Source organism: Bos mutus, chromosome 20 (genome assembly GCF_027580195.1).
Source record: "Bos mutus isolate GX-2022 chromosome 20, NWIPB_WYAK_1.1, whole genome shotgun sequence".
NCBI classification, from domain to species: Eukaryota; Metazoa; Chordata; class Mammalia; order Artiodactyla; family Bovidae; genus Bos; species Bos mutus.
In genome coordinates this window covers 39635503-40212218 of record NC_091636.1, presented here as the reverse complement: position 1 = coordinate 40212218, position 576716 = coordinate 39635503, and the positions used below count along the sequence as shown (strand labels likewise).

The window sequence follows — 576716 nt, the reverse complement described above, 5'->3', positions numbered from 1 at the left end:
AAAAATCAGTTCTAAGGAGAAACCTTTGATATGTGGAAAGAATTAGCCACAATGGTATTTATTGCATTTTTAAAAATAACCGTAAAAACTTGGCAATAATGTCTATTAGGAATTTAATTAAATAAATCACGGTATATTTACCAGATGGATTGCTTTAAAGCTATTAAAAATGACGGTGTTATTGAATATTTAATAGCACAAAGATATATGGTTATTTTAGGGTAGATAACAAAGCAGTATACCCACAGTCCATTTTATTATCCCTTTATGTGATTGTTCCACGGGCATGTGAATATGTATGAGTCTATACATATATTTAGATCTTTCTATATTATAGGACTGGGAGCAAGAGGAGAAGGGGACGACAGAGGATGAGATGGCTGGATGGCATCACTGACTCGATGGACATGAGTCTCAGTGAACTCCAGGAGTTGGTGATGGACAGGGAGGCCTGGCGTGCCGCGATTCATGGGGTCGCAAAGAGTCGGATACGACTGAGCGACTGATCTGATCTGATATTATAGGATGTTTCCCTGGTGGCTCAAGGGTAAAGAATCCCTGGGTCAAGAAGATCCCCTGGAGAAGGAAATAGCAACCTGCTCCTGGATTCTTGCCTGGAGAATTCCATGGACAGAGGAGCTGGCAGGCTACAGTCCATGGGGTCGCAAAAGAGTCAGACATGACTTAGCAACTAAACAACAACAAAATATTAGTAGAAAGTTACTTGTTTTTTCGTTTTGTTTGTTTTTTAAGTATCTGATACTGAACATATATTTCCTTTGAGGAAAGAGAAAAAAAAAGGCATTTTTAAAAATACATACCTTGTCTTTAAAAGATTTATGGTCTAGATAGAGAAAAAGATATGTAAATAGCATAATACACGGTAGAATGAAATGAGCACCCACGTAAAGTGAGGGACAGCTGATTGGGTCAAGTATACTTTGTAACCAAAGCTGGAACCACTGTTTGCAGCCAACTTCCAGACCATGACCTTCTATCTGAACCACTGAGCCCACTTTCTTCACACATGACGATTTACTCTCAAGGAATCCACAACTTCTGACTGCCACCCTAGCCCAGTGCACCAGACAAGAGTGTGAGTATCTGAACTTCTGTTGCGGACCAAGTTCAAGTTCCCTTCCACAACAAGCCAAGGATATACTTGGATACTTGTTGCAGTGTCCTTGAACTGCAGGTCAAGGACAATTCCTAGAAGTCCTCTGGGAATTCCATGATAAAAGATGGCCTGCCCGGGGGAAAGAGCACTTCTAAAAGGCTCTGTATGCCCCAATGCCTGGCACACAGGTGCTTAGTAATACTTGTTAATTGTTTAGTGGCTATATTGAGAATAAAAGCATGGACTTAAGATTGTTTCAGCTGGTTTTTGCCCTGACTTAATCAAGGAGGACTTCCTGAAAGAGCTGGGATTCTTTGGTTTAAGGAATGTTTACACGCTGCCTCCACCCTGGTTGTACTCTTAGGTTTGGGATAATTTCAAGACAGAAATGTCTCCTGCTGGCCACTATGATGCTTTCCGTCTCACCAGTTAAGATATTTGTAGACTAAACCCATTTCCAGCGTTTTCTGCCAAACTTCCCTGTAGTGTTGAGCAGGGCTGAGCAAGTCAAGAAACAATGAGCAGTTTGGTCCAAATTCTTCAACTCTTTCTCAATATTCTGGATTCACTAAAACTCCAACTACCTGGCAGTTTTATCTTTCATTTTTCAACCTCAGTTGGTTTCCAACAAAACTGAATCCCTGTTGCTGATTGACTTATGTTCTAGTCCATCCAAACTCGACTTTGCCAGAAACATCCAGTGATTCTACCTGGAAACCTCCAAGGCCCTGTGCTGGAAGGGTAGCAGAATGTCCCAATTTACATTCAGACAAACTAAAAGTGAGAAAAGCAAGTGTTTATAGAGATTACATAGTATAATAAAATCCAGATCATGAATCTTAATTTATGGTGTAGGAAAATGAATGCTGTGTTAAGAGTCAGATACTAGGTCCAAAATCTGCTTTATGGCCTGGTTGATTAAGGCAGGTCACTTAAACTTTCCAGGCCTCAGTTTACCCCTTTCTTATCTAGGGGAGATGGTTTCTTTTATCTGGTTTTGTTTTTCTTTTATCTATCACTAAGTTGCCTTTAACTCTAGTATTCAGTGATTTTATAATGTTCCCTTACAGATGCTTGGGGGAGGCAGTCATTTGGCAAGACATTTTTGCATCCCTGCCTTGTCTCATTGCTTGTCAGAGTGTGCAACAACAATAAATAACCATCGGCTACAAGAAAACATGTGTTGGATCGAGCTGGTGTGTCAGTTCCCTGCCTTCTGGAGAGGAAAGAGGAGGCTTTGATGTCAGAATAGGTTCCACATTTTGACCTAGGGACCCCTCAGTTCCAAGTGGACCCCATTGCCAAATATTATTATACAACAATTATTTACAATGAAAGAAGCATTTCGTACCCCTTTAAAAACTGATAGAGTTATTTTATTTTAAAAAGAAAGAAAAGTATAATCCCAAAGATGAAATCCCTGATCTGCAAATGGAAAACAGAAGAACAAAAACAAGAGAGCCGGATACCTGGTCTTCATACACGGTTCCTGTTTAGCAGCAGCCAAGGAACAGGCTCGGTGATGCAGCCAGTCTGTCTGTTAATATAGATTATAATGGAGAAAACAGACATGAAACACTTGTGTAATCCTACATGGTACCCAAAGGACTGAGGCCTTTCTCTGCTCAACCCTGGTCTTCAGATCACGCTTCCCTCAGTCTTTGTGATGGCCTATGAGCTTGGTTACATACAAAGTGAAACAAAAGTGTTAGTCACTCAGTCGTGTCTCCTTGTGACCCCATGGACTGTAGCCCACCATGCTCCTCTGTCCATGGAATTCTCCAGGCAGGAATATTGGAGTTGATTGCCATTTCCTTCTCCAGGGGATCTTCCTGACCCAGGGATTGAACCCGGGTCTCCTGCATTGAAGGCAGACTCTTTACCAACTGAGCCACCAGGGAAGACACTTCCCTTCTCCTTCAGCAAATGTGCTATTAAAGGTACAAAGGCCTGCCTTGCTGCACGTTCACTCAGCTCCACTGAAACAGAGAGCATTTTCTGGAATGTGTCTTAAGGAACTGTAATCCTGACAAATGAAGTGATCCCTGTACTAATAAACCTGAGATGTGCAGAATACTCTCCTTATCTTGAGATTCACTCACAATATCAAAGGCTCTAAGAAGGTCCACACACAAGAAATGGTAGTTTTGTTACTGGCCAGGAAGAACAAGTACTATTGGGCCAAAGCAGCACTTCATTTCTCCATAAAGACTACCCATATTTCCTGATCCCAAACTTCCCCCCTAACTTATCTCCCCTAACCATTCCCGTCTGTTGGAAATAATGTCTCCTCCTTTGAAGTAGGGCTTCATTTGCACTTATCTCATAAACTTTAAAAAAAATTTTTTTTAAATTTATTATTCTTTTGGGCTGCGCTGGGTCTTCATTGGTGTACGTGGGCTTTCTCTGTTTGCAGAGAACAGGGGCTACTCTCTAGTTGGGATGCATAGGTTTCTCATTGCAGCGGCTTTTCTTGTTGCAGCACACAGGCTCTAGGGCACCCAGGCTTCAGAAGCTGTGACACAGAGGCTTAGTTGCCCATCTCATGTGGAATTCTCCCAGCCCAGAGATCAAATCTGGAGAAGGAAATGGCAACCCACTCCAGTGTTCTTGCCTGGAGAACCTCAGGGATGGTGGAGCCTGATGGGCTGCAGTCTATGGGGTCGCACAAAGTCGGACACAACTGAAGCGACTTAGCAGAGATCAAATCTGTATTCCCTGTATTGATTGGGAGGCAGATACTTAACACTGGACTACCAGGAAGTGAAAGTTGTTCAGCTGTGTCCAACTCTTTGTGACTCCATGGGATATATAGTTCATGGAATTCTCCAGACCAGAATACTGGTGTGGGATGCTGTTCCTTCTCCAGGGGATCATCCCAACCCAGGGATCAAACCCAGCTCTCCTACACTGCAGGTGTATTCTTTACCAGCTGAGCCACCAGGGAAGCCCAAGGATAATAGAGTGGGTAACCTATCCCTTTCCCAGCAGGTCTTCCCAATAGAGGAATCAAACCAGGGACTCTTGCATTGCTGGTAGAATCTTTGCCAGCTGAGCTACCAGGAAAATCCCCTCATAAACTTTTAAAATTACTTTTTATTTGGACTTCCCTCCCTAGTGAGCCGGTGGTTAAGAATCCACCTCCCAATGGAGGGGAGACAGGTTCGATCTCTGATCTGGGAAGATACCACATGTCATGGAGCAACTAAGCCCATGTGCCATGACTACTGAAGCCCAGGGGCCCTAGAACCTGTGCTCTGCAACAAGAGAAGCCACTGCAATGAGAAGCCCATGCATCGCAACCAGAGAGTGGACCCTGCTTTCTGCAAGTAGAGAAAGCCTGTGATCAGTTCAGTTCAGTCACTTCGTTGTGTCTGATTCATTGTAACCCCATGGATTGCAGCATGACAGGCTTCCCTGTCCATCACCAACTCCTGAAGCTTATTCACACTCCTGTCCATTGAGTTGGTGATGCCATCTAGCCATCTCATCCTCTGTCGACCCCTTCTCTTCCCACCTTCAATCTTTCCCAGCATCAGGGTCTTTTCAAATGAGTCAGCTCTTCATATCAGGTGGCCAAAGTATTGGAGTTTCAGCTTCAACATCAGTCCTTTTAATGAATATTCAGGACTGATTTTCTTTACTATTGACTGGTTGGATCTTCTTGCAGTCCAAAGGACTCTCAAGAGTCTTCTCCAACATCACAGTTCAAAAGCACCAATTCTTCAGCGCTCAGCTTTCTTTACAGTCCAACTCTCACATCCATACATGACTACTGGAAAAACCATAGTTTTGACTAGACAGACTTCTGTTGGCAAGTAATGTCTCTGTTAACATGCTGTCCGGGTTGCTCATAGCTTTTCTTTCAAGGAGCAAGCTTTTAATTTCATGGCTGCAGTCACCATCTGCAGTGATTTTGGAGCCCCCCAAAATAAAGTGTCTCACTGTTTCCACTGTTTCTCCATCTATTTGCCACGGGGTAATGGAACCAGATGCCTTGATCTTAGTTTTCTGCATGTTGAGTTTTAAGCCAACTTTTTCACTCTCCTCTTTCACTTTCATCAAGAGGTTCTTTTGTTCTTCTTCACTTTCTGCCATAATGGTTGTGTCATCTGCATATCTGAAGTTATTTATATTTCTCCTGGAAATCTTGATTCCAGCTTGTGCTTCATCCAGTCCATGATGTACTCTGCATATAAGTTAAATAACAGGGTGAAAATATATAGCCTTAATGTACTCCTTTCCTGATTTGGAACCAGTCTTTTGTTCCATGTCCAGTTCTCACTGTTGCTTCTTGACCTGCATACAGATTTCTCAGGAGGCAGGTCAGGTGTCTGGTATTCCCATTTTTCAAGAATTTTCCACAGTTTGTTGTGATCCACATAGTCAAAAGCTTTGGCATAGTCAATAAAGCAGAAATAGATGTTTTTTTCTGGAACTCTTGGATGTTGGCAATTTGATCTCTGGTTCTTCTGCCTTTTCTAAATCCAGCTTGAACATCTGGAAGTTCATGGTTCACATACTGTTGAAGCCTGGCTTGGAGAATCTTAAGCATTACTTTGCTAGCATGTGAGATGAATGCAATTATGTGGTAGTTTGAACATTATTTGGCATTGCCTTTCTTTGGGATTGGAATGAAAACCGACCTTTTCCAGTCCTGTGGCCACTGCTGAGTTTTCCAAATTTGCTGGCATATTGAGTGCAGCACTTTCACAGCATCATCTTTTAGGATTTGAAATAACTCAACTGGGATTCCATCAGCTCCACTAGCTTTGTTCATATTGATGCTTCCTAAGGCCCACTTGACTTCTCATTCCAGGAAGTCTGGCTCTAAGTGAGTGATCACTCCATTGTGGTTATCTGGGTTATGAAGATCTTTTTTGTATAATCCTTATATCTATTCTTGCCACCTCTTCTTAATATCTTTTGCTTCTGTTAGGTCCATACCATTTCTGTCCTTTATTGTGCCCAACTTTGTATGAAAAGTTCCCTGAGTATCTCTAATTTTCTTGAATAGATCTCTAGTCTTTCCCATTCTATTGTTTTCCTCTATTTCTTTGCATTGATCACTGAGGAAGGCTTCCTTATTTCTCCTTACTAGTCTTAAGACCTATTCTAATTGCCGATACATTGCAAAAGAGCAGATTCCTCATTCTTCAGTCTTTACCAGAGAAGAACTTGTGTGTGTTAGTTGCTCAGTCATGTCTGAGTCTTTGCCATCCCATGGACTGTAGTCTGCCACGTTCCTCTGTCCATGGGATTCTCCAGGCCAGAATACTGGTGTGGGTTGCCATCCCCTTCTCCAAGAAGACCTTGTATATGAGAGTAATCTATACATGTTTGATTAAATAGATCAAGCAGTCTAGTAACTAGCATCTTCTAAATATCCATACCATCACTGGCAAATAACAATGGAATGTCAGTAAATTCTGAAAATCACTAAAAAAAAAAAAAAAAAAAAAAGTACTATACTCAAATCTAAAGTTGGAGGGACTTCCCTGGCAGTCTAGTGGTTAAGATCCTTTGCTTCCACTGTAGAAGGCATGGGTTTGGTCCCTGGCTGGGGAACTAAGATTCCAATGATTGTGCCATGTGGCCAAAAGAAAACAAAAAAATGCAAGGAAAATTTCAGGAATTCCCTGGCAGGTCCAATGGTTAGGACTTGGCACTTTCACTCCTGGGACCCAGATTCAATCCTTGGTCAGGGAACTAAAATCCCATAAGCCAGGCAGCATGGCAAAAATAAAAATAAAAAAAGCAGAAGTCGGGAAAACAAAAATATTAACACTAAAGGCAGAACTGCCAAATGTCTCTCCTCTCTTCACTCACTAATTCAATTATGGAAAAGCTGGATATCATCACTCTTTCTTCTTTAGGTCTAGAAACACGCTTCATATTCATGCAATTTACTTACCATAATTAAACTCAATTTATGCAGGCTCAATATTCAGAGAACTACAGTATTAAAGTCTCTGTCGCTAAACTTTGTTAGAATGCTGTTTGTTTTAGTTAATTTTATAGTCTTGTTATTTAAAAAATGCTAATTAAAAGAACCACATAGATGATCAATTTGGAAACAATTTTAGTTTCATAAAATGTGCCTAATATTAAAACCAGATTGATAGAATTAGGTCAGTGTTTGGAGGATGGGAGAAATAAGTATTGATCGCTAGGGAACAAATATGAATAAGATAAAATCTCCATGGGCTTCTCTGGTGGCTCAGTGGTAACGAATCTGTCTACCAATGTAGGAGACATGAGTTCAATCCCTGGTTTGGAAAGATCCCACATGCGGCAGGACAGCTAAACTTGTGTGCCACACCTACCGAACCTGTGCTCTAGAGTCCAGGAACTGCAACTACTGAGCCCACGTGCCACAACACTGAAGCCCAAGTGCTCTAGAGTCTGTGCTCCGCAACAAGAGAAGCCACACAATGAGCCTGCCCACCGCAACTAGAGAAAGCCCAAGTGCAGCAGCAAAGAGCCAGCACAGCCAAAAATACACACAAAATAAATGAAATTACAAGATGACAAACAAACAAATAAAATCTCTGCCCTCCTGCGGCTCATTATATAGTTGTAGTTGTTTAGTCCCTAAGTTGTGTCCAACTCTTTTGCGATCCCATAGACTGTAGTCTTCCAGGCTCCTCTGTCCATGGGATTTCCCAGGCAAGAATACTAGAGTGGGTAGCCATTTTCTTCTCCAGAGGATCTTCCTGACCCACTGGACCCACCAGGGAATTCCTGAAATTTTTCTTGCATTTTTTTTTCCCTTTTGGCCATGTGGCACAGCAAGGATCTTAGTTCCTCAACCAGGGATCAAGCCCATGCCTTCCTGACTCCCATCTCCTGCATCAGCAGGCGGATTCTTTACCACTGAGACACCAGGCAAGCCCTACCATGTAATAGGGCTTCTCAACCTCAGAACTATTGATATTTTGGACCAAAAAATTATTTGTTGTCAGAAGCTGTCCTGCAGATTGTAAAATGTTTAATGGAATCCCTTGCCCACACCCACTAATGCCAGTAGCACTTCCTTAATTTTGAGAAGCAAAAATGTCTAGTCCTTGTTACATATATCTCCTAGGAAATAAAACTGCCCCAGTGTAGAATTATTGTCATGTAGGAAGACATGTGCATCCTTAAAACTGCAGAGATTTCAGCATCGTGTTTTGACCACCAGTTCACATTTAACAATACTATTGGATGTAAGAAATGTAGAAAACCTTGAGTTAATTGTAAACTGAGTCCCAAACACAACAAACAGTAAGTATTTGATATTAATTTCCCTATTCAAAGTTGAATAGGGAAAGATGAATAGAGATGAATAGATGATATAGATGAATAGATGATATAGATGAAAAGATGAATAGAACAAAAGGTAGAATATTTGTACTTTCTGGGGGCTTGAATCAGCCTCTAAGTATTCATTAATTGAGTTCTTTGCATAAAGCACTTAGCTAAGCATGAGGAAGATAGAAGATAGAAGTTCTATATACAATGAAAATCTCCTTGAGCAGCAGAAGTAATAGAATTAAATTAAAAGTCATCTTAGAAATTATCTTCCTAATCCTGTTTTTTTATATGAGAAAAATAAGACCCAGAAAAGTGAGAAAGGCATTATGATCTAAGGACATCTACCTAGTAAATAAACTTGGGCTAAAACATAAGTGTCTTGGCTACTACTCAGTAATGTGGGGCAATACCAATTATACAGTCCATGGAATACTCCAGGCCAGACTACTAGAGTGGACAGCCGTTCCCTTCTCCAGGGGATCTTCCCAACCCAGGGATAGAACCTAAGTCTCCCACATTACAGGCGGATTCTTTACCAGCTGAGCCACCAGGGAAGCCAAGGACACCTGCCTAGTAAATGAACTTGGGCTAAAACATAAGTGTCTTGACTCCCACTCAGAAATGTGGTGCAATATCAATTATTTTGCCTGAGTGCTCAGTTGTGTTCAATTCTATGCGGCCCTATGAACTGTAGCTGGCCAGGCTCCTCTGTCCATGGAATTCTCCCTGCAAGCATACTAAAATGGGTTGCCATTTCCCCCTTCATGGAATTTTTCTGACCCAAGGATCAAACCCACATCTCCTGCACTGGCAAGCAGGTTCTTCACCACTGTGCCACCTGGAAAGTCTGATTAGTTAACTGCTCAATAGAGAAAGATTCCAAGTGCTGGAGGCAATCCGAGTGAAAGAAAACTCAGTAATGGCTGAAATAGTTAGAGAAGGCAGCAAAGAAGAGGAGGGACTCAGGCCAGGCCTTGAAGATTACAGGTGGCTTCAGGGAAGGGCCCGTGATATTTTCCTCATAGCCTTGGTGCCAAGCTGGAAATGACATGAGAGGAGATGGAGAGGCAAGACAGCATCTGATATGAGCCAGGAACTGAGTTCATGCAAGGAAAACCAAAAATCAGATTTGGGACCATTTTCAAAATAATTCTGAGGAATCCCAGACTACCTTCCTTTCTGGGGCTGTCCCCACTTTTTGTTCTTCGATCTCCAACTGTGAACACCCTACTGGCCCATACAGGGCCCTTGGGACCAGCTTTACTAGAGGTAGAAGGCATCCCCAAGTTTTCAAGCACCCTTGAAACTACCCAGCACCCAAAGTTATCATCTTTATGATTCAAATTATGAACTCAAAAAAAAAAAAAATATACACCAAAGCACTAGGAACAGAAACAATCCTTGTGCTTCTAAAACTAAAACTTTCATCACCTCTTTCCCTTTAGTATTTGATCTTGAACATTGGAATGGACTTGATTCCTTTTGCCTTACGCAAGCTAAATTTCCCCTCTGAATCAAGGGATGAGTCTGGATTCAGTGAATGGATTATTTAAATCATAAGAAAAGTGAACCTGATTATATGGTTATATAAAGCTGAATTAATGCAATACCATAAACAAATAAACCTCAAGCATGAAAATTTCATCAAAACCTGAAAAAGATTCATGACAAGACATTTTCAGGAAAGAACAGAGTCAGCTCACTAATATTGTCGGCTTTTCAGGAGGATTACTGGCGGGAAAGAAAGAGAGAGAAGCCATATCTCACCCTTTAAATTCATTAAGCATGGAGATGATCGTTCTAATGTGTGTGTTCATGGGGGAAATGCACATTTCTCATGTGGAAAATGAGAGAAAGAGACATTCCAAGATAAAGGAGTAGCATTCATTTCAGAAGGGAAAATGAAGAAGGTAGCTGATGATGATGTTGTTCAGCTGCTCAGTTACATCCAACTCTTTGTGACCCCATGGACTGCAACACGCCAGGCTTCCTTGTCCTTCACCATCTCCTGGAGCTTGCTCAAACTCATGTCCATTAAGTTGGTGATGCCACCCAACCATTTCATCCTCTGTTGTCCCCTTTTCCTCTTGCCTTCAATCTTTCCCAGCTTCAGGGGCTTTTGCAAAGAGTTGGCTCTTCACATCAGGTGACCAAAGTACTGGAGCTTCAGCCTCAGCTTCAGTCCTTCCAGTGAATATTCAGGGTTTATATCCTTTAGGATTGACAGGTTTGATCTCCTTGCAATCCAAGGGACTCTCAAGAGTCTTCTCCAACATCACAGTTCAAAAGCATCGATTCTTCAGTGCTCAGCCTTCTTTGTGGTCCAGCTCTCACATCCATATATGATTACTGGAAAAACCATAGCTTTGACTAGATGGACCTTGGTCAACAAAGTAATGTCTCTGCTTTTTAACACACTGTCTAAGTTTGTCATAGTTTTTCTTCCAGGGAGCAAGAATCTTTTAATTTCATGGCTCCAGTCAGCATCTGCAGTGATTTTAGAGCCCAAGAAAATAAAGTCTCTCACTGTTTCCATTGTTTCCCCACTATTTGCCATGAAGTGATGGGACCAGATGCCATGATCTTCTTTTTTTTGAATGTTGAGTTTTAAGCCAGCTTTTTCACTCTCCTCTTTCACCTTCATCAAGAGGCTGTTTAGTTCCTCTTCACTTTCTGACATAAAGGTGGTGTCATCTGCATATCTGAGGTTACTGATATTTCTCCTGGCAATCTTGATTCCAGCTTGTGCTTCACTCAGCCCAGCATTTTACATGATGTGTTCTGCATATAAGTTAAATAAGCAGGGTGACAATATACAGCCTTCATGTACTCCCTTCCCAATTTTGGATCAATCCATTGTTCCATGTAGTTCTAACTGTTGCTTCTTGATCTCCATACAGGTTTCTCAGGAGGCAGGTAAGGCAGTCTGGTATTTCCATCTCTTTTAAGAATTTTCCACTGTTTGTTGTGATCTACACAAAGGCTTTAATGTAATCAATGCAGCAGAAATCTGATATAGGTCAGGTTTAAAAAAAAAAAAAAAAAACAATTGTTGAGAGGCAAGTACAGCTCCAATGCAGCTCTTAACTACTACTGTAGCGAAGTGATAACCAAGGTGAATAAGGTAGTATAGTCTTTCTCCCACTTTCTCAGGCATTTTTCAGGCAAAAGAGGCCACTAAGGCATTGAGGTGATTTTGCCTACTGTTCAAGCCTTCTAAACATATTGGCTGAGGGGAACCAACTATGTAATTACTTTTCTCTCTTAGAACCAAATTTCAGTTCTGTGGAAAAATTTTGGAGGTGAAGTCAGGACACAAATCCATAGAAGACATCACTATTTATTTCAGATATTATTCTCAACTTCTGTCTGAGTCCAGTGAAGGGAGAACTATAGGCAGAAGCTGTAGGAGGTGTTTGTAAAGGGGCTCCATGAGGTGTGGGGACCTACTCAGCAAGGCACTGATGTCCTGGATGATGCAGTGTGGCCCAGAGCTAGGACGCGGAGCCTCCTCTACACCTTTGCATGATGCATCCTTCCAATAACGTGGGGACTTTGGGAAGCATGGGGAGACTGCACCGCTAGTGGGTCAACAGCTTCCTCGGAAAGAGCTGCAGTAGGAGCAGCAGCTGGGACACTGCTGGGGCATGTCCCTCCAGGAGACCTTGTTCACACCTCAGTAAATACTTGTGAGCAGCTTCTGTGCCAGTCTTTCTTCTACATTTGGGGGGTACTGAAAAAAGCAAAGGCAGAAGAAAGCAATAAGAGAAATAGAACAGCCCATGAGAAATCATTGGCGCTTATCTGGAATATCTCACAGACTCCCAGAGATAACTAGGTGAAGCGGAGCTGGAGGGCTACAGCTGAAGGCTGGAACTCTGGAGATGTGGATACAATCTAGTTAAATTTTGGTTCATATTCTTACTGTGACCCCACTGGTATGTGCACACTGGTGGATATGCACTGTGGATCCATGCATGGATAAGGGCTGGAAGGACATACACCAAAATGGTAACAGCTGTTTTTTATGGGCAGTAGGATTATGAGTATTTTTATATGATTTCATATAATATTCTCTATTTTCCAAATATTCTGTGGTGATATATATTATTTTTATTATTATAAGCAGAAAAAAAATTTTGGTGAAAGAGTAGGTGGTACTACCCTGTCATTAATTTAATTTGCTTTGGATAGCATGAGTCTCTACGGGAAACTCTGACCATGCTGGTAATTTAGAAGTGTATTTCATGACAAACCTACAGAAACAACAGGTCAAACCGAATGTGTTTCTAAACAATATTATAGATAGAAAAATTGACAAATTTCTCTGCTACTGATTTGTAATTACATGTCTAATCTTATTGCATTTTTTATTCTTTCCAGCAAAGTAAATTTTACCAGAAATGAAAAACAAGAAGGTAATTACCTCTTTCTGGGAACAATCATAAAAATAAGCTCTGTAATTTCTCAGAAGGTCAAGTCTACATCAATAAGTAGATAATTAATTGAATTCTTCAGATAATTCAAGAATTTTAACATCACATCTTTGCCCTAGTGTCTCTATAAAAAGATGAAATGGTTTACATGGGTGTCTTGTTCTGTTTTCTGTTACCATAAATATGGCAGTTCTAGTTCATTTGTAAGGAATTCTCCTTGAAATATCTGGCCTTCAAAAGTTTAGTGTTATCTTCAAAGCAACCATGCACCTTCATGTTTTATGCTATTCAGTTGCCCAGTCGTGTCCAACTTTTTGTGACCCATGGACTGCAGTTCGAGGCCTCCCTGCCCATCACCATGTTTGCCCAAGTTCATGTTCATTGCATCAGTGATGCCATCTAGTGATCTCGTCCTCTGATGCCCTCTTCTCCTTCTGTCTTCGATCTTTCCCAGCATTAGGGACTTTTCCAATGAGTCGTCTGTTTGCATCAGATGACCAAAATACTGGAGCTTCAGCTTCAGCATCAGTCCTTCCAGTGAGTATTTAGGGTTGATCTCCCTTAAGATTGGCTTGCTTAATCTCCTTGCTGTCCAAGGGACTTTCAGGAATCTTCTCTAACACCATGGTTCGAAGGCATCAATTCTTTGGCATTCTGCCTTCTTTTCGGTCCAGCACTCACAAGCATATGTGACCAGTGGGAAGACCACAGTCTTGACTATATGGACCTTTGTCAGCAGAGTAATGTCTCTGCTTTTCAACACACTGTTTATGTTTGTCATCGCTTCCCTGCCAAGAAGTAATCACCTTCAGATTTCATGACAGCAGTCACCATCTGCAGTGATTTTGGAGCCCAAGAAGAGGAAATCTGTCACTACTTCCACCTTTCCCCCTTCTATTTGCCATGCAACAATGGGACTGGATGCCATGATCTTAGTTTTTTTAATATTTAGTTTTAAGCCAGCTCTTTCACTCTCCTCCTTCACCCTCATCAAGAGGCTCTTTAGTTCCTCTTCAGTTTCTGCCAGTAGAGTGGCATCATCTGCATATCTGGGGCTGTTGATGTCTCTCCCGTCTATCTTGATTCTGGCTTGTAATTCATCCAGCCCGGCATTTCTCATGATGTGCCCAGCATATAGGTTAAACAAACAGGGTGAAAACAAACAGCCCTGTTGTACTCCTTTCTTGATCTGGAACCAATCAGTTGTTCCACACGGGGTTCTAACTGTTGCTTCTTGATCCACAAACAGGTTTCTCAGGAGACAGGTGAGATGGTCTGGTATTCCCATCTCTCTAAGAGCTTTCCACAGTTTGTCATGAACTATAACAAAAATATAATGTTTTATATTTTATATAGAAATGTAATATTCTCCTGGAGAACTTTAATTCACCCTAGTATCTGATACAATTGGTATTCTTTATTAGTCAAAAAAAAAATGAGAAATTTTATCCAGTAATTTTTCCCTTTGGGCTTCCCTTGTAGCTCGGCTGGTAAAGAATCCGCCTGCAATGCAGGAGACCTGGTTTGATTCCAGGGTTGGAAGATCCCCTGGAGAAGGGAAAAGGCCACCCACTCCAGTATTCTGACCTGGAGAATTCCATGGCCTGTATAGTCCATGGGGTCGCAAAGAGTCAGATACGACTGAGCAACCTTCAGTCACTTCCCTTTCCCCCTTTAGACCTAATTGCAATTTTTTAAAAATGGAAATTAATTTTCCTAAAAGCAATGCAATCAGACTTTATGTCAACACAAGAAACATGTCTATGTCCGGCTTAGAGAAATGAATAAGAAATAGAGATATGTAGCAAGCTTGGAAAAGCCAGGGTTGGGTGGGGCATAGGAACAAGATTCCTAGAAGTGAAAGACTCTGAAAAGAGAGGTGACGGTGCTGACATACAGCATTGTCCCCAAACGGGTCACTAATCACTGCTTGATGATGATTTTCATGGCAGCTATGCACCTGAATCACTACTCCCAGAAAATAAATTATAAATGCTGTGTTGGTCAAATCAAGCCTTCAACAGAGTTCATCCAAGACCTTCAAAGAATTGCTAAGGAGGTTTATTTTGTCCACAAAACATTCATGACTCCAACACAAACACTAGAGCAAACTCACCAGGCTTCAGAAGCAAGAATGTCTCCATCATGAAGAAAGGGTGCTCCAGGTGTTTTAGCCATGGAAACATATATACATGGCTACCTATGTGTACTTTGTCCTGGAAGCCCAGATCTTGGGATTCATTGTGCCTTCCAGACCCAAATGGTTAAGAGTAAACTTTGAAGGGAGAAAGTTTAAAGGTTCATTGGGAATCTTTGATGCATTACAGACATTCCTGTAGCCCAAGTTTCCTTTCCTGCTAAGATCTGGGAAATCTAAAAGAAGAGTTGTGAAGGGCACCACAGATCACAGTCAATGTACAGAAAGTCTTGATGGTTGGTTCTTTCTACTACATTGAAAATGTGGGAACTCTCCAATCTGTTTTTTCAATCAGTCTCAGCCTGCCTGGGATGCCAGGCAGAGCCAGTGGGAAGACATGAGGTGCTGGGGAGTTCTCCCCTCCCTAATGCAGATAAACCAACTTGGATTCTCAATATACTTCTAAATCTTGCCAAATAAGCTGTTCTGCCTGAGTAACAATCCAACGACCTAACTGTAAAAGTGCATACACTTTTCCACATTGCAAACACCATGCAGCTAAAAACGCAAGCCCTTCAGTGATTGTCAAATCACATGAGAGGATGGGGATGGCATTCATGTTGAATTACAATTCATCATCTCTGTGGTACTTGCCAAGGCTTTCTCATTGTTTCCAATTCTTTTTTTTTTTTTTTCTCTTGGAGAGAGAGGGAACAGAAAAAATATACTTTGGCTTTTTCCCACTTAAAATGAGGAACCCATGTCTAAGTAAACAGTGTATCTTAACACTTCTCTTGCTTTCAAGAGAGGAAAACAAGTGGAAAATTATTAAATACATCTGGAAAGAAGAAGAATTCTTCCCTTGTAAGCTGAACTATGAGTGGAACAAGAATAGTCATATAACTGGAAAAATTATTTTGACCCTTATTATCAAGCTAAATTACCAGATCATCTAGAAAATATGTTCAGTGTCAAAATATGCAATGGCACTCACCAGTTGGAGTTATTAAGATTTGGGTCACGTTTCCTAGTCTAGAATGCTGGGAGTCAGCAATTCTCTTATGGGGGCTCTCTTAGGTATGCAAGTCAGTCTTGAGGCTGAGGCAGGTGAACTTGATGCCATTAACTAGCAATATGTGTTCTTGTGTGAGTGGATTAACCTCTCTGAGCTTTGGCTTCTTCACCCATAAGTTGATGATAATAATAGTATCTTCCTCATCAGTTGTACTAATGCGTGTAAAGTACTCAACACAGTTGTTGTTGTTTACTCAGTCATGTCCAACCGTTCGCAACCCCTGGACTGTGCCCTGCCAGTGCCTTTGTCAATGGAATTTTTCAGGCAAGAATACTGGGCTGGGTTGCCATTTCCTTCTTCAGGGGAGATTCCCCACCCAGGGATCGAACTTGCATCTCCTGCGTTGCAGGTGGATTCTTTAAGACTGAGCCACCTGGGAAGCCCCAGTCAACAGAGGGCACAGCACTTAGTAAGTACACAAGCACACGTTAAATCCAGAGTCAACAAATTAGTGCTTCACAGGGCACTAGTCTTTGTCAAGTTTTACTGGAACACATTCATATTCATCATTTACATGTTGTCTATGATTGCTCTCTATTTACAATAGCTTTGAGTAGTTGTAACAGAGACCATGTAGAATATAAGTGAAAATATTTGCTCCTTGGCTCTTTCCAGAGTTTCCCAATCCCAATTCCTGAATAAACAACAACAACAAAAAAAAACTATCAAGATGGCGATAGCTCAATTTTCTTTACTTTCTTCTTCTTTTTTTTTTTTTTGTATAGAGAGGAACTGATTTTCAAAGAAGTATAGCAACTTAGTGAAAATCACCCAGTGAGGTGGTGACAGGAATTCTCTTATCCCCATTCCCATCCCATATTCCTTCTTGCACTTAAACAACTTTGAAAGAGGTCATTTCCTTCAGGAAGCCTGTTTAGCTTGGGGTCCCATAACACAGTTGCTAGTTTTTTTCAACTGATTGGCTTTCAATTCAAATTGAACTTACTAAAATCAAACACTGGGACTTTCCTAGCAGTCCAGTGGATAGGACTCCATGCTTCACTGCAAGGGGGGCAAGTTTGATCCCTGGTCAGGGAAATAAGATCCCACATGCCTACAACATGGCCAAAAGAAATGAAAATTATAAAAATAAAATCAATAAAATCAAACATTATCATTTGGGACTTTGAAGATGATTAAAAGGTGTACACTGTTTAGTTCATCTCAACAGCCCTACCCTAAAATAATCTTGATAAAAATTTGACCCAGAGAGCCCCCACACTGTGCCTATCTCTCTCTGAGATCAGCTTGCTTTGAAGTCAACGGGCACAGAAAACATCCTCGGGGGAGTGTCCCTGGGCTGGAGCCTTGGCCCCTGAAAGTAAATTCAACAAAAGCCTCAGGGTCACTCACAAAGCTATTTTGTTACAAACGAGAAACTTTCACAAACAGAATTATTTTCTCACCCAGATGTTATGTTGGTTTATTTGCAGAGATACAATATCCTTTGTTGATCTAAAGATGAACTTCCAAACTATACTAAAAGTCATATAGTATGAAAGAACTTAATGAATTGAAAAATTATGCTTTAGGGTTTGGAGTTGACAAAAAATAGCAACTAAGTTTGAACCGTTAGAGATTTTTGCTGTTAATTATTTTGACTATTTAACATCTTATTCAATTTAAGCTAAATGTATTTCCTTCTTTCTTAAATGGCTCTGGGATTCAGAGCAAGTCTCAAACTTGAGGCAGAATTTTATGGCCAAGTTACAAAAGCCTGACAAAGTTTATAATGTGAATGCCAACGTCATGTTAACACAACAACATAACCATCATTAGTATGATGTAATCACACTATCTCTTATATGCGAAATAAATTTTTTCCACTAATATATATGAGTTTATGAAATTCCCACATTGAAATAAAGCACATTTGCTGGTTATTTACTGTGAATAACCAGTATTTCTATATCAAGGGGATAGAGGGAATATAGAAACTCAATCAGCACATGCCTGAGAGATGCAAACACAGGTGATGGCCAGCTTGTCTGGTTTCCTCATTGAAACCAACTGGAATCTTCCCACAACAAGCAACTTCCATTGTGTAAGTATTAATTCATCAAAGGGATTAAAAAAGAGGGAGAAAAAGGCTGAAGCCTGACCACATAAAATAGGAAAAATACCATAACACTCCAGTTGTCCCACACAGGGAAGATATAAAATAAAACTGAAAATAGCTTCAGGATCAGATACTATACAGATCCTGGTGTTCCTTCATGTTGGAATTGAGCAGGAAAAAAAAAAAATGGGGAGAATACAAGATCTGGTCCTTGGATTCACAGAGCCCCATCGCAGTCACCTTGGTATTGGTTCAGAGTTTTCCCATTTTCTTATCCTTGGCAGGACCTCTCTGACCATTTCTTATCTTCTGGAAAGTAGATCAGTCCCTTATTTACCACCACAGAGAAGTTAACCCACAGCCCACTCTCCTTTCTGTTCTGTCTTTTAAATTCTAAGCTTGTCCACTTTCTCAGTTCATCTCCCCACAAAGAGCTTTTCCTGGGAGAGTGTGTGCATTCACTTTTTCTTACTGTCATCATTTTAATAGTTCACAGTTATATAGCACTTTCCATTTTCCACACTCTTTCAAACATCCCATAGCACCCCTATGCTGTAGTATTATTATTCTCAATTTATTCAGGAAATTAAGCAAGTTTTAACAGACTCACCTTTTATATATATGATCCATTCCCAGCCCCATCCCAACAAAAGGATTTATTATAACTTCACATTTATAAGCATAACATAAACAACTTTCTCATATAAGCACAATTTATTCCTTTTGACAGCAAAGCTCCATTTACCCAGTTGGTAAGAAATCCCACTCAAAAAACTTACATGTCATACAGGATAGTCAATGCAAGTTACTTATGCTTGAAGGGCCAAATATAAATGTCAATATCTGTTATTTTATAATTATGTAATATAGTTTTCTCTCTTTGAGTCTAGCAATTTTCCTCCTTATTCCTTTCAAGTTATTTGCTGTCACTTCCTATTTTAATGGGCCTCCCTCTTACAGTTCCATCTGTCTCAAATACCCTGGAGTCATCAAACTAAGAATTAGACGACTATTTTTATTAAAAACTGCATGTTAGGACTTCTCTGGTGGGCCAGTGGTTGGAAAACTGCCTGCCAATGCAGGGGACATGGGTCCAATCCCTAACCTGGGAAGATTCCAGGTGCTACAGAGAGTCTGTGCACTGCAACTAAAGATTCCATGTGACACAAGACTCATGAACTGCAACTAAGACTCCAGGCAGCCAAATAAAAAAGTCTTTTTTATAAAAAACAAAAAACTGCATGTTAGGTAAGATTCAATGGATGGCATAGGAATTATTGTTAATAGGTTTGGTGCAGAGATCTCAATTATTTCACTTTTCAAGAAAACCCTTTTCAATTTTTCCATCCAGGACTATGTTAAAAAATGAAAACCTGAGGTTGCCCAAGTCTAAACTTCAGCTAATCCAGGTGTTTGTGAACTTTGATTCCCATTTTCCTTCACATCTACCCAGTTTCTTGTATCCTCCTAGGACTTACCTACAGATCTCAAAACAGAGTATGAATCTATGAATAATATTACTTTTTTGCCCAGTATTATTGCTATTACATTAAATCACAGCAATTTGAACAATATACTCCAGATACCCAAAATTACTTTGAGTAATAGTTCGGTGAGAAAATGGGGGAAAAATCAAAGTTGATAACTAATGCAAAAACAAAGCATTACTTACTTTAAGGAGAGGAAAGTTCACTGGAATGGAAGTCAAGAAATCTGATTTTAATGCTAACTAGCTATGTGATCTTAGCTAAATCACTTGATATATCTAGTTCAAATAGTCTATTTTTGCTTTTAGTTAACTGACATGATTGAACAATATGAATGTTAAGGTTCCATTCAGTTTCCCAAATACCCTGGCATCCAGAGTTTGACAAGCAAAATCTGTGATGTGTATGACATCTAGTGGCTTCTAAGTTTATGTACATCCTGACTACCTAACAATTTCAATGACATTACTGTGGATTACTACAATTTTACACACACACATATTCAGAATTTTAAAAGACAGAGCACTCTAAAGAATCATCTAGTTCAGCGTCCTCATTTTACACTCATGACAATGGAACCAAGAGTGATGGTATTCTTGCTTAATTAAGGACCCACAACTAGAGTTTACCCAAAGTCTGTAGATTCTAAATCCAGTGTGTTTGTCTTCTTTATTTTTATGTTCCCCACAAATGCCAAAGATGGCAAGAAATAATCCTACAAAAGATCAAGAAGGATTTTATTCCTTTATACAAGATTATGTCAATGAAAAATTCATCAGCTGATCTAAGAAAGAAATGGAAAATTTTATTCAAGCCAAATTGAGGATTATATCCTGGAACAGCCTTTCAGAAAGCTCTGGAAAGTATTTTGCATGTTAGAAGTCAAAGCACAGCTATATATGTTTTTGAGACAGCCTGTACCTTAAATGGGGCTTCCCAGGCGGCAGTAGTGGTAAAGAATCTCCCTGCCAATGCAGGAGACATAAGAGACATAGGTTCGATCCCTGGGTCAGGAAGACCCCCTGGAGAGGGGTATGGCAACCCACTCCAGTATTATTGCCTAGAGAATCCTAAGAGCAGAGAAGCCTAGCAGGCTACATTCCATGGGTTACAAAGAGTCAGACATGACTGAAGCAACAGCACACACACACATAACATTAAATGAGTTATGCATGCCTGGTGGCTCAGACTGTAAAGAATCGGGTGCAATGCAGGAGACCCAGGTTAGATCTCTGGGTTGAGAAGATTCCCTGAAGAAGGGAATGGCTACCCACTTCTTGCCTGGAGAATTCCATGGAGAGAAGGGCCTGATGGGCTACAGTCCATGGGATCGCAGAGTCGGACACAAATGAGCGATTAAGCACACACGCATGCACAGTAGATGACAGATATTTTGCACAGTCCAAATCTGTTAATAGAAAGTGGCAGATCACCGTGACCCTTTACAGGAGTGTAAGCAGGCAGGTGGCGGCAGGGCACCTCCCCTGAGGAAGGGACCAGAAACGGCTTTCTTGACAAAAGAGTATCCATCTTGGCCTAAGCCGTTTTTGTGATCTAAGCCTGAACACAATGCTTGCCCTTGAATAGGTCAAAGTAATAAATGATTTTAAGGGAGGGAATGCAGAAACTAGGGAAGAGCAGTCAAGAAACAATAGTGTGAGCTTGGGTCAGGGTCCTGGTTCCACAAGGGACATACATAACATATATTTAAGGTCTACAGGAGCTTAGGCCCCCACCCAGGCGGAGGATGGAATTATGACTTCATTCAACCTTTGTCCGAGTTCTATGCTGAATTCTCCTCTGCTCAAGCCTCTTCATGACTATGCATGTTATTGTTATTGTGTAGTTGCTAAATCCTGTACTACTCTTTACCACCCCTTGGACTATAACCCACCATGCTCCTCTGTCCATGGGATTTCTCAGACAAGAATACTGGAGTGGGTTGCCAATTCCTTCTCCAGGAGCCTTAGCTTAAAAAAAAAATCCCAAATTTGGGGATTTCCCTAGTAATTCAGTGGCTATGACTCCATGCTCTCAATGCAGGGGGCCAGGGTTCAATCCTTGGTCAGGGAACTAAATGCCACATGCTGCAACTAAGACCCAGCTCAGCCAAATAAATTTTAAAATGAGAAGGGAGTTTGGAAGAGAATGGAGACAGGTATGTGTATGGCTGAGTCCCTTAACAGTTCACCTGTTTGGGGAGACACTGCTTTGGTAGACATCCCCAGAGTTCAAACTCCTTACTTCCTTCAAGCAAATCCTTCCTTCTCTTGATCTTCAGCTTGATTGTGTCTACTGGCTTGATACCCACCGAGAATACAGTTAGGTAAAAGTTCAAAAAGATGCTCTTTTTGCATTAAGAAATTTGCTCTTTTTGGTTGAACCAGTATTTCTGCCAATAAGGAGGTTTCAGTTCAGTTCAGTGACTCAGTCGTGTCCAACTCTTTGCAACCCCGTGGACTGCAGCATGCCAGGCTTCCCTGTCCATCACCGACTCCCAGAGCTTGCTCAAACTCATGTCCATCGAGTCTGTGATGCCACAGGGAGGTTTGGTTGATGCATAATGCAACTGATGCACAGTAGAGAGGTAAGAAGAAGCCAAAGGACAGGGTAAAACATGTTATGTGTAAATGTTCCTTGCCTTAGAATGAGTTTTTATTTCACCAATCATTATGTGTCATAGTACCTATTAGTAATTATCACGTTATTTATAATGGTCATCTATTTGTTTAAATTTCTCCATCAGTCATGAGATTTATGAGATTAAGAACCCCAGGTCACACTCATTTTTGTGGCCCTAGTTTTTGTTGTTCAGTGGCTAAATCATGTCTAACTCTTTGCAACCCCATGGGCTGCAACATATCAGTCTCATCTGTCCTTCACTATCCCCCAGAGTTTGCTCAAATTCATGTCCACTGAGTCAGTGATGCTATCTAACTATCTCATTCTCTTCCACCCCCTTTTCCTTTTGCCTTCAATCTTTCCAAGCATTGAGGTCTTTTCCAGTTAGTTGGCTTTCTGCATTGGGTGGCCAAAGTATTGGAGCTTCAGCTTCAGCATCAGTCTGTCCAATGAATATTCAGAATTGATTTCCTTTAGGATTGACGGTTTGATGTTGCAGTCCAATGGACTCTCAAGAGCCTTCTCCAGCACCATGATTCAAAAGCATCTTCCGTGCTCAGCCTTCTTTATGGTCCAACTCTAATACACATACATGACAACTGGAAAAACCATAGCTTTAACTATATGGACCTTTGTCAGCAAAGTGATGCCTTTGCTTTTTAATATCCTCTCTAGTTTTATCATAGACAAATGAGTGAAATTGAATGGTAGTTTGGTGGTCCTAATATCTAGAGTTATATTGAGCCTATCACTGATGCTTAAATATATATATATATTTACTACCTACCATCTAACTACCTATCAACCAAGGATTAACATACTGTCAATGCATCCTTTTTAAAATATAATGGGGAGCAATTTTATAAAATAAAAATGTAATCGTGTACTATATGTGTAGCCAAAAGAAGACAACGTTATTGGATAGTTTTTCCCACTTTCTGTCGGAAAACCACTTATCTCCATTCTTCATTACACGGTGGGGGCAGGCAGCGGCAGTTTTCTTCAGCCCCAGCAGAGACTCAACACCAGAGATTCATGATCCAAGCTTGGTCAATCCATTTGTCTTCCCCATTTTTCTGGGTGTGCCTGTGAGTGTATTTCTGGATAAGAATAACATTTGAATGAGTAGACTAAAGCATATTGCTCCTCCCTAATGAAAGTGGGGGAGAAGGCAATGGCACCCCACTCCAGTACTCTTGCTTGGAAAATCCCATTGATGGAGGAGCCTGGTGGGCTGCAGTCCATGGGGTCGCTAGGAGTTGGACACGACTGAGCGACTTCACTTTCACTTTTCACTTCCATGCACTGGAGAAGGAAATGGCAACCCACTCCAGTGTTCTTGCCTGGAGAATCCCAGGGATGGGGGAGTCTGGTGGACTGCCGTCTATGAGGTCGCACAGAGTCGGACACGACTGAAGTGACTTAGCAGCAGCAATGAAAGTGGACCTCATCTAACCAACTGAAGATCTGGATAAAATAAAAAAGCCAAGTAAGAGGAAACTCCTTCTGTCTGATTGTTTGAGGGGGACATTGGTCTCTTCCTGCCTTCAAAGCTGAACTGAAAAACCAGCTCTTCTTGGATGTCACCTCTGCTGACTATCAGACTGGAACTTACACCGCTGACCTTTCTGGGTCTCCAGCATGCTGAGTGCAGATCTTGGGACTTCTCAGTCTCCATAAGTGCAAAAGCCAATTGGTAGCTCAATCATAAAGAATCCGTCTACAACACAGATGACCTGGGTTTGATCCCTAGGTCAGGAAGATCCCCTGGAGAAGGAAATGGCAACACACTCCAGTATTCTTGCCTGGGAAATCCCATGGACAGAGGAGCCTGGTGGGCTACAGTCCGTAGAGTCTAAAAAGAGTCAGACACGACTTAGTGACTAAACAACAGCAACAACAATTCCTTATAATAAATCCTTCTCATGCTCTCTCTATATATGTGTGTGTGTGTGTGTATCCTATTGTTTCTGATCTCTGGAGAACTGTAATACAGAGGATATGTATATGCATATATATGCATATATATATTCATATGTGAAAAAGGAACTGAAAAAATAGTTTTTTTCATAATCATGTCATCATAATTCTATCACTTGATAGGAAATCTTCAGTTTGGAAAAAAAATTATCTGACTATACAATTCAATTAGAAGGCCACGTAGTCCCTTAACAACAAACACTCAAGGTCCAAGGAGGACCTCCCGGTTGCTGCCCTGTTGGTTTGATGATGCCCGAAGGTTGCACAGGTGTAACTTCATCCTTTTGGACCCTTGTTCTCAACTGTGAGTGATACTGCCCCCACAGGACATTGGGGAAGTCTGGAGACATTTTTGGTTATCACAACTAGAAGCGTGCTACTGACATACAGTAGGTTGAGGCCAGGGATTCAGCTTAGCAATCCGCAATGCATAGAACAGCCCCCTACAACAAAGAGCTTTTGGCCCCAAATGTCAGTAGTGTCGAGGCTGAGAAAATCCTGCTTTAGACAGCTTTCACTATCTGAGTGAGGTAACAAATCAAAGTCAAGCAGTCATTCATTTAGTAAAAATAAATTCAAGCTTCTTCATAGGTGATCAGGATCCGGGCAGGAATAGCTGACAACCATAAACCTGGTAATTTGAAGAAACTTTACTAAAAGGACTATTTCCAAAGGCAAGGGCATAACGTAAGGAAATCACAGGAAACAATGCAAGATTTAAGACCAGCAATAATACCACTCTTACTCCTGAAGTGGGTATGGGAGGGAGCATTTCTCTAACCACTGAATTCAGAGAGTTGTTCAGGGGAAACATCCTGACCAGGGTATGACATTTGGTCAAGGGATATATCCTTTCCATGAAGACCCTATAAGGAAGAACCCGAGAGAATACATATTCTTTTCACTCTCCTCATCCCTTCTGATCTCCAGCTGGCACGTCTCATTGGCTGAATCCAAAGGGCATTGAGAAGGGAAGATCACTTGATGAAGGTCAGTGTCTTAGTCAATTTGGATTGCTATAACAGAATATCATAGGTTGGATGGCTTATAAGCAACAGAGGTTTTATTCATTTCTCACAGTTCTGGAAACCAGGAAGTATAAGATCAAGGCACCTGCAGATTCAGAGCTTCATGGATGGCTGTCTTCACTCTGCATCCTCACATGGCAGAAAGGGTGAGAGATCTCTCTGGGGTCTCCTTTATAGGGACAGTACTCCCATTCATGAGGCATCCACCCTGAAGACCTAATCACTTTCTGAAGGTCTCATCTCCTAATACCATCACATTAGGGGTAAGAATTTCAACATGCAAATTTTAAGGGGACACAAACATTCAGTCTCTAATAGTAAGCCTCCAAGTCAGATCCAGGGGAAGAGTAGGGAGTGTAATAAAAGTCAGAAACTCTACAACACAGTCCATCCATTCTGACCCTCAGTATACACTCTTGTCTTTAATTCAAATAAAAATTTTGTGTCTCCAGCATGTATCCATTGTTTCATTCTTATTGATATCATTCATTAATGTTCCCACATGAAAACTAAAAGTTAGCTGGCATCAGTATTCTTCATAAATGGAGAAAGGTGGAAAGGAGTGGGAAGAGAAACAGTTAAACTATATTTAGCATAACTGCTACAATTCCTACTTCAGTAGCTGTTTACTAGCCTGAAGTTGGTAATCATAGCTGTCTTCTTCCCTCACTCAAGTTCCCTTTACCTTCTGATCGTATCTCAGCTGGATTATTTATCTGGTAGGAAGATCCAAATATTTATTTCCATAGGAGATGAGCCTTTGCTGGTCTTATATTTATTGGATTGCTACAGTTTCACTCTGAACAGGACTATCTGTCATAAGAGTGTCATGAGGTACTCCAGTGACTCTCTAGGTTCTAAAGATAATATTCATTACATCCACTATAGGGTAGAAACTCAATTTCTCACTAACAACACGATGAGGCACCCTTTCTAGTACAGTAATGTGAAAAGTGGGGCTGGGGAAGTAAAACTAGATCCCATAAGGAGGACCAGATTTCTCTGCCTCCAGCTTCACACCACAATAACCCACTCTGTCAGGTACATTCCTAAAACAAATCTGATAGATCTAACCCTTCTGATGGCTCCTCATCGGTCCTGAAAAAAAGTCCAAACTCACTATACATAGGTCATCATCTCTAAATTCTGCCTCTCTGTCCAGGACCTTTTATTAAAACCACTACCCCATTTCTTTGTGGCCCCTTTTAGATACATAATTTTAAACATCCTTTGGTTTGGTTTTGTTGTTTGTCATGTGCTGAGATCACTCTTCACTTGCAAGATTGTCATTTCATGAAGAAAGACTAGAATTATGATCCCAGTTATATTGCACATAAAAAAAAGAAAACAGGTAAAAGAACCTATTCATTCTTGAAAACCTTTCTGGAACAATTAACCAATAAATATACAGTGGACATGAGTCTGAGAAAACTTTGGGAGATGGTGAAGGACAGGGAAGCCTGGTGTGCTGTAGCCCATGGGGTTGCAAAGAGTTGGAGACAACTTAGTGACTGAACAACAACAACAAAACACAAGCTATGCACTAAAGCCTTAGTAAAGGTGAACTTTCTTTGGGATTGGAATGAAAATTGACCTTTTCCAGTCCTGTGGCCACTGCTAAGTTTTCCAAATTTGCTGGCATATTGAGTGCAGCACTTTCACAGCATCATCTTTCAGGATTTGAAAGAGCTCAACTGGAATTCCATCACCTATCACTAGTCTTGTTCCATCGTCACTAGTTTGTTTGTAGTCATGCTTTCTAAGGCCCACTCGACTTCACATTCCAGGATGTCTGGCTCTAGGTGAGTGATCATACTGTCATGACTCATTGGAAAAGACTCTGATGCTGGGAGGGATTGGGGGCAGGAGGAAAAGGGGACGACAGAGGATGAGATGGCTGGATGGCATCACTGACCTGATGGACATGAGTCTGAGTGAACTCCGGGAGATGGTGATGGACAGGGAGGCCTGGCGTGCTGCAATTCATGGGGTTGCAAAGAGTCAGACACGACTGAGCGACTGAACTGAACTGAACTGAAAGGTGAACTGGCTAATACAGTGACATAGAAAACAATGTTTCTGATTTCAGTTAGCTTTATAAAGATATAACAACAGTTAAAAATGATAAAAGATACAAACACTAAGATCAGAACAGAAGTGCCTTCATATGCTTTCCTGTGAGAGTCTGTGACTGCCAGGAAATAACCTGTGTTACAGTAATGCAGTTTGGAACAGTGGAAAAAAGATAAATTTCAGAGACAAATGGACCTGTGGTCCACCCTTAGTCCTGCTTTTACTAACTCTGTAACAGTGACCAAACCACTCAACCTCCCTAAATCTGTTTCCTCAAGGATGAGGTACCATGCAGGATAATTATGGAGATTAAATAAATTGTAGTACCCTGTGTACGAAACAGCAAAAGAGACACTGATGTATAGAACAGTCTTATGGACTCTGTGGGAGAGGGAGAGGGTGGGAAGATTTGGGAGAATGGCATTGAAACATGTAAAATATCATGTAAGAAACAAGTTGCCAGTCCAGGTTCGATGCACGATACTGGATGCTTGGGGCTAGTGCACTGGGACGACCCAGAGGGATGGTATGGGGAGGGAGGAGGGTTCAGGATGGGGAACACATGTATACCTGTGGCGGATTCATTTTGATATTTGGCAAAACTAATACAATTATGTAAAGTTTAAAAATAAAATAAAATTAGAAAAAAGAAAAAAATAATAAATTGTAGTAGTTGTTATTAGGGTGAGATTTCCACTTGGAACACAGATGTTTAAACGCAAAGCACCTAGGCTGGAGCCCCCTGAGATGTCAATGGTCATCCTACAGCCAGGGGACCCCTGAAGGGTGAGGACCTGGGGAAGTGCTGCTCCTTGAGGGCCATGCTCAGATAAAAGAAGCAGATCACAGAGGATCCAGAGAAGGAAAGGATCCACACAGGCGAGGGAAGGAGAATATTAGAACACTGCCAAATCAATCAAGTGTTTCTATTCGCCATCTCTGTCATTCCCCCATCTACTTTCTACAAAGGCAACTGCAAATGCTTAAATTAAGGAACATTCTGGAATTCATCTCAGGAACATACTAGAAGATAGCAGCTGAGAAGAATCACACCACACACTCCATCTTAGAGGAAGAAAGTTCTCTGGGAAGCAAGTAGCTTCTGGCATCATAAGAGAACAGGGAACTAAGCTGAGTCCTGTGGGCCTGCACAGAAAAAGGGAGAGGCAAGAAACACTGAAAATATGACCCTTCATTGCCACGAAGCATACTAAGGTCCCCAATATTTGATTAACTTCCAAAAAATATACATACCCAACAAATGCTCTAGATACAAATATTAGTTGTGAATTTGCTAAGGCCTTATGCTGGGTATTGAGAAACGGCAAGATCTAGATGGATCTGAAGGAATAAGTTCATGACCAAGTGAGCAAGGCCAAGATACAGAAAAACACTCTGTCACCTCTCCTGGGGTTCATCCGTTTCACTAGAATTTATGAGGACAGAGAAGAAACAAACTGGAAAGTTACTAAGTGGTGAAAGTCCTTTAATGCTAGGATAAGGACAACCTTTGCTCTAGGCAATGAAAAGTTATTGTAAGGCTCTCAGCAAAGAAGAGAGATGACAAAACTGAAGATTAATTCGGGGGATTTTTTAGGATAGTCCCTAATGAATCTAGATGAAGCCTGAGACGGTAATTAGCCAGAACATTCATTTCCCAAACATGACTAACTTACAGCCCTTCAGAGTTTGCAAAGTGCATCTAGTTTCATACATCTAGTTTCATTGTATTCTCCCAACAAATTCCAGAATCATGTGTTATTCTTATCCTCATTTTACAGCCAAGGAACACAAAGACATCAGACAGGCTCTGGAAGGATCTTCCTGAGAAAGTTGCTGCTTCAGTTTTTCCATGCACTAAACATTAGGCTGGGGCATTCTGTCAAGTGTCGTCAAATGGAATAATATTTTCTCTCTACAGTCTTTTTCAGCCAGTGTTCCAGATAGCAGACAGACAGCAAGGATACACAGGGACTACAGAGCACTGCTGTACGGCAGGACTAGGACTGCTTAGTTTTAGAACTAGGTCTAGGTATCCAGAGCTTCATCAGTTGTCCCAAATTCCACTCCCCTCTGCAGAGTTTTGGAATTGTATTTAAAAGTGTGGAGGTGGTAACTTTTTTGACTTTCGTGGTTTATCCAGAGGTTTCACCAGCTATGTGATCTTAAGTGGAATTTTGACTGTTAAAAACATTTTAAAAAATTAGTACATGTTATTTACCAACAAGTCAAGGATATAGGTCTTTATTACAAAGAGACTATGTTCTTTCATAAAACTGCAGTAGAGAAACAATTCAATTAAATTATTGCAAACCCAAAGGTGAAGAAAGTAATTACATTTTTAAAACCCCTGTGTCTGAAGTCTCAGTCTCTGGGAAGCAGGTATTCTTAGGAGATCCAAGCAGAAGGAGAGGAGCTTGAAAAGTACACTTCAAGTCTTCGTGTTAGAAATCAGCAGTTGTTACACTGAAAATAAAACAAGAGACGACAAGCTGATGAAGCTGCATAAAATAAGAAGTTTTCTTAAGAAAAAATTATTAGAGTAGAGGCAAGAAAGCAAAAAGTATATCTTTAAGAAAAGGACAGATAGATAGTAAAGGGACTAAACTCAAAAGGTAGAAGAGAACTAAGGTGTTCTTCAAAAAAGCAGCAGAAAATGAGGAAGTGTATTAGATGTTGTCAAAATAATTAGATCCACAGAAATAAAACATAACAGGATGGGAAGCAAAGCGACTAAACAAACCGAAATAACTCATAAGAAACTAGGATTTAAACATCTCAGAGTGCCTTCTGCAAGGGGTAGACAGACTTTCTATTTTGGAGACACCCACTAAAGACTGACACTGTCAAATCAAAACACTCATAGAACATTTAGACAGTTTTGAAAAGTAAACTAGAAATACTGGTGTAAAATACTTAAAGAGTTAGTTTTGAGTGAGCTTCAAGTTGACAAAAGTATTGTACTTGTGCCTGAGGAAACACATGGTTACATATACATATATATATATATTCACACACATATGTACATGTATATTATATACATAAAATAAATCTGCATCAGCATTATCTTCTGCACTGTGGTCTCAGTTCAGTTCAGTCACTCAGTTGTGTCCAACTCTGCGATCTCATGGACTATAGCACGCCAAGCTTCCCTGTCCATCACCAACTCCCAGAGCTTACTCAAATTCATGTTCATTCAGTTGGTGATGCCATTCATCCATTTCACCCTCTGGCATCCCCTTCTCCTCCCACTTTCAATCTTTCCTAGCATCAGGGTCTTTTCAAATGAGTCAGTTCTTCACATCAGGTGGCCAAAGTATTGGAGTTTCAGCTTCATCATCAGTCCTTTCAATAAATATTCAGGATTGATTTCCTTTAGGATGTACTGGTTAGATCTCCTTGCAGTCCAAGGGACTCTCAAGAGTCTTCTCCAACACCACAGTTCAAAAGCATCAATTCTTTGGTACTCAGCTTCTTTATAGTCCAACTCTCACATCCATAAGTGACTACTGAAAAAACCATAGCTTTGACTAGATGGACTTTTGTTGACAAAGTAATGTCTCTGCTTCTTAATACACTGTTTAGGTTGGTCATAGCTTTTCTTCCAGGGAGCAAGCATCTTTTAATTTCATGGCTGCAGTCACCATCTACAGTGACTTTGGAGCCTCCTCCCAAAAAAACAAAGTCTTTCACTGTTTCCATTATTTCCCCATCTATTTGCCATGGAGTAATGGGACCAGATGCCATCTTTGTTTTCTGCATGTTGAGTTTTAAGCCAATTTTTTCACTATCTTTATTCATTTTCATCAAGAGGCTCTTTAGCTCTTCTTCACTTTCTGCCATCAGGGTGGTGTCATTTGCAGATCTGAGGTTATTGATATTTTTCCCAGCAATCTCGATTCCAGCTTGTGCTTCATCCAGCCCAACGTTTCTCATGATGTACTCTGTATATAAGTTAAATAAGCAGGGTGACAATATACAGCCTTGACATACTCCTTTTTGATTTGGAACCAGTCTGTTGTTCCACGTCCAGTGCTAACTGTTCCTTCTTGACCTGCATACAGATTTCTCAGGAGGCAGGTCAGGAAGTCTGGGATTACCATCTCTTTAAGAATTTTCCACAGTTTGTTGTGATCCACACAGTCAAAGGCTTTGGTATAGTCAATAAAGCAGAAACAGATGTTTTTCTGGAACTCTCTTGCTTTTTCCATGATCCAGTGGATGTTGGCAATCTGATCTCTGGTTCCTCTGCCTTTTCTAAAACCAGCTTGAACATCTGGAACTTCACTGTTCACGTATTGCTGAAGCCTGGCTTGGAGAATTTTGAGCACTACTTTGCTAGCATGTGAGATGAGTGCAATTGTGTGGTAATTTGAGCACTCTTTGGCATTGCCTTTCTTTGGGATTGGAATGAAAACTGACCTTTTCCAGTCCTGTGGCCACTGCTGAGTTTTCCAGATTTGCTGGCATATTGGGTGCAGCACTTTCACAGCATCATCTTTTAGGATCTGAAATAGCTCAACTGGAATTCCATCACCTTCAATAGCTTTGTTTGTAGTGATGCTTCCTAAGGCCCACTTTACTTCACATTCCAGGATGTCTGGCTCTAGGTGAGTGATCATTTCATCGTGGTTATCTGGGTCGTGAAGATCTTTTTTGTATAGTTAATCCTGTGTATTTTTGCCACCTCTTCTTAATATCTTCTGCTTCTGTTAAGTCCATACCATTTCTGTCCTTTATTGAGCCCATCTTTGCATGAAACGTTCCCTTGATATCTCTAATTTTCTTGAAGAGATCTCTAGTCTTTTCCATTCTATTGTTTTCCTCTATCTCTTTGCATTGATCACTGAGGAAGGCTTTCTTATCTCTCCTTGCTATTCTTTGGAACTCTGCGTTCAGATGGGCAGATCTTTCCTTTTCTCCTTTGCCTCCAGCTTTTCTTCTTTTCTCAGCTATTTGTAAGGCCTCCTCAGACGACTGTTTTGCCTTTTTGCATTTCTTTCTCTTGGGGATGGTCTTGATCACTACTTTCTATAGAATGTCACGAACCTCCGTCCATAGTTTTTCAGATACTCTGTCTATCAGATCTAATCCCTTGAATCTATTTGTCATTTCCACTGTATAATCGTAAGGGATTTGATTTAGGTCATACCTGAATGGTGTAGTGGTTTTCCCTACTTTCTTCCATTTCAGTCTGAATTTGGCAATAAGGAGTTCATGATCTACGCCACATTCAGCTCATTTTCGTATCCATGATTCTGCATGATGATTGGTATCATTTTCAACAATGTTCATAATTTTAACCATATTTTTCAAATAGAAAATGATCTCTAGGATGAACTGCAAAATCAGAATGAAAAAAATTCATATCAGTAGGGACCATTTATCTGATAGCTCTAAGGACTTCACACTAAAACATAAATCAAGATTTCTTTGAAAAGCATTATGTCACTCCAAATGTGATTGGTAAGTAATCTTTTCACAGTAACAAACGCCTTATAAATGGTGTCACATTTTCCAAAGTGCATTCCATGTAACGATTAGTTTTGTTAGATGTTGTTAGAAGTTAAGCATCCCTGCATCCCCTCCCTACCAAAAACCTCCACCAAAAAAAAAAAAAAAAAAAACCTTCACACACACACACACAAAAAACCCACACCAAACCCCCCCCCCAAAAAAACTCTCTTGGTCATTTTTAAGTGAAATAACACCCAAGTTTTTATACAGTAACTGAAAATACTGTCAAATGAATCACCAACAAGTTTTGCCTTAGAGATAACACTTGTTAGCACCTGTCACGCTCATCATCTCCTTCTCAAGATTCCCACAGTCTATGGGGAAAGCAGTTGATCCCTGCAGCAGGATGGCTGTACCACATGACAGCCCCTTAACTATTACGGATCAGACCAGGGGAGGCATCTGACCTGGTGCCAACCAAGGAACAATCAATCCATCCATAAGTTGGCCTGTGACTTACAATGATGTGCCCTGGTCATTAGACAACTACTTTGATACTCTCTTGTAATTTGAACCAAGACACATGGAATAAACTGGTCAGCTGGTACTGCCACTGCTGCTGCTGCTAAGTCGCTTCAGTCGTGTCCGACTCTGTGCGACCCCATAGACAGCAGCCCACCAGGCTCCCCCGTCCCTGGGATTCTCCAGGTAAGAACACTGGAGTGGGTTGCCATTTCCTAAAAGGAAGTCGCTCAGTCGTGTCTGACTCTTCGTGACCCCATGGACTGCAGCCTACCAGGCTCCTCCGTCCATGGGATTTTCTAGGCAAAAGTACTGGAGTGGGGTGCCATTGCCTTCAGCTGGTACTAGGAGGAGCAAAAGACAAGACTAACTGAATCTTGTTACTAGTTGAGTGCTCATTTCAAGTTCAGTTGCTCAGTCATGTCCAACTCCTTGAGACCTCGTGCCAGCCTCCTCTGTCCATGGGACTTCCTAGTAAGAATACTGGAGTGGGTAGCCATTTCCTCCTCCAGGGGATCTTCCCAACCCAGAGATTGAACCCACATCTCCTGCATTGCAGGCAGATTCTTTACCATCTGAGCTACCAGGGAAGCCTCCTACTAGAGTTCAAAGACACTGCTTTCTGTTACAACAGAGTACCTCAGATTCTGATTACTCATCAAGCTGCAGTCTTTGCAGCCTCCCATGAGGCCCAAGTGTCAATTTTCCTACAGTCCCTGTGGCCTGGCCTCACAGCTAAGATTCCCATTTCCCTTTCTACTTCATGTAGCTTAAGGATAAATTACCTATTAGTCAAAATCACCAAATGAGTATCTGCAAACAAAGACCACCCCTCCTCATTCCCATTGTAATCAGATTATTCTTACCTGGTTACGTTCCAGCTGAATGTTTTTTCTAAGATGTACCGACACCAAAGCAGAACTTTCTTCCATTGTTATACACCCTTTGTACTTCTTTTTTTTCCCCTCTAATGTTCTTACATGAGTGAATAAGAAATTATCATAGATCATCTTGAATATTCTCTAATTTATATTTCTAAAAAGTTAATTATGTGCAATCTTCCATTATTTGTAACATTTTTCTGTAGCGTAGCTCTTAAATAATTTTGTTCCACTTCTCAAAGTAGAGCTGCTGGGAATCACTTTCCTATAAAGTATGTAGGGTACTAAGCATAATATTGGTTGTTAGTCAACATTTTTGTGTGTATGGTAAATACAAAAAAGTTGCATAACAGCATGGATTGAGACCTGCTGGAAGCTCCCATCTTTGCTTAGTTCTCAATATGCATGTGATGAAAGTACCCCTTTCCTAACACCAGAGGGCACTGTGCCATCAGGATGCTGCCAGCAACTGATTTTTTTTTTTTTTTTTTTTTGCAGCTGCTTCTACCTTCCTGCACCACATTGAACCCTTCAGAAAAGACTTCTGCTTTTTCTTTTTACCATTCTTAGGCCAGGACTAGTTCTGAGATTAAATGAGAACAAGTTTCAGAGCAGTAAGAACACCCTGTAATTTTAAGCCAATCTTATCCTGCCTCTCGGAGAAGGCAATGGCACTCCACTCCAGTACTTTTGCCTAGAAAATCCCATGGATGGAGAAGCCTGGTAGGCTTCAGTCCATGGGGTCGCTAGAGTCGGACACTACTGAGCGACTTCACTTTCACTTTTCACTTTCATGCATTGGAGAAGGAAATGGCAACCCACTCCAGTGTTCTTGCCTGGAGAATCCCAGGGACGGGAAGCCTGGTGGGCTGCCGTTTGTGGGGTCGCACAGAGTCGGACACGACTGAAGTGACTCAGCAGCAGCAGCATTCTGCCTCTGGGACTTCCCTGGTAGCTCAGAGGGTAAAGAATCTGCCTACAATGCAGGAGACCCAGGTTTGATCCCTGGGTGGGGAAGATCCCCTGGAGAAGAAAATGGCAACCCACTCCACTATTTTTGCCTGGAAAATTCATTGGACAGAGGCGCCTGGTGGGCAACAGTCCCTGGGGCACAAAGGACACAACTGAGCGACTAACACTGATCTGCCTCTAGCAAAGTCAGTATCTCCATCTTCCTTGGTCTCATTATTCTCATTTAAAATTCAGGTATAATTCAGGAAAACACTGCTAATGAGCACATTTAAATGTTTTGCATTAGATGCAAAGACTAGATCCTGCTGATTCTTATTGTGATTTAAATATGGGAAGTCAGATTGATTTACTTAAGGCTATAAAATTGTGTCTAACTCCTGGAACTTCTTAAAGAGAACATCCATCAAGTACTACCAATAATCTACTCTAATTATAGACCCTCTTCTTAATTTCATTAGTATAGAGGTTTGGGCTTCTTTCTTTCACAATCCTGATTAACTAGTAACTTGTTTTTCAAGCAAGAATTGTCTCAACACTCATTAATTCCCTCAACATGTATTGAACATCAACTGTGTGCCAGGCTTTTATCTGCTAGATGTTGCCCAAAATACACAAGTTGTGCTTTTGTGAAGTTTTCAACTTGAGAAAATAATTTTTTAATTGTAAAACTGTAGTGGTTTTACAATTGCGCTATAAACAGCGCTACAGAAAGCTACCAGAATATGTAACAGGGAGACTTACTCCATCCCAGTAAGAGTGGTCAAGAAATTGTCCCCCAAAGAAAACAATTTCTGAGATCTAATACGTAGTTGCTAATTAGGCAAAAAGTATGTGGGGCAGGCAGAGATGAGAATAAGAATAGCCCCAATAGGCAGATCCCAGAAATAATAATGTCACTAAGGTTGCAGCTCCTTGGAAGGAAAGTTATGACAAAACTAGATAGCATATTAAAAGGCAGAGACATTACTTTGCCAACAAAGGTCCATCTAGTCAAGGCTATGGTTTTTCCTGTGGTCATGTATGGATGTGAGAGCTGGACTGTGAAGGAAGCTGAGCACCGAAGAATTGATGCTTTTGAATTGTGGTGTTGGAGAAGACTCTTGAGAGTCCCTTGGACTACAAGGAGATCCAACCAGTCCATTCTGGAGATCAGCCCTGGGTGTTCATTGGAAGGACTGATGCTAAAGCTAACTCCAGTGCTTTGGCCACCTCATGCGAAGAGTTGACTCATTGGAAAAGACTCTGATGCTGGGAGGGATTGCGGGCAGGAGAAGGGGACGACAGAGGATGAGATGCCTGGATGGCATCACTGACTCGATGGACGTGAGTCTGAGTGAACTCCGGGAGTTGGTGATGGACAGGGAGGCCTGGCGTTCTGCGATTCATGGGGTCACAAAGAGTCGGACACGACTGAGCGACTGAACTGAACTGAAGGTTGCAGCTCAGTGTACGGTGGGGAAGTGAAAAAGCTGGGCAGTCAGAGACCTTCAAAACCATGACTTTCTTTACACTGAAAACCACTTAAAGAAGAGTTTTAATCTAGAAGTTGCCACGATCATATTTGTATTTTTTAAAAAAGACTATTCTCCTTTGTGAAAGGATAATAAAAAGAAATTCACTGAGAAATAAACTGCTGTCATGCGAAAAAAATGAACCCAAGAAATCGGGTTAGGAGGCTATTGATTGAGCTTCGTGAAAGGATGACCCTGAAGGAGGCAAGTTGTCGAGGACTGATGTTTAGAAAGTACAATCCATGAAACTCGGTGGAGTACATAAACTGTAAACAAGCTCATTATGATTCTGATTTCAAAACAGCGACTGTTTTAAATCGACTGATAAAATAAACGGAAATAGAGCCATTCGATTCCAAACACTGAGACCTCTGTGTGGGAGAATCCGCGGAGTCGGCGTGGTTATTTCCTTAAGTAAAGTTTCCTTGCATTTTCATAGGCTCTGTGGAAATGCTCCCTGATGCAATATAGACTGGAGGTGGCGTGTAATAACAATGAATGTCCGAGGAAAGGCGCTCGTCCCCTGATCAACAAGGCTTAGGTCTTGGGAACTCCAGATTGCAAGAAGAAGGGCCTCGCTCGGTTCACCGCCATAGACTTGAGAGCCGGGAAAAGTCCGCAGAACTCAGCAGTCACGCCAGGTCAGGTAGCGCCAAAGCAGCAAAGAACTCTGGCCTCTACCCCAGTGTCTGACAGCAGGCCAGGAACAGATAACCCGAAATTTTCCGGAAGCTCAGACTTAGCGCGTCTTGCTCGCTACGGCGGCCGAAAGGGCCCTGGAGTAATAGGCGGAGTCAGCCCGGAAGAAGGCGCACGCGCATTGCGGACTTCTGGGCTCCGGAGATGACCCTATAACCCGCCAGGAGTGAGTGCAGGTTCTGTAGTTTCCTCCCCGCCCCGCCGCTTCCTGATTTCCGAGAAGGGCTATCGCCAAAGACGCTTTTCCATTGGTTTAGAGAAAGCAGGGCCCGCTATTCCGCGTTGTCGATTAGCTGCCTGCTCTCCCATCAGGTTAGGAGGCGGAGTTTGGGCGCTTTCAGATTGCATCAGCTGTGGACCACGTGGCGCAAGCGCAGTGCTCCCAGTCGCCACTGCCCACTTTTTGGCGACTGCTGTCCTTTCCTCCTGGCCATCGATCTGGACTTTAGTTTTCTCTTGGTGGTTTGCGGATGTCCGAGGAGCAGGCCAGTAGCCCTTCAGCGAAAATGGGAGACGAGGAGAAGCCGGTGAGTGGGCTGAGTGGAGCCCGGAGGCAACGCTGGCGCTCTTGTACCCGTGTTGCCCAACATGGGGAGAGGGAGGGGTGGAGGAACCCTGGGGCTGGGGGCGCGATGGAACTCCCGGACGAGTCAGGGTCCCCTTTGGAGAGGAATCGCAGATTCATAAAGCAGGTCGGGGCCTTGCAGACCATCTCTGAGTCCATCCTCTTTTTGTAGATGAGGACGCTGAGTGTCTTGCTCAGAGCCACACAACTAATTAGAAGCCGAGACAGAATTAGAATCTAGAGCTTTGGGCTTCTAGACTAGCATCTTTGGCTCACTGTAGTCGGGAAGAATGTTGCGGAGCCTCATTTAATTGTAAAATCACGTACGGGTAAAAGACCCAGTTTAAGAAAGGGAAAACCAAGTCACCGATATCTGCCCAAGTGTATAATAAACGGTGGAGACCACCCCATCTGACAAACTCTAGAGAAGTTACACAATCCCCTGCCCGATGCTAGAGGCTTGCCTTATCACATTGACAAACGTTCATCATTTTACGCCTGAACTTTTCGCTTTAGTGGCATACTATGCTTGGGAACATCTTCCCAATCCTGTTCTGTGGACCAACTTTTGGGTTGAAAGTTCAGATCGCTTTTACGTAAATATATAGTATATACACTTGCCCATCTTTGTTCTGTTTTTGTTGGAAATAAAGAACGGCTGCCCCGTCACGTTTCCAATTGTTACTGGAAAGGTGAAGTGGACCTCAGGGTTCCAGAGAGACCCATTTTAGTATCGCGGCTCTGCTGTTCACTGTGCTGTGCTTAGTCGCTCAGTCGTGTCCGACTCTTTGCGACCCTATGGACTGTAGCCCACCAGGCTCCTCTGTCCATGGATTTCTCCAGGCAAGAATACTGGAATGGGTTGCCTTGCCCTCCTCTAGGGGATCTTCCCCACCCAGAGATCGAACCCAAGGCTTCCACATTGCGGACGGTTTCTTTACCGTCTGGGCCACAAGGGAAACCCTGTTTACTACTGCTGCTGCTGCTGCTGCTGCTGCTAAGTCGCTTCAGTCGTGTCCGACTCTGTGCGACCCCATAGCCAGCAGCCTACCAGGCTCCCCCGTCCCTGGGATTCTCCAGGCAAGAACACTGGAGTGGGTTGCCATTTCCTTCTCCAATGCAGGAAAGTGAAAAGTGAAAGTGAAGTTGCTCAGTAGTGTCCGACTCTACCGACCCCATGGACTGCAGCCCACCAGGCTCCTCCACCCATGGGATTTTCCAGGCAAAAGTACTGGAGTGGGGTGCCATTGCCTTCTCCGACCCTGTTTACTAGCTGTATGCAAATGGAAAGTTACTTACTCTTTTTAGCCACTAGCCTCATTCGTCAAATGGAGAGGTGTTTTAGAACACAGAAAAAACCTTGATGTTAGTTCTCTCCTTTATCGTTACTGGTTTCATTTAGCAGAATCCATATGACCAAAAACATTTAATCCGAAAAACAGAATTGTTTCCTTCTCTTTCCATTTTCAATTTTCATAGATAGACCTGCAGTTAATTTTGTATCCATCTTTTTACCTGAATACTTGGCTAGTTATTAATAATATTGATGTTCACTGTTATATCCTATTATTATATATTGGGCTTCCCTGGTGGCTCAGAGGGTAAAGCATCTGCCTGCAATGCAGGAGACCCGGGTTCGATCCCTGGGTGGGGAAGATCGCCTGGAGAAGGAAATGGCAACCCACTCCAGTATTCTTGTTTGGAGAATCCCATGGACGGAGGAGCCTGGTGGGCTACAGTCCACGGGGTCACAAAGAGTCAGTATATTATATATTATATGTAGTATATATTATTATATATAATATATATTATGTAATATTCACTACCATGTTATAATTAATATAATATTAATTAATATAAGATTAATATAATATTAATCTTAGAATCCTGTCAGTACTTTACTTGACTAGAATGGACTTAAGGTGTATTCATTGGTCAGCTGTCGGCTGTAGATGAACCTTTAAAGTTCATTAAGTCCTGAATCCCAGAGTAGGGGAAGTGTTAGCTCAGAAGGAAATTGGGAGTAATATTTTTACAATTTGTTTTGTGTTTTAAGTGATGCAAGTCATAAGTTTTATGAAATTGAAAAGAACAATCAAAATGTCCACAAGTGATAAATGGGTAAATAATGAAATGTTATTTGACAGAAAAAGGAGTGCAGTACTGATACATGTAGTGTGGATGATCTTGAAATCGTATACTGGCTTAAAGAAGCCAGTCACAAATAACTTTATCGTATGATTCCATTTGTATGCAATGGCCAGAATAGGCACGGCTATAGAAACAGAAATATTAGTTGTTGCCAAGTGCTGGGGAGATGGGGGACGAGGGAATAACTGCTAATGTGTACAGGATTTTCTTTGGGGATAATGAAATTGATTGTGGTGATAGTTGGGCAACTGTAAATACACTGAAAAACCATTGAATTGTGCATTTTTTTTTGTGGGTGCATTTTATGGTGTAGGAATATATCTTGAACTGTTTTTAAAAAGTTCAAAGGTCAAAAACATTTACAAAACTAAAGTGTTGTGCCCCCCCACCCCACCCCCATCTCCAGTTCTGCTCTTTCACTGCTGAAGATCACTTCCTCCCTTAGAGTTGACCACTGTCAGCTTCTGGGTGGGTGTCTTTTCTTCCTACCACTTAAAGATTTTCTGAACATAGAAAAATTATCTAATTTTTTCTAATTTAATCATGTATAAAATGGAATAATGATAGCCATCTCACAGTGTTTCTGTGAGAATCCGAGTGATTGTGGAGGATCTCTGTAGATGGTAAAACTTTTATGCGGTGTTTGCTTTAAGATGTTTCTGTCTGAGCAGTGACAGGGAGGTAAGTCGTTTATTTCTGAGACGATACTCTTTGTAGTAGTGTAGTACTGTTAGTTGCTGCTGCTGCTGCTAAGTCGGTTCAGTTGTGTTCGATTCTGTGCGACCCCATAGCCAGCAGCCTACCAGGCTCCCCCGTCCCTGGGATTCTCCAGGCAAGAACACTGGAGTGGGTTGCCATTTCCTTCTCCAATGCATGAAAGTGAAGTCGCTCAGTCGTGTCCGACTGTTAGTCGCTAGTCGTGCCCAACTCTTTGCAATCACATGGACTGTATAGCCCACCAGGCTCCTCTGTTCATGGGACTCTTCAGGCAAGAACACTAGAGTGGGTAGCCGTTCCCTGTAGTATCCCTTAATGTGGTTTGGGATTTCTCAACCTCAATGCTCTTGACGCTACAAACTGGATAATTCTTTGTTGTGGGAAGCTGTCCTGTGCCTTGTTGGATGCTTAGCACTATCCCTGGCCTCTACCCAGTCTATGCCAATTGTACTCCCCAGTTGTGACAAGCTAAAAGGTTTCCAGACATCGCCAAATGTTCACTGAACGGGTCACTGCTTCTGGGTGAGAACCACTGGTTAAGACTAGTTCTTGCTGTTGGTGTCTTGCACAAGACTTACTGCTTTAAAACTTTCTGTGACTTCCTGGCATTGAACTGAATTCTAAGAAGTCCACAGATGACACCACCCTTATGGCAGAAAGGGTGAAGAGGAACTAAAAAGCCTCTTGATGAAAGTGAAAATGGAGAGTGGAAAAGTTGGCTTAAAGCTCAACATTCAGAAAACGAAGATCATGGCATCTGGTCCCATCACTTCATGGGAAATAGATGGGGAAAGAGTGGAAACAGTGTCAGACTTTATTTTTCTGGGCTCCAAAATCACTGCAGATGGTGACTGCAGCCATGAAATTAAAAGACGCTTACTCCTTGGAAGGAAAGTTATGACCAACCTAGATAGCATATTAAACAGCAAAGACATTGCTTTGCCAACAAAGGTCCGTCTAGTCAAGGCTATGGTTTTTCCAGTAGTCATGTATAGATGTGAGAGTTGGACTGTGAAGAAAGCTGAGTGCTGAAGAATTGATGCTTTTGAATTGTGGTGTTGGAGAAGACTCTTGAGAGTCCCTTGGACTGCAAGGAGGTCCAGCCAGTCCATTCTAAAGGAGATCAGTCCTGGGTGTTCTTTGAAAGGACTAATGCTAAAGCTGAAACTCCAGTACTTTGGCCACCTCATGCGAAGAGTTGACTTATTGGAAAAGACTCTGATGCTGGGAGGGATTGGGGGCAGGAGGAGAAGGGGACGACAGAGGATGAGATGGCTGGATGGTATCACCGTCTCGATGGACATGAGTTTGAGTGAACTCAGGGAGGTGGTGATAGATAGGGAGGCCTGGTGTGCTGCGATTCATGGGGTTGCAGAGTCGGACACGACTGAGCGACTGAACTGAACTGAACTGAACTTATCTTTGACAGTGGTGAAATTTCCTCTTTCAAAATCAGATTTCCACTTTTTTAAAAAACAGATGCTAAAATAACATCCTCAAAACTTTCCTAGGGGCAGCTTGGATCGGTGTCGAATTAGATGAAAATAAAGACCCTTCATATCTTTTTTGCTTCTTTAGGTAGGTGCTGGTGAAGAGAAACAAAAGGAAGGAAGCAAGAAGAAGAATAAAGAAGGATCGGGGGATGGAGGTCGAGCAGAGGTAAATGTTTTCAGGGCTGTCTCATCAGAGATTGACAGGGCAGGGAGCTGTCTTAGACTTGTCCTATGTGAGAGTCTTATGGTTTTCATGGAATTTTAAGATGGCACAAGATGAAAAAATCAGGGAGAAGAGCCAGGAAGGTCTTAAGAGGGAAAGAAAGACTGGCAGTTACTTGTTATTGAAAAAGAAAAATAGCTGAAGTATGATTGTAAGATAATCTGTGGGATTAGATATGAAAAACAGAGAACAAACGTTGCCAAAAAGAGGACTGTGATAATTACTCAGTTGCCAGATTGGGTGCTAGCCCTCTGACCATTTCATTCAATGAGACATTGAGAGACTTTGGTGTTTGAGCTTATACTGAGTACAAGGGAAACCAAAGAAAGCCCCATTCCTTCACCCCATTCACACTGTTTCCACCTGGACCTGCCACCAGGGACTGGTTTTAAGCAGGGCAAATCTCCTTGAGGCCTCACACGTGTAGCGAAAATGCTTTCAGTTCACCAGGCAGACGCTGGAAGGAACTGGCACCTCAGGAGTCATCCCAGAATCCACCTCGTTCCTGGGTGCCGTAGGAGGTGGTGAGACTCGTCTTCCTACTTTGTTTTTGAAGTTGAACTGCTGTGAACTAGGCTTCATTTTTTGCTTTTGCCATTACAACTGTTTTATTAGAGACTCTTTAGAAAACGACCAAAAGACAGAAGAACAAAGGAATAGACTCTTAAGAAGTATCCTATAGCACAGTAAAGTGATTTAAGAGCTCTTTTTTATAATTGATAAACTTAGAGCACTTCCACTTACTGAAAGGTAAGTTTGTAGGTGATCAAGCACCATTAAGTGTTGCTTAGAGCCCTGCATAACCATTTCTGTTATGTTTTGTCCATTGTATCCCACTGTAAGTGTGGGGGGAATTGTTGACTGAATTTCAGAATTTGTAAGAAAATGCATTATGTTCCCTAATTTCTTTTTTATACAGTCAATATGAGTAGTACATACTGTTCTGTTAAAGTTTGAGAATTAGCCTGGAAATAGGAAAGAAGGGATATAATTAGAGGACTTTTCTGAATCAAGAATTGTGTGTGTGATGTGATTGAATATGTATGTTAAGTGATCTGTCTGGAAAAAAAGTGTACAATGAGGTATCCAAGACCTTTCCTCCTCCTCCATACTCCCATCATTTATGTACTTGTCTGGTTTCCCTTCTAAGGGCAGCGGGTAGATCTTATTCTCCTCTGTAGGGCCAGGTACAGAGAGTATCTGCTCCATGAGTGGTGAATAAGTTAAGTTTAACACTAAGTGCTTCTGATCAGGAAGTGCCGAATGGATGTGGAGATAAACGGCAGTAAGATGGAGAGGGTTATGTGGGTGGGTAGGACCGTACTGATACTTCTGAGTAGGTGGGACCAGGTAATGTGAGCAGGATTGTATTAATAGAATGATGGGCTCTGAGTTTTCAGTTAATTTATTGGTGCTTTCCTATCAAGGATTATGGACCCCTGTGATGATTTAATGAAAAGCCCTCGAAGAGCACCTGAATGACTAAAGAAAGGGAAGGACTGTGGTAGGAGGGAGTTATAAAGAGATCAAGACTCTTCCATTAAAAAAAAAAAAAAAAATTAAAAGCCAAGAAAAAAATATGATTGAAATGAGAAGGAAATTTTGTAAGAGGGGAAAAATGAAGTACTACTTCACATAAGATAAATCTTTTTATTATTATTTCTTTTGCTTTTCTATATGAAAAGGACTGCGAGTATTTACTGACTATTTATTTGTTATCTTGCAGTTGAATCCTTGGCCCGAATATATTAACACCCGTCTTGAGATGTACAATAAGCTAAAAGCAGAACATGATTCCATTCTGGCAGAAAAGGCAGAAAAAGATAGTAAGCCCATTAAAGTCACCCTGCCTGATGGTAAACAGGTAGATGCAGAATCCTGGAAAACTACACCATATCAAATTGCTTGTGGAATTAGGTATGAGCTATATCTGTCTTGACCATTTGTTGTTTGTAACTAAACTTCTTTTTTTTTTTATCTTGCCAGGTTTTATCCTCATAACAGTTATGTTCCTGTTCAATGCTTTTATTGTTTAATTTACTTTATTCGGGTTTTTTAAAAAATAAAAACAGTTTAGAGCTTTGTGGTCAAAATTCAAAGTGAATATCTTGAAGACTTTGGTCTTATTTTCCAAAAGATTGTATATTTCTTCTTCATGCATGCATGCTAAGTCGCTTCAGTAGTGTCCGATTCTGTGCGACCCTATGGACTGTAGCCCACCAGGCTCCTCTGTCCATGGGATTCTCCAGGCAAGAATACTGGAGTGGATTGCATATCCTCATATATTTCTTCTACTTTGATCATAAAATGTCACATAAGCAAGTAGAGACTGCTTCATCTATTTTGACTAAAATTCTCAGTTTTAAAATTAAAATTGAAAGCAGCTCATCTCAAATGGGAAAGTTAAAAAACTAACATGACACAAGAAAAAGTGTATTATTTTTGTAAATCTAATGTTCAAACTTCTGTTGGGCTGGGTTAAAGTTATTTCAGGTAAGTGAGAATTATATGCATACTTTGTAATAAAGGAAATGCTTTCTTAATGTGATATGATAGGGATGAATAGCTGGTAAGTTTATCAAAAAACCATAAAGTTGGAAAGGCGTAAATCAATACATAGATTTTCTACCAGGTATTGGCAAACTACGGTCATAAAAAAATGACTAATACGACTATAAAGCCAAGGTTGGGGGTGGGTGGAGTGCTAATTAAACTTTTACATTATTTTAACACACTTGAGAAGCCATATGAGTGCAAAGTCCTTCCAGATTTGTGTGTAGTTGTTTCATCCACCCCTGACTTGACAATTTTTTTTAAGTGACTTGCCTGTATCAAGCCTTCTCAAACATTCAACTTGGTTTTCACAGAAACTGTAGTTCCCTTGTTGTATTATTTACCTGTTTCTGTTTACTTATAATGTTTACATATTGAGCTGAAACCACTGAAATCATCATATGAATTGTCAGAAATGATTATCATCACTATCATATTGTTGAACCTAAGAGATACAATAACAAGTGCACAAACAAATTTGGGAGCCGTCACACACAGCTGGTTCTTGGCAAGCCCACTATGCAGCTGGTGGGAGTAGGAGCAGGTAGGCCCATGAGCCATGTGTTCAGTATGCCCTGGCCTTCTTACAAAGGGAAGGCTATTAATTCGACAAATATTTCTACTTAAAGTACTTCTACTTTACTCCAAAGGTGGTAAGAATATTAAGCAAGTTTCCATGTGAGGTCATATATAACTGGATATATGGACAGACTTTTTTAAGTATCAGTTCAGTCTTTCATTTGAGAGAGAATTTTACATGTTGGTTGTTTAAGAGATTTCTCCATTCTTGTGCAATGAGATTGTAGCTGTGTCCGTGTTAAAATCCAGGCTCCTGTCAGTCCAGGAACTCGTTCTCTACATACTACAACATTCTTCAGATTATGTTGTACTTTATCAAGGGGCCAATTGGAAAATAATTTTCCGTTTTTTTTTTTTTTTGAATTAATGCTTCCATTGCGGCTAACTAGTTGGAAAATATTTTGGGAGAAACATCAAAATTTTAAGTTGAATCATGTAAGACACTTGTGAACTCTAGGCCTAGAATTAAGTTAGTGATATGAAAGTGAGAGTGTTTATGACATTTTTACAAAAGTCCAGAATAACCTCTTGTTCTGTGAAAATGTATAGCATGAATAACAGGCTATTTAAAGGTTCAGGTGATTTGTAGTAAATATATGAAAGGAAAAAAGGGAGGGGGGCTGCTCCGTTTGCTTCAGAATGTTTTTCTTTGAAGTTTTTTCCAAATCTTACTTTGTAGATTATTTTACCCCTTCTTTGAAAAATTGAAATGATCCAGTATTATTCATGTGTAATCTACATTTTCAAAATTGTTAGCATTTCAGAGTACCTTTTAGATCCTAAGATGAAACTTATTTTCTTCCCAAAGAATACAGAGAATATTAATCACCTTTCATCAGTACTTGAATCTTTTGACAACTGTTTTACACAAGTATGATAAAATATGCTTCCCTCTGACAATTCCATGTATCTTTTGTGAATGTACACATTTTTTTTTTTATTCGATCCTTTTGATCTCAGGAAGAAAGGAAACATTGGATACAATACATGGGAAATTCAGTGGGAACACTGAAGATGGGATAGGAATGTGTTTTCATTTGTTCTTCAGTTCTGATGCTTCAGCGGGGAAGGATATATAAACAGGCTGTAAACCCTCAAACAGAACAAGGAGTGAACCAGCTCCCACAGCAAGTTCAGCTAGCCCAAGCCTGCTGGTGGTAGACTTAAGACTCAGTGTGAGGGCTTCATGGTGTAGGGTGTTGCCTGCTTTTGTCAGGTTAGAGTATTATAGACTGTTGTTTCTCCAGCTGCACGTTTGCATCTGTAATCTGACTAACCATACTCAATCCTGCTTGAGCCACACAGCTTCCTGTACCTTTCCTAACATATCTCTGCTTGCATCCATGCCTGTTCTCACACTTGGAGTGCCAACTCCTCTCCTTTGCTTCTTGTCCAAATCTTCTGATCCTTCAGCCCCTGGGTACTTTATTTTTTTTTAATATTTGTTTGTTTTTGGCTGCATCGGGTCTTTGTTCTGGCATGATGGATCTTCGTTCCAGCATGTGGATCTTTCGGTATGGCGCGTGGGCTCTTCATTGCGATGTGTGGGCTTCTCTCTATTTGTGGTACCCCAGCTCTAGAGCATGCAGGCTCAGCAGTTGTGGTGTGAGGGCTTAGTTGCCCGGAACAGGTGGGACCTTCATTCCCTGACCAGGGATCAAATGCGGGTCCCTTGCTTTGGAAGGAAGGCGGATTCTTAACCACTGGACTGTCGGGTTACTTATGTTGAAAGCCTGTCCAGGCCCCTCTGATCTGTGCTGCTTTTACTTCCTCAGAACTCCTGTGACTTCTGTACCTGGTGTGGTCTGACACCTCATAACTTGTACTTCATACTGTGTATTTAGGTGACGTTTTTATCCGTATTATAAAATGTTTTATTAGATAGCATTTTATTTCACATGTATGTTGTAAATAATATCATCTTAGGCATTTGCAGAATTCTGAGATTAGTGTCGCCTCTCAAAGGAAAGATCTGTTACAGATTTCAAGCAGAAGAAAAGCAGAGAAGTTATTTAGAACCAGCCTATCTCCCCCCACCTTTTTTTTTTCCTTTGGAGTCTAAATAGCCTGGTTTTATGGAAAACTAATTTTGAAGAAATTAAAATGTAAACTACTGGAAGTTATTGTTTATTACAGTTGCCATGTTTGCTTAAACAAGAAGCATTAGATGTCAAATAATAGTGTTTGGAATTTTCAGAATCTTCTAGTTATATTCTTAGGGACTATCTTGAATTTTGTTGCTTTTTAATTTTATTTCACAAAGTTAAATGTACATCACCATAATAATACACAGTCAAATCTCAAAGACAATACAGGTTCAGTTCCAGACCATCACAGGAAAGCAAGTTACGTGAATTTTTTGGTTTCACAGTACATATACAGGTTGTTTGCATTATACTGTAATGTATTAAGTGTCCAATAGTTTGGTCTGAAAAAACAGTATATGCCCTAATTTAAAAATACTATATTACTAAAAAATGCCAACCATCATCTGAACCTGCAGCAAATCTTGATACTAACACCAAAGATCATAGATCACCATAGCAACAAGTATCATAATAATGAAAAAGTTTGAAATATTGTGAGAATTAAGAAAATGTGACACAGAGGCACAAAGTAAGCAAATGCTGTTCTGAAAATGGTGCCGACAGGCTTGATGCAGGGTTACCACACACACACACACACACAAATATATATATGTGTGTGTGTGTATATATATCTACAGGGTGTAATAAAAGACGAGATATGCCTGTATATAATGTTTTCTTATTTCAGTTCTCACATCAACTGTTGTGCTGCAGAAGATTCTTTTTTATAGAATCTTATGTTTTTATACATGTGTGTATATATTTTCAGTCAAGGCCTGGCCGACAACACTGTCATTGCTAAGGTGAATAAAGCCGTCTGGGACCTAGACCGTCCTCTGGAGGAAGATTGCACCTTGGAGCTGCTCAAGTTTGAGGATGAGGAAGCTCAAGCAGTAAGTTTTTATTCAGATTCACAGTCTTTTCCAGCTTATTATTTAAGCCAGCAAGTGGCTAAAGTTGGTTGATGTCTCATTGTCATATTTGAAGTCTTGATTTTGTCTTTCACGTAGGAAACAGAGTAAAAGTGCTTGTTTTATAAAATTAAGACATGCAGAAGTGCACTTAATACAAATTTATTCTTACTCAAGATACTTCACTGAGGGAAAAGTGCTCGGAATTTTATTAGAAATTGATTAAGCAAGTAAAAATTGTTAACTACACTATTTGTCAACACTTAATCAAGATGTATCTATTTATTAAATTTGAAATGATTCAAATTTCTGTTCCTTTTGGACAATTGATTTTCATATCTTTCTTACTTTAAAATGCTGAAAGCACTATAAAAATCAGTCTGCATTTGACAGCAGAGTTTCCCCCTTATTTCTCCAGGGTGGAATACCATATAAGAAAAAATAAAATATTTTGTTTTAGTGACGGTGATTTGCTTAGATGCATCGACGGTTTCCAAATGTACTCTGGAGTCCTTAAGTTTTTTATGATAATTTAAATTTACTTATTACTTTTTATTTTGATTTCAAGGTCCATATGTTTGTTCTTGGTTTTAAATTGTATTATAGGCTCTAGTTGTGTGTTGTTTGAGGCCAATAAGAAAAAGGGGCTTCCATGGTAGCTCAGATGGTAAAAAATCCACCTGGAGTGTGGGGGACCTGGGTTGGATCCCTGGGTCAGGAACATCTAGAGAGGAGGGCATGGCAACCCACTCTGGTATTCTTGCCTGGGTAATCCCCATGGACAGAGGAGCCTGGTGAGCTATAGTCCATGGGGTCACAAAGAGTTGGACACGACTGAGCAACTAAACACAATAAGAAAAAAAGTAGGTATAACTCGTAAATGATGTTCCATAGCCAAGTAAAAGCCAGAGCATAGCCCGTGGGGTTGACTCAAAAGACCCTGGGCCACTGCAGTTAATAAGACAGTCATGTGGTGGGTACCTGTTGTTTTCAGGGAACAAAATCCATCCCATTTAATTAATGATGCTAATTTATATTTTAATTAGTTTGAACAGATAATTTCTAAGATACAAATACAATTTAGTCATTAGAATCCTTTTAAATCCTTTTGGCTCTGAATAGAATCACATTGCAATCTGTAGATTTATAAATTTAGATCTTCTTGTCTTAAATTTACTCTATACTAAACTTTATGTATCTTTCAAAACAAGCAATTAATTTACAGCTTGTACTCCCAGACTCAGACCACCGTACTTTTCTTTGGATTTTCAGGTGTATTGGCACTCAAGTGCTCACATAATGGGTGAAGCCATGGAAAGAGTCTATGGTGGGTGTCTGTGTTATGGACCACCAATAGAAAACGGATTCTATTACGACATGTACCTCGAAGAAGGGTAAGTTGTGTAACTGGATAAAGAAAAAATCTGAATTACTCTGGGTTCATATTTTATTTTTAAAGATTTGTCAATAAAGGAGAAATGATATAAAGCTTATTGCTTCACAGTTACCCAGTATTCCTGCTGAGAAAACTTGAAGTGTTGTAGTAACTCATGAAGTAGTAAAGACTTTCTTGAGAGCTCTGTTCTAGATCAATGAAGGTGATTTAGATCATAGACCTAAACCATATGTCAGGAAATGAAATGAAGGTTGAACCTCTCCTTTCCTAGTGGAATGTGTGGGAATGGCCTTCATATGAAGAGCAAGCTCAAAGTCACTGAAAATATAGAAATAGTTTATAAAAAAAAATGTCTAGTTTAAAAATTCTTAATATATGATGCAAGGGTCTAAAATTCTTAATATATGATGTCGGGGTCTAATCTTCTATATTAAAACCTTTGAAGTATTCTGAAGACATGTTCCCCCAAGCTGTGGTGTGAGTAGAATGGGATAGAAAGAGATTAATTCTATTTTATTCTTCAGGGGTGTGTCCAGCAATGATTTCTCTTCATTGGAGACTTTATGTAAGAAAATCATTAAAGAAAAGCAAGCTTTCGAAAGATTAGAAGTTAAGAAGGAAACTTTACTGGAAATGTTTAAGGTAAACTGAACTGTAACATGGCCTCCACTTCTGTTTCACTCATTAACGTTACTTAAGGTACATTGGGCTTAGTGTACTAAGTCTATGACTATCCTGTTCTTTAGAAAAATTTAACAAATGTTTTTAAAACATGTATGACATTTATAGTCATAGAATGCTTAGACATACTTCAAATTGTATTTTAGCTACAGTATTTAAAAATAAAAATTAAAGAGTGGTTATTTTTTAAAATAATTTTTTCTATTTTCAGTACAACAAGTTCAAATGCAGGATTTTGAATGAAAAAGTGAATACTCCAACTACCACAGTCTATAGGTGAGAATATCAAGTGTCGTTAAATACTACTATTGTATATGTCATTGTAAGTCTTTGTTAAAATTCCTTTTTTTTTTAATCTTCAGATGTGGCCCCCTGATAGATCTCTGCCGGGGTCCTCATGTCAGACACACTGGCAAAATCAAGACTTTGAAAATACACAAAGTAAGCAGTATAACTTTGGGGGCTCTATATAGACATACTTGTCCACTAAAGATGTATGTTTATTTAAACTTGCATTCCCTTCTCTTTTCAGCCATGTTTCTCTTGCATATGTAAGGGTGGATTTTTTCCTTGGGCTGTCTGCTGACTGTGGGCACTGTATGTCACTAGCCTTTTTCTTTTCTTTTTTTAATTGAAATGCTCTCAAGCAGTGACTGAGAGACTCACCACCCATCACCAGAGCATATGGTGGTGGATTTTGGGTGGACTTACAAAATCACACAGTCAGGCTTTGAGACCGACTCACTGGAGGGTGCCTGCTTTTGCCTTCTGTTATGTCTAAGGTGGTAATTACCCAAGTTCTTTTTTAACCAAACTAATCATGCCAGTAAGATTTTTGTTGTTGTTGGTTGGTTGGTTGATTTTCCATTTTTGCCCAATCTTCTTGTGAAAGAAAGGTGCCTCTAAAGTCAGTTTTGTTTGTGGAGTTGTGATGTCAGTGGGTATTGAGAACGGGGCAATTTTGAGAGGATTAAGCAACTAGCTTCGTTCTGTGGAATGAGTACAACCACTCTAGACAGACCTCAGCAACTGGGAGATGCTCATATACTACATGTTGGCTTTTTGTGCCATTTTTCTTGAAATAAGGGCTAAATACGAATTTGACCCATAATGTAACTGTGAGAAATAACATGTAACTCTTAAATGAGATATTAAGAATTTGAACATTATCTCATGGTTATTCCCTTTTTTCAGAATTCCTCCACCTACTGGGAAGGCAAGTCAGATATGGAGACTCTACAGAGAATTTACGGCATTTCCTTTCCAGATCCTAAGATGTTGAAAGAATGGGAGAAGTTCCAAGAGGAGGCTAAAAACCGAGATCATAGGAAAATTGGAAGGGTATGTTTAAAAAGAACAATGTGTGTAGACCAGATTGTCATTTGAAATATAATTGTATCAGGTAATGGGAATTTAATTCTGAAGAGGTGCTGTAGCTTTCAAGGACTTACTGTACTGTCCTGGAAAAGCTGTAAATTACTTACTCATTGTCCACATTATCTTTCTAGAGTGTGTTCAGTACTGTGCAGAAATTGATTTTAACTACTCTTTTTATTGAGACCACATGTTAATGGCCTACATTTTTCTGTAAAAGAAGTATAACAGCATTTTGTAGAGCTGGGAGATGCTTTTGAAATACCCTGTTCTCGCTGACTTACTTGAAAGACATGGAAACTTAAGTCCCAGAAACATTTATCTGCTTGTTGCCCAAGATGACACAGAGCATCGCCAGTGGATTCTGTGGTGTCCTTTTCTTTATTCCTCTACCCCTGAATGTTTTCTAAACTGGAAGTTAAGTTTGGTAAAAAAAATATTCATTTCTACAAGTGTGTTCACTCTGTGCCGGGCATGATATATGTATAAACTTCCTTTTGCTTTTGTATACCCAGGACCAAGAACTCTACTTCTTCCATGAACTCAGCCCTGGGAGTTGCTTTTTCCTGCCCAAGGGAGCCTACATTTATAACACACTTATTGAATTCATCAGGGTAAGCTGTATTCATTCTTTTCTTCTATAGATTTAAGACATAAGTTGATTTTATTAGATAAGGTCTGCCAGAGGGAAAGATAACCTTGTGTTTGAGAAGAAACATTTTAAAGAATAAATGAAAATGTATGTATTAGGTCTCATAAAATGTATAAAAAATTCTTTCCTCCTAATATGTAATCTAGTCCATATAGTTGGGTATATATGCATGAGATAAGCTGGTGAGCTTGTAATGGGGCCCGTAACCCCTTATGTGGGAGATCTGTGGCTTTCTGACCGTTCATTTGTATTTTCTTTGAAAAACAAGTTAATCTTTACATTACTTTTTTCTTTGTAAACTGTGACAACCGTATATTTATAGAGAATAACACCACCAGTATCTCTGTACTCATCTCCTAATTAAAACATATCCAAATAGGGCTATATTTGCTTCAGGTTTTTTATTGAGGTAGAGTAATACATGGGCTTCCCTGGTGGCTCAGTGGTAAAGAATCCTCCTGCCAATGCAGAAGACATGGGTTTGATTCCTGGGTCAGGAAGATCCTCTGGAGAAGGAAAGGGCAACCTACTCCAGTATTCTGGCCTAGGAAATCCCATGGACAGAGCAGCCTGGCGGGCTATAGTCAGTGGGGTTAAAGAGTCACATACTACTTAGCAACTAAACAACAGAGTAATATATACATGGTAAGGGGGGAGGAACTGTCTTTTAAGAGTCCTTTCTGATCTACTTCCTTCCTTTCCTAGAAGAAACTATATATTATTTTAAAGTTAGCATGGATGGATCCTTTTTGTGCATGTTACTTTTACATCTGCCATATAAATACGTATCTAAATTATGTGTTTGTGTGCTTCAAAGTTACATGCATGAAGCCTTGATGTGTATTAGTCTGCCCTGTGATTTTCACTTCAGATAAGTACACATCCAGTTCATTTTCACCTGTTCAGTATTAATCCATCGTCTAACTTCCACAGTGTGCCCTGTGCTTACTGGGCACACTGACGTCATTTCCCTTTCTCCCGTGTGACCAATTGTGCTGGAGTACCCTCCTCTTGTACATGTCAGGGGCTTCCTCTTGGGTGAATCCCTCCCAGCAGAGCTTTGCGATTTTAAGATGTGCATCTGGAACTTTACTAGATGGTAGACAATGGCTCGTGAAATTGTTCCTTGCACCTGATGTGTAAGCATGTATTCCCTACATGCATTGTGTCTGTTTCCTAACAGAGTGAATACAGGAAACGAGGATTCCAGGAGGTGGTCACCCCGAACATCTATAATAGCCGGCTCTGGGTGACCTCGGGCCACTGGGAGCACTACAGCGAGAACATGTTCTCCTTTGAAGTGGAAAAGGAGCTGTTTGCTCTGAAACCCATGAACTGCCCGGGACACTGGTATTCAGCAGTTTTGAGTTTCTCTCATAGATTTTCAGCAATCAGTCCTAGATTGTTTTTCCTCCTTTGAAAGTATTTAAAAAGAAAACAATGATGTAATCAGAAGAGTATTTAAATGTATCGTAAGTGCAGTGGTGTAACATCTTCTGTGCCCAGCTAGATCCTCAGATCTGTAGACATTCAAGAGTGGCATTGGGGCAGCATCAGTGAACAGACAGGATACAGAACAGGGGAGACTTTTATTTATTTATTTTTTTAAGATACATGCATCAGAACCTCCTGCTGATGAATTGACATCCTTGGAAAATCCTCCTTGCCTTGAGGCAGTTCACTTTGTATCCTTGGAAGCTGGGTGAGGAGCAGCATAGGGCAGACCAGGGAGAGCTGTGGCTGGCTGCAGGTGGCCAAGTCATAGCTCCTGGCACCGGTCCCAGCAACCAGGCCTCGAGGGCAGAGGGCGTGAAACGGAGGAGTCTCCACGGGGGCCCTGGCTTGTAAGTCAGGGAGCCAAGTTCAAGTTTATTCTTAGTCTTCCCAGGTTCTTCAAAGTTTCTGAAGCACTTTCAGACTAACCGGGAACTAAAGCACTTTGGGGAGCAGTAAGAAAGTACAAGAGACGCTAGTGGAAAATCTCCCACCTGCCAATGCAGGTAGACCTAAGAGACACAGGTTCAATCCCCAGATTAGGAAGATCTCCTGGAGAAGAGAATGGCAACCCACTCCAGTATTCTTGCCTGTTCCACAAACAGAAGAGGCTGGTGGGCTACCGTCCATAGGGTAGCAAAGAGTTGGACATGATTGAAGTGACTTGCATAGCACAACAGCTTAAGTACAGACTTTCATTTCCACTGTTTCTATAGCTAAGATTTTCTTTACAATATGAGCCTTAAAGGCCATCCTCAAAGAGCACAAGGATAAGACTTCAGACTTAATGGAAATACATTTTTTATTCTAGCTTGGTCATGGATGGTTGTATTATAATTTATTTGCTGCTTTATTCATGCTAGTGCTTAGAAAAGCCCAGACTTTTGATGTGTGAACAGCTAGATCCAGTATTTGGCAGCCTTTCTTAGCAGTATCAGAGAAGCAGTTGTGTTCTTGTGAAATTAAATGTCAGTGGATTTTTCTTTGCCCTCTTCTTTAGCCTCATGTTTGATCATCGGCCAAGATCCTGGCGAGAGTTGCCTCTGCGAGTTGCTGATTTTGGGGTGCTTCATAGGAATGAGCTGTCAGGAGCACTCACAGGACTTACTCGGGTCCGAAGGTTCCAGCAAGATGATGCTCATATATTCTGTGCCATGGAGCAGGTATGAGATTCTGGGGTGAAACACTTTGAAAGACATGTCAAGAAGATTGAGGAAAATTAAATTACCACTGTTCCCCCCCTCTTTTTTTTAAAGATTGAGGATGAAATAAAAGGTTGTTTGGATTTTCTGCGTACAGTATATAGCATATTTGGATTTTCTTTTAAACTGAACCTGTCTACTCGCCCAGAAAAATTCCTTGGAGATATTGAAGTATGGAATCAAGCTGAGAAAGTAAGTGGTGGTTTTCAGTGTGCTTCAATATTACTTGAGTGAAATTGGCATGCGCCATAATGTGAGAAAGCCAAGCTTCTTTAAATGGATAAAAGAGAAAGAAAATTGGAAATGGTTTCTAGGCTTGTGTAAGCCAGTTTTTTCCTCTGTGATTTTGTATTTTAGACATGGTTGAGTGTGTTTTTTCAGTCATCAAGCTGTAATCTTTAAAGGGGTTTGTGTATGAGTATGTCTAGGCGGACAAAATTGTAAAGCAAAGAATAGTAACCCATAAAGTAGTTAGAATATTTTTAGTCTCAAATTAGGATGGAAGAAGTTGCATTTGAACAAAAATTTAAATCATTTTGTTTTATCCTTAGCAACTTGAAAACAGTCTGAATGACTTTGGTGAAAAGTGGGAATTAAATCCCGGAGATGGAGCTTTCTATGGCCCAAAGGTCAGTACCAAAGTCTAATTGAGAATAATATGTCTTTTCTGTTCCGATGAAGAAGAGATTACTTTAAGGTTTTTAAAAATTCACCCCTAATAGAACCCAATCTTTGCATCTTAGATTGACATCCAGATTAAAGACGCTATTGGGCGGTACCACCAGTGTGCAACAATACAGTTGGATTTTCAGTTGCCCATTAGATTTAATCTTACTTTTGTAAGGTGAGTTTCTAAGTGTCTGCTCTGAATATTCTTCCATAAGGACATAAAGGAACATATATACAAAATACAGGAAAACAATTTTTTTTCTTTCTAGCCATGATGGTGATGATAAGAAAAAGCCAGTCATTATCCATAGAGCCATCTTGGGGTCAGTGGAAAGAATGATTGCTATCCTCACTGAAAACTACGGGGGCAAATGGTAATGTGCATCATTATTTCCGTGTGTTTTTGTCCAGATGATGTAAATTAACTGTCAGAAATGTCTGCTGTCCAGTTTAGTTCTATGATGGAAAGGGAGAATGATTCTAGTTGGTGACTTCTAATTAATGACAAGTGTTTACTAAAAAGTAAGGAATCACAGTCTAAACCCAAGTTTTTTAACTAGAAGAATGTTTGCAATTATTTTTAGCAGTTGATTGGTTCGAATGTTATATAAATGCTTTCTAATGAGTTATTCATCAGTAAGAAGATTATTGTTTTGATTGCTTTCTAAGTAACTTTGGGAACTTATAAAACTTTGTTTTTTGTTTGAGTAAACAAAAGTAGGCTTTCAGCAGTACCTTGTTCAGTGTTGCTGATCATAATAAATAAGCATTTTGGACCCTTTAGAAGCCAAGTTTTTGGGTTTTTTTTTTTTTTTTTTTTTGGATTGAAAGTACAGAGTCCAAACCAATTAACATTTTTGTGTCTCATTTCTAGAAACGTTTGTTTCTGCTAGCAAGATAATAAGCACGTTACTTGCATTTTATTTTCTCAGCACCTTTGTCTGGGCCCCATTTTGGGAAGGCAGTTGAAAACAGGAAATGGTTATGAAACACCCATTTTGTACAGCCTGTGTCATTACATTGCAGTCACTTCAGTTTTCTTTGTAATTTGATTAGTTCAGACATTTTAAGTTAGGGATGTCATACGTATAAATGAAATAAGCTAATTTCTTTTCAGTTATATTTCACAAAATCAAAACCAACATGGGCAGTATTCTCTGCACAATCTCGAGAATAGGGAGGTCCTCAGCTGATGCTTTACCAAACCTGTAGTAGGTGGGGAACAGCCCACAATTGGGGTGGAATTTGGTACTCACCAAATTCAGCCTAATTTGGTGCTTGAAATGAAAGTCGCTCAGTTGTGTCTGACTCTTTGTGACCCCATGGACTATACAATCCATGGAATTCTCCAGGCCAGAATACTGGAGTGCTAGCCTTTCCCTTCTCCAGGATCTTCCCAACCCAGGGATCGAATCTTCCCGCATTACAGGTGGATTCTTTACCAGCTGAGCCAAGAGGGAAGCAATTTGGGGCTTACTCCAGCCTAACTGTAGCAATTACACCCTTAATTGTAGCAAAATAACTTGAAAATAGAGGTGGGACCAGGCGCAGCACTGGCTTGAGTCTGCAGCGGTGGGGATTGGGTGCCTGAAATCCCTGAAAGGAGAACTGCAGATGGGCTCACCTTTTTATAAGCAGGGAAAACACACTCACTTTTACCAAGTACCATCACCACTTACTAACTGTTTCTATTTGTTGAGTCCTGCAAAATGGATCTTGAATAAACTGAAGGCACAGTCTCTGTCCCTACATGAAGAATGAATAATACAGTAACACTTGAATAAAATAACCTTTGGGGTAAAATAACTTGAATCATTAAGTGCTCTTCTTTGTCGGTGTGTTAAGCCCTCTAGCCGTAGGTGCATGGTATTTTCTGTTAGCTGCTGTGTTGAATTATGGGGCGTGGTCCCAGCTCTCTAGTTGCTTTGCTCTCTCTGCTTAGCAAGACAAGTCTTAATTACAGATTTTCCCTTTTTTCTGCTCCTGAATCATCCTTCAGTCCTTATTGGACATTGAAAAAAAGCCAGGTTTTTGGAAGTGGTCCTTGCATGTTTCAGGAAAAGGTACTGAATAGTAGACTAAGAAGTGTGCTATCCTTGTTGAAGAAAGTTCCCAAATTCACATTACATATTTTTTTTTTCTTCTAAAGGCCCTTCTGGCTGTCCCCTCGTCAGGTAATGGTAGTTCCAGTGGGACCAACATGTGATGAATATGCCCAAAAGGTAATCCTTAAGTATGACTGTCTTTAAATTTAATAGCTGTTGTTCAGCTTTTCAGATCTCATAAATTATATCTATGCTTTGTAAGTCAAACTGCTGTGATATAGAGAAGTGTTTACATTTCAGTCCTTGGTAAGCCTAAGTAGATAATATTACCTCTTTAATGTTTTTTTATGTGGTTCTGTGGTGAGTAGACTTAATTTGGAAAGTTTTACATACACTTGATGTTTTAGTTTTTAATATTAGCAAGTAGTGTGACATATAAATTCAAATGCATAATGTAGTGTAAACTGTTCTTTGACTCAGAGTAATTTTGGTTTGTTTCTAAAGCACATTTCTTTAATTTGAAACTTTTTTTCAAATTGATGGTATGACAGCAATCTTTGCTCTCCTACCAAAAAGCCACCTTACTAACAGATGTATGAATATCCATTCATACCTCACACCTTAAAGAGTAGAACAGTCTATTCTGTTATACAGCAACAATTCCATGCTAAGGAATCTCAAATTATGAAAAGTTGAATTATTAATAAAAAGCATTGTTTCATAATTGCAAGCTGAAAGTAATAAATTGGCTAGACAAGAAATCTATATATGAATGAATAACATTGTAACATCAAAACCACCATGTTGGATTTCCCTGGCAGTCCAGTGGTTAAGCCTCCATGCTTCCACTGAAGGGAGCACGGGTTCAGTCCCTGGTTGGGGCGCTAGGATCACAGACCACAGTGTGCAGCCGAAAAAAAAACCCAGCCTGTGTTTGGATCAGAATAAATTGCACTCGAGTCTCAACTGCCTTTTAATAAAGGAACATTAAAAAAAACCAACTGATAGGCAGACTATTCAAGATATACTGTATTCCTATCACCTCACACAGTCGTTTTAATCAGTTATGCTTTCCATGGTTAATGGATTTTACTTTATTGTATATGCATGTATTTTCACAGTAGAAAAAAGGTCAGTTTTAGTTAACTCACTTTTCAACTATAACACTAACTTTCTCCATGTGGGGATGGAGTGGCATGTAAAATTATGTAGGGGGTGGATTTTTGATTATACTGAGTTGTGGGGGGAGGACACTGCTATTAATCCTTAATGACTAGAGACCAGAGATGTTAAATAGCCTGCAGTTACCAGGCTTCTTACCCAGTGGCAGAATAACTCAACTAACATGTGCACAGGGCTCGTGTTAAGAAAAAAAGCACTGGTGCTTTATACTTTAAAATAGGTTACAGTTGAGAGTGTAGTCTTATCCTGGCACTGTAATAAACTAACTAAGAACCTTTCTGAAATTTGTATACTTCAAAATCCCAGGAGGTTCATTGGTTAATGATCACTAAAGCATAACAACCTATTAGTGAGATAAAAATGGCCCATTCAGATCATTCTGTCTTATTGAATGGTAATTGGTTGTCAGATAGATGGAAAATTTAACGTGGTTTATTTAATTCATAGTTTATCTCTCAAACAATATATCGTTTTGTAGTTCCACATCACGATAATATATACTTCAGTATATTTATTAACATTCCTTTTTAATGTTTGTGTAATTGTTCAAATTGTTAAATAAAATTATTTAAGATCAAAATATAATTCTCCTTGAGATCTGAAGAATTCTCTATGTTTAAATAGGTACGGCAACAATTCCACAATGCTAAATTCATGGTGGACATTGATCTGGATCCAGGCTGTACATTAAACAAGAAGATCAGAAATGCACAGTTGGCACAATATAACTTCATCCTAGGTAAGAAAGGAGACTTACCAAAGACAGCCTGCCAAAACTTAGGAAAACTTTAAACCTGGAGATGTAGGCTTAAGGGAATTGTGATCGTCAGTAGTCTTTCCATTCCTGATCTCAAACTGTATGTTTGTTCTGTTGATGTAACAAAGGAACATTTGGGTTTGGAAACTTGAAAGATTCAAGTAATCTTGAAAGGTTTGTCTAAAAATCTTCTCCCCTTCACCTCCTGCTTTTCGTCTGGTGACTTTTTAATAAGTTGGCTGGATTAAGTGACTTGGTAATAAGCACAGCAGTTCTAGTCATTGCAGAATGGTGGGTTGGGTTTGGTTTTTTCATGAGTAGATTTGGTCACCTGTACATTTTAATGAATCAGAAGCTACAGGGTGGATTTCTGTTTGAATATGCAGTAGGAGTCTTTTCACCTAACAAAAGTTTTGTGGGTTTTGGTTTAGTTGTTGGTGAAAAAGAGAAAACCAGCGGCACCGTCAATATCCGTACCAGAGACAATAAGGTGCACGGAGAGCGCACCATCTCAGAAACCATCGAGCGGCTCCAGCAGCTCAAGCACTCCCGCAGCAAACAGGCAGAAGAAGAATTCTAAGGAAGAACTTTGCCCAGCTTGGCTCAGTAGAAAAGGGTGAACGTGTTTGCCTACCGTGAACTTTGTATGATGGAAAATATCAGCTTATACTAACCTTAGAATAATTTGGCAGAGCCTTTGGAGATTACTGCAGATCAATGTTTTTTAATTTAGACTTTAGACTATACGTATTTGAAGAAGGTAATTAAAAGTGACACATTAACATGATTTGACTCATTAAATTTCTGAACACTGGATAAAAGCATGAGGAATGTGCTAATGTAATGTGGAAGAATGTTTTTATAAATGTAATACAGCTAAAATGTTAAGTTTTTTCAGATTTGATCAATGGAAAAGATTAAAATTGGATTATGATTTAAAAATAAAAATTTCTGTTCACATTAAGTTTCAACCGCTCTGTCCTTCATGTCCATACACACCTACCCGGAACAAATCACATGATCCAATATTTATCTTTTATGTTTTGTAACACAGATGATGTAAGTTGGGTGGAGAGGTCAAGCCCATAGTATATTCTGTTCTCAAACTGCGGTGTGAACCAGGGGCCTGCTGCTCAGTCACCGGATGACATCTTGTAGGAATGTCACTTGTAGCTGTTTTGGGGACACAAACCTTTTAAAACCAACCATGAAGCTATTTTAGAGTAGATTTGCACAAATTTTTAAGAAGGGTGAGTCATGGATATAGATATCTATTTCAGTTTCAGTTCAGTCGCTCAGTAGTGAACGACTCTTTGTGACCCTGTGAACTGCAGCACGCTGGGCCTCTCTGTACATCACCAACTCCTGGAGTTTACCCAAACTCATGTCCATTGAGTCAGTGATGCCATCTCCAGCCATCCCATCCTCTTGTCATCCCCTTCTCCTTCTGCCCTCAATCTTTCCCAGAATGAGTCAGCTCTTCGCATCAGGTGGCCAAAGTATTGGAGTTTCAGCTTCAACATCAGTCCTTCCAATGAACACCCAGGACTGATCTCTTTTAGGATGGACTGGTTGGATCTCCTTGCAATCCAAGGGAATCGAGTCTTATCCAACACCACAGTTCAAAAGCATCAATTCTTCTGTGCTCAGCTTATAGTCCAACTCTTACATCCATACGTGACTACTGGAAAAACCATAGCCTTGACTAGATGGACCTTTGTTGTCAAAGTAATGTCTCTGCTTTTTAATATGCTGTCTAGTTTGGTCATAACTTTTCCTTCCAAGGAGTAAGCATCTTTTAATTTCATGGCTGCAGTCATAATCTGCAGTGTTTTGGAGCCCAAGAAATAAAGTCAGATTTTGTGGTATAAAAATCACAAAATTAGGTACAAAATTAAAGTAGATGCCAAAATGTGTAAAAAAAAAAAAAAACTCATATTACAAAGAATTATTTTAAATGGTTTTCGTAATGTAGTTCAAAGACTAGCTATGATTTATCTAGATTTTTTTCAGTTCCCTTTTTACACTTGAAGCAACAAATGGCTTTGCTTGCAATACTTGGAAATACTACAAAATGTAAGATATGAAAGTATAATAAAGACATAGGTAAGCAGGACTGGGAATCAAAAGATTACTCTTTGTAACTGACACCTTCTTAGTCCTCAGATTTCAGTGGAGGTATTAGGGGACCACTCTCTTATCTCAGGTGGCACTGGTAGTAAAGAACCTGCCAGCCAATGCAGGAGACATAAGAGACATGGGTCAGGACCTCCCCTGGAGGAGGCCATGGCAACCCACTCCACTATTCTTGCCTAGAGAATCCCATGGACAGAAGAGCCTGATGACAGTCCATAGGGTCACAAGGAGTCGGACACGACTGAAGCAACTTGGCATGCATCCCAGCAAAGCTCTTTTGCCTGTAGTTTATTTTCCTTCTCTTTCCCAGAGAGCAGACTTCTATTTATTGTACTCCTCTGATCTCTTCTGGCATATAATGAAGAATTGACAGAACCCAGTTTCTGGGATTTCCCTGGCAGTCCAATGGATAAAACCCCTTGTTTCCACTGCATGGGGCACAGGTTCGATCCCTGGTCAGGGAACTAAGATCCACATGCCACACAGCATGGCCTAAAAAGAAGTGATAGAATCTAATTGTTTAGACTGTATCAAGAGTTACATGATCTTGGTAATAAAATATACAGACAGGAAGGACGTAAGGACAATGACATCTGCAAAAACGGATTTTGTGGTATAAAAATCACAAAATTAGGTACAAAATTAAAGTAGATGCCAAAATGTGTAAAGTATGTACCAAAACCAAAATGAAGCCAAAATCTGTAGAGACAAAGTCTGTACTGTGCAGGTGGGTTAGGATGGTCTAGACAAGTGAAGGCTTGAAGGACCTGGAATGGTCGCCTGAGCCCCTGGTGACCTGTGCCCACTGCATCCACTTGCTTCACTGATCTTTACTACATCCCCACACATCTGCGCTGTGACTGCTAGACGGTGCTTCTTGAGTTGTACTGGGCACAGGAATCTCCAGGAGATGCCGTGAAAATGTGCAGTTACGCTGTGGGTCTGGGTCCTGGGACCCTGTGTCTAACAAGTTCCTAGTTGATGCTGAGAAGCACACCCTGAAAATCAAATTGTAGTAGAAGGCCTGAAAGGAAACCAGGCTCTCGTACTGTGGACCCTCAGCTGAGTCCCACTGTGCCAGGCAACCACGTAACCATGCTTGTGTAGGCTTCTGTTCCTGTGTCCAAATATGTTACTCTCTCTCACTTTAGAACCTTTTTTGACTTTTTCAGAAGATGTAGATTTTAATTCACACCCTTTCATTTCTTCCCTCCATCCTAATATATATCAACTTTTTGTTAAATCCACAGTAGGTGTAATTGGGCTTCTCAGGTGGCTCAGTGGTAAAGAATCCACCTGCCAGTACAGGAGATGCGGGTGCAAACCCTGGGTTGGGAAGATCTCCTGGAAAAGGGAATGGCAACCCACTCCAGTATTCTTGCCTGGAGAATCCCATGGACAGAGGAGCCTGTCGAGCTGTAGAGCATGGAGTCACAAAGAGTCAGGACACAACTTAGCAACTAAGCAACAGCAACAACAGGGTGTTATTGTTACTAGGTTCATAAATATGCTCTAATCACATTCTATGATTACATTTTCCTAGTACAGCTTTTCTTAATGGACTTGATAGTTTTCTCTTTCTTTTAAAATCTTTTCCTTGAGTATCTGACTTGAACAGTTCTTTTCTGTACCTTTCATTATACTTTTCCCAAAAGTCAATTTTCCTCCTAACTTTATTGAGGTATTATTGACATACATATATGTCAATAATGTGGTAAGTTAAGCACAATGTGATGATTTGGTACACATAAATACTGCAAAATGATATACTGCAGTAAGGTTAGTTTACATCTCCATACCCTCTACTACCATTTTTCAAGACAAGTTTCTTCTAGAAGCTTCCAGCATTCATCTGCAACGTGGGCTCACGGCAGCCCTCACCTGTATCGGCAGCTCCCATCTCCACTCCATATTTGATCTCTTCCCTGAATTCCATCTCTTCCTTTCACTTGGGTCACAGCTTCATGGTGAGCAGGATTTTCCAGCTGCTTTTCAAAGAAGGATGTGTGGAGTTAGGTATAGAATGTTGGTTGAAAATAAATTTTTTTTTTTCTAAGGCTTTGGAAGACATTGCTTTCATTTTCTTCTGCCTTCTAGTATTTCTCTGAAGAATCCATTCTTATTCTCTGTCCTTTGTGGGTTACCTGTCACTTTTTTTCTCTGAAAAGTTTAGATCTCTTTTTCTTTAGCCTTATTGTTCTGAAATTACATGATGACGGTGTGGGTCTTTTACCATCCAACCTGGTGAGCAGCCTTTTCATTCTGGAAATTGGTGCCCTGCAGTTCTGAGAAAGGCTTTTTGTGTTGTCTTTGATGACTTTCTTCCTTATCTTGGTCCTAATGAGCCTTCTATTATATAGGTGTTCTACTTTAGGGGAGATTTCCTTTTCTTTCTATAATTTCATGTGTGTGTGTGTGTGTGTGTACAGACTGGAGAACTTTACTGAATTACAATCTGATGGGCAGTTTATTTTTCCTTCTGTTCTTAGTGCCTAATTTCTATCATTTAGTTGTTTTACATTCGAGTTCTCCTTTATCTTCCCATTCATTCTATTGATTAAAAAAAGTTTCAACTGCCACTTTTTTAAGTTTTCAGGATTATTCTCTGTTCTGAGCCTATTCCTTTTATAATAACATTCTGTAGGGGTTGTTAAGTTTCTTTAGAGAAGTTTCTTCCAATCGCCCTGCAACTTAAGCCTGCTGGTGTTGCATGCAGGAAGGGGCTTGGCAGAGGAAGTCTTATTCAATATGCTGACTATAACTTACTCTCCCAATGTCCAAGCCCACTTCATCTTTGTCCTCCTCAGACCCTGGTGTCTCAGAAGGCTGCAGTCTCTCTGAGAGTAAACCAAACATTCTGGGAGGCGCAGCATGGAGCAACCACCTGACTGCACAAGGTAGGGTTGCAGACAGAGGTTTAACTCCTCTCTATGCAGACTTCAAATAAAGCCCTTATATTTAGTCTCCTTTCTTCCATTGTACCCAATGCCTCTAATTTCTGAAACTTCCTGGGTTCTTCAAGCAAATAATCTTGCTCTTTCTAGTCTGTACAAGCATTTTAATTTGACCTTCCTTTTCTCTGCTGCATCATAAGCCAATGCCCCATTTACCTTCTTTTAGTTGTATACAACTTAGTGACTAAACAACAACCACCACAAAACAGTTCACCTCTTGGTAGGTGCCAAGCCAATAGACACAACCAAGCCACCAATCAGGAGAAGGAAAGATTAATTACTTGCAGCAGGTAAGGAGAATCCCCGGGATCTCCTCCAAAGCAGTATCTCCCCAAAGAGCAAAACTGGGAATGTTTTAGGCTAAGGTCATATGCATATTCATGAAGGAGTTTGAGCAGAGGTGAATTCAGCATAGAAATGGGGCAAAGCTTGACAGATTCCAAGCTTTCCTTGAAGTCAAGAAGGTCGATAAAGTCAACATTAACATCCCTTAGGCTCCAGTTGATCTGGTGGTTGAGCGCTAAAGGTGGGGGGAGGGGTTTAAATTCTGCAAAACAGTTCAATAAAGTGCTTCAGGCTAATCTTTGCCACTGAAACAGAACTGGGATTTTTTACAACTGATTTATTCATCTTTAGATAGTTTCCTTAAGGGGTATCCCAGAGTGAAAAAGCTGGCTTAAAACTCAACAATCAAAAAAAGAAGATCATGGCATCCAGTCCCATCACTTCACGGCATGATGGGGAAACAACGGAAACAGTGACAGACTTTATTTTCTGGGCTCCAAAATCACTGCAGTGGTGACTGCAGCCACAAAATTAAAAGACGCTTCCTCCTTGGAAGAAAAGCTATGACAAATCTAGACAGCATATTAAAAAGCAGAGATATTATTTTGCCAACAAATGTCCATATAGTCAAAATCTATGGTTTTTCCAGTAGTCATGTGTGGATGTGAGAGTTGGACCATAAAGAAAGTTGAACACCGAAGAACTGATGCTTTAGAACTGTGGTGTTGGAAGACTCTTGAGAGTCCCTTGGACTGCAAGGAGGTCAAACCAGTCAATCCTAAAGGAAATCAATCCTGGATATTCATTAGAAGGACTGAAGCTGAAGCTCCAATACTTTGGCCACCTGATGCAAAGAGCTGATTTATTATAAATAACCCTGATGCTGGGAAAGACTGAAGGCAGGAGAATGGGACAACAGAGGACAAGATGGTTGGATGGCATCACCAACTCAGTGGGCATGAGTTTGAGCAAGCTGCAGTCCATGGGGTTGCAGAGTTGAACACAACTGAGCAACTGAACAACAGGTGGAGCTAGTGGTAAAGAATCTGCCTGCCAATGCAGGAGATGCAAGAGACGCAGGTTCGATCTCTGGCTTGGAAAGATCCCCTGGAGGGGAGTATGGCAACCCACTCCAGTATTCTGGCCTGGAGAATGCCATGGACAGAGGAACCTAGTGGGCTGTAGTCCATAGGGTTGCAAAGAGTTGGATATGACTGAAGCAACTTAGCACACGTGCAGCCTTCTACAACAAATCTTTTATTTTGGAATTTTGAAGTTTTGGGGGGCTTATATCTACCAATTAAAATAGGTACATTAGTTTAAAATGAAGGCTCTAAAATTTTAACAGTTCAGATGTTTCTCCAACTCAAAGGATCCATGGAGTTAGCTCTACAAATATTTTTCCCAGCTAATCTAAATTTAGAGAAGATGAAAACACCACTGTTGCTTCCAGTAGATCCTGCAGGCACATATCCAGAAGACTGATGGTTTTAACTGCCAGCTGAAAATTGTTCTGGAGTATCACAACCCCAGCGTGGCCATTTCAGGACCTGATCTTTATTTTCCAATTAAGTACTTGCAAGCATACTTAAACCCAGCTGATGCTCCCATAGGTGACTATTTGCAAGGGAGCTGTTCTTTGAGGCACAATTTCCCAGTATTACTTTCATAGCCTGACTTTCCTTGTAGCGCAGCTGGTAAAGAATCCCCCTGCAATGCAGGAGACCCAGGTTCTATTCCTGGGTTGGGAAGATCCGCTGAAGAAGGCATAGGCTACCCACTCCAGTATTTTTGGGCTTCCTTGGTGGTTCAGTTGGTAAAGAATCCACCTGCAATGCGGGAGACCTGGCTTCTATCTCTGGGTTGGGAAGATCTGGAGAAGGGAAAGGCTACCCACTCTGGTATTCTGTCCTGGAGAATTCCATGAACTGTATAGTCTATGGGATTGCAAAGAGTTGGAAACCACTGAGCAACTTTCATTTTCAGAGCCTAATTCAGATATGAGATATTATCTCAGCAACTTTCTGAGCCCAGTGTGGAGGATCACACATGTGCTATCTGTGAGTCTAGCTCCCCAAGGAGTTACCCTTGGGTCAGTTCAACTTCTTTTATGTGGCTTGGTTTCTCCCAATGACAGTCTAAAACTGTCACAGGTGCTCAGAGGCTACCACTAAGTGATCAGTCTCCATCATGCCCCTGGAGCAATATTCACTTAATGGTGGTGGTAGGGCTTTCCCTATGCGACCTCTGCATGTTACCAGAGCTGATCCTCAGACACTTTCGCAAGGTTCTCAGTTGCCTGAGGAAGGCTCATGGCCAAAAGGAGCAAAATGTCCCTTTATTCATCAGAGCTGAATAATTCAGCCTCATTTCACTAGCAAATGTTTTGTTCAGACTATATATCAACTCAGTTGTTTTTTTTTTTCCCAATTTAAGCCAAATCTAACAAAATCCAGCCATCTATAATTCCCTGGCTCTCTTGCCCAGACCCCCTAGGCCCTGCCTAGGAACAGCACCTGTGCACCTTAAGATTCCATGTCTTAAGTGAAAACCGGCTTCAATAAAAATTTTAGGACTATCATCCAAACAATAAGATCCGAGTATCAAGAGAGCTCACTACAACATCCAAGGAATACCAATAAGCCTGTGGGGCTCAATGGGCCCATGCTTGTACTAAGCACCAGTTCCAGGTAGAATCTAGGTGTCTGTCAAGTGTCTCTGATATCTTGCCTACTACATCAAGCATGTGTCAATGAAAAATTAATCAGTTGATCTAAGAAAGAAATGAACATTTTTTATTCAAGGCAAATGTGAGGATTGCAAGCCAGAAAGAGCATTTCAGAAAGCTCTAAGAATGCTTCCACCTGTTAGAAGTCAAGGCACAGTTTTACACCTTTTTTTGAGACAGAGGCTGTACTTAAATAATGTATTATTGACAGTTTACATAATCCGGATCTAAGCACCATGCGACCTCTATCAAGAAAGAATGTTATCTTTAAGGAATTTTCTCATTAATGTTGAAAGAATGTTGTTCTTTATGGGTGAGCAGGTGGAGGTTTGGTCAATGCATAATGCATATACACAGTGCACAGTGGTGGGGAGAGGAGATCAAAGCATGGAGAAATTTTTATAGCTAAATTTTTCTTGTCTCATCATAAAATAGTTTTATTTCATATTTGACTTGGAAGAGAGATGGGATGGGGGGAGTTTGGGGGAGTAAGAGGCAGGGTTACTGTGGAATTGAGGGTGGAATGATTGAGGGATGGTGCCATCCCACGGAGGTATAGATAATTGCATTTAATTCACAATGGTCTGTGGGAAGTGCCATTTATGGGTTGACTTTGAGAATATGAAGTCATGTGCTCTCTATAGGCTCTTGTTGTTGTTTAGTCGCTAAGTCTTGTCTGACTCTTTTCGATCTCCATGGACTGTAGCCAGTCAGGATCCACTGTCCTTGGGATTTCCCAGGCAAGTGTATTGGAGTGTGTTGCCATTTCCTTCTCCAGGGGATCTTCCCGACCCAGGGATTGAATTTGAGTCTCCTGCATTGCAGGAAGTTTCTTTACAACTGAACCACCTGGGAAGCCCTCTCAGTTCAGTTCAGTTCAGTCACTCAGTCATGTCTGACTCTTTGTGACCCCACGAATTGCAGCACGCCAGGTCTCCCTGTCTGTCCATCACCAACTCCCGGAGTTCACTCAAACTCACATCCATCGAGTTGGTGATGCCATCCAGCCATCTCATCCTCTGTCGTCCCCTTCTCCTCCTGCCCTCAATCCCTCCCAGCATCAGAGTCTTTTCCAATGAGTCAACTCTTCGAATGAGGTGGCCAAAGTACTGGAGTTTCAGCTTTAGCATCATTCCTTCCAAAGAACACCCAGGACTGATCTCCTTTAGAATGGACTGGTTGGATCTCCTTGCAGTCCAAGGGACTCTCAAGAGTCTTCTCCAACACCACAGTTCAAAAGCATCAATTCTTCAGCACTCAGCTTTCTTTGCAGTCCAACTCTCACATCCATACATGACTACTGGAAAAACCATAGCCTTGACTAGACGGACCTTTGTTGGTAAAGTAGTGTTTCTGCGGCTCTTAAAGACACTCAATTTGGAATAGACCTAGGTAAATGAGTTACTTCAAGATATGAGCTCTTGGAGTTTTCACTATCTCAGAGTTCATTATGCATTTCCAGTAAGGCCAGAACTTCTTTTATCAAAGGAGACTCTCCTCTGGCTACTAGTGTAAGGAATTTTCTACTGGGAAAGCCTGTCTATGAATATGTGCAGCTATTTTACCTTGAAGCAGCAGAGGGCAATCTTGCCCTTCTTATGCAGATTGACATTCATTTGATGAAGTTGAGTAAAATCAGCTAAAAAATGCAGACTGACATACATTTGACAAGGTTGAGATAAAATCAGCTAAAATAACCTTAGCTAGTTGCCCGTTTTCTACAAAGACAGAAGAAATTCTTTCATGCGGTCCAGTCAGGGCTTTGAAACCCTCTCCTGATAAACTGTGAGGCAGAGAATACCTGCTTCCTGGACTAGTTGATTCACAAGAGGAAAGGGGCAGGGCTCATGGGACACAACTCTTACTTTATCAGATAACTATGCTCTTAGCTGGGGAGTGGGGAGTGAAATGAGGTGAAAAGAGGGATAAGGAGACTGAGTCTAAACCGAAGTAGGGAATTAATGGGCTTCCCTGGTGGCTCAGATGGTAAAGAGTCCACCTATAATGCAGGAGACCCAGGTTCAATCCCTGGGTCAGGAAGATCCCCTGGAGAAGGGAATGGCAACCTACTCCAGGGATGGGAAAATCCCATGGACAGAGGAGCCTAGTGGGCTACAGTACATGGGGTTGCAAAGAGACATGATTTAGTGACTAAATCACCACCAGGGAATTAACATCACCTTCTAGCAATTGCTTAGATCCTTTTGTTGTTGTTTAGTTGGTGGTGTCTGACTCTGCAAGCCCATGGGCTGCAGCACACCAGGCTTCCCTGTCCTTCACTACCTCCTGGAGTTTCCTCAAACTCATGTCCATTGAGACGATGATGCCATCCAACCATCTCATCCTCTGTTACCTTCTTCGTCTCCTGCCCTCAATCTTTCCCAGCATTGGATCCTTCTTCCTATTCAAAGATACTTTGGCTGGTGAGAATGCCCATGTAGGTGAGTGGGAATGCTCTCATATATATTTTGGATGCAAAGGTCAAAGCTTTAGGTCAGGTCTTTTCTCTGAAATATAAGTGGGACTCTGAATTTTTTTCTGTAACCACTATTTTCAAAAAGCATCTACCATTTGGAACCTCAATTATCCACAATTGACTGCATAAACCAAGGCCAAGGTCTTGGTTTATTTGATCAAAAATGAATACATTCAATATATTCAATATACCGACAAGTCTCAGCACCTGCTCACCCACTAATAGAAGAAATAGCACTTGTTGATAAAATCCCTGCCTCCTTATCTCCAGTGAAAATCTTGCTCCTTGTGCTCTAGTTCCAAGGAAGGTTGGTGGAGGGTTTTGCCTCAGGGAGAAAACCTAATGCCTAATTGCCCAGAAGTAGGAACAGAACGGAGAAATATTGGGTTACCAAAGAGTATAGCAAATGTCTGTGCCCACTGTTATATCATCCTACAGGCAGAAATCTAGGGGACTGAGATTTAAGGCATCACTTAATGCATTTGATTTGCTTGTGATGTGACCATCCACTTTCACAGTCTATACTCACCACATCCCGGGCTGACAGAGTCAGAGGACTCACAGACTCCATAGCTCTCTAGATTTTTCTGATGCACATTAAGTTTGAGAAAGACTGGCTTCAAAAGCTTAGCTAGTGGGAAATTTGATGGACTGTTTTTCCTTGAAGGAGAATGACTTTACATTTCAAAAAATAAAAGCCAATTAGAGACTAAAAGCCCTGTTGGAGGGGAGACAAGCCCTATTACCAGTTCTGCTATCAAAGACAATGATTTAGAAGCTTAGCTAAGAAGCTGTGCAATGATTGTGACAATTAGTTTAGAAAAATGTGGACTAATGACTCCTAGAAAATGTTAGACATTTGAAATTCAAATGCATGGATAAAAGTGAAAGACGTTCACTTCAGAATTTATGGACTACAATATAAGTAACAGACATTACCCTAAATCAACAGACTAGAATGCATAATGCAACATAAATGGTACCCTGATATATTAATTATAAACTTTACAATTTAAACTTTATTTCTTCAAAGTATCTGTATTTCCCATATAAAGCAGCAGTTCTCAAGCTTTGATTATGGGAGAAATCACTTAAGAAGATTGTTAAACCATACAGGTCTTCCTTATGATGGGCTTCTCTCCCCATATACCCACTGAAAGTTGAAAATATCATAAAGTGGAAAATTCATTTCATACACCTAAACCTATAAAAATTATAACTGCGCCTAGGCTTATAATTTAAGCAACCTTAAAAGTATTTAGAACACTTACATTAGCCTACAGGTGGGCAAAACCATCTAACACGCAGCCTATTTTCTAAATACAGTGTTGAATATCTCATGTAACTTATTGAATACTGAAAGTGAAAAACAGAACGGTTGTAAGTGTATCCGCTGTTTGCCCTTGAGATCACATGGCTGACTGGGAGCTGTGGCTGCCACTCACAAGAGAGTGCTGTTGAATTCTGCTGGCCCAGGAAAAGATCAAAATTCAAAATCCAAAATACCGTTTCTACTGAATGTGTAATTATTTCATACCATTATAATCGTCATATATTCCAGGTGGTATTCTCCAGTTATATCAATCCGTTAAGTCAGGAATCAGTCTAAGATTTTCACAAGGACCCTAGATGATTTTGAAATGTGTTAGACGGGCTAGTTAACCCTTGTGAAACAAACACAAATTCACTGACCCCTCTGCCCAACTATTCTTCCTCCCCTCAAAAATCCTCTTTAAGATAGTTTATTCAACCAACCTTTCCATTTAACTGTACCAGGCTTCCCTGGTGGTTCAGTGGTAAAGAATCCACCTGCCAATGCAGGAGCCTTAGGAGACGAAGGTTCGATCCTTGGGTCAGGAAGATCCCTTGGAGGAAGAAATGGCAACCCACTCCAGTATTCTTGCCAGGATAATCCCATGGACAGAGGAGCCTAGCAGGTTACAGTCCGAGTCAGACACAACTGAAGTAACTGAGCACACATACATGACTCATTTAATATAGTCCTTTTCCAGAGCCATGAACACAGTAACTTCTTTCACTTTCCAGAATTGATTTTTTTTAAATAACTACTTATCATAAGAAAAAATTGTAATGGCATACTAACAAGAGGGTGGTTTGCTGGCAACAAAGTGCAGGTGAGAGCAATTGAGCTGCACAGAGCAAGCCAGAGGAGCCTCTCTTTACCTGGGATGGGGAGGCAGCCTTGAGTTGACAGCTGACCCCAACTAACCAGGCGTCTCAGGTGTGGGATCTTGGGAATAACCATCCTCTCCTCCTTTCCTCAAAGGCATGTCATAGGGCCTAAAATCCCTCCAAAAAGCATTTTTTCCCCTTTGGGTTTAAATAGATCCTTTCTGGCTTCTCATGTGATCTGCAAGGTATTCCATTTCAAGGCCTTGCAAGTACCACTTTCTCTGCAGAAATGGGGAGCCAGGATGGGACCCAGCCCGTAAGAGACAGGCACACACCAAGACTCCCCAGCCTTGAGCTCTTCTAGGGTGGGCTTAACAGTGTGTTGGTTGCAGGGGGTACCTATGACACAGAGCAGGATTGATGAGTAAGGATAAGGAAAGATGAAGTGAGGACCCTTCTAGAGACCAGGTTCAAGACAGGAGAGAACTCATTCTAGACATGCTCTGGGCTGAATTAGAAAGACCACAGAAACCCACACACCAACATTTGGGTAAAGCTTCTCTCCCTCCATCCCTTCCTTTCTTCCTTCTTTTCTGAATAATTTAGTCCAAATATCACTAGAACTGTGCAAAATAGGCATCTATTGTGGGAGGAGCGGCAGGAGCAGAGCATGGCATCAGAGCCTAAATGGGCAGAGGAGGCACCCGTGTGTTTGAGGGAATGACAGGGACAAAGGCCTTGCAATCCTGGCAGGCCAAGCAGGGTGAAGAGGGCACCCATGTAGGGGTGGTGGTGGTGGTGGCCCCGAACAGGAAGTTAAGAGCACAGGTTAGGTGAGGGAGGGGACAGTGGGAGGTAGGGGAGGTGGTAATGAGAGATGAGCCAACGAGTACATTTGTGAAGGATAGTGGGAGTCAAGGAGTTACAAATATGGAGGGAAAACTCAAATCAGTGATGCTAATTTGGAATTGAAGACATCATTGTGGACCCATAGAGATATGAACGTTTATGTTTATATACACCCACTCAGACACCACTTCAAACAAGTGATCAAAAAAAAAGTTTTTTGGGGAACTGCATATTTTATGGGATCTTAACCTGGATCTTTCCAACCCAGGGATCAAGCCCAAGTCTCCCATATTGGCAGGCAAATTCTTTGCCACTGAGTCAACAGGAAAGCCCGCTTAGCCCCTGACCAGGGTTCAAAGCCCCAGCAGCCTCAGCAGTGAAAGCTTGGCATCCTAACACTGAACCATCAGGGAATTCCCAAGTGTTCAAAATGAACATTAGTAAGGGCTTCCCTAGTGGCTCAGTGGTAAAGAATCCGCCTGCCAATGCAGGAGACATGGGTTTGATCCCTGGTCTGAGAAGACCCCACATGCCACGGAGCAACAAGCCTGCGTGCCACAACTATTGACCCTGTGTTTTAGAGCCTGTGTTCTGCAACAAGAGGAGGCACTGCATTGAGAAGCCCACTCACTGCAACGAGAGCAGCTCCTGTTCTGTGCATCTAGAGAAAAGCCCACACAGCACAGCCAATAAATAAATAAATAAAATTACTTTAAAAAAGTTTAACATTTCTAGCAATAGGGCAATTTAAAATCAAGTGTCCCCAATAGGTTTCAATAAGAAGACCATGTCACTTCTGTGATATTCCTGCCAAAAGTCATAACCTGAATCTAATTACGAAAAAAGTATCAGACAAATCCTGATTCAGAGACATTCTGCAAAACAACTGGCCTGTAACTGTCAAACGTGTCAAGGCCATAATCGTCAAAGAAAGACTGAGGAAGTATTCAAGACAGAAGGGGAATATGATGACCAGGTGCAGCGTGCGGTTCTAGATTTGATCCTTTCTCTATAAGGACGTTATTGGAACGGTTGGTGAAACCTGAATGGTGTCTGTGTGTTGGACACTGGATGGCTATCAGTCTTGAATTCCTGATTTTGAGGTTGTTTTGTGGTTATGTAGGAGGAGGTCCTTGTTTATGGGAAATATACTGAAATATTCAGGAGTGATGGGGTAGCTTTTGATGCTTTTGAACTGTAGTGTTGGAGAAGACTCTTGAGAGTCTCCTGGACTGCGAGGATATCAAACCAGTCAATCCTAAAGGAAATCAGTCCTGAATGTTCATTGGAAGGACTGGTGCTGAAGCTGAAGCTCCAATACTTTGGCCACCTGATGCGAAGAACTGACTCATTGGAAAAGACCCTGATGCTGGGAATGAAGGCAGGAGGAGAAGGGGATGACAGAGGATGAGATGGTTGGATGGCATCACCGACTCAATGGACTTGAATTTGACTAAGCTCTGGGAGTTGGTGATGGACAGGTAAACCTGGTGTGCTGCAGTCCATGGGGTCGCAAACTGTCGGACATGACTGAGCAACTGAACTGAACTGACCTGATGGGGTGGCAGGTCAGCCACCTGGGTGGCTCTCACATGGGTTCAGGAAGAAAAGCTCTTCGCATTATTATTGGAACTTGTCTGTAAGTTTGAAGCTATTTCCCCCAATAGACTATTAAAATATATATGTATTTCTTTAAAATTCCTTTTGGGATTTAAGAAGTTCCTCTTTTTTTCTCATTGAGGTACAATTTACATGCTGAAAATCCAGCCTTTGGGTTGTATAATTCAATGAGTTTTGACAAACATATACAGTCATGTAACCACTACAAACGTTCAGAAACCTTAGCCATGGATGCCTCACTTTTAAAACTGTTATGGAATGAGCTGGCCTTTTAGAAATGCTCTCATTTATGTTACAGGTATAAATATTAAACATTTTATTACACTTCCCTTTCAAATATTCAAGCACATAATTACATATAATACTAAAATATGTTTGACTTCTTTAAAAAAGGTTAAAAATCACATGCTAAAACAAGTGAAAGGTCCTGGCATGGGCTCTGCCCTTCACTGAAAAGAATGTTCGCCTTTCCCTATTAAGGCTGAATTAGTGCAGCGTGGGCGGAGGGCTGCTCCTGCACCAGGAAAAGCCTCATTAGCAGCAGGGAGAAGCCCCACCTGCCCCAGCATCTGCCCAGCTGTCACAGGCATCTTCTTGGAGATGACATGCTTCCCACAGCTAAAAAATAGACCGACATGCTCCTCTGTGGGCTGCAGGCACTTAACTTCCCTTGTCCTCCGGTCCGCTAATGGGCTGTGAAGTGCGGGCTGACACTTGCTCAGACACTGCAGAGACCAGCGCTGTGTGTGCTGGGGCCTCAGCTCTCAAGGTGGTTTGGAGGAAAGGAGTCAGAAGTGGATGATTGAGCACAAGCTTCATAGGTTCCTTCCTTAATTCATTCTCTGGCTTTCCCCTCCTCTTAGCAAGACCAAAAAATTCAACTCGTCACAACTCAGAGGTACATAGGAAGGGAGATTATTTTCTCTGTAATTGGAACTTTCTCCTGAGCCCTCTCCTATAGAACCTAGGCAAAAATTAATTACATCTCCAGGTCTGTCTAAAGTGTATTCCCTTTAAGTGGGGTTCAGTTTCTGTTAGTTAGAAATGCTCAGTTCCTCCTATAGCTTCTCTGTCTCTTTTAAAAATTAAGATTGTGTCTGACTTTGAAGAATATAGCTTACCTGACATTGTGGCTTTGCAAGGAAGTTGGGTGCCCAGGGAGCTCTAGAGACCTTGTGCTGCCCAATAAACCTCCTGGTTTCTAAATACTGTTTCTTTTCTGCCAGTAGCTAGGCACCTTGCTGACCCCAAATACCAGTCTGTGTTCCAAAGGCAGTGCATCCCGAGGTGCTGTATTGGGTAGTCCTATTTCATCTCAGCTCCTGCCGGCACCATGACCAACCCGAGGACTGGGTGAGATACTCATTTTCCTCCAGCTTCTTTTTATTCTGCAGGATTTTCTGCAAGACTCCCTTGTCCCTATTAAGACTACTGCTTCTGGCAATTTCCTCAAGGCATACAGGCAGTCATGTCCACATCCTGGGTAGCCTGCCTCTAGTGAACGGAACAGTGGATGTGGGGTGCTGGGAAAGTTGCTGAACCTCTTTCTCCCTAAGATTCTTCATCTATAAATTGAAAATAAAGGTAGCTAGCCTTAATTGAACACCTGCTATATTTAACACTTTCTTCTGTTCTTTGCAATATACCAAGTAGTTTCTAAGTCAGAACTTCTCAAATTCTCTGTGAAAAATGACTAATTTCTTCTTTAATTTCCAATTTGGCACAGAATAATGTTTTTACAAAATACAATACATGTGGATTAATAGAAAATTACATAGGAAAAAAACTGTAAAACTTGCACACGATGTCCACTGAAAGTTTGGTTAATACAATCACTATTCTACTAATACCTTGTTATTACACAATTGTTAACTTCACAAAAAGTTGTGGATAAAGTAGTGACTCCCCATATTAAGAGCCTTTATGCACACTTTGAATAAATGCTGTGTGTATCAATATTTAGAGTTTGTAATGTGTCAAGTGAGCTTTCTTTTTGCTTTATAAACTCATCAGTCTAAGTATCTCTATTTAAATATTCTTTCATATTGATCTAGTTGCAGACTGGGAGCAAGCAATTTGTGGATGGCGTTGTTGGGTTTTTTTAAATTATTATTTTTAAATTGAAGTACAATTGATTTACAATGTTAGTTTCAGGTGTACAGTACAGTGATTCAGATATATATATATATATGTTCATTTTCAGATTCTTTTCCCTTACGGGTTATTATTGAATATAGTTGAATATATTAAAATATTGAATATAGTTGAATATTGAATTTAGTTCCATGTGTTATACATTAGGTCCTTTTGGTTATCTATTTTGTATATGGTAGTGTGTATATGTTAATTCCAAACTTCTAATTTATCCCTTTTCCCTTTGGTAACCATAAGTGTGTTTTCTATTTCTGCGGGTGTATTTCTGTTTTGTAAATAAGTTCATTTATACATTCTTTTAGTTTCAGATCAGATCAGATCAGTCGCTCAGTCATGTCCGACTCTTTGCGACCCCATGAATCGCAGCACACCAGGCCTCCCTGTCCATCACCAACTCCCGGAGTTCACTCAGACTCACGTCCATCGAGTCAGTGATGCCATCCAGCCATCTCATCCTCCGTCGTCCCCTTCTTCTCCTGCCCCCAATCCCTCCCAGCATCAGAGTCTTCTCCAGTGAGTCAGCTCTTAGATTACACATATAAGCGATATATGCTATTTGTCTGGCTTACTTCAATTAGTATGATCTCTAGGTCCACCCATACTGCTGCAAATGGCATTATTTCATTTTTTACAGCTGAGTAATATTCCATTGTATATATTAATATACACCACACTTTCTTTGTCCAGTCACTTGTCGATGGATGTTTAGGTTGCTTCCATGTCTTGGCTATGGTAAATAGTGTTGCTGCGAGCACCAGGGTGCATGTATCTTTTCAGATTATAGTCTTGCCTGGGTAAATGCCCAGAACTGGGATTGCAGGATCATACAGTACTTCTGTTTTTAGTTGAGTAAAACTGTTAACTGTTCTCCATAGTGGCTGCACGGTTTAAATTCTCTTCTCCATAGTGGCTACACCAGTTTACCTTCCCACCAGCAGTGTAGGAGTGCATGCATGCTCAGTTGCATCTGACTCTCTGCGACCCCACGGACTGTAGCCCGCCAGGCTCCATTGTCTGTGGAATTCTCCAGGCAAGAATACTGGGGTGGGTTGCCATTGCCTACTGCAGGAGGTTGTCCCAACCCAAGGATGGAACCCGGGTCTCCTGAATCTCCTGCATTGGCAGGTGGATTCTTTACCACCGCACCACCCGGGAAGCCCGCAGTGTAGGCGGGTTCCCATAAAATGCATTCGAATAGCACTTTTTCACATAGTTTTACTTGGATTAGCTGATTTAACTCTCACAGTAAGTCTGTGAGGACAGTATTATTATTATACAGCTAGTGAAGGCACATAACAAGTGTCAGAGTTTGGGGACTCAGGTTTTGAGACACTAAGACCCTTGTTAATACCATGTTGTGAAGGGATGAAGGGCTGTGTCAGGTAGATTTTTCTTCCCTAGGTCATGGAGACCCCAGGTGGAGGGAACTAATGATGAGAAGGCTGTGGAAACTAGTACATGAGATGAGGTTGTTAAGGGCATGGAATGGAATTAGAGTGAGCTGGGGTGGTCTGTGCTCTCCAGGACTAATGAAAGGTATGAGCCAAATCAGAGAACCTGTGATGGGGTCCCAGACCCTGTCCCGTGGGTGTAGATTGGCCCAAGACTGGAGAGGCCCCTGTAGTTCAGTGTTCATATCCTTCAATGGGAAAATAAGGAGTAAAGCATACAGAGGATTGCTATTTATTCTGTAAACCAAACAGCTGGTATGGACAGTTGATCGTATCAATAGAAGGCAGAACAATCAGGCTAATTAACCAAATACGGTTGAAATAAATGCTTGACCCAGCTCCCCATCCTGCTGCATTTGTCATTTGTAGGGAGGCTTGGCTCCTAATAAGTCTTTATTTCTAGAAACTTCCCCCTTTCCAAGTAAAGTGTTTTAAGGGAAAGAGAATAAAATCTTTCAAATACTTTATATTCTTGCAATTTAGAAAAGATTTTAAAGGTTCGGGGAACATCTTCCCCATGATAAAGCAGACAAAGAGGTAGAGGGTATATTTCCTTAACTGTCTTATCCAAAGGAGTCTGGGTTAGAGACAGGTGATGTTATTCAAGCTGTTCTTGCTAAATGCAGGGAAGTATAATAAAGAGAAACCAAGAGAGGGTATGGTGTTTATGTGTGTTTCCCCACTCTGGGTGGCAACTCTCTGACTTCCTTACCAAAAACCTCTGATCCAGCCTGACTCCACAGAGGTAGAGATAACTGCAGTTCTGCAGGAAGTAAAGGGGCTCTCTCCTTACAGTAGACTCTCAACTTATTAGGTGTAGACTTGTGTTGGATGAGGTTTGGGAATTGGGGTACAGGTATCCATCTGGAGTACTGGATCTGAAGTACTACACCTACAATTTCTCCTGCTCTGTTCCCTAGACAGGCCTTTGTCTAAGACCTAGTATCAGGCTCAGGCCTGGAGTTCCATTTGACAGTGCCCCGTCCCCATGCCAAACTACGGAGAAAAAGACCACACCAGTTTAGCCTAGAATACCATATGATAACTTGCTTAAAACTCTTAAATGACCCTTGTGTGCTCAGTCGCTAAGTCCGACCCTTTGCAACCCCATGGACTGTAGCCCATCAGACTCCTCTGTCCATGGGATTTCCCAGGCAAGAATACTGGAGTGGGTTGTCACTTCCTTCTTCAGGAAAAAAAGTGAAAGTGAAAGTTGCTCAGTTGTGTCTAACTCTTTGCAACCCCATGGACTATACAGTCCATGGAATTCTCCAGGCCAAAATACTGGAATAGGTAGCCATGCCCTTCTCCAGGGGATTTTCCCAAAGCAGGGATAGAACCCAGGTGTCCAGCAATAAAGGCGGATTCTTTACCAGCTGAGCCACTAGGGAAGCCTTCTTCAGGGAATCTTCCCAACCCAAGGGTTAAACCTGGGCCTCCTGCATTGGCAAGCAGATTCTTAGGCCACCTTAGGCTAAAGTAAAAGGGTGACAAAGCCCATTTTATCTCATCCTTTATGGGATGAGATAGAATAATGGCCCCACACAGCTGTCCATGACCTATTCCCAGAGTGACCTGTGACTGTGTTAGGTTAGATGGCAAAGGGATATTAAGACTTCAGGGAAAATTAAGGTTGCTCATCAGCTGACCCAAAGCTAGGGAGAGCATGATTGGTTATCCAGGTGGGTGTAATATAATCACAGGGTCATTACAAGTTGAATAAGAAGGCAGAAGAGAGAGGGATGCAATGTGAGAAGAACTTAGCCACTTGGTGCTGCCTTTGGAGTTGGGAAAAGGAACCGTGAGCCCACGTGTGCTGGCAGCCTTTGGATGCCAGGAGAGACAAGGACATCAGTTCTCTGCTAGAGCTTCCAGGAAAAGAACAGCTTAGCCAACACCTTGGTTTTAGCCGAGTGAGACCTGAAGAACTGTAAGGTAATGTGTTTTTGTTGGCTTAAGCCACTGCATTTGTGGTAGTTTGTTAGAGGATTTAAGCTCAGCTTCCAAAGAGGAAAGCTAGCAGTAGCTTTCCTTCCTTTTCTTCCTCTTCTGTTGTTCTTCTACCATCAGTTTCACCTCTCTCAATGAATGGTTAAATGAGAGAAATATCCTGGAGGAGGTTGGCAGGTTCTTTCTAGTACCAGGTGGGAGATTTATTATTAAAATTATTATAAATGTGAAAGAATTCATTCCAGATTTCCTGTGAGACCCAGCATATCCTGTAGATCTGTGTATGCACGTATGTGTATGCGTGTGTGCTCAGTCGTGTCCGACTCTGCGACCCATGGACTGTAACCTCCCAGGCTCCTCTGTACATGGGCTTTCCCAGGTAAGAATACTGGAGTGGTGTCCATTTCCTCCTCCAGGGGATCTCTCTGACCCAGGGGTCCAACTTTCACCTCCTACATCTCCTGTATTGGCAGGGCAGATTCTTTACCACTAAAGAATCCCAGATAAAGGGTGTGTATGTATGTTATTCACTCAGTTATATCTGACTCTTTGCAAGCCCATGGACTATAGCCCACCAGCCTCCTCTCTCCATGGGGATTCTCCAGACAAGAATACTGGAGTGGGTTGCCATGCCCACCTCCAGGGGATTTTCCTGACTCAGGGATTGAACTTGGGTCTCCCACATTGCAGGCAGATTCTTTACTGTCTGAGCCACCAGGAGAACCCTAGGTAAAAGGTAGCTCTATCCCTTTAAATGTATCAACACTTGCTCTATTGCTCTCTGGCATTATAAATCCTGGATGTGGGTCCTGATTTGAAATGCCTCATATCGACAGACTATGGTGAGCACTGCTGTGGGGAGCAGCCCAGCTGAAAATGGTGAAACCAAAAGGAACAGGTTTGGGAAGAACCCTTTACTGGCAGAAAGGTTTTCAATATTGTGGCAGACTGGGAAGTATCAGTGGCAGATGCTTTCAATCACCTACTGATGCCCCGGCAGGGATTGCCTTTCCCAAGAGAATGGAGGTCAGCGTTCTACCATAAGCCTTCTTTCTTGCCCCGAGTTGGCCCCTTAGGGCCTTGTCTATTAAAGGGCTATGTGACCTCAACCTTTCTGTAGTGGAACTTCCTTTTTTTTCCCCAAAAGAAATCTAGAAACATATAAATCTCCCTCCCAGAGACCTGAGAGAACTGCTTGTAGTACCCAGGAAGCAAATGCTGAGGGCTGGATTGTCTGCAATTAAAGTGATGACAGTGATGGTTTTATGTAATTAACTGAGAGTCATGTTCTTAGTCACGGTTGTCATGTGCTTCTCTGCTCATATGAGATCTGTTTCAATAGCAATCTAGATGGAGTGATCAGTTGTTCATCTGCTCACTTACTCAACAAATATGAGCATCACTACATGCCTGGCAATGTTTTATGTGCGGGGGACATGGGAGAAAATGGACAAAGACTCTTGCACTTATAGCTTCTACATCCTAGTTGGGGGATGGATAATAAACAAAAATAGGACAAGTGCTGTGAGATAAATAAGGCAGAGAAGGGGTGGAGCACTCCTATAGGTAAGAATAGTGAGGGAGAATATAAGACTTGAACAAAGAGGACACATTCAGAGGACACAAGGGAGGAAATTATGCGGGGTGGGGGGAGCCCTCCAGGCAGGGAGGACAGCAAGTTCATCACCATCATTGATTATCAATCAGAATTATTAATATTCCTTCCTGTCCTGCTCTCTGTCTATCAGGGTCAACCACTGTCTGGTTAAACCTTTTGAGCTTGGGCCAGTCTCTGTTCCTTAGTTTCCAAAATTGTACATTCACCTGCTTCCCAATGTCTGAAATATTAGATTGAACCACGTGAAATACCAGTGAAATGCCATATGAAATGGTTACCAATGTGCAACCATTTTTGACCCACAGAAATGGAAGCTTCACATGGTTCCAACCTAATACATCTGACAAGGTCCCAGCCTGTAATGAAAAGTAAGCTTACAAAGCAAGCACCTTAGGAGAAGCTGGGAGGAGGCATTTGATGTATGTTAACTCTCTTCTCTTACCCTTTTCTCTCTGAGAGAAAGTCTGGTGACTTAACTTCTTCCACACAAATGTGTAGGGAGCTGAACCTTTTCTATAAGCTTGCATAAATGGTGGTCACCCTAACTTTTTCAAGTAGAGATTTTCCTCCAATCTCCCTAAAGTTTATGATGGAGGCCCACCTATTTCCTGGGTGGTTGGTCATAGGGAGCTCCTATTCATTCCTACCCAGGGGAACCATGGTCTTACACAGTAGGTCAACCATCATCTCAATACACCTGGCTATGAGAGTTGAACACAACCACAGACAGGCAGCCTTACCTGTAGTCACACAGCTGCTTTGTCTCATGTATCAATTTTTCTCACTGTGGCCCCAACCAGCTGGGGCTGCAGCAAAAAGACAGTGTACAGGAGCTGTTGGAGAGCTGCTAGTGGAGGCTGTACTTCCTCAAGGCTTTAGGTCTGTTCTGAGGGCCCTTCAGGACCCTTATATTAATAAATTCACAGTGTACAGAGGCTGACCTCTTCAGGGAGGGCTTCATGTTTAGACTTTTGTTGTTTACCTCACATGCTGCTGTGTGTGTGTGTATATGTTGCTATTCAGTCAGTCAGTCGTGTCCAACTCTTTGTGACCCCATGGACTGCAGAGTGCCATGCTTCCTTGTCCTTCACCATCTCCTGAAGCTTGCTTAAACTCATGTCCATTGAGTCAGTGATGCTGTTCAACAATCTTGTCCTCTGTCATCCCCTTGTCCTCCTATCTTCAATCTTTCCCAGAATCAGGGTCTTTTCTAATGAATTGTCTCTTTGCATTAGGTGTCCAAAGTGTTGGAGCTTCAGCATTAGTCCTTCTAATGAATATTCAGGATTTATTTCCTTTAGGATTGACTGGTGGGATCTCCTTGCAGTCCAAGGGACTCTCAAGAGTCGTCTCCAACACCACAGTCCAAAAGCATCAATTCTTTGGCATTCAGCCTTCTTTATGGTCCAATTGTCAAATCCATACATGACTACTGGAAAAACTATAGCTTTGACTATACAGACCTTTGTCAGGAAAGTAATGTCTCTGCTTTTTAATATGTTGTCAATGTTTGTCATAGCTTTTCTTCCAAGGAGTAAGCATCTTTTAATTTCATGGCTGCAGTCACCATCTTCAGTGTGTGTGTGTGTGTGTATATACACACACCTATTTATATAAACATTCAAAACTTAGTTTTTATAACTTTGCTTTTACATTCCTTCATTTTTTAAAAAATACATCAGAAACCTTAAAAATGGAAGTTGCTTAGCCTTTTTTTAAGACCTTTGTGAAACCCTAGGTCAATTTCACCAACAGGGTCAAAGAACTGAGAAAATAAAGGACTTCTCTGTGACCGTGGGGCCATGTAGATCAGCATTACCTACAAATTCTAGGGCCTTCTCCTTCCTGCCGAGTCAGAATCACTGGGACCTGGGCCAATGAGCCTGCATTTTGAAAAAGTTCCCCCATGTAACATATACAAACTCTAGTTTGAGAGCATAGGGTTGGAGGTGTTGAATGGGTCCTTAGACATTGGATTTCCCAAAGAAAGGAAGAGGGCTGAGGATAGAAAGAAGCCAAAGACGCTGATGAATCTTGGGGAGAAATGAGTGAAAAAGGGATGTTATGTGGATGGCATGACTCTCAAGGAGTTGGTCTCTCCTGTGTGTGGCTGAATAACAATGGATCTATCATGGGCCCACTAGCTTTTCCAGGCCGTTTCCCAGACATCATTATCTTACTGGGGCTCCACAGTTGCTCTGGGTGGGTCTAAGGTAGATCCAATGATATCAGGACCACCTTACCAAAGAGGAAAGGAATAATGAACGAGCTCTCTCCTGTCATCATCCTGAACTCCCTTCTTGGCATCGCATCTCTTATAACTTCCGGGTCAACAGAGCAGATAACAAACTTTTAAATGGTTCTGCTCTTATTTTCATCCCCTGACCTGTATACCCTGTGCTTGATGATGATGACTTGGTAAGGAGTTGCTGGTTGTTTAGTGCCGGAGACCAGCCCCGGCTGATCCAGGATATTCGAAGCGGGGACGGCGTCGGCGACCTATTTATTTAAATATTTTATCAAAGATATAAAGAGTAATAGGATGAGGATAGTTCAGTAGGAAAATTCAGTGGAGAAAAGAGGCTGAGTAGCTTGGTTTATGCGGGAGACCAATAAAACTTCAAGACAAGAAGTTTGCACCACTTACGTAGGCCGCAGGCGTCCTTCCGCTCTCCTGAAGGAGAGGAGACACTGAGGCCTCCCCGGTTGGATCTTAGAAGCCCAGGCATAATTAGTAAGCATGGTGGGTTCCATGCTCCAGATGGAGACTCAGCCAGAATTTGGGAGAGAGAGCGACATGGGGAGACCAAGTTTCGGTGAACAAGGCCCGCACTTTATTTTCCAAAGTAGTTTTTATACCTTAAGTTGTGCATGGAGGATAATGGGGGAAGGGGTGGAGTCATACAAAGACAGCAGTTCCTGGTCCTAATCGAAGCCAGGCTTTCAAACTTATCATACGCAAAAGTTCAGGTGAATTACATCATCTTCTGGCCAGGAGGCCTGTTAACATTTTAAGAAACTTATCTTTCTCTAAAGGTGATTATTCCAAAGTCAGGCACCAGCCTCCAAAAAAGCATTGGACAAAGCTGCATTCCTATAGGGCAAAGGTGAGGTGGGCTCAATCAAGAAAAGAATTAACTCAAGGGTCCAAGGTTACAAACATTGAGGCTACTACTTACATTTCTATACACCCATTGTATCAATCAATACACTGCCAAGGACACAGTAGGTAAGGAGTATGGAGACTTAGCAGCAAACATTGGCCCAATAAGTGAAAAACCCTTCACCAATACAATTTCTAATCAATCTCTTAACTACTCAAAGGAATCTGTGTTTAGACAGTTTAGAACATCTCCTGCCTCTCACAGTTGGGAGGCTCTGAACAATCACATGTGGCCGGAAAAACCTATTCAGGCAGGCTAGAGGATTTCCAAAGGAGTTTATAGGTTAAACACTGTCACACCCAGGAATTATTAACTGGAGCTGTAAGCTAACTCTTTTTCAGAGAGAGGTAGTGGGGGACAGCCCCCTGTAAAGTCAGAGGTGTAGGTGAAAGCACAAAGCAGAAAGTAGGCAGACTCTGGTTTTGGGGGTAGATGCTCGAGAATTTCCAGGGGGACTCCTGAGGCTCGATCCCACCTTTGTGTATGCTGAGTCTCCTTCTTCATGACCTCTGTCATGGGCGGAGTTCCTCACGCTGGCTCCGGGCAGTGATAGAATTCTAGTTGAGCTATTCCAGATCCTGAAAGATGATGCTGTGGAAAGTGCTGCACTCAATATGCAATATGCTGGCTCCCGGCAGTTTAGCTTCCTAGAGTGAAATGTGGGGGCTATTTGTGAAATCCCAAAAATTTATTAATAATTCAGGATGACTTCTAATCAGGATGAGAATTGGCTTCTTGGTCAAGTGCAGAGGGAAGATAATTGGTGTATTTGAAATCGATGTTGCCCACATAGCCCCTCTGCCCACTTCTCTTGCTTCTGGGCCTTCTGTGAGTCACATCCTTGACAGTGGGCAGAGCCAGTAAGCAGGACAGGAGGCCCTGAGATGGGAGGGGAGCACAGATAAAAGTCTAAACTCAAGATACCCTGGTTCTAGTCTGCTGATCCGAGTCTGGCCAGTCACAGCCACAACCCAGCCTGTCTTCCTGGGTGGCCTTCAGAAATCCAGGCTTCCAGGCTAGAGTAGCTGTTCTGGCTTAAAGGTAGATACCTCAAAGCAGGTAAGGAATATCTTGGGGCCCTGGGCAGACCAGGTTCCCCAGATCACTGTGTTTCCCCCCTTTGTCTCTGCCTCGATGATGTAACTTGCAAAGGTGTTTAGAATTGGCTGCTGACTATAAGTTGGAAAAGTGAGACTCAGGGGGATGGGAATCCATGTGTCCTGACCCTCTGGGGAGCTTGGCCAGGTTTGTTGCCATCATGAATTTTGGTTCAGTCTTAGGTCTGAAACACCAGGGTCTCATGAGCCAGTGCTGGCCCAGAGAAGGCTCATTTAGCCTTTCAGACAGCAGAGTGATCCAGGGGGTAGGGTGGGCTGGGTCCAGGACATAGCTCATTTGATAACTTTAAAACATTAAGACATTTGATATGTGGACCTTCCATTGTTTTTCTTTCTCTAGGCCCCACAAAAGCTAGGAGGGAGCCTAAAGCAAGCATCTCGCAGGGCCTAGAATGGGCAGGGAGGACACCAACCTCTTGTCTGATGGAATAACGTTAGGCAATTTTAGAGGAACCTGACATATGCCTCCGTCCACTGCCTGGGCTGCAGAAGATGGGGATCTGCACAGACAGGAGGAGGGTGCAGATTAATGCAAGGACCGGGAGGAAGTATCCATCCAGTTTGCTCTGAGAAGGCTCAGCCATGTCCTTGGTCTCCTCCCATGGTCAGTGGGTAGAACAGGACTGTCTGTATTTCAGTCACTTTGTCTTTCCACTCTCTCAACCCAACACACACAAACACATTATTCCCCATTCCAAATGGAATGCATTCAGGTTCCTAAGCATTATCTGAGCATTCTTAGCTCTTCCACCTCCTCTGTCAAATTTCAACTTCTTTACCACACATCTCTCCTAGGAATAATAAACAGAAAAAATGATCTCAACAGAAGTTATTAAGTTCTTACTATGTTCTGGGCTCTATGCTAGGCATTGAAAATCTCAGAACATATTGTCCCTGCTGATCACTTGCCAAGTGAGATCAAGAAGATCAGATGTTTTGATGCCGTAGTGGGTGGTCAGCTGGCTGCCCACACTGGGCCTCAAGAGGTGGCATTTTGGGGGGATGAATCAATAATAATCCAAGTTCTGACTTTCAGTGTAGAAACTTAATTCTGATTTAGAGGTATTGACTACACTAGCCTAACTCCAGGAAATTGATAATTTACTATATTTCCAGGAGTTCTTTATCAGATGATGGTGATACTTGTATAGAATGGTGAATGAATTTTTTTTTTGGAAAGTGATGGAAAACAGTATGTGCATTTTTATCTTTGCCTGCTTCCTTTAGGCACTAAGCAAAACAACCACTGCTTTCCCCATGTTTCTCCCTCAAGAGATGGATTTATCAATTTGGCCTCAGCTGGCTTTCACAGTTGGCATAGCAAGGCTGGATTTCCAACGCTTACTGTTTTGACTCAGAAAGTGGACACAGATTTCTGTCAGAGTTTCATGAACTCAAATCAAAAGTTAGATTCTAGTGAGCATTTTGCTAGTTAGAAGTGAATAAGCTAAAGTGGGGAAAATTTTTTTCTTTCAAAAGTTTTTTCCTTGAAATATTGGCAAATGATACTCTGGCTTTTACACCCTTGCAAGGAAAGGATAGCAGAAGTCAAAGCAAATGAACATGGAGCAAACATAAATTAACAGATGATCCTTCTGCTTCACTCAGACATGAGTGTGCATAATTTTTATAGCATGGGTTATAGAGTTTGCATTGAATTAACATTTCTAAGTCTGATAAATAAAAATAAGTAGGTTTTAGGATTGTTTGGCTAGACAAGAGTTTAGATGCTAGAATTAAATACGAATAGTAAGTGATATTCTTGTCAGAGACAGTGGCTGCCAGTGTCTTATCTCCCTGGCCACTTCTGTAAGTGCATAGCCTGAGGTGATTTCTATGGGTGGATGATCCCATCCACCTGGTGATCTTACTAGTGACGGGAAGAAAGTTTGTTGGGGCTGCTGTTTTCCCTTTTCCCTGTGTGTGTTAGTCACTCAGTCGTGTCTGACTCTTTGTGACCCCCAAGTACTGTAGCCCACCAGGCTCCTGTCTCCATGGGATTCTCCAGGCAAGAATACTGGAGTGGGTAGCCTTTCCCTTCTCCAGGGGATCCTCCTGACCCAGACATTAAACCCAGGTCTCCTGCATTGCAAGCAGATTCTTTACTGTCTGAGCAACCAGGGAAGCCCTCCTTTCCCTCTACTTCACCCCAAACAATAGCCTTCTGGAGAGCACTTGTGTTTTGTTCTTGTCTGCCTACCTTCCCTCCTATCCTTACCATTGAAGAAGAATCCTGTCATTGACAAGCTGTTTCCTGGGTGCTGTTATGCTTCCAAGTGAGGGGAGTGGTTAGAGAGACTCAGGCCTGGAAAAGTTGAATGAAAAGGGAAGGGTTGAGCCTTCCTGACTCTTCTTTTTTCTGTGGGAAGAATTTGTTTGAGAAAGTTAGTTTCTCTGTGTGACAACTAGAGAGGAGAAGAAAGAACTGTTTTAAACATAGTTGCAGCACCCCAAGACACATATTAATCAAATTACAAAGATCAAACACAAAGAACAAATATTAAAAGAAGCAAGAGAAAAACAACAAATAACACACAAGGGGATTCCCATAAGGATAACAGCTGATCTTTCAATAGAAACTCTACAGGCCAGAAGGGAATGGCAGGACATACTTAAAATTGATGAAAGAGAAAAACCCACAACACAGGTTACTGTACCCAGCAAGGATCTCATTCAAATATGAAGGAGAAATCAAAAGCTTTACAGACCAGCAAAAGCTGAGAGAATTCAGCACCACCAAACCAGCTCTTCAACAAATGCTAAAGGATCTTCTCTATTCAGGAAAGGTGTATCAACTCGTACCCAAAACAACAAAGTAAATGGCAATGGGATCATTGCCAATACTTATCAATAATTACCTTAAATGTAAATGGGTTATATGCCTCAACCAAAAAACAAAGACTGGATGAATGGATACAAAAACAAGACCCCTATATTTGCTGTCTACAAGAGACTCACCTCAAAACAAGGGACACATACAGAATGAAAGTGAAGGGCTGGAAAAAGAAAGATACTTCACACAAACGGAGACCAAAAGAAAGCAGGAGTAGCAATACTCATCAGATAAAATAGACTTTGAAATAAAGGCTGTGAAAAGAGACATAGAAGGACAGTATGTAATGATCAAAGGATCAATCCAAGAAGAAGATAAAATAATTATAAACATATATGCACCCAACATAGCACCACAATATCTAAGGCAAATGCTAACAAGTATGAAAGGGGAAATTAACAATAACACAATAATAGTGGGAGACTTTAATACCCCACTCACACCTATGGATAGATCAACCAAACAGAAAATTAACAAGGAAACACAAACTTTAAATGATACAATGGACCTAATTGTATCCTAATTGTTAGACCTAATTGATATCTATAGGACATTTCACCCCAAAACAATGAATTTCACCTTTTTCTCAAGTGCACCAAGAACCTTCTCCAGGATAGATCACATCCTGGGCCATAAATCTAGCCTTGATAAATTCAAAAAAATTGAAATCATTCCAAGCATCTTTTCTGATCACAATGCAGTAAGATTAAATGTCAGCTACAGGAAAAAAACTATTAAAAATCCCAACATATGGAAGCTAAACAACATGCTTCTGAATAACCAACAAATCACAGAATAAATCAAAAAATAAATCAAAATACACATAGAAACAAATGAAAATGAGAACACAACAACCCCAAACCTATGGGACTCAGTAAAAGCAGTGCAAAGGGGAAGGTTCATAGCAATACAAGCTTACCTCAAGAAACAAGAGTCAAATAAATAACCTAACTCTACACCTAAAGCAAGTAGAAAAGGAAGATACGAAGAACCCCAGGGTTAGTAGAAGGAAAAAAATCTTTAAAATTAGGGCAAAAATAAATGCAAAAGAAAAGAGACCATAGCAAAAATCAACAAAGCTAAAAGCTGGTTCTTTGAGAAGATAAATAAAACAGATAAACCATTCACCAGACTCATCAAGAAACAAATGGAGAAGAATCAAATCAACAAAATTAGAAATGAAAATGGAGAAATCACAACAGACAACACAGAAATACAAAGGATCATAAGAGACTACTATCAGCAACTATATGCCAATAAAATGGACAACTTGGAAGAAATGGAAAAATTCTTAGAAAAGTATAACTTTCCAAAACTGAACCAGGAAGAAATAGAAAATCTTAATAGACCCATCACAAGCACAGAAATCAAAACTGTAATCAGAAATCTTCCAGCAAACAAAAGCCCAGGACCAGACGGTTTCACAGCTGAATTCTACCAAAAATTTAGAGAAGAGCTAACACCTATCTTAATCAAACTCTTCCAGAAAACTGCAGAGGAAGGTAAACTTCCAAACTCATTCTATGAGGCCACCATCATCCTAATAACAAAACCAGACAAAGATGCCACAAAAAAAAACTACAGGCCAATATCACTGATGAACATAGATGCAAAAATTCTTAACAAAATCCTAGCAAACAGAACTCAACAACATATTCAAAAGATCATACATCATGACCAAGTGGGCTTTATCCCAGGGATGCAAGGATTGTTTAATATCCGTGAATCAATCAATATAGTACACCATATTAACAAACTGAAAGATAAAAGCCATATGATTATCTCAATAGATGCAGAGAAACCCTTTGACAAAATTCAACATCCATTTATGATAAAAACCCTCCAGAAAGCAGGAATAGAAGGAACATACCTCAACATAACAAAAGCTATATATGACAAACCCAAGCAAACTTTATCCTCAATGGTGAAAAATTGAAAGCATTTCCCCTAAAGTCGGGAACAAGACAAGGGTGCCCCCTTTCACCACTACTATTCAACATAGTTTTGGAAGTTTTGGCCACAGCAATCAGAGCAGAAAAAAAAAAAGGAATCCAAATTGGAAAAGAAGAAGTAAAACTCTCACTGTTTGCAGATGACATGAGATGACATGATCCTGTAAAAAGAAAACCCTGAAGACTCCACCAGAAAATTACTAGAGCTAATCAATGAATATAGTAAAGTTTCAGGATATAAAATTAACACACAGAAATCCCTTGCATGCCTATACACTAACCATGAGAAAACAGAAAGAGAAATTAAGGAAACAATTCCACTCACCATTGCAATGAAAAGAATAAAATACATACGAATAAATCTACCTAAAGAAACAAAAGACCTATATATAGGAAACTATAAAACACTGATGAAAGAAATCAAAGATGACACAAATAGATGGAGAAATATACCATGTTCATGGAAGAATCAATATAGTGAAAATGAGTATACTACCCAAAGCAATCTATAGATTCAATGCAATCCCTATCAAGCTAACAACTGTATTTTTCACAGAACTAGAACAAATAATTTAACAATTTGTATGGAAATACAAAAACCCTCAAATAGCCAAAGCAATCTTGAGAAAGAAGAATGGAACTGGAGGAATCAACCTGCCTGACTTCAGGCTATACTACAAAACTACAGTCATCAAGACAGTATGGTACTGGCACAAAGACAGAAATATAGATCAATGGAACAAAATAGAAAGCCCAGAGATAAACCCATGCACCTATGGACACCTTATCTTTGACAAAGGAGGCAAGAATATACAATGGAGAAAAGATAATCTCTTTAACAAGTGGTGCTGGGAAAACTGGTCAACCACTTGTAAAAGAGTGAAACTAGAACACTTTCTAACACCATACACAAAAATAAACTCAAAATGGATTAAAGATCTAAACGTAAGACCAGAAACTATAAAACTCCTAGAGGAAAACATAGGCAAAACACTCTCTGACATATATCACAGCAGGATCCTCTATGACCCACCTCCCAGAGTAATGGAAATAAAAGCAAAAATAAACAAATGGGACCTAATTAAACTTAAAAGCTTTTGCACAATGAAGGAAACTATAAGCAATGGGAAAAGACAGCCTTCAGACTGGGAGAAAATAATAGCAAATGAAGCAACTGACAAAAAATTAATCTCAGAAATATATAAGCAGCTCCTGCAGCTCAATTCCAGAAAAATAAATGACCCAATCAAAATGGCCTAAAGAACTAAACAGACATTTCTGCAAAGAAGACATACAGATGGTAACAAATACATGAAAAGATGCTCAACATCACTCATTATCAGAGAAATGCAAATCAAAACCACAATGAGGTACCATCTCATGCCAGTCAGAATAGCTGCTATCCAAAAGTCTACAAACAAGAAATGCTGGAGAGGGTGTGGGGAAAAGGGAACCATCTTACACTGTTTGTGGGAATGTAAATTAGTATAGCCACTATGGAGAACAGTGTGGAGATTCCTTAAAAAACTGGAAATAGAACTGCCTTATGACCCGGCAATCCCACTGTTGGGCATACACACTGAGGAAACCAGAATTGAGAGACACGTGTACCCCAATGTTCATTGCAGCACTGTTTACAATAGTCAGGACATGGAATCAACCTAGATGTCCATCGACAGACGAATGGATAAGAAAGCTGTGGTACATATACACAATGAAATATTACTCAGCCATTAAAAATAATATGTTTGAATCAGTTCTAATGAGGCGGATGAAACTGGAGCCTATTATACAGAGTGAAGTAAGTCAGAATGAAAAACACCAATACAGTATACTAACACATATATATGGAATTTAGAAAGATGGTAACAATGATGCTATATGCGAGACAGCAAAAGAGACACAGATGTCTAGAACAGTTTTTTGGATTCTGTGGGAGAAGAAAAGGGTGAGATGATTTGAGAGAATAGCATTGTATATTCTGTATATTATCATATGTGAATCAGATCGCCAGTCCAGGTTTGATGCATGAGACAGGGTGCTCAGGGCTGGTTCACTGGGATGACCCTGAGGGGTGGGATGGGAAGGGAGGTGGGAGGGGGGCTAGAGATGGAGAACACATGTACACCCATGGGTGGTTAATGTCAATGTATGGCAAAAACCACTACAATATTGTAAAGTAATTAGCCTCCAATTAAAATTAATTAATTAAAAAAATAAACATAGCTGCAGGTCTTAAGTTGTACTCCTTTATGTTCTCTGGGAGAGGCTAGCAGAGTTTGAAATCATTTTTCACTTGCTTTTGTTGGGGGAGGGGGGCTCTATTCCTTTGAATGAGACACTGAGCTGAGACCGGTTTTCTCAGATGATTTTTCTTCCTGTGGATGATCTTTCCAAGCTGTGATGGCTTATTATTCTGATTCCCTATGTACCAACTATTCTGCTTGATGGTCTCTTTGTAATTCTTCCCTTTTGCAGTATTTTGGTTTTGAATTTCTCTTCTTAGAAGTTTGGGTGAACTCTCTGCTGGATGGCAAACTCCTTGAATGTAGGGGTTTGCTTTAATGCTTCCTTAATTATACCAGAGCTTGAAGTATAATGCTGGTTGCATAGTGGGAAATCAGTCAAGTTTTTAGTGAACAAGCAGATGAATTCAGGAACCAGGGGGTAGTGCAAGGCTAGGTTTCCACTTTTTCACCTACAGTCTTACATGACTAAAGGATAACTCTCATTTACCAAAGACCCTGGACAGTTTCATACCAAACTAGACATGGCCCAGAGGATTGTCTAACATATAACCTGCTAAGAGCCCCAGAAGATCCTTCTTTGTTTACTTGGCCAGCCAGAGTGGAAATTTTTTCCTCCTACCTGGGAACCTCAGAGTTCATGAGCAATAACCCAGTAAACACATCTTGAGGGAAGTTGGCCTTTTGAACTGTTATAAAAATGTATAAAGATGAGCCTAGGGATACTGTGGTACAAATAAATAGTAAGATTTCAGTCTGGTGATTATCTTATTAAAATAAAATCCCAACAATGGACATAGCTGTATCACCTTCACTTCTGATATTCCTGCTCCAAATAAACTGACAATTGAAATTATTCCCAGCATTGCAGCTCTCTAAGTGAGAAGGAGGGAAGAAATTTTTGTCAGCTTGTATATTCCTTCCTCACCTTCTGAGGTTCAGATGCATTCAGATGCCCATGCCCCCAACCACCAGACAAGTGAAGATGAATTTTCTTAATGTTCTGCTCTTTAGTGAATCATAAAGACAACAAAGGGCAGTTGGCTCTCAGCAATACATAACTAATCCATTTCTCCATCCACAAGGGCCAAGTAGAGCTAATTTAATCTCAGCTTCATTAGTTTATCCCTTGTCTGAAATCAAAATCAAATGCAAGATAATCAGTTACCTATGATGGATTCATGTCAATGTATGGCAAAACCAGTACAATATTGTAAAGTAGATAGCCTCCAATGAAAATAAATAAATATAAAAAAATTAAAAAATGGTAATTATCTTAAAAATTTTTTTGCTATTTTGTGGGTTTAAGCTGGTCCCCAATGGCTCCACCATCATACTCCATCTGCAATTATTTCCAAGGAGTTTGAGAAAGATGCTCCTGCTTTTTCACTGATCGGCACCACCATCGTCTCCCATTCTTTTTTCTCAAAAGGGGCTTGCTCTCCTATTGAGACTCGGTGTTCCTTTTAAATGAATACCAGCTGTGTGAGTCATCTGGGGGAGTGCAGCTCTTTCTCTTTCTGAAGGCAAACCACCAGGAGCAACCACACACGAGTAGGTCTAAGTTATGATGACCAAGGTGATAAAGATGACCCAGGCCCTATGGAACTGAGTAGTTTGGCCATGGGTGTCTAAAGTAAGACAAAGCCAGGAAAGTTTGGAAAACAGAGGCAGTTCAGAGGCCAGGAGAATGGCATTTGTCCTGGAAGAGTCCCAGAATCAGTCTCCAGAGCTTCTTAGTGAAGAGGCTGGGAGGGGAATGGACGTGTGAGCTTGTGAGCACCTTCATTTTCATGTTCGTTCCTTTTGCTCTTCACTGAGGTTATCATCACTTTCACAGAAATTTTTGATTTTTTTTTCTTATTATGTGTACTGGCTTACTTAAGCGATTTACTTTCCAATTATGATTTTCTCTTTCCTATAGATTCTTACTGCTTTTCTATTTAGAGAAGACTTTTCAGTATTTCCTTTAGTGTTGCTGTATTCTTTTACTTTTTGCTCATCTGAAGAATTCTTTGTCTCCTTCTATTCTAAATGGTAGAATAGGTAGAATATCCTCAGTTGTAGATTTTTCCCTTTGAGGACTTTGAATATGTCTTGCCTGCAGCATTTCTGTAGAGACGTCAGCTGATAGACTTATGGGGGTTCCCTTGTAATTAACTCATCATTTTGCTGCCTTCAGAATCCTTTTTTATCTTTAACTTTCACCATTTTTATTATATTATGTCTTGAAGTAGATCTGTTTGGTTTATCTGGTGCTTCCCCTGTGCTTCCTGTGTCTGGGTATTTGTTTCCTTCTTTAGGTTTGGGGAGTTTTCAGCCATAATTTCTTTAAATACATTTTCAATCCCCCTTTCTCTTATCCTTCTGGGATTCATATTATGTGTAAATTGGCACACTTCATCTTTTACCACGGTTCTCTTATATTGCTTTCATTTTCTTTTTTTCATTTGGCTTTCTCTCTGCTGTTCTAATTGAGTGATTTCCATTATTCTATAGTCTAGATAACTTATTTATTCTTCTGCATTATTGGTTCTGGTATCCATGCCCTTTAGTTCAACTTTTATCCCTTCAAATGAATTCTCTAACCTTTCTTGGCTCCTCATTATAGTTTCTAATTGCTTTTTACAGCAATCTGCGTTTCTGTTGAACCTCTCTTAATTCCTCCAGTATTTGCATTATCTCCTTTTAGAACTCCTTTTAGTGTCTATTGGACTGAAGAGGTCTGTTTCATTGTTCTTTCAAGGGAATTGGCTTCACCTCTTAATTGAGTGTGATTCCTTGGCTTCTTCACTTACGTTTCTCTTGCTCTATGAGTTTAGGAGAAACAATGATCTACTTTGGTCTTGGTGATCTATTTTTATGTGAGAGCATCCCTCTGTAACCTGTGTGGGTTTAATATTTATATTTAATATAAATATTTTTTGGTAAGAGGGCTGTTTTTAGTATGGCTGCCTGCCACCTCTTCCTCAGTGTATGCTGACTGTTACTGCCTTGACAGGCAGTGTAACAGATGCTGTGGTGACCAGAGCCTGTGCTGGATGTTGAGCAGGGTCTCTTTTTTTGCTCGGTGGTTTTCACTGCCCTGTCAGGGGCAAGGTCTGCTCCCTGTTGTTGGAGCCGAAGTCTCCAGATGTGTCTGAGCTGCATTTCTGGTCTTTGCTGCAAGGTAGACAGGATTGGAAGGATTCCCAGGTGGTGCTAATGGTGAAGAACCTGCCTGCCAATGCAGAAGACAGATGCAGGTTTGATCCCTGGTTTGGGAAGATCCCTTGGAGAAGGGCATGACAACCCACTCCAGTTTTCTTGACTAGAGAATCCCATGGACGACGAGCCTGACGGGCCACAGTCCATAGGGTCGCCCAGAGTCGGACAGGACTGGTGACTTACAAATGCAGGCAGGTGGGATTAGAACACTCTTTCTGGGTGAGGAGCCCCTGAGTATTGTTTCCTGGAGCTGCTCACCTGTGAGTGTGCTCTGCTGTGTCACCTTTCACCCATTGTGTGGATTCACAAAGTACACTGTTGTTGTCGCTGCCCTCAGCCCTACCTCAGCCATGGGCATGTCAGCGATTGGCCCTGGTGCCTCTCAGGCTTTGTGTTCACAAGGCCAGCAGAACCTTTGAGCTCAAGTCACAGGGCTGCAGGGCCATATCCGGGACCCACTGAGGGAGTTGTGGAGAGAGCTCAGATGCTGGCCCGGCCCAGCCCCTGCATGCATGCATCCACAAAGCCCACGGCTGCCAAGGCCAGACCCCTCCCAGCTCGGGAGCACCTGCTGTCCCTTTGGATGTTCTGTATGTGTTGAATTCACAAAGCTGGTGGAGGAGGTGTAACTCAGTGTCTGTGCTGCCTTGGATTGAGATTTCATTTCTGTTTCCTAAGTCACATGCCCCTGGGACTCAGCTGTGATTTCAGCCCCACCTCTGTGCATGGGCAACCCACTGGTGTCTGGTCCCGGGCTGCCCAGGTGGTGGCGGTGGCTAGAACAGGCAAGCCTGCCTGGGCCAGTGTCTCTTCTGGAAGCTGCAGAGGCAGGGGCCAGAGGGTGGGGTGAGGGGCTGCCATGGTGGCACTTAACAGGGGAGCTTCTCTTCATGCCACTTAACAGGGGAGCTTCTCTTCCATGGTGGCCTGGGCTGCTTCTGAAAACACTCCTGGTTGCGGCATGCCACAACCCATCCCCTCCAGCCTGTCTCCGCACAGCCAACACCATGGACCAGTTCTCTTAATGTCTTTCCTGCCTCTCTGTCTTCCCATCCCAACCCAGCTGTCCGTGGGGATGTTTCCCAGTTGTTCTCCCAGCCAGAGAGGAAGCTGTGCAGTGATGGTGCCACAGGCTCCACTGTAGCTGGCATCTGAGCAGGACCCCAGCTGGTGGCTGGCTGCCTGACGTCAAGTTCCAGCTGGATTGTGCTCCCTGCCTTGGTAGTACCTTGGCCCCAGGAACTGTATCCCATCACTGCTGGATCCGCAGGGACCATCAGTGAGCACCCCTAGTCCTGGCCACATCCCATGAAACAAGTTGGGGTGAGTTGGGCAGTACCACTGAAATGAAGGAGCCTGGGGGCTGTCCAGAGGGGAGTGGGTGGGCAGTGCTTGGTGGGAGAGTGAGCACAGAGGTAGGGCCATTCTCTCCTTAACTTCTGTGTCTTGTTTTTACACTGCTTCTTCTGTCTTTTCATTATGATCTTGCAATCACTTCATCATTCAGATGGGAAAGGAACCATTAAAAAAAAATAATTTTGTTTGTTTATTTTTGGCTGTGCCAGGTCTTTGTGGCTGCACAGGCTTTCCCCTAGTTGTGATGAGATGGGGCTACTCTTCGTCACAGCGCTCGGGTTTCTCATTGCGGTGGCTTCTCTTGTTGCGGAGCACAGGGTCCAGGGTGCACGGGCTTCAGTAGTTGTGGCACGTGGGCTCAGTAGTTGCAGCTTGCAGGGCTCTAGAGCGTAGCCTCTACAGTTGTGGCACATGGGCTCAGCTGCTCAGAGTCATGTGGCACCTTCCCAGATCAGGGATTGAACCTGTGTCTCCTGTACTGGCAGGCAGGCAATACACCAGGGAAGCTCAGGAACTTTTTTTTTTTTTTTGATATGCTCCCCGCTGCCCCATTCATGCTAATCTTAACTTTCTCACATAGAAGCAGGGTTGTTCCATATCAAGGATGGATAGTGGTGGGCTATCTCTTTGGGATCTTTGATATCCCTGTCAGCCTTCTCTCAGTGCAAGAGGAAGGGCTACTATTAGTGAATATTTAATGGCCGTGGGTACTGCTGCTGCTGTCACTTCAGTCGTGTCCGACTCTGTGTGATCCCATAGACGGCAGCCCACCAGGCTCCCCTGTCCCTGGGATTCTCCAGGCAAGAATACTGGAGTAGGTTGCCATTTCCTTCTCCAATGCATGCAAGTGAAAAATGAAAGTGAAGTCGCTCAGTCGTGTCCGACCCTCAGCAACCCCATGGACTGCAGCCTTCCAGGCTCCTCCATCCATGGGATTTTCCAGGCAAGAGTACTAGAGTGGGGTGCCATTGCCTTCTCCAGGCCATGGGTACTAGTGAATATTTAATGGCCATGGGTACTTCTATATACTGAGTTTAATGGTGTGAGTAGTTCGTCTCTCCTCTTTCCCCCCACCCTTCCCCTACATCCCTCTTGAGCCTGAAACCTGGCACTGCAGAGAAGGGTAGGAAAGCCCTTTTCCATCTTCCTCCAAAATATACTCCGCAAGCCAGCTTCACCATCAGTAAAGCCGTTGTTATGATCTGGCTGGGTATGTCTGTGCTGTTTGGTTTGAAACCTGTTGGAGGAGGGTGATTATTCCAAACCCTCAATATGTCACTTTTCCATTTTACCCACTTCTGGTTTATTTCCTCTGACTCTAGGATTGAACACTTGAGCCCTCAACAGCTGATTCAAGACTCTTGTGGAGCCATGCTCCTTACCTTCTTTCTCCTCTGAAATTATTTTTATCAAGCTAATGACCTTTGAATCCTGATATGTATTTTTTCTTCTTTGAAAGTTTTCTGGCCCACCCCATCAGTTCTTAGTGAGGTCCAAGTGTTAGGGTGAGTTTGGTTTTACTCTAGAAACCCTGCTACTCACTCCAAGGTGATAGCTGTTCTCCTGCAGTTTTTCAGCTTCAGAACTACTGACATTTTGAGTCACCTAATTCTCTGTGGTGGGAGGGGCTGTCCTATAGAAAGTTTAGCAGCATCCTTCGCCTCTACTCACCAGATGCTAGTTGTAGCCTCCAGCAAATTTGTGAAAGCCAAACGGGTCTCAGACATTGTCAGATGTCTTCTGGGGACAAAACCATCTCTAATTAAGGACTGTTCTCTTAGGGGAAATGGATACAGTGAAGCAGCAGCAGCAGAGCAGCGCCTCCGTCTTGGTGGCAGAGTTAGCACTGGCCTCATGGGGAAAAGCATTTGAGCTGAGCCTTGTAGGATAAGGGTTACCTAGTGGTCATAGCAGAGTTTTCAAGGTACAGACAGGTAGGTGTTCATGGCCCTCTGATTTCTTGACCCAAACCAGCTTCCTATCACCCCTATGCATGCCCACAAACATTGTAGGGGTCACCTGTGGATGCCTCGCTCTTCCTGCCTCAATGATCTCACTCATTCATGTGAGTGGATTCCGTGTCCATATGTCCAGATTCTTTTGGGTTGGCCCAAAAGTTTGGGTTTTTCTGTCTTACAGGACAACCCAAATGAACTTTTGGGACAACTCGATACAATTTGCTGGTTATACTTACCATGCTGTGCACCACCTTTGAAAAAATATGTTGGATTTCTAAAGCAAATTCCTCTTCATCTTTATTATTACTTTCTCAAGCATTAAGAGAAAGCATGTGTACAATTCATTGTTGTTTTTTTCTAAATTTTATTTATTTTTTGCCTGTACTGGGTCTTCATTGCTATGTAGACTTTCTCTAGTTGTGGCAAGTGGGGGCTACTCTCTAGTTACAGTGCACAGGCTTCCCACTGTGGTGGGTTCTCTTGTTGCAGAGCATGCACTTTAGAGAGCTTGGGTTTCAGTGTACAATTGTGCACGTGGGCTCAGTAGTTGTGGTGCCCAAGCTTAGGTGCTCCAAGGCACGTGGGGTCTTTCAGAGATAGAACCTGTGTCCCCTGCATTGGCAGGCAGACTCTTAACCACTGGTCCACCAGGGAAGTCTCCATTATGTCTGAACTTTGGATAGATTGAGGGACTAGGTTATGCAGTGAGCTGCAATTCCCAATACGCTGGATCTGGGATTGTGGCAGATTTCAAGTATCACTTCAGATGGTCATATGGTGGGTTGTGTTGGTTACTGCACAATCATTTGTGAGAAGAGACCCAAGTTCTACTTCACCTGGGACATGAATCATCTCATGACATACGGATTTAGGGGTGGAGGAGGAGGGAGTCTGCAGGGAGCGAGGGAGGGAGGAATTGACAGATCCTCCTCCAGGTTGCTAAATTTCAGAGTTGTTCTGGTGGCTAGTGGGAGTCTCATAGCAGGGGTAAATGAATTACATGGAAACATCAGTGAGTCTGGCCATTTATTGATGCCACACAACGGCAGGCTATGGTTAACACTCTGATTTTACATACTGTGGTACCCACTGAGGTACCCCTTAAGGAGTCTGGGCCTGGGAAAGTAGTGCAGAGATGCAGAGAGGACAATGGATGAGGCCTCGGACCACATGTAACCACTTTGGAGGGCAGAAACAGGCAGAATTGTGCTTTCCCAACCATATTTTTTTATGACATAACTTAAAATAATACTAACAATATTTGAACAAGCAATACCAAAAAAAAAAAAAAAGCATCAAATATGTTGGTTAAGTTGTAGCACCAGACAGTTCATGTCATGAGGCCTCCCTCTCGAAAGTGAATCGCTGTGCACTCATTTCATTGTCCTAGGGCTTCATCCTAAAGTCAGAAGTGCTATGGCTTGTAATCTCTGGTGAAGTAATGTATAGCTTTCAGTGTTTTGGGGATTTTAACAAATTGATTGGGAAATTATGACCCGAAACAATATAAATCCTTCAAATCATGTTCCAGAAACATGATGAAGGTTATCAACAACACTCAATATCTGAAAGCTTCACATTGGGATGGCTCCATCACGTAGAGATGGATCAGGAGATTGGACAGAGATACACGCTTAAGAAGTCCCAATATTAAAATGAGTCACTCCTACAAAGGGGCAACTGCTTGTATCACAAATTGATTTCATTTTTACAAAGGTATTCACTCTTTCGTCTCTTGAAATGTTTCCTCTTGGTGGTTTGAATTATGTTTGGATGTTCAAGAACTAAATGAACCCATACCTTTTCAGAGAAGAGTTAACTCTACCACTGGGAGAGGTGACATAAACCAGATTGGGCTTGAGACCCTTTATGTATTGAAGTACCAGGCCCTGTGGTGGCCTCTCTGGTTCATGGTAGATGCGTATCCAGTGTCTCTTGCTACACTTCTCACTTGCTTGTTCAAGGTGGGAGGAAAGGAGGCCATGGAGGAAATAAAGCAACAGCTACTTCACGTCGGCCCCCGTGAGCACCAAAAGAATGGTGAGATGTCATCTAGGTTCTTGTCTTTCACATTTTCCTGTTAATCTGAGGTCCCTCTCTTATTGCTAACATGGGGACCATGCAAAACCCTGATGACCCAAAGTTGAGTGACTGTCAAGGCAACAACCAAGTCAGATGACCCCAGTAGCAAGTACTATCTTGCGACCCAGAATGACAGATGCTACACAACTGTCTTACCTCACAGCCTCAATACAGGAAGTGAATGTTCATGATGCAGGATTAGGGGCCAATATTCTGCCTTTGAGAAACTAGAGAAAGGCCTAGAATAGAGCACCTGGTCAGACCCTCTCTACATTCCTACCATCTTTTCCTCATGGGTCATAAATAACATTTCGCATATTGGGAAACCTGGCCTAGTTTAGTTTGCTGAGGTCACGGGAATATGGGTTTGTTCCTGAGTTTTGTAAAACTGGTCATATCCAGGGCTCTGATGATATGCATGATCCCGGGATAACAATTGTTGTTCAGTTGTTAAGTCTGTTCAACTCTTTGTGACCCCATGGACTGCAGCATGTCAGGCTTTCCTGTCCATCACCATCTCCCAGAGTTTGCTTAAACTCATGTCCATTGATTTGGTGATGCCATCCAACCATCTCATTCTCTGTCATCTGTCATTCAGTCTTGTCCAACTCTTGTCCGACTTCTTGCAACCCCAGCCAGGCTCTTCTGTCCATGGAATTCTCCAGGCAAGAATAATGGAGTGAGTTGCCATTCCCTTCTCCAGGGGATCTTCCCAACTCAGGGATCGAACCCATGTCTCCTGCATTGCAGATAACTCTTTACCATCTGAGCCACCAGAGAAGCCCTGGGATAGCAGAGTACCAGGTTAAGTTAAATCCATCCAACTTACTAAATTAATCCCCTTGAAAGCCTATACCACACTTCAAGGACAGTTTTTGCAAATTGCCTCATTAGAAAAAAAATCAGGTTCTCTTCTACTCCTGTCACTGATGATTTACGCGTCTTCTCTCTAAAACTGATTTCACCAGAGACTGTCATCAGCCAGCAATGTTTAGATTTAAAGACAGAATATAAGAACCTAATCATACAGAAATAAATTCCCTGGTTTTGGTAAACATTTTTACTTTTCTACTGTGTCTGGTCTTATCTCAAATTCCATCCCAACCCCAGTGTTTTATTTTCCACAGGCATTTATCAGAATAATACACAGTAATGGCTTTAAAAAAAGCACATAATATAAAAATTTTCAGCTTCTGGTATCCAAGCAATACAACTGGCGTTGGCCAGCAACACCATTACACATTTAACAGAGGATGCATATGGATTTGCCCACTTGTACATCTATCTACATGTTTATATTCGTTCTGCCACCATCTGCATGTTAGCACCATGTTTCAATAGCACCATTCTGCTGAACAGAGAGAGAACTCAAGGGAAAGATGGGACATTGTGTTCCATGGTGAATGTTAATGGTACTTGTGAGTCTGAAGACATGTGGCCCATGACATGAAGATGACTCTCCTGCCTTCCCCTCTGTCAAGAGCTGGTTCTGAAGGCTTCTTTCCCTGGGGGCTCCTCTCACCCTCCCCTGATTTTCCAGGTTCAGTTCGTATAAACACCTCCTCTTATATACCACAAAATTCATCTTCAACTTGAGACCATAACCTACTTTGACTCCTCCTGGGTGATGGGAACATCAAAGATTCAGCCTTCTTAATTTTTTTGGACTCCCTGACTCACCTGTTCCCTTCAAGGAAACAGATTCTCAAAAGTAACTACTGGGTGTGCTAGAGAGTAGGTCAGCTTTACCTCCTTTTTGAAAAGTTTTTTTCTTGAGACTATTAGTTTATACAAAGTTTGTCTATACTTGATGCAATTTACCTAGGTCTTAGCAATATTTTCATCTAGAGCTCCATTTCCCAACTTGAGGGTGGGTGGGCGGGTGGTAGACGCAGACCTGGCTGCAGCACTTGTGATGTATAAAGCCCCAGCAGTGGAAAGATGTTCACCCTGACTTGAAGACCCAGGCAGGGGATGTGCCAGGGAAGGGAAAGTCACACAGGAAGACTCACATGCTCTTCTGCAAAGGAATGGGTATGTGCCAGGGAAGTGGGAAGAATAGAAGCCCACATTCTCTTCCTTATACAAGAAACTGATTTCTGATCATTTGTTTTTTAACAGTTTTCATAGAAATTATCTAAAGTCAGAAATGTCTTCTATATAACCTAAATCCCTTAGGTTTACTAAAGCTACAGTTCCTGCCCATTTCCTCTTCTTCTAGTGTCCCTAGGAAGGCACGGGAGTCTAAACAGCTCAGATGTAGAGTCTACAGGGAATAGGGACAGACTGAGTCTGTAGCCAAGACTTTTTCTTCCTGCCTCAGTTAAATATTAGGTAAAGAAAGCGGTCCCCTGCCTGGATGAATTACAAGAATGTTCCCAAAAGCTCTCCCATGACATTTGAAACAGCAGCTGCCCCAAGTAGGGAGATTTAGGGAAAAAAAAAGAAAAAAGGGAGTGATTTCATCAAAGTAAATTAACAAGAATATTTGTTCCCTGGATAAGTGAGGCTCTATTTCCTGATACTCTCTTGAGGTAGTCTGGGAAAAATATGGTCTCTCTGTTTTTATCTTTAAGGGAGAAACAAAAGACATCATTTCATAGACTTGTCCAATTCGATACCTTTCCCAGGAGACGATCCCATGAGAAGCCTAGTTCTCCTGGACACCTCACCTGCCTATCAGGGAGCAGTGAGCACAACAGTGCCATGACTCCTGAGAGGGACATTGTGTGGCTAAAGGGACGCAGTGTGCTTTGTTTTGTTATGAGTCAAAGTTGAACCTGAAACATGCAGAATAACACGGCAAGAAAGTGGTCCCTGGGCCAGAACATGTCCTTGTCAGCAGGCTGCTGCAGTCTATGGTGGAGGGTGGCTTCCTCCTGTACTTAGGGTGCTTTGGGGTTCTTGAGTGGCTGTCGCTTTCTTGGCCTTTGGGTGTGGGCCACGTGTGTCTGGGAACACGAGAGGCAGCACTGAGCCCTCACGGTGGGCACAGAACATTTCTTCATGGTTTTAAGCGTCTGGCAGAAACTGGCTGATAAGTTGTCCTTGATGCAAAGGAGATCTGTGGGAGGAGACAAATGATGAGAAAAAAACAAAAGATGATCTTTTTGTTAAGTGAAAGAGCACAACTTCTATTAATGGAAGGTTTTATATGTCTACTGAGAAAGGCTCCATAGCGATTCATAATAGTTGACATCTACTGACGGTCACTCCTGTGCAGTAATGTGTTGATTTATAATGGTTCCTATTTTAACTAATAACAACATGTTTGAGCCTAGTTATAATAACTTAAAATTCACAGTCCAAAACCACAATTACATTTGTACCAGCCTAATATCTTGACCATCCTTTCCTCATACATGATTGGACTAGATTTCTCAGGGACCATCCTCGCATATTCTGTGGGTGGTAGATACTCAGACTGCAGTGGCCCTTGTCTGGAAGAAGTTCAATAAGGGCCCAATAACAGATTTATCTTTTATAAAATGAAATTGGTTTAAACTTTGCTTCAGTGCCTTTCAGAGCTCTGCCTGATTTTCTTTCTCCATTACACATTTGAATAGTCCTACAGTAAAGCTTTTTACCCCAAACAGGCTGCTGTTCTTTGTAAATAGAATTGTCAGTAAAAGCAGAAATTGAGGTAATATTCCTCTTTACCTAAATCTGTGACAGCATTTTGCCTCTCTCTGCATTTTTCACCTTCAGGTCACAAAGGCAAAAAATGCTTTTCACCTGCTCAGAACTCATCATTCCTTGACAGTGCCTTTTTTTTTCTTCTTCTTCTTCATGAAGAGATATCTTCTATTAACTGTCTAATTCCATTTGGTTTGCAAGTGTTAGCTGCGCTTGAGAGTAGGTAACAGAACCCATGACCTTTTCATTGCTGCTGCTTTTCTTCTTCAGGCCTCATCTTAAAACTATTATAAAAATCAGTATCCCCTAATCCCACAGGAAACTTCTGTATGTGATCTGATATTTCAGAAAGAGTACGTATTTCTGCCAAGTGTTCCTACTGTGGAATAGGAATCTGAGCTCTTCATCTCCCACGTTCCTGCAGGAGCAGCAGGTGTTCTCCATGGGGCCTATCAGAATGCAATGCACATCACAGGCAATCCACTAAAAAGACTGCAATGATGGAAAAAAAAAAAACAAACCTTACTCGCTTATACAGCTGAATGAATCAGTTCAGTTCAGTTGCTCAGTCGTGTCTGACTCTTTGTGACCCCATGAATCGCAGCACGCTAGGCCTCCCTGTCCATCACCAACTCCCGGAGTTTACTCAAACTCAAGTCCATCGAGTCAGTGATGCCATCCAGCCATCTCATCCTCTGTCGTCCCCTTCTCCTCCTGCCCCCAATCCCTCCATCAGAGTCTTTTCCAATGAGTCAACTCTAATACAACACATTAAATTCATGTTCTCAAGATGCATGCATGTGTGTGTGCTTGCTTCAGCCATGTCTGACTTTGTGACACTATGGACTGTAGCCCTCCAGGCTCTGCTTTCCATGGGATTCTCCAGGCAAGAATACTGGAGTGGGTTGCTCTTTAGAATGAGGCAGGACTTCCTTCCTAGGCTTTTGGCTTTGGAACAGGGCCCAGCATAGATGCCTAGGCATCATAGGGTTGCTCTGATTTCTAAGTCTCTCCTAAGGTCTAGTCAAGGCTATGGTTTTTCCAGCGGTCATGTATGGATGTGAGAGTTGGACCATAAAGAAAGCTGAGCACAGAAGAATTGATGCTTTTGAACTGTGGTGTTGGAGAAGACTCTTGAGAGTCCCTTGGACTGCAACGAGATCCAACCAGTCCATCCTAAAGGAGACCAGTCCTGGGTGTTCATTGGAAGGACTGATGCTGAGGCTGAAACTCCAATACTTTGGCCACCTCATGCGAAGAGTTGACTCATTGGAAAAGACCCTGATGCTGGGAGGGATTGGGGGCAGGAGGAGAAGGGGACGACAGAGGATGAGATGGCTGGATGGATCCAACTCAGTGGACATGAGTTTGGGTAAACTCCAGGAGTTAGTGATGGACAGGGAGGCCTGGCGTGCTGCGATTCATGGGGTCACAAAGAGTCAGACACGACTGAGTGACTGAACTGAACTGATGTCTATTTTTCTCCTTTTAAAACTGAGGTTCCAGAAAGGCTTACTAACTGGCCCAACATCACACAGCTGGAAAGTAGACAGTGATGCTGGAATCCGAATGTTGCCTTAGTGCCTCTAGAGCTTTGCCTCTAAGAGAATGGATCTTTTGTGCTGGTGATGGGGGAGGAGGGGCCCACATGGACAGGTTCTTCCCTGACCAGAACATCTTCATTTGTTTAACCCAGGGCTCCCACTTGTCAGGTCCACACCTCTAGGAATAAAAGGGACCCAACCAAGCCTGGTGTCCTTGCCTGATCTTGGGAACCATTGGATCACAAGCCCTCCTTTCAGTGGTTCTCAGAGCCCTGGGAACATGTAGGTCCTGAGTCTTCCTGTTTGAAACTGGAAAGAAGAGTGGAGGAGGGCAGTGACCTATATTGGGAGCCTGTGTTCCAGGCCTATGTTTAGCAGCTCATTTAGACAATGACTGTGAGCCCAACAACATGGCAGGGCTTAATTGCACCAGTTCTCCTTATTATTGTGAAACAATGAAGGCTGGCTGTGTTCATCAGCCAACTGGATCCCAGCCGAAGCACACACAATGCTTATAATTAGTGGCAACTTAGAGAGGACATCCCAGTTTGCCTATGTCTGCTCAATAGAAATCACACTTGGAACTTACAGGGATAGCTACAAGCTTGTTCCCTTGCTGTCAGCTATGTCTAAGTTGAAGGGATAACATTTTGCCCACAAAAGGTAAAAAATAATTTCCATGTTGTTGGCAAATACAGATTCTGTAAGACTTTGGGTTCCTTGAGGCCAGGGACTGTGGCATACTCATGTCTGTATCCTCACTTTTTACATTTTGCCTGAAACGTATCTTGTGATCAGCAATATTTGCTGAACAAATGAATGAATTGAAATTCTGTTAATCTGGAAGAATATCTTTCAGTAGGAAGTCTGCTGAGGAGTGGCCAAGAGGGAGCAGTAAGACCCTGAGCCCACCTCTTCCCACAGGCATACTAAAATTACAACTATGTACAGAGTAACTACTGATGAGAAAGACTAGCAGAAACGATCTTCTACAACTAAAGATATAAAGAAGAAACCGTAAGGAAACAGGCAGGCAGGATGGAGATGTAGTATAGTTAAGACCCATACCCACATCAGGCTTCCTAGACTAGTAGTCCTGCATGAATAATATGAGTTCCCAGAACATCTGCCATAAGGCTGATACCATTCAAATTTAGAAGAGCCAAAGGGCTGCTGGAAATAAAGACCCCATTCTTAAAGGGCTTCCTTGCTGGCTCAGATGGTAAAGTATTTGCTTGTGATGCAAAAGACCCAGGTTCAATCCCTGGGTCACGGAGATCCCCCAGAGAAGGGAATTGTTACTACTCCAGAATTCTTGCCTGGAGAATCCCATGGACAGAGGAGCCTGTGGGCTACAGGCAATGGGGTCACAAAGAGTCGGACATGACTGAGCAACTAACACTTTGATTTAAAGGGCACACACAAAATTTCACACTCTCCAGGACCCAAGGCAGAGGCAGTAATCTGAAGGCAGTCTGTCTATACCAGGATGCCCCAGGTCAGGCAACCACCAGGTGCAGACACAGCCCCAGTCATCAGCAGCCCTGCTGCTTTAAGACCCCCTGAGCTGCCTTGACTTGGCCCTGCCCACTGGAGGGCCTAGGGCCCAGCCCTTCACACCAGTGTGCTAGGACTAGCTCCAGGACCCCCAGGACCCAGTCCCCACCCACCAGCAGGTTGACACATGAACTCTAGGACCCAGAAGTCCCAGGACCAGGTTTCACCCTGAAGCTTGCCATGTCAGTAACCCCTGGCCTTTGTCCATTTGGCAGGCCAACATCTGCTCTGAGACACCTTGGACCCTTCATCCAGCAGCCCCAGGATATGGCCCTACCTACCAGTGGGTCAATACCAGCTCTAGGACCCCCGAACCTGGCTCTACCTATCTGTAGGCTGACATCAGCTCCAAGTCACCCTGGGTCACACATCAGCAGGCCAACAGCAGCTTTGGGACACCATGGACCTCATAGCCAGTCATGTCAAGAACCAGCTCTGCCTACAGGTAGGGTTGTAGTCAGCCATCTCATGTCCTGGCCCCACCAAGGCAGAGCCTGGCAGAAACCTACAGGAAGCCAGCCACACCTACCAGACCACCCACAGTGGTCAGCCCATCACAACAGAAGGACCCATGCAGCCCAGGTGGGGACACCTTTAGAGCATAAAGCTTTTGTGATGAGAACAGACTATGCTGCTGGAACACACAGGATTTCTCCTACAAAAGGCTGCTTCTCCAGGTCAGAAAACAAAACCTATCAAATACACAGAAATAAAAAGAGCAAATTAGGCAAAACGAGACAATAAAGGAATATATGCCAAATGAAGGAATAAGATAAAATCCCAGAACTAACTGCACTGAAGACAGGCAACCTATCCAAAAACGAGTTCAAGGTAATGATTATAAAGATGCTCAAAGAACTTGAGAGAAGAATCGGTGAATACAGTGAGAGGATTAACAAAGAAAGACTCAAATAGCTGAAGAATAGAATAGCTGAGATAAAAAATGTACTAAAAGGAATTAACAGTGGATGAGATGATAGGAACAGATCAGCGAGCTGGAAGACAGCAGTGGAAATACTGAAGTTGAACAGAAAAGCAAAAAAGAAAAAAAATGAGGACAGTTTAGAGACCTCTGTGATACAATATTAAGTGCACTAACATTCACACTATAGGGACCCCAGAAGGAAAATTAGGGAAATGGGCAGAGAACATATTTGATGATGTAATAACTAAAAACTGCCCTAACCTGGAAAAGGAAAGAGACATCTGGGTCCAGGAAGCACATAGTCCAAAACAGGATCAACTCAAAGATGATCACATTGAGACACAATGTAATTAAAATGGCAAAAATTAAAGGGAGAAAATTAAAACCAGCAAGGGAAAAGCAACAAGTACAAGAGCACTCCCATAAGGCTGTCAGCTGACTCTTCATCAGAAACTCTGCAGGCCAGAAGGGCATGATATATTTAAAGTGATGAAAGAGGAAATTCTTGGTTGTAACCAAGAATATTCTACCTGATGGAGAGATCGAAAGTTTTACAAAAGCTAAAAAAATTTAGCACCACTAAACTTATCTGGTGACTCAGAGAGTACAGAATCCACCTGCGATGCAGGAGACCTGGGTTCAATCCCTGGGTTGAGAAGATCCCCTAGAGAAGGGCATGGAAACCCACTCCAGTATTCTTGCCTGGAGAATCCCATAGACAGAGGAGCCTGATGGACTACAGTCCATGGGGTTACCCAGAGTAGGACACAACTGAGTGACTAAGCACACAAATTAGCTTTACAAGAAATGCTAAAGGGACTTCTACAAGTGAAAAATAAAATGCCATAATTAGAAACATGAAAATTACAAAAGGAAGAATTAAATGGTAAATACAAATATACAATAAAGTCAAATACACCAAAAAACCCATCGCGTAGAAAGATTAAAAGGCAAAAACCGCAAGTTCATCTATACCCACAGTAAGTAGTTAAGGAATACACAAAAACACATAAAATATGATGTCAAAAACAATAAACATGAGAGAGGAGTAAAAATGCAGGGTTGCTAACACATTATTGACCAGGGGATTTTAGTAGACACTAATGCCTATGGCCAGTGAATTGGTAGGTAAGTGAACACTGAAATGTCTCCAGTCAGTAACATTCAGGTAAAAAACAGATGTATTAATATGTCTCTGGTCAATAATGTGTTAAATGCATCCTATACATAGGAAATCCTAAAAAGATGCCAACAAAAACTACTAGAGCTCATCACTGAATTCAATAAAGTTGCAGGATACAAAGTTAATATACAGAAATCAGATGCATTTCTACACACTAACAATGAACTATCAGAAAGAGAAATAGAAGAAACAATTCTATTTACAATATCAAAAAGAATGAAATACCAAGGAATAAATTAAAGGAGTTAAAAACTACTTGGAAAACTATCAGACACTGATGAAAGAAATTGAAGATGACACAAACAACTGGAAAAATATCCTGTGCTGATGAATTGGAAGAATTAATTCTGTTAAAATGACTATACTACCCAAGGAAATCTACAGATTTAATACACTCCCTATCAAATTACCAAATGCATTTTTTACAGAACTAGAAGAGATTAGATAGAGTACCTGATGAACTATGGAATGAGGTTCGTGACATTTTACAGGAGACAGGGGTCAAGACCATCCCCATGGAAAAGAAATGCAAAAAAGCAAAACAGCTGTCTGGGGAGGGCTTACAAATAGCTGTGAAAAGAAGAGAAGCGAAAAGCAAAGGAAAAAAGGAAAGACAGAAGCATCTGAATGCAGAGTTCCAAAGAATAGCAAGAAGAGATAAGAAAGCCTTCTTCAGCAATCAATGCAAAGAAATAGAGGAAAACAACAGAATGGGAAAGACTAGAGATCTCTTCAAGAAAATTAGAGATACCAAGGGAACATTTCATGCAAAGATGGGCTCGATAAAGGACAGAAATGGTATGGACCTAACAGAAGCAGAAGATATTAAGAAGAGGTGGCAAGAATACACAGAAGAACTGTACAAAAAAGATCTTCATGACCCAGATAATCACGATGGTGTGATCACTGACCTAGAGCCAGACATCCTGGAATGTGAAGTCAAGTGGGCCTTAGAAAGCATCACTACGAACAAAGCTAGTGGAGGTGATGGAATTCCAGTGGAGCTATTTCAAATCCTGAAAGATGATGCTGTGAAAGTGCTACACTCAATATGCCAGCAAATTTGGAAAAGTCAGCAGTGGCCACAGGACTGGAAAAGGTCAGTTTTCATTCCAATCCCAAAGAAAGGCAATGCCAAAGAATGCTCAAACTACCGCACAATTGCACTCATCTCACACGGTAGTAAAGTAATGCTCAAAAGTCTCCAAACCAGGCTTCAGCAATATGTGAACCGTGAACTTCCTGATGTTCAAGCTGGTTTTAGAAAAGGCAGAGGAACCAGAGATCAAATTGCCAACATCTGCTGGATCATGGAAAAAGCAAGAGAGTTCCAGAAAAACATCTCTTTCTGCTTTATTGACTATGCCAAAGCCTTTGACTGTGTGGATCACAATAAACTGTGGAAAATTCTGAAAGAGATGGGAATACCAGACCACCTGATCTGCCTCTTGAGAAATTTGTATGCAGGTCAGGAAGCAACAGTTAGAACTGGACATGGAACAACAAACTGGTTCCAAATAGGAAAAGGAGTACATCAAGGCTGTAGATTGTCACCCTGTTTATTTAACTTATATGCAGAGTACATCATGAGAAACACTGGGCTGGATGAAACACAAGCTGGAATCAAGATTGCCGGGAGAAATATCAACAACCTCAGATATGCAGATGACACCACCCTTATGGCAGAAAGTGAAGAGGAACTCAAAAGCCTCTTGATGAAAGTGAAAGAGGAGAGTGAAAAAGTTGGCTTGAAGCTCAACATTCAGAAAACGAAGATCATGGCATCCGGTCCCACCACTTCATGGGAAATAGATGGGGAAACAGTGGAAACAGTGTCAGACTTTATTCTTCTGGGCTCCAAAATCACTGCAGACGGTGACTGCAGCCATGAAATTAAAAGATGCTTACTTCTTGGAAGGAAAGTTACGACCAACCTAGATAGCATATTCAAAAGCAGAGACATTACTTTGCCAACAAAGGTTCGTCTAGTCAAGGCTATGGTTTTTCCTGTGGTCACATATGGATGTGAGAGTTGGACTGTGAAGAAGGCTGAGCGCCGAAGAATGGATGCTTTTGAACTGTGGTGTTGGAGAAGACTCTTGAGAGTCCCTTGGACTGCAAGGAGATCCAACCAGTCCATTCTGAAGGAGATCAGCCCTGGGATTTCTCTGGAAGGAATGATGCTAAAGCTGAAACTCCAGTACTTTGGGCACCTCATGCGAAGAGTTGACTCATTGGAAAAGACTCTGATGCTGGTAGGGATTGGGGGTAGGAGGAGAAGAGGATGACAGAGGATGAGATGGCTGGATGGCATCACTGACTCGAAAGATATGAGTCTGAATGAACTCCGGGTGTTGGTGATGGACAGGGAGGCCTGGCGTGCTGCGAGTCATGGGGTTGCAAAGATTCGGACACGACTGAGTGACTGAACTGAACTGAACTGAGAAGAGATTAATTCTTATTTTATTTTATTTTTTAACTTTACAATATTGTATTGGTTTTGCCATATATCAATATGAATCTGCACATACACACTGAGGAAACCAGAATTGAAAGAGACACGTGTACCCCAATGTTCATCACAGCACTGTTTATAATAGCCAGGATGTGGAAGCAACCTAGATGTCCATCAGCAGATGAATGGATAAGAAAGCTGTGGTATGTATACACAATGGAGTATTACTCAGCCATTAAAAAGAATACATTTGAATCAGTTTTAATGAGATTAATTCTTAAATTTGTATGGAAACACAAAAGATTCCCCAATAGCCAAAACAATCTTCAGAAAGAAGAACAAAACTTGAGGTATTACATGTCTGATTTCCAACTATATGACAAAGCTATAGTAATCAAAACAGTATGGTACTGACACAAAAACAGACACTGCTCGATGGAACGGAATAGAGAGCCCAGAGATGGACCCACCGTCACATGGGCAAATAACCCATAACAAAACAGTGAAGACTATACAATGGGGGACTGACAGCCTCTTCAACAAATGGTGCTGGGAGAATGAACAGCTACATGCAAAAGAATCAAACTGGACTCTTCTCTCACACCATGCACAAAAATAAATTCAAAGTGTATTAAAGGCTTAAGTGTAAGAAAAAACCCACAAATTTTCTTGAAGAAAACAGCAGTACATGCTTTGATGTCAGTCTTAGTAATTTTTTTGGGGGGGATCTATTTAGGCAAGGGAAACAAAAGCAAAAAATAAATGGGGATATATCAAAATAAAAATATTTTGCATAGTGAAGGAAAATATCAACAAAACATAAAGGCTGCCTACTGAATATCCAAGATCCTGATGCTGGGAAAGACTAAAGGCAAGAGGAGAAGGGGATGACAGAGGATGAGATGGTTGAATGGCATCACCGACTCAATGAACATGAGTTTGAGCAAGCTATGGGAGTTGGTGATGGACAGGGAAGCTTGGTGTACTGAAGTCCATGGGATCGCAAAGAGTCAGACACGACTGAGCAACTGAACTGAACTGAATAGGAGAAGATATCTGCAAACAGTGTATTTGATAAGGGGTTACTATCCAAAATATACAAAGATCTCATACAGCAACATCAAAAAGCATACAACCTGATTAAAAAATGGGCAGAGGATCTGAACAGAAATTTTTCCAAAGACATACAGCTGGGCAACAGGCATGTGAAAGGATGCTCAGCATTACTAATCATCAAGGAAATGCAACTCAAAACCACAATGAGATATCACTTCACACCAGTCAGAATGTCTTGCATCAAGAAGATCACAAATGTTGGCCAGAATGTGGAGAAAAGGGAGCCCTTGTGCCCTGTTGGTGGGAATGCAAGTTGGTACAGCTACTATGGAAAACAATATGGAGATTCCTCAAAAAATTAAAAACAGAACTAACATAAAATCCAAACATTCCATTCCTATGTATTTACCCAAAGAAAACAAGAACACTAATTAGAAAACACATATGTACCCTTATGTTCATTGCAGCAACAATAGCCAACATATGGAAATGACATAAATGCCCATCAATAGAAAAATAGATAAGATGTATATATCATTCAGATATGTACAATGAAATAATACTCAACCACGAAAAAGAAATGAGATCCCGCCATTTGCCACAATATGGATGGACCTAGAGGGTATTAACACTAAATGAAATCAGACAGAGATCTTATATGTGGAATCTCCAAAAATAAAAAACAAAAACAGACTAATAGATACAGAGAACAAACAGGTGGTTGCCAGGAGAGTGTAGGGTAAGGGGAGGAAAGGAAATAGGTGGAGGAGATTAAGAGGTACAAACTTCCAGTTACAAAATTAATGAGTCATGGGTATGGAATGTACAGTGTGGGGAATACAGTCAATAACTCATATATTTGTATGGTTACATACCATAACTAGACTTATCATTATGATCAGTTTGAACTGTATAGAAATATCAAATCACTATGTTGTATACCAGGCACTAACGGTGTTGTTTGTTATGCTTCAAAAACGAACTCATAGAGAAATAGGCCAGATTTGTGGTTACTAGGGTTGGGGTCTTTTCACCAGATCTAAGACAGAGGATGAGATGGTTGGATAGTGTCACCATCTCAATACACATGAGTTTGAGCAAACTCTGAGAGATAGTGAAGGACAAGGAAGCCTGCAGTTCATGGGGTCACAAACAGACGGACACAACTTAGCAAGTGAACAACAACAACAGAGGTGGGTGGTGCGGGGGGGCGGGGATTGGATGAAGGCAATCAAAAGGTAGAAACTTCTGGTTATAAGTACTAAGGATGTAACATAGCATGACAAATATAGTTAGTGATGCTGTACATTATATATGAAAGTGGTTAAGAAGAATCCTAAGCATTCTCATAACAAAACAATTTCTTCTATTTAATTTTGTATCTATGAGATGATGTCCATTTGCAAACTTTTCATGATTATCACTCCCTGTTGTAATTAAATAATTATATGTAATTAAATAATTATGCTGTACACCTTAAACTTATATAGTGCTATATGTCAATTATATCTCAAATAAAACTGGGACAAAAAATTTTAGAAGGCTACTGACTCAAATGTTTATTTGTATCAACTTTAAGTACTGTCATTCCTTATTTCTTTCATTATTTGTATTTACTTCTGTACCCCTCATTCCCCAAATTAAAAAGCAACAACTCAAGAATGGTGTGCATAAAGGGTTAGCTTTTGATTTTTAATCATTATGAATGTAATGTCTAGCATATGGATGATACTCAGTAAATATTTCTGAAGAATTAAAAAATTTTTTTTCTAAACCCAGATACTTGGATTCTATAGTCTCCACTATGAAAGTGGTAATTCTAATTTAAATTTTAAGTCACTAGCAATTTAGACAGCACGTAAAGGAAGTAAAAGGCAAACCTTACATGAATTCATACCTGATTTTACAAGATGGGCGTGTGCTCAGTCGCTCAGTCATGTCTGACTCTTTGCAACCCCAGGCACTATAGCCCACCAGGTTCCTCTGTCCATGGGATTTCCCAGGCAAGAGTACCAGAGTGGGTTGCCATTTTTGTCTCCCAGGGAACTTCTCGACCCAGGGATTGAACCCGTGTTTCCTGTGTGTCCTGCATTGGCAGGTGGATTCTTTACTACTCACCACCTGGGAAGTCCAAGATGGGCTCGGGGGCACGTTTACTGTGGTGGCTGGCCAGCTGAGAAGAATCTGGGCATTGGATGACTCATTTCAAAGCATTTTAGAGGGCATGGGTGTCAGGGTAGCTTTTCTTAAATCCAAGAATCTCATGCAGCTGCTCTTTCCTGTTGTTTCTATATGAGTAAGCATGGTTCTGCCTTCAAGAGAAGCTTGTAATTACCTTTTGTGGTCCTGATAATTGTTGGTGAGTAGAATTCATTGTTATTTACATCCATTGCCAGCCAACTGGAGAAGGCAATGGCACCCCACTCCAGTACTCTTGCCTGGAAAATCCCATGGACAGAGGAGCCTGGTGGGCTGCAGTCCATGGGGTCGCTAAGAGTCGGACACAACTGAGCGACTTCACTTTCACTTTTCACTTGCATGCACTGGAGAAGGAAATGGCAACCCACTCCAGTGTTCTTGCCTGGAGAATCCCAGGGATGGGGGAGCCTGGTGGGCTGCTGTCTATGGGGTCGCACAGTCGGACATGACTGAAGCGACTTAGCAGCAGCAGCAGCAGCCAGCCAACTGTTAGTCATCATCTCTTCAGTGTGAGATTTCAATGTAAAATTTACCAGATACACATTTAACCCAATTTTGATTGTTGAAAATTGTCTTAAACTCTCGTGTTGCTGGGCAGTGCAATGTATGTATAATGTAAAATAACCAATAGGGACTTTCCTGGCTGTCCAGTGGTTAAGACTCCATGCTTCCACTGCAGGGAGCATGGGTTCAATCCCTGGTCAGATTCTGCACGCTGCATGGTGCAGCCACAAACAACAACAACAAACCCTAGGCATGGTCAACCAAGACTATGTTGCTGCCTCAATTATATAAAAACCAACATAACTTAGAAGAATTCTGTGCCCTCAGCGTTTTAAAAACGTGGTACCACAGAATGTGATGAGATGAAAGGAAAAGAGTTCCAAATTGACCCTTTGGTCTAGAACAGGATGCTTCTTATGAAAAGAGGCTCATCACTGCTAATTATTAGAGAAATGTGAAACAAAACTATGATGAGGTACCTATAGATTATCATACTAAGTGAAATCAGAACGAGAAAGACAAATAACACATGCTGTCACTTATACTGTATGTGGATTCTAAAATATGACCCTGATGAACCTGTCTATGAAACAGAAACAGACTCAAAGGCATAGAGAACAGGCTTGTGGTTACCAAGCACGGGGGTGGGAGAGGGATAGATTGGGCTCCTGGGATTAGCAGGTGCAAACTATTATATACATAGAATGGATAGACAACATGGTCCTACTGTATAGCTCAGGTAACTATATTCAATATCCTGTGATAAACCAGAATGGGAAAGAACATGAACAAGAATATATACAATGGAATCACTTCATTGTACAGTAGAAATTAACACAACTTTGTAAATCAACCATAGTTGAATAAAATTAAAAAATAGAACAGGGTGCTTCTCAAGCTTTAAGGCACATCCAAATCACCTGGGATTCTTGTTGAAATGCAGATTCTGATTCTGTAGGTCTGGGGTGAGGCCAGAGATCCCACATTTCTGACAAGCTCCCAGGTAATGCCAATGCAGCTAGTCCAGGGGCCACACTTTGAGTAGGTGAGAGTCTGGAAGGCTAAAACTTAATAAAACCTCTGAAAACAAGCCCTCAGTAGCTCTGTTTGGAGTTTTGAGTAAGGCCAATGACAGCCACTGTCAAATGCACGCTGGTCAGAGAGAAGCTGCATGTGGTCATTAGATCTGAAGCATTTTCTCAGTGCACTTTGTTCAGGATTTCCAACCCATACCTCTCTCTTGACTTCTGCACCTGTGTAGAAACCAATCACAGGCCACTCCTACCTAAGGATTCATAGACTGCTCTGAAAACATATCCCACACAGAACACAATACCTTTCCTGGTTCCCAAATCCACCCTGGGCCTCCTCTTTCAGGGAATGGTAGCCTCATCTACTCAGCTACCCAAGTCAGACATCTGGGCTTTGTTCTCCCTCCTCTTTTCCAGCACAAAGTCCTGTCAGGTCTCTCTTTTAAGCAGCCCTTGAATCCACTTCTGTCTGTCTGCGCTTCTGCTGCCTTAGTTCACGCCACACACATCTCCTGATTAAGGTACAGTTGCGTCCCTGACCTGGTCCCCTTCTCCACCTTCCACAGTGCAGCATGCATGACTCTCTTACCTTGACTCCCCTGTTTGGAATACTTCAAGGGCTCCCATCTGCCCTAGGCATAAATCAGCTCATCAGCATGCTTCACGAGGCTCTTTATCCTCTAGCTCCAGCTTACCTCGCTAGTCCTACTGCTTCCTAACTCCCCTTGAACTGTGTACTGTATTTAGACTTATATGCCATGATATCATCTTCTTCCTGCTTACTGCATACCCTGAAAGCTGCTCTTGGAAACTGCAGCCTGACCTTTCTACTCATCCTTCACTTCCCTCCACCTCCACCCCCAGTTTATGTTTGATGACCTTCCCAAGTACTCTCTTAACATCATAACCTCACTGGTTGGTGATCTTCCTCATTTGATATTATGTTTGGCACACAGCAAGTGTCCAACAAATATTTGTTAAATAAATACACGATCTGTAGATAAACAATCTTTAGGGAAACTCTTCCCATTATATTTACTCTGACCACAGTCTCTGCTGAATGCCAGCCCTCAGTGCTTGGAAGGAGGCAAGGAGCAGATCTATAAACCACAGGTTTCACTACTTCTCACGCTGAAAAATATTTGAAAAAAGGCTACTACCAGTAGAGAGCCTTAAATACCTTCAAGTCTACCTTTCCTGGGAGCTTTTGGTCAATGGTATGAGAGTGTGGGTGTGTGAACTCCCAGCCCATTGGCCTCGAGAGCAGACAGCTCTGAGACTTAACTTTCCCCTGGAGCGTGCCCGTGGGACCAGGTTGAAGTCAGGACTGTGTCTGAAATGGCAGGCTGGCTGTGCTTTCTCCCTTTTCTGTCTTATTTCCCTCTCCCTCAGCATCTTCCATGGGAGCACTTCCTTAATGAATCCCTGGCACACAAGTGTGCACCTTGGAGTCTGTTTCTGCAGAACCTAAGACAGCAGTGCTGGATAATAGAAAGGGCCATTTAGCACTTGACTGGGTTCCTGAGAAAGGCTAGATAGAACATTTCTCAGAAACCTTTGAAAAAACAGAAGCGATTCTCATTTGTGTGGGAAGTCAGTGTGAATGTGCTCTGAGATAGGAAAAAGGATGAGATAGTCCCTCAAGGAACTAGTGTCAAACTTCACCAAATCAGACAAATGGCTCCCAGAGGAGCTGGCTCAGTAACAGGGACTAAAATGGCCCACAGACCAAGTCATGCAGGAGTTTACTTCTGAAAAGCTCTACGAAAAGCTCTATGCCCCGCTGAGCAAAGCCGTTCACCTACCAGCATTCTTCCGGCAGGCCTGCGGGTTGCACTTCTGGAATTCTGGGGGTCTGGGTTCGTGATCACACAGGCATTGGTCCTGGCCTTCGGTTTTATTGTTCTCTGAGGCCACACAATGGACAGTCCTCTTCTGAAAGCCACCTCCACAGGACACAGTGCACTGGAAGAGAGGGGCACATGGAGAGAGTCAGAATTCTCCCCCAAGATCGCTGGGGAAACTCCAGCAGAGGTGCTCTAACCCCACAGTGGTCAAGTAGGTTGTGCTGCGAAGTCCCTTCAGTCACGTCCAACTCTTTGTGACCCCATGGACTGTAGCCCGCTAGGCTCCTCTGTCCATGGGATTCTCCAGGCAAGAATACTGGAGTGGGTTGCCATGCCCTCCTCCAGGGGAACCCAGGGATTGAACTCACATCTCTTAAGTTTCCTGCACCGGGAGGCGGATACTTTACCACTAGTGCCACCCGGAAGGACGGTCAAGTAGGGGAAGCCTCAATTATCACAGGTCTTTTTGAAGGAGTCATCGAATAAAAGCAGGAATAATTTGGAGATGTGAATTTCGGAAGAGTTTAGGTTATAGACTGGCAATTGAATTTGGCTTAATTTACTATTGGGTTCTCTGAAGAATGTGGACAGAGGGTGAACTGCAAGCAACATAGAAAAAATTTCTTATCTGGGCCCTCGTGCCTCAGCAAACCAGTTTCTCTAAACTGGTTTCGATCTGGGCCTGGGAATCAGGTGTAATGAGAAGGTACAGAGCTACAAGGAAGGCTGAGAGAGGATAAAAAGGGAACAGGGAGAAGAAAAGCAAGGTGGAGTGGAGGGAGGATTCAGAATGGGCTTAGATACATATGTGGCCTCAAGCCACCTAACAGACAAGATTCATGTAATGTCCTGATGTATATGGCTGCCTGGAAGCAGAAGGAGACTCTCTGGGCTGTGAAAACCATCGGGGGATGTAATAAAATGTGTCTGAATATATTATATATACATATATATAGATACTCTTTTTAAAAAATTATTTTTATTGTGGTAAAATATATACTAAAGAATTGATGGTTCAAATTACGATTCTACAGACAACTTTTGAGAGTCCCTTAGACTGCAAGGAGATCAAACCAGGCAATCCTAAAGGAAATCAATCCTGAGGGTTCATTGGAAGGACTAATGCTGAAGCTGAAGCTCTAACATTTTGGCCACCAGATGCAAAGAGCCAACTCACTGGAAAAGACCCTGATGCTGGGAAAGATTGAAGGCAGGAGGAGAAGGGGACAACAAAAGATGAGACAGTTGGATAGCATCACCAACTCAGTGAACATGAATTTGAGCAAACTCTGGGAGATAATGAAGGACAGGGAAGCCTGGCATGCTGCAGTCTATGGAGTCACAAAGAACTGGACATGAGTTAGTGACTGAACAATAACAACAAAAATACGTAAAACATAAAATTTATTTTAACCATTTTCCACTATACAATTTCACTTAAATACATTCACATTGTTCTATGATCGTTACCACCAAACATCTCTAGGACTTTTCCATTTTCCCAAATAGAAACTCTCTACCCCTCAACCCACCCCTGCCCCACCCCTGGCAACTATCATTCTAAATTTTTTCTCAATGAATTTGACTACTTGAGGTACCTCATATGAATGGAACCATACAGTGTTTGTCATTTTGTGACTTGCTTATTTCAATTAACATCTTCAAGTTTCCTCCATGTTATAGCAAGTGTCAAAATTTTCTAAGATGCAACAATATTCCACTGAATGTAGAGAACACATTTTCTTTATCCATTGATGGACACTTGGGTAGTTTCCACCTTTCAGCTATTGTAAACCACATATACTTTTATGATTCACATTCTATTTCATATTTTACTACTTTTAGCCTCATCTCTCTTACATAATTAAAATCTCCCTAAGGGAAGAAACCAGTTCTCCTTTCTTTATCCTGCATGGCAGGTAGGTAAGTGCTAAACATAGCCTGACCATTCAGTAAATACTCATTGATTGACTGACAGAAAAAGACTGCTGCATGCCAAATTCTGGAAAAATCTCCAGGCCCTAAATATTCCATCTGCCATTTGAATTACTGTTGGTCAACAAGACTGTAGTTGTTCAGTCACTAGGTCATGTCCGACTCTTTGTGACCCCATGGACTGCAGCACACCAGGCCTCCCTGTCCCTCACCATCTCCCGAAGTTTTCCCGTGTTTCATGTCCCAAGTTTCATGTCCATTGCATTGGTGATGCCATCCAGCCATCTCATCCTCTGATACCCTCTTCTCCTCTCCTCAATATTTCCTAGCAGCAGGGACTTTTGCAATGAGTCAACTGTTTGCATCTGGCTTAGACAGTCAATAAGATTACTAGATTTTAAAATACTATCCACACTGGGGCACCACTGAAACTCAGAATACTGCTACCAAACCCTGTTTCTCACAAAACTTCAAATGGGATAAGAGGAGAAACATCAAATTTTCTTAACACCCACAGCTTTATTTTAATCTGTTCTTCATAAAGCCTAGAGCAAGGTGATAAGCATGCAACTTCATGTTGTTTTATAAAGTCAGAGATTCCTCTGATTAAACCTAAAGGTAACTTTATTCAGTGAATAAAATAGATATGAATCAAATTCTCTGTGGGTAAAAAGGTAAGAAAATAACTATGTAAGTGATCCTGAGTAGACAAAGTATGCAACACAGGACATTGGGAAGAACAAGGGGAATTAATAAAGGATGTTGGATATCCTAGACCAGAATTCAGGAAACTTGGGTTTTCTCAGTCTTAAACATTGTCCTGGATCTCACTCAACCACTTTCTTTCTTCCACTGTAAAATAAGATTGTTAGATAAAGAACATATGACTTCTTTTCCTGCTTTCTACTTCTAAGGATCTGATGGAACTAGGCTGGGCTGGTGGTCCTGGGTGCTGAAGTCACACAGGCCCCCTGGGCAGGACAAATGTAGATCAATGGAATACAACAGAAAGCCCAGAAATAAACCCATGTACCCATGGTCAATTAATCTTCAACAAAGGAGGCAATAATACACAATGGAGAAAAGACAGTCTCACCAATAACTGGTGCTGGGAAAATTGGAAAATTTACCAGTTTTCCAATGTTAAAGAATGAAATTAGAATATTCTCTAAAACCATATATAAAAAATTAACTCAAAATAGATTAAAGACCTCAGTGTAAGACTGAATACTCTCAAAACAGAGCCATAACACTCTTTGACATAAATCACAGCAATATCTTTTTTGATCTACCTCCTAGACTAATGAAAATTAAAACAAAAATAAACAAATAGAACCTAAATAAATTTAAAAACTTTTGCAGAGCAAAGGAAACTGTAAACAAAATGAAAAGACAATCTACTGAATGGGAGAAAGTATCTGTAAATGAAAGGGCTGATGAGGGATTAATATTCAATAGACAAAAAGCTCAGGCAGCTCAATTAAAAAAAAAAAAAAAGCCCACAACACAATCAAAAAAATGGTCAGAATAGCTAAATAGACATTTCTCTAAAGAAGACATTCAGTTCAGTTCAGTTGCTCAGTCATGTCCAACTCTTTGCGACCCCATGACTCGCAGCACGCCAGGCCTCCTTGTCCATCACCAACTCCCGGAGTTCACTCAGACTCACGTCCATCAAGTCAGTCATGCCATCCAGCCATCTCATCCTCTGTCGTCCCCTTCTCCTCCTGCCCCCAATCCCTCCCAGCATCAGAGACTTTTCCAATGAGTCAACTCTTCACATGAGGAGGCCAAAGTACTGGAGTTTCAGCTTTAGCATCAGTCCTTCCAAAGAAATCCCAGAGCTGATCTCCTTCAGAATGGACTGGTTGGATCTCCTTGCAGTCCAAGGGACTCTCAACAGTCTTCTCCAACACCACAGTTCAAAAGCATCAATTCTTCGGCACTCAGCTTTCTTCACAGTCCAACTCTCACATTCATACATGACCACTGGAAAAACCATAGCCTTGACTAGACGGACCTTTGTTGGCAAAGTAATGTCTTTGCTGTTTAATATGCTATCTAGGTTGGTCATAACTTTTCTTCCAAGGAGTAAGCGTCTTTTAATTTCATGGCTGCACTTAACATCTGCAGTGATTTTGGAGCCCCAAAATATAAAGTCTGACACTGTTTCCACTCTTTCCCCGTCTATTTCCCATGAAGTGATAGGACCAGATGCCATGATCTTCATTTTCTGAATGTTGAGCTTTAAGCCAACTTTTCCACTCTCCACTTTCACTTTCATCAAGAGGCTCTTTAGTTCCTCTTCACTTTCTGCTATAAGGGTGGTGTCATCTGCATATCTGAGGTTATTGATATTTCTCCCAGCAATCTTGATTCCAGCTTGTGCTTCTTCCAGCCCAGCATTTCTCATGATGTACTCTGCATATAAGTTAAATAAGCAGGGTGACAATATACTGCCTTGACGTACTCCTTTTCCTATTTGGAACCAGTCTGTTGTTCCATGTCCAGTTCTAACTGTTGCTTCCTGACCTGCATATAAGTTTCTTAAGAGGCAGGTCAGATGGTCTGGTATTCCCATCTCTTTCAGAATTTTCCACAGTTTATTGTGATCCACACAGTCAAAGGCTTTGGTATAGTCAATAAAGGAGAAATAGATGTTTTTCTGGAACTCTCTTGCTTTTTCCATGATCCAGCGGATGTTGGCAATCTGATCTCTGGTTCCTCTGCCTTTTCTAAAACCAGCTTGAACATCTGGAAGTTCACAGTTCACATATTGCTGAAGCCTGGCTTGGAGAATTTTGAGCATTACTTTACTAGCGTGTGAGATGAGTGCAATTATGCAGTAATTTGAGCACTCTTTGGCATTGCCTTTCTTTGGGATTGGAATGAAAACTGACCTTTTCCAGTCCTGTGGCCACTGCTGACTTTTCCAAATTTGCTGGCATATTGAGTGCAGCACTTTCACAGCATCATCTTTCAGGATTTGAAATAGCTCCACTGGAATTCCATCACCTCCACTAGCTGTGTTCGTAGTGATGCTTTCTAAGGCCCACTTGACTTCACATTCCAGGATGTCTGGCTCTAGGTCAGTGATCACACCATCATGATTATCTGGGTCGTGAAGATCTTTTTTGTACAGTTCTTCTGTGTATTCTTGCCACCTCTTCTTAATATCTTCTGCTTCTGTTAGGTCCATACCATTTCTGTCTTTTATCGAGCCCATCTTTGCATGAAATGTTCCCTTGGTATCTCTAATTTTCCTGAGATCTCTAGTCTTTCGCATTCTGTTGTTTTCCTCTATTTCTTTGCATTGATCACTGAGGAAGGCTTTCTTATCTCTTCTTGCTATTCTTTGGAACTCTGCATTCAGATGCTTCTATCTTACCTTTTCTCCTTTGCTTTTCGCTTCTCTTCTTTTCACAGCTATTTGTAAGGCCTCCTCAGACAGCCATTTTGCTTTTTTGCGTTTCTTTTCCATGGGGATAGTTTTGATCCCTGTCTCCTGTACAATGTCACGAACCTCCATCCATAGTTCATTAGGCACTCTATCTATCAGATCTAGTCCTTTAAATCTATTTTTCACTTCTATTCAAAAAGCACATGAAAAGATAGTCAACACTGAGACTTCCTTGGTGGCCCAGTCCTTAAGACTCTGAGCTTTCAATGTAAGGGGACACATGTTCAACCCTTATTTGGGGAACTAAGACCTCACATGCCACACAGACAAAAAAAAAAGGTACTCAACATTGCTAATTATCATTGTTTTAATGGCTAAGTCATGTCCAACTCTTTTGCAACCCCATGGACTGTAGCCCACCAGGCTCCTCTGTCCGTGAGATTTCTCAGGTAAGAATACTGGAGTGGCTTGCCATTTCCTTCACCAGAGCATCTTCCTGGTCCAGGGATTGAACCTGCATCTCCTGTATTGGCAGACAGACTCTTTACCACTGAGCCACCAGGGAAGCCCTCACTAATTATTAGAGAAATGCAAATCCAAACCACAATAAGTTATCACTTCACATTGGTCAGAATGACCATAATAGAAAATTCTACAAACAGTAAATGCTGGAGAGGGTGTGGGTAAAAGGGAACCTTCCTATACCATTGGTGGGAATGCAAATTGCTACAACCACTATGGTGAACAATATAGAGGCTCCTTAAAAACTAAAGTTGCCATATGATCCAGCAATACCATTCCTGGGTATGTGTCTGGAGTAAAGAATAATTTAAAAAGACACATGCACCCCATTGTTCACTGCAGTAGTCGTTACAACAGCCAAGACATTGAAGCAACCTAAATGTCCATCAACAGATAAATGGATGAAGAAGGTGTGGTACATATTCAAGAACATTGCATGCATATTCAGTCACTCAGTTGTGTCTGACTCTTTGTGGCCCAATGGACTCTAGCCTGCCAGGCTCCTCTGTCCATGGGATTTCCCAGGCAAGAATACTGGAGTGGGTAGCCATTTCCTTCTCCAGGCAATCTTCCTGACCCAGGGATCAAACTTTGGTCTCCCTCATTGGCAAGTAGATTCTTTACCACTGGGCCATCTGGGAAGCCCCCAGTGGAATATCACTCAGCCATAAAAATGCTTATTGGTAATTTTTAATCTATGTGATTTTATGCCCTTGAATGGGCCCAAATTTATAGAATTTTTATGACAGTTCATATTATATCAAATTTTCTTTTCTGATGGTCACATTTGATTTGATTAGTGATGCTTATAATTGTTACACAGGACACCAGGATATTTATGAAGAGCTTAATTCTAAAACACATTTTTATTTGTTGAGTACAATATTTTCAGGTTGTGAAATCAAAGATGGATGAGGAAAAACTGGTTTTTAGAAATAAGAAGCACAAGTTGGAATCAAGATTGCTGGGAGAAATATCAATAACCTCAGATATGCAGATGACACCACCCTTCTGGCAGAAAGTGAAGAGGAACTAAAAAGCCTCTTGATGAAAGTGAAAGTGGAGAGTGAAAAGTTGGCTTAAAGCTCAACATTCAGAAAACGAAGATCTGAAGACAAAGATGGCATCCGGTCCCATCACTTCATGGGAAATAGATGGGGAAACAGTGGAAACAGTGTCAGACTCTATTTTTTTGAGCTCCAAAATCACTGCGGATGGTGACTGTAGCCATGAAATTAAAAGACGCTTACTTTTTTGCGTCTTTTATGTTATGACAAACCTAGATAGCATATTCAAAAGCAAAGACATTACTTTGCCAACAAAGGTTCGTCTTGTCAAGGCTATGGTTTTTCCTATGGTCATGTATGGATGTGAGAGTTGGACTGTGAAGATGGCTGAGCGCCGAAGAATTGATGCTTTTGAACTGTGGTGTTGGAGAAGAATCTTGAGAGTCCCTTGGACTGCAAGGAGATCCAACCAGTCCATTCTGAAGGAGATCAGCCCTGGGATTTTTTTTGGAAGGAATGATGCTAAAGCTGAAACTCCAGTACTTTGGCCACTTCATGCAAAGTGTTGACTCATTGGAAAAGACTCTGATGCTGGGAGGGATTGGGGGCAGGAAGAGAAGGGGACGACAGAGGATGAGATGGCTGGATGGCATCACTGACTCGATGGACGTGAGTCTGAGTGAACTCCGGGTGTTGGTGATGGACAGGGAGGCCTGGCGTGCTGCGATTCATGGGGTCGCAAAGAGTCGGACACGACTGAGCGACTGAACTGAACTGAACTGAACCTCTAATAAATAGGAAATAAATTTCCAAGGCAGATATTTTAAGATGCCTAAAAGTAAATTAAATTTTCTTATCATGAAAAATAATAGAAGTGTATGACATTGTTTTCGGATGTTCAAAAGACCCATGGGAGAGAGAAGAAGGTGGGTACTGCCCCTGGCAGAGAGCTTAGCAGCATGCACAACCAGAAGCTTGCCTGGACTCCAGAATCTCCTTTGGCAATTCATCACAACTCAACATTAGATGTCAACAAATATAGGGCATTTATAGAAATTAGTATGGGTCCTATCTGTCTAAGGGAATGGTTGATGTCACTCTTCATTGTCTACCGGGCATTTTTAAGGTATGAAGATAATAAAATATGTACTTTTAATTTGTTGTAGGCTAACTGATTAATGTACAATATTCCTTTGCCAGTAATGAGGCATCTTATTATTCCTGGATTGAGTGAGGTGGTATCCAGAGACTGATGCAACCTTAAGCTGGATGCACCAATAAGAGTTTTTTTTTTTTTTTTAAGAGTACATGCCAGCATTCAAATTGAGCATGGTTATGCAGGTATAACTAGACAAGTACAACAATGAAAATTACTAAGAACATATCAACCTAAGACTATCTGGGGACATGATATTTGGCAAAATATTGCATTAGCCTGTGTTATAATTATAACCATCAAAAGATACTCACATAAGAACAAGTTACTTTAAAAAATATTAATAGTTGAATGGTTAGTGTATCAGATCCTCTAGCTCTCCTTGTCTCCTGCTGTTGGCCTTTGATGGGCCCCAACTGATGAAGCAACCCACTTCATGGAAGCACAACCCTTGGGCTTGTTGTGTGCCTCTGACCCTGACTCTGAATTTTGTTATTGCCAGTGAGATGTGAGACTCAGTGGGACCTGCCCACACCTGAATGACCCAGGACAATGGGAGATGCTGTTCATCGAAGGGGAGACTTTTACACAATGCTGGGAGATAGGAGCCAGTAGATAATCTCTCTTCTTGTCTCTGGACAAACTAAGCGACAGCAGTTCAAACAGCTTTATAAAGACCTTCTTTGAAGAGCAAGCAATCAGTTGCTCTTAGACACCAAGCAGTCTAAGTTAGGAAAAAACAATCACCCTGGGAATGGACCACCTTGTACCTGATTCCCCTTCTTCCCTGCCTCCTTCCTCTTTTCTATCATTTCTGCTTCCCTCAGTTCAGTTCAGTTCAGTCGTTCAGTTGTGTCCAATTCTTTGCGACCCCATGAACCGCAGCATGTCAGGCCTCCCTGTCCATCACCAACTCCCGGAGTCCACCCAAGCCCACGTCCATCGAGTCGGTGATGCCATCCAACTATCTCATCCTCTGTCGTCCCCTTCTCCTCTTGCCCTCAATCTTTCCCAGCATCAGGGTCTTTTTACTTTTCAAGAATTGTAAAACTTTCCTCCATTTACAATTTAACGATTTTATTTGTCTATCCATCAAACATGCTGGCCTTTTGGCAAACTGATAATATGTGAGTTGACAAGTGACCAGAAATTCACTAAATCATGATAAGCCTAAAGCTTCAGGGCACATGCAACTCCTATATGCTCTAGAAAAAGTCAGAGGATCCAAGATGGTTAGGACCCCAAATCACTTTACCTTAGTCTCTGTTCCTCTGAGCTAGTTTTTAGTGTTTTATCTTTTCTCTTTTGAAAATATTTAATCTTCTTCTCTTCTGAACTCAAGATAGTTAACATTGAGCACCATGTCAGTCATAGGTCAACTTTCAGCATTGTTCTTGTTCTGTTGATCAGTAGTGTCTGACTCTTTGTGATACCATGGACCACAGCATTCCAGGCTTCCCTGTCCTTCACTATCTCTCAGAGTTTGCTCAAACTTATGTCCATTGAGTCAATGATGCCATCTAACCATCTCATCCTCTGTTGCCACCTTCTCCTCCTGCCCTTAATCTTTCCAAGCATCAGGGTCTTTTCCAGTGAGTCAGTCCTTTTAGCATACTTAGACATATTAGAAAGCAGAAGGGTAAAATATAGAACTAAAAGAAGTTTTGGTATATATACATAATGGAATATTACTCAGCCATGAAAAGGTAATGCATTTGAGTCAGTTCTCATGAGATGGATGAACCTAGAACCTATTATATAAAGTGAAATGAGTCAGAAAGAGAAAGATAAATACCACATGCTAACACGTATATATGGAATCTAGAAAAATGGTACTGAAGAATTTATTTACAGGGCAACAGTGGAAAAACAGACATAGAGAATAGACCTATGGGCATGAGGAGAGGGGAGGAGAGGGTGAAATGTATAGAAAGAGTAACATGGACACTTACATTACCATATGTAAAATAGATAGCCAACGGGAATTTGCTGTATGTCTCAGGAAACTCAAACAGGGGTTCTGTATCAACCTAGAGGGGTGGGATGGGGAGGGAGATGGGAGGGAGTTTCAAAAGGTAGGGGACATATGTATATGTGTGGCTGATTCATATTGAGGTTTGACAGCAAACAGCAAAATTCTGTAAAGCAATTATCCTTCGATAAAAAATGAATAAATACATAAAACACACTTTAAATCAATGGACACATTAGACATTTACAGGAATAATATATGACTTTAAACATCAAAAGAAAACAAATGCTATTTTTTAAAAAGACTAAAACAAATGAAAGAGATTATAACTGATTCTTACGGGTCCCAGTTTCCAGCGGCCCAGTGACAGCAAGGCTGCCCGCTGCAGGGTGTGGTGGAGGTGGGCCTTTCAGTCCAGTCACAGAGGCCTGGACAAGTCACTCCTCTCTTCTGAACTCCGCCCCCACAGGAGCTGGAACACTGGTCCACAAGAGGAACAAGGTCAGGTGAAAATCACAAGGCATCATTTTCAGAGATAAAGGGTAGGGTCGTGGCCCTTTCCACTGTGTCTGCAGTGCGTGACACTGCACTGGGAAGATATGAATACTCAGTGGAGGCTGAGTAAATGTTTATTTAAAAAAATACTTGACAGTTCATCGCTAGTTCCATTCTCTGTATTTCAACCCATTCATCCCCCCAATAATTTAGTAAGAGGGTTTTTATTTTCCTTTTCAGTTCAGAAATTAAAAAAAAAAAAAAGAATGTGTAAAATAAGTCTGCAACTTTTTTTTTACTATATTGTTAAGTTATAAAGATATATAAAGTTATAAAGATATAGATGTATATCATATAAAACATAAGTTCTCTCTAGAGCAGATATTCCCATGATTGCCAAATAAATTATTTCAAGAGGGGATAAAAAATCAGTTGGGTGAGCACTGGTTCAGTGTTAAATGAGATGAGGCCTAGCCTATCTCAGTACCTTACAAAGTTGATAACAACCAATAGGCCCAGCTGTGCTGTTGTGAGTCCCTCGGTCATGTCCGACTCTTTGTGACTCCATGGGCTGAGGCCCTCCAGGCTCCTTTGTCTATGCGGATTCTTCAGGCAAGAATACTGGAGTGGGTTGTCATGCCCTCCTTTAGAGGAACTTCCTGACCTTGGCCCAGCTGTATTTAGTCCAAATCTCAGTGGTTTTACCTGCTCACTGTAGCATGTTCCTAGTGTCTTCACAATCATGTGTATTTGGATGCTTTTCGCCAAAGTATGTAAAAATAAATTACAGACTGCCAAAAGAGCTATTATTCACTTTTAAATAAAGAACCCAAGACAGAAAAAGTCAATAGAATCATATTTTCTTTAAAATTTACTATTAATTTGTTATGCACACCGTTATTAAGAATATTAGTATCTCTATTGGGACCTGGAACGTCTGTGTCAAGTTCCTCACAATGGCCACTCAGTCAATTCAAAGACAGTGGTAAAACAAGCCCTAAGACCCAGCCCTCCCACCAGCAGGTGAGCACCAGTCCCCACCCTGCCAGGGTCCATAGCCAGCTGCACTGGAACCTGGCCTGACCCACCAGTGGGCCAACAACAGCTCCAAGATCCCCAGGCCATGCAACTAGCCACCATGGGAGGCACAGCCTAGGAATTAACCAGATCAGGAAGAGCCCCACCTACCAGAGCTCCCACAGTAGTCAGTTCCACCACAATAGAAGGGTCCATGCAGCCCACATGGGGGGTACCCTTAGAGCATACAGCTCAGGAGTGTGCCGCTGCCTCATTGGACATCTCCTACACAAGGCCACTTCTGCAAGACTGGGAAATGTGACCCACTTACCCAATAGGAATAAACAACACAGAGAATTAGGTGAAATTAGAAGCCAGAGGAATATGTTCCAAATGAAGGAACAAGACAAAAATCTGAGAAAAAGAACAGAACAAAGTGGAGGTAAACAATCTGCTTGATTAAGGAGTAGTAGTTGTGATAATATAGTAGTAGTAGTAGTGTTAGTCGCTTAGTTGTGTCCATCTCTTTGTGACCCCACAGACTATAGCCCACCAGGCTCCTCTGTTCATGGAGTTCTCCAGGCAAGAATACTGGAGTGGGTTGCCATTCCCTTCTCTAGAGGATCTTCCTGACCCAGGGATTGAACCCAGGTCTCATGCACTGCAGGCAGATTCTTTACATCTGAGCTACAGGGAAGGTAAAGATCATAAAAATGCTTAACATATTTAGGAGAAGAATAAATGAGTAAGGTGTGAATTTCAATAAAGAGTTAGAAAATATAAAGAAAGACCAGACAGAGGTGAAAAATACAATAACTGAAATAAAAAGTACATTAGAAAGAATCAGTAGTAGATTAGATATTACAGAAGAACATATCAGTGAGTTAGAAGAGTGGTGGAAATCACTCAAGCTGAATAGAAAAACAGAAAGAATTTTTTAGAGGCCTCAGAAGAAACCAATTCTGCCAACACCTTGATCTCAGACTTCCAGCTTCTATAACTCTGAGAAAAAATATTTTAGTTGTTTAGGCCAAAAAGCAATAACAGAAACAAAAACAGTGGTGAAGTAAGATTTAAAGAAATGAGACTGATACAGAAAATTCTGGGGATAAGGTGGGGGGGATTCAGAAGATGCTGAATAATTCAATATGTCAAATGGAAAGAATTCTGGTCGAGAAACCAAAATATAAAATCTAGGTGTTTTTATTCTGATTAGCGGTGACAGTCCTAATGGAGAGCACACTTCAGCAATAGAATTTTGTTCATCTCCTATTAAAATGGGACTCAGCCTTCTTTCCTCACTACATTAAGTTTTAGAATTAAATTTACCCATATTTGAAATGGTGATGTTGATAGGTTTTCTAAGGGTCTGGCGCATTGGCTGCAATGCTTACAAAATAAATTCAAGGTGACAAGTTTGATTCCTGGAAGAATATAATTCTAAAACATGTCAGGTTTTTGCTCACTAGAATAATTTTCTAAGCTATGTTGTTTCATTTTCCTGAGGTTTATAGAAGAAAATTAAGATAATTCACCAAAACTCTTTGAAAAATACTTTTGAGTACTTTGAAAAGCACATTGAAAAATCTTGGCGTTTTGAAAAATCTTTAATTATGGCATGGTAACAATAAGCTGGAATCAAGATTGCCGGGAGAAATATCAATAACCTCAGATATGCAGATGACACCACCCTTATGGCAGAAAGTGAAGAGGAACTAAAAAGCCTCTTGATGAAGGTGAAAGAGGAGAGTGAAAAAGTTGGCTTAAAACTTAACATTCAGAAAACGAAGATCATGGCATCTGGTCCTATCACTTCATGGGAAATAGATGGGGAAAGAGTGGAAACAGTGTCAGACTTTACTTTTTGGGGCTCCAAAATCACTGCAGATGGTGACTGCAGCCATGAAATTAAAAGACGCTTACTCCTTGGAAGGAAAGTTATGACCTAGATAGCATATTCAAAAGCAGAGACATTACTTTGCCAACAAAGGTCCATCTAGTCAAGGCTATGGTTTTTCCAGTAGTTATGTATGGATGTGAGAGTTGGACTGTGAAGAAAGCTGAGCACCGAAGAATTGATGCTTTTGAACTGTGGTGTTGGAGAAGACTCTTGAGAGTCCCTTGGACTGCAAGGAGATCCAACCAGTCCATTCTGAAGGAGATCAGCCCTGGGATTTCTTTGGAAGGACTGATGCTAAAGCTGAAACTCCAGTACTTTGGCCACCTCATGTGAAGAGTTGACTCATTGGAAAAGACTCTGATGCTGGGAGGGATTGGGGGCAGGAGGAGAAGGGGACAACAGAGGATGAGATGGCTGGATGGCATCACTGACTCGATGGACGTGAGTCTGAGTGAACTCCAGGAGTTGGTGATGGACAGGGAGGCCTGGCGTGCTGCGATTCATGGGGTCGCAAAGAGTCGGACACGACTGAGCAACTGAACTGAACTGAACTGAACAATAACAAAGCAGTCATGATTGCCAATATCATGCCTATCACATCAGGCACTGTGTGTGTGGTGGTAACCATAGAAAACAGGGAAATTATACACAATTAAACTTTCTATTCAATAAAAGAACTAATCTATTGCTTTCCCAGCATTCCAACTTTGAGAGTCAACATCGATCTTTTCCCACTTATTCACTGCTTTTAACCCTATATGAGGAGGGAAGGACAGGAACCCCACATTTGGGATCCTATTGTATACCTGTATGTGTGTGCATACAGACACAGGGCTACCTGGCCAAGTAATCTCCAGGAAGGGGCAAGTGGTCCTCAAAGTGTGGTCCCCAGAGCAACAACTTCAGTTTCATCCGGGTACTTGTTAGAAATGCAAAACTTCAGGCCCTACCCCAGACTTCTGAATTGGACACCATGGGGATGGGGTTCAGACATCTGTGTGCTGATGAACCCTCCAAGTGATCCTGAAGCATGCTAAAGTTTGAAAACTGGTGAGGGACATTCTCACGGTTGAAAAGTATTTTCCATGGCAAGCAGTTTAGGCTGGGTGACACTCGCCAGGGCCCCAGAATATTCCAATGAAGGCATCCATTAGATACTATGCATATACAGAGCAGCATCATGAGGGCTCAGGAAAAGCACCTAAAGGTGCTCAGTCCCTAAACAGTTCCCCGACATTTCTGGGGAAATGTCCAACCAACTTCAGTATTTTCTATCCTTACTGTTCCCTCTGAGGAAAGTCTTCCAACTGTGTGGTTTGCTCAGAACAGAGCAATTTATAAAGAAGGGCGTTGGGAGGTCTTCAGGAAACAGGCTCATGATTGATGCTCCTTGGAAGAGGAAGTATACAGAATACATCTTTTTCACAACCAGAGAGCAGATACAATTGGTCATCTTGGATAACTTGCAATTGCAATTTCTCTGACAAGGCTGTCTAAGCTCCTCTACAAATTCCAGGATCCTGGAAGCTGTCACCAGGAAAACCCAATGGACTGTAGGAATGTAGCCTGGTGGGCTACAGTCCAAAGGGTCACAAAGAGTTGGACACAACTGAGCGACTAAGCACATCACCAGGCTCAGCAAACATGGAAAGCTGAGAGACCTAAGTCCAGAGTCTAGGAGTGGCAGGCACTTTATGTCTCAAAGCGAGACAGGGAAGGAGGTGAAAGAGAAGGCGGTGGTGGTTGTTGCCCCCAGGAAACACCAGGAGCCTCAGGAACCAGCATGACCACTTGATCCAACGGGCAATAAGAAGCTAGAGGGGGTTCAGTCTTCCAGGGTTGGACACTAACTCTGTATCCCACACTGGTTTTCTGTCTTGCCTTTTCTAGCATGTAAAGTTATTGACTTACTCTCCTTAGTTCTCTCTTTGCTCCATGTCTATTCAGCTAAATTCTACAGTAACAAGAGTATAGGAATCAGAGTCAAACTGAAGCTTGAATTAATACTCCACCATGTATTTTCTAGTTGTGTAAGCTTCTTAATCTCTGAGTCTCAATTAAATTCTTTCTTTATCTATAAAATGGAATCAGTAAGGCCTACTACCATCCAGGTTGTTACAAGAATTAAAACAAGTACTGCAGGTAAAATGCCCAGTGCATGGCCACACTCAAAGCACTCTGGGTTCTTTCTTTCCCTCTTATTTCTACCATAGTATAGTTGGGAGTATTTTCTTTTTTACTGAAGCCAGTAGGGAAATGAAATCATTATATTTCACCAAAAAACAGTAACTTGGTTTCACATACTGAAGTAGGACAAAGATGAAGCAGAGTCCCACCCCTTGCAACACAGGATGGAGACACACACACACACCCACACACACACACACACACACCCCTCTTTTTATTTGTGTAAACAAGGATCTGGGCATTTGAGAGGTAGGACTCTGAAATCATACTGTGTGGAAAGGATCTGACCATTATTCCCAGCCTAAGAGGGACATGTGATGATCTGTCCCAAATGCTGCTCATCAAGGTGGTTCATGTACGACTCCCCAGAGGGACCCCAATTCCCGAGTATACCCACTGAGACTAGGTCATAATAAAACATTGAACAGTCACAGTTTAAACCACACAACACAGCCTTCAAATTGTTGGGCCTGTCCAGCCTCCCCACCTGTAACTGAGCAGGACCCTAAGGGGCCCTCCCAGCACAGCCTCTCCCACACCACATCCTTCACCCACCTCTTGTTTATAGAAAAACTTTAGCCTCCTTGGCCTCCCCCAATTTCCAAAGTGTAAATTTAATCATGATGTGAGGAAATGCAGAAAGGAAAACAAGAAAGACCAAAATAATAATAATAATAATAATATTGGGCTGGCCATTAAACAAAGTCAAAGACCTTTAGTTCCTTCTCAAGGGCTACAGATAATAATCTGAGCCATGTCCTTTGAGCTGTTTTATAGATATTGAAACCCCTATCAGGTGGAAGAAGTTAACTATATGCTACCCACAAGCATGTAGACCCAAGACAGGTTGGACCCAGAAGGCTGATGATGTTGACTCCTGATTATCTCACCATCAACCAATCCAAAGAATGCCACAAGCTGATGACATCCCCTACCAGCACCCCGCCCCCCCCCCAACCCCATTCTGATTTTAAAAACCTTATCCCGGAAGCCTTCGAGCAATTCAAGCCTTTTAAACACTAACTACCTGGACTCCTTGCTTGGAACGCTAGCTACAATAAATGCTACACTTTGCCTCACCACCACCTTGTGTCAATAGATTGGCTTTACTGTGTATGGGCAAGGGACCCACCTGTGGATCAGGAGCACACCCAGTGTAAGGTGTGAATGGAAGGAGGCCAGCCGCTGGCTTGATGAGGCCAGCCACTGGTCTGAGGCACGTGTGGTCTTCCCTGAACTCACCAGGTAACACAGAAATTCATGTTTTCCCAGTTGTGTAGATGGTGCACTAGGCACAGTACCTGGCTCCAGGGCTCCACCTGCCACTCCTCGCAGGGCTCCAGGTTACAGCTCGTGGTCAGTGGAGGAGGAAGTCCGGCCAGGAACCGGCAGTGAAATGGCCTCAGGCTCCGGTGATCCCGGCTGTCCACACACTGAATCTCCCGGATCTGGAAGCCCCCGCTGCAGTTTCTGGAGCACTGTATGGAGAGTGAGAGAAAAGGGGACACCTGAGTTCTTGGCATCAGGCTGTCCATGCCCAGATATCCAGGGGTTTCACAAAGGATCACAAAGTTCCCAGCTTCTAGTTCCCAGCTTCTAGAGAGGTTGGTGACCTGTCTTTCCTCGCACGCCGTGGAGAGAAGAGTCACTCTAGCAGCTCCCCAAGGTGGGGCTCCCTGTGTTAGAAAATGCAGATGTGGAAGTGTAAGAACCGGGTGACAAATCCAGTTCTGTCACAGACTCACTGTGAGCCCTTGGACGAGCTGCAGAAATGCTCTGAGCCTCAGCTGTCATGTCTGTAAACTGGGGCAACAACTGTTATACTGGGCTGTCCTGAAGATTATGCGAGGGTGGGCTTGGGTGACGCAGGCACAGCTGTTCCTTAGGATGTCTGTGTTCATTGGAGGTAAATGCAACCACCCATGAGGGGAGCTCTCTGCCAAGACACCCAATTACCTCTCAGAATCCTGCCGAAAACCTGCTTCCTCCCTGACTCTGGACACAGGATTGGTTACCCCTTTTTAAGGAAAACAAAGTGAATAACTGCTCAGTGGTTTCATCTAGGGAGTGGGCGAACCCTGTCCTTGGCCCCACTGCCAGGCTTCCCTGTACATCACCATCACCCACCATCTTTCCTCCTAAGGCCACCATCACATACCTCCATCACCAAGGATGTTCTCAACGCATGCCCAGTGCAAGCCCTTAAGAGGTCCTCCCCACTCCCCTGCCCATGCCCACACCTTGTGCAGCAGCCCCTGCCCTCTGATCCCAGTAAAGGACACTGTTCACCAGCAGGCTGCTGATTTCCTGAAGCTCACAAAAAACACGGCTGCCCCTGAGTCACCTACATTTTTGTGGCATATTCAGGATGACTTCTTTGGTTTACAAAGACCTCTTGGACTTTGGAAGCTCTGTCCATCCTTCATCTAGGTAGATTTTATTCAATCATAACTCGAGCTTCCAAGACTTGATCTTCAGTCTATACAGAATGCTTTCATTATCAGTTTCCCTTCAGCTCATCTTGAACGTGTACCTTAGTCTCTCAAGGCCAGTCCTGGCTTGTCTTGTCACTGCCCACTTCCAGGTGGGAACCCAAGGTAGGTGGCATGGAGGCTGAGCCCTGAGCTCCTCAGCCCCTCTCCCCTGGATTCTCTGTGGATTAATAATATGTCCTGTGGTCCTTATGTCCTGAATCTTCCTTCCTCCATCCTTTGCTTTACCCACTACTGCTCTTCCTTTAGACTTGGCTTAAATGTCACGTCCTCTGTGAAGTCATCCTTGAATACCTTCTCCAAAGGATATCTATTTCTTTTATTATTCATCTCAAATCCTTCTCTGTTTCCATTGCAAGAACTTGAAATGTGAAACAACTTCTATTTATTCTGTCCATCTTTTCTGTTAGACTGTTTCACTGCCCTGAAGCTGGAAACCCATCTGTCTTGGTCACCACTGTGTCTTGAGCATCCAGCATGGGGCCAGGCACGGCACAGATGCTCCTCACAGCCTGTGGAATGACTATATAAATTCTGAGAAAAGGGAAGTTGGGGATTTCCAGTGGGCCAAAGAGCTCTGTGGTTACCATGGGGATAAAGAACATCCTTCTGCACCCTCTCAATCCTTCCATCAGTGATCTCATTACATCTTGGCTGAGAAAATACACCGCCACCAAAGCCCACTGCTGTAAGGTATGCTTTCATCTGGCCCCTTCTCTACTCGGTAAAATACCATGTTCCCTTTTTGGCTACGGTGGAATAGTCATAATTGTAGTGTTGTGGATGGTAAAAGAAAACTTCTCAGAACCTTTCATTAGAGGTACCTCCCAAAATACTGATCCCCCTTTCTTTGCCATTTGGCAGATAGTGCAAGTCACCTGAATGCAAAACTTGTGTTGTAGCATGGCAGATGCGGGCCCATGTGACAAGGGGGCAGATGGACGCTCTAATGCCTCCGTAAATCAAGTGTATTTAGCTTCTCAGAAATAAGCAACACTTGCCAGACAGCCCCCCAAAAGCAAATTCAAAACTTCATTTGCCTGCCATGCTGTAAGTACAGAGAACAAAATAACTGCCAGTTTAAAATCAGCCACAGAACAAACACCAGAAAATTTTACACAAAGCAGCCCTTTGTGTGACAGATTTCCAGGAAATAACCCACGGTTAAGACAAGAGGGCTCTTTATTAGGGATAGGAATTTTACAAGACATAGTGTACAATGGGGGTTTATTTTCTTATTTTTCATTTGTTGCTACAACCTGTTATTCCTAGAGTTTTCACATTAGCATTACCCTTTTGTCAAAGAGTGCATTCATTCACATTCAGTGGGAAATGAAGTTGATTAATATGTTGAAGTAAATATTAAGGGAAGGCACTCACTAAATCTGTGACTTTTCTATTTCATTTTCAGAAGATCCTCTGATTTAGTTAGCAGGAGGGAAGTGGCAGGGCATTAAATCACTCTACTTTGAAAACTGCTCTGCCTTGGTGTGTCGAATGCCAATTACTATATTCATTTTCTTATTGCCCTAAAGGAGGGCTATTTATATTCCTGGTTTCCTAACCGGGAGCCTGTGGACCTGACTGAGGACAGGAGCCCGCCTAAGGAGAATAGAAGGACTGGTTAATGCCCACGTGAGACCGAACAGGTCTAACCATCTTCTGGTTCCCACGCCAGTCTGTTTAACTGATGTGATAGGCAAACCAGACTGAGTTAGAATGAAGACTCCTCTTAGCTTACAGGAGCCACTGGCAGAGAGAAAGATGACAGACTCACAACCATTCTTCCTTGTGTCGTTTCTGATTTATGGAGCCATCCTGATACACGTTCCATGTTGGACTCCTACCTAGTGTTCAAATGAGTATAGTGAAATTAACCAACCTGGAATTAGGAGTCAGTAGACTGCATTCAAGTATCACCCTGACACCAAGTGGCTTTGTGACTGTACCTCTATAAGCCTCTGTTTTCTCCATCAGCATTAAAAAGAAAATAAATTGGATGATTAAACTCTTCCATATTCTAGAGTGATATAAGTGTATGGGATCATTGGACTTGTATTATGCTTTGGTTTCAGAATACTTTCTTGCTTTCCAGAAGTACTAAGCAAGGACATGGAAATAATTCTTTTTTGCTCCTTTCCTAATACTAAACAGATTCATAAGACTCTTAAGATCATTCAGAAATAATTCATTCCAAAAATTCTATTTTGAACAGCACCAAAAGTCATTCATCTGTCTACTCCCCCACGCCATCCCCACTTCACTTCCTCTTTGCTATTAGGCACTTATCTATATGCCAGCTTCTGTATGCCAATCTAGCAGAAGGAAAAAGTCATGCAATGAATAAGTGAGAAAAGAACAGCAAGTATAACAGTCATAAATTATAACAGTCAATTATAACAGTCATAAAGATGATATGTCATAAGTTGTTCATGATCCAGTGAAGGAACAAAGGAGGAGGTGGTTGATTTTACTCGAAGAAGGAAAGGCTTGAAGGGAGAAGCCAAACCTTGAACTGTATCATGCAACATGGGTAAATGCTCACTCAGCTGGCAAACAGTGTGGGGGACATTCAAGGTGGAAAGAATGACATATGCAAGTGGAGTGAAGCAACAAGGCTTGTTTGGGAACATGTCCATCAGAATGTTAGAGTGGAGGGTACGGATGGAGAAAGAGAGATGGGAAGGGGCCATGATAAAGGATCTCATGGTTTGAACATCACTCCTCAGCTGAAGTGGTCTTGGGTTCATGCTTTCTGTGAGTCTAAAGGCTTTCTTTAATTGCTGTTCTTTTCTCACTTAGGGATTCCATTAATCTAAAGCACCTGGGGCTTCCAAGAGCAGGTAATAGGTTAGACATACAGTAAATAATACCAAAAGAAAATACATGCAGTGATTTTGAGTGTATTATTTTCCTTCTGGCTGGTCAATTTTTGCTTTCTGGGCACAGAAGCTCCCCTATAACATACAATTCTCTGTTATGAAATTTTACACTTTGGGCTTCAATATGTTTCTGGGAACATGTTATATATGAAAGTCTGTACTTAGGGGCTCTTTCCCTATATTATTCATTTGTAAAAGTTCAGATCCAAAAAAAAATGTAGCACTGAATATTATGAAACTCAAGGTCATAAGAAAAGGTTGCCACTTTTATTTTCCAAAAAATGTGACAGATAATAAAGTCAGCTACTGTTAAAATAAAATTGCAACACTGCCTAGGTGGGGAGACAGATCATTCCAAGAAAATGTAAAAATCTTTGATTCATTTCAGAAATAATCAAAATCTGTTAGACTGAACTATGAGATGTTATTATCATTCTGAGAGAGATAATAAAGAGGTTGTTAAATCACCAGTTTACAAAACTGCCGGAGGTACAGTCAAAATGTTCAGTCAGGAAGTGTGTGATGATGCATAACTTTGGTGTCAAACCCAACTGAAGGTTTTTTAAGCTCATCTTTGTCACTTATTGCATTTCTTTCAGCACAAGAATCAAAGAATCAGTTTTTTTTCCTTAGACAAATTTTAATGCTCTGAAATTGGCATGTGTCTTAAACTGACATGCATATTTATTATGCAGTGTTTCCTTCTTTCTGAAAAGCTGCCATTACATTGATGAGTGTTCCCCCAGTTGATGGTTTTTCAGAATTGAGAGTATCAGTACCAACTGATAATGTGCTAGTGATTTAAACCCTCTAAGCCTTCACTTCCTCAGTGGGAATTATAAAGAAGGTCCTTTATTGGATGAAAATAAAATTGTTCATCTAAAATTCTTGTGCAGTGTCAGGCATGAGTGCCAGGACACAAGGTCGGTCAAGTCTGCCAAAGTTCATGGAGGACCTGACTGCCTAGTACTGGGGAGCGGAGCCCTGAGGGATTGACAGGACTTACTCCACTGCCTCCTGTCCACAGTCCCCTGCCCCAAGTCCAGGAAGCCAGAAGTCAGTAAACACCTGAGAACTACTCCTAGCCTTTACCCAGAGCTCAAAGTTGGCCCAAGGCTTTATCTGAACAGTCTTTTACCATTTACAAAGTGGTTTCACGAACACTCTTTGACTTGTACAACTTTATGAAGTTGGTAGAGGCCACATGATGTAGTTCATTTCCCAGAGGTGAGAAAACTAAAGCTCCTAAGAGGCTGGAAGAAAGGATTAGCACCCTATGCTGGTGACAGAGTGTGTGTGCCAGTGTGCTAAGTCACTTCAGTCGTGTCTGACTCTTCGTGACCCTGTGGACTGTAGCCTGCTAGGCTCCTCCATCCACGGGATTCTCCAGGCAAGAATACTGGAGTGGGTTGCCGTGCCCTCCTCCAGGGGAATCTTTCCAACCAAGGGACTGAACCCGGGTCTCCTGCATTGCAGGCAGATTCTTTACCATCTGAGCTGCCAGGGAAGCTCTTGGTGACAGAGTGGGGCTGCCAACCCAGACATGTCTGATCCCAGGCCCGGGGCTGCTTCTAGGATTCAATTCTGTAGAACTCCGCTTTCTCCAGTGTGCCTCTGGGACAAACCTAAAGACCATTACCTTAACTTTGTTTCAGATAGATCAATGCATGAAGAAGAAGCAAGCCATTCCAAAAACAACTTCTGGACTTTGTAAAGGAAGAGATCTTAATACACAGGCTCACTGTACTGTCACAAATATGAGAAAATGTCCACAGCAGTTGTATCAGGACTTCATCAAGGAGATGAATGGTGCGGGAGACAGAAGGCTGTAAAACAGCTACAATTCAGACTGCACACACAGCAGTGGGGAGTTTCTGGTGAGTAATCTGGGGAATCTCAGGTGTGATCCCTGTGGCTTCAGGTGAGGCTGTGGCATACCCTTAGTCCTGTGAGATTAAAGTGTCTCTGGATCTGGGCTTGTGGTTGGTGGGATAATGCAGAAAGACTCAAGATCAAATTAGAATTCGTCCCTCTGAGAAAGTGTTTGTGAAAAGGAAAACCATCAAGTTGGCAGAATCTAAACCCTCTGGATGGGCCTCCCTGGTGGCTCAGATGGTAAAGAATCCACCTGCTAATGTGGGAGATACGTGTTCGAGCCCTGGGTCAGGAAGATCCGCTGGAGAAGGAAATGGCAACCCACTCCAGTGTTCTTGCCTGGGAAATCCCATGGACAGAGGAGCCTGGTGGGCTACAGTCCATGGGGTCACTAAGAGCCTGATAAGACTTAGCAACTAAAACGACAAAAACAACAAACTCTGGATATTTAAAGGTAAAAGCAGGGGTATGTTTTCCTACTCTAGGTTTGGAGGTCTGCCTCTGAGTAAGTTTAAGAGTCCCAGCAGAACAGTGAAACTAAGATGCCCTTCAGATCTTTCCCAGTACATGATTTAGACTTCAGACACCCAAACGGACTGGTTAATAATGTGGCAGTCAAAAAGCTGCCAAAATTTAGTGTCATTCAGTTACCAAAGTCTAAGATAAAATTTAAATCAACATCTCTAGGAAAAACGGAAGTCCCGCATTAAATATTCCTAATGGTAGAAAAAAACAGATGTCAGGGCAATTGACTTTCAGTAGTTAAATGGAGTCTTTGACATAAGGTTTGTCTATCATCCTGAGAGAGGAGATAGGATAGTATTGACAGGAATGGAGTAACTTTGAGGATTTGAGTTTAAATATGGTGGTCGCCACATTCCGGCAGAACTTGGTGATGTGTCCAAGATAGCTTGGAGTGGTACAGGGGTTAATAAGTATATCGGCAAGCCTCCTGGCCATGACAGAGAAGAGACCCAGAGGCTGACAGGGCAGGGATGAGCTGCCAGAGCAGGGCTTACTTTAGGGGGTCTGACACCACCAAGAGCTACTGGCTCTCCCATTCCGGTTTTATTTCAGCTAGAATTCCTGGAAGTTTACACTGGATTGACCTTTTTAAAAGTGTGAGCTATTTCACACATCTGTCCTTTTTATGAGCCATGTAATTTCCAAGGAAAGGATTAGTCCCAGTGATGGGAAAGTGGAACTTTAGGACTTGGTCAACATTTGGCAAGGTCAGGGACAGAAATGTTTCTTGAAATTTTTCTGGATAGGAAGAGAATTTGTAGCCAGGCATTTGGTCTGGTCCCTTTTGGAATTTGTTATGAGTTGGAAGAGAAAAAAAAATGCAGAACCAGCATTCATTCCTTAAAGAAAAACGGTATGAGAACAGAAGAAAGGCAGGTTGGCAGGAATCAAAGAAATGTGTGGTGATTTTCTCAGGGAGTAGCCATACTTTCTCTCTCTTGCCAAAGATCAGAGCCTTTCTTTGGGAAAGGGGACCTATTGCAGATTAATGACAGTGCCTGCTCCTGTCTGTCAGGTAAGTCTGCCAGGAGAACCAGAGACGGCCAGTGAGACACCTCATGGTCCTGCTTGTCTGGGGACCTGAGTTTTCCACGAGATGAGAGTGCTAACAGATGCCAGCCTCCCCAAACTTCTGGGCAGCTCTTTCTCCTTCTGTATTAAGGCCATCAAGGGAAACTGGCTCCTCAGAGAGAAGACAGGTGCCTACAAGGTGTCTTGGTGTGAGGGGGTATGGGGGGTGTGCATGGCAACGAGGATGTATGCACAGCTCACACCTCTGCACCCCTCCTGCCAAGTGGCTCTGAACTCCACCTCGACCAGTGACTCTATGATCTGGGTGCATCTGTATCCCCCAGGGGTTGGTTCAGCCCTATCATGGTGACAGGCAGTCTGGGCCTGATTGCTGCCCAGAAAAACCAAGGCCGACCAATCCTAAGACCTGACAAAGACTTTCACCAGGGACTATGCAGGCAGCACAGAGAAATAAGTAACCACTCTAGGTTAGCAAGGACAGGAACATCACACTTCAAAGAAATCAATATAGGAAAGATGCTTTTAAAGACCAAGCTTTGATGTTTCAGCTTTCTTTTCATTTTGAGTCTGGCAGATTCCATGCTTTGTGAGCAGCTGCTGAACCATGATTTAATTATACATGTGCTCATGTATCATTATTAATTATAACGTTAAGTTTAAGCAATTTAGAAATAGTGTCGCAGGCTGGACAAGCAAATTAAATTACACAAATTTAACTTCTTTCTTTCTCAGTTTATCCGGTAAGGGAGGACAGGTGGATAAAAACACGTGGGCTAATGAAAACTCCGTGCTTGCTCTAAGGCTATTGTGTAGCTGAAAGTAGGCTTATGACAATGCCTGTGGTTCACTCATCTGCCAGTTTGTCACAGAAAAGGGCAGAAGGGAGGCAGGAAGGGAAGCAGGAAAGCTGCTATAGCAAATGGCTCTGGTGTAAGTCCCTCTGCCCCCGCCCCCCGAAACACGGCTGAGCTGATCAATTACCTTGCTCCAGTTTCCCACTTTCCAGCCAGCGCAGGGACGGAGGTGGCACCTCTTGGCCGGGTCTGGCCTCTGCAGGGTGGCACAGTCGGAATCCACGTGGGTGCTGCACTGCACGCTCCGCCAGTAGGTCCCCAGCCCGCACGTGGTGGAGCACTGCCCGGGAGGAGGGAGAGATGACAGAGACTCAGGGCTGCTTCCTCACATACACCCCACCCCACCCCACCCTGGAGGCAGGGGTGCTCCATCTTGGCTACTCACTAAACCTGCCTGCAGAGCTTCAGAAACTTACCAGCACTGGGGCTCCAGCCACAAACAATCTGAATGGCTGAGGGTAGGGCTCAGGCAGGAGTAGTTAAAAAAACAGGTGATTCTAATAAGCAGCCAGGGTTGAGAATCCCTAATTTCTATGTGGGAGGAAAACCCAGTGCAAAAGGAAATTTGCTTCCCTTAAAGAATATCCTGGCTGGAAGGTCTATGGAATGACTACGAGCTACAGGCACACTGCTGCATTTCATCAATGCTGTTCATGGAAAGGGAAGAGTAGAAACTAGCCTAGGTCAACAGTTTTTTCAACTGGCTCATTTATGGAGGTAAATGGGCTTCCCTGGTGGCTCAGTGGTAAAGAATCAGCTGGGCAACACAGGAGAGCTGGCTTCGATCCCTGGGTCAAGAAGGTCCCCTGAAGAAAGAAATAGCAACCCACTGTAGTATTCCTACCTGGAAAATCCCACGGATGGAGGAGCCTGGTGGACTACAGTCCATAGGGTCACAAAGAGTCAGACACAACTGAGCAACTGAGCACTGTATTATGTGTGTATATATACTAGTGAGCCACCAGGGAAGTACATTTATCTCCATAAATGAGCCAGTTGAAAAAACTGTTGACCTAGGCTATTTTCTACTCTTCTCTTTCATGAACAGCATTGATGAAATGCAGCAGTGTGCCTGTAGCTCATAGTCATTCCACACACCTATGTGTGTGTGTGTGTGTGTACACACACATAATACATATATACACATAATACATATATCCACATATACATAATACATATAACACATAATACACATAATACATATATATATATATAAAATATGAAAGTGAAAGTCACTCAGTCATGTTTGACACTTTGTGACCCCATGGACTATACAGTCCATAGAATTCTCCAGGCCAGTCTTTCCCTTCTCCAGGGGATCCTCCCAACCCAGGGATTGAATCCAATTCTCCCACATGGCAGGCAGATTCTTTAAGAGCTGAGCCACCAGGGAAACCCAAGAATACTGGAATGGGTAGCCTATCCCTTCTCCAGGGTATCTTCCTGAGCCAGGAATGAAACCGGGGTCTCCTACATTGCAGGCAGATCCTTAACCAGCTGGGCTACCAGAAAGCCCAAATATATATTATATATTAGAGATAATAACAGCTGAAGTGCATATTCTCATTGCACTAGTGGCCCCACTGTTCACACCCATGCTATTTGCAATGGACTTCACAGCTCCTCTCATCAAATGATAGAATGCATTTCCCCAGCTGTTGAATCAGGACTGTTCTTGCACTTTTCTTTTTCCAGGAAATTGCAGTGGATGATGCTGTGTAAGTTCTTAAGAAATCTTGCTTGTTTCAGTTCTCTCTCTTAGACCCTTGTCTCTGCCATGAAAATAAAACTGGCTAACCTACTGGAGGATGAGAGATCATGTGAAATCAAGCTGGGTGACCCAGTACTCTTGCCTGGAAAATCCCATGGACGGAGGAGCCTGGTAGGCTGCAGTCCATGGGGTCGCGAAGAGTTGGACACGACTGAGCGACTTCACTTTCACTTTTCACTTTCATGCACTGGAGAAGGAAATGGCAACCCACTCCAGTGTTCTTGCCTGGAGAATCCCAGGGATGGCAGAGCATGGTGGGCTGCCGTCTATGGGGTCGCACAGAGTTGGACACAGCTGAAGCGACTTAGCAGCAGCAACAGCAAACCCAGCTGAGGCCATCCCAGACCAGCCAGCCTTCAGCCAACCCTTCACCAGATGCATGACAAGCCAAGCTGAGATCAGCTAAGCTCAGCCTAGGTCAGAAGACACTTCCAGCAACCCACTGACTCATGGACAAAAATGAATGTTTACTGAGGTTTTATGGTTGATTGTTATATAGCACTATTGTAATAGACAATGGATACAACTACATAACTGTCGGGGTCCAGCCCCGGCTGATCCAGGGTATTTGAAGCGGGGATGGCGTCAGCGAGGATCAGGATACAATAGCTTCAATTAGATATTAATTAGAGATGTAAAGAGTAATAGAATGAGGATAGCTCAGTAGGAAAATTCAGTGGAGAAAAGAGGCTGAGTAGCTTGGTTTATGTGGGAGACCAATAAGACTTCAAGACAAGAAGTTTGCACCACTTACGTAGGCCGCAGGCATCCTTCCGTTCTCCCGAAGGAGAGGAGACACTGCAGCCTCCCTGGTCAGATCTTAGAAGCCCAGGCATAATTAGTAAGCATGGTGGGTTCCGCGCTCCAGATGGAGACTCAGCCAAAGTGAGAGAGAGAGCGACATGGGGAGACCAGTATTTCGAGAAACTGATCCCAATTCTTTATTTTCCATGGTCTACTTTTATACACTGAGATGTTATGCAAAAGTCACGCGGGGTCAGCAGTCCTGACTTTTATCAAAGTCAGGTGCTTCATACAAATGTATACAGAGGTCTTAGGGGTGTTACATCATCTTCTGGCCAGGGGGCCTGCTGACAATTTATGACCCTCTCGTGACAGCGGTCAGTCAACCAGGACACTTATTTCTCCAGGGGTGATTATTCTTAAAACAGACGCCACCCAAATAAAGTTACATTCCTATAGGGTGAGGGTGTACTGGGTTTTAGTTAAGGAAAGAATTTACTTAGCCTAAGGTCTAACGTGATTAATATCAAAGGTTAATACTTATTTCTTCTGTATATTCATTAATGTGTGTAAGGGCAGGGGATATGGAGACTTAGCAACAAACATTGGCTCAACAAATGAAAAACCCTTCACCAATACAATTTCTAATCAGCCCATTATACTTATACTAATAGTTTTCTAACTTTTCTAAGGAACCTGTTTTTAGAAGGTTTAACGCATCTTGTGCCTCTCACGGTTGGGAGGCTGTGAGCAATCACATGTGGCTGGACAAGCCTGTCAGGCAGGCTAGAGAACCTTCAGAGGAGTTTGTAGGTTAAAACACTCCTATCAGGCCCAGGAATTATTATTAACTGGAGCTCTAAGTTAACTCCTTCTCTGAAAGAGGTGGTGGGGGACAGCCCCCTGTAAAGTCAGAGGTGTAGGTGAGAGCACAAAGTAGTAAAGTAGGCAGGCTCTGGTTATAGGGGTAGATGCTCGAGGATTTCCAGGGGGACTCCTGAGGCTCCATCTCGCCTTTGCGTATGTCAAGCCTCCTTCCTCATGACCTTTGCCACGGGTGGAGTGCCTCACGCCGGCCCCCAACACACAACAGGTACTTTTCCTATATTTTCTCTAACCTTGGAGACTCAGGATACAATTAGAATTCTGAAGTTGACCAATTGTGTGATCTTTGGTGGTTTCCTAACTTCTCTAGCAAGTAAAACTGGTGATAACACTAGGACCTCTTTTATTAAGTTGCTGTGAGAACAATAGAGTTAATCCATGCACAAAGGGAGTGCTCTACAAATGCTACCTATTAAGCATAGCACTGTAGCTGAAGCTCCAATACTTTGGTCACCTGATGCGAAGAGCTGACTCTTTAGAGAAGACCCTGATGCTAGGAAAGATTTAAGGCAGGAGAAGGGGACGATAGAGAATGAGATGGTTGGATGACATCACCAACTCAATGGACATGAGTTTGAGCAAGCTCCGGGAGATAGTGAGGGGCAGGGAACCCTGGCATGCTGCAGTCCATGGGGTGGCAAAGAGCTGGACATGGCTGAGTGACTGAATAACAGCAACAAACACAGCACACCTGCAAAGCCAGCATTATGAGTCCCACTTTCCAGATTTTTGGGGCCCAGAGAACTTAGCAGTCATGCTAGAGGTCACACAGACACTACAATGTTAATTTCACACCATGGCAAGGAGAAAAACAATGTTTGTTCCAAACCCAGGACAGGAGCTAGTGAGACCAAATTCCCAGGCTAGTGATGACCCTGGTACCTCTCAAGTGATGTCTATAGCTCTTTGTGCCATATTTGTGTGGTAAATAAACATGTGTCTCTGGGGCTCTGAGTCTAGTCCTGTAGGGTTCAGATGTGAGCAGACATTTGTTTAATTTCTATTTAGGCAGCAAACGAGTCCAAAGACAAAGATGACAGGAGGACATTCATAGAATGCAGTAAGCAAAAGGGGATTCCATTGATTGTCTCTTATGTCAGTTTAAAATTGGGAGTTGGGGGTGCAGAGAAGATCCTGAGGAGGCAGAGGAACAGCTTCTCTTTGTCCTGGGAACCTTCTCCCTCGTTACAGCCAGTGACCCTGTGATAACTGATTTACCAGGTCAAGGAGCAGGTATTGGGGTGTTCAGAACTGGAACTGCTGTGCAGGGCTATATCAGAATCATGTGAAAACTTCTGTGAAAGGCTGTGGAAAATTACACTGTCACTTCCATTTACACGACTGCACAGCATACATGTCACTGACTGGCCCAGGGGATCTGACTGAATGATGAGGCAATGAGATGAGAAGTGATCTTCTGTCACAACACGATCCACACCCATGCACACTGGGAAGCTCCTGAGTCTTCTGTCTTGTAATATATCTCAAAGCAAATACTTACTGAGCACTTCCTATATGCCTGACATATAGGAATTCCTATATTATTCCTCTTATTTCATAATAATCATATGAATCAGGCATTGTCATCCTCATTTTAAAAATGAGGAAATGAGTGTGGAGAGAACATGCAGAGTAAGTGATGGAGCTAATACTCAAACCCAGAATGTCTGCTTTCAAGTTTTATGTCTATTCACAATATGAACTTGGTTTTGGTGGCTTAGATGGTAAAGAATCTGCCTGCAATGCAGGACCCCTGGGTTTGATCCCTGGGTCAAGAAGATCCCCTAGAGAAGGGAATGGCTACCCACTCCAGTATTCTTGCCTGGAGAATCCCATGGACAGAAGAGCCTGGTGGGTTATAGTCCATGGGTTCACAAAGAGTCGGACATACACATTTAATATTTGAAATCACAAGTAGTTAGAGGAATATGCTGTGAACAGCCCTTCAGCACAGGACAGAAAGTGGGAGGAGAAGGTGAGAGAGATTTCTGATCAAATGCTAAGGAACTTTAGAACTTACTTCCAACATCAAAGAGCAAGAAAGCCTTTATGGAAGAAGCAGCTCAAAGCTTGATACTGAAGAACAGGTAGGATTTATGAATAAAAGAAGGAGAAGGAAATTTCAGGCAGAGAAAACCATGGAAACAAAGGCACTGAGCTGAGATGAGCAGACGGTTTAGTGGAAACAGAGCAGCTGAGATTTGCTGAAAGCAATGGCAACCCACTCCAGTACTCTTGCCTGGAAAACCCCATGGACGGAGGAGCCTGGTAGGCTGCAGTCCATGGGATTGCTAAGAATCAGGCATGACTGAGTGACTTCACTTTCACTTTTCTCTTTCATGCATTGGAGAAGGAAATGGCAACCCACTCCAGTATTCTTGCCTGGAGAATCCCAGGGACAGAGGAGCCTAGTGGGCTGCCGTCTATGGGGTCGCACAGAGTCGGACACGACTGAAGCGACTTAGCAGCAGCAGCAGCAGGTGGGTGAAGGCATAGGACATAGTATGTTGAAAGCTGAACTATTTAAGGATGTGAAGGCTCTTGGATATTAAGAGTGGACTTTATATGATCTGATATGCAATGAAGAGACATTAGCAATTTATTATTAGGTGTTTGGAATAATTAGAAAATTCCTTTCAGAAGAGTAATATGGCAATACATTGCTTGTGATGATCCGTGGAAAGCACTGGGGAGAGGAGAGATAGTAAGTACCCAGATCAGCAAGGGCAAGAGCAAGGGCGGGGTCCTAACAAGAGTAGCAACCGAGTGTCCACCATTCTTGACCATTGCGGTGCTACTGGCATTTTAGATTTCCCAAATTGTCACAGGACCCTCGTAATCTTTGGCTCCTAGACTCTGAATGCTGGCATCAGCCCCTCCGCCAGCACGGTAATAAACAAAGCATCCCTGCTTTTTTCTATGCGTCACCCAGCAGCAGACTGGAAACCACAGGGACTAAATGAGCAGGAAATAAAGAGGAGATGACAGACATGATGTTTTTACTTCCTGTTCATTGAGGCCTCCCCAGTGGCTCAGTGGTAAAGAAACTGCCTGCTGTGCAGGAGACATGGGCTCGATCCCTGGGTTGGGAAGATCCCCTGGAGAAGGAAATGGCAACCGACTCCAGTATTCTTTTTTTAATTAATTAATGTATTTATTTTAATTGGAGACTAATTACTTTACAATATTGTGGTGGTTTTCACCATACATCGACATGAATCAGCCACAGATGTACAGGTGTCCCCCCCATCCTGAACCCCCTCCCACCTCCCTCCCCACCCCTTCCCTCTGGGTTGTCCCAGAGCACCAGCTTTGAGCACCCTGCTTCATGCATCGAACTTGCACTGGTCATTTATTTAACATATGGTAATATACATGTTTCAGTGCTATTCTTTCATATCGTCCCACCCTCTCCTTCTTCCACAGAGTCCAAAAGTCTCTTCTTTACATTTGTGTCTCTTTTGCTGTCTTGCATATATGGTCATCATTACTATCTTTATAAATTCCATATATATGTGTTAATATATACTGTATTGGTGTTTCTCTTTTTGACTTACTTCACCCTGTATAATAAGATCCAGTTTTCATCCACCTTATTAGAACTGACTCAAACGCAGTCTTTTTTATAGCTGAGTAATATTCCATTGTGTATATGTACCACAACTTCCTTATCCATTCATCTGGTGATGGACATCTAGGTTGCTTCCATGTGCTAGCTACTATAAACAGTGCTGCAATGAACATTCCACTCCAGTATTCTTGCCTGGGGAATCCATGAACAGAGGAGCCTGGCAGACTACAGTCCATGGGGTTGCAAAAGAGCTGTACGTGACTGAGAAACTAAACAACAAGTAAACAGGAAATAAAGAGAAGATGACAGACATGATGAGAGGACAGACACAGACCCAAAAAACTGTTAGGGTTTTTCTAGTACGACAGGGAAGCCTGATATCAATGGTTATCCTGGGCTTCCTAAGGTGTCTGACTGAGTGGCCAATGAGACCATTCTCTAGGGAGGGATAGTCCTAAAGAAACAACTTCAGAGATGGGTAGAATAAAAAATCAGGGGACAGTGGGGAACTCACAACCCAAAGTTTTCATTCTGAATCCTGATCCTCTCAGACAATTCTGTGTATTAAACACTTTGTCTCAAAAGATGCTTAAAGGGAGCAGGCACCAAGCCCAGTCATGTAGGGGACTCCTGCCAAATGTCAACTTCTAGTTTCATAATACCCTGTAGCTTTAAAAACCTCTGCTGCTGCTGCTAAGTCACTTCAGTCGTGTCCGACTCTGTACGACCCCAAAGACGGCAGCCCACCAGGCTCCCCCATCCCTGGGATTCTCCAGACAAGAATACTGGAGTGGGTTGCCATTTCCTTCTTCAATGCATGAAAGTGAAAAGTGAAAGTGAAGTCAAAATGAAAGTGAAGTCAAAGTGAAAGTGAAGTCGCTCAGTTGTGTCCACTCCTAGCAACCCCATGGACTGTAGCCTACCAGGCTCCTCCATCCATGGGATTTTCCAGGCAAGAGTACTGGAGTGCGTTGCCAGTGCCTTCTCTGAAAAACACTCTGCAGTCTGGGCCAATTCCCTTTTTCCAGCCAAACTGCCTAGAATTAATAGTTCCCAACAGCTCCAATAGTTGCCAAATATTGGGTGAGTGAGGATGTACTCAATAAGACAGTTTATTTCTGTCAAAGTCAAAGGATGACAGGAGATAGAGTTAATTCTTTGTATCTTGATTGCCTATAATCAGAATGTTTCAATTAACCTCTGGGCTTAAACAGTCATTGGAGCTGATAGGTACTTCTATTAGGTTTACTTTGTTTGAATATAGTAACTTCTCACTAGATCAATTAACACTTGTCAATTAATTAACATATTAAATATCCTCAGGACAAAAGCATTAAAACACATTTACATAAGAGGATGGGAAAGGAAACTAATTTCTAGGTCATCCAAAGCTACTTTTTAATGAAACTTTTGTAATGCGTTATTCTGTGGACTGAGAAGAGCTGTCCATCTTTATTAACATTCCTAATGTGAGGACTGTTTCATCTGAAAGGGTCTCTCCTTCAGGCTGCACTTTAGTGTCTCCTTCCATTTCAATACTATAAACGTTGCCCCAAAAGTCACCAGTGACTTGCCCAATGTAAGATCCATTAGGTCCACTCTCAGTTCTCACATTGCTTGATGTCCATGGCACCACACCTCTTGATTTGAGTCTTAATTAGTAGACTGTTCCTTACTAGTCTTTCACATGGGATCTCTTTGTCAGCCAGCTTCTTAAAATGTTGTTTTTTTTTCCGAGTCCCATCCTGAGGCCACTTCTGTTTGCAGCCTACAGGTTGTACTCGGATGACCTCGCTCACTTCCAAGGTTTGAACTTCTCCCTATTGGTCATGGCTACCAAATGCCATCCCCAGTTTTCACCACTCTCAAGAACCTCAGATAAATATACACAAACATCTGCTGGTTATCCTTTGGATAGCCCAGAGGTCCTGCCAACTAAACTCAATCTATAACTGGACTCATCATCCTTTCTTTGTCTCTATTGAAACTGTTTCTGTACATTGTATGATACCTCAGTTTATGGGAGCACCACCCATTGGCTACCCAAGATTCCAATGGAATAGTCATGACAGACTCCTCTACACCTCTCTTCTCACATTCCACATCAAATTATTCACAAAGTCCTACTGATTTTAAGTTCCCCATGTCTCCTGAATTTATATTTCCCTCTTCATCCCAAGCATTCTTGTCATAGTTCTAATTCCTCATCTAGACTACTGCAGTATCCTCCCAACACATCATATCCCTTATCCTCACTGCTTCTGGAATGGGCTATACCTAAAACACAGTGGGCCACGTCATTCAGTGGCAGAACTGCTAGATCCTCACTACGATCCTTTTCGTCATCCTCCTGCGCACTCAACTAGATTATGTTTTCTATCCATCTTGCACTTTGCTTGGGTCAAATGACTGAGTTCTAGACAGTGGAACATGAGCAGAAGTGCTAAATGCCCCCTTCTACGTTTGGCCCATAAAACCTCTTGTGGGAGAGCCTCTGTGCTCTTTTCTTTCCTGGCTGTGATTAGGATGGTGACCCCAGGGCCAATTTGAAGATGGGAAGATGGTAGAGCCATTGTCAGACTGGAGTCTCAAAGAACTGCACACGGGTCAGAGCCTCTCTCTCTACTGCTACCACTGCAGACATGGAATTCCCATGTATTATTATGTGAGTGAGAAACCAACTTCTGTTTTGGTTACCTATAACTTGTTTGGCTCTATTTGTTAACAACAGCCTACCTCTCACGTGTGCATCTGTGTGTGACTTCTAAGTACATACACACATTGTACATATGCCATTATGGACAATATGTCACTCATACTTTATTCTGATATTGATACCATATACATGCCTTCCATCTAGTCTTTCACCCTCTGTTTGTCCTCCTTGTATTTTTCTCAAGGCCCACGGTGCCTTTAACAGAAGGTGCTTTCAGACTTCATCTCCACTGACTAATTAACAAAATCCTACAAATTAACAGGTAGCCTCGGTTTCCATAACTTGTTCTCTTGACTGTTTTGTTGGATAGAGGACAATGAGCCTATTTAAGTTCTTTAGGGGTGACCCATGTTTTTGAAAGGAAAAATACCTTTTGAGGGTACTATGTGGAATGATACCATTCATAAAACCTACACAGTACATTTTAATTTCAAATATCTAGGCTGGCTGAATCCACTTTAGTGACCATTTGCTCCTGCGAACTCAAAAATAAGCACATGCCCTCAATGTTATTTGAAAGCACCTTCTTATGAACCATGTGATTTTCTCATCTGTCTACCCAGGGTTATCATGTAACTGGCATTATTTTTATGGATCATATGATCAAGGAAGAAACAAATATAACAGAAGGCAGAGAGAGTGGTGATATTTCTGATGGTAAAGCAATGGACCATAGGCTATGAAGTCTGTCTGCTCAGGTTCAGATCTCTGCCGTGTGCATATGTGTGTGTGTGTGTGTGTGTGTGTGTGTGCACGCGCACTTGTGTCTGTGATTCTGGCTAGCGTTCACCTTTCAGCTCTTCCTCATCTCAGCAAATGGGGCCATATTACCAATCTCCTTGAGCTGTACTGAGAATTAGCATAAAGTCATTCTATAAAGCATGGCACACACTTCATACATATTCACTGTCAATGTCCTCCTCATCATTAAGAGCCCAATTAGACTTTGCTAACATTGGAAAAGACCCTGATGCTGGGAAGGATTGGGGGCAGGAGGAGAAGGGGACAACAGAGGAAGAGATGGCTGGATGGCATCACCAACTCGATGGACGTGGGTTCGAGTAGGCTCCAGGAGTTGATGATGGACAGGGAGGCCTGGCGTACTGTGATTCATGGGGTCACAAAGAGTCAGACACGACTGAGTGAACTGAACTGAACTGAACAGAAAGAAATCTGACCAAAATGTCAGGGATTATGAGACTCATTCCTCTCCTTTTCTAAACAAATGGGATTACTCTAAGCCTGGAAATCTTTTTTGTCCTCCTGAAACTGGAATTTTTACTTGCAAAAAGAGATAAGAAGATGATTCTCCATTGACAGAAAATGTAATGAACATGATTTCACTTTAGAAATCAAAATAGATCAACGTGAAAACATAGTTTGAATGCAAATAAAAAAATGTGAAAGGTTGCATTTACCTATTCTTTGACAGTATAGTCGATTTCAGGACCAATGATGCTGACTAATTCATACAACAGAATTTAAACAGTGAACTTGTCAGCTGCTGCTAAAATTCACTAGAGAGCCTGCGGATTAGAGTGGAAAGATTTCAAAGGCTCATCTTCCAACTGACATGTCTATAGACAAGTCACCTAACTGCTAAAAATCTTAGTTTCTGTAATTGTAAATTGGTATAAATGGAGAGTTTACCTGCTCCCCAGAACTATGAAAAGGAGAAAATAGGAGACTACATATGAAAGTGGTTTGGAAAATAACATGGTTTATAAATTAAATGTATGGTTATTTTTACATTAGCTGCTAATACTTCTTTTTTAGCTAGAGAGATGAGTCATGCATCATCATAAAAATTGCTGAATGATTTGAACATGTGATTATTTTGCCACAAAGTTCTCTTTTGAGTTGTCAATTTATTTTTAACAAGTTCAAATACTGTGCATTCAAAATGCAAATGGGTGAAAAACGATTGTGATGTTTAAAAGGATGTAATTAGTTCTAGAAATGGAGAAACAAATATCTAGCCAAATTCCTGAAGCCTGAAAACAGGAACCAATGTTTTGCCATCATGTTTATTTTCTTCTCACTCTATTTTCTTCTTACTCTATGAGTCAAAAAGAGTTTTTTTCAAAAGAATTTTTTTAATACAAGGAAGCACTGAGTCAAAAAAAAGTCGTTGATAAAGTAAGCATAGAATTCTTCTAAAGAACTTTGTTTTAGATTTCCATTCCAATTGTGCAACATTGGCTTTCTGAATGAAATGTGAACTCAGGTCCTCCCATAGGATTCTTTGAATCCTATGGATTCTTTGGTCCTTCATCATAGAATTCTTACAGTTTGCAGCTGGAAGGGACATTGGAGGAAAGAGGTGATTTGTACTAGCTTCACTGTTGTTCAAAAGCAGGTTCAGAGAGGCAGACTGAATTGTCTACTGTCACACACTGGCTGACTCAGGTCTCCTGATTTAGTTCTAGGTTCTCCTCACTCTATCTCACTACATTTGTTCTCTTTCCCTGGACTTTTTTTTTTTTTTTTTTTTGGAGTTAGGTGAAGAGGGAGGTGAGGGCATGGACCTGATTGCTTCATTTTTTCAAGTCCATTTGGAAATCTGCACAGAAATGCAACACCCCTAGCTAATTCCATATAGAATCAGGCCTGGGTAAGAAACAGAACTCTTACCTCACTCCAGTTTCCGACAATCCAGTAGGCAGGGCTGCGTCCCATCGAGAGATGCTTGTAATCCGAGGCATTCAGCAAAAATCCCTCAGCCATCAGACTTGTTGCATCTTCCTTGGTCAGGACTGGTCCAGAACTCTGTGTTAGATTCATGTTGCTTGGAAGTTCTGTTGGGTGAGGGTTTACTGGCTTTTTGGAGTATGCTGGCTGGTGGTCTTCTCCCAGAGGGAGTGGAGTATTAGCTGGCTTTTCAGTGACTGTCCCTTTAGCTCTGGATGTTCCATTTTTGAAAGTAATGGGCCTTTGGCTGGGTGCCAGTCCTTCTGATACTGTGCTAAAGGGTGGCCATAGAGATGCCCCCCCAAGATAAGGTGTTGGTGGAGGTCCAAGTGGTATTTCAGTACTTCTTTCCCCTGGAGCATCATTTCCAGGTACTCTGATCTTGGTCCATGTCACAGAGTTGTTCTCATTTTTTTTCTCAGATGGTTCACTGCCTTCCCCTGAGCCACTATGAATCTCCATTTCTGGCTCTTTGGTCAAGGGACTGTAAAACGAAGTCACCTGCCAAGTCATAGCATTGCTGGAAGTTGATGAGTCAGAACCACTCGTCGTCGTGATGACAAGGTCTCCCTCTGAGGTAGGACCAGTGTTGGGATTGGAAACATTCTCTTCACTTGGCTGGATGCTCAAAGACCAAGAAGTGAGGATGGGCTGGGAAGTACTTCCAGTGGAAATGACATTATGGGTGTCCAGTTCAGTTTGGATTGAACTATTCTGCCCCTGCTTCCCATCCAGGTCTCCTTCTTTGGAGGCTGTGGTAGGACCAGGGCTGTTCATTGTCGGAGTGCTTGTGCTCAGAGGCCCAGGCACTGTGGGTGAAGTCAGCACCCTGGGACTGGGTGTAGTCAGCGTCCTAGGACTGGGTGTAGTTGGAGGGACAGGCTTGAAGGGGTCAGGTGTTGGTAGCTTTTTCCCACTGAAAATCGTGCCTCTATTGGGCTTCAGAATTCTCCGGCTAGATGGGCACTGCTGGAGGCCACAGAGAGCTCTGCTGTTGGGTTTCCTTGTCACGTCGCAGGGCTCGTCGTGGTTCTTGGCACACGTGACACTGCGAATCCGCACTCCACCACCACAGGAAACAGAGCACTGGGAAAGAGAGATGGCTGTTAGTCCAGTGGGAAAGACATGTTGGTTCTCACGCTGATTTACAGCAAATCAGGACAGGCCCAGTAGAAACGAACTATGCGGCTGAGATCATTTCCTATCTTCGTATTTGGCTTCTGTGCAATTTTAGTTTCCCATAGAAATATGTATCTCGGGGAGACCAGCTGGGGCTCAGAACTAACAATCTACCCTTCACAAACTGAAAAGACAAACCATGACACGGGAAACTGAAGTCTCTCCGGGCCAGGACGATTGGATAGTGGATCCGCAAAGAGTGCAATGATTTAAACAATCACCTGATTTTCCCCAAGAGATAGGAATATTATCTTCCCTAAGGTTTCAGTGCTATTAAAGTGTTTATGTATTTTCTAGAATCTATTAATTTAATGATAATGAGCCTGTCCCTTTATATTCATATAAGTCACACAGCCTCACTCAGGTATCCCAAGCTCCATTTTCTTGCTTGTTGTCAGATGGGCTCAGATTAAAAGCTAGACAGTCAGTGTATGCATAACACGTATATAACGCCAGGACCTTTTATGAAATTTAAAGGTGGGAAGTTAATCAAAGGTGGGGAGATACCCTGTCCAAAGAGACAGGGGAGTCCTGGAGCATGGTGTTGATATATGGATGCTGTGGCAGGCGTCTCTCCCTAGTCATCCTTCCAGGGCATGCAAAGCACGGATGGCTAGACTGCCTTTGAAGGAATCCTAACAGGACAGTCACTTCTCAGGATTCATGGTAAAGATCTCTTTGCAACTCTATGGACCACAGGTCACCAGGTTCCTCTGTCCATGGGATTCTCCAGGCAAGAATCCTGGAGTGGGTTGCCATGCCCTCCTCCAGGGGATCTTCCCGACCCAGGGATAGAATGTGCATCTCTTACATCTCCTGCATTGGCAGGCGGGTTCTTTACCACTACCACCACCTGACGAAGCCCTAAGCATACATAGCACGTGTTTGTGATCAATACATAACACTAGATTTCTCGATATTTTTTTTAAATCACATTTTTACCCAACTGCTCCATTTTTAGCTTTCTTTTTCAATGATAGGTTAAAGTATCTACCAAATAGTTGGTTCTTGAACATGGACTATCCAGGAGTTTGTGTTGGCTGGTTCGCATTTGTCTGTCTTACCTCTCTGACCCTAACATGGGTTTCTTGAAGATGGGGACTACATAACGTGTCTTGGATTTCACAGAGCTTCACAGCCATTATTCTGTGTGATACCCTGTGAATATCAGCCTTGTGAGATCTATACAGCTGTGAGATTTGCAAGACTGTAATTATTACTCCATCTCTTACAAGAGAGGAAGCTGACACTCAGGAACCCACTTGAAAGGTTGGAAGTCAGTGGAAGAGTAAAAATTGGATTAATTCCATGCCTCTCCTGATCCACCAAAAAAAAAAAAAAAAAACCTAGCACAGCAAGGTGGACAAGCAATTTATCTACTGAATTCACTTATTGACTTGGTCAAGCTTTTGATTTTTGAAAAGTTACCCAAAGGCAGAATCTGTCTTTTATTCATAAGTGAACTCCAGGATACTTCTTAGGATACAATGATCACTTACTACATATTTATTAAGTGACTATTCTACCTGGAAAATAATCAGGAATGGGAATATTCTTCTCCCTGGGAGCTTATGCATTTTTAACTGAGTTTCTTGCCTTCTCAAATCCTACTTTCAAGTTCCTCTGTATTGGAAAACAAATTTCTCCTTAATTTTGTTCTAATCCAGCATCATCACTCACTGATATATTATAATTCTGTTGAAATCAGCATTTTTGAAAAGCAGGAGATGCATGTGAATACAGAAGACTGTGTTGCTCAGGGAATGTTTTAACTGCAGAGTTGGGTCAACCAATAAAGCTGTAGGGCTTCTCAGGTGGCGCTAGTGGTAAGGGACCCACCTGCCAATCCAGGAGACATAAGAGATGCGGTTCAACCCCTGGTTGGGAAGATCCCCTGGAGGAGGGCATGGCAACCCACTCCAGTATCCTTGCCTGGTAAATCCCATGGACAGAGAGCCTGGGGGGCTACAGTCCATGGGGTCGCACAGAATCAGACACAACTGAAGCTGTGAGATTAACATGTCAACAAACACTTAAACAACCAGCTCAAAGACTGAACTTCCAAGTTTGTTTTGATATAATAGTATTAATCTTTGGACTTCCCTGGTAGCTCAGATGGTAAAGAATCTGCCTACAATGCAGGAAACCTGGGTTTGATCCCCGAGTCAGGAAGATCCTCTGGAGAAAGGAATGGCAACCCACTCCAGTATTCTTGCCTGGGAAATTCCATGGACATTGGAGCCTGGTGGGCTACAGTTCATGGAGTGGCAAATAGTCGGACATGACTGAGCAACTAACACTTTTATGCTTGGGGGAACAGTGCTTCATAGACCAAGAAATGCACACTTATTTCCAACTAAATGGAGACCACCAATAAAGCTCTTAAAACCCTGCAGTGAGGAAATGGTCTCTTCTATGACTCACTTCATTTTAAAGCCTGGAAAGGGTAGGCTGTGGGTGTTTATTTTTCTGGCTTGCTATAATGTTTCTGCCTTTCTTGTGTATGAAGAGACTTTATGCTGCATTCATTTTAGTCATCCTGAGTCACTTCTCCACTTGCTACTTTCTGATCTGAACTCCCAGGGTTTTCAAATCTTCACTTTGTAAAACTGTATCAGTCTAAGTAAATAATCCTCTATGTATGCCTTAACATATTTCCAGGCTGGCTGCCTCAGACAGGCTCCAATTTGAGAACTGATTCATAAATTAGGACCCTCATAACCCTAATACCAAGCAGGTGTACCCTGCCTTGCGTTTTCTTTCCAAGAAATGTCAGAGTAGACATAGCTAAAAGCAGGAAACTCTGATTTTGTTTTCTTCTCTGTTTGTAACCTTTTTTGGTTTGTTTTGATTTGCAACATCTCTAATACTCACAGACTTTACAACTTTACAAGCATTTTTAAAAATTCAAAAGTATATGCGTGTGTGCCTGCCACCCCATGATGAACTATGAAATTAAAAAGTTATAAAACCTGTAAGAAATAGCACCTGATATGCCATTATAAACTCCAGGCATGATGTAGGGACTAAGCTCAGCTTCCTCATCTAGAAACTGAAAGTAATAATAACATTTCAAGACTGAGGATATATATATAAGACAACAATCTTAACAAAGTGCATAATATATAGGAGACAAGTGGGAATTGGAAGGTATTATTATCACTGTTATAATAATGATGCTGATAATAATAATAGTAATAACAACAAAGAGCATGGGGTCCCCAATTTCTACTATCCTTCTGAAGCACAGAGTGAGACACAGACCTATCTTGCAGGATGCTGTAAAGTGAGCAGCTGAATAAGTAACGTGGTTGCAGCCACAAGTCTAGAAGATACCATGGAGACACATATTCCCATTGGTTTATTGCTGGATTTTTTTTTTTTTTTTTTTGGGTTTCCTAGGGCTAATAGATATGTTTTTATTTCTAATTTTACAAATTATAAGTATTAAATAATCTTATTCACTATGAATTTGTTCAGCTTAAAAGAATAAAGCAGGAGTAAATAATTTCTATCTAGATGGTTGTTTAATTAAAACACATTAGATTTTGGTCTTTCAAAACAGAAGATCATTCTAGAACAGAAACACTAAAGTCGCAGCCCAGGAGGTAACTGTGGCCCACTGGCATGTATTCTTTGGTCTGCTCAACCTCAAAAGAAACAAGCAAATAACAAAATACAAATATCGAATTAGCAGGCAACATTTTAAAGTGAGAAGATTCCATATTAAAACTCCAGGGTTTTTAGCTTCTCTTGAAAAAGCAGATGATCTGTAACTATGGGCCCCATTCCCAACTGGCAACTCAAAAACTTCATAAACAGATACTGGGTCTGGGGGAGTTTACATGTTTCTTTACCTACCATTCAAACCCATCCACTCTCCTCACCCAGCAGACATGGCATCTTTCAAATAATCGATGCTCGCCATTGCTTCACACTGGGGCATATTACGTCCAGTGAGACAGTCAGTGTGAACTGTCTGCTGTTATACTGAGCCTAAAAACTCAGGTGCCTTTTCTCACAGTCGCAGCAGAACAAGTGGTACTGTTTTGCATTCAGCCCACACATTTCCCAGGACATCTTCCAACTGTACTTATCTCCTTAGGAGCTGTCAGGCCCTTCAGATGAGATAAATGCAGGACACAGCACCACACTTAGAACTCATCTCAATTGCTAGTTTCAGGATCCTCAAAACCAGTTTCTGTGATGATTACCTTACGCCCTTGCCTTATAATTTTGAACTCTGTACCAGGCAAACAGTTTGTCCATCTGTGAATGTCCTCCCTGGGAGGTATCTTGCCCTCACTTGCCATCTCTCTGAGATTAAGGCCTCTGGGCGGAGCCCACTGAGAAAGAAGTCCCTGCTAAATTAGTCAACTCTACCCACCCGAGGGGCACTGTGGGGGAGGGGCCTCGCAATTGGCTCAGAGCTGTCATGCTAAGAGTTTATTCAAAAACACAGCTGGGGTTTATCAGACAGCCTGGGTTAAAGGGATGAGTAGGGAAATAGCCAATACGTAGTCTCAGGAAGTGATAAATGAATGATTGGTTGTTGTTCAGTTGCTCAATCATGTCCAACTCTGTGACCCCATGCACTGCAGCATGCGAAGCTTCCCTGTCCACTATCTCCTGGAGTTTGTTCAAACTCATGTCCATTGAGTCAGTGATGCCATCCAACCATCTCGTCCTCTGTCATCTCCTTCTCCTCCTGCTCTCATTCTTTCCCAGCATCAGTCTTTCCAATGAGTCAGCTGTTCGTATCAGGTGGCCAAAGTATTGGAGCTTCAGCGTCACCATTAGTCCTTCCAATCTCATACTAAAATCATTTTAAAAGTAAGTGACCTATTACAGGCTGAACCGTGTCCCCCTCCAAAAAAGATACGAGTCTTAACTCCTAGTCCCCCGCTTCCCTTGTGCCTCAGAATGTGGTCTTATTTGGAGATGCTGTCTTTACAGAGGAAATCAAGGTAAAACGAGGTCACTAGGGTGGCCCTAATCCAGTATGACCATTGTCCTCGTGAAAAGGGTAAATCTGGATGCAGAGACACACATATAGAGACAGCACCACATGAAGATGAAAGCAGAGGTGATGGCGAGGCATCTATAAGCCAAGAGACACCAAAGATTGTGAGCAAAGCATCAGAGGTCAGGAGAGAAGTGTGGAAAATTTCTCTCTCACAGCCCTCATGTGTGCATGCATGCGAAGTTGCTTCAGTCACGTCTGACTCTGCGACCCCACGGACTGTAGCCCGCCAGGCTCTCCTGTCCATGGGATTTTCCAGGCAAGAACACTGGAGTGGGTTGCTGTGCCCTCCTCCAGTGGATCTTCCTGACCCAGGGATCAAACACACGTCTCTTATGTCTCCTGCATCGGCAGGCAGGTTCTTTACCACTAGCGCCACCTGGGAATCCTCAGGAGGAATCAACTCTGCAGACACCTTACTCTTAGACTTCCAGTTATTGTGAATGAAAAATGTTGCCTGTCCTGGCAGTAAACAAAGGATGCTGCAGTTGTCAAACCCAGCCAGCCCTGAGGGGACTCAAGAAGGGGACCCAGATAGCTAAGGTGTACATCAGAGGCATGATTTCAGAGAGCCCAGACTCCTGCATCTTCTCATACATAGAAAAGTGCTAAATTCATTAACTTGAGATATCTGGTTTTCTTTAATTAATGCTAATCTTTAGATATAAGGCCCTATAGCTCAGGGGTTAGAGCACTGGTCTTGTAAACCAGGGTCGTGAGTTCATATCTCGCTGGGCCCTGCTGAGTTCCAACTACCTGGTCTTTGTGGCAAAAACCTCAATGTCAATCCCAAGCTTCCAGTTTACCCCTCCCCTGCCTCTCCCCCTTAACGACCACAAGTTTGTTTTCTAAATCTGTGATTCTTTTCTGTTTTGTGCAACACTGTAAGTCAACTATGCATGCTAAGTCACTTCAGTCATGTCTAACTCTTTGCGACCCTATGGACAGTAGTTCACCATGAGATTCTCCAGGCAAGAATACGGGAGTGGGGTGCCATGCCCTCCTCCAGGGGATCTTCCCTACCCAGGGATTGAGTCCGCATCTCTTATGTCCCCTGTATTGGCAGGCTGGTTCTTTACCTAGTGCCACCTGAGAAACCTCTATACTCTGGCTCCTCCCTTACCTCTTTGGTACAGTCCCTCAGAGCTATCTGAGAGGTTGCATCTCAGGCTTAATGCCTCCTTTTGTCCACCAAATAAAACATAACTCTTGACTTTGAGGCTGTGCATTTTTGCAGTCAACATTACAAAATTAGTGAGACAGTACATTTCTATTGTTTAAGGTGCCCAGTTTGTGGTATTTTGTTAAGGCAGCCCGAGCAAGCAAATATGCAGCACTGTGGAGAATCAATATGACCCCCAACTGGTTTTCTTCAAGTAGCTGTTTCAGACAAGGTGCTTACATGTGTTCTCCAGGAAACCTGGCAAAGCATGGGCTGCTGACATCTGGGAAGAACTGAGATTCTGGCACTTGCAGAGGTGACATGTCAAAAGAGCAGGTGGTCAAGACTAAAGCATCAGGTGTCCAGTCTCACATGACTGTCCGGGACCTTGAATGAAACTGGGGAATACTGAGAGTAACTGACTCAGGCATGTCTTCTCACCTTCCGTGCCATCTCCCTGCAGTTTTCAGGAACTCCTGTGGCTCTTCACATGAGTTTTGCGTGCCTGTTTTCATTTAGCAACAGATAAGCCATGGGCATTTGCTGCAGTGCCTTCTGTTTGAAGAGCCAGGAGAGCTTGATCGTGAAACATTTAGTCTATCTGGTCACACGTGGAAGCCAAAACCCATGTGAACAGCTTTGCACGTAATAAATTCTCAGGAGCTGGCCTAATTAGTTGTTGTATTCATTTGTTTGTTTGTGTGCTTTGGTCATGCACAAAGAGAGTAGATTAAAGATCTCTGCAGACCCTGAGCATGTCTGCTTTTGAGGCTCTACCCTAAGGCCCATCCAATATATTAAAAACCATCTCTAGTCTCAAGTGACATATAATCTTCTGTAAAAACAATTTGAAAAGCTTTTTATTCTTTTGCTTTTGAAAACATTTGGTGAGGACCACTCATTTAATTTATGAGTGGCTCTGATTTCTCTGCAATCATTACACACAGTCTGGAATGCCAGCAAAGTGAGAAAAGCCAGTCTACAAATTGTTTCCTAAACAGAATATATTTTTTATGAACACTGAGAGCTGACATGTTGTTACATTTTGCAGATGTTTGAGACCTGTATGCCAGAGTTCAGAGTAAAATGTTGCCAGCAGTTAAATCCTGGCTCCATTGCTTAAAGGCTGTGTGACTTTGGACAAGTTTCTAAATATCTCTATGCCTCTCTTTCTTTTCCAGTGAAATGGGGCTAATGAGGCCATGGTGTGCTCAGTCGTGTTTGACTCTTTGCGACCATATGGGCTGTAGCTCACCAGGCTCCTCTGTCCCTGGGATTTTCCAGGCAAGAATACTGGAGTGGGTGGCCATTTCCTCCTCTAGGGGATCTTCCTGACCCAGGGATCAAACCCACGTCTCCTGGGTCTCCTGTATTGGTAGGTGGATTCTTTACCACTGAGCCACCTGGTAAGCCTGGTAATACCTACAAAGGTGTTTAATATACATACTAAATGCTTGATAATCATTTGTTTTTAATATGTGATTAAATATTGATTTCTGATTTTACAGTGTCCTTTGCTTTGTTGGAGCAACACAGTATTTTGTTTTTCAAACACTTTTGTGGGTCCATGAAAACCTTGCCGGCACTTAGCCATGTGCCCCTGCATAAAAGGGCTCTGAGCTCAGAGAGGGAGTTAGATGAAGATGCAGGGGCCAATACATGTTCCCCACTACATTGTAGAAGGATTCCCTTTTGTCCACACCCTCTCCAGCATTTATTATTTGTAGACCTTTGGTGTCTTTAGATGGTGGCTCTTCTGACCTGTGTGAGATGATATGTTATTGTAGTTTTGATTTGCATTTCTCTAATAATTAGTGATGTTGAGCATTTTTTCATATCTATATGTCTTCTTTGGAGAAATGTCTATTTAGATTTTCTGCCACTTTTAAAAACTGGATTGTTTGTTTTTTTGCTATAAGAACTACCATATGACCCAGCGACCCCATTCCTTGGCATATTCCCAGAGAAAGCCATAATTCAAAGAGATATATGCACCCCAGTGTTCACTGTAGCACTATTTACAGTAGCCAGGATTTGGAAGCCAGGGCATGCTCATTAACAGAGGAATGGGAAACGAAGTTAGGGTACATATATACAGTGGAATATCATAAAAAAGAATGAGGGAATGCCATTTGCAGCAACATGGACGGATGTAGAGCTTGTCATACTGAGTGAAGTAAGTCAGAGAAAGACAAATATTATATATTGCTTATATATGGCATCTTAAAAACTGGGTACAAATAAACTTACAAAACAGAAATAGAGTCACAGATGTAGAAGACAAACATGGTTGCCAGGGGCAAGGGTTGAGAGGGGTAAATTGGGAGACTGGGATTGATATATGAACACTGCTGTGTATGTGTGTGTGCTCAGTCGTGTCTGACTCTGTGCGACCTATGGATTGTAGCCCACCAAGCTCCTCTGTCCATGGGCTTTTCCAGGCAAGAATACTGGAGTGCATTGCTATAGCACTGAGAACTCTACTCAGGACTCTGTAATGACCTGTTTGAAAAATGAATCTTAAAAAGAGTTGTTATATGTATATGTACAACTGATTCCCTTTGCCATACAGTAGACACTAGCACAACACTTAAATCAACTATACTCCAATAATTTTTTTTTTTTTTTAAAAAATGCAAGGGCCACAGATCCATTCTGTCAGGGAACTTGGGTGTCACTGACCGGACAAGGCTTGCAAAGTAAGAGTAACATGGAAACAGACCCTTGTCTTCTTGCCTGATAATAAAGCTCCCATTTAGTGAATATTCCAGTATTCTTGGGCTTCCCTGGTGGCTCAGCTGATAAAGAATCCTCCTGCAATGTAGGAGACCTGGGTTCGATCCCTGGGTTGGGACAATCCCTTGGAGAAGGGAAAGGCTAACTAGTCCAATATTCTGGCCTGGAGAATTCCATAGACTGTATAGTCCACGGGGTGGCAAAGAGTCAGACATGCCTGAGTGACTTTCACTTTCACTTTACTATTTGCCAGGCATGAAGAAAGCTGAGCGCCGAAGAATCGATGCTTTTGAACTGTGGTGTTGGAGAAGACTCTTAAAAGTCCCTTGGACTGCAAGGAGATCCAACCAGTCCATTCTGAAGGAGATCAGCCCTGGGATTTCTTTGGAAGGAATGATGCTAAAGCTGAAACTCCAGTACTTTGGCCACCTCATGTGAAGAGTTGACTCATTGGAAAAGACTCTGATGCTGGGAGGGACTGGGGGCAGGAGGAGAAGGGGATGACAGAGGATGAGATGGCTGGATGGCATCACTGACTCGATGGACATGAGTCTGAGTGAACTCCAGGAATTGGTGATGGACAGGGAGGCCTGGCGTGCTGCGATTCATGGGGTCGCAAAGAGTCGGACACGACTGAGTGACTGAACTGAACTGAACTGACTGAGGCACTATGTGAAGGGCTCACATGGATTATCGTCAAACTTTATGATAATTCTGTCTTTCTAAATGAGCAAAGGTTGAGAGAGGCTTAACACTAGCTCAGTTAGAGCTTGCCAAGGCTGGAAAACCTAGGAAAATTACTATCCCAGGAAATCTATTAGTCTAACTGCTGGGAGAAATATGGGAATTAATGAAATAAAATCAAACTCATAGAGTTCAAGAATGAAATGAGATATTTAAACAGAGTGGAAAACAGCCAACAAAAGATGGATGATATTCTTACTATTTCCATCTATTTATTCACTTTACTAAAAAATGATTATAGATCATTTACTAAAAAATGATATAGAGCTTATTATGTGCCAGGTATTCTTCTTATGAGAATTTTAGGAATATTAGCTCATTTCATCCTCACAGCTTCCCTAGAGTCTAAGCACTGCTGTTATCCTCATTTTAGAGATAGAGGAAACAAGTCACAGGAAAATACAAGTAACCACAGAGGGATTAAATTCACACATCTGTTAAGTGGCAAAGCCAGGATTTGGACCTGGTAGAGGGAGGTGCAGGCTCTTCACCACTAGACTGGCCACCTCTCAAAAGGCATGTCACTAAAGTAGGGTATCTAGTGGGAGCCACAGAAACTTTGATACTTATCTTTGTTTACAATAGAGCCGCCCTTTTGGACCCTCCAAGCCCAGCAAGTAGGCTGGGCGAAACCAGAATAAGATTCTTGATTCCTGAGATTGGGGGTGGGAGTCTGGTGTCTAGAACATGAACTTAGAGGGGAAGGAGCTGGTCACAGGGAGTAGGAAAGCTGTCTTTGGGGGCAGCCACTGACTCTCCCTGGGAAGGGAGAGACCTCCTTCTTCTGACATCTCCTGGGTCAGGGAGGAGTGGTCCAGCCTGGCACAGATAAGCCCACCCTCCTCTCAGTGGTCTCTTCACAGGAAGGGCATCTCATGGATTTGCCTCTTCTCCTTACCTTGGTCATCCCAGGGAGGACCATTCTACAGGCTTATAAAAGCATCATAGTTGATCTCAGGACAAAATCCAGACCATAAATACTACGTGTAGCAGGAGTCACTATATCATCTTTTTTTCTTTTCCTATTTTGTGGCCCCTTATTTGAAAAGTAAGTACATATTTTTCTTAATCAGTTGGGTGCAATTGTAGGAAAAATTACTCCTTTCTTGATTTTATCACTTCTAAGTTTATTGGCTGACTTCTTTTTTAAGGACTTCCCTGGTGGCTCAGATGGTTAAATGTCTGCCTACAATGTGGGAGACCCAGGTTCAATCCCTGGGTTGGGAAGATCTCCTGGAGAAGGAAATGGCAACCCACTCCAGTATTCCTGCCTGGAGAATCCCATGGATGGAGGAGCCTGATAGGCTACAGTCCATGGGGTCACAAAGAGTCGGATACGACTGAGTGACTTCACTTTCACTTTCTTTTGTAAACACTGTATTGTCTCTTAAAACATTTCCCAGTACAGAATGTCAAAGACATTCATGCTTCAGCAAAGCTCATTAGAGGGCTAATGTGTACAGACATTAGCAAGACAGCAGAGGGGGAAAAAAGGAAGATTCCACTCAATGAATATTCTGATGCTGATTTAACTAAAAGCACCTCTCCTGTCAACACCTCTAAATGAAGGCAGCAGCTCAGCCCCTCAGTGCACCTGGACACTGCATTCCATGTCTGCCTCACTATACTATGCAGTGGCCTCTATTCAGGACAACAGACTCCAGCACTTGTCACTTGGTGCCAACATTTCAGTCCTTTGTTGTCCAGTGAGGCACATCGTTTTGCTCCCCAGAAACAGAAACACAATGAAAAGGACTCCTCAGCCAAATATGTAATTGTGGTCCCTTGAAAAGGCATGAAGATTCTGGCAATTAGTAAATTCTACATGACAAGAATTATTAACTGCTTTGGATGCAGCCAACACACTTTTGGTAAACAGTTTTAATGGACCAGTCACAGTACTCCATTCGGCCTTATTTTGACAACACTGCAATTTACAGCAATCGAGGTTGGCAGTGGACTAATAGGTCAGGCCAGCCACAGGCTGTGATTATAGATTCCCAGGAACAGCAGGGAAATACCCTGGCCTGTTATTGATGTGCTCACATGAATCAGTGCAATACCAGCAACAGGTCTGGATTAGGTTGTAGATGTTTTCTTTGCATATACACCTTTGTCTTTCTTTTTTGGGGGGTCCTTGCTCTCCCATTTGATTAGCAGTTATTACAATAAAGGAACTATATCTTTTTTTAATTTCCACCCAGCTGCTCCTGAGAGTACTATGTACAGAATTAGAAGCTAAATAAGGGCGGCAGGTTACAGTCCATAGTGTCTCAGAGTTGGACATGACTGAAGTGACTTTTTATGCACGCATGCAGAAGCGAAATAAACCTATTGTGACTTTGAGCTAATAGTTTTGGAAATACAGTTATCAAAATGGTTGTATTCAAATGAGAGTTTTCTGCTTTCCAATAGTTATCTTCAGAGATGGTACCTTTGCTTATACAAAATTTTGAATTTTTTTTTAATAATCATATATTGTCAAATGAACAGTTTTGATATCTGCAGCTGGTCAGGAAAATTCTGCATAGAAACTAAGTGTCACAGGATCATTCATTCTCAGTGGGGGCAATAAAGACTGGTTCTGGGGTGGAGTGAGTTAAAAAACCTCACCCTCTTTATGTATAAAGCACAGATATATACATAGTACATAAATAAATACATAGTATATCTGTCCTATGATTATGTATTATATAATTCTTTCATATGAAACATTCAGAAAGGCAGATCTCTGGAAATACAAAGTGGATTAATGATTGTCTAGGGCTGGGGAATGAAGGTAGGGACCTGGGATGATGATTAATGCATGCAGGGTTTATTTAGGAGTTGATGAAAACATTCTTAAATTACTGTGGTAGTGACTGTATTACTCTGCAAATATACTAAAGGTCATTTGTTTGTACACTTTCAATGGGTGAATTTTATGGTATGTGAATTATATCTCAACACACACACACACACACACAAACCACTTCCTCCTTGAAAATAAAGTCATGATGGAGGAAGACAATTGGGAAAGAGCCTCTAAAAAGGCACTTAAGGAGCCATTTCCTTCTCCAGGGGATCTTTCTGACCCAGGGATTGAACCCAGGTCTTCTGCATTGCAGGCAAGAATCTGCAGACAGATTCTTTACTGTCTGAGCCACCAGGGAAGTCCATTGGGGAAAAAAAAAAAAAGAGAAACACTGCTTTGGATCAAAAAAGTGAATTTCATCTTAAATCTTCGTATTCCCAGTTCAAACATCCATGAAGAGAATTCATTCTCAATTAGCCTGAACAGTTCCTGGGTTAATCCTACCCAAGTCAGGCAATATCCTCTGGGCCTCATCTCTACCAGTAGGTAGAGTCTGGAATTAGTTTTGCTGCCCAGAACCTGGTCTCTAAGAGCAGTGGGGCTGAGGAAAGATTTTAGAAGAGGCACATCTTATGGGAATCAGGAATCATGGCTGCCCTGCAGAAGTCATATTAGATACAGTCTCCTAAAAACTAAGTTGCTTGAGACTGCTAGAAGATCCTTGAGTCTAACTCAGTGTTGCAGGGTAAGTTTTCAAGGAGACAGACTCTGAGGTATTTAGCTAGCATGGCTTTTATTAGGAAGACTCTGGAAACCAACTCCTGTCAGAAAGAGGGGAAGGAAACAGGATACAGCCTAGGATAGATGGTGCCATGATGCAGGCCTGACAACAGGTTTAGCCAGTCTCAAGAGAAGCTCTGGTCCTGGGATAGCCCTTCAGAGTTGTCCCAACAGCTGAATATAAGCCCTTTACTTCTGAAAATGTGTATGGGTGGTACATCATAGCATTCTCCCAACTCAGGTCCATGACTTCAGACTATACTACAAAGCTACAGTCATCAAAACAGTATGGTACTGGCACAAAACCACAAATATAGATCAATGGAACCAAACAGAATGTCCAGAGATAAATCTATGCACCTGTGGTCACTTAATCTATGACAAAGGAGGCAAGAATATACGATGGAGAAAAGATAGTCTCTTCAATAAGTAGGGCTGGGAAAACTAGACAGCTACCTGTGAAATAATGAAATCAGAACACTTCCTAATACCATATACAAAAATAAACTCAAAATGGATTAAAGACACAAAAGTAAGGCCAGATACTATAAAACTCTCAGAGAAAAATATAGGCGGAATACTTTCTGACATAAATCACAGCAAGATATTTTTTGATCCACCTCCTAGAGTAATGAAAATAAAAATAAACAAATGGGATCTAATTAAACTTAAAAACTTTTGCATAGCAAAAGAAACCATAAACAAAATAAAAAGGCAATCTTCAGAATGGGAGAAAATATTTGCAAATGAAGCAACTGACAAGGGATTAATTTCCAAAATATACAAACAACTCATGCATCTCAATATAAAAAAAAAAAAAAAAAAAACCCAATCTAAAAACCTAAATAAATGTTTATCCAAAGAAGACATACAGATAGCCAAAAAAACACATGAAAAGATGTTCAACATCACTAATTATTAGAGAAATATGAATCAAAACCTCAATGAGGTATTACCTCACACAGGTTAGAATGGCCACCATCAAAAAACCTATAAAGAATAAATGCTGGAGAAGGTGTAGAGAAAAGGGAACCCTTTTTACAGTGTTAGTGGGAATGTAAATTGGTGGATAAACACCAGTTTTAAACAAATAATAAAAAATAACAAAATAAACAGCTACTATGGAGAACAGTATAGAACTTCCTTAAAAAACTAAAAATAGAACTACCATACAACCCAGCAATTCCATTCTTAGGCATATATCCAGAGAAAACCAGAATTCAAGAGGGTGCATGCGCCCCGACTTTCACTGCAGCGCTAGTTACACTAGCTGGGACATGGAAGCAACCTAGATGTCCATCAACAGAGGAATGGATAAAGAAGAGATGGCACATATATACAATGGAATATTACTCAGCCATAAAAAAGGAATGAAATAATGCCATCTGCAGAGCTGTGGATTGACCTGGAGACTGTCCTGCAGAGTGAAGTAAATCAGAAAGAGAGAAACAGATATCATGTGGTATCACTTGTATGTGGATCTACAAAAATGATACAGATGAATTTATTTGCAAAGCAGAAACAGAGTCACAGATGTAGAAAACAAACTTATGATTACCAAGGGGGAAGTGGGGTGGGATGAATTAGGAGACTGGGATTGACATGTACACTGCCATGCATAAAATAGATAACTAATGAAGACCTACTGTATAACACAGGGAACTCTACTCAGTATTCTGTGGGGACCTAAATGAGAAGGCAATCTAAAAAAGAGTGAATATATGTAGACATATACCTAATTCACTTTGCTGCACAGCTGAATTCTTCTTTAGATAGTACTTTATAAGCTATGAAAAGCAATAGCATTACTTATAATCAAGAATCACTTTAAACATAAAGGTCTTATCCAAATGGATCAGATTACCCCTTTATCCACCAGACTTAATTCTAATCCACTTCCTGTGGCTTTCTCCTGAATCAAATATTTTCCATTTCTCTGACAGTGAGTCTAAGATGAATTCTAAGATACTGTGGTCAATAGTAGCATTATCATGGCAACCATGTGGCTTTCCAAGGAAGCTCATAAGAAGTCAACAACCATCAATATATTCTGGCCTGTTGGTTTTACAAAGTCATTTATTTTCTAGTCATTCCTTAGGTCACTGACTGAAATACACACAGGGAAGCAGAGCAAAGCCCCTGGAGACGCCAGCACCCTTGGAGAAAGCAGAGGTCTACTTCTACTACAGACTCTGGTAGCAAAAGTCCTGACAGTTCCAGGTCCCCTGGTGACCCAAAGAAAATTAAAGCCTGGAAGTATTTCATGATCTCCTAGCCTATGGATTTCTAGTCATACTTTGCGAATCAGATCAGATTAATTGTGGGGAAATGCAACACTATTTGAATTTATGTGACTAATAGTACACATCCCAAACCTTCATCAGGTCTGAATAGATGGATGGTTTAAGAGGCTTCTCCAAGTAGCAAGCACATTGTCTATCATTCCAGTTAGAGTGACTCTCCTTTAGTTTTAGTCTGAAACATAAGTTTCGGTAAATGTTTGGCAAGCCAGCTTTTGGGGTAGGTGGGAGAGCCTTGATTTGTTCCCAATGGTTTAACAACGGACCAGCAAAAAATCCTGAAGATTTTTCAATTAGCTGTCGTGAGCCTGAGTATGTAAGATCCAGGTCATTCCAGGCAGGTAGGTATCTGACCAGATGAGAGGAAGATCTTGTAAGAATGGAAAACAAGCATGATAGGATACTGGGAGGTGGGAAATGCAGAAAACAGGCCACTGTGCACCTCATCCCCTGTCACTTTGGATTGGTTAATGAGGAGGATGGGTGAGAGGGCTGATGAAGCACGAATAACTCCGGTGTCCCTTTTAACCCCTGGGCTCACCTCACTCCAGTTGCCCACCGTCCAGTCTGATGGACATAGGATGTCTCTGTTGCAGGACACGAGGGTCTTGGGCTTCAGCAGATGCTGGCAGTCTTGAGCGGGGAGAGCCTGCTCATCCGAGCCCATGGTCTGGATGCACAGCACCGTTCGCTTCTTCTCTCCATGGGGCCCACATGTTGCAGAACATGCTTCCCACTCCCCTGCCCACCACCTGCAGACACACATGGACATGTGAGAAAAGATCAGCCCGAGTCGATACACATGCCCTTCAACCACTGGATAGAAATCCAGAGCAGAAACGCTGATTGCAGAGTTGGGAGGTCCCTGAAGATGTTTCAGCCCAGTAGAGGGCGCTCTGCAGACAGGGCCATGGCTAGCTTATTCAATCACAGCTATGGAACTCCGCAGAACACTTGACATAAGTAGATGATAAGTAAGCATGTCTTTAAACGAAAAAACGACCCTCCCACCAAATCCTCTCTCTTCTCAGACAAGAAAATTGAGGTCCTGTTTTCTATTGTGAAACCTCAAGCAAGTTTAAGCCTTACTCTCCACAACTGTTGAATGGATGTAAAATATTGACTTCAGATGAGTGTCATTCATGTACTGAAATACCAATTTATGTACAGTGCATAGTACAGAGCCTGACATAATACAAGTTCAATCATTTGTAATTGTAATTATTGTTTTAACTGCTGCTATTGACTAAAAGAACCCAATTAGTCTCCTGGCTCCTAACTGAATATTTTTATGTTTCAATATGATGCACTTAATTAATTTTCAATTATGTATAAGATGATCAGTCAGGGGCATTGTCATCACTCTCTCCCTCCTCCATCTCCTTCAGTCTACCTGTGAATATTCTCACTGGTCGCTTTAAAAGAAAGAAGTAGGAAAAGAAGAAATGTATTAAATAAGATAATCTCTTGTTTTTTTGTCAGCTGTTCTTGATAAGTTGAATAGTTGAAACTGTTTGCTAAATTAATATTCTGGATTCTCTAGGGAAAAAGGAAGATGTGTGATTTTCCTCTACATGCTATCATGGTTGATTGCCTCAAGGTTCTAGGATGCGGGGCCCTGTGGTTACACTAAAGTCACTTTTGAAAGTGCCAAGGAACCCTCTTCAGAGCCATCTCTTTTCCTCCTTCTTCATCATTGTCCAAATCTTCCTCAATATCAAATACAGAACAGGGGTCTTGACCCAGCGCACTTTGGGTCCACCATTGCTTAGATGTGTAGTATGCTTATTCATCCCTCCATGCAGGAATAAAATAGAATATTTGTTTTTCATGGGAAAACAGTACAACGTGTGAATTCCTTTATTCTTGACTTTAAGGAAATCTTCTGACCTTGAGATAGTATCAAATTTTGAAGTAGGTTAATGTACTACTACTTATGTCTACAAAATATTAGTTTATTTGAGTAGAACTTCTTTGATTCTCATACTTTTAATCTCTGGTTAAATATACTAGAAGAAAGCTTTTCCTCAATTCTATTACGTTCTTCAGTTAATAAGTAATTAAGATTACTTGGCAATGGCAACCCACTCCAGTCCTCTTGCCTGGAAAATCCCATGAACAGAAGAGCCTGGAAGGCTGCAGTCCATGACGTTGCTGAGGGTCAGACACAACTGAGTGACTTCACTTTCACTTTTCACTTTCATGCATTGGAGAAGGAAATGGCAACCCACTCCAGTGTTCTTGCCTGGAGAATCCCAGGGACAGGGGAGCCTGGTGGGCTGCCATCTATGGGGTCGCACAGAATCAGACATGACTGAAGTGACTTAGCAGCAGCAGCATTTAGTCCCTGGTATTTAACATCTGGCCATCTTGTTTAGATAAAGAGCTAATATTGGGACCATATGATATGACACCAAGTAAATGCCCTCTGTGTTAATCTAATTACTCTGTCCTATCTCTGACATTTCTATGGGAGGCCAGACACACTATCAAATAAATCAAATGCCATTCTGGAAGGGCCTTAATGTGAGCTGACTGAAAGTCCAATTTATCTAACTACTTACTACAAGGCTTTCAGCTACGTTACTAAAAGGTGATAATAGACTTTCTTGTTTCTCTTTCTGAAGCTGCCTTCACAGACTCCTGGGGACATCTTGCATATGTTTGCTCCTAGTTTAAGGTGAAATCCACCCTCTTTATTTCCCTGCAAAGGTCTTCCAGGCCCAGGACTCAGGAGCTATTGCCAAACTGTTCTCTGTTGTCCAGCTCATTCGTTTTGGTGTCTGCCATGATCCCACCTCTTTGAGGAGATTTATAAAAGAATCTTGTTTTATATTTATAGGAGATTTATAACAGAAGACTGTTTACATGCTCTGAGTGATAGCTGAGAAGCACAGTATAGCATTCCAAGAACTCAGTAGGACAAAAGGCCCAGACCACACATTTATTCACCACCTCCGCAAGGCAACCTTTCTCGTTTAATCAGCATAAAATCAACAACAATCTAATCCAACTTTTTCCATTTTTTCTATTAATTTTTTTCTTGCCAGAATGTCCATTATCTGTCACACCTAAAGTACAGGTGGATAACTGCTCATGCATTGTCTCATACTGTTGTTTTTTTTTTTTTTTTTAATTGTCTCTATAATTAGTCAATCTGAACATTCCAGGTACTAGGTAAAAGTCCTAAGGACCTGGCCTATATCAGTGATTCTCACTGTATCATCACTTGGGGATCTTTAAAAAAGTATCAGCTATCAGTTCAGGCCCCCTTGCTATATTGGATGGCCAGAATCTCTTGAGGTTAGGTCAAAGGCATCAGTGTTAAGAATTCTTTGATGACTTTCATATGGAGTCAGGATTAAAAACCACTGGTGTTATGATGGGCTTCCCAGGTGGCATTAGTGGTAAAGAACCTGCCTGCCAATGTGGGAGACATGGGTTTGATCCCTGGATTGGAAAGATCCTCTGGAAGAGGGCATGGCAGCCCACTCCAGTATTCTTGCCTGGAGAATCCCACAGACAGAGGAGTGTGGCAGGCTACAGTCCATAGGGTTGTACAGAGTTGGGCATGACTGAAGTGACTTAGCACACATGCATGGTGTTATGATATCAGATAAATGAATTTGATTGTTTATCTTGCAATTTTTTCTATAAAGAATGGACTCTGTAGATTTAGTATGCCATTAGGACAAAGATTAGTACAAAGACAGTAGTTATAAAAATTGATATTTTAAAGGAAATTTCTATTCTAAGCAAGAGTTTTAAAAAAATTCAGATTAAGACTTATAGTTTTCTGAGTAATGAAGATTAGAAAGAGTTTAATTTTGTATTTTACTGGCTTATTGGTAGTCAGAACTTCCTGAGCAAGCGCTGGTATGGGTGTAGGTGGAAGACACAGATTCTTCTGTTTGAAGGATGTCCAAAGTACAGTAAGCTTTTCCGAGGTAACTATAAGCTCTTTGAGGGTCTTGAAACACACACACACACATTTCTATATATTACATAATTCATACTAAAATTACAGTATGCTTCACTGATCTTTGTAACAGAGTAGCCACATTCTCACTGTATCCTATTCATCCCCTGATTTTCTCTGGTTTTCTTGTTATTCCCCACTCGCACCATGCTCATTTCTCTCCCCACTCTCATGGACTTTCCCAGTCTTAATGACCCCTTTCTTGTCATTTATGCCTTTGAACTGTGGTGCTGGAGAAGACTCTTGAGAGTCCCTTGGACAGCAAGGAGATCAAGCCAGTCAATCTTAAAGGAAATCAACCCTGAATATTCACTGGAAGGACTGATGCTGAAACTGAAGCTCCAAGACTTTGGCCCATCCGATGTGAAGAGCTGACTCATTGGAAAAGGCCATGAAGCTGGGAAAGATTGAAGGCAGGAGGAGAAGGGGACAACAGAGGATGAGATGGTTGGATGGCATCACTGACTCGATGGACATGAGTTTGAGCAAACTCTGGGAGTTGGTGATGGACAGGGAAGCCTGGCGTGCTGCAGTCCATGGGGGTCACTCAGAGTTGGACATGACTGAGTCACTGAACAATAACAGATTGGTGTTTCTCACCCAATGGAGATTCCCACAGCCACCTCCCCAGGGGACATTTGGGAATGTTTGAAGGCATTTTTGGTTGTCACAAATGAGAGGGGAGGTGTACTCTTGGCATCTAGTGGATAGCGAACAAGGGTGCTGAGAAATATTCTACAAGACACAGGACAGCCCCCACAGCAAAGAATCATCCAGCCCAAAAGGGCTCTAGTTCTCATGCTGAGAAACCTGGATTTAAATCATGAAGCATTCTTTTTGCACGAAAACCTACATACAGCTGCCAGGCTGGAAAGACCTGTTATAGGAGTTTATGGAGCATTTAAATATACAGAGCACCATCACAACTGGAGCCTGGCAAAAGTTTGCTTTCCTGTAAACCAAAGTTCAGAGAGAAGTCATAGAGAGAAGAGACTCAAATGACCTCTTTCTGGAGTCAGATACACTTTCAATTCCAAAGAATTTCTTTCTTGACAGGCTACTCCATCCTGGAGTGTGCCATGCAAACTTTCATTCTGGAAGCCATTGATGATATAACACAGATTTCTTACATTAAGATTAACAGAACCTTTTTATTAAATCTTTTAAAAAATCTATCTTAAGTATCTATTTGGGAAAGAACACAGAAGGTCCAAATTGGGTATAGAAACAAATTATTACTGAAGGACAATAATCCAGAAATAAAAAGATTAAATCTTGCATATGAAACCATTTTATGAGTGGAAATGACAGCCCTGAACAATGGTATGAAGTTTTCAGACAGCATGAAAATTAGGTGACAGGGGAAGATGTTACAACTTGAAATTCATATCTAAGGAAACAACTGGACTAGTCTTCCAAAGACAAATAATATTAAGATAGCCATCGACATTTATTAGTCTTTAAAAAAACAAGTTAACTTAATTTCCTTTCTTTAATCCCCTTGTGAGTTTGCAGGCATGATTCAGCTTTGAAGTTAGTTTCTGCTTGTTAATAACTTTTTCATTGTGTTTTAATGTGTGAGAAATATTTTAAACTTGGATTTCTGATTTCAGCACCAAAACGTGCTCATCCTGAGATCCTGGGCAGCAGCACAGTGTATTAGCACCAGCACAGAACACTCAGTAGCTTCATCCAGGTTCAAATCTAGACTCTACCACTTCAGCTAAGTGATTTGGGAAGAATCTGAGGACTTTAGTGTCCTCATCTGTGCAAAGGCATAAAAGTATCTACCAATCAGAGTTGCTAACATGAATAAATCACTTGGCAACGTGGAAAAGGCTTGAAGTAGAGTGGGTTCTCAATTCAGAAATCATACTCCTTGGTATTTATCTAAAGGATCTGAAAACTTTTTGTTCACACAAAACCCCACATAGGGATGTTTACAGTAGCTTTATTCATAATTCCCAAATTTGGATGCAGCCAAGATGTCCTTCAGAAGGTGAACTGATAAACTGTGGTCCATCCAGATAATGGAATAATATTCACACAGAAAAGAAATGAGCTATCAAGCCATGAAAAGACATGGAGAAACCTTAAATGTGTATTATTAAGTGAAAGAAGGCAATCTGAAAAGGTTATATACTGTATGATTCCCACTATCTGAAATTCTGGAAAAGACAAAACTATAAAGGTGGTAAAAAGGCCAGTGGTTGCCAAAGGAAAGGATTTTTAGATAGTGAAAATACTCTGCATGGTAACATAACAATGGATAATATCATTATATATTTGCCAAAACCCATGGAATGTATGTACATCACCAAGAGTGAGAACCCTATGCTAAACTACGGACTTTGGGAAATTATGATATGTCAGTGTAGGTTTATCAATAAATAAGTAAATAAAATATAAGAGAAAAGTAAAACAGTAGGTTCTGAAAATTGTTAGTAACCTCTACCTTATTACCATCTGGGAATAATATCTACCCTCTACCTCCTGACTTTATCATGAATCTTTTGGGAAGCTGAAACACAATAATAAATAAGAAGAACTTCTATAAATTATCCATTATGTTGGAATATTTCATGAAATTCTATTTAACTTATCATATGCTACTTTAGTGGAGTAGGAAACAGCAACCCATTCCAGTATTCCTTTTTTAAAAATTTTATTTACTAACTTAATTTATTTTAATTGGAGGATAATTACTTTACAATATTGTGATGGTTTTTACTTGCCTGGATAATTTCATGGACAGAGGAGCCTGGCAGGCTACAGTCCATGGCGTTGCAAAGAGCTGGACATGACTGAGCACACAACACATGCTACTTTAGAATGCATTTTCAGAAATTGTACCTGTTATGTGCTGTATCTACTTAACATCTTCAGGAGTCAAAATCTCTGACCTTAGAGAGTCTAACCTATTTCAACAAAATGAACTGCATAATAGAAGCACTACAGGTGAATTTGCTAGTTGTTACTTTTGAGAAAGACTTTAGTCCTGAGGCATTAAATAAACCAATACAGATACAGCAAAAGGAATATGAAAAATATATATATATATAATATGAAGACAAATAAAGGTTAAAAAAGAACTTTCAATAAAGTTAGCTGGTGTTAAGTCATTTCAGTCATGTCTGACTCTGTGCAACCCCACAGATGGCAGCCCATTGGGCTCCCCTGTCCCTGGGATTCTCCAGGCAAGAAAACTGGTGTGGGTTGCCATTTCCCTTCTCCAGTGCATGTATGCATGCTAAGTCGCTTCAGTCGTGTCCGACTCTGTGCGACCTTATGGACAGCAGCCGACCAGGCTCCTCTGTCTATGGGATTCTCTAGGCAAGAACACTGGAGTGGGTTGCCATTTCCTTCTCCTATAAAGTTAGCTATCTGAGGTCAAGAGATCAGTTATGAGTGTTCTTTGGAAGGAATGACGCTAAAGCTGAAACTCCAGTACTTTGGCCACCTCATACAAAGAGTTGACTCATTGGAAAAGACTCTGATGCTGGGAGGGATTGGGGGCAAGAGGAGAAGGGGACGACAGAGGATGAGATGGCTGGATGGCATCACTGACTCGATGGACCTGAGTTTGAGTGAACTCCAGGAGTTGGTGATGGACAGGGAGGCCTGGTGTGCTGCAATTCATGGGGTTGCAAAGAGTTGGACACAACTGAGCAACTGAACTGAACTGAACCCATCCCAGTACAGGTATCATAAATTTTAAACATAAATGTATGTATGCATCTAAGTATGTGTGTGTGACCTTGGGTATAAAAACAAAACCAAAAGCAGACATTCTACTTTCAAGTTAAAAAAATGCTACTGGGATCTTTAATATCCCTCTCCAAAGGCTGTGCTTTAGCTTGAGGTCTGAACTGGGTAAATTCAGGCTTGATCTGCTACTTTTAGGATCTTTAAGGACCACAAGCTGGAGCCCAGGCATTAATCATGTACAGAAATTCAAGAAACTCAGACCTTGGGAAATGCATATCAGAGGGAAATCAAAACAAAAAAAATGCTACTAAATGATAAAAATTTAAAAAGAGTTGTCAAATTGCATATGTTTTGTTCTTCTTTAAGTATGATCTTCAAATTGTTTGGAGGGAATTGGAGGAAATTATGTTTCCAACACAACAGCAGAAATTGGGCATAAGATGTATTGTTTTCCTCCCTTGAAGTGCAATGATGTACAGTGGCAGAAGCGGCAGCTACAAAAATTATCATCAGCTCCCCAAGAAAACCTGAGCACTGGATGTCACATTTGTACTGAGTGGGGCAGCACAGTGACTGCCCGGTAGCCTATTACCTATTTGTGGCCATCAACACTTCCATTCTAGATGGTGATACCAGAGGTTCATTACTGATTTTGTAACAGGAAGCTGTGGAATCAGTCCATGTAAAAATTTTGTGGAGCTTTCCAGGTGGCGCTAGTGGTAAAAAGAATCTGCCTGCCAGTGCAGGAGACTAGACGTAAGAGATTTGGGTTTGATTCCTGGGTCAGGAAGATCCCCTAGAGGAGGGCATGGCAACCCACTCCAGTATTTTTTGCCTGGAGAAGCCCATGGACAGAGGAGCCTGGTGGACTGCAGTCCACAGGGTTGCAAAAAGTCAGACATGACTGAAGCTACTTAGCATGCACATCATTTACCTTGTTCTAACAACGCTGCTCTTAGAAATGCAAGCTAAAGCGATGTCAGTTAACCACAGAGCTCCAAAGAGGACAGGGGCCGTGGACAGTGATCAGGTCCCTGGGTCCCAGCCCTGACAACAGCTCTGTCTTGCTGGTGTATGTGTCTCATATAGCTCTCCTGGCTGTAAGCTTCCTTAGGAAGTGACGTATTTGTGCTATTTGTGCTATTCCAAAACATCCTGAGAAAGCTCGAGTCACTTACTTTCCAAGCTTTGGTGCTTCTGTGACTTGGTGAAGAGATTGCCCCTCCTCTCCCTGCTTTTACGTTGTGTGTGCACGTGTGTGCTCAGTTGTGCCTCACTCTTTGTGACCCATAGACTGCAGCAGGCCAGGCTCCTCCAACCACGGAATTCTCCAGCCAGGAATACTGGGATGGACTGTCATGCCCTCCTCCAGGGGATCTTCCCGACTGGGGATCGAATCTGCATCTCCTGCATTGTCAGGCTGATTCTTTACCACTGAGCAACCTGGGAAGCTCCCGCTTTACATTATGCTGGCATTAATTAGTACACTGCTTGTGTTACTTTCCTAGGGCTGCTGTAAAACAAGTCATCACAAACTTGGTGGCAAAAACAAAAGAAATCTAGTTTCTTATATCTCTGGAGGCCAGATAGACAAGTCAGCATTACTGGGATGAAGTGAAGGTGTTGGGAGGGCTGCACTCTTTGGAGGCTCTAGGGAAGATCCATTCCTTCCATCTTCAAGTCTGTGGTGGCTGCCAGCACTCCCTGGCTTGTGGCCTGTCACTCCAGTGTCTTCAAATCTTTCTGTTCCACCTTCATATTGTTTCTCCTCTGTGTGTGTGTGTGTGTGTGTGTGTGTGTGTGTGTGTGTGTGTGTGAAGTTTCCCTCTGCTTCTATAAGGATACTATGATGGAATTTAGGGTCCAAATCAATAATTCAGCACAACTTGCCCATTTCAAGACCCTTCAACTTAATTACCTCTTTAAAGGCCCTTTCTCCAAATAAGGTAACACTTGCAGGTTCCAGGGACCAGGAAGTGGATATTGTGGAGGCTAGTTTATAGCTACTACATGACTCCCTTTAGGGCCAACTTCCAGTCCCCAGAGCTCAGCCTGTATCATTTGGAATTCCTCTGTCAAGGCTCCGCCTCTGTGTCTACCAGGCTCCAGCCTCAGCTCATGTCCCATCCATTAGCCTCTGGACTCTGGCCCCAGTATCCATCTCCTTCTAGCACTGGTGGTATCTTATAGGATGACTTTCAACTAGAAAGTTCTGGTAGTTAGAGTGCAGAGATAGATAAAGATAACCACCTTTATGGGAACTGAATTCTGAAAATAGTGAGGCCAAGACTTTAGCTACAGGTGAATATGAAAAATGTCAGATATGGACTGATAACTCTTCTCAAACAGAGAGTGGCTACCAAATCCACTGTCTTCTCTGACTATGCCACTTTTATGGACACAGCTAATATCCCCATCTCTCTCTTGGTCTCATCAGGTGAGCACCTGCATCAGCATCTTTTGATGCCCACCAACCTAGCACAGAGCTTGCTTTGCCTTAGACACAAATCAAGTGAGGGGAGAGGTGCATGCCTGTCTTTGAGGGGTCTGCTGTATGTCGACCCACTGCAGGCTTACAGCTAGTCAGCCTTGGAACCAGGTACCAGAGACATAGATTTTATTATATCACAAAATCACAGTGCTCAGTACATGTAACTGTAACATGGTTATCATTGCCATCGTACCTCTCGTGGGAAATAATGGATGTTTAACAAAGACTTGCTGGTAATATTAAGGAAGGCCCAAGTAGACCAAAATAATAAAAATGTCCCTGAACCCTAGGGCCAAAGTTAGATTCAGGAACTAAACAGCTGTGGTTTTAAGAAGGTAGCCACTCACCAGAAAGGGTGGCATTGAAAAGTGAGGCAAGCATCCCAGGGTGTGTGTGGTGGTTGGCAGCTGGTGAGGGCAAAAGGAAGTGCCTGGTGAGAGTCATTGACTTTGATGGAGATAAATACGATGGAAGCGCGTAAACTCCACAAAGGGACAGGCTATTGATGAGATAAGGCAAGCGATAAGAAAGATTCCTCTTTCCAGGCTCATTCTTCCCTGAGAAGGATCTATAGAAACTGCAATGATTACATACAAAACCTAGTGGGGCCTGATCCTCCCCTCAAGTCCCCAGTTCTTCCCAGTGAAAGAGTTATGGGAGGGACTTCCCTGGTGGTCCAGTGGTTAAGACTTCACCTTCCAGTGCAGAGGGTGTGGGTTCGAACCCTGCTTGCGGAACTAAGATCCCACAAGCCTTGTGGCCAAAACCCCAAAACCTAACAAGGCAACATTGTAACAAACTCAATAAAGACATCAGGGTAGAGCCACAGCGAGGGGAGGGGACAGTAGTACCTCTGTCCTCTCTCGATGGAGATGGGGTCCAGCTCTGAACCTCACAGCCCACCTTCCACCCAGAAAGAAACCCCAGAACTGGACAGAGAATCAACCTGATTCTGAGATGAGAACACCCTGGCCTCTGGGACCTCCCTGCCTGAGACCAGAAGAAACTGACACTGTCTGCCTTGGCTGAGCTGTCTAGATGCTTCTTTTTGACCTAGTTATTTGGCATTTATCCCATTCTTTCAGCTCTTCTTTAGAATTCTGCCTGTCACTTGCTAGATTTATTATGCCAACCAGTCCCCTCCTGTTAAACTAAACTCTTCTTAATGTGTCTTCTTGGGACTGGAATGAATGCCTGACGGGATCTGCAAATGAAATACATCTCTGTTTATGGACACGAGGGAATGAAAACACTCCCCACAACTAATTCTTTCTTTTCTTCCCTCCCTTCTTTTTTCTTTTTCTTCTTCTCCCTACCCCTCTTTCTCTCTCTAACAAACGCCCCTCATAATAACATCCAAGCTGCCTTCTAGAAACTTGAATCTATATGATTCGGAGCAGATGAATACCTCTATTAACAGCAGTTCTCAACCAAGGGTGATTTTGCCCCCATAAGACATTTGGCAAAGTTTGGAGACATTTATGGTTGTCACAACCTGGACGGGAAGATGAAATGCTACAAACTTCTAAATGGACACAAGGCCAGGGATGCTGCTAAACATGTGACAGCCCCCAACAACAAAGAATTATCCAGCCCCAAATGTCAACAGTGCTGAGGTTGAACAAGCCTGGTCTGTAAGTCCACTTTTCAAGGCAGTGCTCCAAAAGTGTAAGCGTGTTCTCTAAAGGCTACTATTGCACTGGTGGGTAAAATGCTCTTGGAAAAGCCTAACCAATTAGCTAAAGAATTTTGGGATGATCTACACATCATTCTGTTCAACAGTGCTTTGGGACTTAAGTCTTACCAAGTAATTAAACATAGATCATACGAGCTTTGTAAGAAATACTGTTCTCTGGGAGAAAAAACGTTTCCCACTCACACCTTGTCACAGGTTCTAACAGCATAGCCACAGAAACCTGTGACAGCTTGCCTGTATTTATTCTAATAATGAAGCCACCCAGCCCTCCCCCATCACTGAGCCCTTGATTACTATGAAATCAGACACCATGGTAGGCAGACACACGGAGCTCGAGCTGTTACCAACAGTTACCTGGGTGGACAATCCTGTTCATGACACTTCTTCTGTCTCCCATTGGGTTGTGTTTCTGGATCACAGAATGTAGCTTTCACTATCCCACGGCCCTTCTTCACGCAATGGGCAGTCTGGCGGCGGATACCTGGGGGTTTAACAGAAAGGTTCACACGTATTAAACCCGAGCCCACATTCTTAGTGTCAGATGAGGCCCCTGATCATGCCTATAACTGATGAGAAAGTTGTCCATAAAGTATTTGGTCTTTATTTTTATTTTCTTAAAGATTTTTTTTTTTTTTTGATGTGGACCATTTTTTTAAAGTCTTTATTGAATTTGTTACATTACTACTTCTGTTCTATGGTTTGGCCTTTTAGCCATGAAGCATGTGGAATCTTAGTTCTCCGACCAGGGATCAAATCCACATCTCCCGCACTGGAAGGTGAAGTCTCAACCAGTGGACTATCAGGGAAGTCCAGAGTATTTGGTTTTTAAAGTAGGAATGGAGACCTCTTTAAATCTGCTCATGCTGCTGAACGCAATGGGTGAAAAATATCTTCCTAAGTAAGGACCAAAGATAATATAGGCCAATTAATATGTAATCTAGTATACAGATTCCACTCTAGCTGTGGAGACAAGACTCCACATACATATGCCAGATAAAACACAAAGTGAGATTTAAATACTGAAAACAGATGCCACCACCAGGTGTTGCAACACAATCCGACTTATTTAGTTTAATAAAAGAGAGGAATGGGAGCTTTATATTAGTTGGGGCTTGTAAACTCTGAAAGACAGAAATAAAATTCAAAATAATGTTGTGAAGTTGAGAGGTTATGTTTTTTAAAGTAGAGGGTTCTGACAGCAGGGATCGAAAATACTGTTGCCTTTGACACCAGGTTGGTAAGTAAGAAAGAGAAGCACATAGAAACGGTCGGGTCTACAGGTGAACACAGCCCACGTGGGGGCTGGATTTGACTTTGGATATAGAATGATAGTTGGGTTCAATCCCTGGGTCAGGAAGATCCCCTGGAGAAGGGAATTGCTACCCACTGCAGTATTCTTCCCTGGAGAATTCCTTGGACAGAGGAGCCTGGCGAGTTACGGTCCCTGAGAGCACAAAGAGTTGCACGTGAATGAGTGACTCCTTTCCCAATTTGGAAGCAGTCTTGTTCCAAATATGGACTGGTTCCAAATTGGGAAAGGAGTATGTCAAGGCTGTATATTGTCACCTTGCTTATTTAATTTATATGCAGAGTACATCATACAAAATGCTGGGCCGGATGAAGCACAAGCTGGAATCAAGATTGCTGGGAGAAATATCAATAACCTCAGATATGCAGATGACACCACCCTTATGGCAGAAAGTGAAGAGCAACTGAATAGCCTCTTGAGGAAAGTGAAAGAAGAGAGTGAAAAAGCTGGCTTAAAACTCAACACTCAAAAAGCAAAAGATCATGGCATCTGGTTCTACCACTTCATGGTAAATAGATGAGGAAACAATGGAAACAGTGAAAGACTTTATATTTTGGGCTCCAAAAGTTCCGGGAGTTGGTGATGGACAGGGAAGCCTGGCCTGCTGCAGTTCATGGGGTCACAAAGAGTCAGACGTGACTAAGAGACTGAACTGAACTGAGCGACTAACACTAACTAACTGAGTAGTAATTAATCCAGGTAGTGCTTGCCTTGCCCAGGGCACTGTTCAGACTTGTATGAAGACGCTTACTCCTTGGAAGGAATGTTATGACCAACCTAGATAGCATATTCAAAAGCAGAGACATTACTTTGCCAACAAAGGTTCGTCTAGTCAAGGCTATGGTTTTTCCTGTGGTCATGTATGGATGTGAGAGTTGGACTGTGAAGAAGGCTGAGTGCCGAAGAATTGATGCTTTTGAACTGTGGTGTTGGAGAAGACTCTTGAGAGTCTCTTGGACTGCAAGGAGATCTAACCAGTCCATTCTGAAGGAGATCAGCCCTGGGATTTCTTTGGAAGGAATGATGCTAAAGCTGAAACTCCAGTACTTTGGCCACCTCATGCGAAGAGTTGACTCATTGGAAAAGACTCTGATGCTGGGAGGGATTGGGGGGCAAGAGGAGAAGGGGACGACAGAGGATGAGATGGCTGGATGGCATCACTGACTCGATGGACGTGAGTCTGAGTGAACTCCGGGAGTTGGTGATGGACAGGAAGGCCTGGTGTGCTGCGATTCATGGGGTCGCAAAGAGTCAGACACAACTGAGCGACTGATCTGATCTGATCTGATGTGTTTATGTGTGTGTGTGACTACCTATGTATGTCCCAGACAAATATATACACATGTATAAATGTGTGTGTATGTATAACATAGCACCTATTATCTACTATGATGTGTAATAAATAAAACCTCACAACCCAATGAGGTCAACACTATTACTATTGCTACCTAACATATGAGAAAACAGGGCACAGTGAAGTCATACAGGTTAAGAAGGGAAAAGAAAGGACCACTGGCTTTACTAGCTAGGACATCATTGGCAAGAGAATGTGGAGGAGTAGCCAGACATCACGGATTGAGAGGTGAAGGGCAGGTAGGAAGAGTGTCATCATCTGTTCTGAAAGAGCCAATGATTCCATGCAAAATAGGAAAGGCTGGGTGGGAAGACTGAAGATGGAGGCCCCAGACAAGAGAGCAATTGACCAGCACAGAGACGGGCACCCTGAGCTCTCAGGGCATCTGGGCCTTGAGTGGGCTCACTGGTGAAGCCCAGAATTTGAAGGGCCACATGTGCACCAATAAGCTAGTCACTTCCTTGCTTTAGTGCCAATTACATGAAGGGATTGCCCATATCCACAATGCTGGCAGGACCCAAAATGGGGAGCTCCCCTACCACACACTGCATCACATGCCCTTACATGGACTCATGCCAATATCTGGGGCTAGCTTGCATATTCAGATGCCAAAGATTGTATCTCAGATGAGACAGTTGGATGGCATCACTGACTCAGTGGACATGAGTTTGAGCAAACTTCAGGAGACAGTGAAGGGCAGGAAGCCTGGTGTGCTGCAATCCATGGGGTCACAAAGAGTCAGATATGATTGAGCAACTGAACAACAACAAATTCAAAAATGTCAGAGGGAAATGCAAAACAGTAAGTGAAGACTTTAAAATGAATCAACAGTATTTTATTGTTCACTCAGTTCAGTTCACTTGCTCAGTCATGTCCAACTCTTCGCAACACCATGGTCTGTAGCACGCCAGGCTTCCCTGTCCATCACCAACTCCTGGAACTTGCTCAAACTCATGTCTGTCAAGTCAGTGATGCCATCCAATCATCTCAACCTCTGCTGCTCCCTTCTCCTGCCTTCAATCTTTCCCAGCATCAGGGTCTTTTCCAATGAATTGGCTCTTTGCATCAGGTGGCCAAAAGGATTGGAGTTTCGGCTTCAGCATCAGTTCTTCCAATGAATATTCAGGACTGATTTCCTTTAGGATTGACTGGTTTAATCTCCTTGTAGTGCAAGCGACTCTTAAGAGTCTTCTCCAACACCACAGTTCAAAAAGCATCAATTTTTCAGCACTCAGCTTTTTTTATGGTTTAACTCTCACATCTATACATGACTACCAGAGAAACCACAGCTTTGACTAGATGGACCTTTGTTGGCAAAGTGTTGTCTCTGCTTTTTAATACACTGTCTAGGTTTGTCATCAGAGAAGGGGATGGCACCCCACTCCAGTATTCTTGCCTGGAAAATCCCATGGGCGGAGGGAGCCTGGTAGGCTGCAGTCCATGGGGTCGAGAAGAGTCAGACACGACTGAGCGACTTCACTTTCACTTTTCACTTTCATGCATTGGAGAAGGCAATGGCAACCCACTCCAGTGTTCTTGCCTGGAGAATCCCAGGGATGGGGGGCCTGGTGGGCTGCCATCTATGGGGTCGCACAGAGTCGGACACGACTGAAGCGACTTAGCAGCAGCAGCAGCAGCAGCAGGTGTGTCATAGCTTTCCTTCCAAGGAGCAAGCATCTTTCAACTTCATGGCTGCAGTCACCATCTGCAGTGATTTTGGAGCCCAAGAAATTAAAGTCTGTCACTGTTTCCATTGTTTCCCCATCTATTTGCCTTGAAGTGATGGGACTGGATCCTAGCTTTCTGAATGTTGAGTTTTAAGCCAGCTTTTTCATTCTCCTCTTTCACTTTTATCAAGAGGCTCTTTAGTTCCTCTTTTATTGTTTAGTTCCTAATTTTATTGTTAAATCAACACTGTTTAGTTCTATTTAAGGAGAAGGAAATGGCAACCTGCTCCAGTGTTCTTGCCTAGAGAATCCTGTGTACAGAGGAGCCTGGTGGGCTGCTGTCCATAGGGTTGCATAGAGTTGGACATGACTGAAGCGACTTAGCATGCAGGCATGCATTGGAGAAGGAAATGGCAACCCACTCCAGTATTCTTGCCTGGAGAAATCCCAGGGACAGAGGAACCTGGTGGGCTGCCATCTATGAGGTTGCACAGTCGGACACGACTGAAGTGACTTAGCACCAGCAGCAGCAGTTCTATTTAAAGAGACAGGTAACATTTCAGTCACTCAGGCTTTCTCAAATGATAGACTATGTGCTCTTTTTTTTTTTTTTTCATATAAACAAAGTACTACCAACAGCTTGAAGCAACACTATAAAAGAAACTTTCATGGCATAATGACTGAGTCATTGTCTGGAAAGACACACACACCTGTAGAGAAGTCTTATATAATACGAGTGGAGTGGAGATTGCAATGACTGAATCCAGAAAAACTGACATGGAATCTGCCATTATAGAAGAGAAAAAAAGGAAAACGCTTAGATCTTAGAAGTTTCAGTAAAACTTTGGATAGTTTGGCAAATTCTTGATGTCAAAACATAAAAGGCAACTGTCAGATGACTCTCATAGGTTGGAAATATCCCCCCACAGAAGGCTTGTTTCTGTGCATTAATAGCAAAGATAAGTCAGTGCTTCTTACTCCAGAAGTAGTAGGAGGGCAGAGACATTACCAACAGTCCCCGCCAGAAAGTTAATAACATTTCATGAGTCAGTCTGCTAGACCAGCAGCCAGATGAGTGGATGAATGGGCCAGGCAGATACTGCCGGGTGCATGGGGGAAAATAAACAATGTGTCAGAGTTTCTCTGTTGGAATTAATGGTCATTGTTGTTGCTGTTCAGTTGCTCAGTCTTGTCTGACTCTTTGTGACCCCATGGACTGCAGTATGCTGGGCTTCCCTGTCCATCACCATCTCCGGGAGCTTGCTCAAACTCATGTCTATTAAGTTGGTGATGCCATCCAACCATCTCATCCTCTGTAATCCCCTTATCCTCCTGCCTTCAATCTTTCCCAGCATCAGGTCTTTTCTAATAAGCCAGCTCTTTGCATCAGGTGGCCAAAGTATTGGAGCTTCAACTTCAGCATCAGTCCTTCCAAAGAATATTCAGGATTGATTTCCTTCAGGATTGATTGGTTTGATCTTGCAGTCCAAGGGGCTCTCAAGAGTCTTCTCCAACACCACAGACCACTAATCTTCTATTATTCTAGCTCTTGAGTTCTCACTTCATAGATACAAAGCTAAGCCCAAACCTTCCAATGAGGGACCCTGACTCAATAGACTGATTACTCCCAGGTTATAGGAACACAATACCTGGCCAGGTGCTTCTGACTCTACTCAGGTACTTCTCTGTTCATTTTGTAAAATGTAATCTATAATTCCATCCCTTATCAAATTCTAGTTAAATAAGTAAGACAAATAAAATCCAAGAGTCCTAGGTTCTAGTCTCTACTTTTCCTTCTACTCATCACTAGTTTAACAGCAAGAAATGAGAATAATGACATTCAGACTGTTTAAGAGTGTGATGCTGAGCTAGTTTATTTCTGGGAGTGTCTTCTACTTTTATAATCTATAATCCATGAAGAGATGATAAAGTTTAATCATGGAAAACTGGCTAATAAGTGAATTCTGGTTAATAAAATTTTACCATTAACTTGGAAAAGTTTGTTTCAACTGCCATCAGAATGCCTCCACATTGCTAGTTCTTGTTGCCTTGGTGACAAACTGTATTTTCCAAAGATGGCTACAATAATCTGTCTTTTGGTATGTTCTTCTCTAGTTACCCTGACTTTGGACTGAATGCAGAAATGAAGTTATGTGAGTTCAGAGGTGAGGTCATAAAAGACCATGTGGCTTCCCTCTAATTCTTTAGAATCTGTCACTCTCAAGACCCTCCACCTGCCATGGAGTAGGAAACCCCCACCCTTGGAGAGACCAGGTATAGCTACTCCAGTTGACAGTCCCCAATGAGTTATCCAGCCCAAGTGCCAATCATATGAGTTAAGAAGCCTCCAGATGACTCCAGCTCCTAGGCATCTGAATCATTCTTTGCCACCTGGGTCTTCCTAGCTGAGGTGTCAGACACTGTGGAGCTAAGGCATGCCATCCCCACTGTATCCTGTCTAAATTTCTGACCTACAGAGTCCTACCTACGGGCATGCATGTTAAGTCACTTCAATTGTGTCTGACTCTTTGTGACCACATGGACTGTAGTCCCCCAGGCTCCTCTGTCCATGGGATTCTCTAGGCAAGAATACTGGAGTGGGCTGCCATGCCCTTCTCCAAGGGGATCTTCCCAATCCAGGGACTGAACCTGAGTCTCTTAGATCTCCTGCATTGGTAGGTAGGTTCTTTACCAGTTCAATTTTATAGGTAAGAAGCCATAGTAAAATGGGCGTTTTAGTACACTAAATTTAGGTTGCTATGTTATACAGCAATAGTAACTGGAATAGTACTCAATAAATGCTAGCTTCCTTCTTTTCTTGAGTCAAGACCCAGAGCTACCAACAAGCTTGGCTTGCTAGGAAACTCACCACTACTGATTTTATTGACTTTTCATTTCATCCTCTCCTGTGTTTTCTGTTTTCATTCCTTTTATTTTTTTTTGTTTTCACTCCAGGTTCACTCTGCAGAAGCTGATGCTATGGATTTCTGTGGCTTCCAATTAAATTTGGGAAATGGAGACACTATTTCTTTGGATAACTGCTCCTCCTTTTACTTCTTTAGGCCTAGGATGGTAGCTTTGTTCCCTCCATCCTCTACTATTAATGGATGGACAGAGGTAATGAATCACTTTTCTTGGCTTCCCTAAGCCCTACGCACACCTTTGAAAGTGGTCAGGGTATTCTGTTTGGGTGTGCAGGGCACCCTGACTGATAACGTCTCCATTGTAATAAAAAACTCAAACCATTAATTATGAGTGGCATAGTCATTAATCAACTCTGTAAACCAACTGCTGAAACAACAGAATCTTTCTTGACATAGGATATTGTAATACCTCTTTGTGGAGGGGGTCAGAATCAGTCATTATTTTAAGAGTAGTGATCATGATGTAACACTGCAAATGCAGAAAGTGTAACAGATTAGGTTGAATCTATGTGACCCTGACCTTTTCCTGTAATTCAAAAAAGAAAAATGATGTTGGCTTTTAAATCTGGCTTGCCTTTTGACCCTTTAACTTACACACTGAACACAGCCCACAAAGAAATTCTAAGTAATTAAGGTGCCAATCAATATGTTGGCCCAGAACTAAGTTAACTGATTATCTATAAGTATTTACTTGAAAAGGGCAGTAAGTGGAAATCAATCACATTCTAAATAGATGAGAATCAAACCCAAAGTTTTATAGAGGAATCTGAGTCACTGTCTCCACATATAGCAATGAGAATGTCACTGTGAAGCTGTAAACACATAGGAAACTTTTTTAGACACTGGTAGTGAGCAGTTTGGAGAAAGCAATGGCACCCCACTCCAGTACTCTTGCCTGGAAAATCCCATGGACAGAGGAGCCTGGTAGGCTTCAGTCCATGGGGTCGAGAAAGAGTTGGACTTGACTTAGCGACTTCCCTTTCACTTTTCACTTTCATGCATTGGAGAAGGAAATGGCAACCCACTCCAGTGTTCTTGCCTGGAGAATCCCAGGGACGGGAGAGCCTGGTGGGCTGCCATCTATGGGGTCACACAGAGTCGGACACGACTGAAGTGACTTAGCAGCAGCAGCAGCAGTGAGCGGTTGGGGCTTTCTTGAGGCTCAGAAGGTAAACAATTGACCTGTGATGTAAGAAACCTGGTTTGACTCCTAGGTCAGGAAGATCTCCTGGAGAACGGCATGGCAACACACTCCCATTTTCTTGCTGGAGAGTTCTGTGGACAAAGGAGCCTGGTGCACTACAGTCCACGAGGTTGCAAAGAGTCAGACACGACTGAGTGACTAACACACAGTGAGAGATTAATTAAGAACTTTTACTTTAAAAAAAATGGAGAACAGTGTGGAGATTTCTTAAAAAACTGAAAATAGAACTGCCTTATGACCCAGCAATCCCACTGCTGGGCATACACACTGAGGAAACCAGAATTGAAAGAGACACGTGTACCCCAATGTTCATCGCAGCACTGTTTATAATAGCCAGGACATGGAAGCAACCTAGATGTCCATCAGCAGATGAATGGATAAGAAAGCTGTGGTACATATACACAATGGAGTATTACTCAGCCATTAAAAAGAATGCATTTGAATCAGTTCTAATGAGGTGGATGAAACTGGAGCCTATTATACAGAGTGAAGCAAGCCAGAAAGAAAAACACCAATACGGTATACTAACACATATATATGGAATTTAGAAAGATGGTAACAATAAACCCTGTATAAGGGACAGCAAAAGAGACACAGATGTATAGAACAGTCTTTTGGACTCTGTGGGAGAGGGAGAGGGTGGGATGATTTTGGAGAATGGCATTGAAATATGTATAATATTATATATGAAATGAGCCACCAGTCCAGGTTCGATGCACGATACTGGATGCTTGGGGCTGGTGCAATGGGACGACCCAGAGGGATGGTATGGGGAGGGGGGGAGGGAGAAGGGTTCAGGATGGGGAACGCATGTATGCCTGTGGCGGATTCATTTCGATATATGGCAAAACCAATACAATATTGTAAAGTTAAAAAATAAAATAAAATTAATTTAAAAAAATTATCTTCATATACACTTGAACCTGATCATCTTGAGTGAAATTATCCTTTGATATAAAGAACAAGTTTCTTATGTCCAAAACCAAAACATAATTAAACAGGACAATACAGTTCATCATATTCTCAATTCAATATTGAGACTGTAAAATAAAGGGAGACTGTTATATTGTTAATTTAGCTCATACAAGATTTTTCTGACTCAAAAATTTAATTTATGAGGGGATAAACTGAAGACTTAGCTTATTGTAATGATCTGTGGCAGAAAATGTAAGATTTCCTATTATTTTAACTTAAGATCAAAGATACTCAAGCCCTGAATATTTAATCACAGCATCTGAAAGAGATTCAAAGTACTGTATACCAAGTCTTCAAAATACTGACAAAGAACAAGATCTTTTTTAAAAAACCATCATTTGAGAGTAAGTTAAGCAGTACACGTTAAATTTTACACTAGCACACAAATTGATAATTCTCCTAAAACTGGACATAACCTTGAGTATAATAATATGAGATGAAAACAAACACTGCCACAATTCTCTTAAATAAACAGAAATAACATTTAACTTCATAGAAGATGGGAAGAATAGGAATTATATAACTATATGTCTTGTTGGCAAGTCCATCTAAATCTATCAACTTTCAATTTCAGTTCCCAGTAAACATACATTTTGTATTTTCTGGCTCCTTGACTCCCTTCATCTCTGATTTCCTTGATCAGTGAATTCAGATCTGTCCTTCGTAATGAAGGTTCAGTCAAGAAGAACTTGAATCCCATCACTGCAAGAGCTCAAACACATTGATGTGTGTGTGTGTGTCTTCAACAACTACAATGTCAACATTAACACCACCACCACTGGAATTAGAAATGGTTTTGAATCCTGCTTTTAACATGTATCAAATGATCCTGGGCAATCTTTCTAACCTCTTCTAACCTCATTGTCCTCATCCTCATGTTGATGAGAGTATTGTATAAGGTTTCTGTGAGGATATAAATGATGCATACACTCTGATATATACATGATGTATCTAAGATGATGTCCCCTAAGTCCTGGCACAGTGCTTAATGCATGTTAGGTCCCTGAGAAAAGATTTTAACCTGAACGTGAAGCTTCTTTGTAACCCACTCACTAATCATGGGACATTATTTGCCTGCACAGCTCTGTTTTCTGAATGTTGTGAGGTCAGGGTTGGCTTCACACTCTGATACCAAGGAATAGAGCAAATCTAACTCATCCTGTCCTCATACTCCAATAATGTAAGCTTCTTACTACAAACAGCGGGACCCTGATTTATACGATTGTTTCTCTAGCTCAAAAGGACATTGAAACTGACTTCAGTAAGTAAAAATATTAATTGGACATCAACTAATGAGGTTTGATTTTATTATTATCCATTGCTGAAACCCACACTTGTTACAACACTGGTTAAGACTTAAGGCCAATAGTTTCCTCCTCCCTGAAATCCCAATGAACTGATTACATATACTGACTGTCACCGTCAGAAAGAAATTTTTAAAGAAAAAATAAGTACATAAGATATACTCAAATAGGAGCATTGCTGGTGCTTGAAGAATGCGTAATGGAATGAGATGGGATCCATTTTCAAAACTTAGGATCAGGAAGTACTCTTTCCTGCTTATAATTCCTCTTCTACACCTGCTATGTGCACATCAGTCAAAGCACATGCTTAAAAAAGAGGCAGAGGCCAGAAACATCTCACAAAACTCACAGGTTAACAAGAAAGCAGTCAGCCAGCAATTTCAAGACACACTGAGCAAAGCCAGCCTTCAGAGAAACCAACTGAGAAACCCCCAGAAAGTACATTATTAGGGAACCAAATTAAGGTCCTGGAAACAGGGAAGGGACTAATCTCTGCTGGCCACATGTGATAAAAAAAAAAGGGATGGGATGCAACGAAGATGACCAGCAGAATACGAGAACATTAGATTAGCTACCTTGGAAAGGATTCTGGTTAAAAGTTCCATATGTAGGGAACTTGGAAGGTGCCACTCTGTTGTAATGACAAGTAAAAAACCTGGACAGACTGAAAAACCAACTATTCTTGAGCATGTGAGAGGAAAGGGTATAGGTCAAACTGCTATCTTCAAGACTTGAGACATAGACGAATAGAGGGAGTCACAGATTCCCAACTTCCCAAAGCAGAGACTCATAAGTGGACCACCATGGGAACCTGAATTTCACCAACTAAATGAATGCTCACATGCTAGTGAAGTAATGCTCAAAATTCTCCAAGCCAGGCTTCAGCAATACGTGAACCGTGAACTTCCTGATGTTCAAGCTGGTTTTAGAAAAGGCAGAGGAACCAGAGATCAAATTGCCAACATCTGCTGGATCAAGGAAAAAGCAAGAGAGTTCCAGAAAAACATCTATTTATGCTTTATTGTTTATGCCAAAGCCTTTGACTGTGTGGATCACAATAAACTGTAGAAAATTCTGAAAGAGATGGGAATACCAGACCACCTGACCTGCCTCTTGAGAAATCTGTATGCAGGTCAGGAAGCAACAGTTAGAACTGGACATGGAACAACAGACTGGTTCCAAATAGGAAAAGGAGTCCGTCAAGGCTGTAGATTGTCACCCTGCTTATTTAACTTATATGCAGAGTACATCATGAGAAACGCTGGGCTGGAAGAAGCACAAGCTGGAATCAAGATTGCTGGGAGAAATATCAATAACCTCAGATATGCAGATGACACCACCGTTATGGCAGAAAGTGAAGAGGAACTAAAAAGCCTCTTGATGAAAGTGAAAGTGGAGAGTGAAAAAGTTGGCTTAAAGCTCAACATTCAGAAAATGAAGATCATGGCATCCAGTCCTATCACTTCATGGGAAATAGACGGGGAAACAGTGGAAACAGTGTCAGACTTTATTTTTTGGGGGCTCCAAAATCACTGCAGATGGTGACTGCAGCCATGAAATTAAAAGACACTTACTCCTTGGAAGGAAAGTTATGACCAACCTAGATAGCATATTGAAAATCAGAGACATTAATTTGCCAACAAAGGTCCATCTTGTCAAGGTTATGGTTTTTCCAGTGGTCATGTATGGATGTGAGAGTTGGACTGTGAAGAAGGCTGAGCGCGTGAAGAATTGATGCTTTTGAATTGTGGTGTTGGAGAAGACTCTTGAGAGTCCCTTGGACTGCAAGGAGATCCAACCAGTCCATTCTGAAGGAGATCAGCCCTGGGATTTCTTTGGAAGGAATGATGCTGAAGCTGAAATTCCAGTACTTTGGCCACCTCATACGAAGAGTTGACTCATTGGAAAAGAGTCTGATGCTGGGAGGGATTGGGGGCAGGAGGAGAAGGGGATGACAGAGGATGAGATGGATGTGAGTCTGAGTGAACTCCGGAAGTTGGTGATGGACAGGGAGGCCTGGTGTGCTGCGATTCATGGGGTCACAAAGAGTCGGACACGACTAAGTGACTGAACTGAACTGAAACATTAAGAAAAGAGTAACTAAAGACCCTCTTGATGAAGGTGAAAGAGGACAGTGAAAAAGCTGGCTTAAAACTCAACATTCAAAAAACTAAGATCATGGCATCCAGTCTCATCAGTTCATGGCAAATAGATGGGGAAACAATGGAAACAGTGACAGACTTTATTTTCTTGGGCTCCAAAATCACTGCAGATGGTGGCTGCAGCCACGAAATTAAATGATGCTTGCTCCTTGGAAGAAAAGCTATGACAAACCTATACAGCATATTAAAAAGCAGAGACACTACTTTGCCAACAAGTAAAGCCATCTAGTCAAGGCTATGGTTTTTCCAGTAGTCATGTATGGATATGAGAGTTGGACCATAAGGAAAGCTGAGCGCCGAAGAATTGATGCTTTTTAAACTGTGGTTTGAAGGAGACTCTTGAGAGTCCCTTGGACAGCAAGGAGATCAAACCAGTCAACACTAAAGGAAATCAATCCTGAATATTCATTGGAAGGACTGATGCTGAAGTTGAAGCTCCAGTACTTTGGCCACCTGATGTGAAGAGCCAGCTCACTGGAAAAGACCCTGATGCTGGGAAGGATTGAAGGCAGGAGGAGAGGGGGACGGCAGAGGACAGGATGGCTGGATGGCATCACCGACTCAATGGACATGAGTTTGAGCAAGTTCTGGGAGATGGTGAAGGACAGGGAAGCCTGTTGTGCTGCAGTCCATGGGGTTGCAAAGAGTCGGACATGACTGAGGAATGAACAAAAACAATGCCAGATACCAAACCACAGACCCAGGATAATGCCAAAAAACTACATCTAGGCATATCATTTTCAGATTATAGAAAATCAAAGACAAAGAAAAAATATTGTGAAACAAGTCAGAGGGAAAAAACACCTTACTCACGGAGGCACAAAGAAAAAACTGCATAAGACTTCTCAGAAATCTCACAAGCAAGAGGAGAGTGGAGTGAAATACTAGAAATGTTGAGAGAAAAAAACCATGGCAACCTAGAATTGGGCACCCTGTGAAATCACCATTCAAAAGAGAAGCAGAAATACTTTTTTAGACAAACAAAAGTGGAAGGAATTTGTTGCCAGTAGACCTGTGGGAAAGTAATGTTAAGAAAGAAGGAAAGCATTAAAAATCAAAAATTTGGATCTATATTAAAAAAAGAAAAGCATTAAAGAAGCAATAAATGAAGGTTAAATAAAAACTTGCATTTTTAAAATTCTGAGCTGATCTAACAGAAAACAGTTTGTTAAAAATATTAATAATAATACCAACAGTGTATTGATTATGATGCTTATGTGTATATGATACATATGTATATGGGCTTAGGTACATACACAAATGAAATGAATGACTGAAATGATACAACAGACAAGAGGCAGTAGTAACTAGGATATTTTGTTATTACAAGGTATTCTTACTGCCTATAAAGTGGTATAGCGCTATTAATATTTGAAAGTGGACTTGGATTAGCTGTAAACATGTATTGCTAATTCTAGGGCAAACACTAAAAAAAAAATAGATTAGCTACTCTAGGCTAAGAGTTCTCACTAGTTCATTAGTAAAGGCAACTAGAAAGTTATCAGATCTCTACTGTGTACTACTAGTAGTTTATTTTATATATTTATGCATATGGTAAACTATATAATCCTTATTCCAGAGCATATATCTAAATCTGTCTCAATGAATCCTATTATTTTTATGAAGTCCTACATATTGAAACATGTATATTTTGATATTTTGGGGGGGTTAATATCTGGACTTGGTTGATCCAACTTGACAATTACAGAGGACAAAGGGATTCCCTGTTGGCTCAGATGGTAAAGAATCTGCCTGCAACGCAGGAGACGTGAGTTCTATCCCTGGGTTGGGAAGATCCCTGAAGAAGGGAATGGCAACCCACTCCATCCAGTATTCTTGCCTGGAGAATTCCATGGACAGAGGAGCCTGGTGGGCTCAGTCCATGGGGTCGCAAAGAGTTAGATATGACTGAGTGACTAACACTTTCATTCTTTTTTTAATCATACTTGACAATTAACAGAGGACAAAGTCAGATGGAATAGCACCAAGATAAGTGCAATTTTACAAAGTCAACGAAGTATCTGACTCTGATTTTCTGTCTTCTAAGCATCACTATGGGCTTCCCAGGTGGCTCAGTGGTAAAGAATCTGCCTGCCAATGCAGGAGATGTGCATTTGATCCCTGGGGAGAGAAAATCGCCTGAAGGAGGGAATGGGAACCCAGTCCACTATTCTTGTCTGCACTACCCTATGGACAAGGGAGCCTGATGCTATAGTCCATGGGGTCACAAAGAGCTGGACTGAATGACTTGAGCATGCACAATCACTATATGGTCACCTATCAGGATTAGAGAGAAATGCATGCCCTAATGTATTATTCTCACCTTTTATCAAGGATATGTGGACATATCCCAAATGTATGATTATTTTGAGCCTTCATAGCAATACTGTCAGATAGACCCTGTAAGAACTAGTTTCAGTGACTGTAGGTATCTGTTCTACATGCATTTATTTCTAATGAACATGATCTAGTTTCTAAGGCAGTTTAGAACAGTTCTAGCAATCTCCAGGAGCTTCCCATGGTCTTTGGAATTGTATTTACCTTTTCCTATCAGAACACGATGTTTCTTAAACAAAGGGACAATAATTATACTCCAGAGAGAATTCAGCCAAACCAGGTGATGTCCAGAGTGGGGCAGTGGGAAATGTTCCCCCTTTGGTGCAGGTCATCGGTGTACTTCTACACCTAAAAACACAGCATCGAGGAGACTACAGAGCACAGAACTGGCAGAGGTCACGCTCAGAGGTGACGACTCACTGTCTCAGAGTAGTGCCACTGCTCTAGGTTTTACTAGACATAAGGCAGTTTTGGTTAGAATGCATTACAACTAGAAGCTTCCTGTAGTACTGAGGTTAAAATAGGGCAAGACTATGGCTTTTACATTCTTACAAAAGTGAGCTTGAGGTTTTGCCAAAATATTTCTTTTTAGTAAGGAGTCCTGAAGCTTCCTAAAGGTCAACACAGCATCTGTGTCAAGCCATTTCTGCAGCTGTTCCTTCGCAGATAATTCATTGGTTATACTTTTCTGGTTGATCTTTTGATGGGTGACTGGGGTAAATTTTCTTCAACAAGCCTCTTGTAATGAATGGTAGTGCTCATTCTTCCATTCCCTTCCAACCCTTCCCAAGGGATAGCTCATCCTAAATTCTCCCAGAGTCACCCCAAAGTCATGCCCCACAGATAAAGCAGGAGTAAAATCAAATATGGCAGAGAGGATAGAAGAATGAACACAAACAGAAGGAGACACTGTTGTTGTTATACTTTGAGTTCTCTTTGAAAAGTGGGCTGTGGGAAATAAGTGGGCTGGCTTTGATGATAGCCAACTAAATTTATAATATTCTCTTGCCAATTCTTCATACGTATTTCTGCTCTCAAACAAAGATAAAAATTTAAAATAGACTAAGGAAATAACATCTTAGTGGATTTTTTTAAATCATAAACTTCATTTTAAGTAACTTGGTTACCTCAACTGTTAATAAAATAAAAGCAGAAAAAAACAGGCTGCCTTTTTGCCAGATTTAATCAGAATGCTGTATCTACAATAATCAACATAACTTGCTTCTTGTCCTTCACTCATTTCAACAAAAATTATTGAATTTTCTCCCTAACTATATTTTTTGGATTCTTCATTTTGTTCTTGTTCCTGGAGGCATGTTGGTTTAAATTCATCTTTGAAAAAAGAAGAAGGGGTATGTATATGGAGGCAAAACATTCTCTTGAAGCCAACAGATATAGAGTTGCTAGAAGAAGCTGACTGTACACACAAGTTGCCTGATTGGGAAGCGGAATCCTCTTGATTTAGAGACGTGTGACAGCCTTTGGTGGGTGGGCACAGGCAATGTCCCACCCGTCCTTTTTTTTGGCAGGTCAAGACTGAGCCAGCAGAGGCAGAGCTCTATCTTTCCCTTGGAACATATCATTTTGGTTCTCCTTCAAAGCCTTCTTCCAGATAAGAAGCCAATGACTGATTACATCTTAGTGAATTTATACTTTAGTAGCTCTCTGCTCCAAATAGACAAGAGTAATTTGTAGGTGTTGGAAAAGACTCCTGAGAGTTCCTTGGACTGCAAGGAGATAAAACCAGTCAATCCTATAGGAAATCAACCCTGAATATTCATTGGAAGGACTGATGCTGAAGCTGAAACTCCAATACTTAGGCCACCTGAGGGAAAGAGCCAACTGACTGGAAAAGACTCTGATGCTAGGAAAGACTGAAGGCAGAAGAACTAGGAGGCAACAGAGGATGAGATCGTTGGATGGCATCACTGACTCAATGGACATGAGTTTGAGCAAACTCCAGGAGATAGTGAAGGACAGGGAAGCCTGACATGCTGCAGCCCATGGAGTTGCAAAGAGTTGGACATGACTTCACTGAACAAAAACAACAAATATGTAAAGTTACTGGTGGTTCAGTAATATGCAAAATTATAAAAAGTATTCAATTATAACTATTTCAAAGGGAAAACCAAAATGTCACAATGCTTAAATGCAGGTAAAAATCCTGGCAAAAGGGTGAGCAGGACTTAAGTGAAGGGTCTGCCAGAAGCTGTTGTGGGTGGTGGCCATGTACTTGGCTCCAGTGAAGTCTCAGAGCTTTAGCTGCTCCACATGAGGTGGGAAGGAGACCACCCTCACCACAAACTTCTTGGATCCTAACTCCTGAACTTCAGGCCTAGGAAGGTGGCAAAGTAAGGACTCAGCTTGTCACATAAACACTCCACCAAGCTGCCTGCTGTCTCTGTGATAATTCCTAATGTATTTTCAGTGTCACAAGGAGAGGCAATTCTGAACCACCTTAACAAGTACTGTCCTAAAATAAAGTCCCACAGGGTGGTCAGGAAAAAAGTGCCAAAACTAGGAAGAGTGGGTGCATGTAGATAGTAAAAGGGAGGAAAAGGACAGGAAAGAGAAAAATAAAAAGAAACCAAAAGGGAGAGTTTTTCCATAAAGAAGGTTGAGCCTGAAGAGTTGAAGCTTTCAAATTGTGGTGCTGGGGAAGACTCTTGAGCGTACCTTGGACTGCAAGATCAAACTAGTCAATCCTAAAGGAAATCAACCCTGAATATTCACTGGAAGGACTGAAGCTGAAGCTCCGATACTTTGGTCACCTGATGAGAAGAGCTGACTCATTGGAAAAGACCCTGATGCTGGGAAAAATTGAGGGCAGGAGGAGAAGGAGGTGACAGAGGATGAGATGGTTGGATGGCATCATTGACTCATGAGTTTGAGCAAGCTCTGGGAGACAGTGGAGGACAGAGGAGGCTGGTATGCTGCAGTCCATGGGGTTGCAAAGAATTTGACACAACTTGGTGACTTAACAACAAATAGGAAATCATGCTCAAATCAAGCCTATAAATTAGAATTCAAAGTCCATAAAGAAATATAATATCATTGAAAAAGCAAGAGAGTCCCAGAAAAACATCTATTTCTGCTTTATTGACTATGCCAAAGCCTTTGACTGTGTGGATCACAATCAACTGTGGAAAATTCTTCAAGAGATGGGAATACCAGACCACCTGACCTGCCTCTTGAGAAACCTGTATACAAGTCAGCAAGCAACAGTTAGAACTGGACATGGAACAGACTGGTTTCAAATAGGAAAAGGAGTACGTCAAGGCTGTATATCGTCACCCTGCTTATTTAACTTATATGCAGAGTACATCATGAGAAATGCTGGGCTGGATGAAGCACAAGCTGGAATCAAGATGGCGGGGAGAAATATCAATAACTTCAGATATGCAGATGATACCACTATTATGGTAGAAAGTGAAGAAGAACTAAAGAGCCTCTTTATGAATGTGAAAGAAGAGAGTGAGAAAGTTGGCTTAAAGCTCAACATTCAGAAAACGAAGATCATGGCATCCGGTCCCATCACTTCATGGGAAATAGATGGGGAAACAGTGGAAACAGTGGCTGACTTTATTTTTTTGAGCTCCAAAATCACTGCAGATGGTGACTGCAGCCATGAAATTAAAAGACACTAACTCCTTGGGAGGAAAGTTATGACCAACCTAGATAGCATATTGAAAAGCAGAGACATTACTTTGCCAACAAAGGTCCGTCTAGTCAAGGCTATGGTTTTTCCAGTGGTCATGTATGGATGTGAGAGTTGGACTGTGAAGAAGGCTGAGCGCCGAAGAATTGATGCTTTTGAACTGTGGTGTTGGAGAAGACTCTTGAGAGTCCCTTGGACTGCAAGGAGATCCAACCAGTCCATCCTAAAGGAGATCAGTCCTGGGTGTTCATTGGAAGGAATGATGTTGAAGCTGAAACTCCAGTACTTTGGCCACCTCATGCGAAGAGTTAACTCATTTGAAAAGACCCTGATGCTGGGAAAGATTGAGGGCAGGAGAAGAAGGGGATGACAGAGGATGAGATGGCTGGATGGCATCACTGACTCAATGGACATGAGTTTGGGTGGACTCCAGGAGTTGGTGATGAACAGGGAGGCCTGGCGTGCTGCAGTTTATGGGGTCACAAAGAGCTGGACACAACTGAGGGACTGAACTGAACTGAAGGACAGTAAAATAATTACAACAAGAATTTACTCTGGATAAAATATGTTTGATAGGACAGTGCTATGGAATGAACATTTATTGAACATATGAAAATTCATATGTTGAAGTCCCTCCACACCAGTGTCATGGTATTTGCAGGTGGGGTAATGGGGGAGGTAATTGGGTCATGAGGGTAAGGTCCTCATAACAGAACAGACACCCTTATGTAAAGGAGAAGGGGCACGGGAGACCTTGCTCTCTCTGCCATGTAAGGATACAGTGAGAAGACAGCCATCAAGTCAGAAGATTCTCTGAGAACTGAATCTGTGAGCACCTTGACCTTGGAATTTCTAGCCTCCAGAACTGTGAGAAATGAAGCTTCCCAGTCTGTTGTGTTTTGTAATAGCAGTCCAAACTGAAAAAGACAGCAATCTGACATATATTTTAAAATAAGCATGCTACTTGCTGCCTTTGGATATTTTCACTTGGACATCTCACACTCACTTTAACTGAATTCACATAATTATAAACTCCTCTTTAGAACTGTTTCTTGTCACATCTCTCTGCTTCAGTGAGTAAAACCACATTTAGCCAGTTATGCAGAGGGGAACATTGAAAGGAGAACATTTCAACCATCCCCAGGCTCAAAAAACTCCCTACCAACAGATAAACTGAATCACCCAGTAAGTCCAGGCTAGTCCACCTCCTAAATATCTCCACATTTGTATAACTTTTCTACCTGTAACACCTTACTTTTATTTATTTATTTACTTTTAAACTTTTTCTTTTTTATGGAGGTATAGCTGATTAACAAAAAATGTTGTGACAGTTTCAAGTAGACCACGAAGGGACCTAGCCATATATATACACTTATCTTTTCTCCCCCAAGCCCCCAACACCATCCAGGCTGCCACATAACATTGAGCAGAGTTCCATGTGCTATACATCAGGGCCTTGTTGCTCATCCATTTTAAATACAGCAGTGTGAACCACCTTACTTTTAGTTCAAGCCACTAATATTACTTCCCCAGATGACTGCCAAGATCTTCTTTCTCTTTGCCATTCCTCTAGTGTTTCTCCCACATGGAAACAAAACATTGACTCTAGTTAACTCTGGGAGAAAGGAAAGAGAGTGGAATTAGAGACTGCTCTTTAAGTATATTTGTGCACTTTTTTATTCTTTAAAAATGAAGATTGAAATAAACATGACATAATAATAAGATCTGATTAACTTGAGTGGTTGATATACAGGAGTTTGTTATGGCATTCTCCTTTTTTTGCTGGGATGTTTGAAATATTTTCTGGAGAAAAAGTGTAAAACTAGCAACCCTTTTACTATGGGAATCAATTTGATAATAAATTTCTTAATATTTGGTATATCTTACTTTTTGAACCCAGAAATTATATTTACAAATTAACATTTAATGAGATAATTCTTTACATGGGCCCAAAGATGCTCATTAGAGGGTAATGATCAATAAGGAACTGGCTAAGGGAATTTTGCTTTGTCTTGCTGCTGCTGCTAAGTCGCTTCAGTCATGTCCGACTTTGTGCGACCCCATAGACAGCAGCCCACCAGGCTCCCCTGTCCCTGGGATTCTCCAGGCAAGAACACTGGAGTGGGTTGCCATTTCCTTCTCCAATGCATGAAAGGGAAAAGTGAAAGTGAAGTCACTCAGTCGTGTCCAACTCTTCTCGACCCCATGGTCTGCAGCCTACCAGGCTCCTCCATCCATGGAATTTTCCAGGCAAGAGTACTGGAGTGGGGTGCCATTGCCTTCTTCAATTGTCTTGCTAGTGAAATATAATGTGTCCATAAAAATGATTGCTCTGGAGACTGAATAATACGTGGAAAATTACCTATGTTAGGATGTTAAATGAAAACATGTGTGTGTGTGTACATAAATCCATTTGCCTGCACACACTGTAAACACCTACTGGAGAAGGCAATGGCAACCCCTCCAGTGCTCTTGCCTGGAAAATCCCATGGGTGGAGGAGCCTGGCAGGCTACAGTTCATGGGGTTGCAAAGAGTTGGACATTACCGAGCAACTTTACTTTCTTTCACATAAAGATTTATGTGAAACAAGATTTATGGGAAACAAGAATATTGAAGGGCAATAAAGCAAAATACCAAAGTGCATATGTGTTAGGGTGCTGATTTAAAAAAAAAATTTCATTAACGTATTTAAGTTAGTTTTACAATATATAAAGTTTTAACCTGACATAAAAATACACCACCAAATGATTCAGTGTTTCGGGCATGCCTCCATCTTTATATTTAACAGTGAGTGTCCTGTGTAAATATTAGCATTTCAATCTCTATGTCTGAGAGTATGAAGGTGGATACGCTGTCACTCTTCTCTGTCAGAACAAAGACAGCACAGTGCTATTTGAATAGATAGCAGAGGCTGAAATTTAGGTGAGCATGTGGACACTATGATCACTGTGCTAAAGTTTAATAAGCAGAGTGACATTTGCCCAAGTTGGCTGAGGTGCAACTGAAGGATCAGGATGCCCTTCACTCTTGGTAAGGCTGTTGCATCTCCTTGCTAACTGCAGATGTATCTTTATGATTCTCACACCAATCAGCTATTTATATGGTATTTCCCCTGTTCTGAAATATCACACAAGTCACGCAAAGAGTCCAACCCATGCTGAAATAGCAGGAGCGGGTGGATGATGTTCTCTTCTTCTCTGAGGAGGCCCTGCTAAGGCAGGACTAGCTGAGTTTCTCTCTGTGGTGTCCTGGGACAAATGATTCAAACTTAAAGCTTAAAATCCCAGGATAGAGGAGCCTAGCAGGCTATAGTCCATGGGGATGCAAAAGAGTGGGACACAACTTAGCAACTAAACAACAACAATCCTTGCACAGAAAAGAGAACAAAAGGGATGCAAAATTGAAAAAGTATTTGTTAACCACAATGAAGTCTCAATGACTTCATGTTCCTCACAACTGTTCCTCAGGAAAATATTTTCTTATTTTCTGCTTAAGTAGCTTTTGCTTCTCAGCGTGTCTAGCCCTCCTGGGCAGCAGGGGCAGGATCCTTGGCGGGAACAGCAGGACAGGCTCTTACGGATGCCCCTGAGGCTGATATCAGTGCACATTTGACCTGGACAGATTTCCAGAGGTTTGGGGTTTTTAAAAATGTCACGCACTTTGAAATGAACATATGACCTGTTATTTCTAAGGGTTGTGTGCTGTGTGCTCACTCATGTCCGACTCTTTGCGACCCCATGGACTGTAGTCCACCAGGCTCCTCTGTCCATGGGATTTTCCAGGCAAGGATACTGGAGTAGGTTGCCATTTCCTTCTCCATTCCAAAGGTTAGCTCTTGGTTTTCTATACTGAAGGAGGGAAAGAAAGAAATCAGTAATACAGAAGTTGTCTCACTGTCACTGGATCTCTTTCCATGATTACCTCCCGGGGGGCAGGGGGTAGAAGGAGCAAGTGGACAAGTGGAGCAAAGTACATGAGAGGAAGCCAGGGAGAAGGAGGCTGTATTCTCCTGGCTCCTTCATTCCCTCACTTTGATTCTCTTTGCTGTATTGCTGATTCTGGCGTTTCAGCATATAGTCATCCTTGTTTTATAGGCAGTAGTAACAATGCATACATGCATGCTAAGTCGCTTCAGTCGTGTCTGACTCTTTGCAACCCAATAGACTGTAGCCTGCCAGTCTGTCCATGGGATTCTCCAGGAAAAAATACTGGAGTGGGTTGCTTTGCCCTCCTCCAGGGGATTTTCCTGATCCAGGGGTCGAAGCCACTTCTCTTGTTTCCTGCTTTGGCAGGCGGGTTCTTTACCACTAGCGTTAGTTGTCCTCATTTTATAGGCAGTAGTAATAACAGAGGCAGAAAATTCCAGAACAGACTTGGACAGGATCCAAAAGAAGAAAAGAGAGTTAGAGTTTACTATTAAAGCCCCCAAATGAGTGAAGAGCCCCAAGTACCAGAATAGCCCCAACTCCTGCCTTCACAGACCTCGAGAGCCCATGTTCTACAAATGTCCACGTGCTCCTGTCCAGCTTCTAGCATCTGTCTGCAGCTGGACTGTGCCTACAGGGCTGAGGCCAATCAATGAAACTGAAGCAGAAGTGGTCTGCATCACTCCAGGCCAAGGCCGTTATGAAGGGCCAATCTGCCTCTTCAATTTCTCCTCTCCCAGCGGGGCAATTTCAGATGTCTCAGCTACAAGACAAAGCAGGGTCATCTGACCTATGTTTAGAATGGGATAAAAATAAACCTTCACTGTGTTCCTAAGATTTTGATTTGTTACCGCAGCAGAACCTGTCCTATCCTGACATACTTAACAGCAAGGAACCTTTCCAATGCTTGATTTTATGAGAGAAAACTATTATTCCTGTAGGTATGAAAAACTGATCAATTGGAGACAGAAGAAGACCATTGGGCTAGGAATCACAAGAGCTGGTTATGGTCTGGATGTGGCCGTAATTGAAAGGATCCCTCTGGTAGGTGGTTTGACTTCTGTGGTCCTCAACCAGAGCAGTTATAAATCTTTATGTTTTGCTTTTTAAAAAGACACACAGGTTGTTGCTAAGCACCAGATTTGAGCTCCATGATGCCCCTGAGGGTTGGGATGAGGTGGGAGGCGGGAGGAAGGTTCAAGAGGGAGGGGACATGGGTATACCTATGACTGATTTATGTTGATGTATGGCAGAAACCAACAGAATACTGTAAAGCAATTATCCTCCAATTAAAAATAAATAAATAAGTAAATAAAAAGACATGTAGGGACTTCCCTGGCAGTCCAGTGGCTAAGACTCCAAGCTCCCAATGCAGGCAGCCTGGGTCCCACCCTTGGTCAGGGAACTAGATCCCACACACAACTAAGAGTTAGCATAGTACAACTAAAGATCCCACGTGCTGAAACGAAGACCCGGCAAAGCCAAATAAACAAATATGGAAAATAAATAAAAGACTTGTAACTCTTTATGTAAATAAAACCTTTCATGAGGATAGTATATAAAGCTGATTAAAAAAAAAAAAAAAACCGCCTCTTCGTTTATACCACGTCTGACACATTTACTACTCATAGAAGCCCCTGGGCCGTCTTTGTAGAACCCTGCAGACTCAGGGACATGAGTGCAAACTGCCAGCTTGAACTGTCTCCATTGCTTATTCTGAAGCTGACATGGTTCATAGAGAGAGCATCTGTTCTCACCTGTTCCACATGTTACACTGCACTCTGTCCAGCGGCCATACTGCCAGAAGTACACCAGCTTCTCCACGTCATTGTCAAGGCCATCCTTCCGGATTGTATACTCATACTTGATACCAGGATTAGTCACCTGGAATAGAAGCTAAAGGGCAAGAGAGGGGTCATGCAAAACTCCGATGTGACCTTACACTGCAAATCACAGTCACGTAAAAATCCTGCCCAATGTCCACCACCTTAAAGTAGTCATGAAGGCACGCACTGGAACAATCACCATTAAATAAGCATGTCTACTTCCACCTCTAAGTCTACATCTACATCTAATCTGCCCCAATCTATTATTGCATGACTGAATTCCCATGGGAAATCTAATCATATGGGAATTATTCTGAGGGATTAACCAGAGTACCCTTTCCAACAATAGCTGGTAGGTCACCTTGTGCCCTTGCATACTTACTAACTTTGTGGTTATGGGTAATTTCCTTGATCTCTTTGTGCCTTACTTTCCTTATCAACAAGGTAAGGATAATCACAGCATGACTAAGGATTGTTGATGAGGGCTAAATAAATAATCATTAGGTGATTAGATATGGTTGGATCTGTGCCAGCATACAGTTAGCACTCAGTAAACACTAATTTGGTTGTTGTTGTTATTGCTTTATGATGCCCTCTTCTAGCTCTTAGGCTGATTTCTTTACAGCATATACTTCTGGGGTTAAAATGGTCATGGGTTTTAGCCAAAGCATAAAATTGTAATCAGAATTTGGGACCTTCTCCTCCTTTCCCTCTCCTGCAGGCAATCTACTTATCAGGTGTTTGAAATAGATTTATCTTACATTAGAGATGGTGGATTGGTTGCTCCATGGAATTGCGGGTCCCCACATATAAAACTTTTTTTCCCTGGTGGGCCTCTAAAATGTAAGGTCTCCTGACATTTATGGATCATGGCTGTCAAGCCTTGACTTCTAGCTTCTGTGAATGCTTTGATCTCTGGTTCTGAAATGACTTACCTCTAAATTCTGAATATAGTTAGATGTCACTATCTCTTGGGCCATTCATAATCCCCAACCTGCCTTGCCTCTGCTGGTATAATTATCCCACTCCTTTTCTATAGTTCTTTGCCAGTATGGTAGACAAATCACTTCTGCCTTTGAAGAGCACATCCTATATCTAAATATATTTCTCCTCCAAGGGTTTTAGAAAGTCACATCTTTTGTCTGAGGACAACCACATGAAAACATGTGAAAGAACCATGTCAGTTCATCACCACCGCTGGAAAGCTGTTTGAAAACTCATAACAGGCTGACATAGACTGGTGCTGTCATTTTCACATCCAAGGAAAAACTCATCCTGAAATAAATAGCCTGCATTGACCATACTGGAAACTGAACTCCATGGACGATCTTAGGGCCCCTGGCATTCCATCATGAGAGTTTCACCAATTTTAGGCAATAGAGGATTAGCAGTACTTCCCACCTTGTTCCTTGCTAAAAGGAGGTTTATTCTTAATGAAGGTGTGCTAAGTCGCTTCAGTCATGTCCGATTCTTTGCGACCCTTTGGACTGTAGCCTGCCAGGTCCCCCTCTCTATGGTGGTTCTCCAGGCAAAATCCTAGAGTGGGTTGCTCTGCCCTTTTCCAGGGGATCTTCCTAACCCAGGGTTCGAACCTGCATCTCTTATGTCTCCTGCATTGGCATGCAGGTTCTTTACCACTAGATCCATATCCTCTAGCAAATACTTTGGAAAAGAAAATTACAAAGATTCTAACTAGTGTAAATGTTCACTTCTGCATTACCTGGATCCACACTGACTCATTGGTGGGACCTGTGGCCATCAGTTTCTCCAGGTCTCCTTTTCTGTCATATTGAAAGATGGTCCCTGCCAGCTTGTAGTTCCCATTCCACTGGATAATAAATCCTCCATTGAGGTAATATTTTTCAGGGTCTTCACTCCTGATGGCCAGAAAGTTTCCAGCTCCTTCAACCTCCATTACTCGTATGTCCCTGGCTCCTTTTGGAATCAGTCCGATGTCAACATAACCTAAGGAGAAAAGAGAGGCATGCAAGCTTAGCTGAACACGGTCTGTTTTCAACCCTTTATTCATGCTTTTTCCAGCATCTCCACCATTTAGTGCCCTTGTCTTTCTGCTGGGTGGTTACTGAGACTGGCAGATGCACTAATCATGGGGAACTTTAAGGAGCTTGGCCATGAGTAGAAATCTCAGGAGCTTTGTGACTCAGTACATAATCAGTTTTATGAGAGGAGAGGTGAAATAAATGCAGATCAGATTCTGAAGCTTTTGTGGTTGATCCAGCATTTATTTTTATGTGATTTCCTATTGATAGTTCAAAATGTTACAGCCCCTAGCCAGCTTCCCATTTGCATTTCTGCTTCCCCATTTGTTGCTGCTATCAGATTAATCTTCCTGAATACTTGCAGTGGCTACATCTTTTGCCTTATCCTCATTGCCCGAAAATTAAAGACAGACGAGGAAATAATTTAATCATAGCTTAAATTCATTAAGAGAATTCTGTAGGGAATGTTGGATTGATTGCCACCTGGCACACTTGAATACAACTTATGATGAGAAACTCAGCTCTGAGCACAGCTTTTTATATTGCTGGACAATTATATTCATTAAAAGGTTTTTTTTTCATATTTTCCTATGTTTTGATGAAATATAAACTTATGTTTTACTCTCATATGTTCTAATACAACATTCTCAAAAAACAGAACATCCACTTAAAGACCATGATCAATTCTAGCTACAGTCTTACCCTCGCTTATTGGTTATTATGGTAGGAGACCTAAAGGCGAGAAATGGAATTAAAACATGAAGGGCTTCCTCTCTTTGCCAGACTCTAAGCTAAGCCCTTTATGCATTCATCCTATTTATGCTTCTTAAGAACATAAGAAGCATATGTTCATCACCTCGTAGCTGTGATAGAAAGGAAAGACTCTGGGGAAGGCACTGGGAAAGGAGTACTGGGCATGGGAGTCAGACATCAGTTCTAGTTTCTGCATCACCACGAATAAGCTCCATGATGTCCATCAACTTATTCAACTGCTTTGAATGTCATCTGTAAAAGGAAGGAGCTTGAATGAGATGATGTCTGGCATCCTTCCTAGCGCTGATAATCAATTATTTTGCCCATTTCTAGGCTACAGTTTCTTTGTTCCTTTACTTTTTCCATACAAAACTTGATTTTAAGATCTTGATCATCCTGGTAATTTCCCACCGGAATTATCCTAGGTTTTATTCTGACTGACCAGCAAGCCCTCATCCATGTCACCTAAAAGCACCCTGACTGCTTTCTCTGCCTCAGACATGAACACAGCATAGAGTCCTGGGCGTTAAAACCCACAACAGGCCAGCAGGAATGATTTACTCAGAAGCTGGGTACAGACCACAATTTCAGCTCTATTTTTCAAACTGGCAGCTGCCATCCAAAGGAACCAAAGTGTAGGGCATGAAGTACTAGGCCCTTACAAACTCACCTGAGACAGTTGGTCAAAACCACTAATTTACAACGAGCAGGGCAAAATATTTATCCCATGTAATTGAGGGTGATGCAATTGTTTAAAAAGCCTTTGGAACACTGCTTCCTACAGCCATAGCAGAGCTTCTCACGGCAGAGCTCATGCAGAAAAGTCAACTGGCATTAAATAGTATGCTGTTGTTTAGTCGCTCAGTCGTGACTAACTCTTTTGAGACCCTATGGACTGTAGCCCACCAGGCTCCTCTGTCCATGGGATTTCTCAGGCAAGAATACTGGGGTGGGTTGCCATTTCCTTCTCCAGGGGATCTTCCAGACCCAGGGCTTGAACCCTGTCTTCTGCATTAGCAAGTGGATTCTTTACCACTGAGTCATCTGGAAAGCCCATTAAATAGTATGATAACCACCGTATCCCTTGTCTTAAACAAAAAACCGAACAAAATAAAAAAGCTATGAGAAATAGATGAGAAAACAACCCCCAAGAGTTTGCCTTTTATCTTCCACTTACGAATATTAAAATTAGAAATATTTATTGTGTGTAGATTCTGCCATATTAAAAGGGGAAGTACATTAAATTTAAAATAAAAGATTTCATTGAATAGAATATCTGCTTCTGAACAGTTTGTAGACAGAAGATGTACACTGAGGCAGATTTAGCCATGAGCAAAAGTAATACATATTTATAATATATTTTTGCAAAAGAACACCAAAGAGAAACCCAAAAAATAAAATTCTGATATTTGGATTTAAAAAGAACAATAACATATCCACAAACTCTTTTACACGTGACAAAATAGCCCACAATAGAGAGGAGTGTAAAATGAAAAGTAAAAGTTTCCATTTCCCTCCACCCCTAGTCTTAAATCCCAAAGATAATTGCACTTAATAGTCTCTTGGATTCTCTTTCAAAACCTTTCTTTACACATACAAACACATATACACATGCTTTTTTAAACAAGTGATATCATACTATATGAACATTTTAACTATTGCTTTTTAAATTTAATGTACCTTACACATCTTTTCACATTTTTTGAGCATTTTAACAACTGCCAAAATGACATAAACCCATTTTTTAACCAACACACTGTTAATGGACATTTAGGTGGAAGGGAATGACCATCTGTCTATCTACAGAATGAAGAAATGTTTTCACGAGAGGAGGCAATCTATGCTACATCACACAGATGTATGTGTGTAAATATATATATATGTGTGTATATATATATGTGTGTGTATACACACACACACACACACACACATCTAAAACCAGGATTTGTTAAACACCTAAAACAGCATTTTTAATGAAAAAGTATGATTGGTAGAACAGAGCTGAAAAAAGTCCCCTTGAATGTCTCATACTCATGGGTCTTCTTTATAGAAATGAGAATCATATAAAAAAGTTGTAGAGGTGAAGGGTTATTGAGACATTTATTCTATGTCAAGGGAAAATTTTCAGGGTTGGTAAGAATACCCCTCAAGTAGTAAGAATGATTAATATATTCATTCAGCAAATCACTTTTCTTTCATTTTTCCCAGTAAACACTATCCTTTTGCACCAGTGTTGGGGAAAGTGGAAACACATAATCTTGACCTCAAAGAAGAAGTCTCTTCTTTGTCCGTGGAGACCACCTGGAAAAACCATCCCTGAATCTAAAACATCTTAAGCTAAAAGAATATTCAGGACCTTTGAGGATGGGGCAGAAGACCGGCCTCACTTCTGAGGACATATCATAGAAGCAACAGTGGATTATTGGTGCTAATATGCATCTTATCCAACTATTCTAAAAAAGGGATTTGCTCACTGGCTTATTTTGTTTTCCAGTCTGTCACTTCAAATAAAAATGTGTTTATGAAGGGGTCATATTGTTAACCCATGCAATTTATCTACAACTACCAGATTGCCTTTTCCTTTTTTAAAAAAATTTTGTTCTGTCAGTTTGTGGCAAGCAAGACGATCCTCACTGCAGGCCAAGATGTCATGGTTTCTGTGAGGAAAGATGTTTTCTTCGCCTGGGAAAGACAGATCACTCTTCTGAAGCCTGGCTTGACGGCAGTGACACACTGGTGTCTGGTTCAGATTCAAACCCGCATTTGACCTGCTCACAAATCACAGTGAGGAAGAGCTACATATAATTGTATTCATCAGCTATCTCTTTGAGAATTAAACTGCTCTGGATTTGGAACTTTAGCCTCAATTATTTTAAAAGAGGGTAGGAAGGGGCCTGGAGTCATGGAACACACCATGAGCAACTGTGATCCTCCTGTTATTGGGTTGGTTAAAAAGTTCATCCAGGTTTTTCCATAAGATCTTACAGAAAAATCTGAATGAATTTTTTGGCCAACCCAATAGAAACCAGTGGAAATAGCCGAGTGAACAGACAGAGGCTTCCTGACTCTGAACACTTCCAGGGTAAAGGCTCACACTCCTGAGCCCAAGAGGTCTTTCAGCTCTTCTGATGGGAGAACTTCTGTGTAGAGTGTCCATTCTCCCTACTCCTTCCAACTCAAGGTTTCCCAGAAAGTGTGACTTAGGACAGTTTCCAAGTAAAGGTGGTGTTTTGGTAAATATGGTTTCAAGAAAGCCATGTCCTCTCTCATCATTATCTCCTAACTTCTGCCTCCAATTCTGTCTCTGGGATGTTTTCTTATGTGAGTCTAATCCCCTTTACATGAACTTCTTTAGTCCAGGCCCTCATCTCCTGGACCTGGGTTGATATCCCAGCACTGGGCTCTCCTATTCCAGGCAATTTTGTATGTCATTGGCAAACTAGGCTTTCTATGACACTGACCTCCTCATGTCATTTCACCTTCCTAAAATCATATAATGGCCCCATATGTGCTGTGCTAAGTCACTTGAGTCGTATCTGACTCTTTGCAACCCTATGGACTGTAGCCTGCCAGGCTCCTCTGTCCATGGGATTCTCCAGGCAAGAATACTAGAGCTGGTTGCCATCCCTTCTTCTAGGGGATCTTCCTGACTCAGGGATCAAACCAGTGTTCTTATGTCTTCTGCATTGGCAGGCAGGTTCTTTACCACTAGCATCATCCCGGAAGCCCTAGAATGGTCCCTATTCTCTCCTAAATCAATAGGAAATAAATTGAATATTGTGGGACAGCCTAGGAGCAACTTTGAGTCATGAAGCCATATCATTTCTTCTTAAGAGCATCTCAAGTCCCACTGCCCAGACTTGTACGGACACTGCACTCAACACTGAGGCCGCAGCCCCAACCTGTGCTGTGAGTGCTCTTAGTGGGCTCCGCTCATATTCATGATCACATTAGTTTGTCACAGAGCCTAGAGGCCCCAAGCCAAAGTCCAGAATGTGCTTCATTATGGAATTAAGATGGGCATTGAAGTTACAATTTTTGTCAATTCTGAACTCTATTTGAATTTAATCTTTTGACCATGAAGATCAGTGGCAGAACCTAGGGAGCTGCAGCCAGAAGTATTAAGCACATAAACACACAAAACCAATACAGGATGGGATCCAGGGGGTCAGGTACACAATTTTAGGCAGCTGCTGCTTTTCCTCCATTCCAGGAATCTCTTCTAAAGAAAGATATGGATGCTAATAGCAAGAGTTTAAGAACATTCTATGTGTTTCTTCTGCTCTCTAGACTCTAGACCTTTTTTTCAGCATGCTGAATTGTAGAAATGAAAAACTGTACATAAGGTATATTAGACAGTGGAAACTGAATTAAGTATTGTGCTGAAAGACTTAAAGTAACTCTACTATGTGCATCAAATCTACTCAATAGATATGCAAATGTGTACTTAAAATATAAAATTAAAGGTGAACTTTATATGGTAACTGTTCTAGTTCCATAAAAAGATTTTAAACAAAAGTTGAGCATATTCTGGTTAGGACTAAATCAAGGAGGTAGGAATCAAGGCTGGTGGTTTGGGTCCTGAGTTAAGTGACACAATTAGTCATAGGAGAGTTCCAGGGTGCTCAGAGAATGTGGTCCTTTGTTGCCAGCATCAGAACAAAGCAGGTCCGTGAGAATAAGCCCAGGATTTGGGTTAGTGGTCAGAGGACCTGGCATTGGAGGGGTCAAGAGAAGCCAATAAAGGCCACAGGAGTCCAGAAGGGTGGTTTTAGGAGGTCAAGGGATTAAGTGCAAGAAGTTTAAAAAATACCAGAAAAGAGCTGCTGCTGCTGCTAAGTTGCTTCAGTCGTGTCCGACTCTGTGCGACCCCATAAACGGCAGCCCACCAGGCTCCCCCGTCCCTGGGATTCTCCAGGCAAGAACACTGGAGTGGGTTGCCATTTCCTGAAAGTGAAAAGTGAAAGTGAAGTCGCTCGGTCGTGTCCGACTCTTAGCGACCCCATGGACTTCAGCCTACCAGGCTCCTCCGCCCATGGGATTTTCCAGGCAAGAGTACTGGAGTGGGGTGCCATTGCCTTCTTCGCAGAAAGAGCTAGCTAATATTAAAGATATTCCAGTTGAGCTCTTTCAAATCCTGAAAGATGATGCTGTGAAAGTGCCAATATGCCAGCAAATTTGGAAAACTCATCAGTGGCCACAGGACTGGAAAAGGGCAGTTTTCATTCCAATCCCAAAGAAAGGCAATGCCAAAGAATGCTCAAACTACCACACAATTTCACTCATCTCACAGGCTAGTAAAGTAATGCTCAAAATTCTTCACGCCAGACTTCAGCAATATGTGAACCATGAACTTCCAGACATTCAAGCTGGTTTTAGAAAAGGCAGAGGAACCAGAGATCAGATTGCCAACATCTGCTGGATCATGGAAAAAGCAAGAGAGTTCCAGAAGAACATCTATTTCTGCTTTATTGACTATGCCAAAGCCTTTGACTGTGTGGATCACAATAAACTGTGGAAAATTCTGAAAGAGATGGGAATACCAGACTACCTGACCTGCCTCTTGAGAAATTTGTATGCAGGTCAGGAAGCAACAGTTAGAACTGGACATGGAACAACAGACTGGTTCCAAATAGGAAAAGGAGTACGTCAAGGCTGTATATTGTCACCCTGCTTTTTTAACTTATATGCAGAGTACATCATGAGAAACGCTGGGCTGGAAGAAGCACAAGCTGGAATCAAGATTGCCGGGAGAAATATCAATAACCTCAGATATGCAGATGACACCACCCTTATGGCAGAAAGTGAAGAGAAACTCAAAAGCCTCTTGATGAAAGTGAAAGTGGAGAGTGAAAAAGTTGGCTTAAAGCTCAACATTCAGAAAATGAAGATCATGGCATCCGGTCCCATCACTTCATGGGAAATAGATGGGGAAACAGTGGAAACAGTGTCAGACTTTATTTTTTTGAGCTCCAAAATCACTGCAGATGGTGACTGCAGCCATGAAATTAAAAGACACTTACTCCTTGGAAGGAAAGTTATGACCAACCTAGATAGCATATTCAAAAGCAGAGACATTACTTTGCCAACAAAGGTCCGTCTAGTCAAGGCTATGGTTTTTCCTGTGGTCATGTATGGATGTGAGAGTTGGACTGTGAAGAAGGCTGAGCGCCAAGAATTGATGCTTTTGAACTGTGGTGTTGGAGAAGACTCTTGAGAGTCCCTTGGACTGCAAGGAGATCCAACCAGTCTGTTCTGAAGGAGATCAGGCCTGGGATTTCTTTGGAAGGAATGATGCTAAAGCTGAAACTCCAGTACTTTGGCCACCTCATGTGAAGAGTTGACTCATTGGAAAAGACTCTGATGCTGGGAGGGATTGGGGGCAGGAGGAGAAGCGGATGACAGAGGATGAGATGGCTAGATGGCATCACTGACTTGATGGACCTGAGACAGAGTGAACTCCAGGAGATGGTGATGGACAGGGAGGCCTGGCGTGCTGCGATTCATGGGGTCGCAGAGAGTCGGACATGACTGAGCGACTGAACTGAACTGAATATTAAAGATCAAGGTAAGTGAGTATTATAGAATCAAGGAGATTAGGCAGCAGGAAATAAATCATGCTGAGGAGCTGGGCAACAAGCGGTCAGTGTTCTAGACCAAAGAGAATGGGCTGCGGGAGTTTGGGATGAAGGCCAAGGCTCTGGGTGGCAAGCCCAGGGTTCCCTTGGAAGAAGATGGCTCTATATTCTCCTAACTTCCTTTTGAAACAGACTCCTAATTTAAATTCTCCCTAAGAGCGAAATGTCACAGTGGATTCCTGGTGGTTCCATCACCCAGATAGTGTGAGGAAACAAGCAGTGGAAAGAGTCACCATCTTATTCACTATTCTGTCCCCATGCCAAGCACTCAATAGGTGCTCAATTTAAGTTTCTCAAGTAAAAGAGCAAGTAAGTGAATGAACAAATGAGCCAGGGAGTTCCTGTACTCTGGGCCTAAGTTCTTCAAACTGAAGACACTTTCCATCACAGTAACCATGTGCTACACCTAGATGCCATTTTTTTTTCCTCTTTCTCCATGAGAGGAAATAGAAGTTATTGTGGAGGGTCTACAAGAGGATAGCCCTTTTGTTCCCCAAGCATGGTCTTACTTAAAGGACTAGATGTCACCATCTAGTATGCAGCATCAGATCTACTAAGCAGAGTTCCTCTTCCCAGAGAAAGATGGAAACAGCTGTTGGGACATTCCAGGGCAGCCATGAATAAAGACACCTCCGAAAAACTCTGCCCAACTTCAATACTTAGATATCAACAAATGATCAGCCTTGGTGCTGGAAATGGGGGACAACAAAATATACCATGGAGGATTGGAAGGGGCCTCAGAAATGGCCCAGAGGGGTGGCTTCCCCAAGGTCCATGGCAATCTAGACCAGTAACCCAGTCTTTTTGCCTCTGAGCATACTTCAACTCCACATCATCCTCTCTGTTTCTTAGAAGCACTCACAAAAAATATAGAAAAAGGCTTGACCAGTATTTCATGCCTCCATCATCAAGAGCAGCAGCAGCCAGAGAGGAGGAGGTATTGGGTATGACTGCCATGGACATCTCTAATGCAGACGTTTTCACCTATACTTCTGGATAAAAAGCTGACAGCCAGAGTAAAGCAGGACAAAAAGAGAGGAACTGAGGCAGAAGCCATGGATCAGTCTGGCCATGCAAGCTTTGAAGGATTCTTGACTCCTTGTGAGTGACTGAGCACATATTCTTGTTATTTCCTAGTCATGGAGATAATTTTGCCACAAGAGCTAGTCTGCACCTGTTGCCCAAGTTCATTTCTTTTCAGTGTTGCCTGATGGTGTTTCTTACTTCCCTTAGAAGAAAGATACCTGGTTTTCTTTCAAGGTCATGGTTAAGAACAGTGATAGCAAGGCTCTGGGGATCTAATGCACAAGTCCTGGAATAACAAAGCCATCTTCCATCAATCACAGTCCCATGTTGCAGCTATGAACACACACTTGTTCTGGGAATAATTATCCAGAAGGAACTGTCACAAGCCACAGACTCTTGAGGGCAAATGGGACCCTCGTGACCAGCTTGCTGTCAACAACAGCAGCTCTAGGTGGAGAAACAAAGAGAAAAGAATACTTTAGGACATGCACAAAAAGAGGAAGGATTCGGAGATTTCCATCTTTGGGCTGGCTCATCAATGAGCCAACTCATTGCAAAAGACCCTGATGCTGGGAAAGTTTGAAGGCAGGAAGAGAAGGAGATGACAGAGGGTGAGATGATTGGATGGTATCATTGATTCAATTGACACAAGTTTGAGCAAACTTCAGGAGATGGTGAAGGACAGGGAAGCTTGGTGTGATACAGTCCATGGGTTAGCAAACAGTCAGATATGACTGAGCAAATGAATAACAATCTTTGGGCTAGAATCAGAAAGTGACTAAAACCCAATATTTTAATACTGGGTATGCAGTATTGTAACAATATTCGTGCTACAAAAGAGTTACAACACTCCAGCAAAACCACAGGCTGGACATCCAGGAGAAAATACCTACTGAGATATTACGTCAACATAACTAGAGGATAAAGATTTGCTTCCTTTATTGTCAAAGGAATATAGAATCCACCCTATGAAAGACTTTTTTTCACTGAAATTTACATGAGTAAATTGAATACCTACTATATATATATATATTCATATATTCATATATATCCTTTGTGTTTGCTGATTTGGGGCTGAGTGGAGAAAAAGCCTGAAAGACAATTCAGCCTTCAGATTGCATTGTGTTAGAAAAAAAGAATACAATATAAGATGGAAAAAGGGCAACAACACAAGATAGCATGTAAACAAGTACAGAAAATAACTAATACATTGGGTGTCTTCCAGGAGAGGGACTTTCTCTTTTGACTTTGGCCTTTGCATAAATCATCCTCTCCAATACAATCTGATTCCCTTTCACAAAATTTTCCATCACTGTTTAGCCTCACTCAATCTGGGAGTGGTGGTGGTAGCAGCCAGCTTCTTTACAATGTTTCTAGCTTTATCGGGCATGTAGCAAAAGTGGGTTCTGGCCAGTGTCCAGTGGGGATATGGAACACAGACCCCTAACTGATGCCACAGAGTTTAGAATGAGTGCTTACTGGGTTTCTCCACTGTGCTGTGGGTGGCCGTGCCAGAGGGCTTTGAGAAAGCCATCAGGGTAAAAACAGCATAAAGTTGACACACTCTCTGGATGCCAAGAGCTATCAGAAAGCAGAAAGGCAATGGGGATAAAAATGCTTAGTGGTGGGCATACAGCCAGATGGACTGCAGTTTCTGAGGTAGGTGTGGTAGAGGAAGGGAAACTCAAGATGTTTCTGGTCCGTTTTCCTCACCCCTAGGACACCAGGGCAGAGATGAGATCCCAGAACTAAAGCCTGATTTCCTAAGGGCTTAAAAGGTTAAGTGGTAGAGATTTGAGACTGAAAACTATGCTTTTCAAAGGAGTTACCATAACGTTATGGAGAAAGTGAAAGTGAAAGTCATTCACTTGTATCCGACTCTTTGCAACCCCATGGACTATACAGTCCATGGAATTCTCCAGGCCAAAATATTGGAGTGGACAGCCTTTCCCTTCTCTGGGGCATCTTCCCAACCCAGTGACTGAACCCAGGTCTCCCACATTGCAAGTGGATTCTTTACCAGCTGAGCCACTGGGGAAACCCAAGAACACTGGAGTGGGTAGCTTATTCCCTTCTCCAGCGGATCTTCCTGACTCAGGAATCGAGCTGGGGTCTTCTGCATTGCAGGCGGATTCTTTACCAACTTAGCTATCAGGGAAGCTCTGTTATGGAGAAGGAAATGACAACCCACTCCAGTAATCTTGCCTGGAAAATCCCATGGACAGAAAAGCCTGGTGGGCTACAGTCCAGAGGGTCGTAAAAAGTGGGACACAACTGAGAGACTAAGCATGCACACCATTATGTTAAAAGCATACCACGTCTGAGGCCAAAGATACAAAGCCCCACAAAAAAGAAAGAAAACAGAGGTTAAATAAAGGAATGCAATTTTAAGTCTGACTTTTACTAATCCAAGTAAATAAGGTCATATCTAAATAACGAAATCATTTACATAACACCTTTGTAAAGACTGAATAAATATTAGCTATCACAGGACACTTGACCATACACTTAAGATAAATGGGTTGTCATTCACATCCTTAGTAAAATGCAAAAGATGTCTCATGCATAATAAAGCTTTCAAATAGTAGACATGAAATATAATCCCGCAACGGTAATTTGAAAGGGCAGGACAAGCATTTCACTTTACAATTTTACCTTCCTGGTTCAATAGCCAAAGATCAAAAAATGGGGATGGAAGTTAAATTTGGGTTATCCACTATTATGTGTACTAGGGAACAACAGGTCACTTAATGAATAATCTCTTGGGCGAACTTAGTCACTTCATCCCAGGTGGTAAGCATGTCTAGAAGGGAGGTGCCCCAGGATCCGACTTCTGCCCTGGGCGTCACCCCAGCCCGGACACAGGGGTACTGTCCCATCTCTACCTGGGTGGAGCACACTGGCCTCCCTACTCCCAGCATCTGCTTTCCTTGGAATCCAGAGAATCAACCACTGGACCCCTTACCTCCCCAGAGTAGCCTCAAGCAATGATTGATGAGAGCTGCCTTGTACTGTCTCAACTCCTTCTCTCCTGGGCAGGGAAAATTCTGAAGTACAACAACTTCCATACTGGCTCCCATATAATGTAACTGGCTTAATGACACTCCCTTCCTGTCTGGTTATTTCTGGGGAGGAGCGAGGGTGATGAGCTCTCCAACCCCAAAGATCATTAGTACCCTGAAGCTGTTAAAGGAAGAAATCTCAAAAAAGGTAATCATGGAGAAGTAAGGGTGGGGTGTGGGTAAGGAGGGCATGTTAGCTGGGAGAAGCCACCTGGAGAGACTTAAGGCACCACTGGGAGAGACCCTCTTATGGGGAGGGATTGGGAATAAGAGCAAATTGAAGTAACCCTGCCTTGCTTCTCCTCTGGTCCTAAAGCTACATCCTGATTCTTCTGCCTTTAAACCCACTGTTGGCTTCTCTGCCCTCAATTATGGAACCTGCCCCATGTCTGCATCCTCCTCCACCAAATTTTCATCCCTTCTCTCCCTCAGGTCTTGGTCCACTGGCCTTCAGCCCTGGATCCTCTCCCAGGGATCACACTATTAAACCTGGTCCTGTGGGCAGCCACTCAGCCATCTTAAATCCCTAGTGCAAAGTAATGCTTCCTGCAGTCACTTAGCAATCAATCCCTTTTCTACAACTGCCAAGGAGCCTTTGTAGTCAAGGCTATATCTATTTTGAATTCTGTGAAAGTTACAATCTGCTTAAAAAGTTACAATCTGCTAAAAAAAAAAAAAGCACTCCATCTTGACCTTCATCCTCAGTCCCCTGCCGCTGAAATTATTTGTTTATTACCGGATCCTTCTTTCTGCTTAAACATCTTCTTCACGGTCTGGCAGGCTGAGCCATCCCCAAGGCACACACCACAGCGGTCCTCTGTGGCGTTGGAGTCGATCTCATAATCGCAGCCGACCATCTGCGAAGAAGAGAGGTTAAGGGTGAGTGACACGGGCAGGAGATGCCACGCCTGCATCTCCTGCCCTGGACCTCTGACTCTTCTTCCCCCTTTGCTCTGGATGAGATCAGGGCTGACGACAGGTAGATGTGTTTTACACTTGTTATGTTACATACGAAATGTACATGCTAGTCATTGTTCCTATATCAGGTATTGACTACAGAGTTGGTAGCCAAGATACATACTTGGTGTCCAAGAAACAACTGGAAAGTGCCCTAAAACACTAACTCACATGGATTAGGACACAGAAATACTGACCACTGACTTGTACATGGCAGTTGGTGGTGGCGGTTTAGTCTCTAAGTCATGTCCGACTCTTGCAAGCCCAAGGATTGTAACCTACCAGGCTCCTCTGCCCATGGGATTCTCTAGGCAGGAATACTGGAGTGGGTTGCTATTTCCTTCTCCAGTACATGGCACAAAGAAGAATAAAGAATAGAAATGGAGTCTATAAAAACACATTTCCTTTTCCTGGTGGCGGCCAGAGCAATACTCAAAGCATCCACTGATGATAAAGGAAACACTGCTTAGAGGGAAACGAGGTGTGCACTGAATGGGTCTGCGGTTTCCCCTGAGCCAGAAGCAGAATTGAAAACAGTTTCAAAAACAAAACAGTGAAAAACGTCTTGGAATCAAGAGTCATTGGAGCAGCGAATCTCTTTCAGATGTGCAAACCTCATGCCCTCTCCTCTCTAATGAGATTCCCAGGGATGATGCAGTGGCTATAGTCATTGTCACCTACAGTCAGTTGTTCACTCCCTTTACTTTCCTGGTTTCATGCTGAGACCACTCCAGTCCCACACAGGATGAGATCTCGGCCGTGCAGACCCACATCAGACTCTTGGGAGCCTCCTATGACCCCAGCCCCTACTACACGTCACACTTATAGTATCCCAGCCATCCTGACCTCCTTCCTTCCAACTACACAGGAGAAACTGGTTGTTTCTCCCCTGAGCCAGGACTAATCTTGCTCATGTGCCCTGGACCCGATCCTTTCTCAGTGTTCTGTCTGTTGGTCCTTCCCAACCATCATCCTTCCCTCTCCATCTTCCTTCTCCTCTGCCTACCAGTACAACCAAGTCTTTCCCATCCAATATCCATACTGGAAAGGAGAATATTAAACTTGGGGTGTTTGGTGGCATCAGATACCCAAGAATGGTAACATTCAGATGGAAAGTCATGAAACACGTGAGCTTCCGCTGAAGTCCTTTGTTGCTGGCTCTTTTCTATGGCTTGTATTCCTTAACCACATTTCAATGATAGAAAAAGGGAAAAACACATCATAATCTCTTAGTGGGATTTGTCTTTTCTGTTTGGGAAGAAGAATTGTGCCCAAGTAGTTTTTTTCTCTCTCTCAAAGATAAGTTCCTTTCTTACTTTAAAGCCACCTTGAATCGCCTGAAAGGAATAACCATTTAGGTCTTTAAATATATTCTCCCTCCACTAGCTAAATAGAGGATGAATGCCCACAGATAGAAAATGGCACCATTCCTCAGTTTAACCATCTCTGACTTTCTTTATGTTTGAAGATTGTGCCACTTGACTCAATTGGGAAACACAAAATGCTGCTGCTGCTAAGTCGCTTCAGTTGTGTCCAACTCTGTGCGACCCCATAGACGGAAGCCCACCAGGCTCCTCCATCCATGGGATTTTCCAGGCAAGAGTACTGGAGTGGGGTGCCATTGCCTTCTCTGCACAAAATGCTAAGAGATTTAAAAAACTCAATCACACTAATCACGATGGAAAGGAAAGAAACAGTCTGGATATGTGCCTTTAGTGGCTATAGGTAAAATGCCAGCCCTTCACAAGTGATGTATTTATGTCAAACTTGATCATCTTCTAATAAGCTAAACTTTACACATCCTATTCCCAGCGACTTCATTTCTTCACTAATTTGGAACGAGCCAGGGAAACATACTTTGCAACATAGTAAAGTGTTTTTAAACATCTGTACCAAGAGGGGAATGGATTAAAAAATATGAAGAGGGACTTCCCTGGTGGTCCAGTGATTAAGACTCTGAGTTTCCACTGTAGGGGCCATGGGTGAAATCCTTGGTTGGGGAACTAAGAGCCTGCAAGCAGCATGGAGTGCCAAAAAATAGTGGGAAAACATGAAGAAAAAGGAAAGAAGTTCAGAAAAACAAACACCTCGAGCGCATCTTTCTCCTCCACCAATATCTGCCTGCATCCCTCGGGGGGCAGGGGTGGGGAAGGAAACACACCCCCGTCAGATGCTGACCCAGAGCACAGCACATGGTGCTGGTGGAGACTTCACCCTCTGCTCCTCCAGCAGCCGCGCACAGCACAGTCAAAGCTGAACTGAGTACAGAACCGAAGGCTTGGAAGGTGGAAGCCCAGCCTCCTGACTACACAGAACCTGTAAGGCTCTCAAGGAAAAACGAACAGACATCCCTTTCTTCCGTGCCCTGTGATCTGGCAACAGGGCTACGATGGATAACACTGTCTTTCTGCCTTCAGCAGGTCAGAGTGGGCTGTGCTGCTGCCACCAATGCAACGACGACTCCAGGAAGGCTCTCCTCCTGGTGACTCTTAGGAGGTCAGACAGCCACCCCACAGGCTGCATTTCTTTACAAAAGGAAATCACTCTAATTTCCTATCACTATTTCTTTTTTTTTTAAACAGCTTTCTTGGGGTGTAGCTGATACATAAAATACTATACATATTTAATTTTATAATTTGATGAGTTTGGACTCATACAAACACCTGTGAAACCATCGTCACAATTAAGGCAATAGACATATCCATCTGATCCAAAAGTTTTCTTGTATCCCTTTTTTTGTGTGTATGGTAAGAACACTTAACATGAGATCTACCCATTTCATAAGTTTTTAAGGGAACAATAGAGTGTTGTTAACCACAGGCAATACATTGTATAGCAAAGCTCAAGCCATATTCATCTTGTGTAAGTGAAATTTTATACTTGTTGAACAGCAACTCTCCATTGTTCCCTTAGCAACCACTGTTCTCTGTCTCAGTGAGTTTGACTATTTTAGATTCTCCTATATGTAGAATCTTGTAGCATTTGTCCTTCTGTGATTCACCTGTTTCACTTAGCATAATGTTCCTAGGCTCATTCATATTGCCAAAATGACAGAATTTACTTCTTTTTTAAAGTTGAACACTATTCTATGATATGCATATACCACATTTTCTTTATCCATTCATTTATTGATGAACATCTGGGTTGTTTCCATTCATATCTTGACTAGTGTGAATAATGTCACTATGAACTTGGAAGTCCAGATATCATTTTAAGATCCTGATTTCATTCCTTTGGATATATACCTAGAACTGGAATTGTTAGGTCTTATGGTAAAAATTAAATTTTAATCACAAACTAAATATTTAAATTTAATTAAAGTTAAATATGTATCTAAGTATTTTAATTTAATCAAAATTAAATATTTAAATTTAATTTAAATATTTAAATTTAATTAAAACTAAATTATTTTTAATTTTTTATTTTTTTCCATAGTGGCTGCATCACTGTACATTCCCACCAACGGTGCACAGGATTCCAATTTCTCCACATCCACACCAGTACTCACTATCTCATATGTGTTGGTAACAGCCATCCTAACAGCTGTGAGGTGATAGCTCATGAGTTTCACTTGTATTTCTCATGTTTAATGATGTTGAGCACCTTTTCACATATCTGTTGGCCATTTGCATATCTTCTTTGGAGAAATGTCTATTCAAGTCTTTTGTTCATTTTTAAATCAGGTTATTCTTCTGCTATTGAATTGTAGGAGTTTCTCATATGTTTTAGATATTAACTTCTTATTATATATATAGTATGCAAATTTTTCTCCCATTCTGTAGGTTGCCTCTTTACTCCGATGGCTATTTCCTTTCCTGTGCAGAAGTGTATCACCAGTTCTTGGCCCTGTCATCTGAACTGAAGAGTATCCTATCTTGAGTATTACATAGAGAAATCAGGTCCCAGTCTTTCAGTGGGGCTTTTACCCCTATGTAAGTAAATAAGTAACGTATTTTCTTACCTAATTCTCATTTTTTCATCATGAGTTAACACTGTTTTACTTAGGAAATTCTCATATAACAAGACTGAAATACCAACTGGTGCCTTGACCTTATCCACTGAGAATGTCGTTATTTCTTTCTGCAGTCCCTTGGCAAAGGCAGAGACTGGAAGAATGCCTGGTTCCAAGATGAGATTCATTCCCAGCCAATGGAACTTTAGTGTGAAGATAGGGCCAGTTATGCTTAACTGAGAACAGGTAAATGACATTGTCCTTTAACAAATGGGACAGCAGCAGTAATGCTTTCTTACCATAACACTAAGGGCCAGGAGCCTGGATCTGGTCTTCTGGAGAGATAGTTGGCCCAGAGAAATTGCCACCTGGGTGTTCAGCCAATCACTGAGTTGGCCAAAATGGCCATGACAGAGAACAAAGAGGAGTTGGAAAGATGGTGAGAGCAATGAGAAGCGAAGCTAACTTACGACAGGTAGGAAGACTGTCAGGGAAGCCTGAGGACTCAGTGGGGGTGAAAAACACTGATTTATAAGGGAATTCACAAAGGCAAATTATTATTTTAAGAAGTGTACAGTAAACTTATTATAAAGGCAAAAATCATTATGGTAGGTTGATCAGAATCAGGGTCCTAGGGTGAGAGGCTGATGGATGGCTAAGAGAAGACCAAGGGATGGTTGATATGACAGTTCAAGGCATCAAGGCTGATTGGGAAGGAAATGAAGCCAAAGCTGCACTGACTGGGAGAAAAGGGAAGAGCAAAGGAACTGAAAGTCAGAGAACTGGTTACCAAAAGGGTGAGTGAGCTGGAAGACTGGTATCCTGTCTTAAGACAGCAGGTAAGACTGCAAAGCTGGGATAGTAGGAAGAGGGGTGGGAATATCTGTTCATATATTTAAAAGCTTATTGCATGTCATACTTGTGATTAAAAATAAATGACATCCTGAAAGTCATTGTTTAAATTTGTATCTGTGATAAATAAGCTTAGAAGTTCAGAGAATAGAAAGGCCAGAAATAAACCCATGCATTTATGGTCAGTTAACATGAAAAAGGAGGCAAGATTATGCAATGGGGAAAAGACTCTTCAATAAGTGATGCTGAGAAAACTCGACAGCTACATGTAAAAGAGTGAAATTAGAACATTCTCTAATATCATATACAAAAATAAACTCAATATGGATTAAAGACCTAAGTGTAAGACCAGATACTCAAAAACTCCTAGAGGAAAACACAGGCAGAATACTCTTTGACATAAATCACAGCAATATTGTTTTGGATCCATCTCCTAGAGTAATGGAAACAAGAGCAAAAATAAACAAATGGGACCATATCAAACTTAAAAGCTTTTGCACAGCAAAGGAAACCATAAAGAAAATGAAAAGACAACCTATGGAATGGGAGAAAATATTAGTAAATGAGGCAACTGACAAGGGACTAATTTCTAAAATAAGCAAACAGCTTATACAGCTCAACAGCAAAAAGAAATAAATCAAATAACAAAATAGAAGACCTAAATAGACATTTCTCAAAGAAGATAAACAGATAGCCAATAAGTACATGAAAATACACTCAACGTCACTAATTAGCCAAATGCAAATCAAAACTACAATGAGGCATCACCTTACACTGGTCAGAATGGCCATCCTTGAAAAGTCTACAAATAATAAATGCTGGAGAGGGTGCAGAGAAAAGGTAACCATCCTACATCATTGGTGGGAATGCAAATTGGTGCAGCCACTCTGGAGAACACTACAGAGATTCCCTTAAAAGATAAAAATAGAGTTGCCAAATGATCCAATAATCCTATTCTTGTGCATATATCCAAAGAAACTCTAACTCAAAAAGACACATGAACCCCAGTATTCATAGCAACATTATTTATAGTAGTCAAGGTGTGGAAGCAACCTAAATGTCCATCAATAAATGAATGGATAAAGACAATGTGGTGTATATGTACAATGGAATATCACTCAGACCAGGGGGCGCTAGTAGTAAAGAACTGGCCTGCAATTCAGGAGACATAACAGGTTTGATCCCTGGGTCAGGAAGATCCCCTGGAAAAGGGAATGGCAATCCACTCCAATATTCTTGACTAGAGAATCCCATGGACAGAGGAGCCTGGCAGGCTACAGTCCATAGTGTCACAAAGAGTTGGACATATGAAGAAACATGCATGCAAAGAAGAATGAAATAATGTCATTTGCAGCCATATCGATGGACCTAGAGATTGTCATATAAGTGACGTAAGTTAGAGAAAGACAAATACCATGATATCACTTATATGTGGAATCAACAAAAATGATACAAAGTAACTTATTTATGAAACAGAAATAGACTCACAGACACAGAAAACAAACTTAGCTACCAAAAGGGAAAGAGGCTAGAGGGATAAATTAGGGATCTGAGATTAACAGATACATACTACCCTAAATGAAATACATAAACAATAAGCTACTGTATAGATGCTACCTATTGATCTCTACCTACTATTCAGCACAAGGAACAATATTCAATACCTTGTAATAACCTATAGTGGATAAGAGTCTGAAAAAGCATATATATATATATATATATATATATATATTTCATTCCTGGTAACTCAGCTGGTAAAGAATCGTCCTACAATACAGGAGACCCCAGTTTGATTCCTGGGTCCAGAAGATCCCCTGAAGAAGGCATAGGCTACTGACTCCAGTATTCTTGGGCTTCCCTGGTGGCTCAGAGAGTATCTACCTGTAATGCGGGAGATCTGGGTTCAATCCCTAGGTTGGGAAGATTCCCTGGAGGAGGGCATGGCAACCCACTCCAGTATTCTTGCCTGGAGAATCCCCATGAACAAAGGAGCCTGACAGGTTACAGCCCATGGGGTGGCAAAGAGTTGGACATAACTGAACAACTATGCATAGCACAGCACAGCATACTGAATTACTTTGCTGAATGCCTGAAACACTGTAAGTCAACTATACTTCAATAAAAAGTAAATTACATAAAAAGAAAGGAAGATACCAAGTTACCTAGGGAGAGGTATTAGCCCAGCCCTGTACTTCATATGAGAATTCAACAGCAGAAGAGAGAAGAGCAATATTTACAAAATTTAGGGGGAAAGACAGTGTGATGCCCCAAATTTTGTACCCAGTCAAGTGTCCTTCAAGAAAAAAGCAAATTTATACATATTTTTAAACGAGAAAGAACTCTGAGGATGCTGTATCCATTAACACTAAAAAATCTAGCAGAAGGTGAGTGTAAATCTTTCCCAAAAAAGGACAGGAGAAAATAATTTGACTGCAAATACCACTTAAAATCTTAGTCTTGTGTAGATACAGAGGGTAAATTAAATAGTAGAAAAAAATCCAATAAATAGAAAAAAAAGAAGCTTAGAAATTCAGTACAGGTTAAAAAAAAAAAATGGGAGAGGAACACAGAGTTACTTCTCCTAAAAAAATTCAGTTCTGATCAACATTCAATAATCCCCTTGACAACAAAATCTGCAAATCTAACATGCCAAAATGGTGGCAAACATCATTATTTCAAAATAGCTAAATATATGAGTATAAGCAACTATAGCAGGTATTTATATGACCATAAGCAAGCATTTTCATATACACAATGATGAATCAGATACCATATACATTTTTTTCTGATGGTATAACTTTTCCTTTCAATACATGTTCAGTTCCCTTTGAAAAAAAACTGTAGTAAATGAATAAGAAGACTAACAAAAGCTGAAAATAACTACAATTTGGATCTTTAAAAGATAAACTGCATTCAGGCTATTAAGGTAAATTTGATTTGACACAATTTCTCAGCTTAAAAACTTATCTCAGTGTGGTATAGACATAAAGTGAGTAATTAATGTTTCTAAAAGACCTTAACTGGTTTCTAGAAAGAAAAAAGCAAGCTGAGAGAATCTGACTTATTCTATTAAGCTGATTTAATTGGCTTCAAGAGAGATATCCTACACCCCTTATGTTTCCGTTCAAACTACTTGCTTTTTCCATCAAAAGCTAAAGACAGTCTCTATACAGGCAAAGGTATTTAGGTCTAAAAGATAATTTTAGCATCACATTCATTTCTTGATGACTAAAGTTCTCAGCCCTAACAGCATATGGCAATCACCTGAGGAGTCTTAAAAATACCAATGCCTAGTCTCCACATCCAGGTGATTTCTGAATTAATAGGGTGGAGATAGAGCCAGATATCAGTATGGGTTTTAAAAGCTCTCCAGCTGATTCTAATAGGCAGCCAGACCGGAAAACCACTGTATTAAATGGCCATGGGGCTGTTGGGGCCTAAATTAGCCAAACTTTTTCCCACTCTGGGGAACAGACCTAACCTAAAATATATTAATTATTTTTGGCTCTTTGCAGCTACAATGGTAATTAGTGTGTCAGGAAGAGAATTTTGCCTGAGTTCCTTCTAATTTAGAGTCCGATTATGACCTGCTGTTAGCTCACTCAGTCCTGGGAAACATACACTGCCTCCCTGTGCCTTGGTCAGGACTGGAATAAGTCCATCAGCACCTGCAGGGTGATAAATTCACCTTCCCAGGGTGCTAAACACTGACGGCCAGGATCGTCTCATGGTGATAACTCAGTCCAGTGGAAAAACTGTGACAATTACTTGCAAAAATGAGTAAAATACATTAAGAGTTTTTGGTGTGCCATGGGCTGTGTTAAGGGCTTTACATATAAAACTCTACTTAATCTAAAAATATGTTAATATCTCAATTCTATGAAAGATAAATGAGTCTTAAAAAGATGTATAGAGTTACACATCTTGGAAATAGTGGTATTGGGTTCAGATTCTAGGGCCTAAGCACTAAGCCCTTCAGTTCAGTTCAGTTCAGTTGCTCAGTCGTGTCCGACTCTTTGCAACCCCATGAATCACAGCACGCCAGGCCTCCCGGTCCATCACCAACTCCCGGAGTTCACTCAGACTCATGTCCATCAAGTCAGTGACCCCATCCAGCCATCTCATCCTCTGTCATCCGCTTCTCCTCCTGCCCCCAATCCCTCCCAGCATCAGAGTCTTTTCCAATGAGTCAACTCTTCGCATGAGGTGGCCAAAGTATTGGAGTTTCAACTTTAGCATCATTCCTTCCAAAGAAATCCCAGGGCTGATCTCCTTCAGAATGGACTGGTTGGATCTCCTTGCAGTCCAAGGGACACTCAACAGTCTTCTCCAACACCACAGTTCAAAAGCATCAATTCTTCAGTGCTCAGCCTTCTTCACAGACCAACTCTCATATCCATACATGACCACTGGAAAAACCATAGCCTTGACAAGATGGACCTTTGTTGGCAAAGTAATATCTCTGCTTCTGAATATGCTATCTAGGTTGGTCATAACTTTCCTTCCAAGGAGTAAGCGTCTTTTAATTTCATGGCTGCAGTCACCATCTGCAGTGATTTTGGAGCCCCCCAAAATAAAGTCTGACACTGTTTCCACTGTTTCTCCATCTATTTCCCATGAAGTGATGGGACCGAATGCCATGATCTTCATTTTCTGAATGTTGAGCTTTAAGCCAGTTTTTTCACTCTCCATTTTGACTTTCATCAAGAGGCTTTTTAGTTCCTCTTCACTTTCTGCCATAAGGGTGGTGTCATCTGCATATCTGAGGTTATTGATATTTCTCCTGGCAATCTTGATTCCAGCTTGTGCTTCTTCCAGCCCAGTGTTTCTCATGATGTTCTGCATATAAGTTAAACAAGCAGGGTGACAATATACAGCCTTGATGTATACCTTTTCCCATTTGGAATCAGTCGTCGTTCCATGTCCAGTTCTAACTGTTGCTTCCTGACCTGTATACAGGTTTCTCAAGAGGCAGGTCAGATGGTCTGGTATTCCCATCTCTTTCAGAATTTTCCACAGTTTGTTGTGATCCACACTGTCAAAGGCTTTGGCATAGTCAATAAAGCAGAAATAGATGTTTTTCTGGAACTCTTTTGCTTTTTTGATGATCCAGCAGATGTTGGCAGTTTGATCTCTGGTTCCTCTGCCTTTTCTAAAACCAGCTTGAACATCTGGAAGTTCACAGTTCACGTATTGCTGAAGCCTGGCTTGGAGAATTTTGAGCACTCCTTTACTAGCGTGTGAGATGAGTGCAATTGTGCAGTAGTTTGAGCATTCTTTGGCATTGCTTTTCTTTGGGATTGGAATGAAAACTGACCTTTTCCAGTTCTGTGGCCACTGCTGAGTTTTCCAAACTTGCTGGCATATTGAGTGCAGCACTTTCACAGCATCATGTTTAAGGACTTGAAATAGCTCCACTGGCATTCCATCACCTCCACTAGCTTTGTTCGTAGTGATGCTTTCTAAGGCCCACTTGACTTCACATTCCAGGATGTCTGGCTCTAGATGAGTGATTATACCATCGTGATTATCTGGGTTGTGAAGATCTTTTTTGCACAGTTCTTCTGTGTATTCTTGCCACCTCTTCTTAATATCTTCTGCTTCTGTTAGGTCCATACCATTTCTGTCCTTTATCCAGCTCATCTTAGCATGAAATGTTCCCTTGGTATCTCTAATTTTCTTGAAGAAAACAAGCCCTTATGCTTTATTAATACTTAGTTATTTTCATATAGCTTTTCTTTCATTGATTAAAAACACCTTCTCTTTATTTATTTTTGGCCATGGTGAATGGCATGTGGGATCTTAGTTCCCTGACCAGGGATCAAACCCGTGCCCCAGCTGTGGAAGCACTGAGTCTTAATCATGGGACCATCAGGGATGTCCCCAAAACACCTCCTCTTTAAACTGAGGTTTATGATCAAGTACTGGATCTCAAAACTTGTTCCTTAGTTCCTTGCAAAATAGACTGTAAGCAATGGGAAAAATTCCTCAGTGGTTGTACATATAAAGGCATTAAAAAATCAGTTTGGTCACTCAGTCATGTCTGACTCCTTGTGACCCCATGGACTGCAGCACACCAGGCTGCCCTGTCTATCACCAACTCCCAGAGCTTGCTCTAACCCATATCCATTGAGTCCGTGATGCCGAGTCTGATTAAAAATCAGACCCAAGTAATTTATATAAAGGCAAGAGTTTCTTAATGGAGTCAATGTGAAAAGTTAAACTGATATCAGAAGACCTGGTTTATAATTATCTGTCATGCCATCTCTCTTTCTTAAGGTGATCATGTTGGTGATCAAGGTGAATTAAATATCAAAATGCTTTGTGAAAAACACTATATAGTTGTTTATTAGTTTTTCCTCAAATTTACTGTTGGCAAGTAACCAATGAGTAATTCAAAGCCACTGAAATAATTCGAGTTGCCTTTTCCTAATAATTCCTCCAAAGAATTATTCCTCAGAAGAATAATTTGATTCTTCTTCAATTTGACTCAGCTCCATGCCTGAAATATCACAGAGCGCGTCAACAGCTCAAGAAATGAAGACAACAGCAGGAGGACATTTGGTTTCTAACTGTGACCTTGATGAACACTGAAAAGTCTTGTCTCAGACTGTATAAAAATACCAGTCCACATGCAAATACCACAAAAGCAAAAGATTAAAACATTTAACTTTCCAAATTAATAAAAAATCACGATTTTATAAAGTTGTAGATTAAGGAAACATACCCAATACCTTACACATGCCATTAATACAGACATTTCTGCTGTTGCCGCCTTCAAAGCAAGGGGTACCATCGATGACAGCATCCAGCATTTTCTCGGAAAAGTGGCCATCTATGGGTCGGCAGTAGAGCTCACAAGGACGTGCTGAAGTGAAAAAGAGACAAATGCTCACAAATGAGCTTCCCAGCTCAGCACCCTTCCCCCAGGATTTGTACACAGGACCCCCCAGGTGTCATCAATCTGAAGATTCCCATCCTCCACCTTTCTATGACACATGCTGTAATGGGGACTTCTTTCTTTTAAGGAGGTTTACAATAAATTAAACTGGGAAGACTGCTTTAAAATGCTATCTTTTGTAACAAATGAGGAGACCTTTCAACCCAATGTTGAACTGTGCTTATAAAAATAAGGTACTGAGTATCTGGGGTTAACCTAGAAAATAAGTAGTAGAAAGCAGAGGTGCCAGACTGCAGACAAGCATGATGCTTGCCTACTCTTTGCAGCAAAGTAAGCAGACCACTGTGGGAGATCCTTCCATGCGGGCCAGCTCATTACTAATACCACTGCCTCTATCATAAACCAACCCAACAAATATTCTCCCTTACTCTCTTCAAGAAGTCCTTGGACACAGGTTTACAACCACATAGAAACAAAAGATCTGTGTTTTATCCAAAGCAGAAGCCAACCTGCTTATCACAGTGGTCCCTCCCACTGTGCTAGGTCCTGCATTGAATCCATTTTAAGGCCCAATTTTCTGTTCACTTGTGAATGAAGATGGGTGATCTCCCACATATAAATGTTCTAAAGATTTATATAATAAAATTCATATCTATTTGTAAGTACTTAGAATAACCAGAAAAGGAGATAACTTTCAAAACATAAATTGCCTTAAAAATTTTAATAGGTAATACATGTACATGCATGCATGCTCGGAAAAGGCAATGGCACCCCACTCCAGTACTCTTGCCTGGAAAATCCCATGGATGGAGGAGCCTGGAAGGCTGCAGTCCATGGGGTCACTAAGAGTTGGACACGACTGAGTGACTTCCTTTTCACTTTTCACTTTCCTGCATTGGAGAAGGAAATGGCAACCCACTTCAGTGTTCTTGCCTGGAGAATCCCAGGGACGGCGGAGCCTGGTGGGCTGCCGTCTCTGGGGTCGCACAGAGTCAGACACAACTGAGCAACTTAGCAGCAGCAGCAGCAGCATGCATGCTAAGTCACTTCAGTCATGTTCCACTCTTTGCCATTCTATGGATTGTAGACTGCCAGGTTCCTTTGCCTATGGGATTCTCCAGGCAAGAATACGGGAGTTGGTTGCCATGCCTTCCTCAAGGGGATCTTCAATGACCCAAAAATCGAATCCCTGTTTCTTAGGTCTCCTGCATTGGCAGGCGGGTTATTTACCACTAGGACACCTAGGAAGCCCTATAATAATAAGTTCAAATGGTAATTTTCTTTGAATATTATGTCTTTTTTTTTTAAGTTAAAAATCTAAGATTATCCCCTTCAGAAATGTCTTTTTGGGATCTCTTCTGGGTCTGTTTCCTGGGGAACGTGCTGTTAATTTCTTGGTGTTGTGACCAGCTGAGGGTTTGATGAGACCAGCCATCAGTCCATTTGCCATGAACACACCTCAGTGTGGCTGGGCCCCAAATGCAAGCCAGTGTGCACAGCTCTAGGTGTGGGTACTCAGGGATGCCATGATCCACGTGGTGAAGAAATAAAATGTACAACTTACACAGTGTGGCTGGGCCCCAAATGCAAGCCAGTGTGCACAGCTCTAGGTGTGGGTACTCAGGGATGCCATGATCCACGTGGTGAAGAAATAAAAATGTACAACTTACACAAATCTAACTATGAGCAAAACTCAAACACGGAAACTCGGGAGAAATTTGAGTCAGAGCTTCTAAAGCATCTGCTCAAAACTCAAAGGAGAAAGGTAAAAGTGCATAAAGAATACCAACTGATTTTATATAAAGTGTAGTGGATAATTTGTCTGAGAATACGAATGAAGTTAACATGAGTTGGAGCGATCACTCCACAAAGCGTCAACAGCAAAGGACCAGAAGATTCCAGGAACAAGGCATAGCCCAGGGTTACTGTAAATCTTCACTCCTGGCAGCATGATTTGTTCTGTCACTGCCTGAACTGGAATAGCAGTGCTTAGAGGAGCCACCTGGGAGCAATTTTGCTCTTTCAGAGATGAGAGCATCCACCCAGGTGTGCTGAGTCCAAGTGATCTGGGAAGCAACCACAGAAATATCAGCCTGTCAAGCAGAAGGATGGAGGCCAGGGAAGCACTTTTAAATGAGGCTTTGATTTGAGCTTTAGAATTTAGATTTGAGATTTTGTATTGATATCGGGACACATTAAACCCAAAGAGGAAGCACCCCTGAATTATTGTGGAGCTTTTCTAAAGGAATTACCTGTTCAGCCTGCTGGGAGGGCTGGGACTAGAGGTGCCTAAACTGAAAAGTGAAATTCACTCAGTCACATCTGACTGTTTGTGACCCCATGGACTATACAGTCCATGGAATTCTCCAGGCCAGAATACTGGAGTGGGTAACCGTTCCCTTCTCCAGGGGATCTTCCCAACCCCAGGATCAAACCCAGGTCTTCCACACTGCAGGTGGATTCTTCACAGCTGAGCCACCAGGGAAGCCCAGAGGTGCCTACGGGTGCAAATTTTAAGAAAACACTCACTCTCAGGGTTGTAAAAATGGGTCTTTGCAGCCAGTAAAACCCCCATCCAAAGGCATTTTGAATTCCAAAGTGGTGAAATTCCAATGTTTGCCTTAGTTATATTCCCTCTGGGCTTGTGCTGTTTGACTCACTTCCTGAAGGATACAACTATTCAGAGATTTGGTGGGTGTTACTTAGTGAGTTAACAGGAATTTTTGCTTGTTAAAATAACAGCCAGTGTATTACCTGAACATTATTTGCCAGATCTTGTGCTTTGCATTCGTTATGTTATCTCATTCTAACAATCACAACCACCTGAGGATGTTAGTTCTCTTATTATCTTCATTTAGAAGAGAAAATTTTAGGCCCAGAGAGATTAAGTGTTCCAAGATCTCACAGTATGAGTGACGGAGTAAAACCTGATGATTCAGCTTAGCACTCACTCTATTAGCCCCAACCTACACACACACAATTATTTTTAACAAAAAAGAAATGCTTTAATGAGACCTTTCAAGTAACCACTCTTTTTCCTCTTAGACAATGCATTTATTCACAGATCACATCTGAGAAACAAACTTGACAGAATACTCACTGAACTCCATTTTAAAAATCTTTCATGGGTCTTAAATATGGTGAGAATCACTAGCCTCTGGAGCCATGACTTCTACAGAGAGCAGAGACATAAAAATTCATGAAGGTCTAATATTACCCTGAGAAAGTTACTTAATCTTTCTGTGACTCAGTTCCTCATCTGAAAATTGGGGATAATGATATCTACTTTGCAGGGTAAATGTGAAGATTAAGGCAGAGATTGTGTGTCAAGCACTCAGTGTGGTACCTGGTGTACAGTAAGTGTTTGACAAATGACAGCTGCCATGGTTGTTGATTTCACCTCCTTATCATGACCTGGTGAATTCTGAAGGTCCTTGCCCCATAAGCTATGCATTTATCATTCCAATCCTCTTTCAGAACAGTCAAAAGACCTGTGTTTTGTAATGCTGGCTCAAATTCTGTTTCCCACACATACACAAATCTTTCTTGAAATATCCTCTTCTCCTTCAGATTATTCCATGATGCCATTTCTAATCAATTCTGCACTGATTTCATGCTTTGTTTTACTATTTTCTAAACAATTGCTGTCTTGTCAATTTCGTATAAAGACTTCTACACCCTGCTAGGTCAGTAGGTGGCCCCATGACTTTCCTTTTCTGTGACTGTGGGCCTGGTTCAAAGCTGTTCCACTCCTACAATGCCTGTTGAGGTCTCCGCAGCTCTGTGCTCCTAAGACTACAGATTTTACAATCCCCTCAACCAGACTGCGATGTCCTCAAGAGCACTGCAGGCATCTGTGCATTGATCAGCTACTACTGCCAAGCACGCTGTGAGAAAGAGGAGCCAGGACACATGCTGGTGAGGACCGAAAGGAGAAAGAGGAGCAGAAATGAGCACAACCTGGGAGTCTCTCCTTCACGCTATCTTTGGAGTTAAGAGTCATAGGGGTTCAAATTCCAGCCCTGATGCTTCCGTCTTGCCCAGGGCCTTCTTGGTCTTTGCATGGAAGGGACTGTCAGAGGATAACACCCTGAAACCTGGAATAAGGTATCTGGCATACAGCAGTTGTTTTAATGTGATTACCATTAACCTTTCCCAGTGAATACTAGTAGATTATTATACTCAGAAAAGGCTCTTAACCCATGAGTACTTAGTAACAGCCGTGGCAGTGATCAACACTGTTATGGAGAAAGTTCTGGACAGAGTGGCAAAAGGTTCAACTCCATCCTGAGAGATCATCCACTCAGTCATAAAAATGAGCCTTGAGGGGCTTCCCTGGTGGTCCAGTGGGTAAGAATTCACCTGCCAATGCAGGGGACATGGGTTTGATCTCTGATCTGGGAAGATCCCCACACCCTGGTCAACCGAGCCCAGGCGCCACAACTAATTAGCCTGCATGCCTTAGAGCCTGTGCTCAGCGACAGAAGTCACCGCAGTGAGAAGCCCACCAATGTAACAAAGGGTAGCACTCCCCTCTCTGCAACTAGAGAAAGCCCACGTAGCAACAAAGACCCAGCACAACCAAAAGTAAATTTTAAAAACTATATATTAAAAAATGAACTTTGAACTTAGTGACAGAGGTCAAGGATGTTCATGGCAGCTGTTTATCCAGGAGGAAACAGACACATCAATTAAGCTGCATTTACATAACAGAAGGCTAATGCAGTCACTAAGAGGAATAAGGTAATAGTGTTCCACTCCATGAGTGGAAATCTAGCAGAACTGGCAAAATATGAGTCCATTTGTGTGTAAATGGAAATCTGCTGTTAATAACGTTTGCCTCTGAGGAGTAAGTGTGCTGGGCTAAGAAGAATTCATTTTATTATATATACTTGCATTTTTAAATAAGAAGCATATATTTCTTTTATAAATAATATCTTGGCCGTCAATAAAGACAATGGGGAAGGTCTCATTCCATGAAGAAAGGCCCTCATTTCAATCCTTCTTTTCATCTTCCTTCTGTGATACTGGATTAGCACATCCTTTATGGTTAGACAGGCTAACTGAAGTACACTGCAAGGAAGAAACATAGATTTCTGTGGAACGTAAGTTCATCGGCCTATGGAGTCTTAGGGCTTCCCTGGTGGCGTAAGTGGTAAAGAATCTTCCTGCAATGCAGGAGCTGTAGGAGATAAGGGTTTGATCCATGGGTCAGAAAGATCCTCTGGAGGAGGAAATGGCAACCCACTCCAGTATTCTTGCTTGGGAAATCCCATGGACAGAGGAGCCTGGAGGGTTACAGTTCATGAGGATGCAAAGAGTTGGACAACTGAGCATGCACTATGGAGTCTAAGAATACCTAGTAAATAATCTGTGCTAAAAGCAAGAGCAAAACACAGATCTATTGCTGTGACTCCCAGAACCTGCACACCTATGACCTATCTCCGTGCCCAAGGCCAGAAGGAACCTGTACTCGAAAGCAGCCATTGTGAACTCAAGGTTCAGGGTTCTGAGGCAGTTTTCAAGGTGGCCCTGGAGTCCTGTTTCCCTGACCTTTCCTCTGGCCTCTGTCTTTCACGGCTTTCTGAGTAATGTCATCAGGCGGGCCTGTGACACAGGGCCCTGCACAAAAGGGTAAGAGGAGCAGTGGGTGATCTTAGTTCTCAAAGGTCACCACAACAATCAGAGTCTGTACCAGACACCGAACTCACTTCTTCCACAAGATCCACAGAGTGGAGTGTTTTACCACCTCAGGTACACTCATCTTTCCTCACACATCTTTTTCGTCCAGCTCATGTGGTATTTCCCCTCCAGCTTTTCTATGCATTTGCAGATCAGCTGTGTGAAAACTCTAAAACTAATGGACTGGTAAGCTCTGCCCTCACACTGTCTGACTAATCCTCTCAAAGGAAGCTGAGGGAACTGAATGTACTCTCTGAATTAAAGGCTGCATTTTCAGTTTTGCTGAAACAGAGCAGCCCAACGTTTTTGGATAATGATCTGCAGAAGTGATCATTAGAAATGAAACTAAAACTTGCTAAGAGGGATATAAATGACTTCTTAGGTCAAGGAAAATTTTGCAGGCATCTCACATTCCGTCAGTAGGTTGCAACTTGAGGTTCACCATTTAAAAAAATCCAGTTTCTAAAATCCATTTAAGGGCAGGGCTCCTTGGGTATGACTCCTGTGCAGTCACCCAGGGCCTCACACTTGGTTGAAAGCTCTGTTCTCATGTCTTAAAACTCTTAATAATTGTACATCTGCACTTATGTCAACCCTGGCTCGATTCCTGGGTCAGGAAGGTCCACTAGAGAAAGGATAGGCTACCCACTCCAGTGTTCTTGGGCTTCCCTGGTGGCTCAGCTGGTAAAGAATCTGCCTGCAATGTGGGAGACCTAGGTTCGATCCCTGGGGTGGGAAGATCCCATCGAGAAGGGAAAGGATACCCACCCCAGTATTCTGGCCTGGAGAATCCCACGGGCTGTAAAGTCCAAGGGGTTGCAAAGAGTCGGACACAACTGGCTTTCCCTTTTCACTTGTGCCTTCTCAGTGAAAGCTGATGGACAGTGGGGCACGTGCACCTGCAGAAGAGATCTGTGATGTGTGTGTGCAGCTTCTTGCTAAGGTCTAAGAAATACTAAACCTTAAGCAAAAGGCATAATTTAAAATGCTTTATTGTTTTAATAAGTAACATTTAACTTAAAAAAGAAGCCCAGTTTAAGACCAGGCTCAGATCAGCTTGAGGGAAAAAAAAAAGAAACAAAAAGTCCTGACCGAAAATCCAACCCAAAATCAGTCAAATAATTACCAAAACTCTGTAAATTCAGCTAATCTAAAATAGTATTCTTTCACTTTCTGATAAGGTAATATTATAATCTCCAAATATATAAAAATACATATTAAACATCAGAAGGTGTGAAAATTAATATATTCTACTATAACCATAGAAAGGATGAAAATAGGAGTAGAATTGTTAAAAATGAATTAAACCCACTTCACTGATGTTTTAGATGAGGCTGAATGTAGTAATGTTTGCTGTATGTTTAGTAATATTTACTGTATGTTTATGTTCTTTTACTTAAAATGGTTAGGAACTGTGACACTAAATCTGGACTGTCAACTTAAATTGTTTACCAAACATAATTATTTTGACATAATGCTTAAATGTTTAAAAAAATTGATTTTCAAAGCAAGAGACATAAGTTTAATAAACCTAGCATTTGTCATAATACAAGCAGTCACTGGGGCTCTTTTCCTCCCACCACAGCCCCTTGGCTATAAAATCATCTATCTTTAAAAAAACACATGAACATCACCATAGATAAAATTTAAAATTCAATGCGTTGTTCTTAAGATAATGGACTTATCCCTGTCTCTGTTTTCACGGTTAATGTTTAGGCTGCAGAGTGTAGCCTGGGCTAACTCTTGGCTCTATTGTATAGTATGAATTTAAGAAGTTATTTATTCTCTAAATCTATTAGCATATGCATAAAAATTAGGTCAAAAACTTAAATTTCCACATAGGATTTTCTTATGGAGTTAAAATTAAGAAAATGCATATAAAGCGTGAAGTATGTGTACAGAATAAATAATGACATAAGTTTAATATAAGCTGTTCTCATTGAAAGAAAGTGTTAGTTGCTCAGTCGTGTCTGACTCATTGCAACCCATGGACTGCAGCCCGCCAGGCTCCTCTGTCCATGGAATTCTCCAGGTAAGAATACTGGAGCGGGTAGCTATTCTCTTCTCCAGGGAATCTTCCCTGACGCAGGGACTGAACCTGGGTCTCCTGCATTTCAGGCAGATTCTTTACTGACTGAGCCACCAGGGAAGCTGTCTGTTCTCATTATCAGGTAGTGATATGTTTTTCTGCAAAGTAGCAAAAAATGTGCTGCCTTGTTTTAAAGGGCAGCAGTTTATTTTCCCCACATAACAGAAATTTGGGGGCTATCCTCCTTCTATCTCCCTCTTAGCTGTCTGAGCGTGGATGCAATAGGACAGGCAGCAAGAGAAGAGTGAAAGGCAGAAAGATGGGATTGGGGCTGAGGGCCGCTGCATCAAAACCACTAAAATCCTTCTCAGAGGCCTGACCCAGTGAGGCTGCCCACTTTATCCTTTGGCTGGAATTGGGGCTCTAGGGAATACAGGTTAGCAAATCTTCTACTTTTCCCTTTTCAATTGTAGAGGAAAGTGAAAGGGAGGAGGACTGTGAATGGTTTTGAGGTGTCCACAAACATCATCCTTATTATTCCATCATTTTCCCTCCGTAAGCTATAGATTCCTAGTTTGTGAAATGAGAGCCATCTGGCTAGAAGATCTCCTGGGATGCTCACCACACTGACATTCTCATTTAAACACTGGGTCTTCATTGCTATGAATGAGCTTTCTCTCTTATGGCAGCTACTCTCTTAGTTGCAGTGCGCAGGCTTTTCATTGCTGGGGCTTCTCTTGTTGTGGCACACAGGGCTCAGTGGTTGTGGTACATGACCAACTGTGGCAACTCTGAAGGTCCTTCCAGCTGTAGAGCTCCCATGGGGGTGGAGAAGCCCTCAGCTGAGACTGCACTGTAGCCCGGATTCTGTCCCTGCCTAATCCCTTTTCCTTCCCTCTTCTTCTGCACCTGTTGAACTTCCTATGTGCTAGTATCTGTCTCAGAATCTGTTTCCTAGGGAACATAACTGCAACAATTCCTTAAAGATGTTCCTGAAAGATCTTATTTCAGGAGATGCAGACTGAGGTCTGACCTCATGTCAGATCCTCCACATTGGCTGGAAACCTCACTGGCAGCAAGCATTACTAGGACTGAGATATTTAGAAGCAACAACTAAAAAATTAGCCTTAATGAGGAGTTATTTGGAGGTGCTGAGAAAAACATCCACAAAAGGAAGAGAGATTCCAAGAAAGTGATAGCACCAAGATAAGGTCTTTGCCATCCCCTAATTACTCCTTGGAAGGAAAGTTATGACCAACCTAGACAGCATATTTGGAGAAGGCAATGGCACCCCACTCCAGTACTCTTGCCTGGAAAATCCCATGGACGGAGGAGCCTGGTGGGCTCCAGTCCATGGGGTTGCTAAGAGTCGGACACGACTGAGCGACTTCACTTTCACTTTCATGCATTGGAGAAGGAAATGGCAACCCACTCCAGTGTTCTTGCCTGGAGAATCCCAGGGACGGCGGAGCCTGATGGGCTGCTGTCATGGGGTCGCACAGAGTTGGACACGACTGAAGCGACTTAGCAGCAGCAGCAGATAGCATATTCAAAAGCAGAGACATTACTTTGCCAACAAAGGTCTGTCTAGTCAAGGCTATGGTTTTTCCAGTGGTCATGTATGGATGTGAGAGTTGGACTGTGAAGAAAGCTGAGCACCGAAGAACTGATGCTTTTGAACTGTGGTGTTGGAGAAGACTCTTGAGAGTCCCCTGGACTGCAAGGAGATTCAACCAGCCCATTCTGAAGGAGATCAGCCCTGGGTGTTCTTTGGAAGGAATGATGCTAAAGCTGAAACTCCAGTACTTTGGCCACTTCATGTGAAGAGTTGACTCATTGGAAAAGTCTCTAATGCTGGGAGGGATTGGGGGCAGGAGGTGAAGGGGATGACAGAGGATGATATGGCTGGATGGCATCACTGACTCGATGGACGTGAGTCTGAGTGAACTCCGGGAGTTGGTGATGGACCGGGAGGCCTGGCGTGCTGTGATTCATGGGGTCGCAAAGAGTCGGACATGACTGAGTGACTGAACTGAACTGAACTGAATAGAAGATGAAGGACATAAACATATTTCTGATTAACATAGGCTAATCAAGTCCCTAAGAATCTACATAAATTAGTGTAAGTATCTCAGCTTCTTAATCAAACAGACTTTATTCTTCAATTCCACCTCCATTATATAAGACTCTATAACCCTGACTAAGTTATTGTCCTCTCTGTGACAAAGTTGCTTCATCTCTGAAGCATGGGGATGGGGGTTAGTGAAAAAACATACAGCCACATCTCTTCATGCTGGTGCTCCCATGAATGTGATCAAGGGGAGTTTGGCTGTCTTATTTTTTTTTTTGGCTAGGAGAGCTGGTAAAGAAAATGCCTATACTGGAAAGTAAGTTGATCTAAATTAGGACTTTTCAAACCCTTTAGGCAGAAGAAATATTTTTCTTTTTTCAAATACGATCTTGCAAATAAAGCAGATAAAAAAATCAGAATTTTATGAAGCATAAATTTTGTAAGTTCAAGTATATAATGCTTAAAAATAGTTCAGTGGGATCCAAAGAGACTATTAAAATGAACAGAAAAATTTGAAATCAAGTTTACAGATGGCAGTTACAGAGTTATATGGTTGCAGCATCTAATTTTTTTCTATGGTTTTTTTTTTGTTTGTTTGCACACGTGTGAAGTTGCTTCAGTCATGTCTGACTCTGTGACTCTATGGACCATAGCCCGCCAGGCTCCTCTGTCCATGGGTGGGGATTCTCCAGGCAAGAATACTGGATTGGTTTGCCATGCCCTCCTCCAGGGGATCTTCCCAACCCAGGGAAAGAACTCAAGTCTCTTAAGTCTCCTGCATTGGCAAGTGGGTTCTTTACCATTAGTGTCAACTTTTATTTGTTTGTTTGCACAGCACTGAAAAATCTTGACTCACACAAACGGCTGTAAATGATACGATAACAGTTTAAAACAACTTGATCTGTAATCTCAGGATATTTCTCAATTGAATTGTGTTGATAGGATACTTTTATTCTAAGGTCTGTAGAAAACCAAATTAATATGTATAAGTTAATATACTGATGGTTTTCAATATGTTAAAACTCAACATATCCTATTTTTTTAATGTAAGCATTATTCCTTACTGCATTTTTAAAAACTAATTTTTCAATTAAATTACTTTTTTGAAAAATGAAATTAGAATCAAACATTTTTGGAAGCCCTGGAACAGAATTTGTAAACTAACAGGTTTGATGAAGTCTGTATACTTATTCCAAATGTTTGCATCTATGATAATTCTTCTGCCATTGGCTGCTTAGCAAATCTGCCAAAACTCTGCTGTACATGGAGTTTATCCTCTGGTGGCTTCTAAGGGAAGCCTGGGAAGGTACAAAGTACTCACTGCCTGGCACAGATTGAGTGCTCTGCACAGAGCTGTTGTCATGAACACCACATTGTTGTCACCAAGGATGCCCATCAACTAAGCAAGTAATAGCAACTCTGTAGTACAGAGTTTGATAGGGGGACAGAAGTCAGTGTGTTGGTCAAGATAGTAGCTACTCAGTTTAGAGCTCAAACAATATCACAGGAGCCTATAAGAAAACCACTGAGATAGAGAATGGAGGCTTACAGCCCAGACAGACGAATTAAGCAGATGGCACTCAGTATAATTCCCTCACATGGTATACAGAGTTTCAATACCAGTTACAGATGCAAAACAATCACTCCAAAAGTGAATGAAATCTGTGTCTACTTTTATAACTCTCATTTCTTTAATACCTACTGCTATGTTATACAAAAAGGAGGCACATAATTTGTTGCTGTTCAGTCACTAAGTCGTGTCCAATTCTTTGTGACTCCATGAACTGCAGCACCCCAGACTTCCCTGTCCTTCACTATCACCCTGAGTTTGCTCAAACTCATGTCCATTGAGTCAGTGATGCCATCCAACCACCTCATCCTCTGTCATCCCCTTCTCCTCCTGCCCTTAATCTTTCCCAGCATCAGGGTCTTTTCCAATGAGTAGGCTCCTCACATCAGGTGGCCAAAGTATAGGAGCTTCAGCATCAGTCCTTCCAATGAATATTCAGGGTTGATTTCCTTCAGGATTGACTGGTTTGATCTCCTTGCTGCCCAAGGGACTCTCAAGGGTCTTCTCCAGCACCACGGTTCAAAAGTATCAATTCTTCAGTGCTCAGCCTTCTTTATGGTCCACCTCTCACATCCATACATGACTACTAGAAAAACCATAGTTTTGACTATACAGACCTTTGTCAGCAAAGTGATGTCTCTGCACACAATCATTGCTTATAAATCAATGAAAAGTTAAGCTGAACCAAATCCTTTTATTCTAAATCTGGCTACTTGAGCCATCAGAGTCCAGCAGACACAAATCTAACCCTGAATCTGGCAGGTGTGGGGACTCCGAACTAAGCACCTGTCACAACACTGAGGCAGCTATGCCATTTTAGTTCTGCTCATTCAGGGTCTCTAGTATTACTGATGCAACTAGTTCTAACAAAGCAGAATTTCCAAAATATAGGTATAGGTAGTACCAACTGGCTATACCTTTCATCACTATTTTTTTTGCACCCACATGAGTATATACAAGAGCTTTTCTGTATTCAGGTGCTTAGATCAGGAAGTAAAATTGCACCAAAAACCAAATGACTCACTCCTCTCGAGCATGAATGACACTAAACAATGGGAGACAAGGAGCAGATGTTGCCCAAGACAACCAACAGCCATCAGGGTATTTTGGAGACACAAAGTAGGAAAAGCACTTTTTTTCAAAATCAGTTGACTGTATCATTTTCCTAACAGTCCAAATACGTAATTTTCATTCATTGGCCGATACCTGGGAGTCCTCTTGTGTTCTATTATACTGGATTTCAGAAACTTAACAATCACACACAAAAGAAATGTGGTTACTTTTCACTATGTTGTTTCAAATTTCCTTAACTCAGGAACATCTTTTCTTTCATTCTCTACTGGAATAACAATGAAAAGCACAGATCCTCTTTGATGCTCTAGTTAAAGGTCAATGGTTTTTCCTCATTTTCAGAAGAAAACGTGTCACTGGTGCTGATTCAGGAGAAACACTGCCAAGGCTGCTGCTCCATTATCCAACTGCACTATGCCCTCATCCTCTGATGTGCCTCCTTTAGATGCTTGATTTTACATTGTACCCTTATGTGGCCCTAGTGGTAAGAACCCATCTGCCAGTGCAGGAGACATAAGAGAAACTGGTTCGACCCCCTGGAGGAGGGCATGGCAACCCACTCCAGTATTCTTGTCTGGAGAATCCCATGGACAGAGAAACCTGGCAGGCTATAGTCCATAGGGTCGCAAAGGGTCAGACATGACTGAAGTGACTTAGCACGCAAGCATGTTGTCCTATAGATACAAAATGTTGATTTCTGGCTCAAAGCTGGCTCTCACTCATTTGCGATCAAGTTTCTCATTCATTTTCTTTCTTTTTTTTTTTATGCTGGGTGCATTCTTTTTTTTTTTTAATTGGAGGCTAATTGCTTTACAATATTGTGGTGGTTTTTTGCCATACATTCACATGAATCAGCCATGGGTGTACATGTGTTCCCCATCCTGACCCTACCTCCTTCCTCCCTCCCCATCCCATCCCTCAGGGTCATCCCAGTGCACCAGTCCTGAGCACCCTGCCTCATGCATCGACCCTGAACTGGCGATCTGATTCACATTTTCTACCATCTTGTCTTGCCTTGTGCTTTTCTCCTCTCACTGGGAATTGCTGACTCTACTTAGAATGCCTTCCCCTTCGTTATTGCAGGAGAAAGACGACACATGCTTAAGAATTGTCAACTGCTTCCTTGGAAGACTATTTTGAAATTACTCCACACCCATAATGACCTTTACTGAGTTCCTGTCAAAATTATATTCAGTTCCACACATCATCAGTAAGCGCTTCCTCCTGTGTCCCAACAAGCCCCACATATTGCTTAGTTGTACCTCAGCTGTTTTGAAGTGAGTCATCATGTTTGATAAAATTCTCTTCTAACTCCCACAGAGCTTGGCAGGGAATTGGAATAGTCACCTTCAACATTTACTGACTGACTTAACCAGGTCAGTGTCTCCACCTCTTAAAATATAAAACTCTTGATGGCATTACTCTCTTTTTTTCTCTGTACTGCATCACAGTACCCTGATGGATAAATGCTTTCTGACAATGGCTGTGGCCCTCGATCTGGAATATTCCATCACAGCTCCTTACCTGGATTAAAAACCGGAAACCAGTGGTAGAATGCATTCCTGTAGGGAACAGTGTCAAACTCACTGCACTGCATCTGCCGAAAAGTGGGTGTGTCCGGGCGACAGGGGTGGATGTTGCACAGGCGATAGCGTTTTCTTTCTCCAGTGCAGTACTTCCCTCCGAACTTTGGTCTACACATGAAACACACAAATTGCTCTCTAATTTCCTTAAAGGCCAGTATTCTATGTTAAAAATGCTCTGTCCCCGCTTATTTCCATTTCTGTCTTTTCTCTTTTTTCTACTGTACACATTTTTCTCTGGCTAACTTTTATGATTACCTCCAATATTTTAGTTTCCTGTTGAGAAAACTATAATGGCACCCTGTGACCATAGGATACAGTCCAGCCTCTTTAGCATGATGGCATTCAAGGCCATCATGATCCTGACTTACCTCACCTGAACATGGTTTCTTCCCACATTCCTTCTCATTTGCACACCGCTCCCGTGATACCAGCTGACTTGTTTGCTTCCCCCCCTCACCCCGCCGTGCTTCTAGATTTCCACTCTTCTCTAAATGTCTACATACTGCCCATCCTTTAAAGACAAATAAATGTTATTTCCATCTCCATCATGAATTCTATCTGAATTACTGCCAAAAGTAACCTCTTTCTCCTCTGGATAACATTTCGTTATCCAGCTGGAGGCACTTTCTATACTTATCACACCCAAAGATAATTCTTTAACCAAGGCAGTTCACAGTCATCAATTCCCTGTATGCAGAACTAAGCACTGTACTTCACAGTTGAGGCTAGGCTTGGTGGTTTCCTATTTGTGATGATGAAGTGATACTCTATGACTTGGCAGCTCTCCAATTCATTTCCATCTAAGAGCCTTTTATGAGCCAAGCCCTGCTGGGTTCTCACTAGACATCTGACCAATATAAATCAAGGATAGAGTGTCAGCATTGGCTGGTCAGGCACTGACCTGAATCTGTGACTGTATTTTTATTGACCTTCTTCTCAATGAACTTAAGCAAACCAGCTACTGAGATCAGATATGATCACTCTATGGAGTCACCCAAAGAGACTCTATGACAAACTGTAGCCTCTAAGATGGGAGTTAGGACCATTTTTTCCCCCTCAAGCCAAGTTAGGGGATTCATTTCCTCAACAGGAATGTCCTTTTTCTGACAACCATGGATTGCTGACCATCCTCCCAAGAAGGCTAAGGACTGGCAGTGGCTGATACTCAACAGTGACCACAGATCCTGGAGTAAATTGCTTGTATTTCCTGATTACAAAAATGGAAATAGTTTTTCTGATCACATTGGAACAAACTATAAAATAAAGATTTTCTGTAAAACAATTCTACAAGAAATTCTTTATTTTGAATTTTTGAAGCCACAGGAACCTGGTGTTTTAACAAAAAATAAGATTTTAAAACAATTTTGCCCAAATCCCTCAAATGTACACTTACTTATAGGCATGGGAAATGATAAAGATGTCACAGTAACTACCATTTACTGACAAATTTATGTAGTAGTTAGTGTGTTGAGTTATTCATAGATATTAACTTATTAACCTTTAGGAGAAATTACATATATAGTTAGATAGTTTATATGTGTATATATACATGCATATATATATACACACAGTAATACATTTATAATAAAAAGGAGGTAAGATTTAGAACTGAGATACTGATGGAATTGTTTTAATATATATCATTTGCCTTTTAAAATATGTGACTTTTACTGTTCAACACAGACTAATGTAAATTTAGATAAAAGAAGTTTAAAACATTTTCTACTTATAGGAGTCATCATATGTACACTGCTAAAAAATAATACTTAGGAACTAGTATACCAGCAAATAGTGAAATGAAGAATGTAATATATATATATTTGGAAATCAAGAAAACAGAATATTTCACATAAAATAATCATTATACAAACTTAAAATATAAAAAAATTAAGCAATTTGATTAAAAAATTGAAAGCAACTTGTGAAATAACTTCTATGAAATCCTTAACAGGCTAATACAGAACTGTGAGGTTTACAAAATTCTTATCTAAAACATTAAAAATAATCATCCTCAAAAAATGTGCCAAGCTATATATGATTAGTTACCCAAGAGAAGAAAACTATTTTTACAAAATTATACATTCATTATAATGGAAAGAAAGCTGTGTCTTGTCAGTAAAATTGGGTATGATAATCCTCACTGATAGAATGGGGTTATTTAAAAGGACTTAATTATATAATCGTCTAGAGACTTTCACATGGATTGTACTTTTAAAAATTTTTTGCTTATTTCTCCAAATGATGAAATCAGTTTAGTTACCTAAGTTCGAATCCAGTACTAAGCCAAAATGAGACAAAGCAAGAAATAAAAAAAAACAAAACTTTTTTCTTCATGCTCTATGAATCTTCCTTCTGGCTCTCTTTGTCTCTGGGAACCTACTTAGTTTCCTTGGAGAGCCTTGGGGTCACTGACATCACCCCATCTACAACTGGTCTCCCAGTGCTCAAGGAAGGAAGAAAAACATCTTTGACTTGACTTACTCAGGGTTGTTACAGAGCCTCTCTGCACTCTGGGCTCCAGCCCCACAGGTCCTGGAACAGTGGGACCAGGGTGACCAGCGGCCCCAGCCTCCAGGAATGCTCTCTGGTTTTTTGCCCACTGTGATACACTTGCCAGCCATACACCACTGAAAACGGAAGAGACAGGAGATGCATATGTCAGAAAGGTTCCATAACAAGCTGACTCAGGAACCCTCGCAGCCTGAACCGAGTTCTTCCTGATCAAGCAGACTTCCTACAGTCACACATCAGATGTAGAACAAAGAGCATCTCATAAAAGAATTTCCCTTGAAAGTCTTGGGTTTTATAATCAGAGAATTTCAGGAATTAAAGGGAATGTTATGTGCCTAGTTGCAGAGAAAGGAGTATGACTCAAAGTGTAATTGGCAGACTTGCATGCCAGAATGTTAGCTTCCTTTATTAAGAAAATCTTGCTATGGAAAGTGTATCAGCTGAGTATGCTTAGTAACATAGCTGTTCAGTAATATAATTGATTTACTTTCTGATGCAAGCTTCTTATCTTGTTGAGAACCATAACAAACATTTTGTAGACTGGCACCATGATAGCACTCCTCTATAGCCTCTAAGGCAATGGCACCCCACTCCAGTACTCTTGCCTGGAAAATCCCATGGATGGAGGAACCTGGTGGGCTGCAGTCCATGGGGTCACTAAGAGTCAGACACGACTGAGCGACTTCACTTTCACTTTTCACTTGCATGCATTGGAGAAGGAAATGGCAACCCACTCCAGTGTTCTTGCCTGGAGAATCCCAGGGACGGGGGAGCCTGGTGGGCTGCCGTCTATGCGGTCGCACAGAGTCGAACATGACTGAAGCGACTTAGCAGCATAGCCTCTATGGGTATTTAATGTTTGCAACAGATAACTCATCCCCTCTGTAAAAAATCTGCTCGTTGCTGAAAAACCCAAGTTTTTACAGAAGTTGAAGTTCTTTCTAATATCAAGAAAAATTTCTGCTCTTCTATAACTCTTTGCATTGTTTCCAGTTCTAGTATTTCAAGTGGCTCAGGAAAAACTCCACACTCTCCCTCTTCAAGGGACTCCCTCAACAACTATCAGTTTAGGAGGGTGAACATACAAAAAGGGAAACAAGAAATGCGAGCTGGTTGTTAGAAATGACCACATTTCACAGAGGATCTGGGTGTGTTTTATCTGCTTGCCTCCTCTTCCTCATTATTTCTGATGACTGTGGATTTTGATTAAGCTCTATGATCTTAATGATGAGTCAGGACATACTCAAGCTACATGAAGACACCCACTAAACACATAAACCCTAGGCCCACACAAACCCAAACTGTGCTCTTGAACAGCATGTATTACTCTGTCTTCAGGTAGTCTGGACATCTAACATCTCTGAGTTCTTGGGTATGGGTAGGACTTTAAGAAATGCAGTCATGTCAGATGATGAACAGGCCTCCCAGGAGGCTCAGTGAGTAAAAAACTCGCCTGCCACTGCAGGAGATGCAGGTTCGATCCCTGAGTTGGGAAGATCTCCTGGAGGAGGGCATAGCAACTCACTCCAGTATGCTTGTCTGGAGAATCCCATAGACAGAGGAGCCTGGAGGGCTACAGTCCATGGGGTCACAAAGAGTCAGACACAGCTGAAGCAACTGAACACGCACACATGCAGATGATGAGCAAGAAGATACCATATGGTCTGAAATTACATCCTTGGAAAGAAGAAGCCACTGACTTGTCCTTCCCAGTGTTCAATATGAAAGTGAAAGTGTCAGTCACTCAGTTGTATCCGAAGTTTTGCAACCCCATGGACTGTAGCCCGTCAGGCTCCTCTGTTCACAGTATTTCCCAGGCAAGAATACTGGAGTGGGCTGCCATTCCCTTCTTCAGGGGATCTTCCAGACCCAGGAATCAAACCCAGGTTTCCCACATTGCAGGCAGACTCTTTACCATCTGAGCCACCAGGGAAGCCCTCAATGTTCAATATGGAGCGGGAGAAAAGGTTAAAGTGAAGGTCGATGATAAGCTCAGCAGATGTTACTGATCACAAACTCCACAAAAGTTCATCAGGGAAAGGTGGGCCAGATGTTGTGTAATTGGAGTGTGGCTTGGGTCTCAGCTCTGTCTCCCTAATTACCTGTCCCAAGTGAAGGCTCAAGAGAAATAGTGGAAGTGGAGTCCTTTCCTCTGGCAAGTCTGACTGTATGATGATCCGCATTCACCCAGAAACAGCTCCTCTCCAGGGCCTCCCCCCCAGCTCTGCCCAAGAACATAAGGCCCCTATCCCCACCTTCCTTCCTCAGCCTGGCACCCCACTGACACCTCACCTTCTTCTCACCACACTGAGTCCCATCTGCAGCAGCGTCCAACTTGGAGCGACAAAAGCCCTTCACCGAGCACCACAGTGTCTGGCAAACATTCTGGAAAACAAATATGAGGCTGAGCTTTTTTGTATTTTTCAAAACTTGCACAAAAGCATTTCTACAATGATGGTGTAATCTACACAGGTTCATCCACATATGCACAATAAATGCTACGGTTGTTACTGAATGAGACTGATGGAAAGTGATCACTCAAGAAACCTCAGTTTAAACTTAATCTGAACATTGTCATTACATATAAACAGTTGGCTGTAAGCCATTCTAGGCCATATGGAAATGGGAGATAAAACACATTTGCCAAGAGTTGAATTTCTATTTGTGTGGCATAATATCCACTGTTCAATGCCCTCAGGAAGGGTTCTAACTGTTGCTTCTTGATCTGCATAAAGGTTTCTCAGGAGGCAGGTGAGAGGAGGAGGAGTCTAATATACCCATCCTTTTAAGAATTTTCCCCAGTTCATTGTGATCCACACAGTCAAAGGCTTTAGCATAGTCAATGAAGCAGAAGTAGGTGCTTTTCTGGAATTCTCTGCTTTTTCTATGATCCAATGAGTGCTGGCAATTTGATCTCTGGATCAAATAGTTCAAAGGTAATAGTAAGGAGAGGTAATGAGAGATGGAATCAGGAGAGCAGTAATAAGAATGAAGAGACAGGACAGAGCCACAGATTCAATCACAGGTTAAATACCAGGGCTTGACTTATCACTTAGATGTTGAAAATAGAGAAGAATGAATAAGGGATAAATCTTATTCCTACCTTGGCCTCTGGAGGTGCTCAGCAACCAGATAGGAAATTTAGGAAAGGGAGCAACTTCAGGGATTAAGTTGGTTGCTATGGTGTCTGCAGGTGTGAATCACTGTGATTCTTGAAAAGCACTATAGCATTTTCTTAACCACCACCCAGTTGTAAAGGATACCAAGGAGGTGGGTCAAAGAATATGAATGATCTCAACTTCAATCCTTCTAGTTACAGACATCTTGCCATGAATAGAAAGTTTCCATTTCTGGATCTTTGAAAGTGAAAGTTTCTCATTAGCGTCTGACCCCTTGCGACCCCACAGACTATACAGTCCATGTAATTCTCCAGGCCAGAATATTGAAGTGGGTAGCCTTATCCTTCTCCAGGGGATCTTCCTAACCCAGGGATCGAACCCAGGTCTCCTACATAACAGGCAGATTCTTTACCAGCTAAGCCACAAGGATTTCCCAATATTTCCCTGGCCCTCCTTTAGTATGTTGCATCTCGAGCCCTGCACATACCCGCCAGAGGCACCTAGATACCCAACACTTACTTCTACTTCCTGGCAGAAGGTAGCATTGGGGCCATACTGCAGCTGGCATTGGTGGTGAACATCATAGATCACTCCAGGGGCAATGATGTTGGATTTCAAGCCTTTCTTTTGGGGGATGTCATCCAGACAGAACCCCCAGCCTCGGCTGAAAACAAGTGAATAGAAATGAGAGCAGTGGCTTACAATTTCCTTCTAAATGAAAGGTTTAGTTTTTAATTCAAGAAAACCTTCTATTTCTCTAGTGTTCTATGTCCTTTAAGACAACTTTATTTCTACTAGGTCCAAGGTAAGAGTTGTCTAAAAGTAAATACAAATCACAGTCCCACACCGTTTGCTCAGATGTGATCTAAGAAATATTTACAAGCAGTGGTAAAATGAAAAAAAATTATATTACCCTCAGTGGGGTATGGTGACAACTTCTGACTTGTCCTAGTCATTCTTGCCAGTCCCCCAGGGACTCAAACTCACTCTTGGGTCATAAAGAGCCCCTTTCAGATGACAAAAAGCTGAAGGAGGGTGGGGGGAGACAGAGTGTTCACCTGGCTGAAGCTGGAGGCAGAACCCACCTGGATGTCAGAGTCAGAGAGCAGAAGCGAAGTTACCTGTTACAGTTACTGTTACCACCCTGACATGACCTATGAGAGGACCTGAAGCTTTTCCAGGTCTTGGGTAGAACTCAAAGTGACTTCCGGTGTTCAGAGCCCTGAGTGAGGCTATGCTGAGATGTGCGGTCACTTACTCCAGGAAGCGAGTGATATAGTCCTTGCTGCACTTTGACCATGTCAGCGGGGCGGGATTGTATTGCAGCTGGCGGGACATGATGTACAGGTGCCTGCCCAAGGGCTCACAGTCGTTTTCCTTCCCGTCATGCTGGATGCCGAAGCTGCAGGGAAGCACGGAACACAAGGATATTAAAGAGGCAGGCATGAAACAAGAGGAAAACCACAGTTCCTCCAAGGTGAAAATAACCCACAGTGAGCCACCTTTGTATAGAAGGCATCTGATTACAAAGTGGGACTTTGAAGTTGGAGGGGGCTAGCTAATTTTCAACTAGAAAGCACAGGAATCACTTTAGGCATAGTTTTGTTCCAAATACACAACCCTGGGAGCCGCGCGGCTAATCCAAAAACTTCCGTTTGGCAGAAAGCTAAAAGCTTCCAGTTTGGCTTTGGCTTTCTATGAGACTACAGTCAGGAGGGCAAATCTTGCCTCCAGCTGTATTCTTTCTCCTGCTGTAGCAACTGCAGCACAAAAGAACAAAACTTCCTTTTGCTTTTTCATCATAATTCACTTGAGAGCATGAATGGCAAAGCCTATGGGAGACTTCGTCAGAAGCTGCAAGCTTGGAATGGATGGATTTCTCTCCAGTATCATACAAGTCCTTCAATATATGGACATTAGGGAGCACGCACAATCTAGTGGGCTCCCCAGGTGGCATGAGCGGTGAAGAACCCATTTGTCAATGCAGAAAATGTCAACAGATGTGGGTTTGATCTCTGGGTTGGGAAGATCCCCTAGAGAAGGGAATGACAACCCACTCCAGTATTCTTGCCTACAGAATTCCTTGGACAGAGAAGACTGGTAGGCTACAGTCCAGGGGGTCGCAAAGAGTCGGACACAACTGAGTGACTAACACTTTTACTTTATCATTGTCTAGCTGGCTTGTTTTCCTTTTTTAGATGAGAGTTTGAGATTTGTCAAAAGTCACAAGCTAGTTCGTGACAAAGCTGAGTGTTCTGCAGATCTCTGTGCTCCTAAATCAGAGTTCTTGTCAGTGTCTCATTCAGTCGGCTTCCTGACCTCCATTGCCAGGGGTAACCAGGTGAAGCAGCCTTGAAAGGCCCTAAAATGCTTATCTGACTCCCACGGCAAGGGGCTGCCTGGGAAAGAAGCTGACTGAGAAGTGTCTGTTTATAAGCCGAGACCTCAGGATCACTGCCAAGATGCTTTCTGAGTCTCCACAAGACCTGTCTCTGTTGGAATCTGCTTTTTGGAAACTTGCAACCTGGAGATCTTGGCTCAACTTTACAAATTTGAACAGAGGAAACTATGACCTTTTACTCTGCTGGTGAAATGCAATTCCTCTGACAGGAAAGCTCATATCTAACTTTAATAAAATCTCTGATCAACATTAGCAACTCTTGCAGAAAAAAGTCTTTGTGGGATTTAGAAATTTTCTTGTATTATTTTTAATGCATTAAGATGTTATTAACTTACTTACAGACTCTGATCACATTCCACATGAATACAAAATTCACAAAGGAGTCACAGAATTAATCTACCAAGCTCTTTAATCACTCAATCACAAAGAATTTAATTCAATGAAAGTTTTTTGTTTTGGGGTTTTTTTTTTCTGAGCAGGCCTTTCCCAGGCTGTTGAAAATCCAGTCCTACCCTATTCATTAAGTATTCCACATGTTCACCTGTTTAATAATTAGGAAAAATCTTAAACAAACATGGTTCTAAAAATCGCCATTAATAATGGCTTTTCTAGGATCAGCCTTTCCAATATGACAAGCCAGATGTCTGGATCTTATATACTTTGTTAGTCACTTAATCGTGTTCAACTCTCTGTGATTCCATGGAGGCATTTCCCAGGTAAGAATACTGGAGTGGGTTGCCATTTCCTTCTCCACGGGATCTTCCTGACCCAGGGATCGAACCCAGGTCTTCTGCATTGCAGGCAGATCCTTTACCACTGAGCCACCAGGAGGCCTATCCTATATACCGGGTGACTTCAAACCTACCCTCTAAATACATCAGCTCCCCAAAAGCTCATGTTGCTCCATCTAAAGTTCTTAGTTCACTAAGCACTCCCCTCTCCAGCTCTATCACTCCTGCTTCCATGCAACAAAAGAAAAGCAAAGCTGCTAAACAAAGGTTCCTCTGGACATGTCCACTCTCTCTATATGAGGGGGAGTGCTAGAGTCATATGGGATCGGGGTCAGTGAAAAATGAGAGACAGGAAAAATACATGAGGTCAGAGGGACGAAAGGTGTTTCCAAGAAGCTACCTCCTAGCAAGTGGAATAAACCTCAAAAGCAGTTTGGAGTAAGAGCCTACTACAGGCTGAAACAACTCACTAGCTGCTGAATTAGCCTGCTTTACTACACCTTGGTTTTACAATTCCTGCTAGATGGGTTTATGAAAATTACAGACATGAAATAGCAAGCTAAGTCACTGCCTGAATCTTAGGGTATCACTTGGTCAGACATTTCTTGCTTTTTACTATTCATGTTATGGTGGAGTAGAACCAGCAGAGAACAAGAACCATGAAAGTATGAACGTGAGCTTTTCTGACTCATTCAGGAAATACCAATTTGGCATATGCAACAAGGAAAGCTCTATAAGTGAAATAAATGGAATATCCCAATCCAGAAGAATGGGAAATACTGGATGGATGTGGTGTTGCAAGTGTTCATCTCTATCATGATATTTTCATTACTTTAAGGGAAAGGATGCTAGATCTCAGAGAGGTTTTTAAATTTCCTTCTGGAATTCCATCTTCATTTTGGTAATTCACCTATTAAGGGATGAGAGCTTAGGTATGGATGATGGATATAATCTAGGCTTCTCATAAATGGAACTTAAAATTTTTCTCAAAATAAAAATGCAATTATTTAGGCTAAAGCACCAGTTAATTAACTTCACTTTCTATTTTAAATCCTATGCAATCAGTGATGAAATAAACAAGTTTTCAAGATCAATGGAGTATCTTTTTTATTAAACTATAGTGACTATCTTAGAATAGTGGCTTATTATTCTTTTTCTTTTTCTGGCACCAGGCTGTTTCATTGATATGCCCAGTGTTTCTCAGTTTGGTCCACAGCTAGTTAGAACTTTATATCTAAAAAGAGAACTGAATATTTCGGAAGCATCTTGTGCTATAAACAAATTTCTCAGGGTACTCCTAATGTCTTCTCTTCTTCAGTTTTGTGACTTACCGAAGTATTTTTTCTGTCACTCAAATTCAAACTTATATGTCTTTCTTCAACTTTGTCTTTCTTTCCTCTTCTTTTTTGTTTTCAGTCATGCCACTCGGCTTGCAGAATCTGAGTTCTCTGATTAGGGATCGAACCGAGCACCCAACGGTGGAAAAGCAGAGTCCTAACCACTGAACAACCAGGGAATTCCCCAATTTTGTCTTTCCTATCAGTGACCCTAAACTTTTTTGCCATTTAAAAAATAGTGCTTTATTTAGATCAACTGTACATGGCCCAATGCCCTCTTTTAAAATTTTAATTCATTATATTTACATATTAAATTTATATTATTATATCATCATAGATTCAGATGCAAGTTGTAAATAAATAAAACAAAGAGGTCCCATGTACCCTTTACCCACTTTAGCCTCATGGTAACATCTTGCAAAACTATAATATGATACCACAGCTAGGATGCTGATGCTGATATAGTCAAGACACAGAACATTTTCACCTGGTGGAATTCCTCATGTTGCACTTTGTAGCCAGATCTACTTTCCAGCCCTCCCCCATCCCCTTCTTAAGCTCTGGCAGCCACTAGTATGTTCTCTATGTAGATAATTTTATTATTTCACTAATGCTATGTAAATGGAATCTTACAGTATATAACCTTTGGGGACTAGTTTTTTTAACTGAGCATAATTGTTCAAAGATTCATCAAGGTCACTGCATGTATCAATAATTGGTCCTTTTTCTTGCTGAGTAGTATTCCATGATCTGGATCCATCACAGTTTATTTAACCATTCACCACATTGAGCTGAAACAACCCTTGGGTTGCTTCCAGTTTGGGGCTATTAAGATTAAGCTTCTATAAACTTTCATGTATAGGTTCTTTAAATATGAACATACATCTTCATTTCTTCTTGATAAATGCCCAGAGTACAACTGCTGGATCATAAGTAGTATCAGTTTACTTTTTAAAAACTGCCAAAATGAATTGAGGATAAAGGATCCATTCTTTGGACATAAGTGAGCATTTGAGAATGTCTTATCAAGCAAGTCTTCTCCACTTTTCTTCAACTTGGGCATACCATTGCTGAGAATGCCTTGAGCAATCATTTCTCAGTTTGATCCAGCTATATTGCTTGACACTGCTTGACTAGAGATGCTGCTGACAACAGTGACTTTATTCGAGGCCGCAAGGGACAGTCCTTCCATGTACCAGGACTGAGGGTGCCTATACATTTGCACATAAGAATAATTTTCACTTTGCCAAGTTATTATCAACATGCCAATAACTATGGCCTGGTCTTTTCAGTATTTTGTCCTCAATCTTATTTAATTAAAAGCAAGTCACTTACCCTCTCTGTATTTGAATTTTTGATAATTAAGGATACTACACTGTAGCACATTTATCTCCCAGGGCTTTTTGGTAAGGATCAAAGAAATCACAGTACCTAATCATATCTACTCATTTCAGATATAAGAAAATAAGCACAAAGAAGTGAAGGGAATTCTCTAAGGTAAACATATTGGCTGATGGAAAAGCCAGAATAACCACTCACATGTCCCAATTCCCAAGCCAATACTCTGGTTTAGTACTTTAGGTAAAAGTATTTTGAAAAGTTCCAATATTATATGAGAAAAATGGTGAGAAAGCCCAGACCAGAGAGTCCAGGCCTTAAATAATCTAGTCAGCAGGGCTCTTCCTAATGCCACCTCTTTTTCTGGCTGGACATTCAGAATATGCTCAGTGTTTTGCTTTCTTTCAAGCTAGTGACCACATAACAGGTAGGGGTGCGGTTGAGCCATTTATATGACTCCCCACTCTGAGCTTCCACCTCATATGATGTTCTCTCATTACTGGTTAATAAATACATCAATATATTAAGTTACAAATAAGCTAAGATCTTTCCTCCTGAGAACCTCTGATACTTAGAGAATTCAGAATTCTCAACATTCCTTTACTAAAAATTTCTGAAACCTGCCTTCAATCAATTGATCTAATCAAATTTATACATTTTTGTGACAACTCAGACTTCCTGTTAACTGATGTTTGTTTGATAGTCTTTCCGAGTTTAAAGCAGTTTTCCTTTATTTCTTTTTTTCAGTGTCCTCCTTTAATACACATAAGTACAATGGTGCAAACAATAATATCTAATTCCTAATGTTGGGAGAAGGAAATGGCAACCCACTCCAGTGTTCTTGCCTGGAGAATCCCATGGACGGAGAAGCCTGGTAGGCTGCAGCCCGTGGGGTCGCACAGAGTCAGACACGACTGAAGCGACTTGGCAGCAGCAATGTTGTTGAGAGAAGTCAATGACACAATGTGAAATGTCTGGCATAAAGGAAGGGCAAAGAATGTTAAGGTTTGTGACTTTTTAGTGATATTAATAACATCACTATTTCATAAGAACTAAATAGGAATTGGAGAAGGCAATGGCAAGCCACTCCAGTACTCTTGCCTGGAAAATCCCATGGATGGAGGAGCCTGGTGGGCTGCAGTCCATGGGGTCGCTATGAGTTGGAAGCAACTGAGTGACTTCACTTTCACTTTCATGCAATGGAGAAGGAAATGGCAACCCACTCCAGTGTTCTTGCCTGGAGAATCCCAGGGACAGCAGAGCCTGGTGGGCTGCTGTCTATGGGGCTGCACAGAGTCAGACATGACTAAAGCGACTTAGCAGCAGCAGCAGCAGCAAATAGGAATTACTACTCCTGAGTTAATCAATTAAGTTAAAACTATCTCCTTGTTTCTGCTCACCTTGTTCTAACTCAGAGACTTGCAGTGGTCTCTATGATTCTGTGATGTTGATGGTACAAGGGGTCGGGCAGAGAAGACAGTGGAATATTGAACTTGTGTCTTTCCCCAATCCCCCCTCGCCACATTACAGATGAGAAAGCAGAGATTTAGGAGGTAATTCTCAAGCCAAAATGCAACCCGACTCTTCTGACACCCTGATACTGATGCATGATCAGGAGGAGGAGATCTCAGTTTCCTTGGCCCTTTACCTGTGTCCGAGTTCATGGGCAACTGTGAAAGCCAAGGGGAGTCCAGAGTCTTCATTGATGTTACAACTCCGGTGAGGCTGGCACATTCCTGACAGGTGGGACAGCCCCAGAGTCTCGCAGCGGTGATTGACACCTGCACAGAGGTCTTTTCTGAAAGCAAAGAACGGGGATGTGGAGGTGCCTCAAGACACATCTAGGAAAAAAACCCATCTGGCCATGAATTCACTTGCAATATGGTCTGTAAAGCATGATTAAAATTGTTTTTAAAAGTCCATATAAATCTTAGGGAGCGATTTTGAATTCACTAGGATTATTCTGATTTTACCACTTCATTATTGAATCTCATTCACACCCAAAGAAATATATGAAAATACAGCAAATGTTTTAATTGAGTTGCTTTTATTCTTAATATCAGGAAGCCAAATTATATTATTTGACACACAAGAGAAAGGATTTGATTGAAAATTGGAATTAATCGAACTTTTAAACAGGGAAAGGACAATCATCAGTGGTTGAGGTTTTTCAAACACGAAATGCCTTTTTGGCCTTTCCAAGGTATATGTTCAAAAGATATGAGAACTTTTGTTCATTCATGAAAAAGGCAACTGGTCCCATCAATCCATCTAGAGATCAAATTCATGGTCTCTCCGGTCCCACCACCCTAACAATACTGCATATGGGAGGGGATGGACATACAAAGAAAAACTCCTAGGATCTCATAGGATACAAGGAAGTTAGGCCCCTAAAAAAACTGTCCATTGAGTGTCTATTAAGTATCCAGCAATAAAGAGGATAAAAAGTGCTGACAAAAGGATTGTAAAATATGGGTCTTACAGGTAAGGCGCATAAGCTCCCAGTAAGGGATCAGCTTCACCTCCACTAAGCACTGGAGACAGTATAAGAAAAAACATGCCTTGACATGAATCCACCAGCCCCATTTCACAAGGTGTGTTCACACCAAATCCACCTTGTACTGAAAGCTCCTCTATAGGCAACTCTGTTGAAGTGGATCTCAGTCTAGTCCTCCAGAGACCAGTTCAGTCCTCTCCTTCCCTCCCTTCCTGAGCCTGCCTGCTCCTTCAGAGCAGAGATTCTCCACAGGGGGTGGTTTTGTTCCCCACACCCTCCTCAGGAACTTCTGGCAATGTCTGGAGACAGTTATGGCCATCACAACTTAGAGGAGGGTTCCACTGACATCTCATGGATGGAGGCCAGGGATTCTGTTAAATACATCCCAGTGCACAGGCCAGATCCTCACAGCAAAGAATTAGCCAACCCAAATTGTCAGTAGTGTTACTACTGAGAAATCCTGCTTCAGAACTTGAAATTCTCTCTATTGTCTAGGAGCTGGTTGAAGTTCATCAAAACTTGAAACCAGAACTCTGTTGTAAAGAAGAAAAATGATCATAAGAAGAAGAAAAGGAGAACAGATCCTTTGCATTCTTACAGGGTGATAGTATGGCTACTGGGGTCAAACTAACTGGATTTAAGTCCCTGCTATATCTGTTAAAAGCAGTGAGATTTGGGGCAGGTGACATAATTTATAAGACTCAGTTTCTCAATCTGTAAAATAGGAATGATAGATAGTAATGAACTATCAGGGTTGTTGTGGGGATTAAGTGGAATGATAATTGTTCTAACAGATATAGCACTGAACCTGGCCCATGTCAAATACCTCTCAAAAGCCAGCTATCATTAACTCACTCATTTATTCATGTGAAAGTGAGAGGTGAAACTATTCTGCTTTCAGAGAAAGAAGAGAGACACAGCTGAGACACAGCTGCCTGCTGGCCAATGCTGGTTCCATGATCCAGGGTTCTTTCCTAGAGCCAGGTCTTGCCTAGACTGGTCTTCTCGGGGCCACTTGCCTGGGTCCTCATGTTCTCTGGTTGCCTGCTGGCTTCCCAAAGCCCCTGTGCTTAGATTCTACACCCATACCAACCTATTCCCTAGGGAAGTTCCAATCAACACAGGTGTCACAAGCCCTGATGAACCTAATGTAATAGGTTTATGCCACAGACTTATTTTGGAACTTATTCGCAATCAGCCAAAAGAGTGATTCTGGGATTGAAGCTTCCGGTTAGGATAAGACAGATATTTGGATAGGGTGGGAGCTAATTATCATCTCTTGTAGATATCCAATGTACTCAGATAATCCTGTCAAAGGGACAGAGGACAAGCCAAGATGTTCAGGGGCAGACTGTCCTTCCCAGAGACAACAAACAGATACCCAGGGCCTTCCTGATCAAAAGGTTGGAGGGCCAGGCTGAAGGGCCTCTTCCACTCTACATCCCTGGATTCAGGATGTCTCTGAGTCTGCATAGGAGTACCCAGTGAAAACTTACTCTTCCCCCCTCATTAACAGCTTCATCTGTCTAGATTAAAATAGTATCTGTTATACAGTAGGTGCTCAAAAAATATCTATTGGATCAATGAGCACACATAGCCTTCCAAGAGCCTGGGTTGATTAGGTAAATTCACTAGGTTTTCACTGCTATGAGTCCTAGAAGTCCTGATGGTTCTTATTAGCACATAGGGTCTCTGTAGTCAGAACAAATAATGTCTTCATGAGGGTAAAGGAGACAAAGGTGCAAGCAAATCACTCTGTCTATTCAGGGAAGGCCCTTCTCCCCATATTCTGTCTTTGACATCAGTCAGAGATGGAAGACTAATTTCTGTAGAAAGAGTTGCAGGTTTCAAAATTGGAGGAACTTTTTTTAAAAATAAAATTAAAGGATAAGAAATTCCACGGTGAAGAGTTATAGGAGACTTTAATGAGGATCTGCAAACAAGCTTACTGATTGTTTACAGAGCTGCACCGAGAAGCCAGTTTTAATGATGAAATCATCTCTGGGATAGGAACAAGCAGATGCAGTTGATTAACACAGAGAGCTGTGCACATTTAACAAGTTTACTAACTCCTCCCTTACTGGGATGGGAGTCAGGAGGTATCTAGTTCACAGAAGCTCCCTTTTAAATGACCAAGAACAACAGAGAATAGAAGAATCTCATGAGTTTGAATACCTGGCAACCTTTTCACTTGCCAATCCCCCACCCGTCTTACCATCCCTGGCTCTGGGGTACCTGGTGAGAAGGACGGCCACATCATGATGGGCAGGGTTGAGGTCACTCTTGGGATTGATGCTCTTCTGCCACTTGCAGAAGCTGGACAGTGTCTTCTCTGCATGGTGAACTATTTTCAATCCTTGCTGGAGAAAGAAGAGGGAGAAATTGGCACGGGTGAGATTTCTGTGGTCAGGGTCCATCACATTAGGCCCCAAAAACAGCCAAGTGAAATGACCTTTGGGTAGGTGCTCCTCAGACATTTGGCAAGAGTCTGGGGAGGCCAACATACTCCTCGGGGCCACTCTCCTGCTCTAAACACTATTGTTTCCATGACTTCCACTAAAAGAACATAAAGAGAGAACTGTAGGACAGAAATGATCACTGGGACAAGTAGGCCTTGAAGGAAAACTAAAAATATATTAGCAAAGACCAACATCTGTTTGATGTTCTATTTCTAGTAGTTCTTTGTTTCCAAAGTCAATATGATGCCAAAGAGGTATTTTCATTTCTAATCGCAAAGAGTCGGACACGACTGAGTGACTGAACTGAACTGAATGCAAAATGAATAGATTTTCAACAAAAACCTCCTTCATTTCATGATGTATCCTGCAAGGATGAATGGAACATTTCCTTGTCCGTAGTCTCCATCTTGGTTTGACATCCATGGATGAAGGTCAGAAGGTGACACAATCTCTCCAGGCTTTTAACCATTTAGGATCATTGACTGTCTGACAACAATTAGGATGCTGGAGTAGATGGCCCACCCCACAACGTCAAGGGCTCCTGAGTCGTATCTAGCTGGCCCACAGTTACTATTGAAGATGGGAGGAGAGGGCTGGTTCCAAATTAACTGGATGAACACTTGTCAAATGAAGAAGAAAAAAGATAATCAGCCCTGGAGGGACTCCAGCTTAATTTGAATTTTTAAAGGAGAAATTCCTTTCCCCCACCTCATTTCTATGGAGTCTCTATATAGCCATCTCTTGTACAGGGTGGAGTCTACAGGGAGAATGATGACCTACATTGGCCTACTCTAATCTGAGTCTATTACTCTGGGCTCAGCCCAAGAACTTCAGGTTGTCTCTACATCAAACTATGAGCCTTTTTCTCTGTATTCTGTATTTTGATGAGACCCACATTCAAATTCAACAGGGCCTGAGAGACTCTGGTTGCCTGTTAGAAGCACTCCAAGGTCCCCCCATCTATGCTGATTGACTACCATAAATCACCTTCCCCTGATGAGAACACAGAAAGGTGGCTCATTGCTCATGTAAACTCACTGAACTCCTAGAGTAAAGAAGTTAAAGAGAAGAAACAGACTTCATGATTTAATAATCCTCATCATTAGCATCTATTAAAGGAGCTATGGTGAAGGAGGAGAGGTTCTTGGGGGCTAGTTGGGCATGGGGCGTCAGTCTCCTAGTCAAACTGAAGGTAGAGCAAGAACCCTTCTGGAAGAAACCTACCATAAAAAACTGGCCTGGTGGCATGAACTACAAATAGAAAGGAGGAAAAAAGGAAGTGAAGGTGGAGGGAAGAAGGAAGGGAAAGGAGGAAAGGAAGAAAGGGAAGAAGGAAACATTTATTGATCTTTATTTATATGCCAGATAGTTGTAGATAAATTCTCTTTTTAATTTAATTGCACCCTCTTAGTATTATTTATAGGCTTTCCTGGTAAGCTTAGCTGGTAAAGAATCCTCCTACAATGCATGAGACCCCAGTTTGATTCCTGAGTCAGGAAGATCCACTGGAGAAGGGATAGGCTACCCACTCCAGTATTCTTGGGCTTCCCTGGTGGCTCTTTGCTGGTGGCAGCATTATTTATAAAGAAAGTATTGCTATTTCCATTTTATAATAAGAGAAAATTAAACCTCAGAGAAGTAAAGAACTAGCAAAAGTTCGCCCAGGTCAGTTACTGAATCAAAGACTGTGAGGACGAAGGCTCCTAGATGGAGCTGTGGTTCTGTTAATAACTGGTGACCAGCCTCGTAAGAATGATGCCTTACTCCCTCTCCTTCAGACAGGAAGGCAAGCTATAAAACCATCGACTATCACCAGATTGCTTTGAGGTTTGTTTTAAACTCACATTTGCTTGTTTGTTTGGGGGAGAGGAAGGATGTGAAAGACATACTCATTAATTAAAAAATAATGCCATTTTGCATCATTCCAAAGAAAATGAAACTGGCATAAATCTAATAAAATATGTACAGGATCTGTATCCAGAATATTACAAACTTTTGAGGGATGGCATGAGCCTTGATCTAAACTTCACACCTTACACAAAAATTTTCTCAAGGTGGACCACAGACCGATATATAAAATTTAAAAAAAAATTATAAAACTTAAAAAAAATCAGGGGAAAATCTTGGGTCCCCAAGACTAGGAAAAAAGTTTAGAGACTGGATACTGATAAGGTAATTCAGAAAAGGAAAAATTGAAAAACTGAATCTCATCAAAATGAAAAACTTTTGTTCTGGAAGAAACCTTGTGAAGAGAATGAACAGAAGAGCTCCAGAGTGAGAGAAAGTATTTGTAAGCCAGATAGCTGTCAAGGTCTTGTCTCTAGAAAATCTAAAGATCTGTCAAATCTCAACAATGAAAGAACTAGAAAACAGGCAAAAGACATGAAGAGACGTGTCACTGAAGGGGATATACAGATGGCAAGTAAGCACAATAAAAAGATGTTCAACCTTATTAACCATCAGAGAATTGCAAATGAAAACCATAATAAGATGGTGTTGTTGTTTAGTCACTCAGTTGTGTCTGATTCTTTGCAATCCCATGAACTATAGCCCACCAGCCTCCTCTGTCCATGGGATTTTCCTGGCAAGAATACTGGGGTCGATTGCCATTTCCTCCTTTAGGCGATCTTCCTGACCTAGGGATAGAATCTGCGTCTCCTGCACTGGTAAGTGGATTCTTTACCACTGAGCCACCAGGGAAGCCCCTTTCACCCCATTAGGTTTCCTCCAACTTCTCTGTTCTTCTACTTCAAGGACCATCATAATTTTCTGAATTAATCAAAGCTTTCTGAAAACTTTTGCTTTCAATTTGCCTTAGCAGCAAAATACCTCTATTGTAAAAGTATCATTAAAAAAAAATGGCTCTTGTTAAAAAAAAAAAAAGAAAGCTTAAGTTTTGAGTATCTTTTACAAATGACTGTGGGTGTAATCATAACACAGTAGTTTTTAGTGATCAACCCATCTTCTTTAACATAATGGAAACATGCCTTTGGAATTTTCGCCATAGACAAAAGAAACAAAGGAAATTGTGGACGATTTTGAAAATGAAAAAAAAATCTTAGAACATATCCTTTTACCAGGTTCTGCAGGAAAACTAGTATTTGAAGAAATCCTTTTCTTTTTGCTTTGCATTTAAGGTAAAATTAGGTACCTAAAGGGGTCACTAAGCCCTGCGAACATGACAGAGGAAAATCTGTAAGGCATAATGAGACATTCAGTTCAGTTCAGTCACTCAGTCGTGTCTGACTCTTTGCGACCCCATGAATTGTAGCACGCCAGGCCTCCCTGTCCATCACCAACTCCCGGAGTTCACTCAGACTCACGTCCTTCGAGTCAGTGATGCCATCCAGCCATCTCATCCTCTGTCGTCCCCTTCTCCTCCTGCCCCTAATCCCTCCCAGCATCAGAGTCTTTTCCAATGAGTCAACTATTCGCATGAGGTGCCCGAAGTACTGGAGTTTCAGCTTTAGCATCATTCCTTCCAAAGAAATCCCAGGGCTGATCTCCTTCAGAATGGACTGGTTGGATCTCCTTGCAGTCCAAGGGACTCTCAAGAGTCTTCTTCAACACCACACTTCAAAAGCATCAATCCTTCGGCGCTCAGCTTTCTTCAGAGTCCAACTCTCACATCCATACATGACCACTGGAAAAACCATAGCCTTGACTAGGCGGTACTATATGCCTATCAGAGTGACTAACATTTTTTAAAGTGACAGCACCCAAACAATGGTAAGGATGTGATAAAATTGGGTCACTCACACGGCTGGTGAGAATGTAAAATGTACAGCCACTACGGAAAACAGTTTGAAGTTTCTTAAAAAAACTAAACCTGCAACCATCATATGAGCCAGCAACTGCATTCCTGGATATTTGTCCCAGAGAAATGAAAACTTACACTCACACAAAAGCCTGCAGTGGAATGTTTACAGCAGCTTCATGCACGGTAGCAGAAGACTGGAAAGAACCCAAATGTCCCTCAATGAGTGAATGGTTAAATAAACTGTCATGTACCATGGAATGCTACTTAAGACTAAAAAGGGACAAACTTTCCATACACACAACTTGGATGGATCTCAAGGGAATTATGACCAATGAAAAAAATCCAGTCTCAAGAGGTTACATGGAAAAAAAAAAATCTCAAGAGCTTACATAGTGTACGATTCCATTTATATAACATTCTTGAAACGATAGAATTAGAGAGATGTAGAACAGATTAGTGCTTTCCAGGATTTAGGTCAGTAGGCAGAAGGGAGGTATCAAAGGGTAGCATCTTTGTAATGAACTGTTCTGCACTGTGGCAAAGGTTCCAGAAATCTACACATATTAAAACTGCATAGAACTGAATGTAAACAGACAAAATCAATGTGCATGCTCAATCACAGTCATGTCTGACTGTGCGATCCCATGGATTGTAACCTGGGGGGCTCCTCTGTCCATGGGATTCTCCAGGCAAGAATACTGGAGCAGATTGTCATTCCCTAGGGGATCTTCCCGACCCATGGATGGAACCCAGGTCTCTTATGTCTGCTACAGTGGCAGGCGGGTTCTTTACCACTAGGGTCATCTAAATGCTTGTAAAACTGGTGAAATCTGAATGAGAGAGGTAGTTTGTATGAATATCAATTTATTGGTTCTGATCTTGCACCAAATGTACAAGATCTTATACAAGATGTTACCCTTAGGGGAAACTGGGTAAAGGGTATAAGGGATTTCATTGCAATATTTCTTACAACTATATGTGAATCTACAATTATCTCAAGAAAGTTTTAACATCTTAAAAGTAACAACTGGCCCCAACCAAGACTAGGGGGTTGCAATAGATCCCATGAACTGCAGCACACCAGGCCTCCCTGTCCAACACCAATTCCCGGAGTCCACCCAAACTCATGTCCATTGAGTTGGTGATGCCATCCAACCATCTCATCCTCTGTCGTTCCCTTCTCCTCCTGCCCTCAGTCTTTCCCAGCATCAGGGTCATTTCAAATGAGTCAGCTCTTCACATTGGACTCATCATTTTCTAAGAACTTACACACCAGTCTACATGTGTGTCTGTTTAAGGAAAAGTGAATGTCTACAAATATCCACTCTCCCTGGATACTGAGCCAAATTCAAGTGTGAGCAAGGACTGGGAGAAACAGTCATCTTCCAGACCCTGCTGCACAGACTCTGTCTCCAGTTTTCCCAGCGTACTATGAGTCCATTTCCTTGAAGGGCCTTCAGAATTATAAATCCAGTCCTCTCATTTAAACAATGAGGAGATCCAGGTCTTAGAGGGGAGGACTTCAGCCAAGTCAGAGCTGGTTTTGGCAGAGCAAGGTTGGAATGCCAGTTTTGCAGCTACTAGTCCAGGACTGGTGGTTTTCAAACTACTGAAGTTGTTCAGTTTCTCAGTTGTGTCTTTACTCTTTGGGATCCCAGGGACTGCAGCACACCAGGCTTTCCTGTCCTTCACCATCTCCCAGAGTTTGCTCAAACTCATGTCCATCGAGTCAGTGATGCTATCCAACCATCTCATCTCTGTCGTCCCCTTTTCCTCCTGCCCTCAAATCTTTGCCAGCCTCATGGTCTCTTCCAATGAGTTGGAAGACACTTCTCTAAATATTTTGCTTTGAGTAATTGGAAAGATTTAGCAATTCAAATATTGATGGTTATTGTTTATTTATCTCCCCCACCTCACACTTCCACCACCAGGGGAGACAAACACAGACAGAGACCCTCTACTTCTGAGACCCCCTAGCTCTCCTTCCTCTTCTTACTCTCAGGCCTGTTCTTGGGTAGCTCTTCTTCTTTTTGGCTCATTGCTATTAATAGTTCACTCTTGATCACAGTTTTATTTTGGGTATTCACCTATACACTACTAACTTTCAAGTCTATATCTCATTCCCAACCTCCCCTAGAGTTCAAACTCATGGACCCAAATCTCTTGATGGACACACCCTTCTGGCTTGCACCACAGATAGCCCTAACTCCACATCCCTGACCCTCTATCTCCCTGTGTTAACCTGCTATTCTTCCTGCATCTTCTTAGTTACAGGAACCACCATCAAGTCGGTGTCCTCCTATTGGTCTCCTCTTTCTCAACATCCCAGTTTGTCATCACGTGCTGTTAACTCAACCTTCTCTCCATCTTTACTCCCAACTGTCTGAGTTCAAACCCTCATCATTTTATTCTTGAATTAATTCTTGCAGCATCTTTTCACTGTTCTCCTCCTTTCTTCTTTTTAAATCTATCCTCCTTGCCATCACCAGGTTGATCCAGCTAAAACCAAAGTCTGCTCATACCACCAGGCAAGACTTGAGACCTTTCAAAGTCCAGCCTCCAGGAAGCCCTCCCTTCATGTTCAACCTCACAGTTTGTGTTCCAGCAACATTCAAACTGCCTGTGTTACCATTTGCCCCACCCCCGAACATATGTTCTTTCTCTCCTTGCTTTCTTCAGGCTGCCTCCTCTGTCTAGAAAGCCTCATTTCTCTCCTTATTTATTCCCTTTAACTTACTCAACATCCATTAATTTTTAAAGACTCAACTGGGACATTTCCAAGAAGTCTTCCCTGCCTCCTCGTCTGGAGGAGTTTTCTACAAATATGTTGTGAGCATCTTGGTTCACAGCATTTGCTGCACTAGCTTGAAATGTTAAAATTGTGTGATGTTACTCTCAGAGATTTCCGAGAATCTGCCTTCCAGATTATAAACCTCAGTTTAGCTTGAATAAAATTCTTTTTTCTCTTAACTTAGTAGTTAATTGAATTTTCATCAACACGAGAAAGAAAAAAAATGTTAGAGCCCCAAGTCTACCCCCAAATTGTGCTTGTTTTCTCCTTATTGCCTTTGCCAGTTCCTCTAACAGCCATAGCAAGTGCAATTAACTGAGCTGCTGGTCATTTGTAGCTCGGTACCTTGCCCTTGTATATAACTTTCATCTACAGTGTGTGGCATTTAACACAAGTTAAGTTCCATGTTACTACTTTCCTGTTAGATGTCATGACTCTTGCAGGAAATTTTAATTGAGCACAACTTTTTTCAGCCTCTTCATCTCCAAGTCTCATAAGAGGCTAAGTTCAAGAAATATTCAGCTTCTTGAATGCACGTGATCCCAGGAGCCATGGTTAGCTATGCCTCAACACCATGTAGCTCTCAGCATGCACACAATACAAAAGAGCTTCAGAGAGAGAACACTGATGCACAATGAATAAGGGGAGACTTATATTAAATATTTCCTACAAAACACCCTTGTCATTATCTGCACTTCTCAAAACAAACCCCCATCCACTCAATTTTTTTTCCTATTTCCTTTGTAAACAAAAATAGATTTCCATTTTTGTTCCTTCATCATTTTTTTCTCACCTCATTTTCTCAGCCACTTCAGTCCAATTCACTTCTCACTTCCCCTTTCCTATTCATTTGAGTATGTGACCTGATTGAACAGGGAGGTGACCTAGAGGAAGTCAGCAATGGCTTGCAGAAATAGTCCCAAATGGGAGAGAGAAAATGATTTTGCAAGAACGTGGCTTTTATTATAAGTTGTCCTCTTTGTAATCTCTCTCATTATAATGAAAAAAAAAATCATGTATTGATTTCCTAGAGAATTTGTGATTCACTGCAGTCTGATCATGCTCTGCTAACCAGGCTTAGGTTCTTAAAAGAAAGTGAACAGGCAGAGAAAGAAAAGCAGTAAAAAGTTTAACCTTAAAACTTCCAGTGTACCTAAGGAGTAACTCATCTGATCGTCAGAGGAAGAGATACTTGATATTTTTTAAAGTGGTGAGTGTACAAATTCATTGCCCATATTTTTTGACATTTATCTTGAAAAAGCAGCAGTTCTACAGATTACTACAGATCCACATGTCACCCTGGGGACAGGGGAGGTCACCAGTCTGAGTTGCCAAAGTCAGCAGTCTTTTAACGCCAGAGTATCAGAGAAGTGAATCCAACACTAAATGTGGAGAGACATTCTCTGTGCAAACAGACATCTCCTTCCTATTTGTCAGGCCTGCTGCTCCTTCAAGCCAGCCTGACACCCCAAGGCCCTACTTCTCAATGGCACAGTGATCTGGGGCCATGCGGCTGGCTTCATCCCAACTCACTCCACCCCCAGCTTTGGCTCTATCCTGTCCTTAAAAGAAGTCTCCAGCTTCTAAAGACCCTATTCATCTCCTTCAGGTTTTTTGTTTTCCATCAAAGACTTTGGTACAATCTCCTCATCTGTGAAATTAGTATAATAGTAACAGTTGCCAGGGTTGCTATGGGACCTAAATGATGATGACGACGATGATAAGAATGAGAATGATACTGACAAGTAACACTGATGGAATGGTTTCTACAAGCCTGACTATGCTGACCATTATGTGAATTAACATGTTTGATTCTCACAGCAACACCAGGAAGTAACCATTCTTATCCCCATTTTACCAAATGAAGACATGGAGGCACAGACAAGAAACCTACCAGGGCTTATACGGCTAGGAAGAGGCGGGAGTAACTATAAATCTGTGCTTGCCATGATGTCAACTGCTCACAGAAGCAGGAGGGAAGAGAGCAGTCCCTGGCCAACTGTTGAGCAGGGAGGTCACTGAACAAATTGGTCTTAAGTGGAAAGGACTAAAAGGCCAAGTTTGAGTCTGAGTCCCTGAGAGACAACAGGACTTCAAAAGATAGGATAGGGTCATAAAGTGAAGATGAGAGTTTGATTCAGGGCTGGAGGGAAGCAAGACAGGAAAGAGAGCAAATTGGTTCATATGTGAAGCCACTCTGATTTCCTGGCCCATGATGCCTTAAAAAGCATGGCAAACCTTTCCAGCTCATGGTTTTGTGTATGTGTGTTTCCACTGGTCTTAAATATGACCCTCTATTCCTTGAGATGTCTCTAGGATGCTCCAAAATGAGTATCATGTCAAACTTACCCTCAAAATGTGATGGAATTCCACAGGGGTTTTCACATGACAGTAACTGAGAAATAGAACCCTGCTCCAGTAATCTTACCTGGAAAATTCCATGGTCAGAGGAGCCTGCTGCTGCTGCTAAGTCGCTTCAGTTATGTCCAACTCTGTGCGACCCCGTAGACGGCAGCCCACCAGGCTCCCCCGTCCCTGGGATTATCCAGGCAAGAACAGCAGAGTGGTTGCCATTTCCTTCTCCAATGCATGAAAGTGAAAGGTGAAAGTGAAGTCGCTCAGTCATGTCCGACTCTTAGTGACCCCATGGACTGCAGCCCACCAGGCTCCTCCGTGGGCTACAATCCATGAGGCCACAGCCAGACACAACTGAGCACTTGTGCAACTGACACAGAGGAAGTGTATTTTCCATATGGAGGTTAACCACCAAGTCTCTTGAACCCAGCACAGAAAATGAAAACCCAAATGGTGTGAGCTGCCAGGCAGGATTTTGAATAAGGAAGAAGAGAGTCATAGGAATTCACTGATGGCAGAGACCTACCTCTGTGTCCCCCACCTCATGTCTCTCTCCACAGAGCCCCAGAGCCATCTCTCTAATGTTTCTCTCTCCACTTCATCTCTCAGTTTGGAATCATCCAGAAGGTTTCACAGGATTAGATCCATATCCCATTAGGGGTCATAGGCTTGTCATGACTTGGCCACTGTTGACCCTTAGCTTCACCCACTGACTGCTCTCACTCATTCATTCTTTCCTTTATCTATTCTAAACCAGTGGGGCTGAGTGGTGAGCAACACCAGTCCCAGCCTCTGCACATAAGTCCCACACACTAATGCAGGAGAGTGCATCAGGCCAAGAGATATAAAATTATAACTCAAATAGGTGCTACAAAGGAGAAATGCAGTGCTGTGGAATTATATAATAGAATATTACTGGACATGGATCTCAAGGAAGGCTTCCTCAGCCAAGTGACACTGGAACTGAGATCTGAAAATGAAGGTGTTAACTAACTGAACTCCACAAGGAAGACAGACTGAACAACAAGATGAGCAGTAGGAGAAAGCATGATGAATAGAAAACTATCACTCTATCCTAACAGCAAGTGGGACACAGTAAGAGTTTAGAGAGGGAATCAGGAAAACACTGGATTGTTTTAAATCAGGAATATGCTTTGGGAAGGAAGTCAGGAGAGTAGAGATAATCAGATTAGCATTTGGAGATCATCCTGGCTACAATGAGAAAACAAGATCCAAAGGAATCCAAATAGAACAGAAAGTATATACAACTAGAACCCAGGAAAGAGACAACTGGTCCTGAATTTAAGTGATGTAAATGGAGTTGGTCAGAGAAAACTGGCAGTACCTGATGATGGGCTGGATTTGGGGTGGAGGCGGGAGGAGGAGGGATCATGGACAACTTCTAGGTTCTTAGCTTCTACAACTGGATGCATGTTGATGTCACACACAGAGACGCACAACACTAGAACAAGACCAGGTGGGAATGGAGGTGGGCAGGTTTTTATTGGCTATTTTCTCTCCTGCCTCCAGCGCAATCACACTGTTTCCTTTTTTCAGAACAAGTGACGTCAGTTTGAAGTTTTCTACTTTGTGCGTTTGTGCAGGAGATGCTAAGCTCCTTAGAATCAGGAACTAGGACTTAGATTTGTGTTCGTACCTTCAGTGGCTAACACAGCATTTGACAAAGAGTTGATGTACCACCACTGGCTTCTCATTTACAGATGAAGAAAAAGGAGGGATGCAGCCGTGATGGGACTTGCTCAGTTACCCACGGGATAATGACAGAGTTGGGATGATGACAGTCAGGACTCAAACTCAAGTCCCCTGCTCAAGAGCAGTCACCTCTCAACACCCCACACTAAACTTTCTGCCTGTGGTGGCTGCTGCTGCTAAATCGCTTCAGTTGTGTCCGACTCTGTGCGACCCCATAGACAGGAGCCCACCAGGCTCCCCTGTCCCTGGGATTCTCCAGCAAGAACACTGGAGTGGGCTGCCATTGCCTTCTCCACTTGTGGCTGCTACCTCGATGTTAATTAAGGAGTCATTACTGCTCTTTCTTGGGCTGCTTATTAGTCCAAGTTGTGAAGAACAGCTCCAACTGTTTTCCGAGAATCAAGAAAATGGGAACTGTTAACCACAACGCTCCAGTGGGCTGGCAATTCTGTTGTCAAACTGTGAACCCTGTGCCACTTGGAGATTCTATAAAAGCTTGAATGAGAAAGACATTTCGCAATTGGGACAAAGGAAGCTGTGGCTATTTTACAGCAATTCATGTGTGTCTCGTTGCACTTGCCAAATGAGGATGGAAAGAAAAACAATGTAACTGTGATAGGGCCAAAGAGGTAATGACCAATCAAGTTTTTTCAAAGGATTCCACTGGCAGTGACACTTCAGTGTCCTTGTTTCCTGAAAATGAAGAGTTGCAGGGTTCAAAGGGGTCCAGTCCATGGAAACCACATATTGAGCTCCTACTAAGGCTATTGTTGAGACTGTGAGGGTAAAGGTTTTTCCTTTCTACACTCAGGAGAACCTTCCTTCCCCCCACTGCCACAACCATGGCTAAGCATGCATATATGTTAGACCATTTTACAAGAGTGAAGATTTGCCCTACAAGATTAGTCAGTCAGTTCAGCTGTTCAGTCATGTACAACTCTTTGCAACCCCATGGACTGCAGCAAGCCAGGCTTCCCTGTCCATCGTCAAATACTAGAGTTTGCTCAAACTCATGTTCATTGAGTTGGTGATGTCATTCACCATCTCGTCCTCTGTTGATCCCTTCTCCTCCTGCCTTCAATCTTTCCCAGCATCAAGGTCTTTCCTAATGAGACAGTTCTTCGCATCAGGTGGTCAAAGTATTGGAGCTTCATCATCAGTCCTTCCAGTGAATACTCAAGGTTGATCTCCTTTAGGGTTGATTGGTTAGAACTCCTTGCAGTCCAAGGGACTCTCAAGAGTCTTCTCCAACACCACAGTTCAAAAGCATCAATTCTTCAGCACTCAGCTTTTTTTATGGTCCAACTCTCATATCCATACATGACTACTGGAAAAACCATAACTTTGACTAGATGAACCTTTGTCAGCAAAGTGATGTCTCTGCTTTTTAAAATGCTGTCTACATTTGTTATAACTTTTCTTCCAAGGAGCAAGCATCTTTTAATTTCATGGCTGCAGTCACCATCTGCAGTGATTTTGGAGCCCAAGAAAATAAAATCTGTCACTGTTTCCATTGTTTCCCCATGTATTTGCCATGAAGTGATGGGACCAGATGCCATGATCTTTATTTTTTTAATGCTGAGTTTTAAGCCAGCTTTTTCACTCTTCTCTTTCATTTTCATCAAGAGGCTCTTTAGTTCTTCTTCACTTTCTGCCATAAGGGTGGAATTGTCTGCATATCTGAGGTTATTGATATTTCTCCTGGCAATCTTGATTCCAGCTTGTGCTTCATACAGTCTGGCATTTCACATGATGTACTCTGCATATGTCATGAACATCTGTCTATAGTTCTTCAGGTACTCTATCAGATCTAATCCCTTGAATCTATTTGTTACTGTATAATTATAAGGGATTTGATCTAGGTCATACCTGAATGGTCTAGTGGTTTTCTCTACTTCTTCAATGTAAGTCTGAATTTGGCAATAAGGAGTTCATGATCTGAGCCAGTCAGTTCCCAGTCTTGTTTGTGATGACAATATAGAGCTTTCCCAACTTCAGCTGCAAAGAATATAATCAATCTGATTTCAGTATTGACCATCTGGTGATGTCCATGAGTAGAGTCATCTCTTGTATTGTTGGAAGAGGGTGTTTGCTATGACCAATGTGATCTCTCGGCAAAACTCTGTTAGCCATTGCCCTGCTTCATTTTGTACTTCAAGGCAAAACTTTCCTGTTACTCCAGGCATCTCTTGACTTCCTACTTTTGAACTCTAGTCCCCTACGATGAAAAGGAAATCTTTTTTTGGTGTTAGTTCTATAAGGACTTGTAGGTCTTCATAGAAGTGTTCGACTTCAGCTTCTTTGGCATTAGTGGTTGGGGCATAGACTTGGATTACTGTGATACTGAATGATTTGCCTTGGAAACGAACAGAGATTATTCTTTCATTTTTGAGACTGCACCTAAGTACAGCATTTCAGAGTCTCGTTGACTATGAGGGCCACTTCTAAGGGATTCTTGCCCACAGTAGTAAATATAATGGTCATCTGAATTAAATTTGCCCATTCCAGGCTATTTTATTTCACTGATTTCTAAAATGTCGATGTTCACTTCTGCCTTCTCCTGTTTGACCACTTCCAATTTACCTTGATTCATGGACTTAACATTTCAGGTTCCTATGCAATATTGCTCTTTACAGCATCAGACCTTGCTTCTATCACCAGTCACATCTACAACTGGGTATTGTTTTTGCTTTGGCTCCATCTCTTCATTCTTTCTGGAGTTATTTCTCCACTCTTCTCCAGTGGAGAAGCACTTCAGGCACCTACTGACCTGGGGAGTTCATCTTTCAGTGTCATATTTTTTTGCCTTGTCATACTGTCCGTGGGTTTTCAAGGCAAGAATACTGAAGTGGTTTGCCATTCTCTTCTCCAGTGGACCACATTTTGTCAGAACTCTCCACCATGACCCATCTGTCTTGGGTGGCCCTACATAGCATGGCTCATAGTTTCATTGAGTTAGACAAGGCTGTGATCCAATTGATCAGTTTTGTTAGTTTTCTGTGATTGTGGATTTTATTCTGTCTGCCCTCTGATGGAAAAGGATAAGAGGTTTGTGGAAGTTTCCTGATGGGAGGGACTGGCTATGGGGGAATTTGGGTCTTGCTCTGAAAGGCAGGGCCATGCTGAGTAAATCTTTAACCCAATTTTCTGTTGATGGGCGGGGCTGTGTTTCCTCCCTGTAGTTTGGCCAAACTATGGTAGGGGTAATGGCAGTAATGGCAATTATCAAGCATAATTTTCTTCCAAGTTAGTCAAGCATAATTTTCAAAAACTTAAAAACATAATTCTCATACAGACATATGGTGAGCAGATGTTCAAGATTTATTTAACTCACTAATAAGGAGATAAGCAAGATGGCAAAACTGGATTGAAAGCAGATACTAAAAACTGAGGCAATGATAGTAAAAAAACAAAACAAACAAACAAAAAAAACAGAAAAACAAAGAAAAGGATGCTGAACTAAGACTGCTAAATTATATACACAATTATGTAATGGGCCACAGAGCAATAAAACCATAATCTTTGTAGTTATCTTCTCAGCTGGACACAAATCCTTTCCATCTCTACTTGACAAAATCCATTTGTATTCTATCAGCTTCCTGAATGTTATCACCTAACTTTACCATCAGTTCAGTTAAGTTCAGTCGCTCAGTCGTGTCCGACTCTTTGCAACCCCATAAATCACAGCATGCCAGGCCTCCCTGTCCATCACCAACTCCCAGAGTTCACCCAAACTCATGTCCATCGAGTTGGTGATGCCATCCAGCCATCTCATCCTCTGTCGTCCCCCTCTCCTCCTGCCCCAAATCCCTCCCAGCATCAGAGACTTTTCCAATGAGTCAACTCTTCACGTGAGGAGGCCAAAGTACTGGAGTTTCAGCTTTAGCATCATTCCTTCCAAAGAAATCCCAGGACTGATCTCCTTCAGAATGGACTGGTTGGATCTTCTTGCAGTCCAGGGGACTCTCAAGAGTCTTCTCCAACACCACAGTTCAAAAGCATCAATTCTTTAGTGCTCAGCGTTATTCACAGTCCAACTCTCACATCCATACATGACCACAGGAAAAACCATAGCCTTGACTAGACGGACCTTTGTTGGCAAAGTGATGTTTCTGCTTTTCAATATTCTATCTAGGTTGGTCATAACTTTCCTTCCAAGGAATAAGCATCTTTTAATTTCATGGCTGCAATCACCATCTGCAGTGATTTTGGAGCCCAAGAAAATAAAGTCTGACACTGTTTCCCCACCTATTTCCCATGAAGTGATGGGACTGGATGCCATGATCTTCATTTTCTGAATGTTGAACTTTAAGCCAACTTTTTCAATCTCTTCTTTCAGTTTCATTAAGAGGCTTTTTAGTTCATCTTCACTTTCTGCCATAAGGGTGGTGTAATCTGCAAATCTGAGGTTACTGATATTTCTCCTGGCAATCTTGATTCCAGCTTGTGCTTCTTCCAGCCCAGCATTTCTCATGATGTACTCTGCATATAAGTTAAATAAGCAGGGTGACAATATACAGCCTTGACATACTCCTTTTCCTACTGGGAACCAGTCTGTTGTTCCATGTCCAGTTCTAACTGTTGCTTCCTGACCTGCATATAGGTTTCTCAAGAGGCAGGTCAGGTGGTTTGGTATTCCCATCTCTTTCAGAATTTTCCAGTTTGTTGTGATCCACACAGTCAAAGGCTTTGGCATAGTCAAGAAAGCAGAAATAGATGTTTTTTTGGAACTCTCTTCGTTTTTTGATGTTCCAGTGGATGTTGGCAATGTGATTTCTGGTTCCTCTGCCTTTTCTAAAACCAGCCTGAACATCAGGAAGTTCACGGTTCATGTATTGCTGAAGCCTAGCTTGGAGAATTTTGAGCATTACTTTACTAGCGTGTGAGATGAGTGCAATTTGTGGTAGTTTGAGCATTCTTTGGCATTGCCTTTCTTTGGGACTGGAATGAAAACTGAACTTTTCCAGTCCTGTGGCCACTGCTGAGTTTTCCAAATTTGCTGGCGTATTGAGTGCAGCACTTTCACAGCATCATCTTTCAGGATTTGAAAGGGCTCAAGTGGAATTCCATCACCTCCACTAGCTTTGTTTGTAGTGATGCTTTCTAAGGCCCACTTGACTTCACATTCCAGGATGTCTGGCTCTAGGTGAGTGATCACACCATCATGATTATCTTGGTCATGAAGGTCTTTTTTGTATTCTTCTGTGTATTCTTGCCACCTCTTCTTAATATCTTCTGCTTCTATTAGGTCCATACCATTTCTGTCCTTTATCGAGCCCATCTTTGCATGAAATGTTCCCTTGGTATCTCTAATTTTCTTGAAGAGATCTCTAGTCTTTCCCATTCTGTTGTTTTCCTCTATGTCTTTGCATTGATCACTGAGGAAGGCTTTCTTATCTCTCCTTGCTATTCTTTGGAACTCTGCATTCAGATGCTATAGCTTTCCTTTTCTCCTTTGCTTTTCATTTCTCTTCTTTTCACAGCTGTCTAGACCATAACCAAACAAATCTACATCCTCATAGAGTGAGAAGAGTCATGCTAGCCACTGAAAGGATATATAGTCTTCATTTTGCCTAGTTTCTAAGTTTGGGTTAAATCTTTTAAAAAAACATTTACAGAAAGGGAAATAATAGGTATTCCATGATACCAAAGTATGTCTTTCGTGACTAAAGCAAGTGGTAGTGGAGAGAGGAAGGAAAAAGGATAAGGCTTCAGAGATCACTGACATTAAGATCTTCTGTTGTGGAGGCTTCCACACAGAAAACAGTAAAACTTGCCTTGAGCATTTTGACCTCAGGTCTCCTATTTGCAAAATTCAGACTTTAACTGCAGAAAGTAGTGAAAATCACTAGACCATTCAGGTTTGACCTAAATCAAATCCCTTATACACTGGAAGTGACAAATCAAGGGATTAGATCTGATAGAGTGGCTGAACAACTATGGACAGAGGTTCATAACATTGTACAGGAGGCGGTGACCAAAACTATCCCCAAGAAAAAAAAAGGCAAAAAAGCAAAATGATTGTCTCTTAGGCCTTGCAAATAGCTGAGAAAAGAAGAGAAGTGAAAGGCAAAGGAGAAAAGGGAAGATATATCCATCTGAAAGCAGAGTTCCAAAGAAGAGCAAGAAAGGCTTCATAGGTGAACAGTGCAAAGAAACAGAGGAAAGCAATAGAATGGGAAAGACTAAAGATCTCTTCAAAAAATTGAGACACCAAGGGAACATTTCATGTAAAGATGGGCACAATAAAGGACAGAAATGGTATGGACCCATCAGAAGCAGAAGATGTTAAGAAGAGGTAGCAAGAATACACAGAAGAACTATACAAAAAAAGGTCTTAATGACCCAGACAAAAGAGGTCTTAATGACCCAGACAACCACGATGGTGTGATCACTCACCTAGAGCCAGACATCCTGGAGTGTGAAGTCATGTGGGCCTCAGGAAGCATTAGTACAACAAAGCTAGTGGAGGTGATGGAATTCCAGCTGAGATATTTCCAATCCTAACAGATGATGCTGTTAAAGTGCTGCACTCAATATGCCAGCAAATTTGGAAAACTTAGCACTGGCCATAGGACTGGAAAATGTCAGTTTTCATTCTAATCCCAAAGAAGGGCAATGCCAAAGAGTGTTCAAACCACCACATAATTGCACTCATTTCAAATGCAAGCAAGGTAATGATCAAAATCCTTCAGGTAGGCTTTAACAGTATGTGAACCGAGAACTTCCAGATGTTCAAGCTGGATTTAGAAAAGCAGAGAAACCAGAGATGAAATTGCCAACATCCATTGGATCATACAAAAAAACGAAGGAATTGCAGAAAAACATCTATTTCTGCTTCATTGACTATGCTAAAGCCTTTGACTGTGTACATTAAAACAAACTGTGGAAAATTCTTAAGAGATGGGAATACCAAACCACCTTACCTGCCTCCTGAGAAACTTGTACACAGGTCAAGAAACAACAGTAAGAACCAGACATGGAACAATGGACTGGTTCCAAACTGGGAAAGGAATATGTCAAGGCTGTACATTGTCACCCTGCTTACTTAACTTATATGCAGTACATCATGTGAAATGCCAGGCTCGATGAAGCACAAGCTGGAATCAAGATTGCTGGGAGAAATACCAGTAATCTCAGATATGTAGATGTCACAATCATAATGGCAGAAAGAAAAGAGGAAATGTGGAGCCTCTTGATGAAAGTGAAAGAGGAGAGTGAAAAAGATGGCTTACAACTCAACATTCAAAAAACTAACATCATGGCATCTGGTCCCATCACTTCATGGTAAATAGATGGAAAACGATGGAAACAGTGACAGACTTTATTTTCTTGGGCTCCAAAATCACTCTGGACTGTGATTGTGGTCATGAAATTAAAAGACGTTTGGTCCTTGGAAGTAAAGCTATGACAAATCTAGAATATGTGTTTAAAACCAGAGACATCACTTTGCCAACAAAGGTCCATATAGTCAAAGCTACGATTTTACTAGTAGTCATGTACAGATATGAGAGCTGGGCCACAAACAAGGCTGAGCACCAAAGAATTGATGCTTTCAAATTGTGGTGTTGGAGAAGACTCTTAAGAGTCCCTTGGACAGCAAGGTCAAAGTAGTCAATCCTAAAGGAAATCACCCCTGAATCTTCAATGGAATTACAGATGTTATAGCTGAAGCTCCAATACTTTGGGCACCTGATGTGAAGAGCTGACTCATTGGAAAAGACCATCATGTTGGGAAAGATTGAGGGCAGGAGGAGAAGGGGGCTACAGAGGATGAGATTGTTGGATGGCATCATCAACTCAATGAACATGAGTTTGAGCAAACTCTGGAAGATAGTGAAAGACAGGGAAGCCTGGCATGCTGAAGTCCATGGGGTCCCAAAGAACAGGACACAAATGAGCAACTGAACAACAGCTCCTGTTAATGGAGATTTGAATAACACCCTTCTTTATCCATCTCAGCTGCTGGTTAAGAGCTATAGATTTCAAAGTCATTTCACCAGGTTGGATGGTTCATTCAATCATCAAATTTCACTTAATTCATTTATTCATTCATTTATGCCCAGGTACTGTGTTAGATGCTGGAGATAAAGCCAAGAATAAAGAAACATATTTACTGCTCTATTGGAAGTCACATTCTGATGGTGATTGAGATAAGCAAGAAAAAAGTAAACAAATACACAGAATATTAATGTATTCTAGAAGCTGTATTAAGAAAGGAAGTAAACTCCATTCTGTGATGGAGAATGCTAAGTGGGGCCAGCTTTGGGAAGGCTGGTCATTGAGACCTCTCTGAAGAAGTGTCATTTAAACAGAGGCCTTGGAGTTCACAAGGTGCCAGCCATGAGCAGAGCCAGGGGAGGGATGTTTCAGGCATTGGGAACCTCAAGTGCACAGGCCATGAGGCTCAAGAATGCCTTGGGTGCTCTAGAACCTATATGAAGTCCTGTGCAAAGTGGTGAAGAAAGGCAGAGTGACACACAGAAAAATGGGAAAGTGGAGGGAGGCCAGATCATGAAACTCTCCACAGGACAGAGTAAGAAATGCTGAAACTGTTCTGTGAAAATGAAAGTTGCTCAGTCGTGTCCACCTCTTTGTGACCCCATGGACTATACAGTCCATGGAATTCTTCAGGCCAGAATACTGGAGTGGGTAGCCTTTCCCTTCTCCAGGGGATCTTCCCAACCCAGGGATCAAACCCAGGTCTCCCACATTGCAGGTGGATTCTTTATCAGCTGAGCCACAAGGGAAGCCCAAGAATACTGGAGTGGGTAGCCTCTTCCTTCTCCAGGGGATCTTCCTGACCCAGGAATCGAACTGGGGTTTCCTACATTGCAAGCAGATTCTTTACCAACTGAACTATCAGGGAAGCCCAAAAATCCATTAAATGTTTGGTGCAGTGGAGCACCTCAATTTGTATTTAAAATTTCCACTCTAAACTGCTATATCAAGATTGGATTACGGTGGTGGTGGGCGGGGAGGAGTTACAACAGGGAGAACTTGAAGGATTCCACTGTGGTAGAGATGATAAAGGCAAGCAATGATAAAGCCAAAAAAACACAATGACTGTGGAGATGACTAAGAGTGGGTGATTCGGAGATGCATTTTGAAGGCAGGAGCACTGTGGGCTTTGCTGCAAAATGTGCAAGACAAGAAAGGAAGGTGGATCAAGGATGATTCCCAGACTTCTGAACAGTGCAAAGTAGCACTGCTTACTGAGATGGGGAAGGGGAGGGCTGGAGAAAGGCAGGAGGCAGAAGTGAAATGCTTTGAGCAGAGAGTAACCAAGAATCCATTTCAAACTTTATTAAGTTTCCAAGTTCAAGTAGATTAGAACACATCCAGGTTGAGATGCTGAATAAGCAATTGGATATGAGTCTGGAGCTCAAGTAGCAGGTCTAGGCTGGAGGTATCAGTTGAGTCTCAGCATGGCCATGCTCTTTAAGTCTCTGAGGCCAGATGGAATCCCCGAGTAAAAGTGCAGAGAGACGAGTGGGCCCAGAACAGAGACATGCGTTACTATGCAAGAGGGAAATAAGCACTAAAAAGGTTCAATATCTCCACATCTCTTTGAACTGTTTGAAATCCCTCAGTCAGAACATGATTTAATCCACTTTGGAATATTCTTAGGCACTGCTATCAAGCTGATTTGTGAGTTACTAGATACAAAGACTATCAGATTCCAAGTATGTATATCTTGGAAATGTTCTCCATCTCCCACTTGACATCCCTGAATTCCCAAGAAAATAACACAGATGGGCTTCCAGACATCTTTCTGGTACCCTCTTTCTTGTCCATCAACAGCTCTTCTGAAGATAGGAGGTAAGGAGTGTGAAGGGCATCCCAGGTGGCACCAGTGGTAAAGAACCCACCTGCTAATGCAGGAGATGAAAGAGACGCAGGTTCGATTCCTGGGCTAGAAAGATCCCTCGAAGGAGGAAATGGCAACCCACTTCAGCATTCTTGCCTGGAGAATCCCATGAACAGAGGAGCCTGGTAGGCTACAGTTCATAGGGTCACAAAGAGCTGGACATGGCTGAAGTGACTTAGCATACCAAGGAGTGTGAGGATCTAGGTTGGAAGAGTGGTGGGGAAGCTATGCCTTACCTCTTCTTCTTCAAGTAGAATGAGCCGAACCACGACGATGTGAATTGCATTGCCAATGCTTGGGTTATGGAACAACCCGGTGACCTAGAGTCAGAAAGGGAAAATCATTAGTCTCAGGTGAATAGAGAACAGATAAATACTGGAGGAGGAGAAAAATAGCACTGTAATGCATTTGCAATAATTCCTTATCTTATAGTCTGAAATTTTTGGTGGAGTTCAAAGATGAGTAAGACATGACCAACTGGGAAGGCAGAAAACATTACAATGCAAAAGGGACACTTGAAATTAGGGGTCATTAACTTTATTCCAATTCTAGCTCCAACTATCTTGAAGAAATAATGTTCCAGTTCTTTGCCTCAGTTTCCTCATTTGTGGAAATTCTTATATAATTTCCTATATAAATCAGTGAGAAAAAATCATACTAAAATGATTCAGTCATTTGATAAATAAGTACTAGAAAACGTACATGATAAATTACAGGTTTTCCTAGGATACATGTTTTTAAGAAGAACAGCAATTTACTTTGAAGTTCCATCCTTAATTAACTAGGCATGCGTGTGTTTAGTTGCTCAATCATGTCAACTCCATGAACTGTAGCACACCAGGCTCCTCTGTCCATGGGATTTTCATAGGTTTTCACAGGTAAGAATACTGGAGTGGGTTGCCACTTCCTTCTCCAGGGGATCTCCCCAACACAGGGATTGAATCCACGTCCCTAGGATCCCCTGCATTGCAGGTGTATTCTTTACCCACTGAGCCATCAGAAAAGTTCAACTAGGTATGGAAAATATTTATAAATGTAAATACAAATACTATATATAAAAATATTATATATTATAGATGTAGGACCAGGGAATTCTGTGGCAGTCCAGTGGTTAGAACTCTGCCCTTTCACTGCCAAGGGCCCAGGTTCAGTCCCTGTCTGGGGAACTAAGATCCCACAAGCTGTGCAGCCAAACAAATTAAAAAATTAAAGAACATAAAAGGACCACAAAAAGGTCTCTTATTTCTTATTTGGGGGGTGGAGCATTTCTAGTGATATCTATTCACCTGCTGCCCATGCCCCCACGAGGTCTGACATACCATGTTCATGATGGTGAGGATATAGGATTCCACGTTCTCCCTCCCGTGGTACTCAATCATCTTCGTGTCGGCCACCACCAGCGTCTCCACCCACCTCTCCTTGCTGATGGAACGCCGAGAGAGGCTTCTGCCTCGCAAGTGGCTCCTCTCCCACTTCTCTCGCAGTAGCTCTTGTTTCTGGGAGGTGCCAGGACTGTCTAAACATTAACCAGAAGATAATGGGTTCATTCTCTATGTCTCTCACATACTACTCACTTACGTTCATAAAGATACAAGGCTGTAAGTTTAAGTTGTGTTTAATAATGGTCAAATACAACATTCTTATCTACATGATTGAAATGGAAGAATACCATTCTTTCACTGAAATGGAAAATAATTAATATGACAAAGATAAGTGAAATTGGAATATGACAGGGAGGTTCAAAGTACAGCTCTGAAATAAATGTTACCTATTTTATCAAATATGTCCCTTATTATGAAAAAGATATTACAAACAAGAATGAGAACTTTTTCTTTCCCTTCTTCTCCTCCTCCTCCTCTAAATTATTCAGAGCTTACTGAATGCAAGGCAGGGTACTGGGCTTTAAAATGCCAAGTCATTTATCCTCTTGAACATCTGACATGCATACTGCTATCTCCATCTTGCAAATGTGGAAACTGATGCTCAAAGCAGCTGGTCAAGTAACTTCCCCAAAGTTGCACAACCCATAGTATCCGTGGAAGAACCAGAATTTTTTCTGCTCTAAAATCATGCATTTTCATATACACCACACTGGCTCCCACAGAGTAAACATGCATAAAACTGCAGAAATGTAAGCTGGAGAAGCTGCATGCGGTTCAGGACATTCTATTCCAAGAAGGTATAAAATGAGCTGGAGAAGATCTAGCAAAGGACAATAAAACTCTCAAGGTGACTCGTAGGTTTCAGAAAAGATTTAATATATGAGGATCATAGTTTGGAAGGCAAAACCCAGGAGAGGTTACAGAATCAGGAAGAAAACTGAAAACATCTTCAAACTCCCAGAAGTTTGAGAAGCACTGCCCTGAAACTCGAAAGAGGTCTGTTTAAAACCAAAACAAAAATGAAGTGCTACTTCACACATTGAGAAACTTACTGCCAAGTGGTGGTCAAGTCTGAAAGGTTTCAATGGGCTCAGAATGGCTTAGTGAGTGAGTGAATGAGTGAAAGTCACTCAGTCGTGTCCAACTCTTTGTGACCCCATGGACTATACAGTCCCCAGGCCAGAATACTGGAGTGGATAGCTGTTCCCTTCTCCAGGGGATCTTCCCAACCCAAGGATCAAACCCGGGTCTTCTGAATTGCAGGCGGATTCTTTACCAGCTGAGCCAGCAGGGAAGCCAAAAGGAGTTAGGGAGTAGACAAAAGATGAATTTACCAAAAGAATAAATAAGGCAAGAAGCCTGGGCTAATGGACAAGCAGAGCCCCAATCTTTGAAGATTTCTGTCTGGAAGACAGTGACACACTTGCTCCCTGCTCTCCTCAGGACCCTGGAGCACTGGCTGGAAGAGCACGCAAGCAGAACAGGAAACCTCTCCACCCCTTCCTCACCCCTGGTGATGGCCACCCAGCCTCGGCTTGAAGACTTCTGGTGCTGGGGGCACACGTCAACTCCCAGTCTTCTCCTGCACTGCGCTAGAATGTCCCCCTTGTAATTTCCATTTATTAGTCGGTCCTATTCTTTGAAGGTATCTATAACACCACCCCTTCCTGAGGCCCTGCCTCTGACTCGGAATTGGGACAATCAAAACCACGTCCTGCCCTCTGCCCACAGTGCTTTCTGGGTTGTAGAGATGATTACACTCATTTGCTCTGTAACCCATCCTAGTTCCTCATTTTGCTTCCTATGTGAAGTTAGGACACACTGCACTGACTAATATTTACAAAAGAGATGAGACACGATCATCAGTTCAGACGTCCAGTCATGTCCGACTCTTTGCGACCCCATGGACTACAGCACACCAGGCTTCCCTGTCCATCACCAACTCCTGGAGCTTACTCAAACTCATGTCCATCGAGTCGGTGATGCCATCCAACCATCTCATCCGCTGTTGTCTCCTTCTCCTCCTGCTTTCAATCTTTCCCAGCATCAGGATCTTTACCAATGAGTCAGTTCTTCACATCAGGTGGCCAAAGTATTGGAGTTTCAGCTTCAGCATCAGTCCTTCCAATGAATATTCAGGGTTGATTTCCTTTAGGATGGACTGGTTGGATCTCTTTGCAGTCGAAGGGACTCTCAAGTCTTCTCTAACACCACAGTTCATCATAGGTCTAAATAAATTCAAATTTTATTCTTGGGCTTAATAAACTTGGGCTTTCCAGGTGGTGCTAGTGGTAAAGAATCTGCCTGCCAATGCACGAAGTGTTTAAGGGGAGACATCTAGCCAAGGGGGCAGTATAAGTAAGGATGACATCCAGTCTTAACAGAGGACTGACTTTCTGTAACCAGAAGCAGAGGAAGAGCAAGGACCTGGGCAACGTCCGCTGAGATGTCCAGGATGCCCTGTGCACCAGCAGAATGGAGGCCCTGGAGATACTAGGGCAATGCAAATAACTGAGTTTTTTTTTCCTTTACCCAAATGCTTTTAGCAGCTCTTCACAAAGCTCTCTCACATTTAGCACTCTCTCAGGTAGTAGACAAACCTAGACAGTGTATTAAAAGCAAAGACATTCTTTGCCAACAAAGGTGCATATAGTCAAGGCTATGGCCTTTCCAGTAGCCACATATGGATGTGAGAGCTGGACCATAAAGAAAGCTGAGCACCAAAGAACTGATGCTTTCAAACTGTGATGCTGGAGAAGACTCTTGAGAGTCTGTTGGACAGAAAGGAGATCAAACCAGTCAATCTGAAAGGAAATCAACCTTGAATACTCATTGGAAGGACTGATGCTGAAGCTGAAGCTCCAATACTTTGACCACCTGATGCCAAGAGCTGACTCATTGGGAAAGACCCTGAGGCTGGGAAAGATTGAGGACAGAAAGAGAAGTGGGTGGCAGAAGATGAGATGGTCAGGTCACCAATTCTAGCTGATGATTGAATTAGCATCACTGATTCAATGAACATGAACCTGGGCAAATTCCAGGAGATGGTAAGGTGCCGGAGCCAGCCGGCAAAGTCGATCAGGTCCCGAGAACGTGCACGGCGGGGCTAAGAAAGAAACTAAAGCAAGAGACTACAAAGATGGGGTCGAGAGGTTCAGACACGTCACCACGAAGGGACGCAGTCTGACACCAACTTTATTCAACATCTCATATTTATACAGAAAAGCGTGAGAAAGACAAGACAGTTGACATTTTTTCTTGGTTAGCCTATACATCTTACAAACAGTCACAAGAAATCTTGAGAGCATGGGAATGGCTCCCTGTTATTATTTCTTACACCAGATAACATTTCTCTGTGCATGAGAAGTTTGCACAGAACTCCAGGTGCCTGCAGTAAATAAGCGCCTAATCTCTGGGGTGGCGGGACAGAGAGCTATGTTTGCAAGCAAACCCTCAAGGACTGAGGCAGCTCCCAGAGCTGTGTCCTTCAGACAAAGGACCCCGTTCTCACGGGCAGCTCCCGCAGTAAGGGACAGGGAAGCCTGGTGTGCTGCAGTCCATGGGGTCAGGAAGAGTCAGACATGACATGGCATCTGAACAACAACAGGTAGCAGGCCCATTATCTGCCACCTCTGTCTTAGACTCAGGGTTACCTGAAGACAGGAACAGACCAAGCCTTGAGGAAGTTGCCTGGAGGAGGCTCGAGTATCATCAGGAAGCAGGGAAAGTGAACACAGAGCAGAAGACTCTGGAAATTATATTTTCCTGTGTACTAGAGAGTGCCTGTTTAGCATGCCAGTAGTTTCCAGAGGCTACCACTTCTGCTTAGGGAATTTTTCTAGGATTTGTCTCCTACCATGACTCAACTTTTCCCTCATCTGGATTCTTTTCAGCTGCCTTTTCTCAGAGTTCCCATGGAGAAGGAGTTTTAGAAGAATGTTTAGCTTAGAATGGTTTACCACTGATTGGATATTGGCCTTTAACTGGAACTACTGCTAGGTATGAGAACCAATTTCCCCCAAGAAGATCCTCTCAAGTTAGTCTTCTCCAGGCCATACTCTGTAGCTTCCAGATAAGTGAGACCTAGCACCCTTGTTCCCACCTTCTTGCCGCCAGCACGAGTGAATTCTTGGGACACAACTTGGCAAGAACACAAACACCAACAGCCACCTCTGATGGAGAGCCTGGCCTGTGAAGAATTTTTTTTAGATCTGATATTTACTGCAGTCATCCTTTAATATCCATAGGGAATTGGTTCCAGGACCCTGGCAGCTGCCAATATCCATGATTATTCAAGTAATTTATATATAAGGGGGCATCATGTTTGTATATAACCTAGGCACAACCTTCTGTATACTTTAAATTATCTCTAGATTACTTGTGATACTTCATATAAAGTAAATGCTATGTAGATAGTTATAAATACAATATACATGCTACACAAACAGTTGCAGATGAGCAATAAATTCAAATTTTTCTTTTTGGAATCTTCTAGGCTTTTTTTTTTCGGAGGGGGCAGTATCTTCTAGCCAAGGTTGGCTAATCTCTGGTTGGTTGAACCTGCAGCTATGGAAGGTCAACTGTATTTAATTCTCAACAAATATTTGAGGTAAGTCTTATTCTTATCATTTTTAAGTGAGAAAAATGAGACTCAGAGAGGTTATATTTATTCAAATTTGTCCAAAGCCTCATAGCCGTTAAGCAGCATAAGAGCATTTTAGACAAGTCAGTCTGAATCCCATTTAAATTGTGGTGTGGAGCTGGGAATGAAGTTCCCAGGCAAGACTTGCCTGGAAAAAGGAAAAAGAATGCCTTAAGTCTAACAGAACCTAGACAGCTTGTCCAGGCCCACTATTTTTAAGATTTTTTGATGCAGACCACTTTTAAAGTCTTTATTGAATTTGTCACAATATTGCTTCTGTTTTTTTTATGTTTTGGTCCCAAGGAATGTGGGATTTTAGCTCCCTGACCAGAGATTGAATCAACCCTGCCTGCATTGGAAGGCAAAGTCTTAACCACTGGACAGCCAGGGAAGTCCCTGAGACCACCGCTGACCACCACCCACTCCCTGTGGGCCTGGCTTGGGCCACTTCTGCACTGAGCCACTTGCAAGTCCCAGAACCTTGGACAAATGTTCTCACCATCCCTGACTCCACCCTCATGCACAGGAAACTGAACTGAACTCCTACTTTAAATTTTTATTTTAGCTACGGAACACTTTCTTCAAACAAAGATTATGCAAAGAGCATGGAAAAGACCGTGACTACGATCCGGTGGCAGATGACCCTGAGATGACCCTGAGAGGGGTTCCACGTGGCACAGGTTTAGGCCACCAGACGACACCATCTCTCGGTAACCTTTCAGCTCTGGTGCTGAGTTGAACCAGCACACCTTCCCATTACCCATGCACAGCTGTCAACAGTTGGCTGCCATCACACACCTGCAACCAGATCCCCTTTTTAGCAGGACACTGCGGCCTTTCCCAACAGACCTGAATGTCAATGCTGGGGCCATGTCCTTTAGCAATGATGGCTGAGCCACCATCATTATGTGTCCTTCAGGCTGGCTTTGGATAGATTTGAAATGTCTCAGCTAGGAAATTCATTTTCATTAAAAAAAAAAAGTTTACCTCTTTTAATGAGAACTAAAAATATTTTTACACTTATGTAACAGACTATCCATTTCTCAAAACTGGCCACTACTAAAGTGGAAACAGCTGTCTTTAAAGATCAACAAGTGCAGCTACATGAATCTAAGTGTTAGTAACTGCTGCTGCTGCTGCTAAGTCACTTCAGTCGTGTCCAACTCTGGGCGACCCCATAGACAGCAGCCCACCAGGCTCCCCCATCCCTGGGATTCTCCGGGCAAGAACACTGGAGTGGGTTGCCATTTCCTTCTCCAATGCATGAAAGTGAAAAGTGAAAGTGAAGTCGCTCAGTCGTGTTCGACTCTTAGCGATCCCCTGGACTGCAGCCCACCAGGCTCCGTCCATGGGATTTTCCAGGCAAGAGTACTGGAGTGGGGTGCCATCACCTTCTCCGTGTTAGTAACTAGTAGATGTCAAAAGCAAGAACCCCCCCAGGTTTAGGAGTGTGGACATAAATATGAGCACCTGAATAAATAAGATGAAACATACTCTCCAAGGGCTGACTGGTCTCGCCTGATGAAGTCCTAACTTCACTCAGAACAGCAAAAGAGAGGAAGGAAATCGTGGACAACTTTGGAAATGTGAAACTCCCTTAAATAACAACATAGAAACCAAATCAAGTCTAAGTAAAAGGGAGGCTTTGAGATCTCTCTGGAGAGTCAATCAGAATGAGAATTTATAAACATTTTAATCCATTAGTATTGTATTGTAAATTACCACTTTCATTCATCACTAACATTTGGAATGATGAGGAATTCCCCTGATTCGAAATCTAATCCCCTAATTCGAAATCTAATCTTTCCCGTCCTTATCTTCTAATAAAAATGTACTGAGGCACTTCTCACCACGAAGACCAGATGCAGAAGAGGCAACTGGGCGCAGAAGGAAGACTAAGAAAAACTGAATAATCAACCAAGTGGATAATGAGTTCCAGCACACTTCAACATTGGTAGAATTCTGGTGATACATTTTCCTCAGCTTCGTGACTAAGGGATAGGTGAATAAGTCAGGGACCTTCACACACACCCAAGTGAAAATGTTAGTTGCTCAGTGGTGTTTGACTCTTTACAATCCCATGGACTACAGCCTGCCAGGGTCCTCTGTCCCTGGAATTCTCTAGACAAGAATACTGGAGTGGGTAGCTATGCCCTCCTCCAGGAGATCTTCACAACCCAGGAATCCAACCCAGGTCTTCTACACTATAGGTGGATTCTTTACCATCTGAGCCACCAGGGACCCAAAGCACCATGAAAGGCTTCTGTTAGGCTCTAGATCCTCAGTGGTGAACTCTCCTTTTCTGCAGGTATCAATAAAGAGTTTATTCTCACACATTTACATTTTTAGGCAATGACACCCCACTCCAGTACTCTTGCCTGGAAAATCCCATGGACGGAGGAGCCTGGTGGGCTACAGTCCATGGGGTCGCTAAGAGTTGGACACGACTGAGTTACTTCACTTTCACTTTTCACTTTCATGCATTGGAGGAGGAAATGGCAACCCACTCCAGTGTTATTGCCTGGAGAATCCCAGGGATGGGGGAGCCTGGTGGGCTGCCGTCTTTAGGGTCCCACAGAGTCAGACACAACTGAAGCGACTTAGCAGCAGCAGCAGCATGCAATTCTACCAGCCTATAAAAGCTAACAATATTGGGAATCTCCAGATGGGAAATTTGGCACTGTTTCCCAGGGATTCTTGATCTTGGGACTGTTTACAGAACTCCTCTTAAAACTGAGACTTCCATGGCACATTACTTGGGAAATACAGCTTTCAGGAAGACAAGTTCAGGAAGGAAGTTAGATTAAATGGCTCTTTAGATTATAAGAATCTGTTATTCTAAAATTATCTGCATGAAAATAAAGGGGGAAAAAAGTCTTGCCCAGAAGCTACAGAGAGAACAGAAATCCAGGTTGCTTTAAGTAGCTTATGCTTTCTTTGAGGTTTTAATGAAGGTTTACATATTGATGGACCGGAAAGACCTATTACATAAGTAGAGCCACTGAGGCAGTGGAAGAGACTGGAGATGAGTCTCTTGGAGAATGGAGCTATCTTCCATCTGTGGGGATATGGGTGACGGACCAGCATGGGACCATCTTACCATTTACCCAGGGCTGGTGCTGAGCTTCAGCAGGACCTTCTAAGGAAAGGGCCACTCTGAAACTCCACATCTACCTCCCTTTCTGGCTGTACTTTTTAAAGATTACTGAGCTCTCTAAACATATTACATGCTCAATAAATATGGTACAAACTATTTAACAGGCTTTTGTCAATGCTCACACAGACTTACAGCCAAGCACTGACACAGACAGAAAAATGAATTGGTGCTCTCCAAACAGATCCAGGCCACTCTAAGGTGGTGGGCAACCTAAGGTGATTATCCTCATAGTTTCCCTTCTCCATTTGTCCCTTCTCTGTTATTTGTATCAGGTCCTTAAAACTACCATGTCAAATACCATGTCATGTCTAAGGCAATTTCTGCTTGCCTTTATACTGACTGTGTCAGACTACCAGTTGCCCCAATATTTGTTCTTTCTCCTTGAATTTTTGCTGGGAAGCTGGCCTCCTAGAAGAAAAACTAAATGTCCCAGCCTCCCTTGCAGTTAAATTCTGATCTATGGGATACGAGGCAGTGCTACATGAAACTTGCAGAATTTAAAGGGAAGGCATGGATACTTCTCTTCTTCCTCCTTCCTAGTCTGCATTGGGATAGTCTGGACAAGGAAGCAGAAGCCACATATCCAAGAAGATGGAACAAGATGGAAGACAGATGATAGAAGTCTGAGTCTCTGATGATTGTGGAGCACTATACCAGCCTCGGACATTTTATCTCCAGATTTCACTCATATGAATGATAAATAAAGGTCTAGTTTTCATCTAGAATAAAAAAGGACTATTTTGTTTGCTCCTTTATCTCCAGCATCTAAAAACATAGTTCTTTGCACTCAATAACAATAATATTTTAAATAAATAAAACTTATATGGGGTTTTCTGCTACACATAAACATATCCTGAATGATATGATGATTAATCACCCCCTCCATGTTTGTAAGCATCTCTTCTCATTTACAACTCAGGAAGGGAGCTGCTTTCTTCTCCAAATGGTAACATTTGATCTAAACCCTCAGCTCAGCAAGTTGATTAAATGTAAATAACTAGTGGGTTCTCTTTTAGTACCTCCACTCTGTCACTAGCAGGAATAAGACTGACCCAACACAATAGCTTCTAGAAACACTGTATTCATAAAGGTTACAGGTGCATTCTTGTTCTGGAGAAAACAATTCCATGAGTTCTGTGTATGGTTTTCCTAAGAGATCTGAAAGTACCAAGGTAGTTTGGAAACTTCAATTCACATGCATTTTTAAATGCAGCAAGAAAATTCTGGGTGATGCCTAGCATATTGTTCATTTATTAACTCTCTACCCAGTGGCATCAGAGGCTCACTGTGTCTATTAATAAGAAACATAACAGTCAGCTACTTTCGCTGCAGCTATCTCTCAGATCACACATAACTGCTTGATATTTCACCAACTTGACTCCAGGGCTTAAATAGGTCTAAGCTCTTCCTGCACCCCCAGAGTCCCTGGATAAAAAATGTTAACTTGGCAAGAAAGCAACAGTCAGGCTATAAGTCATGAGTAAAGAAATCTGTGAGTGCACTAATCAGAGAAAGAGATTACAGAGACCCTGAGAAACCATCTGCCTCACTTTTGAGAGACAACAACAGAACAATTCCAGCCTGATGAGATCATTTTTATTATATTTATATCTGGTCATATTTACATAAGCATGTGTGTACAATATACATACATATGGATGTATTTGCAATTCTTTTCCCCTTGCTAATGCTTAATTTTACATCAATATAATGTCTTGCATAAAAATTTTACTATAACAACTTAGATTTGTACAGGCTTCAAAATGTTCTGTTATTCTCCTGGCAGAGTACATGGCCTTCCTCTACCCAGCCCTGGGCCCAAATTGGGACATTTCTTTACAGTTTTCCTCTGCAGGTATTTTCTTTAATAGTTTGGTTGGTTTGGTTCCTAGCACACCCATTCACTGAGAATGACACGTTTTCAAAGCTGGGGCTTTATGCATGAGTCTCTCCATACTTCACCACCTTCTGTGAGCTCAGAAACTCATCCTCAGGACCTGACCTGTGGACGCTCAAACTCCAGAGCTCAGAGCTCCAGGAAGCCACTGTATTCTGCATTTGGCTAACCTCTGGTATCTGTATTCTCATTTTCCCCTCTTTTCTTTTATTTCCTTTCCTTCTTTCCTTCCTTTTTCCCTCCCTCCGTCTTTTCCTCTTTCTTCACGTTCATGTCTACTCCACTATCTGTATTTAAAGAAAAGGACTCTCTTTCAAACCTCTTTATCCAGAGCTTTTAGGTTTTCCATACTGAAAGTAGAGACTAGGGGCTTCTAGTCTCCAATATCTTTGTGTCATTTTTCATGGTAAAACTCAGCCTCACTAGTACATTTACTTTATAAAAGTGTTTCTTTAATAAGGAAACATTACAGAGTATAGAGTTTCCAAGTGTGTTATAAGAATTTGCTTTCTAAATACCCTAAAGGCAGTGAATACACTGTTGTGTGTGTGTTTTCCTTAGCTCTCTGGGATATCACAGATCTGAGAAAGGAATTCAGGGCAAGAACTCAGGAGATATCAATTATAATCCTAGGGGATTTTGTATCAGTTGCAATCATGGATCAATTTGCTCTTGTGACTAGTGACAAAAAGAGGGACTCTGCAGTTTGCTTTTTTCTAATAAAGGTCAGAATATTATTTATGTTGGGAATCAAGGGCACTTATCTATTATCAAATGAGCAAGTAAATGGACTTGTTATTGTTTATTCCCTTATTTCCAAGTTCTCTGTTTCATTTAATTTTTGTTCTGTGTGGATGAGCCTGCCATTTTGGAGAGCAACATCCTGAGAAGGAAGCCTTTCTATACAAGGAAGAACTGAACCAGTGTCTCAGTCATCCATGTAACTCAAGACTCAGCCTAGAGCCTGGCATCCTTTAAGTGAAGTCGCTCATCATGTCCGACTCTTTGTGACCCCATAGACTGTAGCCTACTGTGTTCCTCCATCCATGGGACTTTCCAGGCAAGAGTACTGGAGTGGGTTGCCATTTCCTTCTCCAGAGGATCTTCCTAACCCAGGGATTGAACCCGGGTCTCCTGCATTGTAGGTAGACGCTTTACTGTCTGAGCCACCAGGGAAGTCACAGAGGGCATCCTTTAATAGGCAATAAGTATTTACTGAATGAGTATATGGATTCATTCACTTAATAATGATTTGTGGGAGAAGGGTTGTGCATAGAGAGGTAAAGAAAACAGGAAGTAATGGCATTCACATTCTAGTAAATCTAATCTGATTCATCTATTCATTCATCAAATGTGAGTCCCTTTTGGCCTGATTTTGGTACAGTGACAAAGATGAGTACTACTTTAGAGAAGCTGCAAGTACATATGCCACCCAAAGGGTTCATTTGGGCTCCACGAGATTCATGAATTTGTAAGTGCTGAACTGGTCTTAAATAGCTATCTGAAGACAAAGGATACATCCAGGGTGACAGGATACATCCTTCACAGGTCTGATGACAGGCTTCAAAATCACCCTGGCCTGCCTATACAGGATGGGTTCTGTTAAGGGGCAGACACTGGAGAAGGACCATGGCATTATCAGGAAAGCCCTCCCTGCCCATGTCAGTACCAGGCAAGGACCATGTCAGTATCACGAGTCCCCCTTCATGTTGTCTCTCCTCCTCATTTTGGGGAGGAATTATCACTTGAATACAGTTGATCCCTGAACAACACAGGTTTGAACTGCACCAATCCACTTACACATGGATTTTTTTCAAACATAGTACCTATATTTTCATTTTGTCCTGTGCTTAGTCACTCAGTTGTGTCCAACTCTTCACAACCTCATGGACTGTAGCTTTCCAGGCTCCTCTGTCCATGAGCATTCTCCAGGCAAGAATACTGGAGTGGGTTGCCATGTCCTCCTCCAGGGGATCTTCCCAACCCAGGAATCTAGCCCACGTTTCCCTCATTGCAGGTAGATCCTTTACCATCTGAGCAAAGGGAAGCCAAGAACGGTTCTTTAAATTAACTAAGTGGGGGTTGGTGGGGGAAGTTTGCTTTCAGTTAGAGATCACAATGTGTGGAATCAACAAAACTAGGTTTTGTGTCCTGATTCTATCCAAATGGTTTCAGCTTCCTACCCATGGGTGAGCCATCGAACAGCTCCTTTTTTGGGAGGCAGAGATAGCAGTAGGTAGATTTTCAGCTGCACAGGGGTCTGTACTTCCAACTCCTGTGTTGTTCAAGGTCATGTGTATTTCAAATGCTGAAGGTATCAATGGCCCAAAGAGGACGAATGATCTGGAAACCTGCAGCGGGAGTGTCCTGGACCAAGAGAAAGTCACTCACAGAGAGAACCAGAATCTATCCATGCAGTGCCGGGGCTACAGCCCAGGATACTCAAGGCCACCAGCTGATGGTCAGGGGCTGGTTCCAATAGAAGACCCATATCCCATAAATACTGCACTCAACCTCCTTTTACTTTCCTTGGGACCCTTTCATTCATTCAGGAGACATGCCATTCAACATCAAATGAGCCATCACCTTAACAGTCATTTGCTCCTTCTTCTCAACCTCTATGTTTCTGTCAGCACATTTACCCACCTCCAGCTCCCAACCCCAAAGCAGTACTAACAACGAACATGCACACGTGCCCAAACTGGGCAAGTTCTGCTTCCCAAAGGAAACACTATTCTGAAGTGAGGTGTCTTCCTCACTCTAAAGGACAAGGAAACCCATAAAATAGGAGTTTAGTTTTGAAATTCCCTCTAGTTTTGAAATTTCTCAGAAGCTCATTAGAGAAAGTGAGCTTATGGGTAATTTTTTGTTTTGTTCACTCTATTGTATTGCTTTTATAGTTAGAAAGATAAACTTCAAAAATATGGTGAAGACTTTCCCTTTTATATTCTGCACCACAATTTTATAATTTAATAGCAATGTTTTTCTGACTTTCCTCTCTAATTCTCTTGTTAATGTCTGTTCTTTTAACCAAGTAACCAAAGGCTATTCTCCCCAACCATCTAAAATGCTCCCCTAGCAACAGCAATCACATAATCACCTATGTAATTACTGAGAAGTATAAATCTACCCAATTTGTCTATTCATTCATTTCCTGGTTCTCCAAAGGTAGAAAAATAGACCTGGGGAAAATGCAAAATTAAGGGGAATAAAAGGAAATATTCCCTCTAAGTAATAAGCCAGCCATTCTTCTATGAAAATAAGTGACTGGTAGAGAGCTTGGAAGTTATGAGCTAGTATGTCCATTAAGGAACTAGAGATACATGAAGTATAAAGGGAGAGACTGAACACACACTCACTGGTGTGAAGTGGAAAGAACACCGTGGCCCAGAGGAGCACAGGACAATTCCCAGGCACCAGCCACATGCGGCAATAGAGCGCTTAAAACATGACAAGTCAAAATTGAAATGTGCTGTAAATGTAAAATACACCCTGGGTTCCAAAGAGTTGGCAACCAAAAAAAGAATGTAAATTATCACACTAACAATTTACAATGATTACATATTGAAATAATAAAATTCTAGATATCTCAGGCTAAGTAAGTGATTAAAATGAATTTCACTTGTTTCTTTTCATTATTTCTCTCTTTTTTTTTTTTTACCTTGGCTGTTAGGAAATTGAAAATTACATATGTTATTTGCATCTGTGACTCACAGTATGTTTTTTTATTGCATAGCACTTGTTTAGAATTCAAGGAACTTGTATATTAGTCCAAGGCCTTTTCATTATTGCTGTTTTGTCTAAAGTCTGACTTACAGACTTGCTCTAGGAAGGAATAAATTAGAACGTGGGATGAACCTCAAGCATAATGCCTGGTGTGTCCCAGAGTCACAATAAGTATTATTTTGTTTTCTTCATTCCTATTTGCAATGAAAGACATGATGTTCATTACAGGTCAAAACTCTAGTTCCTCTCATTTTCAGTTAAGTCGTATTTAATTCCACTGGCTGGGGAAAGCCATGACTCTAATCCCATCTCTGCCCTCACTTTGTAGAATATGTCAGTTACTCACCCACTAGAGCAAAGTGACAAGGAAGCAGAACTTAGAAGCAAATAATTTTTACTCACTGTTTTCCCAAGCTCTTTTTGGCAGAAGCAAGAGAGAGATGGGTAAATTTCCAACACTGAGATTTATTTTAAAAAGTAACTTCCTACATTGTCAAACAAAACATAGTAAATACAAGAAGAAGGAAATGGCAATCCACTCCAGTATTCTTGCCTGGAGAACTGCATGGACAGAGGAGCCTGGTGTTTGCAGTCCATGGGGTTGCAGGGAGTCGGACACGACTGAGTGACCAACACAACACAACAGTAAATACATACAATGAAATAGTATTCAGCCTTTAAAAGGAAGGGTGTTCCGACATATGCTACAACAGTACATTGCTGATGTTGTTCATTGCTAAGTCATGTGTGGCTCTTCATGAACCCACGGACCGCAGCATGCCAGGCTTCCCTGTCCTTCACTATCTCCTGGAGTTGGCTCAAACTCACATCTTTTGAGTCAATGACACCATTCAAACATCTCATCCTCTGTTGCCCCCTTTGCCCTTTGCCTTCAATCTTTCCCAGCATCGGGGTCTTTTCCAATGAGTCATCTCTTTGCATCAGGTGGCCAAAGTATTGGAGCTTTAGCCTCGGCATCAGTCCTTCTAATGAATATTCAGGGTTGATTTCCTTTAGGATTGACTGGTTTGATCTCCGTGCAGTCCAAGGGACTCTCAAGAGTCTTCTCCAGCACCACAGTCCAAAATCATGAATTCTTTCACACTCAGCCTTCTTTTACCGTCCAACTGTCACATCCATAAATGACCATTGGAAAAACCATAGCTTTGACTATTTGGATCTTTGTTTCCAAAGCGATATCTCTGCTTTTTAATATGTTCTCTAGGTTTGTCATAGTTTTCTTCCAAAGAGCAAATGTCATTTAATTTCATGGCTGCAGTCACTGTCTGCAGTGATTTTCGAACCCCAGAAAATAAAATCTGTCACTTTCCCCCCCTGCATCTATTTGCCATGAAGTGATGGGACTGGATGCCATGATTTTAGTTTTTTGAATGTTGAGTTTTAAGCTAGATTTTTAACTCATCAAGAGGCTTTTTAATTCCTCTTTGCTTTCTGCCATTAGAGTGGTATCATCTGCCTTACAGATGGTGTTTACTTCTTTGAGTTTGCCTTGAAGTGGCATTAACAAACCACTCACCCATCCCCACCTTGACCCAGCATAGCCCCTGAGAACAAGTTTGGATCAGTAAGAGGTTATCCAAATCTGGAGGTCTGGAATTACTGAGAAGCTCTCCTCAGATTTTATATGCTCAAAAATGTAGAAGAAAATTATAAAAAAATTAAAAAGATGGCCATAAAGGCAAAAGACAACCCATAGCCTTGACCTTCCAAATAACCACAATCAGAACTGGCAACTGGGACTATTGTCTGAGTTCCACCGCCAACTGGAGACCTAACTTGTGGAGATAAAATGTGGAGATATAAACCACATAACCATCAGCACAGTACCTTCCCCATAGTCTTAAATGGCCTTAAGCCATTTGAAAGGAAGATGGACAATCCCCCACAGCCACAAAACCAAAACATTCCTGTCATTTTCCTTTTTCAACTTTCTTGCTAATGCCAATTTAAAGGACAGTGACAACCACCAACCTCAATCTTTAAAGGATATTGTAGTACATGCACTAGATCAAATGGATTTTCTGGGCATTCACAGATGGCTAAAAACAGATAGATTAAGTCTCCCATAAGCCATCCCATAGAGTATTATTAACTTGATACATAACCAGAGCATCATTCTCCACTTAGACGGTTTTTTGTTTTTACAAGAGGAAGAGAATTGGCCAAATGATAAAGGCATTGATATCAATAATTTATATAATACAACTTCCAGCATTAGTTCTAGAATCAGTCCAGCTTCAATGTAGGATATTCTTTCTTTTGCTACAGTATTCATGGCCTCAGTGGTGATCAGGAGTCTATGAGGGTCTGCACATGCCTTCTCAATCATCAAAGAAGTCCTTATGCTCATCTTTCTCTTGTTGAATTCTCTCTTAGTCCTGAATCCCAAAGGTTTTCTCCTATTTTTTTCTTAAAAGTGTTATAGTTTCACATTTTATGATTAAGTCCATACATTCATACATCTTGAAATAATTTTTAAAAGAGAAGTAAAGATTAGGTCAATACTGACAGGGTCTCTGGCCTTGTGGAGTTCAGAATCTGAAGATGAAAAGTCACTATAAATGAGACAATCAAACAGATCAGAGGTTGCCATATGCACAAGCAAAGATATGACAAGAAGACTACTGGAATATATAGAAAATTCTGAAAGAGATGGGAATACCAGACCACCTGACCTGTGTCCTGAGAAATCTGTATGCAGGTCAAGAAGCAACAGTTAGAACTGGACATGGAACAACAGACTGGTTCCAAATAGGAAAAGGAATACGTCAAAGCTGTATATTGTCACCCTGCTTATTTAACTTATATGCAGAGTACATCATGCAAAATGCTGGGCTGGATGAAGCACAAGCCAGAATCAAGATTGCAGGGAGAAATATCAATAACTTCAGATATGCAGATGACACCACCCTTATGGCAGAAAGCGAAGAGGAACTAAAAAGCCTCTTGATGAAAGTGAAAGAGGAGAGAGAAAAAGTTGGCTTAAAACTCAACATTCAGAAAACTAATATCATGGCATCTGGTCCCATCACTTCATGGCAAATAGATGGGGAAACAGTGGAAACAGTGACAGACTTTATTTTCTTGGGCTCCAAAATCACTGCAGATGGTGAATGTAGCCATGAAATTAAAAGACACTTGCTCCTTGGAAGAAAAGCTGTGACCAACCTAGACAGCATATTAAAAAGCAGAGACATTACTTTACCAACAAAGGTCTGTCTAGTCAAGGCTATGGCTTTTCCAGTAGTCATGTACGGATGTGAGAGTTGGACTACAAAGAAAGCTGAGTACTGAAGAATTGATGCTTTTGAAGTGTGGTGTTGAAGAAGACTCTTAAGAGTCCCTTGAACTGCAAGATCAAACAAGTCAATCCTAGAGGAAATCAGTTCTGAATATTCTTTGGAAGGACTGATGCTGAAGCTGAAACTCCAATACTTTGGCCACCCGATGCAAAGAACCAAGTCATTGGAAAAAACCCTGATGCTGGGAAAGATTGAAGGCAGTAGTAGAAGGGGATGACAGAGGATGAGATGGTTGGATGGCATCACCAACATGATGAACATGAGTTTGAGTAGGCTCTGGGAGTTGGTGATGGACAGGGAAGCCTGGTGTGCTGTAGTCCATGGGGTCACAGAGTCGGACACGATTGAGTGACTGAACTGAACTGAGGGGAAGAGTGTATTTTAGATAGGGATATCAGGAAAAGGACTTCCCAGGTGGCGCTAGTGGTAAAGAAGCTGCCTGCCAATGCTGGCAGAGAGGGTGGGTTTGATCCCTGGGTTGGGAAGATCCCCTGGACGAGGGCATAGCAGCCCACTCCAGTATTGTTGCTTGGAGAATCCCATGGACAGAGGAGCCTGGTGGGCTGCAGTTCATAGGGTTGCAAAGAGTCAGACATGACTGAAGCAACTTAGCACGCATGCACCCATGATCAGGAAAAAAACACTTCAAGGGTGTGGCACTTCAGCTGAAACTTAGAGGATAAGAAGCCCATGTGCAGACATAGAGGGAGAATATTCCAGACAAAGGAAAGATAGGTGTGAATTCTTGTAACAGAAATGAGAAAGTATCAGAAAGATCAACTGGGACACTGAATGTGGAGCAAGTGACATAAGATCACCTTGCACAGAGGGCAGGGCTAGATGATACACACCCTTGAGAGATGACAACCAAGGAAGCACCTTAGAAATGATGTGCCCATTGCTGCCTCTTCTCTCCTACACTGAAGAGTTCTAAAAACTTGCACCCTCATCATCTTCAAATGCCATGGTCTGCCTCTTAAGCCAGTTTTATCCCCAACTTAGGATCCTACCAGACAAAGCTCTTCACATTCAATTCAGAGTCTGATGAGTAACTGACTCGCCCTACTCAAATTATTCTCCAGACCCTGAATCTTATTTCCCCTTTCAGCCCCACCCCAGCTTCCCTTCCAAAGAACATAGAACTTTCCAAGGCACTTTGTTACTGATTCCACCCAGGGGTAAAGACCACTGGTAACCTGGCGCCATTGTTAGATAGCGCACAATTTTTACAGCTGACCTACTGTCTGTTTCCCTTTCAATGATTATTTTGAAACACATATGACATACTTTGCATGCACAAATGGCTGAGAAAATTCTAAATTAAAGCCCTTGCTGAGCTTAGCTGGCACAAACTTGGGGATTGTGCTACACAGATAGATTCTGGTGCCCTTCCAAATACACAACACCTTCCAAACACCGCTCCCTACCATCAGTCTCTGAGAGACTGGAATTATGTCCACAGATACATAGGCAACATCCTCCCACAGAAACAAAATATAAAACAAATGCCAGGAAGTAAACATCATCATTGCCTTCCTCATTGCTCTTCTAGTCTCCTCTTTGAAAATATCTGCAAAGTTAGAGCTGCAGTATGTATTATCTTTTCAAATTCAGGGGTGCAAATACTACTTAAATAATAAGAATACAACAGACTGTGGAGAGATGGAATGACCTGGAGGACACGTACAGAGAACAGTATCATAATCTTAGTTTTGAGCATAGAATGAGGTTCACGTGCAGACCTTCAAAACCAACTTAGCACAACTTCTTAGTTAACTCCTGAGTGACTCCAGGTAATTTATTTGGATTCTCCCTGCCTCAGTTTCCTCATCTGTACATTGGGAAGACCTTGGAATTTAACTTCTGAAACTATTACAAACATTAATGACTTGATGCAAAAATACCTATAATAGTAGTTGGCACACTAAAAATTCAATGAATGTTATTGCTATTAATAACTGAACCAATAAATAAAAACTGGCTGGAAAACTAAAAAGACTCAGTTAATACCAAATTGGGCTTTGGATGATGAGAGATGTATTCAACATATCCTCCAAATCACATACTGCCCCCAGAGAGCTAAAGACTTTTAAAATGCCCTTCAGGGGTGGGCTTCGAATATAGATGAACTACATTCGATGAACTATATATAGATGAACTAGGGGTGGAAAAGAACTGCCCAGAGGAGAGAAAGCAGGTTGGGAAAAGAATGTCCTGAAATCCTTGTCTTTGAAGAAGGGCCTCTTGCAGGGGTTGCATGGGTTTATAGTACTAAGCTGTGAGAATTCAGGTGAATGTGAGTGAAGAGGTTCCATAGATTTTAGGGGTATGGAAAAGAATCCATGAGGTTTGACAACGCAAAGCCAAGGCCAAGATCACTGAAGGTCAATGAGAAGCTGTGATGATTTATGTAATAAACTAGCAAAGATGAACTAGTTTGGCCTCTCAACTGAAACGTCACTCCTCTTGGACCTACTGAGTCCCTCTTAGACCAAGAGATGAATCCAGATGAGATAAGCTAACTCAGTGTCTTTTTGCTGGACCCTGCGACTTTGGCTCATTCAACACAACATCTGGTGCTTAAAATCACAAGGTTGCTTGTGGACCACTGGGTCATGGCCTGGACCCAACAGCAATTCATCACAGAACAAGGAGACCTGGCTAGATTCATGGAATTTGGCCTCATTTCAAAATAAATTTGGGACTCAGCAGGAATTTCCATCTTGATTTTTAACAAAAACTAGTCAAATACCCAAATTCCACACGAGATTTGTAATTGTGGAAGGCCCACAATCTGGGGCCTTGAGACTCTGAATTGATGTTTCTGAAACTAAGGAGATGCTTTCCACCTACTTCTTAGAGCTTGATTCATAGCGCAATGCAACAGAGGGAACAATCAGTATTATGAAAAGGGCCAATCAGGGAGCTATACATATACTCTTCACTGCATATTGTTTTATCAAGATTTATTGTATATAAATGTGTCCAGTCAGCAGCAGTAGTGAGTCTTATTAGCTCACTGCTTAGGAAATCAAGTTCTAGGGAAGCAAAAACAGAACAAAAAAACAAAAACCACCAACAAACAAAATAATATTATCCATCCTCACAAGAGTTTTTTGAAAGTACAGATTTAAAGCTAGAACAAGTTTTTCTTATTCATTCCAAAGCACTTTCAATCCTCAAAACTACAGGTGCATCACAAACAGAAATATGGAAATGGTCTAGTATGGGGATTTTATATTATACACACACACACACACATACACACACACCCTGATTATTTCACAAAGGAGTGAATGTGACTTCCAGTTATAGACACTATGACAAGATAAATTAGAAGACAGCAAGAAAGAAAAGATGAGAGGAAGAAGGTAAAATGAGTGAAAAGTGTGTGTGTGTGTGTGCGCTCAGTAGTGTCCGACTCTTTGTGACCCCATCAGCTAGCCAGGCTCCTCTGTCTGTGGAATTTTCCAGGCAAGAAAACTGGAGCAGGTTGCCATTTCCTACTCCAAGGAATCTTCCCGACCCAGGGATCAAACCTGTCTCTTGTGTCTCCGGCACTGGCAGGTGGGTTCTTTACCACAGTGCCACCTAGGAAGCCCCAAGGACCAGTAGGGTCTCTCAAGTCACATCATCCTGACACTATTTCTTTTTCCTCCCTTTTCCATTTATAAGAATCCAATTAGACTAATTTAAAATATGGTTCTTATCTTCTGTCTTTCCTGGCTTTGTTTGGTCTACAAACTTGGCTTCAGTTCTAGTCATTACTAAGAAAAGGGCAATATGATTAGTTATTTGAAAAACCCACTGGTTAATAGAAGAAAAATCATTTCTGAGATCTGCAAAAATAATAATAATGTTAAGATCTAGTGATTCTGTTCATCATTCAGAGTGAGTGTCTTAAAGATCTTGTTTGACAACGATCTCCTTTCCAGAGTGAGAATGTGGGCGACTTGGCTGGAACCCTGTCCACCAGGTAGAGGTCAAAAACCTGGGTATGGACTTTGGCTGTGCTATCGCTTGTTTGTATCTGAATGTCTGATTAAGTAATGGCCTATGGCTATTCAGATGTTATGAGAAAAGCTTTTTTTTTTTTTTTTTTAATGGAGAATAATTATCCATCCTCAAGGTCGGCTGACTTTCAGGGCTTCTTCTTCTTTTTTTTTTTTTTTAACTCTAAACAGGAGGTGGTTGGTGGTTTGACTATATCTGTGTCTCTATCTGCATCTCACCAAATTGTAGAACTGAAGCTGTATGCTCCTGGCACATATACATGTAAAGCAGATGTATATGCCTCAGGACATTGTGTTGTATGTTCATCAACTTTGCTCGTCTACTAGGATGCTTCTGTATAACAGAGGGTTAGTTCTTAAATATTATGTCCCAGTTTTCACTATGAAATAAAAATGAGTTACTTTAGTTAAAAGCTATAAATAAGATGAGCAGTTGAGCCTACACTGAGAACAACAGTATCTAAGAAATAGGTTCACATGTACACAAGACGAGCTTCCCAGGCGGCGCCGGTGGTAAAGAACCCACCTGCCAATACAGGAGATGCAAGAGACAAAAGGCTCGATCCCTGGGGGTCGGGAAGATCCCCTGGAGGAGGAAATGGCAACCCACTCCAGTCTTCTTGCCTGGAGAATCCCATGGACAGAGGAGCCTGGCGGGCTACAGTAAATAGCATTGCAAAGAGTTGGACATGACTGAAGCAACTTAGCACCCACATATACAAGACAATGGGGTGTGTTTTGTTTTACAAATGAAAAAGGAAAGTATTTCTATCTTATAGTAAAATATCTGTTTGTGCTAGAATATGAAAAAAAGCTGGCAAAAGCTAAGACCTACATGGGAACAAGATACAGAGGGCTCAAAAGAAGGAAATTTTGCCTTTGTTGATAAAATCTGCAAATTTAAGGCTGAAAAAAAGAAATCTGTTTAAAATGTTGAACAAAATTAGTTCAATTTTCACTTGAAAAATGGTCATAAATTCTTTCTTGTCAGGTATTATATTAATGCAAAATTAGAATATGATAAATGACAAATTAGTCTTAGAATATTCTGTCTGCTCTTAACAAGAGGTAATCAAATTTATTCTTTAGCTTTGTGCAATCTGTCCAGATAATAGAGATTTTGCTTCTCCCCAGAATATATTCTGTGCTTTGTGCTGATTCTGTATGGCCCTGATTTTGAAAAAACAAAGAACAGGGTGCTAAAAGAACTAAAGTTCCTTACAATTATGTGATTTTTGACATATTTATTGTTAAATATTGGATTATCATTCTGGTAAGTAGAAGTGAAGGGAAGCAAAGCCGTTGTTGTTTGGCATGTAGGCTTCTGTTTGAATAAAGTATCTGCTCTCTTTTGATAGCTCTTTTTGATGCAATTTTTTTCAAGATAACACCATAAATTCAGAAAAAAAAGTATTATTGGCAAAGTATTTTTAAGAGCCAAATCATTTTTGACGCATACTCTATGGAGAAAATGCCAAAACCCACTTCTTCATCTTGGTACCAATGCTATTACTCTCTGGCAAGATATGCTATTTGCATAGATTATTAAAGATCTGTTTCATTTTTTAACACAGATATAATTGAACAAATTGATTAGTAAACTTAGGCCATACACAGAGTATCATACCTGAGTTAAATCTCATATCACCTGGTAGAACAAACAACAAAAACTAAATGTTGCAAGTGAACCTAAGGTCAATAAAGCCAAGCTGAGAAATTGGTATGTGCTTACAGGGGTCTAGCCTTAAAGGCAGTAGGGAGAATCACTTCCTGGCAGCCAAGAACTTTAGCAATTTGCAGTGTCTCAAGAAAAGGCAAATTCATAAGCAGTTGTAGGCACTGTGGATGAAATCCAGATGGAAACAAATACCTTAATTTTGTTTTTCTTGCTTTGGAATAAATAAGTATATTGGGTAGTTGTTCAGTCGCTAAGTCATGTCCGACTCTTTGCGATCCCATGGACTACAGCACACCAGGCCTCTCTGTCCCTCACTATCTCCCAGAGTTTGCTCAAACTCAGGTCCATTGAGTCATTGATGCCATCCAACCATCTCATCCTCTGTCACCCTCTTCTCCTGCTGCCCTCAATCTTTCCCAGCAATGTGGTCTTTTCCAATGAGTCAGCTCTTTGCATCAGGTGGCCAAAGTATTGGAGCTTCAGCATCAATCCTTCCAATGATATTCAGGGTTGATTTCCTTTAGGACTGACAGGTTTGATTTCCTTGCTGTCCAAGGGATCAGCATATAAGAATGATTATGATCCTTGGAATAACAGGATATTGAGATGCAATCCTAGATTCTTTACAAACTTTCCAGGATGAAGCTAATTCTCTGGCTTCTGTATTGCTTGGCTTCTTACGGTTCTTGATTTGTTGGCTGCACAACAAGAACGGTGGTATGTGTTATACATGCTGCTCCTTTAAAAGGAAGCAGGCAAAAAACACAAAACCCAGTGAGACTAGCCCTTTTGCAATCAAAAATAATCTTAGAAGACTGTTTATGACCACACAAAGGACTATTAAGAAAAAGTATCCAAAACTTGGAAGAAAAGCGAAAAGATAACTGAGACAGTTGTCTAACAAGCCCACCCAAGGTTTGCTGGGCCCTAGGCTTGGAGCTATAGCTTTGTTTGGCTTACTATTTACCACTGATAAGAGCCCAGGCATTTTACAACTGCACAAAAACAGATGTTAATTTGTAGAAAACTTATAAACTACAATTGCTTTTTGTTCAACAGACAAGATAACCCCAAAGGTTATGGTTTTATTGCACTATAGGAAATGAACCACTTGTGTATCAAACTTAGGAATTTCATTGCTGTTTCTTCTTCATTGCAGTGTTCTTTTCTGTTCTTCCTTCACTGGCTGTATACTGATACATACTAGTTTCTCATGTCGTCCTATGAATCAGCTTTGTCATCTTTCCAGTTTCCTCATTACTGCAGTAATTAAAACGTTGCACATGCTTACCATAATTTTTATTGGAATGTGTTTTATTCATTGAAAATAATATTTTGATAAGAACAAAGGATCACAGTTCAGCCACTAACAAAATACATTTAAAATAACTCAAGTAATTTACTTGCAATGATGAATCATCATGACAAGGATCAATCTCTTAAGCTCATAGCATCCCTCCAAAATTGCCCAAGCCCACATTCTTCTCCATGTTTACCTTCCTCCTGATTCCACATTACAAAAGCCCCCAGAGAGCTAGTCTAGTAGGACTAAACCCTACTCAGAGGACTGGGGAGAGTCACTGAGCTTGTCAAAACAGAATCTTTAATTTACTGGTTGTGGAGGGGAAAATCTAAGAACATGCATACAATTTTCATCCCATCACAGAGTTAAAGGAATTCTATGGATTTAGAGGCTGGAAAGTCAAGTTTAAGTAGAGATTGATAAGAAAAAAATCACATATTTTTTGGCTTTTTTTGTGCACACCACACAAGAGAGGTGATATTGGCCAGGGAAGCCTGCAAAGGAAGATTGTCCTATGTCTTGGCATCATGGGGATTTGCAGGGCTTATACTTCCTTGCTGAAGGCTTGCCAGATGAGCCATGAGGAGGAAGACAGAAGATACTTTATGCTAGCCACAGTGTTCAGCAAATAGTTTAAAAAACAGAGGTTCATGCAGGCAATATTTTTAAATAGACAAGGCAACATTTGCACCCCTTGTTTGCAATTTTTCTCTTTATTTTTTTTTGGAAAATCCAATTTTATTTTTCTATTGGAAAAAGTACCAGTGGACTCCATTAATGGTCTACTTACGCCTTAAATGTCAACTTTGTCCACGTATAGAAGAAGGTCTTCATCACAGCCATTAAAATTTATTTTTTATTGATATATAACTGCTTTACAATGTTGTATTAGTTTCTGCTGTACAGAAAAGTGAATCAGCCACATGTATACATATATCCCCTCTTCCACTTTCTTTTGGCACCATCTTGCCTGTTTTTTCAGGCAGAAAATAGTCATTTCAAGTAAATTGCCTTCCTGTGCAAACAAATTTCAGCTAGTCTTACAGAAGGAACTCAGAGCAGAATTTTCATCTTATCAATGAAATAGTCAAGAGCACTGAAGAAAAGGAAGCAATGGACTAATAAACTAATAATAATGGCCCTGAGCCAGATTCTCTTAGAAGCACTTTGTATATATTAAGTCATTTGATCTACACAGTAAATACAACTATTACCCCATTTACAGATGACATGGGTTGCTTTCCAGATAATCACACAGACAGTAAGTGGCACAGCAAGGATTTAAACACATCCAGTAGTCATGTACAGATGTGAGAGCTGAATAATAAAGAAGGCTGAAGGCCGAAGAATAGATGCCTTTGAACTGTGATGCTGGAGAAAACTCTCGAGAATCCCTTAGACAGCAAGGAGATCAAACCAGTCAGTCCTAAAGGAAATCAGTCCTGAATATTCATTGGAAGGACTGAGGCTGAAGCTGACACTTCAATACTTTGGCCACCTGATGCAAAGAGCTGACTCACTGGAAAAGACCCTGATGCTGGAAAAGATTGAAGGCAGGAGGAGAAGGGGGCTACAGAGGATGAGATGGTTGGATGGCATCACCGACTCAATGGACATGAGTTTGAGCAAACTCTGGGAGATGGTGAAGGACAGCGAAGCCTGGCGTGCTGCAGTCCATGGGGTAGCAAACAGTCAGACACGACTGAGTGACTGAACTAAACTAAAACTAAAATGGAATAGAATCAAATAGAGAAACCCTATGCATTCCAAAACCCACAACAAAGTAAGCTGTAAAAATATACAAAATATAAACCATTGAGAAGAAGATAGATGCAAAGGAAACACAAAGTGGTGTTGGTGAAAGGAAGGCTCTATAAAGAAGCCGAGAGCAATGTATCTTTGTGACAGGTTTTTAAAGAGGTTGTGAGAGAAAGAGATACTCTGGTATACTGTGGCCTGAGTGGATAGTGCTGCAACCCTTCTGGACCACAGCCTGGCAAGAGTTCTAGAAATTTTTAAACACAGTTACGCTTTGACCTAGTATTCCATTTCTAGAAATTTAGCTACAAAACAGTTGCACACATGATTAACTCGCTCTTCTGACCAGGGAGGCATAAGACGGTCAGGTGACTCGACTGTCCAATGAGCATCTATTAAGTCCAGTGGTTTCATAGCACTGTCAGTTTCTAAGACTCTTAAGAAGGTTAATTATGCAAAGTGGCATTTGAAATCCCTTACCCATAGGACAGCTCCTAGTCACTGGCTCTGTCATCTTTACTTTCTAGAACTTAACTTATGAATAAAAGGCAGCATGGAAAACAGAAATTTTAGTAGTTCCCTTAAAAGTAGAGAAGTTATTATGACATATGAATGTTATATTTTTTAAAAAGTCTTTTGCCCCAAATCAGATAAAAACATTTTTAATCATTAGAAGATAGAAGTGAAATACTCAAAGAGGGGGAAGAAGAGTTAAAGCACTTGGTGCTGCTGCTGCTAAGTCACTTCAGTTGCGTCTGACTCTCTGCGACCCCATTGACAGAAGCCCACCAGGGTCCCCCGTCCCTGGGATTCTCCAGGCAAGAACACTGGAGTGGGTTGCCATTTACTTACATACAATTCAAACATTTAAATATTACTTGTTGGTTGATTTGTATGGTGATCTTAGCCATCTGTATCAACAACTTCAACTTCAAACTCCTTATTTCAAATGTTTGTCAAACATTCCACAAGAAAATACTCTGCTTGTAAAAACATGCAAACAAACATCCACAGTGGAAGCTATCCAGAGACTTCTAAAATTGTGAACAACTCTCATCCAATTGGACAATGGGATTAGAATGAATATTTTGCAGAGAATGAAAGAGATTTCTGGTATTAACATGGCAAGCTTCTTAATTAGGCTCTTCACAGCTCTCCTCCTCAAAAAAAAAAAAAAAAAAAAAAAAAAAAACTGATTGCCAACTCCAAAAAGTGGCTTCATTTTCCAACTCCAATGTTTTATCAGAACTCAGGAAAAGGCATTCCAAGTCCTTCCACCCTTCCTGCTATAAACAGGTCAAGGAGATTGTCCTTTGATGGTAATCATCAAGAATACACTCTCAAAAGGATTCTCAATGGTCAAAAGAAAACCAGAACCAAAGATCTGATCCATGTTTATATAATTAGGGACTTGATATATGTCTCCAAGGATAAATCTCATCAGACAGACAGCAGCTGAGGTGAGTGGCCATGATGTTAGCTCCCACTTTAAAAAGAATATAAAGTTGCCTACTGAAAGTAGAATTGCATGTTCCAGTCTATATGTGCTTATCCCACATGCAGTCTGTCCGCCTGGCTGAAGAATCTAGAGAGACAACAGTTGAATGGAAAGAAAACGGAACTCCCATATGACCCATTTATGAAACTGCCAGCATCAGCCGAAGGTGAACATATGCATATTGCATGACCCAGCAATTCCATTCCTAGGTGTGAAGGGAGTAGGTGTGTATATGTGTGTGTGTGTTCCCTGGGGAACGTTTAGGGGAACGTTCCCCTAAACGTGCACGTATGTTCATCAAAAGACATGTACTAGGAACTTCCCTAGCAGTCCAGCGGCTAAGACTCTGCACTCCCACTGCATGGGGCCCAGGGTTTGATCCCTGATCAGAGAACTAGTTCCTATACACATGCCACAACTAAGAGCCCTTATGCTGCAACTATGAGTTCTTATACCACAACTGAAATACTCCGCATGCTACAACTAAGGGCTTCCCAAGCAGCTCAGTAGTAAAGAATTCGCCTGCCAATGCAGGAGCCGCAGGAGATGTGGATTCAAACCCTAGAAAGATCCCCTAGAGGAGGAATGGCAACCCACTTCAGTATTCTTACCTGGAGAATTCTCTGGACAGAGGAGCCTGGCAGGCCACAGTCCATGGGGTCAGACACAACTGAAGGTACTGAGCATCTGGCACTGTGCTCCAAAGATCCCACATGCCACAAGAAGACGGGGACCCCATGTGCTGAAACTAAGACCTGGAGCAGCCAAATCAATAGTTTTTTAAAAGGCATGTATTTGCAGTAAAAAAAAAAAAAAAGAAGAAAAAAAGAAAGTACCTATGAAAATATTTGGATTTAAGTATTTATATATTTTAATGCAAAAAATAAAATAAAATTAGAATTGAAACTCTTTCAACAACAACAACAAAAAAGGCATGTATTAAAACGTTTATAGCAACATTAATAAAAAAGCCCAAACAGAAACTATTAAATGCCCATCAGTAGTATTCACATGATGGTATTCTCTACTTGGAACGATGATCTTAAACCACACACAACCTTGTGGATGAATCTCACCAATGCAATGTTGAGGGGAAAAGTCAGGTACTAGAATATGTATTTGGAGAAGACAATGGCACCCCATTCCAGCACTCTTGCCTGGAAACTCCCATGGATGGAGGAGCCTGGTAGGCTGCAGTCCATGGGGTCGCTAAGAGTCAGACATGACTGAGCGACTTTACTTTCACTTTTCACTTTCATGCACTGGAGAAGGAAATGGCAACCCACTCCAGTGTTCTTGCCTGGAGAATCCCAGGGATGGGGGAGCCTGGTGGGCTGCTGTCTATGGGGTCACACAGAGTCGGACAAAACTGAAGCAACTTAGCAGCAGCAGCAGCAGCAGAATATGTATTGAATTATTCCATCTATATGAAGTATCAAAAAGGCAAAAGTAATCTATTCTGTTAGGCTTTTTAAGTTGAATGATTACAAAAGAATAAAAATTCGATGTCCAGTCATTCCATTGGAAGAGGGTGCTCAGGTCAGGAGGCAGGATCAGTCAGGACAGGGATCCCTGCCTCTTTCCTTCTCTACAGCTTCAAGGTGGCTGGAGCACAAAGCTCCCTGGCCTTCCTGGGAGGTTCACTTTCCCTAAATCTAGATTTCCACCCATATGATGCAAACCTTTAAAATTAAAGGCTTCAAGCTTGGTAGGAACAGGGAAGTGGCAAGATAGAAGACATTACTGAGACCATGTTACTATCAGAGTAAATATTCTAATTATGCATCCTGAGTTGGATTATCTTCGCTTGCCTGGGTCTATTCCACAGCATCCTCCCTTCACCACCTGAATCTTTGTTTGCTTTTAAGCAAAGTCTTTGATGAGAGCAAAAAGCAGAAACTCAGCCTCCCATCTTACTAAATGAGACTGCCCTTCTCTCAAAGGTCCTCTGAGCTTCCAAAGAGCTCATCTCAGATGCCACTGTCTCTGCTCATAGGGACCTGACGCTGAGATTTCTTTATATAAACAAGCAGCAGGACGTGTGAGTGAAGACTTTTCATTCTGATGGCAATGTGACAAGATTTCCCCCTTATCCTGGCTTCAATAAAACTTTCCCTTGTAACTTGAGATAAAAGCAGTTCTTTGGTCGCAATATTTCCCATGGCAAGAATATAAAACTGCAGTGCAACTAACATAGCAATCTCATTTCCATCAAACTCAGAAGATACCTTTTTATATGTGAACTTAATGAAATGCCACTATAACCAAGATGACAATATGATCGACCAGTAATTATGTGCTAGGAGAATAAAGCAAAGCAGTGACACAGATTTTCACAATGCACAAATAATAAAACCATTATCACTCTTGACCCTGTATTGGGTTACTTGTGTGTAACAATAATGGCAATGATAAACAGTTACATTATTCTTACCACTGTTCCAAGTTTTAGATATATTTTATCTTAATGTTTTAAAAATATTAACAAGTTTTAAATAATATCATTTTTAACCACTTTTTTATTTTAATTGGGCTTCCCTGGTGGCTCACAGTAAAGAATCTGTCTGCAATGCAGGGGACCCGAGTTTGATCCCTGGGTCAGGAAGATCCCCTGGAGAAGGAATGGAAACCCACTCCAGTATTCTTGCCTGGAGAATTCTATGGACAGAGGAGCCTGGCGGCTATTGTCCATGGGGTTGCAAAGAGTCAGACATGACTGAGAGACTAACACTTTCACTTTATATTAATAAGGGTATTGACTTTCTCTATATATACATATAGATATATGTGCCTACACACATGCACACACACACACACACACACACATATATATATATATACACATGTATCTATACATACAGATATATATGTTTTAGGCTGTGCCATGAGGCCTGAGGAATCATAGTTTCCTCACTAGAGGTTGAACCCATGACCCCTGCATTGGGAGCTCAGAGTCAACCACTGGACTGCCAGAGAAGTCCCTTAAAAAGTTTTAATGCTTAGAAACACACTATGAAGTGAAAACTACTATTAACCGCACCTTCCAGATGAAGGATGAGGGAGGCCAAGAGAGAATAAGTAATCAGCGTCAAGTCTCAAAGTTGGTTGGGGTGAGCTGGGATATGAGCTCAGGCAGCCTCACTGCCTCGCCTAAGAAGGCTGGATCGTCCTACTTGTTTCTTAGAATGAATATCAAAGTAAGGTTGATTCTTTTCAGTGGATTGTAGTCATGTAGATAAGAGGACTACAGATGGGACAACTACTGTATTAACAAGAGCTCATTGGGATACTTCCCTGGTCATCCATTGGTTAAGACTTTCCCTTCCAATGTAGGAGATGTGGGTTTGATCCCCGAATGGGAACTAAGATGCCACATGTCTTGTCACCAAAAAAACTAAAACACAAAACAGAAATGACACTGTAACAAATTCAATAAAGTCTTTAAAAATTATCCGCATCAACAAAAGCTATAATAAAAATTCATCAGGAGTAATTCTGGAAGCAGGTGAGCCAAGGCAGGCAACTGAGGGATCACAAACGCAGGACAACGGTCCAGGCAGTGATCACCAAAGTCTGACAACACAGGAGTAGCAAACTGGCGTCCCTGAAGCCGGGCAGCTTGGGAGCAACGGGGAAGCGCCCAGCACACAACCTCAGGACTCAGACGGAAGCTGGAAGAGTGGTAACCAGGAGGGGTGAGGTGACAGGGGAGCACAGAGCACAGGATCTAATGTGAATCCGGGTCACCTAAGCACCCTGCTCTTCTCCTATCCCCTCAGTGTGAGCCGATGCTTCCCCTACTCCTTTGCACTGTGATTTGTCACCCTAATCCTGGGTTTGCCTGTAGGCTCCATTGTCCTTATATTCACAGTCTATAAACTACTCCCTTATTTCTTTTGTGTAAGAGGAAGAGAAATAAACCCATCACTTTTCTGCTTGCTAACATTTTAATCTGTGCTTTTAATCCTATTTTTCTCACTAAGATCTTACCCATCTTCCTTCAATCTCCTACATTTCAACTTCAACTTCATGCCCACCTGTTCCTACCTCTCTATCTCCAAAATGCATAGATGTCTCCTCCCCCACAGCCATCTACCTTTGGCCTCCTGACATGTCTCTTTCCCTAACAGAATAGGAGATGGGAGCCCTAATCTCTAATAGATCTGGGGTCATGTACTGCTGTGTCTGATTCTTTGCGACCGCATGAACTGCAGCCCACCAGGCTCCACTGTCCATGGGATTTCCAGGCAAGAATACTGGAATGGGTTGCCATTTCCTTCTCCAGGGGGGGTCTTCCTGACCCAGGAATCGAAACCATTCTTGTTGGCAGGCAGATTCTTTACTGCTGAGCCCCTGGGAAGTCCCAGGTCATGTGCTGGCCACATCAATTCCAGCCTGTGTGGGGTTGTCAAGTGGCTCATCCTCGTTGCTCTTGAAGTTTCCCCTCTGGAAACCGGGGGATAAAAACAGCAGAAGATGGAGCACGTGTGCACCCCCCAAATCTGGGGTGAGGCAGAAGGAGTCAGTGTCTACTGAGTGTTTCCTGGGCTCCTCGATGCCACTCAGCCTCCCTTGTAGTCAGGTGAGAGCCAATGGCCTGTACATGGATGCGACCTGTGTTTTCAACTGCTCTGGAGTGCAGTGCCAGCGAGTCAACTCCTTCCTGTCTTCTTCCACAGCACTTCAAGACCATGTTTCCACAAGGAAAGATGGAAGACTTGGGAAAACTTCCAGACCCCTTCAGATGTGATGTAAGGGGGAGACACCTTTCCTAGGTGCTATTGAGGCTTCCTTGGTGGCTCAGTGTTAAAGAATCCCCTTGCTGATGCAGGAGACTCAAGAGATGCAGGTTCAATCCCAGGGTTGGGAAGATCCTCTGGAGTAGGAAATGGCAACCTACTCCAGTATCCTTGCCTGGAAAATTCCATAAACAGAGGAGCCTGGTGGGCTACAGTCCATGGGGTTGCAAAGAGTCAGACATGACTGAGCGCACATGTGTGCACACACACACCTACATACACACACACACACACACAGATTTGGGAGGTGACTTGTGGCTGAGCCCAGCATCACTCTGCTGAATTCCCCAGGGCCATGGTACAAGGCAGAGCCACTCCTCTTACATTCTATGAACCCACAGGGTGACTGTGGGCAAGCAAGCTGTATCACTGCTCTGGGCGTCTGTGTTCCCTTTTCTAAATGGAGATTTTTATGGAGATCTGGCTTTTGAACCCCTTTCAAAACATAAAGCCATTTCTCTCAATGAACTCTGTCTGATGCAGAGAACCAAAATGGAAAACAAAACATATTCACAGGTGGTCTAGCTGATTGAGAAGGCAGGGGAGGGGACAGGGACTCACACAGCAACTGTCCCCTGGGTCCTACTGAAGTCCACACAATCCCCCTTATTTTTTTATGCTAAACTATACTAGAAACAGATATACATTTCTGTTCCTGTCTTAGACAGATCTACACCCAGTAGGAGGAATACGCTAACTCCGTGTTCTGGACATTCCTCTTCCTGCGGGGCAAGGCTATGAACCATGACTGACAGCTTACTTATCAAGATCCATTTCAATATGCCTGCCTTGTGCCCATCAGTCTCAAGCTATTAGGTCATAAGCTCTTCCAAAGCCCAACCATCTCCTCCCTTATAAGACCTGCCTTGAAATCACCCACCTCAGGTTCCCAAATCTTTCCAGTGTCCCGCCCTGACTTCCCCTATGAGATACTGCCCAGGTCTGCTTTATCCCAGCACCCAGAACACCTAATCAACCTCACTTTGCCTGCTCAACAGGCTGGTGGTGGTCTTTGGAAAGTGGACGATCAGTAAGTCTGAAACAGTTCCTCACATGGTTCTGGAGAAACACTGGTTTTTAAAAACCACTGAGCTGGATGATTTTTAAGCCCTACTAGCTTTACCATTCTGCTTTAAATTCCAATCCTGATTTCCTCACAGTGAATCCTCCTGGGTCACCTGGCTTGCTAGACACAATTTCTCTTTATCTGATCATATGAGACCAAACATTAAGGCAAGGCATTTAGCACAAGAGTCAGCCCTTTCTTCCCTGCCTTATCATCTCATCCAGCCCTAGAGAGGGAGATTTTTCATTACTCAGAACTCTTCCCTTTACAATATCAAATTCTGTTGCCATCCCAGGGCTCAGAACTCAGAACTCTCTGAAATATTTAAAGCTTTGTGTGTAAACTTGCCCAGGCAGGGGAGGGAGGGAAATGGGGCTAAAATGAAGCATCTGAAAGTAGACTTCACTGATCAAAAGACAGAATCAAGAGTCAGGCCCCATGAAGAGTTCCCCAAGGAAACAGCACAGGTACCATAGCTGTGAATGGCCTTGTCAGATGGTCAGTGAGGAAACCCTGACTTTGTGGAGCCTGGAGTTACAGCTATAACTCAGCTTGACAATACCTTGGAAACGGTGTTGTTCAGTCGCTAAGTCATGTCTGACTCTTTTCGATTCCATGGACTGCAGCACACTGGAATTCCCTGTCTTTCACCTTAGGAATACTCCATCTCCAAGTAAACTCCCAGGACAAGTAGCATCAGCATCCCCCAAGAACTTGTTGGCTATTCAATTTCTTGGGCTCCACTCCAGACCTATCAGAGGGGTACCCAGCAATCTGTGTTTCAACAAGAATCCCTCTCCAGGGAATTCTGATGCATGCTCAAGTTCAAGAACCACTGCTATCTTAGAAAACACATCCCCAACTATTTAATTTATAGATGAAGAAAAATAAATGGAGAACTCGAGAGGGTGAGTTACTTGCACCAGGCCGCACAGCTCATTAGCACCAGGGCCAGGCCAAGACCCCAGGTGTTCTATGTCCTATTCTATGTCACCTTCTGCTACACAGCCTAAGCCATGGCCACCAAACAGACTCACTGTTCAGCAGTCACTAGGAAAGTCTATGGACAAGAGGCTTGAGGCAGCAATCTGGTGGAAAGGTACATGTCCAGAGGACTAACCCTAAAGCCCCCACTACTTGGTGAGTACACGGATTTCTTTCACATTGGAGGCTAATTTGCAGAGGCCTGGGCGAAGGGTGAAGGGCTAGATATGGGCTGCTAAAGAAATTTGGGGACTGAATTCCAATTCTCTGGTCAGGTGACCACCTCAAAATCATCAATTTGCCTTTGGCACCTTCCTAAAAATCATCTTGTATACATTTGTCTGATGCTGTGCACTTATGAAGTGCCTTCACTTGCTGAAGCCACATGAAACTACCCTCTTGGAAGGCCAGATCCAGAAATCCACCTGTCAAGGCAGCACTTCCTTGACTTGGCTCTTTGCCAGGTGCTGTCTTTTCTGGCTCCAGAGGAAGTGCCAGCCCTAATCAAGGCAGCTCATCTCCCCCTGGACAGAGGTTCCACAAAGAGTCCTTTCTCCTCTTCCTCCCTCTCCTCTTCCTCCTTGAGGGGTGTTTCCACCTCATGGCTGGGGCACCACAAATCAGGGCTGCCCAGGGCCGGGTCTGGGTCAAGGTCAGGTGCAGCCTAGAGATCTGCCCTGGGGTGAAAGTCTGTGCATGTTGTCTGAATAAACCTAGCACTTCTGAATAAACTTTCAGTGATCCAAGAGCAGCGTATTCAGGCTTGTGATGCTTTTCTTTCTCCTTAGAGGCATCTTGCAGCTTTGCAGCTGACTCTCTAGAGAAACATCAGTTTTCTGTGAGCAGCTCTACCTTGAAGAAAGAATTATTCAAACGTTAGCTTTAGAGACAGTGGCCTGAGGTCTCAGCTTCTTGGGGATTGCCACTTTCCAGATTTTCCAAGGTTTTCGATTGTTACAGATACATGATGTTAGCTTGGGGCTTATTCAAGCAGGCTCCTGGCTCTCTCTTCAGGTTCATTCCCTTTATCATCTCTCTGGCCACACCAGGCTTCTTTCAAGCCCTAAAATAAGCTGTGTTCAAGGCCTTCGTGTATTTCGCTCCTGAGTTTTGAGTGGCTGTCCCCTCTCCTGTTCTCAGCCTACGAGTCCTATGGACCAACTAGCATCCCTCTTGTCCTCTGCTGCTCTATGTTGCTAATTTCACTTCTGGTTTTTATCGGTTTGCATTTTTAAGTTTGTAATATTTATCTCTTCATCAGTTTTCCTATGAAATCATGGGCTCCCTGAGGGCACACTGCCTATTTAAAATCCACCCTCAGCATCCAGAACTCAGGCACTCAATACATATCTGCAGATGAATCGAAAACACAGAGCCTGCGATTTCTCCTATTTTCTAAAGAAAAAAAATAAATATAATAACTATTGAATCAAAGTCCTGGCGTGTCCATGAAATGCTCAGGTGGCAGTTCAGTGAGTCTTGGACATCCTGTCTCCCCGCTCCCCAGGCAGCATGAGACCACTGTCCTCCCCCAGAAGGAGGCCCCATTCTTTGTCTACTGCTGAGACTGCTGAGGCTAGAGGAAGTTATTCCACTTGCCATGTTTACTGAAATAATACATTTCAGCTGAAAATCCACAGGCTAAAAGGGAAGAGCGGGAGAGGAGAGGAACACTACCAAAGCACTGCCTCAGAAAAGACTCTATGAGGAAAGCCTGGGAGGGAGCCAGGTTCTGCCCACTGGGCACTCTCTGCTGTGGGTCAGATGCTCCCAGACGGTGAGGTGGACAGAACGAGTTTTCGGTGCTCCCTCCCTCCCAATCCTGCCCCTTTCCATCAATCCACAGAGCTGTGACCTCTAGAATCATAAGCTGTCTGCCTGGTGGCTCCCACATCCTCTCAGTATGTGGTCTGATCACCACCATCTGGTGGGGTCAGCCTGTCCCTGGACCCTCTCTGCTGAAGCCATTTGCTCTTTAAGCCTAGTGTGCTGCAGTCCATGGGGTCACAGAAAGTCAGACACGACTGAGCAATTGAACAACAACAACTCCATAGTGAGAGGGAAGGACAGTGTGCCTGCTGGCAGGGACTCAGGTCTTGGGCTGTTACAGGCTCTTCCAGAAAACCCACTATTACCCTACACTGGGAAAGGCCACTGAGCTCTATGAAGTGTTCAGACAGTGTGAAGCAGAGACTGAGTCAATTAGAAATGGGAGAAAGAAAGAATTTCTATAATCAGACAACTAACCAGGAACATCAATATGGCAGGACAAGTCATTTAACCTCTCAATTCATAAAGTATCTCATTACAAAGAAACACATATCACTTGAATATGTGTGTGTGTGTGTGTGTGTGTGTGTACTTAAACACATGGGCACGTATGTGTGCATCCATACTTGTATATGTAGGGCTCAGTGGCGAAGAACCCACCTGTGATGCAGAAGATGATGCAGGTTCTATCCCTGGGTCAAGAAGATCCCCTGGAGGAGGGCATGGCAACTCACTCCAATATTCTTGCCTGGAGAATTCCCGTGGACAGAGGAGCCTGAGGGGCTACAGTCCATGGGGTCACAAAGAGTTAGACACAACTGAAGAGACAGTATGCATGCATGCATAGGAAAACTGATGCATGTGAAATAGGAAATGTTAATATTTGCTCCATGTGATAAGGGTTCACCAATATCTTACATTCTTTATACTTGCATGAAGTTTCCAAACATTATACTATGCAGATATAACTTATACAATCAGAGAAAGACTTTAATGGGATAATAGTTTCCAGCTCATGGAGTGCACAGGTAGATATGTTATCCAGAGGGATCAAGCTCCACAGTACTCTGAAGAATCAGAAGCATCGCCCAGATGAACATTTGGGATTTCGGCAACTGGCAGGTCAGGCAAATCCTACTTGCTAGCATGTGGTAGGGTCTCCCAAAGCTTCTTTCCAAATGAAAGGAAGGGACAATACCATGGTGAGACCCAGAACACCCCGTTTCAGGTGGCGGAGCAAGAGGGTTGGGAATGTGTATGTGTGTATTATGAATCACTGGTACAGAGGATATGTAGCTTTTCAACAAGCACTTATTACATACCCAACTTTTCTAAATGTTGTTGTTCAGTCACAAGTTGTGTCTGACTCTTTGGATTCCATGGCCTGTAGCACTCCAGGCTTCCCTGTCATTCACTATCTCCTAGAGTTTGGTCAAACTCATGCTCATTGAGTCAGTGATGCCATCCAAGTGTCTTATCCCTTCTCTTCCTGTCTTCAATCTTCCCTAGCATCAGGGTTTTTCCAATAGTTAAAGGTGTGCCTATGGGCAAAAGTTCAATTCTGGAACTACAAGCAAGGTCACATAATAGAAGTTTCCTTTCTCCCACCCTGATGCTCTCAACAATGTCCTTCACCAGCCACCCAGGGTTCTCGTATAGACTGAGTCTAAATCTTTCTGTGTGAAATGGGATTATACACGTTTGCATATGTGTGCATGCATGTTCAGGCATGTCTGACCCTGTGTGACCCCATGGACTATAGCCCACCAGGCTCCACTGTCCATGGAATTCTTCAGGCAAGAATACTGGAGTGATTTGCCATTTCCTACTCCAGGGAATCTTCCTGACCCAGGGATCAAACCCTGGTCTCCCGCATTGCAGGCAGTTTCTTTACCGTTGGAGCCACTAGGGATTAAACATGGTTTATGCCAATAGTTGCAAAAACAGCTTACCTGTGATATTCTTTAAGTATCAAAATTGCACACGGCCACAAGATGGCGTCATTATGCTACCAAAGTCTAATAGGGTAGGTGGGTGGGTGTCTGCTGAGAGTTAATCCTCTTTGGAAGGATAGAAAAATGAGCGTTGGGAAGGATCACAGAATCTTTTTCCTCCATCTCCCACCCCATGTCTCCTCCTGCTATGGTACTTTTTTCCTATACATGCTTAAAATATAGTTTGAATGCCTATTTTTATTTTTCACATAGAATTTTCACTCAATATCTTAATCTCTGTAAGAGTTGATAAAATCTATAATTTTATTTTTTTTAATAAGAGGAAAATATGCTAAAATCAATCAGCACTCTTCCAAAGACTGGTTCCCACTACTGATCTACAGGAAGCAAGTGTCAAAAGATAGAAAAGTCCCTCTTCTATCTAACTATGGCAAGGATTATTTCATTGGGAAATCCCACTTCATATAGTGCTTTCCACCCTGGCATGATGCCATTACTTCTTGGCAAATAGATGGGGAAACAGTGAGAGACTTTATTTTCTTCAGCTCTGAAATCACTGCAGATGGTGACTGCTGCCATAAAATGAAAAGACACTTACTCCTGGAAGAAAAGCTATGACAACCCAAGACAGCATATTAAAAAGCAGAGACATTACTTTGTGGACAAAGGTCTGTCTAGTCTAAGTTACAGTTTTTCCAATAGTCATGTATGGATGTGGGAGCTGGATCATAAAGAAAGTTGAGCGTCAAAGAATTGATGCTTTTGAACTGTGGTGTTGGAGAAGACTCTTGAGAGTCCCTTGGACTGCAAGGAGATCAAACCAGTCCATTCTAAAGGAAATCAACCCTGAATATTCATTGGAAGGACTGACTCTGAAGCTGAAGCTCCAATACTCTGGCCACCTGATGTGAAGAGCCGACTTACTGGAAAAGACCCTGATGCTGGGAAAGATTAAAGGAGGAAGGAGAAGAGGATGACAGAGGATGAGATGATTGGATGACATCACTGACTTGATGGACATGAGATTGAGCAAGCTCTGAGAGTTGGAGATGGATAGGGAAGCCTGGCATGCAGCCATCCAAGGGGTTGCAGAGTCGGACATGCCTGAGCGACTGAACTGATGATGTTATTAACCCTACTGATACATTTTAACACATTCCTAATTGTGACCATGAAAGATAAGCAACTCTACATAATCCTTTAACTTTGCTTGTTTAGGATAATCTAATTATTTTCCTGATGCCCATCAGCAAGGCTTAGGAATCAGACTGACCTAGATACAAATTCCAACTCCACACTTACTAACTGGAAGATCTCTGACCTGCCTTGGTTTTCTCATCTATAAACAGGAATATTTAAAATTGCCTCAGAATATTATTGTGTTAATTAAATATATGATATTTGTTCCCTGGTAGCTCAGCAGTAAAAAATCCACTTGCAATTCAGGAGCCGCAGGAGACAGGGGCTCAATCTCTGGTTCAGGAAGATCCCCTGGAGGAGGGCACAGCCACCCACTCCAGTATTCTGGCCTGGGGAAGAATCCCATGGAGAGAGGAGTCTGGCGGGCTACAGTCCATGGGGTCGCAAACAGTTGGACACAACTGAAGCTCTCATGCACAACTGTATAAAATAAATGGCCATTTATTTTTAATCATTGTTATTATGAACTAGTAAACATCAGTTTCCCCTCTACTTATCTTTCTTTTCCTTTACAGTATATCAAGTATTGAAGAGAACAGGCAAATATACAGAACTCCTTGCTGCCTTTTCATCCAATCCCAAGCTTCATTCGGATGTGCTCAGATATGGCCTTTATGTAAGGCCTTGAAAAGGCCTGATTGATAATGAGGCAAGACAGTCACGAAAGGGTGGGTCATGGGGGTGCATGTGTACTCAGTCCTTACGTCATGTCCTACTCTTTGAGACCCCATGGACTGTAGCCCACCAGACTCCTCTGTTCATGGAATTTCCCAGGCAAGAATACTGGAGTAGATTGCCATTCTCTTCTCCAGGGGATCTCCCCAACCCAGGGAACAAACCCACATCTCTTGCATTGGCAGGCGAGCTCTTTACCACTGAGCCAAATTCCCACAGGCCATGGTATCCAGCTCCAAAAGAGGGACAAGTAATATTTACTAAGATGAGGGATCAAGTCTTAAGAGGTCTTAAGAGGTCATATAAGGCAGAAAGGAGTAAGCGCCTTCTTGAGGACAACACTGACAAATCCAAAATTAAGGCCAGTTAGAATGGCAGCATGAGTGATAGAAGTAAGATTGTCCTAGCAGAGGCTGTTCAGCAAAGATGCCAGAAATCTAAAGATGGTTTGTGACCCGGACTGAGAAATGTTAAGAGTGCATCAGAAATATAGATCAATGGAACAAAATAGAAAGCCCACGCATATGGACACCTTATCTTTGACAAAGGAGGCAAGATATACAGTGGATTAAAGACAATCTCTTTAACAAGTGGTGCTGGGAAATCTGGTCAACCACTTGTAAAAGAATGAAACTAGAACACTTTCTAACACCATATACAAAAATAAACTCAAAATGGATTAAAGATCTCAACATAAGACCAGAAACTATAAAACTCCTAGAGGGAGAACATAGGCAAAACACTCTCTGACATACATCACAGCAGGATCTCTATGACCCACCTCCCAGAATATTGGAAATAAAAGCAAAAATAAACAAATGGGACCTAATTAAACTTAAAAGCTTCTGCACATCAAAGGAAACTATTAGCAAGGTGAAAAGACAGCCTTCAGAATGGGAGAAAATAATAGCAAATGAAGCAACCGACAAACAACTAATCTCAAAAATATACAAGCAACTCCTACAGCTCAACTCCAGAAAAATAAATGACCCAATCAAAAAATGGGCCAAAGATCTAAATAGACATTTCTCCAAAGAAGACATACAGATGGCTAACAAACACTTGAAAAGATGTTCAACATCACTCTTTATCAGAGAAATGCAAATTAAAACCACTATGAGGTACCATTTCACACCAGTCAGAATGGCTGCGAAAAAGTCTACAAATAATAAATGCTGGAGAGGGTGTGGAGAAAAGGGAACCCTCTTACACTGTTGGTGGGAATGCAAATTAGTACAGCCACTATGGAGAACAGTGTGGAGATTCCTTAAAAAAACTGGAAATAGAACTGCCTTATGATCCAGCAATCCCACTGCTGGGCATACACACTGAGGAAACCAGAAGGCACGTGTACCCCAATGTTCATCGCAAATAATAGAAGACATGGAAGCAACCTAGATGTCCATCAGCAGATGAATGGATAAGAAAGCTGTGGTACATATACACAATGGAGTATTACTCAGCCATTAAAAAGAATACACTTGAATCAGTTCTAATGAGGTGGATGAAACTGGAGCCTATTATACAGAGTGAAGTAAGCCAGAAGGAAAAATATAAATACAGTATACTAACGCATGTAGAAATTTGAAAGATGGTTTCGATAACCCTGTGTACGAGACAGCAAAAGAGACACTGATGTATAGAACAGTCTTATGGACTCTGTGGGAGAGGGTGGAAGATTTGGGAGAATGTCATTGAAACATGTGAAATGTCATGTACGAGATGCCAGTCCAGGTTCAGTGCATGCTGGATGCTTGGGGCTGGTGCAAGGCCCAGGGGATGGTATGGGGAGGTTGGGAGGGAGGAGGGTTCAGGATGGGGAGCAATTTTAAAAAAAAAAAAAAAAAAAGAGTGCATCTTATTAGAATGTGTGAATTCTCTGAACAACATCAGAGAATTTGTTCTTCAATAGAGATGGTGAAAAGGCAGAGGAACCAGAGATCAAATTGCCAACATCTGTTGGATTATTGAAAAAGCAAGTGAGTTCCAGAAAAACATCTATTTCTGGTTTATTGACTATGCCAAAGCCTTTGACTGTGTGGATCACAACAAACTGGAAAATTCTTAAAGAGATGGGAATACCAGACCACCTGACCTGCCTCTTGAGAAATCTGTATGCAGATCAGGAAGCAACAGTTAGAACTGGACACAGAACAACAGACTGGTTCCAAATAGGAAAAGGAGTATGTCGAGGCTGTATACTGTCACCCTGCTTATTTAAATTATATGCAGAGTACATCATGAGAAATGCTGGGGTGGATGAAACATAAGCTGGAATCAAGATTGAAGGGAGAAATATCAATAACCTCAGATATGCAGATGACATCACCGGCAGAAAGTGAAGAGGAACTAAAAAGCCTCTTGATGAAAGTGAAAATGGAGAGTGAAAAAGTTGGCTTAAAGCTCAACATTCAGAAAACAAAGATCATGGCATCTTGTCCCATCACTTCATGGCAAATAGATGGGGAAACAGTGGAAACAGTGACAGACTATTTTGGGGGCTCCAAAATCCCTGCAGATGGTGACTGCAGCCATGAAATTAAAAGATGTTTACTCCTTGGAAGAAAAGTTATGACCAGCCTAGACAGCATATTAAAAAGCAGAGACATCACTCTGCCTACACAGGTCCGTCTAGTCAAGGCTATGGTTTTTCCAGTAGTCATGTATGGATGTGAGAGTTGGATTGTAAAGAAAGCTGAGCACTGAAGAATTGATGCTTTTGAACTGTGGTGTTGGAGAAGACTCTTGAGAGTCCCTTGGACTGCAAGAACATCCAACGAGTCCATCCTAAAGGAAATCAGTCCTGAATATTCATTGGAAGGATTGATGCTGAAGCTGAAACTCCTATACTTTGGCCACCTGATGCAAAGAACCGACTCATTGGAAAATACCCTGATGCTGGGAAAGATTTAAGGCAGTAGTAGAAGGGGATGACAGAGGATGAAATGGTTGGATGGCATCACCAACTCAATCGACATGAGTTTGAGTAAACTCCAGGAGTCGGTGATATACAGGGAGGCCTGGAGTGCTGCAGGTGGACATGACTGAGTGACTGAACTGACAGAACTGAAGGGATGGTGAAGAGGTGTAACTCTGACCTGCTGGTCTTGGCTAAAGCTGCAACTGAGAAATATCCTAGGGCTGCATCCAGGCTGAGCAGGAAAGGATGCTGTGACAGATTAGATGTCTGGCCAGACACCAGAAGAAGCAATGCATGTGCCATACACCCATCATCTCTCCTCTCATTCAAAATCCAAAGACAAGCCATGAAGAAAGTACCAGAAAAAAAGAGATGAATACTTATCTGATACTAGGATGAGGAGAAACTCTGGAAGCAAAAAAGAAATGGGAGAGATTGCAAAGAAAAATATCTAAGCAAAATTCTGACATGTTTAGGTATCAAAAATATTAAAAATATATAAAACAGAAAAAGTATTTTTTCACAAATATGACAAATGTATTATATATTTATACAGGAAGCTTTCTTATGAATTATTAAGAAAAATGTTAATGATCCAATGGAAAATGACAAAAGAACATGGTGAGATGATTTTTTTTTTAATTTTATTTTTAAACTTTACAATATTGTATTAGTTTTGCCAAATATCTAAATGAATCCGCCACAGGTATACATGTGTTCCCCATCCTGAACCCTCCTCCCTCCTCGCTCCCCATACCATCCCTCTGGATCGTCCCAGTGCACCAGCCCCAAGCATCCAGTATCGTGTACAGAACCTGGACTGGCGACTCGTTTCATATATGATATTATACGTATTTCAATGCCATTCTCCCAAATCATCCCACCCTCTCCCTCTCCCACAGGGTCCAAAAGACTGTTCTATACATCAGTGTCTCTTTTGCTGTCTCACATACAGTGTTATCGTTACCATCTTTCTAAATTCCATATATATGCGTTAGTATACTGTATTAATGTTTTTCTTTCTGGCTTACTTCACTCTATATAATAGGCTCCAGTTTCATCCACCTCATTAGAACTGATTCAAATGTATTCTTTTTAATGGCTGAGTAATACTCCATTGTGTATACGTACCACAGCTTTCTTATCCATTCATCTGCTGATGGACATTTAGGTTGCTTCCATGTCCTGACTATTATAAACAGTGCTGCGATGAACATTGGAATACACGTGTCTCTTTCAATTCTGGTTTCCTCAGTGTGTATGCCCAGCAGTGGGATTGCTGGATCATAAGGCAGTTCTATTTCCAGTTTTTTAAGGAATCCTCACACTGTTCTCCATAGTGGCTGTACTAGTTTGCATGCCCACCAACAGTGTAACAGGGTTCCCTTTTCTCCACACCCTCTCCAGCATTTATTGCTTGTAGACTTTTGGATCACAGCCATTCTGACTGGCGTGAAATGGTACCTCATAGTGGTTTTGATTTGCATTTCTCTGATACTGAGTGATGTTGAGCATCTTTTCATGTGTTTGTTAGCCATCTGTATGTCTTCTTTGGAGAAATGTCTATTTAGTTCTTTGGCACATTTTTTGATTTGGTCATTTATTTTTCTGAAATTGAGCTGTAGGAGTTGATTGTATATTTTTGAGATTGTTTGTCAGTTGCTTCATTTGCTATTCTTTTCTCCCAGTCTGAAGGCTGTCTTTTCACCTTGCTTATAGTTTCCTTTGTTGTGAAGAAGCTTTTAATTTTAATCAGGTCCCATTTGTTTATTTTTGCTTTTATTTCCAATATTCTGGGAGGTGGGTCATAGAGGATCCTGCTGTGATGTATGTCGGAGAGTGTTTTGCCTATGTTCTCCTCTAGGAGTACTATAGTTTCTGGTCTTACGTTTAGATCTTTAATCCATTTTGAGTTTATTTTTGTGTATGGTGTTAGAAAGTGCTCTAGTTTCATTCTTTTACAAGTGGTTGACCAGTCTTCCCAGCACCACTTGTTAAGGAGATTGTCTTTAATCCATTGTATATTCTTGCCTCCTTTGTCAAAGATAAGGTGTCCATATGTGCGTGGATTTATCTCTGGGCTTTCTATTTTGTTCCATTGATCTATATTTCTGTCTTTGTGCCAGTGCCATACTGTCTTGATGACGGTGGCTTTGTAGTAGAGCCTGAAGTCAAGTAGGTTGATTCCTCCAGTTCCATTCTTCTTTCTCAAGTTAGCTTTGGCTATTCGAGGTTTTTTGTATTTCCATACAAATTGTGAAATTATTTGTTCTAGCTCTGTGAAGAATACCATTGGCAGCTTGATAGGGATTGCATTGAATCTATAAATTGCTTTGGGTAGTATACTCATTTTCACTATACTTATTCTTCCAATCCATGAACATGGTATATTTCTCCATCTATTAGTGTCCTCTTTGATTTCTTTCACCAGTGTTTTATAGTTTTCTATATATAGGTCTTTAGTTTCTTTAGGTAGATATATTCCTAAGTATTTTATTGAGATGATTCTTAAGGAAGAATTTTAAATGACTCAAAAACTTAGGTTACACACATGCATACTTACATTCAAAGAAAAATAACTACAGCGCTCATGAGATAACATATCTTATACATAAAATTAGAGAAGGTTAAAGATACACTACTCAAAGCTGGTAAGAATATAAGTAAATAATTATATATTGTTTTAAGAATATACATTGCCTTTTTGAGAATATTTAAAAATATTTCCAGTAATTCATTTATAGGAATCTAACCTAATCTAACTGTTGCTTCCTGACCTGCATACAGACCTCTCAAGAGGCAGGTCAGGTGGTCTGGTATTCCCATCTCTTTCAGAATTTTCCACAGTTTCTTGTGATCCACACAGTCAAAGGCTTTGGCATAGTCAATAAAGCAGAAATAGATGTTTTTCTGGAACTCTCTTGCTTTTTTGATAATCCAACAGATGTTGGCAATTTGACCTCTGGTTCCTCTGCCTTTTCTAAAACCAGCTTGAACATCAGGAAGTTCACGGTTCACATATTGCTGAAGCCTGGCTTGGAGAATTTTGAGCATTACTTTACTAGCATGTGAGATGAGTGCAATCGTGTGGTAGTTTGAGCATTCTTTGGCATTGCCTTTCTTTGGGATTGGAATGAAAACTGCCCTTTTCCAGTCCTGTGGCCACTGCTGAGTTTTCCAAATTTGCTGGCATATTGAATGCAGCACTTTCACAGCATCATCTTTCAGGATTTGAAAGAGCTCAACTGGAATTCCATCACCTCCACTAGCTTTGTTAGTAGTGATGCTTCCTAAGGCCCACTTGACTTCACATTCTAGGATGTCTGGCTCTAGTGAGTGATCACACCATCGTGATTATCTGGGTCGTGAAGATCTTTTTTGTACAGTTCTTCTGTGTATTCTTGCCACCTCTTCTTAATCTCTTCTGCTTCTGTTAGGTCCATACCATTTCTGTCCTTTATCAAGCCCATCTTTGCATGAAATGTTCCCTTGGTATCTCTAATTTTCTTGAAGAGATCTCTAGTCTTTCCCATTCTGTTGTTTTCCTCCATTTCTTTGCATTGATCACTGAGGAAGGCTTTCTTATCTCTTCTTGCTATTCTTTGGAAAGCTGCATTCAGATGATTATATCTTTCCTTTTCTCCTTTGCTTTTCACTTCTCTTCTTTTCACAGCTATTTGTAAGGCCTTCCCAGACAGCCATTTTGCTTTTTTACATTTCTTTTCCATGGGGATGGTCTTGATCCCTGTCTCCTGTACAATGTCACGAACCTCATTCCTGCCTCTTGAGATGTCTTTATGCAGGTCAGGAAGCAACAGTTAGAACTGGACATGGAACGACAGACTGGTTCCAAATAGGAAAAGGAGTACGTCAAGGCTGTCTATTGTCACCCTGCTTATTTAACTTCAATGCAGAGTACATCATGAGAAACGGAACAAGCTGGAATCAAGATTACCAGGAGAAATATCAATAACCTCAGATATGCAGATGACATCACCGGCAGAAAGTGAAGAGGAACTAAAAAGCCTCTTGATGAAAGTGAAAATGGAGAGTGAAAAAGTTGGCTTAAAGCTCAACATTCAGAAAACGAAGATCATGGCATTTGGTCCCATTATTTCATGGGAAATAGATGGGGAAACAGTGGAAACAGTGTCAGACTTTATTTTTTTGGGCTCCAAAATCACTGCAGATGGTGACTGCAGCCATGAAATTAAAAGACGCTTACTCCTTGGAAGGAAAGTTATGACCAACCTAGATAGCATATTGAAAAGCAGAGACATTACTTTGTCAACAAAGGTCCATTTAGTCAAGGCTATGGTTTTTCCAGTAGTCATGTATGGATGTGAGAGTTGGACTGTGAAGAAGGCTGAGCGCCAAAGAATTGATGCTTTTGAACTGTGGTGTTGGAGAAGACTCTTGAGAGTCCCTTGGACTGCACAGAGATCCAACCAGTCCATTCTGAAGGGGATCAGCCCTGGGATTTCTTTGAAAGGAATGATGCTAAAGCTGAAACTCTAGTACTTTGGCCACCTCATGCGAAGAGTTGACTCATTGGAAAAGACTCTGATGCTGGGAGGGATTTGGGGCAGGAGGAGAAGGGGACGACAGAGGATGAGATGGCTGGATGGCATCACTGACTCGATGGATGTGAGTCTGAGTGAACTCTGGGAGTTGGTGATCGACAGGGAGGCCTGGCGTGCTGTGATTCATGGGGTCACAAAGAATCGGACACAACTGAGTGACTGAACTGAACCTAAGGTACTATTTTTAAATGATGGCAAAATTTATAACACAAGAATAATAATCATACAGAATTTTATGATAACAAAATTTGGGGGAAAAATCTAAAATGTCCAAATTAGAAAATGTTTAAATAAAATTTAACCTATCGAACAGGAGTTTAAATCAATCCTTAAAACTGCTTTGGAATAATTTTCCTATAAAACCTGCCTGAAAAGATTCCACAAAACCTAATTGTGTGCTGCATTACCATAGCATATTATATTTTATCCAGTGTTAAATTAGATTATATCATCATGTCATATGTCATGACATATAGAAAATAAAATATTAACAAATAATGGTTTATTTTTGGTTGTGTGACTATGAGTAATTTTTATTTTCCTCATTTTATCATTCTATAGTTTCCCAGTGAAAAATAATTTTTTATTTTTTCCTTTTTTTAGAAAAAAGTTTAATTACATTTGATTAAAACTGTCACATGAAAATTTTTCAAGCAAAATGACCACAGAAAAGAGTCCTGGAGCACAGTGGGTCACAACAAGTTCTACAGTTACACAGGCCCTTGACACCTTTAACAACATGAGCTTGGGCAAGTCACTCAACCTTTCCAAGCCTCAGTTTTCTTGTCTGTGAAATGGGAATAGTAACAGCGCCTACTCATAAGGCAGCTGTGAGTCTTAAGAGATACTCCCAAGTGGTTAGTATTGCTTTTGGTCTATAAGAGGTACTTCAATACCAATTACTAGCTGGTCTGAAGGGAACTGATCATCAGTTTTTGATGGATTGGATTCAGCCAGTGAAAGCAGCTGTGCACCCTGGGTCCTTACATTCCAAATACAAAGCACAGGGCTCTGCTTTGTGGAAGCCCAGCTGGCTTTGTGGTTGGCCACAAGAAGCTATGTGAGCTGGAGTTTCCTGAGAATCACCATCAATGCCATTTCCTAAACCATCCTTCCACACGTAGTCAAGGAGACATGTCAGCAAGACACTGCTTCTCCCAGCCCCCTTACCAGAGACAAGCACTTCCTGAGCTGTTCATCCTCTCTGAGTCATACAGACACTGAGCCATGTGAGGACCATGTGCATTTTGCAGATGAAGACAATGAGGCTCCAAGAGCTTCAGAAATTTGTCTGAAATCACAGAGTGGCTCAGAAATTTCACATGAACATCATTGTGATGTTAAAGCCTGGACTCTCTCACCACCATCAACACACACACACACACACGTGTCAGCTCTTAACATCACGATGCCTCCAAGGATGGCTTGAGCAGTCAGGCAGGGATGCAGCCCCTGAGCAGTGGTCAGCCACTGCTGGACAGTGGACAGCAAGAGAGGCCCCATTTTCTCCTTTCTTTCCTCCATTCTGTAACCAAGGGATGTGTTCCTGCCTCTTCTCCTGGCAACCGGAGAGCAACACCCCTCTGTCTCTCAAGTGAAGTAGCCATCACCCTGCCACTCTTGGGGCTCTGGCAAAAGCAGGCAAAGAGGGACCCCACCCCCCAGCAACCTGGGCTCTGCCTGAGCTGCTCAAAATGCTTCCAGGTCAGAGGTGAGGACACAGCCGTGCAAAGCTGTCCCTCAGGAATTTCAGCAGAGGATGGAGGCCCAAAGTCCCTGAGGAAGCAGCAACATCAGCCAGAAACCTCAGCTGACCAAGAGGGCTTTCTGCTTCTCCTGTCTTTAACCAGCTTGAGATCTGCCACCATATGTTTTTGAATAACAGCTACAAATTTTAAAAAATCATAACAAGAGCAGCAGCTAATATGTAGTACACATTCAATTCACTGTGCTAAAACATAGCTTTTAAAATTCCTTTACAAGTACCCAAGAGTGATTTTTATGAGCCCAAATTCCCTGATATTGATTCATGATGACAGTATGCAAGTTTATGTCCAGGGGGGTTAGGAGGTGGGACCCTACTCCGAAGAATGAAGAATCCCAGAGGCCTGACAGGAAGGGTGCTGATGCCAAAAGAGGGAAAGAGGGCTGGGAGGGCACTTCCTTGGAAGAAAGAACAGCTGGGGTATCTGGTCAGGGCTGGAGACATGCCCAGAGCCTGACTGGAGGAAGTGGGGTCTGGAGCCCTCAGCAATCAATTTCTAGACCAGTATCTGAATTCCTCCAGACCTACCTTGCTGCAAGGTGCCTTGATGAGTTCTACTAAAATTTCATATCTCTGGTAAGTTCTTCTTGATTTTTAACTGACCTGAGACCTAAACAATAAATTTGAAAGAACCACTAACATGCACTGAGCATTTACTTTAATACGTCATACTTGCTTATCTCTGTTAATCCTTACAGCCACCCTCCCTGTTGAAGAAACCCAGGCACACTGAGGTTAAGTAATTTGCCCCAGGTCCCTCCTTTTTTTAAGGAATAAATCAATGAACTCATGAATGATGGCCCTATCAGTCTTCATCAGTGGTTCTTAAAATGTTAGCTTGCATCTGAACTGCCCAGAGGGCCAGTTAAAACACAGATGTGGGGGCCCCACCCTCAGAGTTTCTGATTCAGTAAACCTGGGGTGATGTCTGAGGGTGTGACTTTCCAACAAGCTCCCAGGTGATACTGATGCTCCTGGTCCAGGGACCACTCTTTATGGTCTTGACAAGGAGTCAGAAAATTTTTTTTATGAAAGGGCCAGTAAATAAATGCTTTAGGCTTTGAGGATTAAGGAGCAAAATCAAGCTCATTTTATGAGTACTCACATGACCATTTTAAATGTAACCATCGAAAAATGTAAAATCTTAGCTTTCAGATCAAATTTGAGCTAGTGTGCGTGCATGTGTACTCAGTCACTTCAGTTGTATCCGACTGTTTGTGACCCCAGGAACTCTAGCCCACCAAGCTCCTCTGTCCATGGAATTCTCTGGGCAAGAATACTGGAGTGGGTTGCCATTTCCTCCTCCAAGGGATTTTCCCAACCCAGGGATTGAACCTGTGTCTCTTTTGTCTCCTGCATTGACAGGAAGGTTCTTTACCACTAGCGCCACCTGGGAAGGCCAATGGGAAGGCCTAGACTCTAGACAAATTCCTGGTCTTGGTCCCTCTGTGCCCCACCCCACACCTGTTTCCTTCTTAAGATCCCTTCTGCCCAATGGCCTCATCAGGAAAGTGCACCTTACCTTCAAGTGGCTGAGAGGCCAGCTGGTGTCCAGCACAGGTCACACAATGGCAGTGATGATGGTACCAATGTCACTAAGGTCAGGAAACCTGCCCTGGAGCTGACCCCATGCCTCTGGCACTCAGAGGCACCCTGGTCACTAGGGATTAGAAATGTTCCATGAGGAAGTCTGGAATCTGATCATGTTTTATTTTTTCCAGGCTATATATAATATGAAAAGTTCTCTAGTGTTGTCTTGGGGGAAGTAGATTTCTTATCATTTTTTTAAACAGGAACGATGATAATAAAGACACCTCAATTAATGTAATCTGCTTTGAAAGCACACCACTCTTTGCATATTTCAGATAACCTCAAAGCAGAAGATCTCGTACTAAGGTTTTGAGGTTTTACCATACTTATGAGGATCTATCCATGTTCTGAATTTTTGTGTTCATGGGCTTCTCATTTATTGAGCACCCACTTTTGTCCCTGGAGATTACAAGCAGGGGAAGAAAGCCTAAGCCCCATGCAGAGAACCACCTTTCCATTCCACCCCACTCCCCGCCCCCCGGAAGTTCATGAAATTGGTGGTGCGGAGGACATTCCAATAATGACACTTGGCTACTGGCCGGTTTTCCAATGATAACCTTGAGGAGCCCTTCACTCCCACATGTTCAATTTCTGAACTCTATCCAGTTAGAACATGACTCAGAGCAGGTCTCTATGCTGAGCCCTCCCTGGGGAGTAACAAAGTAAGCAGTACAGCTTTCCCTGACATGCCTGGAGAGCTCTGCAAAACGGAGAAATCCAGCTTCAAAGGTCTCCAGTGAGGTCTCGGTGGGCTGTCAGCATCTTCCCACAAGTTCAGTCTGCATACTGGTTTGAACGCTTTCTCACTGTGAAAACATCTTGTATCGTGCCTCATGGCATGGGACTAAAAAGCTGATGCCAGCACTATGCATGCCCCTCAATGTCCCAGGAAAGAGATTAAGGGATGACAGAGAGGGAAAAAAGATAGTGTATTAAGTACTGTATTTCAGTACCCACACTCTCTTGGCTACTAGTCAGAATCCAATGGCACGTGTTCTCCACGCTTTGCAGTCTTTTACAAATGGGCACCTGATGTGGGAAGCAGAGGGATAAGAAGACTCCTGAAGATGAGAGGAACTGGGCTCTTGAGGATGATGATCTCACCAGTGGTACTTGTGTGCTCAGTCATGTCCGATTCTTTGTGACCCCATGGACTGTAACCCTCCAGGCTCCTCTGTCCATGGGATTCTTTAGGCAAGAATACTGGAGTAAGTTGTCATTTCCTTCTCCAGGGACTCTCTGTCAAATGTTGGCCAATCGCCTTCCTTCATTCAGGTCCATAAGCCCTCTTCCCAAAGCTTGGGGAAGCTTCCCAAAGCTTATATGTTGGAAGTCAAGATTTTTGAAATTATAAATGTAATTTGGAAAGTAGAATGGTGGTTGCCAGGGGTGGGGGGCAGGGGTAGAGGAAACAGGGAGCCATTGTTTACTGGAGGTGGAGTTTCAGTTTTGCAAGAGGAAAGAGTTCTAGAAATTGATCACACAACCATATGAATACACATTAACAGTATTGAATTGCATGCTTAAAAACTGTACGATGTGAGGATTAATGTTTTATGTTATTTTGCCACAATTTGATAATAAAGCAATTTGGATCATATGATCTGAGCATCCCTACTAGGGCCTAGGGTAGTACTCTGAAATAAATATGTAGATTCTTCTGCAATAAAATGTACAACAGGTCTCACTGATTAGGATATATGAAAATCATACAGTCTCACATCAATGCAGGTCATTCTGCCAATTAATTGTCAAACTGCCAAATATTCACTAAAAGACTTCAGGGTTTCAGCAGTCCATGGAATTTGGAATGGCATCTCAGGAACTGTGAGTCTATAGCTCCCACTGACCCACCCTACCCCACACCTCAGTACAAAATGTTCATTGTCCACAGTTCACAGATGAGAAGATAGAAACAGGATACAGCAGGAGTAGGAAAACAGCCACTGGCCAAAGGCCTGTTGACTTGTGGAAATGCAAACTTGCCTGGTTCCCCTGCTGAGCCTTCACCCTGACCCTAGGCTAACATGGACACAGACGTGGTCAACAAAATGCTGGGATCTGAAAGAAGTACGTTGAAACTCAAGAGAGATGCCAAAGAATCTATCCCAATATGGTGCTAGTGGCAGGTGTGTGAGATGGAGCCACTGGAGTTTGGACACTGGCCATGACATGCACTCTCACCAGCCCAATTCATGTCCCTCTCAGAGGCAGAAACATGAGCAGGACAGACCTCCGCCCCATCTCTGGGAACTGTCCTTTGATCTTTTGTTTCTTAGGCCTGAGGTAAGGAACACCTCTGATCAGTAAGCTCTTCTCCCCTTCTCCACAACACTAAGCATTTGCTTTCGACTGGGGCTAGTCCCCGGAAACAGAAAGCATGCAAATTAGAAGTGTCTTTGATTCTCTCAACCTGGCACATCTCCTGCATATTCCTAGGAGAAATGAGGCCAAAGGAGATCTGCAGCCTGACAGAGTTAACGAGAAAAAAATATCTCGTTCTCATCTCTCACATCTGAGGTCAGCCTTGGTTTGGGGATGCTCCATAACTGCAGATCCTGTATCAACCGGTCTTCACTGCAGCAGCTCTGAGTTGATAGCAGACCTGCACTGACCACTGTCTGCCTTCTGCACATTCTCGCGGGCTCCCCAGGAATCACTGCAGATGTCACATCAGAGCGCTGAACAGCCTGACGAGGGATGGTTCTCAGTGTCTCATGCTCACTGTCCCCACTGGCAGAAAGCACCAAAGGGCCAAAGTTTGGGGTTCCAGAGGAGATGGGGAGAAGGGCTCTTGTTGTTCAGTCACTCGGTTGTGTCCGACTCTTTGCAACCCCATGGACTGCAGCATGCCAGGCTTCCCCGTCCTTCACTATCTCCTGGAGTTTGCTCAAACTCCGGAACAGTATGAAATGGGAAGAAGGGCTGACTCCTGAATAAATGCTTCCTGAGGGTGGAGGGACGAAGGGTGGCCTCACAGGTAACAAATCCTCCTGCCCCTTGCTGTGCACCTTCAGCAGCTGGGACCCCTGGGAAGCGTGGCTGCCCTGCTGAGTGTCTGCTGGCAGCACTGGCGCCAGCACTGTTCCTCGCACAACTTCTCAGCAAAGGAAGCCTTTCTGCTCAGGAGCGTGGACTCTCCTTTCTCTGTTAAATTAAACAAAGAGCTCCTCTGTTGACTTAGAGAAAACACTGGGCTTTTAGCATGGAATCTTTAACGAGAATGGAAAGAACTTCCACGAAACCCTGAGTCATCACAGCTGAGCTGTCCTGGCCTCCCGGAGCCAAAAGTGCACGATGGGTGCATTTAAACACACCTGCACATGCACACACACACACTCACACACACATAACTCTGAATGTAGATAAGACATGAGGTCCTCAACTAAGAATAACAGGCCCACTGTATTTGACACCAGTTCAGTACATTCAGTCACTCAGTCGTGTCCAACTCTTTGTGACCCCATGGACTGCAACACGCCAGGCCTCCCTGTCCATCACCAACTCCAGGAGTTTACTCAAACTCATGTCCATTGAGTCAGTAATGCCATCCAACCATCTCATCCTCTGTCGTTCCCTTCTCCTCCTGCCTTTAATCTTTCCCAGCATCAGAGTCTTTTCAAATGAGTCAGTTCTTTGCATATTTGACATCACTTTCATATAAATGGGAGCTTCCCATGTAGCACTAGTGGTAAAGAACCCGCCTGCCAAGGCAGGAGATGCAAGAGATTCAGGTTTGATCCGTGGGTCAGGAAGATCCCTGGAGGGGAAAATAGCAACCCACTCCAGTATTCTTGCATGGAGAATCCCATGGACAGAGGAGCCTGGCAGGCTACAGTCCATGGGATCCCAAAAGAGTCAGACATGACTTAGCAACCGAACAACAACAAATATACATGGAGTCTTTTTAACTAGGTACCACATCATGCCCTCACCTCTCTCCTTTCCCAGTATTGGATCTTGGGTCCAGATTCAGTGCTGGGCTGCCACTCCTTCCCTTTGATGTGCTGAATATGATGATGGACCAGAAACACCCACTAACTCATGACCCTGAAGTTCTGCAGCCCCAACTTAAGGCCCCTGAAATGCTGTTCCTGCAGGCCCTGCCAGGTCAGGGGTAGGGTGAAGAGAGGGAGCAGAAGCCTGTGCTGTTTCACACAGGCAGTGTGGGAAGGGGTGAGGGGAATACAGGGGCAGAAGGCCTAGAAGGATAGAGCACTTAGAGCCAGGCCCTAGGGGCACCAGAGAGGTGGGTCAGGACCTTTGCTATTTAAAAATGCTCAACAGTACTAATCATTAGAGAAATGCAAATTCGAAGCTATAACAAGGTGCTGCTTACAGTGAATGGCCATCATTAGAAAGTCTACAAATAACAAATGCTGGCAAGAGTGTGGAACCCTCCTACACCTTTGGTGGGAATGTAAACTGGTGCACCTACTATAGAGAACAATACGGAGGTTCCTCAAAAAACTAAAAACAGAGCTACCACATAACCCAGGAATCCCACTCCTGAGTATATAACTGAACAAAACTGTAATTCAAAAAGATACACGCATGCTTATATTCACAGCAGAACTATTACTACAATAACCAAAACATGGAAACAAGGTAAATGCCCATCAATAGATGAATAGATTAAGACAATGTGGTGCTTACACACAACGGAATATTATTCAGCCATAAAAAGAATGAAATAATGCCATCTGCAGCAACATGGACAGACCTGGAGATTATAAAGCTAAATGAGGTAGGTCAGAAAGACAAAGAAAAATACTATATGATATCACTTTATATAAAATCTAAAATATGATACAAATGAACAAATGATACAAAAGAGAAACAGACTCACAGACATAGAAAACAGACTTGTGGTTACCAAGTGGGGGAGGTGGGGGGAAGGTGGAGATTAGCAGGTACAAACTATTATATATAGAATGGAGAAGCCAGAAGGCCCTACAGTACTGAACGGGAAACTATATTCAATATCGTATGGTGAGCCACAATGGAGTAGAAAATAAAAAAGAATGTATGGATTTGGTAAAGAAAGATTGATAACATTTGATTCAAAATTTTAACAGTGCCTCTATATTTTTTCTTAAAAAGATAACAAGAGCATGAAAAACTTATTTCTGCTTCTTAACTCAAATAAAGCTCAACAAATTTTATAGCAGAAAAAATAAATCAATAAATAAGAAAAAAGAATGTATGTGTGTGTTCTTGCCTAGAGAATCCCAGGGATGGGGGAGCCTGGTGGGCTGCCGTCTATGGGGTCACACAGAGTCGGACATGACTGAAGTGACTTAGCAGTAGCAGCAGCACAGTAGAAAAAAGTGGCTTCCCTGGTGGCTCAGTCAGTAAAGAATCCACCCACAATGCAGAGGAACTGAGTTCTACGCCTAGGTCAAGAAGATCCCCTGGAGAAGGAAATGGTAACCCATTCCTATATTTTCTTGCCTGGGAAATTCCATAGATAGAGGAGCCTGGAAGGCTAGTCTGTGGGGTCGCAAAAGTCTGACACGACTTAGTGACTAAACCACCACCACAGTAGAGATTAACACAACACTGTAAATCAACTATACTTCAATAAAGTGTGTGTATATATACACACACACACACACACACACAGGGGGAAAAGATCTTCACTGTTTAAGTGTGAGACACCAGTGTGTGCAAACCTCATGTCATGTTAACCCATACTGGTTTGAATGAAGAATGTCAACTTTGTTCCTTAATACTCCAAGATAGGAGCAGAAACATATGTCTTACGACATATGAGAGTTAAAAGAATCTTCTAAGATCTTCCAACCCCTTCATCTTACTGATAAGGAAATGGAGGCCAGGGCTCCTATAACTAATCTAAGTTACAGAAGGACCAGGTGTCACAAAACCTGATTCTCTCAACTCCAGTCCACTTCTAAGTTCTACTGTGGAAAGAGAAAAATGTAAATCTCCTTTGCCTGTATACATGCTATGCTAATTCACTTTAGTCATGTCCGACTCTTTGTGACGCTATGAACTGTAGCCCGTCAGGCTCCTCTGTTCATGGGGATTCTCCAGGCAAGAATACTGGAGTGGATCGCCATGCCCTCCTCCAGGGAATCTTCTGGACCCAGGGATCAAACCCATGTCTCTTACATCTCCTGTACTGGCAGGTGGGTTCTTTACCAGTAGCTTCACCTGGGAAGCCCTGCCTGTAAATGAGCAAAACTAAAAATAATGCTTCATAATAATTGCTTTCTACCTCTGGCTAACTGTGCAGTATCTCAAGCATGTCATTAACATGTGTCAGATTCACTTTAATCTTTTGCAAGCCAAGCGATTTTAAATTCAGGTCCAGCTATACTTTTTGTAGAGTGCAGAACAAAATGAAAACACAGGGCCCAGGCCAGGGGCAGGGAAACCAATCTTTCCTTCCCACAGCCCATCATCCCAACTCACAGCAGAAGGGCGACCCCCCAGGAATTGCAAATACCACGCCAAGATATATTCAGTACCTGAATGGGAGGTGGTGGAGCAGTCCCTCTCCAAGCAACCAGCTGATGGAGAGGAGCACTGTCACCTCACCTCAAGACACTGCGGGATGCACACACCATCCTGAACCTCCTGAGTGTGCGCCCAGGCTCCTGCTGGGGAGCAGAGGGCAGCCAGAGAACACATCCTTCTCCCACCCCAGTGCAACCTAGTAATTGCCTTGGTAGGGTCACACTAGAAGACGTGTCAGAGTGCAAAGCAGGAGGCCAGGAGGACTTACTTCAATTTAATTACCTCTTTAAGGATTCTATCTCCAACTACAGTCACATTCTGAGATACTAAGGGTTAGATGTTCTAACCTTCGACATATGAGTTGTTGTTGTTCAGTCATTTAGTGGTGTCCAACTCTTTCCAATCCCATGGACTATAGCATGCCAGGCTTCCCTGTCCATCACCAACTCCTGAACTTGCTCAGATTCATGTCCATTGAGTCAGTGATACTATCCAACCATCTCATCCTCTATTGTCCTTTTCTCCTCCTGTCTTCAATCTTTCCCAGCATTAGGGTCTTTTCCAAAGGGCCAGTTCTTCACATCAGGTGACCAAAATATTGGAGCCTGAGCATCAGTCCCTCCAATGAATACTCAGGATTGATTTCCTTTAAGATTGACTGGTTGGATCTCCTTGCAGTCCAAGGGACTCTCAAGAGCCTTCTCCAACACCACAGTTCAAAAGCATCAATTCTTTGGTGCTCAGTCTTCTTTAAACATAAGCGTTGGGGGACACAATTCAATCAATGATGGATGCTGACCCTCAAAAGTTGGATATTCTGTAGAAGTGATCTCAGGGAAAACAGTTCACTAAGAATCTATACCCAGACTATGGCTTCTCTCGGAAAGGCCTTCTCTAACCCCCCTGATCAATCAAGTTCCTCTTCTAGATATTCTTACAGCCTCAATGCTCATACACATTACTTTTATAATTTTTAAGTTCTCCTCCCACTAAATTATATAAGTTTGTGAGGGCAGAGTCCAACTATGAACGTTAAGAACTTTGTCCCTTAGTATCTGGTCAACAGGAAGCAACAAATCAAAATTTTCTAACTGAAGGAAGGCCAATCAATGACATACAAACCAATGGAAATAAACACTGGAACCTTCTAATCTTTGGCTTACTGACCCAGGAGACACCCTGGGGACACACTTCTTGAGACTTTGGAGGAGAAAATTGGGAACATAAAGTGCATTTATCATTTTCTCAAATATTTAATTTAAAATCTAGCAAGTAAACTTCCTTCTCCATAACAAATTTGTGGCTATTTAACAAGACTCCCAGCTGCTGCACAGAAATGGGACTGACTGAGTGTATGTGTCTGGAGAGGGAGAATGTTTGTTATCCCAAAGGCTGGCATTAATCAAGCTATGGGACAAACATATAGTTAATATTAATCACCAAAAGAACACATCTGCCTTGCCTCAGTGACTTGGAGCACTCCTGGAATGCTGAGACCCCTAGCACAGGTAAGATGCATGTCCTGCTCACACCTGCAGGACCCCACTGGAAACACACATCATGCCTTCATTCAGTGGACAAACGTTTATCAAACAAACTACTATGCATCAGACATTGGCCTTGGATATAAGTATCTCTGACACTTGGGATGCAAAGATGAGTCTCATGGTGAAAACAGAATACAAGTTCACCAGAACAATCATGAATGAAGCTGTGACTTACACATTTATTTACTCACTCATTCATTCAACATTTACCAGGTGCTTACTATGACAGGCTCTGTCCAAGGCAGTGGGGATTCAGCAGAGTTCAAAAGCGAGGAAATATTTGCTCTCATGGAACTCACATTCTTGTTTTGAGAGAGATAGATAATAAACAAATAGGTAAAATAACATCAGATGATAAGTGCTATGAAAATAAATAAAGCAGGAGAAATGGTTTACAAAGTGAGAGAGAGAAAGCTATCTTACTTAGTGGTCAAGGAAGGCTTCCTTGATTGGGTGATTTTGAGCAGAGACCTGACTAGTTTGAAAGAATGAGCCATGAAAAGATCTTATGGAGGCGTATTGCAGGCAGAGGGAATATTGAGTGCAAAGGCCCTGGTGTGAGTCTACATCCAGGAATGCCTAGCAGGCAGGGAAGGAGGGGCAGAGCTGTAGGAAGGCATATAGATGGCAACCAGAGGCCACAGTAAGATGTAGAGTGAGCTCAGGAAACGGACCCATCAGTCCTACACGGAGGGGAGAGGCCTCATAGGAAGGAGCATTTGAAATGAGACTGAAACAACGCCAGCAGTTTGCTTAGTGCACCAGCTGAGAATTCACCTTCCCACTCTCAGCAGGAAGCCGGAAGCCATGCATGCTCGAGGTTCAAAGACCAGCACTCGGCTGCAGCTGACTGACCTAGTCCTCTCTGACCCACTCATCTCCCAAAGCATCTGCTCTTCTTTACCTCTACTGAGAAGGCACGCCTGAACATTGCTAGCTGATGGCTCTCTCAGACCTCCATCTCCACATTCCTGCCAGGATCACCGTTATGTTCACCATCGCACCCCCAGATCTAGAACTGTACCTGGCACCAGGTAGGAGCTTGTTAAGTAAATAAAATCTCTTGCTTTTTCTTATCTATCTATCTGTCCATCCTCTTTTTTTTCTTTTTTCCAAAACAAGAATTCAAAGTAGCTGCTTTCAGCTACAGCCTCAGGCCACATCTTTGTCTTGCATTTTCCTCTTCAACAGCAAGGTACTGGAGTATCCACTGAACTCCTTCAGGAAGGCATGGGTATTCTCATGGGTTAAACTGGCTCCACAGAGGTGAAAATACAAGTATCCAGTCAGCTGCCAGATGCAACACAGATGGTCAGTAAATTCAATACTTTTGAAGTTCAACATTTCTGAGTTTCTACCCTGGCCAGGAAGTCTGCCAAATCTTGAGAACACACCTGTGAATGAGCAGACCTGATTTTCATCCTTGTTGAGCTTATTGCCTAGAGAAGGACACAGACAGACGTGCATTATATGATAAAGCCCGCGGCAGGGCAAGTAGCTGGAGATAACAGTCACAGGAGAGACACCTACCACAGCAGAACCTAACACTGATCTTTTGGCAGTGAAGAAGGTTTTCTAAAGGAAGCCGTGTATGAGTCCTAGAGATAAATACTTCTGAGCCAGTAAGGCACTGGGGAGAACGTGTTTCTGAAGAAGGGCTCTAAGTGCAAGGGCTTAGGTAGTGAAAGCAAAGCTTCTTGGAGATAAACAGTCGTTCAGGATGGCACAGACTATATTTGGAATGACAAGAGATGAAACTGGAGAAACAGGTAAAAGTCACACATAGAAGGAGATCCTAAAACTCACTTAACAGCTGGGTCTCTATCCTGAGGGCACGCTGGCAGGCTTTTAATGGGGGAAAGAGATGAGCTGATTTGCTTTAGAAATATTTCTCTGGCTTCTAATGGGTGAGATCAAGGGTGGGGAGACTTCAGTGATCCAAGTGAAAGCTTACGATGCTGAAGGCAGACATATTTAGAAAACTATTTAGGTAGCAGAAATGACAAGACTTGGCAATGTATGTTGATTGAAGGCTTGAATCAAAGAAGAAAATCCAGGAGTTTGTTTGCCACACAGAGCTTTGAAGCTAGAGATTGAGTTGTTCATTTTTTAGGGACAGTATCATGGTCCTGCAGGGGTCGCTGATGGCTCCAGCCGTGAGCATACCAGAGTGGGATGCAGTGAGGAGACAGCCCTCCCCATCTCTGCAGGCAGCAAGAGGGAGACAGAGGTGGGTCAGAACAGGATAAATCTCCTCCCAGCCTCACTGAAGGTACATGGGAACACGAGGACGACCAAGGGCAAAGCTAGGGGCCACTTCTCATTAAGATACCTTGTGTGTGTGTTTTCCTACAGAGTTGTGGAAAGGGAAGAAGAGTTTAATAACTAACTACTCACCTAACATTTCTTCTGTGATCTGAATGAGAAGGGGGTCCAAAGGGGAGGGGATATGTATACATGTACTGCTGATTCATTTCACTGTACAGTAAAAACTAACATAACATTGTAAAGCAACTACACTCCAATAAAAATTATTTTTTAAAAGGGAATAGGATTTCTAAGGGAAAAAAAAAAAACTTTTTGCTGTATGAGAGAATCACCTTTTAGCTGAAAGTGATCCTTTGCTCTTATTGATCCAAATCCCCTTTCCAGCCTAGAATGCACTCCCCAGTGTCCTTTGCCTTCCAAATTCTACCCCAACTTCAGCACAGTCCCACTCACTCTGACAACATATGCCCAGCACAGAGCACCTGGAGGAGATTAAATGAACAGATGCCATGCTTCCTAGGGAAGCTGTTTCCTGTTTGGGGAATGGGAATGTATGGACCTGAAATGAGTCAAAAAATTGTCAAGTGCTGAGAAAATGCAAAGAAAGAAACTACCATGGTGAGGTCTGGCTAAAGAATAAGGGCTTTTGCCTGGATAAATAAGTATCTCATCACTACAGAGAAACATTCCTAAGGTGCTGCTGCTGCTGCTGCTAAGTCGCTTCAGTCGTGTCCGACTCTGTGCGACCCCATAGACGGCAGCCCACCAGGCTCCCCCGTCCCTGGGATTCTCCAGGCAAGAACACTGGAGTGGGTTGCCATTTCCTTCTCCAATGCGTGAAAGTGAAGTCACTCAGTCGTGTCAGACTCTTCGTGACCCCATAGACTGCAGCCCACCAGGCTCCTCCATCCATGGGATTCTCCAGGCAAGAGTACTGGAGCGGGGTGCCATGGCCTTCTCCTTCCTAAGTGCTAGTGCTCTGAATTCCTACAGTCTTGGTCTTGGATTTTACTAAGCAAACAAAACTAAGCAGGTTCCCATTTTATTTTCCCAGAGAAGTATTTCCCCAAGTTCTTTCCAATAACTTTTTCATTCCTCTCACTGGTAAAAGCTAGAAGCGCTTTGCCAATCCTCCTGCCAGTCATGAAAGACAGGTCATCAAAAATAAACATCACTTCACTAAAAGAAAAATCAAAACTATTGAATAACAATTAAAAATTTAACTACCTCATAGCAAGGCAAAGCATGGATCACTGTAGAGTAGCTATAATCATATGGCAATCAGGAATTCAAGAAATTCAAGATAAGCCTCAGGCAGGTTGTACCAAGAAAGTGTGCCGTTAGCCAAGGAAAATTAACAGTGTGTTTTAGACTCAACAGAAAATATGGTGATTGCTTAGATCTTCAACTCACTGAATTTCCATTAAATCAGAACAAAACTATAAACAATAACCCCAAAACACACAATATCAGATTAGTGATCTGATATGCTAATGCTAATGAGCAATTGTTAATGCTATTATAAAACATTTAACATTTTTACAGACTACTTAGAAAGGAACTTAAGTGAAGTGAGTGAAAGTGAAGTCGCTCAGTTGTGTCCAACTCTTTGCGACCCCGTGGACTATAGCCCAGCAGGCTCCTCCGTCCATGGGATTCACCAGGCAAAAGTACTGGAGTGGGTTGCCATTTCCTTCTCCAGGGGATCTTCCAGACCCAGGGAGCGAACCCAGGTCTCCCACATTGCAGGCAGAGGCTTTAACCTCTGAGCCACCAGGGCAGACCCCAGAAAGGAACTTAGTCATTTCCAAATGACTTAGATGAGAAATCCACCCAGGACTTCAATATGGCGGACTAGATATTCCAAAACAACTCTCCCAGTATTAAGTCCCTAACAAAGCTTACAGCATTTAAAATCTGGGCCAAAAAATCCTCAGAAGTCATAAATCAAAAAGAAGTCAGCAGAAATTCGGGAGAAAGGTAAAAGATGCAGTGTGATGATCTTTTTTGTGTCAACTCACCTTGGCTACAGTCTTATTTATTCAGACAAACACTAATCTGGGTGTTACTGTGAAGTCATTTTGCTGTTGGTTAGTTGCCAAGTTATGTCCAACTCTTTGTGACCCCATAGACTGTGGCCACTAGGCTCCTCTGTTCATGGGATTTCCCAGTAAGAATACTGGAGTGGGTTGCCACTTCCTTCTCCAGGGGATCTTTGTGACCCAGGGATCAAACCAGGGTCTCCTGCATTAGCAGGCAGATTCTTTACAGCTGAACCATGTGGGAAGACTGAAGGCATTTTGTAACTGTAATTGAAGTCCATAATCAATTGAATTTAACATTATTCTTGATAATCTAGGAGGCCGGATTCAATCAGTCAAAATACCTTAAAGGCAGAGCTGAGACTTCCCAAATGAAGAAATTCGGCCCACGGACAGGTACTTCAGCCTATGGATGAGAGAGGCAGCCTGCCCCTCCTGCCCATTGATTCTGGATTTGCCTAGCCAGCCCCTCAATACCATGTAGACAACTTCTTGCAAGAAACCTCTTAATAGATACTTACTATTGGTTCTGCTTCCCTGGTTGACCCCTGATTGGTGCACGGAGCTCACTGCTGCCCCACTATTTCTGCTCTGGAAAGAAGAGGCAAGTTTAGGACCCACCTAGGTGAAAAGCCAGATCAGGAGCCATTAAGTGAAAAAGTGAACCCAGAAACAAAGAAACAAGTAAGCAAACCTAAACTTGGCTCTCTGGGCTTCAACTCTGAGTAGAGGGCGGGAAACTTCTCCTGGAGTATCTACAGCCACAAACCATAGATTTGGGACCCGACTTCACAACAGAATATGTGTAACTTCACCAGTAAGCGGAGAAAGATACCATTCCACATTCCCCAGACTGGCAAAATTTATAAATGAGAATATCAAGTGTTAGACAGAATATGTAACAGTGGGAACTGCTATATTCACTGCTCCTGAACAACTCTGAAAAGCAATTTTACATCTGGCAAAGTCACAGATGTATATATCCTATGAGACATTGCTTTCATTCCATACTAGTTACATGCCCTGGAAAACCCTATGAGCCTGTGTTCTTAAAAAACATGTACAAGATGATCTGTGCAATATAAGGTATAATAGCCCCAAACTGGAAACAGTTCAGATCCACTCACAGAAGACCAGTCCAAGTGAAAGTCACATAATGGGAGTGTCTACAACAGAAAAAAAGGAATTACAGCTACACGTCCTGGCATAAACAATGTGGATGAACAAAAAGTCCCATGCACACATTCAGATTTCATTTCCTTTCATGATCTTACCACGTATTCTAAAGATAAAATCTGGACTGGATCTCCTAAATCCAGGCTGATGCTCTTAAGACCAAGGTCTAATTCTACTCACAACTGTACCCACAGAATCTTGCAGAGCACCAGACATAAAGTGCTGGTACCCGACAGACACCCAATGGATTCTTGTTGGTTGAATGAATAGTTTCTGACCACAAAAACACATGCCAGGAACTAGACCCTGTGTTTTCAGCCTAGCGTCCTGATGTATGAAATCCCAAAACCTGACTTTACTTCCTTGGACCCCTTTCTGCCATAGTTGACCCTGCAGCTGTTGTCATCTAACCTGACTCCACTTACACAGCTTCCAAAAACCAGACTCCCCCCAGATACTTCCATCTAAGCTCCACTCAAGTTTCAGTATGATATGTTCCCACCAAAAATCCAAAGAGAAGGGAGCTTGTCAATTTCAATAAAATGAGGCTTTGAAATTTGCTCTAGATTTAATTCCAGCAATCTGTATTTTCTCATCATTTAACATGGAATCTTGAAAGTTGAACAAGAACTTTGACAGGGCTCAGGAAATATAATGCTTAGAAGAGCAAACAAAACTGGTTAAGAAATTTTAGTTCAAACTGATCAAATTGACAACAAAATAACATCACATTAAAGGTCTGGGTTGATTTCATCGGGCCATATTAAAAGACACTGTGAAATTCCCGAGTACCTTTCTATTTGGGAAATAAACGTAAATGAAGGGACACATTTTAGGGGAGATAATTCACTTTCTCTCCTGAAGTCCTAGAGTACTTTTAAACTCCATCTTTTTATTCAATACCAGGGGTGTTCCTGCTTTGAACATTACAAAGATGGAATGTTTTCCACAAGGAAAGGTGATCTTTCTCGATATAATCACAGTAATTCCATCTGGCAGCACCGATCTCCCTAAGCACAAGGTATACCTTAATGTGGGTTAATGACATGGCTAGTGTCAGTGAATTCCAGTGTAACACGGTACAGGAACACTGCAATTACCTGGCTCAGAGAGACCAGCACATTCCAATATGCCAAGATTTTAAAATTCCAAATGTCAAGTATACTTTAAAAATAATTGCCGGCACATTAACTTATTCTGCAGTCGCTAGCTGTCACGTAAATACTGCATTTCACTTACTGTCTTAGGAAAGAGATAGTCACAAAGAACTGACACCTCCTCCACATCTATAAGCCTCACATTTTTCTTTTTATCAGTGTTATGTGGACTGGATGCACTCTAGATTCATCTATGTGGCTACAAGTCACTCTTCATTTCATTTTAATGATTTACTGAATTTCTACTTTGCATCTATACTATGTTACATACTGTTTGGGGAGGGAGTTCCTACACTAATGAAGCTGTGCAAATAGTTGACGGAACAAGATTTATATTCAAGGAAGACCTCAGCCTAAAGAACCTTAGCTGAATTTATCATCTGATAACATGTTGGTATTTTTTCAGTTTCTCTTCACATATCATTATCAGCATCATCAAATATTTAGCTGTCTAGTAATATTCCACATTAATGTATTATAACATTTCTGATACTGAAAAGCACTGTCTCTAAACTATCTTCCTCTAAGGAATTAAAAAGACTTAAAAAAATTCAGCATTACTAATCCCATATAAATATCATCAACCAATGTGGCAAGGATGTAGGAGATTCCTTTCCCTTTTCCTGTTAGGAATACAGACTTGAGTACAGAGAAGTGAAATGTATAACAGTACATATTTTCTGGCCACAGAGTGGGGAAGAGAAAACAGATTTGAATAATAACAGGTCTCATAAAAAAAAATAGAGCAAAACAAACTCCCCCATCCAGTGAGGAGATTAAGTACAATACCCTTTAATCCACAGGTTGGCTCCTTCATCTCTGGGACGCCTCGCCTCTGCCTCCTGTATACGACGTGTGGGTGGTACTCTCCCTCAGCCAGTGGATGGTTTTTGACAGGCTCAATGAAAAAGTCTCCATGTGGTAGATGGAAAAATCCAGTCTGTAAATACATGCAAGACAAAGGTTTTATTTGAATCCATTCTTTATCTGGACAAAGAAAATTCATAAAGTGAAAATTATATAGATTAGGATGACCTCTGAAACTCAAAAGACTTTCATAGTCTGCCATTTGGTCTCCCAGAAGAGTGACATGTAAATAATTCAGTGAAATGTCTTCATAGTCATAGTTATTAAATGCTTGGGGGTCATGAGCTCTTTGAGGCACTGATGAAAAAAAAGTGTACATATACACACAAATCCAAAAGTAGCAAACAATTTTTCAGGTTTGTGGATTGCCTCTATCCCTCAAACCCACTGCTGGTTAATCTCAAATTAGGAACAGGGCTTCCTGGGTGCCCTGTTATAGGACTTGTGGATCACAGTTCATGGACGTTTTTGGGAAACATTTATCTGTATGTGGGTAGCTCAGCTACATGCTCACATGTGGTTTCATCTTGTTTATTTCGTTTTGACTGCACTAAGTCTTCACTGCTGTGTGCCAGCCCTCTCTAGTCAGGATGAGCAGAGGCTACTTTCTAATTGCAGTATGCAGGCTTCTCATTGCTGTGGCTTCTCTTGTTGCAGAGCATAGGCTCTAGAGTGTAAGGGCTTCAGTAGTTGTGGAGTATGGTCTCCAGGGCTCAGGCTCAATAGCTGTGGTGCACAAGATTAGTTGCCCCATGGCATGTGGAATCTTCCCAGACCAGGGAGCTAACTCATGTCCCCAGCACTGGCAGGTAGATTCTCAACCACTGGACCACCAGGAAAGCCCATGGTGGTTTGGCTTGAAGTGTTTAATGCCATTCTACTCTCAAGGAAACAAAGAAATATAATACTGATCTGAGACTTGAGTTTCCAGGAGTCTAAAGCAGACACTCTCATCTCACAGATAGGGGAATTAGCAATAAGTCGGGAAATGATGGGCAACGAGTAACTCTTTCTGGGGGTCAGGTCTAGAAGGATGGTATAGCCGACAACTCTGTCTTCTCTTTGTGAAAGATTCTGAGTGCCCATTTAAGTTATTTAGAAGCTGCTTTGCCAGTGACCTATGACAGACTTAACTCTTAGGATCTAAATTCTATGTTGATGAAAAAGATGGCTTGCCCCAGACACCCTGTTTGCAGCATCACACTGGAGTGACCAAGAGCTCAGACTTTGGAATTAGCCTGTATTCACATTCCAGCTCCTCCAGTTTTTAGCTCTGTGATGTGGGACAAATGACTTACTCAGTTTGAGCTTTCTCAGCTGAAAAATGAGGATAACCAAGGGATGTTGTGAAGCTTAAATGAGTTAATATATGCAAAGCTCCTAGAAAAGGGTGTGGCCTACAGTCTTATTTGTTATTAGACTCTTTCCAGATGTCAGGTTTCATGTCTTTTCATTGTCTTAGGGTCTCTAGAGTCAATATAACAGTTTAGTGAATATTGTTTACAAAAATAAACTTGGAAAGTTTGAGGTTAGGAAAACTGTGAACAGGTCCCAAAGTTCAAGGTCACTCGTCACATCTCAGCAAGCCAGGGCTGCTCTGCTCCGTAGGTGAGTCTGAAGATGAGCTGAGTACACCCCCTGCCCTCACCCCAGGCTAGGAAGCAAAAGGGGCTCCATGAAGGGAAATGCTCTCTGTTGAACAGGCTTTGACTCTGGGGTCTTTCCAAAACGGTGCCACACTGTTGCTGCTGTTCAGTCACTAAATCGTGTCTGACTCTTTGTGACCCCATGGACTGCAGCACACCAGGCTCGCTTGTCCTTCACTATCTTGCAGACTTTACTCAAACTCATGTCCACCGAGTCAGTGATGCCATCCAACCATCTCATCCTCCATCACCCCCTTCTCCTCCTCCCTTCAACCTTTCCCAGCATCAGGGACTTTTCCAATGAGTCGACTCTTCATATAGTAATATAACCAGATCTGAATATACACCTCACACCTTCTTATTTTGATTACTGACTTTTAAGTATCTTCGATAATAAAGAGAATAGAAAAAAAAATTACTGAAAGTCATAAGAATAGCTGTGTGACCTTGAATAGGTCACTCAACCTGTAAAATGTAGATAATGCCTACCACCTCACAGGGCTGTCAGGAGGAGCAAATGGACTGAGGCTTATCAAAGTGCCATGCAAACAGCTTTACAAATGCAGTGATAATATTTTAGCTATCGACACCAATAGCTGACATCTGACTTCAAATTTGCTCACATTTGCTGACCGGTTTTTTTTCTCAGCATCTTTCTTTGAGAAAAAAAAAAACCTCCGGGACAAGAAGCATTGACAAGGTCCAGACTGTAAAGTAGCTAGAAACAGACTCATGTAGGGCTGAGAGTCAGTTTTATTTCTACTCTGAGACAAAGACCAGGGACCTAAACAGACAGTGGACCTCTTGCGAATGGAGCTCATTTGTTCCACAGAAATTAAATGAAGGCAAGGACTCCTCAGGCACCGCTGGTGTGCAGTCCCTTTGTGCAACTGCCATCAGTCTAACACTAAAGTCTTTGAAGAAAAAAAAAGTAACACCAACAAGAAGGATGAACTGGTATTTCTCCAGCCTCAAATTTTGGACTCAGGTGGTGCAGAAGAAACACATGGGACTCCAGTTGAGAACACAATAACTGTTTTATGGGCAACACGAATGAGGGTGCCCAAAAGTCAAATGAGCATTTTCTTAACTGCTTCCTCCATTTGCATTTTTACACAAGGCCAGTTTTGCCAGCAGGCACCTGGAAATCAGCTACCTCTCCATCCTAAATACTTCTCAGAAGCTGGACGGAGCCCAAGGAAAGCTGAGTGACTCATCAGCTGGAGGGGAGGCAGGACATCTGCTCATAGGAAGTGGGGGTGCTGGCCTCAGGACCCCATGTGTATTGCAGAGAGAGGATGGACAGGAGAGGAGATGAAGAGATGCTGCTGGTTCCAAGAGGGTGAGGTGAGAAGATTTCCCAGCTGAGCTCTGCATCTCCTTCTCCTGCAACATATAAACACAGAGCTTTGTACACCTGGTACCCAAGGGGCCACAGTTCACTGGTCTCTTCTTGTCTAACCAGAGCTGGGTCATGCTGGAAAATCATACACCCTTTGCATTCCAATAGAAGTAAGGACGGGCTCCATGCTCTCCCTGAAGCTAACTGCCCAAGAGGGCCACCTTCTTCTGTTGCCAGCTCTGGATCTGAATCAGAGAAGGCGCTCTACATTCCACTCTCCTTTATATACTGCTTACCTCTTGCATCTTTTTTCAAAACCTTTTTATTTTATATTGCAGTAGAGCTGATTAACAATGTCGTGATAGTTTCAGGTGGACGGCAAAGGGACTCAGCCATACATGTATCTGTTCTCCCCCAAGGTCTTCCCAGGTGGCTCAGATGGTAAAGAATCTGCCCACCAATGCAGGAGACGTGGGTCCGGAAGATTCCCTGGAGGAGGAAATGCAATCCACTCCAGTATTTTTGCCTGGAGAATCCCATAGACAGAGGGATTGGGATCCTGATGGACAGATCCCAGGACAGATCCTGATGGGCTACATTTATGGGGTCACAAAAGAGTTGGACACAACTTAGTGACTAAACAAACAAAAAATTCTCCCCCAAACTCCTCTCCCATCCAGGCTGCCAGATAACATTAAGCAGTTTCCTGTGCTAAATAGTTAGGTTCTTGTTGGTTATCCATGTTAAATATATCAGTGTGTATGTGTCACTTCTCATATCTTTGAAGGAGACCGAGAATGGACCTAAAGAAAAACTATCCAGTTCTCTGGGGAATTCTCAGATTCCTGAAAGAACCAGGGCAGGATGAGCCCCTGGCAGAAGCCCAAAGAACACAAGTTTGCCCTTTCACCTCCGTCATCTCTTTCTCCTCTCAGCATCCCAGCATGCCGCTCAGTGTCTTTTGGAAATAAACTCACCTCATTGTTCTAAGTTATAAATACCTGAGAATGCTTCCTGAGGCTCTCTTATAAGAATTATTCTAAATAAACTTTATTTCAAAGCACTATAAACCTGCAGAAAAATATACAAGTTATAACTGCAAAGTCCCATAAAACTTTCACAGAAGAAACACCTAAATTCAGGAAGAGAAGCTTTCCAGTAGCAAGAAACTACGTGCTTCGCTTCTCACTCAATATCACCCCCAGGGGTAACCTTATTCTAATTTCTAACACTAATACATTCATTTTAAATCTTTCCTTAATTCTTTACAGGAAGGGTCACTTGATACAAAAAGTAATGTCTACTCCATGACTGCTAAGTCACTTGTCATGTCTGACTCTTTGTGACCCCCTGGACTGTAGCCCAACAGGCTTCTCTGTCCATGGGATTCTCCAGGCAAGAATACTGGAGTGGGTTCCCAGGCTCTCCTCCAGGGGATCTTCCCCACCCAAGGATCAAACCTATGTCTCTCATGTCTCCTGCATTGGCAGGTGGGTTCTTTACCACTAATGCCACCTGGGAAGCCCTAATAATGTCTACTAGTTCATTTCAAATGTTAGAGACTGGCTGGTGAAAGAAATTTAAGGCAAGGAGATGTCTTGCTACTGCTACTGCTAAGTCACTTCAGTCGTGTCCAACTCTGTGCGACCCCATAGACAGCAGCCCACCAGGCTCCCCCGTCCCTGGGATTCTCCAGGCAAGAACACTGGAGTGGGTTGCCATTTCCTTCTCCAATGCAGGAAAGTGAAAAGTGAAAGTGAAGTCCCTCAGTCATGTCTGACTCTTAGCGACCGAATGGACTGCAGCCTACCAGGCTCCTCCATCCATGGGATTTTCCAGACAAGAGTACTGGAGTGGGGTGCCATTGCCTTCTCCAGAGATGTCTTGAGACCCATTAAATCAGACTCTTCCTACTGCTTCCTCCTCAGCCCCAGACGGTGGGGATGAGATAAAGGGCTGAGCTACCTTGGTGAGAATCATCTGGCATTGAACCTCTACTGCTCTCTGCTAAGGAGGAACAGGGGTAGGACCTTCAGAATCTTTAGGACCAATTTATTTTTCCTAGTCTTCCACTGAGAATAGTTGTCTATAACAGCTCCTCCTTCTCCTCAACTCCTATCAAAGTATTAGTCATCTGGATGTACTTGATGTTATACTTCAGTTAGTGCAATGATTTTGGGTCCAGTGGGAAACTGGCAATGTCTTACAAGAAATTTGTGAATAGACTGTTCTAGAATTGCAAAGCCATGAGGCCTTGAAGAGTCACCTGGTCTAGGCTGTCATGCCTTCAGCTTTTACCACAGGTAAAAACAGCAGGCTGAAGAATAAAAACAATGGTATTGTAAAAGACATGGGGAAACGTATCAAACCAGTTCCAACACTCAACACTCAGGGCCCTGTGTTGCACAAGTCAAGGGGGTGATATTCACATAGATAAAACTGTGAGTGGAGCCCCCTAGAGGTGTGCGATGGAGCATTGTCACTAACTCATTAGCCTGTCCTGGAAAGAAATTCCTGTTCATTTGAAAATGTCAGAAGTTACCAGATCAGTTTGTTTCTTCCTGTGGTGATGAAGACAATAACATGAACATATTCTGAAATCAAGAACAAAAAAAAATTGATTTGGGATAAAGATGTATCTAAGACACTCAATTATAGTACATAGATCACTGGGAAAGATATCACCTGTGGCCTACTATATACACAGGAAAGAAGATAAAATAAGACCCCCCCCACCAAATCACCCTTCTTGATGATCAATTTGCATCTGTCACATGTCCAGCCCAGGGCTAAGATGTCTAAGAGGGGCAGTGACCCCTGCCCTTGAGGTTTACAACCTAGCCAGGAAGACAAGACTGACATCCATAAAATAGCAGAAAGGAGAACAGCAAAGACCTAGAATTTTTGTGTCAAAAAAGGGTACAGTGCTCACATGTCCCAAGAGGTTGGCCCATGACCTCTGGGCCTAGAGGCCAGCTCTTTCCTGTATCACAGTCCCTTCTCGACCAAACACAGCATCCTTGCAGAAGGTGGGGGATGTGTCTCCCTAAGTGCTACAGATTCCAGTGCTGTGGTCCAGGAGAGACAAAGGCCACTGAAGGTAAATGCTTTTAGAGGGCACAGACAGACTGAACTTCTACAATCGCCAATCAACCTGGCCCAGCCCTAAAGCCATGACAACCGGCCAGAATTATTAACTTTTAACTTTTCCGTTGCTGGGTTGTAAGAGAAAGAACAACTTTCTATCATTTAATGCATAGCCAGGACCTTAAGTCAGAAGTCAGGGGATGACAGAAGCCACAAAACACAGAGCTGAGACCACTGGGAAGATTAGTCCAGGAATAACCTCTCCCACTTGCCGTGACGCCAAGAGCTCCCTGACAGGCCCCCATGGAGCCAAAAGGGAGTGTAACTGGTAATGTCATTGATTCACAGATTCTACATATTAGTCTTAGCAGCCTTAGATAAAGCTCAGGCCAGAAACATGTATCTGGTTCATCCACCTGTTAGTCACCCATATGCCAGGCAGGTATCGCTAACAATCAGATCTGGCCCCTACCTCCTAGAACAATGCTGTCAAATAGAACTTCCTGCGATGACAGAAATGTTCTACATCTGCATTGTTTGTTTGTTTGTTTTTAAAGATTTTTATTTTTTTTTAACCTTTCTATACTCCAAAGAATGTATTTGCGTTTTGATTTCTTTGTCTTTCCATTGGAGAATGTATCCTATTTACATCTGATAAAATTACTAACATTATGGGTTTAAATAGACCACTGTATTGTTTTCTGTTTGTCCCATATGTTCTTATGTTTCTTTAGCTATCTTTTTTGGCCTTTTCTGAATTAATCAATTATCACTCTCTTTTAAATACTATTACCTATGTATGCAGTTTCTCTTAGTTATTACCTTAGAGATTATAACATTCCCCCTTTACTCATCAGAATCTAGTTTAAAACTAGTCCTTTTACCATGACATGACAAATGCATCTGCATTGCTGATAGCCACTAGCCTCATGTGTCTGCTGAGCACTTGATCTGTGGCTAATGTAACAGTGGAACTGAATTCTTAACTTCATTAAACTCTATTATCTTTAAATAGCCCTAGGTGATTAATAGCTACCATATGTGTGTGTGTACGTGTGTGTGTGTTTATGTGTGTGTGTTAGTTGCTCAATCATAGCCGACTCTGACCGTATGGACTGTAGCCTGCCAGGCTCCTCTGTCCATGGATTCTGAACAGCATATATCTAGACCGTGGCTGACTAGTGAAGAAAGGGATCCATACACGTTTATACCACACAGTGACAGGTGCTAGAATCAAGGGCAAATCTGAAGACTTGTTTTAAAAACAGGCTACAAATATGTGACATTTCACTGATCACAGTTTGTTTTCTGTAATCAAGTCAATCAGGAGCCGGCTTAGAAACACCAGTGTAATGCACACAGACTTCAGAGAATTGAAAAGGGCAACCAGGTATAAAAAATGCAACACTTACCAAGATTAAAATGAATCATCAGGAACAATTTGGCAGGACAAGGGCTGTGTGAAAGGGCTACCATCATCGTGAGGCCAGATCAGAAGGGATATGAAAGTACCAGGAAAAGCCTGGGACTGGGCTTATGATCAGACAGCATCAAAACCCCAGCTCTACTTCTAGAAGGAGCTGTTCCCATGAGAGCCCTAGAATATCAACCTACGTGTCCTCATACCTCTCTGATGCTCATAAGAGGAACTTGTCTAAACCCTAATACACACAAGATCATATACCAATCACTGGCTGTCAGTTCAGAGGCTAAGTAGTAGAAAAAATATCCCTTCATTGAAAAATTGTTGAGATGGGTTCAAAAAATATATACAATCAAAAAGTTATGACAGGGTTTAATTGAAAGCACAAGCTATGGTCAAGTTGGGCTTCCCACATGGCACTAGTGGTAAAGAACCTGCCTGACAATGCAGGAGACATAAGAGACGCAGGAAGATCCCCTGGAGAAGGGCATGGCAACCCACTCCAGTATTCTTGCCTGGAGAATCCCATGGACAGAGAATCCCTGCTGGGCTACAGTCCATAGGGTCACAGAGTCAGACATGACTGAAGGGACTTAGCATGCACAGCATGCATGGTCAAATTAGTTAATACATAGAGCCTCTGTTTTCTCATCTGTAAAATGGGGCAAAATCTATCTTAATTAGCACAGTTGTAACTATTACAGACATTTTCTATAAAATGCCTAGCAGAAGAGTTGACATACATATGGTAGGTAGCCATAAATGTACAGTAGCTCATTTTTTTTTGTTTAATTTTTTTCCACTTTTTATTTATTTTTTTACTTTACAAGTAGCTCACTTTATCATAGCATCATCCACAGTGAAGATGAATATAAAGGAATGACTGAAAGCAATTATTCTCATGTTCAGCCTTTTGTTTCATCTCTTAGCTGCAAGTTCTCTTGGCTTCAGTTTTCTCATGTGAAAAATATAAATAGTGGTAGTAACTTGCTAATTAGCTTATTAAAAGGTGTCATGTGTATTAAATGAGTTAGTATAAAGTGCTTGCACAACTGTCAGCACACAGCATGTACCTAATAAATGTGAGTTATTAGCTATTATGATAGTATAAGGAAAACTCATCCCAGATGCCTGATGTGATGGTTTATGTCACTGTAACACACTACGAGGTGCCCAGGTTACACATTATTTCTTGGGTCTGTCTGTGAGGGTGTTTCCAGATGTCATTAGCATATAAATCAGTGGACTCAGTAGACTGCTGTTCCCAATGTGGGTGGGTATCATTCAATTTCTTCAGGGTCAGATCATCTCTGGCCCTCAGACTGGAGCTGACACCTCAGCTGTCCTGGTTGTCAGGCCTTCAGCCATGGACCAAATTACACCATAGCTGTCCTGGTTCTCCAGCTTGCAGATGACAGATTGTGCAATTTCTCAGCCTCCATAATCGTGTGAGCCAGTTCTTCATAATAATTACATTAATTAGGGGAGAATCAGTGGTGCCTGGATGTAAATTGAGCTGCCTGGAAATTTTGAGAGGAGACAGAATTGATAGATTTCTCTTTCTTGCTGTTTGCTAGTCTTAGAGCTGGAAGCGATGGTGGGAGACTTCTCAAACTTCACACACCTCTCAGCCTGGGAGGCTGGTTTTCAGAGCATGTCTTAGGAATAATCAAGCCCAATTCCAAAGCTGGGATTTCTTCAAATGAACCAAGGCTGAAATCTTCAATAAACTTAGCATGAGTGTCAGCACATAGTATATACCTAATAAAGTCTCTAGGTCAACAGTGGGTGCCAGATCCGACCTTCCCCCTTCTCCTACTGGAAACAGAATAATCTACAGCAGAATTTGTGTTCCCCTAGCAGAAAAGTCTGGCGACAGGGCTGAGTTCAACCCTCAACTCCAGCACGATTAAGCAAGGTAGCTTTACACAAGTCATTTAGTCTCTCTGAGCCTCGCTCTCCTCATCTATAAAATGAGGTTGACAACATATTCTTTGCTAAAGAATTTTGACAAGAACAGAATAAGGTAATTCTTATAAGGCCTTGCTGTCTTCATGGATTCCTTCAAAGTGATGTGCTTGGACTCCTCCCTGTGATTCAATCAATCATTTCCATACCTTGTTGTTCAGTTGGTAAGTCATATCCAGCTCTTTGCGATCCCATGGACGGCAGCATGCCAGACTTCCCTGTCTTTCACTGTCTCCCAGAATTTGCTCAAATTCACGTACATTCAGTCTGCTATCTGGCAGGCATGGTTAACATGCTTGTTTCATGGTTGTCCCAGTTTTGGGTTTCAGAAGAAAACCTTCGGCTTACATAAGAGCAGAAAAGTTGCCTAGTAACTAGTTTTCTCATTTCTTACTTGACAGTACTTGGAACTGAGTGCATTTATTCAATTATAGTTCCCAAGAGCTCTCTCCATAGATTCAATATTTTTCTTATGGAAGATAGATAGATAGGTAGGACAGCCACTCAGCCCAATTAAGTGGATTTTTAGAAATTTAAAATGTAACTACCAAAGAGAATGAGGCATCAGATGATCCACTTATTTCCAATTCTAGTGTGCAGAAGAACCACATGGAAAGCTTATTAAAAACACATACACTGGGAAGCCTTGTCCAGACATTCTAGTTAGTAAGTTTAATGTGATACCCAGGAATCCACATTTTAGCAAGCACCTTGAGGTTGCTGACAGATAATCTGTGTACTATACTTTGGAAAACACTACATTTTCCCCTTAGGTGGTGCTTGATTGCTTTTTAACTTCTCCCACCAACAAATAGGCATAATACTATGAATATGATGAAATACTCATAATGACTCTAATCAAACAGTTCATCTCAATTGAAAGAAGTTTCAGCAATAATGATTGTTGATTGCAGTTTATGAAGAATATTCCCTGAAGTTTGCAGGGAAGGCCTGTAACATTTTGGCAGACCAGGACACTTTAAAGATGCAAAAAATAAAAAAGTTTAAATCATTCTAGGAAATGGGTGAATAAATGTTTTGGATTTGAAATGTGAAATAAATGTGAAATCATTTCACAGGAGAAAATATGCAGACTGAAATAAGCTGACCTGACACAAATCCTGATGAACCCCACCAAACCTACTATTCTCAAAAATTAAAAAGGGAATTTTTATCACATCTCAAACCATGTGTTCCCAGATAAGCCATCAGAATCAGCAAGATCGTCTAAGAGCCTATAGCAACCAAAAACTCATCAGAACTTCTCTGTCACGCTGTATGCAGGGACAGGCAGTTTGACAGTTTCACAAAATGGTCTTTCTAGCCCCATCAGACACCTAAGGTCATTTCTTTTCTTTTTTTTTTTTTTTTTTACAGTGCAGGAAGATAATCTTTATTACATTTTAACTAGAAACAGAGCAGACAGCAAGTTCACGAGGTATTTTTGATTATTATTCTCTTAAAATCAGGCTTCAATAACAATAGTAAAAAGCAAGCCTTAACTGCACAGATATATTTTGGTCACTTATTAAAATCTTCAAGGGCACCAAAGCCAGCAGTGTAAACTAACATAAAGGTAATCACTGAAAATTTTAATGTGCCAAAGTGTAGATCACTGCATTAAACTCTATCCTTGTATTTTCTTAATCATCTTCTTCAACACTGACCAATTATTGTTACTCGGCAAAATATCAAGCATGCACATAGCATGCCTACAGGAATACTCTCTTAACATTGTCAACACTGTGCCTTCCTTTCCCCCTGGAATTCAGTGACTCATGGTTCCACTCCCTACATGTATTAGTGGTAATATGCAAAATTGGTTTTGTTTTCAAGGTTCAATAGCAGATTGACTTTGCATTTGGTGGCCAGCTGTGTACCCTAATTTTTTATCAGTTATTTCTTTCACAAATTTAACTACATTTCATAAGCCCTGAGATATTCAATAACCTGCTAATGATTTATACTTTTACACTTTACTCAATTTGAACCCCTCATAAGTACTTAAAATTATTTACAGATGATTGTAACTAAAGCAATGATGGAATTTACTACTTGTGTATTAGACTGATAACAAGGCCTTTAACTAAGAGTTGCATATTTTATGCAGTTTTTTGCTGGCTAGGAGCCATTCTTAAAATTACATCAATGATTCTCTGTCAGTAAATTGCTTTTCATTTGCTTATTCCTACTTGGATAACCAGATTTACTCTTTTCCTCTCTTGTAAAACAACATTTTTTTCTCTTTCCCAGACATAAATGTTGTCCAACTGACTAGGTACCAAAAGAAAGTTTGAACAGCATATTGATAACTATGATTAGCAGAAAAATAGCTCATAATAGACATTCAATAAATGTGTCTTCTATCTGGAATGAATGAGTTATAAGGCAGCTGTTGGAGTCTTATACTTTCATCATATGCTGTAACTAATTTTTTTTTATTTTATTTTATTTTGCTAATTTTCTTTACCTAGGGAATTCAGGTTACCCAATTCAATTCGCCCTCAGATGTAAATCTAAGAATTTTAAATTTTAAAAAGTGATTAAGCTATTCTCAGAAAAGGTAAACAAGTTAATAACAGTTGCTACTAGTTGATGGAAAAAAAAAAAAAGGATGGGATTACTTTCCACTAAATCATACATACAACTGAGGAGAAATAAAAAACTAAGCATTAACTGATTTTTATCATTTTCTCCACAGTTATCCTTGCATCATTTTTGTTCATATATTTATCCCTGTTAACTTTTCTAGCTGAAAGAAAATTTAATTATCTTCATGGATTTCCCTATCTCCTTATGTACATACTGTTAGTGAAAAGCTGGTGTAAATTTAAGAGTGTGTTTTCATGTCATGCCATATTTCTATATTTGTTTTTTGCTAACATTAAGTTTTCCCTATTTAAATGATTCTGTATGGAAGATGAGAAAATCTGCCAACTTCCTACGAGACTGCTTGCTTGCACTATTCTGTTTTTGTTGATAGTTTTGAAGCATATTGCACACTTGTCATCTAGCATATGAATAAGTAACTGTTACTCTTTTTAGAAAGGATACACTGACAACCGATACAGTTCATGGTTCTGTTCTCCCATCTTACAGTGCAGGTTCCATCAGATGTGGTGTCCCAAAAACATGAGCTGGCTGTGTGAAAGCCATATGGACTCCTCTGGATCACTACGCAGGTCACAATATACTTATAAGCTTTTCCCAGTCTAACCAGATGTGCTAGGGATTGTTCCACTATGCTTGCAGTCCATTGGTTGATATTGTTCTGATTATAATCTTCACCTCCCAAGACCCCATATATACACTCTTTAACAATATTGTGGGCTTCATCGGCATTGAAGCCAACCTCGTCGCAGGGGCGATGGTACTCCTCCATGGTGGCGCCAAGTCTCCTAAGGTCATTTCTGACTTCTTCTCTTTCTCCCAAAAATCTTCTATCAGAACAATTTTTGTTTCTCAAAATTTCTCTATGTCTTTGCTTTTTTTTTTTTTTTGTCTCTCTAAGCAGTAATCCATGTTTGTTAACTCTAGAAAATAAGTCCAACCAAAAGGGAGAGAGAGAAAAAAAAAAAAACCAGCTAACACCTTGGGAGCCCAGGAAACATGTTATTAGGGAGAACAAGTGAAAGCACTGTCTCCCACGGGGAGCAGAAAACCATTAGGGTAGGCTCGGCTGAGGCACAGCACTATTTTTTTCATGATGCCCCAGCAGGCCGTCATTCTCGTCAGAAACTACCCTAAGGATGCAAAGCCCTCCCTGGGCTGTGGAGAACACAGCCCTGGTCTTGCTTCTCTCACTGTGACAATCTCTGATGGGCAATAATCCCTGATCAGGGAGAGCTCCCATCAACAGAAAGAGCACAGCAGCCTGTCAAGACTGTTGCTATGGCCACCAAAGTGATTTTGAACTGAAACAGAGCATTCCAGGGATGTTTACCAATGGCTCAGGGCCAAAGGGGAATGCCTTCTCTGGTGGCTTGGTGATGGGAGCTGGCAAACCAGGAGAGAATTTCATAGCATGTTAACTTCACTAAGTACCACAGCAGAGAAAGGGAAAAAAATAAAGAGCAGGTCTAGTGTAAGATGTTAAGACGTGAATGTGAGCATTAGGAAATATTATATCCTCATTGTATTCTAAAATGGAATTAGTTAAAGCAAGATTTGCCTTTCCACAGGCTCTTCATGAAGGAATAAGTCCACACTCATTGTCTCCACTTTATATGCCACACCAAAGTCATAACTATAGTGGGACAAACTTATTTTAGTTATTTGTAATCTCCCACTACCCTGTAAGAAGAATGGGTCTGGGTAACTTTAGTACTTTTCAACCAAGGGCAAAAGGAAAAAATCTTTTCTTTTCTTTTTTTTTTTTTTAGAAAAAAAGAATAGACTTCTACTATGAAAATAGAATAGACTTTCACATCCTTGAAGACAACATTTAAGTGGTAGGAGGAAGGGAAAGAGCAACTGAGGAAGTCTTAAACAACTGTGTTCAAGAGAGAAGGGACAAGTTGGGAGTCCCAGAAATAATCCAGATGTAGACAAAGTGACACCTGGAGAAGCAGAGGCTGAAAAGGAAAAAAAAAAAAAAAAAGCCCACAAGAGAAGATGTATCAGCCAGTGGTCAATGAGAAAGACATGCAAAAGGAAAATGGGGATTTTTGCTAGCATCATAAGAAATGTACAAGGTAAACTCCTGTGCCTCTTCTACCTGTGAAACCTTCAATAAAACAAACACTGTTCTCTAATACTTTTTGTGACTAGAAATGCTGTATTCTCCATCACAGATGGTACAAGAAGAAAAGAGAGTCACTAAATGATACATAGGAGGAACCTCTTTTCCTCTTTAGGTAGAGGGTGAAAACATCAACTTGAGGCAAGCAGGAAAGGCGTCTGTAAAACTGCTCTGAAGAATGGGAGAAGCCACCAGCCTTCAATGGAGCCCAGTTGAAGTCTGAGCTGAGACTGTGAGCCACTGAAAAGCAAGTCAAAGGAAATGACAAACAGGGCAAATGCAGAAGAGGTCGTGATCAGAAAGAGGAGTATTAAAGTTAAGCATTTAGAGTTTATAATGTAAGTGTGGTGTGGTGGAATGAATCTAGTCCCCAAAAGACATCCACAGCCTAAGCCCTGGCACCTGTGAGTAGGTTACTTACCATGGTGTGTGGGACTTTGCAGATGTAATTAAGTTAAGGATCTTGAGAGAGGGAGACTGTTGACCCACTGTATTCGGGAGAGTCCTATAAGAGGGAAGCAGGAGGATCAGAATGAGTAGTGGGGGAGGTAATGACAGAAGCAAGAGGTTGTAATAAGGTGAGGAAGGGGCTGCAAGCCAAGGAACAGAGGTGGCCTCTAGAAACTGAAAAAGGTAAGAAAACAGATTTCCCCTGAAGCATCCAGAAGGAAAGTGACCACAAGGACACTCATTAGTCATGACCTCCAGAACTTGTTGTTTTAAACCACTGCATTTGTAGAGATTTGTTAGAGCAGCCTCAGGAAACTCATTAATGGGAGACTGGTCATGGGAAAAGGTCACCAAAGTGAACCCCACTGAAGGAGTCTAGGAAAGAGAAGTCAAGAAGGTTAAGGGTCCATGAAGTTAAGATGTTCATCTTGACTTGCAGCTAAAAAGACCCTTCACATCGTGAGCCCAGTATATAACCAACAATTTCTGGAAGCAGTGCTTCCCTATTTTCCTATGTAGGTGGCATTCTGATACATTCTGTTTTGTTTTAATCAATTTAAATCCTGGTTCTAAAACACTAAGCTGATTTCACATTCATGTAATGGATTACAACTTGCAGATCCAAAAACTGATATGGTGGGGAGAACTTGGACTTTATTGTTAAACCTGGATCTGAGTTTTTATTCTAGTTCTATGCTTTCTTCCTGTGTGACCTTGGTCAAAGTGGCTGACCAATGAGTCTCAGGTCATTCTTATGAGAAATGGAGAATGCCCAATTGCTAAAGCTGTTAAGAATAAATGAATTGTTGTGAGGAAGCACCTATTACAGTGGCTGGCATATAGCATTAATTCAAAAATAGCAGCTTCTTGTGAAATCAGAGAAGCTTATCCTAAGATACTTCAAGGGTCAATTTTTCAGTAGATACTGGAATTGCTTCCTCACTTCCACTCATCCACACCATAAATGTTCTTCTAATGAGGAAAGATAGTTCTCAAGGCACCCACTATTGCTAAACTAATTATTAAAAATCTCTTTCCTTTATGGTGTGTGTGCCATAACTTCCATTCATCATCTTAGTTCTGCCTTGTGGAGCTATACCAGAATATGTCTAATATCTTTTATACATAAAAGATGCTTGCTCCTTGGAAGAAAAGCTATCACAAACCTAGATCACATATTAAAAGGCAGAGACATCACCTTCGGCAATAAAGGTCTGTATTGTCAAAGCTATGGTTTTTCCAGTAGTCAGGTACAGATGTGAGAGTTGAACCATAAAGGTGGCTGAGCACCATAGAAGTGATGCTTTTGAACTGTGGTGTTCAAAACACCACAGTTTGTTTGACTGCAAGGAGATCAAACTAGTCAATCCTAAAGGAAGTCAACCCTGTATATTCACTGGAAGAACTGATGCTGAAGCTCCAATACTTTGGCCACCTGATGGTAAGAGCTGACTCATTCAAAAAGACTCTGACGCTAGGAAAGATTGAGGGCCGGAGGAGAAGAGGGTGACAGAGGATGAGATGGTTGGATGACATCACTGACTCAATGGACATGAGTTTGAGCAAACTCCAGGAGATAGTGAAGGATAGGGAAGCCTGGTGTGCTGCAGTCCATGAGGTCTCAAAGAGTTGAACACGACTTAGCAACTGAAAAACAACAACAACAAAATATATAATATTTACTTAAGTATACTGGATAATGTTTATCATGCACCACTAAGACTTCTCTTTTCAGCCTAAATATTTGCACTTCCTTCAACCATTTTTCATTTCTTATTGTGCTAATCCTTCAGCAACCTGGTTAAGCTCCTTGAAATAGTACTACAGTTTGTCAATTTCTCTCCAAAAATCACACCAGAATTGGACATTGAGATCCCAGCGCATCAATGCCATCAACTTTGGAGAAATGAAATAGTGGGAAAAGTATATATATTTTCTCCCTTCACAATAATCAAATTCTTCAGGGGAGAAATTGATGAGGCAAAAATGTGGTCTAATAAGGACTTACTCCTTTTACTAGGGCTTAAAGAAATGATCTATTTTCTCCAGGGAGTTAAATGAAGGGCCAGGAAATAGGCTTCAGAATTGGGGGAACACAGTAACAACACTGAGGACAGAATGTCTCAGTACTCCCTGAAGTTCAATGATTTTTTTTCTTAAACACGGCCCTGAGTTGACTAGACATCTCCTTCATTAGAGTTTGATTTCCCTGACATTCTGACCCTTATTTCAGCATTGAGGTGCAGATGACCAGTAAACAGTTTATGGCAGTGCTGTCTGGAATATGAACAGACCACACCAAAACCAGCCCTCTGTAAAAACAGTTCCAATTTCTCTGCAAAATCTGCAGGCAATACCTCAGTGTTACTGCATGGGAAAAGTTGGTCTAAGAGTACAGTGAGTTAGCTTTTTTTTTTTCCCCCACTGCATTGGAGGCAGATTCTTTACCAACCGAACTATCAGGGAAGCCCTTCAACGTTTTACTTCGAAGAATTTCAAACATACAAAAAACTCAAAGAACAGTAAAATAAACATCCATACAGTTGCACTTGGATTTAAAAAATACTAATATTCTGCCATTTTTGAAATATATAGGCTGTACTATTTGAAAAGTAACTTGCAGACAGGATGGCAATTCAGCTTTAAATACATGAGCAAGCCTGTCCTAAGAAGCAGGTACTCTTCCTACATAACCACAGGTCCATGACCTCACCTAAGAATTAGCAATCATTGTACATAATCCTAATTTCATTCCATGTTCAAATTTCCCATATTGTTCCTTCCAAAATCTTTTAGAGTTATTCATTGTTTCTTTATTTCATTGTTTGTAATCTAGAACTAGTTGAGTTTAATACAATGCATTTTGGTTGTTTTATAATAATTTTTTTTAAAAAGTAATGTACCTCAAGCACACAAGTTTAAAAAGTGGAATATTTTTAAAGCCTGTTATGAAAAGCAATAATATTTTGTTCTACCTTTCCCAATCCCCAAAGGTAATGATTCTTGACTTTTTAACCTTATTCTTCTGTAAATTATCTCTATGTTTTCTCAATAACATGCTGTTATTTTTAAAAATCAGTTTTAGGCATTATCTAAAGTACTGTGCCTGCTATAATAGATGAGGACTGGCTTCCTTACACAAAGCCCATGCCATTTTCTCAATATCATTACTTCTGTCAAACCAATAGAGATGACTTATTTAGTCGCTAAGTAGCATCTGACTCTTTTGTGACCCATGGACTATATGGCCCATCAGGCTCCTCTGTCCATGGGATTTTCCAGGCAAGAATACTGGAATGGGTTGCCATTTCCTTCTCCAGGGGATCTTCCCGATCTAGGAATTAAACCCGTGACTCCTGCACTGCAGGTGGTTCTTTACCCCTGAGTCACCAGGGAAGCCACATAGATAACTGTAGTTCCATTTCTAAAACAACGTAAAGGCAAACCTGAAACTCAGCCAGAAGACACTGACCAGTATCTACTCTATTAGGTTGGTCTCCAAGCCACACAAGGTACTAGTATTTCCTTTAGGTACAGCCATTTGTTTTCCCTGGAATTTCTGCTTGTTTTACTTTTCTTACTGTGCTGGCTTCCTGTTATAATAACCCATTATTTTTAAATCCCCGATGTATAAGGCACTGTTCTATGGACTCCTGTTTTTCCTTGGACATATCCCCTGGAGCTCTCCATCTGTCTACAGTTCAGTCACTCAGTCGTGTCCGACTCTTTGCCACCCATGGACTGCAGCATGCCACGTCTCCCTGTGTATCACCAACTGCTGGAGTTTTCTCAAACTCACGTCCATTGAGTCGGTGATGCCATCCAACCATCTCATCCTCTGTCATCCCCTTCTCCTCCCGCCTTCAATCTTTCGCAGAATCAGGGTCTTTTCAAATGAGTCAGTTCTTCAAATCAGGTGGCCAAAGTATTGGAGTTTCAGCTTCAGCATCAGTCCTTCCAATAAATATTCAGGAATGATTTCCTTTAGGAGGGACTGGTTCAATCTTCTTGCTGTCCAGGGGACTCTCAAGAGTCTGCTCCTGCCTAGAGGTTCATAGTTCTGCTCTGGGCTATGTATGCTATGCAGGGACTTCCCTTGATCATACCTCTAAGTTAGAGCCACGGGTTTTTTGGTTCTCACATTTTTATGTTTCTTCTAGCACCCATTTTTAAAAGTCAGAAGTTTTTCTAAACATCAATCCTTTCTGGGTGTCCCCTTCTTCTCTCCCCAAAAGTTTAGGGTCATCTCTTGACCTATGCTATTTGAAAATTTTCAAATTTATATGCCTTTGAGTGAATCTTCTCTCGTCCATTGTATGGGACACTCAGGGGTCTGTCTCACTCTGGTTACTGCATTTTTCAGCTCTTCAGTTATGAAAAATACTCTCGGATGTTGGATCTTCTGGATTGCTCCTCCATTTTCCTTATTTTTTCTCCCATCTTTTCTAACTCTTAGTGTTCTTTATTAATTTTGTGGGAGATGATCTTGACTTTATCTTCCAACGTTTCCATTGATTTCTTATAAATTGCATCAATCTTTTTTTTCTCATTCTTGGCCTCTAGCTGTTTCTTTTTCACAGTATCATTTTCTTGTTCTATGGGCACAATCAACTTTAGAATACTTCTAAGGACTCTCTTTATAGGTTTTATGGCTTGCCTATTGGTTTGTTGCATTCCTTCATGTTTCCTGCATCTGTTTTCTCCAAAGTTAATTTTTCCTGTTTACACTGCTCTATTGCTTTCTTATTGGAAGCTTTCCTAAAATGTCTTGACCTCCTTGCTTATCCGTCCACATTTATGAGGGAGTGCTGAAAAGCTGGTAAAGTGCTTTGTGCATGTATGGAGGACTTTTGTTTAAGTGAGGGGTCTGATAGGTGCCTAATCCGTGTGGCTGGAGGCTTTCCTAAATGCCAGAATGTAATGGTCATTTTGGGGAGAACCACTTAATTCATGCAGAGAAGAAAAGTCTAGCCTACGGCTTAGGGGACAGACATCTGCCTGCAGTAATTCTGCTTAGAAGCCGACAACCATTCTATTTTCAGCCCCATGCCTTCATCCTCCCTGCCCTCCACATATCCAGCACTTCTAAGTCCCAAAATGCTTTGTGGTCAAATCAACTTCCTCCTTGTCTATATCCCACCTGTATGTACAGTCTGGGGTCAGGCTCACTCAGCATGAAATATCGGTTATTACTTGTCCCACTTTCCATTCTCTGGAATTTTGTCTAAATAGCATATCCTAAGAGAGCTCCTCTCTTATTCTCCATTATTATTAGGAAGGAAAGGAAACCTATTGTTCCACCTGTCATCTTTGACAACTTGTTGATGGTTCCAAGAACATTCAAAATAAAAATAATTAGATTAATAAGACATACTTCTAACAGATTTAAATAAACAATGAATTAAACCTTCAAACCAACAAAGAGATTATAACACTGAAATTCACCCTTTTTTTAACTCAGAAAATAAGTCTACTTTTCTTTCAATTTGCCATTTGAAACTATTTATATTCAAATAATTCATAATAGAGAAATGATAAGTGGCATAAAACATTTTAAAAATCCCTACCAAAAGAATAATTATACACTAAATAGAATAATTTTACACTAAAATAACATGGCATTCTTATCAAACTCTATGCAGCACAAACAATTTAGTTAATTCTGGAAAGCATGTGCTGAATTCTATAGAACTTTCTGAAGCACCTAAGTGATAACTCATCATTTGTGTTTACTCATCATTTGTGACCTTGCAGTAACCTTAACCTTGATGAGGGTGATATTCTTGGAGATGAACTGGCTGGGAGCAGGGAAGAGCAGGTAGGGCTGGAGAACGTGAATGTACACTGAGAAGAAGACAGAGAAGAGGGAAAGGACAAACACACCAGAAAAGAAGATAAGGGGAAAGGAGTACAGAAAAAGAGAGAAAGGAAAGAGTGGGAAGGCTGGGAAGAAGACAAGAAAGAAAGAAAAGCGAAAAGTGTACCGCTCTCAAATCTAGGAAGTGGGAAAATACCTGAAATAAATTCACTAAAAGGCAGTAAGAATACAGGCTTAGAAACGTCCTTAAGTCAGTAGATAAAACAACAGGGTTTATCAGGTACCATTTATGTTTGAAGACATTTAATGGCTGTGAGAAAACGTCCTGGGGAGGTGCCCGTGCACACCTGTGCTGTCACTATACAGGAGCGGTGTGTGACACGAGACACACAGGCTGTCCCCGTGTTGTCGTCTGAGTGGCTTGTCTTGCCCAGGAATGCGACTCCAGGCCTCTCGCCCACCTCCACTTCCTCTCTGTTTCACTTGTTTACGTCACAACACAATAGGGAGAAGTGTAGCTAATTTTTGAAAAGCCACTTTCTAAAGCTGGAGGGGAGCTTTTGAAGACTGTTAGCCACAAGGAAATAACACCAGGAAGCTGTTGGAGACTTTGAGTGATCAAAAATCACCATTTTCAAAGTCCTTCTGATCCATGAAGAAAGGGAAATTCTTACTCACTAGGTATTTTCTGGGTGTTTCACTTGCCAAGGTACTAGTTTTCAATCATATTTAATTGATGCAGGAGAATTGTACATTGCCTGCTTTATAATTTTCAGTACATTGAAAAAGGAAAATGCAATTACTGGACAGCATACAATCATGCTTCCTTTTACAGGGTTTATAGGTTAATGTTATTCTGACTAATGTAAAAGATTTCTTAAATATCTGTGCTTTTCATTTTATAACATATTGTGGGTTTTAGTTATAATTCATTTGATTTAAATGTTCCTCATGAGAAAATAGAATGCCATTTATTACCATGTTCAGGAACATTTAGTGGTGCAATAAAAAACTACCCAAGTTATACACTATAAAAATGTGTACTGTTTGAAAGAAGACAACAAGAAAATAAAACAATATATGGGTGGTAGGCAAAATAATGCCCCCAAAGATACCCACATCCTAACTCCCAGGAACTGTGAATGTGCAGATTATACAGCAAAGATTAAGACTGCAGATAGAATTAACATTGCTAACCATCTGACCTTGCATTTGGAAAATTAGCCTGGATTATCCAGGTGGAACTGATGTAATCCAAAGGATTATTTTAAGCAGAAGAGAGAAGTATAACTAGAGAGGCGGCAGTGTGAAAAAGACCCGGCCCCATGTTGCTGACTTTGAAGACAGAGAAATGGAGCCATGAGTCACGAATGCAAGTGACCTGTAGAAACTGGAAAAAGCAAAGAACGGATTTATCCTCAAGTCTCTGGAAGGAATGCAATCCGGTTGATGCCTTGACACTGAGAACCATTTCAAACTACTGACCTCCAGAACTATAAGGTAAGAAATGTGTGTTGCGTTAGAACACACAGCCTATGATAATTCATTAAAGAAGCAACAAGAAACTAATACAATACAGGTACATACCTATGTGCGAAGTCACTTCAGTCACGTCTGACTCTGCTACCCCATGGACTGGAGCGCACAAAGCTCCTCTGTTCATGGGATTCTCTAGGCAAGAATTCTGGAGTAGGTTGCCATCTCCTTCTCTACAGGATCTTCCTGACTCAGGAATCAAACCCATGTCTCTTATATCTCCTGCATTGGCAAGCGGGTTCTTTACCCCTAGTGCCACCTGGGAAGCCCCATAGTTACATACATCAAGTGCCAAAGGAGAGGCTGCCAGCTAGAATTAGCATGCCAGCTCCAAATAAAAGATTACCTAAACTCTGATGGAAGCAAGTACTTAACCCTGAGATTGATGGAAAGAGCTTACTTTGCTCCCTGGAAATTGTAGTTGCTTGATCCAGATTGAAGTGTTTGTAAGAAGCTAGAATGAGGCCATTGTATTCACCTTAAATCAATGACAGTGACAGGAATATCTCAGTCCCCAGAGTTTTTGCAAATCAGCACAAAGAAAATGTCAAGCTTGTTAAGACTGAAAACACAGTTTCTCTGCTGCTGCTGCTAAGTCGCTTCAGTCATGTCCGATTCTGTGCGACCCCATAGACGGCAGCCCACCAGGCTCCCCCGTCCCTGGGATTCTCCAGGCAAGAACACTGGAGTGAGTTGCCATTTCTTTCTCCAATGCATGAAAGTGAAAAGTGAAAATGAAGTCGCTCAGTTCTGTCTGATTCCCAGCGACCGCATGGACTACAACCTACCAGGCTCCTCCGTCCATGAGATTTTCCAGGCAAGAGTACTGGAGTGGGTTGCCATTGCCTTCTCAGACACAGTTTCCCTACTAGGAAGAAAAATTAGAGACAGCATTCAGATACTTTGTTGTCTTTCTAGAAATCTTAACATATGATCTAGGACTCTGAGACGGAATGCAAGAGGTGAAAAAGAATGACACAGGAAGCTGGTCTAACAATTAGGAGATGCAGTGTTACCTTGGTATGTGACCTTACGCAGTCATGGAACCTCTTGGATCTCAAGTTTCGCAAATGAAAAGTGAAAATGATAATACCTGTCCTGCCTTCTTCCCATGAATATCGTGAAAGGCAAACAAAACTATATATATGAAGCTGTAAGTAATGCACATACACACATACATATATCCTTCTAACATTTTAAGCTGAATAATTTCAATCATTTGTTTTGCTGCAAATCACAGTTATGCTTTAGTAACATAGTTTTCTTTCAAATAAACTCATGCCTGGAGCTTGTGGCTGATTGCTGTCTTTTGTTTTTTTAATAATGTGACAGTCTATCTGACACAAAGTCTCATCTATGGAAAGCATGAGCTCATGGTTTTAAACATGGCTTCATTCCAAAGGCTCCAAACACAACAATCTGTTAAACCACAAGGGCATTAAAGAGGAAATGGCCTTTCTGTACCGGGTCCTGGTTGTTTCCAATTATGAACTGAGCACTGGAAAATGTGAAATCTGTGGGGAGCAAGAGAGCCTGTTCAGATCAAGTTTTAGCCTTCCTGGAGCCCACTGGGAAATTGTGGGGACATTGCTGGATCCTGTCTCACCATTTTTTAATTGGTAACTTGCACATTGGGAGAAGAAGGAGTTTTCAACTGCCTGTGATTCAGCTTCTCCCAGGACATATTAGGAAATCTAAGTCAGTCCAGCTTTTACTGATTCTATGTCTGCAGCTTATCGGGGGTTTTGCAGCAATGTAACAATTGTTTTATAAAGTGTTTCTCAAACCAGTCTGAAATGTACATTCAAAAAAATTCAGGGGTCTAAGCACATAGTCGGTTCTGGATTAGACCCAGGCAGGATGATTAAAATAAAGTCATTTCAGGGTCCCTGCCCTCAAATTTCATTCTTATCCTCTTTCCCCTGACAAATGTGCACTTCTGATGTCATCTAGAAAGTCCTTTCCTGACCATGCAAACCAAAGCAGAGCTCCCATCCCACCACTCCCTGTCCACCCCACGTCCTTTATTTTTCTACAAAGCACTTACTACATACCCTTTATAGGCATATATTTCCCAGTTTCTTCTTGTCTAACATCACTCTCCACCCTAGAATCCAGTCCCATGATGGAAGGAGTTTGTATCTATTGTGTTCACTGTACATCTCCATTGCTTGGAATACAACTCAACACATGGTAAGTGTTCCACATATATCTGCTCAGTGATAAATGTTGACTAATTGATGCCTAAAATCCACAGTTAGGTCTTTACTCCTTTGACTTAAGGTAAATGACTTTGGAAGCAGTATCTTAGTAAAGGTTTTCAATCTGTATGAATGAGTGGGTCTCGGTCCTTTTCTGGGAACAGAGGTTGATAAACCAGAGAAAAACTAAGAGCCTCAGTATCCAAGTGGAGAGGCATTCACCAAGACATTAATTGTACCATTCTAAAGATATTAGGGAAGGAAATGGAAACCCACTCCAGTATTCTTGCCTGAAGAATCCCAGGGACAGAGGAGCCAGGTGGGCTGCTGGCTATGGGGTTGCACAGAGTCGGGCACGACTGAAGCAACGCAGCAGCAAAGATATTATGTGGCTTCCCTGGTGGCTCAGTGGTAAAGAATCTGCCTGTCAATATAGGAGATGTGGGTTCCATCTCTGGGTTAGGAAGATCCCCTGGAGAAGGAACTGGCAACCTGTGCCAGTATTATTGCCTAGGAAATCCCATAGACAGAGGAGCCTGATAGGCTACAGTCCATGGGATCATAAAGAGTCAGACACGACTTCGCCACTAAACAACGATATTATTCCTCTTTCTTACTTTTGTGTGTATTCTAAATCTAACATGAGTAGTTTGATTATTAAAAATTTTAACTAAAAAAAGAAATATCTCAAATAGGTACAAAAGGGCTTCTGGTTTCTGGCTCTGCATAAAAGGAGCTTGAAAGTCACCATTCCATCCTAACACATAAAATGCTGAGCAGACTGAAAAATCAACAATGCTTCTTGGACCCATAAAAGAAGGAAGGACACAGAGCAAACCACTGATTCTAAGACTGAAGGGTCAGATGGTGAATACAGGAAGGAGCAGCTTAAGAGAGCAGAGACTCACGGGTGGAAACCACTAGGGAACCCAGTGCTGAGGTAGAAAAACCTAAACTGTGATTGATGAATTTCTGGAGGCTCAGGTGGGCAACTCTGAGAGTTAACTCTAGGGGGATCCAGTTACAGAAAAGTGTGAAATTGTTAGTCACTCATTCATCTCGGACTCTTTGCAACCTCATGGACTGTAGCCCGCCAGGCTCCCCTGTCCATGGGCTTTTCCAAGCAAGCATACTGAAGTGGGTTGCCATTCCCTTCTCCAGGGGATCTTCCCAACCAAGAGATCAAACCTGAGTCTTCTGCATTGCCAATAGTTTCAATCAAAATTCTAGGAAGTTATATTTACGTAAATCAACAAACTGATTTTAAAGTTTATATAGAGAGGCAAAAGACCCAGAATAGCCAACACAATATTGAAGGAGAAGAAAAGTTAGAGGAGTTGACACTACACAACTAGAGTAGTCAAGATAATGTAGTACTACAAAAGAACAGACAGTTAATGGAACAAAACAGAGAACCCAGGAACAGACCCACATAAATAGTCCACCAATCTTTAACAAAGAAGTAAAGGTAATCTTTTCAATAAATGGTTCTGCTGGACACTGGCCTTATATCCTTCACAAAAACTGACTCAAAGTATATAATGGCCATAAATTAAAATGCATAACTATAAAATTCTTAGAAAATAACAAAGGAGAAAACTTAGATTACCTTGGGTATGATGAGGACTTTTTAGATATAATGTAAAGGCATGATCCAAGAAATAACTGATAAGCTGATCTTCATTAAAAATTTCTACTTTTCAAAAAAACAAAAAAGCCAATGTCAAGAAAATGAGAAAACAAGCTACAGACTGGGAGAAAATATTGTAAAAGATACATCTGCTAAAAGATTGTTATCAAAAATATACAAAGCACTCTTAAGACTTAACAATTTAAAAAAAAAAAATCTGATTTAAAAATGGGCCAAAGACCTTAACAGAAATTACCAAAGAAGATATATAATGTTAAACAATCATATGAAAAGATGTTTCCCATCATATGTCATTACAGAAATGCAAATCAAAACAACGAAATATCACTGCATACCTATTAGAATGGCCAAAATCTGGAACACTGACAACATCAAATGCTGATGAGCTTATGAAGCAACAGAAATTAATTATTTCATTGTTGGTATTTTCCCTGATAGTTCAGTTGGTAAAGAATCCGCCTTCAATGCGGGAGACCCTGGTTCAATTCCTGGATTGGGAAGATCCCCTGGAGAAGGGAAAAGCTACCTACTCCAGTATTCTGGACTGGAGAATTCCATGGACAGTCCATGGGATCGCAAAGAGTTGGACACGACTGAGTGACTTTCACTTTCATTTGATGGTGGAAATGCAGAATGGTCCAGTAACCTTGGAAGACAGTTTGGTTGTTTGGTGGTACCTTATAATACTTAGACATATGTTTATCATACAATCCAGCACTCACACTCCTTATTATTAGCTCAAAAGAACTGTAAACTTATGTCCACACAAAAACCCGCACTTGGGTGCTTATAGCAGCTGTATTCATAATTGCCCAAACTTGGGATGCAGCCAAGATGTATTTTAGTAGATGAACGGATAAGCAAACTGTGGTCCATCCATCCAATGAAATATTATTCAAAATGAAAAAGAAATTAACTAGCAAGCCATATAAAGACATGGAACAAACTTAAATGGATATTACTAAGTGAAAAAAATCAGAAAAGGCTATAGGTATGATTCCAGCTATATGACATTCTGGAAAAGGCAAAACTATGGAGACAGTAATAAAATCAGTGGTTTCCAGAGACTGGGAGTCGGGGGAGAGTTGAATAGGTGGAGCACAGAGGATTTTTAGGGCAGTGAAAATTCTCTGTAGGATAACATCAGGTGTACCTGTACACGTCATTATACATTCACCCAAATCCATGGAATGTACAAAACAAATAATGAACCCTAAGGTAAAAACAGTGAAGACTTCCCTAGAGGTCTACTGGTTGAGAATTTGCCTTCCAGTGCAGGGGGCATGGATTCAATCCCTGGTGGGGGAACTAAGATCCCACTTGCCATATGGTGTGACCAAGAAATAATTAAAAAAACAAAACAAAACTGTGGCCTTTGGGCCATTATGATTGTCAATATAGGTTCTTCAGTTGTAACAAATGTATCACTCTGGTGGTGGATGTCAACAGTGGGGTAGGCTATGCATGTAGTAGGGGGCATGTGGGTATACAGGAAATCTCTGTAGCTTTCTCTTAAAATTCTACTGTGAACTTAGGACTACTCTTTAAAAAATTAAATTGCAAAAAAAGTTCCAAGTTTGTTTAATAGGTATAAAGTTTCAGTTTGGCAAGATAAAAAGAGTTTGGTAAATGGTTGTACTCACAATATGAATGCACTTAATGCCACAGAACGGCCTATGTAAAAATGGTTAAGACAATACATTTTATATTGTGTGTTTTAGCACAATATAAAAAACTGCAAAAAAAAAAAAGAGAAAAGAAAAATCCATCGTCCTTAAAAATGAGAACTGTCAAATAAAATTATGTTGTAGACAGTCTTGCTGTCTCTTTCAATAAGTAAATTCTGCATGGATTTAATTTTAGACTCAGGAGCCATCTCCTTGCACATGAGCTACCATAACCCACCTAGACCAGAGATGGCAAAATTCTGGTCCACACACTGCCACCTGCCTCACCTACGTGGCCCTGTGTTGGGTTCACAGCAGACACTGCTATTCATTCTTGGTACACTGTCCATACCGTCTATTCACCTTATAGACCCTCTCTACAGCGGTTTGGGCATCTTCTCTCAATTCATCAAATTTGAAATGAGAAATGAAACTTATTTACCATTATAATCTGGACATAACTCTTCCTACGGTGTTGTATTACTCATTTGGAAAACATATGGAAGGTCAGGAAATTGAGCAAAAATAATGGCAGAATTTAAAATATATATATATTCTAGGAAAAGAGATGAAAAAGAGTTCCTGTGTGTGCCTTCATCCATACGTAATAAAGTATATGCATGTGAGTGAAACATGAGATCCTCTTTCTCCAGAGTTCTTGAAAAGGAGTCACTGGGCTGTATTTCACCCCTTTGCATAATGAAAATCCTGTCTTAAAGGCAGCTCTGCATGACTCTTAAGAACTGAGCTAGCACTGGATACGTTTCCACTGGATTTGACTTCTTTTGAGCACCTACTCTTTGAAGTGCATTAAGATAAGCCCCACATGTGATGCATTTATAAATAAGGCTTGCATATTGCCTTCTAGATACAGACATGAATAACTGTTAATACAAAGCAGGCAGTGAAAAGGAACAGATCCCATGCTCTGGAGGTACTAATGAGAAAGCAATTGATTCCATCTGGGAAGGTTTCGCAAAGGAGGTGTCTGCAGTCTGGGCCTTGGAGAATGAGGACTGCTTTACAGTCTGGGAATAGAATCTTTTAGGCAGCTGAAAAGACTTTGCATGAAGTTCTGATATGGAAGGTAGAGGCATAGCCAGGATTCCAGCACTCAGAAGTTGTTGTTGACTGAATCTTCTGTTCTAATTGTTCTTTGTCCTTTTGAGAACAGCTTTCACTACTTATCTTTTTGTTCAATGACATTTCAGGTTCTACGCCTCCTCCCTTTTTGAATTCAGGCTCAACACAGTAACTCTTTGGCCAACTTTCCAATCATTGGTCTACTCAACAGTAAGAACAGTCAGTTCTTGAGATTTGGGTTGGAGCTTGGTAGAGAAGTATTCACAGTTTTAAGAACCATACTCCCTTTAGTTTTCATTCTTCTCCTTTAGGGAGTTTAAAGTGAGAACTGGCTGCTGATGAGTGAACTATGGTCCTTATAAAATGAAAACAGGCTGCCAAACAATTTATGTTCTGGCTTGTACTCTAGATCAGGGGTCCCCATTCTCCAGACCTAATGATCTGAGGTAGACCTTGATGATCTGAGGTGGAGTTGATGTAATGATAACAGAAACAAAGTGTATAATAAATGTAATGTGCTTGAGTCATCCCGAAACCATTCCCACCCTACCCGCCCCGCAAGTCCGCGGAAAAATCATCTCCCAGGAAACTGGTCCCTGGTGCCAAAAAGATTGGGGACCGCTGCTCTAGATGTACGTGTGTGTCATCTACAGAGCCTCTTTTGTGGCTCATCAGAGCTCCACCACTGTGGCCATCAAGATGATAAACCACGGCCTATGTTTCTATGTGAATTAGTAGTCACTAGACTCAAAATTATCTGCCTCCTAGTAGTAGCATGGACCTAAGTATATGTGTAAAACTGATAAGAAAACAGGCAAAAAAAATATCTTTTTTTTTTTTTGTCTACCCTTACACCTTGTATTCCACTTAACCCCAAGCAGATGTTGAGTGATTTCTTTCCAGAAGCTAGCATAGCACCATACACACTGAGCTACTGAAAAAGAATATCTTTTGTTAGGATGCTGGTGTACATGCACAAATAACCTCCAATTCTTTCTGCTGATGGGGAAAAATAGGGTTGAGTTGGCCCTTTATTAAGAGAAACATTGTTAAAAAGCGGCTGACCATCAAGCATTGCCCTAGGAAAGCAGCTGGCTGGGCTTCCTCTGAATCCACTATGTCAGGCTTTTGTTTAATTTCACACTAACATGATCTGAGATCATCACTTTCATCTACCCAATCAAGAAGCATTTCTTAGTTGTTTCCTGTGTGCCAGCTTCTCCATCAGAGCCCTGAGAATGTAACATTGAATAAACTAGACATTCCTGTCCTTTCGAAGCTTACAGTCTAGTGAAGAACACAGAAAATTAAATAAGCAATTAACATGCATTGTAATAAAAGTCCTGACTAGGAATATGTGGGGTTCTATGAGAGCACATGAGAACCTAGAGTTTGCAGGAAACTGACACAATAATTTGGCACCAAATAACATGTTTTGGCGGAGAAGGCAATGGCACCCCACTCCAGTACTCTTGCCTGGAAAATCCCATGGACAAAGGAGCCTAGTAGGCGCCAGTCCATGGGGTCGATCAAAGTCAGACACGACTGAGTGACTTCCCTTTCACTTTTCACTTTCATGCACTGGAGAAGGAAATGGCAACCCACTCCAGTGTTCTTGCCTGGAGAATCCCAGGGACGGGGGAGCCTGGTGGGCTGCCGTCTATGGGGTCTCACAGAGTTGGACACGATGGAAGCGACTTAGCAGCAGCAGCAGCAACATGTTTTGGGGTTGCTTGTATGTGGGTGAATTATGCTGGTTTTTTTCTAACCATGATTGTACACAACTTTATGAAAAATTACCCAAAACTTGGAAATAAAGCAAAAGGATGACAACATGTCTTTGTGATCTCACACTGGCTCACTCAAACAGGCCCACTCAGAGGCTGTCTAATTCTCTAAAGGAATGTACTCTTATTTGAGTTACTTTTTACCTCTGATAAGAGTCTAGATTCTGTGAAGTTAGAATTAACTTGTAGAAGAGTGAAAAACCGAACATAGAAATGTGAATAGTTACTTGTCAGTACAGAAGAGAACCCTGAAGGTTAACTTTCATTGACTTGTATAATATTAAACTGTTTTGTATCTGACTTGACATTCTAATCCCAGGATTCTCTTTTGCCATTAACTCTTGTGTTTTTTTTTTAATTTATTTATTTTAATTGGCAGCTAATTACAATATTGTAGTGGTTTTTGCCATACATCGACATGAATCATGTGCTTTTGTTTTTAACCAGCTTTACTATGCTGCTTGTTCCTGCTTTAATGAACTGAGTTTTTTAATTAAATCAATTAAACATGAAAATTATGTTTTCAACTTTTTGAAAATGACTCTATGACAGTGCATATCACCTAGGGACCATAGGACACACTGAAATACTGAAAAAATATAGACTTTCATCAAAACATATAGAAAAATTAATTGTAATGCTAAAAAAATTTTTTAAGTTATTTGTATACTAGAAACAAACCAAAAATGAAACTAAAAGTTCTATTCACAGTATCATCAAAAAGAATTGAAAAATTACTAATCAATTTTTAAACAGAGGTTCAAGATTTACACGAGACAGTGAAAGAGACACAGATGTATAGAACAGTCTTTTGGACTCTGTGGGAGAGGGCAAGGGTGGGATGATATGGGAGAATGGCATTGAAACATGTAAATTATCACATGTGAAATGAATTGCCAGTCCAGGTTCGATGCATGATACAGGATGCTCGGGGCTGGTGTACTGGGATGACCCAGAGAGATGGGATGGGGAGGGAGGTGGGAAGGGGGTTCAGGATGGGGAACACGTGTACACCCATGGTGGATTCATGTCAATGTATGGCAAAACCAATATAATATTGTAAAGTAAAAAATAAATAAAACTGAAAAAAAAAAAGATTTATACCCTCAAGTCTATAAAACATCACTACATCACTGAGATAAATTAAGAATTTCTAAAGAGTTGGAAAACATACAATGTTTGAGGATTGAGGACACAGTTTTGGGAAATTCTCCCCAAACTGACCTGTATTTCAGCATAATCCTTATCAAAATTTCAAGTGAATTTTTTTTGGAGAAGTTAAGGAGATTATCCTAAAACTTGTATTGAAATGAAAAATACCTAGAACAGCTAAAATAAGTTTTATAAAAAAGAACAAAGTTGGAAAAGGACTCCCTTATTTCAAAGTTTACTGTAAAACTGCAGTAACAAAGACAGTGTGTGGTACTCGTGTAAGGAAAGATATTCAGATCACTGGAAGAGAATAAAGAGCTAAGAAATCAACCCTTACTCTTAAGTCAATTAATTTTTAATGAAATTGCCAAGGCAACTTAATGCAGAGAGAATAGGAAAACCAGAAAAGGAAATTGGTCTGATATCCATATGGGAAAGAATGAAGGCGGACACCTACCTCACACCATATATCAAACTAAACTCACAGCGGATCACAGACCTAAATGCAGGAATGAAAACTATGAGGAGCACGTCACTGTGACCTCAGATAAGGCAAAAATTTTCTTATATATGATGCCAAAAGCACAAATCATGAGACAAAGGTGATAAACTGAACTTCACCAAAATTTTTATATTCAAAAAATACCTTTCAGAAAACAAAAAAACTGACACACAGAAAATATGTGCACAATATCTGATAAGACTTGTACATAAAGTGTGCATGTATGTGTATATACACATACATACACATATATTACACGTAAGATTTTATATATTGTTGCTGTTGTTTAGTTGCTAAGTCATGTCCGATTCTTTTGTGACCCCATGGACCCACCATGGACCCACCCCCTTTGAGCCCACCAATCTCCTCTGTCCATGGGATTTCTCAGGCTAGAATACTAACACACATGCACACATACTTATAAGTCAATAAGACAAGCCAATTACAAAATTAGCAAATCTGAATAGATACTTCAATAAAGATATGTGTACCTACTAAACTCATAAAAAGGTGCTCATCATTAATTACCAGGGAAATACAAATGAAAACCATAATTATATACCACCACATACCCATCTGCACCCATCTTGAACATCTGTTTAAAAACCGATTTGTAACTTTTCAGTTCTTTTTGATGATACTGTGAATAGAAATGTTAGTTTCATTTTTGGTTTGTTTCTAGTATAGAAATATTTTTTAAAAAAATTTCAGCATTACTATTAATTTTTCTATAATAAATCTTTCTATAATAAAGACTGACTGAGGGCCGGAGAAGAAGAGGGAGACAGGATGAGATGGTCGGATGGCTGCAGGGCAGCCTGGCATGCTGCAGTCCTTGGGGTCACAAAGAGTTGGACACAACTTAGTGATTGAAAAAGACAAGAATTTAAAGATCTAGGAACACCAAGTGTTAACTAGGATCTGGAAAAACCAAAACCCACAAATAATGCTGGTGAAAAGGTAAAATGGCACAATTAACTTGGAAAAAGGTTTGGCAGAAGGTTTGCTCAGAAGACTAAACATATACTTTTCATATAACCAAGCAATTCCACTCCTAAGTATCTACCCAAGAGAAAAGAAAACATATTGACACAAGGCCATGTATGCAAATATCTACAGCAGCATTATTCACAATAGCTCAAAACTGAAAACAATCCAACATCCATCAGCTGGTGAACAGATAAGCAAATTATTATATATCAATACAATGAAATATTGTTCAGCAATAAAAAGAACAAACCACTTATAAATGCAAAAACAAAGATGAACCTCAAAAATATTATGCTAAGTGAAAAGAGCCAAACACAAAAGACTATGTCTTTATGATTCTACTCTATAAAATTTCTTTAAAATGCACATCTCTTGGAAAAGAGAATTTGCCCTGAGCTAGGATGGGAATGAGAACTGACATGCAAATAGGCAAGAGTGAACTTTTAGGTATTACAGAAATATTCCAAAACGTATTCTGGTGATGAGTCAACAACTGCATATATTTACCAAAAATCTCTGAACTGTATAGTTAGAGTAGGTAAATTGTATAGCATATAAATGATACCTCAATAAACCTACCAAAAAACATTTCTAAAATCATAATTTCCTTTTTTAGGCTAGCGGTTCTCCAATGAGGATAGAAAGGGATGGGTGTGGGGTAGTGAGGAACATAGGAGGCAGCATGCTAGAATTTCTAAGAAGGTTTTTTGTAGCATACATATATTTGTTCTTCCTTGCATATAATGCTAGAAATCAAATAATATCATCATCTATTATGGAAAGGCTATATACAGTTTGCAAACACTCCTTCAAATGACTCTGAAATACATGACCCACATAAGTACCCCTGAGAATCTCCTCTTGATCAGATTGGGTCCCAGGAGTATATGTTTTCAATAAGCAAAATGAGTGTAAGTTTAAGAGACTCTGCCCACGTTCTACAATGCTAGCAACTTTCAGCACTGTGGCAGGACACAGTGGGATAAATGATACTCTGGGAAGACCTATATTCTGATCCTGTTTTAATCACATCTACCCATCCACCCAGCATTTGCAGTCACCTCCTCTGCCAGACACCAGAGACAGCCAATACCTAAAGATTTTAATGAATTAAACCAACAATGAAGACTTCAAATTCCTCCATCTTTGGTGGGCATTCTTGTCCCTGGAAAGGAATCTCTCTGAGCTCAATAACAAGAAGGCCAACCATTTTGTCATGATTATGACCTAATCGTACTCATGACACATGTTAGCTATGAGATAATTTGCTCCATTTATGCCTATTTGTGGTCCTCTAGGTTGAGAAGTGCTTTGCATGATTATGAGACAGTGAGACCATACTTCCCCTTTTAAAAAGTAATATTTTTTCCTTTGAAGCATTTTGTCATTTCTTAGTCAAGAGAAGTTTCCTATTCTTGGAAAAAGTTAGGCAACATAAAAAATGTACAGTATTTGCAGTCACAACCTACTGCTTTATTTTCCTGATTGTCAGGTTTGCCAAAAAAAAAAAAAAAAAATCAGATTGCTAGAGATGAAGGCTAAAGGTTCCTATTATTTTTAGAAAAAGTACAGCTTTAAGAGAGAGAGAGAACACAGGGGCTTAAACAAAATTAAAATGCTATCCATCCAAGGCACACGGCCAGCTCTGTGCATGTCAAAAGGTTCCAGTGTAGCAAACTGGCTGAGGTCTCTACCCTTGTTCAGCATTGTGGACAAAAACTTCAGCACTCCCACAAAGGCTGGTTCATGATGACTGCATGTTTCTTGAGAGAAGAAAGCAACTATAGGCACTTTATTTTTTTTTTTTAAGGTTTTTTTTTTAATTTAATTTTTAAACTTTACAATATTGTATTAGTTTTGCCAAACATCGAAATGAATCTGCCACAGGTATACCTGTGCTCCCCATCCTGAACCCTCCTCCCTCCTCCCTCCCCATACCTTCCCTCTGGGCCATCCCAGTGCACCAGCCCCAAGCATCCAGTATCCTGCATCGAACCTGGACTGGCGACTCATCTCATACATGATATTACACATGTTTCAATGCCATTCTCCCAAATCTCCCCACCCTCTCCCTCTCCCACAGAGTCCACAAGACTGTTCTATACATCAGTGTCTCTTTTGCTGTCTCAAATACAGGGTTATTGTTACCATCTTTCTAAATTCCATATATATGTGTTAGTATACTGTATTGGTGTTTTTCTTTCTGGCTTACTTCACTCTGTATAATAGGCTCCAGTTTCATCCACCTCATTAGAACTGATTCAAATGTATTCTTTTTAATTGGCTGAGTAATACTCCATTGTGTATATGTACCCAGCTTTCTTATCCATTCATCTGCTGATGGGCATCTAGGTTGCTTCCATGTCCTGGCTATTATAAACAGTGCTGCGATGAACATTGGGGTACACGTGTCTCTTTCCCTTCTGGTTTCCTCAGTGTGTATGCCCAGCAGTGGGATTGCTGGATCATAAGGCAGTTCTATTTCCAGTTTTTTAAGGAATCTCCACACTGTTCTCCATAGTGGCTGTACTAGTTTGCATGCCCACCAACAGTGTAAGAGAGTTCCCTTTTCTCCACACCCTCTCCAGCATTTATTGCTTGTAGACTTTTGGATTGCAGCCATTCTGACTGGCGTGAAATTACTACATACATAAGCGTGATTTGGTGGTGACATGAGTCATCAAAAGCGAGAATTGAATGGCATCAAGTTGAAAGGACCCCCGTGTTGTGGTCCATCCTTGAAGTGTTAGTCACGCAGTTGTGTCTGACTCTTTCAGAACCCATGTACTGTAGCCCACCAGGCTCCTCTGTCCATGGGATTCTCCAGGCAAGAATACTAGAATGGGTTGCCATGCCCTTCTCCAGGGGATCGTCCCAACCCAAGGATCAATTCTAGGTCTCCTGCACTCCAGGCAGATTCTTTACCATCTGAGCCACCAGGGAAGCCTGTGGGTCCATCTTTAGGAAAGCCTGTTTCCTGGTTTCCACATCAGCTGCCCACCCTGAACCCTTCCATGTCCTGGCAGGACCCTCAGACAGGACCACTTCTAGGAATCGTTACTATGTCACTATGGGGTACAGAGAGTCTCCTATATAGAAAAGAGAGTGATAATTTTTTTTAACATTTTACAAAGACCCTGGGAAACAGGACTGGAAACAAAGCTGTTTTCTTCTGACTCTTTGCCATGAATTAAACAGGCACTTACTGAGGACCTACCACATGTAAGGGAGCACTCCAGTGCAAGGCAAGTGAGAAAACATAACACAACCCCTGTCACCATGGAGCTCCCAGCTTCACTCCATGGGAGGGAACAGGGAACTCTTAGTCACCTCCGATCGAGATGATCTCATAAGGAGGCCAATTAATTTCAGAGCAGATAGGTGCCCCTGTCCTTGCCTGGATCACCAGCTAATGGTTGTGGAGCACACCCAGGTCCTTGCCCTGCAATCTGTGCTGGGACACAAACACCTGCCCACAGATGGTTCCTTCTGAACAGTCATCAGTGGTTGCCATCACATAACAGAAATTGGACTAACATACCTCCTCTAACTGAAACAAACAAGCCATTTTGAGAGAGGCCTGGATCATCTCTCTGCCTGTCCAATAAATGAGTACATATTCAAGATAATAAATGCAATTACACTTGAGGCTAACTCACTGAACCGATACAATATTATAAAGTTTAAAAATAAAATTTAAAAAAAATGTGGATGAATCTAAAAGAAAAATTTGTGCTGAGGGAAAGAAAAAAGAAATTAAAAATCACTAAATACTTTATAACTCCATTTGTATAAAACTCTAGACTATGTAGCTAATCTTTATTGACAGATCAGTGGGTTTCTGGTGATGGGAATTGGGATGGAATGATGGCATGCTTAAAATGAATCTTTTGGGGGTGATGGATGTGCTCATTGTTTTTTGTGGTGCTGGGTTCACAGGGATACGTGTGTGTTGGATTTTATCAAATTGTACACTTTTTAAATAAATGTAGTTTATTATTTGTCAGTCATAACAATCAATAAAGCTGTTAGACAATAAAAAGTAAATAAATAAATAAAAATGTCCCAAGTAGTGAGATGGGCTGGGATCCAGGACTTTTTACTGCAGAGCCTGCACCTGGACAAATGTCTCCTCCAGTAACAGAATACAAAGGAACTAAAAATAACTGTATGCATGAGCATGCTAAGTCGCTTCAGTTGTGTCCAACTCTTTGCAATACTATGGATGACAGCCCACCAGGCTCCTCTGTCCATGGGATTCTCCATGCCCTCCTCCAGGGGATCTTCCCAACGCAGGGATCAAACCCATGTCCTTTACATCTCCTGCACTGGCAGCTGGGTTCTTTACCACTAGAGCCCCTTGTGCAGTTGAGGCAAATTATGAACAGCAAGATACAAAAGAACCAAAACCTAACTGCCAATTCTGAGGTGTCCAGAGCAGAAGCAGGGTACTGTGCATGGTCCCTCACACAGCACAGGAAGTGGGCAGACCACCCACACCACCCTCCCTCCAGATCCCTGAACCTGCCCCTTCCCTCACACCATTTAAGAGACCAGCTCACCACCCCTCAGGGAGTGAACAAGGGAACCTGTTTCTTTTCACTCCCTTGTGCTGCAGTATGGGTCCCAATAAAGACTTGCCTGACCTCTTATCAATTTCTATTGATTAAAGAATCCACAAACCCTGATTAGTAATAGAAGGAAGGAAGAAGGTGAAAAGAGAGGGAGGAAGGGGAGGGAGGGAGGGAGGGAGAAGGAAAGGCAAAACTACTAAAATATACCAGGTGGAGGTACAAGAAAGAAGTAATGCTGTCCTTCTCTGGATAGTTCCATGGGATTTCATTTGCCAGGGACTCCAGGGCTTCCCAGGTGGCACTAGTGGTAAAGAACACATCTGCCAATGCAGAATACATAAGAGATGTGGGTTCGATTCCCGGGTCGGGAAGATCCCCTGGAGGAGAGCACGGCAACCCACTCCAGTATTCTTGCCTGGAGAATCCCATGGACAGAGGAGTCTGACAGGTTACAGTCTATAGGGTCGCACAGAGTCGGATATGACTGAAGCAACTGAGCATGCGCATACCCCAGCGCAGTCAGTAGGGAAAGGAATGGGGCATGATTCGAAAAGCCAGAAGTAGGTGCCCCAGCCAGCGAGTTTGAATTTCAGTTGTGAGCGGATCCTTGGATCACAGCCTGAGAGAAAGAGAGGGACTACTAGTAAGGATAAGAAAGTCTAGTCCTCAAAAAGCCCGTGTAATGTTAGCAGAGCACCTCCACACACATTCTCCTTCACTCCCCCAATAACCCTGTGAGAGAGGCAGGGCAGGCATCACCACCCTCTCTGTGCAGACATGGCAATTACACTTCCTCCAGGTCCTCTGACTGTCCCCAGAGTGTTCTGCAAGGGAGTTCTTCACTCACTCCAGGAGCCTGGAAACTCCAGTCCCTCAGAGCAGAGTCCCAGCTCACCAAAAATGTGATTCAGGGCACAGAAGGCTGACTCACACAGACACACACACTCAGGATGCATGGATCCTTTAAACCAAGGGTGGTTTTGCTCTGAGTAAATCTCAGGATCCACAGGGACATGAGAGCTCTCTCAGGCTGTGGACACCATGTGAGCTTCCCACCAGACTGGATGGCCACACAAGCTCAGCCAGGGGATGGCCTGACAGCTGCCGGGTCTTGGACCCAGGTGCTCAGATCCTCAGAGAACCAGCTGCTGCCCCATGTGGGTGTCGTGAACTGTGGACAAGGACACACCTGTCATCCAAATGCCAGCTGGCACTGCCCAGGCATTAGGTCCCCAGGTCGCAAGTGGGCCACCCCGAGGGGACTGCAGAGTGGATAAGCCTACACTCCCCAGGGCAATGGAGAAATTGACAGAGGAGCTTTCCATGGTCCCCCATGGGGCCCTCCGGCAAGAAAGCAGGAAGTAATCAGCAGTCCACAGAGGAGGGATGCTGCTGGTGGCCAAAAGATGCCCAGCAGCCACATTCCCAGCAGGTTTGAAAAGAAATAATGAACATGTTGGCAGCAGTGACGTTTTGCAAGTAACACAGAGACAAGGCTCCTGGCACCCTCTCAATGGTATTTTAGGGCTGTGGTTTGAAAGTAAAAGCATTATTTGCTCAGTCGCATCCGACTCTTTGAGATTCCATGGACTGTAGCCTGCCAGGCTCCTCTGTCCACGGAATTCTCCAAGCAACAATACTGGAGACCATTCCCTTCTCCAGGGCATCATCCCAACCCAGAGATCAAACCTGGTCTCCTGCATTGCAAGCAGATTCTTTACTGTCTGAGCCACACAGGGAAGCCCCTTAATGCTCCTGACAAACTGATCAATTCAGGGGAAAGGATGTTTCCCACAGGTGTGCTCAAGTCAGCTCTGGATACCTTGTCCCACCCCTCGTACTGAAAATAGGACCCTCCAGCAACCAAGATGACATGCAGACATGCACACTCAGACATCATGATTTTAAGTAAATCACGACATCTTGTCATTTCACCCCAACACTACACTTAAATTTATGGACATCTTCAAACATAACCACTATGCTTTTATAACACCTAACAAGGTTGAGAAGTAATTTCTGAGTGTTATAAACAATCCAACGTTTTGCTATTTTCTCAAAAAAAAAAAAAAATCTCTTTACAGTTCATCTGTTCACATAAGGAACAGACAAGGTCCACCCTTGGCATTTGGTTGTTTTGCCTGTTATATCTGTTTGATCCTACAGCTTACTCCTTGGAAGGAAAGTTATAACCAACCTAGATAGCATATTAAAAAGCAGAAACATTACTTTGCCAACAAAGGTCCATCTAGTCAAGGCTATGGATTTTTCAGTGGTCATGTATGGATGTGAGAGTTGGACTGTGAAGAAAACTGAGCACCGAAGAATTGATGCTTTTGAACTGTGGTGTTGGAGAAGACTCTTGAGAGTCCCTTGGACTGCAAGGAGATCCAACCAGTCCATCCTAAAGGAGACCAATCCTGGGTGTTCATTGGAAGGACTGATGCTGAGGCTGAAACTCCAATACTTTGGCCACCTCATGCAAAGAGTTGACTCATTGGAAAAGACTCTGATGCTGGGAGGGATTGGGGGCAGGAGGAGAAGGGGACGACAGAGGATGAGATGGCTGGATGGCATCATGACTCAATGCACATAAGTTTGGGTGAACTCTGGGAGTTGGTGATGGACAGGGAAGCCTAACATGCTGCGAAGGGGGTCGCATGTTCATGGGGTCGCAAAGAGTCAGATACGACTGAACGACTGAACTGGACTGATCCTACAGGAGGTTGACCTGTCTTTCCTTCCTGCAGAAACCAGGTCAGTTGTCCTATAAAGCAACTCATAATCTAATTTTTTCTGTTTACTTCCTTGTACCCTGTTCCATAAAGTGCTAAAATGAGTTAGAAGCTTAATTAGACTCAAGCATATGGTAGATGTATGTGTGTATACATATATGTGCATCACAAACGCATGCATAGATTTATACACATATACACATATATGAATCAAATCAAGCTTGTAGCTTGATATATACATATATATATATATGCATACACACAGCTGCTGCTGCTGCTAAGTCGCTTCAGTTGTGTCCGACTCTGTGCAACCCTACAGACGGCAGTCTACCAGGCTCCTCCGTTCCTGGGATTCTCCAGGCAAGAAACTGGAGTGGGTTACCATTTCCTTCTCCAATGCATGAAAATGAAGTTGCTCAGTCTTGTCCGACTCGTACCGACCCCATGGACTGCAGCCTACAAGGCTTCTCTGTCCATGGGATTTTCTAGGCAAGAGTACTGGAGTGGCTTGCCATTGCCTTCTCCAGCATATAGACAGACATATGGTTAAATAGTGGATACCAGCTTCTTTCACACATATATGTAAACATATGACTAAGGACCCTTCAAAGGTAATGCTGTGTTCTTCCTGCTGCATCCCGAATGAGGTATCCCTAACATCTATCATGAGAAATGCTGGACTGGAAGAAACACAAGCTGGAATCAAGATTGCCAGGAGAAATATCAATAACCTCAGATATGCAGATGACACCACCCTTAGGGCAGAAAGGGAATAGGAACTAAAAAGCCCCTTGATGAAAGTGAAAGTGGAAAGTGAAAAAGTTGGCTTAAAGCTCAACATTCAGAAAAGGAAAATCATGGCATCCGGTCCCATCACTTCATGGAAAATAGATGGGGAAACAGTGGAAACAGTGTCAGACTTTATTTTTGGGGGCTCCAAAATCACTGCAGATGGTGACTGCAGCCATGAAATTAAAAGACGCTTTCTCCTTGGAAGGAAAGTTATGACCAACCTAGATAGCATATTCAAAAGCAGAGACATTACTTTGCCAATAAAGGTCCGTCTAGTCAAGGCTATGGTTTTTCCTGTGGTCAGGTATGGATGTGAGAGTTGGACTGTGAAGAAGGCTGAGTGCCGAAGAATTGATGCTTTTGAACTGTGGTGTTGGGGAAGACTCTTGAGAGTCCCTTGGACTGCAAGGAGATCCAACCAGTCCATTCTGAAGGAGATCAGCCCTGGGATTTCTTTGGAAGGAATGATGCTAAAGTTGAAACTCCAGTACTTTGGCCACCTCATGCGAAGAGTTGACTCATTGGAAAAGACTCTGATGCTGGGAGGGATTGGGGGCAGGAGGAGAAGGGGACGACAGAGGATGAGATGGCTGGATGGCATCACTGACTCGATGGATGTGAGTCTGAGTGAACTCTGGGAGTTGGTGATGGGCAGGGAGGCCTGGCGTGCTTCGGTTCATGGGGTCGCAAAGAGTCGGACACGACTGAGCGACTGAAGTGAACTGAACATCTATCTGGTTCACCCACACTGAGTGACACAATATTGATCAGAGGGTTCCAGATTGATCCCCAGATTAACAGGTGATCCCTCCATTGTAAGATCAGGCTCCAGTGATGAAGGCAAACCAAGCCCAGACCTCAAAGCCTTCTAGGAGATGAAGGGCATCACCTCCGGCCTAAACTCTGCCCCTGATTTCTCACCCACCTGGTCACAGCTTCTCCTGTGCAGGGCAACATAGCTGATTGACCCTTAATCCCTGGCTGTCAGCAAGAATTAGCTTTCTGGTAGCTACTGGGTTGAAAGGAGTGATCAGGAGATTTAAAATCTTAAACTACGCAAAGAAGAGGGCCTGGGCAGCATAGAGTATTGAAAAGTTTGAGATCCTAAACTTAATCTTGATATTCACATGCTCTGTAATCCCAGACAATCACTTAAACTTCTCTGAATCAACAGAGAGGACTCAATGAGAGAAGAGTCCAGAGGAACGTTCAAGCCGATCAAAACTTTATCTTCTGAGAATTAGAACTTGGCACGCCTGTGTGAGACTGTACAGTGACAGCTGAGCCACATTAACAGAAATTCTTTGGAGAAAATGTCCACAAACACTTTTTACTTTGGTTCCTGAAATTTCTCACTCTTGGTTGTTCCATTCGTGATTCTCTGAGATATTCCAGACATATTTTCAAATCTTCCAATAAATTCCTTTTTTGTCTGGCTTAGGATAACCATATCGGTTTCTGTGGTTTGCTACAAAAAGAACCTTTATTAATATATGAACCATCTTCCAAGGCCAAGTTCAGATTCTGACACTCCCTGAAGGTATTTACATGGCTACATCAGCCATGGTGATGGCTTTCTGTCGATGTATTATGGGGCTAACCACCTGTGCAACTCACTCAAAATATCTGAGGTATTCACACGGAAACTGACTTCCTACTTGCTTCCACACTTTATTAGTCCACTAGATGGGGGACAAAGTGACCCCACACACAGAGGAAATCCCCTTGACACCAGGAATGTGAATTTCACCTAGCCAGCTCCCATCTTCCACCCAGTCCCCCTTTACAGAAGTTGATGGACAAAAACTATTATCATCTGAGAGTACTGGTTTTCACTGACCTTGTAACAACACAACTCCACATTTCACATGATTGACAATGCACTCCAATTACTGCCTTGGTGACGTCTCCTCCACTTCTTTTTATCTCCAGGGAGACTTGTGCAGCTGTGGGCACACAAGAGATGCTTGGCAGATATGTGCTGACTCAGCCCCTTGCCAAGGCTACTCTCGCTGATCTTATGCGGAGCCATCGCTGACTGGGGTGGGAGGAAAGGTGACAAAACCACAGAATTTCTCAGGAGTTTGAGTCCTTTTGATCAGTCCTGCAGCTGCTGCAAAACTGAAGGACCAGAGACTTACCCCTGGGCTCACTGGCCTTGGTTACCAGGCTGCTTCCATAGCAATGAAGCAAAGTCAAGAAGAACAATGCCCTTGAAAAGCTAATCATGGTTTTGGCCACAGTAATCAGAGCAGAAAAAGAAATAAAAGGAATCCAAATTGGAAAAGAAGAAGTAAAACTCTCACTATTTGCAGATGGCATGATCCTCAACATAGAAAACCCTAAAGACTCTACCAGAAAATTACTAGAACTAATCAATGATTATAGTAAAGTTGCAGGATATAAAATCAACACACAGAAATCCCTTGCATTCCTATACACTAATAATGAGAAAGAGAAATTAAGGAAACAATTCCATTCACCAATGCAACGGAAAGAATAAAATACTTAGGAATATATCTACCTAAAGAAACTAAAGACCTATATATAGAAAACTATAAAACACTGGTGAAAGAAACCAAAGAGGACACTAATAGATGGAGAAATATACCATGTTCATGGATTGGAAGAATCAATATAGTGAAAATGAGTATACTACCCAAAGCAATTTATAGATTCAATGCAATCCCTATCAAGCTACCAATGGTATTCTTCACAGAGCTAGAACAAATAATTTCACAATTTGTATGGAAATACAAAAAACCTCGAATAGCCAAAGCTATCTTTGGAAAGAAGAATGGAACTGGAGGAATCAACCTACCTGACTTCAGGCTCTATTACAAAGCCACAGTTATCAAGACAGTATGGTACTGGCACAAAGACAGAAATATTGATCAATGGAACAAAATAGAAAGCCCAGAGATAAATCCATGCATATATGGACACCTTATCTTTGACAAAGGAGGCAAAAATATACAATGGATTAAAGACAATCTCTTTAACAAGTGGTGCTGGGAAAACTGGTCAACCACTTGTAAAAGAATGAAACTAGAACACTTTCTAACACCATACACAAAAATAAACTCAAAATGGATTAAAGATCTCAATGTAAGACCAGAAACTATAAAACTCCTAGAGGAGAACATAAGCAAAACACTCTCCGGCATACATCACAGCAGGATCCTCTATGACCCACCTCCCAGAATATTGGAAATAAAAGCAAAAATAAACAAATGGGACCTAATTAAACTTAAAAGCTTCTGCACAACAAAGGAAACTATAAGCAAGGTGAAAAGGCAGCCTTCAGAATGGGAGAAAATAATAGCAAATGAAGCAACTGACAAACATCTAATCTCAAAAATATACAAGCAACTCCTACAGCTCAATTTCAGAAAAATAAATGACCCAATCAAAAAATGGGCCAAAGAACTAAATAGACATTTCTTCAAAGAAGACATACAGATGGCTAACAAACACATGAAAAGATGCTCAACATCACTCATTATCAGAGAAATGCAAATCAAAACCACTATGAGGTACCATTTCACACCAGTCAGAATGGCTGCGATCCAAAAGTCTACAAGCAATAAATGCTGGAGAGGGTGTGGAGAAAAGGGAACTCTCTTACACTGTTGGTGGGCATGCAAACTAGTACAGCCACTATGGAGAACAGTGTGGAGATTCCTTAAAAAACTGGAAATAGAACTGCCTTATGATCCAGCAATCCCACTGCTGGGCATACACACTGAGGAAACCAGAAGGGAAAGAGACACGTGTATCCCAATGTTCATCGCAGCACTGCTTATAATAGCCAGGACATGGAAGCAACCTAGATGCCCATCAGCAGATGAATGGATAAGAAAGCTGTGGTACATATACACAATAGAGTATTACTCAGCCATTAAAAAGAATACATTTGAATCAGTTCTAATGAGATGGATGAAACTGGAACCTATTATACAGAGTGAAGTAAGCCAGAAAGAAAAACATTAATACAGTATACTAATGCATATATATGGAATTTAGAAAGATGGTAACAATAACCCTGTGTATGAGACAGCAAAAGAGACACTGATGTATAGATCAGTCTTATGGACTCTGTGGGAGAGGGAGAGGGTGGGCGATTTGGGAGAATGGCTTGAAACATGTATAATATCATGTAGGAAATGAGTCGCCAGTCCAGGTTCGATGTACAATGCTGGATGTTTGGGGCTGGTGCGCTGGGATGACCCAGAGGGAGGGTATGGTGAGGGAGGAGGGAGGAGGGTTCAGGATGGGGAACACAGGTATACCTGTGGCGGATTCATTTCGATATTTGGCAAAACTAATGCAATATTGTAAAGTTTAAAAATAAAATAAAATTTAAAAAAAAAAAGAAAGAAAAGCTAATCATGGCTGCAGGGCAATCCTGATGTAAATTTTAAAAGATGCCCCTTCTTTTCCCTACTGCAGTCCAACCCATCGGGGGCAACATGGTGAGCAGAGTACGAGCTAGATTCCAACTCCTATTTGTCCTATGGCTGGCGTTTTTGTCCAGTACACAGGCTAATCAAGCAAATACGGCCCAACCCTGGCACCTTTGAACTGACACCAAAGTCAGCCTCTCCAGACAGCCTTCCAGGATTGAACCACTGCCTCTGTTCCCCCTTCCCTGGGCACTCTCTAAACATCAGACTCAACCGCAGACTTGGCCAGTCACCCTCCCTTGGGCTGTGCCCTGAAGGCATTGGACAGTTCAGATCATCTGGGCTTCACCTGTCCCAGGGCTCTAGCCACTTGTCCCCACAGCCACTCTGATGATCAGCTGCCTGGAGTGTGATCAGCTCTGCAGGGTACGGCCAGATGGCACCTGGTAACCACTTTTGCCTACTACTCACCTCCTCTTCTGAGACTTCTCTGTTGACTCTGAGGTGAGAGATGCCACGGCACCCACTCCTGACACTCAACCATGCATACTCAAGAAGTGCAGAGGAATAGGACCACACGGAGAGATCTCTGAACAGAGGAGGACAGAGCCAGCACATACATCTGCTTCCCCTCCCACCCCTAAGCAGGCTGCCCTGAGAAGCAGGACTCTGTGTTGTTTCTCAGAAGCAGCCATCAACCCCACTTGATGCCAAGTGGTCCCAGGTTGGCAGCACAGCCTCCTTCCCCCCTGCCCCCCAAGACTGTGGTCCTGACCAAGGAAGTGACATGGCAGCCTTGGCCCCACGCCCTCCTTTCTGAAGAACTTTGGTGAAGGCCAGCTTCCTGTCTCTCTACTGGGTTATTTTTGGTGTTCCATCTTCCCCCACCCCAAACTAAAAAGTTCTTGAGGACAGAGGCCAAGTGTTCAGATTCCTCAGTACACGTGTGCATTGTCGCATCAGTCATGTCCCACTCTTTGTGGCTCCATGGACTGCAGCCTGTCAGGCTCCTCTGTCCATAGGATTCTCTAAGCAAGAACACACCTCTTCAAACTACAGGTTTGTGTCCTCGTGCTTTCTGCCCTCACAGGCAGACAGCAAACGACAAAGAGAAGCTGCAGTAGGCATGAAGGGCCTTCCTCTCCCGCTTCTCTGGATGATGGCTCCTGCAAGGACAAGGCGGGCTGAGGGTGGAGATGATGTCTGGGGCAACAAGACATCATCCTGGGACCTGAGGAGGACTTAAGGAACATGTTGCCACAGAGGATATGCCTGAGTTCTGTTTCCTGGAGATGTAGGAATTCAGACATCACTCTGCATGTGTGCAACCAGTCAAAGCAAGGTGCACGTGCCCTTAGGTATCCCGGGCTTCACCTCTCAGTCCCTCTCTCTGGCTCCTCAGTCTACCTAAAAGTGCAGTCACTGTGTGAACTTCAGCAATTCCTTCATCTCTCAGAACCTATCTGTAAAACAAAGGACATCTCTCTCTCCCCCCTGCCATCCCCAGCTCTCTCCCTCTCTCCTCCCCTAATTCTAGCCTTCACTCTCTTTTTCTGGACTTCTGCAAGATTTAAATGATGTAACCTATGGCACAACTTAGCAACTGAACGACAACAACATATGAAGAGGCCCTTCCTTGATATCTGGTGTGTGCTCAACCCTTCTGCCATATCCACATGCATCTATCAACCCCCTGGCCTCAGACACTAAGACCCTCCAGGTCAGAGGGTCCACTCACTCCATCCTGTGGTCTCTTGATTGGTTTCTCAGCCCTCTGCCTTGTCCCACTTCAGTAGCTGTTCCCTTTCCAGGGGATCTTCCCAACCTAGGGATCAAACCCAGGTCTCCCACATTGCAGGCAGATTCTTTACCATCTGAGCCACTAGGGAAGCCCCATGCTCATCACAGCAGGTGAAATATAAGTGATGCCATGTCACTGCACTCCTTAATCTGCCCCCATGGCTCCTAGCCCCCTCAGAGGCAAGGCAAGGTCCCAACAATGGATCTGAGGCCCTAGGAATGTCTACCCCCACCCCCCGCTACATCCCACTCACTCAACTCCAACTACACTTGCCTTTTTGCTGAGCCTTCAACACCAGGCATATTTCTGGCCCAGGGCCTTTGTAAACACTGTTCTTTCAGTCAACGGAGCCCTTTCCCCATATACTTTCAGAGCTCCCTCCCTCATCTCCAGGGGTCTGGACTTAAGTTATCTTCTCATTGAAGCCGTCTCTGGCCACCCTATCCACTTAACCATCCCCGTAACTCTTTCCCTCCTTTCCTGCTGTATTGTTCTCCTTGGTACTGATCACCATCAAACAAAGTAGATACTTCTATCATGTTTATTTCCTGGATATCTTCTTCAATATGGAAGCTCTAGGAGAGTATGAATTCTTATGTGGGTTCACTATTGTCTCTAGAATACTGCCTGCCATTTAGTGGGTGCTCAATAAATCTTTGTAGAATTAATAAACCCCTCTTTTACTCCTTTATGGCTACATATGTATCTCTAATGTGTCTAAAATTAAGAATAATCTTATTTCTATGTCCATTCCCACAAAATGGGAATCTGCTCAAATTTTTAAAGGAAAATGTCAAATGTTTTTATTTGTTTTAATTATTAATTAAAGTTGTAGAGAATAAACTCCATTTTGTTCCATTTCTTAAAAATACTTTTCTGAATAGTGTGAAATACTGAGAAATGTGATGACCATCCAGCAACAGAAGCTTTAGGGAGGTAGGTTTCTTAACATCTGGACACTGATATACATGGAAGGTTATCCAATCATATTTTTTAATTGAATTTTATATTTTTCAAAATGAGACTTTAAAAGTTGCCCAAATTTTACCCAAATTAGCCCCATTTTCTTATTTGTTTAATACATTTCCACATGAAGCTCCATATGTTATCCTCATATTCCATTTGATATCCACAACTTATTTTGTATCATATTTTCAGTACAAGCATTCTAGACAATAATCTGTTTGTCAAACCAGCCCCTTTTTTAAATGAATCTCAAAGTCTGGTACTATCAATAAGATGGCTCCAGGAATAGTTATTAATGATCCTGCTGGTTCTAAAATAATATAGAAATAGTAGATACTGTCTTGACATCTTAGACCAAAAAAGACACATGTAAAACTTGACCAAGACCAGCCATCAAATACTAATTATTATCAGTGTTAATACAGGACAAAAATCAGCAATGCAGGCCTCTTAGGGAGGATAGAACCCAGAAGGAGCCTTGAAGGAAGGATAGAATTTTAAAAACACACTGGGAAAGGGGAATAAAAAACCAGAGGAACAACTGCACTCAAGGTCCAAAGAAAGAAATGTCAGAGAAGAATAAATATCTGGGTTTGATTGGAAAGGAAGGGGCTGTCGGAAGGAGTGAAAGATTAGCATTGAAGAAAAGGAGGAGGCTAATACCTAATCAGCCTTGGCCATCTTAAATTCCATATTCATAATGAAGGGGAAAGGTTGACCAGATGATCCTTCGGCCAAGTGCAATGATTCTCCAGTTCAAAAGTGAAAGTGAAGTTGTGAAGTCATATCCGACTCTTTGCGACCCCATGGACTGTACGCTCTCCATTCATGGGATTTTCCAGGCAAGAGTACTGGAGTGGGTTGCCATTTCCTTCACCAGAGGTTCCTGACTCAGGGATCAAACCTGGGTTTCCTGCATTGTAGGCAGACACTTTACCGTCTGAGCCATGTGTGATACATTTTCTCTACCTCTGGGCACACCTGTCCTTGAGGAATCATGGCTGATGCACAAAACATGAGGGAACAACAGAATACACATGTAAGCAAGTGTCAGAATGTGGCACAGACTTGGAAAGTTTCAAAAAAGGACAGATACACATTTTTAGAAGAGTCAAGGAAGAATTCCTGGGGAAGAAGAGATTCCTGGGCCGTCTCTTCAAGTGTTCTCATTATTTAAGAAGATGTGCCATTGAGGGCACTCAAGCAAGGTAACACCAGCCTGGTGGAGGGGTGGTGGAGGAAGCCTGCAAAGAATCTTGTTCCTTTGGGTCCAGCCTGATGCCTGAGCCAATTCTCATCATGCTGTCCTCTCTTCTCAGTTTATAGCCCAGCTACCCCATGAAGTAAATAAACCAAGAAGATGATATCCCCTTGGTTGGAGACAGTGGTGCAGGTAGGGAGGGGTATGCCCACCGCCTAGCTGAGACCCTTCCCATGGCCCATTTCCCTTCGGTCCTGCCACTGTGGGAGGTGCATCAGTAGACGAAGAGGTAGCAGCTGCCCTCACAGCTGTGGAGGCTGTCTCAGCACTCTCTGGCTTGGCAGGTGTCTGAGACACACACACACCTGAATATTTCCCTCAGAGTCTGCAAGAGGCTAGCTTTCCAGAAGGAAGAGCAAAAAAGCAGTGCACTTTCCGACTCTATGAATCACGTCTCGAACTGTCACCCGTCAGAAACTCAGATCCCAAAATAACTCCACTGGCAGCTTGAAACAGTCTTCAGGGGACAGCCCAAGGATGTCCTTTTCCTCCCAGAGAAGACACCGACATTTACATCTTGTTTTTAGTAATTACAAAGTTCTAAGTATTTTTAAAAAGACACTTGAAAGATTTGTTACTTTCAGGCAGTTGGTTTTAAGAAGGGACTTTTGTGTACAGCAAAGTCTGGGTTTTCTTGGGAAATTCTAAAGGCACAGCAGAAGAAAGCTGGGAAGAATGCTCTCAATACTTCCAGCCCTAAAGCAAGCACTGTAGGACCCATGGGCTGAAAGAGTCCAGTCAACCCAGTCTGCAAGCATCTGCCCTGGCCCTCAGTGTACATGATGGCACTGCCCTCTCAGTAAAGACAAGAAAATCATGAGGCTGGCCAGCTCAGTGATGTGAAATGTCTCAGTATGTTATAATATATACTGGAGAAGACAATGGCACCCCACTCCAGTACTCTTGCCTGGAAAATCCCATGGATGGAGGGGTCTGGAAGGCTGAAGTCCATGGGATCACTGAGGGTTGGACACGACTGAGTGACTTCACTTTCACTTTTCACTTTCATGCATCAGAGAAGGAAATGGCAACCCACTCCAGTGTTCTTGCCTGGAGAATCCCAGGGATGGGGAAGCCTGGTGGGCTGCCGTCTATGGGGTCGCACAGAGTCGGACACGACTGAAGCGACTTAGCAGCAGCATTATGTTATAAAACACCAACCCTAAAGTGACATCCCATGGGAATGAGATAAAGAAGGTGTCACCCCACCTAATGCTCTGTGATGGAGGACACTGAATACATGGGAGGGGTCTGGGAAAGTGAGTGCAGAAACAAAATATAGATCTCCAGACCCCCTGCTGTGGTGCAGTGGTTAAGTCATGTCAGACTCTTTGCAACCACATGGACTGAAGCATGTCAGGCAACCCTATCCTCCACTACCCTGCAGCTTGCTCAAATTCATGTCCACTGAGTTGGTGATGCTATCCAACCATCTCATATCTAACCAGACCCTCTAAATCATGTGAAATAATAGGGGGGTGGTGTGGAATCTACTCCCAGAACTGAGACTAGGAAATAGTCTTAAATCAAAAGTTTGAGTAAGTGTCATCCAAAAGCACACTTGGGAACAAAATGGAAGAGGATTCTAGGGAGGAAGTTATGCAGAGAAGGAGCAGTGGGCAGACAAACTCCTAGAGCTCCTTGCAGGGGAGCTGAGATGCGGGGTCCAGTGGGGATGAACAATGCTCCTCTCAGAGCCTCTCCCTCTCACAGCCATTAAGAGCCCAGACATGGAAGGCTCTGGAAATCCACCATGTTCACCCCACCATCTAAAGTGAAACCAATACAATATTATAAAGTAATTAGCCTCCAATTAAAATAAATGAATTTAAAAAATAAATAAATAAGGTGAAGGCTGAAGAGAAGGAAGGGACCAAGGACCTTAGGTGAACTGTTTCAGTAGCAATTAAATGCTGGAGTAAGCTGAGGAGTAGTCCAGCAACAAACACCTGGAAATTCCACTTGGAGAGACCCACTATAGAGAGACTGACTGGCACCTCCATTACAATGAACAGAATCTTTCTGGGCACCATGGAGAACTGCCAGGATTTATAATTTATTCCCTACTGTTGGCAAGAGAGAAAACCCTTGCACAAGTGCCCAAAGATAAATGCACAATTATGCTGCCTACATTATTGTTTGTATTGTCTAAATGTCCCACAACAAGGACATCAATTCAGTTCAGTTACTCAAGTCCTGTCCAACTCTTTGTGACCCCATGCACTGATGCACACCAGGCTCCCCTGTCCATCACCAATTCCTGGAGCTTGTTCAAACTCATGTCCATCAAGTTGGTGATGCCATCCAACCATCTCATCCTCTGTCGTCCCCTTTTCCTCCTGCCTTCAATATTTCCCAGCATCAGGGTCTTTTCAAATGAGTCCATTTTTTTAATCAGGTGGCCAAAGTATTGGAGCTTCAGCTTCAACATCAGTCCTTCCAATGAATATTCAGGACTGATTTCCTTTAGGATGGACTGGTTGAATCTCCTTGCAGTCCAAGGGACTCTCAGGAGTCTTCTCCAACACCACAGTTCAAAAGCATCAATTCTTTGGTGCTCAGCTTTCTTTATAGTCCCACTCTACATGACTACTGGAAAAATCATAGCTTTGACTAGACAGGCCTTTGTTGGCAAAGTAATGTCTTTGCTTTTTAATATGCTATCTAAGAAGACAGATTGTAGTACAGACCCACAGTGGGTACACTACATAGGGGCTCCACAGAGTGCACCATGAGGGCAAGGCTGCCATGTCCATCTTATTCAGTCCAGTACCCAGCAGAGGGCTTGGCATATGGTAAATTCTGGAGAGACGAGCCAGCAAATAGAATGAACATGTTACTATGCAAACTTTAGAATAGGCAAGACATATATTGACATGGAAAGATGTCAAGGTATACAGCTGTATGAAGGTGAAAATGAAATTGTCCAGTCGTGTCCGACTCTTTGCGACCCTATGGACTGTAGTCCGCCAGGCTCCTCCGTCCATGACATTTTCCAGGCAAGAACACTGGAGTGGGTTGCCATTTCCTTCTCCAGCTGTATGAAAGGAATCCAGTTATAAAAGAGTACAACTCCGTGTTTACTGTCAGTGATATGTACACGTTTATTTTTTTATATCTTTTCATTTTAAAATTACATACATTCATATAGATAGGCAGCATTTATACTGTGTTGTTCACTGATGCCCATACTCTTTTTTTTCCAGGAACATGGAAAATTGAACATTTCTGGGCCCCCTTTAGTTGGGTGGGGCCACATGTCTAGTTATAACCAAGAAGTTGTGAGCATAAGTGACATGTGTCACTTATAGGCCAGAACATTTCCATACCAGCATGGGCCTCAGAGTTCTCACCCACCTCCCAAGTTTATCTTGAAAGTAAGTGTTGAAATCAAGCCTCTAGCAACCTAGATCTTGGAGTGACTATGATGAATAGGTTCCCCAGTCAATATGCATGTAGTACTGGAGTGAGAAATAAACTTTTCTGCGTTCAACCAGGTTTAGGGTTGTCTGTTACCCTGAAGCAACTGTCTGTTGCTTCAGTTGTGTCCAACTCTTTGCAACCCCATGGATTGCAGCATATCAGGCTTCCCAGTCCTTCACTATCTCCAGAGTTTGCTCAGATTCACATCGAGTCGGTCGGTGATGGTATCTAACCCTCTGCTGCCCTCTCTTCTTTTTGCTTTCAGTCTTTCCCAGCATGAGGGTCTTTTCCCCAGCATAACCATACCCATTTCTGACAACTATAAGACACACACACAAACACACGTACATATATCTATACATGTATGCATACATATATATATGTGTGTATTTACAAATATATATGTGCAAGTATCAACATGCATAAAAATTTTGGAAGAATAATCAGATGAAGTTTCATCTCTGAAGGCAAGCTTAGGGACTTCCACTATTTGCTTTATGCAACTCTCTATTTTAAAAATTGTTTTACACTAAACACAGTCATATCTGTAATTAGTAAGTTTGATTGCTCCCTCCTCTTGACTTTGTCCATGCATAAATCCAAATCAGCCAACGGGCAATCTTAAGTGGTAGTTCTCTTTCGTCTGATACCTTCATCTCCTGGCATCAGCAGCTTTAGCATCCCTGGAAATCATTTAACTGAGGAAGCTAAAATAGAGGGAAGCTTTCTCCTTGGACCAATCTAGCGGAAGTGAGATATGAGAAGCCTGTCTTTCCCTCATTCAGCTTTCCTCACCTATGCCTTATTCATTTCTGCTCTTTCCTTATTTTTCTTCCCTATCATCCCTACTCCCTAGCTACCCAAACACTGTGCTTCTCCTCCAGCCCCATCTAGACTTCCACTGGCTCCTTCCTGTAAGCCACCAATTCTAAGCTTGGCTGTACATCAGAGTCACCTGGTGACTGCACACATCCAGTGTCAGCTGCCTCCCAACCAACTGAATCCACGTATTTAGTGGTGAGATAGAGGTGCCAAGAGTTTCCAAAGCTCCTCCGGTGATTCTAACCAAGGTTAAGAACTGCCTTGGGGAAAGGAGCTGAGGGAGAACCACTACTCCAAACTGAAAACAGCTCGGACAGTTTCGTTGACCACCTCCAAGGAGAAAGCATGTTTTCACAGGGAACAAATTTGAAGTTAGAAAACTGAAGTGCAAAGGGATTACACAGAATGGAACCTGCCCAATGTTTCCAGAAACCAGAGGCTGTCCCTCCCACCTCTCCTGGAAGAATAAGTAAATGGAAAGATGTGATGAAAGGATGAAGAGGCATCCTGAACAGCCAAGCTTTGCCTGCTATCGAAACAAACAGGAACCTTTTTATTGTAAATCAAGTTATGTCGATTCCAACTTTGTTAATATCAGGGCTGCTACTTGCCATTCCAATTCCTTGACAAAGCGGTAGTGCAAAGGGCAGTTTCAAAACCCCATTCAAAGCCCAAATATTAGCCATATCTTCATTTTATTTGAGAGATTAAAACTTGGGTCGGGGAGAGAAATGGTGAAGGATGTCAAAAGGTATAAAATTAGAGTTATAAAATAAGTCATAGGGATGTAATGAACTGCATGATGACTACAGTTAATGATACCAGATTGAATATTTGACGGCTGCTAAGAGAGTAGACTTTAAAGTTCTCATCAGAAGAAAAAAACCTTTTAACTATGTATGACGACAGATGCTAACTAGACCTATAATGGTGATTATTCCAAAGTATATACAAATATCAAATCATTATATTGTGCACCAGAAACTAAAATAATGTTATATGTAAATTATACTTCAATAAAAATAAATACAAATCAAAACCCTGTGATTTCAAATGAGAGTTGTGTGGATTTAACTGCCTTCGGGAATGAACACTGGGTGATGGATGAACTTTGTGATGACTGATGCCTCAAGAGCCCTTCAAAGCAGCCTGACTTCTGTCCAGATATTACAGGATCGAATCACATCCAAAATGAAAAGCAAAGAATTCACAGAAGGCAGGATTAAAAGGAATCTGAGAAACCTTCTTCCATAAAAGAACTCTACATCCAGGCATGATAAGGTAATATTCTGATAACAAGAGTGTCAGCAAGCAAACCTTTAGCTTATCTCATATCAACAAATTTGCAGAGGAGAGATGGGAGGGAGGTTTACAAAGGAGGGGATATATGAGTGCATATAGCTGATTCATTTTGTTGTACAGCAGAAACTAACACAACATTGTAAAGCAATTATACTCCAGCAAAAAGTTTTGAAAAATTTAGATGCCTGGCCTCCCACAGTCCCAGTCACTAGACAAAAAGAACTTACCTTCACTTTTATACTCTTAAAAGTGGTCAAGGACCTGTGACCTTCCTGGCCAACAGAGTTGAGGAGGCCTCGTGCCCTGCAGAACTCGAGAAAAAGCCATTTATGTTGTGGTCTATTTAAATACTATCACCTGAAACTCACACACCTGTTAGCTCTATCCTTCTAACACCTAACACCTGCTGGGTTAGCTATCCCCTCAAACCTTTTAGGATGTATGCGGGCATGCTAAATCGCTTCATTTGTGTCCAACTCTTTGGGAGCCTATGGACAATAGCCTACCAGGCCCCACCATGCTCCTCTGTCCAAGAGATTCTCCAGGTAAGAATATTGGAGTGGATTGACATGCCCTCTGCCAGGGGATCTTCCTGATCCAGGGATCAAACCCTGCATCTCTTCACATCTCTTGTATTGGCAGGCAGGTTCTTTACCACTAGCACCACCTGGGAAGCCCACCTTTTAGGATAGTTACTGTCAAAAAGACAAGTGATAACAAGTGTTGGCAAGGATATGGAGAAAAGGGAACCCTGTGCACTGCTGATGGGAATTAAATTTCTACAACCACTATGGAAAACAGTATGAAGCTTTCTCAAAAAATGAAAAATACAACACATGGTCCCTCAACCCCACTTCTGGGTCTATATCCAAAGGAAACAAAGTCATTCTCTCAAAGATGTACTTGTAATCCCATACTGACTGAAGCATTACTCAGAATAAGCAAGACATGCGAATGTCTTAGTGTCCATCAATGGATGAATATAAAAGAAAAAGTGGTATGTATGATACACACAAACAGTGGAATATTATTCAGCCTTTAAAAAGAGGGAAATCCTGACACTTGCGACAACATGAATGAGCCTGGAAGGCATTCTGCTGTGTAAAATAATCCAGACCAAAAAAGATAAGTACTAAATGGTATGCATCACTTACATGTAGAATCTAAAAAAATTAAAAGTTGAACTCATACAAAAACAGAAAAGTGGTTGCCAGGGGCTGAGAGGTGGGAGAAATAGGAAGAGGTTGGTAAAAAAGTACAACTTTCTATTACATACAATATGAATAAAGTCTGAGAATCTCATATATAACATAATGACTAGTTGATAAGACTGTGTTGTTTAATTGAAGTTGACTTAGAGAGTAAAACTTAAATGTTTTCACTTTAAAAACGATAAGTGTGTGTTGTAACAGATGTAAAAATTACCTCAGTGGGAGAACCATTTCACAATGTATACATCAAATCATTATATTTTAAACATCTTACAGTTTTGTCAATTTTATGTCAGTAATGCTGGGGGAAAAAAACCCACATTATTTCCTGGAGTTACAAGAAATAAAGGTTGGTAAACACTGGGATTAAAAGAGTCATTAATAGCATAATAAACTGCTCACACTTTGATAAGCCTTCTCTCTAAAATAAGACCCCTTCCAACTAGTGTCAAATGGAGTTTCCCAGGAGAAAAACTCTGGGACCCAGAGGAACACAGGAATATTGACCTGCAGGCGACCACAGCTGAGCACAGAGGCCAAAGTGAGCTGGCTCATAATGCCAGAAGGTGCAGATGATGGTAGGGGTGGGGTTCCCCACAAGAGAAATTCGGCACATTCTGAACCACTCTGGACTATGAACACATTTTTTGTAAAGTGGGAATTGGAATACCTGGTTTACTGACTGACCATCATTCATCAGGCACCTTCATTCCCCAACTACTTTACGTACCTACTAACTTGCCCACTTCTTTGGCCGTGCACGAACCTCGTCATCCACAAAATGAGGATAAGGCCCCACTGGCTAGGTTGTCAAACAGATTCAACAGAAAACTATACTGTAAACCACCTTACCCAATGCCTACGTAAAGTATATGTTTAGTTAATGTATTTCCTCTCTCTTTCTTTCTTGGCTATTAGAAGGATTGAGTGACCATCTGAAAGCAAGATTGCAAAGGACGGTAAAAGGCCTTCGTTGTTTGGTCAATGCCCTGGTTTCGACAAAAGACCAGAAGAGCAACTCAGAGGGCCCCCCTTCTATATGATGCATTCACCATCTCCCCCTCAAACCAGGCAGAGGGGAACTGGGGTGATGTCCCTAGATGGAGTGGTAGAGAGCAGGCCAGAGTATGTCCCAGGACTAGAAGGATGTGGGGCCAACATTCTTGAAGATGCTCTAAACACCAAGACTGTGGCCTCCTGTGAGGGCCCAGGTGACACAACCTGTATCAACCAAGCACAGGAACTGGAGGAGATGCCATTATGATGCATGGACTTGATCACTTTAGAAAAAACAAGACCTGCTCTAGTTTACACTCATTCAGTAGTCTTACACACATACACAGGGACACACACATCAATTTGGCGAGTGGCTCAGTCATTTGATGCAGATCAAAATCATCATGGAGACATGAAATTCAAGGCATTATACTAGCTTTGCAGGACTGGATGCAGGTAGATGGGGAGGGGAAGCTGAACACAAAATCCCTGCTCAAAGAGCATAGTCTTAAGAGGACAAAGGACACAGGAAAAAAAAACATCAGGGCTGGAAAATCTGACCTGAGGGCAACATTCAGAAACTGAGTCATTGCAGACTAGGGAGTTTTCCAAAGTACTCAACACTGTCAGTTTTGGCCATGGCCCATTAAACTCTTTTACCAAGCTATGTGTTTTGACCATGTTCAAGAGCCTTCAACTAGTTATTCCTACTACAATCCTCACAGTCTGGAGGTTTTTCCTAGAAATAAATGACCAATGTGGTTTTACATTAACTGGCTTTGGGGATGACACTAAGGTCTCCCTTAGCCAATTAAAGGTACTTTTTAAGCACTAGCTCATGTTGGCTGGCTCCAACCAGGGATTGTAGAGGATACAAATTAAGGAGCAGCAGCAATCTCTTCCTGCGAGAAGCTCACATTCAGTGGTATCCTGTCTCTTGTACCTGCTTGTGAGTACCATTTGCTAAATAATTAGGCATTTTGTGAGCAAGCTGTTAAACAGAAGTGTGATTTCTTGAATAATGGCCCTCCAAAAGATATCACATCCTAATTCCTAGAGCTGGAGAATATTAATTCATATGGCAAAAAAAAAAAAAAAAAAACATCTTTGAAGATATGTTAAGAATCTTGAGATGGGAGTATTACCTGGGTGGACCCTTAATGCAGTCTTATAGAAAGACTTATGAGGAGTGCAGAAGGAGATCTGATACAGAAGAGGAGGAGGCCATGTGACCAGCAAGACAGAGGGTGGAGGGATGTGGTCATAAGCCAAGCGCTACCAGCAGCCACCAGAAGGTAGAAGAGGCAAGGATAAGATGACCCCTTAGAGCCTCCAGAGGTCCTGCTGACGTCCTGATTTCAGCACAGTGAAACTGATTCCCGAATACTGGCCTCCAGGAGTGAGAGAGAATAACTTTTTGTTGATTTATGCTCCTAAATTTGTGGTCATTTGTTTCAGCAGCCACAGGAAACTAACACTTAAAACCCACTGTTTCTCTTTGTTGTTGTTTGTTTCTCATTCCTATCTGACTCTTTCACAACCCCATGGACTAGAGTCCACCAGGCTCCTCTGTCCATAGGATTTCCCAGGCGAGAATACTGGAATGGGTTGACATTTCTTTCCCCAGGGCATCTACCTGACCCAGGGATTGAACCTGTGTCTCCTATATGGCAGGTAGACTCTTTACCACTGAGCCACCTGAGAAGCCTAAAACCAACCGTGGTGGAGTATTTATACCACAGAAATAGGCAATGAAAAAATCAGAGCTTTTACATTTCAGAGAGCTGGTGTGTTCTCAAAGCATACCTGGGCAGTTTAGCCTGAGACAAACAACTAGAGAACATGCTTCATGGCATGACATAGCATGATGTACTATGTTATGATGTCATATGATGTCATGTGACTTCATACACCAGAAAAAGCACTTGTGACCAGGCTCCTGATTCTCCCTCAGACAGATTCTATCTGTCCTTACATAGCTCTCTTTACCTTTCTCTGTGGTTTCCTTCTTGAAAAAAATAAAAGCCTCAAAACGAACTCATTCACTTTAGGAACATTTATTAAGCACCTACTGTGTACCAGAAACAGTGCTGAAGGTACAAGGATGAGCAAGACATGATGTCTGTCATTGAGGAGGAGATGCCATTAGTTGCATCAAATAGCCATGATCAAAAGCTGCCTGTGAGGGAAAGTCAGAGATGACTGCTAAGGTGTTCCCATCTCCATGATTTTCACTCTTTCTGATCCCAGTGCCAAATCACTGAGATAGTTTGTCACTGGGAAAGGAGAGAACCTCCTTCCCAGACTAATCAAAGAGCTTTCTGAAAGGGGCTGAGTTGAAACGTTTGTTTCTCTGTCGAACATATGCCCAAACTACTATCTCCTAAAAAAAACTATGCTGGGCCAAATACAAAACTGAATCCTAACCACAGGCAGGTCGCATTTGTCAAACAAGAGGATGCCGCCCACAGTATCTCTGCAGGGGTGGTACATATCACCAAAGACGCCTCTGCTCTGGGATACTATGGTAACAGCAACTTAGCAACCATGGCTTGGATGGCTACCTGGCTCCCTGTTCCCTGCATCTTCCCCCATTACTCCTCATAAATGTCCTCACCATGAAGACCTCAGGCAGTCTCCTCTGGTGGCATCTGAAGTTAACATCCAGGAGGAGCTAATAGAAAACAGTCTAACCTACTCTTTCTAAGGCACTGCTCCTCTGAATCCTTACCCTCTCCTCATCTAACCACCCCAATAAATGCCTTGAACATTCTTTCAAACTGTAGATGTTAGCAACAGCCAAGCAAAGTGAATATCTCATGATTCATTTCTTTAATGGGAGAGGTACTATAATTGCTATCATTGGGAAATTTGCACAGGGTAACAGATTTAATCCTCCAGGTGTGAGAACTCTCTGCAGCAAAATCTTATCTATTCATTCATTTAAGAAATGCTTATTGAGGAATTCTCAATGCCAGGATTGAACAAGGTTCTGGAGATTTAAGACATTTAAAAAGCAACCCCTGCCTTCAGAAGGAGATCTACCCAGCATTAGCAAGTGTCACTGGTGGGGTGGTCAGTTGGCATTAAAATGAAGAGCCACACTCCCTAAGGGGCTCCCACTAATCCTCTTCTCTGAGTCAACATCAACAGTCTATACCATGCTAATTAGCACAATGTATATAAAAAATTATTAATGAGACCAGGGTCCTGTTCATTAGCATGATGAGTATTAGAAATGTAATCTCATTGAAGAAATAAAAAGAGGTTGAAAATGTATAAACGGCCAAGACAGTTGACCAACACTCTCTGTTCTTACATGAACAAAGTATAAGAATCCAGCATGACCAGAAACATGGACAGGGCACGTGGGGCTTAATCTTCAGTCAGCCCCACACCCACTGATGGGATTAGGAGGATGACTGACTGCACACCATCCTGCCTTGGAATGCAGCCACGTCTACCTAGAATGAGCAGCTTCAGAGAGGGGGCAGAATCCCGAAGAGGAGACAGAGTTTACTGCACAGATCTGCACACTGTTTTCTGCCTGCCTTGTTAATTAATGTTTGTCTAATAAATGTCTATATGCGTGACAGAAAAAAAGAAGTCATGATGCCTGTGCTATAAAAGAAAAAAAGAAGCCTTTTCTAATTTGGAAAAAAAATGACTTTGTAAAGAATGTAAATTACAGAACACTTAAAAATAAATTAAATATAATTATGTTTAATTAGAGCCTACTGCAGTCTAAGGAGTAAATAAATACAAATGTATAAAATTAGATTTGTTTGAAATTCAAAATAGGATGATGAAATATTAAAAGAATTCATGCTTTAAGGTCATACAAATCCTGGTTCCTCCACCAGTGAGCTATAGATCTGCTGTGAGCGTCAGCTTGCTCATTTATAGTACACAGGTCATCTATATCTTAAAGGAGTGTTATACTGGCACTTCCCTGGGGGTCCAGCGGCTAGGACTCTGAACTCTCAATGGAGGGGGGCCAGGTTCCACCGCTGGTCAGGGAACGAGATCCCACATTCTGCAACTAAGAGTCTGAATGCCACAACTAAAGATACTGCATGCTGCAATGAAGATTGAACATCTTGCATGCTGCAACTAAGACTCAATGCAACCAAATAGATAATCAAATAATCTTTTTAAAGGAGTGTTGTATTAAATGGGATAATGCATTATAATAGGGGCATTCCTGGTGGCTCAGACAGTAAAGAATCTGCCTGCAATGCAGGAGACCTTGGTTTGATGCCTGGGTCAGGAAGGTCACCTGGAGAAAGGAATGACTACCCACTCCAGTACTCTTGCCTGGAGAATTCCAGGGACTGAGGATCCTGGTGGGCTACAGTCCATAGGATTGCAAAGAATGGCACATGACTGAGCAACTAACACACAGAGTACTGACTAAGAGACCTTAGAATAGATCCCGAACACAGGAAGAGGCACTGTGCATTTTCAAAAAGTATTAGTTCCCTCTCTCCCCTGCTCCCTCTATCAATATATAGAAGTCACTAAAGAATCTAGAAATGTATAGTAGATGCTCCATATCTTCGGGTTCCACATTGCTGAATTCATGGATGGGGGACCTGTGGATATGGAGGACCTGCTGTACCACACTATCTTATATAAGGAATTTGAGCAATAATGGATTTGGGGATCCCCCATGGATACCAAGGGACAGCTATAGTCAGTACATACACAACTGTATTCAGTACATACACAGTCTTTTAAGGATGTAAAGACCATTCATGATGGCTGCCTAACTAAGTCCTTTCTCAACACTGGTCTATGGAATAAAATGATGCTGGTCAGTTACAGCTGAAAGTGGCTGTAACTTTAATATCCCTACATGGAAACGTAAAACCATTAACAAACAACCTCATGCCAACTTTTTACTTTTTAAAAACTATTCACTGAAATCCAAGTTGAAGAATCTCAGTTCTAGTCAATGATGGAACTGGTGCTAAACTCCCTTCTCCGTGAATCCTGCCAACAATACATTTCAGTCTCTGTTAGAGCTTTTTTAATGGGGAAAAACACAGTATTGAGGCAGGTACTATTTATCAAATACATAGGATACATTAGAAATGTATAACATGGAGAATATTCATTTTTTACTGTGTGCATGCGTAGTGGTGTCCGACTCTTTTTGACCATATGGACTGTTGCCCACCAGTCTCTTCTGTCCATGGAATTTTCTAGGTAAGAATATTGGATTGGGACTGGGTAGCTATTCCCTTCTCCAGGGGATCTTCCATGACCTAGGGATCAAACCCCCGTCTCTTGTGCCTTCTGCATTGCAGGCAGATTCTTTACCACTGAGCCACCTGGAAAGCCCAATTCTATAATTACTAGCACGTTACTTTCATTCTAAAGGCTGTGGGGTTGTAGTTCTTGCTTCTTTTGTTTGCCCTCTGATGGATGACAGAGGATGAGATGGTTGGATGGCATCACCGACTCAATGGACATGAGTTTGAGCAAACTCTGGGAAAGAAGGACAGTGAAGCCTGGCATGCTGCAGTCCAGGTGTTAAAAAGAGTCAGATGTGACTTAGTGACTGAACAACAACAACAGCACATAACTAGCACATTTAGAGGATTTAGAACATAGATTCTATCTAGAAAGATGGTACTGATGAAATTATTTGCAGGGTAGCAATGGAGATGCAGACAGAAAACAGACTTATGGACATGGGGCAGAGGGGTAGGGAGGAGAGGTGAGATGCCTGGAAGAGTAACATGGAAAGTTACATTACCATATGTAAAATAGATAGCCAGTGGGAATTTGCTGTATTTCTCAGGGAATTCAAACAGGGGCTCTGTAACAAGCTATAGGGGTGGGATGGGGTGGAAGACAGGAGGGAGGTTCAAGAGAGAGGGGACATATGTATACCTCTGGCCAATTTATGTTGATGTTTGGCAGAAACCAACAAAATTCTATAAAGTAATTATTCTTCAATTAAAAAATAAATAAAATCTAGAGTCTATACTAAAAACCACTATTTCTTTAAAAATGGTCACAAGATGTAAGTTCTTCTGGGTTTTGCCTCAGTAACATGCTTCCCTCCCTGCTGTGGGAGCTGCCAGTGACTGAGCCATACTTAGGAAAGAACGTGGCCTCTGGCTCTCCTTCTAGTCCATACAAAAAAATAAAAAAATAAGCCAACTGATGCTGAGGAGGAGGATGACAAATCAACAACACAATATCAGATTTTCATTTAATGTTTATTATGTGCCAATCTTTGTCAAAAGACATTTACATCTACTTTCTCACTTTCTCCTCACAGGAACCTAATGATAAAGGATCGACCATCATCTCCATTCTACAGATGAGGAAAGCAAAGATCACAGAAGAGTTATGTCATTTGACAAAGGTCACACAGTAAGTGATGGAGCTAAAAGTTGAAGCTAAGTGTGTCTGATTCTAGACACGCATTCTAAATGTGTCTGATTCCATGCTATTATCTTTCTTTGTTGTACTTTGGAATTTCAGTTCTCTTCTAATAGGCAAACAGATGAAATGTCCACCAGCAAGTCACTTTCTTCTTCTGAAATTTATTTTTCTTATCTACATAATGACTGTTGTAGGAAGAGGGAGACAAAAAGCAGCAAAGATAAAGACCCAAAGGCAGAAGGGCATGTGGAACTCTGGAGGAGATAAAACTCCAGTATTGTTGAAACAGAATGAGAACAGAGAAAAATGACTGGAGACACAAAGGAGCCAGACGGAAAGAGCTCTGTAAGCAGTGGGAAAGGGTTTAGACTGTATTCTGAGGTCACAGAAAGACATTAATGGGTTTTAAACAAGGAATGACATGAGCAGATGTACATTTTCAAAATATACAGAGGCAGTAAGTGGAAAATGAATCCCAGGGGTTAGAGTGCAGGCAGGAAGATCTTCAGTCTGCAGTCAGGGTGTGGTGGATGGCACTGGGAACGCGGTAACAGGATGGGTGACAGTGAGAGAGAAAAGAGAAACGTACAAGGTAGAATCAACAGGATGCAATGATTCATCGGCTGTGGAAGATAACAGAGGAAGGAGCCCAGAGGATGTGCAGGACTCTAGCTTGTGCCACTGGGTGATATTGATACCATTTACTGAGACAGCAAAACTGACAGAAAAGGTTGGAAAGGACAATGAATTCAGCCTTGGACAAATTGAGTTTGTGTGACATCCACATGGAGATTATCAGTAAGGAAGCACTTGGAGCTCAAAACAAAGATTGGGGGCAAAAAATAGGAATTTACAAGTTATTTCATATAGATAGAAATGGAAAAAGATGATATAGAAAGCATGGCATAAAAATGAAATCAAAGAAATGGAACTAAGCTCTGAGAAAGAGTAAAGCCAGGAAGTGGTGGGGGGTGGGGGTGGGGTGGGGATGGTGAATGAGAGATGAAGTGACCTGAAACTAACAAACTAAGAAAGTATGAAGTTCTTAGAAAACCCAGGTAAGAGTATAAAATGCTATTGAGAGTTCAAGCAAGTTAAGCCCTGAAGTGTGTTCATTGAACCCAACAGTCTAAGAGGCACTGGTGACCTTGACAAAAGAGGTTTTGATGAAAGGGGCAGGGGTGGAAGGCAGAGTATAGTTAGTTGGTGAGAGGTTAGAGAGTGAAGGGGGCAGCAGACATCTTTGTTCACATGGGAAGTTTTACTACAAAAGAGAGGAAAAGAGAAGATGGGGAGAAATTGTTTTTTCCTCTGGTGATTAGGGCATGCTTAAATGTCCAGGGACAATGGGATGAGGATGGAGCTAGAGCTAGAGACGACAAAGTAGGGTACAGGGCAGAGAGGTGACAACTGATTCTGCAAAGCACCCAAAGAAGCAAAGAGGGCAAGCAGGAGAAAGGATTCAGGAATTAGAAAAATGTCAATCTTTACGCACACTAGTGTGACTTTTTTTTTTTACAAAGGCTGTCAGGAGCCACCAAAAAGCAGAGCCTGGGAAAAGCTATTTCTATTTGCAAAGTTGCTTCAAACACAGGGGACTCTCTGTCAGCAATGGCTCTCAAGAGTTGGCTTAGTTGTGGACCATGCAAGAAGCTTTTACAAAGCCTGACCTTGGGTTACATGCCATATCAATTAAATGAGAATCTCTAAGGTGGGACACAAGCATCAGTAATTAGGAAACACCAACCCAAGAGGTTCTAATGTGCAGTCAAGTTTAAGAACGAGTCATCTAGAGATTGTATGTGATTTAATATTTACCGTTAAGAATGAATTATATATGGTCAGAACCAAAAAGCGGAAAAGGCAATGGCACCCCACTCCAGTACTCTTGCCTGGAAAATCACATGGACGGAGGAGCCTGGTGGGCTGCAGTCCATGGGGTCACTAAATCGGGCACGACTGAGCAACTTCACTTTCACTTTTCATTTTCATGCATTGGAGAAGGAAATGGCAACCCACTCCAGTGTTCTTGCCTGGAGAATCCCAGGGACCGGGGAGCCTGGTGGGCTGTCGTCTATGGAGTTGCACAGAGTCGGATACGACTGAAGCGACTTAGCAGCAGCAGCAGCAGAACCAAAAAGAGTTTTAGGGAGCCTTCAGTTTTATCATTTTCAAGTCAAAATAGAGCAGCAAATTAATAAAGGAATTAGAATAGAAAACATTCAAGTGCACTGCCCACAGAAAGGGAAAGCACAATTCTGATTAACATTTAATTGTATGGTTTCATATGAATGAACTGGGTCAAGATGTAAAATGCATTTCTTATGGTGGGTCAGGGTCAAACAAGTTTGGAAAACAGTGACTTAACTCCTTTCATAAATGAGAAAATTGAGGTTCAAATAGATTAAAAGGCTACTCTAAAGTCAAACACACACGTGAACGATGGCAAATTCCAGACCAGAATCGAGGTTTCCTGACAACTACTTCCAGGGTACCTAATGGTCCCCTGTTTCCTGGGCATGTTGGTTTCCTCTTCTCAGCAGTACTGTAACCTCCCTGAGAATAAGGGCTACATCTTAAATTCTTAAGGTTTACCTACATTTGCCAACTTCTTTGTTTTCCACATCCTTCTTTCCTTCGGGTTGGATGTGCTTATTGAAATAATTTTTTTATCAAGGTTCTCTTATTCTTTGTTTGAAATCTATTTGTTTTGGTCTCATTTGGGTCATAATCTAGTTCAAGGATTCACAAACTTTATAAGTTGTGAATATTCACAAACTTTTATAAGCTTTTTAAAACAAACGTATAAAACAAAACCCCTGGAGTTCTTATGAAACTACTGTGATTCGGTCGGTCTGGGGTGGACCCTGCATTTCTCACTTTTTCCCCGTGACGGTGTGCTGCTGGTCCTCCATCGCACTTTGAGTAACAAGGGTTTGGCAGATTCAGAATTCAATGTTAACAGTCATTTTCCCCCAGGGGCCCTGTTGTATTGTCCTCTGACCTCTACTGTTACTAATGAGAAATTCTATACCAGTCTAGTATTTGCTTTTGGTGACGTTAAGTGTTTTTGATGAAATGCGCCTAGATTTATGTTTGTTTGTCCTACTCAAGGCTTGGGATGCTTCTTCCATCTGAGGATTGAGCCTCTTGTCAATTCTGGAAAATTATGAGCTCATTGGTTCTTCCCATATGGACTTCTTAATCTTACATTACATTGCAACAGAAGGAACATCCAACATAAATAAGTAAAATGGTAACTCAGAAGATATAAAGGTGCTATGGGAAAAAGACAGAGTTGCTATTTGGATGTGAGGGAGTGCAATTTCAAATATGAGGTCAGGGTCAGCCCCACGGGGAACATGACATTTTAATGAAGATAAACAGGAGGTCCAGGGGGAGAGCATTCCAGGCAGAGGGAAAAACCAATACAAATCCCCTAGTGGAGATGGTTTGAGGGTGGGAACCATAGAGGTACTAGCTTGTAGATCAATGTGTGGGAGGATTTTGGCTTCTATTTAGGAAGGGATGAGGAGCTATTGCAGAATTTTAAGCAAGAAGTGACATAAGCTGACATTTTCTCAAAGAATCACTATGACTGCCATGTAGGAGAGCTTCTTTTAGAAGCAAGGAGACAATTACACGTTTTCCTCCAATAATCTTCAAAAGATATTATATAGGGGTATAAGGATGGGGTTTAACTATGATATTGGCATTGGAATTGGTGAGAAAAATACTGAAGTTGAAATCAGGATGTTCCAACTACCAGCAGTTTTCTTAAAAGGTAGGGCCAACAAATTCCCAATGGTTTGCATGGGAAGTGAGAGAAAGATAAAAGGGATGATGCCAAGGTTTTTGGCTTGAGCAACCAAAGGATGAAGTAATCATGAACTGAGATGGGGAAAGCTGTAGGGAAAGCAAGTTTAGAGAGAGAGGAGTGGGGAGGTCCAGAGTTCAGTCTTGGATGTGTTTGAGATTTTTAGGAGACTTCCAGGTGGAGACATTGAATAATCAGTTCAATGAACATGAGGACTGCCAATATGAACTTGGGAGTCATTAGCATATGTCAGCCTATATTTGTGTTTGGTTAGATCACCAGTGAGTAGAGATAGAGAGAAATAAAAGTTGGCTACAGGTTAGTTTTAGAGCTTACTTAGTTTTAGAGGTCAAGAAGAGACTAGCAAAAGAAACCAAGGAGTGACCAATGATACAGAAAGAGTTTGGTGTCCTGGAAACCATATGAACACAGTGTAACAGAAAGGAGAAAGGGGTTATTTATGTCAAGTGCTGCTGATGGGTTCACTAAGATCTGACTACAAAATTTATGACAGTAACGGTCCTGTGAGAAATGGGTCACTAACTGCCCCATTCTACAGAAGAGGAAACTGAGGTTCACAATTTGTAAGTGTTGGAGCCAGTACCCAAACCAAACCTTCTTGTCTCTAAATCCCTCACCCAATATAATCTTAGAGGAGAATTCAAGTTCAAATCTTTTCAATGATCTGACTCTATAGTCAAACTCATTTGAGAGATGGCTGAAGACTTTGTAGTTTTTAAAATGTTGGGGGCCTGGAAGTGAGGGAGTACATAAGAGGAAGTTAAAGTTTAAATTTAACTTGCACACTCAGGTGAAAAGCACCGAAGACAGTGATGCACAGAATGATGCTAAGTCATGGAGTGCTAAGAATGCAGCAGCAATAATGGAAACACAAGTGTGATCCTCACAATGCAAAGCTCCGCCCACAAAACCCCCACCCTAAGCATGCTGCATTTTACTCTCTGGAGAATGCTATTGGATAAACAGAACATTCATCTGGTAGCAGGAAAAAAATGCTTTAAAATAGATCTGTAAAAATAAAAATCCACTAATGAAGTCAACATCCCTTAATTAAGATTTGTGTGATGAATTTCTCTTAGATTGCATACTCCTAAAATTTCCAGCTCCCTGTGACCAAATATTAAGCATGTTTTAATCAGACAATGGCTGCTACTTTTCATTTTCTCTCCAGATTTCAGAATGACAAAAACCAGATGTTTCCAACACAGTAAATCCACTAGCAAAATATTTTTGGCTTTTACATATCCCCCACCCCCACATACACTATCTTTTATGTTTATGTTATTAGTCCTGTTGAATTGTAAGCTGTCTCAAATCTATTTACCAGGAAAGTTGGATGGAGAGAATATACAAATGTAAATGAAATAATCTTTAGAAATTTGGACCTGATTCTTACGTAAATCCTATGGGATATCTGAGACCACTAAGAGGTCTGTGCGTGCTAAGTCGCTTCAGTCGCGTCCAACCTGCCAGGCTCCTCTGGCCATGGGATTCTCCAGGCAAGAATACTGGAGTGGGTTGCCATGCCCTTCTCCAGGGAATCTTCCTGACCCAGGGATTGAACCCACATCTCTTACATCTCCTGCATTGGGAGGTGGGTTCTTTACCACTAGTGCCACCTGGAACACCCTAAGAGGTCTGTGGGCACCAGCAAAACAAGGACTACAGCCAGAACAGGGAGGTAACCTAGATGTCCATCCACAGAGGACTGGTTCATATATATGATGAAGAACTGCTCAGCCACAGAAAGGAAAAAAACTGTGTCATTTGCGGAGACGTGGATGGACCTAGAGTCTGTCATACAGAGTGAGGTAAGTCAGAAAGAGAAAAACAATCATTGTATATTGATGCATATATGTGGAGTCTAGGAAAATGGTATGGTGAAAGTGAAAGTGAAGTCGTTCAGTCGTGTCCGACTCTTTGCGACCCCATGGACTGTGGCCTGCCAGGCTTCTCCATCCATGGGATTTCTCCAGGCAAGAATACTGAAGTGGGCTACCATTTCCTTCTCCAGGGGATCTTCCCGACCCAGGGATCGAACCCAGGTCTCCTGCATTAGAGGCAGACGCTTTAAGCTCTGAGCCACCAGGGAAGTGCCACCAAGGAAAATGGTATAGGTGATCTTATTAGCAGAGCAGAGATAGAGTCACAGGCGTGAAGAATGGGGGGAGGGGTGGGATGGACTGGGAGACTGGGATTGACGTATATGCACTGCTCTGTAAAGAAGAGATGACTAATGAGGGCCTGCTGTGTGGGGCAGAGAGCTCTGTTCAGGGCCCTGTGGTGACCTAAATGGGAAGGGAAGCCAGAAAAGGGGATATATATATATCTACGCCTGGTTCATGCTGCTGTACAGCAGAAGCTGACATGGCAGTGTAAAGCAACCATGTTCCCCCCAAAAAATAAAAGTACAGTGACAGATGCTGCTTCACAGGGAACTTCCCCATAGCTTAAGAGAAAGATATTTAATAGAGGGGTTAGATGATATGTGGACTTCTCACACTGAGAAGTCTAGCAATATTAAAGAGGCCCTCACTGTGGAAAATCTAATCGCCGGTTTCCATTTAGTGAAGAAAACTTCTCAATATAACTATTCAATTGCCATGCGGGCTACTGAAATGACTGTACCCTAATAAGAGCCACAGCTTTTGGCTTCATTTTTATCCATGGCACCCTATTTTCTCCTCCCCTCTTCTCCTCATAGTAAACACCATAATAGTTTTAACAAATAACACAAAAAACATACTTTGTAAGTTTTCTTAGCTGTGGACATAAATAAAAGCTTGTACAAGTTTAGAAGCCGAAATCTATGAGGATGAATGTTAAGGAGTTTAACAGTTAGAGACTGGAATTAGGAATATTAAAAATCCTGGTTTTAATAAACTCATATATATTCAACAGTCTTTATTTCAAAAGCACAAACATAAAATTAGCTTTCTGACATGAATACATCCTAGCACCTATACCCAGACAGGTGATGTAAAAAAAAACAATCTTTTTATTATTTCTTTTTATTTTATTTTTTTAATATTCTTTTTTTTTTAAAACTTTACATAATTGTATTAGTTTTGCCAAATATCAAAATGAATCCATCACAGGTATACATGTGTTCCCCATCCTAAATAGCTCTATTGAGGTATGAATTACAGACCATAAAATTCACCAGTTGTAAGTGTACAGCTTAGAAATTTTTATTAAATTACAGAGCTATGCAACTATCTTATAATCCATTTATAAAACATTGAAATATCTCTCCATTTATTGATATTTTTCTCTAATTTCTCTTAGTTGAGCTCTACACCTTCTAGTGTTCAGATATATTGCATTGCTTTTCTTAAATGCATTACTAAGTATCTTATTATTGTGACTGAAACTGATTTCTTAATATCATTTTTGGGTTACTTATTGCTTGTACACAGAAATGCAACAAATAATTGCATAATAAACTGTTTATCTTGCAATGTTGTAAAATTCATTAATCTATAATTAAAGAAGTTGGGCTTCCCTGGTGGCTCAGAGGTTAAAGCATCTGCCTCCAATGTGGGAGACCTGGGTTCGATCCCTGGGTCGGGAAGATCCCCTGGAGGAGGAAATGGTAACCCACTCCAGTATTCTTGCCTGGAGAATCCCATGGACAGAGAAGCCTGGTAGGCTACAGTCCACGGGGTCACGAAGAGTCGGACACGACTGAGCATTTATTGCCTGTACACAGAAATGCAACAAATAATTGCATAATAAGCTGTTTATCTTGCAGTGTTGTAAAATTCATTAATCTATAATTAAAGAAAGTTTTATTTTAAGAGAAAAAAAAGGAATATAACTTCACAATGCAGGAACATTGCTCTGAAGTTGAGGTATGTGGTCACTGAGGAATCTGCCCTTCTTCTGCTCTACTTCAGCCTCTGGACACGGAATCAAGCCAGGACTGTCCTCACTTGACTCCACAGCAGTCACTGGGGACAACAGGCTAGCTATCTCTAAGCCAGGGTCTGTCATTTTTATGTCCACATAGTCACCACCACTATCTTGCTTCATAACTAAATTAGGTCCCAGTCACTTCCTCTGCCCGCTGGCCCACCTCTTCACTGGGGTCTCTCCAGTATCTCATCTGCCCTTTAGTTAGAGTCATTGGCCATAGGGAATGATACACAAAGATACTGGCCTTGGAATCAGTTCCTTGAACATGAATGTACAAGTCTTGGCCCTTCCACTTCTAGCACCACAACCTTCTTCTCTAAGCTCCAATCTCCTCATTTCCACAAACAATAAATTTGGTGCTAAAAACATGTGCTCTGCCAATTCATAGGGTAAAACTAAACCCAATAACAGGATGCAAAAGCACTCTGAAAGCAGGACAGTCAAAACTAGAGCTTCCCGAACTTTGCATGTGCGCTAAGTTGCTTCAGTTGTGTCTAACTCTTTGCAACCCCATGGACTGTAGCCCACCAGGCAACTCTGTACATGGATTCTCCAGGCAAGAATACTGGAGTGGGTTTCCATGCCCTCCTCCAGGGGATCTTCCCTACCCAGTGATCAAACCTGCATCTTCTGTGGCTCCTGCCTTACAGGTGGATTCTTTATTGCTGAGCCACCAGGGAAGCCCTTCCCAAACTATAAATTGCTTCAAAATTTCCTGGGAGTCTGTATGAAGAGCAAAGACAATATGCAAAATAAATAAGTAAAATATATAGTTTGTCAGAAGATAAGAAGAAGTACAAAGGTAAAATTCAAAGCATGGCAGGGGAATATGAGGGAAAGGTATCTTAACCAGGATGGTTAGAGTAACTCTCATGAGAAAGTGATGTCTGAAAAGACTTAAAGAGGTGACAGCCATGCAGCTTTTTGGGGGGAAATGTGATCAGGAAAAAGAAATGGGAAGGACAATGGCCATATGGGGAAGGTGCACAGGCTGTGTTCAAGGAACAACAAGAAGACCAGAGTGGTTGACAGTGAAAGGATATAAGAAAAACAGTGAGGAAATGGGGCCAGACCCCATAAACCATAAACCAGACCCCATAAACCATGTTAAGGGCTCTTGCTTTTACTCTGTATGAGACGGGGGCCACAGGAGGAGTGCCAAGAAGTGACTTAGCTTTGAGTGGATGTCTGGCTGCACTTCTAAGAACAGCATGTAGCGAGGGTGGAAGCTGAGAGACCAGTTAGGAGGTCATAATGGACCAAAGTGTCAGTTCCAGTGGAGGAAGACAAAGTAGCTGGAAGCTAGACCTATGCTGAACAACCAATAGGAATTACAGATGAATTTGGCATGTGAGAGGAAGAGAGTGAATTTGGAGATGACCCAAAGGATAGGTGAGCCATTAGCTCAGATGGAAGATCTGAATATCAAAAATAGGGAGAAACATCCGGTTTAGGTAGGAGGAAGAGAAGTTCAGTTTTAGACAAGTTACTACCTTTAGCTCAAGCAAACATACAGGAAAATGCGCACAGCTTAAAGGGACAGCCCAATGAATTTGTATACAAAGAACATACCAGGGTGCTCACTACCAAGATGAAAAAGCAGAATATTTTTGCCAACACAGAAGCTTTTATTATATGCCCCCGCTTATCACCACTCACCCTAAAGGTGACTGTTATTCTGACATTCGTTATCATAGATTAGTTTTGTTTGTTGAACTCCACATTTGTTGTTTGTTTAGTCACTAAGATGCATCTGACTCTTTGTGCTCTCATGGACTGCAGCATGCTAGGTCCCTCAGTCCCCCACTAACTCCTGGAGTTTGCTCAAATTTATGTCCATTGAGTCAGTGACGCTATCTAGCCATCTCATCCTCTGCTGCCACCTTTTCCTTTTGCCTTCAGTCTTTCCAAGCATCAGGGTCTTTTCCAATGAGTCAGCTCTTCACATCGCATGGCCAAAGTACTGGAGCTTCAGCGATAATCCTTCCAATGAATATCAAAAATAGGGAGAAACATCAACAACCTCAGATATGCAGATGATATCACTCTAATGGCAGAAAGTGAAGAAGAACTAAGGAGCCTCTTGATGAGGATGAAAGAGGAGAATGAAAAATCTGACTTCAAATTCAACATTTAAAAAACTAAGACTATGGCATCTGGTCTCATCATGCATGCATGCTAAGTTGCTTCAGTTGTGTCCAACTCTATGGGATCCTATGGACTGTAGCTCACCAGGCTCCTCTGTCCATGGGATTCTCCAAGCAAGAATACTGGAGTGGGTTACCATGCCCTCCTCCAGGGGATCTTCCGGACCCAGGGATTGAACTCACATCTCTTATGTCTCCTGCATTGGCAGGGGGGCTCTTTACCACTAGCACCACCTGGGAAGCCATCACTTCATGGTGGATAAAAGGGGAAAAGTGGAAGCAGCAAAAGATTTTATTTTCTTGGGCTCCAAAATCACTGCAGATGGTGACTGCAGCCATGAAATTAAAAGATGCTTGCTTCTTGGAAGGTAAGCTATAACAAACCTAGATAGCATATTAAAAAACCAGAGATGTCACTTTGCCCACAAAAGTCTGTGTAGTCAGAGCTATGGCTTTTTTCAGTACTCATTTTTGGATGTGAGAATTGGATCATAAAGAAGGCTGAGTGAGGCAGAATTGATGCTTTTGAATTTTGGTGCAATTCTCAAGAGAAGACTCTTAAGAGTCCCTTGGACTGCAAGGAGATCAAACCAGGCAGTCCTAAAGGAAATCAACCCTGAACTCCATATAAAAGAAATCAAAGAATAAGAATTCTTGTGCTTGGCTTTTTTCATTCAATATTAATTTTGTCAGAAGCATTCACATTGTTAAGTATAGCAACAGTTTATTTTATTATTGTATATTATTCCATTGCTTGAATACATCATGGTTTATATATCCATTCGTTGTTGATGGATATTAGGTTTGTCTCTAGATTGATTCTATTACTAACACAACTATCATGAACAGTCTTGCACCATGTATCTTCTGTTGCACAAATATATGCATTTCTTTTGGGTCCACATCCATATGTACACACATGCTGCTTCCTCTAATTTAGAACCCAGCCACCATGCTATAAGCAAGCCTAAGAAGCTGTATAGAAAGACTCAAGTGAAGAAGAATTGTTACCTAATCAATAACCCCAGCTGAACTCTCAGGGGACAGACAGCACGAACTTGCAGGCCTTATGAGTGGTCTACAGTTCAGTTCAGTCCCTTAGTCGTGTCCGACTCTTTGCGACCCCATGAATCGCAGCACGCCAGGCCTCCCTGTCCATCACCAACTCCTGGAGTTCACCCAGACTCACGTCTATCGAGTTGGTGATGCCATCCAGCCATCTCATCCTCTGTCGTCCCCTTCTCCTCCTGCCCCCAATCCCTCCCAGCATCAGAGTCTTTTCCAATGAGTCAACTCTTCACATGAGGTGGCCAAAGTACTGGAGTTTCAGCTTTAGCATCAGTCCTTCCAAAGAAATCCCAGAACTGATCTCCTTCAGAATGGACTGGTTGGATCTCCTTGCAGTCCAAGGGACTCTCAAGAGTCTTCTCCAACACCACAGTTCAAAAGCATCAATTCTTCGGCGCTCAGCCTTCTTCACAGTCCAACTCTCACATCCATACATGGCCACAGGAAAAACCATAGCCTTGACTAGACGGACCTTTGTTGGCAAAGTAATATCTCTGCTTTTGAATATTCTATCTAAGTTGGTCATCACTTTCCTTCCAAGGAGTAAGCGTCTTTTAATTTCATGGCTGCAGTCACCATCTGCAGTGATTTTGGAGCCCCCAAAAAATAAAGTCTGACACTGTTTCCATCTGTTTCTACTGTTTCCCCATCTATTTCCCATGAAGTGGTGGGACCGGATGCCATGATCTTCATTTTCTGAATGTTGAGCTTTAAGCCAACTTTTTCACTCTCCGCTTTCACTTTCATCAAGAGGCTCTTTAGCTCCTTTTCACTTTCTGCCATAAGAGTGGTGTCATCTGGATTCTGAGGTTACTGATATTTCTCCCGGCAATCTTGATTCCAGCTTGTGCTTTTTCCAGTCCAGCGTTTCTCATGATGTACTCTGCATTGAAGTTAAATAATCAGGGTGACAATATACAGCCTTGATGTACTCCTTTTCCTATTTGGAACCAGTCTGTGGTTCCATGTCCAGTTCTAACTGTTGCTTCCTGACCTGTATACCTGTTTCTCAAGAGGCAGATCAGGTGGTCTGGTATTCCCATCTCTTTCAGAATTTTCCACAGTGTATTGTGATCCACACAGTCAAAGGCTTTGGCATAGTCAATAAAGCAGAAATAGATGTTTTTCTGGAACTCTCTTGCTTTTTCCATGATCCAGTGGATATTGGCAATCTGATCTCTGGTTCCTCTGCCTTTTCTAAAACCAGCTTGTACATCTGGAAGTTCACAGTTCACATATTGCTGAAGCCTGGCTTGGAGAATTTTGAGCATTACTTTACTAGCATGTGAGATGAGTGCAATTGTGTGGTAGTTTGAGCATTCTTTGGCATTGCCTTTCTTTGGGATTGGAATGAAAACTGACCTTTTCCAGTCCTGTGGCCACTGCTGAGTCTTCCAAATTTGCTGGCATATTGAGTGCAGCACTTTCACAGCATCATCTTTCAGGATTTGAAATAGCGCAACTGGAATTCCATCAGCTCCACTAGCTTTGTTCATAGTGATGCTTTCTAAGGCCTACTTGACTTCACATTCCAGGCTGTCTGGCTCTAGCTCATGAACTATGGATGGAGGTTCATGACATTGTACAGGAGACAGGGATCAAGACCATCCCCATGGAAAAGAAATGCAAAAAAGCAAAATGGCTGTCTGGGGAGGCCTTACAAATAGCTGTGAAAACAAGAGAAGCAAAAAGCAAAGGACAAAAGGAAAGGTATAACCATCTGAATGCAGAGTTCCAAAGAATAGCAAGAAGAGACAAGAAAGCCTTCCTCAGTGATCAATGCAAAGAAATAGAGGAAAACAATAGAATGGGAAAAACTAGAGATCTTTCAAGAAAATTAGAGATACCAAGGGAACATTTCATGCAAAGATGGGCTCCGATAAAGGACAGAAATGGTATGGACCTAACAGAAGCAGAAGATATTAAGAAGAGGTGGCAGGAATACACAGAAGAACTGTACAAAAAAGATCTTCATGACTAAGATAATCACGATGGTGTGATCACTCATCTAGTCCAAACATCCTGGAATGTGAGTGGTCTACAGATCATGCCAAACAAATTCCTAATGCCATATGCTAATTTAAGCTCCCATGAACCATATTTAAGAGTTCATATTACTCTACATTCTCACCAACGACTGTACTGTCAAGTGTGTGTGTTTGTTTATTCATCTTAGCCCTCCTGATTGATATATAGTGGTATCTTGCAACTTTAACTTGTATTTCTCTGATAAGGAATCAGAGAAATTATTGAGCACGTTTTCATGCCTATTGGTAATGCTAATATCCCTTTTATGCAAAGTACTTGTTCAAGTCTTTTGCCAGTCTTTAACTGGATCTTTTAGTGGATTAAAGATGGCTAAAATTTGTTGTAACCACCCACCCCCCACCCCACACACACACAGACACAGTGAGAGATGGAAGATACTTCTCTATCCCCTTGAATCTTCACTGGGTCGTCAACTACTCTGATCAGCAGAATATAGTGGAAGTGATGCAGTGGCAGTCTTGGACCTACTGTTGAGAAGGGCTGATGGCTACTGTGTCCTCTTACTTGGAACCTAGCCACTATGCTTAAGGAAGCTCAAGAAGCCATGAAGAAAGGCCCATATGGAGGAGAATTAAAGCTGCTGACAAAAAGCCCCTGCTGAATTCCCATGTGGCATCCAGCACCACTTTACAAGCCTAGAAAAGATCTATTTTGCAAATTTTTGTAAATTTTTCTCCACCTTCTTTTCTCATTTAATGTTATATCATGCAAATCATCCCTTAGTACTATACAGAGATTTTAAGGCAAGCTTTTGAATATAATAAAACATGAGCTTTTTTCTTATGAAAAGAAAACTGAGATTTACTTGTCCTAGAGATAGATACTCCACTCAGAAGAATCTGAGAGACCCAAATATTTCCCGCATGAAGCATCAAGGGGCCATCCCACAATGGTGTCATCAGTGACATACTTCCTATTTTTGATCTGGATGAGCAGAGCAGAAGGGCAGAAAAGAGAAAAGGACAGAGTACAGAGAGAGAGAGAAGTACTCACATAAAGATAAAAGTTGACCAGCTGGGAAGGGAAAAGAAAGAGTCACCATTTTCCGGCTGCCATTTTGTATCTGTGATTATCGAGCAGTAATTTCACTTCCTTTCTGTTAATGAATTATATATGCAGACTCTTCAAGATATAGTGCACCACAGGAAGCTAACATTTACTTAGGCATATGTGGCATTGACTGTGACCTTGGGAAAATCCTTTTATTTCTCTGAGTCTCAACTGTACCATCTATAAATTTTGAGACTTTTCAAATGCTAACGTTCTTTGTTTTCTTTCAAAAAATTGAAACAAAAAATTGAAATTGCCAGGACTATTGATAATATTTATAAAATTAAAAATTCAGGGCTTCCCCTGCAGGGGGAATTTCATTCTTTGACACCAAGAGCAGTAGATTTAAATTAAATGTAGAGCAGACTGCTAACAACAATCTAGCTATTATCACATTAAAAGAGACTAAAAGAGCCACACGGATTGTTCCCTTCTAATAATGCTTTATGTGTGGCCCATCTGGGAACTCTTAGAGAATAGCTTTACACATACAACCTTTAAAAATGTGTTCAGTAGATCATGTTTGGCATTTGCACATAATCTTAAGACAACTGGAAAACAATTAATGGGTAGAGGAGATAATAAACTGCTCTGAAGTCAATAGAAATAAAGCTAGTATCAGCTGAGAGAGGAAATTTTAGTTTGTAGGGATGGGTTTTTTTAATTACTGAACTATAATTTTTTATTGCTAAGTATAAAGAAAGTTTGGAAAATATACCTCAGGAAAGTAATATCAGGTAATATTATAATACCTGGTGACATTCCTGTAGCTTTCGTAATATCTATAGTCTTTATAATTTAAAATTTTGACTCATATCATGTTGTTTCTCACATTTAACAATATTATAAATTCTTTTCTTCATCATCAAATTATCACCCAAGATACTGAGAATGGCTCCTTAATTTTCTATTGCATGAAGAAAGTCTGTTTGTTTGAACATTTCCATATTGTTGGGCATTTGGTTTGTTTTCTATTTATGTCTTTTTGTTATTATGATCAGTGCTTTTGTAAATATTCTGGTAGCTGAACTTTAGAGGATATACTGGAAATAAAATCCTAGAAATGGAATCATCAGGTCATAAATCATACAAATTTTTATTTTGATCTGTATTAAAACACATCCCTCTGAACACTTGTACCATAATCCATTCCAAGCAGCAGGACATGAGTGTGCCCTCCGCCCTAACAGTGCCAATACCCATTAACTTTAAAGCAACTGAAATCTGATAGGCAGAAAATACATTTTACTTAAAATTCTAAATTAAAAAAAAAAAAAAAAAAAACTCATTCCTGAGGCTTCAGTTCAGTTCAGTCACTCAGACATGTCCAACTCTTTTCAATCCCATGAATCGCAGCACGCCAGGCCTCCATGTCCATCACCAATTCCTGGAGTTCGTCCAAACTCATGTGCATCGAGTTGGTGATGCCATCCAGCTATCTCATCCCCTGTCATCCCCTTCTTCTCCTGCCCCCAATCCCTCCCAGCATCAGAGTCTTTTCCAATGAGTCAACTCTTCACATGAGGTGGCCAGAGTACTGGAGTTTCAGCTTTAGCATCATTCCTTCCAAAGAAATCCCAGGCCTGATCTCCTTCAGAACAGACTGGTTGGATCTCCTTGCAGTCCAAGGGACTCTCCAGAGTCTTCTCCAACACCACAGTTCAAAAGCATCAGTTCTTCGGCACTCTGCTTTCTTTATAGTCCAACTCACACATCCATACATGACTACTGGAAAAACTACAGCCTTGACTAGATGGACCTTTGTTGGCAAAGTAATGTCTCTGCTTTTCAATATGCTATCTAGGTTGGTCATAACTTTCCTTCCAAGGAGTAAGCATCTTTTAATTTCATGGTTGCAGTCACCATCTGCAGTGATTTTGGAGCCCAAAAAACTAAAGTCTGACACTGTTTCCCCATCTATTTCCCATGTAGTGATGGGACCAGATGCCATGATCTTTGTTTTCTGAATGTTGAGCTTTAAGCCAATTTTTTCACTCTCCTCTTTCACTTTCATCAAGAGGCTCTTTAGCTCCTCTTCACTTTCAGCCATAAGGGTGGTGTCATCTGGGTATCTGAGGTTATTGATATTTCTCCTGGCAATCTTGATTCCAGCTTGTGCTTCTTCCAGTCCAGCGTTTCTCATGATGTACTCTGCATAGAAGTTAAATAAGCAGGGTGACAATATACAGCCTTGAATGTACTCCTTTTCCTATTTGGAACCAGTCTGTGGTTCCATGTCCAGTTCTAACTGTTGCTTCCTGACCTGCATATAGCTTTCTCAAGAGGCAGGTCAGGTGGTCTTGTATTCCCATCTCTTTCAGAATTTTCCACAGTGTATTGTGATCCACACAGTCAAAGGCTTTGGCATAGTCAATAAAGCAGAAATAGATGTTTTTCTGGAACTCTCTTGCTTTATCTATGATCCAGCAGATGTTGGCAATCTGATCTCTTGTTCCTCTGCCTTTTCTAAAACCAGCTTGAACGTCTGGAAGTTCACGGTTCACGTATTGCTGAAGCCTGGCTTGGAGAATTTTGAGCATTACTTTACTAGCATGTGAGATGAGTGCAATTGTGTGGTAGTTTGAGCATTCTTTGGCACTGCTTTTCTTTGGGATTGGAATGAAAACTGACCTTTTCCAGTCCTGTGGCCACTGCTGAGTCTTCCAAATTTGCTGGCATATTGAGTGCAGCACTTTCACAGCATCATCTTTCAGGATTTGAAATGGCTCAACTGGAATTCCATCACCTCCACTAGCTTTGTTCGTAGTGACGCTTTCTAAGGCGCACTTGACTTCACATTCCAGGATGTCTGGCTCCAGATCAGTGATCACACCATTGTGATTATCTGGGCCATGATCTTTTTTGTACAGTTCTTCTGTGTATTCTTGTTTCCTCTTCTTAATATCTTCTGCTTCTGTTAGGTCCATACCATTTCTGTCCTTTATCAAGCCCATCTTTGCGTGAAATGTTCCCTTGGTATCTCTAATTTTCTTGAAGAGATTTCTAGTCTTCCCCATTCTGTTGTTTTCCTCTATTTCTTTGCATTGATCACTGAGGAAGACTTTCTTATCTCTTCTTGCTATTCTTTGGAACTCTGCATTCAGATGGTTATACCTTTCCTTTTGTCCTTTGCTTTTTGCTTCTCTTGTTTTCACAGCTATTTGTAAGTCCTCCCCAGACAGCCATTTTGCTTTTTTGCATTTCTTTTCCATGGGGATGGTCTTGAGGAGCCTGACCTGGGTGGAGATGATAACCTCCCAGGCTGAGTTAAATGGTTGCTGCTGCTGCTGCTAAGTCACTTCAGTCGTGTCCGACTCTGTGCGACCCCATAGACGGTAGCCCATCAGGCTCCCCCGTCTGTGGGATTCTCCAGGCAAGAACACTGGAGTGGGTTGCCATTTCCTCCTCCAATGCATGAAAGTGAAAAGTGAAGTCACTCAGTTGTGTCCAACTCTTCACAACCCCATGGACTGCAGCCTACCAGTCTTCTCTGTCCATGGGATTTTCCAGGCAGGAGTACTGGAGTGGGGTGCCATTAGTTATGTTCACTTATATTTCAAGTTCAAATAGTTTCAAGTGCCTGACCCAGGACTCAAACCCAATCTATGCTCTTAACTTCTATGCTCTACCCCCATGAAGCCACTGCCAGGGGAAAGGAACAAAGTGTGATTACATGTGGGTTTGTAGCAGCCCCACTGGAGAGTTGTGGGTCTCAGAAGCCCTGGAAGGCAGCCTCCTTTCTCCAGTAAAGACCATCTGCCAGTTCATTTTAATAGAGGAATGGCCCTGAAGTTTACATTTTTGCAAGCTTCAGCTAGGCAATTTAGTCCACGTAGAAATAAGAAACAACATGAATAAGAACACAAACACGCCTGAAAAAAATAGATTTCCTCATTCCAAGTCATCCAGTTTTTATTCAGAGCAGGGGTGAAGCAGAAGAGTGCCCTGCTGGTTGCATGCAGAGCCAATCAGCTAACTCCTGTTCCAGCAATTAAACAAGGAAGTCATTATCCTGAGGGAGCCCCAATGCCATGGTGGTCCATGTAAGCAAACCAAAAATAAGCCTGTAAAATGCCTCAAGTTTATGACACTGAAACTTAAGGATAACCAATGCCAATTAGCCAACTAGGCTTTAAGCTGTGCTGTGCTGTGCTAAATTGCTTCAGTCATGTCAGACTCTTTGCAGCCCTGTGGTCTATGACCTGCTATGCTCCTCTGTCCATGGGAGATGCGGATTTGATCCCAGGTTGGGAATGGCAATCCGTTCCAGTATTCTTGCCTGGAGAATCCCATGGACAGGGTATCCCTGGCAGGTTACAGTCCATGGGTGGGTCACAAAAGAGGTGGACATGACTTAGTGACCAAACAACATTGCTAATGTAAAATATTATGTTAGTTTCAAGTGTACTACATAATGATTTGACTTTTGCATACACTATGAAATGATCAGCTTGATAAATCTAATAACCATCTATCCCATTACAAAGTTATTACAAAATTATTGGCTATATTCCTTATGATGTATATTACATCTTGATGACTTATTCATTATATACAGAGGTCTGTACCTCTTAGGCCACTTCACCTATTCCCCTCAACTGCCCCCCTGCACCCCTCTCTCTTCTGGCAATCACCCATTTGTTCTCTGATTCTATGAGTCTGTTTTGTTTTATTTTAAACTCTTCTACATTTTAATATGCCTCAGTTTATCTTTTAACATTCCAAAGAATGGCTGTCTAGGAATTGGCCATCAGTTCAGGAACACAAAGGTGGGAGAAAGGTCCTGCGATGGTATTTGTAGCTGAGCCTGCCTGTCTGTTCACCAATCCCAATTCTTTCTGTCCACACAAAACAGCCTCACTTCCCAGCATGCTTTGCTCTGTAAAGTTATGTAGTCATGGCTAGGATGACACTTCCCAGTCTGGCCCCTAGGAGATCCTCAGTTCACACCTTGATAGTTTTTCAGCAGGTGGAAAGTAAAGGATTCCAACATGGCAAAGCCACCTGATGAATGAGGTTATACTTCTGAGTCATCACTGGAAGGGGCGCCACTTCTTGGAGGAGAGCCATCTGGAAGAGATGCTGACCCGACTGGGCAATGATGTGAATGAGAAACGATATTTATTGTGACTCGCCATTAGGATTTGGGAGCTATGTGTTAGAAGCAGCTGGCAAGCACATTGTAACAGAGTTCACAAGGAAAACTAGAGAGATTTCATCTATGCCTAATCAAAGGTCCATACAGTCAAAGTTATGGTTTTCCAGTAGTCATGTATGGATATGACAATTGGACCATAAAGAAGGCTGAGCACCGAAGAATTGATCCTTTTGAACAGTGGTGTTGGAGAAGACTCTTGAGAGTTCCTTCGACTGCAAGGAGATCAAATCAGCCAGTCCTAAAGGAAATCAACCCTGAATATTCATTGGAAGGACTCATGCTGAAACTGAAGCTCTAATACTTTGGCCAACAGATGCAAAGAACTGACTCATTGGAAAAGACCCTGATGCTGGGAAAGATTGAAGGCAAGAGGAGAAGGGGATGACAGAGGATGAGATGGTTGGATGGCATCACTGACTTGGTGGACATGAGTTGGAGCAAACCCTGCAAGATAGTGAAGGACAGGGAAGCCTGGTGTGCTGTAGTCCATGGGGTCACAAAGAGTCGGATGACTGAGCAACTGAACAACAATCAAGGATAAAGTTTGCACAAGCTTTTCTGTCCTGCAAACAATCAAAGAGTTACACATGAGGAGGTCTTCAGAAGTAACTCCACAAAACCTGCTTAAAATACCCTTATCTTTGTAAAGAGTCAAATCATCTACTGAAATTCTGCACAGCCCTCTTAGCCAAATGTAAGAACACAGAGCACCCAAAAGAAATCAGTTAGTGGTCAGGAATCTAGAGATACCTCAGGACACACTGTGGACCCACATTTTTCAGGGAGGAAAACTAGGGTTGGTATGTCATTTCACTGGACAGGAGTTTTAGCCAGTGGCAAACTCTGATGACTTTCAATGACAGAGCAATGAATGTGGCAGAACCTTCTGCCAAGAGGTAAGTTTGTACATCTAGGATTTGGGCTTCAAATGCCACACAAAACCATAAGGTTCTTAACTAGTGATGCAAATGTAGTACTTGGAAATTTATATGCGAGCAGAAATGTTTTTTATTTTGGCAAAAACAGATCAGATAATTTCCAGTGGATAGCTCTAAATACATGGGGTTTTACTCAGCAAATTATGATTGAGAAGAAGTGATAATTTATTATATGAAAATTCTTTGGAAGTGAGATAGTTGGACCAAACTGCAAACAACTCTTCCCCATACAATCCTCTGCTGGACTCATAGTTCTATAGAGAAATTAGTGGAAGCACTTCTGTGATTTGGGTCCTTAATTATGTAAGCTGACGAGTATGCACCTTACTAGAATCAGGCTTATTCTAGAGAATGAGGCTGAGCCAGGTCACGTCTGCAAATTGGATTTAGAAAAATGCTACACTGAAACAGATCCCTCCCTAGCCACAGAGGAATAGGTTATACATATCATTTGACCCAGCTGTTTGACTGCATTTAGGGGAGAGGGAGGTGCTACAAAAAGCTCCTTCCTGAAAAGAAGATGAAAATATATGTATTTTCACCTGTGTATTGCTAGATGCTCTGCTGGTGATAAGAAAGACATTTCCAAGGGAATTTAAAAAATAAATTGGTTTTCTACTTCTCTTCTAAAAGTTTTTATTTGATTTGTGCCTCTTGGTAAGGTCTGCAATAGTATGCTCAGAAAAGAAGAGCTCTCTTCCTGATCCATGGAACTGAAACTTTTTTTTAATGGAAGTCTACTTAGCGGAGGCAAAGGATTCACTGCTCACCTAACTTTCCCATGTTTTAAATTGTTAATGGAAAATAATGTGGATTTGGGGAAGATGAAAACCATCGGTATGAACAATAGCATATGGGGTTGTTCAATTTGCACTTCAACATATACATGCGTACACATTTATGTACCTATATTTATAGGTACATAAATACATATACATGTCTAACTGCTTGAAAATATGTCAAAAACACTCCTGATGAAATGTGTACCACTACACATTACTTGATTGATTATATAACAGATAATAAACTAAACTTAAGGGCAATTTGTAATTAAAAATCAAGAATAATAGTAAGGGATTTCCCTGGTGGTCCAGTGGCTAAGACTCCACGCTCCTAATACAGGGGGTATGGGTTCAATCCCTGGTCAGGGAATTAGATCCCATATGCCAAAACTAAGAGTTCACATGCCAAAACTAAAGATTCTGCATGCCACAACTAAGATCTGGTACAGCCAAATAAATAAATGCATCAATAAATATCTTAAAAAAGAAGAGTAGCAAGTACGGGCTTCACTGGTGGCTCAATGGTAAAGAATCCACATACAATGCAGGAACCACAGGAGACACAGTTTTCAATCTTTGAGTCGGGAAGAACCCCTAGAGGAAGCCATGACAACGCCCTCCCAGTATTCTTGCCTGGAGAATCCCATGGACAGAAGATCCTCGAGGGCTACAGTCCACAGGGTTACAAAGAGTCAGACAGGACTTAAGTGACTCAGCACGCACGCACTCATGCAGTAGCAAATACAAAAAGCTAAGTACCACCCTGATGGTAACTGGTTAGAAGCTTCTGTTCCAAAACTGCAGAACTGCAGCCACCCCATTTGGAGGGCAGTGGGTCCCGTGCTACATTGCCAAGCATTACAGGGCCACCAGGTTTCTTCATAAAATACTGAATCAGAGTCTAAAATAAGCTCCAACAATGCATTAATTTGAGTTTATGAATACTGAAGCTTAATGACCCTTAGTAACATACAGGAATGGTTGCTATTAAATAGTTCTCAGTCATCCACTTACCAACTAAACCAGTCATCCACAAAAATTAAAACTGATGGAACTGCAAGCGTCACTCCCCTCATAAAGACCTGGCCCAATAGAAGGCTGTTCAAGGCTAACAAGTAGACCTGGAACAGCTTTCAGGATCAGCCTCAGCATGTACCTTGTGCTCAGGCGTGTCCAACTCTTTGTGACCCTCATGAACTACAGCCCACTAGGCTCCTATGTTGATGAGATTTTCCAAGCAAGAATACTGGAGTGGGTTGCCATTTCCTTCTCCAGGGGATCTTCCCCACCCAGGGATCGAGCCCACATCTCTTGTGTCTCCTGCATTGCAGGCAGATTCCTCACCCTCTGAGCCACAGGGGAAGCCCGTTCAAGATCAACCCTGATGAAATGCCCCTACTTCTGAGCACCTTCAACCAGGATCAGATCACATAGTGGGGCATAAGCAGGGGAAGGTCAGTCTTACTTACATCAAAGAAACGGATGAAAAGTTATAGATAGAATTTTGTACTTGTAGCTCAGGAAAACTATATTTCCTAGTCAATCAACAATAATAAAACATAAGACCCAAATGTTTGTTTACTTATTTCTTTAGTGGTAGTCAGAAGTAGTTTATAGCTCAAAGATAAGAGCTGAGTTCTGAAGTCACAATGGAAAATCAAATCCTGGATTTTCTAATTTTTAGTGTGAAATTAGACAAACTAGCTAACTATTCTAGGCTTTAGTTTCCTTATCCATAAAGTAGAAATAATAATAGTCTCTATATACAGGGTTCCTATAAGAATTAAAGGATATAATTCAAGGATTGGCAAACTCTGGTCCATGAGCCAAACCCAGGCCACTTGTTTTTGTAAATAAAGTTTTATTGGAACACAGTCACATTCATTCATTTATGAATTGTCTATGGCTACTTTCACACTGTAACAGGAAAGCTGAGGAGCTGTGACAGAGACTGTGTGGCTCCCGAAGACTGAAAAACTTGCTATCTAACCTTTCACCCAAAAAATGTGTTCTCTGACAGAATCCACATACATCATTTTGCACTACTGCTGGTATGTAAACATTTAGTTATTGTTTCAAATGTAGGCTTTTGCATTCTGTTACTTATAAAAATTAACTCATGAATTATCAGGAGATATGAAGCAGAGATATATGCATTAGCAGGCATATTTTTACCACTGTGCCACCTGAGAAACCTATATTATACACACACACACATATATAGGCATTAAAGTGAAAGTGAAGTCATGCAGTCGTGTCCAACTCTTTGTGACCCCATGGACTGTAATCTACCACTCTCCTCCGTCCATGGGATCTTCCAGGCAAGAGCACTGGAGTGGGTTCCCATTTCCTTCTCCAGAGGATCTTCCCGACCCAGGGATCGAACCCAGGTTTTCCTGCATTGTAGGCAGACGCTTTACCGTTAGTTTTACATATAATGATTTAGTAAAACATATACATATATGTAAAACTAAATCACTTTGCTGTACATCATAAATTAACACAACATTGTAAATCAACTATACTTCAAATTAAAAATTTTTTTAATTGAGAAAACAGTTACTTTGATTGGAGCCATGGCGGGAGGGCTGGAAAAATACCACATAATTATGTAGATGTTCCTTAGAACCAATACAAAGTAATTGAAAACATGAAGTTCAAAGTCTAAATGCCAGAGGGCTTTTTCTTTGATTCTCACGTGCATTTTTATTCTCATCTATTACTCTAGAAAGGCACAAAAGCAATGACTAGCAATAGCATAAAGTAAGTACATCCCTAATAGCCCTCCTAGAACAAATGGAGACAAATCAATGGATTCTTAGGTTACTCTGGCTGCATAAAGTCTCTTCCTTACCTCATATTTTCTACTCTATGCATTGCCAAAGGGACCACTTTGAAAAAAAAAAACAAGATGGGCAGATGTTCTACTTGCTTGACAACTTTCGAGTGTGGATTCAGGAGGAAATCTTGACATCTCAGGCAGAATCTGTATTCTGAGAAAGATTTTTCAGTAAGGAAGCTGAATTTCTGATATCAAGCAGACAAACACTAGATGCAAAAGAAGGCTGAGTACCAAGATGGTCAAGAAAACAGCCCCAGGCTAAGAGGACCTGGAAAATGTAACTGAAAAGCTATTCTTCAAAGCCAGTGGTGAACAACACTCAGCCCCTTCTTTGGGGAATGCACCTGCCGTACTTGGCAAGCTGCTGAGAACAGATGAGGCAGCCTGACAAAGTCAAGTCACTCACAAGAACATGGTGTTCTGTAACGTTCAGAACATGGACTTCAGCTTGATAAGCCTAAACTGGCTCCCTGTGTAGCTGGACTGCATCCAGCTCATTATACTCAAGGTAAGATCAAGTTCCTCATGGCACAGCCTATGATATATTTACTTCCAGATCAAGTCAAGATTTAAGATGAGGATGAGGTCTTTGCTGGCTAAAAATGTCAAATGGACAAACTAATGAACAACAACTGTGAAACTCTCTCCAGGAGATCAAGGACACTGAAACAAAACTTACCTGATAGTCCCAGGCCACTTTAGAAGTTTAGATCATCTCCAGTTATTCAATGGAACATTAATCTAGTTGCTACTGTAAAGGAATTTTGATGACATCATTAAGGTACCAAATCAGTTGACCTTAAAATATGGAGATTATCAGAGTGGCCATGATATAATCACGTTAGCCCTTTGACATCAGAGTTTTTTCTGACTTGTCATGGGGGGAGAAAGAAGAGATGGGAAGCATGAGAGAATTTGATGCATCATTGCTAGTTTGAAGACAAGAGGGTGGCCATGTGGCCAGGAATGCAGGTAGATTCTTGGAGCCAGTAGTCTCTGACTTACAGCCAGAAAGAACCACAGTCCTACAACCACAATGAACTAAGCTTAGATACAAACTTTTCCCCAGAGCCTTAGACAAAAACTCAGCCAACAAAACATCTTGGTTTTGGACATGTGTTCCTCTCAATAGAGAACCGTGCTATGTTCTGCCAGATTTCTCACCTACAGAACTCTGAGTTAATAAATAGGTGTTGTTTCAAAGTCACTAAGTTTGTGATAATTTGTTTTAGCAATTAGAAAACTAATTCTCAGCAAATTTCCCCTTGAAACCCACTTCCCTTCACTCATATGCATTTCTGTGATTAACATGTAGATTTTAATTTGTATAGGTTCCTTAAAAAATAGATAGATCCTTATTTTGAATATGTAGTTGAAGTTGTTGCTGTTGTTTAGTTGCTAAGTCGTGTCCAACTCCTAGCCCACCAGGCTCCTCTGTCCATGAAATTTCCCAGGTAAGAATACTGGAATGGGTTGCCATTTCCTTCTCCAGGGGATCTTCCTGACACAGGGATCCAATCCGTGTCTCCTGCACTGGTAAGTAGATTCTTTACCACTGAGCCACCAGGGAAGCCCTGTAGTTGAATTTACATCAATAGTATTGTGCCATGTATCCCACACTATTTATTAATTTTTTTACATCTATGTTGTTAAGATCTATACATGTTGCTATGGTGATATTTAGCAAGTTTCTTCTGTTACAAAGTATGTATTCTGTAGTATCAACTACATTTTTATTAATGCATTCTTCTAAGTTGGCCTTCAATTCTCTGATACCAAAACCAGCACTATAATAAGCATCCCTTGTATGTCTCCTCATGATCTTATCTTAGAATACCCCTGGAGTATATACCCAGGAATTGGATAAACATGTCACAGACTATATGACAGTTATCAAATCACTGTCCCAAATGTTATACCAGGATACTTGCTAGGTAGTGCAAGGATTCCTATTTTCTACCTCTTTTAAGATTTGACATGACCAACTTTGTAATCTTTGTCAGTCTCCCGGGTATAAAGTGTTATCTAGTTCTTCTAATTTGCATTTCTCTGAATCAATAATTTTGAGTGTGACTTCATATAGGTTATATGTATTAAAAATAATATGTATTAACAATTTGGATTTCCCTTTTTGTGAATTTCCTGCTTGTATGCTTTTCCAATTATTTTTATGTTTCCCATCTTTTTCTAGATTTGATTAGCTATACGTTCTAGAAATTGATTTCTAGAAAGTTCTTGTATCTTTTGGAGATCAGACTTTTCTGGTATCTCCCAATGTAACTTGGAAATCCTCAATTTTATATAACCACATTCATCAATGTTTTGCTTTATAGCTTGTGCTTTACTGGAATACTTATTAAGAAATATTTCCCAGCATTAAGTCACTGAAATAGTATTCAGTACTTCTCTGGACTTCATATTTTTACCTTTTTCATTTCAGTCCTTAATCCACCTAGAGTCCAGATCTGTATGAGACTCTAGTTTTACTTTTCTCCATATTGTAAGCCAGTTTTCTTAGCACCATCTGCTCAACAATCCACCCTGGGTAGAAGCAAGATGAGAAATATGGATGTGGGTGGGGCTGGAAAGCCAAAGTCATCCCACCATGCTCTGGAGGAGGGCATGATGCAGTGACTCAGATGTTGGTGGTGGAAGATGTAAAGGGAAGGGTCCATCCCAGGAGATACTGTCCTGAACATCCTCTCTGGCCCATGTGCTATCATTACTAACCTCTGATTTGTCTGCTTCTATTGAAAACAATAGTTCTTTTCCACTTGGGGGGTGTGGTAGAGAGGGTCATGCTGACATATGGTTAGACACATGTTTATGTAACCACGTAAGCCTTGGTTACATCAGCAGTTGGCATTACCCACACTGCGCTGAATGTGTTCCAATTCATCTTCAAATTTTTTTTAATCAAAACTGATAAAGTCTCAATAAAATTAAAAAATGGCCTAACTTCTTAGGCCAGTGATGGGTGAAGAATCCATTAAAAAGACCACACTAGTGAGCTGCACCTCCCCAAGCTGGCCTTCCCTGAACAAAACAAGAGGGAAGACCCTGGGGCCTTCCCTCAAGGAAGGACTGTAGGACTTGGTTTCAGAGACCAGGCATCCTGAATTGCCTGGTTAAAAAGGCCTTCATCTTTCATGGTATACTTTAATCTCACTGCTCTTTTTTAAAGTTTTGGGGGAAAGCTTTCCATTCCTCTTCTCACTCATCCAGGCCCTTCCCTCCCCATCTTTTCAAAAAGCACACAACTGACTTTCTGCTCTATCTTTTCCGACCCTCAACTTCTAATTTGGCCTGGAAACTCAGAAGTGATTTCCCAGGAATTGCATGGAAAGAGGATCTGACCCCTGGCCTTTGAGCTGCCCCTGCCTTCCTTAACCCCCATGGACTTTAATAATTAGGTCCTCCTGAGGCCTTTCTGTTCCCTGAACTCATTGCCTGGAAACAGTTCCCTTCCACAGCTGTGGGCAGATTCCACTAAGCGAACCGACCACGGTTAGCAAGCACAAAGCCGCCTATGGAAGCCCTGCTAATGTCAACCAGCTCTCCTCAGTTCTCATGGAATTCAGCCTCACTTTACTGAGGAATCCACTTGGCACCCATGACGGAAAGTCCAGGGCCTTCCCAGGAGAGTCACCAGTCTCAAGGCTCCTCGGTGGCACTCAGAGAGTACCTCCTGTCCATGCCCTCTTGGTCAGTCTCTATCTCTGACCCCATAAAATGTTAGTGTCCTAAACCCTGACATTATGAAGGAAGGCAGGCAAGACATCGCAGGCTAGAAAGAGGCCAGGGTCACTGGATGTAAATCACAGCCAGGAAGAGGATGTGGCAGTCATGGATTTCATGGATTAGAGGAGAAGAAAGCATGGGGCATTAGTGGGGCAAAGGGGAGGGATTATGAGGAAACAGACCTGAGCGAAACTGCCCAAATAGAGAGGTAGAGGGAGGAGTAGTAGGGAGAGATGAGTAGCAAAAAGGGGTTAGGACAACTGGAATGCACATTTGATCTACAGAGCAACTGACCTAAGTCCAGTCTAATTACATGAGGATATTTATTTTCGAAAGGGAAGATAATCACAAAATGGTCAGCCCACCAAGAAAGCAGCTGATTGATATAGAACAAAGAAAGGCCTAGGGGCAGAGCATCGTAACAACTTAAAAGTCACTTATGAAAGAATTCTGCCTTCTCGTCAACTCCTTTTGCAAAAGAAAGGCCACACTATAACTGTTGACAGTTGCTGGCTTCATGCCTCTGGTTCCTGATTTAATTCCATCTTCAAAATGATTTCCATCATAATATGTTACAGACTCTTGCCTTATGAAGCATGCACACATGCACACATACATAACTGAAAACAGCCCCAGAATACAAATGGAAAAAAATAATGGCAATAATAATAAGAGAAAACAATAGATAATATTTATGACATTCAAGACACTCTTTTAAGCACATGTTATATGTTAACTCACTGAATCTACACCCCATAAAATAGCTACTGTTTACATTCCCATATATCGAGGCAGATGAAGATTGACTATCTCATCTAAGACTGTACAGTGAGAAGGGGACAGAACTGGGATTCCATCCATGCCCTCTGGCTCCACAATTCATCACTAAAACCAGTCTGTCCCACGGCCTTTTCGATAATGGTGATTCATCTGTCCAGCAAAAATAAACGATGACCTTGAGTCAAGCTTCCTTGTGAAAGATTCCTCACTAATCAGCCCATACAGTAGTCTAGCTGCTAAAGGCAAATATTTTGCGTGACTTATTGTATCTCAAGTAACTAAGAGCAAGAGGCACATCATTGGTTCCAATTGAAGCACCCTCTTTCCATCTTGTATCTAGTTGGTCCTCAACCTGGATGACTTTTCACCCCCCAGACCACATGGGAGACAGCACTACCAAGCCAAGAGCTTGCCTCCATCTGAATCTCCTGTACAGCTTAATTACTGACAGAATGAGAGGTGCAAATTAATCTGGCCCTGCCATCATCTCTTTATTCTGGCTGCTTTCCTAATTACTAGCCCACATACCTTCACAGGAAACAAAATATGGCAAATGAACGGGCCCCAAGATGAAAACTCCAGGTGACGGAGACAATGGTGAAAACCCTGCCCCAAAGCCAAGGTGACTTTGGGAGCTCGAAGTACACAGGTCCTCTCAAATATCTCCCAGACACCCAGGGAGAGTCCTGCCAGGAATGATAAGGTAGGGCATGTTCCCTATCAGGAGAAAGGGGATCACAGGACCCTTGAAGGGAAGCGGTACCAAACATAGTTCCTCCCCTTCTGAAGAATGCAGCGATTTCCATGGGCTTCAGGTGCTCACCAAGACCACCACTGATGACCTCTTGCTAAAATCACCTGGAAAGTTTCATGTGGAAGAAGGAGAAAGAGTATCTGCCATTTACTTTCTAAAGGCAAAATCTGGAAGTCTGTGCAAACACCAATGGTAGAGTAATTAAATAGGAAATGGGATCTTTTATTCGTTTCTAAGTTGTACCACGGACTCCTGTGAGCTTCATCAAAATCTGGAAGCTTCCCATGCCTCCGTTTCCTCACTGGCACTGTACAAAGAGAGGATGTGTTTTGCAGAGACAGTGATCTAATAAATAAATGATCATTTTGTGAGAAAAAAAAAATCTACGGGCATGGGCACTGTATACCTATTTAAAGTTACAGCCTGAAAAGCAAAAATAATCAATGTAGTTGGAATTTTCACAAACACAAAATGGAATTTCCTTTTCTTGTTTCAATTGAGTCCCATTAAACTGACAGGCAGGCAAATGTGTTATACATCAAAAACTTCACAACACGTAATGGGACAATTTCTCCCACTCGGTCAGCATATGTGCAAGAAGAAAATTTCCACTCAGCACTAGAGAGGTGGTGGTGTCTTCCCTCGATATGTTTGGATTTGGGGACAATGATTCAATGTCTGCTTATTTGGAATAACTGTTTACGAAAGAGCTGAATTTCCCCTTCTTTAAATAGAACCCATACTTTGCCTCACTTAAATCAATATAAATATATGGCTCACTCCATCTGACTCTCACCCATGCATCAGAGACAACCGTGGGAGGCAGAGACCAGACTGAAACTGCCCTGCATCAAAAAGTGAAGGAGAATAAGGCCACTTGCTTATTTGTTCACCCTTTGGGGCAACTTTTTTTCTTCCTTTTTTTTTGTCTTCAGGTCTATACAGTCCTCTTATTAGCATAGATTTCAGGAACATACTTGTTTCTCTCTATTAAGAGCTATTCCAGGAGTACAACAGCAGTGAATAAGTCATTATGAATAAAAGATGTGAGTCATTGCCCCCTCATTTTATAAAGGCACACAGGACATCAGTGTGAAATGATAAAGATGAATAATGAAGGTAGGACTGTGATGGGGGAGGAGAGGAAATACAATTTCTGTTAAAAAAAAAAAAAAAAAAACAACTCTGCTTTGAAAAGTTCCAAGTCTGCCTCAGGGCACAGAGCACTTGCTTTTTTAGTTCTGAAATCATTAGACAAAGTGTTTTTTTTTTTTTTTTTTGGACTTAAGCTCAAAAGGGGCAGAATGAGAGGGGGGATTTCACTTCTCTCTTTAGTATTTTTATGAATGTGGCGAATATTCTATTAAATAAGATGTGCTACTTTTATATTTAGAAAAAACAATGAAGGTTATTTTTAAAACAAGTTCTTCACATTCTTGAGAATGGAACGGTTTTCTTGCAAAGGCACCTCCTTAACACTGAGCTGCCTGCCAGGTATGTGTCAGGGAGTGACTGAGCCCTTACTCGGGAACCCATGACCAGCTCTGAACCAGGGGCTCGCATTCCAGAGGGCTAGGGCCTGCCCTTCTCCACACAATTCCACTTCAGGAGTCAGGAGGGCAAGGCCCACCTGCCAAGGTCAGATCAACCCCTCCTAACTGCACACACACCCACACCCACACCCACACACACACATTTCACCCAAGTTCCCTGAGCAGACAGGAATTTAAGACAGATGTCACCAGATCCTTGGAGGACAAGAACACAGCGTTCCAACTGTGAGACACAGACGCTGGCCAAGAATGCAGCTTTCAAATGCCTGCCTAAAACACAGATTTAGGTCACAAGTACAAGGAGGAGGACCAGACTGATTCCAACTCACCTAAAATTTTGGGAATAATCAAGACCAAGGTGGCACTCGGGGGCAAGAAAACAAGAAGCAGAAAAGTCATCAACCTTTGTGTCAACATGAGCCACAGTAATATCAGTGGGACAGAAATAACAACCACCATCTCTCTGGCACTCTGTAACCCAGGAATGGTATGAGACAGTTTTCAAATTCAGGACAAATGCTTTCTGACTCATTGGAAAAGACCTGATGCTCAGAAAGATTGAAGGCAGGAGGAGAAGGGAACGACAGAGGACAAGATGGTTGGTTGGCATTGGTAACTCAACGGATGTGAGTCTGGACAAACTCCAGGAGATGGTGAAGGATAGGAAAACCTGGCATGCTGCAGTCCATGAGGTCTCAAAGGGTTGGACATGACTTAGTGACTGAACAACAACAATTTAACAAACAAGGAAAATGAGACTCAGAGAAGTTACTTTCCTAAAACTGCACAGTTAAAAAGCAGCTGAGCCAGGTTCAAAACCCCAGGCTAATTCCAGAGCCCCTGTCATTTGCATTCACGACCATAAGCTCCACAAAGTCAGGTCCCCAGTGGGGTCCATGATCAGCATCTACTGAAAAATGAAAGAACAAATAGCCGGCCCCTTCCCCAAGTTAGCACCATTTACTGAGAACCTACACTCCCAGGTAAGGATCTGTCAAGGATTAGCTCTAGTTCTTACACTAATTTTGCAAAATCAGTCTTATTATTCCCATTTTAGAACTGAGATAATGGAGGATTGGAGAAAATCTGTGCAACATCCTCAGGATTGGAAAATAGAGAACAGTATGAGACTTTCCCCCTGCCTGTAGAGAATTTACGATCAGACTGAGGAATATACCATTTATCTATCCACCCCACTCCAGTACTCTTGCCTGGAAAATCCCATGGACGGAGGAGCGTGGTAGGCTGCAGACCATGGGGTCTCGAAGAGTCGGACACGACTGAGCGACTTCACTTTCACTTTTCCCTTTCATGCATTGGAGAAGGAAATGGCAACCCACTCCAGTGTTCTTGCCTGGAGAATCCCAGGGACGGGGGAGCCTGGCGGGCTGCCGTCTATGGGGTCGCACAGAGTCAGACACGACTGAAGTGACTTAGCAGCAGCTATCACCTACCTATCATCCATCATCCATCTATCTACAGTCTGCTGCTGCTAAGTCACTTCAGTTGTGTCCGACTCTTCGAGACGCCATGGTCTGCAGCCTACCACGCTCCTCCGTCCATGGGATTTTCCAGGCAAGAGTACTGGAGTGCGGTGCCATTGCCTTCTCCATCTACAGTCTAGCTAGGCCATTTATGTTAAGCTTCAAATGCAAGGTATGTACTTCAGAAGCTCAGTACAGATACAAATATTCCTGATTCTGTTTGTATTTTCTTGAAAATTCACTTGTAGAAATGCATTCCTCCAACGGAAAAAGCCCAGCAAATATGAGCACCAAATCTGGAAACCACTGGGCCATGACTGCTGTGGCTTGGTTGAGTGGAGGGAGAAGGCTCTTCACCAGCTACAAGACTGCCCCCTCAGCCTGGAGAAGCAGGTGGTACCAGGCTAAAATGGCTTGAAATCAGTCATATCTTCTTGTCTTTTCATACTATTTATGGGGTTCTCAAGGCAAGAATCCTGAAGTGGTTTGCCATTCCCTTCTCCAGTGGGCAAGAATACACAGAAGAACTATCCAAGAAAGATCATCATGACCCAGATAACCAGGTGTGATCACTCACCTAGAGCCAGACATCCTGGAATGTGAAGTCAAGTGGGCCTTAGGAAGCATCACTACAAGCAAAGCTAGTGGAGGTGATGGAATTCCAGTTGAGCTATTGCAAATCCTAAAAGATGATGCTGTGAAAGTGCTGCACTCAATATGCCAGCAAATTTGGAAAACTCAGCAGCGGCCACAGGACTGGAAAAGGCCAGTTTTCATTATAATCCCAAAGAAAGGCAATGCCAAACAATGTTCAAACTACCACACAATTGCACTCGTCTCACACGCTAGTAAAGTAATGCTCAAAATTCTCCAAGCCAGGCTTCAACAGTATGTGAACCATGAACTTCCAGATGTTCAAGCTGGTTTTAGAAAAAGCAGAGGAACCAGAGATCAAGTTGACAACATCCCTTGGATCATCAAAAAAGCAAGAGAGTTCCAGAAAAACATCTATTTCTGCTTTATTGACTACACCAAAGCCTTTGACGTGGCCTTTGTTGTGTGGATTACAACAAACTGTGGAAAATTCTTAAAGAGATGGGAATACCAGACCACCTGACCTGCCTTCTGAGAAATCTGTATGCAGGTCAAGAAGCAACAGTTAGAACTGGACATGGAACCATAGACTGGTTCCAAATTGGGAAAGGAGTATGTCAAGGTTGTATATTGTCACCCTGCTTATTTAACTTATATGCAGGGTACATCATGCAAAATGCCGGGCTGGATGAAGCACAAGTTGGAATCAAGATTGCCAAGAGGTAGCATCAATAACCTCAGGTATGCAGATGACACCACCCTTATGGCAGAAAGTGAAGAATAACTTAAGAGCCTTTTAATGAGAGTGAAAGAAGAGAGTAAAAAAGTGGCTTAAAACTCAAATTTCAGAAAACGAAGATCATGCCACCTGGTCCCATCACTTTGTGGCAAATAGATGCAGAAACAATGGAAACATTGACAGACTTTATTTTGGGGGGCTCCAAAATCACTGCAGATGGTGACTGCAGCTATGAAATTAAAAGACACTTGCTCCTTTCAAGAAAAGCTATGACCAACCTAGACAGCATATTAAAAAGCAGAGATATTACTTTGCCAACAAAGGTCTGTCTAGTCAAGGTTATGGTTTTTCCAGTGGTCATGTACGGATGTGAGAGTTGGACCATAAAAAACTGAGAGCCGAAGAATTGATGCTTTCAAACTGTGGTATTGTAGAAGACTCTTGAGAGTCCCTTGGGCTGCAAGGAGATCAAACCAGTCAATCCTAAAGGAAATCAATCCTGAATATTCATTGGATGGACTGATGCTGAAGCTGAAACTCCAACACTTTCAGCCACCTGATGCAAAGAACTAATTCATTGGAAAAGACCCTGATGCTGGGAAAGATTGAAGACAGGAGAAGAGAATGAGATGGTTGGATGGCATCACCAACTCAATGGACACGAGTTTGAGCAAGCTCCAAGAGTTGGTGATGGACAGGGAAGCCTGGCATGCTGCAGTCCATGGCATTGCAAAGAGCTGGACACGACTGAGCAACTGAACTTAACTGAAAACATTCAGGTAGCTCCTCCAACCCCTATAAAAATGTCCCTCCCTTAAACCCAGACATTCTCCAATGGGTGATTCACCTCCTGCATTGGTGTCAGCCTTCCTCAAATATCCTCTGTTAAAATGCAAATCCCCATCCAGGTGGCACATTAAATTTCTGGGAGAAGAAGATGAAAGTCAGGACAACCAGCAAGGCTGGAAACAAATCCATTCATTCAGCGAATCTTTAATATTCACTAGATATGAAACATGTAACAGTGAACACACATGAATAAGACAAGACAAGGATTCCTCTGGTTTGAGGGGAACTTCCATTCTCACTTGGGCAGTGGGGGAGACAGACAATAGTTCTCAGGCAATGAAGAAACAAAAATTAAGTTCTCTGCTGGGAAAGAAAGCAATGCAGTAATGGAGTGGTACGGCGGGCCAGTGCTCAGCTGACTCTCAAAGGAGGTGATAAGCAAGCAAATGAAGAACTGAAGGGCCAGAAGGAACCAGATGCTGGTAAAGAATACTCTCGCCAAAGACAGCAGCACACACAAAGAGCCTGAGGTATCCCCAAAACATCAAAGGCAGGCAGGAAGGCTGGAGACCTGAGGAGTGGTATGCAAAATGAGCAGACAAAACCCTGAAGAGAGGTCATGTCAGCTTCTGCAGCAGGCGGGAGATTTTAGCCTGTCATTGGGGAACCACTGGAGGGGCTGAAGTGCACTGGAGAAAACCCAGTTTATGTATTTAAAAGGTGGCTGCCGCTGTTCTGTGCAGAATAAATCATACAGAGGTAATGAGCCCAGGTGGGGCTGGGGCGGGGGGGATGGACTAGAGTGAGAAGGGACCTAGGGAGGAAGGAAGGACTTGAACTAAACTTTGGAGCCAGAATCAATGGGGCTAATGATGGCCGGGCCGCAGTGGTGGACGGTGCGAAGGGGGAGGGATCCCAGTCCCCATGCATTAAGCCAAGTATGTATTAATAATATAATGTAATAATAATATTACAAGAAAGTCATCATAAGAGCCCTAATCACCACACTCACACAAATAAATTCCTTTGACAATGGACCACCTGGGTCCCCCAGGAAAGTCTTCAAAAGCATACATTTCTTATAGGAATCTGACCCCATAGAGCAGGGAATGCCTTTGTTTCAGGGAATGCCTCTGTTTCTAGATGAATGGGATTCCTGGGCTCAGGTATGAGTATTTCCTCTACCTCTTCCAGCATCTGCAGATGCTTTTCTGCTTGGTGCTCCTTGGAGGGTATTATTATCTTGTGAAAGTTTTAAAGAATGAGTGGAGTGTGACAGAATACAGCCAAGGAGACAGATCCCGGACAGTGACTCTCTGGATTCAATCACGGAGTTGTCAGCACACACTTCCTACAACTAGAACACTGCTGAGAAGGAATTACTGGAAGAAACCACACTTAAAGCTTTTAACCAGAGAAGCAGATTTTCTATTGGGCAAGGCCTGCCTTTCAGAAAACTTATGTTTAAAAAGTTTAAAAGTTGTATACAGTCGTATGATTAAAAAGTGTTAAGTCATTTCAGTCGTATCTGACTTTGTGACCCCATGGACTATAGCCCACCAGGTTCCTTTGTCCATAAGGTTCTCCAGGTAAGAATACTGGGGTGCGTAACCATTCCCTTCTCCAGGGGATCTTCCTGATCCAGGGATCAAACCCAGGTCTCCTACATTGGAGGAAGATTCTTTACAGGGAAGCCCATGATTAAAAAGAAAAAAAAAAAAAAAAAAACACAACACTATCATTTATTGAGAACATTGAAATGTCACAATTAAATTAAATCAGAATTTACAGTTCAGCTTAATATCTCTCTCATTTTCTTAAAGTAAGAATCATCATGATCGCATTTTAATTAGTCTCCACAACATCACCACAGAAATGCTTACATAGAAATTCCCCCATTGACTCTGGTGGACTCATATAGGTGTCTAGACTGCCATGATGAGCAAAGACTACACCAATTGAGAAAATATGACGCAGTGGGGCCATCTTTCAAGAATCTAAAGAACGAAAGAGGTTCAATCACAAGAACAGTGTCAATTACACGGTTTATTAGTCTTAGATCAGCCAGACTCAACTGAGTCAAAGGGTAAAAAAAAAAAACCAACCTTAAAATAGAAAATGATAGCATCAGAGGAGAAAGCAGGAAACAGGAGGCAGGCAAAGAGAACTGTGGAGAACAAAGATATTAGAGGAGGAGAAGAAACTGGGGAGAGGAGAGAGAAGAAAGGAAGAGGCAGAAGCAGGAGAAAGAAGGATGGTGAGGGAGAGAACCACTGCGGAGGGGATGAGGGGACAGAAGTGTGTAGCAGGAGAAAGGAGACAGGAGGGGCTCATCATAGAATACAGGTCATTTCCTAAGAGAAGTTGTGTCCCTCGGCTAGACAACTGACTAAAACAGTTGGGAAGGACAGCATGGTTAAAGTAACTTCCTCTTGTTCTGACTGAAAAACAATGGACTCAGGACATACCTACTGATGTTAACCTGAGATGCTACCCCAGCTCTGAGTCCAGCCTCCCTCAACCGCAGTTCCCTCACCTATAAAGTGAAACAGGTCTTTGCAAATTCGACTCTTCTCTAATTAAAAAAAAAAAAAAATTAGAACAGTGCTGAGATTAAGACCACAGTAACAGGAGGTCAGCTGTTTCAATCTCCTTGATGTGTGTCCTTTAAAAAGTCACTAAACTCATTTGTGCCTCAGTTTTCTTGCCTAGAAATGGCAGGTGGTAATAATATTTATCTTATAAGTTTCTAGTAAAGATTAAGTTAGATTGAAGCCTGGTCAGAAGGGTGAGTTATTTGTTAGCGGAGATCTTTTATTGTAAATTTCAAGTATCTACTAACCCATATGCGGGTGGTGTAGGCTAACCTTGATTTAGATCAGAATTTTGCTGCCTGCTCTCATTAGATGTTTGACAGTTGAACTAATGGGCACGTGCCCCTCTAAGCCATTCCTGGTGGCTCAGATGATAAAGAATCTGCCTGTAATGCAGGAGACCTGGTTCAGTCCCTGGGTCAGGAAGATCCCTGGTAGAAGGCAATGGCAACCCATTCCATTATTCTTGCCTGGAGAATCCCATGGACAGAAGAGCCTGGTGGGTTACAGTTTGTGGGGTTGCAAAGAGTTGGACACGACTGAGCGACTTATACTTCTCAAGTCTACACATTACTGGATCACACTGAGACAAAATGCAGTCCTTTCTTTAGAGAATCCCAGGACAGCCTCCTTGATGTGTGGCTGGCACTCCTGGCTCCAACCCTGGGAGGGATTAAGAGAACAGGGGTCTGCACTCCACACTGAGGGAAGCAGACTGAACAGGGGCATCCTTGCTTGGTTCCCACTGAGGTCAAGCTTCTCACTTCCTAGGTTTGTCTACCTGGCACTTCAAAAATCCTGTTAATACTGTGCTCACTTGCCCCTATCTCCACCATCTTGATCACTGAAAAAAAGTTGTATGGAGTTGTTCACTGAAACACAAGCAGTAAAAGCATAATAACTTAGCCCTGCTCCCCTGCTTTTGTCCATCCTTTTATGTTCACTATAAATACACCACAGGATTTTGCTTGGTACTTTCATGAAATGGGAAAAAGAAAATTCTCTGTGTTTCAATAGGGTCGAATAAAGTGACTAGCTGTGGGGGAGAAAGATGCTACAAAACAAAGATGGCTTTGGCATCAAAGAATTCAAAGCTATTTTTCTAAATGTATTTTGATGAAAAGATTATTCTCTAAGCTACCGCCAAGTTCCCCATTCACTGACATTCCTGGATAGATCCTAAGTGTGTACTATTTGCAGAAAGAGGCTAAACTTTGATGAAGGAGTACATGCCCTGGGAAGGTGTTCACTTAATGCATTTTCTCTAAAGCTTTACAAAAGCAGTGTGACCCAGGTCCGGAACTCAAAAGATTAGCACAGCCTATTTTATTCTTTTTCTTTCTTCACCTCCATCTTTATAAGAGCTTAATTTAAGAAATAACAATGCTCAGACTCTAGGGTCCCCTGCAGTGTTCAGATTCCTATCCTCTCCCTAGCTGTGAACAGGCAGGTTTCCTACCCACTCCCCTGCCTCCATTTCTTCACCCTACTTGTGAACTGACCATGGTTCACGTGGCATTCTAAGAGCTCAGAATCAGAAACCCAACAACCTGAGTTCACTCAGCTGCTTACTAGATGCAAAAATTCAACTTCCTTAACTTTTCTTTGTCTCAATTTTTGCTTCTGTAGAGTGGAGAATACTATAGTACCACCTCATAGATTTGTGTGTGTGTGGCAACTCTTTGCATCCCCATGGCTCCTGCATCCCCTGCCAGGCTCCTCTGTCCATGGGATTCTCCAGGAAATTATAGTTGAAGTTAAATGAAATAAAGCATCTAGAGTAGGGTTCATCTCGTAATGTTACAGGGAAGAGTCAATTTTGACTCGTTCATGCTAGATCTGTTTCTTTAACTTTAAGCCTTGTTTGTTTGCTTTTTTTCCTTTTGTCATTTTAGTTATTATAATCATACATAATGGCCTGCCTCAGAGAATCCTGCCCCTCTGCCTGTTAAGCTAAAGTGCCTTTGTTCATAACCCGATCCACCTGTAGATTACAGGAATAAAGAAATTAATACATAGCCCTGTCTGAGGCTTGCCATTCTAGGAGATAGCTGCAAGAATTAAATGGTCTTCTCACTTTGTTTTCCACACCTCTCCCCAATTCTAATCCATAAAAGAACCTGGCATCCAGACATCGATAGAATGGTTATTTTGAGAAATTAGTCTGCCATCTTCTCCGTCAGCCGACTTTCCAAAAAAAGTTGTATTCCTTGCCTCAAGACTTTGTCTCCTGGATTCATTGGCTCCTTCTGCAGCGAGCAGATCGAGCTTGGACTAGGTTAACAGTAACTGTGCTAGCAATCACAGTATCAGCTCTCTGCTCAAGACCTTAGGAATGCAGCAGTCTTCCTCCCACCTTGGTCCTCTGCCACGCTGAGACCCTGTATCCCCAAGGCCAACCAATAGTTGTAGGAATGATCTTCAGCCCACAGATGCAGCCTCTGTCCCATTTCTGATCTAGCCTGTGTATCAGCCTCAGGCCCCAAGCTACCAAGGCCTGCAGTTTAACGCAAAGATTCAGGAGGCTAGAAACTCCCATGTCTTCTAAGCTGAGCTGCCTGCAGGCCTGGTCCTGGAATGTTTGCCCAATCTCTGAGACCAGCCTTCAGCACAATCTCTTGGTTTATACGTCAGTCCTGGATTGTCAAGGGGAACTCTAGACTACTCAGGCAGGTCCTGAAATTCACAGCCCTGATATCCCAGAGTTCAGAAGCTCGGGACACTGCTGGAGTTCCCTTTACTTTGTGAACCCTAACCGCACACTTTTCTGCAGCTTCACCCTTATCCTCCTTGTGTTAGCAGAACAGATCTGACATTGGCATCCAGCATCTCCCCATCCACCCAAACCAAGCCCTTGTCCTGAATATGCTCTGCCTGCCCGTGGACACGCTTGCACCTTAGCTGCGCCCCGTGAACAGGGATCGGTACATTGCCTTCAAAAAGCAGCATCTGGTCAACTTCGTGGGCTTCACGCCAGCCTCCGGACTAACTTGCCTCCAGCGGTGCACGCGTTCCGGAGTAGGGAGCCCAATGCCTTCCTGGGCTCCCCACTCCCAAACCCCACCTACTAGACCAAGCAGCTCTTTGCCCTGGAGATCAAAATGAAGGTGCAGCAGCAGTGGAAGGACTCGGCTCAGGTTAGGACAGCCCCCAGATGTCTGTCAGGGGCCCAGGATCTGCGGAAACCGGTGCTGTGGCCAGAAGGGTGCAGCCTCCCACCCGGCGCAGCCGCTCGAGCACACCCTGAAGAGGTCAGCTCTGGAGCAGCCAGCTGAGATGGACTTCTGCCGTCCTCAGGAAAGCAGCAGGCGGAGCGCAGAGACCTACGCAGCCATGTACTCACGAGCTCTGCGGAAGTTAGGAGGGTTCAGCTTCAAGGGGGGTGTCTCCAAGGCTGTAGGGGTGCAGCCTGCACATCAGTGACCTGCTGCTGCCTGGGCGCAGGCCATGTGCCCGAGATCCACGCCAACACCCCCATCCACGCCCGAGACCCTGGCATTATTTTCTCTCAGCTAGAAATATACAAAACCACAGACACCCTCAAAAAGTCATTTAAAAAAAAAAAAACTTTAAAATGTGGAGTGGGGGGGACTTACAATTAAAAAAATTCCCATCCAAGGCAAAGTTGTCTTCTCACTGCGTCTGAGTCTTGGACCCCCTTGCTCTTCAGGGTCCCTGTTTCATCAGTGGTCCTCTCTGTGTAGTGAGAGGCTCTCAGTGCCTTCTCTCAAGCCCCTCCCAACTTCCAAAAAGAGAAAGTCAGCTCACACATAACCCTTGCTTCCTCTCCATCCAGTGACCTGTATTCTTCTTTTTCTTTAAAAAGAATTTGGAGCTTAATTTCCTCCCATTCGCTCTACCGTGTAATACACTGGGGTTTCTGCCCTCCCCACATCACTGTTATGCATACCTAAGATTTTTAGGCCCTGACACACCTCTTCATTTTCCTCTTAACCCCACATCCTTCCTGACCCCATGATCTCACACACCTGGATAACCAGGTGAACAGAATTAACAACATCTATACATCAGATAACCCTGTCACACCCCTTCAACCATCTCTCAGCAGTGCTTCTCAATTACCAGAACAAAAGGATTATGATTTTGTGTTGTTAGGGCATCTAGGGATACAGGTTCGTCTGTAACTCACAACAGAGAGAAAATCCTGTGTAATGAGCACAGAAGTGAAATGTGTTTTCCACGTGCCCTTTCAATCTCAATTTCCTTTCATTGATTCCCATTCTTCCTTTTCAATGTTTACATAATGGCACCCCACTCCAGTACTTTTGCCTGGAAAATCCCATGGACAGAGGAGTCTGGTAGGCTGCAGTCCATGGGGTCGCTAGAGTCGGACATGACTGAGCGACTTCACTTTCACTTTTCACTTTCATGCATTGGAGAAGGAAATGGCAACCCACTCCAGTATTCTTGCCTGGAGAATCCCGGGTACGGGGGAGCCTGGTGGGCTGCTGTCTCTGGGGTTGCACAGAGTCGGACAGGACTGAAGCGACTTAGCAGCAGCAGCAGCAGCAGCAGCAGGGTGCTATACTTTGGGGTATATTTCAAGTTATACAGCTGAGTTGAAGGTCAAATAGAACTCACTTGGGGATGGCTCCCCTATAAGTAAACTAGGTTTGCATCTAGCCTCAAAGGGAGGGTTAACAAAGAAGCTTTTTAGAGCAAAAGCAGTTTAAAACAGGAGTTGTCCACACTGTGATTTTAAACAGCTCTTCACACTAAATATTTAATAATATTAAATTTTTATTAATTTAATATTATTATTAAATATTATAATTTTTGTTAATTTATTAAAATTAATGTTAATAAAATTAAAAGTTACTTTATATCCACAATGCTTCATAAAGAACAATTGAGAAAACTCCAGAGGTGGCTGGAAAAACACAGGGAAATAGGAAGCAGGCATGGTTCTGGATACTGGGGGAACTTAGTCATATAACAGTTGGTGGAGACACCCTGCAGATGATTCATATAAAGACAGAAGACCCCAAGATAACAGGATGGTGGGTGTAACAACAATAGCTAGTGTAACAGTGAGATGTGAACACTAATGATGGAAACAAAGGCCAGGACAGCTACCAAGGGCACAACCACACTTGGCAAGCACACAAGAAGTACCAGGAAAGAACTGGAAATCTGTCACCAACCCAGCTTGGGGGCGCAGAATATCTGAATTGGACAGGTACTTGGTGGCCACTGGGACAAACATGGTCAAATTACAGACAATGTGCCTTCCCTCTCCCTAGTCTCGCTCTACTTTTCTCTTCCTAAACAACTCAGTTTGATAGCTCAAAAGTAGGGTAAAGTGAAGTAAGCAACTGCAGGACTAGGGTCAGGAGACTGAAGGTATGAGAAGAGCAGAGGTGGGAATGGAGCAGAGTGAAAAAGAAAACAGGCACAGGACGGATGTGTGATGCAGGGCAACAGAACCTAGAACCCAGACAAAGGGAACAGGCATCCATGTTGATGGGAAAGTGGTACAGCGCTGGGTGTCAGAGCCAAAACAGAGAAAAGTGACAACCCCAGAGGGAGACAGGCTAGCTAGGGAATCAACAGTGGGCAGGCATGATGGTTGGAGCCCAAGTAGGGTGAGGAGGGCACTCACATGAGGCATCTGGGCGGGTCACTAGCATGGAATGGAGGAGCCCAATTCAGTCAGCATTTACACAAGAAAGGAGGTGGCTGTAGCCATAACAGCAGTGGAATATTGGTTATAAATAGGGGGCTCATCAAATGACTAAATATACTAAGAATAACGGGAACTAGTTTTGTCACTGTCAGAGAAGACAGTTTACAAATTTGTAAACAGAGAAAACAAGAATGAGTCTTATGTTGTTGAACTGGAATTGAATTTATTAGTATAAATTCATAATCTTCTAAATGTACAGATAAATATACTAATAGCTACAGATGTGACTGTGTTTTGATTTACATGTGTGTATCTATGCAGACTCACCTATTCCATTCAGTGGACCTGGAAGAGTAACACCCAATAGCAGTGAGCACATCTAATGTCCAGATCTTTGCTTCTATGTACCATTTTCAGGAAAGGGAGAAAAAGTTCCCTGAAGTAATGGCTGATTCTAGAGCTAGGAAAGTACAAGATAAGTCTAGAATATCTTACCGTACCCGAAAACAACAGAGTTGAGCAACAGAGTTGCTCAAATAGTGATAGATCAGGTCAAAAGGACAGAGACACTGATGTATAGAACAGTCTTATGGACTCTGTGGGAGAGGCAGAGGGTGGGAAGATCTGGGAGAATGGCATTGAAACATGTAAAATATCATGTATGAAACGAGATGCCAGTCCAGGTTCGATGCACGATACTGGATGCTTGGGGCTGGTGCACTGGGACGACCCAGAGGGATGGTATGGGGAGGGAGGAGGGAGGAGGGCTCAGGATGGGGAACACATGTATACCTGTGGCGGATTCATTTTGATATTTGGCAAAACTAATACAATTATGTAAAGTTTAAAAATAAAATAAAATTAAAAAAAAAAAGAATCAAAAAAAAAAAAAAAAGGACACAGATGCCGGGCTGAAGGACTTCCACTGACCAAATTGAGATACATGAGCAACACAATAAATAATGATGTATTAGGATGCACGTTCATACTAACATCAATAAATGAATGTCTATGAGAAAGAGCATGTTTACATATTTTCAAAGTCCTTTCCCCCTAAATATTTATTAATTAGGGAGAGTAGAAAAACTTTCCACTTTACACTGTTTTCTTCAGTTCCTCCAAGGTGCTTCCTTGCATATTTCCTGCTCCATGACCTGTTCACATGTTCCAGAAACGCTCTCTTCCTTTTATCACATTTGTCCTTCAAACTCAGATCAAAAATTATCTTCTCCAAAAGCTTTCTCCCAAATCCCAGACCTTACTGGGTCCCTATTTTATATGCTCCTGTAGCATTCATAGCACTTACCAACATCCCAATTATGTTTGCAATTAGTTATCTAATATCTAATACCAACAGCTAGGCACACCGACATCCTTCTTATGCTACAGACATTTATTAGTGGTAGCAGTAAATGCTGATATTCGCACTTTTCCATGTAAGCATTCGCTGTGGAATATTCCCAAGGTAGACTTTGACAAAATGCAGAGAGAACTTAGAGAAAACAGTCAACAGATGCTTTATTGCACACTCCCTGAAGCAAGCTATAGTCACAGGCTTAAAATCCAGATCTTCCAGCTCCAAGTTCAGAGCTATGCCACAAGCCTCCTGCTCTCTTCTGGAAATTCCACAGTGCCCAATTTACATACAACTTCTCCACAGAGACACTAAGCCTTTAAAAATCTACAGTAAGAATTCCCTTCCTTCTTAAGACTGACTGATAGCTTATACTATTTAACATTTAAAGGAAGACTACGAATAGCCAAAGGGTATATAAGAAGATGTTCAACATCATTAATCATCAGGGAAATGCAAATCAAAACCTCAGTGAGGTATCAACTCACACCTGTCAGAATGGCTATTAGCAAAAAAAAAAAAAGTTAGGACTTCCCTGGTGGCCCAGTGGTTGAGAATCCACCTTGCAATGCAGGGCATGTGAGTGCAATCCCTAGCCCAGGAACTAAGATCCTGTGTGCCTCAAGACCCAGCACAGCCAAATAAATATTTAAAAAAAGAATGTATTGTACAACATGGGGAGTAAAAAAGAAAAGCTGACAAGGTTGAGGAGGATGTGGAGAAACTGAACCCTTATCCACTGTGGGTGGGAATGTGAAACAGTGCCCCTGCTTTGGAAAAGAGTATGGATATTTCATAAAAACTTAAAAGGAGAACTACCATACAATCCACCAATGCCACTTCTGGGTAGATATTCAGAAGAATTGAAATCAGGATCACAACGAGCTATCTGCACTCCCACATTCATCACAGCATTATTCACAAAAGCAGAAACATGAAAATAACCAAATGTTCATCAACAGATAACAGACAAAGAAAATATGAAATACACACACACACCCACCACCATGGAATAGTATTCAGCCTTTAAAACGAAGGAAATCTTACCATTTGAGACACCACGGATGAACCCTGCATTGGTAAACAATGGTACATTAACCATGGTAAGTACCTTGGCCACAGACTGCTCACAGTGTCAGCAGTGCTGAATTCCATGAGACCCTGGAAATTGTTCAGCCTTCATTTCACAGACAAGGAAGCTTGGACTGTGGTGTATTAAGGGACTTGCCTCAGAACTCCTGAGAACTAGGAGCAGTGAGGCATAAAGTACAGGTTTCTCAACTCCAAGTCCAAAGCTTTTGATTAATAAAAAAATAATATTCTCTATAAATCTAAATCACAATGGGCTGGGCTAGAGGTTGAATTAAAAGGGAAGAACAATCCATTTATCAGACTTGCATCTCTTTATTAAAACAGTTGAATGGAAACAGAATTAACTAGTTAAAAAAAAACTGAATCTTTTCCAGAAAAGGGATGTAAAACATTTATCAGTAGGTCTCAAATCCTTTCCCGTTCATTGGACAAGGCAAATGGCATCACAATCTTCCAGAGAGAAAGGGAAGGGAAACTAGTCAGAAGAGAAACTGGATGAGTGCCTTCCATCCATCCTCCAGGTTCAGACATGCTCCCTGCTCTAGTGCCATTTCAAACAAATGACGATCGAGGATCTTTTACATCTTCACCTACAGTTGTCACTGTGATTTCATCCATATTCTGAACCAGAGCTTTAGATACAAATCCATTTCTGTGGACATCTTATCAACAAACTGTGGGAAATTCTGAAAGAGATGGGAATACCAGACCACCTGACCTGCCTCCTGAGAAATCTGTAGGCAGGTCAAGGAACAACAGTTTGAACCGGACATGGAACAACTGACTGGTTCAAGATTGGGAAGGGAGTACAACAAGGCTGTATATTGTCACTCCGCTTAGTTAACTTAAATGCAGAGTACATCATGCGAAATGCCAGGCTGGATGAAGCACATGATGGAATCCAGGCTTCCAGGAGAAATATCAACAACCTCAGATATGCAGATGATATCACTCTAATGGCAGAAAGTGAAGGGGAAGTAAAGAGCCTTTTGATGTAGGTGAAAGAGGAGAGTGAAAAAGCTGGCTTGAAACTCAGCATTAAAGAAAATTAAGATCACGGCATCTGGTCCCATCACTTCATGTCAAATAGAAGGGGGAATCATGGAAGCAGTGACAGTTTTTATTTTCTTTGGCTCCAAAATCACTGCAGACAGTGACTGCAACTGTGAAATTAAAAGATGTTTGCTCCTTGGAAGGAAAGCTATGACAAACCTACATCAGTTCAGTTCAGTAGCTCAGTCGTGTCCAACTCTTTGCGACCTCATGGACTGTAGCATGCCAGACTTCCCTGTCCATCACCAACTCCCGGAGCTTGCTCAAACTCATGTCCATCGAGTCAGTGATACCATCCAACCATCTCAGCCTCTGTTGTCCCCTTCTCCTCCTGCCTTTAATCTTTCCCAGCATCAGAGTCTTTTTCACTGAGTCAGTTATTTTCATCAGGTAGTCAAAGTATTGGAGCTTCAGCTTCAGCATCAGTCCTTCCAATGAATATTTAGGACTGATTTCCTGTAGGATTGACTGGTTTGATCTCTGTGCAGTCCAAGGGACTCTCAAGAGTCTTCTCCAACACCACACTTCAAAAGCATAAAGTCTTCAGTGCTCAGCTTTCTTTATAGTCCAACTCCCACATCCATACATGACTATCAGAAAAACCATAGCTTTGACTAGACAGATCTTTGTTGGCAAAGTAATGTCTCTACTTTTTTTTTTAAATTTTATTTTATTTTAAACTTTACATAATTGTATTAGTTTTGCCAAATATCAAAATGAATCCGCCACAGGTATACATTAATATGCTGTTTAAGTTGGTCATAGCTTTTCTTCCAAGGAGGAAGCATCTTTTAATTTCATGGCTGCAGTCACCATCTGCAGTAATTTTGGAGCCCAAAAAAACAAAGTCTGTCACTGTTTCCATCATTTCTCCATCTATTTACCATGAAGTGATGGGACCAGATACCATGATCTTAGTTTTCTGAATGTTGAGTTTTAAGCCATCTTTTTCACTCTCCTCTTTCACTTTCATTAAGAGGTTCTTTAGTTCCTCTTCAGTTTCTGCCATAAGGGTGGTGTCATCTGCATATCTGAGGTTATTGATATTTCTCCCGGCAATCCTGATTCCAGCTCGTGCTTCTTCCAGCCCAGCATTTCTCATGATGTACTCTGCATATAAGTTAAATAATCAGGGTGACAATATATAGCCTTGAGGTACTCCTTTTCCTATTTGGAACCAGACTGTTGTTCCATGTTCAGTTCTAACTGTTGCTTCTTGACCTGCATACAGATTTCTCAGGGGGCAGGTAAGCTAGTCTGGTATTCCCATCTCTTTCAGAATTTTCCAGTTTTCTGTGATTGACACAGTCAAAGGCTTTGGTATAATCAATAAAGCAGAAGTAGATATTTTTCTGGAACTCTTGTGCTTTTTCAACGATCCAAGGGATGTTGGCAATTTGATCTCTGGTTCCTCTGTCTTTTCTAAAACCAGCTTGAACACCTGGAAGTTCACAGTTCACGTACTGTTGAAGCCTGGCTTGGAGAATTTTGGGCATTAGTTTACCAGCATGTGAGATGAGTGCAATCATGTGGTAGTTTCAACATTCTTTGGCATTGCCTTTCTTTGGGATTGAAATGAAAACTGATCTTTTCCAGTCCTGTGGCCACTGTTGCATTTTCCAGATTTGCTGGCATATTGAGTGCAGCACTTTCACAGCATCATCTTTTAAAATTTGAAATAACTCAACTGGAATTTCATAACCTCCTCTAGCTTTGTTCGTAGTGATGTTTCCTAAGGCCCACTTGACTTTGCATTCTAGGATGTCTGGCTCTAGGTTAGTGATCACACCATTGTGGTTATCTAGGTCATGAAGATCTTTTCTGTATAGTTCTTCTATATTCTTGCCACCTCTTCTTAATATCTTCTGCTTCTGTTAGGTCCATACCATTTCTGTCCTTTATTGTGCTCATCTTTGCATGAAATGTTCCCTTGGTATCTCTAATTTTCTTGAAGAGATCTCTAGTCTTTCCCATTCTGATGTTTTCCTCTACTTCTTTGCACTGATCACTGAGGAAGGCTTTCTTATCTCTCCTTGCTATTCTTTGGAACTCTGCATTCAAATGGGTGTATCTTTCCTTTTCTCCTTTGCCTTTCACTTCTTTTCTCAGCTCTTTGTAAGGCTTCTTCAGACAACCATTTTGCCTTTTTTGCATTTCTTTTTCTTGGGGATGGTCCTCATCACTGTCTCCTGTACACTTCTCCCACTGGAGAAGGGAATGGCAAACCATTCAGTATTCTTGCCTTGAGAACCCCATGAACAGTATGAAAAAGATATAACACTGAAAGATGAACTCCCCAAGTTGGTAGATGCCTAATATGCCACTGGAGAAGACAAATCTAGATAGTGTATTGAAAGATAGAGACATCATTTTGCTGACAAAGGTCCAGATAGTCAAGGCTATGGTTTTACCAGTAGTCATGTATGGAAGTGAGAGTTGGACTATGAAAGAAGGCTGAGTGCCAAACAATTGATACTTTCAAATTGTGGTGCAGGAGAAGGCTCTTGAGAGTCCCTTGGACTGCAAGGAAGTCAAACCAGTCAATCTTAAAGGATATCAGTCCTGAGTGTTCATTGGAAGGACTGATGCTGAAGTTGAAACTCCAATACTTTGGCCACCTGATGTGAAGAGCTGATCCATTGGAAAAGACCCTGATACTGGGAAAAATTGGAGGCAAAAGGAGAAAGGAGCAGCAGAGGATGAGATGGTTAGACAGCATCACTGACTCAATGGACATGAATTTGAGCAAACTCCAGGAAACAATGGAAGATAGAAGAGACGGGTATGCTGCAATCCATGGGGTCTCAAAGAGTCAGACACATCTTTGAGACTGAACAACAACTCTCTGCCCCACTCCTAAGACACACACACACAGTCTGCTCCTGTATTTGCAATGAACACCAAGTTGTCTGGAAACTCTATGAGCAGATCATTTGCAGTGTTCTTTCCGTATCAAGCTACATAGAGGTTAGAAAAGAGGAAAGAAATTTATATAAATAAGTTAAATAACTTGTTATATAAGTTATATGAGTTATGTATATTTAAAATTAGATAAAGCATCAACGGATATTTGAAATATATAAATTATTTTCAAAGTTCTATATACACATGTCTCATAAGTTAAATAAGCCTTATTGAACAAACAGCTCAAACTTGTGTGTTTGTTCTGCAGACGTGCTTTTAAAAATTATAAAAATAAAAATTATAAGAAAAAGAAAAGCCAAAGAGAGAGCCCAGAAAACCCACAACTGGGGGAGAAAATTGGTCCTTAGAGATAAGCCAAGAATGTTGGAGGATCGCAAAGAGAGAAGTTCAGTTGTAAACTTAAAAAAAAAAAAAAAAAAAATTGTTAGAAGAAAGGAAGCCTGCGTGGAAGGAAAGTAGTGCTATCTGATGACCTAGTCAGAGGCTGGAAGCTGTGCCTTTTTGAATTGTGTGACTCATTCCTTGGGACCAAAGCAGAAAGCAAGTGAGGAAAAAATTTCCAGAGAAAAATCTGTCTGTAAACAGGGTGGCGGGTAGTCAGGGCCTGGTAAAGGGGTGAGTCAATGACACGAAATGGGACTGCTTAGTATGAACTTTTGTAACTGATAAACCGGTTTCTCAGAATAGCTCAGTGTCCTCCCGGCCAGTTTCACTGCAAAGCCTTGAAGGGATCGCAGTGAGGATGTGTGGTCTGGAAGGAGACACTGGCGTAGGAAAGTCACTCTAAGTGAACTCCTGGCTTGTCTCAAGCAGGGAAATCAGCAAATCCAACAACACACACTATTGGGAAATCTCAGGTCTTTTTTTTTTTTTTTTAATGTGTTTGTTTAGAGGAAGATTTTCAGTGCTAAACTATTTGAAAAGCCTTAAAAGCAGATAACCAGGTATAATCCATGAAGAAGGCAAACAGGACATCCTGGTACTAACAAATGGTTATGGAAAAGTGGAAAAAGAAACATATGTGCACTTTCTCTCAGGCCCCAATGTATTCAGTCAAAGATTAGAATTTAATGATAGTAAGGTGGCCCAGCCCAGGAGCAGAGGTCATGTCTCCCATCCCTGTGGTCTGAGCGGGCAGGGGCACTATTATAAGCAGTCCTGTCTGCATGGACAGTGTCCTCCCAGAGCTGAGAAGGGAGCCCCATTCTTGCTTTGCCTTTTATACCTAGACTTTCATGAATATTCTGGAAAATGCCACACTTACAATCTCATAAGGGAACATTTATAAACATCAAGATCTTCTCATTCTGAACCCATTCTGAAATGTAGCATCAGCAAGTCTCCATCTCTTTGGGAAGGGGATGAAAGGCAGAACAGTGTTGGTTATTATTATTTCCCTCAGGTTTCCGAGGCCCAGAAAGCTTTTCTCTTCTCAACAGCCTAGATGAAATATGGAAGCAAGAGACTGCTACTTAGCACACACACCAGAGAGATGAGAACGAAAGAGCCTGAGAATCACCGGAAGCTGTCCATGGACTCTAACATAACAAAAGACTGCAGAGAACAGAAGAGCAGCAAATGATGACAATGAGTACACCTGACCACAATAACCCATCCTACCTGGCATCTAAGGGTCCGTGTATCTTTTCCATCTTTTTCTGTTATATCACAGCATCTAAGATTCCTCTTATACCCTTTGAGTCATCAACACTGATTAGAATAGCAGTGTCCTCCAGCCCCGACTACATCTATGCATCATTAGGCATCTGAGCAAACAATTTGACAAAAGGATGTAATTTGTAAAAGAATGAACTCAAGAAGAATTAAGGTCTCTGGGTTTGACAGGCCAGTGCTTGTCAGATTTTAATGCACATGCAAATTCCATGAGACGCCTGTTAAAGTTTATGTTCTGTTTCAGCAGATGAGGGGTAGGAGCTAAGAATCTGCCTTTCTAACAAGCTCCCAGGTGGTGCTCACTCTGCTGTCCATAGGCCACAGTCGACTCAAACAAGAGACCCAAAGAGGCAAAGGATCACATCTAAGGTCACATGGTTAGTAAGCATTGATCTCAGTTCCTCTGACTCCCAAATCAGTGAGATTGCTCCATGTGAAAAATATGCCATCACCCCCAACCTGGCTGTGTCTCTCTGACATGAGTTATCTGGTGGTTAAAAATAAATTGGTCCTCTCATACTGAATGACCATCTCCAAAAATCAAGTAAAACATTTTTTCAATTACAAAGCCTAAAACCCAGGCCTCCTGTTTTCTCATTTCTCAAAATTCTTATTAATATCTGTCAATCAATGGAGATATTTTTGAAGGAAACCAGATCTTTCTGAAAGCTAATATTTAAGTTCCATGAACCTAAGAGTCATGCTAGATCAAAAAAAAAGAAGATAAATATTAATATGTAAACATCTCATGAGAAACGCTGGACACCCAGTCTTCAGTTTCTGTAATGAAAACAGAAATGAGATTCAAAGTCAAGTCTCCAAAGAAGAGGCGGGTAACGTCTCTACACGGCATTTGTGTGGACCATGAGCCAAGTAATTGACCTGATAATAAACAGAACATCCAGGCACTCATCTCCCATCACAGCTGATGGTCATTTCTCTCCTGCACAATGCCTGGACCATAGGGAAGAAGTGATTCATGATCACTGCTTCTTGAACTACTGATTCTTCAGGTCTCTCTCCCACTTTCAGTCTATCAAGCTGGGGAGTCACAAAATGAACCTGATGAACTGAAAAGTAAGCAGAAAGACAAAAAGGGAGAGAAGGGAGGGAAAGAAATGCTCATGTTTATAAGCCTGTAACATAAAGCATTAATAGTGATGAAAGGACTCTCCCACCAGCCAGGGGCCCCACTCCAAAGTCTCATATCTGAGTAAGCATGGGTCTTATCAGGCAACCCCCAAAGGTCAGGGGTCATGGAGAATTCCTCAGCCTGGGAGCAGAGTCAGGAGATACACAGAACATTTCTGTCCCTCCCCCTGGCAAGGAATAACAGACTCTGACACACAGGCATCCTGCAACTCAAATGCGTGCTTTCTGCATATGAGCCACCAAGTTCCGCATGGTGAAGCAGGCAAGAAGCCACGCTGAGGAAGTTTTCCCACACAGCTCTGCCAACGGGTTTCATTCCTCAGCTCCAGCACCCCAGGCTTCAGCTGCGGTCCAAGAACACGAAGGCAGAAACAGTTACATTTTTTGGTTGTAGAGCAAAGAATCACTAGGACTTTTCATCTGGGCCAAGAACTCAACGGCACTTGAGGGAGTAAGTGATGTAGTATAAAGCACTTCTTCTCAGTAGACACACCATCATAAAGCAGAGATTCTTAAACACCACTAACCTCATTTGTAGCATTCACATAGCAAAATGCAAGGAACACTTAATTTTCACATTTTTGAACATTCAGTCAGTTCAGTCACTCAGTCGTGTCCAACTCTGCAACCCAATGGACTGCAGCAGGCCAGTCCTCCCTGTCCATCACCAATTCCTGGAGCTTACTCAAACTCATGTCCATTGAGTCGGTGATGCCATCCAATCATCTCATCCTCTGTCATCCCCTTCTCTTCTTGCTTTCAATCTTTCCCAGCATCAGGGTCTTTTCAAATGAGTCAGCTCTTCGCATCATGTGGCCAAAGTATTGGAGTTTCAGCTTCAGCTGAAACTGAACCTTCAGTTTTTCCAATGAACAGCCTGGACTGATCTCCTTTAGGATGGACTGGTTGGATCTCCTTGCAGTCCAAGGGACTCTCAAGAGTCTTCTCCAATAACACAATTCAAAAGCATCAATTCTTTGGCGATCAGCTTTCTTTATAGTCAAACTCTCACATCCATACATGACTACTAGAAAAACCATAGCTTTGACTAGACAGAACTTTGTTGGCAAAGTAATGTCTTTGAACATTAGAACCTAACAAAATTTAAATTGTTAAAATTACTGTAACAGCACTTTCTAGCAAAAAAGCTGATACCTGGCTGGTTAGAAGCTGGAAAACAATTCCAAAGTTTCATACTGTCCTGCATCCAAAGATTGAATTTCTTTTCAGAGTATCTTTTCCATTTGTTCTAGGGACAAAGATTAAAATCCTTTCACTTCGATGTGAAGATGGCTAAACAAAGAATGAAAAGGATGCCTTCAAACGCAGCTCGTGGGTTACTTATCTCAGCAGAAATATTTCACTGTTTTGGGTGTCTTTACAGAGCCATGTTTTTTCTCTGCACATATTGACAGGAACTGACCCTTCATGGAATTGTTTCTTCATGAGAAGACCCCTCCCTTGTGTTCCAGCTTAAGCTGTTGTTCACTGGAGGTTAGAAGCAAAGACTCCAGAGTTTCAGGCAATAAGACAGGCTTGTTCTTCACCTTGAATCAAAGGGGAGACTGGGAAAGGCACTCAGTCAGGACTTACTGTAGCTCAGTTGAAAAAGATCTGTTTCTAATGCACACAGCCCCCAACTCTCCACACTGTTATTTGAAACTGAACACCTCAGGCTTTGGGAAACATGCTGAAGATGAATGGGTGTGTTCTCCTGTGACTGTCACCTGAAGTCTGCAGAGTTAAGTCCTATGGGAGAAGGGCTCTGGAACTACTGGAGAGAACATGTTTGTGCACATTGCAAGAGAGGTCGATTGCAAGAGAGGCAGATGAAATGTTAACAGATGCCCCCTCGAGACAAATGAATTTAAAAGTCACCTCATCTAAAGCTAAGTACAAAAAGATGCTCCTCTTTGGCCAAAGGGATTATAAAAAGACCCCTCTTCCTCCTAGAGCCAGGACATGGTTTAGCTGGAAGAGCCTGAGCTAGGTTCCAGCCCTGAGTCCCCTAGATGGGGTATCTTTTAGGGTTTGTAACACAAACTGCCTGATGGGACCCTATAGCGCTTTTATGTTGGGAATTTCCCTGAAGACACTAGATATTCTTTGAAAAAGAATATCTATTCTCTTCTTTTCTATTCTTTGAAAGAAACTTCTAGAAAGAAGAACTAGAAACAAAGATGGGGAAAAGTCTCCCTTTCTCAGAGGCCTCATGACTGGGGCCTAGGCCTCAGAAGAAAACTATGTTTCAGTGCATCCCTTACCCTGGAGACTGGTGTTGGGTGGTTCGTGTGTGTGTGTGTATGTGTGTGTGTGTGTGTGTATTCATCACTCAGTCATGTTCAACTCTTTGCAACCCCATGGGCCATAGCCTGCCTGGCTCCTTTGTCTATGGAATTCTCCAGGCAAGAATACTGGAGTGGGTAGTCATTCCCTTCTCCAGGACATCTTCCCAATCCATGGATCAAACCCAATTCTCCCACACTGCAGGCAGATTCTTTACTGTCCGGGCCACCAGGGAAGTCCAGGGCAATTCTTGCTACACAGCAAAAGGCCAAGGGCTTGATTAGAGATTCTCTTGAAGCTCAGCCTAGGCTCAAAGCACAACCAAGGTGAGCAGAGGTTTTAGGTTATTATTTGTTTTGTACTTTCCTTCCTTTTGCATGCAAACCTTTAAAGAAATCTTGCTGAAAAGTCTGGAAAGATTCCACATGCCGAGGAGCAACTAAGCCCATGTGCCAAAACTACTGAGCCCACACTCTAGAGTTCAAGAACTGCAACTACTGAGCCCAGGCTTCCCAAGAAGAGAAGCCACTGCAGTGACAAGTCCACCCACCACAATGAAGAGTAGCCCCTGCTCAATGCAGCTAGAAAAAATCTGCACAACGAAGCAGTGATAATCCAGCACAGCCAATAAATATATAAATAAAAATTATAGTATGGACTCTGATATGTTTTGCAGAACTAAGGAAAAGCCTGAATGAGAATAGCAAAGTTGACCGCAGTATCCACTTGCCAAAGTCAACATGATGGTGGCAGTCACCACACCACCATCACTTATAGAGTGATGGACCCAGGAGGGCCTTGTAGCAGAGGCAACATCACCTTGCCATGATGGGGAGCCAGAGCCCTGGGAACCCACAAGAAGGGGCACAGGGACCATTTAAGCAGATTGAATTCTGGAATTCAACAAGTGGCATTAAACCATTGCCTGGGTAGGTAAGGATCTATAATCTCATTGTGAAGCCACAGGCTGGAAAGGTCTGCAGAAACCTGGAGCAGTATAAAGATCAAATAATGAAATGAACACTTTCACTCATTCAACTACTATTTACTGAGTGCTTATTATGAAACATAGCTTAACATGTGTGAACAAGACAGGGTGAGGGAAAGAAAAGTTAAGCAGAAAAGAGAAGAAAATATCAGGTACTGTAGGTTACCTACATTATCTGGGTTACCTAGGCAATGTGATAGAATATTGGAGGAGTGTAGACTTTAGACTGTGCAGTCAGGAAAGACCACACGCTGGGATCTGAAAGATAAGAAGGAGCAGCTATGTAGAAAACTGAGAGAAGAGTGTTCTATGGAGACAGGAAACTGTCCATGCAAAGACAATAAGGCCAGAGTGGGCATGATACTTTGAAAAACAGAGAGAAAGTAAGGAAAGTGGGGTAGGGGGAGAAGAAGAGGAAAAAGGAAGGAAGGAGGAAGGGAGGGAGTGAGGGAAGGAAGGAGGGAAGGAAGAAAAGAAAGAAAATGAACCTTTAACTAAGTCTCACACTTTATACAAAAATTAACTCAAAATGGATCATGAATTTAAATATAAAATGTAAACATAGGGGGGCTTCCCTAGTGGCTCAGACAGTAAAGAATCTACCTGCAGTATAGGAGACTCAGGTTCAATCCTTGGGTCAGGAAGATGCCCTGGAAAAGTGAATGGCAATCCACTCCAGTATCCTTGCCTGGAGAATTCCATAGGGTGGCAAAGAGTCAGACACGGCTGAGCAATGAACAGTTTTACTTTCACTTTTCAAAACCTAAGGAAAGGATGGAGGCAGGAATGAAATAAGTGTGTCTGAAACAGCAACGTGAGTGATAGTTGTGATGATAATCTCGGGCATCTTGACTTGCCAATCCTGTCTGTGATACTGGATAGTAATTTTGCAAGATGTTACCGTTGGTGGTGGGCAGCGGCAGGGGAGTGGGGAAAGGGTACATGGGATTTCTCTGTCAGTTCAGTTCAGTTCAGTTAGTCGTGTCCAACTCTGCAACCCCTGGACCACGGCGTGCCAGGCCTCCCTGTCCATCACCAACTCCTGGAGTCTACTCAAACTCACGTCCATTGAGTCAGTGATGCTATCCAACCATCTCATTTTCTGTCATCCCCTTATCCTCCTGCCCTCAATCTTTCCCAGCATCAGGGTCTTTTCAAATTAGTCAGCTCTGTGCATCAGGTGGCCCAAGTATTGGAGTTCCAGCTTCAACATCAGTCCTTCCAATGAACACTTAGGACTGATCTTCTTCAAGGGACTCTCAAGAGTATTCTCCAACACCACAGGTCAAAACCATCAGTTCTTCAGCACTCAGCTTTGTTTATAGTCCAATTTCACATCCATACATGACTACTGGAAAAAGCACAGCCTTGACTAGATGGACCTTTGTTGGCAAAGTAATGTCTCTGCTTTTTAATATTCTCTGTAGTGGTTCTTATAACACCAAATGAATCTACAACTATCTCAAGATAAAAAGTTTAACTTTAAAAAAACTAAAAATAATACCTTCTCATAATTTTAACTCATAGTTGAGGTCAAAACAAGACAGGAAATCTCAATATGTCCAAATGGAAAGGGAAAGAGAGTTAACTGGGAGTTGAAGCTGAATAACCCTATTATTCAGATTAGGAATCAGCATTTAACTCTCTAGCAGCGGCTGGAGTTGAAGCTAGGGTTTAAGATGGAGCCAAGAACTGTTTTCACCTTAATAAGAACTGAGAAATACTGTACCTGACTGTGAATAAAAATCAAAAGTATTTGTTTACTGACTCCAGTATGCAGTCCAGATCATGGTGCCTAGCTCAAGCCCTTGATGGAAGTGGGGTACCCCATGAAGAGACAGAATCCCAATCCTGCATCATGCATAAGTGTGGAGCCTAACACTCTGCACTGTCCTCCCAGTCCAGAAAACTAAACTGAAAGATGAACAACAAAGTAGCCTGCAACAAATCCTATAGGGCCCTTGCAAAGTTGCAAAGTGAAGTCGCTCAGTGGTAGCCGACTCTTTGTGACCTCATAGACTATAGCCTGGAAGGCTCCTCCATCCATGGCATTCTCCAGGCAAGAATACTGGAGTGAGTTGCCATTTCCTTCTCCAGGGGATCTTCCCGACCCAAGGATCAAACCCAGGTCACCGGAATTGAAGGCAGACTTTTTACCGTCTGAACCACCCTTGGCAACTGCAAATCCAAAACCACCCCAAGGTTCTCACAGGTAACACCTCCCATTGAGGATGAATTCCTAATCTAATTGATTAAAGAATACAGTTTCTCCACCAAAGAACACAGAATTAAACAAATCAACTAAACTGTTCAAATGAAACAAGTTCCATAACTTCAAAGTTAGACAAGCGTTGAGGGCAAATAGAGGGTGAAAATGGGGAAGACGATAGAGGGAGAGTCGCTGAGTCAGGACGTGGGCTGACCTGATCTGCAAGCAGCCTCCGAGAGGATGGGCACCAGGGTCGTGTGAGAAGATACTAACTGCAGGAAGGAGGTCATCTCCATCTTGTCATGGGTGACCTTTCTTGGGGCTTCAGTTTGCAACCAGCTGAGTCTTCTCTAAGGCAGACTAAAGGAACCTCAAATTATAGACAACTCCAAGGGAACACAGCCCCTAACATTAGGACTACCACATCTGAAGCAAAGAATAAGCCAGCCCTGAGCCATAAGAATGAGAAGCAGATGTCCTGCTCCACAAAAGAGGGTTTCCTGCATCAGAAAGCCTTCCCAAATGCCACCTCTGTCCTCAGGAGTGCGGGGAGGCTTAGAGCTGGCAGATCCTAAGCCGGTCATCCTGCGAATCTGAGTGTGGGGTCATCCCTAGGTGAAAGGGAAGAGAAATACCCTGGAGATCAGCCCCCAGACAACTGGTCAAAAAAATCAGACACAAGTCCAACCACTAACTTTTGACTAGATCCACTGTAGGTGAGTGTTGTTGAACAATGGTGCATAAGCAACTGAACCCGAAGCCAGCCAGCTTGTGTGCTCACCAAAGAAACTCATTTGGCTTTTGGTGCCTTTTTTTTATAACCATCCACTAATTGTCCGATTATGTGTCAAAAGCTCTTAAACAATCCCAGTGGATTGGTTCTCCTGGAAAACTCATTCAATGATTTGAATCTCAAATTTCCCATCACCTTAGCTGCCACGTAAGTCTATGAGTTCACATTGCTTCTTTGCGCTCATGTGTTTAACATGAATCTGAATCTGAAAAGACCCACATGGTGGTTCTCATAGCTCCCTGGGGCCATTAAAAATTGCAAAGCTCCTCTTCTATTCCCAAGTTTAATTCTAAACTATATACAATTTCCTCTAGAGAAAACAAGGCGAAATTAGGGAGCAATTGAAGGCAATGGTCCTCAATCCTGGCTGCACACTAGAATCCTGGGGAGAGCAGCTACTTTACAGCAATATTGGCTAGTACTGCTAATTAACACCCACTCACACTAATTCAGTGGTTGGCAACACCTAAGGTACATCAGACTCTCCTAAAGAGCTTTTAAAAACACTGATCTGGGCCCCACTCTCCTCTGACTAGTCAAATCAGAGAATCTGGGAGATGGGGTTGGGCATAGGTAATTTTTTAAAGCTTCTTAATTATTTACTATATAGCACAGGGAACTATATTTAATACCTTGTAAGAATCTAAACAAAAAATAATCTGAAAAATATACATATATAAAACAGAATCATTCTGCCGGACACCTGAAACTAACACAGTATTGTAAATCAATTATACTTCAATCCAAAAAAAAAGAAGCTCCTTAATTGATCCTAATGATCCGCCTGGGTTAAGAATGACTGCCGTAGCCCAGCAGTGACTGCCTAGCTCACTCATACTTTAGTGAGCATCAGAGTCTCCTGAAGAGTTCATTAAATCAAAATTTCAGGTATTTCACTGGTGGTCCAGTGATTAAGAATCTACCTTCCAATGCAGGAGATGTGGGATCCCTGGTCAGAAAACTGAGGTCCCACAAGCTGCAGGGCAAGTAAGCCTACGCGCGGCAACTGAAGAAGCCCATGAGCTGCAATGAAGACCCAGCACAGCCAAATAAATCAATTATTCAATAAAGCAGATAAGAGAGATCAAAAGTAGATCCATGGTTCCTGAGGAGGAGTGGAGATGGGAGGATTGGAGAATGACTGCTAACAGTTTCTTTGGGGGCTAATGAGAATGTTCTAAGATTGATTGTAGTGATGACTGCACAACCCTCTGAATATATTTAAAGTCATTGGATTATACACATTAAGTGGTAAATTCTAAGTATGTGAATTATATCTCAATAAAGCTTCAAGGGCTTCCCCAGTGGCTTAAGTGGTAAAGAATCCACCTGCCAATGCAGGATTCCCGGGTCGGGAAGCTCCCCTGGAGGAGAAAAAGGCAACTCACTCCAGTGTTCATGCCTGAAAAGTCCCATGGACAGAGGAGACTGGTGGGCTACAGTCCATGGGGTCACAAAAGAGTGGGACAAACTGAGCAACTGAGCACAAACACACACACATACACACACATACACACACAAAGTTGTTAAAACACACTCATATAGGTTTCTGCCCTCCCACAGAGATTCTGATGCAGTGGGTGTGAAGCGGAGAAATCTCAGGAGATACTGATTCTGTGAGGTCATAGACCAAACGGCTCTAGGGCACAGAAAGGCAATGGTATTTAAACTTTCTAAAATTTCATGAGCACAATAATGGTTTAGGAATGGTTAATTGCTATGTGTGGGTTCCACACGAGTATTTCCTGGAGCAGTGTGGCCTTTGCATGCTTGTCTTGTGGATCACTTCACTCTTATGCGCCTGTCTTCCTAGAACAAAGGCTCTTTCTTCTGTTACTCTGGGAAGATCAGGTGACACTGAGGCTTCCAGGGTTGTGTCATAGAAATGAGAGCAGGGAGCACAGGGAAAACATCATATGAACCTAGAGGAAACTGAGAAGATGAGGACCACAAAGCCAGGAGATATCCTGCAGTTCACCCGAGCGATGAATGAGGCCTAGGGAGACGAAGAGGGCATAATTTATTGTGCTGTTTATGATCCAATTAAGGGGAAATGATACACGGCTATATATGAAAATCTAGATATACTAAAAAACGGCAAAGCAAGACTTTCTACTTTCTGTACAAAACAATTCATCCCCAGAGGTCCTTCAGAAAGTTGAACTTTCTCAAGACATTTACACTGATGCAGTGTTTTATGGGGTTTCCCAGATGGCTCAGTGCTAAAGAATCTACCTGCCAACGCAGGAGATGCAGTTTCAATCCCTGGGTCAGGAAGATCCCCTGGTGACGGAAATGGAAACTCTCTCCAGTATTTTCACCTGGGAAATCCCACGCACAGAGGAACCTGGTCAACTACAGTCCATGGGGTCCCAAAAGAATTGGGCATGACAACAATGTTTTATGTTAATCTTCCCACAGTTTTCTAGCAAAGCCAACTCAAACAGGTACAGGATAAACAAACTTAAATTATGAAGAACAAGATTCCCAAGAAACAGGCAGTAAGGATGGAAAATCTGAAATAAGCGCCTCCTATAGGAATGCGAATGCCACTCAGAAGTTTATGCAAAAACCAGTTCTGGCACAGTGCCAAGGCAGATGCCCTAGGCTCTGCCAACAACTGGCTCCAGGACTCCAGCACCTCTCCTCCTGCATTCGGGCCCTAAGCACACTTGATTGGTACTGACCCCTGACTCCTACTCTAGTGTGACAAAAACCTCAACATCATTCTTAGGCACTGTTTGCCAGGCCGCTGCCAGAGGGGCAGTCACTGCTGTCACTGCTAGAAGTACAGGGGAACAAAGGGGCCACTTTTTTTTTAAAGTTTAAATTTTGAAAAACAAACTTGATCACATTTTGAGATGTAGCACAGAACACCTGAAAGACGTAGGCTGAAATTAAAAACAGCACAATAAAGATATTCAACATCTCCAAACTTCATCATCTGTTAAAACATAACCAAAATGGTGGTGAGGTGGGTAATGCTGTAAAGAGGACAATAAGCTTATAAACCACACATTCAGGTGCTTGGTATATTAGAAACATAAATAATAATAGCAGCCAATATTCATTATGTCCATTATTTACCAGATACTCTTCTAAGATTTATATATATATATATATATTTATTTATATATACAAATGCATTTAATACTCACAGTCCTGTATTACAGAGATTAACATACTTTTCTTGCAAAGCACAGACAGCAAATATTTGGGGCCTCATAGTCCCACACAGTCCCTATCCTGACCACTCAGCTCTGCTGTTGTAAGTCAAAAGCATGGGCATATCTGTGTTTCAATAAAACTTTATTTATAAAAACAAAAGGTGGCCTAGGTTTGGCCCATGGGCCGTAGTTTACCAACCCCTGCTTTGTGAGTTGGGGGCTATTATTATCTCCGTTCCACAGAGGAGAAAGCAGAGGCACAGCCCAAGGGTCCGTGTGCAGTCTGACTATAAACTAGCCAGAATTGATGCTTGATGCTTTTGAACTGTGGTGTTGGCAAAGATTCTTGAGAGTCCCTTGGACAGCAAGGAGATCCAACCAATCCATCCTAAAGGAAATCAGTCCTGAATATTCATTAGAAGGAGCAATGCTGAAGCTGAAACTCCAATAATTTGGCCACCTGATGCTGGGAAAGATTGAAGGCGGGAGAAGGGGATGACAGAAGATGAGATGGTTGGATGGCATCACCGACTCAATGCACATAAGTCTGAGTAGACTCCGGGAGTTGGTGATGGACAGGGAGGCCTGGCATGCTGCAGTCCATGGGGTCGCAAAGAGTTAGACATGACTGAGCAACTGAACTGAACTGAACTGAGAATCAACAATGAGCTCATAGCAGCTCACCATCTTTTTTTTTTCTGGCTGTGCCAAAAGATATACAAGATCTTAGTTCCCTGAGCAGTGATCAAACCTGGGCCCCCTGCACTGGGAGTTCGAATTCTTAACCACTGGACCACCAGGGAAGTCCCTCACCATCCTTACTATATGCCTCACACCCAGTGCAGGTCCAGGTTTTCCTAACTCCAAAGGGGCTAGCCAGCCAACCAGTCACCAACACCCTCAGAGCTGCCCCAGAGGTTGAAGACTCAACTCTGATCCACCACCACTTCTTGCTCTGATATTCTTGGTTGAACTTCTCCCTGGACCCTCAATTCCATTATTCTCTCCATTCCATCCAGATGGATTGACTTTTAATTGTATGCACTTTCTCTCTAGCCTGTTTGGGAACCTGGATCATGCATATCACAAGTGCTCAACTCATATGTGTTGAATGTGTGTGTGAATCTGTCTACAGTGGGTTCTCCAGGCCATGACAGCCAGGGACTGAGGGCAGAGAAGAAAGAGGACTCACCAGTCCATGGCAGGTGCTGAGGGCTGCAGTCCCGACCCTGGTGCCCTGCTGCAGAACTGTGCCCCTGAGATGGCAGGGGGGCCCCGAGGAAGCCTCCATCTTCACATGGGAGAGATTCCCGTATCTCCTCTCCACGATGTAGTTTTTGGAAAGTAATCCCTGATTGACCGTCAGGTTAAAGAACAAGTCCTTCTCATGGTGTGAAATTCTATAGTACACTCGGCCCTCTGGATCATCCAAATCTCTCTTTTTCCTGCCATTGGAGACAGAATGGTGCAAGCCGTAAGACAGAAAACGCCCGCTCGCGTCGACTCGGACAGGAGCCACCACGTGGTATTCTGGCAGGGCCTTGATAAAATGCTCTGGGGGCAAAAAGGAAACACAGAATAAGACGAAGAGATCCTTTCAACATGTACACACTGCTATGTTTAAAACGTATAACCAACAAAGTCCTACTGTAAATCACTGGAACTCACCTCAGTGTTATATGCAGCCTGGAAGGGAGGGGTGTTTGGGGAGAATGGATACACGTATATGTATGGCTGGGTCCCTTTGCTGTCCACCTAAACTATCACAACATTGTTAATCGGCTCTCCTCCAATATAAAATAACCAGTTAAAAAAAAGAGAGAGAGACTAAGAGATCCCTGCTGAATCGATGGTTAAGACAAATACACTCCTGTTTGAACTTGGATTTTAGCTTGCTGATTTCAAAATTCTACTGTTGACCTGAAGTTTAGAGATCGTTTCCATGGCATGAACTCCATCCCCATCAAGTTCCCTAAACAACTCAGATCGACCTAGGGCTCTCTCACAGATGACAGGCAACTGTCTGAGCTGACATCAAGACATAGCTCTGGATGTCAGATGTTTCACCTGAGACAAACTAAGACCAGAATTAATGCATGAGGAATATGGTTAGGAAAGTGGCGAGATCAGTATGGCGAACAGGAACATTTCAGGTCTAGAGTTCATTCATACAAATCACAGAGCTTCACCGTTGATCATAAGGAATGTAAATGCCTCTAAAATTTTCGTTTAAGTCAGGTTGAAGGAAAAATGCAAAAGCACAGTAAACCCATCAAGTAGACCCTGAAAAACCTTGCATAGTTACAGCATAAGTGTTCTGTAATGTGACAATGAGTACGTAAAAGAACTTGGATGTTTCTTTTTTATTTTTATAAAATATACAAAATAAAATCGTAGGTGAACATATTAGATTCAGAAGCATGGGGTCAAAATATAAAAATTTCCACTTTTTTATTGGGGCATAGTTGCATTCCAATGTTGCGTTAGTTTCTGCTGTAAAGCGAAGTGAATCAGCTGTATGTATATACATGATGTGGTACATACATATACAATGGAAAATTACTCAGCCATAAGACGGAACAAAACTATGCCATTTGCAGAGATGTGCATGGATCGAGAGAAGCAAATCAAAAATAGAAAAATAAATATTGTTTATTAACACATATATGTGGAGTCTAGAAAACTGCCACTTCAAAAATGCAAGACATGAACACGTCTTCCTTTCTTCCACACATCAGAATGAACACATCTTTTGATTTCCTTAAATTGAAATCCCTACCACTGCCTCTTCACTTTCCTATTTGATAAAAACAAGAAATCTATTATATCTAGTGGAGAGTAAGCAGCAGGTTCCACATTACAGACTACCTAAGCAAGCCATTAACCACTTGAGCTGATAAACTACTCTTTTGCTTCAGGCCAAAAAAAAAAGTGGCGGTGGGGGGTGGTGTGGGCGGGGGAGGAAGAAGAAAACAAAGGAGGGAGGGAGAGGGACTAGGAGAGAGACAAAGGGGAAAAAATTTTACTTTTCTGTTTCCACCCTCCAGCTGTACCCCTGCACTTTGTAACTTGCATTACTTTTTCAACTTATTTTCCCCAGCTAAAATGTCTTTTGCACTATCAAAATCTTATATTTAACATAATCTTATGCCTTTTTAGCTTTCCTGGTGGCTCAGTGGTAAAGAACCCACTTGCAATGCACAAGATGCAGATTCAATCCCTGGGTGGGGAATATCCCCTGGAGAAGGAAATGGCAACCCACTCCACTATTCTTGCCTGGGAAATTCCATGGACAGAGGAACCTGGCGGACTACAGTCCATGGGGTCACAAAAGAATTGGACACAACTGAGCAACAACAACAATAACAACATGGTTTTGTTTTTTTTTTAATCTGGCCTCACCCCATGGCATGTGGGAACTTAGTTCCCTGACTAGGGATTGAACCCATGCCCCCTGATTGGAAAGCAGAGTCTTAACCTCTGGACCACCAAGGAAGTCCCAGCTTATGCTTATTTTTTAAAGTTTCAACTCAAATCCTCCCTCTTCTTTCTCCTAAAGTCCTTAAAGTTCTCTCTGTTCTGAACTGCCATGTCCTCATTTTCTGTAGCTCCCAGAACAGCCTGATTCTACAGAGCCATTTGTTTATTATATTGCTGCTGCTAAGTCGCTTCAGTCATGTCCGACTCTGTGTGACCCCATAGACGGAAGCCCACCAGGCTCCCCCGTCCCTGGGATTCTCTAGGCAAGAACACTGGAGTGGGCCGCCATTTCCTTCTCCAATGCGTGAAAGGGAAAAGTGAAAGTGAAGTCACTCAGTCGTGTCCGACTCTTAGCGACCCCATGGACTGCAGCCTTCCAGGCTCCACCATCCATGGGATTTTCCAGGCAAGAGTACTGGAGTGGGGTGCCATTGCCTTCTCCATTGTTTATTATATTACTGATTCCCAAACCCTTTAGAGGTCAGAATCTTGCATATCACAAGTGCCCAACTCATCTGTGTGCATGTAACACTGAACATATTTGTAGCTGACTATTCAAAAAAACCTGATTTAATGGGATACAACTATAAAATAGCTTTTTTTTTTTTTTTTTTTGCAGAAAACTCTCTTCAAACATACTTGTAGTTCATCTGTGCCTTGGATAAGTAAAATAAGAGAAAGATAAATACCATATGATCTTACTTATATATGGAACCTAAAAAACAGAGCAAATGAACAAACATAACAAAACGGAACAGACACACAGATACAGAGACAGAACAGGTGGTTGCCAGTGGGGAAGAGGGAAGGGGATGACTGAAACAGATGAGGGAGAGTAAAAGGTACAAACTTCCAGTTACCAAATGAGTCATGGGGAAGAAATACACAGTGTGGGGAATATAGGCAATAATACTGTCATATCTTTGTACAGTGACAGATGGTAACTAGACCCACCAGTGATCATTTTGAAATGTATAGAAATATCACTGAATCACTACGTTATGTACCTGAAACTAACAGAGGTCAATTATACTTCAAAAAAAGAAGGAAAGAAAGAAAGAAGGAAACATGAGACAGAGAACAGCTTTCACTCCTAGGTACTAACAAAGTCTCAGTTTTTAAGAGTAAAAACTCTAGACTCCTTGCTTCTGACTGCAGTGACTAAGAGCACCAGAGCACAGAGCAACACAAACAAACCTTAACAACAATCCTCAGTGAAAAGTAAGAATAAAAACAACTTAATACAGAGCCATTTACATTCAGGGAAAATACATGCAAAAACCGTAGTACAAAGTTTCCCAGGCCAGGACATACACAACAAAAAAAAACACATATGGAACCCATTAAAACAGTTTTCTATGCAGAGGACTGAGAGTGGAGAATGGGGACCAAAAGGCATAAATAAACAAAACAAGAAAGGCATTTTGCACAAATTAATAATGTGAATGTACCATGAACTAGGAGTCAGATTGACTCAGGCCTCTGTACTTCCCATCTCCAAGGAATATGTGGGCCTCGTAAGAATCAGAACTTCACTGCCCTTTCACATTCAGATCTCAGGAAAGGAATGGCCAGGTTGGCTGAGGATGGATGTAGCTCTAGTATTTCCCTCCTGTTGCTCTCTTCTTCTATGATTCCGTAATATCTCTGGTTCCCCCAGGGTTGGTGCAGTGGAGAGCAGAATGGAGTAGAAAAAGTCTTATTCAACTGAGTACAACCATCACCTTGCAACGGTACCCCTGTATGCTGATTCCTCTCAAGAGAAGCTTATGTACCTTCGAGGACCTGTCTCTAAAGATACATCCAAAGAATTAAACACGGCAGGTATAAAATAAAAGACTAACTTGCCTGAACCCCAGCGCCTATTGCCCAAAGAATAGAAAAGCAAATACATTTGCAGTTTTTGACCTAGTTGTTTTTGATCTACTGGGTTTTCTTAAGAGAGTCAGCATAAGCTGGCTGTGTAATAATATAATGATTACAATTATAGTAACCATTTAATGAACACTTGCTATAACTGTGCATGTGAGTGTGTTCAGTTGTATCCAATTCTTTGAGACCCCATGCATTGTAGCCCACCAGGCTCCTCTGTCCATGGGATTTTCCAGGCAAGAATGCTGGAGTGGGTTGCCATTTCCTCCTCCAGGGGATCTTCCTGACCCAAGGATCAAACCCACATCTCCTGCACTGCAAGCAGATGCTTTACACTGAGCCACCAGGGAAGCATTTGCTACAATAGTGCTCATTTAATCCGCACAAGACTCTGTGTCACAGATTCAGTTACTATCATTTCATAAAAAAAGAAACAGAATCTAAGAGAGGTCACAGAACCAATATGCAACAAACTTAGATTAAAATCTTGAGATTCCTATTTCAAAATCATGTTCTTAGCCTCCACACTTCGTGTACATAAGCAGTTGCACTTGGCAGAGGGTACAGAGAGTAGAGGCGAGAACATTGCCCCCGAGCACGATGCTGCTGCTGCTACTGCTAAGTCATATCAGTCTGTGCGACCCCATAGACGGTGATGATCTGACAAGAAAAGAACTGGCTGACTTCTTTGAGAGGCCTCAAGTCACTCAGCAGTAAATGGAGAAAATAACTGCTCTTTATCTGGTGAAGTAAGGGGAGATAAAATCACCTTCACCCTTGATTTTACTGCAAAGGAGGTGGCTAAGCCACAGCAGCCAATACATGTGGACGGAATTAGGAGGCTACTTAATGGAGTGTGTTTTATGTGGGCAGTCCAACTGCACTAGCCTCATCTATACAATGGGCATAAAAATAATAGCATCTTAGGGTGGTTGTGGGGCTTCCCTGGTGGCTCAGATGGTAAAGAATCTACCTGCAATGGGGAAGACCTGGGTTCGATCCCTGGGTTGGGAAGATCCCCTGGAGAAGGAAATGGCAACCCACTTCAGTATTCTTGCCTGGAGAATCCCCATGGACAGAAGAGCCTGGTGGGCTACAGTCCATGGGGTCGCAAAGAGTCAGACACAACTGGGTGACTAAGCACAGCACACAGGGTGGTTGTGACAATCAGGGCTGGTGCACTGAGATGACCCAGAGAGATGGTAGGGGAAGGGAGATGGGAGGGGGTGTACACCCGTGGCAGATTCATGTTGATGTATGGCAAAACCAATACAATATTGTAAAGAAATTAGCCTCCAATGAAAATAAATAAATTTATATTAAAATAATAATAAAAATAAAAGCAAATATATATATATACACACACATAATAGATTTAGAACAGTGCTTAACAGATAATGCTCACTATCTAAATACTAGCTACTCACTCTTGGTATTAAATATAGAGACTTGGCTACTAGTGACCCCTGTGGCCTTAAATATATGTAAGCTCCAAGCAGAGATGGGGAGAGGCCCAAGCTCATCTTGGCTTCTCAGTGGGCGTTTAGTTTGGAGGAGTAGTTAGCTATTGTCCTGGCCAATAGAAAGCAGAGCTCAGAAGGGATATGACAAAGATGGAGAAACAAGATGTCAAGGAATAAGAATAACTCCTACTTTTTTTTTTTTTTTTACCAATTCTATTATCAAACATGACATTTAGAGTATACCAAGAATCCCAGGGACGGGGGAACCTGGTGGGCTGCCGTCTATGGGGTCGCACAGAGTCGGACACGACTGACGCGACTTAGCAGCAGCAGCAGCAGCAACTTGGTTTCCTCTAATCCTCACAATTGTCTGGGTTATTACTGACAGTGTTCCTTGTCTGAGCCTTCATTCCCACCTCTATAAAAGGCAATAAAGAGGAGTAAGGATTCAGGCTGGGGCAACCTGAACCCAGAGCACACCCTCCTAACTTCTGCCCTCACTACTTCTCAAGGGTCTACCAGTGAGAGCCAGAAGTCAAGAGGGGGGGCATCAACAAGGCTGTGGGTGGGACTAACACACGCCGTAATCACAGCACAGTCTGCACTAGGATTGGTGGGTGTAAAACACAAGCCACAAATACTTTGATTTGCCTTGTTTAAGATTAGATTTGAAACCCTAGGCCACAAGTTTAGATGATACTTCACGAGAAACTTTGGGGAAAGCCTGTTGCTATAAGCACTTTTGAAAATACAAACTGCCAACCGACCTTTTACCCTCTCTCAGAAAGGAGAGAGGCGAGAAATTATTGACCTGCCAGATTTTGTAAAATTTAAGTTAAATCTATACTTATTCTTTATATTTATTTCTATATGAGAGAACAATTGAATTTCTAAGACTCCTTCCTACAAAGGGCAATGATATCACTACCTGTAATAGTAGGAAGTTTATTTTCATAATTCTCTTCCATGTGTTATTGTAACCTTTCAATTGTATTTTTATTAAGGAAAACTACATGCATGGAAAGGTTGTGGAGAATCGTACTGATTCAAAACTTTGACTCAAAGTTGTAAAATACACCAGAAGAAATTGAGTTTGCTCACCAGCCCTACGTTAACTAACCCACAGACAGTAAATGCTGATGAGAATGGAGACAAATCCCATACCAAAACTGTGAAGGCTCTTCTTACGTTAAGATCTGAAATCATTTACTCTTTACAGAAGTTATCTTTTGCAAATGGCATAAGCATATGATCATGACATTGGTCTTGAAACACACTGTAGCTCTCCCTCGGTTCTGCACAAGCCCATGCAGGGGATGGGCTTCATGGAGTTGCCAGCAGCAAAAGAGATCATGGAAGGACCCGTGACCTGTAAACAGTATAAGGTGTATGAACCTGAGGGGAGATTGCCAGCTGCAGAAGAGAGGCAGTATGTTGTGCGCAAGATTAATATTTCCTATAGTTCTGATGTTGAAGCTAAAACTCCAGTACTTTGGTCACCTGATGCGAAGAGCTGACTCACTAGAAAAGACCCTGATGCTGGGAAAGATTGAGGGCAGGAGGAGAAGAGGACGACAGAGGATGAGATGATTGGATGGCATCACCGACTCAATGGACATGGGTTTGGGTAAACTCCGGGGGTTGGTGATGGACAAGGGAGGCCTGGCGTGCTGCGGTTCATGGGGCCACAAAGAGTCAGACGTGACTGAGTGACTGAACTGAACTGAATGGTTCTGATACTAGGTTGGGAGCCTTGTGGAAGTCATCACACACTCGTGTATATCACCACTGAGCACTGAGGCAAGAATATTAGGCAGAGATTGTCCAATCTACCTGTTTGTAGTCCTAGTAAGTATTGGATTCATCTCCATGGTCCTTTCTACTTCCCTTGTGGTACAGTAGACAGGAAACTGCCTGCTAAGGCAGGGGACACAGGAAGCTCCCACTAAGCCCATATGCCACAACCACTGATCCTGTGCTCTGGAGCCTGCGAGCCATAACTACTGAAGCTCCTGTGCCCTAGAGCTTGTGCTTCTCAACAGGAGAAGCCACTGCAAGGAGAAGCCCATGCACGTCAACAAAGAGTAGTCCCCGTTCGCAGCAAGTAGAGAAAGCCCAGGCAGTAAAAGAGTCCCAGTGCAGCCAAAAATAAATAAATAAACAAAATTATTTTAAAAACAATAATGTTGACTCTCCTGCCCTGCCCCTGAGAACTAGAAGGAACGTTAATAGTCATCAAGGTTCTGAGTCTGCCTCCCACTGCGGGACCCTGTGTGATGCCCCTCAACCTGCTGCTGGAGTGGCAGTTAGCAGGTACTCAATAAATGCATGTTGACTGACTGGCCAACCAGACCTCCCATTTCTCATCTGCAGAAATAAAAAGGATGACAGACATGATATCTGAAGTAATTTCCAAGTTTAAAAGTTCCGAACTTGGGTGCAATTGAAAAATGTTGTCAGAGTGGAAATGGAACTCTTTATAGAGTTTGAGTAATTGTGAAGCAGCAGGCAGTAAGGCAAAGCTCTAGTCTTCTTATTTCCAGAAAGCTTTAAAGATTTCCTTTTCAGTGCAAATCAAATTTACACTGAGGTATCACCTCACATGGGTTGGAATGATCATCATTAAAATATACAAATAACAAATGCTGGAGAGGATGTGGAGGAAAAAGGAACCTTCCTACACTGCTGCTGCGAATGTAAATTGGTGCAGCCACTACGGAAAACAGTCTGGAGGTTCCTCAAAAAACTAAAAGTAGAGTTGCCATATGATCCAGCAATGCCACTCCTGGGGATATATCCAGACAAAAGTCTGAAAAGATACATGCACCCTATGTTCATAGTAGCATTACTCACAAGACATGGAGACAACCTACATGTCCATTGACAGATGAATGGATAAAGAAGATGCGGTATACAGATACAATGGAATGTTGCACGCATGTGTGCTTAGTTGCTTGGTCGCAACCGACTCTTTGTGACCCCATGGACTGTAGCCCTCCAGGCTCCTCTGTCCATGGGATTTTCCAGCCAAGAATACTGGAGTGGGTTGCCATTTCCTCCTCCATGGTGTCTTCCTGACCCAGGGATAGAACCCGAATCTCCTGGGTCTCCTGCATCACAGACAGATTCTTTACCACTGAGCCATGGGGAAGCCCACATATATACAATGGAATATTACTCAGCCATAAAAAAGAACGAACTAATACCATTTGTGGAGAAGGCAATGGCACCCCACTCCAGCACTCTTGCCTGGAAAATCCCATGGATGGAGGAGCCTGGTGGGCTGCAGTCCATGGGGTCGCAGAGAGTCGGACACTACTGAGTGACTTCACTTTCACTTTTCCCTTTCCTGCATTGGAGAAGGAAATGGCAACCCACTCCAGTGTTCTTGCCTGGAGAATCCCAGGGATGGGGGAGCCTGGTGGGCTGCCGTCTATGGGGTCGCACAGAGTCGGACACGACTGACGCGACTTAGCAGCAGCAGCAGCAACACCATTTGTAGCAACATGAATGGACCTGGAGCGTATCATACTAAGTGAAGTAAGTCAGAAAACAAATATCATCTGGAAGCACTTATAGGTGGAATCTGGGCTTCCCATGTGGCTCAGTAGTAAAGAATCCACCCACCAATGTGGGAGATAAGGGTTCGATCCCTAGGTCAGGAAGACGCCCTGGAGGAGGAAAGGGCAGCTCACTCCGGTATTCTTGCCTGTATATACTGCCATATATAGAGTAGCCTGGCAGTCTACAGTCTATGGGGTCACAAAGAGTTGGACAAACTGAGCAACTGAGCACTCACGCACATATGTGGAATCTAAAATATGACACAAATCAGTCTATCTATGAAGCAGAAACAGACTCACAGACATAGAGAACAGACCCCAAAGAGGAATAGGGGGTGGATGGATTAGGAATTTGGGATTAGCAGATGTAAATTATTATATATAGAATGAATAAACAACAAGGTCTTACTGTATAGGACAGTGAGCTGTATTCAATATCCTGTGATAAACCATAATGGAAAAGAATGTGGAATTGAATCACTTAGCTATACAGCAGAAACACAACATGCAAATCAACTATACTTCAATTAAATAAATTTTTTAAAAAAGAATTTCCTTTTCTATCTAATTTACCTTCATTCTTATTCTCTCACTTATCTCCCTCTTTCTCTCTCTCTCTAAGTTCTAAAAGGAAATGTGCTTAACCATGTCTCCTTTGCACCAGATGGGGATTACTTGTAAATCCACCAGTGAGTTGACTGAGAACAAATATTTTGGTGAAAAGACTTTTAAAAATCTGAATTTTTTCCTGGTTTTATTTTATTTTAAGCTATTACAAAATAATGGTTATATTCCCCTGTGCTGTACAATATACCCTTGAAGTTTACTTATTTGATATATAGTAGTTTGTATCTCTTAACCTCTATCCTTGTCTTGCCCTACCCTCTTCTCTCTCCCCATTGGTAACCACTAATTTATACTCTATATTTGTGAGTCTGTTTCTGTTTTGTTATATTCAATCATTTTATTTTTTAGATTCCACATATAAGTAATATCATATGATGTTTGTCTGTGTCTGACTTATTTCACTAAGCAAAATGTCCTCTAGGTCCATCCACATTGTTGCAAATGGCAAAACTTGATTCTTTTTATGGCTGAGTAGTATTCCATTGTATCTATGTACCACATCTTTATCCATTCACCTACTGATGGACACTTAGGTTTCTTCCATATCTCGGCTGTTATAAACAGTGTTGCTATGAACATTGGGATACATGTATCTTTTTGAATTAGTGTTTTCATTCCCTTCCAGTATTTTCCCAGGAGTGGAATTCCTAGATCATAACGTAGTTCTATTTTTATTGTTTTGAGAAATCTCCATACTGTTTTCCAGAGTGGCTGTACCAATTTATGTTACTACTAACAGAGATCAGCCCTGGCTGTTCCTTGGAAGGAATGATGCTAAAGTTGAAACTCCAGTACTTTGGCCACCTCATGCGAAGAGTTGACTCATTGGAAAAGACTCAGATGCTGGGAGGGATTGGGGACAGGAGGAGAAGGGGACGACAGAGGATGAGATGGCTGGATGGCATCACCAACTCGATGGATGTGAGTTTGAGTGAACTCCGGGAGTTGGTGATGGACAGGGAGGCCTGGCGTGCTGCGATTCATGGGGTCACAAAGAGTCAGACATGACTGAGCGACTGAACTGAACTGAACAGTATACAAGGATTCCCTTTTCTCCACATTCTCACCAACGTTTATGACTTGCTGACTTTATGATGATAGCTATCCTGAAAGGTGTGAGGTGACGTCTCATCACAGTTTTGGTGTGCATTTCTCTGATGATCTGTGATGTTGAGCATCTTTTTATGTGCCTGTTGGCCATCTTTCTTAGAAAAAACATATATTCAAGTCTTCTGCCCATTTTTTGGTTGTTTGCTTTTTTTATATAGAGAGTAATATTTATATGTATATATATTTGGATTTTAACCCCTTATCAGTTACAGCATTTGCAAGTATTTTCTCTCATTCAGTCGATTGTCTTTCATTTTGTTGATGCCTTCCTTTGCTGTGCAAAAGCTTTTAAGTTTAATCAGGTCTCATTTGTTTGCTTTTGCTTTTGTTTCTTTTGCCTTAGGAGACATATCTGAAAAAATATTTCTATGGTTTATGTCAAAGAGTGTTCTGCCTATGTTCTTTTCTAGAAGTTGAATGGTTTCAAATCTGACATTTAGGTCTTCAACTAAAATCGAAAAAAATTTTGGAAATTATTTTTAATATCTATGCATCACCAATAAGCTCAGAGTACTGTACAGCTCTTTTTTGGTATCAACGCCTCTCAGCACACAACCCTAAAGGTGACTTATCTCTTGCATTCCAGAGAGGAGAAAGCAAGTCCCAGTGGAGTCTGCTCCACACTAAGCTGAATTCACTTACAAAGAAGATGTGGAGCAAGCAGAGCTGAAAACCAGCCCAGGAGAATGTGTGGTTTTGAACCAAACCATCTCCAAATGCCCTGGGAAGTGCTTGCAAGCTTTGTTTGTGCTGCCAGCAAAAGAGACTTTTCATAAAAGGGCTGTTTTTCAAAGAACAACAAATGCTGCTATTTTAAACTTGGGGGTGGGAGATCTATCTGGACCTGGACCGTTTACACAAGCGAGTGCTGGCTGACTGACATCTCACCCCAGTGTCTGCAGCTCTGGCTTCCAAGGAAAGCAAAGGGTCCCGCTTCTGATGGCTCTGGGAGTCAGCATATGAGCTCTCCAGCTGTAGTTGAACTTTGCAACGTAGGCAGAAATCCTCAACAAGGTCAGGCTGGTGATGTTTACCACCCAAGTGGTCTTGGAGATTAAAGGGGGCCAGGAAGCTATAGAAGACTTGAGCACAGTCCGCAGACACAGGACTTAATGGACACTAACCCCCATGCTCTGTGTGTGTGTGTGTGTGTGTGTGTATGTTGTCCCTATTATTGCTCTAGGACAATGCTGCTTGACTGTAAGAAGCCAGCCGCTGGAGTCAGGCTACCTGGGTTTACAGCCTCACTTCACCATAGCTAAGCTCATAAACTCCCCAGGTTTCAGCTTCCTTGTGTGTAAAGCAGAGGTGGTAACAAAGGTGCCTGCACCCAGGAGGCTGTTGTCAGCAGTCAAGAGGCTGACACACCAGAGTGCTCCCACATCCAACCACACCAGCCATGGCTGCTGCCATGACTGTTGGCTCTCAGAAGCCCAATGAACTGCCCACCAAATGGGAATGTGTGTCTGGCCTTCGCAAATCCAATGAAAAGGCAGAGATGACAACACCATCCTGCTCAGGATGTTAGATTTTAAAAACATGTAATAATAATAATAAAAACAACAACGAGTATAATCACCAATTTCCATCACAATTCCAGTGCTTTCTCTCGCATTATAGAGATTCATGAAATTCTGGAAGAGAAGCAGCCAGAGGCGATCAGCAGGACAGAACAGGGAAAGGTGAGCTCCTACGGTAGGACATTTTCTCTAAAAGGGCTGTTATTTTTACAACACAGCCCTAAATCTTTCCAGGAAAGGAAAACACAGCCAAGCTCACTCAGCAGGGGGGGGTGCGGAATCGCATTTCCCCTCCCCTCACCAGAAGTTTCAAACTAATGGCAACGACTGCCAGCGGCCGGTTGGAACTTTAATTTTTTTAAAAAAAAAGTCATTTTCCGTGTTCAGAGTCTGAGAAACAGGGATTGAAACAGTGCAGTGTTCAGAGGAGAAAAAGGCGGTAAGGAGTTACTAGCTAACTCTCGAGTCTTCGCAGCAGCATCCTTCGTGTACAAGAGTCCCGACCTTCGGTTTCCGTAAGAAGTAAGGACTCGACACGTTAAGCACTGAATTCCGAGATGCCCAGGGTTACCCAGCTCCCAGCCCAGATTTCTTTGCAACTCAGCCAAACGGCTTTGCGGAGTTCAGCTGAGTGGGGGAAGGGAAAAAAGAGCAACCAACTTTGCACGCGTCTTAGCCTGCGGTTTTCAAAGGAAATAAAGAAAAGACACTAACCTTGCCTCTTGTCTGGGAAGCGCACCGGGCCCGGCTGAGGTTGTCGCCCATAGCAAAGGGCCCCCAGGTTCAGGAGCTGAGCCACCACGGAGAGCTTTGCAAGCCAGCTCCTCTGGGCACATGGCATGATTCAGTCGTTGGGGAGAAGAAAAGTCAACAAGTTGTAGCTCTCAGCTCAAGAAATCAAGTCCTCGCCCGTGGCCAAGCAGGAAGATGCAGGGGTGCATGGTCCAGGAGTGGGGAGAGGGAGGCTGCAAGGCTGCCCACGAGCTCCCTTTGCTTTTTTTAAGCAGAAAGGGGCTTGTTACCTTTCCGTCCCCTCCCTCCTCCTGAAAGGGGAGTGATTCAGCTGACAGTGTCTGCTTTCCGAGGGCTGTGGAATGGGTCGGAGCGGGAGGCCGCAGCCCACCCCCGATCCCCACCCCTCTGCCTTGGGCGCCCGGCCTCCTTCAAGCCAGCCCCGCGCATCTTCCTCCCGGACTCCCACCCCCGCGCTTCGCCGCCCCGCCCAGAGCCCGACCGAGCCGGCCAAATAGGGGAGCTCAGGGAGAGTCACCCTGGGCGTGACCGCGAGTGAGAGGCCCCCAGGCCAGTCCCTCATACACGAGGAAAACATTGAAGGCAGAGATGGGGTAGAGGGGACCCCACTCCTGACCCTCCTCAGCTCAGTGCTGCCCCCTCTCCGCCCTTTCTCCTCCGCGTTCCTGAACTTTTCCTACCCCTACCAAGCCTCCTCTGCCGGCCCTCTGTCTCCAAGATTCTCTTCCAGGGCCGGCTAGGGCTTACCTTTCAAAAAAATAACAAGCAGTTTTTCCTTTTGCCCGGTTACACAAAGGGAAATGGTGTGTTCACACGCTAGTGCAACCCTGGACAAGACTCTGTGCCGTGAGGTGATGGGACCAAAGGACCAGGAACAGCTTGGAGTCTGCAGGCCTCTTTGGGGCTTTTCTAATCTTCCTAAGCCCACCTCCACTCACCCAAAAGGAAACCGGAAGAGTAGAGGAAGTCAGTCAGCCCCAGAAGGTGTCAAAGTGTTTCTCCAGTTTACCTGCATATGGAAGGCGAAACCATCCAGAGGCTCAAGCTTTACATCAATGAGACTGCTGCAAACTAGGGTGCTTGCCAGGCATCCTGAGAATTTCCTGGGATAATCCACTCAAGGTTTTGCACCTCAGGGCTGAAACAGGCCTCTTTATTCCATTCAGGAGGAATTTGGCCCCATACTGGTTCTCCGTGGCTTCCTGCACCCATATGTGTTCAGTGAGTGGAGTGGGTACCAACTCATCTAGCCCAGGGCCAAGCAGTGAGCCAAGCAAAAGGTGGTGCTCACAGACCCGGGGTGGGTAGTTTGAAGGACTTTAGACTGGATACATACATACCACATTTCTTGTTATTGCCATTACAAATGCCCATAAGTTTGGCAACATGAAACAATACAAATTTAGTGTCTTACAGGTCTGGAGGTCAGAAGTCTGAGATGGGTCTTGCTGGGCTAAATCAAGGTTAACACAGCCGCATTCCTCACTGAAGGCTGTTTCCTTGCCTTTTCTGGGTTCTAGAGAGTACATCATGAGAAACCTGGGCTGGAAGAAGCACAAGCTGGAGTCAAGATTGCCGGGAGAAATATCAATAACCTCAGATATGCAGATGACACCACCCTTATGGCAGAAAGTGAAGAGGAACTAAAAAGCCTCTTGATGAAAGTGAAAGAGGAGAGTGAAAAAGTTGGCTTAAAGCTCAACATTCAGAAAATGAAGATCATGGCATCTGGTCCCATCACTTCATGGGAAATAGATGGGGAAACAGTGGAAATAGTGTCAGACTTTATTTTTTGGGGCTCCAAAATCACTGCAGATGGTGACTGCAGCCATGAAATTAAAAGACACTTACTCCTTGGAAGGAAAGTTATGACCAACCTAGATAGCATATTCAAAAGCAGAGACATTACTTTGCCAACAAAGGTCCATCTAGTCAAGGCTATGGTTTTTCCAGCAGTCATGTATGGATGTGAGAGTTGGACTATGAAGAAAGCTGAGCACCGAAGAATTGATGCTTTTGAACTGTGGTGTTGGAGAAGACTCTTGACTTGTGGTGTTGGAGAAGACTCCTTGGACTGCAAGGAGATCCAGTCCTGGGTGTTCTTTGGAAGGAATGATGCTAAAGCTGAAACTCCAGTACTTTGGCCACCTCATGCAAAGAGTAGACTCATTGGAAAAGACCCTGATGCTGGGAGGGATTGGGGGCAGGAGGAGAAGGGGACAGCAGAGGATGAGATGGCTGGATGGCATCACCGACTCGATGGACATGAGTTTGAGTGAACTCCGGGAGTTGGTGATGGACAGAGAGGCCTGGCATGCTGCAATTCATGGGGTCTCAAAGAGTCGGATACGAATGAGCTACTGAACTGAACTGAGAGGCTGCCCACATTCCTTGGCTCATGGCCATCTTCTCCCATTTTCAAAGACAGTAAGGGCCAGTTGGGTCTCTTAAGTCACATCATCCTGACACTACCTCTTTTTCCTCCCTTTTCCATGTATAAGGACCTTTGTGATTGCATTCTAAAGCCACCCAGATCATCCAGGTTCATCTTTTTATGAAAAGTCAGCTGATTGTTGCTATTGTTCAGTCACTTAGTCATGTGTGACTCTTTGTGACACTGTGGACTGTACATCAGGCTCTTCTGTCCACCATCTCCCGAAGTTTGCTCAAATTCATGTCCATTGAGTTGTGATGCTATCTAACTATCTTATCCTCTGCCTCTGCCTTCTTATTTTGCCCGTAATCTTTTCCAGTGAGTCGGCTCTTTGCATCAGGTAGCCAAATGGAAGAACTTCGCATCAGTCCTTCTAATGAACATTCAGGATTGATTTCCTTTAGGATTTGACTGGCTTGATCTCCTTACAGCCCAAGTGACTCTCAAGAGAGTCAGATGATTAGCAACTTTAATTCCATCTGCAACTTTTATCCTCCTTGCCATACAACATTACATGTTATGTTGTGCTGTCATAGATCAGTCATAGAACTGGTCTGAGCCTCTGTTCCTTTCATATAAATATTAGTTAAGAAGAGCTTAACTTTAGTCCAAAGGAGATTCAGATAAGACATGCATGTCTAGTGAAATGTCATGAAGATCCAACAGAAAGGCAATTGCAAGGGTGTTGAAGAACCATTTTGGGCTAGAACTCTTTCTTTCCCTTTTGTCCTCTTCCTCTTGTCCTTCTTCTCCTCCTCTTCTTCCTCCTTCTGTTTCTTCTTCTTCTTGTAATAGCAAGCAGAGTCTCACCTGAAGGGTGAGGAAAAAGAGTTTCTTGCTGGCATTTAAAGACCAGAGATGCTGCTAAACCACCTGCAAAGCATAGACTTCTCTCCACAACAAAGAATATGCCAATAGTGCCAAGGTTGAGATAACTTTTTCTAGATACATGTACAGCAGTCAGAGTTCTTTTTTACTTTTTGCCATTAAAAGAATTTTTTTTCTGGAGTAATCACTTACTGGATTTCACTTACAATGCTGTGTCAGTTTCAGGTATACAGCAGAGTGTTTCAGTTATACATATACCTATATTTATTATTTTTCAGTGTCTTTTATATTTTTCTTTTTTCCTTCTTTTTCCCCAAGTGCTGTTGAAGAGACTCACATAATTGTCCCTAGTGGTGCAACGACCAGTTCATCTTCCAACTTCAGCAAGTTTTCAACATGGCTCAGCACAGATATGCATCCTGCTGCTGTTCTAAGACCGAGTTCCTCTTACTCTCACCAGAATTTATGAAATTCCTCCAAAGCCTGCTGTTACCTGGGAGCAGAGGGAAGAATTAACCCTCTTCTTGTCAATGGGAAAAGGAAACAGATCCTTTTGGTGACCAAGGCTGTAGCAGCAAAAGAGCTCACAGTCTTTCCTGGTGTGTCCTCAAAAGAGAGCACAGCTGTGAAGCAGTGCATCATCTCCTAAACCTCCCATGACTGATGCAAATATGCTCCCATTGAAGAAAAACTACAAACACATACAGAATGCCAGTGTTTTATAAGAGGTCAGGACAGTAAACACAATATTTATCACACGCTGACTATTTACTGGGTATTGTCCTGTATCTGTATTACTTTATTTACTCTTCACAAAACCACGTTAGTTAGACAGTTACTATTATTAGCCTTGATTTGTGGATGAGAAAACACACACTGAAAGGTTACATAACTTGCCTAGGATCACATCACTATGAAGTGGAAAATCAGGGTGAAGCAGTGAAGGTAAGAAAAAATGAAGACTTAGCCAAGATGCTAAGTAGAACCAAATATAGATGTATCTTACTTACTCGCAGTGTCTTCATCCACAAGGCATGGAGGGACTAATACTGACGTACAGACATCACCAATGTGTGCCAGGCAGTGGTTCAGTCTGTAAGTAAAGTGTTTTCCATGTAAAAATACAAATTGAGTCAAAAGATAAAATGCCTCACAAAGAGTTCCATCTGTTACATAGGCAAACAGCAAAGTTCATACTTACCTTAAAAAGGCATAACGAAGTTCATACTTTCCTTTAAAACCTGTAGAAGAACAAGGGATGGCTGAAATTCAAGGAACATTAGCTCAAGGCATTTTTCACAGCTCTTATTAACACTGGAAAGACAAAAGTAACTGACATAGACCAAGAAGACCAACTCTGACTTGGCCCCAGGAATCACAAATTAATACTACGAAAAGTTAACCCTACCTTAATACCATCATCAGCACCACTTCATAATGACAATCATGGTATCATGCTTTATAGTTTACAAGATTCCTTTAGTAAGCCAAGTTAGAGGATGAAAGGGAGAAAAGTCTTCCTCTGAACTTTTCAAGCATAGTTAGACCTTAACTCTGCTTAGAAGTCAAAAAACAATGTCTTCAAAAATCATACATTTTAATATTGCTGTCACATGTACTATTTTCTTTTAAACCTCTCTGCATTCCTTCAAAGTAGACGGAGATGGTATTTGAAACCCTCGGGATTGTCAGTTCACTTCTATTTTTCCACCTACTTGTAGTCAATGTATAATTTTATCAATAATCAGCACTGCCCATTCCCATCACCAAGACAGCCTGTCTTCCTCACTCAGCCTGAAGCTCCTGGAACCTACTTGGCTCTGTATTACATGAATGCCATTGAACCATTCTTCAGACATTGTAATTAATCCATTTGACTAAAGAAACAATGTCATGTCAATGCCTCTTTTAAAGCCATGGCTGAAAAGGCTATGGATCCCTGATTTATGAAGCATATTATTGGCTGAAAGAAAAGAGCACTTCTCAGAAAAAGATTGTGTAGCACTTGAATCAGAATGCTGCAGCAAATTGAATCTAAAGTTAGTTTGGAAACATCTTAAGCCTAATCAAAATGAAACATAACAAGGGTTTATTGTGGTTGATGGAAGGAGATCTACATGGGTCATAGGTCAGAGGGAGTCCAGGTGAGGTGAGGGGGAATATGGTGTTGCCTGGTAAAAGATATCAGAACCTCAGCAGTGTAAAGAGAGTATCCCTGTAGGACAGCTGCCCAGGACGTGTATCAGAACCATGGCAGAGGGAGAAGGGCACCCACCTAAGAGCTGATGCCCCAGCAGAGTGTTGAAATACTGGCAGGGTAGTGGGATGATGGTGGCAACTGAGGCAGTGACTGGAGAGTATTTAGATGCAGGGGGATTGATCAAATATGTTAACAGAACAAGGATAATGGAAGTCAAGTTTCTCACTGCCAGTGAAGAGAAGTAACTGTAAGAGAAAAGAGAAGAGCAGAATGAACTCAGGGATGCTGTTTTGTAACTGAATCCATAGTTGGAACCCATAGTTGTTGATGTCTATATAGATATGTGCAGAAATAAAGATATGACTGTGTGAAAGTGTTATATATATGTGTATATGCATATATATATATATATATATATTTCCTAGGCCTGTCCATTTGAATATGTTGGAGCAACAATACCCCAAAAGCAATGAGCGCACCTGACAGCAAGGTCTTAAATTCTAAAAATACCATTTCCCCCTAAAAGAACTAAGAATCCTTAAAGAAATGACTGATTTCAAAACTAAGACTTGGAAAAAACAGAAGATCAGCCTGAATTGTTCCAAAAAAATTTATTGTTCAAAAAACAAACAAACAGAAACAGCCAACAACAACAAGGAAAGACTCAAAGGAAGATGAGGGCACATCAGAAGGAGAGAGAAGCTGGCCTGAAACAGTGTCCACTAGCCAAATCTAAGAAAGTTTAAGCAAAAATACACAATAGTAATAAATTATTAGACATACAATAAAATAAGAACCTCAAATCCATTCTGATACAAATAGATAAATGAATAGAAAGAAAGGTCAATGAGGAATGGAAACTTTATATAATTTTATGTTACCTCCTCCCAAATATTTATTATGAAGTACTCGAAGAGTAGACTGCAAAAGCCTAGCAGGTATCCCCTTAATTAAGTTAACAAAGTAAGCAGAATCAGCAATGTGGAAAATCAAAGCTGTGCACTACCTGATAGGCTTCAGTGAGAACATGACTTCTGTGAAATCTCTGCCAGAGATACATAACCTGAATATAACAAGAAGGAAATATCAGATAAACCAAAATTGAGAGACATTCTACAAAACAGCTGGCTTTTTACCTTCAAAAGGCCATGAAAGTCAAAGGAAAACTGAAAAACTCTTCTAGATTGAAGGAGATCAAAGAGATTTGACAACTAAATCCAACATATGAGTCTGAATAGGATCCTTTGCTTACAAAAGACATTGTTGGATCAATTAGTGAAATTTGAAAGAGGACAGAGGATTGGATGGTAGTATTGTTTCATTTAATTTTCTGAACGTGATGTGGTTTTGTAGAAGAGCTTCCTTGTTTTTTAGAGGTACACCTTAAAGTACATGAAAGTGATGGGGCATCTAGCTGATAAATTCCTCATCAATAATTTAGAACACAAAATGGTTTTTTGCTTTTTTTAACTTTCAACTTTTCTGTAAGTTTGAGAATGATTCTAAGTAAAAAACATCAAATGTAACAGTCTGTTCTCATTCTGTATTTAACACTTGGTGGCAATGCTATAGAATTGGAAATTAGAGAAGCCTAACAATGAGAAGATAGATGATACCACCCTCCTGGTAGAAAGTGAAGAGGAACTAAAGAGCCTCTTGATGAAGGTGAAAAAGGAGAGTGAAAAAGCTGGCTTAAAACTCAACATTCAAAAATCTGAGATCATGGCATCCAGTCCCATCACTTCATGGCAAATAGATGGGGAAAAAGTGAAAATATTGACAGACTACTTTCTTGGGCTCCAAAATCACTGTGGATAGTGACTGCAACCATGAAATTAAAAGATGCCTGCTCCTTTAAAGAAAAGCTATGACAAACCTAGACAGTGTATTAAAAAGCAGAGACATCACTTTGCCAGCAAAGATCCGTCTAGTTAAAGCTATGGTTTTTCCAGTAGTCATGTATGGATGTGAGAGTTGGACCATAAAGAAGGCTGAGCGCCAAATAATTGAAATAATTGATGCTTTCAAACTGCAGTGCTGGAGAAGACTCTTGAGAGTCTCTTGGGCAGCAAGGAAATCAAACCAACCAATCCTAAAGGAAATCAATGCTGAATTTTCATCAGAAGGACTGATGCTGAAGCTGAAGCTCCAATATTTTGGCCACCTGATGCAAAAAGTGGACTCCATTGGAAAAGACCCTGATGCTGGGAAACATTGAGAGCATGAGGAGAAGGGGGTGACAGAGGATAAGATGGTTGGATGGCATCACCAATTCAATGGACATGAGTTTGAGCAAACTCTGGGAGAGAGTGAAGGACAGGGAAGCCTGGCCTGCTACAGTCCGTGGAGTTGCCAAGAATCAGGTACAACTGAATGCCTGAAAAACAAGCAACAAAGTAGCCAATTAAATGCTCATGTATGATAGTCTCTGAGCACCCATGCAGACAGCTGTGAATGTTACTATTAATCAGACTGGTATGTGTTGGTCCTGAGCCACTTAGGCACCAGTCCTGTCTGTCACTCTGCATTGTGATTAAGTCTAAATTAAAGAAGAGTGTTCTCATTGTTCCCAAGGAGAGGAAGAAATTAGGGATGGAATGTACTAGGGAACCTTTGAACACTACTACCTTAGCAAGAAGAGAATACTTCATTTATTCATTCAACAAATATTTATTGACTGCCTATCATATCCAGGCATTGAAAATATAGCAATGAAGGAAACAGAGACTCTTTCTTCATGCTGGAGTTAAGTTCTAGTTTGGGAATGTGTGAATCAGGGAGAAAGGAAATAAATAGGTAAATATATAGTACGTAAGACAGTGGTCGGAGAAGGCAATGGCACCCCACTCCAGTACTCTTGCCTGGAAAATCCCATGGACGGAGGAGCCTGGTAGGCTGAAGTCCATGGGGTTGCGAAGAGTCAGACACGACTGAGCGACTTCACTTTCACTTTTCACTTTCATGCATTGGAGAAGGAAATGGCAACCCACTCCAGTGTTCTTGCCTGGAGAATCCCAGGGGCAGGAGAGCCTGGTGGGCTGACGTCTATGGGGTCACACAGAGTCGGACACGACTGAAGTGACTTAGCAGCAGCAGTAGCAGCAGCAGCAAGACAGTGGTAGGAGCAATGGAGAGCAATAAGCAGGCTAAGGAGGACAGGGAGTGGTTGAAAGGGGTGTATATCTATTTTATATAAGGGGACCAAGAATGGCCTCTCTACTAAGGTGATATTAAAAAAACTTTAAAAAATTAGCTATCTGGCAGAAGAATATTCCAGGCCAAGGAAACAGTAACAGCAAAGATCCTCGATTGGGAAGACATAGGCTTGGAGGACATGGAAAATTGAGGAGTGGGTGGTGTGGCTGGAGTGTGTGGGCAAGGGGAGGGTGATGGGATAGGGGAGAGGGAAAGATTTGAATGTCCCTAGTAGAGACTTTGAATTTTACCCTGAGCAAATTAAGAAGCCACTGCCAGTTTTGGATAGAGAAGTGATTTAGAATTTATAAAGATCTCTTTGGTTGCTGGGTTGAGAATAGCTATACAGAGGGAAAGGCAGGAGCATGGAGAGCAGTTAGGAGACTACTGAACTAACTCTGGTAAAAGATAAAGGTGGATTGCCTTAGGTGGTAGCAAAAGGCATGGTGGGAATTACTCAGATGCTGAATTTATTTTGAAGGTAGAGCCAACAAGACTTTCTAATTAATTGGACATGTGGGACAAGAGAAAGAAAGAACTAAAGGATGATTCCAAGGTTCAGAATTGCCAAGAACTGAGATGAGGAAGATGGAAGTTAGAATAGATTTGGTAGGGGGGTGGGGATCAGAAGTTCAGTTGGAGACTTGTTAAGATGTCTCTGAGATATTTGATATGAAATGTCAACAAGGGCATTGGATATACAAGCCTGGAGTTCAGAGACATTCAGATTGGGTGTACATATGGACATCATAGGTATATGCATATTACTGACCACCATGAAATAGAATGTGTGACTGTACCAGAGAAGAAAAGAGGAATGAGGACTGTACCTTGGGTGCTGCTGTTGTTGTGTGTTAGTCATTCAGTCATGTCTTTGTAACTCCATGGACTGTAGCCCACTAGGCTCCTCTGTCCATGGAATTCTCTAGGCAAGAATACTGGAGTATATTACCATTCCCTTCTCTAGGGGATCTTCCTGACCCAGGGATCAAACCCTGGGTAAAGGCAGTAAAGGCAGATTCTTTACTGTCTGAGCCACCAAAGAAGCTCTGGGTGCTGAACACTAAATATTTGTGTCTCCTCAAAATTCATATGGTGAAATTCTAACCCCCAATGTGATGGCATTAGGAAGTAAGGTCTTTGGTAGGTGATTCAGGTCATGAGTACAGACCCCTCTTGAATGGGATTAGAGTCTTTATAAAAGAGCTCCCAGAGAGCCTTCTCACCCATCCACAATGTGAAAACCCAGCAAGAGGTGATTGTCTGTGAACCATCACGCATGTCTCACCAGACACCAAATGTTCCATTGCCTTGATCTTGGGCTTCCCAAGCTGTAGAACTGTGAGAAATAAATATCTCTTATTTATAAGCCACCCAGTCTGTGGTATTTTTGCTATAGTAGCCCTAATGGACTAAAATATTGACGCGGAAGGGGTGGTACTCCAACATTTAGAGTTCTAGGAAATAAAGAGGAATCAGCAAAGAAGAGTGGGGGATGACCAACAAGACAAGAAGAAAATCAAGAAAGTGTGATATCTTTGAAACCAAGATACCACAATGATCCACTAGCTCAGACTGGAGGTAGGGACAGAAGAGGAGTCCTAGATCTATAAACTCACCTGCATGGAAGAAAAAGTAAAAGAAAGAGACCAAAGATTGTGTTTGTTCAGTTAACAAACAATAACTCCATCTAATAATAAATGCAGCCCAATTGATGTCCTTGAAATCTGACCAGATTAGAAATTTTGTCATGAAAAGTGGTGTCAGGAAGGGACGAGAGCACCAAGGAATGTCCACAAACCTAGCTCACCTCACTATTTATATTCTCTTAACATGTTGAGCCCAACCAGATCCTATGAGTGTCCTGGACTGAGGTCCTCATCAGAGGAGACCAGCTAAGTGTCAGTATCACTGTTCTTTGATCTCTTCCTGGAGCCACCAAGAGCAGAACATCAGCTGTGCCCCCAGAAACTTTGAAGTGAGTAAATGAGATTAGTTCACATAGCAGTAGGATATATCATAATAGTACCTACTCTTTTTTACCCCTTTGTTGAGGTATAAATGGCATACAATGAACTGAACAATGTTTAAAGTGTACAGTTTTATGTATTTGCATATATATATATGTATATGTATATTCATACACATCTGTGAAACCATCACCACAATAAACTTTGACATATATGCGTGTGTGTGTGCAAGTGTGTGTATGGACATGTATGTGTGTATCTGTCAAACCAGAAGTTTCCTTTTGCTCCTTTGCACTTCCTTCCTCCTATCCCTACTTGCATCACCCCCAGCCGCAGGAAGTCACTATCCTGTTCCTCCACTATCACTGGAGATTAGCATTTTCTAAAATTTGTATCCCCTTTTAAAAATATTTATTTATTTGGCTGCACCAGGTCTTAGCTGTAGTACACAGGATCTTTAGCTGCGACATGTAAACTCTTAGTTGTGGCATATGGGGTCTAATTCCCTGACCAGGGATCGACCCCAAGCTCTCTGCATTGGGAGCTTGGAGTCTTAGCCATTGGACCACGAGGAAAGTGGCTGTACTCACTTTTATCTGTCTTCATTCACTCAGCATAATTACTTATGTGCTTTGTGTGCCAATACTCTTCCTTTTTACTTCTGCATAGTATTCTATCATACGGATCTACCATAATTGGTCTGTTCATTCATCTTGTTACTGGTTTATCTGATAACCACTGGGGAAATGATGGCAAGAAAGCTTAGTCCCAAGCACTTAGTCTAAAATCAGGCAGATGCATGCGTAACACTAGTTTATGTTAGAGGCCTTTCCTCACCATTTATGAAGTAAGGGCCCTAATTTCCATGGGCAGTGTACATTTCTCCTCAGGATGAAGTGCCTTTAAAAGTTGCACATCCAAATAATGAAAGCTCATCTTTGAAGTCGACCCTAGATTAAGATGGAGAAGGAAATGACAACCTACTCCACTATTCTTGCCTGGAAAACTTCATGGACAGAGGAGCCCGATGTGCCCCAGTCCATGGGGTCGCAGAGTCAGACACAAGTGAGTGACTGAGCACACTGGCTTAAGATGAAAGATCTCTCAGTGGTGTCATAGAGGGTTTCAACATAGCTTGCTCACACTGCCAGATCCAGGGGGAGGTTACCTCCACAGCCACGGGATAACAAGTCTTTGCAACCCTTTGATTTTCCATAGCACAGAGAGTCAGACTCTCTGCTCTTGTAAAGCCCAGGGGCTGGCTGGCTGAGGGCAAGATGCCCTGCTAATACCTTTATCCACTTTGGCTCTCCAAATGATGTTGCCAGGGTCTTCTCCTTGGCAACAAGAAGGCTCTTGGTTCAGAGTCCCTCTGAGTGTTGCTGATAACACAGGCTCACACTGTTAGTTACTTGTTTTGCTGTCCTGCTAAGTCTGTACCAAGTCTCATGAGAAACCCCCAAGAGCACAGAGTTCTTTTGATTCAGTCATTGTTTCCTGTGTAAAGCAGTAGCCATGATCAGATTAAGGTGTTGTGATTCATCTTTTGAAGGGGAGAGAGGTGATCTGTCTATGGTTAGACAGATGGATCCTTTGAAACCCAGGGTGAGAAATTTGGTACACAGGGTATGTTTAACAAATACATGGCTTAGTGTGTAAGGTGGGCTTCCCAGGTGGAACTAGTGGTAAGGAACCTGCCTCCCAATGCAGGAGACTCAGGTTTGACCCTTCAGTCAGGAAGATCCCCTGGAGGAGGGCTTGGCAACCCATTCCAGTATTCTTGCCTGAAGAATTCCCATGGACAGAGTAGCCTGGCAGGCTACAGTCCATGCGGTTGCAAAGAGATGGACACAACTGAAGCAACTCAGTGCACACACACATGCACACAAAGAGTGTAAGACAAGCAAAAACTTATGAAAGACTTTCAGAAAGAACTGATGTTATCACGTGATGAATTAGAAAGTGGCAGCCGAGCTGCATTTCATGCAGTGAGATTCAAGTTAATGTATCTTAAGATTTGTTATGATTGATTTTCCACTTGATTAAAAGCTGTAGGTACAGGATGATGTTTTTTTTTTATTTCTGCATTTCCCTCAAAGATAAAAATGGTAAATGAATATCTGATCAGAGGATGGGTGTGTGGGTGGGTGACAGTGGAGAATATTCTGAGGAATGATCTGCCTTGAGGCTCATGGAACACCCCTCTATTAAGAGCAGGTGATTGGGACTGACATATATACACTATTGATACTATGTATAAAATAGATAACTAAGGAGAACCTACTGTATAGCACAGGGACCTCTACTCAACGTTCTGTGGAGACCTAAATGGGAAGGAAATCTAACAAAGAGTGGATATCTGTATATGTATTAGATAACTGATTAACTTTGCCTTACAGCAGAAACTAACAACATTGTAAAGCAAGTAAAAGCCAATAAAAATTAATTCAATTTTTAATTCTATTCAATAAAAATTAATTCAATTTAAAAAAAAAAAAAAGAGTTGGCTTCCTGGGAATTCTCTGGCCATCTACTGGTTAAAATTCTGTGCTTCCAATGTAGGGGGTGCGGATTCGATTGTTCCTGGTCTGGGAACTAAGCTCCAGCAAGCCACAGGGCACGACCTGAAAAAAGAGTTGACTTCCTCTCTCTAATCCCACCTTACTTTGAGAAATAGATTCTGGTCTGAGTATTAGACTATCCACTCCTCTTTCTGCCCTCAGGAAAAAAGCACTCTCCGTGTATTTCCTAAAAGCAAAAGTAACTATTGAAATCACCAGTCACGGCAGCAAAGGGAGGTTTATTAATGTTGACGCTTGTTCTGACAGCAAGAGCACCAGGCGTACCTCAGCAGAAGGAGGGTGTCGGCCGCTGTTCACAGGACTGTGGCTTTTAAGCACTGGACCCCCAGGGATGCCCCACTGTTAGGTAATGTTTAACCAAAGGTTCACAGGACAAGTCAGCATTTAAAAGTATTTTAGCTACGTTCATCTCTGACAAAGGTCAGATTTTTTAAACTAGAATTTTTTTAACACCTTTTTTTTTTTTCTTTAACTAGAAAGATATGTGGCTTGAAAAAGATATTGTAGAAACACTCCCAACCTTATACAAACAGGATGCAATATCAAGCAAAAGTGATTTCCAGTTTCAGCTTTTTGGAGTAACAGAAATGCGATTTCCCTTTCAGTGTAAATGACTAAATATATAATGGGCAAAATATACGAAACAATGGTTTCAGACGCTACAAGCAGTATAGGACAACAATCCCTGAAGGAAGACAAACAAGTGATGTGAGCCCTGCAATTACCCAAATGACAGTCTAGAGGGAATTTCCAGGCTGCAGTTCAGGGAGGGACCCCAAACTGCTTAATGGTCTCTCTGAATTGAGGAAACCGTTAAGGACTCAAGTAAGCCAAAGCAGCTAAGAGTTTACGGGTCATATTATGGAGGAGGAGAGACCTACACAGACAGGTGAGAGCTGCATATAGAGTTTCAGAATTGTACAGCAAATTCCCTGCAAGGCTTTAGCGGAATACTCCTCAGCCCATACATGAGAACAAACTATCTGAAACAGGAGGAAAATTAAAAACAAAAACAAAAAAACACTGAAAAGATTCAGGTAGAACAACTCAAATGATTACACAGGGCTAGGAATAGTTTGCTTTCCCACCAGTCAAACTGGAAAAAAAACTTAAAATACACAGGGCATCAGACAAATGTTGCCTCAATAGTGAGGCAAAATTAAACCTGGAATAAACGTTTTCCTGGTCTCACTTAACAAAACTTAAAAGCAAGACTTCATGGGATTAACATATACACACTACTATACACAAAATCGGAGAAGGCAACGGCACCCCACTCTTGCCTGGAAAATCCCATGGATGGAGGAGCCTGGTGGGCTGCTGTCTATGGGGTTGCACAGAGTTGGACACGACTGACTGAGCGAGTTCACTTTCACTTTTCACTTTCATGCATTGGAGAAGGAAATGGCAACCCACTCCAGTGTTCTTGCCTGGAGAATCCCAGGGACGGCGGAGCCTGGTGGGCTGCCATCTCAGGGGTCGCACAGAGTCGGATACGACTGAAGCGACTTAGCAGCAACAGCAGCAGCATACACAAAATAGATAACCAACATAGACTTACTATATAGCACAGGGAACTATACTCAATATTTTGTAACATCCTATAATGGAAAAGAATCTGAAATAAAATAGAAGTACATACATACATATACATATAATCATATACATACATATGTGTATATATATAAAATCATTTCAGTAAATGATGTGAGAAGAATTGGGTAACTGTCTGAAAAAATTAACTTTGACCCTGAACTCATACCATATACAAAAATTAACTTGAAAGGGATCATATTTTTTTTCAAGTGAAATTTATGAGCTAAATAAATAGAACTTTAGAAGAAAACATGGGAGAAATCCTTAGTAAATTTGAGTTTGGCAAAGCTCTCTTAACTAACAACCCCAAAGCACAAACTCTAAAAGAAAATAAATCAATTAATTGGCCTTCATCAAAATTAAAAAATTCTAATCTTCAAAAGACACTGAGAAAATATTTGTAAAACATATATCTGAAAAACAGCATGTTCTTTTGAATACATAGAGATCTCTTATAATTCAATAAGAAAAAGACAAACAACCAATAAAAATAGGCAAAATATTTGAATGGGCACTGCACATAAAAGATAGCTAATAAACACATGGAAATATTATTAATATCATTTATATACAGTTAGGGAATTGCAAATTAAAACTAAGATATCATTAAATAGTGGAATGGTTAAAATTTAAAAGTCTGATTATACTGATATTGGCATGGCTGTATGGAGGAACTTAAACTCTCACATACTGCTGGTGGGACTGTAAAATTGTATATCTACTTTGGAAAACAGCTTGCTAGTTTCTTAAAAAAATTAACTAAACAACCTAAATGTCCATCTACAGATGAACAGATAAAGAAAATGTCATACACATATAAAATGGAATACTACTCTGCCATAAAAGAATGAAATAATGCCATTTGCAGCAACATAGATGGAATTAGAGATTATCATACGAAGGGAAGTAAGTCATAAAGATAAAGAAAAATACCATGTGATATCACTTATATGTGGAATCTAAATACGACACAAATGACCTTCTATATAGTGGTGGTAGTGGTAAAGAAACCGACAGCCAATGCAGGAGACTAAGAGACACAGTTTGATCCCTGAGTCGGGAAGTTCCCCTGGAGAAGGGCATGGCAATCCACTCCAGTATTCTTGCTTAGAGAATCCTATGGACAGAGGATTCTGGAGGGGCTACAATCCATGGGGTCACAAAGAGATGGACAGGACTGAAGCGACTTAGCACATGCATGAAACAGAAACAGACACAGAGAACAGACTTGTGGTTTCCAAGGTGAGGACTGGGAGAGGGGGGGATTAGGAGTTTGCCCACAGACTCCAGCCACCCCACATCACTAACTGTACACTTACCAGGATCATTTAACTGTACACTTACCAGATGACCCAGCTGTCCCATTATGGTATTTACCCACAGAAAATGAAGATATATGTGCACATAAATATTTATAGATGAATGTTCATAGCAGTTTCATTTGTAATTGCTGAAAAGTGGCAACAATCTAAATCTATCAACATTTGAAAGGATTTAAAAATTGTGGTATATCCATACTGTTAAAAAGGAGCAAGCTACAGTCAGCAACATGGATAAATCTCAAAATACTTAGGCTGAGTGAAAGAAAAGCAGACTAAACAAATAAACATAGATACATACTTTATGGTTTACATAAAATCCTATAAAGGCAAATCATCTGTAGCGACAGAAAGCCAATCGGAATGAGTGACTATGAAAGAAGGATAGATAATGATATTCGAGAGGAAACTTTTGGGCATGATAGAATAAAATTTTATAAGTATATACAGTTTATTATATGTCAGTTATATCACAAATATCACTTTTCAAACATGTTTTGAAATTAGAAAATAATCCATCTTTATAAATGACATCACTGCCCTGATCGATGAATAGATTTACCTCTGGTCTCTGATGATTATTAGTTTGATTCACAAAAGAGTCACACACAACTGAGTGATTAAGCAACAGCATCCTCTACTGATTAGTCATATCCTGCGTGTTCCTCAGGTGAACCCTTTACCCTACATGCTGGCTGGATGCACTGGGCCTACAAAAGGGTTGTATGTCTTTGCTTTACAGATAAATATGTGTGGCACAATGTGGACTGAGATAAGCTTCTTTGACATCTGGTATAGAGGTGGTGGGGCAGAGACCACAATCATGACTTACCCACCTCTAACCCTAGGTGACTATTGATTTTTAGCAAAAGAAACCAAGAAGCTATAGAGGAAAAGTCAGCTGAAGTTCATTTGTGATGCTGGGAGTGAGAAAAGCATAGGGACTGATACTCAAAAGCATTCCTCACTGACGTTGTAATTGTTAGGCCTATATGTGAATGCCAAAAGCAAGAAAAAGAACAGAAGTGTCCACGCTTGACTGAATAGGAGGCAACTGGGAGAACCTAGGATTGAAGGTTTCCATTCCACCCCAAATTGAGTTACAAGCAAGCCTAGAAGATAATAGATAGTTAAAATACCTGTGTCCTCCTTAAACAAGGAAACAATAGGGCTTCCAGGGCAATGATTTTCAGCCTTGGCTGCACAGAAGAATAACCTGGGAAACTTTGCAGAAATAACATCTGGATCTCACTCCAGACATATTTAATCAGAATTCCTAATGGGAGGAATCCAAGGATTGGAATGTTTCTAAGCTCCTCAAGAGAGTCTAAGACAACTCAAGAAACAGACATCAATAGGTCATTCTGCCACAGAAATTTTGTTGTGTTTAATTTTTTCCTCTTACTGGCTTTCATAGCCTTAGAAGGGAAAGATAGTCCCCATACTGTCCCTCCTTCCCTCCTATCACATCCTTGTCTCATTATCAGGTTTCTTTGGGGAAAGAGAGATTAACAGCCTTTTTTAAAAATGAGCTTCAGAGTAGGAGTTGGGGGAAAGCTACTTCTTTGTTTTAGAATTTGGTTCTCAAATCTTAGCACATCAAAATCACCTGGAGGCCTTGCTGACCCCTGATAGCTGGACCCCATCCCTATGGCTTCTGATTCAGTAGGTATCAGATGGGGTCTGAGAATTTGTATGCTGATGCTACTGGCTGCAATCCCATTTGGAGAACCACTATTTCAGAGGTCACAGGGTGAGTAGGTTGAGTTTCTCAACTGTGAAAGAAATGGAATTTCAACAAACTACCAAAGGAGGTGCTCAACCTAGAAGATAGCAAACCTTAGGAAGTGGGATAGGAGGAAGGTTGGAGATTTCAGAAGTGTTCAGAACCTGCCTCAATGCAGCATCCCAGAGCAAAGATGACTACAGTGGATGACTCATGGCGTTAGGGTCATAACTTTGAGACATCTAACACAGGGTCCACTTTAAACATAGTCACAATCTAAAAGTTGAGAGTTATTATTTTACTTAGTGGGAATTTTTAGGACTTCAAGCCTGGGAGATAGAATCTCAAGTAACCATGAGAGAACTGCTCAGAGGAGGGGAGGGGAGGAGCCAGATTATATAGAAGTTTTACAACAAAGGGCAGGTAATCTTAATATCAAAAATTATTGTTAATTAAAGAAAACCACACTTCCCAAGTTAAGGAATTTAGTGCTGTTCTTTGTATGGAAAGATGCAAACAGTCTAGGCTCACTGAAGTCATTCCTTTCATATGCATCTCTGCTATTTGAAGCCAGCACCCCGTGTTTTTCACATCCTGAACTCTCTTGGGGCTTACCATAGGGAGAGGTTGTGGTTCTGATGGCTGCCAGTATTCTCCTTCCTGACTGCCCTTGTTGTTGTTCAGTGGCTCAGTCATGTCCAACTCTTTGGGACCCCATGAACTGCAGCACTCCAGGCTTCTCTGTCCTTCACCATCTCCCAGAGCTTGCTCAAACTCAAGTCCATTGAGTCAGTGACACCATCCAACCATCTTGTTCCCTGTCTTTCCCTTTTCCTCCTGCCTTCAATCTTCCCCAGCATCAAGGTCTTTTCTAATGAGTCAGCTCTTCACATCAGGTGACCAAAGTATTGGCACTTCAGCTTCAGCATCAGTCCTTCCAATGAATATTACAGAGTTGATTTCCTTTAAGAAACTGCCCTTAGGGCTCAGGAATTCATGTAGGAGGGCTGCAAGTGCTGATGACTGTGACATCCTTGTTTACTGATATGGTAGGAAATACTCCAGGGTTTCCCTGGTGGCTAAGATGATGAAGAATCTGCCTGCAATTCAGGAGACCTGGGTTCAATCCCTGGGTTAGGAAGATCTCCTAGAGAAGGGAATGGCTACCCACTCCAGTATTCTTGCCTGGAGAATCCCATGGACAGAAAAGCCTGGAGGGCTACTCACTCGCTCCATTTCTCAAGAGGAATACTCTTGAGAAATGAGTAATAACCTATATGGGGAAAGACCCTAAAGAAGAATAGATATATGGATATGTATAACTGAATCACTCTGCTGTACATCTAGAACTAACACAACATTGTAAATCAACTATACCCCAATGTGTATATATGTATATAAAGTTATTTCAATGGCAAAGAGTATAAAAGGACTGAGTGTCAGAAGCTTAGCTCTGGGGACTTTCCTTGTGGTTCAGGGCAGGGGGCCTGGGTTTGATCCCTCGTCAGGGAACTAGATCCCACATTCCACAACTAAGAGTTTGAAAGTTGCAACTAAAGATTCCACGTGCCACAACTGAGACCTGCTGCAACCAAATAAGTAAATAAATAAAAACAAATATTTTTTAAAGAACCCTAGCTCTGACTACTGTACATGTATCTAGAAAAAGTTATCTCAACCTCAGCACTATTGGCATATTCTTTGCTGTGGAGAGGTCTATGCATCATAGACTGTAGCAGCATCATTGGCCTTTACTCATTAAATGCCATAAGAAACTCTTCCCCCTGAAACATAACAGCCAAAAATGTTAAATATCCCCTAGAGGTCAAAAAAACTTCCTTGTTAACAACTGATCAATTCATACCTACTTAGTGTTGTGTCAATCGCTTAGTCGATTTGTGACCCTGTGGACTGCAGCCCTCGAGGCTCCTCTGTCCATGAAATTCTCCGGACAAGAATACTGGAATAAATAACCTAACTCTACACCTAAAGCAACTTGAAAAGGAAGAAATTATGAACCCCAGGGTTAGTAGAAGGAAAGAAATCTTAAAATTTAGGGCAGAAATAAACACAAAAGAAACAAAAGAGACAATAGCAAAAATTGCAAAAATCAACAAAGCCAAAAGCTGGTTCTTTGAGAGGATAAATAAAATTGACAAACCATTAGTCAGACTCATCAAGAAACAAAGGGAGAAAAACCAAATCAAAAAATTAGAAATGAAAATGGAGAGATCACAACAGACAACACAGAAATACAAAGGATCATAAGAGACTACCATCAGCAATTATATGCCAATAAAATGGACAATGTGGAAGACATGGACAAATTCTTAGAAAAGTACAACTTTCCAAAACTGAACCAGGAAGAAATAGAAAATCTTAACAGACCCATCACAAGCACGGAAATTGAAACTGTAATCAGAAATCTTCCAGCAAACAAAAGCCCAGGTCTAGACGGCTTCACACTGAATTCTACCAAAAATTTAGAGAAGAGCTAACACCTATCCTACTCAAACTCTTCCAGAAAATTGCAGAGGAAGGTAAACTTCCAAACTCATTCTATGAGGCCACCATCACCCTAATACCAAAACCTGACAAAGATGTCACAAAAAAAGAAAACTACAGGCCAATGTCACTGATGAACATAGATGCAAAAATCCTTAACAAAATTCTAGCAATCAGAATCCAACAACACATTAAAAAGATCATACATCATGACCAAGTGGGCTTTATCCCAGGGATGCAAGGATTCTTCAATATCTGCAAATCAATCAATGTAATACACCACATTAACAAATTGAAAAATAAAAGCCACATGATTATCTCAATAGATGCAGAGAAAGCCTTTGACAAAATTCAGCATCCACTTATGATAAAAACCCTCCAGAAAGCAGGAATAGAAGGAACATACCTCAACATAATAAAAGCTATATATGACAAACCCACAGCAAACATTATCCTCAATGGTGAAAAATTGAAAGCATTTACCCTAAAGTCAGGAACAAGACAAGGGTGCCCACTCTCACCACTACTATTCAATATAGTTTTGGAAGTTTTGGCCACAGCAATAAGAGCAGAAAAAGAAATAAAAGGAATCCAAATTGGAACAGAAGAAGTAAAACTCTCACTGTATGCAGATGACATGATCCTCTACTTAGAAAACCCTAAAGACTCCACCAGAAAATTACTAGAGCTAATCAATGAATATAGTAAAGTTGCAGGATATAAAATCAACACACAGAAATCCCTTGCATTCCTATACACTAATAATGAGAAAATAGAAAGAGAAATTAAGGAAACAATTCCATTCACCATTGCAACAAAAAGAATAAAATACTTAGGAATATATCTACCTAAAGAAACAAAAGACCTATATATAGAAAACTATAAAACACTGGTGAAAGAAATCAAACAGGACACTAATAGATGGAGAAATATACTGTGTTCATGGATCAGAAGAATCAATATAGCAAAAATGACTATACTACCCAAAGCAATCTATAGATTCAATGCAATCCCTATCAAGCTTCCAATGGTATTTTTCACAGAGCTAGAACAAATAATTTCACAATTTATATGGAAATACAGAAAACTTCGAATAGGCAAAGTAATCTTGAGAAAGAAGAATGGAACTGGAGGAATCAACCTGCCTGACTTCAAGCTCTACTACAAAGCCACAGTCATCAAGACAGTATGGTACTGGCACAAAGACAGAAATATAGATCAATGGAACAAAATAGAAAGCCCAGAGATAAATTTATGCACATATGGACACCTTATCTTTGACAAAGGAAGCAAGAATATACAATGGAGGAAAGACAATCTCTTTAACAAGTGGTGCTGGGAAATCTGGTCAACCACTTGTAAAAGAATGAAACTAGAACACTTTCTAACACCATACACAAAAATAAACTCAAAATGGATTAAAGATCTAAACGTAAGACCAGAAACTATAAAACTCTTTGAGGAGAACATAGGCAAAACACACTCCGACATACATCACAGCAGGTTCCTCTATGACCCACCTCCCAGAATATTGGAAATAAAAGCAAAAATAAACAAATGGGACCTAATTAAAATTAAAAGCTTCTGCACAACAAAGGAAACTATAAGCAAGGTGAAAAGGCAGCCTTCAGAATGGGAGAAAATAATAGCAAATGAAGCAACTGACAAACAACTAATCTCAAAAATATACAAACAACTCCTCCAGCTCAATTCCAGAAAAATAAACGACCCAATCAAAAAATAGGCCAACGAACTATACAGACATTTCTACAAAGAAGACATACAGATGGCTAACAAACACATGAAAAGATGCTCAACATCACTCATTATCAGAGAAATGCAAATCAAAACCACAATGAGATATTATTTCACACCAGTCAGAATGGCTGCGATCCAAAAGTCTACAAGCAATAAATGCTGGAAAGGGTGTGGAGAAAAGGGAACCCTCTTACATTGTTGGTGGGAATGCAAACTAGTACAGCCACTATGGAGAATAGTGTGGAAATTCCTTAAAAAACTGGAAATAGAACTGCCATATGACCCAGCAATCCCACTGCTGGGCATACAGACCAAGGAAACCAGAATTGAAAGAGACGTGTGTACCCAATGTTCATCGCAGCACTGTTTATAATAGCCAGGACATGGAAGCAACCTAGATGTCCATGAGGAGATGAATGGATAAGAAAGCTGTAGTGCATATACACAATGGAGTATTACTCAGCCATTAAAAAGAATACATTTGAATCAGTTCTAATGAGGTGGATGAAACTAGAGCCTATTATACAGAGTGAAGTAAGCCAGAAAGAAAAATACCGATACAGTATACTAATGCATATATTTGGAATTTAGAAAGATGGTAACGATAACACTATATGTGAGACAGCAAAAGAGACACAGATGTATAGAACAGTCTTCTGGACTCTGTGGGAGAGGGGGAGTGTGGGATGATTTGGGAGAATGGCATTGAAACATGTGTAATATCATATGTGAAACAAATTGCCAGTCAGGTTCGATGCATGATACAGGATGCTCTGGGCTGGTGCACTGGGATGACCCAGAGGTATGATATGGGGAGGGAGGTGGGAGTGGGGTTCAGGATGGGGAACACGTGTGCACCCATGGCAGATTCATGTTGATGTATGGCAAAACCAATACAATATTGTAAAGTAAAAATAAATAAATAAATAAAATCATTGCTATGTAAAAATAAAATAAAATAAAAACTGAAAAAAAAAAAATACTGGACTGGGTAGCCACTTTCTTCTCCAGGGCATCTTCCTTACCTGGGGATCAAACCTGAGTATCTTGCATTGCAGGCCAATTCTTTACCATCTGAGCCACCAGGCAAGCTTCCTACTTAGGATGGCTATAATTTTTAAAAAAGAAAATGCCAAGTGTTGACAAAGATGTTAAGAAATTGGAACTCTTATGCATTACTGGTGGGAATGTGAAATAGTATAGTAGCCATGATGAGAACAGTTTGACAGTTTCTCAAAAAGTTAAATATAGAACAACTATGTGCTCTGGCAATTCTGCTTTTAGGTATTTATCCAAAAGAATTCAAAGCAAGGACCCAAATATCGGTACACAATGTTCCAGAAATATGATTCACAATAGCCAGAGTGCAAACAACATATATGCCCATCAACAGATGAGTAAACAAAATGTGATATATATATATATATAAATATATATATCTGGAGTGGGTTGCCATTTCCTTCTCCAGGGGATCTTCCTGACCCAGGGATCAAACCAGGTTTGAATCCAGGCAGATTCTTTACCACTAGCATCACCTGGGAAAACTTCCAGTGCAGCTGTCCCCAAATGCTAGGTCCCGTCTAGACAGGCCACCACAGCATGTGTGTTGGCATGGCATGAGGACCAAGATTCCCCTTTTTTCTCTAGACTGCATGAACCCTGTGATTGAACTCCCATGAAGAGCAAGAAGTCACTAAATTTGACCTGTCTTTATTTCCCTCCAACTTAGGGGGAAACTTAAGCCAGGTTTAAGTTGATTCAGAAAAATAATGAAATGTGACATTTTTTGCCCACAGAAGGCTATGAAGGGATCCAGATTTGTTTTAATATCTTCTGACGAAACAAGTCCCCACTAACCATTTGACTAAGAGCTGTATTGAGATTAGTGGATGTAAACTAATGTATACAGGATGGATAAACGACAAAGTCATACCGTATAGCACAGGGAACTATATTCAATATCCTATGATAAACCATAATGGAAAAGAATTTTTTAAAAAGAATGTCTATATGTGTATAACTGGATCACTTCATTGCACAGCAGGGATTGGCACAACATTGTAAATCAACTGCACTTCGATTTTTAAAAATGGAAAAAAAAAGAATGGCATTGTTTCCCTAATTTGAGAAGTCCCTGAGGGCAAAGATCAGGGGAAACATCATTTTCTGTGCATTGAGAATGGTAATTGCCAAGTTGTGAGTGTGTAGAATGTGGTGAGAAAGACTGGAGAAGCCTTTGCCACGGACTTTACAGTCTGGATACTCCAACTGGGAGTTGCTTTTTTATTGTTGAATGAATCTTTGTGATTAGTAAAGAAATGGTATTAATGACTCATCCATGGGTTCAAACTGCATGCATTTTTCCAGGCTCTATGGTACAAAGATGGATTAGATATGGGCTATAGTTCTCAAGAGGCTTTCAGTTTAGAGGAGGACTAGTTTATTTTGTGTCTGAGACAGTAATAAGCACTAAAATCAACATTTATACAAAGTCCTAGGAGGGCACAGAAAGAGTGACTAATTATCTCTAGGAAATATTGGGAATAGTAAAATCCTTCAAAGAGGAAATAAGGTGTGAGTTGAACCTTGAAGAACAATTAGTAGGTCAACAGTAAGGCAACAGGGATAAGAGAGAAATGTCCACTTAGGCAAAGAGAGCTCTGTGGGCAAATAAATGGACTAGGAGGTTGCCTACTAAAATATGGGAATGATCTGTGGGGTAGTATGAATGCAAATCAGTAAGTGTTAGGGACGTGGTAGCTCATGGGGGAAAGTTGATATGAAAATACAAGGTTAAATAGGAGGTGGGGCCATAATGAGAAAACTTATATTCAAGTGGTATGAGAAAATATAATAGTTACTGCTTTATTATTATTATTATTATTATTACTTGTTTATGCCAGGTCTTAGCTGAGGCATCCAGGATCTAGTTCCTGGACTAGGGATCAAACCTAGGCCTCCTGAATTGGAAGGGGAGGGGTCTTAACCACTGGACCACCAAGGAAGTTTCGACAGTGATGGTTTTTAAGAATGTTTATATTCTTTGATTGTTGTTGTTCAGTTGCTAATTCATGTCTGACTGTGAGCCCATGGACCACAGTTTGCCGGGTTTCTCTGTCCATGAGATTTCTGAGACAAGAATACTGGAGTGGGTTGCTGTTTCCTTTCCAGGGGATCTTCCCAGATCAGGGATCGATCCCTTGTCTCCTGCATTGGCAGGCAGATTCTTTATTACTGAGCCACCAGGAAAGCCCATATACTTCCATATCTAATGCTTCACCTCTGCCCCAAGCCCCTGAGTAACCCCACCTGGGGCTGCTCTGGTCCTCTTTTGAGACCACTCCACCCATCTCTCTAGGATCCAGTAACTAGAAGGTTAATCCCTGACATACCAGGGGCTTGCATGTATCTCTGCTCTTATCTTTAACATTTCCATATACTTCTTTCTTTGGATTTAGTATTTTACATCTAGTATCTTGAGTTAAAAGCTTAGATCATTGATCTTTAACATTTCTTCTTTTTAAAGGTGTGTACTTATGCTTTCATTGCATCCCACAAAATTTGATGTGCCATACTTTATTGCGATTAACTTTAAAACATCTTATAACTTATCTTATGTATTAGTTCTTTAGTTATGGGGTTGCTCAAAGTATCGCTTAATTTTGAAATATGTGAGGGCTTCTCCATCTCCCTTCTGATGTCTATGTCAGAAGATTTCTCTGTCTTTTTTCACTGTAATAAAACTTATGCCACACAAAAGCTCTGAGTGATCAAGTCTGGTCCCTGATCCTGAAGCTAAATCTTCTTTGGAAATCACGAATCCAACATTGTTCACCGTAAGCTACCATCTTGGGGGCTCGTCCAGGATCTTCACGACAAGGCAAGAACAGTCAGAGTTCTAGCCCCTCTGCTTTCTCAGTATACACATTTCCTCCTTTATTTTACTAACTCTACATTGTACCTGTGTGTGTCAGTGGTCGAAAGCCTATGGGCAAAGCATGTGGACAAAACGTTCCTTTCTCGCTCAGCTTTTCCTGGTCTCTTTGACCATTCCATAACTGCCTGGGGAATTAGAACTACAAACCTAATCTTTCAGACCATAGACTTTCGAAGGACTTGCCGTTACTGTGTACTTTTACTTAGACTCCCTGTCCACCCACCCCACCCCAAGCTAGGGCTTTCCTGGTGGCTCAGAGGGGAAAGAAACTGCCTGCAATGCCGGAGACCTGGGTTCAGTCCCTGGGTCAGGAAGATTCCCCTGGAGGAGGAAATGGCAACCCACTAAAGTATTCTTGCCTAGAGAATCCCATGGACAGAGGAGCCTGACAGGCTATAGTCCATGGGGTCACAAAGACTCGGACACAACTGAGCAACTAACAACAGTTATTTCTTCATTGATTGATTTCTAGCTTGATTCCACCATGCTCAAAATACATGTTCTATAGGCAAACACTCTCTGATGTAATGGGACCCAATCAGACTTATAAGCTTTTGTTTTGTTTTATTTATTTGACTTAGTTGTGATATGCAGGATCTTTTTTGTGGCACTTGGGATCTTGCATTGCAGCATACGGACTTTTTAGTTGTGGCTCTCAGGCTAAGTTGCTCCCCAGCATGTGGGATCTTAGTTCCCCCACCAGCAATCGAATCCACATTCCCCACATTGCAAGATGGATTCTTAACCACTGGACCACCAGGAAGTACCCTGGTAATTTCTTACAGAAACAAATCTGTTACCTAGGAAAGCGTGTGTATGTGTTAGTCGCTCAGTCCTGTCTGATTCTTCGCAACCCCAGAGATTATAGCCAGCCAGGTTCATCTGTCCATGGGATTTTCCAGGCAAGAATACTGGAGTGGGTTCCCATGCCCTTAGGAAAATCTTGGAGGAGTCCCAGGCCTCTGTTGATCTGTAAAGGGTCTCAGTAGATGGTATGTTTTCTGTATTTAGTTGAAACATGTATCATATTATTCAAGGTCTCAAGTCTAGTAAACATATGCTCAACTTCCCTTTTCAAGAGTTTCTATTTGTCTCTATTACCTGCATTCAGCTTGGTGGAGATAGTTCTAGTTTCCTCCTGAGAAGCAATTCTTCAGAATAGATGATAAAATTAAAAGGCTCATTGTGACAACTTCCTCCCAAAAAAGTCATAGAAACCTCATCTTCAGAAACTGATGTTTCCTGAACTACCCATGATGGTTTGGGCTTTCTTTCCTATGCTTTCTTCTTGAGTGATTTCATCTGTTCTTATAACTTTAAAGACCATCCAGCCCTAACTTCAAGCTCCATGTAACCATGTTCTGCCTGCCTGTTTGAACTCTCCAACTGCATGTCAAAAAAAGGCAATATATACATAAGAAATCTGTTTGTCTTTTACCAAAAGCTTTTGTTTTCTAGCCTTTCCATCACAGCAGATTCCTGTTAACCACACCTAGGATGAGATCATATTGGAAACTACTCCTTGTCTCCCCTCAAACACCATCTAATCCATTACCATCACCACACCCTGGTAATTCTACTAGGTTGCTGAAAAAGTAACTGTGCTTTCAAACCGTGAATTTTAAATCATTATAACTCGGTTCAAACACATTGCTATTAATCAAAATAGGAACAATCAACACACTTTTGCCAACAAGAAATACGTTTGTGTATTCCGGTAGCATAAAAATCCATGCTTCTGTATTCGACAAACTCTTGGAAAGCATTTTCTGCCTCCCGTGGGTTGTGGAAGCATATTCCCTGCAAAATGTTATCAAGATGCTTGAAGAAGTAGTAGTCCATTAGTGAGAGGTCAGGTGAATATGGCAGATGAGGCAAAACTTCATAGCCCAATTCATTCAACTTTTGAAATGTTGGTTATGAGATGGCATGTGGTTGGGCATTGTTGCAGAAAACAATTTGGCCTTTTCTGTTGACCAGTGCCAGCTGCAGGCATTGCAGTTTTTGGTGCGTCTCATCAATTTGCTGAGTGTACTTCTCAGATGTAATGGGGTTTTTTGGGGATTCAGAAAGCCGTAGTGGATCAGAGGGGCGGCAGGCCACCTGCAGTGACCGTGACTTTTCTTTGGTGCGAGTTTGGCTTTGGGAAGTGCTTTGTAGCTTCTTCTTGGTCCAACCACTGACCTGTTGATAAAATTCAAATTATGAACTCTCTCCATCTTCACCATCCCCACCATTAAAAAAAAAAATTATTTATTTATTTTTGGATGGGCTGGGTCTTAATCTTCGGGAAGGCTTTTCTCTAGTTGCAGCGAGTGGAGGCTACTTTCTAGTTGCGATGTGCTGGCTTCTTATTGTAATGACTTCTCTTCTTGCAGAGCACAGGCTCTAGGGTACTCAGACATCAGTAGCTGCAACATGTGGGCTCAATAGTTGTGGCTCTTGGGCTCAGAAACACAGGCTCAGTATTCTGGTGAAGAGACTTAGTTGCTCCTCGGTATGTGGGATTTTCCTGGATCAGGAATCAAACCCTTATCACCTGCATTGGCAGGGATATTCTTTATGACTGAGCCACCAGGGAAGTTCCATCCTCATCTTTAAGCTGTATAATGGACTGGATGTTTATGTCTCACCAAAATTCATAGGTTGTAATCCTAACCCTCACTGCAATAGTATTAGGAGTGCGACCTCTGAGACGTGATTAGGTCATGAGGGTAGAGCCTTCATGACTGGGATTGGTGTCCTTATGAAAGAGATCCCAGAAAATTCTCTTGCCCTTCCTCCCATAAGAAGACCCAGCAGAGAAGAACAGAAGATGGCCCTCTATGAACCAGGCTCCCACCAAACACGAAATCTGCCAGTGCCTTAATCTTGGATGTCCCAGCATCTGGAACTATAAGAAATGTTTGTCGTTCCATCCACCCGGTCTCCAGTGTTTTTGTTACAGCAGCCTGAATGGACTAAGACAGCCTGCCACCATCTTCCACCCAGACTTCTGCAGTAGTCTTTTTCCAGGCTCCCAGTTCGCACACTTCATGCCTTATAACTGTTTCACCAATCAGTACGGTCTTTATAACATGTGAACTGGACTGCATAATTTCCCTTCTGTCTTGACTTGGACTCCTCCCAAATTAGATCAGGAGCCAGAAATTCTAGTGAAAGTAATTCATTTGGGAGGAGACCCCAGAAAGCACTGGAAGTGAAGTGATAGGAAAGAGGAGAGACACAATAAACATGTTAAATAAGCTACCACTCTGCCAACTGAAGCTTATCTCTGAACTGTGGGGAATAAGTTAAAATACACACCCAGAATTATCTTCCAAAGGGGCAAGGAAACTGGGGTATTTGTACACCAGCTCCCAACAGTCACTGGTTGTAGGCTCCTCTCCTCTGAGAGTGAGATTAAGTCCCCACTGCTGTAGGCTGTCCCACAAACAAGCAAAGCAGCTTCAAAGAAAGGCCACTACGGAAATCACAGGAGCTGATACTTTCAAGTACTTGTCAAGTTGGCAAATAGGGAACTGGTACGTGCCAAGGGGAGATGGGCAGGGCACTGACAACATCTACTGCAGCTGCTGCTAAGTCGCTTCAGTCGTGTCCAACTCTGTGCGACTCCATGGACTACAGCCTACCAGGCTTCTCTGTCTATGGGATTCTCCAGGCAAGAACACTGGAGTAGGTGGCCATTTCCTACTCCAATGCATGATAGTGAAAAGTGAAAGTGAAAGTGAAGTCACTCAGTCATGTCTGACTCTTAGCGACCCCATGGACTGCAGCCTACCAGGCTCCTCCGTCCATGGGATTTTCCAGGCAACAGTACTGGAGTGGGGTGCCATTGCCTTCTCCTGACAACATCTACTACACCTACGCAAATCCCTCCAGTAACTTCCTGTTGAGTTTTGAATGAAATCTGGACTCTCAGTCATGGCATCCCAGACTGATCTGACTCTTGCCTACCCTGGTCTCAGGTGCCATTCCTGCCAGCATGGTCTCCCACCCAGAGGCAACTTTTGACTTTTTGCTCTTTGCCTGCTGGAACAATCTGCCTAATTCTGTTGGCCAACCCTTCTTTAGAGTTGGAGTAAGAGAACTTCCAACCACTGGCAGACATATTATCCTGGTGTTTTCCTTTTAAAGAATATTCTTCTGCTGGAACCCATGTAGACAAACTTGAATTCACATCTGTCTCTGCCTCCAAGGCAGATGATGTGCAGAAAGTTGATGACCTTTGGCATGGGGCTGCATACTTGCCTGCCTTGGAACTCAAACAAGCAGAAGGAAGAGATCTCGTGGGCAGTACAGGAGCTGTGACCCCAGCTGCTGCCCAATGGCAACAGGGTGAGCCAGTAGGTCACTGAAAATGTGGGTAAGACACAGCAGTGCGTATTGTACTATATGGGAATGGCTGCTGCTTCACTTCAAACTCTACATCTTTGAAAGTCTTGAGAACGCTAATTTCTACAAGATTTCTTCAGGTTGGTAGTGTGACTTTGGTTTAGTATTTTGGTAGGTAGAAGCAGTTCTAGTAGCTTTGACTTGGTCTTTCCTACCATAGTAACAAAGATAATTATTAATTCCATTGGAGACAGAAAGCTATGAAAGGAAAGAATAGCTCTCATATACTCTATGGCTCAGTTGTTAATGTTTGCATAGTCATTGCAGTGTAAACGCTGGGGACGGATCTTTCAAAAGTATAATACAACGAAATTGGAAGGTGTCCGAAGGCTGGCAGAACTACAAGGAGAGTGTGTGTCAGAAAAAAAGCTAAACTTTCACCGTCCATGGTAAGGAGTAAAAAATTCATGCCTAAAATGAAAAAATAAAGTAGCAATACAAGCATTTCAATCAGAGTTATGCAGTATATAGCAAACGAATCAAAAGATTTGAATGTGCCTCTGGGCAGAAGAAATATGGAGGGCACAGCTGGAAGGGAGCTGCAATTTTTTAATAATAAGCCATATAGAACTACAGATCTTGCTCTTAACAAATGATTCCCATTTTATTGGTGTAAGGTCAGCACTCAGCATCAATATTTTTAAATTAATTTTTTTTTTTTTGGCTGCTTTAGGTCTTCATTGCTGTGTGCAGGCTTTCTCTAGTCGTGGCAAGTGGGGGCTGCTCTCTGCTGTGGTGCAAGGGCTTCTCACTGCCTTGGCTTCTCTTGCTGTGGACCACGGGTCTAGGTGCAAGGGTTTCAGTAACTGTGGCACGTGGTCTCAGTAGTTGTGAACCTAAGCGTGGGCTTAGTTGCTCCAGGGCATGTGGAATCTTCCCAGACCAGGGATCGAACCCATGTTCCCTGCATTGGCAGGTGGATTCTTAACCACTGGACCACCAGGGAAGTCCTCAGCATCAATATTTTTAAGTGGCTTTAGTATGCAGGTGGCTTTATAGCTGGAGGTAAAGCTTAGGCTTCCCCCAGTGGCTCAGCGGGTAAAGAATCTGCCTGCAGTGCAGGAGACACAGGAGACAGGGGTTCGATCCCTGGGTTGTATTCTTGGCTGAAAAAATTCCATGGACAGAGGAGCCTGATGGGCTACAGTCCATGGGGGGCCCAAAGAGTCACAACTGAGCACACACACATGCACCTCATTGACAACACATTCATTAATACTCTTAAGATAGAGAAAATTTGGGGATATATTCACACTCACATAGTGTAGGAAAAAATGAAACATATTTTAAATAAATCAATTGTCCTGGAGTTGGACTTGGATACTCTATAGGAGTGGATAGTTAAGAAAAACTTCGAAAAAAAAAAAAAAAAAGAAAAACTTCGAGTTATTTTTTAAAGGCACTGCCTTAGTAGGAAGATTGCATCTGAATGCAGAGTCCAATCTATAAATGTGTTCTGTGCTCATACATGTGAAAATCCTAGGCTCAGCACTAAGGGCAGACAGCAGCAATATACATCCTGCTCTGCAAGACTGACACTTGAAATATTCAGAAAGAGCCACAGCACTCCTTGATCAAAGGCATGCCTTAAGAGATGTGCTGATAGAGGGCTCAAGGATACTCAAGAGGGGAAAGGATCAATACCTATTTCTTAGAGAATTCAGAAAAAATCCCAAAAAACAGTAGCCTTTTACTAGTAATTGTAAGCAGTATAGGTAACATCGAAATACATTGAATTTGGGGAAGAGAGAGAAGAGAATAGAGGAAGAACTTTCAGAAGAACATTTTTTAGCAAAGACACTAACTTGGGAAAACAGATTGCCATGAGTGGATCCACAGCAATAAAACTTAACAATTAGACTCACGGGGCAAGGGAAGGAATCATAGCTGGTTTATTAAAAACAGACAACTAAAAAAGCCCCTCTTTTAATTTTTCCACAGGGTTGATCCTTATAAATCTACATACCCTTTGAAAATTTGTCAGTTTTCCAAATTTTCCATTAGGAATTTTTATGGTAAGATTTTGGTAATATTTTAACAGTATACCTAAATGATATTTGACCATAACTGATATGCCTCTCTCTTTGAATATATTAGATGCTGTCTGAGAAAAACATGGCCCATGATTTTAAGAAATACAGTCTAAAATATCTTAAGGTCATACTGAAAAAGAACTTATTTGAAAAAAGACCATCTTGCTTCCATAACACAGACTTCCTTAAGTGATACTATAAATTCCTGCACACAACTTGTACTTCACTTTCAGAGAACACAGATTTGGAAATGAAGAGAATTGTAGGCTCAGAAGCACTCCAGCAGCATTCTCTGGGAGTCGCACTTGGGAATAGCCTCTCCTGGGGCCTCAGTCTGTCTTGCCCGCCAAGTACTTAAGGCCTGGCAGATCTCAGAAGCACATGGTCCCCTCACCCTACAATGAAGGAAATGTCATTATTGGGTCTAAATGTGATTATTAAGGAATTCAGCAAGACCCCCTTTTCTTTCTTTGCTTCCAATCCTAGGATGAACCAACATTGAAAATTAAGATTTCTTTGGGACTTAAATGTTTGCACATGGAGAGCTTAGAGAATGAATAAAAATTAATCCAAATGTTCCCAAATTTGGGGGGAAATTAGAATCACCTAGAAGAATGTTTAAAGTATAGACTGTTAGGCCCCTTTCCAACTCCAATTCCAACTCTGATTCGTTGAATCAGAATCTCTGTGACCACATGGGGCTGGGAGGAGAGCTGCAACTTACATTTTAGGAAGCTTCCCTCCGCCACCGCCCCCGATTCAGATGTCACCTGCTCAGTACTTATCCTCAGAATATTTGAAAACCACAATTCCTCCCATGTACACAGGAGGAAACTGAGGCAAAGGGCTTTCAGGGTATATCCCAGGCTTCCTTGTTTTTCAACAGCACCTTGAAATATTTTTAAACTTTTTTAACTAAAGGAGAAATAAAAATTTGATGGAGAAAAAGCTAGTAAAAATTGGAGTGAGAACTGAGCTTGAAGAAGAGGCTACTTATGCAGGGATAAGAGGTGTGCACAGAAGCAACTTGTGTGTTATATTGGTTCAGAGAAGGGCTGAGCTTCTTCAGATTACAGCTTCTCAAAGGAAGTGGTTTGCCTTTGTTTTTGTTTTCCTTGGTGGCTTAGTGGTAAAGAATCCGGCCGCAATGTAGAAGATGCAAGAGCCGCAGGTTCGATCCCTGGTTCGAAAAGATCCCCTGGAGAAGGGAATGGCAACCCACGCCAGTATTCTTGCCTGGGAAATCCCCTGGACAGAGAAGCCTGGCGGGCTACAGTCCATAGAGTTGCTACAGTCCATGCAGAGTCGGACACAAATGAACGACTAACACTTGTTTTTATTAAAACTCTCGCGCCCCCTAGCGGGTAAACAGAGCAATACCGAGACTATAGTGAAGATGTTCTCTGAAACTGTGCTCCGATTTTGGAATCATGATGTTTCCTTTTCTCTTCTTAATTTTGCATGAAGTGAAGTGCAAGTCCCTCCGTTGTCTTCGACTCTTTGCGACCCCATGAACTATACAATCCATGGAATTCTCCAGGCCAGAATGCTGGAGTGGGTAGCCTTTCCCTTCTCCAGGAGAGCTTCCCGACACAGGAATCGAACCGGAGTCTCCTGTGTTGCAGGCAGATTGTTTACCAACTGAGCTATACCGTGGTTTGTTTGTTTGTTTGTTTGTTTTTCAGTATGCTTTTCTATCTCCTCTGCTTTAAAGTCATAATCTTTTTGTCTCTGTAAGTAAAGTCAGGCGCTCTGCAAGAGTGAGGACAATTACATTTAATATACTTTTGTTTCCGTTTAGTCCAGCACAATGAGGAAAACATTTCAAATTTCTTAAGTGTTTCATAAGAAGCGTACATTTTACTCCAGAGCAGTTGATCTGGCACTTAAACTGCAATTTAAGAAGTGACTCAAATGGTTTATATTGATTCCTTTTGCCCAAAGGAACTTAGAAGAGTCTTTAAAATTTACTTCCATTGGTTTGAAGCAAACAAACAAGCAAACAACACCTGGTTAAGAGTTCTGATTATAATAGTAGTGTGGGTACTGGTGCCAAAAAACAGCCCTATGAAAACCTCTTTTCCAACTGCATCAGATTAAAAAGAGTGTGGTTGAATGTGAGTAAACAATCTATTGAAGAGCTGTGGGCTAAGAGCTAAGCATCTAATGCCTGTGAGGTTAGCGCACCAATTAATTACATGTTCTGCTTAGCTTCAGTTCTCAGAATACACCAAAGCAGATACCAACACCTGAACCCAGAGTTCTGTTACGTGAAGACGCTTTGAAAATCCTGACAACCACAGACGCCAATTACAGTCAGCTATTAGTAAGGGGAAGTGGAGCTGGCATTTGGGTATTCAGTAAGAGCCCACCATCTGATTTAATGTATGGGCATGAAAAGAGACAACTATCGTTGCTTTTAAAAAAGAAAAATGGGCAGAAGATTGTGCATTTGGAACTGAGAAAGAAAAAATTCTCATAATTATGTTGGGGGATGAGGAAGGAAAAGCGATCGCAAATCAAAGCCGACTTTCTCCAGCAACAGAGGGAAATAAAGGACTTTACGACCTTTTGAAACTGAAAAGGGAGACTGGCCCCGCGGCTCGGCGCGTGCGACGAAGTTCAGCACCTCGGAAAGCGCCCCCTCTCCTGGCGCTAGGGTTACGCATGCTCTTCGGGAGCCCGCAGCCTCGGCTGTGCGGGTGGAAATACAACTCGCGGCAACGCGGCTGGCAACTCACTGCGAGTCGACAGCAGCGGAGAGACGGAGATGCGAGGCAGCGAGGCAGCGAGGCAGCGAGGCCGGCATCGAAAGCCCTCCAGAGTCTCAGCGAGGTAGACTGAACTCTCTTCGGAAACCTCGTCGGAGCAGCTGCGGAGGAAACCTGCAAAGGTATTTGAAAGGGAAAGAGCGGGCCCCCAGGAGCGGTCTGGAGCTGCAGGGAGGGAACGCGCTAGTGCCAGCGGGAAACGCTGGGGGCAAAAAATCTGAGATTTTACAGTAGAGACCCGCAGACTCCAGCCTTGGCCGGACAACCTTTCGACGCCGTTCGCTCGCCTTGGGAGCTGTGCGTCTCTACTCTCGAATACCCCTCCAGAACCGACGTTCGGCGCCCATTTTCACGCCCAAGGCCAAGCTCCGCGCGCCGGGGACGCGCCTGGCGCCCGGTTCCTAGGCGCTCTCTTCCACAGCTACTTTGCAAGCCCCCGCGTGCGCCGGAACCCCGGGAGAGCCGGACTCCCCTTAGGAGCTATCTCCCGAAACATGACCTAGAGGCACCAGCGCGGGCAGGTGGCCGCGGCAGCCGCGCCAGCCACCATGAATAAGGCGGCTGGCGGGGACGAGCTCACAGAACTCTTCGATCGGATCCCGGACCTTCTGCAGGCGGCCAACTTCAGCGGCAACGCGTCGCTGCAGCTCCAGGACTTGTGGTGGGACCTGGGGCTGGAGTTGCCGGACGGCGCGGCGCCGGGGCACCCCCCGAGCGGCGGCGGGGCGGAGAGCGCGGACCCCGAGGCCCGGGTGCGCATCCTCGTCAGCGTGGTGTACTGGGTGGTTTGCGCGCTGGGGCTGACCGGCAACCTGCTGGTGCTCTACCTGATGAAGAGCAAGCAGGGCTGGCGCAAGTCCTCCATCAACCTCTTCGTGACCAACCTGGCACTGACGGACTTCCAGTTCGTGCTCACTCTGCCCTTCTGGGCCGTGGAAAACGCCCTTGACTTCAAATGGCCCTTCGGCAAGGCCATGTGTAAGATCGTATCCATAGTGACGTCCATGAACATGTATGCCAGCGTTTTCTTTCTCACCTCCATGAGCGTGGCGCGCTACCACTCGGTGGCCTCGGCTCTTAAGAGCCACCGGACCCGAGGGTACGGCCGGGGAGACTGCTGCGGCCGGAGCCTGGAGGACAGCTGCTGCTTCTCCGTCAAAGCACTGTGCGCGATGATCTGGGCCTCCGCCGCGCTGGCCTCGCTGCCCAACGCCATCTTCTCCACCACGGTCAAGGTGATGGGGGAGGAGCTGTGCCTGGTGCGCTTCCCCGACAGGTTGCTGGGCCGCGACAGGCAGTTCTGGCTGGGCCTCTACCACTTGCAGAAGGTGCTGTTGGGCTTCGTGCTGCCGCTAGGCATCATCAGCCTGTGCTACCTGCTGCTGGTGCGCTTCATCTCCGACCACCGCGTGGCAGGGACCGAAGGAGGAGCCTCAGCGGCCGGGGGAGGCCTGGCCGGAGCCAGCGCTCGGAGACGCTCCAAGGTCACCAAATCAGTGACCATCGTGGTCCTGTCCTTCTTCTTGTGTTGGCTGCCCAACCAGGCGCTCACCACCTGGAGCATCCTCATCAAGTTCAACGCGGTGCCCTTCAGCCAAGAGTACTTCCTGTGCCAGGTGTACGCGTTCCCCGTGAGCGTGTGCCTGGCGCACTCCAACAGCTGTCTCAATCCCATCCTCTACTGCCTCGTACGCCGCGAGTTCCGCAAAGCGCTCAAGAACCTACTGTGGCGCATCGCGTCGCCTTCTCTCACCAGCATGCGCCCTTTCACCGCCACCACCAAGCCCGAGCCGGAGGACCAGGGACTGCAGGCCCTGGCGCCTCTCCACCAAGCCGCAGAGCCCGACCTGCTCTACTACCCTCCTGGCGTGGTGGTCTACAGCGGCGGGCGCTATGACCTGCTGCCCAGCAGCTCGGTCTACTGACGCGGGCCGAAGCCCAGGGTGCACGCAAACTGCAAAGCGCTTTTTCCTGGATGGAAAAGAGCAGAGCGGGTGAAGGGATGCGAGGGGGACCTCCGGATCAAGAGTTTAGGAGGGAGCAGGATGGAGAGGAGCACAAAGGAGCAGCCTAAGAAGAGGTTGGGGACCTCCTCCAGAGAGGGGAGGCTGAGAACCCAAGTGGAGAGACGAAGCTGGCAAAGGGGCCGAGCTCAACCTTACAGGCCCAAGCCATCAGCCTCCGTTCCCCTTCTCTCTACACGCACCCCCTTCCTCCTCTTAGGCTATGTAGTGTAGGCTGGGCAGTGTAGGGCGCCCAGAAGGAGGAGAAAGGCATCCTGAATGTAGAGCAATTCGGGGTCGAGGAAGTGGCCTCAGCCAAATGGTGCGCAGACTGTTGAGCGCATGTATTACAGAAACTTTTGGGGGGCAGCTCTTGAAAAAGTCCTCAAGGTGCACGCAGCCGGGGGAGCCACCCTCAAAACCTTTGCGCTCTGGTTCTGGGACAGCCGCGGCGCGAAGGTCTGATCTGCTACTTGGCTGCGGGCAGGCCTAAAGTATGGGACCCGGAAACTTTTTCGGAGTTGAAAGAAAGACGTGACAATCTTGTTCCGCCCGCGGGAGAAATGCACCGAGAGAGAGCCACCTCCCGTGAGGCGTATGGTTTATCTTTTGGGTCCGGGAGCGTGCGCACACCCGGAGCCGAACTGGGACTCTGCACCGCCCAAGGGTCCCCGGAACCAAAACGCTCGCGTGTACTAGAGCTCTTTGCCGGGGAGTGGCTTCCCTGCGAGAGTGAGCGGACTCAGTGAGGTTACAGAGGCTGAAGAGAGAGACTTCAGGCTGCTGCTGCTGCTAAGTCGCTTCAGTCGTGTCCGACTCTGGGCGACCCCATAGAAGGAAGCCCACCAGGCTCCCCCGTCCCTGGGATTCTCAAGGAGAAGGGGGGCGGGGCACGTGCTCTCTTGGTATTCCAACAGCAAGTGAGTGCGCCCTGCGCTGGAAGCTGGGCGTCTGGATTCCCTTGAGAGCCCTGCGGGTGCCTGGAGACACTGTGTCCGCTCGGGTCGGGTCCGTGCACTGCAGGTGAGCTGTGCCCAGGAGCAATTTGAACAGGTCTGAGGAGACACGCCACTGGGAGTAGAGACTTTTCTGCAGCCTCACCCTCTCACTCTTTGGGAATCGGAATGCGTGTTTGATTGAGGCTCTAGACCAGCAAGTAGAGGAATGAGTCGGCCGCGTTTTTTATAGGCTTAGATACAAGATTAAGAGATGCTGTAGAAACGTGGTTCCTGAAAACCAAATTCCCGGAAGCCGGAGTCTGATCTTTCCAGAGGAGTTGTGGGGTAGGAAGGGGAATGGGAGACTCGAGTAAACTCTGTGCTGAAGGGGAAAGAGTAGGGAGAGTCTGTTCTGGGTGAATTACCAGGATTTCAGGTGTGGGGTTTCTTATTGCTCATAACACTGAGCAGAGAAGGCAAGAATCAGAATTCCCATAGGACTCTACCTTAACCAAGTTCCATTCATTCTAAAGAGTGTTCAGCACGTTGACACACATGATGAATTTTTCCATAACCCCCAGTCTAACGGGACCTTCTGAAGGGTGACACCTTTCTCATGACAATTCTGTTCTGGTCACAGCAGTATAGTCCTTTCTTGAGGCTGCTCAGAGGGCGGGACGGAATGATCTACCCATCCAGCTGCCAGTTTTGACAGAGGTGCTACTGTTTTTCTCTTTGGTGACCTAGTTTGAGATCACAAACAGGCAATGTGGGCACCTACTGGTGTGCTTATTTTCATAGCATAAATCATCACTATACAAGCATGTCTGCTTCTGTAGCCTCTTGAACCATAAATTACTTTGTGATTTTGTTGGAAATTCCCAGGACTGTCTGAGATTTAAGGTTCAAAATGTGAATTCCTCAGCTCCAGCGTTCATGTCCCGCTTTATGTAACACACACAGTGCAAAAATTAAGACCCTGCCACAAACACAAAAGCTGTTTGACCTCCTCAATCCTGAGCAGGCTTGAAGGAGGTAGCTTTTTTAGAAAACAGAATAATGCTAAGTAGTCAAATTAGCCTCTCTTTGCCATTTAGGATGAAAACTTATTGATACTGAGAACCAGTGGGCTAATAAACATTGAACTATAATCCCAAGTCTCCAAAATATAAAGTAAATGAACAAGTAAACACCTACAAAGAACAAATAGTAGCATGGTAGTGTATCTCTGTGTTACACTGATATTAGACACTTACTGAGATATTCTCTTTATTAAGCAACTTGCTGTTTTGAATTTAATAATAAACAATGTGTGGGTTGCCCAAGGTTTTTTGGAAAGTATGTTGAAGTGTGTACTTCTGGTATGATGGGCACTAGAAAAACAGAAGGGGTGGGGGCAAGGACTTCAGGAAAGAACTCTATGAAAAGAGTCACCTTGTCCCCACCCACATCTGTGGACTTCTGAGAACATGGCTAGAGGGAGCCAAGACCAAAACTCCTATCTACACAAGGACAAAAGCATCAACAAGGAAATGGTCAAATCCAGTTGAGATCATCAATTTTTTTTTGAATGCTTGTTGTGTGCCTAGCTCTGTGTTGAGTTTTGGGGTTACATACACATTCCTGACATTTAGAAAGGGACAGTACCATGTACATGAGGCAAATGAGTCATGGGATAGTAAGTTAAATGTCATGTTGTTGCTGTTCAGTCACTACGTTGTGTCGGACTCTTTTTGATCCCATGAACTGCAGCATTCCAGGCCTCTGTGTCCTTCACTATCTCCCTGAGTTTGCTCAAACTTATGTCCATTGAGTCGGCGATGCCATCAAACCCTCTCATCCTCCGTCTTCCCCTTCTCCTCCTGCCCTCAATCTTTCCCAGCATCAGGGTCTTTTCCAATGAATCAGGTCTTCACATCTGGTGGCCAAAGTATTGCAGCTTCAGCATCAGTCCTTACAATGAATATGCAAGGTTGATTTCCTTTAGGATTGATTGGTTTGATCTTCTTGCTTTTGAATATCATAGTAAGGGCTAAAAGAAGTGCTGTTTACAGGAACACAGGGATGGAGAACTTGATTCTGTTGGGGAATCAGAGGCTTCCTGGCCAAAGCAGTATTTGAGATGGACCTACAAATATGGGCTTCTCTTGTGGCTCAGCTGGTAAAGAATCTGCCTGCAGTGTGGGAGACCTGGGTTTGATCCCTGGGTTGGGAAGATCCCCTGGAGAAGGGAAAGGCTACCCTCTCCAGTATTCTAGCCTGGAGAATTCCATGGACTGTATATAGTCCATGGGGTCACAAAGAGTATGGATGTGAGAGTTGGACACAAAGAGTATGGATGTGAGAGTTGGACTGTGAAGAAGGCTGAGCGCTGAAGAATTGATGCTTTTGAACTTTGGTGTTGGAGAAGACTCTTGAGAGTCCCTTGGACTGCAAGGAGATCCAACCAGTCCATTCTGAAGATCAGCCCTGGGATTTCTTTGGAAGGAATGATGCTAAGGCTGAAACTCCAGTACTTTGGCCACCTCATGCGAAGAGTTGACTCATTGGAAAAAACTCTGATGCTGGGAGGGATTGGGGGCAGGAGGAGAAGGGGATGACAGAGGATGAGATGGCTGGATGGCATCACTGACTCGATGGACGTGTGTCTCAGTGAACTCCGGGAGTTGGTGATGGAGTCAGACACGACTGAGCGACTGATCTGATCTGATCTGAGTGACTTTCACTTTCATGTCACTTTCTTAGGAATATGAGTACAATTTAGATGGGCAATCTGGCAATTGAGACAGAGAGTAGGTGCATAGCTAGGGCATTTGAAGCTGGGGAAATTCAGTGATCAAAGGTTTTGAGGTTGGAAGGCCAGGTGCATGGAGGGAGAAGCAAAGCAGTGTGGCCTCCCTTTCTCCTGCAGGATTTACTGGGATTTCTAGGAAGAATGTAAATGTCCCTGCACTTGCTTTATTTGTCTGGGAACAGGACAATTTGTCCCAGAGGGGATATGTCATTGGTATACTAAGAACAAGTACTTAAGTTCCCAAAGGTGGTTAAGAGAGTGTGAAAGTCTTTCAGTTGTGTCCAACTCTTTGCGATCCCATGGACTATACAGTCCATAGAATGCTCCAGGACAGAACACTGGAGTGAGAACCTTTCCCTTCTCCAGGAGATTTCCCAACCCAGGGATCAAATCCAGGTCTCCCACATTGCTGGTGGATTCTTTACCAGCTGAGCTACCAGGGAAGCCCTGGTAGATTAAAAGCCTTTAAAAGTCTTTAAGGTGGTTCAAGTCTTTTAAAATTGGATTCTATCTGCTCATTCAAATCTCAATGAAGTTGAGTTCAAGGAGTAAAGTATCACTTAAGTGTGAGTGTGTGTGAGTGTGTGTGTGTGTGAGTGTGTGTGTGTGTGTGTGAGAGAGAGAGTCTGTGTGCTCTAGCTCCCTTTTCCATCCCATAGCCCACCCAGTGTTCCATCTGAAAAGAGCTTCACTTGTAATGAAGACCATGCCCTGTGGTTGGCCACAGATGACTACTCTTGACTTCCTTGGGGGTCCAGGGAAGATGGCTCTCAGTTGCAGGTCACCCTTCCAGCCCACCCAGTCATTCATTTCAAAATCTTTAATCAGCAGAGCAGTGCTTGGAGAAATGATCAGAAGATACACACTGAACTCAGCAAATAATTCCATTTCCAAATGTTGCAGACGTCAAGAACAGGTAGGTGAGGCAGGAGAGGTGGCCGGATGCTGTTTCTTTCTTAAGGCTGTGTGCTGTGTCATGTGAAAAAACTTCCCTGGTGGCTCAGATGGTAAAGTGTCTGCCTGCAATGCGGGAGACCCAGGTTTGATCCCTGTGTTGGGAAGATCCCCCTGGGGAAAGAAATGGCAACCCACTCCAGTACTCTTGCCTGGACAATCCCATGGACAGAGGAGCCTGGTAAGCTACAGTCCATGGGGTCTCAAAGAGTTGGGCACGACTGAGCGACTTCACTTTCCTTTCCTTTCCTTTCCTGTGTCATGTGGGGCCCTGAGAGCACTGGCTCATTCTCATCCTAGGCCCAGGGCAGGGGTCCTGTGTGGGATTGGGAGCAGGTGTCCTCCCTGGGTCCTTTTCTAAGTCAGTCATGACCTTGCTGCTCTTGGATGGATAACATGACGGGGAGAAGGAGGAAGGAAGACTGGGGAAGATGGGGTCTTTTTGCTGGTGAATGTAATAATTTCATTTGTGAGTGTATATTCCAATAGTGGGCGTCCCTGGTGGCTCAGATGGTGGAGTCTGCCTGCGGTGCTTGAGACCAGGGTTCGATCCCTGGGACGGGAAGATCCCCTGGGGAAGGAAATGGCAACCAACTCCAGTATTCTTGCCTGGAAAATCCCATGGGCGGAGGAGGAGTCTGGCGAGATACAGTTCATGGGGTCACAAAGAATATGACACCACTGAGCGACTTCACTTTCACTTTTCTTTTCACTTTCATTCCAATAGGTGGCGCTAGTGGTAAAGAATCCGCCCGCCAATGCGGGAGACACAAAAGACATGGGGTTCGATCCCTTGGTGGGGAATATCCCCTGGAGGAACGCATGGCAACCACTCCAGTATCCTTGCCTAGAGAATCCCATGGACAGAGGAGCCTGGAGGGCTACAGTCCATGGGGTCACAAAGAGTTGGATACGACTGAAGCAACAGCACACGCGTGCGCGCGCGCACACACACACACACACACACACACACATACTGATGGAAGGCAGGGGGCCTGGATTGGACAGAAAATAAGTGCCACTGTGAACAGGAGGGAGGCAAGGCTCAGAGGTTGATCAATGGAGCCACAGCACACTGAGGTCTGAGAAGAAAGCTCAGCTCAGTCTGGAAAAAAATTAATCTGGAGAAAATGGGATAAACTGCAGGAACCCAGAGAACCTGGTGCTGAATGAGGAAGCTGTGTGTGTTCTGCAGGTGGCAAGTGTGGGCAGGGAAAGGAAGGAGTGACCACTTTGGTGTAAGGCTTGCCCTCCTTCCTCTCCTGCCCCACCCTACACAACTAGAAGAGCTCAGATCCACAGGGGTACCCCAGAAATACCACCCCACACCCTAGCACTCCCCCTGCTACAACCCAAGAGCACAGAGATCAGGCTCTTAAAAGGGAGGCAACCAAGAGAACTGCAGCCTGGAGCCATCAGACCTGGGCAGCCAGGACCCCCACCCCGGGTCCCCTACTAGAGAGTGCTGCTCAATCCTCCACTCCCACCTGTACCCCTTCCCACATAGCAAGGAATCCATGGAGCTGCCTGGAGCCCTGCACCTCCACCCCCTAGGCTATGCTTTGGTGTGCAAGACGTCGAATTCCCCATCTAAATGGCTCTGAGTCTCTAAGGGCTTCGTGGGTCCTTTCCTTTTGAAGGTGGTAGACACCGCTGAGTCTGTGCACCCTTAGGTGTGAGGGGAGGCTGAGGGTGACTGTTTGCAGGTGTGATAAAGGGTGGGGAGTTGGGAAGGCTATGGACGTGCAGGTGTCAAGGTGCCCACAGGGGCCCTCACAGTGCTGGACTGGGATAAGGGTGGGAAAGGGACAGAGGGGCCTTCATCAGCGGTCTCTTCCCCAGGCCCTGCAAATGCAAACGTTAGGAGTGGACCTGCACCCCTCATTCCCCTGGAGGTTTTGTGAAAGGGAACCCAAAGAACCCCCAAGCACAGTTCTCCTTTGCAGTACCCCTTCCCCAAATGAGCCTACACTGCAGGCTCCTGGCCACGCTACCGAACCGTCCATTCTGCTATGCACCAGGAAGCCAGACAACAGCCAGAATCCCTGTGTCCTTGTTCTCAAAGCAGCTCATTTCGTGTCTCCAAATTCCCTTCCAGCATGGGAGGTCTCCATAATCTACAAATTCATCTGAGGCAGCGATTACACAACCAGCTCTAAGATGAGGCAGGAGAAGGAACCATAAAACATGTTTTAACTTGGAGAAACATGTGGGCAAATCATTCTGCACCACTCAGGCACATCTTGAATTATATAGAAAACACTTATGAAGGACAGGTGATGGGGAGATCTAGGCCTCAGGAAGCAGGACGGTGAGCCTTTAAAAAATAACGACGATGGTTGTCATGTATCAAGTGCAGACCAGCGGCCAGCCTCCAGGCTGAGTGCTGCTCTTATAGGAAACAGCAGAGCCCAAGTGCCTGCGTTCAAAGCCCAGCTCTGCCACTTCGGAGCTATGTAGCTTCAGATGAGAACTATAAACCTCTCTGCCTCTGTTTCCTCATCTAGAAAATGGAGATCAGTAGCAGCAGGTTCTCCCAAGATTGCTGTGTTAACATGGGTAAAATGCTGAGAATGGTGGTAAGCACTCTGTACGGCTTAGGTATTACAAATGGTCACCACTCTCTGCGGTAGGAAGTATTGGGTGGGTCGTAAAGTTCCCTCGGTTTTTTCCATAAGATGTTACAGAAATCTCAAACGAACTTTTTGGCTAACTCAATATTACCCCAAATGTACAGAGGAACAAGTGCAGCTTTTGAGGTTCTGTAGCTTGCTGGGGAGCAGCAACGCCAGGATCCCAAACCAGCCCAGCTCTAAAGCTCATGGTCTTTCTGTTAAACCATGTTGCCATCATGAACTTCAAGGGGTATGGCTGAGAAATGCTGCTTTACTTGGAGAAGAGAGGATCACAGGAGAAATGGGAGGCAGTTCTTTGAAAGGCTTCCATTGAGACTCCAGGGGCTGGAACAAAAGTGCAGGCTAGAGAGAAAGATTTTTACTATATCAACAAGATGAGCTGTTTCTAAGTGGGAAATCCTCTAGCATGAGATGTTCAAGCAGACTTGTAGGGATAGTATAAATTAACATGAATTAATTATGAGTGAGTTAAATATGAATTGAATATGAATGAATTAATACCTCAAATCACCAGCCTTATTTTGCATAATGATGCACTGGATGAAAAATATAACCTTCCTGTCTATATATGGACCCCTAGTTAAAAAATAAAAATTAAAAAATCACATCACAGGATAAATTCCAGCATCACAAGTGTGTGTTAGTTGGCGTCTCAGGTTTCATCAAGGCCTAAAATGCCCTGTGGAAAACAGACCCTGCCTCCCCATTCCACTGCAGTGACTTAGGGAGAAAGTTGCAAGGAGGTGCTGTCACCATACTCGCCCTTTGCCACCAGCGAATGGAGGCATGACCCAGTCTGTCCTAAGACAAGTCATGCTTGAAATACTGAGACTGATGTGGACAGAGCTGGCTGGGAATAAGGGGTAGTTACGCACAGAGTCGGACACGACTGAAGCGACTTAGCAGCAGCAGCAGCAACTGCAGTTGAAGTCATAATACGTGGCATCCAAAGGGCAGATACAAAACACGCAGAGCTAGATAAAGACTGATTTCATGCTGCATGTGCCACTGTGTCTGAAAGTAGGGACCATGTCTCTTTATTGACCTAATCCACATATCTAACAAAGAGAGCCACAAAGCAACAGCCGATCAGCGCCACCGCAGAGGCCGTGATCACGACGACGACGACGCTGCCGGCCGTGTTGACCAGAAGGCCCAGGCCACCTCCAACCAGGATCTGAGCCAGCTGCACCATGCTTGTGAGGGCAGCGCAGTCCAGGCCCTGCCCTCTGCCGCTGCCATCCGGGCCCCCACCCAGGGCCCGTTGCTTCTGCAAGGCAAGAACAGGGACAGCATTTGATCTATGCCAACTGTTCCATAGGGCAGAGTCAGCAAGCAAACTTGTTCTTTAGAAAGCCAGATAACAGATACCTGCAGCTGTGGTTACAAACACATGACTCTGCTGTTGCAATGCCAACGTAGTCACAGCACACAAACATGTTCCAACACAACCTTAGGACCCTGCTATTTGATTCAAGCTCCACCCCCTGCCTTTCCCCTACCTGCCACAAAATCTTGAATATTAACTATGAGAGTTAAATGATTAAGAACACAAAATTCTCTCTTCCTAAGCATTCAATGGAGAAGGCAATGGCAACCCACTCCAATACTCTTGCCTGGAAAATCCCATGGACAGAGGAGCCTGGTGGGCTGCAGTCCATGGGGTCGCCAAGAGTCGGACACAACTGAGCGACTTCACTTTCACTTTTCATTTTCATGCATCGGAGAAGGAAATGGCAACCCACTCCAGTGTTCTTGCCTGGAGAATCCCAGGGATGGCGGAGCCTGGTGGGCTGCCATCTATGGGGTCGCACAGAGTCGGACACGACTGAAACGACTTAGCAGCAAGCATTCAATAAATACAGTGGATTAGGAAAAATAATTTTCCCTTTTCATCCCTTCCTTAGAGTTGAAAGTTCAAACACTTTCAGGAGGATGTTGAATCACAGATATATGTTAGGTGAGGCAACATAAAAAAGCAATTCAACCTTTTAAAATAGGGTTGTTGTTTGGTTAGTAGATTAATGTTTAATTACTATTTGACATTTGGTCTGAATTGGCTGATAGCATTGCCATTTGTCAGGTATCATATACGTGCTAGGGCTTGAGCAAGGCTCTTTCACTTACGTTATTTCATTCATGCTTACCACCTTTCCAGAGGCACATGGTGACACCAAGGAAGCCCCTAAGTGTTAGCCCCTCAGTCATGTCTGGTTCTCTGCGACCCCATGGACTGCAGCCAGCCAGGCTCCTCTGTCCATGAGGATTCTCCAGGCAAGAATACTGGAGTGGGTAGCCATTCCCTTCTCCAGGGGATCTTCCTGACTCAGGGATTGAACCCCAGTAACCTTCATTGCAGGTAGACTTTTTTTTTTTTTTTTTTTACCATCTGAGCCATCAGGGAGGCCCATATTATTATCGTTAACCTCATAATAACAATACTACTACTACCTACCATTTTTTGAGTCTTTGCAAGGTGCCAGGGGCATTATGATAAGCAGATTACCTATACTATCTCATTTCATTTAATTTTCCAACAATTCTATAAGGTGGGTGTATCATTCCCATTTGATTAGAAAACTAAGGCTCTATGAGTCTGAATGATAATTCCTACACTATTAAATTTAAAAAAATCATTGTGCAGGAAAATGCATAGTATCCTTTGAATAAGAAAAGGAAAATGAGAAAATGCAATTTGTAATTGCTAGATTTTCATTCAAAAATACTAGAAAGACAGACAAAAATCTGAAGAAAATGGTTACCTGTAGGGGCCTGGGGTAGGGGGTTGGGGAAATAGGGAAAGCGTGAAGGGTGAGGTAGGCAGGTGCCATTTGATTCACGTGTGCACATCATTGTGGCTGCTGAACCATGTCATTGTAGTTCCCATCTAAAAGTGAACTCATTTGGAGTGACACTTAGTAAATAAATGGAGAAGATCTCTGGGCTTCCCTGGTGACGAAGACGGTAAAGAATCCGCCTATAATGCAACAGACCCAGGTTCGATCCCTGAGTCAGGAAGATCCCCTGGAAAAGGGAATGGCAACCCACTCCAGTATTCCTGCCTGGAGAATTCCATGGACAGAGAAGTCTGGCGGGCTACAGTTCATGGGGTCACAAAGAACTGGATACAACTGAATGACTATTTTTTCCACTTTATGACTCCCCAGTGTCCCATAGCTGCCAAATGGGGGAGGGACGATTTGAATCCAGGTTCTTCTGAGTCCATAGCCTCTGTGTTTGGGGCCTGCTGCTGCTGCTGCTGCTGCTGCTAAATCGCTTCAGTCGTGTCCAACTCTGTGCAACCCCACAGACGGCAGCCCATCAGGCTTCCCCGTCACCGGGATTCTCCAGGCAAGAACACTGGAGTGGGTTGCCATTTCCCTCTCCAATTCATGAAAGTGAAAAGTGAAAGTGAAGTCGCTCAGTCGTGTCCAACCCTCAGCAACCCCATGGACTGCAGCCTACCAGGCTCCTCCATCCATGGGATTTTCCAGGCAAGAGTACTGGAGTGGGTTCCCATTGCCTTCTCCAGTGTTTGGGGCCTAGTATCATACAACTCTGTCTTGGAGGGGCGGTTCTCAATGCCAGCTGTATCTCTAGCAGCTAAGTGCCTACCATGCACTGAAACATTAGTGACAATGTCTCCCAGGGGTAAGGACAGCTACAACTCTTGTTTAAAGGTTTTAACACCTAGTGCAACCCTGCCCCACTGCGCTTGCCAGATCAAATGATAAAAAAGAAGGCCAGTGTTCTAGTCACATGGACATGCGTTCAGCGTTTTTGCAGTTTCCTGCTGGGATGAATAAGCTAATTGTTCTCTTTAGCTTTTACATTTGGGGAAATGTAAGCCTATTTTCAGGGGGACAGTTGCATATTTTGATAAGAAAAGGTGGTAATTTTAGAGCAGAAATTCCCAACCTAATGCTTTTTTAGGGCCACATGGTGTCTTGCCCTCTGGCTTGAATTCCCAGATGGAAACGGAGATGGGGCGGGCCTCCCTTGAGGCAGCTAGAGAGTTAACCAGCTGCCACCAGCTTTCCTCCCTGCACACAGGGCGTGACTTACTAAAACCCCATTTCCAAGGAAAATATTGCTCAACCAGTAACTCCCAGAAATGGCACCGAGCCTCTGTAGTGGTTGAGGGCCAGGGCCCTCGCTGTGGCACCCAGAAATGACTGCAGGTGCATGGCACATGTCAGAAGCCCAAAGTTTCCGCTGCTTTGTCTCTGTGTGATTGTGGGCTGGCTTCTCAGCATTACCAACCCTCCCTTTTCCAATCTGACAAGTGGGAGTAATGGTGCCTGTCTGACTGCTCCCAAGTGCACTGGGCTTCAGAGTAAGGAGGAGAGGGTGGGCTGGGAACGTGGTCATGCCTTGGCCAGGCCATCGTAGCATCTGGCTGGACATTTTAGTGATGCAGTTTCAAGAACCCATATTTTCCAGCTCTGCTCTACACTTTCCCAAGTACCCCCCCCACCTCCCCCGCCTTCCCAGGGGGCTCCAGATGTCACTCAGCACTGGGGTTGGACCACAAACCTGCTCCTCATGGTGATACACAGCGATGAGGGTAAAGGGTACTGTGTACAGGGTGCTGGACATCACGCCAAACAAGGTGCACATGGCCAGGGTGGAGTAGACATTCGGGAAGAGCCCGATGAATCCCGTTCCCAGGCCAAACAGCAAATACCCCATAAAGTACAGACCCTTTAATCCGATGCAGGGAACCAACACTTTCTGAAAGTCTGTGGGGAGAAGAGAGGGAGAAATTATAGCTGGCAGTGCCTCACAACGTCTCATAATTTCAGACAACCTTTGCTTTTGAAGATTCACTTTTGTTTTTTTAAATCTTCCCTTTGATATTGAGTCAGGAACAAAAGAACCCCCTTATCTATGCTTGAAAACAGCTGGTTTTGGGAATCAGTTTTGAATCCTTTGCATAAAGGAGAGCTGGAGATTGCTTTCCTGGGTTGATTTTCTTTTCTGCAGGGAAGGACCAGGTACTGCGTAGTGGGCAGTTGTATATAGCCACAAGATGCAGAAGAGATGATTGAAAACCCACCTTTGTTATGGGACCCTGGGGCTGTAGGACATGCGAGAAAAGTGCAGTTCTTTCTAATTCACAGGGATCTATCCCAGCAGGACCAAAATGACAATCCAGGTCTATCTTGACCCAAAGTCAGGTTGGAGGAAATGAGCATAACCAGAGTTTATGGAATAAGCTGAGACATTGAGTTTTTCTGCCCCACCCGAATGCTGTCTCCACAACCTGAGAAGCAGGTAAAGAAGGTACGTCATCTGCCGACACTGGCCCTGACATACCAGCCCTTCCTGGTCCGGTCAGGGGACCCTGCTGTGCCAGGCACCTCCCCATCGCTGGCACCCTCACACTCTGGACAAGCTCTGTAACTTCTCCAAAGCCTCAGCTTCTTGATCAGAAAAATGGAACTAGTAAAATCCTTGCTGGCGGTTGTTACTAGGATCAAATGAAGTAAAATAGCTGTGAAATCCCCCAGCCGAATGCCAAGCACACAGAAGACATCAAGTTAACATGGATTATCATAATTTCAAAAACACAGACTTTGTTTAATATGGTTGACTTTTCACTGGGGTCTCCTTGAAGCAGGTAAACTTGGCTTGCTCATAAAAGACTTATGGTACAGCTCATTCTTTAAAACTGAAAATTTTGCTTTAAAATATTTTCCTGTTTTTCACCACAGTAGGGAAAATCCCTAAGAACGTTTTATCTTCCTTTTTTAATCATTTATTTTAATCCATAGTTTTATCTTTCCTCTACCCCATGCTTCTAGAACAAATGAATCCAGGAGATAGATACATGATAGAAGCTAGAAATGTGCCTACTTAAGAGTGAAATTTCCCATGTCTATTGAAATAATTATTAGATTTACATTGCATAGACAAGAAACCTCATCTGTATTCCATTTGTATTATTGTTATATCAATTATGCATTAAATATGTGAAGAGAAAGTCGTTTAGTCATGTCTGACTCTTTGCGACCCCGTGGACTATACAGTCCATGGAATTCTCCAGGCCAGAATACTAGAGTGGGTGGCCTTTCCCTTCTCCAGGGGATCTTCCCAATCCAGGAATCGAACCCAGGCTTCCCTCATTGCAGGTGGATTCTTTACCAGCTGACCCACAAGAGATGCCCAAGAATACAGGAGTGGTAGGCCACCCCTTCTCCAGTGAATCTTCCCAACCCAGGAGTTGAACCAGGGTCTCCTGCATTGCAGGCGAATTAAATTTGTATCTATTATGTATTACATTGGTATCAATTTGGAATTCTGAAATGTTAAAGGAACAACATTGCTTCCTCTATTAAATTCATGCCATGCTTGGAGGGGTGTTGTCAAGGCTGAGAATAAAAGCAGTGTAAATCTAGTTTGCTTAATGATTACATTTATGCAGAAAGTGGAATATAAGTTGTCTCAGTACCTGAAAGATACCATCAGTATTATTTAGGTAAATGCTCTCACCAAGTAGATGGGCCAACCAGAAAGAAGGCAAAAGGTGATAAAAAGATATTTGGAAACACAACTAACTTCACTATAAAGACTGAAAATCTGGCAAAGAATGCTTTATTTATGAAGCGAAATCAGTAACTGTCAGCCAAGTTGACTTGCCCTCTGCTGTGTCTGATACTAAGTAACATTGTGCCTCTCCTTAGGGTTGGAGAGAAATGACTGATTAAGGCCCCAGCTTTGAATAGTAGTCTATGCTATGAACAATTGGCTATATTTCAGTACTCAGTGTGACTATACTCATCAATCTAAGTGTACCTGCTGTGTAAAAGGAGCTTTAAAACAGTCCTTTATCGCCATCCCCCATCTCTTACCTCAGCAGCCAGATTGCCCTACCAAAGTCCCTCTGGATAGACATTTTGGGTCGTCAACCTGGTGTTATGTGATGAGTCCAAAATACAGGGTTATCTAGTGTACTCTGGAATTGCGGCAAATGATCGATTCTGCCCAGAGTGGATTGGAGTGCAGAGGGAAAGACTTGAGAGATGGCACAAACAGGGGCATTTTGGAGTTGGGTCTGGCTGGGTAGGGAGGGAGAAACAGCAGCTTAGGCGGAAGAAACCAAATATAAATACACAGACATGAGACCGGCTGGGAAGTGGGTCACTGGGAGAGTTCCTGCTTGGGAGTGACTGAGGTCCAAGAATGAGCCAGGCCAGACGGTGAGTCCTGGAGCACCAAGGTCAGGACCTCCACTCTATCTTATGGGAGCCCCTGAAGATCTTTAGGCAAGGCTTAAAGGTTGGTATTTTATAGAGAATATTTTAGTTCTAACTCACTGTCTTAGGAATATCACAGGTTTATACATTAATATAACTTTCAAAAACTATTAAAATAGGAGGGATTCTTGTATAGAGAGATTTTAAGTAGAAAGGGTCTAAAAAATAACATGCTCTTGAATTTTCAAAAGCCGTGAAATTCATGTAGGAGCTCAACGTAGATAATGGAAGAGTCCCTGGGAGGGATTCTTTGAGGAGAACAAGTTAAAATTGACATAAAATTAAAAGGCTAATGACTTTTAGAAAAATATTTTCCTCTTAAAAGAATGAGGATGGTAGTAAATAGTTGCCCTACATCTTGAAAGCACAAAGTGGATGGATAAGTTATTAAATCCTTTCAGTCTAATGCTCCCTGATTGTCCTCCTGCAAGTTTTTTTTTTTTTTTTCCCTTCTTCTTAATTTGTATACTCTGGACCCAAGGATCAAACCTGTGTCTCTTACTTCTGCACTCGCAGGCGAGTTCATTACCATTAATGCCATCTGGGAAGCCCAAGGTGGGCAAAGGGCTTCCCTGGTGGCTCAGTGGTAAAGAACCTGCCTGACAATGCAGGAGATGCAGGTTCAATCACTGGGTTGGGAAGATCCCCTGGAGAAGGAAATGGCAACCCACTCCAGTTTTCTTTGCCATGGGCAGAGGAACCTGGCTGCAGTCCAAGGAGTTGTAGAGTCAGACATGGCTCAGCAACTGAACAACAAGGGGAAGAAAGGGTTTTGCTAAGGAAACGTAAGCTTCAAGCCACCACTATTTGGTTACCATAAATTTTAAAATAATGAATTCTATGGTTTTATGATTATGAAACACAAGCTGGAATCAAGATTGCCGGGAGAAATATCAATAACCTTAGATATGCAGATGACACCACCCTTATGGCAGAAAGTGAAGAGGAACTAAAAAGCCTCTTGATGAAAGTGAAAGTGAAAAAGTTGGCTTAAAGCTCAACATTCAGAAAATGAAGATCATGGCATCCGGCCCCATCACTTCATGGGAAATAGATGGGGAAACAGTGGAAACAGTGTCAGACTTTATTTTTCTGGGCTCCAAAATCACTGCACATGATGACTGCAGCCATGAAATTAAAAGACGCTTACTCCTTGGAAGGAAAGTTATGACCAACCTAGATAGCATATTCATAAGCAGAGACATTACTTTGCCAACAAAGGCCTGTCTAGTCAAGGCTATGGTTTTTCCTGTGGTCATGTATGGATGTGAGAGTTGGACTGTGAAGAAGGCTGAGAGCCAAAGAATTGATGCTTTTGAACTGTGGTGTTGGAGAAGACTCTGGAGAGTCCCTTGGACTGCAAGGAGATCCAACCAGTCCATTCTGAAGGAGATCAGCCCTGGGATTTCTTTGGAAGGAATGATGCTAAAGCTGAAACTCCAGTACTTTGGCTACTTCATGCGAAGAGTTGACTCATTGGAAAAGACTCTGATGCTGGGAGGGATTGGGGGCAGGAGGAGAAGGGGATGACAGAGGATGAGATGGCTGGATGGCATCACTGACTCGATGGACGTGAGTCAGAGTGAACTCTGGGAGTTGGTGTTGGACAGGGAGGCCTGGCGTGCTGCGATGCATGGGGTCACAAAGAGTCGGACAGGACTGAGCGACTGATCTGATCTGATCTGATGATTATGGGGTTCATGGATATGCTTATATTAGGTCCCCTTTCCCCACTTGGGCTATACTTTAAAGAGATTTTCTTGACCTCAAAACAGGTTTTTAGCTGTGTTTTAGCTGGGCAAAGGGCTAAATGCCAGGCTAGGGGACATTGTGTACATTCACTTTCCTCCCCAACAAGAAGCACACTTCAGTGACAGAATGATGCCCCTGGGAATGGTACCACGGATTGTCCTCCATTGCCTCCCCTGCTTCCACCTGGGCCATAACCCTGCTGTCCCCTGGGCCTGTCCAAAGTCTGGACCTCTGCCCTGCGGATCAGCTATTTTTCCCACAATACTGAAGAAGCTTCCAAATTTCCATTCCAAATGAGGGACCTGCATACATTTTAAAGGCCTGAGTTTTCATTTAACTCAATGTGTACAGCACTTGGAGATTTCCATACAAATTAGCAAGCACAAAATGAGCCTGTGTGATGCCCTAAAGTTAGAGGACATCCATTTGGACATAGTTAAATCCAATCCCAGAAATCCCTTTGAATACAGTGTCCCCATAGATAAATTTAGCCAAGGTTGGGGGTGGGTGGGTGAAGTTAATAGACCCCATGGAAAGCTGATGCCTGAGAAGAAAAGCTGTCCTTCTCAATCTAGAAGAGGGCTCCTATAACATACCACCCTACTGATCGGAGCTAAGGTTATGTTACTTTTGTCACCTATCATATTAACCATCCCTCCCATTTTCTGTCTAGATTAATAAGTGTACTTATGAAACCTCATGGTGATCTCACTGCAGCAGAACCCAGACCTGCTGTTAATCAGTCATCTTGGCTGTGATGATCCTTCACGCATCCAATACTTTACCATGTTGTTTCCAAGGTTTCCTCTTATTTCCCAAAATATCTTGATCAGGAGCCCCCTGATTCCAAGTACAAAGTAATTGCTGTGGAGAATTGTACCCAGGATTCACTGGGAAAAGGCTACTTGATGAAGTCTCTTCTAAGGGAAAAGGGTTTTCCTGATCTCCATATATTTACCAAAAATAAAGTCCAAGATTCTGCTAGACCAGAGCCCTTAGGAGACACCCTCAAGAGGAGGAGGCTTACTTACAAGAATAAAGTGAGGAGAACATAGAGTTGATGCACAAGCCCCAGCATCCAACCTCGACTCCTCTTTGGTAGATGAGGAACTCTGTGGAGTTGTGGGCACCGTAGGGATCCCCGTGGTACACGATCTGCAAGAGAGATTTGGGGCCGCTGAGTTCCCAGTGCAGGTTGGTAAGGACCCCTTCTCATGTGCTCTGTGTCTCTTCCCCTTGCTGGGGGCACAGACCTCAGGGTGTCTGTGTCACCCTTTCATCCTTTCACACCTCCACTCAAGGACACTCAGGACGACTTAATGCCTACTGCCTGCAATCTAAACATCCTTCACATGTTGAACATCCCTCCTCCTGTCTAACATCTGGCTCCACCTGGCTTAGGCAACCCTGTCACCCCTATTCTGGTACAGCCAACAGGCTTCAGACTCATCTCCACACATGCCAGTCCTATCTCCAACTGGAATGTTTCCTTCCTGTCCCCTCCCTCTCCAATTCCTACTCACCCTTCAAGACGCAAATCACACTGCCCCTCCTTTATTAAGCCTGCTGTGACCACTACCGCTCACCTCAAATTTTCCTTACTTGTTGTATTTGATCGAGTACTGGTCCCATAGTGTCTTCTAACTGTTCAGGGTGTAGAAACTTCCCTCTGGAACTTGTTTATAAGCCAGCTCCCTGAAGGTACTCTCTCTTCTGCTCTTACTGTGCCCATCCTAGAGGTGCTCAGAAGCTCCATAGGTGCTGATGGAGCAATCGGTGTGTGAGACAAAGAGCGTGTGCAGACAAGTCTGTTACCTGGCCCATGAAGTCTGTGAAGAAGAGCATGTTGGACAGGAAGGCAGTCCATCCAATGAGGTGGCTGATGCAAAGGCAGCGGTAATGAGGGGGCATGCTCCTCAATGCCCTCAGCAGTGACCTCAAGGTCATTGTCCTCTGAGTCTGGAATAAAACACCAAACAGGTGTGACATTCAGTGTAGACACACAGCCCACTGTGGGATCTGTTAGTAGTCCATCACACAAGGTCACACCATTTGGGCATGGCACCATCATTTCCATGGAGTGTTCTCATAGGAGGTGTTTTGTTATGTATGTGCAGATACTTCACAGCTTCAGGCCAATATGAGGGCTTTAAGGACATAAGAGCGAAGGGACTAGAAATAGACTTGCTTTAAGCCAAGACGTAAGAGCCACCCATCAACCTTCCTGTCTTTGAATGACAGAACCACTGTATAAGGATAAAGCTCATGGATTTAAGTGAGGCCCTAGATGGTTATAATTCTTAGATCTCTTGGTTCTTAAAATCTGGTCATCCAAATTCCAAGATGGCCTCTATACTCTCTGTCTTCATGATTCTGTTCTATTCTATGGCAAAAGGATTTTGCAGAAGTAACTAAGGTTACTAACCAGTTGGCTTCAAGTTAATGAACAGGGAGATTATCTGGGTGACCCTAATGAAATCATATCAACCGTTTAAAAAGCATAGGTTTCTCTCTGGCTGGGAGCAGAAGGGGAAGCCAGAAAGTCTCAAAGCACAAGAATTGCTGGGCTTTGAAGGTGAAGTGGGCTACAGGGGAGAACTTCAGTGTGACCTCCAGGAAGTGACTGATCCCTGGCCATCAGTTAGCAAGAAAACAAGGACCTCGACAACCACAAGAAGCTGGCTTCTACCTGCATGAGCTCGAAGCTGATTCTTCCCCATTCAAACCTCTGGATGAGAAGGCAGCTACACCAACACCTTGATTTCAGCCTTGTGAGACCCTGAGCAGAGCACTTGACTGAGCCCACCCAGACTTCTGACCTACAGAACTCTGAGATAATAAATGCATGTGGCTTTAAGCTGCTAAATCCGTGGTAGTTTGTTATGCTGCAGTAGAAAATTACTACATCGAGCCAATCAGCTCCCTGCTCTGGGTCAGGTACCTCCTCCTGGTATATTTCTCTGGATCCTGCCATCAGTCAACATGTGTAAATGAGCCCTAAGTCTAGTCAGAAGTGAGAACATTGTAGATCATACACATATGCACAAAACTAGACACATGTAAGATGAATACATATGCCCCCTAATTCTTTAACCTAGACTTGAATTATGTTAAAACCAGAGGCTGTAATTTATTGGTGTCAGTAGCTTTGAGAGAATGAAAAAAATTGAACTATTAACACAACTGTTTTGAAGTAAAAGAAACAGCCTTTAATAGCTTGTCATATGAGAGAAGAAAAATATCTTGGGAATATTAAGAAATCAGCTGCCCTGAAGACACTGAGACAGAAAACATTAACCATGGTAGGGTGATGGGTCTTTCTTTCTGTCTGATTTCTATTTGTCCTGAATCTTGACATAATAAAATTGGATCTTAGCTAGTTTATTTACAAGATAGTCTCCCAAGATTTTTCCATTTTAACTATAAGAGAAAATTGTTTTATAACTCTTAATCTTCTATGATAATGCTTTTTACTTCTTTGATGCAGGAAATTATATTCACTCATTGTAGGGTTGTTGTACAAGTTGAGTTTTTATTTCGTGGATTTTATAGTATTTAACCTAATGACCATGACTCCACTGACTTTTTCTACTTACTCAGTATTTTTAAAAAAATACATAGACATTACTATGGAGTAAAGAAAAAAATATTTTCTGCATGTAGCACATGGTATTTGTCTAAATAAATGGTGACCATAGCAGAAATCCAACGTAGAACTATTACTTTTTCCCTTGACTACAGGAAGAAACAATTAATGATATAGACTGAGGAATAACAGCCTGATTTTCATATCTCAGACCACGTGATTCATCTTTAATTTCTTTCCCTTCTTTCCAAAAATTCAAAAATTTAAAAAGTGAATTTGACCAGCCTCATTTCAAATATTAATTTATGCTTTGGCCTTATATATAATTTCAGCCTGTTTTCATTGTTAACCTAATTTTTTCCTTTCTCCCCAAAATAAATAAAAGCTTCAAAATTATGCCTTTCTGTAAAAGCTGTGAATATAAATACTCAGTCTTTCTGGATATTTTAACTCAGAATGAAAATTCAGCTAGCATCTTATTCACTGACTCATCAGTTCCCTTAGTAAAGCCCTTGCGATGATTTTGAGCTGTTGGGAGTTGTTTTACTGCATGCATTTGTCAACTGGAGATTGGGTCATGATGGATCTATAAATGAAAAATGAACAGAGCCATGAGGGGGAGACAGAACTGCACAAAAGTACCCTCGGAAGGAGACTAAATATTGAGCAACTGATGGTGGGGAGGAAATAGAGATGGATTTTTATGGTATGCAGTTTGAACAATGAAATAATTCAGGCCTCTTGACATTAAAAAAAAAAAAAAATCCCAGTTCTCAAATTGCACAGCCACCCTCATTTTGGAAAGTAATGACTTTGACAAACAAGAATGTTAGGACCTGACACTGTGGAGATGCCCACTATTCAGCTGGAAGCTCCCGAGATGCACTATTGGAATAGCAGTCAGGTGCTTGACTTTGAGCCTAAGATATATTATTCTTTTTTTTCCCCTATGTAATAGAAGCATTCAGAGCCTACAGTGTTGTGCACGTGGCATATGCTGATACAAGTTAATTGTATTTGATGCATTTCTTCTCCTAATGGTGTAGAGGGTTTTATGCCTTTCAAAAGACTTCCACACACTTGATTTCATTCAGTCATCACAACAGCCTCGGGGCAGACTGAGACAGCCTCTGCTGGGTGACTCTTTGAGAGCCAGTCAACGCAAAGAGGGCAAAGAGGCAGTCATAATCCATCGTATCTACTTATCTTAAGTAAACTCTGTCTGGTTTTATTCCTTTAACCCTGACATTATTTTTTCTTTATTTTCAAAGTAATACGTGTCTATTACAGAAATGCTGAATACACTGAAGGGTTTAGAAAAGAAAATAAAGACCACCTGTTAGCCCACCACACAAAGACAATAATTTCAATGAGCATTTTGGGTGTATATCTTTTCTGTTTTTTTCTCTGTGTCTGCATAGCTTTTCCCACAATCTCCATTGTGGAAAATTCTTCGCAGTTAAACACTTGGTTCTGCAAATGACCTCTGACATCCTTGGCATCTCCATGATCGAATAAAGAGCATGGTTGTCTAATGGTGAGGTGATCTAGTCACACCACATATCCTAGAACTGCCCTCTGAACCTGCAACAGTGTTACCACCTCCAGGGCTTCCCCTTCTCCCTGAAGCCTACCAGGGCATCTACCATCCAAATGGGTCACTGTATGTGCCATTGATCTGTTTAAATATATGCACATCACCCATAATTACATATTCTTTGTGGGCAGAGAATATATGTTTTTTCATCTCAACCCATTGGCCACTGTTTCCTTTAATTCCACCTTAAAATGTTTTGTCACTCAGGGCATGATAAGGATGCTGTCTTTTTGGAATTTCATGGTTAAACAGTTGTTCATCTGTAAATATCCTTTATGGCAAATTTTCAATCCTCTCTTCTCTCAGGGAATGGGAAAAAACATTCATTTTGTATATATGTGTGTGTTCTATCTGATATGTCTTAAATAAAGCTTCAAAAACACACACATCTAATGATCAAATGGCTTCCATTGTGTAGCTATTCCATGAATCCCATGCTGCTGCCTTGCAGAACCACAGAGCAAGGGGGCTCCATCCTACCCGATACCAGCAGGGAGTATAAATGTTTTCCCACAGGCAGTCTGGAGCCCCAAGGTCTCAGCAGGTCTATGGAGGCCTAGATTCTCCTATTTTCTCTATTCACTGTATGATCAAAATAAAATGAAGGCTCCATCCCAATAGCCTCTTAGTTCCTCCAGTTGCCAACTGGGGATGCTGTTATTTGGAATAACAAATTTATAATCCTAATTTAGCCTGAGGATGGATAATTCCAGGCTTATCTTATGGCCTAACATTTTACAGTCAGCTTCATCTTCCCTGATTTGATGGTCTGCAAAGAGTCAGAGGCAGAAGGACAAGAGGGAAATGCACACATTTTTCTATTAGGTGCAAAGTTTTAATTCCAAGGGATAATAGCTAATGGGCATTTGCAGATTCAATTGGTAGATTCACAAAATTTCAATTTGAGGATAACAAAACTCTTTACATCAAATAATCAAGCAAAACAAAGACAAGGATCAATGTTAAAAGAATGAACACAAGGAAAGAACAAGAGTATTTTTCCTGAGTAAATAAAAAGGAACTTGCATCTTTACCTGTTCAGCAGGGTTTTTGGTTTTTCCTCCCTGCAGCACCAACTCTTGGTTTACATAACCATTTTTTACTTTCTCAATAGACCCATACTCGTACATTTTGTCTGATGACAAGGCAAGGTCCTGGGGGGCTTGCTGTGGGGGAATGTCCTTTGCAACATCTCTAAGTGGGGCTTCAGGGATACTGCACAGATGGATAATAAAACACAAAGTGAGCACCAGCGAGGAGAAGAAGAACATGACCTGGAATTCCGTGCCCAGCAGTCTTCCCAGTTCCAAGTGGGCCCAGTCAATGGCACCCAAAAGGTAACCGAGAGCACCTCCCAAACCTGCAAAGAAAGAAGGAGCTGTATTAGCATTAATTAGAACTGTCTTCTCTCTCATCATGTGCAGGCCCTCTACTTCAGTGGGAAAGTTCCCTGAGGACAGCAGAGGTGGCCTGGTTATAACTGGAGAAGTAACACAGGGAGAGGCTAAGACACCTGGGCTGGATGTGTGGGTTCAAGGCCTGGCTCTAGTATACACTTGCTGTGAACTTGAACTTCCTCATTCATAATATGGGGATTATGATTTTTTTTAAAAAGTAACATGCTAGACACATAGTAAGCACTTAGTAAACATTGCCACCATCTGAAGTCCCATGATTTTCTAAACTGTACTCTCAACATGGCTTAAGAACTAAAACTCCTGGCCCTAAGAGCCCTAGTTTCTGATTGCAATAAAATATAATTATTGCATTGTCATTGATCTATTAATAAGTTTCTTAGAGTGACACAAGTTTGCAAAGATCAAACAGCCTTGGAATCTCTCTTCTTTCCCCTATGACAAGTTAAAAGTGTGACTTGGGGGGATAAGTTAGGAGTTTGGGATTAACAGATACACACTACTACATATAAAAGAGATAAAAAAACAAGGACCTACTATATAGCACAGGGAACTATATTCAATATTTTGTAATAACCTATAATGAAAAAGAACCTGAAAAAGCCTCTGTATAACTGAACCCCTTTGCTGTATACCTGAAACATTGTAAATCAACTATACTTCAATAAAACAAAATAGAAAACAAAAGCTAAAGGTACTTGATACCAGTTGATAGCCACAGAAAAAATAAAAACAAAAATTTAAATATGAATTTAAAAATATTTATTTCTTTATTTGGCTATGCTATGTCTTAGTTTCAGCACTTGGGATCTTCAGTCTTCACTGTGGCATGCGGGTTCTTTAATTGCAGCATTTGAACTCTTTAGCTCTGGCCTGTGGGATCTCGTTCCTTCATCCAGGCCCCCTGCATTGGGAGGATGGAGTCTTAGCCACTGTACCACCAGGTAAATCCCTAAGTATGAATTTTTTAAAATCCTGTTATCCTGTTCCAGGATCCTGACCTGAAGTCTTTCTGGTGCTTGCCTTATCTGCTGTTGCTAAGTCACATCAGTCATGTCCGACTCTGTGTGACCCCATAGACAGTAGCCCACCAGGCTCCCATCCCTGGGATTCTCCAGGCAAGAATACTGGAGTGGGTTGCCATTTCCTTCTCCAGTTCATGAAAGTGAAAAGTGAAAGTGAAGTTGCACAGTCGTGTCTGACTCTTCGAGACCCCATGGACTGTAGCCTACCAGGCTTCTCTGTCCATGGGATTTCCCAGGCAAGAGTACTGGAGTGGGGTGCCATTGCCTTCTCCGGTGCTTGCCTTATCTGCTTACACTTAAAGACAGTGTGATCTGAGGGACATTGAGAAGCGATTTCTCAAAAAGAATCCTGCCCTTACAGCCTAACATTTGAAATTCTGCCATTAGTGATTCATTCTTTGGGGTTCCTGTTTTAAAAAGCAAGTGCTCCTGGTACAGACAAGCTATTGCAGGTCTCAATATTGAAGCAGTAAGTGCTCCTCAGATGGTCTGCCTGGCCGTGGGCACCAGTGACATCCGAGAGTGCTGGGCTGCAGCAGGAGCATACCATGGGGTCGGAGGATGTCCAGGGGAGTAAGCAGAGGGATGCCAAACACATCTACCTACAACGAAGTGTAGGGCCGATCCTCCTGCAAATATCTTTAAACATCAACCTTCCATCCTGTCTTACCAAAGAGAAATATCTATCTACCTAGTCAGATCAGCTGTGTGTTTGTTTTTCTAAGGCAACGGTATCCCACTCCAGTACTCTTGCCTGGAAAATCCCACGGATAGAGGAGCCTGGTAGGCTGCAGTCCATGGGGTCGCTGGGAGTCGGACACGACTGAGCGACTTCACTTTCATGCATTGGAGAAGGAAATGGCAACCCACTCCAGTGTTCTTGCCTGGAGAATCCCAGGGACGGGGGAGCCTGGTGGGCTGCAGTCTATGGGGTCACACAGAGTTGGACACGACTGAAGCGACTTAGCAGCAGCAGCAGCAGCAGCAGTGAAGTCTCCATTTTATCTGCCAGGTAAAGACAACATCCTGGGTAGGGAGCCTGGGTCCAATTCCTGGTCAGGGAACTAGAACCCACGTGCCACAACTAAGAATTTGCATGTTGCAGCTAAAAGATCCCACATGCTGCAAAGAAGATCGAAGATCCTTCAAGCCACAACTAAAACCTGGTGGAGCCAAATAAATAATTTTTTTAAAAAAACCTAAAAAATACAATATTCTCACAAATCAGAGAATTAAGGAATAAAACAGAGCTTAAGGAATTCTCTCTCAAACCTTAAACATTTAAACTTACCTAAACCCTGATCCCAGGAACACAAATCTGAATGCCAGGTAATATGAATCCTAATTTATCCAGAATGTTGGAAGAATGGATGATTCTAGTCACCTCACATTCTGTCTAATTGCAGTTTACCATAGAGAGTATTTACAGATGAACAAATGTTTAACCACTGAATTCCAAGCACATCATTGTCATGCTCTGAGTGACAAAGCATTTTAAGGCAGAATTATGGGGAACAGTGGCCAGTGGGTTACAATGAAAAAAACATATGTTCTCTGCTAACAAGGAATATGTAGTCTAGTTATGGGTGAGGTGCATGTATTTAAACAGATAAATGGTACATAGAGTGACCTGTTTGGATGGTAGGGGCCCTGGTAGGCTCCAGCAAGAAAGGGAAGCCCTGGAGGTGGTTACATTGTTGCTGGTTCAGGGGGCAGTTCTGGGACATGTGATGCGATGGATCACCATTAGACAGTGATGCTCTTTATTCAATCATGGAGATGCCAAGGATGTCTGTGCTGAGCCAAGCAGTCAACCAAACAAAATGTACTAAAAGCCTAGCTCTATTGGAGGGTCTGTCTAGACCAGAGTTTCTCAGTCCCAGCATGACTGACATTTTGGGGATGGATAGTACTTTGGCCACCTCATTCGAAGAGTTGACTCATTGGAAAAGACTCTGATGTTGGGAGGGATTGGGGGCAGAAGGAGAAGGGGATGACAGAGGATGAGATGATTGGATGGCATCACTGACTTGATGGACGTGAGTCTGAGTGAACTCCGGGAGTGGGTGATGGACAGGGAGGCCTGGCGTGCTGCGATTCATGGGGTTGCAAAGAGTCAGACATGACTGAGTGACTGAACTGAACTGAACTGAACTGAAGTCTTTGTTGGAGGCTGTTCTGTGCATTGTAGGATGTTTTGCAACATGTCTGGCCTCCTCCATGGGATGCCAGTACAACCTCTCCTCTAGTCAACAGACACAAATGTCTCCTGACATTGTCTAATGTCCCCCAGGGGGACAAATGGGCACCAACTGAGAACCCTTGTTCTTAATTGATCCTATGCAAAACGTATATATTTGTTTCTCAAAACTACCATTTGTGACTAGATCAATGGTTGTTATACTGCCATTAAGTTCTCCTATCATGTATGCCTCTTTTCTTCAAATTTACTTTTCCACTGAGCAGAGGAAATACAGAGCAGAAGATCCCTGCCCATTTGAAAGAACTGATGTAGGGTTCAGGATGGATTTTCAAAAAATTAAAAAAAAAAAAAATGAAAGAACTGATGTGCGAAATAAACCTTCCACTGTGCAAATAGAATGTTGGTTTTATTTTATGAATATAAATATATGGATATAATCATAATGGTGGATTATATTAGATACTGACTTGAACACTTGACTGCTACAATTGGAGGGTTTCCTAGTCTAGTTTTATGTCTACCCACGTCATGTACTTCAATAAATATATTTGAGTACTAAATTTATACAGAAAACCTCTACTAGCTTCTGGGGATATAAACATAAATAAGACATAGCACCTCTATCCTTTCCTCCCCAGAAGATAGTTCCAAGGAGAAGAAGCAGATAAACAAACAGCTGCTGCTGCTGCTGCTGCTAAGTCACTTCAGTCGTGTCCGACTCTGTGCGACCCCAGAGACGGCAGCCCACCAGGCTCCCCCATCCCTGGGATTCTCCAGACAAGAACACTGGAGTGGGTTGCCATTTCCTTCTCCAATGCATGAAAGTGAAAAGTGAAAGTGAAGTCGCTCAGTTGTGCCCAAATCTTATCGACCCCATGGACTGCAGTCTACCAGGCTCCTCCATCCATGGGATTTTCCAGGCAAGAGTACTGGAGTGGGGTGCCATTGCCTTCTCCGAAACAAACAGCTACTTAAAAAAATAAAAACTGTAACAAATAGAGAACTGTGAGCTAGATATTCAAACAGAATAGAGGCGCTTTGATGAGTTTATTATTACTAATTATTATAGAATTCTTAATTAGCAATGAAGCTCCTAAGAGTTCACTAAATCAAGGAATCCAGAGATTTTAGAGGTGGAAGGATGTTTGCAGCTGGTCTAGTTGAATTAGATAAGAGAACTGCAGGCTGCAGTGGGTGACAGGAGAACACATAGAAGGGAGGGTTTATAATTATGCTGATTTCAATGCCCACTTGTGTGTTTTCTAACCATGTGACCTTGGGCACTTCTCTGAAAGTGGGCATAGTGATGCCTCCTTATATGGGTCTTGTGAGGGTTAATGTGACAATACATATAAAGCAATAGCACAGATAGTAGAAGAAGGAAGGAAGCAGGAAGCGTTGTCCCTCAGTCGTGTCTGACTCTTTGCGACCCTGTGGACTGTAGCTCACCAGGCTCCTCTGTCCATGGGATTCTCCAGACAAGAATACTGGAGTGGGTAGCCATGCCCTCCTCCAGGGGATCTTCCTGACCCAGGGATTGAACCCAGGTCTCCTGTATTGCAGGTCGATCCTTTACCATCTGAGCCACCAGGGAACCAGGTTTCAAATGGAGTGTGCTACTGACTTCCTACAGAAACCTTAATCCCAAAGCCTTGCTCAGAGGCAAGAGAAGCTGACAGCTGCCTGGAGCTGGCAGAAAGGACTTAGTCATTCTAGGTCCAGTGACTAGAATCAGGGAATCACACTGAGTACTAAGACTAAGTGTGGCCTATGGCAACTGTTGTGGGAAAAATAAGTATCTCAAAGCTGGAAAGAGCAAAAACTATTTAAAAGGGCCTTATTTCTTAAAAATCTCATTATAAAGCAGGGCTTCTTAAACGTTAATGTGCACGTGAATCACACGATGCCTCGTCATGATACAGGTTGTCTCAGTCTGTTCCAGCCGCTATAACAAATATGCCATAAACTTCATGACTTATAAATACCAGACACTTATTCTGACAGTTCTGGAGACTGGGGAATGCAAGATCAAGGTGCCAGCAGATGTGGTCTGGTGAGGACCTACTTCCTCATTGACAGCCATCTTCTAACTGTCATCACTAACTTGGCATAAGTGGCAAAGGAACTGGTTTGGGCAACTTTTCTAAGGGCACTAACTCCGTTCATGAGCCTTCATGACCTAATCACCTTCTAAAGGCTCCATCTTCTAACAGTATCACATTCAGTTCAGTTCAGTTCAGTTGCTCAGTCGTGTCTGACTCTTTGCGACCCCATAAACTGCAGCACGCCAGGCCTCCCTGTTCATCACCAACTCCTGGAGTTCACCCAAACCCATGTCCATTGAGTCGGTGATACCACCCAACCATCTCATCCTCTGTCGTCCCCTTCTCTTCCCGCCCTCAATCTTTCCCAGCATCAGGGTCTTTTCAAATGAGTCAGCTCTTCACATCAGGTAGCCAAAGTATTGGAGTTTCAGCTTCAGCATCAGTCCCTCCAATGAACACCCAAGACTGATCTCCTTTAGGATGGACTGGTTGGATCTCCTTGCAGTCCAAAGGACTTTCAAGAGTCTTCTCCAATACCACAGTTCAAAAGCATCAATTCTTCGGCGCTCAGCTTTCTTTATAGTCCAACTCTCACATTCATGCACGACTACTGGAAAAACCATAGCCTTGACTAGACGGACCTTTGTTGGCAAAGTAATGTCTCTGCTTTTCAATATGCTATCTAGGTTGGTCATAACTTTCCTTCCAAGGAGGAAGCGTCTTTTAATTTCATGGCTGCAATCACCATCTGCAGTGATTTTGGAGCCCCCCAAAATAAAATCAGCCACTGTTTCCACTGTTTCCCCATCTATTTCCCATGAAGTGATGGGACTGGATGCCATGATCTTAGTTTTCTGAATGTTGAGCTTTAAACCAACTTGTTCTCCCTCCTCTTTCACTTTCATTAAGAGGCTCTTTAGTTCCTCTTCGCTTTCTGCCATAAGGGTGGTGTCATCTGCATATCTGAGGTTATTGATATTTTTCCCAGCAATCTTGATTCCAGCCTGTGCTTCATCCAGCCCAGTGTTTCTCATGATGTACTCTGCATAGAAGTTAAATAAGCAGGGTGACAATATACAGCCTTGATGTGCTCCTTTTCCTATTTGGAACCAGTCTGTGGTTCCATGGCCAGTTCTAACTGTTGCTTCCTGACCTGCATACAGATCTCTCAAGAGGCAGGTCAGGTGGTCTGGTATTCTCATCTCTTTCAGAATTTTCCACAGTTTGTTGTGATCCACACAGTCAAAGGCTTTGGCATAGTCAATAAAGCAGAAATAGATGTTTTTCTGAAACTCTCTTGCTTTTTCAATGATCCAGCAGATGTTAGCAATTTGATCTCTGGTTCCTCTGCCTTTTCTAAAACCAGCTTGAACATAAGGAAGTTCATGGTTCACAAATTGCTGAAGCCTGGCTTGGAGAATTTTGAGCATTACTGTACTAGCGTGGGAGGTGAGTACAATTGTGCAGAAGTTTCAACATTCTTTGGCATTGCCTTTCTTTGGGATTGGAATGAAAACCGACCTTTTCCAGTCCTGCGGCCACTGCTGAGTTTTCCAAATTTGCTGCCTATTGAGTGCAGCACTTTCACAGCATCATCTTTCAGGATTTGAAATAACTCAACTGGAATTCCATCACCTCCACTAACTTTGTTCATAGTGATGCTTCCTAAGGCCTACTTGACTTCACATTCCAGGATGTCTGGCTCTAGGTGAGTGATCACACCATCATGATTATCTGGGTCTTGAAGATCTTTTTCGTACACTTCTGTGTATTCTTGCCACCTCTTCTTAGTATCTTCTGCTTCTGTTAGATCCATACCATTTCTGTCCTTTATTGAGCCCATCTTTGAATTAAATGTTCCCTTAGTGTCTCTAATTTTCTTGTAGAGATCTCTAGTCTTTCCCATTCTATTGTTTTCCTCTATTTCTTTGCATTGATCACTAAGGAAGGCTTTCTTATCTCTCCTTGCTATTCTTTGGAACTCTGCATTCAAACGAGTATATCTTTCCTTTTCTCCTTTTCTTTGGGCTTCTCTTCTTTTCACAGCTACTTGTAAGACCTCCTCAGGCAGCCATTTTGCTTTTCTGCATTTCTTTTTCTTGGGGATGGTCTTGATTCCTGTTTCCTGTACAATGTCACGAACCTCCATCCATAGTTCATCAGGCACTCTGTGTTCAACATCATCACGTTAGGCATGAGGTTTTCAACATATGGATTCTGAGGGGGACACAAACATTCAATTGATAGCATGTGAAGTGAAGTGAAGTTGCTCAGTCATATCCGACTCTTTGTGACCTCATGGACTGTAGCCTAACAGGCTCCTCCGTCCATGGGATTTTCCAGGCAAGAAGACAGAAGTGGGTTGCCATTCCTTCTCCAGGAGATCTTCCTGACACAGGGATTGAACCCAGGTCTCCCAAATTATAGGCAGACACTTTACCGTCTGAGCCACCAGGGAAGTCTATAGCATAAGTTCTGATTTTAAAGATGGCAGTAGAACCCAAGGCTCTGCATTCCTTTCAAGCTCCCCAGTGCCAATCCACCCCTGTTAGTCCAAATATCACTTTTTGAGCACTCAGGGGATAGAGCAATTTCTAAGCAACCTGCACCACCCTCATCTGATATTTGACCAACAAGCCACAACTGATAAAGCGCAATGATGTACAATCCTGTAAAACTAAGGATAATTTGCAGACATTAATAAGGTTTGTAACCATATTTTCATAACCTGGTAGGACTATTATAGAGGAGCTACAGTTATATTACCTTGTAGAATGTTAATCAGGTTTGTATCTAATCTAGCATTTTTTTTCTTTTGCTAAACACACACACACACACACACACACACACACACAATTTATCCTGAAAGAACTTGGGGAAACTCTTTGTCTTCCCAATCAGTTCCTCCACTAATCAGTTAAGTAAAACATGCTACAAGTATCTTAAAAAATTTTCCAATCCTCTCTTCTCTCAGGAAAGGGGAAAAAACAAAACAAGCAAAACTAATTCATTTGTCTCAGCACTACTGCGGGACACAGCTAAAAGTTATAACAGTATGCCTTGCTGAATAGTGGGGCCATGCTGAATGCTAAGTTGCTTTAGTAGTGTCCAACTCTTTGCAACCCTATGGACTGTAGCCCACCAGGCTCCTCTACCCATGGGATTCTCCAGGCAAGAATACTGAAGTGGGATGCCATTTCTACTAGGCAGCATCTTAAAACTCTGGATGGAAACATTTATCTATTCACACCTTCAGATCTGATGAGGCCCAGCAGAGGGCTGTAGGAATTTACTGAAAGCTTTCCTTTTAACATCCTCTATTTAAACTAAGGATTTTATCTTCAAAATAGTCTCCTAAACAAAGTCTAGTCATCAAAGTTGCAACAAAGGCTAACATCAGCTCCCACATTTACATCAAGGTTACATTTATCTCTACTGCCAACATCAGCCTTCCTGGGGCTCTTGGAGTCAGTCCCCAGGCTATTGGCCATATGATAAGCTGGGGCATCTCAAGGGCATCTGTCACCACATTAGATAACCAGCCTCTGCAAAAAGAAGGGTCCAGCTAGCTCTTATCCTAGCCTGACAGAGCCAGGCTGTGATGTCACTCACACCAGAGCCAACCCCCTGGAATGAATGGCTCAGCAGTGTATTTCATATCTAACAATATAGCTTAAACAATGGTTCCTCCTGGAAGAAGTCCAAGCATACAGAAATATGTATTATTTCTTTCTGTAATCTACAACTGTAATAAGTAAAGGGCTTCTCTGGTGGCTCAGATGGTAAAGAATCTGCCAGCGATGCGGGAGGCCCAGGTTCAATCCCTGGTCAGGAAGATCCATGGAGAACGGAATGGCAACCCACTCCAGTATTCTTGCCTAGAGAATTCCACAGACAGAGAAGTCTGGCAGGCTACAATCAACCCACAGTGTCACAGAGAGTCGGACACGACTGGGTGACTAACACAACATGTAATAGGTAAAATGGGAAACTGGGAGAGTTTCAGGAACAAGGAATCTAAAGAGTCAAACTCTGCACCTACCATGCATCTGTAATTGTTTTCCCGGCTTCAGGCATGTGACTAAACAACCTCAACAGCAATGGAGAAAGAGCTCAAGGAGAAGAGAGTTATCAGTGTGCTGCCGGCTTCAGTACCTCAGCAAGGGGACAGATGAAAGACCCTGCATTCCTGGAAGGTTCATGGAAGAGTCCTTCTGATTCTTTTCTGTGTGTTGAGAAAATAGCAATGAAGGTGTCAGATTAGTTCCTACCTATACCATACACACAAAATCCCAGAGACTTAACATAAGTATCAGCTACTAGGTGTGTGTGTGTGTGTGTGTGTGTGTGTGTGTGTGTGTATGAGAGATATTTTTTAATCAATAGAAATGGATGGAACACCAACTCTCACCAAGAACTGCGCTGGGCACTGCAGACACAGCAATGAACCAGGCAGACATTACTTCCCTTCTAGAGACTGAGCATCCAAGACCTGACATTTCTTGAGATTTGCAAGGCAACTCATCTCCTAAGAGATGTGAGAAAATATATTTAAGTGCTGACCACAGCTTCCGTCCACCCACAACTGCCCTGGTATTTCCCTGGGCCCTTCCTTCATGTTCAAACTGAGCCAGGCTCATTGCTTTTGGGGAAGAACATGAAAGTAGAAAGCAGAGAAATAAGAACGTGTCTCCTTGCTTCTGAGTTTCAGAAGCCCTTAGGTTCCAAAGGCACTGATGGTAGATTTGTTGCTGGCCAAAACCTTGGCTCTCTTAGCCCACCGGAGCTGAATAAAAAATACAGAGACCAAGTATGGAGGAAATAGGGAGGTGGCTTTAATTCTCAGCCAGCAGAGAGGGAAAGACAATAGGTTCATGCCTCAAGAACAATGCTCCCTCTCCATGGGAGTCTAGGGGCTTAGTCAGGAGTCAGGGATGAGGAACAAAGGTGTTAGGATCTTGATTTCTTCCTCTTGCAGTGTTTCAAAGACAGTCAGAGTCTGGTGTCAGTAACCCAGTAATTGAGTCTGGCAGTTTGGTGGCTCTGATATGTAATTACAAAGGGAAGGATGTTGTAAGGGCAAAAACTAGATGCAGGATGTATTTAGCATAAAGTCAAAGGTAAAGTTGGTGAGAAATGTAGCTCCTGCAGAGTTAGGGGGAAGAAAAGCAAACTTAAACTATAGACATGCAGAGTTAGGACCAGTTAGGATTGTTCAGGCCTGCTCACTATTCTCTTTTATCTTCTTCACTGGACTTCCCTGGTGGCTCAGACAGTAAAGCATCTGCCTATAATGTGAGAGCCCTGGGCTTGATCCCTAGGTCGGGTAGAAACCCTGAAGAAGGAAATGGCACCCCACTCCAGTACTCTTGCCTGGAAAATCCCATGGACGGAGAAGCCTGGTAGGCTATAGTCCAGGGGGTCACAAAGAGTTGAACACGACTGAGTGACTTCACTTTCTCAGGAAAGGAAAAGAGAAAAATTCATTCCTCCATTCTCTTTTTTACTGCAACAGATTCAGTAAAAAAAAAAAAGTGATTTAAGAACAAGGCTTCCCAGGGTAGGCAAAGCATTTACGAAGGGTGAATTGGTGTGTCCCTAAAGCTGTAGTGGTTCTGCTCCTCGATCCTTGGACCTCGCTGGGATAGGAGGATGAGGGGTGGGGAGCAGAACCTCCCAGATGGCTTGAAGAACCCAAGAGCAGAAGGGATCAACACTTTATTTCCTAGGAAGACCCCAGGGGGACATTCAGACTTCAAGGAAGCAAGGGCTCTGCGGTGGGTAGAGATAGATGAGCCCGAGTGTCAGGCTCCGTTCTAGGTGCTTGACGTTTACAACTCACTTAATCCTCACAACCACCCTTTGAGGAAGTTACTACCGCTGCATCTTACTATTACCAGTAGTTACGTTCCAGAAAGTTTCCTCAAACCCTGAATTGGTGAATAGTAAACTCCTGCCCTAAGGGTTAAGTTCCTGTGAGCCTCAAGTCTTCGTTTTCATCAGTGAAACAACACAGAACCTTATTTTACATGTGTTTCTGTTTAAAGATATCTCATTGAATAGCCTGTGGCCAACGGCACTGTAACTCACACCGGAACAACATTTAGGACACATATTTTCTCCAGAAGTCACGTCACAACATTCTTGCACTTATGAACCCAAAGCAGTGCCTTCAGCACCACATTTGGAGCCACTTTAGATACTGAAATAACCAAGAAAAAAAAAAAAACAGAAAAGAAAAAAAAATGGCACTAAATATATCACAAAAAGGACATCTGTTTACAGTGTAAGAATCAAAACAAGAAGGCAGAGTGTCACCTTGCTCAACCACAGTTGGAAGCAAGCACACTGGGTGAGTCGCATTGGTTTTTTTCCTCCTCCACTCTGTAGATGCTTGCAAATGTTGGAGAATGAGCTGCAAGTATTGATTTTGGTGGTACCAGTAAGTTTTAGTAAGCAGATGACTTCACAATATAGAATCCCTGAATAATAAGGCTCAACTGAATTTCCACCTCTCTTTTAGAGACAAGGAAACCAGAGCATGGAGAGTTTGCAGCTCACATCTGTAGGCCTTGGAAGAGCAGGATGCCATGTGGGTGGTGGGGAGCTGAGAATCCTGGGGGTTCTGAAGGGGTCCTGTGGACAAGGATGAGCGAGAATGTGACTGTGACCAGTTCAGCCTCACAACTGGGAAACGCAGGACCAAGGACGGCCTAGTAAATGCCAGTGAGAACACATGATACTGAAACCCAGATCCTTGCTACCTGAAACTTTTGCACTCTAAGCTCCAAGTTTTTAGATGCAAGACTCAGGGAAAGGTGTAGGAGAGTATTCCAAAGGGACTGACACTAAGTTTTCACCATCCTGGGCCAATGGGGCTCAACACAGACACAATTAAACTACATTTGGGTTGGGGTGGTGGTTTAGTCGCTAAGTTGTGTCTGACTCTTTGGAAGCCCATGAACTGATGCCTGCCAGGCTCCTCTGTCCATGGGATTCTCCAGGCAAGAATACTGGAGTGGGTTGCCATTTCCTTCTCCAGGTGATCTTCCCAACCCAGGGATCAAACCCCGGTCTCCTGCATTGCAGGCAGATTCTTTACCAGCTGAGCTATGAGGGAAGCCCTTGGGTTGGGGATTCACTTCCATTTCAGACATAAAGATTGATTCAATATCTTCCACTAGCTGTATTCCCAGGTGGCGCTAGTGGTAAAGAACATGCCTGCCAAAACCGGAGACGTAAGAGACCCAGGTTCGATCTGTGGGTTGGGAAGATGCCCTGGAGAAGTGCATGGCAACCCTCTCCAGTATTCTTGCCTGGAAAACCCTATGGACAGAGGAGCCTGGTGCGCTATGGTCCATAGGGCTGAAAAGAGTTGGACATGACTGAAGCGACTTAGTACATACATCCAGCTGTGTGACCTTGAGTTAGTCACTTACCTCTCAGCAACACAGCTTCCTCACAGGTAAAAGGAGGATGTTAAAATAGAATATTTGTCTCATCAATATTTCTTCAGCATATTTCCAGGACTATTCTAAGCACTAGTGATTTTGGAACAAACAGGAAATATTCCTGTCTTCAGATAGCTTATATGTTGGCTCTAGAGGCAGATAATAAACAACAAACAAATGAATAAATAATATATTATCAAGTAATCATGAATCGCTGAGGAGGGGCTATGTGACCAGAGATTGTAACAAAGAGAGGAAGCAAACCAAGCCAGCCAGTTGGTATCTGGGGAAAGAGATTTCTGGTAGACAATTCCCTCATGGCTCAGATGGTGAAGAATTAACCTGCAATGCAGGAGACCCAGGTTCCATCCCTGGGTTATGAAGATCCCCTGGAGAAGGGAATGGCAGCCCACTCCAGTATTCTTGCCTGGAGAATTCCATTGACAGAGGAACCTGGCGGGCTACAGTCCATGAGGTTGCAAAGAGTCAGACACAGATGAGTGATTAAGCACATACACAGTATTGAGTAAATGAAAAAATATCCTCAGGGGCTCCTATCTCTAACCTGCCTTTGAGATTCCTCGAGAGGTAGGTGCTGAATTGGGATAAGAAATGGCAGTTTGTAGACCTTATCTGTTTCGCCCGAAGTTATCCATGTCATCCTCAAAGCTGAAATTCCTGTACCCTGGTTTCTGCTCTGGCCACATCCTTTCCTGCCTGAGTGAGGAGACATGAAAGTTCACTAGGGGCAGAAACTTCAAAGGAAACTCAGCTAATGAAAGAAATCCACTCATGCAGCAATGAAGCCTGAAGGAGGAGTTAAAATCGACTCTACCATGAAACACAGCCTTTTTCCACTTGTATACATTTGGTCAAAGGGACTCATATCTAAACTTCATTTTTAGAACTCTTTTTTTAGCTCTTAATTATTTCTATTCTGAGTATTTGTTTCAAAAGCATTTTTTATGCAAACTTTGAAGTATTAAAGAAACCAAACAGTCAAAAGAAGCTAAGCCTAACACATTACCCATTCTTCTTCCAGAGATGCACTTGGGGCAAGTTCCTTACAAGTCATTACAAACAAACGCAAGTTTTGCAAGCCTGGTGGGAATGGAGAACATATAGTAAATATATACATTTGGTGCTGAATCCTATTAAAGGGTTCCTTTCTCAGGAACCATTGCTTGAGACCATTTGCCAGAATGGTGGCAGTGGTTGGTGATTCAGTTGCTAAGCTGCATCCACTTCTTGCAACCCCATGGACTGTAGCCTGCCAGGCTCTTTTGTCCATGGGATTCTCCAGGCAAGAACACTAGAGTTGGTTGCCATTGCCCTCTCCAGGGAATCTTCCCAACCCAGGGATCAAACCCAGGTCTCCGGCATTGCAGGTAGATTCTTTATCGACTGAGCTATGAGGGAAGCCCCAATATATTGCCAGGATATTAGTAACTAACATGGTGGACAGATTCACAACCCTGAGAAGAAACAGAAGTTCAGAAACACTAGGGACTGGGCAGGAGGAGGAGCCAGGATTTGAACTGGCACAAACTTTACTGACCATCAGCCCTCATCCCAGCCTCCTTGGGTGGAATGGAGACTGCTGTTCAGGAGAGCAAGGCCTCGGGTTAATTTACTAATAGCAACAGATCCTCAGTTACAAGCATTTTGACTCGAGGGAGGAATTTCCTTTCTTTCCGGTGAGTGAGGGTTCCACAGCCCCAGAGGTAAAGGCATGAGGTGAAAGGATGAGGCTGTGCTGTGCTTAGTCACTCAGTTGTGTCTGACTCTTTGCGACCCCAGGTGCTGGAGCCAGCCAGGCTCCTCTGTCCATGGGGATTCTCTAGGCAAGAATACTAGAGTGGGTTGCCATGCTCTCTGCCAGGGGATCTTCCCAACAAAGGGATCGAACCCAAGTATTCCCCATTGCAGGCGTATTCTTTACTGTCTAAGCTACCAGGGAAGCCCAAGAATACTGAAGTGGGTAGCCTATGCCTTCTCCAGGGGATCTTCCTGATCCAGGAAGTGAATCAGGGTCTCTTGCATTGCAGGCAGATTCTTTACCAACTGAGCTACCAGGGAATCCAGAAGGGATGAGATGGATCCACTAAACCCAGCATGGCTATCACATACACCAGGGGTGGAGGGCAGGTAGAGTTATCTTTAAACATAAGACAGAAAAAGTTAGAGGACTAAAATTCCCAGAAGCCAGTAGGGTCTTTTCTTTAAAAAAAAAAAAAAAAATTCAGAAACATGCTGGAGAACATTTTGGCAGTGAACACTTTGACACTTATTTGAAAAACATTTGGAATTGCTGGGCCTAGATTTAAATATAACACTTTCCCCTTTGGGCCTCCTCCCTCCCCTGGAGTGTGCAATATGCATCTGCATGATCAGTTCAGTTCAGTTCAGTTGCTCAGTCATGTCCGACCGAGGCAAAGGTAAAGACTCTCAGACTACAAGTTAGAGAACCTCTAGCCCAGAAGATTTCCAAGTACTCTGAACCCAGAGGGTTCTTTCAGTTCAGTTCAGTTCAGTTCAGTTGCTCAGTCAGGTCCGACTCTTTGCGACCCCATGAATTGCAGCACACCAGGCCTCCCTGTCCATCACCAACTCCTGGAGTTCACCCAAACTCATGTCCATTGAGTCGGTGATGCCATCCAGCCATCTCGTCCTTTGTCGCCCCCTTCTCCTCCTGCCCCCAATCCCTCCCAGCATCAGAGTCTTTTCCAATGAGTCAACTCTTTGCATGAGGTGGCCAAAGTACTGGAGTTTCAGCTTTAGCATCATTTCTTCCAAAGAAGTCCCAGGGCTGATCTCCTTTAGAATGGACTGGTTGGATCTCCTTGCAGTCCAAGGGACTCTCAAGAGTCTTCTCCAACACCACAGTTCAAAAGCATCAATTCTTCAGCGCTCAGCTTTCTTCACAGTCCAACTCTCACATCCATACATGACCACAGGAAATACCATGGCTTTGACTAGACGGACCTTTGTTGGCAAAGTAATGTCTCTGCTTTTGAATATGCTATCTAGGTTGGTCATAACTTTCCTTCCAAGGAGTAAACGTCTTTTAATTTCATGGCTGCATTCACCATCTGCAGTGATTTTGGAGCCCAGAAAAATAAAGTCTGACACTGTTTCCACTGTTTTCCCGTCTATTTCCCATTAATATATTAATCAGACCACAGTCATAGAAGTCACAGGAATACTTCCTTGACAGCAGCAACTTTCTCCTGGCACCAGCAAGGGAACTCCTTAGCAGATAACAGTCCTTTCTCAATCCTTTAAGCGGTCACAATGACCCACTACTCGCCTTGTATGTACAGACCCGGACTACATAAACTGTCAGTACGTCATTAGATGTACAACACTTTGTCTCATATTTCACTGTGCTTTGACCTCTGATGGGAGGAATAGTTCTGAGAGCTCTCTGAGAGACTGTTTCCCAATTTATAATCTTTAGGTTGACTTGAATAAAATTCTCTATTTCTTTCTTAAATTGACTATTGATTAATTCATTAATTTTTTTGTCAACAGGAGCCACTGCGGGTCATTGAACATGAAAGTGTCCCAGTCAAAGCTGTCTTTTAGGAATGTGGCTCTAGAAGCTGTGTGTTAGCACTATTGGAATAGGAAAAAATTAGAGACTGGAAAATCAGTTAAAGGGTAAGTACGAAAGCTCAGACAAGATACAGTGAAAGCCTGAAATGAGGTCACATGAAAATTACACATGAATTATATGCTTGCTGAAACCACAATACACTAATATCAAAAGAAAACCTCAAGACATTTTATCAAACTCAACAGAAATACTACCACATATTAACCCTGGAAAAGTTCCCAAAGTACAGAGCTCAGTCTTTTAATATCAGAGGCAGCAAAGCAAAGGTTGTTAGGCCAAGACTAACACTGATATAAGCTGGGAAGGAGTGACCACATTTCCCAAAGTACTTAGAGCAACAAAACTCTCAACGTGTCAGGTTCAAAAGCCAAAAAGCCTCCCGCAATATCATAATTAATTTCAGCAGATTATTACATAGCAGTAGGAATTGTGGGATTTAAGTTAGGAGAATGCAGTTTGAATCTCTATTCTGGGACCTTCCAGCTGGTAGACAAAGTGTTCAGGGGTCCCAGACAGATGGCCTGGACTCCTGCTCCTCCAGGCCACTCTCTGCCGGGCAGCCCCATTCTTCCCAGTGTTCACCATTCAAATATCTGCACAAACAACAAATTGTTGACCGAACGGCTTCTGTGGGCAGGCCTGCTTTTGGCTGTGCAGATATAATCTGAACAAAATTCAAGATTCTGTTTCTCATGGGACATACCTGACCATGGGAGGAGACAAAACATAAAATAAAAATACCTTGGCTGGGCCTTGGAGAAAATGAAATAAAGTCCTCACATCTAGACCTAACAATGTTCCCAGGACAGGATCATGCTGTTGTCCTGTGGATGACACCCCAATTCTAGAACAGTCCCAACTGGAAGGACAGCAAGGAGATCAAACCAGTCAGTCCTAAAGGAAATCAGTCCTGAATGTTCATTGCAAGGACTGATGCCAATACTTTGGCCATCTGATGTGAAGAGCAGTCTCATTGGAAAAGACCCTGATGCTAGGAAAGACTGAGGGCAGGAGGAGAAGGGGATGACAGAGGATGAGACGGCTGGATGGCATCACCGACGCGATGGACATGAGTTTCAGCAAGCTCCAAGAAATAGTGAAGGACAGGGAAGCCTGACATGCTGTAGCCCAAGAGGTTGAAAAGAGTGGGACATGACTGAGTGACTGAACAACAAATGGAGCTCTAGAAATGCATGTTGAACATTAGTAGCATTGCTCTACATGAAGGGCCCAACAGCTACAAAAGGCCAGCAATGGCCCCAAGAAGTGTCCTCTTGGCATGGCATTTTCCAAAACAGGAGGTTGAGGATTTGCCAACTGTTTATATAACTAGGACATCTCTAGGACTTTCCTGGTGGCCCAATGGCTAAGACTTTGAGCTCCCAATGCAGGAGGCCTGGAGTTCGATCCAGTCAGGAAACTAGATCCCACATGGGGCAACTAAAGGCCCTGATTGTTGCAACTAAGACCCAGTGCAGCCAAATAAGTAAATAAATTTAAAAAAAGGAAGAAGTCCCTAAGACTTGGGGCTTTGTATTTGCTTGGTTTGTTCCTATTTCTGTTTTTAAATGTGGTTCATGTGATTCCTGGGACACTTGCCACAGAATCATCTGGGAAAGTCATTAAAAACGCAAATTTCTGGGCCCCACCCCGAACCTGCTGAATTAAAATAACAGGAAGAGGGGCCCAAGAAGCTGCAAGCTTCTAAATAATGTTGATGATACACATTACTGACTAAAGAACAAAACAAAATATGAAGTTTACAAGGCTTCTTTTCATTTCATTGTAAATGTCTCCACACATGGCTCTTCAGAGAGCTCTCCTACAAACTTCCTTTGCAGAAACTCCAAAGCCTGGTCACAAGAGGAATGCCCTGGAAGACAGAGGCCGCGTGATGGGAGCGATGCATCAACAGATCCATTCATTCAAAAAATCTGAGTGCTGAGACACTGGATGGCTTCAGTGGAAGGGCTTCCCTGCCCGGAGACCTGAAGGATAGACTTTCTGGATATTCCCTACCTGTGAAGAGGGCATGGTAGTGGAGGCCCCTCTCCTTATCTCGATGAGTGCAGACATCAAACAAGTAGGCTTTGATGGGCCCATCAATGAAGTCAGCAGCAAAATCAAAGAGAACCACACCTATCATGGTGATACTTATGGCCCAAATCGGCTTCCTCCTTGGGTCAGCAATCAAAGCTAAAAGAGAAACAACCGTTGGTCTCCTAAATCCCGGTTTAGAACAATCCACATTTTTATTTCCACACAAACTTCCTGTCATCATATTACCTCCCTACTCTTTCGTTGTGTTTGCTCTTCCAAATAAAATACAGCTTCATTATTTTTTCAAGTTTTGAAAGTCATGCAGTGAATGTCCAGAAAAGACAGCTCTCTGGAGACAGAACGTAGATTGAGCAGTTACCTAGGACTGTGGGGGAGAAGGAAATGGGGAGTGTCTGCTAATGGCTACCAGGTTTCTGTAGAGGGGAGATGAAACTGTTGTGTAATTAGATAGCGGTGGTGGTTATACAACTTTGAGAATATACTGAAAAGCACTGAGCTGTTCACTTTTAGATGGTGACTTTTATGGTATGTGAATCATCTCTCTTTTAAATAAACCGGTTTAAAAAATTATATGTACTGACTGTAAACCACTCCAACCATGTAGGAAAGCTGGGGAAAATACTTCAAGATCCCAGGCCCAAGAGATGGTCATCCTTCAGACATCCCTTTATGCACAAAAATAGAGAGAGGTGTGCATCTGTGTCCTCATGCAGTGCTTCTCAGACTTTAGCTCCTTAACCATTACCGGGATGACTTGTTAAAACCGATTGTTGGGCCTCACCTACCATGAGTCTCCTATGATTCCTCAATAGGCGGAAGGTAGGGCCTGGGAATTTTCATCTCTATCAGCCTCCAGTGAGGCTGATGCCACAGGCTGGAGGGCTTGGCTTGGAGGAGCACTGAGTAATGGGAGCAGGTTGTAAGTGAGCATCTTTAACCAACTCTCTTCGTACCTTTGCCTTTTGGTGGATGAAGAGCAATGTCACAATTTTAACACCTAAATGATATTCATCCTATGACCATACCACTGTTCATTCACCCCCTCATAACTATTTCTCATGCTTTCAGTTTATTTTTTAAACTTAAGAAAATGTGTAATATATGCACCTGATTTTAAAAATTCACTACAAAAATAAGTGAACGACAAGCTTAACTTCCCCCTCTCACCCCCAGGCCTTTAGCACCCTTCCTTAGAGGCAAAATTTCTTTTCAGGTATTTTTTTTTAATAAATTCTTCCAGAAATATACTACATTTATAGATTCATGCCCACTTTTAAATACATAGAGATGATAACTGATTATCATGGCTCATTATCATCCATTCTGCTACCCTGAGAGTTAATGGTCAGAAAATGTGTGCTATTTTTAAGTTTAACAATTCTTTCTTTCAATGTGATATATACTACCACCAATTACTGATTAATCAGCGGCTGTTTAATGGCTAGAAAAAGTGCTCACCATCAGGTCTATGTCCATGATTTGCAATGAAAAAATGTCCCCTTGAGCTGCCAGGCTGATGCCCTGTACCTGTTACAAGACTCCATATAAAGCTGTGAACATCATTAACTCTTCTTTGGACACATTTATTGGAAAAATTTATGGAGCCATTAGGCAGCTGGTTAATTTGAGAAAGTCCTAAATAAGGTATGGTGGGCACACACACAAAACCCCATAATTGATAAACGTAACAATACATAATATAATAAAATAGGTAAAAATATAATCCCATTTTTAAGTTCTCACAACAATTAAAAAATAATGTATCCTGAAGTTTCTAAAAGTAAAGGTGCCTAACTACAGAATCTGGGTCACTCAAAGGTGGAAATTCAATGTAACTTAGGGAATCAGTTTTAACCATTTTTTGACTGTCACAGAAAGAACTTTGCATTCTCCTTGTCCTGAGTTGCATAACAGGACCTTCTCCCACCCAGCCTACCTAGCCTACCAGGTGCAGTCCACTGACCTGATATGATCGCATCCCCGTTGAGGTACATGGCCATGCCCAGGAGCATCATGAGGCCCAGCGAGAGGATGTAGGGTCTCCGTCGGCCCCACCGGGCCCGGCAGTGGTCGCTGGCCGATCCCACCACGGGCTGCAGCAGGAACCCCAAGATGGGACTCAGGAGCCACACCATGCTGTACAGGCTCTTGGGCAGGCCCACGCTGAGCAGCACTGGAGTCACGTAGGCCGCCTCCACCGCATAGCAGAACTCCCGGCCGAACATGGCCATGCTGTGCATAACCAGGCTCCCCGTGGGTCTTTTGGGCAGCTCCGCAGAGCCGAAGAGGCCCTCCTCATCAAGGGATTTATAGGTGCGTAGGGGAGACTGCCCGCTCTTGTCGCCCATGGCCACTGGGCGGGGAACCTGCCTGCAAGCCCACCACCTTCTCCGTGGCCCTGGGGTTCGCGCTCCCAGGTGGATTTGACATGGAGCCTGGCTGCACGGCCCGCAGAGACGGTCAGGCTGGGGGCGGGGCTCAAATTCTTTCATGCCTCTAAGATCACAAGTTATGATGAGAAGGAAGGGGGAGGGGCCAGGAAAGCATGATGGAGATTAGCCAGCTGGGAGCCCTCTGGCTCCTTTGAATGTGTTTCTAAAGGAATCTTCCTTTGTACTGTTCTCTCTCTGATTCTGCCTCTTTCTCTCTCTCACACACACACATTTACACACAATCACACATAGCTTTGGGACAATAAAGCCCTATAATGTAGATGTTAAGTATGAAGGGGGTCAATGTTTTTTCTAAACTTTTTCTGGATATAATATTCTGTCCTTCCTTGAACACAAGTTTTCTACATACACACACATCGAGTCAATTAACTAGACTTAAAATAGTGAGAGGCTGCCCCTTCTAAATTACTAACTCTCCCACAGCACTGCAATATTTTTCTTCCATACTTGACATAGTTCTGTTTATTCTCCTGCTTTTTTCGTTTTTTTAATTCATTTTTTTTATTGAAGGATAATTGCTTTACAGAATTTTGTTGTTTTCTGTCAAACCTCAACATGAATCAGCCATGCTGCTGCTGCTGCTGCTGCTGCTAAGTTGCTTCAGTCGTGTCCAACTCTGTGCGACCCCGTAGACGGCAGCCCACCAGGCTCCCCCGTCCCTGGGATTCTCCAGGCAAGAACACTGGAGTGGGTTGCCATTTCCTTCTCCAATGGATGAAAGTGAAAAATGAAAGTGAAGTTGCTCAGTCGTGTCCTACTCTTAGGGACTCCATGGACTGCAGCCTACCAGGCTCCTGTGTCCATGGGATTTTCCAGGCGAGAATACTGGAGTGTGTTGCCATTGCCTTCTCCGTGAATCAGCCATAAGTATACATATATCCCCTCCGTTTTGAACCTCCCTCCCACCTTCCTCCCTATCCCACCCCTCTAGGTTGATACAGAGCACCTGTTTGAGTTTCCTGAGCCATACGGCAAATTCC

The 576716-nt window shown here is 42.2% G+C and overlaps 4 protein-coding genes across 5 annotated transcripts; 2 read left to right on the top strand and 2 right to left on the bottom strand.

The window, feature by feature from the left end:
• The first annotated feature begins 37574 nt into the window (after positions 1-37574).
• Positions 37575-61054, top strand: TARS1 (threonyl-tRNA synthetase 1). Its single transcript, XM_005887717.3, has 19 exons — positions 37575-37879; positions 42364-42444; positions 44228-44418; positions 48490-48613; positions 49904-50025; positions 50552-50669; positions 50920-50984; positions 51071-51149; positions 51903-52049; positions 52598-52696; positions 53918-54084; positions 55229-55391; positions 55485-55622; positions 55982-56059; positions 56174-56274; positions 56369-56473; positions 58249-58321; positions 59951-60065; positions 60515-61054. The coding sequence occupies exons 1-19, from the start codon at positions 37823-37825 to the stop codon at positions 60661-60663; spliced, it is 2172 nt and encodes a 723-aa protein (XP_005887779.1). The 5' UTR covers positions 37575-37822; the 3' UTR covers positions 60664-61054.
• Positions 61055-101284: 40230 nt separating this feature from the next.
• ADAMTS12 (ADAM metallopeptidase with thrombospondin type 1 motif 12) lies at positions 101285-495091 on the bottom strand. 2 transcript variants are annotated; one of them, XM_070357669.1, is made up of 24 exons: positions 494658-495091; positions 481501-481862; positions 355338-355488; positions 289511-289707; positions 288428-288511; positions 267478-267602; positions 264394-264543; positions 258197-258340; positions 257458-257602; positions 256112-256204; positions 253790-253935; positions 251247-251416; positions 237133-237266; positions 225374-225494; positions 212879-213123; positions 211090-211228; positions 186866-186992; positions 175179-175389; positions 157863-159005; positions 145669-145821; positions 137183-137359; positions 130623-130762; positions 120249-120409; positions 101285-105417 (listed from the first exon to the last, which is right to left on the bottom strand). In XM_070357669.1, exons 1-24 carry the CDS (start codon positions 494782-494784, stop codon positions 105239-105241), a joined length of 4824 nt encoding a protein of 1607 aa, XP_070213770.1. In that variant the 5' UTR covers positions 494785-495091; the 3' UTR covers positions 101285-105238. The 2 variants fall into 2 exon arrangements, with proteins under 2 accessions (XP_070213770.1, XP_070213771.1); XM_070357670.1 differs by lacking the exons at positions 355338-355488; positions 481501-481862; positions 494658-495091 and adding an exon at positions 292600-292801.
• A 34567-nt stretch (positions 495092-529658) lies between these two features.
• On the top strand, positions 529659-534195 carry RXFP3 (relaxin family peptide receptor 3). Its single transcript, XM_070357806.1, has 2 exons — positions 529659-530009; positions 530449-534195. The coding sequence occupies exons 1-2, from the start codon at positions 529659-529661 to the stop codon at positions 531868-531870; spliced, it is 1773 nt and encodes a 590-aa protein (XP_070213907.1). The 3' UTR covers positions 531871-534195.
• A 6096-nt stretch (positions 534196-540291) lies between these two features.
• SLC45A2 (solute carrier family 45 member 2) lies at positions 540292-576344 on the bottom strand. The gene is made up of 7 exons (XM_070357842.1): positions 575247-576344; positions 573242-573418; positions 554499-554824; positions 550097-550240; positions 549313-549436; positions 543807-544012; positions 540292-540540 (listed from the first exon to the last, which is right to left on the bottom strand). Exons 1-7 carry the CDS (start codon positions 575773-575775, stop codon positions 540316-540318), a joined length of 1731 nt encoding a protein of 576 aa, XP_070213943.1. The 5' UTR covers positions 575776-576344; the 3' UTR covers positions 540292-540315.
• Between the last annotated feature and the right edge of the window lie 372 nt (positions 576345-576716).

Bases quoted from the DNA above. Each gene is read 5' to 3' on its own strand.
- SLC45A2 (XM_070357842.1), bottom strand. From the start codon at position 575,775: ATGAAAGAATTTGAGCCCCGCCCCCAGCCTGACCGTCTCTGCGGGCCG. The intron at 554,825-573,241 runs GTAGGGAATATC...CTTTCTTTGCAG, and splicing joins CTACCATGCCCTCTTCACAG to GTTTGGGAGGTGCTCTCGGT. The intron at 550,241-554,498 runs GTAAAGATGCAA...GTTTTATTCCAG, and splicing joins CCAAAAACCCTGCTGAACAG to ACTCAGAGGACAATGACCTT.
- TARS1 (XM_005887717.3), top strand. From the start codon at position 37,823: ATGTCCGAGGAGCAGGCCAGTAGCCCTTCAGCGAAAATGGGAGACGAG. The intron at 44,419-48,489 runs GTATGAGCTATA...ATATATTTTCAG, and splicing joins CAAATTGCTTGTGGAATTAG to TCAAGGCCTGGCCGACAACA. The intron at 55,623-55,981 runs GTAAGTGGTGGT...TTTTATCCTTAG, and splicing joins TATGGAATCAAGCTGAGAAA to CAACTTGAAAACAGTCTGAA.
- RXFP3 (XM_070357806.1), top strand. From the start codon at position 529,659: ATGTTGGGGGATGAGGAAGGAAAAGCGATCGCAAATCAAAGCCGACTT. The intron at 530,010-530,448 runs GTAGACTGAACT...AACATGACCTAG, and splicing joins CCCTCCAGAGTCTCAGCGAG to AGGCACCAGCGCGGGCAGGT.
- ADAMTS12 (XM_070357669.1), bottom strand. From the start codon at position 494,784: ATGCCATGTGCCCAGAGGAGCTGGCTTGCAAAGCTCTCCGTGGTGGCT. The intron at 264,544-267,477 runs GTACCCCAGAGC...CTTTGCTTTCAG, and splicing joins GTGGCCGTCCTTCTCACCAG to AAAAGACCTCTGTGCAGGTG. The intron at 186,993-211,089 runs GTGAGAACAGAT...TTAAACCCCCAG, and splicing joins CAGTGTAACATGTGGAACAG to GTATCCGCCGCCAGACTGCC.